Source organism: Camelus ferus, chromosome 27 (genome assembly GCF_009834535.1).
Source record: "Camelus ferus isolate YT-003-E chromosome 27, BCGSAC_Cfer_1.0, whole genome shotgun sequence".
Classification (NCBI taxonomy): domain Eukaryota; kingdom Metazoa; phylum Chordata; class Mammalia; order Artiodactyla; family Camelidae; genus Camelus; species Camelus ferus.
The window spans coordinates 5,342,630-5,781,576 of record NC_045722.1 but is presented as its reverse complement, the minus strand read 5'-3'; the positions used below and the strand labels follow the sequence as shown (position 1 = coordinate 5,781,576).

Below are 438,947 nucleotides of genomic sequence, written 5' to 3'. Positions count from 1 at the left end.
AATGGCCATCATTAAAAAGTCTACAAAAGATAAATGCTCCCTTCTACACTGTTGATCGGAATGTAAATTGGTGCAGCCACTATGGAAGACAGTATGGAGTTTCCTTAAAAAGCCTAAAAACAGAGTTACCATATGTTCCAGCAATCCCATTCCTGGGCATAGACCTGGAGAAGAATATAATTCAAAAAGACACATGCACCCCAAGGTTCACAGCAGCACTATTTACAATAGCCAAGACATGGAAACAACCCAAATGTCCATCAACAGATGACTGGATAAAGAAGATGTGGTCTGTCTGTCTGTCTATCTATCTACCTACCTATCTATCTATCCATCCACATACACACCCTGTGGAATATTACTCAGGCATAAAAAGGAATAAAATAACACCATTTGCAGCAACATAGATGGACCTGGAGATCATCATTCTAAGTGAAGTAAGCCAGAAAGAGAAAGAAAAATGCCATATGATACTGCTTATGTGTGGAATCTAAAAAAAGGGACACAAACCACTTATTATTTATAACTTAGATGATTGATTTCTTGAATATGTGTAAGCACATTTGACTGTCCTTTACGATTGGATTACCTCATTCTTTTGATTCTTATTTTGTGGCTGGCTTTATTCCTTTGATAACTATGTAAGTTTAAGAAGCTAAAACTCTAAACTGTTCTTAGAAACAATGAACAGTACATATATGCAAATGTTAAAATGGTTTTATCTCTCAATGAGTTGCTCTACCTAGGATAAACTTTGTTTACCCAAAAATAAATAAATAAACAAAAAATTCTAATAAACTTAATTATCTCCCCCCTTAAAAATAAAAGGGAGCTTCTTATTTTTCCCTTTCTTCAGTCAATGCAAAGTGGCAGAGCAGGCAATTTATGAATGAACCAGGGTGTGTGCGTGTGCATGTGTGTGACTATCCGTTTAGCCTGAGCCCAAATGAGGGGATGGGGTAGGAGGAGAAGCCGCGGAGGTGGACAGCCAGCCCCATGGAAGGTCCTTGCTGTGCACAGGAGTGACACTGCTGTGTGGTGGGGCTGACAGATGCTCCACAGGAGATTAGGAAATAAGTCTGCATCTCCCTTGGGCCCCGATACCATCAGCAGTTAAGAGGCCTGTCTGATTTCATTACAAATCTTCCATTCCCGGGGCTTAGAGCTCAGCCTCCAGACTCACAGGTGTGGGAGGACAGCAGGCCACAGCAAGGGCATTTTGCTTTTAATTGTGGCCATTAATCTGGCACCAACAGCCGGTCTGTCCTGTAGGAGGAGGGTGCTGTCAGGAAACCCATCAGTTGGGAACCAGTTGACTCTGCTGCTCTGCTCGCGAGGAAGTGGGGAGAGAGAAGGAAAAGCTCCCTAATCGTGCTTTCAGGGCCCCCTTTCCTGGCCTCACTGGGAAGGATCTAAATTTGCTTTCTCTCTGGATTTTGGGCGAGTCCCCTGGAGCCTGTAGACGGCCAGCTCCCAAGCCATGTTCCTCTGTCTTCCCAGGGACAGGGCCACGGTGGTGTGTAGAGTCAGGGTATGTCCCAGCGAAAAGCGTGGGTAAGCATCCAGCACGGCCCAGGAAGGAGCAGGGTGGAGTGAGGACACGGTCTGGAGCCAGGTGGGCAGAGCCAGGGAGAAGGCTGGCGGGGCCACAGAATGGGAAGGTGAGCCAGTGAGCACGTGTGTGTGCACGTGTGACGGGGAGGGCCGAGAGGAGAATTCTCCCCGGCACATTCTATCCTGCCTCCACCCACCCACACCCCCGAGCTGGTGCTCCCATGGGATCGGCTCCGGCAGGCCCCTGGGGTGGTTCAGAGGGTGGGCCTGCCCTGGGAGCTCGCCAGCATCAGACAAGTGCCCGGTGGCAGAGGGGGCAGCGGGGACAGGGGGAAGCGGGGGCAGGGGGCAGGAGGGGACTGGCCCCAGTGGGTTGGGGAGGAGGTAGGAAGAAAAAGGCCTTGAAGGGTGAATGAAATCCTGACAGGCAGAGAGAGGCGGGCGTGAGTGGGGAAGGGGTGTGCTGCTGGAGCTCCCGGCAAAGAAACTACCCAAGGCTTTGCTGAGGGGTGGGGACCTACTAAAGAGGGAGGGTCCACTAGCAGCGAGCCTGATTCCTGGGTGGACGGCCTGGGGTCCAATTTCTCGGGTTAGTGGCTGCCCCCAGGAGGACACATTTCTGAAGGTGGCTCTGTGTTCTCAGACCCCCTCCACCTGCAGAGAGCCAACAGCAAGGCTGGGGCACCCGTAATCACAGCAGGCGTCAGCTACTGTGTGCCGTGCCCCTCGGGGTGGGGGCTGACGCACACAGGGTTAGTGGCTGAGGCTTGGAGAGGAGAGGGACCTTTCCAGGGCCACAGAGGGAGAAGCGTGTTTGAAGTCAGGCCTTTCTTGCTATACTGTTGGGCCTTCAAGAGGGAAGCCCAGCCTGGCTCACCTCCTCCCACCAGACAGGAGAGGCCTGGGCACAGATCGGGGAGGGAAAAAATGCCCAGGTCAGCCCTGGAGTTCCTGGGGAGCGTGCCACTGGGATGGTCTTTTGATTCCTCAAAGGAAAACTTAGACTCTTGGCACCTATTACGATGGATAGTTTGGGGTAAAGAGTCAAAAACGCCCCGTTTGGATGTGGGGCCCACCTATGCGGGGTGGGTCAGAGGGGCCCTGGCTCAGCCTGGCAGCTGCCGCTCGAGCTCCCACTTCTGAAGCTTAGTGACCTTGGAGCGGTCACTGACCCTCTCCACGCCCAGGCTTTCTCACTGGCGAAGTGGGGCGAGAACAGGATCCACCTCGCAGGGTTACACTGAAGATGAAATGTGTTCTGTGGGCAAAGCGCAGGTAATGGTGTCTGGCTGAAGAAAGCTGCTGGATGCGAGCTACTGCAAGTCTTATCACCTCACAGAACCATTCAGAGGAAGAACAAGCCAGCCAGTTGCCACGGAGCTGGTCCAAAAGGGAGGGCGTCACCCCTCCTTTCTTCCTCACTGGCTCCGTCCTGGGGTTTCCTCAGGACACCTGATCTCCTGGGCAGCTGCCCAAGCCAGGAAACATTGACTCTCCTTCCTAAATATTTCTAGGATCTGGCCCTGCTCTTCCATCTCTATGGCAAGGAGCTGAGCCGAGGGGCTCCCTGCCCTTGTCACCTGGCTCTCTCTGCCCCAGTACCCCCCCACCCTCCCCCATTACAGCGGCCAAAGGGATTTTCCCACAGTGCAGATCTGAGCCTCTGAGAGCCTCCTGTGGCTCTCACGTGTTTGCCAGAACATGCCAGAATGCCCTTGGCTTTGCACACGCTGTTGCCTCTGTCTGGAATGCTGTACTCCACGCTTTAGTCCACCTGGTGAACTCCTATTTATCCTTCAAACCCTAGTGCAGATACACCTCCTCCTGACGGCTTCCAGACTGCTCTTCCTTCCTACAAGGCTGAGGCAACATGCCTGGTCTTTCACACTGCCTTCTATGTCGTGCGGACCCCTCTGTTGCCACCCAGGTTACACCATTGCTACTATTGTGCAAACTCCTTTGGACCTATCTCCACCTCGCCCCTAACCCGGGGTCTGGCTTGTGTCAGTTTTAGTTGACTCAGATTGAATTCGTCATTAGTGAAAGACTGCCCAGGCTGCAGACGTTCCTGCCCCCAGGCCTGTGGCCTTGGGTTCCCCTCCCCTCTGTAGGCTGGAAACTTAGCATCTCTGTGATGAGGAAGCGGCCAGGGTCTCTTGTTGTTCTGAGTTCCTGGAACTGTCCAGGCCTACCTGCCGACTCCAGAGCCGGATAAAAAGCTTGTGGGGGTCTCGGTTGCCTCGCAGACCGCTTGCCAGTCTGATTGGCCGTGCCTACGGGAACCAGCAACTTCATCACCCTGGAATCAGATGACTAATGTTCTTGGGAAACAAAGGGGCCTTTGCAGAACTTAACATTTCTTTCTTTTCCCCAAAGAAATGGAGAAACCTCATTAAGCCAAAACGAGAGAACTGGGTCATGCCCCGGTGATGCCACGCAGGGGCTGCCACTTGGCTCTGTGAGTGAAGCAGGCTATTAAATTTCAGATATAAGAAATAATCTTCTCCCTGCACTGCCTGATCACTTTATTAGAACAAAAGATAAATTTAAACCACAGACTTACGCAAAAAGAAGTAAGTCCACACTCTGCTCCTAATTAAACCAAGAGAAGCCAGCTAGATCCAAGGACACCCGGCCCACTCAACTAATTAACATTTATTAGAATCAGAAAACAATCTAATTCAATTAAAATGTTTCCACAAAAGTAGTTTAATGACTGTCCCAAAAATAAAGTACATTCAACTGGAGAATTTATTATGCCAAGGCAGTGCTGTGAGGGGGCTGAACGGATAACCCTAAGGTGGCTCTGCGGAAAGGCAGGGGAGGGTCTGGGCGGGACCCCTTGTCAAGGGAGGGGGATGCTTCTGGACAGTTACTCTCCAATAAGCCAGCAGGCCCAGAGCCAGAGGGGCCGCCCACAGCCGCCTTCATCCCTACCCCCACTTCCTGCTTCAACCTCTTTCCCTCCCATCAGCTCATCTCTGTGCCTGGTATCCCCATCCCCTTAGAGGATCAAGCTTGGGGAGGGAACTAAGGGGTAGGCTTGGACTCAGGGGCCTGGGTCCCTTTCTGCCTCTGATGTGCTGTGTCACCTTGGGCAGGTAGGAAGTGTTCAGAGAAAGGACTGTGAGCAGGGCACTCTGAAATTTAGCCAGCACACCTTGGGAAAGCTGGAGAAACTCCATTTGAAAGCTGCAAGCAGTTTTGGCTCTCCTGAGGCAGAGCTTTGAATTCATGGTGACTTTGTTCAGCAAAAGTCCCTTGATGGGGCCTTCGTTATAAAAACAGAAAGCAAATACTCACTCGGAGTTTGTCCTTTTGAACTAATGATACTTGAGTACACACGATTGCCAGGCAGTGGGCTAAACACGTTGGTTGGACCGTGTCCTTTAACCCTCACAATGACCCTGTGAAGTGGGACTCTCCATTGAAAGCAAGGCTCCGAGTGTGCCGGAGACACCTGGTTGGCCAGAGGTGAACCCTGGATCCAAACCCAGGCAGCCAGACTCAGGCAGCGGGGCCCCTGCCAAACTCAGAGTAAGTGTGGGGCCTTGGGGAGAGGGCGGCTTCTGTCACTGGACTTGGTGGGGCCCCAGAATCTGTCCTTTTGAAAAGGAGACCCTGGTGCTCTGACCTTGGAGATCTGAAATCCCTGCATCCACCCTGTGTACTGAAGTCACACCTGCCCAACACCCCGGCTCAGCTTTGGCCTCAGAAAAAGGACAGGACGAATTAAGCCTCCTTCCATCCCAGTCAACTGCACCTACATTGTCTGAACCTCAGACACTGTCACCAGCATTGAGTATAAGCTTTAAAAAGAGCTTTGTTAATTTGGTGGGCAGGAAATGGGAGGCCAACAACATGATCCTAACGAAAAAGGAAAGAGGCAGAGGAAACACTTGCAGGGTATACAGCAAACGTCAGTGATGGTCACTTCTGGATGGTGACCTAGTGGGTCAATTTAATTTTCCAGATTTTCTACTGTAAACGCACATCACTTTCATAAGCAGAAAAAGCTATTAAGATGGTTTGTAGGTATGTCTGCTCAGTTTTTCATTTCTCATATTTATAGAAAGGTTAAACATTTGGGTTTTTCTACGACTTGCCTGCTCTCATCTCTCTACTGGCATTTTATGATTTTAATGATTTAGTTAAGCTCTTTATAACTAAGGATTTTAACCCCCTGTCTGTTATATTTGTTGAAATGGTTTTCCCGGCTGGTTATTTACTTTCCAACTTTGTTTCTACTGTTTTTAGTGGACGCAGGTTTATCGCCTTTATGTAGTCAAACCTACTGGCCCTTCCCTTTCAGACGGCTTCTACTGCTCTTTAACTTAGAAAGTCCTTTATCAACAAGAGATGAAACAGGTATTGACTTAGCTCCCTTTCGAGTTCTTCGGATTTCTTTTCTTTTTTCTTTCCTTTGTGGCATGTAGTTCTTTGTCTGACCTGTTTGGATTTATTTTGGTTTACAGTGTGTAGATTAATTATTTTCTAAACAGTTAACTGATCGTTCCAGCACACCTTATTGGGTGAGACTTTCTTTCCCTCCCTTGTAGTAATGTCTTACTTCTCCCACATTACGTGTTTATAGATAACACGTTTTGTTTTTAGGTTTTTACCTATTCTGTTACTCTGACCTGTTTTTCTCTTGTATCTGTGTCACATTGTTTTATTGATCGTAGCTTTTTCATATGCTTAAATAGCCTAACAATTTCAACAACATCTGTGTTTCTTTCACGTATATATTCTTCCAAGTAGCTCTGAGAACCATTCTGTAAAGGCCAAAACCACCACCACCACCCACTGAGATTTAAAGTTCAAATTTCACTGAAATATTTGAGAAGATAACATGGTCTTTCTACCCAGCCTGAGGGCTCATCTCTCTGTCTATGCATTTCTTCCTATAGTTTTTGGGAGAGCTTCGTAATTTCTCATATTTCATTGTTTAGCCATCCCTACAGGTATATGACTGGATGCCCAGAGGAGTAGAAATAAGAAGAACAATACATTTACACATATAGATGTTATATAACACTATGACTCTTAGTGAGAGCCGCTGCCTTTTGAGAAGCACTGTGCCCATGGTGTCTATCGGGTTGGCCCTTGAGTGAGTTAAGTGAGCAAAGCAATTTGCAGAGTGCTGTGCACATTGTACAGGCGCATGTGCGTGTCTTGTGTATATTTACACGAAGATGGGGCAAGACTGAGCACTTTACAGTCTAGATTACCATGACAGTGTAGGAAGGGAGAGGGTGGGTGAATGGAAGAGAGATTATTAACCACCCCCAACCCCCTGCCAACAAAAAGAAAAAAAGAAAGAGAAAGTTGCCAAAGTTGCCAGTTACCTCTGTGGTGGCTGGTGGTCACTCAGTTACCTTTTCAGGTCCAGAAGCAGTTCTAGCAGGCCCCCATGGGCGGCCTGCTAGGTGCATGGAGCTGGGGTTCACTAGTTTGGCAACCTTTGCCTCTCTCTACCTGTGGGGGTTTGGGGGAGGCAAGTTGCTCTGGGGCCTCTTGAGCAGGAAACTCCCAAAGGTGGCCAGTTCCTCCCTCTCCTCAGCCGACACCCTGTTCCTGGCCAGCCCCTTACAGAAGGAGCCAGGGTCTGACTGCTCAGCCTGGCAGGGCCCTCTGGATTCGCCCCCTTCCCCATCCCCACTCTGCTTGTTTCAGGAAGCCTTTCTTGGCTGCTGCGCCTGTCGCGGTTGGAGTGAATATTCCTGCAGGACCCAGGCCGATCCAATGGCACAGAAGCAGCGAGCAGATCTGTGACGGGGTGACGAAGAGAACTGGCTTCTGAGTGGGCCAGGCTAGGCTCAGACCTCAGCCCTACTACTTACTGGCCGTGCAGCCTTGGGCAAATTTCTTACCTACCCCGAGTTTCCATTTCCTCTGGTGTAGAAGGGGGTCGGAGGGCTGGAGTGAGGACGAGATGTGGGGAGGCCCGGCCCAGGGCCCGCGCTCGGGAGCGGCTCTGCCCATGCCCCTCCTGCTGGTCTGGGTGAGGCTCGGAGGGGAGCGGCGGCCCAGGCCCCCCAGGCGCCCACGGGAAGGGCGGAGGCAGGGCCCGCACCAGGGCAAGAGCCCAGGCTCAGAAGCAGGCTGCCGCTTTCAGATGGATGACGGAACACTTCCACTCAGTGTCACCCCAAAAGCTTCTTGGCTGAATGGGGCCCTGAAGAACAGGGAGAGAAGGGGCAGGAACAACGTGGGCGGGGAAATCTTGAAGTGTGACGGGCAGCAGGGGGCCAGCCTGGCAGGGTGGAGGCTGGTCAGGTGGCGGGGCTTGGGCTCTGCAACGGAGTCGTCTTCTCCGGGCACCAGGAAGCCCCTGATGATTCTGGGGTGACAGCAGGCGGTGAGGCAGGAAGGCCATGAGCCCCAGGAAGCTGGGAAAAGGGGCCTGACTGAGCACAAATCCTAGTTCTCTCACTAGAGGGAAGCTTTCTGGCATGCCTTCTCTTGGGTAAAATGGGGATAATTCTAGAACCTGCCTCAAAGGGTTGTGGTGAAGATAAAATTATGCTGCTTCACAAGAAGCACTGTCGGCCATCTTCAAGGAGAAGGCAGATTCCTTGCGCTGGAAGGCATCATGTCAGTTCTCCAATGTGCCCCACACTGCCTTCCCCTGGGGGCCGGTGACCTTGCCCTCCAGTGGGCAGTTCCTCGATGTCTCATTCAGACAGACCCCGGGTGAGGCTGCCCCACTGGGCACACAGGCATTCTGAGGAGGGGACCCCCTTCCAGGCGCTCAGGCAGGGCCCCTGGACCACTCTGCAAGGCAGGATGCCCTGGACTGAAGTTGGTCGGAGGTCCAGAGAGGGGGCAAAATCACGGGTGCAGACGCTAGAGGTGGGGCCGGCAGGCCCCCAAACCTCAACACCATCCCTTCAAGGCAGCAGCCTTTCCTAGACAGGCTACTCCTCTCAGGCTGGGACCAGTTTTGTCTTTTCTTCCTTCCTCTGCTTCTGTCTGAACACAGGTGTGCGCTAGCTTTGTAGTAACTCAGGTTGAAGCACTTGCACAAATGTTACCTAATCGACCCATCCTCCCCTCTGCCTCTGCAGGAGGGGATGGCAGGTGAGGCCCCATGCTACACGAGGTGAGTGGAGTTCACAGAGATTAAGAAATTTACTCAAGATTCCTTCAAACCTGGTTTCTGGCTTCCGGGAGGCAAGGAGTGGTGGTGGCCAAACCAGGGTGGTGCTGAACGAGACACTGGTGGCTCATTCTCCCTGGAGCCTGCCAGGCCCTGCCCTGTGTTGGGGCTCCATGGCATCCTGGGGGCCCAGAGCAGCCTTCCAGGGGTCCAGGCCTTTGTCTGTAGGATAAACGTTTGGCCCAGCAGATGGGCCTCTGATTTGTAGGGAAGACTGATTCATTCCAGACCCTGGCCTCATTCCTCCATCCTGCTCCCCCAGACACACAGCCGTGGGCAGATGCTCCCCTCTCCCCTTCCAGCTGGCACCCACTCTGTCCTTGCTGCCTATCGGAGTTGGGGCAGGGCTCCTGCTGGCTTTGCCCACCCCTGGGTCCCCAGCACATGGTACTTAATGAAAGAAAGAACACATACAGAAAAGACCTCCCTTCTTCAAGGCTCTACAATCACCCGCAAGAAGCTCTCCCCCACTCACCTCTGAGCTCCTACAATCCTCCCGGTGTCCTGGCTGTGCCCAGGTGGCAAGAACGGGGTGCAGGAAAGAACACTGACAAGAAGGCATACAGATTTGGGTTCAAATCCTGACCATCCAGGCCTGTATCTCTTCAGGGGGCCCCGGCTCACCACACATTCCAGCAGAACATTAGACAGTGACCCAAGCCTGGTGCACTCCATCTCTGTGACGTTGTGACTTCCCAGTCTTCTGCTTCTGTCTTTCGTTCTCTTCCTCCAGAAGCCAGTGTGCTGTGCTCCGAACTAGGGAGCATAGCTCCCCGGGCAGAGCCTGTGTCCAGGGAGGGGGGGGGGCTCTCGGCTTTGCGCTGACCCTTCCTCCCGGGCCCAGGCAACAGAGTACTCTGAGGTCCACAACAGTATGGCTTTTGCCTCCTCAGCAACATAAAACTTGAACCCAGCAATCACTTTTCTGAAATATGCCTTCAATACCCTGCCTGCAAATTCCAGAGTGCTTGTCAGCAGGGAAGCTGAAGCCCTGGGCTGGAGGCCGTGTCCACTGTAAGGGGTTTACAGCTCGACAACCCGACCTCATTTAGAATCTACATGTTTGCACTTTCATCCACTTCACTCCAATAGCTGTCACTGCCACTGCCCACTGCTGACGCGTCCTGCCTGAGCCGGGTGGCCTCCTCTCTGCTACTGAAGTGTCTGCCTTTCTGAGGACACTGTGTGTGACTACATACTTTGAGGAACAGACAAAAGATATGAATTCTGTAGCAGAGGATGCTGTCCAAGGCCCTGCCCAGCTCATACTGTCTGCAGAGCTCTGAGATCGCCACTCAGAGGCTCAGGCACCGCCAGCTAATCAGACCTCTCCAACGTGTAGCAGAAACGCAGGGAGTCTTTGTGGTGACCGATCACCAGGGGGCGATCTCACATAGCAAACGCCCAGCCTCCTGAGCTCTGCGGGGAAGCGGAAGCCCTTCACTCTCTCTTGCGTGCCTAGTTTTCTCAGCCTGGGGAGGGAATGAAGAGAAAATACAGCCCAGGTCAGCAGGGAGGAGCATTCAAGAGGGCACACACCATGGGGTTAAGATGTACCCATGTCTGCAACCAACCACCCCTTCCCCGGAGCACGTCAACGTGGGAGAGTTGCTGTAAGGACAAGCGCTTGTCTGGTTTTTAGTGTATATGAAAATGAATTTATTTACATAGTAACATGATGCCACAGAGAACACAGCAAAGTACCACAGCAAACCAAAGGGCGGCGCCACCTGGTGACAGAGGGGACCTTTCATTGGTAGATTTATACAGCTCTGTAATATATAAGTAGAGAGGTGAAGCTCCAGGAAAGAGCAAAAGAAACAAGATTTTCAGAGAGAGCACGTGCAGAGCCATGGGGAATGAAAGAGTGGAATGAAGACCACCGTGATTCAAATCACCAAGAAGGACAACATCCTGTTCTGCTCCCATCTCACGCCAAAATGCCCGGCATATCACCAACAGAAAATCCCATCCCAGTGTGTTCAGACAAGCACCCCTTAAAACTGGTAAGGGAAGGGATAGCCAAGTCGTATTTGGTGCAAGTTTCCTGAAGCAGTGTGGTTTATCTTTCAGAAATGCTACCCTGAAGCCACAGGGCCGGTTCAACATTCAAGTTATCACGAGGGCGGACACACACATACTTTCCACACACTATTTGGGGCAAAGTGGGTTTTCCATAATATAATCTTTGTAGCAAAATATATGACTCTGTACTTCTGCTAGGTTAAAAAATGTCCAACCTCTTATGATTCCCTGAAACATTCTTGATTTAAAAAAAAAAAACCACGGAGGCGCGTGGATGGGTACAGGTGAGTGGGAAAACATGTGATGGGATGTCCGGGAGGCGGGCGCCTGCAGCCCACTGAGGTGGGGGAAGCTTCTAGCAGTGGCTGATGCAAAAACCTACTCTAATTTCAAACAGCTGCAGAGAGGGGGTGTTTAACAGCTGTATAGCACCTTGTACATTCTGGGCACTTACAAATATTAAATGATGGTGATGATGAGTGGTAAACACCTTGGTAGGAAGGTTTATAAAAATGATTACAATTTGTTAAGAAATTTCCCAAGAATTCTTTCAACAAATCTATTGAAACTACTACATCTCTTGAAAAAAAAAAAAAAAACCACCCTCAGCTCTCAGTATTATGTGCATATGGCGTTCCCACGCTGTGGTTCCGGCAACAGTCACAGTCTTGTCAAGGGGAGAGGAAATATTTCCTTCTCCGTAAATACTGGGGAACTTTATAACCAAGGTTTCCACCATCATCTTTTTCTTTTCCCTTAATACACAAAATGGACTTTTTTTTTTTTTTTAAATAGGTGCTTTTTGAGAGTGGATTATTTCATCAGCTGAAAATTTGGATGTGGAATGTATGTGAATTCTCCTCCCATGGCATCTGTCATAGCTCAACCTCATCACCTTAGAAACATCAGGACAAAGAGACCTGATTTCTTTGGTATAATCTCTATCTCGGATCTTGCACTGTACCTCTTGTGCCTCCCCTTATGGCATCATTTTTGGTCCACGGGATCCCCACTCCAGGCGCTGCCGTCAGCACGGACAGCTGGGCCGCAGTGCACACTTCAAGAGTGGCACTTGGATTTGTCTCGGCACAGCACTTTGGGCCTTTGAGAATATGAGCTTCAATGAGGTAAAACTAACAACCCAGTTTCGTGGGCAGCCGTCCTGTTCACTCATTAGGCTGAACCAGAATTTTTAATCCTTATCAACTAGTGAGGGGAATAAAAAAAACATGTCAGAGTTGGCCCAGGGAGTCAAGTTCCTTTCCCTCCCTCTCCAAGTATGTTCATACTTTATGTATACACCTAGAATCATTTGGAATATAGTGCAGTATCTTAAGCTCATCCCAATTTCTGGGACTAGCCTGTATTTTTTTCAGATCACTGCTGGTAGCATCTAGGGAGAAGTCCATCTAGTTGCAGGTTATCAGCAAAACCAAGTCGGGTCACTTCCCAGCACCAAAGTATTCTTTGCCCAAATTTGGGGAGCTGAATGCAACCCTCCCACGTCCTACTACTTAGGCCCCGGGAGATCTTCCACGGAAATGTTACAATGCTAGAAGCTTTGAAATACAATTTTTAGGTAGTTTAACTCCCAGGAATAGCGTTGATAATTCTAGAGGTTCAGACCTTTTGGCTTAGAGTTTTCCATGTTCACAAACTTATTCTGAGTTTGTAAGTAAAATGGGCCCCCACTGACAACGAAAGGCTCCTCAGTCTTAAAATCCTAATACACAGGTTTTACTTTGAGCCCCTCAACATCAGCAGGTCAGGGAGTGCGGGTGCCTGTGCCCGCTGCATACCTCACCCAGTTTACCTTCTGAGGACAAAACCTGAAACCCGCTGCCGGAGGCCTGGCTTCCGGTTCTAACAGCCCGGGGGCTGGAGGACCTCATTCACGATTCTCCTGTCATTGATTCCACAGGTTGCAATTGCTTTTTCCCATCCCTCTGTTACTCTCAATGAATTAGCCTCTGGGCACCACATCAGTGTACTTTACCAAAGGGGCCTCCTCACTAGCAAGGGAAGCCTCTCATAGCCCTGGTCCTCCCCGTGGAACACCAAATTCTCTTCCTTCCAGGACGAGGTCACCATGCTAACAAGGCACTCTGCTATACATTCAGTCTTGGTCTTGGCTACTCCGGCCAATGTCCTGTTTCTCTAGTACCCAAATGTGTACGAGAGATTATTCTTGCTCATGTGGCTTAAGGAAAGGTTCCGATAGCGGCTTAATTGTTCAAATTCTCGATATAAATGGAAGAATCTAGAATATAGACTTCAATAGAAGAGAAAAAATTCAATCAGTACTGAAGACAATAACTTGACATTACTTGAGAAAACTTAAAGTGCTACACTAGTCACAATCCAAAACTCATATATATATAAATATGTCTGTCTGTCTGTCTGTCAGGGTCTGAAGGTAGGATTCCTTTCCAACTGATGAATGAATTCAAAGTTCCTACTATAATTAAAATGGAAACGTAAAATGTTTGTGATAATACTAGACTGACTGAAATTCATTATTCTGGAAACTATTCTGAGGACCATCTGATGTACTACTTCTTGCCTAGAAACACAGTTATTTTGCCGATTCTGCTCCAACCTGTAACACCTTCTTCCCTCCCACCTTACGTTCCTCGGCCCTCACTCAGGCAACGATGAATCCAGCCACCCATCTCTGGGACGTGTGAGTCCCTTCTCTGACTAGCTGGCGTTCATCTTTTGCCCTTAACCAATCTAAATATGAAAACAGTACTAACTACATCTGATGTGAAGAGGTGCTCGGTTTACCAGTGCTGAAGATGATGGTAGTGGAAGGTGTCCATGCTTATAATACTATAGAGTTAAAATGAGAACTGGATCCAAGTCAAAACCAAAAAAGAGAAAGAAAAACAAAAAAAGGAAAACAGGGGTACCTAGAGAACAAACAGAGGGGCCAGGAGACATTCTTCATTAAATATGAAACCTCATTAAATAGTCAACATTCAAATTGACATGGCAAGGCACCACGAGAGTGACACTGAGAAAGTGTCTCAATACGCAAACCAGGGGAGGGAGGGGCGGGGGGGAGGGGCTGCAGAGGGAACGTGCTGGCTGCCACTTCAGTGTATCACCAGGCAGGAGGCTATGTGCACACGGGCTACGCTAAGGTGGACCAGGCACTGGCCGGCTAGGCCGGGTGCAGCCAGGTCACAGGGCGCTGACAGAGAGGGGACTGCTGGCCCGCAGCGGCACGCCTGCTCTGTGGCCATTCCTAGGGGCAGAGAGAGCCCGCACTCTGGTTAGAGGAGCCAAGACTCTCTGTGGGCCAGCCAGCTCTCTTCCCTGGGAATCCTGTACTGCTGGCTGGGAGGACAGGGACATCCTCCATCTGGAGCCTCACATGTTCCATTATCTTAAAAAAAAAAAAAAAGCACAATAAAATACATTCTTCTCCTTTCTTGATCCTCTTTGATATCGGTGAATCACATGAAAGGCTGTTAATAGCGTTAAAAGTTTAGAAATTTCCAAAAGGCCACTACTGTGCTACCTAAGTAATACTGCACAATCAGTCTTGGCTTTAATAAACTCTGCCCGGCTGTCTCACCGACTAGGTGCAGAGAGCACGTCTCTCAACCCTGCCACAGGTTGTTCCCCCGGAGGCCCGGCCTCTACTTCCAGCATGCGTGTGCATGCACACGGGCACACACGTGCACACACACTCACACTGTCTGAGTGTCTCTTGGGATCTCAAGGTTGAAGTAAACAGAGACTCACAGTTTTGAATAAAACACACGCGCGTGCACTCACACACACATACCCTGGTGGAAGGAACACTCATCTCTCAGCGCGAATATGTGCCAAGGGAAGAGGGGGAGGGTTTCTGTAGATATTGCTTCAGGTGGAGTTACAACATAAACACTGTATATATAGCTAAAAAAAAATACAAAAATTGCACATACATCCATAGGAGCGGAGCACAGACCCCACGTGTGGTGGACAGCCACCCACCTCAGCAATCCCCTGTGAGCTGTCCCCCTGAGCCACTGCGGAGAGTCATAAGGAGCAATGTGCCCGTGCAACTGAGAGGCAGCCTCTCTTGGAAAGGTCAGAATTCTGAGGAGGAGGTCAGCAGCCTCATCAGGGGCCTTCTCTCTGCCCCTGCCTCCCAGCCGTGCCATATCCTCCAAGGAGACACTAGAGCTCAGCTGACGGCCACTCATTCAGGGGTGTTGTCTACAGCACTTGGGAGGCTAGTTGACACTGGCTACCAATAGAAGGAAGCTGGCCAATTACTGCTCAGGGGGAAACCGTGACCCGGGCACCGCCAGCCTTGGCTGCCGACGGGGACAGCTCTGACAGTGATCTAAGAATGGTACTTGAAATTCTGCTCCCCTATGGCCCCTAGAGAACTGCACACACAAGAAAATCACCTCCTTCTGTCCTGCCAGCTATTTATAAAGTCTGAACTGCACCCCACCCTGCTGACGCATTGGTGACACCACCCTGGGTCAGCTCTGTAATGGGCCATAGTGGCTGATAAACCCAAACTTCATTGGCAAGAAGGGACCGAGCAGAGGTGAAGGAGAGTCAGGCAGTGGAGGCAGAGGGGGACTGTCAGGGTCGTCCTCCATGCAGTGCACACACTTATCAACAACAGAAATGAAAATGGGCTCGTGACCCAAGGGACGGGGTCTCTCCTTGTCCTTCTACTGACTGCTGGGACAAAGGATACAGTCCCGGAGCCAAAATCGGGCTGATGCTAAGGATGGCAGTTTTCTCTGGTAAGATAGCCAGTTATGGATCCTTTCAAGGAAGAAAGTCTATTGGGAGAGCTTAGAGGATGGTAAGGACTGGTTAAATCTGCCTATTGCTAGTGAGAACAAATACGTGGTGTCAAAAAGACAGGTGATATTCAGAATTATGCAGGAATGGACCCAGCTCACTGAGTTCATCCCAAAGGAGCTGTCCCTTTAAGGACGCGTCTTCATTTCCCTGCATCTGTGGGACAGTCAGGGCGGAAGGTGCTCCAGTGGAAGGCAGCTGCATGTTTGTGCCGTTGACTTTCTGTAACGTTAAGACGGACTCAGCGTCTCACTGATTTGGAGCTGAGGATAATCTTTCTGAGTGGACTCATTTGTTCACGGATGGGGATGGAAAGCTTATCTTTCTTCTTTCCTTGAATTCTGTGTGAGTCCCAGGAAGGGGAAGTGTGTGGACGACTTGAAGAAGGTGACAATGAAGTAAAACCAGCAACCAGGATACGCTAACGGGGCTGCAGGATTTTCACAATACAGCTGAGGGAGTCTGGAGTAGCAAAAGCCAAATACTGAGCACAAAGCCAGTCCTCAAGGCTGACGCCCCCGTCCCTGTCCAGGGACTTCTCAGCAAACTTGATCATCAGCAGTGTTCGCTTGATGTCTAGCCAGTTCTGGAGCAGGGCGTTCCTCTGCATGGGGTTGGGGGAGGTGGTGAAAGTCTGGAAGAGATCTTCCCGCGGGCCCCAGAGCAGACACTGGAGGATGCCTTTGGCGTCGGAGATGAGGATCCGCTCAGAAGGGTTGGGATTCAGTAGGCAGCTGGCCAGCTGCTGCAGGCCCCGGGAATAGGGAGAGCGGAGCGGGATGCGGGGCAGGTCTGCTCGAGTGTATTCCTTCTCCTTCAGCTCTGGGTTCTCATCGAAGGGGTTGGGCAGGTGTAGCATCTCGTAGATGAGGATGCCTGTCTGGAACTCGTCGCACTTTTTATACTGGGTGGCGGTGATGATCTCTGGGGCTAGGCGGGACTGGTCCCGGAGGATCTCAGGGTCCACCAGATGGCTCTTCTGCTTGGCTTGAGAGAAGTTGCTGACTATGAGCCTTGTGGGACAAGATGAGGTGGGGCCAGGCTCTGCAGGCCCAAGGCCCTGGGTGGTTCCCCGGGGCCGGTGGTGGACAAGCAGCAGGTTCTCCAGGCGTAGGTCACAGTGAGTGACGTGGTAGGGTTTGAGGTGCTCCAGGCCGGAGCACAGCTGGAGCAGCAGCAGACACACTTGCCTCTCGTACGCATCAGGGTTCTTCCCATGCTGTGCCAGGGAGTCTCGCACAAAATCGGCCACGGTGAGACAGGGAACCTCTCTGGTGATGACCACCACGTGGCTTCTCTGCTTCCTGCTAACAACTGCCTGGCTTTCTCCGTGGGATGACTCCGCTTCGGAGCCGGGCTCTGGGCTTTTCCCATCAGTTTCCCCTTTCACCTCTTCCGTCGCTTCCATTTCATCCTCCTCCTCTTCGGGGGCATCAGGATCCTCCCAGGGAAGCAGACGGTTAGGAACTTCAGCAAGGAAGTGACCACAGTCTTGCTGGATGTTAAAGTGGACCGCCAGGCTCTGCCGCACGGCCAGGCTGTGATAATACTGCCGCGACTCTTTCGCTTTGCTCTTACAGATCTGAAAGAAGAAAGCAAAGAACACAATTTAAAGTGCACACTTTCATAACCAGCCTTATGGTCTGTAAAGAAGGGTCAACTGGAAGGTGACTGGTAGGAGTCTGGAGTGGCAAAAGCAACAGAGTTACGGGGAAGACACAGTGTTAGAGTCTAGTCTTCAGAAAGGGCTGGCCGTCCTGTGCTGAGGGACAGTAACAGTGGCAGTAACCACTTCTGTCTAAATGCTAGCACTTCATGTGTATTATCTCTAGTCCTTCCATTAATGCTTCAAAGCAGACTGAAGATCTAAGAGCTTAAAACAAACAAACAAAAAGGCCCGGGGCTACCAGTTTGCAGATCTAAGTCTGTCTAACACCAAAGTTCCCTCTTTTCACCACGCCTTGCCTCTCATCTAGAAAACTGAACAATGACAAAAAAATGACTTTCCACCTGCTTTCTGCAGAGGTTTACAGCCCAGACTTACACAGCAGCTCAATGAATGGCTCATAAAATAGGCCAGAATACCTTATTCTATCACTGGCCACGAGAGTGACATACAGTTGGCCTGGGTATTCCTAACTTCAGTGAATGTCGTTGTGATGGTCACAACTCAGGCACTCATGGCTCACTGGCAGGGTAGAGATAAAAGCTTGAGAGAATCATTGGTCTGATCTAGTCAGACCAAAGCCAACATTTCAATGAGGGGAGTCTGAGTTTTATGTCTCAACAGGCCTCAGGCCCAATATTCAGGCCTTTCAAAAAGAACTTTATTAAGTGGTTATGCATCAAGGAAGGGTTTTTTGATCAAAAACATTAGCTAAGAGTTCTACATACTAAAACAACGATTGTATTTAAAGGGTCTTAAAGGGTTAGAAAAGCAAAAGGTAAATAAAATCACCCCTAAAATGATTACCCTCATGATACGATATGGAGAAGCTGACAACGGAACCCTCAGGGGCCAACACTCATTCACAGGTCACAACAGCCTGGTCAGGACAGCTCCTCCAACCCTGGAACTGGGCACACATGGGCCACGCTTCCTCCCCAGCAGGAGCCTGACACCACATCTCAGAGACACCAAAGCCTCCCAGCAACAGGCCCTCTGTAGTGTTTGCGTTGCCCGTTTATTGCAGTGACGTAGAAAAGCAAATTTTAGAAAGCTTTTCTAGCCATTTCTGTTTAAATAGAAAAACGTACATTTTCTTAGGACGATGCTGATGGGTCCTCAGTTTGGAGAAACAGCATATTCTGATTTCCATTCAAATAGATACTTAAAAAAAAAAAAAGGATTAAAGGCAAAGGAGCCTAAGGGGAGGGGAGCACCCCTCTGGCATTTACTGTGTTGATACCTATTTATCAGTTAGAGACTCGACATGAGTGATCACTGCCACACACACAGTTGGGGGGAGAGAGAGACCTAAGAACAAGTTTCTTCAAGTCTTCTACCACCTACCAAATCAGTGTTGGGCCACACTAAGCATTTCTTCTTTAAGCAAACTTCTAGTCTTGAAACAGAGACATCCCTAGGCTGAGTTCAAGTTCAAACATGTATCTCTCAGTAAGTATTACCTTTGGAAAGCTCTCAAAGTCTCAGCACATGCAGTATAATATATAATCCTACATGCTCGTCAATCACAACATGAACTCTTTCTATACTGTACTGTTGGCAATATTTCATATTTATGTGTCACCGGGTATTTAAAAATCCCATACTAGTCATCACTTGGTTGTACAGGAGGTGGATCCAGGACATGGCACCATTAACCTCTTTTCCAGTTATAATAATTTGCTCACTGTCACACTGCCTGCTGGAATGGAAGTTCAAAGATCCCAACTCTTCAGTCTTTGAAAAGTCAATCAAGTACCACTGAGTTTGGCTGAATGAGACTGTGTAGTTAAACTCTAGCTGTCACACTGTAGAAAGGACACTCACCAAGGACTTGAGAGGCCTGGCATTTAGTCCTGCTACTAGGTGTGTAACCTTGGGCTTTTCTCTGGGTCCCAGTCTCCGTAATAAAGGAGACAATATAAAAAACACTGAAACCTACTTCACAAGGCAGTTGTGAGGATCAAATGAGCTCAAGTACATAGGGCATACCTGTAAAGTACAAAGCTGTACAAATAAAACACTGATAATGATGAAAACAATCAGCAACTTGTAAATGTTAAAAGTGACACATTAAAGAATCCTCATATTTTTTTTCAAACAAAGAGAGCAAGACAGAAAAATGCATCTTTCTTTTGAGTCTGAGAGCCACTTGCCCCAGCAGTGAGGCTCTCTGACCGTGGGTTTCCAGAGGCAGCTAAAGAGGGACCGTTAAAGTTCCACACCTCCAAGCCAGGTCGGCCCTGCCACACAAGTCAAGGTCAGCAGCATGTTCTGATCCAAGACAGGCCAACTCAAGGCTAAGAGAGAGAGGACTGTTTTGTCAAGACTGCAGTTTTCACTATGCCAAGTTGCACTGAAAAAAAATTGTCACCTTGCGGTTTGGCAGGAGAAACGGAGAAGATATTCTAATAGTGGTTACTATTCTAATCGTATCTACACACGCGTGCACACACACATTTTTATAAGATATTCTAGAGCTCTGTGAGTAGATAAGAACATGGATACTACAACAAGAATTTATGTTTAGCTTCACAGATTAACTTGAGATAAAGGTTCAAAGTGATTTATGAAGAAGGCATGATAAATTGGTCATTTTGGATGCTCAGAAGGAAAATGGTCTGCCTAGATAGCCAAGCTGAGCGGACAACACTTCCTTATCTCTTCATCTTACAATATGTAGACAGGCTGAAGAATGATGGGTCACTCTAGATGTAAAGGCAAAGGAAAAAGGGAGAAGATGGGAGTGCGAAAGAAGAAAACAAAATACTAGGGCTTTTAATTGACTCATAACCATGAAAACAGTTCCATCCAAAACACAGACCTATGGAGATTTCCATAATAGGATTTCTCACATGATGAGTATCTCATAAATCTTTATTATGAAGTCTGGGATGATGTTAATTTAGGTAGGAGTATTACATTATTCTATGCACCACATAGTAGCCATTTTTCAAATATTAATAACTTGACTCCTTTAGTTTTTAAAAAAACTCAAAATGATCTGACTTCGGATGATAAATTTCTAGTCCAAAAGTCATTTCAGAAAACAAGCCACTCTTTCCAGAACAAACGGACAGGGCTCTTCCTGCTGGCGGATGTTTTCCCTTCTCTCCTTACTCAGTATTTTCTCCACCAGAGATCAAAGAACCTACTTCCTGGCCTCCCATTTTTCATTTATCTTTCTTGAAAGGAATCCGCATTCCTTCCCTACTGGAGGAACCTCAAGACAGATTCCATTCTCCAAGAAGAATGATTTCCACAGGACCCCTAGGCACAGCAGAATTCTGAAACAGGAACAAAACTGGAGCTGGAACGGTCCCATATCTTCATGTAAGATCCCCCTTTTTCACTGGGCGAAAAATCATCTCGTATTTGTTTTGACTACACATGGGAAAGCCTATTTAAAATGCTGCCAGTGTAGGCCGACTCTGTTCTGTCTACGTTTTCTGGATGGGAAGAAAAGCCCCAGGAGAGCCTGGACCACAGTGACACTAGAGGGGGCTGCAACACTAGCATCCAGGAGTTGTGTATATGGAAACCGCAGCAAGAGAACACAACCGGGCTGCTGAAGGGTGAATCCCGTAAAACACGCCACTGCTTCTCTTTATGGACAGGGTCTTGCTTCTGTGAAGGTGGCAATGCCAAATTCATGCCCAGGGAACGCTTCACGTGAAGAGCACAGGCAGGAAGGAAGGCCCCTCTCGGGCACGGTGACCCTGCCTGCCAGCCCACGCCCACTCACAAGGCAGGCCTTCCTTCCCCACAGGAAGCCGGAGGAGCATCAGAAGGGACGGCAGCCGGCTGGTGGCCCCACACCCACAGATGCGGAGAACACACGGTCACAAAAACAGGCCTGAGGGAAACTGAGTGCTTGTCTACGTTAATAAAGATGAGCGAGGACAGAGCAGGGGAAGAAGAAATATTGATTCCCACCAACTGAGCAGTCAGACAAGTATCTGATGGCCCCTCAGCACGTCCTGTCTGAAGGGCACGACAACCTGAAGCAATCCGGCCAGAGCCCCCAGGTGCAGTGGGGTGTGGGCTCCTGAACCGCTGATAAATCGTCTGTTGGAAAATGGGGGGGAAATGCTTCCAGAATCAGAAACACATTACTCTCTCCTGAGACCTCCTTAGACCCAGGTCAAAGCACAGAACACTTAACACAAGTCCGATCCCAGTGGGGAAACAGAGCTGACAATGGTTCCTCATATGCAAACTGACAAGTTTAATTCCAAACATTCATTTCAATGCAGGGGCTCATTTTCCGTGTTGCTCATGGCAACTACTCTGCATACCTTTGAGGTAAATTTGCCATTATAAAGCACTTAAATGTTTGTTATAATAATCTCAACCTAGATAGCTAACTTTCAAATTAAAAGTAGACTGTGGGGTGCTTTGACTGTGAAGCCTCATTAAAAGCAGCCAGGAAGACGAAGACCGCGTTATGTGTCTGATATTCCCGACCCTTTCAGAATGCCCCCACTGCCTGGGACCTGCAAAGAGAGGGGACACCTTGCTGCCCGCAGTACTGGGGAGCGGAACAGATACCCAGTTTAAGGGAACAGAGGGGGAAAGGTGGACATCTGGTAAAACAGGATGGCATGGCTATGGAATAAATCACTTGTTGAATGCAGGGTGGTGTTACCCATTCTTTCTTGACTCTCCCTCCCAAAGGCTCCTTGAAATGCCAGTGCTGGGAGTGGGGTCAGCCGGGGGTGGAGCTTGCTCTCTCTTTTCTCACTGACACACTCCTCTCACCAAGCTCATGGTTGCAACCATTAAGCTAGACTGCTTACTATACACCTGCAACCCAAACCTGCCTCTGAGCTGCCGGCTTACCTACACAATGGCCTAGTTGATGTCTCTCCACAAACGCCCCGTCCTACAGATAAACACCTTAAACTCAACATAACCAAACCTGAACTTTTCCCCACCAGATTCCTTGTTCTTCTAGCACTCCCTTCCTTGGTAAATGGCTCTGTTATCTGTCCCAACATCGGGATGAGACACCAGGCTCACTCTGGCTTTCTCCTCCATCTTCATTCCCTACATCTAGTTACTTACCAGCTTCTATTGACTTTGTTCCCAAATAACTTACAAATTATCCTCTTATCTCCAGCTCTGTGGCTACCATTAGGACTTGCTCGTCAAGTACAAAAGATTGCCAACTGGTCTCCCTGCCTCTCACATGATTCCCCTCAAATACACCTTCCACATGGCCACCAGAGCCACCTCTCAGAAAGAAAAACGGAGTAAACTTCTCAGCGGTTCCCCATGATCTTCACAGGATCAAATCCTGGCCTGGCCTCCCTTTTCAGACTTATTTTTCACCTCTCTTCTCCTTTTGCCACATTGATCTACCTGCAGCCAGAGCCCTACTCCTCCCCTCCGGGCGTTCTCTCCGATTACAGCTTCTCTTCACCTCTCATCCGCCTGAGGGATTCCCACTTATTTTTTTCAATGCTCTCTCATGTGTCACTCCTAGCAAAGGGGAAAAGTTCTAAATGCCTTAAACAACCTTTCTGTGTTGCATCTACATCTCATATACACATCTCTGTGACTACAGGCATCACATTTTGTCTGTCTTAACAGTAGATATTTGTATCTTCAGGGCCCAGCACAGAGCAAGGCTCCTAGCGCCTGCTCAGTATGTCTGTACAAATATGGAGAAAGGTGATATCTGACCTGGTGTGGCTACAGGGCTTATTGGCTCAGAGCAGTTAGAATATATGAACAGCTTTTATGAAACAGACGGAAGTTGGCAAGGTGATGGGGAAGGGGCAACGGCAGACAAATCTGAGTAATAAACACGCATAACCTGACTGTGCGAATGAGTGAAACTGGGATGAAGGCTAGCTGCGGGGCCCAGACTGCCCTGGAGGCTCAGGGGTTTTGTACTGCACAAAACTACATAAAACGACATTGCTCTTCATCATTCCATTCAATTTTCTCTTTTCCCCAAAGAAAGTAATAATTGCACAAGAAAAGACTCTTCAAAAATATCCCGCACTAGCTTTTAGTTTCCCATGATAGGCCCAGGTGGCCTAGGATGCCTTCAGCCTACTTCCACTTTCTCAGAGGGGTTCTCACTTCTGGCTCCCACTCAGCACTTTACAGCACCTCAGTGAGCCTCCAGCGAGGTGGATGTTTAGGGAATGACCTGTAGGGGGCAGAAGTGAGAAACACTGCAGATCACACAGGACACCAGCTGTGCTACTTTGCCACACTGCCCAAAAGCACAACTGTATGTGGGAAAGAGGATAGGATGAAAACCGGCAAATCCTAAATTGATATCCACTCTTCGGGACAGCCTCACTCTAAGAATACAGGCTGATCACCGACTGACCTCAATTCCTCGATCGGCCTTGGAGGAGTATTGCTTTACTCGCCGCTGCAGAGCTAAGGCCCACACACACCCAGTGCTGTTACAGATACATTCCAAATGGATTAAGTATTTGATATATAAATGCCGTCTGTGCCCCAAGGACTCAGAACTCCATGCTGCAGGAATCTGCCATGAGACCAGTCAGCTAGGCCAGGCAATTTACAGCTTGAATTGCTGCAAAAATATTCACATGCCCAAAAAACATTTGGAATCCAGAAGAGAAATTCAAGAAGTCAACTGCAGATTTCCCTATTTTACTTGTGATTTGTACACATCAAAATCTTTTTATGCTTTCAGTCAGCATGTGGGTCAAAAGAAAGTCACTTGTGTTCCTGAGCCAGTAATTTAGGCTGGCAGAATGACACTACACTACACTACACAACACACTAAAGAAACTGAGGTACAGAGCAGTTCAATAACCAGCTGAGGGCCCAGAGTAGGAATTTGATTAATTTGAACCCCAACTTATAATTCCCTCCTATGTCCTCTCACCTCATTAATTAAAGTCATGGCTGTCCTTTCCCACTAGGCAATTTATTTTGATTCTAGGTTTACATGAGTACCCCACCCTCTCCTTCTACACCAATTCCCAAGTGAGACTTTAAGGCACTTTTTCATGCATTCAGCTCTGGAATGAGGTGGACACTGACCTAGGATGGCTATGAGTAAGCACAGCTGGCTGCTGATTGGTCACTTTCCGTGAAGTTTCAACGTTGTGTGGATTTGTGTTGAACTATGAAAGTGAAAGTGGTTCCCCCTCCATAGTTTCTCCCGTGTCACCAAGCCAGTAATTAACTGCCTGAGTCTACAGTCTGAGCTACTTGTAAATTCCTACCAATCACAGCTATTCCTATTAATGCTTTTTCATTTAGTGTCTTGCTTCCTCAGCATCCACCCAAATGAGATCAATGGAGACTCTGGAGTCAAAATGCAGTAAAAGATGCTGGTCTCCACAGTTCACCTCTACTTTATTACAAGCTTTTAACAAGATTCTTGGCACAGCTGGAAGAAAAGAAGCCGCCCCACTGCAGTAAGAGGGAGTGTACATCCTCACTGAGCTCTGTGTGCTCTATCCCTGAGAACGGAGACCAGGGCTGCTTTAAACAGACAAGACACCTACTACCACCAAGTTGGAACTGTTGGAAAAATAAGTCAGAAATGTATAATTTTTTCTTATTTTCACCATCTTCTTCAAAGTAATTTCATCAAATTTCTTATGTAGTCTCACACAACAGCATTTGTTATAAAACGATCTCATGACAACAGTGAAAAAAAGAATGTCCCACTGAGACTGGGTCATAATTTCTACCAACTGTCTATCCTGCTTCTGGGCAAAAGGCTGCCATTTGTCCATCCAGGGATAACACTGAGGCACAGCAGGGCAAATCGACGGACTCGGGTATGATAAAGTTCCACATAGGAATCGGGAAGTGGCCTGCCATGAAGCTGGCGACACTGTGCAAACAGAATTGTTCCTCTTGGTTCTGTTTCTTCCTGTATAGAATGATGAAGGCCTGCCCTTCTAAAGTTGACTAGAGTCTACTTTGAAGATTATGCGTTTGGTCCGTGGCTACCCAGATTCCTTGAAGGGGGAGAAAGCAAGGTGGATTTTATTTAGAGCAGGGAAGTTAAAGGCTGGAGGCCAGCCAACATGCAGCCACAGAGACAAACGGTCCCATTTACTGGGAGGTGGCGCACAAAATGGTGATGGGGGGATAAAAGGAGACATGAATGAGGCAGAAACAGGGGTTGAAGGTTAAATACAGCTAGGAATCAGTTTGGCCTTTCACCAAACACTTAAATACAGGCTGTGCTCACGGGCCCTGCAGCTTCCTCATTCCACACTCCCACTAACTCACTGCATCTGACAGCCCCTCGCACTATTACCAAGGTGGTTTTTTTTTTTTTTTTTTTTTTGAGGTTCACCAGGGAATGAACTCCTGGACCCTGACTCTGTCTTGTCCTTTGCTACATCTTTTCCAGATTCTCCTGCCTTGGGTCACTTAGATATGGGAGCTTTCCCCCAATTTGCAGATTCTGCTACTATAGTATCATATATTTCCACAGTTTGAACTAAATCAAGTTTATCAGAGGACTTGGTAAACTTGACCTCTCTTCTGAGTACCAAACCCACATTTTTAATCCGACTAGGTTTTCTCTTGACTTGGCTGTCCCATAGGCATGCACCACAGAGAGCTCATCTTTCTGGCTTTTTGGATTCATACTTCAGTTAATGACATCACCATCCTCCTGGGGTTGCTCCTTCTGGAAGTTTCAGCATCACTGCCCTCGTCCTACATGCAGCCACTCACCAGACACGGTCTCCTGACTCCGTGCACTGCACTCACCACCAAGAATGGCGTGAAGTGGACACCAGAGGCCCTTTTCTATCAGCCCTGAGACCAGTGTGAACAATGACTTCTTTCATTTATTAATCTTTATTCCTCTTTCCATTCCACAGACAGCTCTGGGCTTTCATTATAACCTGTCCCGTTTAAGAGCGGATTATACTTTGTCTTCCCCACTGGAATACATGCTCCTTGAGGGAAGGCTTCTGTCTTATTCACATGAACTTCAGTAAACTCACAGATATCACAGTGTTTTATACAGTAAATGTTTACTAAAAGGTCAAGAAATATTTATTGAATGCCTACTGTGTACACAAAATTATATTAGACAGTGTATAATGCTAACTAATGCTAAGAATATTAGATTAATACTACAGAAAGGTTATAAGGATTAGTAAGCCATGGTGCCTGCCATGGGGAAGCCTGAGTGTAATAGTGGGGGGGGGGGTATGTCAGTTTAATTGTATGATGGTAGTGTCATACGAGGGTATAACTGTACCATGACAGAGAAAGCTGTGATAGAAAAATGCACCAGGTACAGAGCAGGTACACGAGAGGAACTGTCAACACGTTCTCAGAAAATCAGAGAAGAAAACTCACAGAGCTGGATTCTTTAGGAAAACACAGGAACCTTCTAGGCACCTGAGAAGGGAGAGTGGAGGAATGAACAGCTACCACTGACTGAGTGCTCACTTTGCACCAAATGACGCTCTGAGCACTGTACACATCTCTACATGCACACTGACTCTTGTGATCTTTCACAATGGCTTTAAGAAGAATGAAGCATTTTCTCCATTTTACAGATAAAGACACTGTAAGGCTTGGAAAAGGCAAGTAACTGGGCCAAGGTAACAAAGCTAAGGAGCTGCTACGGCACAAATTTAAACCCAGGTCTGTCTGACTTAGTCCAAATTCTTAACCACTATGTCAACAGTCTACAAACACTGTGTGTAAGGAACCACCTGGGGGTGCTTCCTAATAATGCAGTCACCCAGGCCCCCCTTCTAGAGATGCGGATTTTGTAGGCATGGGACGGGATCGAGGGAACTACATTTTTCACGAGGACCCCTGAAGGTGATTCTGAAATAGGTCACTTGCAGACAACAGTGCTCTTCCCAGAAGAGCAGTCCAGAGGGAGGAGCTAGTGTGAAACAGGAGCTGTTTATAATTGTATTTAGAGGGTGAGACTACAGAGATGAATAACTAAGCATACTTGCCTTCAAAAAGCGCAGTGTCAAATGACCCAAGATCTCCAATTCCTTAGTTTTTTCATTTAAACGACATTATGACAACTTTTTATAAACAAAATAAAAATCGCCTCTAACCATCAGCTCTAACATAGAAATTATGTGCTTGTCACCAATTCATAGGTCAAGCTACGATCATAGTGTTTAGCATTCTGCTATTTTCATGTGACATTTTACGAAAAATGTTTTCCATGATTTTACATAGTCTGCATAATGACCATTTTTAATGGCTGCCAACAGTCCATTGGGTTGATGTACCATAATTTATTAAATTGTTTCCTTAATATCAGGTACTTAATTTGTTTCCAATTTTTGGCAGTGCTAAAATTTTGGTGGATTGTAACATATAGTAGCTTTCTCTCATAATATTAAGGAAAGATGTTTATGTCTTTGAAGTAATGAGAAAGAAAATATCTAAGTGCAGAACCTACCAAAATACGCTCCGGCTAGTGCCTAATATTAACGAAGAATAATAGTGAGTGACTGAAAGAATGCTGAGAAGTAATTTTCCATTATTGTTAAGAACAATAATGCATTATTTTACTGCCTTTTATATGCACTTTATAGTTTATAAAGGCAATTTCACTACATAAACACATGTATATAACAGCCTTACGAGGTAGTTAGGGTCGTGAGTATCCATTCATGTGAAAATCAAGAGAGGTGACATGACTTGCTTGGGAATACACAACCTTAGACTCAGAATTTGGACCCATGTCAGCTGACTCCAAATCTACTTTTCTGTATTCTGTGTTGTGATCTTCTTTTAAGACCAATAAAAAATAATGAAGCTATTCACACTGAATGAAAAACAGAATAAAGCTATGGACTGAACTGTGTCTTCCCAAGATTCATATGTCAAAGCCCCAACCCGCAATGTGACATACTCTCCACACCCCCCACCCCCAAGCCCTTACATGAGGAGAGAAGGTGGCTGTCTACAAGCCAGGAAAAGAATCCTCCTTTGCAGTCTCTGGAACTGGGGGAAAATTTAAGCCATTCGTTCTCTAGTATTTTGTTGAGGCAGCCCAAGCTGAGTAAGACTAAGAGTAAGATTCTGTTACTGAGAAGTGGGTAATAAACACCCCAAAATGTAGGGCTTTGGAATTGGGTGGAAGCTGGAAGAGTATTAAGATGTATGACAGAAAAAGTCCAGACACTCATGAACAGACTGTTGCTAGAAAGAAGGATATTAAGGGTGATTCTAGTGATGTCTCAGACAGAAATGAGGAACATTAATTTAGAAATTAGAAAATGGGGAGCTTTCTTATAAAATGGCAAAAAAAAAAAAAAAACAACTTGACTAAACTATGTTTTAGTATTTGTGGAAGGAAGAAGTTGTAAGCAATGAAACTGGATACTTAGCTGAGAGATTTCTAAACAAAGTGTTAAAGGAATGAATGGTTTGTTTCTGCCCAATTGCTTGTAGGAAAGTGCAAAGGGACAGAGAAGCAATTGTTAAGCAGAAAGGAACCAGAGCTTGAAGATTTGGAAAACTCTCAGCCTAGCCACATTGCAAGAGATGAAAAAGTTTGTTCTAAAGAGGATACTGAGGGTGTAACAGAACAAGTTTGATAAAGAGGCTGCAGTGTGACTCATGGACTTAATCTGCCATCTCAGCAGAAGCTAGAAATAGAGATGAGATTATACCAGCAAAGGCACTGTCAGTCTGAACTACAGAGACAGAGAAAGCTGGGTGGAATGAAGGAAGGCTGTTGGACTTCTTGGATTCTACAGGACTGGACCACAGAGCTATTCAGCTGTGAAAGTGCACTATTCTTCAAGGAAAGGGAAGAATGACGCTGAGGGTGTTTCAGAGATCATCACAGGGCTGCTACTCCCACGACAGCCCAGAGGCAAGGCTGTTTCCTTCTGGGTTTCAAAGGGCAGGACTGTCTTTCCAAACTGGGAAGGCAGGAGGACCCTGCCCAGTGAGTGTCTCAAGGGTAGGCTGCCCTGACAGAGAGTCATGTGGGTGGGCCCCTACAAAGAGCCAAAGGATCAGGGAGCCCAGCTGAGCCATGGGGGTGATGCTGCCACCTCACTGGGCCTGGAGGGCAGAGTACTGAATCAAAGAGGATTATTCTTGAGCCTTAATATCTAATGGAATTTGCTTTGCAAGGATTTGGACTTGCTCAGGACCCATCATCCCTCCCTTCTTTCTGGTTTCTCCCTTTTAGAATGGGATTATCTACCCTATGCTTGTCCCATTGTATTTTGGAAGTGACTAGTTTCACAGGTTCACATCTGAGAGGAAATCTGCCTCAGGATTAATCAGATCTTGAGTTTCACCCATCTGATTTAGATGATATTTGGATGAGGCTTTGGATTTCAGACTTTAGGGTTGATGCTGGAATGAGTTAAGACCTTTGGGGCTGTTGGGATGGACTGAATACATTTTGTATGATAATGGCATGAATTTCTGGGGGCGGGGCAGGGGCAGAATGCTATGAACTGAATTGTGAACCCCCAAAATTCATATGTTGAAGTGCTAACCGCTACTGTGATTATATTTGGAGACAGGGCCTACAAAGAGGTAATTAAGGTTAAATGAGGTCACAAGGGTGGGGGCCTGATATGGATTAGTGTCCTAAGAAGAGAAACTGGAAAGCCCCCACTCCCCTTAGCCATGTGAGGACCTATATAGGGAAAAGGCAGCCATCTACAAGCCAGAAAGAGAGCCCTTGCCAGAAGCTAAATCAGCTGGAACCTTGATCTTGGACTTTCCAGCGTCCAGAACGGTGAGAAAATAAATTTATGTTGTTTAAGCCAACTAGTCTATAGTATGCTGTTATGGCAGCCCGAGCCAACTGAGACGACACCCAAAGTAAAGATCTTAGCACTCTATTACTGCAGTGCATTTAGTATTTAAGGGGTAGTATCCTTTGGCTTTCAAATTATTAAACTCTAGCACTGACTTCCTTTTACAACATTTTAAAAGACCTCTTAGTCTCTTCAAGAGACAGTCACATCTGTTAGCCTACTCTAAATTCCATTAGTAGGGAAAGGGATATTTTAAGAAGACAAACAGTAAAAAGCAGTTTGTGTGAGCCAACTGCTGGTCTTTTTTCCTCATCTCTGCAAAGGTAAGGTTCACAGTGTCCTAGTAGTTTATTCCTTTAAGGTTGTACTATCAATTAGGTACTTCTAGAAACACCCAGAGGGCCTTCAAAGAGACATTTATATTCGCCATTTAGTGTAAAACATCCTTTCCCAAACCTGCCAACAGCTCCCAGTATGTAACCACTTGCCACCTGTTCTTTGGAGATTGCTTTTGCATCATTACAAGCAAAGAAATCGATACCAGACCATTGATTTGGGAAAGAGACAAGATTGCACAGCAATAATACATAAAGTTAGCCAAGCCCTACTTCTCAGATGTTTTGAAAGAACAGATAGTTCAATGTTTCTTTCTGAAACAGGTACTCATTCTGCATTGGCGATCTTGTAGCAATAAATAAAGGCCCAAGATAGATGAGGTCCCATAACCCCAACTGGTATAACAGCTCTTGAATACTACACAGAATTTCAAAATGCCTTTCTAGACTCAACAGCAATGTATTAACTCGAATCTAGATCCTCTCTCTGCAGTTTACCGCTCAGTTTAATTTAAGAAGTGTGCGCTGGGGCACAGGGTCACTCTGTGAGTGCTGCCAGACCGTGAGGTGACACAGGCGCTGCCACTGCAGACAGCGGCCAGCTGAAGGTCTGGTCCAAATACATACACTGCGTCTTGATAGACAGGTAAGGCCAATTGCTTACTTTATCTGTTAATTTACCAAGACACCACCTGGTCTTTCTAAGCCGAATTAACATGTACAAGTCATCTGGATATGTTAGTTGGTTTTGAACCAGGACTAGAATCAGTAAAAAAGGACTATGGGAACAGGGAACATCACCTTAAGTTTACAAAGAGCTTTATGTTTTTAGACTCTTTCACATGCATTATCTCACTTGATCCTGACCTCAAACCCACAAAGTAGATGGATCATCATTGTAAACATCTGAAAGAGGAGGAAATTGAGGCTCAAAGATTGTTACTGTCTTCAAGTAATCCAGGGAAGGAGCTAAGGGATAGTGAAAGAAGTGAGTACTTATCAGAGACGTTCTGTTCACTTTTAGTCAAACAGCCCCATGAGATAGGTTCCGTTCTTATCCCTTTTTAAAGCTGAGGAAATTGAGACTCAGAGTGGCAACTTGCAATAGAACTACTAAGTGGCTTTGAACCCAGATCTTTTGGACATCAAAGCCCATGCTTTATTTATTATACTGGATTGGGCCTATGGCTTGCTGCTACAGTGAATGTAACTGCACAAGAATTCTTGATGCTAACAGTTTTAGCCCTCTTAAAGAAGTGGGCTCTCTGGAATGGGTGACAGACATTTAAGAAATCAACCTGTGACATACGGGACAGAGTGGAGTCAGAGAGATCTGTGGTGAAATCCTGGCTCTACTTACTGCTAGCTGTGTGACCCTAAGCTTTATTTTCTTATCTGTCAAATGGATAAGACATGAAGTCTTTGTGACGATTACAATATACAACACTTAAAAAGTTCCCAATAAAAATATTGGTTACCTTCCAAGCAGAGGAGTTAGAAAACAAGGTGACAAGGGTCTCTTATTTGCCAGAGAATAGAGACAGAAACAGAGTGGAAGGAACATAACAGATCTCATTTGTACAGGGAACCGTTGCAAACGACCACAGCTCAAGGGCTACCTACTTTAAGAAGAATTATTTGGCATCTAGAGTCTGGGTTAAGGCTCTTCTAAGCTGCCTCAGAATTCTGTTTACCTCTGTCTTCGCACTCAGTATACTGTGTAATAGGTCTGTCTCTTTGCATCTGTTAGCTCCCCTAGGTAATGAGTTCATCTCCTTTTTACAATATCTGGTGTAAGGTGGATACTCAGTGAGGTTTTGCTGAATGGAGGAATGAAGAGAACAAAAAGAAAAAAGAGCCATCTCAGTGACAGTGTGTTGGAGAAGCTTAAAATCAGACTGATAATACTTTCTCACCTTGACTGCGTAGTTATTAAGGGGATCTTTTGCATACGAAGCTGTGTAGTAAACGGCATCGCCTGCCTCACAACACGGCTTGTCACTGGTTAGCCTGAAGTCTGACCAGCTGTCCACCCCAAAACGGAGCTGGTCTTTCTGCCCAGCCATGAAGAGGTCTTCACATTTGACAGCCAGTTTCTTCAAAGCATCTGTATGAAGGCTTCGGATTTTACACACTACTTCTTCACGATTCTCAAGTCCTCGATAAAGTGCTTGTCTTTGTGGCTTCTGGATGCCTCGGCCCTGTCTGCAAGAGGGACCACGCCGGCTGGACAGGGACTCTGTGCTATTGGAAAATCTATCTTTAATACTGAGAGTGGTTAAGCTGGAGATGCTGTTTGCTGCTGAGGGCACAGGTCGCTCCTTGTGCAAAGGTCTCTCCAAGGAGTCATAAGACTCAACGTCCAGCCCCTTGAGTTCAGAACTGATTGAAGAGCCAGCACTGCTGGCATCCCAGTTGGGGTCGATATCGTAGGTGGGATTAGCCATGACGCAAAGAGTAGTTTCCAGGCATTTTTGGAGGTCTCTGGAGACTGGCTCTGTATTGGCTCTTATGATCATTTTCTTTGGCAGTGGGGGTGGTGTAAGTTGAGGAGCATTAGGTGTTTCTTGGTCTGTTTTCCCACCAAAGGCAATGGCATCATCCAAAGCTCCCTTAGGCTGCCGTGGATGCTTGGGAGGTATCATGGCTGCTCTAGATTGCCCTGTATTGTTTTAAAAGAAAGAAAGAAAGAAAGAGTAAAGAATAAGTAAGTTTTCATTCTTGTTACATAACTGAAACTTAAGCAGAAATAAGAGAGGTAGCCACGAGAATATAAGGAGTCAATACCTTGATTCAAAATGCAAAAGAAAACAACCAAAGAACAAATAGCTAAATTTAAAGGTAAGAGTCCAAGCCTTGATGGCAGCAACAAATGTGAACAATGTCGCAGTATTTCTTTGCTATAGAAACAGGGTGATGGGCTTTCTTTTCAAGAAGGAATTCAGATTCTCCACTCTTGGCCCCAAGAGTGCTGTATTTACCACACTAGAATATTAAGGAATGACAGACACTCAAATAATTGCATTGTGACAGAGTAGAGATGATAGCATTTGTGGATTAAAAAAATACTTGGGAGCATTATTAAAAACAATTGGAACCAGCAAATGAGACTGCTAGACTGTTGCTCAGAATATTCTATTCTATTCTTTTAACTTTGTTCCAAAGTTATATTGTACTGTACACAGCACTTGTCAGTTTCAATCCAGCACATATGAATACAATTTCATAAACTACGTTATTTTATTTCACTACAGAGGTGGATTCTGGCACTGCTTAAACTTGCTTATGTATAAGATCCCCGTGATTTTGGTAAGGGAAACCATGTATATGAGCAGTCAACTGCTGTTTCAAACATCATCCACAAACTGTTATGTGATTCTGTTTTATTTGGGGGGAGGCATATAAACTGTGATTTGAGAGATGCTACTTTTGAATCTCTCTTATAAGCCCTAGTTACAGAGCCAATCATCTTTGCTTCCTTTCCAGCATTTATGCTTTGAAGAAGATAAAACATACATGTAAGTGATCAGTGACACCTCCAGGACTTACTTTATAATGAGGAAGGAGGCATTATTTTTTTAAAGACAGAAACAGACCATGAAATTTTAATAAAATTATAAAAATTAGTAATGTTATTCAAATGAGATCTTCACTCACTGTCTCAGAGTTAGGGCATAATACTCTGTTATGAGTTGAATTATGTCCTCTCTCCCAAAATATACTGAAGTCCTAACCTCTGATACCTATGAATGTGACCTTATTTGGAAATAGTCTCTGTAAAGGTAATCAAGTTAAGGTCAGGTCATTAGGGTGGGCCTCAATCCAATTATCACTTGTGAACTTGTAAGGGGAAAATGTCCTATGAAGTCAGACACACAAGGAGAACCCCATGTGATGACAGAGGCAGAGACTGGAGTAATGCAGCTGCAAGCCAGGGACACTAAGGATTGATGGCCACGACCTGATGCTAGGAAGAAATAAGGAAGGATTCTACCCAGGGTCTCAGAGGGAACATAGCCTTGCTAACACCTTGATTTCAGACTCTTAGCTTCCAGCACTGTGGGTAAATAAATTTCTCCTGTTTTAAGCCACGCAGTTTGTGGTACTTTGTTACAGCAGCCCTAGGAAACTAATAGATGTTCCTACTGAGGATCAGACAGAATAGAAGGCACTGGATGGTCTTGAGGGTGATAACGAATAAAGTCGGTGGTTTGTTTTATTAAAATCATGTCCTTGCAGCAATGCCAAGGGTAAGCACCAATATAAACTGTGATTGCAATAACAATATATTCCATTTCCCATGCATGTAACTCTAAGAATACCGAAGCATTTATACAAACTGTGACAATATATAAGCAAACCTAAGGACCCCCTTTCTCCACTAATAGCATGTAGTAAAATTCTCTTACAAGAAACAGAGCTGTATTACATACAAATATGAACAAAAGTATGTATATATAGACAGCATGAGAATGAGGGAGAGAAAGAATATGAGCATGTTAAGCTCTAAGAGGGCCAGGACTTTTGTTTTACTCACTGTTGTGTTCTTGACGTCAATAATTGGGCCTGTGTATAACAGATGCTCAATAAATACCTCCTGATAAACACAGGAATAAATATTTAGGGCTACAAGAGAAAAAAGAGACAAAACTGACCTCTTCTTCCTTGGGACCTCAGCTATATCCTGTGAACAATTCTCTCTAAAAACTCAAAACACCTGACTTGTGTCCCTATCTGAATTCCCTATGGGTTTGCTCATTGAGGGCAGAGATTTGTCTCATTTGTATACACAGGACAAAGCAAAGGAATGGAAGGAAGGAGGGAAGAAATGAATTAATGAACAAAAAACCTAGAAACATGAACCTATTCTCACTCCTTCCAGCGTGGACCTCAGGATAGGCTTTATATGGGGCACCATTTCCTACCCATTTTTCTAAATTAGAACAAACAAAAACAATCCCGGGCACAGAAGGAATGGAGAATTCCAAAAGCACCTTTTTTTTCCTTTCAAATTAGCTCAGATCTGACTGACGAGTGAGACAAGCTTTGTCTCCACCAGCACCTCTTTAATGCTGACCAGAGGCGGCGGCAGAGGGCCGATCACGCCACCTTCACCACCGACAGAATAAAGTCCAAACTCCTCAGGGAGTCGGGCAAGGCTCTCAGTCTTATCTACCACTGTTTTTCATCAACCCTCCCACAAGAATCACTCAACTCCCGTTCTTTGAATATGCTCCATGCTTTTATTTTTACATCTCTGCCTTAGTAAAGGTGTTCCATCCTAAGCCCAGCTTGGATGGCTCTTTCTCCACTGAAGTCCTCCCTCTTCTCCAGTCCCTCTCTCCAAACTGGGAGCCATCACTTCTCCCTCTGTGTTCTCTTAGCGCTTTTTGTCTTTTTTAACGTGTGTATGTATTTTTTTTACATTCCCTCAGAACCTCGGGTGGTACGAGACAGGCAGCAGGTGTGCAGTCAACAGCTGCCAGACTGAAGGACAGAGTCAGCAGAGATGGTCATCATTCCAAAATGAAAATGGACAGCCAAGACAGCAAGGACACAGAGATAATGAACAGTGGTTTCTCTCCCCAGACAATGGGATACGATCTCCTGGGAGCAAAGATTTCCACACGGGAATCAAACGTTTGCGTTTCAAATGAAACAGCGAGCATTCTACAGCTCATGCGACTAGATCAAGCCGTTCTCCCACGTCTAGAAGTGTTCTGTGTTTTCTTTTCTTTTCTTTTTTTTCCTCCAAGAAGGACAAGTTCTCCTAACTGAATTCCAATCATCTGGGTCAATGTTTTAAAAGCTTCGTATCTTAGCTGTTTTTATTTTAAACTTTTAATCCTGTACATTCTTCTCAAGCCTCTGGGACCGGATCTAAGCTCAGCTTTCAGCAGGCCTGATATAACATCACATACTCTACATTTTTGTGGCATACCAGCTCTCTACACAGAAAAAAAAAATAGATTGTGTTCTAAATCTTGCCTTGCTATATACTAAGTAAGTTCTTTTGGACAAATATGTTTGACTAAACCACACTCATACTTCCTTTTCCTTTCCTTTTGTGCTTCAAACTCTATCTTTATACTTTCTCCCCACTTAAAAATGTCTTCAGACTGACAAATATGGCTTTATATCACGTTCCAAAAATCAAATGATGAAAGACGGATTAAAAGGGAATAATTTAATGACACTAACTTCAAAGAAGCAAAAAGGGTATTTGAGACTCCTCAGAAGGAAAATGATTGTTACGGGCTCTTAAAACCTACATGATTGATATAATAAATAGAAAGGAAATAAGAAAAATATTATCTCTAAAGATCAACATTTTAAAGATGATTACACAGCGAAAAAACTCAAAATAATAATTATATCACTACTTAGATCTACTGGAAGGCACTCTCATTGAAGACACAATATCACAAAAAAATCACAGCAAGTGTTTCCTTAAGACCCGACAATCATTACAATTTTAGGGTGCTGGGGATTAAAGGCACTTGATGATGCCCCATTTGGATAGGAGCAGTATGCTAATGAGCACAATTAGCTCTTTATTCCAGTAAGACTGGAATGTCACCGTTTCCTAGTCAGTGTCCCTGCCTCCAGTCATCCCTGTAGGTAGCTTCCAGACTGATCTTTTAAAAATCCTGATCATGTCCCTCTATTCAAAATTCTTCAATGGCTCTCCATTTCCTACAGGTAAAAGATACTCACTGTGATACGTGCATACCATTTATGATCTAGCCGGCTTTTCCACTCTGCCTCATCTTGCCAACTCTGCTCCTTTCACTCTGCACTGGAACTGTCTTTAATTAATTACTTGTAGTTAACTGAACATTCATTTTTCTATCAAGCTTCAGGCCTTTTATATACTCTTTTCTCTACTGGGACTGTTATCCCTTGCTTGTCAATCTGTCAAACAACTACTCTTCTTTTAAGCTTAAAACCTTGGTGACCCTCTCCTAGAGTCCTCCGGGCAGCGGCTTTCATTAAACTTTTAAATATCTGCATCACAGCAACTACACATGAGCTCCTAAGAGTCCAGCTGCCACGCCTGTCTTTCCCAAAGACCAGGAGTCCTTAAAGACAGCACTAGTACTCCCAGTGCCGAGCCTGGTTCCCGGGAGATAGCTGGTGTTCAGCAAATGAAAGTGTTAAAGCCAAAATAAATGGAATATATTTTTCTATTTAAACTGTAATTTCAATCTTCATCCCTAATCTTTTCCCAGGGCTCATGACAAGTAATATAGATGAGAACAGAGAGGGAGAGGACAGCAGAAGAGATGACCATTACCAAACTGGGAAAGAAGCACTGGAGTTTATAAATATAGATGCCACACACTACACTGGGCACCAGCCTTGTCAAATGAGTGGGCCTCCGGCTGGCTGAGCCCAGCACTCACTGTACCGTTCCCCCGGCAGCAGGCATCATCAGCTCGGGAGGAAGAGTCCTAACCCACCTGGGCATTATTACTGGCACATGGTCCCACCACAGTTAAATGTAAGGACCAACTGGCAAACCACGGGGGGACATCAACTTCATGCCAAATGATAAAACAAAGCTGACCTTCAAGACCACTTCGGGCTCAGGCTTAGCCTCAAATAAAGAGACACACGGGCCACTTTAAAGAATGTCAGTGTTGTGGCAGCTGACAGACAACTTTTTTAAGATCTCATTAATGAGAACCTTTCCAAGAACAGAGATTATTTGTGGCTAAGTTATCTATGTAATTTGAATATTGCACTCTGACAACTAATTCCAGGATATGGGAAACTATTTTTAAATGTGAATGCAGCTAACTTAAAAGATAGGAACACAGCCCACGGTTTCTTTTTAAATAGAGATAATTGCAATTGTAGGAAGTACAACAAATGCATAAACAAATGTTCAAAGCTGTCAATCTCACTTTTTAAAAAAACATCCAGATAATTTTAAAATGTGCAATTGTTTAATCTTTGGTTCAAATAATTAACTTTGCATTGTGTGACTTAATGTCTGGCCCATAGAATTATTTGTTATTCCTCAAAAATTATTTGTTGAGTAAATAAATGAATGGTAATATGTCCTTTAGAATTTTTTTTTAAGCTGCTGTTTACGATGACATTACTCCATAATTACAAAATCAAGGCTGGCAATGTAATGACATTCCTTTAAATATATCTATTCTTTAAAGTTTAACAGACGGTCAATACATTGCCAAAGGAAGTTTTAGAGACAGAAGACTTTCAGGTGTTTTCTTTCAGTGTTTAAAGGCTGCAACCTTAAGGAGATGCTCAGGTAAGTAAGATAAGAAACGTGGACAGTTTCTCATGGGGACATGTAGAAAGCAAGCTGAGGTATGGCTTACATAATTCTTTATTTAGGAAACCCCTGATTTAAGTCCCATGTTAGGGGCAAAAAGCCAGCTGATTAATGGAACACATGAACCAGGGCTTGAAATTTTCTTATTTGAACTTTCCTCAGGAGAGCATGATTTCCCTAACCTGAATCTTACAAAGTCAATTGTTAAAGTCATTTTCAGCACATTCATTCAAACGTGTTCTTAGCACCTTCTGTGTGTTTCAGATAATGCACCAGGTTATAGGCACAAAGAAAGAGGAACGAGCCGAACTGTCCAGTGAAGGGAGGCGTGATAGATTTCTCTAAAAAGGAATGTCTAGAGTACTCAGTTACAAAGTGAGTGAAGGAGAGCTAAAGTCACCAACTAATTTCCAACAGAGTAGAAGTCATTACAAGCTCCTGATTTTAGCAGGCTGATAAAGCAGTCAGGTGTGCCACATAAAAAAATCTAGTGATATTTCTCCTAGACATTTTGAGATAGACGTAAGAAACATGGGGAAAATGTTGAAGGTCTGATTAAAAAAACCTTCTATCACTTCTTCGGGAAATCATTTTGGGTGGCAGATACTCTGCTAGACTCAGTTTGAGGTCAATTAAGGTGTTATAGATCAGAGTTTGTTCAGTGATCTCATATCACCATCACCCAGAGGAAAACCATCACTCTGTAAGGGGCAACCTTCTTAAGGAGTTGTCAAGTTGCATAAAAACCACTGATTTTTGTGCTCACAGATTCAATACAAATCCCCCAAATAACTGATCTTTTAAAGTAGTGCTGTTCAATAGAACTTTCTGTGACAACAGAAATGTTCTGCATCTGCATGCTGACTACAGTAGCTACTAGCCACATGTGGCTACTGGGCACTTGAAATATTGCAAGTGAGACTGAGGAACTGAATTTTTATTGATATTTTAATGAATTTAAATTTAAATAGCCACATGTGGCTACTGGCTACCATACTGCATAGTGTAGCTCTAAAATCTAATAATTCAATTATACAAAAAATAAAGTTTGCTTTATTTATGTTAAGGAAAAGGGGGAAAAATGCTGAACCTGAGGGGTTACTTGTTGCATTAGGAAAAAATAACAACAAAAAACCAAAAAATTAAAACAAAAAAAACCCTATCAGTTTGTAGAACTGATGGAGTCAGCCCTATCTATTACTCAGTTATTACTTTCCTCACATAGTAAAACCTTTCCAAAGAAGCAACTGACCATGTAGCAAACCCTATGGAGTCAAGTACAGCCACTTAAGCACTTAAGAATAGCTAGGCAACATTTTACGAGCATCACGTATTTTTAAAAGTAAAGCAATAGGGAAACAGAAGGAAATATTTCTAGGGGAATAGAAGGAAAGATATTTTTCTGATGGAGCATTATGACTTCGTATTTTTGTACTCTAATCATAATCTTTTTAAAAATAGTCTTAAATTTTGTGTCTCAAAGTAGATGACTTAAAAAAAAAAAAAAAGAGAGGGAGCCATAGTCCAGTATTTTAGAAGAATTTAGTGGTTACAATCACTGTAGTCCAGTAATATAGACCAACTGGGTTCCCCAATCTTGGTTTAGTCCTTACTGGTTCTGTGACTTTGGCCAAGGCACTCTGACTTACTTTCCTCATCTGAAAAATGGGGATAATAATTCCTAAGGTTGTTGTAAAGATTAAATGAGTTAATATATGTAAAGCAGTTGGCATATTCATGAAAGTAATGCTCTATTTTTTCTAACGATCTATATAACTGAAAAGACGATAAGAAAAAATAGTTAACTTTAACTGTTAGCTAATGGATATTTCTAAAGAAAAGATGCCATAAGATAACACATGATCAGTAACCATTAGTATATATGTTACTGAGGACGTTATGAAAAATTTTGGTGCAGTGAAAATGTCTGAAATATAATTCTTGATATATTATGCTGTCTGAGGACATACAGTAAATAAAAAATAAAATTGTCATCTTATACCTCATAAAATGTAAAAGAATGGGAAAAGTTCAATAAGCTGCTTGACTATAAAATCTATCCCAAGTGGAAAATGGTACCCAAGGTGGTTGCTTGGTTACGCTGCAAAAGTAGACTCTCCTCCACTCATACATCATTAAAAGCCTTCTAGAACTCAGAATGGAAGTTTTTTTCCTTATGAATGCATTTTCACCTGCATGTGGGTTGTTATAATTGAGTTTCCCTAAAATGGCATCTTAAAGTATTTCTCCTATCGTTTTACCTAATCTTTTGGTCTTCTTAAGGACACCTTTATTTCCAAGTACACTAGCTGATCTTAGAATGATTTTTCCTTACAATAACCTGATGGACAAAAAAAAAAAAAAATACAAAAAAAGGGGCTGAGAAACTAGGCAGAAGAATGCTTTAATAGTACATGCCACTGGCTGCCAGACAGGTGTGAGTTGGCCAGTGGTCCATAAGCATCTTACTAGTGCTGTGCATGTAGCAGTCCAGCGCATGCTACTCATCTCTCTCCTGACTTCATGGGAGAACAGCACCAAGAAATGGTCCAGCCCAAAGCTTTGTTTTTCAGAAGGGAGGAAACACTCAAGGGAGAGAGACAGATCAGAGTCATTGGGCACTCAAGGAAGAAGAGTAAAGATGGTTACAAAATTGAAGAATCTTTGCACTGACAGGTACATTAGAGATGATTTAGTTCAACCCTCTATGTGGTGCAGGATTCTCCTTCACAGCATCTCTGAGAGATGGTCCCTCAGGCTTTGCCTAAACACCAACAATAATTGGGACCTTATCTCCTCGAGCCCATGAGCTCCAAGCCAGAAACCTGGGATATATTATGGATTCTTTACATTATTCGCATTCAATGAATCACTGAGGTATTTTACCTCTCAAATATCTCTTAAATCTGTCCACTGTTCCTCTTCCCATTATCTTAGTTGAGGCCTTTCTTTCTTGTCCTTTTACGTGGTCCTGGAATAGTATTCAAACACCAGATTTCCTGCTACCAGATAATTTCCGCTAATCCATGCTCACATGCGGCCTTGCAGTGGACATTCTAAAATACAAATCTAATCATGTCATTCCTTTGATGGTTCACTATCACAAACAGCAAAAAAAAATCTAAGGTTTAACCTGAAATGCACGATCCTGTCTAACTCTCCAGTGCACACTTCAGCAAGACTAAACGGTTGTGAATCCACGTTTTGTATCTCCACGCTTTTTGCTCATGTCATTGCCTCTGGTTAAAATACTCTTCTTTTCCTCCATCAACCAGGTAAATCAATTCAGGAATTATCTCCAGGGAGGCATCTTTTGATACCCTCCCCTACATAATATAAAAAATATTCCACGTGTATTCTCCACCACTGCACTTATCATATTATACTGAAGTCATTAACAAGCTCATCTCTTTCCCTCCAGGAGAGTCCCTCAAGGCAGGGACCATGTCAGACTCTCAGCACATGGCACAGGACTCATGGTAACAGTTGTTTTAACACATGCCTCGTATGTATTAAACACAAGACTTTTCTGAATGTGAGTTATAATCTATAACTCCAGTAGTCCAACTTTTGCACAGCAGAGCAATAAAAACCATCTCTCCAGGGAAATACAGCATTCGGCAAAGTTTAAATACTACTTATATGACACTTGCACTTACCTAAGTTGCTGTATGTAGCACTACAGGGATTCAGGTCCAGAGGATCTGAAATGTCTTCTTTTTCCTCTGCCCTTTCCAGTTCAGGTAGAGGCAATGCTGGTGTGACTGACGTGCAGGCCCCGCCATCCTGCTTCACAACAACAGTTTTTGGATCCCGAGGAGAAAAATCCTCTGTCACTTCATGGGTCACATGACTGCAACAGATCAGACCACTGTCACACTGGCGTTCGAAGGTCTTTGCTAAAATGTAGATTTATGAAGGTGTGTAATTGCCATAAACGTAAGAAAGTGGCCCTACAGTCACAGCAGTGGGTCACAAGCCCCAGCATCCGTGCCTGAATACAAGGCGGTCCTTCCCGCAGGCAGATGCTTCTATCGACCTTGATTCATACACACTGAGAATCCAGTCTGGTAGAAGGGATATAATGGGCTCAAGGGGAAATTAGAGAATAATACAAAAGGAGGTGGTGAGAGTGGTGGTAGAGGGGGCTGAATGCTGAACTAGGTAAAGACAAATATGCTCAAGTGTTTGAGAAAGCCATTAGCACATCTACTATATTTACCATATAATAGTACAGTCATCCCTTGGTACGCTCAGGGGACTGGTTCCAAGACCGCCCCCCAGACACTAAAATCCACAGATGCTCAAGTCCCTTATATAAACTGGCCATAGTATTTGCATAGAACCTACACACATCCTCCCATATACTTAAATCATCTCTAGATTACTTATAATACCCAATACAATGTAAATGCTATGTAAGTAGTTGTAAATATAATGTGAATGTTATATAAACAGTTGACTGGGCAAAGCAAATTCAATTTTTGCTTTTTGGAACTTTCTGGAATTTTTTCCCCTAATATTTTCAATCTGTGGTTGGTTGAAACCACGGATGTGGAACTTGTGACTAAGAAGGGCAGACTGTACTATAGAACTATAGTAAATATGAAATACTTTATAGTATTTATTTAGTACATAGTATTTACTACACACTAAAGTATTTATGAAAGTATTTAGTAAAGAATTGGGAATAAAGTTGAGATTTAAATGAGGAAGTCAAGCAATTATTTTGAGGCCAGGAGGCTTGTTGCCACATTGAAGCATTAACCTTTGCCTGTATGCATGCAGCAGGCAAAGCAAATGGAAGAGAAAGTTCCGTACCCTAGTTAATCTTATCTATTAAAGAGAATCTGAAGCATCCCATAGGCCGCACACCAGAGAATGGTCACCCATCATGCTTTGTGTTTCCTAATCCTATTTTGCTGCTACTCCCTCATTTGCTTCTAGCTGTCTCTCCCAATCTTCCCCATACCCCACCCTGCCTGAACTGTCAATTCTGTTGCTATAAAGTACAAGGAGATGGAACAGTTATTAAATGTTGGTGGAGAATATTGGCCTAGTTAGAAAATCTCATTGGGCTGGTCAATGAAATAAATTCAAAATCAGGCACCTTTAATGGTTTCTGGGTCTACTAAAAGTATTCCTAGACTGTTACACACTCACTAGCTTTTCTTCTTGCATTTTTTGGGTTTTTTTTTTTTTAATGGACAAAAGAAAGAAGGAAAGGAAGCATCTTATATACTGTTATATGTTATTTCTGGATTTTCAAATGGCAGTGAGTCATTTACAAGTTTCTTTAAAAGAAGTGCTTTGTTTGATCATGTGTCATCAGAACATATATCACCTGTGGATTTGAGGGAGTAGATCTGAAGGAGGAGTACTTTCTTATCAATCTTTCATTATGGAAATTATGCTTGTGCCTGAACAGAAAAATAAGCCTTGAAGTCTGCTGGATACACAACTTCAAAAATACTTTCAATGGTGGCAGAGCCAGAGGTCTCTCTATTGGGAGACGGCAATGAGCTGGAGGTACCACTCTGGGCTTTGGCTCTTGCAGATAGGGGAAGGTGAAAAAGAATCACTCCATTAGCAGTCAACAGGGTGGTTTATGTAAAAGGAAGCTGTCACACAGTTAAGCATGCTGCCTCTTCTTAATGGACTGCTAAGGTTATTAACCCAAAACAGTGCTAGTTTATCCTACCATGGAGCATCATAAAATCAAGGTAACAAGGGGGCTCTACTTCCATGCATTAGCGAAAGACAAGCAAAGTGACACTGCTGAGACAATCTCAGATACCACTGAGTGTCAAGACTATAGGTCACTGAGTAGTTATCAACATGCTTCAGAAGAGGGAAAATGATCTTTGCTGGGCAAAAGTTAATATGAGCCATTTTTATTTCAAAGCAATAAATATAAAGTGATTAAACAATATCAGCCCCCTTTGAGAGGGAAAATATTAAACCTCCAGACACTCTCTTCTTATCCTAGAGTCAACTTGAGAGGTTTCTAAGAAGGTGTTTTTAGGCTCCTAATCTCTGCAGCCTTGCTCTTGCCTTTCCGCTTTCCTCCCCCAATCACATCGTTATTAATAAAAGGAAGCTCTCTTTTCCATTTGTCACAAAGGACTGGTGAAGGCTGGTTCAGAAACCATGACTTTGCCCTTGCGTGTCTCATTTCCTCCCGGGGAATGGGCTGTTTACATTGAGCCCTACTGTGAAAACTATAAGGAACAGCTGCTGCTCTTAACCCATGAGGAATTCCCTGGGCCTGTTCCCACATATGTGTAACATAGCTCTGTACTCTTAAGGGGTTCTCAAAATAAAATATGGATGCTAAAAAGCAAGAAGTATCAAAGACTCACCCACTGTACTCACTCACACAATTCCCCATTAAAGGAAATTCTACAGGGCCTTCTTCAGTCTGTTAATCATGTTCTGAAGCTCTGATGAACCATAGCTCCCACTGAGTTTCTGGAGGACTACAAGTTGGGCAAGATATAAGAGGCTCAAATTCTGCACCTTAATATAACCCACTGCACCTTGACCTTTACCTTAGGGGTTTGGTCTGGGAAATGTGCCAAATAACCTTTGGGGAACTAAGCAAAGTGAAACCTAGTTTTATTAACTCTTTGAAGACCAAGGCAGCACAACCTGTATTCTATATAAAGGTCAGTTTTCATAAGCACATTTTAAATGAGTGCACTGGTATATTAAATCACTAATTAAAACAACTGTCAACTGTAAAGAACTATGCGAAGAGAACTGATGAAAGTAAAATCACACGAATTCACAAATGAATGCTGAGACGTTTAATCTGCATTTACAGTGACAGCAGTGTCTAAAAGTTAGAATTTTTAAAAATGCATCAATGATATGTCATCACTTGCTGCTTGAGGGAAGAATAACTCTTTGTATGATTAAAATGGTAAGAGAGAGAGAAGGGGAAAGGGAGAGGTTCTGAGAGTTCAAGCCTAGATATGGTAACATGCTGTGACTAAAAAATGAAAAAGACCAGAGAACTGCATCAGAGAAGGTGACTCCGTCACTAAGTACAAACTGTCCAGCAGGAAAGGAGGTAAAATCTTACAAATAACTTATTTTAGGCATATTAATTTCTTAAGGGAATATAATTTTTGACCACTGATTTTTGTGTGTGTTTCATATTCAGATATAAAATCAGAAAACCCTCCCAAATAGTAAAATGACACTTTTCAAATACAGGTTTTATCTCCTAACAAAGTGGTTCACCACCAACATTTCACTGGGAAATGTTTAATCTAATGGAGAAAACACCAAAATGGGAATCAGAGAATCTGGATTCCATTTCCCTATTTTCTCTCATGTACAAACTAGATGACAACATTAGGAGGGAGACAGCGGAGAAAGTGAAAATTTCCCCCATGTCATCCATGAGACGGATGGCAAAAAAATTCTTTAAAGTGAAATTAAAAGAAACCTACTAGAATTTCTACTACATTGTATCTTAGTATATGCCTTGAAGTAGCAGCAAGTAATGATGAGGGTCACTAGATTTTCTTCAGGGGAAGTACAGTTGGTATTTATTACTATAAAACAGAACTGTTAACTGATTAATGGCCCACAAAGAGGCTTTCCTATTTTTGCTGTTTAAATTCATGCTGGAACAGTCCCTAGCGTCTGCAATTACTATGGCATTGACATCCAGGTCCCTGATCGTCAGGCTAGGTCGGACCCTGACTTTGCCTGCTCTTTTCCTGGACCCTCAGCACTCGTTCTGCTTTCATAATGGAAGATAACACACGTTTGCCTGAATCTCAAACTCTTCGACCAACTTTTCATTAATGATCAGTTTTTAATTGAGATTTGATCATGTCTGACCTGCCACTTAAAAAAATCATGTCACCACCTCCAGGACAAAGACACATCTCACTTTCTGAACATGGGAATGAACTTAAGGTATTCAGAGGGAACAGTAACACTGTTACAGATTTGTCTGTTATACAGATGAATCCCTCCGTGAGGTTATGTCTCATCAGTCTGCAATACTCATACATAATTCAAAGATGCAGAAGCAATCTCCAGCGGGAAGCTCACTTGGCTTATCCAGGTGGTAGGATTAATCATCACACCATCAAATGAAATAATCCTCCTTTTTTTCCTGGCAAATTCATTCAGGACAGATTTTTGCAGAAATTCTGTTAATATCTGAATATACTTTTAAAAAAGGCAAATCAAATGCTACATTAGAACAGATTAAAGGACTTTATGTATCTAAGTATTTCCACAATTTCAGTTTAACTTTATCTTCAAATTCAACCACTTTCATTCAGCTTCAGAAGGAACAGTAAATGAAATCAGGCTTCTATAGAGACCATCTGCCTCTTGGGGCAAATGGTACCCTACATTCCCATTTGCCAGTTCTCTTCATCCTAAACTCCCATTTGCCAGCTCTCTTTAGCAGCTGCATTTGTCTTTAGTTGCCCAAGACAGCCAAGAAGCAAACATGTGATTTTTTAAAACTTCCTTTTACCCCTAAAAATCTAATCAAAGCACATCAGAAACACATTTCATGGATTTATTACTGGTTTCCAAAGCTGCTTATTTCTGGAGTTGCTGGGGAGGATGAACCTTCGCAGAAATGGGATGTGAATCAACACATGAGGAGGAAAGTTCAAAGTTATCAAATTCCACACCGTTTATCTACTGAAAGGGGGAAAAACTCCATTTCTCTCTGCCTCTCTACCTGTACGACCCCCCTACTAATATGACATTTCTTAATCCTATCTTAGTTTCCAGGTCATCAACATGATTTTGCTACATTTTCCAATCACTGGCATTCTCAGGTAGAAAAGTGTTGTGTCCACAGATCACTATCTTAGTGTCTCCAATTTTCCACTAAGCCTTCAGTAGTCTTTCACTGAAAACTTCAAACTTCTTATCCTGAACTGAGATTAACCTTTAACTGAGATCTGATGAGTTCTTGCTAATATGTCTAACATAGACTGGTCAAACAAAGGCAGTTCTTCCTGGTGTGAGAGTGGCGAGGATTGAGGATGGGGAAGACTATCAGCCATGTGCAAGGTCTTGACTAGACTCTAATTTCCAGACACTGCACAGTTTCACCCTTTTTTTCTTTTAAACAAATGTGAATAGCAAATTTAAAATGTCTTCCAGGTACCAGACCGCAAGACAGTAAAGTAGATAAAAACACAGGCCACTGTAAATCACTGTCACCTTCATAATACTAAGAAAAATTACAGTTTTAACATCCTATGAAATACAAAGTCAGAATGGCACCTGTAGGGGAAAGGCTATAGCTCAAGTGGTAGAGCACATGCTTAGCATAAACAAGGTCCTGGGTTCAATCCCCAGTACCTCCTCTAGAAATAAAAAAATAAGTAAATGTAATTATCGACCCCCCAAAAAGAATGTCATTTGTGCAAATGAACAGAAAAGATAAATTAATTTTGGAAAAGAGCAATAAAATAAGGCTGCCCTTCTTAATAACAGAGGGGTGGAGAGAGATTCTCAGCATCATCATTTCGCCTCTGCTCCCTTCTAAAGAATGGGTCAGATGTTGATGTTTCTTTCCTGGAAAGAGCAAGTATTAAAGAAAGTAAGCACAGGCCTCTCCAACAGAACCGTGGCAGGGAAGATATGGAACAGTCGTTTTTCGGGTCCTGGACTATTTCCACTTGCCCAGAAGCATTGGAAAAGCAAGTCATTGCATCTTTTCCCATTTCCTCTATCTGCCTCAGCTGCTCGGCTGCCCTCTGAGTCAGCGGAGCGAGGTGACTACGTACACTACACTCTCCAAAAGCACAGTGTGCCACCGAGGGAACAGGAACTAACACGACCCAGAACCTACTCCTGCTCCCCGCTGCCCAGGCTGCTGCACTTTTCCTTTTAATTCACAAAAACACCTCAAGAGGTGGAGGCAATTACTGAAAGTGAAATGAACTGCCCAAGGTCATATGTGTACTTAGGTGACAGAGTCAGGATCTGAACTCAGCACCCCGCTACCCAACCTCTGTGTTCTTTCTGCCCCGCTGGTGCTGTCAGGCAAGCTTGGCGTCTTGTAAAAGATTCAACAATAAATGCTGACTATGAAGCCAAACTAAAAGTGCTTTGAAAAAGTTATTATTGAAATGTGCGGTATTAATGATTACAGATGTGTTCTACTTTTGAAAAACTCTAAACAAAGTCATTATTTATACTGGAAAAGGATTTCTTTAAATGGGAACTGCTCTTGTATAGAAAGACTGTATTTGTAGGTATCTGGCTTCCTAATAATAATCGCCACCAGCACTACCTCCACACCTGCTGAAAGCTAGTCACTGAGCTTAAATAATACTCCGAGTAAAGGTTGTTATTCCCATAACAGCAAATAATAATAGCAGCCAAAACTTACATAGAGCTTATTATGTGCCTGTTCTAAGCTGTGTTTCTCAAAAGTGGCACCATTGGCATTTTGTACCAGGTAATTCTGTGTCGGGGAGGGCTGTCCTGTGCATTGTAGGATCGCACTAACCTCTCTTACCTCTGTCCACTAGGTGTGGGAACCACTCTCTGCTTTCCCAGTTGTGATAACCAAATAGTCTCCTGTCAAACACACCCTTTGGGCAAAATTCCTTCCTTTGCCCCCTACCCCCACTCTAATACTTAACATGAATTCTTTTAAGTCTTACAAGGTTATTATCTCTGTTATAGAAATGAGGAAATATTAGAGGCCAGAGTGGCTAAGTTATTTGCCTCAGGTAACACAGCTAGTAACTGGTAGAACCGAGATTCAAACCCAGAAGTTCAGCTCTGGGATCTGTGCTCTAAACAGATACATTATTTAGCCTCTCAGTTTGTAGATGAGGAAACTAAGAAGAAGAACGCAAGTAACGTGTCCGGATGACAGAGCTGATAACGTGCTGAGCACTGGATTCAAATCCAGGCCTGAGTGACTGCAAAGCCTACTGTTCTAACACATGGTGCCAAATGTTATTAGACTTTAAGACGCCTGAGAATTACCTTGTTAGAGATGCAAGATTTGCGGCTCCCACCCCCAGGGACTGAGTTTACAGCTCTGGGGTATCACCCAGGAACCCGCATTTACACAAACACCCCAGTGTAATGATTCTGATGCAGTTAGTCCTAGGCCCACATTCTGAGAGATTAATTTTTACTGCCTCCATCCTCACAGGGAGAACAGGGAAATTAAGCACGAAAGGAGTAAAGCAGAAGAAATGAGTAGGAAATTTTTAAGTAAAGGAGCATCACTGCTCAGAAGTGACAGAGCTGAAGAGGTGAGATAAAGCAACGTAAGTGGCCACAGATGAGAGATTCGTAACAAGTTATTAAAAAAGGGAGGGAGTGCTTTGGGGCCAATCCTTACCTTCCGAGCTTTATTCTTAGAATACAATTATACAACTTGTGAAACGTTAGAAAAAGAGGATTTGGCCTAGTATGACATTTATGATTTTTATTAGAAGGCCTGGCTGGGCGAAGACTGCTCTGAAAATAGGAGATGGCACCAGTGACACCAGCAATGAGTCACGCCTGCCAACGTGCAGCACTGTCTCAGTTCTCTGTTATCAACAGAGGACAGGGGTGACACAAAAGGCGGGCCCCTATGACTGGAAGAGCTGCTCCGAGATGGACCACGGCACCTGCGCCGTCTACCCGCCCCGCCAGGGGACTCTTCTTAAAACCCTGTGTTCTGCTGCTCCTCCACAGACACCATCCGTAGATCCCCGTGATCTGTCGAGGTCAGGTCCAGACTGCCTGCAGGACTTCAGGGCCCTTTCCCATGAGGCTGCAGCATGTGTTTTCATCTTTACTCCAAACTTTCTGAGACAACAACCTTCAGTTCCCGGCAATGTATGTACATCATAACTCCCTGTCCCTTGGACACACCACGTTCCACAGCTCTACTGAACGTACTTCCCTTTCCTATAGTTGCCTCCCTGCTTTCCATCTATTTCAAACTCAGCCAGTCATTAAAGACTATTCAGGGGTGGAGGGTACAGCTCAAGTGATAATAGCACATGCTTAGCATGCACGAGGTCCTGGGTTCAACCCTCAGTACCTCCTCTAAAAATAAATAAATAAACCTAATTACCTCCCCCCTCAACAACAACAAAAAATAAAATTAAAAAAAATTTTTAAATGAGCAAAAAATTAAAAAATAGACTATTCAAGTCTCACATTAGCCATGATGTCTCACTGTCCACAGGGACCCTTCCTTCTCTGCATATCCAAGGCAGACGTTATGGACTGAATGTTCGTGTCTCCCAAAATTCACATGTGGAAAGCCTAGCTCCCAGGGTGGTTGCAGCTGGAGATGGGGCCTCTAAGGAAGTAATATTTAGTGAGGTCATAAGGCTGGGGCCCTGTCAGACAGGATTTTTGTCCTTCTGAGGGAAGGCACCAGAGACCTCTCTCTGCACACATTACAGAGGAGGTGAGGACATAATGAGAAGGTGGCTATCAAGTCAGGAAGAGTCCACACCAGAAAACAAACAGCTGGTACCTTGATCTTGGACTTCCGGCCCCCAGCACTGTGAGAAAATACATTTCTGTCCTTTAAGCCACCCAGTCTGTGGCATTTTGCTGTGGCAGCCCAAGCTAAGATAGCAGGGGCTGAGGGTCAGAGAAAGCACGCAGTGAACAGGTACTGAATAAATCAGATCAGGTGGGATCTGGGCAGCGAGGCACTGGGGAACATCACCAGGATCTATATCCACGTTCCTCCCAGCAAAATTTCTGCCTGTATCACAATGGAGAATGGGATTGTGACAGGTTCCAATGTGGAGCCTCCAAAGGGGTGTGTGTGGGGAACTCCCTCCCCACTAGGAAGTCAGAGGAACAGGACATCTTCCCTGATGCAGAGCGGAGCTTCATCCACGTGCCCGCCGCACAGAAAGGCCAATAGCTGACTCTCGAGGCTGCTTCATTCCCTGATAACCAGGAGCTGGTGCGGGCACTTGATCGGTATGCACTGCTGTCATCACTCTGCTCTTTTCAGGCAAGCCTTTCTCCCTACTACTAACAAATCACCATTACAGGGGCACCATGAGGATAAACTACTCGTCTTGGAATTAAACCTTTAAATATCACCTGATGACTCTAATTAACACTCTGCGGCAGTTATGTTAAATACTCACTGACTGCGGCCTAGGGGTCTGAATAAAGGCCTGGACGTTAGAAGCTCAAATTTAATTTCAGCTCTGCCACCAATGCTACTTTCTCCATGTCTCTCATTATTCATCTATAAAATGGGTGTAGTGACATATACAGGAGTGTGTATTAACTAGGAAATTCACATAAAGTGCTTTGAGGAGAGTGAACGATTATGCCAGTGTTGAGTTACTTTAAGACTGCTTGACAGGTCAGTGAATCAGCACACTTCCCTCTGGCCTGCAGTGGTCACAGACATGCCTCCTTGCACTTAGGCTGCCTTTATGGTAGATGCCAACAGACTGAATAACTGCCACCAAGAGTGCAACAGAAGTTATTTGGAAGCTGAACGTCTCTAAAGTCAGAGTCTGGGTCTGCGGTCTACTTGCAGAATGGCCCTGGGATTGTCAATGAACCTCTCTGTTTCTCAATTGCCTATAAAATGGGAAGGATGCACAGTCAGAGATGTTGGGACAAGTGTGACAACGTGAGTGAAAATGTAGGAATTATATAACAAGACACTGGCATTTAACTTCAGATTCATTACATGAACAAGGAAACAAAACTGACCCAGTAAGTAGGGGAATTCTCAGTTTGATTCCTCATTTTGGAGTACATTCATTATGAGACTCTAAGCAAGTCAGTTTACTTCTCTGGATTTTTAATCACTTCCCCAAAAGGAAAAGAACATAAAGCTGTCCGAAGAACACACTGTAACCATTCTGCATCATTCTGTGACAACGATAAAGTGCGATATTTATCAGTTTTCTCTAAAACAAGATTATTTAAAAATTCAACAGTAAGGACTTTATGAACTCATCTATATTAAGGAACAATATTTCAGGAAACATAGATGTGACTTTATAAATGCTGACAGACCAGAAGTTTCTTTAGAGCAAAGAACATGTGATCAGGAGAGCGAGCAGTTACTTCCAGTTCTATTTCCAATTTTTTTTTCTTTATGAGAAATAAGAATTTGATCTTCAAGGCTAGTTTGTTCCTAAGCTTGAAAAGGACTTTGACAGGTTCTCTTAGCAAAGAGTAGAGATAATGCAAATTAAGATAAAACTGGAGTACACCTAACATAACATTGTAATTCAACTATACTTCAATTAAAAAAAGAAAAGCGCTCTTAAAAAATAAGATTGTATATACAAAAAAGAAAGATATAACTGGAGCATAAGCATTAAGAAATTCAAGCTTCTAGCTGAATTTTCCTGAGAAGGACATCACCTTTCACCGCAATCTACGAGGTGCTTGGACTTTTTCCCGTACTACCTGTGCGCGCACACATGTACATAAAGAGACTCAGACTCCGGTTACCTTAGTGAGTAGCAAACCTGTCTAGTGACCAGAATGTCTACAGATCACAGACAAATCAGATATAATAGCTCAGTCCAGGGGTCAGCAAACTTTTCTGTGAAGGGTCAGATAGTAAATATTTTAGCCTTCACAGGCCATATGGTGTCTGCTGCAACCACTCAGAACCCTGTTGTTCTAACGCAAAAGCAGCTGTAGGCAACCTGTGAAAAAAATGAGTGACTGTTTTCCAATAAAACTTCATTGACAGATGTAGGTGAAAGGTCACATTTGGCCCACAGGTCACAGTTTGCGAATTCCTGGTCTGTACCGTGAATCTTAAGAGTGGATTGGAGGGGCTCCCAGGATTGACTCCTGGATTATTGAGAATATAGCTGAGTTCTGAGGACTCTAAGAAAATCAAACAGGCCTTGGAAGGGTGTAAGAAGGCTTATACAGATGACTAGCGTTCCTAAGGGGGTAAAGGTGTGCCGAACCTAATCTCCCCGTCCAAGACAGAAGTTGGCTGAGGTTTGGACAGAATCCCAGGAGTGTGAGGCACAGCTAGATTCCTGAAATGGTCCTGGGAGTCCTGGAGAAACTGGACGTGCGTGGTATCCAGGGGTACATGCTAGCGGTCTCTGCTCACTAGGAACGGGACGTTCAGGGCTGGTGGAGCTAGGAAGGTCAGCCTAAGGTCAAGAGGCCTGTCAGCTGCAGGAAGCTGAAGAGGGATTCGAGGAGGCGAGCTGCCTAACTGGAAGAAGGCGCGGGGCACCGACGCGGAGCAAACCAGCACTTTATTGCAGTACAAGCGGCGGGGGGGGGGGGGAGGGCACCCTCAGGTGTATGCACTTGTCCTTTTATTATGCCCGCGCATGTGTGTTGTTCATAATGCTTACTCATGCTACTAGCGCATGCGTACATTTACTTCTTACTTCACACACACTGCAAGTTATTGTGAACTTTGACCTGGGTCCCACGACCTACTCAAGACAACCAACAAGGCCATTCAGGGAGCAAACAAAATCCTTAACTTTGGCTGAGAGTGTTACAGTTACTTTGGGGCGAGTTACAGTTATTTTCTCCATCATTAATTAATTTTCATCACTGATTAGAAAAAACAATTTAAAACTAAATTTTTAAGGACATGTATGTGATTGGCAATAGATACTGCCTACCAACTATGAAATCAATACAATTTTAGCCAAGAGTTCACCACCACAGTTTACTGAAAAGACTACTAAATGGGTATACTTTGGGTAGAAGGAAATTGAATCCAGAAGGGAGGAATGAAATGATGGAATAGTATATATTAAAAAAAGTGATAAATGTGAATAAATCTAAATAAATAAAAAAAAAAAGGATGATGTGATGGAGAGTGACTGAGGGTGGGGGGAGTTTCTTAAGATTTGGTGGTCAGCGAAGACTTTTCCAAGGGAGTAACATTTAAGTTGAGAGCTGAATGACAAGGAGCCAGCATGCAAAGATCTGAAGGAAGCAGACCAAACCAAGGGAGTAGCTGGTAAAGAGGGATCACGCTTGGCATGTTTGAAGAACAGAAAGAAACTGTTATGTTATATTATTCTACATTATTTGTAATGTGAGAAATTCATGAGCAAGGGGGTGAGCATGAGACAGGTTAAACAGGCTGCGAGAAGTCATATTCCACAGGGATTTTCTTCACCGAGTTGAAACAATGGGATCTGCGTTTTAAAAAGAGTACTTGTCTGTTCCAGAGACTCTAGGTTAAAAGGGGCAAGAGATGAGGAAGGGAGATGAATTAGGAAAATACAAGAGGTGAGAGAGGATGGTGGCTTGGACCAGGGTGGTAAAGCAGAGATGGAGAGAAGTAAATAGATTTGGGATATGCTCAGGAGGTTGAGTCGACAAGACTTGATGGTATTTTGGATGTAGGGAGTGAGGGAAAGAGAAAAACAAAGATGACTCCTAGTTTTCTAGTCTGATCACCAAGATAGATTATTGGACCATTTATCAAGGGAAGACATGGGATGGAACAGATTTGTAGGGAAAAATCAAGAGTTGTGTTTTGGACCTGTTTTACTTGAGATGTCCATTTGACATTTAAAGTGGAGATATCAAGGGGGGTGAGTATAGCTCAGTGGTAGAGCACATGCTTAGCATGCACGAGGTCCTGGGTTCAATCCCCAGCACCTCCATTAAAACAAATAAATTAAAAAAAAATGTAATTGCACCCCCCACAAAAAGCTTGAAAAAAAAAGAATTAAAAAAAAAAGAGAATAACATATAAAAAAATAAAGTGGAGATATCAAGTGTATAGTTGTATGTGAATCATGGAGGGGAGAGGTCAGGAATGGAGACATTTGGGAGTCATCAGAATACATACAGTATTTAATATCTTGATATTGGGTGATGCTTAGCTAGGGGTTAGCCATTCAAGTTTAAAGAGCCCTTTCTGGTATACGGTTATGATGAAAAAATAAAAAAACCTTATCTCTTAGAGATTCATACTGAAATATTTACAAATGAAATAATGCCTGGCATTTACTTCAAAATAATGGGGTGCGGGATACAGATTAAACAAGATTGGCCATAAATCGATAATTGTTAAAGTGTGGTTTTGAGGTAAATGGTGGTTCAACTTACGAATCTATCTGCTTTTGTATATATTTAAAATTTTCTATCATAAAAAGTTTAAAATAAAATGCAAATAAATAAAATGACCTATTTTAAGATAGTCTCCATTAAAAGGTGGTCCTGCAGTAACGATTTCATGGTCAACATTATAAACAAGGCACTCGGGAAGAAAGCAAGTCAGAATAACTGGAGTTACATGAGCAAGAGAGTAAGAAAGATTAAACAGGCAGACAGAGGCCATATACACACGTGGGGATGTGACTGGATTTACATTTAAGAAACAGTACTTGGCTGTTCTAAGAACAGAAAGCAGGGGGAAAATATTGAGCAAGGATTAGCTTAAATTCTGATGCCCTAAGCATAATTTGTAAAGAGGTCAGTTCCTATTGCTAGACGCTCTATAAATATCTGTTTAGTCCTCATAATATCTCTAAATAAAGTAGGTATTACCATCCCTATTGTACAGGTCAAGAGACTTCAGCTCAGAGAGGTTAAGCCATGTCACACAACCACCAGCGATACAATTGGAATTCAAATCGTAGTCCATCTGACTCCAGTGCTTGCATTTACCTCACTACACAATATTATTCCCCACGCTCTGGACACCAAAGAGTTGCAGAGATGGTAGGTAAACTAGTCTGATCCAGATACATAGGTGGGAAAGAGAGCATCAACAGTCTCTTAGACGACCGTGGATATCCTTTTTTGGGACCATACCAGAACTTGGTAAGTGGCAGTTTCTTAAGAGCGACTTGCAGTATGGAATCTGAAACCAAATCAATGAACTTTTTGTACTCAGTTATATTAAAATCCACTGGTCTAACTTGCAGTTTCAATGGATCTTTTACTCATGCATAATTTTGTAACATCCTGCATTGGGTCATTTGGAAGTTACTGGTTCACTGAGTTCACTGAGTTATCTTCTGAATGTTGACACATTTCACTATATAATTTAAAAAAAACCTTTCTGCTAATGCCACCACCGATTGCATCAGAAAAAATGTAAGTATTAGGAAGCTGTCAAGGTCATGGTAACAGATACAAGTTTTCAAAAATTCTTATTTTTGCTTGAAAGCTTGAATTTTATCACTGACAACAAATACTGTCAGTTGTCTTCCTTAAAGTAATAGGCTCACTAGGTCCATTCTTGGGAAACTATCTGTCGAACACCCAAGTCTGAGTAACCACGGCTGGTCTGTCACTTGTTCTTTCAAGGTGGTCCAAGAAAAAAGGGGTGGTTCAGCTTTGTAATTCAAATTTTGAAACAACTATTTCACGAGTGTTTTTCCCTGAGATGACCATACTTCGGTATGCAGCATAAGGACCCAAGTGTCCTTTTCATTTTATCACACAGAATTTTAAAATAGAAATATACTCAAGGGTTGAGATTTAATAAAATTTACTACTTTATCAAGGGCATTCTTAAGTGAAACAGATGTTCGTTTTTCTAAAACTAGGCATGATTTTGATTTGTGCGAAGGTGTAGTTTTACCCGCTCTTGTTTTCTCATCATCAGTGCAAATGTCAACACAGTGAAAAAAACAAATCATGTCTTAGTGTTATTATGAAAATGGCGCCTTTTGCATGGTTACGACTTGAACTTGCATGGACCAAATTTAAGAACCACTGGTCTAGTCATTACCCTTTTCCAGTCACCTGTCCTGCTTCTGTTTCCATCATCTTCTCTGAGACTCTGCATATGTAGTTCCTACTGCCTACAATGTCCTCCCCAGCCAGCTGGCAAAAATCCTATTTGTCTTTTAAGCTCTGGTTTGTTTTTCATTTCTGAGAAGCTGACTTCATTTCTTTTAAGCTGATTCAATCACCTGCCTTTTTGTGCTTCTATGCTACTCCGAACATACTGTACGTTAGCATTTGTCACACTGAGGGCAGAGGGGCTACCAACATTTTACAGCACCCAACATGTGCCAAGTCTTCCGCATGTTCTCCCATTACATCCTTAGGTCAGCTCTATGTGCTAGGTGTCACTGGAGCCACTGCACACTGAAGGACCAGAGAGCGAGCTAACGCTGAAGTCAAACCCAAGGCCATTATTTCAGCAGCGTGATCATCCTTCTCCCTTTGTATTCCTGTGGCACATATATGACACAACTCATTCATTCAGTTTATGTCACCTGACGTCAAATAAATGAACTCAGCGACAATCTAATCCCATAATGAAAGGCTCTATACACAGTCCCTCATCTTTCAGAGTCTAGGGTCTGGCCTTCAGCAGAGTAGTTTTCATTCCTCATACACCATTTAGGTTTGGAATCTTCATTTACTTATAGAAAAGCTCATATTTTCATTTCTTCCAGCAATGTGTTTCCCCAGTCGTCAGATGGTAATTTAGTGATTACGCTGCCATCAAGCCGGAAACACAAACCTTGACATTTGACAGTGATGTTTTTCCTCTCAAAGTTGCTTCAAGTAAATACTAATGGTGTAGCCAAGTAAATGAAGTAATTATTGAAAAACCAAATGGTGTATATTTTTCAATATGAGTTTTCACGTTTTAAACTTTCAAAAATTAAAAAAAAACCTAGTTAATACCTCTTTTCCTACTTAGTCTGGAACATTATGAAATTTGAAAATTCCAATGTGTCTCTAAGAGAAGCTTAATACCTCAAAGCTGCTTTGCTTACACTTCAGTATATAGCTTCAGAATGGTGGGAAGAGCAGTGGTTCTCAGACTGTGGCCCCAGACTGGCACCATCATCATCATCACCTGGGAACTTGTCAGAAGGACTCAGCTCAGACCTACGAAGTCAAAGTCTCTGGGAACACAGCCCAGCAATCTGTGTTTTAATAGCTCTCCAGTTTTTGTGAGGCATGGTTATATCCGACAACCAGCAGGGCAAATGTACTGCATTATCTGGATAAATGCATGATACCTACAAAGAACTGATCAATTCTGGAAGATATGACCGGCCCACATACAAATTTTTGAAAATATAAGCTGTATAGTAATGAGTCTGCTGTGCCAAGGGCCCAGGCTACCCTCAAGGCCACGTACAGTGAGTGGCATGTATACAAAGGAGAGAGACTCGTTCCACAGAAGAGAAGCCAAATCATTCTTGACTCTGTTTTCCAGGATGTGGGTAAATACACCACCACCCAACTTAGTGAGGAGCAAAGCCATTCGTTGACCTGCAAGAATTATCTGCCATTAGGTTAACTCCAACCACATGCCGTTTAAATTGCATCTTTCCAAAAAAAAAAAAAAAAAAAACCAATAAACTGCAAAGACATATTTTATTACTACTGGAGTGCAATATTCTATCATCCACTTTCAACTACCAATGATAAGACTATTCTTCCCAGGAACATATTACCACTATTCTATCTGCTTTCTTACTACATGGATTTAAGAAAAATAGGAAGTTGCTAGCATTTTGACAACTATTTGGGGGTATGTAAAAAGTTTATGTTAGTAAAGAATATATATAAAACTTCCCAGCACTTTGCTAGTAAAAGTGAAGGTATTAAGAGTTCATTTTTATTTACATTTCTCTAAAGAAAAGCTGGTGAGAGAATCTATCCTACCATCAGCCTCTGCTGGGAGGAGGCCAGGCCTGGCAGAGAACGATTACTGTAAAGCAAGAGGGAGGAAGACTCAGAATGAGACGCGTGGAACACTCAGGGCATACCTCTGCTTAAGAATAAAAAGCACAGGGGCTATAAGGAACTCACCCGATTTGTTACAAACTTGGGATTAACAGTGTCTTGCTTGTATTGGCAGTTCATTAATTTTGCTTACAATACAAATGAGAAAGAAAAAAACTTATGCTTCCTAAACATAAACGTTTATGTGAATGATTATAAGTGAAAACAGAAAAATTTTGCTTGATCTTACGTTCATTAAGAATGCAACAGAACAGGAAGAATACAGGTTTTAGAGTGAGACAGGTCAGGGTTTGAATTCTGGCTCTGACAGTTACTAGCTGTATGAATCTGGTCTCCTCTTAACTTCTCTGGTTTTCAGTTTCTTCATCTGAAGAGTATAACCAGATTGGAGGCCTGTTACAAGGATCTGAGATAAATATTTGGGATGTGTCTTATGCAGGGTAGGCAATGAATAAACAGTTATTCAAGTATTAAAGAAAATTACTGCTTAGAGAACTGATGTGGGTATACAATTTGCCTAGTTGGATTAAGTTAATACTACTGGTTCTCAATCTCAGTAATCAACTTCTCTTATTTCACTTACATGTTAAATAACTATAAACTGCTTCCCCCACCCCACCTTTCCACAACATCAAAGGACAGAAAGAGACAGCAATAAAAAACCAAATATTCCCTTAAAAAATAATGCATATAGAGATAACACCTCAGTGAAAGCCAAACAGAACTGTTTAAAGAGTTTGATTTCATTTCCAGTGAAGAAAAAACCAGCACCACCATTTATTCATGTGATCCTGTTTCTTCCACCCACTACCGTAGCATTTCAAAGCAACATATTATTTATTGCTCTTAAAGTGTTATGGATTTGCTTTTCTATGTCAGAGCCCTTCCGCATTTACCAGAATGCAGCAGGCTACTGTAGTTAAAGATCCAGGGCCGTAAACCTTGCTCAGCGCAATAAGATCATGTTAATAATATTCTAATCTAGGAATGCAGTTATAAAGATAGATGATAGCTGCTGAGCACTACTTACAAACAAAAATGGCTCTTACACAATCTTAAAGAAGGCAAAAACTTAGCAACTGAAAATGTGCTGGAAAAACTCCCACATTCTGCCAGTCTATTTTACATACCTGAGAATTTTCTTAGGAATCTGTGATGGAGAAGAGTGACGACTCTTCTTCTTCTCTGGGTCCTGCAGTGACCCCTCCTCCGTTGCACCCCTCCCTGCAACTGCTGACTGGTCTGCCCTGGCCTTGCCCTGGTCCACACTGGGCGGGCCTTGGGCAGGGTCACACCTATACATGAAGACGATGGCTGGCTTCTCACTGGACTCTCCTTTTGACTCTGTGAACCAGTGATGGCGCTGAACTGGAGGAGGGGGCAGCATGTGGATGACTGTGCCATCCAGGCCCACCAGTTTCCCTTTCTCTCGGTCTTTCTCTTTGTCGTCCTCCTCATCTGTTTTCCGACGGCGGAAGAAACTTTTAAACGATATCCAGCGTTTCGGTTTGGCATCCGCTGCCCGCCTGCTGCCTTCGGAATGCAAAACTGATTCTGCTTCCGTTGACCTGGTAGGGCTGGTGGGCTTGGTCCAGTTGGTGAAATGCCTCTGCAGTAAGGTTACTTGCGTGGTAAGGGGAGGAAGTGGAGCGTGGCGGGGGAAAGGGAGGGGGTGGCTCGCTCTGGGGGTTAGTCACCGGTTTGGAGGGAGGCGTGGTGACCGGCTTCGTGAGTGGATCTTTCTGCACTTTGGTAAGACCTTCCGCAGTCTGAGGTGCTTCGGCCTCGCCACTGGGCTGGGACGTAAAGAGAGACTTGGGCCGGACTGGCGTGCTCTTAGGCGTACTCTTGGCAGCACCGGCGTCGGGAGGAACTGCATAAAGCTCTTCCACACTGCACGCTTTAGGACCAGACTGGGGCGTTTCTGGCGGAGACTGCGGGGGCTGGATGGAAGCCACAATCTGCGAAAGCACCGTGCTGGCCTTCTCCCTGGTGCCGCCACCGCCCACCGGCTCAGACTCAGGAGTGCTTTCTGTTCTGGCCACAGGTTCCTGCGTGGTCCTCTGGAGCTTGGCTGGGGAGCTGCGGCTGGAACTGCAGCTTCTCTGCGGTGAAGGCTGACCTCTGCTAAGGCAGCTGCTAAACTCCTGAACCTTCTGGGCCACCGAGCCCCTTTTACGCTCCGTGCTATTTGAAAACCCTTTAGCTTGGGGACATTCGGTGGGTTTGCTAGTGGTGTTCTCTGACACTTTGCTTTCAGTTTCTATTTCTTCATAAGTATGGCTTATTACACTTGTGGTTTTTTCCTTCACTGAAAGTTCTCCACTTGTTCCGAGAAAACTTTTGTAGATGGCTAGATTGTCATATGCATTTGGATTGATTACAATGGGAACTTTGATAGCATTTTTGGAACTCCGAGCATAAGTTGGTTCATCATGAATGATAATTGGAAAAGGTGGCATACCAGCATTGTTATAACTGTTAAATTTTATTTCCGACAAATTAGGTGACTTAACAGGGATGGTTTTGGAGGAAACGTTTGTGGCTGTGGGTGAAGTAGGTGCTGATTTGTGACAGTTCTTCCTTGGAGGGACATTTGGTCCAGTTCCACCACTGATCAGTTCCACCTTGGGCATCTTTTGTCGTGGACTGGTACTGGAAGTCCATACTTCCTGGTATCGGATTGCACTGGATTTTTGGAAATGGGCACTTATTTGTCCTGATGTCAGTGCGGGGGATGTCACCGGAGAGTTCGGAGTAGAAGATGAGCTTTTCGTCTCGGGACTGTTACCAGGGCCCTCGAGGCGCTCACTGGCCATGGCTGCCGACACATCCACGACAGTGTACGGCTTGCACAAGGGCTGCTCCAGGTTCACGACGCGGTAGGGCTTTGCTTGCTCTTCTACAGGAACGAGGTTTATGGTTACTGCTTGCCCGGCAATATCCGTAGAGGCTTTACTTTCTTGCTTCTCAGTCTGTACGGCAATCTTGCCATCCTTCTCTTCTAATCGGAGAGCAAGGACTGCTTTGTGTGTCTCTGGAACTTTTATTAAGCTTTTGGATGCTTGTGATGAGTCCTTCTCCTGATTATTACCAGAAAGGCTCTCATGATTGGGCTCATTCTCCTTCACGTCCTTTGACTCTCCTGGGTTATCAGGAGACACTCCCCCATTACAAATCTTCTGGGATAAACTGCTGGCTGTCTCAGAACGTGATTCTTCTGTTAAAGAAGAATCCGGTGATGTGCAGTCAGATGACACCATGCTCTGAACGCTTCCTGGTCCGTAGGAGACCACGGAATTCTCCTCATAACCATTCAGGATTTCATCATAACTGTCATCATAGTCTACAGCACAGATTCTCTGCAGAGATTTATTTCGCAGCGGGACAGTATTCCATTTTTTGTCCACAAAGAATCGGACAGGAGACAAAGTGTTCGCCCTAAAGTTGGCAAAGCGAGGTTGCCCTCTCATGCGAATCTCCATGGCCAGCAGTTCCTCGTCACTCTCATCCCAGCTCTCGTGCTCCGCCTCCATGTTACTGAAAAGCACATCTTCCTCACTCTCTTCACCACTAGAAAACTCTGGGTAACAGAATCGGCCCCCTTCATTACTGATCACCTCTGTGCTCCCGCTCAGAATAACGTGCTTGCCCTGAGTATCCTTCATCCCGCCCATCATGCAACTTGGTGGAAGCTTTCTTTCCAGTGATCGTTTGTAGCAATCATTTATTCTTCCTAAGAAGGTTTCTCTGGAGTTTGCTTCGTTTCCTTTCACCTGAGGGCTGGTATCCAAGCCTGCGATCTCCTTCAACACTTCAGTTAGTCCGTTATTGTTATTTGATACCTTCTTTGCACTATCGTTATTCCCATAAGGCTTAGGAATGGGGCTAAATCCTTCAATATCACCTTCATTATTATTATTATTAAGTGGTTTCTGATTCAAGGCTGTCCGGTTTCGATTCCATCCTACGATGACAGGTTTGTTCTCACAGTGTTCTTGGATACTAAGCTCACCACACACACTCTGCCCATCTGCCACCATCATAGTGGGCTTCACAGCTATAGTGGGTTTTTTAGCCACAGGTGGCCGGAAATTTCCGGTGTTCCTGATGCGGTGGTTGTTACTGTGATTGGCATTAGTTTTATTGCCATGGGTGATGGGTGTCTTCTCAGGGTCTGGGGGGAGTTGGTGTAAGCTTTTAGGTTTAAAGCAGTTCTTGCATTCACCAGGTTTCCACACGTGTTCAGTAAAGGTGTTACAAGCAGACATTTTTAAAAATAGAACTTCACAGACAATGCTTTCCTTTCAGTGCATGGCAAAACTTCCATCTGTTAGTTTTCACCTCCCCTGTGTTTCATAGCAGCTCTTTAAGTGTGATCAATCTGTTGGGGGGAGGGAGAGGAGAGAAGAAGAAAATATGAATAGAAAAGACACAATGAGGTTTATCATGATGAACGATTTGAAAAAATTGGCTCCATTCCCAAACTTTTCATTAGATTAACAGATTGAGAGATAAACTAATTTGAGCAATTTATGACCTCTCTTTGGCCAATCAGCAATTTGAAATGTTAGTTTTTAACCATAATTTTATGCAGTCTCATTGAACCATGTACAACACTTCACTTGATTTCTCTGTGACAATGATATTGTGAGCATCCCCTCCTGAAAATGTCTTTGAAACCACTCCTTCATTATCCTCCAACCTGTCTGACACTTCCTACTCCACTGTGGGTTCCTCTGCCTTTACTCACCCATTAATTCTGGGTATCTAACAGACTCCTCAAACACAGTGCATGCAGGATGAATCCTCTAGCTACCCCTTTTCCCAACTCTAAGGAAATTTTCTACCCTAATCAGCCCTCCTCCCCGCTCCAGGCCACCTTTTCCCTCTGTCTTTATTACTGTTCAGTTACTGCCACTATCATCCACCCAGACAGCTAAGCTCCAACCTTCAGACCACTCTTGACACTCTTCCCCTCACTTTCCAACTCCACATCTTAACTCCCTTCCTAAATGAGTCTTGCCGATTTTATCTATTACATGCCACTGGAACTCTTTCTTGCCATCACCAGACACTGCTAGCAGTTCAGATACTCACCCTCTTTTGCCCAGATTCCTACAATAGGCTGTTAACTGAACTCCATACCTATGGTCTCACCCTATTCCAACCTAACCGCTCCACCCTTGTTCCTCCAGGTGCAGTCCTCAGACAAGCAGCATCAGCCTCATCTGGAAGTTTGTTTAAAATGCAGTATCTTAGGTCCAATCCCAGACCTCCTGGATCAGAATTTGCATTTTAATGAATTCTCAGGTGATTCCACTGTTCTCCACGACTATCAGATTTAGCTTTCTAAAATGCTAAAATCATCATCTTACTACCTAGTTTTACTATTCTGTGGTTCAATCTTTTCTAATGCATTGGCTGACAAATGTCAGTGTGCAGACAGGGGCTGCTAGCTAAATAAGAATGGCCTGGGGACCCACCCTGGCCCTGCCAAGTCAGTGTCTGAGGGACGAGTCCAGGAACCTGATTCTTACTTAACAAGTTCCCAGCTCATTCTATGCACATTGAGGTCCTGGAACCCCTGAGTTGAGGATGTAATAAAAGCTCCTTAGGTTTTCAACATATAGTCTTTGCCTCCCTTTTAGCCTTGTGTCTTGAAAATCAACTAGCCTTCATACTCTAAATCTCACTGGGCTGCTCATTTCTCCTTGGTTCTATCAAAGCCACTTAGACATACCTCTATGAACAAGCACTTTCATTTTTACTTGTCTGTTTTCTCACTAGATTTTGAGCTTCTTTAAGCCTGGCCTATATCTTATTCATCGCTGTATGTCTGGCAGCTGAATAAACACTGGTTGATGAAATGTGCTGGTTGTAAGGCTTATCTTTAAAAAATGAATCCGTGGCTCTCTTTCTCTCGTCTTAGTCACACAGCTGCAGACCTTCCCAAACAACACCACTACAGCCCTACAGTTCTACTCTGGATATTGCAATAAAGCTGGCAGAAGCCATGTACATGTAAGAACTATTTTAATAGCTGGAAAGTTTAACTTCATTCTTGTACAATGACGGTGACAGGATCCTTAGTTTTGTCAGAAACCCAGTCTTTTTGCCAAGTTTCAGCATGTTTATAAGGAAGGGAAGAATATCTTCTTTAGCTAATACGTGTAAAGCTAGGTCCCTTGTAAACAACACGTATAAAGAAAGCACTTGGCCTCAGTGGAAGAAGTACAGACTTAAAGATCAAAGAATTCCACACAGAAAGCCCACGGACATGGCCAAAATCTAAGTTCATTCTTTGCTGGAGATCATTGAATGGCTTTTTTCAATAAAGTTAAAATTTACTTTTCAAGTGTTTGTTTGAAAACATTTATTTATTCTTTCAGATACTCTAAAAGCTATATCACTTAGCTGATAAAACCATTTCCTGCTAGCCTGAGACTGAAACATTTTAAGCAAAAGGAAGGATGGCAAAAAATGAGGCTGCAAAGGAGAGCAGGGGCCAGATCTCATAGGGCCTTTTATAGGCTTTTAAAGATTGTAGAGTTTATCCAAAGAGCACTGGGAACTCACCAAAGGGTTTTAAACAGGGAAAACAACATGATCCAATCTGCATTCAAAAGAGACGGCTCTGACCAAAAATCATGAAACAGTGATAAATAAGTCTAATGAAATATGTGCAAAATCTAGAATCTATATGCAGAAAACTATAAAATACTGATTAAAGATATCAAAGACGTAAACAAATAGAGAAATACATTATAACATGTCAATTTCCCCCACATTGCTCTGTAGATTCAACGTAATTCCAACCAAAATCCACCAGCACTTTTTGTAGAAATCAGAAACTGATTCTAAAATGTACATGGAACAGAAAAGGAACTAAAATAGCCAGAAGCAATTCTGAAAAAGGACAAAGTTGGAGGACTCATCTCACCTGATTTTAAGACTCAATAAAAAGCTACAGTAACCTGACAAAGTGGTATTGGCAAAAGGATGGAAACACAGGTGGGGGAAATGGGGTAAGCAAATCACAACCCATGGTCAAATGGAGCCTGTTGCCTGTTTTCATATGTCCCTAAAGCTACAGATGCTTCTTAAATTTTTAAATGGTTGAAAAAAATTTGTAAATGGTTGAAAAAGAGTATTTTGTGACAAGTGAAAATTATATGAAATTCAAATTTCAGCACCCATAAATAAAGCTCTGTTGGAACCTAGCCAGGCTCACTTGTTTGCACATTGTCTGTGGTGGCTTTTGCGCTACAGTGGACAGCTGAGCAGTTAGGACAGACTGTGTGGCACTCCATCACCATGGGTGCTCTCCAGCACTCCACACATTGCAGTGCTTCCACTGCTACCTGAATAATTGTTGTGAAAAGACATTTTCAAAGATAAAAATAAGTGAAATTTCATTACAGATATGCATTAATAATAAACATTTGTAATCAATTTTGATGAGAGGAAACACTAACTTTGAATCCTAAACTAAGCAAAATTAATGAAATCATTGGTGATCTTAGCACAAACTGTTTCTCCCTCTCCCCCAAAAAAATTCCATTCTTATTAGTAGAGCTGTGTTATAAAAAATTTTACTCAATTTTTACATTTTGAATTCTGTCAAAAAATTCATGGACATTTGTTTTCTTTCTTGTTACACAAGTACTTACATAATATCTTGGTTTGCCACTTTGCCTAAAATATTTATTATTTGCTTCTTTATAGAAAAAGGTCACAGACCCTGATATAGATCAGAATAGACACAGAACAGCACAGAGACCGGAAATAGGCCCACACAAATATAGTCAACTGATTTTTGACAAAGATGAAAAGGAGATCCCTTTCAACAAATGTGCTAGAAAAACTGGATACCCACAGGCAAAAAAGATGAAGCTCAATCTATACATTACACTCCATACACAAAATTAACTCAAAATGAATCACAGATATAAGTATAAAATGTAAAAGCTATAAAACTTTTGGAAGAAAACATCAGAGAAAAGCTTTGCAAACTTGGGTTAGGGAGAACTCTTAGATACAACACCAAAAGTATGACCCATAAAAGAAAAAACAGATAATTTGGACTTCATCAAAATTAAAAACCTTTGTTCTGACAAAGATAATGATAAGTGAATGAAAAAGGGAAGCCAGAAATGAGAAGTTTCTTTCAATGTACTTATCTGACAAAGGACTTCGTATCAGAATATATAAAGAACTTTCAAAATTCAACAAAAAGAAAACAAATCTGATTTAAAAAGAAAAACATAGGCAAAAGATTTGAGCACTCTACCAAAGGTACATGGACTGCATACAAACATGTGAAAGATGCCAAGTATCATTAGACATATGGAAATACAAATTAAAACTACAATGAGTACCACCATACAGCTATTAGAATGGTTGCGATAAATGAAAACAAAACCAAAAACTGGTGCTAAGGAGGACAAGGAGCAACTGAGTCTCTCACAGCGCTGGTGGGAATGCTAATGGCTCAGCCCCTTCAGAAAACAGTTGGGCAGTTTCTTATAAAGTTAAACATAAATTTTATATAGAAGCCAGCAATCCCACTCTTAGGCATGAAATGTTATATTTACAAAGACTGTATGCAAAGGTGATAGGCAAAAGCTGGAAACAATCCAGATGTTGTGTGGTGGTGGTTATATGCCTGCACGCTTTTGTCAAAATTCATAGAATTGTATGCTAAAAAAAGGTGTTTTACTGGGTATAAATCAAACCTCAATAAATCTGACTTAAAAAAAAAAAAAAAAAAAAGACAGTCTGGCTGATGGGGAAAAACAGCACAGGAGGCCAGGGCTATTTGCAGGGTGGCTGTGGGCAAAATGAGGTATGACAAGGCTCCAGGTTAGGACCTGGCATCAGGGAGGGCAGATGAAGGTATATGTATGAATGACGGACTAGATTTTGGATGTTGAGGTTTTGAGTTTATGTATTAAAATGATTTGTGGGGCCATTTATGGAGACAATGTCGGAGGAGGTACAACTTAAGTGGGGGAAGATTTTGAGTCCATATTTTGTTAGCTTGCACACAACAGAGCAAGCAACTGAATTTAGAAGTCTGGACACAGAAAGGAATTCTGCTGTTCTTTTCTGTTTTGGAATTACTAGCACAGGAAAAGCTAGGCCAAAAAGAAAATAAGAGAGTAACCCAGGGAGGTGGTCTTGGTGGGTGAACCAGGGACAAGAGGGGAAAAAAAATTATAGCCCTAAGTGTGATGATATAGAAGCCAGGTGAGATTTCATTAGTCGGAAAGAAGACAACTATTTCAAGTGCTGCTGAGAAGTGACAGAGAATGGGGACTTAAATGTGCCCACAGGACTTGGCAACTTAGCATCGTGAGCTCAGTGGTAATCTTGGCACGTATTTTGGTGCAGTGGTGGGGATGGAAAGCAGACTGCGGTGAGTTGAAGAGTGAAGAGATTGAGCAATTTTAGATAACTTTTTGGAAAAGTTTAGGTGGGAGGTGGACGAAAGAAAGAGCTGGGAGTATGGGGGAGAGGGTCCAGAAAGGATTTCCTTATTTTAAGATGGCAGAAACTGGGTTACATTGACTACATATTGGAAAAAGATAGAGGGAAGTGGGAGAGGCTGAAAGAACAGGAAAAAAGAGGTAGATAACCACAAACCTTAGATTGTTAACAGTGAGCAGGTGGCTAGTTTAATTCTTTTTTTATGGACAAGGGAAACTGAAGCCCAGAGAGGCCACATAAATGAATGAGAAAGACTCAAGAATAGCAACTCTAGGCTACATCTACCTACAATATGCTTTGTTTTAAGATAATTTTTTCTTTTGTTATATAAGATATTTCACCTTCTGTTAAACACACTCACTGTGAAAAATCAGAAAAGTACAAAGAAAATGAAATCATGCCTAATCCTATTTAGAAGTAACATCTATGAACAGTTTGGGGCATTTCCTGTCAGTCATCAAGAATCTTTTTTAAAAAATTCCCTGTCTCCTTAGCCTTTGTGGCACTAAAGACAAGAGAATAAGGCATCCTGACCTCACCTCTTGTTCACCATGTTAAACTCACCAATGATAAGAGAGGATTAAATTTTCTCTTTGTAAGAGGTACAGTGTGTTTTCTTTTTCCAAGACTGGTAGATAAATAGTAAAAATAATTCCCTGCTTTGAGAGCAAGTAAATTAATTCAGTCAAGAGAGGCTGTTGAGTTGATTAGCAGCTATCACATTATCAATAAGACAGACGAATGAGATTCACCAGGAACACAATTAGCTTATGGCAGAGCTGTGTGCAGTAGAAACCCATCAATAAAACTGAGACCTTGGATTTGACATTCTTTCACAAGTTCTGTGTACATCTGTATCCATATTGTTATAAAACCAAGAGATGAACCAAGCCAACACCTTTAGCAAGCACCAGATGGAGCTGCTGTCCAAGCTACAGAGCCTTATAACCAGGAGGGCTTCCTTTTTCAACACTAATTATGTTTGGAGACAGAGATGTGCACTTAAAGACATTGTCAAAACTATTTTATAACAGGCTCTTAGAAAGAGAAGCTGTACAGTTGTAGCTCTGTCCAAAGAGCAATCCTTGGGCTTTACTGCCTTTGTGAAATGGCGATCGATAACCAGGAGTTCTGTCTGCTCCACACGGACATCTCTAAGATGGGAAACTCTAGTCACCCACCAGTTATGCTTCAGAAAAAAAAAAAAAATGTGTCTCCTAAGGCACTTAAACAAGGATGTATGACAGCCTAGCCTGGTGTCTTCTATTTAGGTGCCAAAACAGGTCTGCTATGGAGCACCAAAATGGAACGTTTTTTAAGAAAAACTCATTTGCCTCCATATTCCTTATAATCTCAAAGTGAAATCTTACAGATGAAATGGTCAATGGGAGAGCTGAGTGGCTGAAGCTGCCCCTAGGAGCTAGCCGGCATTCCATGATCTAAAATCATATTCTGTATTTGACAGTTTTCAAGGCCAAAGCCCTTTGGGCTACAGAGGAAGCTGTTCACAAGGAGCCTAGTTCACTTCAAGTCATGACAGCTTTTTAAGAATCTATGACTTTTTGCTCTCTCTCCTGCTGTATAGACCATGACAACAATTAGTTTGCTGCTAGTCCTATAGTTTCAGGCAGATTTAATACAGAACAACCAAATCCACACAGGGTTTCAGCTCTGGGGTAAACAGACCCACAGACAGAGCCAGAGCTCCTCGAGCTCGATGCGGTTTCCAAGTCTGTGAAGAAGGTGAGAGTGGGTAAGTGGTGTGTTAACAGTGCATACGGCGCATTCCCGAAAGGCGCCCAGGGCGGACCTGCTAACAGAAGGATGGGGAATGAACTGCTAAGCCTCTTCCCCAATCCCGTGACTCCCAGAGGCTCTTCATAATATGTGTCGCCACAGAGGCAGAATCAAGACGCCTCACTGCTGTACGTGGGCTTCTAAGGACACTATCACCTATATGCCACCTCCAGGCCACGGAAGTAAAATTTACACGCTGAGGCTCTCCTTAGGCTTTTGTAATGGAACATGTAGGTCATTTAAATAAAAAAGGAAAGGAAAATGTGACAAGTACCCTCACGTCACTGTTCCCAACCTTTCCTTCTTCCATAGTGAAAAATGCTGACCCGATACCTCAACCAGCTGCCAAGCCCTTCAGTAGATGACTAAAAGGGTGGGGAGAGGAAGTGAGAGCAGAGCTGCAGGAAAAGGTTTTGTAGGAGATAAAACTCAGCTTTAATCTGGTACACAAATGGAAATTTCATGAGTAAGAGGAACCTTCTTAATTTGAGATCTGACCAAAAAAAAAAAACCAAAAACAAAAAACCCCCACAGTTCTTTGCTATGGCAAGAACAGGCAACTTCAGAAATAAGGTTCTTCCATCTAAAGAAGAGACCAAGGTCAAATCTGCTTAATTTTGAAAACTCAACTAGAGGTCTGTTGAAAGAAGGAAGCCCATCCACTCCCACTTGTTGTAACCACAAGTTTTTTCCTAACGATTTACTGCTCTGTCACATGGCAGTCCTCGTCACACGGCGGAATTGTGCAACAGCAGATACACCACTGCAAAGAGGCACTGCTTACTTAGGTCCCAGCGCATTTTTTTTTAAGTTTAAACTCTTTGATGAACCAGTTAAATAATAATAATTATTATTAATATCATAAACCTGGTAATAACTATTTATATGATTGTAAGTTCCAAAATGTTCACTGAACCCATCTCAGACCACTCCTCAACAAGGTATGTATCAGAGAAGAGGTTAAAATGTCATCGAATAACAGCCAAGGACTCCAAAGTCTTTTACAGTTTTATTCTATTCATAAACTATTCCCTCTGCTTGGAATGTATTTTCTCTAAAGCTGTTCTACTTGGAAAAACTCTGTTTATTCTTCGAGACCCAGTTCAAATTCTACCTGTGATGGAGCTTTACCTAACTCCCCAAATACCTTTATTATAAAACCACGTTGTATTGTAATTGTTTGAGTCCTAGGATGCAGGGCTGTATCTTTTTCATCTCTGTATCTCTTGGATTGCTAAGAATATACCAGATACCAAATAACTGCTTCCTGAATAATAATAATTTTAGCCAGCATTTTCTACTAAATGCCAGGCACCATTTAAAGCTCTTTGCCCATGAAAACTTGTAATTCTCACAGAACTCTATGATGTACATACTATTATAAGCCCCACTTTACTGATGAAGAAACCGAGACTTGTCACAGGTCAGAGCTAGCACGTGGGAGAGCCAGGGTGGATGAATGTATGCATGAATCAGTGATAGAGCTCGGCTCTCCATGGCGTCTGGAGGCTGCTTTAGACATAAGCATGGTGGTACCTGAAAAGCAGGCAGGCCATTCAGCAGCAGCAGCACTGCCTACCACAGCGGAATTCCATCTTGAACAAAGAAGTGTTAGAAGTAGGCACACCCACACTTCCCAGCTCACCTCTGAGGGGGAAGGGTCCTGTGCTTACTGCAGAGCAAGTAGGAGGGAACTAACAGGCATACAATTAAGCTGGCTGGGCTGCCCCAGAGCTGTGGTTTTTGCGCTGCAGAGTTGAAGCAATGAATATTCCGAGGCAAATTAGGTACGATCTTTCATCCAGCCCAGCGTGAGTCGGGAGCCCCCCTTACTTGGAGGGTGTGTAAGTGGCTGGTTGACAGTGGATGGTGAGATGCTGCTAGAGGCTGCCTGCTGTGTGTTCTTCCCCACTGCCCTCAACTGTCAAGTGAAGAAAACCTGACTGTAGGCTACCTGAGACGGGAAAAGACGGATGACCTCTGGTTTGAAAGAAGGGAATAAGGAAGAATGGAAAAAAGAAGTTGGGAAGGAAAAAGAAGTCAGAAACAGATGATTATTCCCAAAGAAAGCCCACTTGAATGTTTACAGCAACAAAATCAGAGGAAGCAATAAGGTCCTCGGTTATCAGTCTTCACCATTCTAGGAGGCTTTATTGTCTTGCATGACTTGCACATTTGGTAGGAGGCATTATTTTTCCATTCAAACTAAAATCTACCTTCCCCAGCTACAGAAAAGAGTGAACAATACATTCTGTAAGACATTTATAACTTAGACTTTTAAAGGAAGAAATACTTCCAAATTAATGAAAGTCTGAATTACATAAGACTTTAAAATATAGATTTACTGCTTTCAAAGAGATACCATAATAAATTAGCATAACTGTCTTTCCTGGTAGAGGTATTTGGAGGACGGTTCAAATAAATAAATAAGAATTATTTTCATAATGGTTGTAAATAAATAATGGCCTAAAAATACATTAAAAGAATATCTTTCAATCTGGGATCCAGGATGTATTTTCAAGGATCTATGAGTTCTCCAAAACAGCTCTCCTACTGAACTGAAAGCAAGGTTTACAATCCAAAATAAATTAATACAAACATATGCAGAGCAAAGCAATTGTAAGGAACCAGAAAAGGAGGCTCACTTAATATGTGAATGATACAGTCCCACCAAGTAGAGGCCAAAGCACATCATGGTGCAGTGACTGTACATTGTACCAGTCATGGATGTTCAACATCATGGAAAGAAATAGGTCAGAAGAAAAGCGCCAATGGTAATGAAAGCTGCCAAGAAACCTGTGGGGTTGCAGGCAGCTCCATATTCATACTCTGAGCAGCAAGTCAGTCTCAGCAAAACACCAGCTATTGTACAAAAATAACGTTAATTTGCATTTCATTAATTTTATGGGCTTTTTTTTGTACTTAACTTTTAAATTTGTTTCAGTTAATAGCTAAATGAGAAATACGAACATAAAGAATTTATATCTAATTTTATGTTTATTTATATTTAAGCAAAATTATAATAATTATGTATGTCAATATTGAAAGACTGCAATTTTAAAGTCAATTAAAAGGAGTCTATAAATTACTAAGGTTTAAAAAGCAGTGTATAAAAACAATACTCTCTTATGTCAGGTGAGCATTCCTCTCGTAATCCTATTTACATTACTAATTTGCTAAGCACCTGTTAAAGGGGCAGAGCAATCTACCCCACACAGCCACTGTTAAAATGAATTAAGATAAAATATACAGGGATTGTATTGAATCTATAGATGGCTTTGGGTAGTACGGACATTTTAACAATATTAATTTTTCTAATCCATGAAGGCAGGGTATCTTCCCACTTGTGTCTGCTTCAATTTCTTTCATAAAAATCTTGCTTCCCTTGTAAAGATCTTTCATTTCCTTGGTTAAATTTATTCCTAAGTATTTTATTGTCTTTGTAAATGGGATTGTTTTATTTCTTTTTCAGGTATTTTATTGTTAGTGTATAGAAACACAATTGATTCCTATATATTGATTTTGTATCCTGCAACTTTACTGAATTCATTGATCAGTTTCAAGTTGTTTTGCTTGTGTCTTTAGGATTTTCTTTTTTGGAGGTGGGTAGGGAGGTCATTAGGTTGGTTTGTTGATTTATTTATAGAGGACGTACTGGGGACTGAACCCAGGACCTTGTGCATGCTCAGTGTGTGCTCTACCACTTGAGCTATACCCTCCCCTCCAGGATTTTCTATATGTAAGATTGTATTATTTGCAAATAACAACAGAACAATTTTAGCTCTTCCTTTCAGAGTCAATGTAATCCCTATTAAAATTCCAATGGCATTCTTCACAGAAAGAGAAAAAAAAATCCTAATATTTGTATGGAACCACAAAAGACCCTGAATAGCCAAAGCAATCCTGGGAAAGAAAAAGGAGGCGGCATCACACTTTCTGATCTCAAATTACACTACAAAGTTATAGTAATTAAAACAGTATGGTACTGGCATAAAAATTGACATTCAGACCAATGGAATAGAATACAGAGACCAGAAATAAACCCATGCATATATGGCCAATTAGTTTCTGGCAAAGGAGCCAAGAATAATAAAATGGAGAAAGAACAGTCTCTCAAAAATGGTGTTGGGAAAACTGGAGAGCTACGTGCAAAAGAATGAAACTGCATTCCTATCTTAGACCATACACAAAAATCAATTCAAAATGAATTGAAGATTTAAACATAAGCCCTGAAACTGTTAAACCCCTAGAAGAAAACACAGGGAAAAAGCTCCTTGATATTGGTCTTGGCAAACAATTTTTTTTTGGATATGACACCAAAAGACAAGCAACAAAAGCAAAAATGGACACGTGGAACTAATTTAAAAAGCTTCTGCACAGCAAAAGAAACAATCAACAAAATGAAAAAGGAACCTATGGAATGGGAGAAAATATCTGCAAACCATATACTGGATAAGGGGTTAATATCCACAGTATATAAAGAACTCATATAATTCAACAGAAAAAATCTGATTTAAAAATGGGCTGAAGAAATGAATAGAGATTTTCCAAAAGAAGACATTCAAATGGTACATGAAAAGATGCTCAACATCACTAGGCATCAGGAAATGCAAATCAAAACCAATGCGGTATCACCTCACACTTGTGAGGATGGCTATCAACAAGATAAGGTAACAAGTATTGGTGAGGATGTGGAGAAAAGGGAATCCTTGTGCACTGTTGGTGGGAGTGTAAACTGGGTAGGCCACTATGGAAAACAGTATGGAGGTTCCTCAAAAAATTAAATATAGAACTATCATATGATCCAGCAATCCACTTCTGGATATATATTCAACAGAAATGAAAATAGGTTATCAAAAAGATATCTGCACCTTCACATTTACTGCAGCATTATTTACAGAAGCCAAGAAATGGAAACAACTTAAGTGTACATCAGTGGAGGAATGGATAAAGAAGATGTGGGATATATATATATATACATACACAATGGAGTATTATTCAGTCATGAGAAGGAAGGAATCCTGACATTTGTGACAATATGGATGGACCTTGAGGGTATTATACTAAGTGAGATAAGTCAGAGAAAGACAAATACTATATATATATCACTTATATGTAGACTCTTAAAAAAAAAAAAAAAGCCAATCTCATTGAAACAGGGAGTAGAATGGTGGTTACCAGCAACTGAGAAGTGGGAGAATTAGGGAGATTTGGTCAAAGGATACAAACTTGCAGTTAGAAGGTGAGCAAGTTTTGGGATCTAACGCAAGCATGGTGATTACAGTCAACAATACTGTATTACATTCTCTAAAGTTGCTAAGAGACTAAACCTTAAATGTTCTATCACAAAATAGAAATGATAATTATATGATGTGATAGAGGTATTAGCTAATGCTATGGTAGTAATATTGCAATATATAAATGTATCAAATCAACACAATGTATACCTTGAGCTTACATAATGTTAAATGTCAATCATATCTCAAAAAAGATAAAAATATAAAGTGCTTAATAGATGCTGACGAATAGTAAGAACTTAATTAATATTAGTTCTTTCCTCCTTCATTAAATCTCTATATCCAATGGAGGACAGGAAGGGAAGTCATCTCTTCCAATATCCTCTACACATACCAACCCCACCTTGACATTCCAATTGGGCAGATGGAAAGCTATCTCTATGGGAACACTGGTAGGTAGCCTACTATGCTGGTAGGATTCAACTAAAATGGACAGTTTAACTGAAAGTTTCGGCTACCCTGTAAACCTATCTACCATTTATTGTTTCTACAAGGAAAACGTACTCCAAGTTGTGAACTGACTTGCAAAGAAACCTTAGCATCCCATTTTGGACTTGTGTTTTGCATTATTTTCAAGAGATGCTGTCAGACTGTATCAGAAACGAGTTACTGAGCAACAGGGTAACGTGACACTACAGGTGCTTTACAAATTTAGGCGGATATGGAAAGGATACATTAAGGCTGGAGGAGATGTGGCTGGTTCAACCTTTATAATATCAGACCAGATAAAGCCTCAAACTAATGCAGTGGCTGGAGGAGTTAACGGGCAGGGGCTAATTTGAGAGGCTGAACAGACAACACATATCAACCAGTGGGAGGGAGAGGGACAGTGACTGAAGATGACCCTGGGGTCTCTCTAGATGAAGGCCCAGATGATTCTTCCCAGAGGTACACTGAGTAGTGTGGACAATTAAGTTGGCGACAACTGTGCTACTTCAACTGCCAAAAATGAGAAAACTGGTGATTGAATGAAAACATCAAACATAGTGTAAAACCAAGTAGTAAGTGATTAAAATTTCCTCCCATTAAAAATACTTTCATTGCTATTTTCTTATATAAACTTGACTCTAAATCTTGAGTTCAAATGGTTTGGTGAGGGTAATATAAAAGATTCAGGATGCTGACATGGATGCAGGAAGGAAAGAAAAACGTAAAGTGACAATTTCTTAGTTGCCTTTATTTTACTATAAATAAAGGCAAAAAATAAAACTTAGGCTTAGTGGCTGAAGTGATGGGGCCAGTGACGGAGCATGAAGGATGGGAACTGTGGCCAGAGGATTCACACAGTCCAGATGGGCATGAGCATATGCCAACAGGTTTCCTCAAGAAAACTGGACTCTAGAGAGTTAGTGGGTATTACCATATAAGAAGATCACATTCTGATTGAAGAAAAAGCTCAATTACCATCAAAAGAATGCTGGGTCTTCGTTTTCCTTATTCGTGCACATCCATGCCTGTGGTCTGTAACACTGGACCACTGCAGAGAGCCAATGCTTCTCTGAATGGAGAATGACAGGTAGAATGCCAGCCATGCCTCATTTTGGGCCCCTGGTCCTTGTGGTTGCCAGAGAACTGGATGCATTCCCATTCCTATCATAACAACCCACCAGTCAATAGAACCCTCAGAGGCACAAAATAACAAGGTTCAAGGCCATTACTAATTAGTTGTAAGTTTATGCAAGTTATCAAACTCTCTAGGCCTTGGGTTCCTTATCTTTTTTAGAAATAAAAAATAGCTTAATTCTTTATATTATGAAAGCAATTAGAAAATAAAGACATGAAAACCAATAAAACCTCAAGCCAAAAATCCTACTATATACCATTCCACATCTTTTTCCTGTCCACAGATCAGTTGTGCACACACTGATACACAGATTGTATTTAACACAATGAACATGCTGTTTGACAAGATGAATATCTTTAAAGTCTTCTCCAGAATTTACTGTCAATTCAAAAGATTGTGTAAATGCAAATTTGGGCTAAAATGCCAATCTGAATCATTGAAACAAATTTAACAATGGAAGAAATGAAGTTGTTGTCAGAGTCCTTTAATAACCTCAAACAGTTAAAAAATATTTCTCATATATAATAAGAAACAATTCTTCTCTGATGAAATAGCTAACCTGGCAAGATAATCTATTCAGGCACAGCTGAAAACTAGACAAAGGAGGAAAGAGCCATAGGGTCTCACTTATAGACTCTTTGCTCTTGTTTTACACCCAAAATTAACTTGATCAAATCAAATCAGTGTTTCTGTACAGAAATTGTACAGAAATAACAATGACTCTCTAACCATCTCTTCTGTGATCTTGCCTATTCCCAAACATAAAAGGGTGAAATAACTTCCCAGAACCTGTATTTCTTACTCCTGTCCTCTGAAGCTCCAGACTTCAGCTTTCAACTGTCTCTAGACCACTCCAAACAAAACTAATAATGTTTCCTCCAAAATATGCCCCACCTTCTTCTGGGCACTATTACAATTAATGGTATCACAACATTGGCAGGTATTCAGGCTGGGTCAACTTGACCCCTCCTGGTCCTTCTCACGCTGTATGTAATCAATGCCAGGTTCTGTCTCTCAGATCTGTCCTCTCTTGCACATACTGGGTCCTGGATTTCATCACTCTTTGTCTGAAGTACTGGGATAGTACCTTGTTGTCTCCTAATTTCGCTAAAATATAAATCTTTACCACTTTACTTACTTCATAAAATCATTAGTGGTTCTCAGTTGCCCATGAAATACATTTGAACTCTTTAGAATAAAGTATACTGCTCTTCTGTGATCAGATACTGTCTTACCATTTAAAAAAACTGGGGGGAGGGTATAGCTCAGCAGTAGAGCGCATGCTTAGCATGCATGAGGTTCTGGGTTCAATTCCCAGTTCTCCTGTTAAAAAAATAAATTAAAAAAAAATCATCTTCTACATGTTGACTTGTATTAACAATTGTTCAAAATTCTACAAAGCTTTTGATGCTTCAGTCAAATGCCAACTCCCCTGTGAAGTTGTAGATCATCCTTTTAGAATTAACAGTTTCCTCCTGAAATTTCCCATCGTGTGGTATTTATGACCATTTGTATACAACTCTCTCTTTCTCACTAACTAGTCTTAGCTCCTTGAAGACAGGAGACTTTTTTTTACATAGTTTCAGCACCTTATAGTTCTTGAATAGATGATTAAATGATGCTTTATTAACTGGTTTGAAAGATCAAAATAATTTAGAAAGGGACAGAAGCATTCAGACAGAAGTGGCAGCTGACAAGAGACTACCTGAGAGCAAAGAGGGAAGCAAGAAAAAAACAAAAACCAAACTCAAGAACTCAAAAAACTTTTTAGAGTGGGGCAAACAGCCCTAGGATCACTGTATTTTTCAGAATAGCACCATGATTGACATTGACACTAATTATAACAGGATATCAAAATAATGTTGAATTATGTTTGGTATCCTGTATTGAAGACGGGAAGAAAACAAAAGTCTGAAATATATTTTGGGAAGATTTTTACACAAATGGTTTTATTATTTAAAAGTTTATTTATTCAGTTAGAAAATGCCCATTATAAGTAAACCTGCAAAAATAAACAAAGACAGACAGAAGGAGGAAAAAGCAGCCCAAATCTTAGTCTGTATTTTTAAAAAAAAACATAGGTCACATAAGTACCAAACGATTATTATAACTAAAACCATTTTAATGTTTAAAGAACTCAAACTCACAGTTACCCAGAAAAATGTGGTCAACTAGAACTCATTCTAGTTCCAGCACATAGAGAGCTAAAGTGTTTCTGTTACTGCATATTCTAACTCACTCTCCTGTTTTAATGTGTCACTGAAGAATGGTGGGGTGGGGGAGAGGTGAGGAAATGGGGAACAACAACATCAAAAAAGAAGACAAAAATGGAGGCTGAGAGAGAAAGGGAATCCAAAACAAAGACAAGGTAGGAGGACAATCAAGAAAAGTTTGAGTACGAACAGAAAAACAAGAGAGAGAGCCCAATGCGTGAGCAGACACATTCAGAAAAAGGACAGACAGCTCTTTAATTTCCCCTCTCTTGACTTCTGACTTCCTTTGTTCTAATTGACTTCAGGCTGGTGTGTGTACCCTTAGATGCACGCTGAATTCCAATGAAGTCCTCCTACACATACACTTTGTAACAACACAATCCAGTTAAAAGGATTTTAATTGGTGTGCACCATTCCTTGCAATTTCAACATTTTAAAAATGAATAGTTTCACTAAGTACCAGATGGTGACATGTACTAATTCATCAGGCCTATTCAATGAATGAGCGTATTAAAATAAATGCACCTATTAGACATGTGTTGCTGACGCTCCATCCTGAGGAAGCCTCCCCTTAAATGAGTGCCCACGGAAGGTGCAGATTTACTGTGCAATACTCACAAGTGTCTCCTGCAGTTATTTGCAGCAGCCATACCATCACTCTTGCATTTCCCTCTAGATCACTCGATATTTCATGCTAAGCAGTCTGTGAGCCCTGTATTCCCCTACAAATTGTTTGACCTTTTAAGCAAGAGTCAGCTAAATACTGGGTCTACCATTTTTCTACTAAAGAGAAGATTTTTACAAATTCATCAAGGTCCTTTGTTAAATAAAACAAACAGGTGAAGGATAGATCAAATGAAGCTCTTGATCCAACTCCTCTTTCCCCCAATTTGTCTGTGTGGCAGTGAAAGCATTAGCATTGCTAGGCTGGGGAATAAAACAGGGGAGATGGACATCCTGCATGACAGGTTACCATGCTCTGATTTTCTTTAAATTTTGTTAGCATTGGAGAGAAAGGTATAATCTAATAGTAGGTCTCAAAATATACTAGTACAATTTTTGTTAGAGAAACAACTCCTAGAAGCCATTTATTTCCTTAGTTCCTCTTACTCATTACTCTTCCATTTTATATTATCTTGGATCACCACGATTCTACATATATTCTAATGGCAGTGAGTTTCCCAAATCTTTCCAGATGTACGGAGAGAGTCTGGTTTCTGATCTGTTGATGGCATTGAAAACTGAGTGGCTGATCGGATAAGGAAGTAGCAAGGCACAGACAAAACCTAGACTTTGGAGAAGAACAGAGACTCATATGTCGTCTGGTGCACAGCAGGAACTGATAAATGTTAGTTCCCTCTCCAAAATAATAGCAAATTAGTGGGGAAAATTTTTGTTTGTTCGTTATAAAAAATCAACCCGAAGGGAAGTCTAACTGAAGAGAAGTCTAAATATGAGTATCTTTGGAGAATTTAGAGATTATGACAGAAAATGTGATTTGGGGGTATACCTTTAAAATTAAAGACAATATGCTTCACCTTATAAAATAAACCTAGAAAACAGAATTTGAGAAATCTGTGCTTATTTATGATGTAGGGTAATGGTTATTGCTTAAAATTAGAATATCCAAAAGAATGCTTAGGGGAGGGTAAACCAGTAATATTAAATATGTACTTACAGACTAGAAAAAAAGCCTCCCTAATGGCAAACGCCATTTAAATTTTATTACTTTCTCTGGGTTCTTGCCGAAAAAAGATGAGGTAGAATTAATTAATTATTCAAGCAGAATTTAATTAATTTAGACATAATTAAAAAACCAAAATAACGTGAGCATTTTCATCAAGAGACTTCTGTGCAATAATTCAAATTTTCCCTATTATTTTAATTAATAATTTTTGGCAGATTTCTATTATCTTTCACATGTTGGTTCTGCTTTTTTTCCCCTGTAAATAAGAGAATATTTTGATGGCGTGTTCAGCAGACAAACAAGTTCTTCTTAAGAGTCCTGTGTTCTGAGACAAGACAAAACTCAAGAAGACACAGTATCAAAACCAATCACAATTCCCAGTCTAAACGGTGAAAAGGAAACATGCTAGAAAAATTGGAACTCTGCCCAATTGGAGAGGAAGCAATGATTTATGGCAACCTAAGCAGACTAAGACAACTTTTGGACGACTCTGAAAAATAACCTATTGTTAAATTATGAAGAACACAATTACCCTACAAATCCAGGCAAAAAGACAGAAAACACAATGCTCCTTGAACACAGAGGGTATGATTAGCTTAACGTGAAGCTACACGGTAAAGTGCATAGCACCCACTTTCATTTTACAGGTAGCTCTCACTAGCATTTTACAGGTAGCTCTCACTGCATTAATAGTAAAGCTTAGCTTAATGTGGAACAATATCAGAGTCTAAAATAAATACCAAATTTGACAAAAAGCAGATGAGTCAGATACACGAAGGGAGCTGGTGTGGTCTAAGGATGACAGCTAACGCAGGGTTAGGGATTCTACTTCTCTTGTCTTTAAGAAACGATCTGAATTAGTCATTTATGCCTCTGGCTACATGGCAAGCCACCTCCAAGGTGCCTGGAATTCCTTGGAAAGGTGCCATGAATATAGTAATGTAAAAATAGACTCTGAATTAGCTTTTCCCAAAAGAAAACAATGAAAAGACAATATTTTGAATATGCTAGACTTCATGCAATATTTTCAACACTAAAAAGAGCCTTGCTTGACGAAAGGGAGGCAGAACTGATCATTTCTTCATGAAAAAAAGATGATGTCTGGAAATGGGGAAACCTGGTATTCAAACACAAAAGCATATCAACTTATGCCATAAAACCTGAAGTTAATATATAGGTCTTAATGTTGAAAAGACTATAGTGAAACCTCTTTCTAAGAATCTGTTCCCTGAAACCATTAACAGTAATCTTGAATTGCTTAACTGAACTTGATACATCTAGCTCAGGACATGTAACCCTGAGAAGAAATGCTAAACATTTGTTAACGTCTACACAGCTGGTTACAAGAAATCATATCACAGTATAAGTGTGTGAAAGGATTTCATTCTACTTTCAGGGGTAGAGGAAAAGAAAGAAACAAGTATTTGTTGATGTACTACAGCCACTGTGTTGGAAATTTTATATAATATCACCTCATCTAATCCTCATAACAACTCTATGAGATAGGACTCATCTTCTCCAACTACAATGAAGAAACTGAAGCTCAGGGGTATAAAATTAGGAAGTGGTGGAGTTAATATTAGAACTCAGACAATCTGACTCCAAGCCCTATGCTTCTTACAATTAATGGCATTTGTAACGGCAAAGATAATATACTTTACCCCAGAGATGAGGTGCTGTAAAATATAATTCTACATAGTCATAACTCTCTAAAGTTGGTTAGCAGGAAAAATATAAAAAGAAACAAGAAATTCAACCATTTCAATAACAAGAAGAATGAGCTGAAACACATCTGATCCTCCTGGAACATCTTTCAAGCATAAAGAATCACCTCTTAATATTCAAGTTTATATTGAGTATTACGGTGTTTTTTTTTTTTTTTTCAGTTTCTCTCTTGTCCTTCACTTGCATGATCAGTAGGTTGAAAATGAGCAGATCCTCAAAATAAATGAAGAAACAAAAACCTTTCAGATCCTGAATGTGGTTTTCAAATTGTGAGGGGACTTTCAAATTGTAAAACGTGAAGCCACTATGCCATATTCACAGTCAGATAAAACTTGTTTTTTATAGTAGGGCTTCTTAAACTTTAATGTGCTTATAAAGTCCCTGGATGTCTTGTAAAATTCAGATTCTGATTTAGTAGGTCTGGAGCCACAGACCACTCTTTGAGTAGCAGGTTTTACAGTATATACAAAATATGGGCATGATGAAAATCTGGGGAAAATAGTATATGAAGAAATAATTTATACTGTTTCTTGGAGATGTAGCTAAAGTAGAATACAATGATGAAGTTTTATTCTTGAACTACATAGCATAGTCTATGGAATTAAAATCAGCTGCACAACTCAGAAGAGCCAACGTGATTCTGAAGAAGGATAAAGTCAGAGGACTGACAGAGGACCCATCTTTAACAATAGCCATAAAGCTACAACAATCAAGACAGTGAAATGGCGAAATTGATGAACTGGTGAAAGAACAGACAAATAGACCTGGAACATAATAGCCCAGAAACAGACCCATATAAATATAGTAAACTGACCTTTGACAAAGGAGCAAAGGCATTTCAATGGAGAAAATGATAGTCATTTCCACAAATGATACTAGAACAACTAGAAATCTATATAAATCTATATTAAAAAAAGAAAGAGAGATGAATCTAGACAAAGACTTTCTACCCTTCACAAAAATGGACTATAAGCTTAAATGTAAAACACATCACTACAAAATTCCCATAACATAGGAAAAATCTAAATGACCTTGGATTTAGCGATGACTTTTTAGATATTATACCAAAGGCACGGTCCATGAAAGAAAGAATTGATAACTTGAATTTCATTAAAATTAAAAACTTCTGTCCAGTGAAAGACAGTGTCAAGAGAGTAAGAAGACAAGCCACATAATGGAAGAAAATATTTGCAAAAGGAAGACAAGCCACATAATGGAAGAAAATATTTGCAAAAGATAGATCTGAAAAAGAACTCCTATCCAAAATATAAAGAACTCTTAAAACACAACAAGAAGAAAACAAACAACTAAAAAATGGGCAAAAGATCTGAAAAAATACATAATTCATCAAAGAAGATATGCAGTTAACAAATAATTATATGAAAAGATGCTCAACGTCTGTTGAGCAATCGTCCTCTTTGGTATTTACCAAAAAGATTTGAAAATTTTGTCCACACATGCACACAAATGTTTATGGTGGTTTTATTCATAATTGTTAAAACTTGGAAGCAACGAGTCCTTCAATAGATGAATGGATAAGCTGTGTTACACATCCTAAAATGGAATATTATTCAGTGATAAAAATAAATGAGCTGTTAAGCCACACCGATATGTAATAACCTGAACTGCACATCACTAAGTGAAAAAAGTCAGTCAGAAAACACTTCATACTAGCATACGAAGTACCAGCTGGTATATGATATTCTGGAAAAGGCAAAACTATGAAGAGAAGACAGTAAAAAGATTACTATTGTCAGGGGTTTGGGGGAAGGGAAATATGAAAAGGTGGAGCACAGAGGAGTTCTGTACAATGATATAATGGTGGACACATGTCATTATGCATTGTCAAAATACAGAGAATGTACAACACAAATAATGAGCCCTAGTGTAAACACTGGACATCAATTGATAATGATATGTCAATGTTGGTTCATTGATTACAATGCATATACCATATTTGTGTGGGATCTTGATGGTAGGGGAGAGTGTGTATGTGTGAGGAGAGCAGGTATATGGGAACTCTCTATACTTTCTGCTCAATTTTGCTATAAACCTAAAACTGCTCTAAAAAAGGTCTATTGATTAAAAAAAATCAAGAGCACGCATGTCTCTAATGCTTAAAAAAAAAATGGTTAACTATAACCATGAAATTTTTCCAAAGATAAATCAGTATAGCATTATTGAGTTTATATAAGGCACATAATAATTCTTTTCTTAATTTAAAAATTTTAAATGAGATTTTGTTTCCCAAAACGTACTGTTTGATTGATTGACTAGACAGAAGGGAGTCCTTCCTTCAACAACAGGGATCCATAAGAAAGCCCTAGGTGGTGCCACGGGTGCAAGAGGAAAACATGCAGGGATGATGGTGGGTCTCGAACCAGGAGCACCATGTTTCCCATTTTCCTTTCAGGACTCTCACAGCGCTCCTCCTCAGCTCCAGGCTCAGAGAACTGCACAGGACCAGGTTGGGCTGAAAATGGATCTGTGCTATTCTAACTAAGGGGCATGGCTCTGGATGCAGCTCTTTTCCCTGAGACTTTAAACAGAGTTGATAAGAAAAATGCAATGTTTAGGAAATTCTGCTATGCCTTACCCCACCAACTGTAAGTACTGTTTTTATCTTTTAGTTCCTATTTACTGGGCTACTACTAATACTATGTATGTAACATCCTTAATCATATAATAACCTTGAGAGGCAGCAACTAACATTTTAATAAATGAAGTGAGGGACTGAAGAGATTAAGTTCCTTGCCCAGTACTACACAGCTTTTTATTAGTAAGCCAAAATACAAACCCAGTCCTGGCTCACTTCAAAGTCCCACACAGTTCTATTAAATCCTGCTGATTCCATACTCCTTGATAACCACCACACCTTCTTTGCTGCGTTGAAATACTTCCCTAGTTTCTGATCTTAGCATACCCCATTCCACTTGGGACTTGGCCTCTCTCTCAGTTAGAGCCACTAGTAGCTCTGGGAAAAATGATATCCCCATTCTCAGTATTGTTTCCATGGACTTACATTGGCCAGGTCAACAGCTTCTTCTCAAGGTGAAGATTATTAATTATTGTGAACATTGTGTTCATCCTTCCTTCCAGTCTTCTTAGTTTGATTGCTTACATTAACTAGAAGATCTATGAATTCTAGGCAATAGAATGGAAGAAAAATATTGTCTATCATGCCCAAGGGAAAAAGGTAGGAAAATGACCCCCAAAAATCAAACTGCTCTTTAGAGTAACAGAAACTAAATAAAACAATACAAAATGATGGATTATGGAACAGTTAAAGTCTAATGTGTGAAATATGTGAAAATACCTGGTTTTGTTAAAACAGAAATATCTAACTATGAGAACTCATCTACTGATTAAAAACTGAATTAATGGCATTAAAAAAACAAGTCATGAGCAATTACCAAATAACACACACCCTTTACTCCATCCATTACCACTATGTATAGCAGCTATAAAACATAGGTTCAGTAAAGGGTTCCTTTTGAGACAGGAAGGAAGGGGCAGGGCACAGCCATTTAAGGAATGACACAGAAATTAACACCAAGATGGTGGAAGATTCAACTCCCAGTAGGTCTTGAGACCCAAGATGGCAGGAGGTTTGACTTCCAGTAGACCTTGAGTTTCATTATATGCTCATTGTAATACATTAGCATGGTAAATGACACTTCCACAGGTGCCATGACAGTTCTGAGGCTAACTATAAAAGGTCAAAAAGTAGGTCGTGGCCCAATTTTTGGGAATCCCAGTCCCTTCCCCAAAGTAGTTGGAATAATCCTTCCACTTTGTTAGCATATGAAGATACTGAGCCAATAAAAACTAACAACCTCCACTCCTCGTGGCCACTCTCCTTTCTGAGTGACACAGCCCGCACTCTGTCTATGGAGTGTATAACTACTTTTACTTTAAACTAAGTATTCACCCCCACACCTCACAGCCTTCCTCTTGTCTTTTGAGATAGTCTGCACTCTGCCTATGGAGTATGTCTCTCTCTGAATAAATCTACTTTTATTCAACTGTGGCTTGCTCTTGCATTATTTCCTGTGCAAAGCCAAGGACTCACACTTGGTAGGGTGTGTCCCAGGGACTCAACTGAGACCTGGGACACAGCCATCCTCTTGCCCTACATTTTTCCTGTATCACTTTTATTATCTATTTTTAAAAAAAACTATCTCTTCTCTGTTGCTACTACTTTTGATAATAAGAATGAAATAGAGTCAGCAATAAAAAACCTCCCTCCAAACAAAAGTCCAGGACCAGATGGTTTCACTGGTGAATTCTGCCAAACACACAAAGAAAAACTCATACTAGTTCTTCTCAAACTCTTCTAAAAGATTGTAAAGGAAGGAATACTCCCCAACTCATTCTATGAAGCCACCATCACCTTGATACCAAGACCAGACAAAGACACTACCAAAAAAGAAAATTACAGGCCCAGTATCACTGATGAACATAGATGCAAAAATCCTCAACAACATATTAGCAAACAAAATCCAAAAAACACACACACACAAAATACACCATGATCAAGCTGGATTCATCTCAGGAACACAAGGATGGTTCAACATATGCAAATCAAGTCAATGTAATACACCACATCAACAAAAAATCACATGATCATCTCAATAGATTCAGAAAAAGCATTTGATAAAATTCAACATTCATTTATGACAAAATAACTTCTTACCAAAGTGGGTATAGAGAGAACATATCTCAACATAATAAAAGCTATTTATGACAAACCAACAGCTACTGTAATACTCAATGGTGAAAAACAGAAGGTCTTCCTACTAAAATCTGGAAAAAGACAAGGATGCCCACTCTCATCACTTCTATTCAACATAGCCTTGGAAGTCCTAGCCATAGTAATCAGGCAACAAAAATAAATAAAAGGGATCCAAATCGGAAGAGGAGGTAAAATTGTCACTATATGTGGATGACATGATAGTATATATAGAAAACTCCAAAAATTCAGCACAAAAACTACTAGAGCTGATAAAAGAATTCAGCAAGGTAGCAGGATACAAGATTAACATACAAAAATCAGTTGCATTTCTTTACAGTAACAATGAATTAGCAGGAAAAGAGGGTAAAGAAACAATCCTTTTTAAAATCACATCCAAAACAATAAAATACTTAGGAATAAATCTGACCAAGGAGGCGAAAGACTTCTACTTTGAGAACTACAAACTATAACCTTTAATGAAAAAGAATATGAGAATGAATATATGTATGTATATGCATGACTGAGATACTGTGCTGTATACCAGAAATTGATACATTGTAACTGACTATACTTCAATTAAAGAAAAAAAAAAAAAAAAAGAAAAGAAGTAAAGAGTTAAGTATCTACCGACTAGAATGTAAATTTACAGTACAGATTCAACTACTTACTTGCTGGCATAATGGAAAGACAGGATATACATGTTGAATAAAGTTCTATAAAAAGAAAACAAATTGAAACCATATTAAAATAGTTTATTCTAAGAACTTCCATTTCTCTCTTTTTAATATAAGATTCAATAATTTGTTTGTGACACATAAGAGGTGATATAGAAAGTTCAAGATTTCCATATACCCTCAACCATTGAGTCTAAACACCATCAAAGAGAGATTTTCAAAGTATGTGATTAAAGTCAAACCTTTGCATTCATTTTTATCCTTAAGGAAAATTTCCCCCTCCACCTTTTTTTCTTTTTTCTTTTTTTTAACCAGAAAATATCAAATAAGCTAACAGATGGCAAGGGCACTGAATCAAGTCTAATTTGGGTTGAATTCAAGTTTGATTATCTAGAGACATGAAAGCAATTTACCTATATTAGCATCAAATGGCTAATACTGATAAAAATGTTATGGAAATATGATCCAGTAGAAAGCTTTCTGTATTGGGACTCAAAAGACACCCCCCGCCCCAGGCTAACTAGTTATAAAACTCCGGCAAAGTCACACATTACTTCTGCTGCAGGATCCTTTATCTGCCCAATGGGATGACAAGAACTAATCCCCCTTTCTATGAGATACTGAGAGAATAAGTAGAATCTTTAAAAATTTTTTTTCTTCACTGGGTGTGGTAGGCAGAATAATGACCCTGCAAAGACGTACACATTTTAATCCGTAGAACCTGCGAAAATGTTACCTCATATAGCAAAAGGGACCTTGCAGATGTGATTATGTTAGAATCCTGAGAAGAGATTATCCAGGATTATATCTGGGTGAGACCAAAGTAATGACAAATATCCTTAAAAGTGAAGGAGGAGGTAAAATGGTTAGAGTCTGAGTGATGTGGTAAGACCAAAACTTGAGCAGCCATTGTTGGCTCTGAGGATGGAAATGGGCTGTAAGACAAAGAACGCAGGCAAGCCTCTAGAGGGTGGAAAAGGCAAGCAAAAGAACTCTCCCGTAGAAGGAATGCAACCTTGCCAAAAACTGGATTCTAACCCATTGAGCCTAATTTCAGATTTCTGATCTCCAGAACTTTAAGATTAATAAATTTATGTTGTTTTAAACCACTGAGTCCATTGTGATTTCTTAGAGCCGTAATAGGAAACTAAGGCATTGGGTTCAATGTCAGCTCTGACACTTGTCCTAGCTATGTGTTCTTGGGCCAGTTTTCTATGTCTCTGAACTTTAGTTTCCTTATCTGTAAAATGGGGGTTAAAATTGGCAACTACTGATTGTTATAGGTATCAAATAGGACAAGTGCTAAGTGCTATTCAGTGGTTTAAAAAAGTTAGCTGTTTGTTTATTACTCTTTATGCTACACTAAAGCAATGTAATACAATTATTTTTATAAAATCTACATGCAACTCATAGTTTCCACATACATAAGAAATGAACATTAAAGTTTCGATCACTCAAGTTATTGGAAATACATCGATGGAGAAGTCATTGGTTTGTTCTCATAGACTGTAAGGTTGAAATTCTTTTAGATCTCAAAGTTTTCAAAGGGAAGAAGCAGTATGTGTATAATTTGTTTTAAATACAGATTATACATCCAGTATAAAGTCAGACTCAGCATTGATTTTATCCTTAGGTTATTTCTTTATCCTTCAGGAAAAGGTGACTTACATACCAGGAAACTTTTGATGACCTAAGATAAAATTTAAGATAAGACAGATCACGATAGTCCCACCTTTTAATTTTACTAATAAATAAAGAGAAATTCACAAGGAAGTTAAATGATTCGGTTTGTTACCAATGCTCAGTCAGTTCATGTCAGAGATGGATTACGTCCTGGGTTTTCTACATCCAGATCTGTGCTATTTTGTAACAGTAGGGATCACCAAACTACGGCCCACAGGTCAAATCTGGTCTGCCACCTGTTTTTTGTAAATAAAATTTTACTGGAACACAGGCATACCCATCATTTACATATTGTTTACAGCTGTTTTCCTGATACAAAGGCAGAGCTGAGCAGTTGGAACAGAGACTGGGCAGTAAAGCTTAATTTATTTATGACCTGGCCCTGATACAAGAAGTCGGCTGACCCCTGTGCTACAGTGTATTGCTTCTCAAGGCATGGAAGCTAATTTATTTTTTAAATGTTTCAAATCAATAGATTTTTTTAAAATGACCTTGCAGCAAAGTTTTAAGAATGTCACACAAATAAAGGAATATTATGGCTTAATGTACCGTATAACATTAAATATGGATGAAATTCTGTGCAGTGCAGATTCCATGGCTCCACTAAGACACCATGGGGTTGAGTTCAATTTTGGCTAAATGATGTTGATTTAATAACAGCAAAACTACTCGTCTCAGCGTACAAATGTCAAGCAAAATAATATAATAACTTATTGCTGTAATCATTATTCAGTAAGAACTACTGTAAACATATTCAATCACAATTTATATTAAAATTGGTAATTATTAAAAATAATGTAAAACATGATGTTTCCTTCATAAAGCATTTATTCATTAATATTTATTGAGTACCTCATCCTAGTGGGATTATATACCTTTTATAAGACTCATATCCCTGTTTTCTTACAATTGAGTAAGGGGAAAGGAACTAATAATTAATGGATGTGCAGAAGCACCACATCTAAAACATATAACCACTGAATTTTCAAAATAAGCATACAGAGAAAGAACTCGCATTTTCATTTTTATAGCTGAAGAAACAGATTTAGGGAAAGTGAGCGTCCCTCCAAGGTTCCACCATTAGAGCTACCGAGTGGTTGAGCTGGACTTGCCCAGGCTTTTCAGTCTCTTAAGATTCCCTTTTCCTTACTTCTCCTGCTTTTCATAACACCTTCAGATTCAACATTCTTTCTTGTATTTGTGGTATGGAACTGTATATGTGGATAGAACAGATGATTATTTGTTCAAGTACTTTGGATTCAAAGCTCCTTTTGAGAAAATTAAAAACTGGTCTTGTCTTCAGATACTTTCCATGGGGAAGTGAAATAGCCCTAAGTTTGGGCAAAAAGATAAATTAGGCTCCTAAACATTAAAAAAATATCAATTTTGCCATTTATACAATTCCATCACCTAAAGTATATCTATCTCCCTTGGATCCAATAATACAGGATACAGGCATATCTGAGACTCATGAGAGAATCTCATAAAATTGATGAAATCCAGTTTATTCTAAAAGTCTCCTGGCTACTCTTCAGCAGAGCCCAAACAAAGAATACTTTAGTTATCTGGTCCCTTCGCTAAACTCTACACTCGTGTGTAGATCATCCATAAGCAACAAAATAGGACAGTGTTATCCCCAAAGTCCTGTGAAAAGGTCATCAATGAATTTAGACTTAACATCTGACTTTTTATAAAAAGCAGTAAGAGAAACATCTAATCCAAGAATATTCCTAGCTTTTTTGCAAAACCCCAAGGATTTATTTGAGTTGTTTATTATGCCCAACTTCTCATGCATAGGATTCATGTAATATCTCCTAAAGTTTAGTGTAAGAAAAAATAATTTTTTTCATTTATCAAATGAGAAACTTTTTAAAGTAACACATAGGTTAGGAATATGAAAAAAAAGGAAATTATTTTGTTGGATAAAGTAAATTTTGAGAGATCACAATTTCCTATGTTGAATGTATTTCCAAAGCAATACGTTTACAGTCAGAAAAGACTGAAATCCAATTAACTGGGACACCTCAAATGCAATGTTGTTCTAACCACTGCTTTAGAGAAAAGAAAATAAACAATGAGATATGCAAAAGTCAGACTTTGGGGAATCCAAGAGATCCCTGCCCTCTCCCCCTCCAAATTAGCCTAGTTGGGGAGTTGAAATATACAAATAAAATGTAAAACACAGAAACACAGAAAATGAGAAGTAGCATCCCAAGATTTACAGATAAAGAATTCCAGGATTTTAAAGAAATCAAACATTTCCCAGATACTTAGAATGTCTGATGTTTTTACTCTTTACTGAATATTCAAGTTTCCATCTAGAATTATCTCCAACCTAAAGAACTTCTTCATCATTTATTTTGTTGCAGGTCTCTTGGGAGCAAATTATCCCTGTTTTCTTTTATCTGAAAATGTTGTCTGTCTTCGTTCTTTTTTTTTAACTGATACATAATTGATATCAGTTTTAGGTATACTATGTAATTTGATATTTGAATATTGTATATATTGCAAAATGATCATCATGATAAATCCAGCCTTCATTCTGGAATAATATTTTTACTGGGTATAGAAATTCTAGATTGACAGTTCATTTTTCTCCAGCACTTTCAAGATGCTATCCTTCTCTTTTCTGTCTTCGATGGTTTCTAATGAGAAGCCAACTATTAAACACCATCTAACAGACCTTTGAGGCTTTGTTCATTTTCCTCCAATATTTCTTTTTTTCTCTTGGATAAATAATATTGATCTATTTGAAATCACTTACTCTTTCCTCTGTCATGTCCACTCAGCTGTTAAGTCCATCCAGTGAGTTTTTCATTTCAGAAATAGTATTTTCCAGTTGGTCTTTTTTCATTTCTATTTCACTGCCAAGACACTGCATTTCTCTGATGAGATTTTCATGCATTGAAAGCATGCTTTGCTTTACTTCATTGATAATAGTTATAATAGCTGTTTTGAAACTCCTGTAGGTTAATTCCAACACCTGATTCATCTTGAGGTTGGAAACAAAAGATTATCTTTTCTTTCTTTTTTAAAAAAATTATTTTATGTTATTTTGTTTTGGGGGGTTAAGTTTAGGTTTACTTACTTGTTTAGTTTTAGAGGAGGTACTGGGGATTGAACTCAGGACCTTGTGTATATTAAGCATGTGCTCTACCAACTGAGCTATACTCTCCCCCCAAAAGATTATCTTTTCAGTTGAGAATGTGTTTCATTTTCTTGGTTCTTTGTATACCAATAATTTTGGATTATATCTTGAGTTGTGGAGACTCTGGATTCTGTTATTTTTCTCTAGTGAACAGTGTCTCCTTTGTTTTAGCAGATCTTTCTTTTCTTTTCTTCTTCTTTTTTTTTTTGGCTAGTCTCTAACTATAAATTTTGATTCTTGTGCAAGAGAGCTTCTGTTTTCAGTTGGGCTGGTCTGAGTCTATTCTAGGCATGTATGGTTCAAAGGTCAGTCATAGATGTAGGCTGACAAATTCTGGAGATCTCCTGCCTAGTTCTTTCCCTTGCAAGCCACACTCTCATCAGCATTCCCAGTTTCTCTTTTCTGGTACACCAGACTAGAAACGTTACAGGTTTTTCTGTGTCTGCACCACTGACATCCATTTCATACTGAACAGAATGCATTTAGTCCTGGCTGAAAGGGACTTAACTCCTTGTCTCCCTCTCCCAAGTGAATATGGGTTATTTCTGAGAGTGGTATGGAGAAAGAATTGTAAGACATTCTAAGCTATTTAAGCAAAGGTATATAGTAAGAAAACATATGAATAGTGAGATGCACTAAGGTGGGAAATAATGCTGAAATGTTAAGCATTATTTTAATAATTAAATCATGTAAATTGCTGAATGCCAGCTATGTCTAGGACTATGGCCAAAAAAATATACATTTTAGGCAGATGCATGATATACTCTGATCTCTATTTTGGCTTAAGACTAATATATCTGTACTGTTTAAAACTGCAATATGGAGTATGACTGGAGCTGGAGACAGCAATAAGGTGGCAGTTCCAGTGGTGCAGGTGGGAAGTAATGAGGTCTTAACTAGGCTGCTGGCAGAGGGAATAGAAAGGAAGGAATGGAAATGAGATGATGTAGCATATGACCGACTGATGACCCTGAAATTCATCAATAACCTGAATTGTCACAAAACATAAAATTCTCCTGTTAATAGGCAGGGAGTGTCCCTTTCATTATTTATTTAATAGAGAGGACTATTATAAAAGCAAATCAATAAAATTATTCTTTAGATATACAAGCCTGGTTCATCTGGCGAGCGACAGATAATGACAGATTGTAGTTACATGCGGTCTGGAATCAGACACCACATTGTAGCTGTCCTTCTACCAGGATATACCTATAACGGCGGGAAGTGAAAACCAACCTGTTTTTCCAAACCTACTTACGGGTAGGGTGTAAAGCTGCCACCGATGCAAGCCCAGATACAGGACTATCCACGCTACAGTCTCATCAATACCTGTATAACCAAAGACTCAGAACTGGAAACTGGAAAAGGACTAAAACCTCTTTTTGATTGAGATACTGTAAAAATTAAAGTGACTTTCAAGTCATCACTAACGTAAAGAATACAACTCCAACTAGAACAATACATAGCACTTAGAAAGTACTCTTCATCTTCAAAGAACTTTACCCTCATTTACTAATTAAGAGTCTGAATTCAGTGGGTCTACTATAATTTTATACTATAACAAACTAAAGTTCATTTATTAATAAGTAATACTTTAATGCTCTTATAATTGTCACAATTTTGACTTACATGCAAATTTTTTCTTACATATTGAGTATAGAGTATAGACATCAACACTCCCCCTCTCTTCTACAAAACAATAAACATATCACAGATGCTAGCAATTTAAGTTGACAAAAGCAAAATATATTTGGGCTTTTTTAAAACAAAAGGTGGGAGGGAGAGAAAGAAAAGATGGCCATGATTAGTAGGAAAAAGGGTAAAAGTAGTGCTTTTTAGTGAAAAGAAATTTCTTCATGAGAAATTTGGTAAAAGATGACAAAGATCTTAGTAAAATTTGTTTAGTTTTAAAGAGTTGATTAACAAAAATACACTATGCATTGAGATTTGTTTGATTTAAAAATTATAACTTTTGCTCAGAAGCTTCAACATAGCAGAACAAAAGTAATACCTTTTAATACTTGTAATCTTGTTGCCTATTACCACCTAGAATGTGTTCCTTGAATAGAGAACACTTCCCTTTTATTTACGTATGACTAGAGAAATTTATCTGAGACATTTCAGCAAAAATAATTATGGTGTTGTCAACAGGCTACCCTCACTAAAATTCATAGAAATCCAAATTAAAACAACACTAAGGAACCAGGGTACTAAGAAATCATCTATCAAATTACCCTAAAATGTGTAAAAGAAAAAAACCATATTGGTTAGGCTGTGGGATATTCTATACACTACTAAGGAGAGTACAAAAAAATGTATAAGTTTTTTCAAGGGTGAAAAGGCATATAAAACATCACCAAACATACAAAGAAACAAAGATAAAAACAAAAAAAAGCACATTAAATACTTACATGCATTTTGATCTTACAATTAATTTCTAAGAATTCATCTAAAGGAATGCTATGCTCACTGATTAATCTATATGCACAAATAATCTTCTACAGGATGTTCAGTACAGTGTTCTTTGTGACAGGGAAATGAGAGACAACGTAAATGTTCCATAACAGGGGATTGGTAACTTAAAGACAGTACGGCAATATGACAGGACACTATACAGTTAATGAAACAGAGATGGTTACTTAATGACACTGAAAAATGTTCATAAAACATAACTAGGTTTAAAAAGAAGAATAAAATACTACATATACAAGAATCTCAGTTTTGCTAAAAACAATGCATATAAACCTAATTAAAAAGATTAAAAGACTACTAAGTAACAAAGTGTTAAATGAAATGTATATATTCCAAATTTTCTATCAGCATATTTCACTAAACATTTATCACTTTCATAATCAGAAAAAATTAAGTTGAGTTACTAAAAGAAAAAGTCACATATGCCCTTTACCCAAATTCAATGTACTCTAGATATTCTTGCTCCAACGGTTACACATAAACCTTCTGCTCTGTCACTGCAGTTTTGAATGAGTCCAGCAAAGATCATTCTGAATGTCTATGACATGGTCAGTCACCTGGGAGGGATTACATCAAATTGTTATGAGTTCAGGGACCCAAATGACCGCCCTCTACTGCAGACCAATACTAAAGTAAGACTACGTGTGTCCTAGGCAAGATTTGTTCTTTAGAGGTGAAAGTCTAGTGCATTAACCAGGTTTTATATTAAATGTCTTCATCATTTGTGAGCAGCCAGATGGTTGGTAATATGTGTAGATATTCTGAAACATAGGCTGGCTGATTTCAATTAGCTCTGAAGTGAGACAAATGATAGTGCAGATCTATATTGCTAAGCTCAGGGGTACTGAGAGAATATTTTCTTTCACATGAATACCCCAACCTAGAGTTCCAATTATATAACATAGCTAATGGGTTATCCTGGAACACATGTGCTGTTGGAAAGAATCTCTGTTATGAAGCACCTAACTGGGCAAACATTTCATGCCCAAGATAAGGAAACCTGCTAATGTGAGTGAGGAAAGGGAATTAAAACAACAACAACAACAACAAACCAACAATATAGCCTAAATGCTTGTGTTCAAAATGCACTAAGTTTTGTGAGCGATTTTGGCAGCAAATAAAAATACTTCTATGGTAAGCTGCAGTAGCTGTGGGCCAAATCGAAGACTCCGCCTGAAAAGATTAGTAACTAAATAAGTGTTGGCTTTTCCAGGCTTAGCATGCAATGCCAATTTTATGTCACTTTCCTCAAGGTGCCAGCTGTGTTGTTCCTGACGATTCTCCTCTACACTATACTAAGAAAAAGGACACAAAAGAGTCCTTGAGAATGCCACTATGTGGATATATCTTGACTTTAGAAATTCAGGCAAGTCAGGATAGAATGGAATTAATTCTCTTTTGTAAAAATAAAATAAGTTGAGAATTTAAAATTTAATTCCTTTTCTGAGTCACAGGGATCTGATGGTCAGAAAAGTGATTTGACTCCAAGTCTCCCAAATAAGTCAAATGAGTTTGTTTTTTAAACATGAAGTAAAACAGAAACATAAAAATTTTAAACATAATTTTAATCTTTTTCTTTCACAGAAACAATCGACATTTTTCTCCTCCTTGTTTGCTATATTGCTAATCAAATGCTTGATGTTAAGAAAATTAAGTGGTTTTTAATGCTTCATCCCATTCAGTGACTGAGATGCTTACCATTAACTGCTAAATACCGACCATACGACAGGTAACTACCAGGTGCTTCAGGCACGTTATTGCTCATCACTAACCATCCCAATGACTTTATGCAGGTAAGTATTTTCACTCTGCAGACTAATGAACTGAGAGTCAGACATTAAGTAACTTAATCACGGTCACACAGTCCAGGTCCAAAACCCATGCTCCCTCTCTAACCATAATTAAATGGAAAGATCTGTTAGTCAACTGCTCTCAGCGATTCATTTCTTTTTTTTTTTTTTTACAAGCAGAAACAATAAAACAAACAAACAAACAAACAAACAAACAAACAAACAAAACCTCTGGGGCACACCATTATTGCCTGAGACAAAGCATGGAGTTTCCACTAACACAGAGGTGTGTCTTCCAGATGCAACTTTCTTTGTCATAGGATAAATAAGCATTCTAAACAAGTTTGAAGTGGCAAAATGAAGGGCAAACAGCTAATCTTACAGGCAAAGAGACAAACACAGTAAGGAGACAGGAGCTACAGGTAATAAAAACAATTATTTGGACACCTTCTTCTCAAAATGTGGACCACTAACCAGCAGCATGGGTATCACCTGTGGGCTTGTTAGAACTATGGCAGCCCAGGCCCCACCCTAGACCTACTCAATGTTAGAATGTTTTTTAACATGAAAGCTTGAAAAGCAATGATTTTAATTATAATTAAGCCAGTTATGACTAAACGATGCTCAAAACTAATCTGAAGAGGTAGAAATTAGCCTATGGCCAACAACACCTCCAGGAAAAACACGTATTTTTCATGAATTTCCATTACTTGATTAATTCTGTAAATTGTGAATAGTAGCTTTTGCTTCACTTGCTAAGAGCATTTTTGCAGCAAATTTTGAAGTCATTATTACATTCTTTGATTCCTACCTACTAAGAACTGGTTTCATGTCTCACTTTTCATCCAAGTCAAAACAGAAAAGCAACAGCAGACACATAGAGTTTCACCTTAGAGTGATCAGGGCCAAAGGGTCATGATATGACCTGCAGGAATGAAATGCATTTATATGTAAGAGCTGTCCTTACCCAAATTCAAGGTTTTCCTTATGATTTAACTATAGTAGCAAGCAACCTGGATATTACCCTACAAAATGCAATTTTCTGTATCAACAGTGGTCTTTAGTATCATGGCTAAAGGAAAACATTTATGAATTCATTTGTCAAGCAAAAGATCTTGTAAAAATATCTTACTTCTTTTACACAGCTAGCCCTATTCAAGCCATTAAGACTACAGGGACGAAAGCAATGCATCTGATTATAGACAGAACACAATTAAATCTATTAAGTAATTGAATGATAATAAAATAAAATGACCACTGTCCTATTACATGAACTAAAACATAAAATTACTGATGGATCCCTCTTCTCATTGAAAACAGGATATTTGCCAGATAATTAAAAACAACCTGCTTGAAGTAACTGACCAAGTGACAATGCATTGATTTTAAAGGGAAAACAATAACCTCATTTGAGAGATTAAAAAATTTTTTTTTAAATTTTTTATTTATTATTTACAACTATTGGGTTTATAAAGCACTCATGTGGAATGAATAAAGACTGCTTCTGAGTCAAAATCTATCCCTTTGAATATAAGGGAATTCTCTCTTAAAGCAATTTTACTTTTGTCAGGGTTATTCTTTATCATGCATAAAAATAAAAAATCTGAGTCAAAAACCCCCACAAAACTTAAAAAATAGGTAGAATATTGTTTTTCCTACTTTAACTTCAAAAAATCTCTCAGACCAAAGAAAAACTCAGACTGAGATACTGAGATACCACGTGGTTTCTAATTCAAGACTCTTCTACTTTATAATCTTGTAACACTAACATTCTTATATCCTACAACAAAAGGGACCAAAAAAAAAATTAGTGTCACCCAAATAATACCATCAAAGCAGAAAAAGATTAGTAATACAATTCAATGTTCAAATTATAGTAAACTTTTCTTAATTGTCTAGTTTTTCCTATTACAGCGTTCTTTTGTCTGATGGTGCCGTCCATCTTTGCTTCTCTTCTCCTTCATCAAGATTGTTGACCTTGCTTAAAAGACAAATGATTTGTCTCTGACTTTTCAGATGGTTAAAGTCTGCCTAATTTGAGTAAGCTCTAAAAAAAAAAATGCTGTTTTAGAAAGGTCAATTAGTCCTAAACAAAGGCGTTCAGTTCAGTAAGCATCTCCCATAGACATACGTCCTCCCAGGCTAAGCCAATATTTCCTGTTGTGCTCTAGCGTATAAAGGGGCAAAGGAAGCTGTAAGTGAATGAACACATTACCAGCTGGAGTCCCCAGTTTATAATTTCTGACAGCACTTACAGGAGATTTTCACTGGGCTGCTACACCAGCCTTTTTGAAGATTTTGCTGAATTATGCCATTTGTAGGGAGCGGGGTGTTTAAAAACATATCCAAGCCATCAAGAAACCTGAATGTTTTTTCCTCCACAGTGATTTCTGGTCTTGCCCATCTATTTCCACTTCCACAGTTGCATCCTTCACATTTACATTGTTCTGGCATTCTCCCAGCTGGTGTCTCTGCCTCTAGGCCCTCTCGCTCCATCCATAAACACTCATTAAAATACTGTTCCTCAATTAATTTCATCATGTAACTTGCCTGTTCAAAAATTACCATGACTTCCTGTTTCTTAGCGTATCAAACCTACATTTCTTAACTTGGGTTTCAAAACCCTCCACACTTCAAATCAATTACTGTCTCCACTTTACAGATGAAAAATGTGAAACACTTTGAGATAACTTGACCAGGGTCACACAGTTAGTAGAGGAGTTGGGATTTCAGCCCAGGCAATCTGGTTCCAAATTTTACGCTCTCAAGCATTACACTGCATTGCTTCAGTTAAAAGCTTGGTGTATAATGTTACCTTGCAGTTGTATTTATTGGCTTCTGGATATTTTCCCAATTACATTGTTCTCTGAGACATCCCACTTCTTTTGTATGTTCACACAGAGCCTGTATGTAGAAGACAACTGAATGTTTCATTGACTGGTGTTAACTAGTGTAGTTGTTTAGGTCTCTGAATGCATAAGGTAGTTAAAATGGTTTTCGTCTATTAACATCCTCATCTGCTGTAGTTTCTGCATTTCCTTGCCTAAAAATAGTTGTGGCATTAAATTTTCCTATACTGGTGTTCTGGTCCAGAAATATACAGCGGTACAGTCCGAGCAGAGGCTTACAAAAAAAAAATCACTCCTGCAGTGTTAAAGGAAATCCTAGAAATAAAAGAAGCAGGAAGGCTACATCAAGCATGACGTTACGCAATCTCCAGTACTTGCAATGCTTAAATTCGAAACAACACTGAATACACTCACTGTTTTCTGTATATGATCAAACCAACAAAGTAAATAAAGGGGGAGCCCTTTGCGAGAAGGCACTGAGAATGTACATTCCATGAGTGAAAGCAGCTAACCAAAGCCTTGTTAAATGCTAGGCAAAGTTTGTGTAAATTAAATATTCATGCTTAGCATTGTGCCCTGAGTATTTGATCAATCCTTAACTAAGAGACAAAAAGGGAAATCAATACTTTCCTTGTAATTCTGTCAAGTTTGCAGCAACTGAAAATAAAAGGATATATGGATGATACTATACAAACAGAAAGACTATAACCAGGAAAAGAACATCTCTCTTCTCTTTTTTTCTTGTGGTTTTTTCACCATGACATTATCAGTCAAATTGACCTGAGATGTTTCAAAAAGAAATCTGAAACACTATCATTTACAAAAATCTACAGAGATATGGTTAATCTCTGTAGATACATATGGTTAATCTCTGTAGTTACATATGGTTAATCATATGTATCATCACAAACAAATGATGACAGAGTTGCCAGTACAAAGAATTAGGCAATCTACATGTTCTTTCACTGACAAAAGCCCATTGTTCTATGGTTTTGAAATTAACAAGTTTATGTCCCAAGTTCATGATATATCAATAGGTCTGTTTTTAAAATAAGACAATGTATAACTTTGAAACTGGATCCCAAAATAATTAGCTACTCTAGAGGATTCTAGAGAGCCCAGATGCCACCTATCTTCTCTATTATTTTCTGAGTAGTCCAAATGCAAACTTAGAGGGAAGTTCAAAGCCCAAAGTAAATCTGTCTAATTGAAAGAGAGTTGGAGGAAGTTCTGCATAAATTTTTTTTTGGATGCAGAAAAGAACCATTGTGAGAAAAACCTCACTCTCCATAAGTCAAGATGAAAACTGAGGATAACACCACACAACTAGGATAGCAAAACTAGCTATGACTTACTGCCAAGCACTTGTCATCTATTATCTCCCTTAGTGCCCCCAACTAAAGTATTATGATTCCTATTTTGTAGACAAAGAAATGGAAGTTCAGAGAGATTAAGTAACTTGGTCATAGACCTAGGTCTTGGTTCATACACCTAGATTGTGGCAGATCTGGACTCTGGACTCAGATCCATCTAAGTCTAAAGTTTACACTTCTTTCTATTTTACTGTACTTCAGTAGTTCTCAACCTGTAGTGCCTGTCACAATCACTTGGGATCTTTTTCAAAGTATAGATGCATAGGTTACATACATCCCCAAAGATCCTAAACTAGCAGGTCTGAGATAGCATGCTTTTAAAAGGTAGTTTAGGTGACTGTGATGTACATCAAAAGACTAGACTAGAAAAAAAAAAAAGGCAATCCAGAAGAAATGTGTTTGTAATTTTGTAATACTTGTTTTTCAGCAAATTTACCTTTCTAATTACACATTTTGTAGGCATTGATTAAATCACCTTGTTTTCTATCAGTGTGCCGTCCCTAAGCAAGTAAGAAGGTTGGAGTAGGATGAGTGATACAGAGGCCCACTTACTGTAGAAGGAACATTAAGTTGGGATTGCCCGTTTTCCACCAACCTAAAAAGTGGACAGCATACAGACAACAGAGGCAGAAGCTAGAAAGATACTATTCTAATAGCTTAATATACCACACATTTTGGATTAGACAGAGAAGGATAAACCATATAAACAAACAGAGAATAACAATTTAAAAGGGCTCTGGGCTTAATCTTCAGAATCTTACAATGTGTAGAAATGAGATTTAAATACTTTAGATAAAATCATCTCCAAAATATTTTATTTTTCTATAAAGAATAAGCAAGGAAAAAAAAATCCCACAGGTGAATGCTTTTACTAGTAAATACAGATTTCTCTGGGTTAAGAAAATAAGCTAATATTTTATATACATTAATATTTTATCCTTTCATTTTTACTGAGTACTTACAACATACAAGGCACTTTATTACTTCTAGTTTTTTACCAGTTGCATTCTAATACCATATACTTCATGCTCTTATCATTTCTGAACATGTACTTCCAACTGGACTCAAAAAGTACAGAGTGGTTACCAGGCCTGTTCTGTGTCTACAGGGGTTCTCACAGGATCTGAGTTCACAATAAGGTTCTGTTAGATAATCTGCTTTGGCCTGGAACTTTTCCAGAGCTTTTTGATGCAGAACTTTATGGAAGAAAGTGTTACCTGCAATGGCCCTCACAGGTTGCTTGGTCCCTAACTCCTCATTAGACAGATGAAGACGCTAAGATGCAGAGAGTGAGGAGAACTGGATTAACATATCACACGTCTGCCCCAACTGGCCGCCCTTTCACAGTCTAGCACCAACCTCGAGAGGATGGGTTGGTCTCAGGCAGGGCTGCATTACAACTTTCATGGGCCCTGGGCACTTCGTGGCCCTTCCTCCATAAAAAAGTGAAAAATTACATTTTATGGCTTTTTTGGTATGAAGACAAATATATTAATGTCATTTGTTAAAACATTTTGTTCATTTTTTTCCTTCTGATATTCAAAGACATTAAAACATTTTCATGGGCCCCTAGAAGTACTGAGGGCTCTGGGCACTGGTGGATAAGATGGCCCTGTTTTAGATGACTCATGTGACAGTTGAAATCAGCTTTACTCTCCTCCAGGAGACCTGGTTCGGCCACAAGGGACTATACATGTGGTTCCTCTATCACTCAGGATGCACTGGCCATAGAAAGCTCAGCCTTTCATCAGACTATTTCAGCAATTCTCATTCCAGCAGCTCTTCAGAACCTACTTCCTCATTCTAAACCAGGCAATCCTGTAGAAAACCCCATCCTGAGAGAGTCTGGAGTACTCCACAAAGATCAGCTGCCAAGCCTCTGGGAATGAAGACAATCTCCAGACTCCCAAATGCATTTAAAAGGAGTATTGGGCAAATCACTTTACTGGGAATTACTGTCTTTTGTAATATGGCTAGTTATCACCTACACCCTGTCATTCTTACTCTAAGAACAAGCACGAGAATTTTCTGGACAAGAAATGATTTTGTTTCCAGTATAGTCACTATGTGAAAAGGCTATCATTCATAAAATGAAGAAAGTTGTAACTCTTGTTACCAGGGAAAAATCAAAGACTATCAAATCTCCTGATATTTATCCAATTTAAGAAAACTGCCATTTAAAAACGGAATTTATCATTCTCATAGCACTCACTCTGGTTTTATTTTAGGGTCCTCAGGTATGAAGCTCAGCTCAAGCCCTACGCTCTCCAGTAACTCAGCATGAATCACTTCTCTCGTGATTAGAGGTATGTGACTCCTGATGGCTTTTGTCATGTTCTTTTTCTTTTTTCACTTTAAAAAAAATTGAAGTATAGTCAGTTTACAATATTGTATCAATTTCTGGTGTACAGCACAATGCTTCAGTCATACATGAATATACATATATTTGTTTTCATATTCTTTTTCACCATAAGCTGCTATAAGACATTGAATATAGTTCCCTGTGCTATACAGCATAAGCCTGTTTATCTATTTTACATATACCAGTCAGTATCTGCAAATCTCAAACTCCCAATTTATCCTTTCTCACCCCCTTTCCCTTTGGTAACCACAGTTTGTTTTCTGTGTGAGCCTTAGTTTCATCTATAAATTGGGTTTATAAGACTGTGGTAAGGATTAGAGATAATGTAAGAGAGACTAGCACCATGAAAGACAATTAGCAGATAGTTAATAAATATTAGCTATTCTAAATCCATTTATAAGTAAGCAGATAGAAAACCATGGCATTAGGAAAGAGATCAAGTAAAACAGGACATCCCTTTATGTGCTAACATCTTATGACAAATTATATTCCAAACATCACAAAACTGTTCATAGGAGTTGACTATCATTCCCAGATATTCCAAACTGAGAGAGACTGTGGGATTTACAGTGTTCCTATCACATTTTATTGTACCTCGTGGGCTCTTTTAACATTCTTATTTCAATGCATTTCTTTTCAAAGGATACCTCTCCAGGCTATTAGAAGGTTTCTGAGTCATTCTTCATTCCTACATTTCAATACCTGAGAGAAAAAATAGCAGCTAATAATAGTGGCAACCTGGTTATATGTTTCTGTCTGAACCCATTCAAATATTTTGTGAGAAATAGATGAGCACTTGGAAGTTGCAGGAAATGAGGAAAATAACGAGAAAGCTGTGGGACTCACGAATTAAACCAACTTTAGTGTCTCTGATGCATGAAACAATCCAACCCTAATTACAGCCAGCTGGAGACAACTCCATTTGCAGAGATACTTAGATCATTAGCCAAATACAATGATGCCCATTTGCTGACAAGTAAATGTGCATACCTTTATCATTTGTTTCATTCAGAAACACAAGTACGCCACTTGGCATATCATAACTTCTTGATAAGTTACATCAACTGAATTCTTTAAAAAGTTTTAATCCATGCCCAAATACAGCTATAATTATTCACCTATCAACAACAAAGAAAAATGATTTTCTCCTTGTCTTTAGAATGTTTAAATGTTCATAAGTTATTAGTGTTCATATACATTACATAATAGGACTTAATTTTTCAAATCTTTACTATAAAAGTAGATCCACAGCAACACTAACAGTCAATTTGACAATAACACCTTAATTTAGAGGTCCAAAATAAACATTAAGAGGGCCCGAACTGTACTGTAGTCAATATACATTTACATGGTAAATTATCTGACATTGACTTTCAATGTAAAGACCCTCTCAAAAACAAATTCTACAGCCAAGAAGCACCTGGAGAAGTGTTCAATGTCTTTAGTCACCAGTGAAAAGCAAATTAAAATTCCAATAAAATATCACTACAAACTGACTAGAATGGCTAAAATTATACAGTGTAATAATACGAAATGCTGGAAAGGATGTGGAATAACTGGAACTCTACTATCTTAAAGGTGGGAATGAAAAACACAATAAAGGACATTTACGTAAAACCCATAGCCAACATTATAATCAATGATGAAAGACTGAAAGATTTCCCCTTAAAATCAAGAAGAAGACAAGGATTTCCACTTTCACCACTTCTATTCAACATTCTCCTAGAAGTTCTAGCTAGACTAATATTAGGCAAGAAAAAAATAAAGCATCCAAACTGAAAATGTAGAAGTAAAATTATCTTTACTCACAGGTAACAAAATCTTTTAGATAGAAAATCCTAAAGAACACACAGACACACACACACACACACACACACGCACGCACACAGAGCTATTAAAACTAATAAAAGAACTGGGCAGAGTTTTAGGATACAAGATAAACACAAAAAAATGAGCTGTATTTCTATATACTAAAAATGAACATGAAAATAAAATTAAGAAAACAATTCCATTTACAATAGCATCAAAAAGAGTAAAATACTTAGAAATAAATCTAACCAAAGAGGTGCAAGACTATACAGTAAAAACTAAAAAACATTAATGAAAGAAATTAAAAGAAACCTAAATAAATGAAAAAACACCTCCCGTTCATGAATTGGAAGACTTAGTATTGTTAAGATGACGGTATTTCCCAAGTTGATCTGGTGATTCACTGTAATCCCTATCAAAATCTCAGTTTCCTTTATGTAGAAATTGACAAGCTGATTATAAAGTTCATATAGAATCTCAAGGGACCATGAATAACCAAGATAATCTGAGGAAAAACAATTTGGAAGACTAACACTTCCCTAATTCAAAACTTATTACAATACTACAGTAATTAAAACAGTGTGGTAGTGGCATAAGGACAAATCGAACAGAACTGGGAGTTCAGAAATAAATGTGTACATCTATGATCAATTGAGTTTTGACAAGGGTGCCAAGACCATCCAATGGGGGAAGGGAACAGCTTCTTAAATAACTAGTGCTGGTACAACTAGTCCCAACATGCAAAAAAATGAAGCTGGACCCCTAATTCACATCATATACAAAAAATAATTCAAAATGGATCAACAATCTAAATGTAAGCACTGAAACTATAAGACCTTTAGAGTAAAACACAGGGGAAAGTTTCATTATTTTGGCTTTAAAAATGGATGGTTAGGTAAGACACTGAAAGCACAAGAACAAAAGAAAAAATACATACACTGGTTCCATCAAAATTTAAAAGTTTTGTGCATCAAAAGACACTGTCAAGAAAATGAGAAAACCTAAGGAATGAGAAAAATATTCACAAATCATGTATCTAATACAAGATTTGTATCCAGGATATATAAAGAACTCTCACAACTCAAAAGCAAAAAAACAAGCAACCCAATTTAAAAAATGAGCAAAGGACTTAAATACACTTCTCCAAAAAAGATATAAAAATGGCCAACAAGCAAACAAAAAGGTGCTGAGTATTACTAGTCATAAGTAAAATGCAAATGAAAACCATGACATACCACTTCAATCTTCTAGGATGGCCATATCATAAAAACAAAACCAAAAAACAAGGATTGGTGAGGATGTGGATCTCATGAATTGCTGGTGGGATTATAAAATGGTGCACACTGTGGAAAACAATGTAGCAAATTCCTCAAAATGTTAAACACAGAATTACCATACAACCCAAAGAAGTGAAAAGAGGGACTCACACAGATACTTGTATGTGAATGTTCGTAATAGTATTGTTCTCAACAGCCAAAAGGTGGAAGCAACCCAAATGGCCACTGACAGATGAATGGATAAACAAAGTGGAGTATATATTATTCAGTCATTAAAATGAATGAAGTACTGATACATGCTACAAAGACAGATGAAACTCAAAAACATTAAGTAAAGGAATCCAGGGACAAAATGTCACATATACTATTCCATTTATATGAAAATACATATATATAAAATACACTAGAAGAAATAATGTCTGAAAACTTCCTAAGTCTGACAAAAGACATAAACCTACAGATTAAAAAAGCCCAGAGAAGTCAACAAAAAATAAGCCCAAAGAAATCCACACCAGGATGTCATAATCAAACTGATGAAAACTGAAACATAAATAAATGTTGAAACCAGCCAAAAAAAAAAACAAAAAACAACCCCCCCCCCAAAAAAACCCAACATCTTTAGGGAACTGACTTGAATGACTATAGATTTCTTATCCAAAACAGGGGAGGCCAGGAGGCAGTGACAAGATATTTTTAAAGTGCTGAAAGAAAAGAACTGTCAACCAAGAATTCTATTTTCAACAAAAATGTCCTTCAGGTGTAAAGGTCAAATAAAGACACTTTAAATAAAGGAATAAAAGAAAAAGTTGCCAGCAGATATGCTATAAAAGAATTGCTTTTTCTGTTGTTTAGAGAGAAGCTACCAGAAGGAAATTTGGAGGAGAAAGAGAAATGGTAACTATCTAGATAAATGTAACAGACTATTCTCCTCTTGAATTCTTTAAAATATGTTTGACAGCTGAAAGCAAAAAATTATAATATTGTCTGGTAGAGTTTTCAATGCATGTAGTGTAATACATAACTAACTATAACTCAAAGAGGGCAAAGATAAAGCCATTTATATGGTAATATGATTTCTACATTTTACTTGAAGTGGTAAAATATTGAGTCTAACTGAATTGTACACAGTTTAGTATGTACATTGTAATCCCTAGAATATCTATAAGACATATAGTAAAAGACACAATAGGTAAATTAAATGGAACACCAAAAGATGTTCAAATACAGCAGGAAAGAGAAAACAGGATGAAAAATGGAATAAACAGAAAATAAATGGTAGACCTAAATTCAAATATGCCAATTTTATAAAATGCAAATAGTATAAGCATTAAAGAGATTATCAGTATAGATGTAGGAAATCATGACCCAATTATTTGGTACCTACGAGAAACACACTTCAAATATAATTAAGGGTAGGTTAAAAATTAAAAAACAAAATAAAACAAAATTAAAAAAAAACAACCTTGATATAACATGAAACCACTAATCAAAATACATCTAGAGTGGTTATATTATCAAAGTAGACTTCAGAGTAAAAAAAATCAACAGGAATAATGAGCAACCTTACATACTGACAAAAATGTCAATTCACCAAGAAGGCATAACAATTCTAAATGTGTATGCACCTAACGAGAGATTCAAAGTACATGAAGCAAAAACTGATAGGTCTGAAAGGAGAAACAGACAAACTCAAAATTACATTTGGAAATTTCAGCACTCCTCTCTCAGTAAACAATAATGGACAAACAATCAGCAAGGACACAGAAGAGCTAAACACCACCATCAACCAGCTGAGTCTAATCGACATTTATAGACATCTACCCAACAGCAGCAGAATATACATTATTCTCAACTGTATATGAAACATTCACTAATATACACCATATCTTAGGTCATGAAAGAAATCTTAAGGAATTTAAAAGAATAGAAATCATCAAGAATGTTCTTTGCCCTTAAAAAACAGAAATTAATAACAGAAAGCCAACAAGAAAATCTCCAAACACTTGGAAGTTATCTAAACAAATAATCTATTATTTAAAGAGGAAAATTCAAGGGAAATTAGAAAATACATTAGACTGAAAAATAAACTGCAAAATTTCAAAAATTTGTAGGTTGCAGTTAAAGCAGTATTCTCTTATGAGTACATGTTTGTACTACAAAAGGAAAATCTCAAACCAATACTCTAACACCCTCCAAATTTAATCTTTGCAAACATCTTTTCTCCTTAAATTTTACAGGTATAAATATATATTTAAAATTTTTTGACATTTATTGTTAATGTGCTCTCAGAAAGTCTTTAAATTTTGACACAAACCTTACTTCCTCTGAAAAACCTCCTCTTGATTAGCCCTTTCCCACTGTTCCTTTTGTGTAACTATTTGGTCTCATTAAATTACTGTTATATTTATTGGACCATATAAGCAGTTATTGCTTTAATAAGACAGTAAGCCTCTAGGCTATCTGCTTCCAAAGCACATGATATGTCTTAGAGAGAATCTACATAAGGGGATGATAAACTTATGGACTATGAAATTGGTAGCAAAATGGGCATTAAAAGATGAGGTATTAGAATTAAGCGGGTAACACCTTATTTTCCATGAATGAAGCATATTCTAATCATTTTTAGATTTTCCTATTGTTTTGGTTTGTGTGCCCCATAAAAGGCAGTAGCTGCAGGCAGGGTTTGCATTGTCTGTATTATCTTTGGAATTAGTGAAAAAAGTTCAAGCTCTGAAAAATTTTGTCAGATTCTCCACACCATCAAAATTCATATATGCCGTCTCTAAACTTCTATCATACCTCCCTTATAAAGCATAATATTGAAGGCTAAGAGATGTCTTGCAACAGAAAAGTATAATAGTAATTCAGAAACACTGCCTGTTGTGTTTTATTCAACTTATGAAATGAAATCACATACATTAAAATAAGAATAAAGTCTCAAACTATGCATTTTCAGCATGTGACATCACTCACAATTAGCTAGTACTAATTAGGTCCAATATTGTGAATGTTTCATTAAGAAAAAATTAATTAGCACTGTTAATTATGAATGTCATAGGAAACCCAGCCTTGGGCACTCATTGTGCTGCTATTTGTTTTTAGGAATCATTTGCTGAGAATTGCTTCCCCTCGTTTAATTTCTGTGCCTCCATTATACGATCTTAAATCATGGCAGCCTCTTGTTCGTTTCCTGCAAATATTAAGCAAATATGCTAAGGTAGGAGCATATTTTACATAACCACACATCAGACTAAAGTTGAGCCAAGAGAGGGAATGAATGCAACTCATATCTGATTTATATTTGGCAAATACAGAGATATCATAAGCTCCTTGTCTAAATGCCTACATGCTATTTCTATGGCAACACATAAACATTTACCTCATAACACACAGCTATCTTCATTCTTTACATCCCGTTATTTATTTTTTCCACTCTCATGGGAAAGCCTAATTTATTCCCTAGGAAAAGTCAATCAACGATTTTCTTAATCAGTGGCATTTGAAGAGTAGGTGGCACAGTTCTTTTTATGGAAAAGCAATTTCCACCAACGCTCTTGCCATTTGACAGAGACTGGAAGAGAATAAAAGAGCTTGCTTTAAGGAAAGTGTGAGTACAAGTCGCAATGAATAATCCTTCAAAGAGTGATGAGAATGTACATCAGAAACCCACAAAAGGTTGGCTGAAGTGATCATATGCAAATCCAGCTTCTCCTTTCTATGTATGTGGAGTATCACGGAGACTCCTTTATAGGGAAAAAAAAAGTGATTTTTCATTCCTACAGTTTTGCCAGTCTTTGAAAAAATTCCTTTGCTGCTTTCCTTATGTGACAGAGATTTTATAGAACGGCCAGTGATAGAGGAAAGAGAAAGACTACTGACTTAAAAGCAGATCAAATGACAGTTAAAAGGAAGGATACAGGGAAACCACATCAGGTTCCTTCACTTTGTCTATTCTTTGAGCCTAAGGTAATTATCAGAGATTGAAATGGCACCAGATGTAAGAGATCCCATATTGGATTTCAGCTGAGTATCAAATCAATAATTTCTCAAAGTCCTAAAAGGGACAATGGATCAATTAACATTCTTCTGCGTACTCAGAGCTCAGTGGGCTAGCAAGGTAAGTCCGTTCAGGATGAGTGTAGATATTAGCCAGTCCCCTCCTCTGGGCTTCCTTGGCACAACTATGATAGCAGTTATCACTGTTTTGTTATTGTTTATATGTGATTCTCTTAAGGGACCTTTAATGATACCCCTCCAATCTAACCCAGTGTTCTGTGAATAGTAGGGTGTTTAATAAGCTGGTGGATTACATGAATCTTAATTTATCTATAATGTATACACATTTGCCACAATACAAAATGCTCCTCATTCAAGATTAAATTCTCTTCCAATAATTCCCTCTACCATTTTGATGTCGCAGGTCTCACGGCAGTTTTATTACTTCCTGTACAAGGTGAATCTCTCACCACCTCCTCTCATTCATTTATCTCCAAGGACTACGTCAAGTTATGAGCGAAGGACTCTTTGTTTCCTTTTGGCTTTGTTTCCAATATTCTAGTACCATTTGTTGAACAGACTAATCTTTCTTCATTGGATTACTTCTGCACCTTTGTCAAAAATCAATTGATCATATACATATGTATTTCTTGACTATTTTTTCCATCTGTATATTCTTTTAACAGTAATATATTTCAATTTTTGTTTGAATCCTGTAGTTTCATACTAAGTCTTGGTATCATGTACTCTGAGTACTCCAACTTTGTTCCTATTCAGAATTGTTTTGACTTTTCTAGTTCTTTTGGCTTACCTGAAAAATTTTAGAATCAGCTTGTTGACTGCTACAAAATGCTTCTTGCTAGGATTTTGATTGGGACTTCATTTAATCTATAGAACAATTTGGGAGAATTGATGTCTTAACAATTTTGACTCTTCCAATAGTTGAGTAGAGTATGTCTCTCCATTTAATGGGATCTTCTCTGATTTCTTTCATCAGTGCTTTGTAGGTTTTCAGCACTCAGATGCTGTGCATATTTCATTTAATTTATACCTAAGGATTCCATGTTTTTATAGTGCTATTGTAAATGGTTGTTTCCTCAGTTTTCAGTTTCCAATTGTTAATTATTTGTATACAGAAATATGATTTTTTATGACTTTCCTAAATTTACTGTAGTAGTACTCACAGATTTTTTGGTAGAGTCTTTGGGATTTTATACACAGAAAATTATTTCATTTGCAGATAAGGAGAGCTTTATTTCTTCCTGTTTAATTGCATTCCATTTATTTTTTTCTTCCTTTTCAGAACTGGCTATGACCTCTAGTACAATGCTGATATCCTCGCCTTGTTCTCACATTAGAAAAAAAAGCATTCAGGTTTTCATCATTAAATATGGTATTTGTTGTAGGGTATTTATACTTGCCCTTTGCCAGGTTGAGGAAATTCTTCTGTTCCTACTTTGTTGGGAGTTCTTTATCATGAATTGACACAGTATCTAACTATTAAGATAATTGTGTTTCTTTTTTCCTTTTTGTTTGACATGTGAATTGTAGTGATTCATTTTTGAAGATTAAAACAACCTTCTCTCCCCAGGATAAAGCATCCTTAGTCATAATGTATTGTCACTTCTACATATCGCTGGATTTGATTTGCTGCTATTTTGTTTAGGATTTTTGCATCTGTAATGGTGGGATCTTTCTCTGGTGCTGTCTTCAGCTTGTTTTGGTATCATGATAATACTGACTTTATAAATTGGGAGTATTCTTTCTTCTTTTATTTTATGGCTGAGCTTGTGGAGAATTGATATTATTTCTTCCTTAAATGCTTGGTAAGATTTGCCAGTAAAGGCATCTGGCCTGGAGTTATCCATAGTGGAAAGTTAATTTCCTTAATACATTTAGGACTATTCAGGTTATCTGTCTTTTCTTGAGGGCTTTGGTAGTTTGGGTCTTTTAAGATGGGCAATGGGGTGGAGAAGAAATATTAGTTAATCTATCTGGAAATAAAGATACTGACTATGCATTTCCCCATTTTGCATTAAACAAAGCATCTGCATCTTGTTTCCTTTTAAATATTCCACATATGAAACTTACCTGTGTTTTAGCACCAGTTATACAATGGTCCATTATCTATCATCAAAGAGTTCTAAAGAACCAGAATATTTCAAGTTTTTCTTCCAATATAGGATGTCAAACTAAGGAAAGGAAACAAAAGTTGGGCCTGACTCCAAGAATGAGTTTCTTAGGGATCAAGTGTTTCCTTTCATTTTTATAATTTGGTATTTTTAGATAAGCTTTCCTATGACCATGTGCCAGAATTGTTAATCTTCAAAATGAATAAGCCAGAATGGTGATACTAACGTTTTTTCTCCATTATTCCATTGCTACTGCATGGGGACAATTACTTCAGAATTAAAGGACCAGTGGGGTTAGATATAACTGACTTGTCTATTACAAGCATTTGTGCAGATTTCCAGTTTTTCACTGTTATAAGAGTGTGGTGGGTGAATTTCCCTTCTAGTGACAGAACTCTTTGCATTTATTATGCTCTTTAATTGCTACATATGTTTAGTGGTATTCTAGCTGATTGTCATTAACTTAAAACATTCACTGCTAATTACAGTTGGCACTGTAATCAAAGGGTAAAAATGTGTCCTCAACACCTACAGTAATCCTCACTTTCACAACAAGATTTCTATTTCTTTCTCCACCATCTCTCACACCAGGGCAGGCCCTTAGTGAAGGGATTTCTAAGCTCTACTCAAAGTCCAGATACACGTCCTCTTCCTGGGTCATCTCTCCATAGTGTTTTCAGAGGCTAATTCTTCCCACACGTCACAAATGACTTCTTACTACGTAGCACTGTTGTCTTGCCAGCAATACATGTGTAAAGGGAGCGTTTCTACCACATGGTATAGTCGTTTCTTGGTTGTGTGACTCTATTAAGAGACATTTCTGCTATAATGATCACAGTAGTAAAGAATTAAAAGAGCTAACATGAGAGGTGTAAGTCCACAGAAATAACTGTTTTCCCAACAAAAGTCTTAGAAAAATATATTTGAAAACCTACAGAATGATGGAATTACATTCTTCCAAAACACAATACAGAATTAACAAGATGACAGTGGCACTTTAGCTACCAAGAAGAAAACACAAGAGAGCAAAGCCACAACACAACAGTAAATCTCCACTACTGACCAGAGCATACCGCATACTCTTCAATGCTCTATTTTAAGCTCATATGAAAAAATACATCTAAGTGAATATCACACATCAATGAAAGATGCAAAATGCACATATAGTATATCACCATGTTGTTTATGAGTAGCTACGTAAGAATATATATCCATCAACCTCATAGAGCATTTTCTATGGAGAAGGAAGGATATGAATGAGATTCAAGAGACGTACAAAGAGGATTTCATTTGTTCCTAAATGGTTTTATTTCTTTTAATAGAAATGAAAATGTTAATTTTCAATTAATTCTTGGTAGTGAGATAATAGATGTTTGTTATATTATTCTGACCATTTTATGAATTCTTGGAATTTTTCATAATAAAAAAATTTAAGAGAAACAGAAATAACACCTAGCTACATTTCAGCTTAGAAGTAAAGCAGATTCATAAAAAAAGAAAACATGAGGAAGAACCTTCTTTCTTGGAGTAGAGTAACTGCTGACCAAAATACATTTTGAGCTATAAAGTTTGAAAAATACTTAAAGTGAGACTATCATTTCTGAGTAATACTGTCTGAGTAGATTTGCCTCCAAGAGCTTCCATTTCTTTATATGTAAAGCAAGGATGCTGAAATAAAATATCTTGCACAACCTCTTCAACTTTAAAAGTCTATGACTATTTTTCCCCTAGAGGAGATGGGTATATTTCTGTGTGTTATTTCTTTTGCCTAGAATTCTTTTCCTCTAGACTATTCCCTGGCAGTAAAATCCTATTTATCCAGTAACACTGCTTCCCTCATGCTTCCCAAGCAGGGAAGAGCACTGTCACAACTCTGTCCTCCTACCTCCATTAGCATTCGATACACGGCTAGATCTGTCTCTTCATGTGTTTGCCTGCCCTGTCAGACAGCGAGCCACTGATAACAGGACCTACACCGCTCCCTTCTTTGTATCCCCAGTACCTTCCACAGTGACATGTTTACAACCAAGAAAACGAGAATATACATAGCTTACGTAAACCTATGTTAGCACAAAGTAAGTTAATTTTTACTTTTTGCAAGTATTTCCCCCAAGTAAATGTGTGCTGAATGAATGAATGAGTTAGTATGTAAAATGGCATAAAGTTCACTCCATCAGTCAGGTAGGTTGATCATCCCACTAGAAGGTACAGGTATAACCCAGATCTCTCAATAGTCTCTCCAAAAAGATCCATCGGATCATTTCGAATTTTATGCCTGTAGTTTAGAAAGTAAGGATGACATAACTTTTCCTATTCTCTTTTTGCTTTTCATCACATTACACAGTGTTTTGCTTTGTTTTGTTTTGTTTTTTATAGAGGACATGAAACACTCTTCTTACTTATGCAAAATCTCAGAAACTTAACATACACTAAATCTTGGACTGAAAAACCATTACAAAGAAGTAACAAATTTGATCATATATATGTAGATAATGGGCAATTGGCCACAAGAGCTTTTTCAACTCCTGTTCTCAAAAGGGGGCTCAGCTGTATTTCCTATAGTGGAGGGGGAATAGCGTCATAACATGGAGGGGAGAGAGAACTTGGTGGAAAGCAGCCAGCAATCTGTCCCAAAAACCCAAGGAAAGCAGGAGGGTGGATCTCAGCACCCCTAGTACTTTCTTGGCCCAGTCTCCCCAAATCTGGCTCATGAAACAGTTTGTTAATAGGGAGATTTTGGGAATCAATGACATTGCCCTGGAAATCTGCCAGCCAGCCACAAGAACTAGAAATGCCCTTGACAAGATTTAAGCCAAAGCAGACAATTGCCATCAGATGGGATTTGGGGGTTGGGGGCAATGGAACTCAAAACTGCACCCTGAAAACTCCTAACCAGGTACCTGTGTAGCTCACCCTAGTAATTTCATTAAAGGTTACAGAAGTAACACGACCTTGCATTTTACAGGACTGAATTTTTTGGCCCACACTAATTATGATAGGTTTTTTAAAAAACTTTTTTTTTGAAATGGAGATTAACAAGCAGTTGCAAAGATAGTAGAGAAAAGCCCCATGTACCCTTTAACAAGTTTGCCCCAACAGCCACATCTTGCAAATGTAATATTATATTATACCCAAGAAACTGACTTGGGTATAATGTGTGTATATTCAATGTCCTTTTATGATATGTATAGATGACTGTAGCCATCACCACAATCAAGATACACACTATTCCTTCACTGCAAAGGTATCCCTTGTACTATCTCTTTATAATCACACTGACCCATCTGCCCCTCAATCTCCCCAAATCCCTGCAACAACTAATCTGTTCTTCATCACCATAATTTTGTCATTTTGAGAATGTTACATAAATGGAATCATACAGTATGTGACTCTTTGAGACTGGCTTTTTTTCACTCAGCCTAATGTCCCTGAGATCCATTCAAGCTGTGATGTGTATCAATAGCTCATTCCTTTTTTATTGCTGGTATCATATTCCACAGTGTGGATGTAGGGCAGTTCCTTTAACCATTTACCTATTGTAGGACATTTTGGCTGGTCCAATTTGTGGTTACTACAAATAAAGCTGGCATGAATAATCATGTACATGTTTTTATGTGGACGTAAGTTTCCATTTTACTGGGATAAATGGCCAAAAGTGGGATTGCTGGGTTATATGGTAAGTGTATGTTTAGTTTATAAAGAAACTATCAAATCATTTCCCAGAGTGTCTGTACCACTTTATATTCCTACCAGCAATGGATGAAAGATCTAATTTCTCTACATCCTCACTGGCATACTATTTTTCATTTTAGTTGTTCTAACGAGTGAATAGTGTTAACTCATCATGGCATTAATTTGCATTTCCCTAATAGCAAGTGATGTTGAACATCTTTTCATGTACTTATCTGCTAATGATATTAAAAGAGTATATCCTCTTTGGTGAAATATTTCTTCATATCTTTTGCCCATTTATGAATTGACTTGTTTTCTCAACTGTTAAGTTTTGAGAGTTCTCTAAGTATTCTACATCTGACTCTTTTGTCTTCTCATTCTTTTAACTGGGTCTTCTGCATAAAAAAGTTTTTAATTTTGATGAAGTCCAACTTACCCATTTTTGTTTCTTTTATGCGTTGTGTTTTGTTGTCATTATCTAATTACTCTTCACTAACCCCCAGATATTAAAGATTTTGTCCTATGGTTCTTCCTAAAAAGTTTTATAATAAGGTTTTACTCTTTACATTTAAATCTATGATCCATTCTGAGTTAATTTTTATATATGGTGTGTGAGACTTAGGCTGAGGGTTTCTGTGGGTTTTTTTAGCCTATGACTATCTGCATTATTTGATGAAGACGATCCATTCTCCACTGAATTGCCCTTTACACTTTTGCCTAAAGAAATCAGCAGGCTCTACTTGTGTGGGGCTGCTTCTGGGTTCTCTCTTCTGAACTGTTGATTTATATGTTGATAAAAATTTCTGCTAGGAGTTTATGAATTGAGTTAAGCCTATATATCAATTTAGGGAGAATTGGTATCTTTAATATGTTGAGTTTTGAGTATAAGTTTAATCATCTTAAACCTTGATAAGAACTTAATGTACTTAGTTTTCTATGATTAGGATGAGCAGTACCTATTTGAAAAGGACTATATATAAATTTTTAACAGAAAATTTATGCCATTAACATAAACTGGTCTATAGATTGACTACTATTTTAGTATCAGTTTCTGAGACTGAAAAACAATGAACAATTTTCTTGGGATAAAGAGAAAGGGAAATAAGACTTTAAGGGAGGAAAGTGGAGTAAAGAGATCAGTTTTGCATATTTTATCTTCCCCTGACCTCTAAGTCTTTATCTCAAATAAAATGTGGGTCGACTGATATCATCTTCAAGTAACTTAACCTTTACTTAGTAGTAGATTAAGTTATCTTTTCAATTTAATAAATAACACTTTAAGAATATAATCAAAACAATGATAAATTATTGACAAAATAAAACTGATGCTGCCAAAGACAAATGCTGTGTATCTTAAGGGAGCATAACTTTACAAGCTTAAATAAGAGTGGTGCTAATATTAAGACCTATCCTTTACCAGCCACTAGGTAAAGAAAAACTTCAACAAGTTGTATCGAACATTTGTAAACTAGAATAAACTCCTGGTGAAGAGTTCAGGTTAGGGAGTCAGACAGACCTGGCTGGCTCTACCTCTAGCTAGCAACTTGTAGGGCAATTTACTTAACTTCTTTGAGAGTGTGTTTTCTCATATGCAAAATGGAGATATTTAATAATAAGACCTATGCCAAATAGAGTCGTGAAGCTTAATTAAGATAATGCAGATTAAACACTAATCCCGATGCTTGGCATATGGTAATCACTCAATATACATTAATTACTATTACTTTTAATTCCTTTTTGTCTGGGCAAATTACACATAGGCGTTCCCTCCATAAGGATAGTTTTCCTAAATGAAAGTGTTGTAGAGGATGCTCTAAGTGCCTATTAAGCTTAATGAGTTTAAGATGCTTGATGGATATACTGCTTACAGTGGTCTTGCTGTTTACAAGAATTCTCCTACTCCCAAGAACCATAATTTTAAGCTAATGAAATGAACTTAGATAAAACTGGGTATTTGACTCAATGTTAACATAACTAGAATACCATTCTTAAAATTTTAGCCTTTTCAAAGCGGCCATGATAGTTTGCCCAATTGTACAAATTAGAAATCATCAGTTGCACAATCAGAATTCTGATTCCATTCCCTCTTCAAAAGTCAAAGTAGATGTAGGATTCTGGAGGCACTCATGATAGATGGGGCTAAGAAAGTTAAATATGTAAATGCAGGTGATCTTTTTAAATTCTATATATTTCATGCATGTGAATTTCATGACTTCTGAACTAAACAAGATGGGAGAACCAAGGCAGTTCTTTTCTTTCGTAGAGCTCAAGTTTTAATTTGATCTGTTCCTTGTCAATATTATAACTAAAAGCAACTTTGGTAGTGAAAAAAGTGGAAATTAATGATTAGAAAAATGCACTGCCCATGGATTTCAATGATCCTATCCATGGTTACCAAAAATCACTGACATGAATTTAAATGGAGTTAAGAGTTTGATAAAAAATGGTAAAAGTATCACAATAGAATTTTTGATGATGTTATTTGGTTTTGTTTCATTAATGAAACTGTGCTTATAAGAGATTATAGCATAAGATATAGTTAAATGTATAAAGAAAACAGATCATAAATAGAGAAGACAGGGAAGTTTGGTGACTTTCTACATATTATCTTAACTATGTAAGTGAACATTCAGCACTTTAATTTCTGCTGTGCTTCAAAAGTTACTTTTTTCAACTTTAATTTTTTAATGGTTGAGGACTAGAAAGAATTTACTAGACATTTTTAAAAGGCTAAATGCTGCTACTTGGCTAGTAGTGACAAGAGCACAGGAAGTTCTAATTATGCCATAAGTAGAGGTTTAATCAATAATTGAGAATTTTTAAAAAAATGTTGAGGTATTTTCTATCCAGGTTAATGTTAGCACAGGAAAGAGTGATTCAAATATTCATTTTTTACATACTATTTATCCTGGATGACACCTGTCAATTTGAATCATTTCCTTAAAGTAAAAGGCCCTGCATGTTTTAGAATCATTAGGACTAGTAATTAATACTGTATTTGATTTTTCATATGTCCTGATTCATAGTAAGGACCTAGTTTTAGTCAATTGCACTCACTCACCAAGACACAGTGACTCAAGCAAATGATTATTCCTCAAAATCAGAGTAACAGACTTCCAATGAATAAAAGTTCTAATTGCACACTATAATGCCATAAAAAAAAAAAAACTGCAACCATCTGAGTCTTTACAAAACATGCACTGAAACAATTTTGGCCTAAGATCAAGGAAATTTAAGAAGACTGACAAAGAATCTTAAGTCATTCCATAATTGGTTTCCACTCTACTTGAAATGTAACAGTCACTGCAATTTCACAAGAAGAAATAATTTTATAATCCTTTCAGATTAAATGAAGATGTCAGATGTAAAAGGAAAAAGATCAAGGGACCAGATGTCACATAAAGAAACTAAAAAACAATGTGAAATAAAGTTCAGAAAACAAGACTGAAAAGCTCTGCATATGTGATGGGCTACAACTACTTAGGTCACCTGGGTTATTCCTATGAAAGGAAAAAATATTTCATAAAAGTTGGACCTATAAGTGTAATATTACTATGCCATATTTTTACTCAAATAAATCTATCTGTTTCTAAGTTAAGAAGTTCATAACCTGGGAAAAAAGCAACAATTCTTTTGGCTAATATTAGGGTCACATATGAAAATCCAAAAACCAGACTATGCTAAATAAGTTATAAAATTACCAGCTTTTTCTATTGTTTGGTATTTGTAAGGTAAATGTTTAAACTTAAAAAGAAGTCCTTTCAAGTCATTTAAAGTTCTTGATAGAAATGTAACATAATATGAGAATTCTGGTTACCATTTAAATCTGAAGTACTTCATCCATTTCGGTAACAAAGGTGATTTTAGCAGCTATCAGTACATTCCTTTAAACTTTCAAAGTGCTTTGGGTCCTTCCAGGATGAAAGTCCTCTCTTCCTCGCCTCTCATTCCTTAACTTATTCTGAAGATAGCAATGTTTACTGCAAGAGAACAACAACAAAAAATAGAGCTAAACTGGAGAGTTAAACTAGTTTTAATATATTGGACATTATTCTTTCCTTTAGGATAGTCTTAATTTCACCCTTTCACTCAGTATTTATAATTAAAATTATTCTTTTAAGAAGTAACTTCTTCACTTAGGAGGAGACATGAATAGAATCTCACACACTGAAGAGCTATCCATGTCATACCTAAGAACCAACTAATGTACAAGAGTCAAACTAGCACTGATGCACTTGAGGCTTTCTAAGACTTCATTTGATTGTCTTCATATATTTCTTTTTTTTTACTAGAAATATAAAAATGAGAAATATTAAACTCTATTTCACCCTCATAAAAATCCAATTCTAAAAGTCACATTGTCCAACCTTGATATAGCCTCTGTAAAATATGACAGTAGACATCTCTGATTGCAAAAATTTCTCAAACAACTTTGCAGTTTTACTTTAGGCTTAAGTGTGAAATATATTTCTAATTCAGTATGCAAAGTATCACAAAAAATTAAATTAATAAATTCCTATCTATTTCTGACTCTTAAGCATCAACTATGTGCATGTTTAAACTATGTGTGTTTAAATCCCTAATTTGTTTTTTCTATAACACAAAATACAAGAAAATAAGTGGAAGAATAAAAAAGAAAATGAAAGATAATGAGACCACTTTTAAATGATTCTTGGTTGCGCTTACATATTGTAGAACTGACTCTTTCAATAAATTTTAAGACAACAGGAAAGCATTTTTAAAAGTAGATTTTTCCAAAAACGGACTTAGGAACATAGAAAACAAACTATGGTTACCGAAGGGGAAAGGGCACAGAAGGATAAATTAGAGGCTGGGGATTAACAGATACACACTACTGTATATGAAATAAACAGCAAGGACCTACTGTATAACACAGGGAACTATATTCAATTTCTACAGTAATGTGTATATGTTAATCCCAAACTCCTAATTTACCTCTCCCCCTGACCCCTTCCCCTTTGGTAATAAGTTTCAAGATTTTTAAATAGTTGGAAAAAAAGATCAAAAGAAAAAGAATATTTTTAGGCATAAAAATTATATGAAATTCAAATTTCATTTTTGATAAATAAAATCTTACCAGAACATACCAGTCCATTTTAAAATATATCATTATGGCTGCTTTTGTACTATAACGCCTGAGTTGAGCTGTTGCAACAAGGACCGTGCAGCCCACAAAGTCTAAAATATACAATATCTGGCCCTCTCCAGATAACAATACCATTTCCTGACATAAAGTACATATACTCAACAGTTATGCTCTAAAATGATAGGAATTATATTTTAAAACACTAGATCAAATGGTATATTAACCTTTTTAGGTTAAAAAAAAAACAATTGCTTGAGAGCTTCAGAATTTTCTAAAGGTGTTAGCATTAAACCTCATTCTAGAATGATTCACTTTCTGCTTTTGAGGCCATGATGAAATAAACAGGTCCAGAATAATCCTTCCACTGCAAACTAGAATACAGTATAAAACATAGGAGAGGACTATTTTCAGACACAGGCAGTGAAGGACTGTGATCCCTGAAAAAAGGGACACAAACAAGGCGAGCCCTACCATCACCCAAGGCTCTCAGCCAGGAAGCAATTTACCACTCCACTACGGGAGGAAGAACCCAAATAGAGCCTAGCAATCTTGTTGACCTGAGGAGATGGAGAAAAAAGCGCAAAGAGGCCAAGGTAGCTAGAATTTATGAGGCAGAGTTCCAGAGAGCAGGAAAAGAGTTCCAGTAATTTAACTGAGGGTTCCCTTGAGAATTTAGCTAAATAAAAACCTGTACATGAGAAGGGTAAAATTTCTTGAGACAAGCCAAGAAGAACTTCTAAAGAAAAAAAGTTACCAGGGACTTCTAAGATGAAGTATTCTCAGAGCTGACATGAGGCCAAGATTTCAACAAGTTCCCTCTAGCAAGAAGGGAAAAAGCTCACTGAATGATACAAGGCTACCAGCAGTGACCAAGAAGGGCCACACCACAGAATTAGGGGGAAAGAAGCCCTAGAATAAAGGTACTCTAGACCCCCCCCCCCGAAAGGAACGTGGAAGCCTAGAAAACCTAGAAAGGATCAAATTAATATGCAATTTTAAATGCCTATTACAAAAAAAAATCCAATACTCTTTGAAGGAATGCCACAAAATCAAGAAGTCAACATGTAAAATTCACAAATATCTGACATTTAATTAAAAATTACTGGACATATACCCTCTCTTTCTCAGCACTACCTACGGAGGTGGCAGCCATCTCCTAGTCGGCATCATGGACGCCCCCAGACCCCTTGTGAAGCCCAAGATCATCAAAAAGAGGACCAAGAAGTTCATCTGGCACCAGTCAGACCGATACATCAAAATTTAGCGGAACTGGCGGAAACCCAGAGGCATTGACATCAGGATGTGCAGGAGGTTCAAGGGCCAGACCCTGATGCCTGGCATCAGCTATGGGAGCAACAAGAAAACAAAGCACATTCTGCCCAGCGGCTTCCACAAGTTCCTGATCCACAATGTCAAGGAGCTCAAAGTGCTGCTGATGTGCAACAAACTTTACTGTGCTGAGATTGCTCACAACGTGTCCTCCAAGAACCGCAAAGCCACTGTGGAAACGGCAGCCCAGGTGGCCATCAGAGCCACCAACTCCAACGCCAGGCTGCGCAGCGAAGAAAACGAATAGACAGCCCATGCACGTTGTATTTGTGTTAATAAAACCACGAAACTCAAAACAAAAAATTACTGGACATATAAAGAAGAAAATGTGGTCTATAATCAGAACAATATCTGTCAACACAGAGAGAGACCTGGAAATAACAGATACAATAGAATTAATAGGCAATGACATTGAAAGGATATTGTAAGTACACTCCATATTCAAGGATATAAATGAAAACAGGGACACAGTGAAGACAGAAATCGGGGTTTTTCAAAAAAAAAAAAAAAAACCCAAAGAGAACTTCTGGGGATAAAATATACATACAATATCTGAAATGAAAATTTCACCAGATGAGATAAGCACTTCAGAAAAAAGAGATGAGTGAACTTGAAGACATAGTCAATTACACTTACTCCTAAACCAGGAATAAATAAAAACAACAATTAAATCAACTAGACCTGGTTTTTGCCATCTCCTTCCCGCTTTGTTTCTGCTATTTGTACGCTGTAGTCATTACTACTTTTGTACTTGGAAATGTTTGTTTTTCCTGCTTGGGTTTGTTTCATAAATCACTGAATTCTCACTTTTGCCCACAACAGGACTTCATTACAGGATGTAATTAATTCCACCAAACCAAGACAACATGGGGAACTTTAGGCTGAGAGTCAGTCACTTAGTCTAAGCTCAGCTGTGTGACCCTAGACCAATTCAGTTGCTCATCTGTACCATGATGATGATAATATTTAATCCACAAGATTGAGGTGAAGCTTATATGAGGTTAATATACATGAAAGAGCTTTGGATGTTGAAAGCGTCATACAAATGTAAGGTAAGTTTCTTCATCTACCATATTGGAGGATTCAGTTAGATGATCTCTAAAGACTTCCCACCTCTAAAAATTCTTTAATATTTACATATGAAGCACATAAAAAAATCTACTTACTGTTGGGATAATTTCATAGTTGTAAGAGACTTAGGGAATAATTAACTCAACCTTCTCATGTCACAAAATGAGTCCAAAAACAGGCTAAGAGACACATAAGTCAATAGGAAAGTTGGGAGTAGGAAAGACTCAGACCTGACTCCCACTGTACTGCTCCTTCGATCACGTGATAGAGGCTGCTCACTATCTTGTGACTTTAAACTCTTACTCTCTCTTCACCACAGCTTAAACAATTATCTTTCAAACTGAATACAATGGAAAGCTTATTAAGAAAATGTAAATATTATTTTGGTAAAGATGATTTAACTGTTAAACCATTCTGTTAAGAATGTTTACAAATGACACTAACAGCAGAAGGAGCTTAGGTCAAACCGTCCAGCTCTTCATCTGGTTTGTGTGATACTCAGTTTTAAGTCAATAGGTTATGATGTAAAACCCATGTAACCTTTCCCAATAAAGGGTTTTAATTCTGCTTTTGTTACTTACTAGCTATGTGATTTGGGGCAATTTATTTCTCTGATCTTCAGTCTCTTCAACTTTCTTTAAAACAAGGATAATACCAAGTATGCCACTTGGTTATTGTGAATTAAATGAGCTAGCTCGTGTTAAGACCCTATAACAGTGTCTGCCACATAGTGAAGTGCTCTGTAAATATTAGTTTCCTTCTCTAATCCCCTGAACTTTAGGAAAATAGAAAATGTTTCCTCTCCTTTTACTTCATCAGAAAGATTCCTTAAATTAAATACACGGGGTCCTGGTCCTCAACTTCTGTTATCAGTAGTTGTACAACTAAATCTAAATAAAATGAGGGGCAATGTGACATAATGGAAAAGGGGGTTTGAAGTCAACAAATCTGTGTCTGAATCCCAGTTTGACTAAGAGCTTTGACCCTGAGCAATTTATCAAACCTCTCAAGCTTCTTATCTGAAAATGAGACTGTTAATCTAGCTTTTTATCATTCTGTCATTCACATTCCCAGACATCGCAAATACTTAGAAAGGAACATGTCTTACTCATCTTTGTCTCTTCCATACTAAGGCAAGGCTCAAAATTATAAGGTCTGCTGCTAGAAAAAGGCAGGAGATTTGAAATCAAGGGATTCAAGACTAGAATAAACAATTTACATTAAGAAAAGTAAAGTACAGGGGGGAGGGTGTGGCTCAAGTGGTAAAGCGCATGCTTAGCATGCACAAGGTCCTGGGTTCAATCCCCTGTACCTCCTCTAAAAATAAACAAACCTAATTACCTCCCCTTCACCACCACAATAAAATAATTAAATAACATAATAATAAATTAAGAAACAAAATTACAAACCCAGTTTAGTTGGCTCCAGCTCTAGGTACTATGTCATTGCTTCCTTTTTTTCCCTTAGAAATGGACTTCAAATATTCTTTTCCTACAGGGAGATGCAAAGTGGGGAATACATATTAGTGAAGGTCATTTGAATCACACTTTAAAACTAAGAATTCTTTAATTTACCATAAGGCAGTACTTACCATAAGTCAATACTCATTCTATGTAATGGACTTGTTTTAAGTGATAAAATAACCAAGAGGTGTTTTAGTTTAGTTTTAGTTTCAGTTTAGAAAATATTACAGGTTTAAAAAGCCAAATAGTAATCTTACCTCAAAAAATTAGTTTCAATGAGTAACAATACTTTGTTGAAGATGATTTAACTACTCAGAATAGGATTGCACGAAGCACTGTAGTTCATTTCATTATGCAAAAACACCTCCAGAGCTATAGCTCTTAACTTTTGAGTGAAGGGTGAGTGGTAAGGTATATGAAACTGAGAATCAGATGAAAGCTAGGAATTGCATGCCCAGAAAAATGCACATACATGCATCATGTTTTGCATATAATTTTAGCTGAGTCAAGTATCCTGTGGATCACTAAAACCTGTTAGTAGACTCGAAGCAACTGGTTTTTGAGTTTTTCAAAATGTAGACTTACAGGATTTTAGAATTTTTTTAAATTGAAGCACAGTCAGTTACAATGTGTCAGTCTCTGGTGTACAGCACAATGTCCCAGTCATGCATAGACATACATACATTTGTTTTCATATTTTTTCCATTAAAGGTTATTATAAGATATTGAACATAGGTCCCTGTGCTATACAAATTTTTTAAAATCTATTTTTATAAATAGTGGCTAACATTTGTAAATCGCAAACTTCTAAATTTATAAGCAATTTGGTAATCATCTAATACAAACTGCTAAGAGAAAAATGAAGAAACAGTGGTCCAGAAAGATAAAAAGAATTAATAAAAGAAAAAAAAAGCCTTACTGCACTCAGGAAACAAGAGGTGTCCAACTACCATGCTAATCCATATTAAGACTGACAATGCAGAATTTCTATAAATGTATGCCTTTGGGTCAGAGTAATTATCACAATGGAACCAGGACAGGAGACTTTCAAATGTCTTTTGGTCTAAACACATGATAGATCATCATTTGTGGTTAAGAAAATGAAACGTGGAATTATATAGACGTGAAAAAGTTGATCAAGTCATTTAACCTTTCTTAGCCTCAGGTTCTTCATAACCAAATGTCAATGATAAAACCTACCTTCACAGGATTATTTTAAGGATAAAATCAGGTAACACATATAAAGTATTTAACACAGTGCCTAGTACATAGTAGGTGCTCATGAAATGACATGAATTTTTAAATATTTTTGGTAAGAAAAATACCATATGATATCACTTGAATGTGAAATCTTAAAAAAAAAAAAAAGAAGAAGACACAAATGAACTTATCTACAAAACAGAAACAGAATCACTGACATAGTAAACAAACTTATGGCTACTGGGGGGTAAAGGGGGTGACAGGGATAAATTGGGAGTTCAAGATTCACTAATACTAACTACTATATATAAAATAGATAAACAACAAGTTCATACTGAATAGCACAGGGAACTATATTCAATATCTTGTAGTAACCTGTAATGAAAAAGAATATGAAAACAAATATACGTATGTTCATGTATGACTGAAACATTATGCTGTACACCAGAAACTGACACAATGTAAACTGACTATATTTCAGTTTTTAAAAATCCTAAGAATATTTCTTGTCAAGTCATGGAATTGAGTAAAATATGAAATAAAACCTCAAAGTAAATGAGATGCTTTCCAGCTGAATAAAATAAGTAGCAAACATTTGCTGAGTATCTGCTATACAGTATACTATTCAAGGTGTTACTGAGGATACAAAAAGGATAAAGTTGTCCTCCTTTCAAGGGGAATTAGGCAAAGACACAGAGCTTTTTCCTTCTCAGTTTCCATCTTGGGTTCCTCTTTTTCCTTTCCCCTAGGGCTCAGCTTTTTGCTCACTTCATACTCTACCACAGGACTGAAGGACCCTCACATGAATACCTCTAATCCTGACCTTTCACCTGAGCATCAGATTCCAATTTCCCCACCTGAAAGTACCAGAGGCATAATATGTTAAAAGCTTTCCTTAAAATCTGTTCCTTCTTTAAATTCCCTGTTATACCATAGCCACCTAGAAACCAAAAGTCTGACAGTAATCTCACATTTACCAATCATTTAAAATGTTTGTTTGATTTCTACTCTAAATACTTTCCAAGTATACTTCTTTAACTTTATCCTATTAAGAGTATTCAAATCCAGGTCATTATCTCTCAATATGACTAAATCAGTAATCTAACTGGTCTACCCACCTCTACGCTCATCCTACATCAAAATCATTTACCATTCTGCCATCAAAACGACCACTCTAAAATGAAAATCTTGCCACACCATGTATATGTCAAACCCTTCAATGTCTATTATCCACAGAATAAAGCCTAAGTTCACTCACAAAACAAATGCCCAAGCATGACCTATAAAATCCTCAAATGACTTGGTTCATGCATATCTCTTCAGTCTAATTTCTTATCTCCCACTTTATCACACCACAGCCATACTGAACTATTTGTCAAGCCTCATGCCCTTCTCTTTGCCAATATAACCTTATACCCCTTCCATGAATAGAAAACTCCTACTTGTTCTTCAAGATTCAGGTCCAGGATCACCTCCTCTGGGAAGCCTCCAGAGTATACTTTCCTACCCCACCAAGCTCACACATTTTCCAGCAAGCACTCAGGAAATATTTGTTAAACTAAACTGAAACTAAGCAAACTAATGACAAAGCAGCAAATAATTTATACATATAAAGCCAGTGAGAAGGGAAAACTAGATGGATTTCAGTGTTTCTTTGGAGAAAAAGTCTTGATCTGGGATATGAGGAGTAATCGGTCACAGATTGTTGAAGAAAGGAAAATATTTGAGTGAGTAAAACAGACATGACACACGTAGACAAGAAGTGGATAAGGCAAGACTTGAGGGACAGTAAACAGCAAATATAAACTCACAGATGCAGCCGTCCTGTACAAAGATGTTTAGAGACCACAACCAAGAAATCATCAAAGATTTTAAAATAGTTTTCTCTGAAATTGTATGACATACTTATCATTGACAGACATTAACCTGCACTTTCATTAGAGATACTAGTTTAGAAAGATATTTTCATCTTTTAGTTAATCCCTCACATTTTTATAAATTTGAGAAGGTACTCCCACTTAATTAGTATGTACTGAAGAACTTACATAAAATCCTGAAATTATAACATATCCCTATATGGCATAATAGCTTACTGAAATTGGAATAAGGTAACACAGACTCCCTCAGTTAGGTCAAGGGCTAGTCGATCTCATTAAATAATCTTTAATATTAGAGCATTAGGCTGCTCCAAATCAGCAGGTGAAAATGAAAATATAGTAAGCTTAATGTCAATTCACAGGAATTGAATTGTAGGTATTTTGCTTTCTGAATGCAGAACTAAAGAATATCAATCCTGCAACTTAAATAAATACACTAGTCATAGTATGGAATGGACCTATGAAGTACTCCCATATAAAGAGTGAAGATTAAGGTTATCTACCAAGAGTAAGAAGAGGGGGAAAATACTGTCATCCCTGAACTATACTTCATGACACAAAATCTACTGCTTGCAGTAAAGCCAGAGAAGACTCACCCTAACACATTAACTAGAAAATCACACATTAGTCAGAAGAGGATCAAATTATAAGAATAAATAGAATAAACCAGCTATCCCAATAGGAGCATCTCTTCATGAATGTCTGTATCGTTTTTATTTTATATACTTAATATATCTGTATAAGATAGTAACAACCCAAGGCACATCTTCTATATCAAGAGGAGAGGTGATTAGAAAAGAGATTTATATTAGCAAGCACAGAAGCACTTTGGAGCTTAAAAATCACTTGCATGGATTTGTATGTCTTCTTGCCCTTGTCTCTGTAAACACCAATTCCCTGCTTTCAGATTTGCAGACAGGAAAAAGCAAGATACAAAGCTCAACGTTAATTTTCAACATAACACTGATGTTATGTCAGAAGATATGGGTGATTCTCACTCTCACATAATACCTGTCATTTTAAAACACCCCTACTGATACGAACTAACATTAGTGAATGAAAGGTTAAAAAATCCTTTTAGGCTGCTGTCTTTGAGCAAATTGACAGATATGAATGCACAAACGCTAGTCTTGGATTATGAAATCCCCTCACACATGAACACCACTGTAAAATAAATTTCTCAAAGAGAAGATGGAATGAAAATGTTGCAAGCTTGCTAAAGAGAATAACATCAAGCTATAAAAGAAACTGGCAGCCTACCAACATGATGTTGACAAACACGTTATGCTCAGGTGCACTGTAGATGATCATTTAGATGCTGTCAGGCAATGCCACCTATATTTCTTCAATATTCCATTTTTATTTAAAAAAAAAAACCCACTGGCTTAGGGAATATGGAATCATCCATCTGTAACAGCACACTATTTTTTGTCTGATATGGATTTATTTTTTCAAAAAGAAAAGAGAGCTATATATCCTGGGATAACAATCGCCACCATAAATTGGGACTAATGTCTGCATTGTACATGGTAAGGATCATTCATTAAAGAGTAGCAGCTTTTACACACAGTCAATCCTTGCTATTTGCGGTAGTTATGTTCTATGAAGTTTCCACAAACACCGAATTACTGAATCATGTGCTTCCACTGCTTCCAAGAAATGGGAAATACGGGGCCTCTGCTTACATTTTATCAACCTATCAATATGTATAAGTTTTTAAATGTGTACTTCGGTTTAAAGATACCTTAATTAATATACACTGTTGATTCATTAAAACTGAACCTGCAGCCAACAGGGTAACTCATAACTGAACAAAAACTTATCTAACAAGCGTATTTCCTCTATTAGGCACATCACAACCTTCATGTGCTTGGGAACATTACACAGTACTTCAGCACAACAGCTGGGGGGCATGTCTAACAGTGAAATCACCCCCCAAAAAGCACAAAATGTGAAAAACATGGAACTAAGGCGACTGCAAAAAAGGATGCTTCATTACAGTATGAGTGTTAAAACAAGAAGGCAAGGTGTCACCTCGTCTGACCTCAGCTGAGAAAGTGCACATCAAGCAACTCAGTTTTGGGGCTGTTGTTCTGGGTTTTTTTTAACCACTCAGTTTATGTCTGCAAATGATCGTGAAAATACCATAGTTATTGATCTGGGAGTTACAAATACATTTTAGAAAGTAGGTATATCTGCAATTATGGAATCCACGAATGAGGATCAAATGTGTATATGTGCGTATATATGTGTATGTGTACCTGTGTGGACATACACATACGTATATATGCACACATATATGTGTGTGTATATATATATATATATGAATGACATGTGACATATGACACATCTGATAGGAAAGATAAGTTATGAGACTCTCTAGTCTGAGACTTTCCTAAGTCTGTATTTCCTTTTTGTCTCCTAGACGCTTCCACCTGAATGTCCTATCAGCACTTCAAACTTAAAAGACTAAGGTGACCTTCTGCACTTACCATAAACCTGTCTTCTGCTATATTATGTCTCCAATATTAGCACCATCATCACACCTACTCAAGTCATTGTGACTCTGATTCCCTTCTCCACATTGTACCCAGGAAGCATCATGTTGATTCTTCCTCTGAAATATCTCTTAAGGTTATCTCCCCCTGCCCAAGCCCACTACAGTTATCACTAAATGCCTTCCTATTATTTTGGACCATCCTTACAGCTTACTGTCTTCCCTCTCCACCCTCTACTCCAGAATCACAGGTGATTTACTGTCAGTATTATTTTTCCAAGACTTAATTACACTCTTCACTTCCTGGTACCTGTAAGATGAGCTTGAGATTCCCTGGTACGGTATACATGTTCTTTAACAACATGGCACCAAATCATCTTCTTAGACTCATCTACTGACACTTGTCTCTGATAAGCTCTATATTCTAGCCATAGTGATCTATTTCCCATTCTCTGAATATCTCATACTTTTTAAAGGCCCTTTATACATGTTGGAAGTTTCACTAGTAATCTTCTCTCTTTCGTTTTCTACTTGCCCTTAAAGCCTCTGCTGATGTCACCTCCTCTGTGAAGTCTTTCCTGATGAGCCTCTGACTCCACCTCAGGCCAAGTTAGTCACTGTCTTCCCTGTGCTTCCACAGTATTTTTGTAATATTTCTATTATCTAATTCCTTAACTTAAGTTCTAATTACTAAGGCGGAAAGTGTGAGAATTTACCAAGTTGGCCAAATATTGATTGACTATTGCAGTTGGGTGATGGGGATTCATGATACAACTGTGTACTTCAGTGTGTATGCTAAATGTTCATTAAAAGAAAGGTAAAAACTTGAGAGGGAGAGGAGAGAGGAGGGGAGGGAAGGAGAGAAAGAATCTGTCTACAAGTAATTGAAAATCTGACTTAAACAAACAGGGCATTAATCCCACCCCACCCTACCCCGTAAGACGTCTCCAGAGACAGGCAGACAGACTAGCTTTGGTACAGGGGCTCGAGAAGGTCATCAAAGACCAAGGCTCTTTCTATTTTTTTGCTCCACTAAGTGTGTTGATTTTTTGCTTTAAAGCTGTCTGCTACAGATGCAGGCATTACCTCCACATTCAAGGCAGGAAAAAGGACATTGCCAGTCACACCATTATCTCTTTAATATGAAAAACAAAGGCTTTTGTCAGTGCCCTCAGCAAACGTAGTTTCTATCACATCATCTGTGGCTGCTGGGTCATCGACAGTGTCTCGATGGCCTCATCTCCTTGAGAGCAGAGACTATTTTTGTACGTTAGCAACCAATCCAGTGTCTAGCACATAGAGGTTCTTTGTATCTAATGAATGTATGAGTCTAATAAAGGAAACAGTAGCAAGTATCATAACAGAAGAACTCTGCTTTCCTAATTTTCTTTTCTTGTTATACAATATAATAGAAGTGCTTAAAAAGTGCCAGTGCTGCACAAATAAGGAATTATTAGTCTTACAGTGGTTTGACATCTGTAATCATGAAATATTTTCCAATGATTGCTCCCTTTGTAGAGTAACAGAGGACTAACAAAGAATAGAAACCTGAATTTTTGTCCAAGCAAAAACAATCTTGACGAACCTCAGTTTACTTAAAAGATAATGTTTGTTTCCCAGGGTTGTTCTGAAGATAAAGTAAACATAAATAATACGAATGCATTCTTAAATATATAAAACACTATAAACCCTTGCATTTTAAAACTAATGGATGTGTTAAATCTTAAGAGGAAACTTATAGTTCTTATGTAGTTTACGTTACTGTTAGATACCATCTGTCACACAAACAATATGTATGAATCAAAAATTAAACACTATCAGTATCTCGTATGGATGCCAGACATTCCACAGTTAGATGAGATTCTGGACTTGGCCCTGGTTCTTTCGTGACTATAGGAAGTAACCTAACTGTACCTTACATTTATACCTCATTAAGGAAAGAATGCTTTATATAATAAAACTGGTGTCTCGATGCAAATATATAATGCACACAATTTGTAAAGCAGGATATGAAAAACAAAATAAATTGGTTAACACAGAACAGATGACATCAAATCCCAATTCATCAATTAATAATCACTACCAATAAATGAACACTACTAAAATAGGTCAAGGTCCTAAAGCACTTTTAAGTTAAATCAAGTGAGAAATAAAACAGCAGAGCATTGAATACTAATTTTCCCCTGGCTTTAATAACTCTGACTGAGCTTATAAAGAGTACCCCTCAGGGTGACCTCACAGCTCATATGCATAGGCAACACTGGTGATCAGAACTATTTCTGATAAATGATAACCTCAATGGCCTGTTTTCCAAGTTTTTACTAAGCTGTATATTTCCTCATATATAAGAATGTTTTATTAAAATAAGCATCGTGTATATACAACCAAAAAACAGTAGCCAATGTTAAAGAAGAGAAAAATGACAGCTCTAAATCAATAAAAATCTCCACAGAATATTGTAGTAAAAACTGATGCCTCTTCACTTTTATTGGATCTGGAGACAATAGCTGCTTTGAAGAAAAACATGGTCTTCTGTCAAGTCTACTTAATTAACTCTCACTTCTCAAACATTCAAATGCCTTAACCTTATTATTAAAGGCTTACCATTTCCTGATTCATTTAAGCAGAAACTATTCTCTGTGTAGGTTACCATGGAATTATTTAATACTGAAAACTGACTCATCTTAACACAAAAAAACTGCATCAAGACTGTAAGCTAGTAAATTCCAGCAGAGCACTGCATAAAGCATCATTAGGTCATAAACAGAACTGAAAAATTCCAACCATGGATCAAACTTCTTATCATACAGTTATGCCTACAGGAGGAACATCTATTTTGATAAGAAACCAAAATGTTAGAATGGTAAGAATGAGCTTATGTTTTATAGCTGTATCTACCCAGTTTCAACTACATCAATTCTTGTTTTTAAACAGGGAGAAATAGATTATTTCTCTTCTTGTTTTATCTGTATACATAGCTTTATTAGCTGAAACTTCTGCAATATTTCTCCAATAAGAATTGGAAGTACCTGATATAAGCAATAAATTCTTTGTCAATGTTTGTAAAAATATAACTTGTATGTTATATGTTTATGATGATTAGCTATTTAAAATATTTAACTTTGCAGATGGATGAGGAAGTATATTAAAGATTAATTGTTCTTTAAAACATCATTTTCTCTCATTAAAAAAAAGATACTATATTAATAAAAGGTTTAACACTAGCAAAAAGATATAACACTTATAAATGTTTATGTACATATTAATCGCCCATCAAAATATATGAAACAAAAATTGACAAAATTGAAGGAATAAATAGATAATAATTGCTGGAGTTACTCCAACTATTAATACTCCACTTACAATAATGGACAGAACAACCAGAAAATAAGGAAATAGAAGATTTAACACAATATACCAACTACATCTAACAGACAAAATACAGGACGCTCTACCCAACAACAGAATACACATTCTTCTCAAGTGCGTATTGGATATTTTCCAGGACAGACAGTATTTTAGGACACAAATTAAGTCTCAAGAGACTTAGGAAGATAAATATCATACAAAATACCTTTTCCGACCACAGCAGGATGAAGTTAGAAATCAACAATACAAGTAAAACTGGAAAATTCACACATCTGTAGAAATTAAACAACATACTCTTCAATAACCAATGGATCAAAGAAGAACCCACAAGGGGAATTAGAAAATCCTTAGAAATGAATGAAAATGAAAACACAGCATACCCAAACTAACAGAATGCAGGGAAAGAAGTGTTAAAGGGAAATTACAGATCTAAATGCTTACATTTAAAAAAGCAGAAAAGATCTCAAAATAACAACTTAACTTTACAACATAAGGAACCAGATAAAGAAGAAAAAACTAAACCCCAAGCTAGCAGAAGAAAGGAAATTATAAAGATTAGAGTGGCGATAAATGAAATAGAGGGAAACAACAGAGAAAAATCATTGAAACCCAAAAGTTGGTTCTTTAAAAAGATCAACAAAACTAACTAACATTTAGCTATATGGACAAATTAAAAAAGAGAGAAGACTCAAATTACTAAAATCAGAAACTGAAGTGGGGATATTACTACCAATATTACAGAAGTAAAAAGGATTTTAAAAGAGTGCTACAAACAGTTGCACACTAAAAAATTGGATAACCTACCTGAAATGGACAAATTCCTAGAACCCCAAAACTCACCAAGAATAAATCATAAAGAAATAGAAAATATGAATAGACCTGTAACTAGTAAGGAGATTTAATCAATAATTTAAAATCCACCCCAAAAGAAAAGCCCTGGGCCTGAGAGATTAACTAGTGAAATCTACCAAACACTTAAAGAAGAATTAATACTAGTCCTTCTCAAATTTTCCCTAAAAACTGAAGAAGAGGGAACACTTTGTAACTCATTCTATGAGGCTAGCATTACCCTGATACCAAAGCCAAAGACACAACAAAAAAGAAAACTACAGACCAATAACATCTCTTATGAACACTGAAGCAAAAATCCTCAACAAAATAGCAAACCAGATTCATACTAACAGGATGATACATCAAGACCAAGGAGGATTTATTTCTGGATGCAAGGATGGTTCACTATACAAAAATTGATCAGTGTAATACATCAGATTAATGGAATGAAGGGAAAAAACCACGCTATCAATCTCCATTGATGCTAAAAAAGCATTTGACAAAATTCAATACTCTTTCATAAAAAACTTAACAGAAATAGAAGGAAGTTACCTCAACATAACAAAAGTTGTATATTAAAAAAACCCACAGGGAATGTCATGCTCAATGGTTAAAGACAAAGTTTTTTCCTCTAAGATCAGGAACAAGCAAAAGATGACAACTTTTGCCACTTTCATTCAAGTTCTAGCTAGAGCAGTTTAGGTAAGAAAAAATAAATAAAAGGTAGCACACAAAAGTCAGTTGCATTTCTATACATTAACAATGAAAAATCTGAAAAGAAAATTATAAAAACAATTTCATTTATGATAGCATCAAAAGAAATAAAATATTCAGGAATTACCAAAGAGATGAAACACTTGTACAATGAAAACAACAAAACATTACTGAACAAAATCAAAGAATATCTAAATAACTGGAAACACATTCCATCTTAATGGATTAAAACTTAGCATTGGTAAGATAGCCATTCTGCCCAAAGGGATCTACAAATTTAATGAAGTCCCTATTGATATCTCAATGCTATTCTTTACAGAAAGAGAACTGCATCCTAAAACTCCTATGAGATACAAGGGACCCTGAATAGCTAAAGGAATCTTGAAAAAGAAGAGCAAAACTAGAGGACTTTTATTTCCTGATTTCAATATTACATATAAACAAAACAAAAAGACAACCTATGAAATGGGAGAAAATATTTGCAAATGATGTGACTGACAAGGGCCTAATCTCCAGAATATGCAAATGGGTTATTACAACTCAATAACAAAAAAACAAACAATCCGATCCAAAAATGGGTAGAAGGCCTAAACAAGCAATTCTCCAACGAAGAAATACAAATGGCCAAAGGCACATGAAAAAATGCTCAATATTGCTAATTATTAGAGAAATGCAAATCAAAACTGCAGTAAGGTATCATATCACACTAGTCAGAATGGCCATCATCTAAAAGTCCATAAACAATAAATGCTGGAGAGGGTGTGGAGAAAAGGCAACCCTCCTACACTGTTGGTGGGAATGCAGTTTGGTGCAGACATTGTGGAAAACAGTATGGAGATTCCTCAAAAGACTAAAAATAGACTTCCCACATGATCCAGCAATCCCACTCCTGGGCATATATCCAGAGGGAACTTTAATTCAAAAAGATACCTGCACCCCAATGTTCATAGCAGCACTATTCATAATAGCCAAGACTTGTAAACAACCTAAATGTCCATTGACGGATGACTGAATAGAGAAATTGTGGTACATTTATACAATAGAATACTACTCAGCCATAAAAAATGATAAAATAATGCTATTTGCAGCAACATGGATGGCCTTGGAGAATGTCATTCTAAGTGAGGTAAGCCAAAAAGAAAAAGAAAAATACCATATGATATCACTCATATGTGGAACCTAAAAAAAAAAAAAAAAAGATAAATGAACTTACTTAAAAAACAGAAATAGACTCACAGACATAAAAAAACAAACTTATGGTTACCAGGGGGAAGTGGATGGGAAGGGATAAATCAGGAGTTTGAGATTTGCAGATACTGACTGGTATTTATAAAATAGACAAGTTTATACTGTATAGCACAGGGAACTATATTCGATATCTTGTAGTAGCTTACGGAGAAAAAGAATATGAAAATGAATATATGTATATTCATGTTTGACTGAAGTATTGTGCTATACACCAGAAATTGACACAACATTGTAAACTGACTATACTGCAATAAAAAAAAAGAAAAAAAAAAGAAAGCAATCTAAGTGTCCATTGATAGATGAATGCATAAACAAAATAAGGTGTATACATACAATGCAATATGTTCAGTCTTAAAAAGGAAGGAAAAAAAAAAGGAAGGAAATCCTGCAACAGGCTACAACATGGACAAACCTTGAAGACATTATGACGAATGAAATAAGCCAGTCACAAAAAGATATATACTGTATGATTCCAGTATATATATATAAGGTACTCAAAGTAGTTGGAATTATAGAGTTGGAAAGCCAAATGATGGCTGCCAGGAACTGGGTGAGGGAAGGTGAATAGGGAGTTATTCTTTGCTGGGTACAGAGTTTCAGTTTTGCAAGATGAAGAGTTACAGAGATGGGTGGTGGTGATGGTTCAACATCACTTTGAATGTATTTAATACTAACTGTGGTTAAGATGATAAATTCTATGCCAAATATACTTCAGCACAATAAAAAACAGAAAAAAAATTAAAAGAGGGGTAAAGATGGTGGAGAAAGAGGAATAAATGAGCCATTGGGGAATAAGAGGAAAATCTAAATGTCATCAGGAAGGGGCAATAATATAAAGAAAGAAGGAAGGAACGCAGGGAAGGCAAGATAGAGGAAGAGAAGGAGGGACAGACATGGACACATATACACACACTTTGATCTTTGGCCCAAAGTACCAGGTACTACAGCACAGAAAATGCCCCAGGAGATCAATCACTGTCATATTCTGACATCGAAGATCAAAATTCCAGCCTAGTCTAAAATGGCCAAAATTGGACTTAATCAGCTGTAAAAACACAGATCTGAAAGGTCCAGGCTATGTTCCACTGTCATTCCCTGTTAGGGTATCAAACTGAATTTGAAAGAGTTTAGTGTGACCTGTATCTGCTAAAATTAAGTCTGAGGATACACACAGACTGTGAATGCTCCTTGGAGCAGTCGACCTGATGGATGTCACTGGATGGAAGTACCACTGCCATTCACAGGGAAAAGCATCTATTTCACAGAAGCTAGTTAAAATCAACATTTTCACTGCTTCAAATGGTAAGAGAAGTAAAAATTCTAATTTCAAAGTCACTCTGAGATGTAAATAAAAAATGTTATGTTCTTATAAACGTCTGTTAGCCACACAGTGAAGTAACGTGGTACTAACACCTGTGACTGCTGTGACCCTAAAGCATATGTCACTTCAGCTGACACAACAGCTCATCCTCCTTGGAGGAATTCAATCACTCTGTCAGCAGTCCTAGCCAGGCAGGTGAAAATATTTCTCATGAGGGATTCTTTTAGTGCAGTAAGATGGATGTCTTGACAATGCTTTAAACTCTGTAGGCACATGAAATCTGAAGATAGAATGAAAAAAAGAAGAAATGTACTAGGTTTTTACTCCAAAAGTCCCAGTGATACTGCTTTACAAACTACAAAATTCACTGGGTTCTAAGAATATGTGCTTTGTACATTGTAATGGATAAACAAATATTAGTGGATATCATTATAACAAATAGCATTACTGTATATTAGAATTTTCAGTTACTCCTGGCCGTAGTTTTCTGTATGGACTAAATTTCAGATAATTAATATTTATAAGGAAAACAAATAAATTGAATTTAGATTATTAAAGGAAAAAATAGCCCTTTAGTTCAGATATTTTCTAAAAAACTCTAGTTGCTGATTTATTAAGAAATATTAATGGTTAAAAGTTACCTTCTCTTTTTCATCTATGCCTTTAAATAAAAACAAAATTTATGACAGATTATAGACTTCCTCTGGAGTTTTACACAAAAATTTTGCAAACCAGGACAACTGCAGAATATTTAAAGCAGGTAATCAACTGAAAATCACAGAGAGTCCTAGAAGAAAATTTAGCAGAAGAGTACTTGCTGCCCCCCTCCTTGGGTACTTCAATGACTGTCTTAAGATAAAGGAGTCTTTCCCTTGGAAAACAGAAAAACTTCTCTACCATATTCTTCTTCACATTTCATAATGTCCTATTTTGCTATATTTCAGCTCATAGGACATTATTACATGACATGACTGTCATTTTCTATAACCAAGATATCTGTGCACCTGGATGGGCCAACTACAGAGAGATTTCAGAGTTTACAAGCTCAGATGTACCAATCTTTTCATAATACTGGCTTTGGGTAGGGTTTGGGAAGATAGCCTGAGGAAAAAGATAATTAGTTGCAAAGGAGGAATTCTGCCTATATGTAGGTAGAATTTTTTATTTTTCTGGCAGCCACAGGGATATAACAATATAAAAAAATCTATGAGCTGGAAAGGATTTCTCCTGTGAACTAAGAAAACCAGGCAATATACTATATCAATCACTCTTTAGTTTGCCACCAGCCACTGGCAGCATGGTAGATTTAGTAACAGAGGTTCCCAAATGGTAATAGATTTTAAAAGTCCCTTTTAAAATGGGCAGTCACCACTGCAGCTATGCTGTGTGCTACATTTTAAAAGTTGCGGCAAAGAAAATGAAATTGATCTTGCTGTTTAATGATTAGGTTTCCTTCCCTCTACGTGATTTCAGCTGAAGATTAACATGAGTACCTTCCATTTACATTACATTCCAGAGAGAGAACAAGAACTAAATAATATGAGTAATACATGTACTTTTTTCTCAGTGAGAAATTTATGGCAATCTTTGCCAGTCTTTTAAAATTATTCCATATTCATTTCATGGCAAATATTTATTGAACCTACTATATTGCAGGTACTTCAATCATCCAGAGAACATAAGCACTATAGTTTTAAATTTTTAAGGTAGTGTTAATCACATGGTTCCCAAAGAGGTAGTTATTTTTACTATGCTTTAGGTTTTCCACTTAAAGTTTTTAGGAAAACTCAGCCATTTTAAGTAGTTTAATAACCAAACTGTTTTCAGACTTTCTAGCTATCTTTAATTTTAAACTAGACAAATATGGAGCAAAGATGTATTGTTGGTTAACTAGTGATTACATATTGAACTAGAAAAATAAGAGAGAACAGACATTTTCAGCAATTTTTTTTGGAATAAAAATCATAGTATTTCAGGTCAAGTCACAAAAGCTTGCCCTCTGACCATCTTTATTGTTAATGAAAAAAGTCCTACAGCTTCTTTTGTATCTTTAACTCCAACCCTGAGGAGATCCAGTAAGTGTCCCTTATCGTATTTCTTACCCAGACGCTGACTGCTGGGTGGAATATAATGGATTAAGTGGTCTTTTTAAAATTATCCTTTCTAAAACTCTTAATTTAATCTGCACAAGGACACCACAAGTCTTAAGATGTCAAGGATCAAGTTTAGGACAGCAGAATGGTGGTATAAAGTTATTCTATAAATTCTACCTCAAAATTTCACTCTTTTCCTCACCACTGGTAGCTTCTTCTCAGTCAATGTTCTTTCCGTACTCCAAAAAACTGTCCCTCCTCTGTATTTCTCTGGTATGAGAAGGGCCCACCAAAAGCTAAACTTACACCCTTCTGGGCAGCACCAAGGTAGAACAAGACAGCACAAAGTGGTGCTAGTTGGCACCTCAATTCCCTTCCCTCCCTAACCCCTGTGCCAGCAGGACCCAGGAGGAAGCTAAACTTACACTCCCACCCTTGGTAACGAGGCAGGCCAAAGAAAAGCATTAAATCCATTATCCTGAAAAGGCTGAAGAAACTAAAGTCCAGAGAAATTAAGTCACTTGACAAAATTTTTTTAGGAGACATGAACAATTTAGAGTGCACATAGCAAAGCTGAAGGATATTAAATCAACAAAAATGCTCAGAGGGGAAGATTCTTAAAGAAGGGTAGTAAGGCAGTTAGAACCAGAATTCAGACTCAATTATATATATATGATAAGGGCCCCCTAAAAGACAAAGAAATTGACAATTAATGTACACTTTTCTGGAAATTAATATGACTGATAGGGTAGAATAAAATGAAAAATGGAAGGACTCAGATCAGTGTAATAGGCGAGGGTGTTGGTAAGAGTTTTAGAACCTGGAAGGGACTCAGAAATCTTATATACACTGTAGGTTATTCTCACTAGGAAGATACACACTAGTACAAAAGATGAGCAAAGACACAGGACATCGCCTGTCCTGCTCTAATTGTAACTGTAGTGAACATGTGCATTTCGCTCAGCCATTTTCTCTTTCTGGTCCTAGATTTCTTTTGAGCATTTTTAAGAAAAGTGAAGGAGAAGGAATAACTGGTCAGGAAGAGTTTAAAGGAACAAGTAATGGAACCAGTAAGAACTCTTAAATACTTCAAGTCTAAACCCTCCCTTGGACTTAACTATGGAAATTCTGAGGGCACTTTTTACTTTTCCTCTTACATCATTCACATTGTTTTTCAAAAATTATTAGGCTCTGTCTGAACACACTCTGTCTCCTGGGTAAGGCAACCAGAAGGAAGCTGACAGTGGACACCCAATACTTCCTTATGCCCTTCAGAACTGAAGTGCATTTCCAGATCAACAAAAAGAACTGTTATGACCATTTAAAATTCCAGGAAATGGCTGTGTGACAGCATTTGGCATTTACATTTTGAACTGCTTAATCATTCTTTTATAGACTAGCTGAAGATTATTTCGTCTCTCTGGCATTTTCTTATGTCTCAGCTGCCTTCCTCTGTCACCCAGGACTCAAGTTTGAAGGCTGAAATACATTATAATTATCACAGTCAAACAAAGGCATCCCAGTTCCAAACTATGTAACTTCATGCTTTTCCCATCAATTTCACTTTGGTTAAAGGGCCAGTTAAAGGAAAAATATATGAATAAATCTAAGCTTACAAGTTCTACTGCCACTATTACTTCACACGATAAGGCTTCTTATTCAACTCACTGTCTTCACACTATATTGCACATTATAAAGACGGCATGTACATAAACATCTTCAGAAATTAAGCGGCTCCACTTCAGAAAGCTGAACTTTCTGAAGTAAAGGTCCCACAGTGCTGTACCTAAACTATTATCCAGATGCCATCATGAATATTTCCATTACTTGATATTTCTCCAACAACTTCTCTCCCAAAATCAATGAAGAAAAACAATAAAAAGAAATACAGATTATTTTTAAGTATCAAACTACTACTAACCTTCATGCATTTTTCAACTAGAGCTTCAGGATGGAAAACAGACTATATATGCCAAGCCAAGTCCCAGGTCTGATGCTTACAGTATCTGACATTAAGCACATCACAGCTTATGTGGGCCGTGGCGTCTTTGTGTGCAAAACGAGGGAACCGAACATGATGATTGGCAATTTTTCTTAAACATACATCAACAATCCAAACTTTTTAACTTCTATTGCTGACATTTTCACAAAGAACATAGGGTCCTTTTGAAAACATTACTGGAATAAAAGATCTACAGAACCACAGTAGACAGAAAGGAAGAACAGTATAAGCAACTGATAGATATAAACATTTGAGTTAATAAAATGTCCGAATCCTAACAAACGCCTCCCCTTAGATTCTGTACTAACCAGGTTTTCTTTGTCTTGGCTCAGATGACAATCTTTCTGTAAAATGTCTCCTGCTTCAGGAGGTCTCATGCTAACTACTTCCCTAGGTTCTCACTGCACACGATTTCCCCTCTATCTAAGCATTTTAACCAGACTATGAACTCCTTCCTCACTCATCCTTGTAAGCTGATCACACAGGTGTCCGCTGGACTGCGTAGTTTAGCTTTTGCGTGCACTTTCCCATCTCAACAGAACGGGGACAATTTGGAGGGGTCTAGCAAACAGTCACAAAATACTGAAAACAAGAACTTTGTTCTCCTTGATTCCACTTTAAAATTTTCTGCGTATAAGGCTAAAAGATTTAGCAGTTTCTAAACTCTGAGGGGAAAACACTGAGTCTTCTTACTTGGTCATAGCCCTCACAATTCTTACTTAGCAAGTATTAGGAATACACTAGCTGCTTAAGATATGTTGAATATGGAATAAATAAAAGGCTAAAAATTTCAGAATTAACACAGTACAACTTAACTTTTCAGGTATACTATTGGCTATACAGCAGAATTAATATGAAAACATAACTATTTTAACACAGCTTTCATCTCAAAAACAGTTTGAAGTAATGGAGAAAGTCCAGGTATAATCAGACAGAAACATGCTGAGCCTCTGTTTCCTCAACCTAAAATCAGAACCAATTCAGTTTACAGTATGAATATTAAAGATAACATATGGAAACCATCTATTAGCCCATGCCCCACAGTAGGCGCTCAATAAATGCATGGCAATATTATGTGACTTACTTCTCAGTATAATGTCAGACTTAATAGAGAGAAAACCTTTTACATCTTGCTTCATTTTCAACATACCCCTCATTTGTATCTAAGTCCCTTCTTGAAAACTTCAAGTATGTATGCTTTTCTCAAATATTAGCTTCATCACAAAGTTCTATTAAGAGGAAAACCTTCCATACTTTAAGAGTAGAGAAAAACCAGTTTTGATATTTCATTGCTTTTCTGAAGTCCTAGAACAATAACAATATTTATGACATTGGGCACTGAGGTTTATGAAGCAGTAAATAGCTTTTGTGGCCGATTAAGCATCTCTGTTTGACTTCACATCCCCTGGTACCATAGCCATTACCCCTTAATTAAATGCTTGTTTATGTTACACAAGGACCTTTTCTGGTCCTATACCTTTCGACAAATGTAAAATGAGGAAGAAAGAAAAAACTGCTAGATTACTAAAGGAGATAGTATTAATACTGAAACTTTTGCTCAAAGCTGGGTCAACAAGATGATATCATGCAAAAAAAGTTTTACTGTCTAAAAACCAAAATCAAAACCAAAAAACCAATCAGAAAAAGCTGCACCTCAGATGTCAATTCAATTTGAAATGTTTCAGTTCAGGGGTACAAATAAAACCACAAACATCAGGTAAAAGGAGGAGAATGTTCCTTTTCCATTTTTTGCTGGAAATAAAATAAAGTCATTATATAATTTTCACTTGCAATTAATATTTTAGATTTTAGCACCTGAGTGGCAAAAGATCAGAAAGGCACAAGCATGTGTCATTACTAAAGATGAATATGTCCCCTCTCATTTGTGGGGGTGTTATCCCAGAGTAAGATAAAGAGAAACTTTAGAAATCCCTGACAAACAATCCTCAAGGCTGTGTAGTTTCACAGGAAGTTCAGCTGCCACCACTACTTTTTACTCTCCTAATTCAGGCAGCAACTGGTAAATTTGTATTTTTGCACAGAAAGGAAGAATGATATGTTAAGGATGTCACAAAAGTTATAATTCATGGTAGAAAGTGAGTTTTCCAGCAAGGAAAAACAAACAAACAAACAAATAAACCCCACCTTTACCACTCCAGAAAAATAAGTCTGTACATCCTGAGTGGCAAAATGTTGGATACACTGTATTTATGAAATGGAGCAACTGATCACAGATTGAAAATGACAGATATGCGAATACAATGGTGTAATAAAGGGAAAGAAGTGATCACACATCAGGTAAATCATCACTGGTACCAGTTTCTATCACCCAAATGTCCCCTGTCTCCACCCAAAAAAGTCTGGATAAATAGCTTTTGCTGATCTGTAAGCTAAACACCCAATTGTATTTCACAGGTTCTCTCAACTAATTTGCTTTTGTATATTTTGCATTTGCCATAAATACCTATAAACTTGTTTTATTTGCAATCACCATTATTATTTACACTAATGGAAACGGGATAGAGTAGTAAATAATTTAAAACATTCAAAAATAAAAATTTCTTAAGTTCAAATAAGATGACAAAAGAACTTTAAACTAAGATATATGAGGAACTGGGGCTGTTCTTCCTGGAGGAAAACTACTCAGGGATGACAAGATGGCTGTCCTCAAATACACGAGCTGTCATACCACAAACAGTGCTAAGAATTAAAGCTGGTAGATGAAAACTGTAAGGAGGCAGATTTTGGTTCCTTGTATAAAAGTCAATCTGTTAATACATGGGTGATAGAGAATACTCAGAAACCAAATTACATTGAATAGAGAGATGGTTGGACTAAAACTAAATGACCTCTAAAGCCTCTTTCAACTCCTGAGTCTATGATTTTGCAATATATGTTTAAATTATGATCAAATCTGAATGTCAGCAGTTCATGAAATCACACAAAGCACTAACTGAAAGGTTTGGGCCTGGGGGTCAGAGCAGTGAGAAATAGAATGCTGACCCTAAATCACTCCTTTCAAGATCTTTTATGCTCCTAGCTTGGTCATAGTACCCAATTAAGCAGAGTTTTTGTTACTCAGAACTTTTCTGAACAAAGCAAGCAATTGCTAACTTTCTCTATGAGTTTCTTATCAAAACATGAAAAACAAAGCAAACCAAAACTTTAAAATTGGAGGGGAAAATGGTGTGGGCTGTAAAAAAAGGTTTTAAGCAAAAGAATCTAGAGTGCTGACAGGAGCCACACTTAATGAATTGATCATAAAGTCCAGGCAGGACATGAATCTAATGGGAAGAGTGAAATGAGTAGTTTGTATACAAGGAATGAAGGTTTCTAGAATGGTGGATGCAGAACAGCTACTTTTAAAGAAAGGAGCTATAATCACTGTTGAAAATTAAATGCAACTATATGCTCTCCGCCTTGCTCAATTCTACAAGTTTATGCAATAGGCAGGGTAAGTGAAACATGTAACAAAGGACTCTGACCTAGGTTTGGGTGGAGAGATCCTAAGGAAGTGTTAAGATGTAAAGGATGAGATCTAAGCGATAAAAGTTTCAAATAAAAGAATAATATGTGCAAAGGCCCTGAGATGAGAGGGAACAGAATATGTTTAAAGAACAAAAAGAAAACAAGTGAGGCTAGAGAAGTAGGTTTGCAGGAACTAACTATGTGGTACATTACAGGCCATGTCAGCCTGTTTGCATTCAGTTTGCAGCCAAAGATCATTAGGAAATCAGGGAAGGATTTTTAAACAGAAGGCCATAATGATCAGATCTGGAGTTGAAAAGATCACTAGACACTGCATAAATAATTTATTTCACAAGTTACCAAAGTAGAGCAGAGAGATCATTAAATAGGTAATGAAGATGGTCTAGAACAAATTAAGTGGTAGTCGTGGAAATGGAAAGATGAATTAAAGCTACTTCAAACGTAGCAGCTAGTTACGTGATAACAGAGGTTGAGTACAGGGGATCTTTGAGAAGGATACAGGGAGAATTGGAGAAGGTCTTCTGAAACATCAGCTGTAAGTCTTAAAGTACTAAAAGGCATTGGGAGTAATAATAATTTTTGGCTAAAGGATTACTCCAAGATAAATAAGGACACAGAAAACGAAAGACAGAGTTAGCTGGCTGTTTGGGATGAAGCCGGGGCTGGGAGGTCATGTGTCCCAAGGAGTGTTTTGGATGTGGGGACACTCCGTAAGATGAAGCTGGACGGCCAGGCAGGGTTAGATTCCAAAGGGGTTTCAAGAGAAAAAATTTGAACTTTGCACTAGTGACTATGCAAAGTTAATACATGATTTTATTCAAGAGAGGAACAAGATTTTAGCTTGCCTTTTGGAAAGACTGCTTTGCCAGTGGTATGAAGAGAAATGAACTGGGGGCCAAGGGACCAGTATGGAGGGTCATAGTATGAGAGAAATGTATGTGTCACAATTAATAGAGGAGCAAAGGAATTTTAAAAGATGGGACAAAAATATTTAAAAGCTAAGAAAACAGGCTATGATAGCCAAATGGATGTGGAGAGTTAGAGAAAAGGAAAGAACTAGGACTAATCTCATGTTTCTGCCCTGGAACTAGGTAAACTATGAAACCGTTCACAGATACAGAGAACAGAGTTAGATAAATTCAAGTGGCAGATGATGGGTAACTGTGACCAAGGAAATAAATATTACCATATTCTGTTTTTAATCACAGTTACTCATACAACTAGATTATCCTATTCTACGTACCATTGTTAAACTTGGGTTCAATGGGAACAGAGATAATATCAGCAGGATTTCTCTCTTTTTGTCCTGTATTATGGAGCCTTACACATGGTAGGTTCTCAACAAATATGTCTTAAATAAATAATAATGTTGTCAACTACCCAGATATATGAATTGGCTAAGATTGTGTGCTCAGCTGCAGCAATTACAAGAACACCAGTAAAAATAGTAAACACACAGGAATTCTTTTTTATTTCAGGCAATAAAAAGTCTGGAGCTGTTCAGACCAGGGATGGTTCAACTCTAAGTCAGCAATGCTATCACAGAACAAGTTTCCTTCTACCGCCCTACTGTGCATTCCCTAGCATTTGCTTTCAAATTCATGCTGAACACCCAGGTATCAATTCTATTTTCCTGATAGGAAGAAGGCTGAAGAGCCCAAAGATACCCCTCTCTCCGGGTTTTGACTTTTGATTTTGCAAAGAAAGCCCTTACCAGGATATTTGTACTTCTACCTCCCTACCCAGCACTGTGTCACACGGCCAACCCTGGCTGAAAGAGGTCTAGAGGAGAAGAAGGGAGGGGGAAGGTAGTTGGAAATAGATTTAATGACTCAACTTATATTTGCCATGGCAGAATTCATATTTGGTTTATCAGAGGTCTTAAGGGAAAAAAGAGAGAAATCCAGAACCAGGAAAAATAATAGTAAGAAAAAAATACACTGCAGTATGGTCATGAGAAAAACATCAGATAAATCCCCACAGAGGAATATTCTACAAAAATACCAGTACTCCTCAAAACTGTCTAAAGAACATCCAAAGTAAAGAAGGCCTAAGAAACTGTCAATGCCCAAAGGAGTCTAAACAGACATGAAAACTAAGTGTAAGGTGGTACCCTGGATGGGATCCTGGGACAGATAAGGTATATTAGGGTTACAACTAAGAAAATTTGGATAAATAATGGGTAGTTAATAATGTATCAATACTGGCTTATTAAATACGCACCACAAACGTACCACACTCCCATAAGATGCTGTTGACACAGTAAAGTGTGTGCGCACGCATGTGCTTTGTGGGGAAGGGTCTATGGGAACTCTCTATGTCATCTTCTCCACTTTCCAATAAAGTTAATGCTGCTCTTAAAAATAGTCTGTTAAAAAAAAAAAAAAGCCACCTGTAATACCACCACAGTACTAACACTCTGAGATATATTTTACCAATTCTGTTGGTAAGCCATCCTTAGATTTTAGCTCAAAATCTTTTGCTGAGAGATCCTCCCTGGAACCCAGACCTGGCTGAGTCCCTCTGACAGGCACTTGCATACCTCTCTATACTGCTTTTTCCTAATGCATATCACATTTGTAATCAAAGAATCAATTGAGAAATTAATCATTATTAACGTCAGTCTTCCCTCTAAAACGTAAGCTTCATGTATTATTCATCACAGTTTCACCAGCATGGTGCCTTGAGCTCAAAAGGCACTCAATGAAGAGTAACTGAATAAATGAAAGAACATATACACATTAAGGAAACTATATAGCTGTTAAATTCATGTGTACAGATACAGAAAAATGTTCAATATGCCTTAGTGAAAAAGAAAGATGTAAAACAATGTGCACAAGAAATTCTTATTTTTGTTTCAATAATGATAAGTAAAGCTTACTCTATGCATACAAAACCAAAAATGACACGCAGTTCACAGCAGTTAACTTTGAGAGGTTTCGGTAGGCTTTCACTTTCTGGTGTATATATTCCTGTCATGTTTCAATTTTTAATAAATATGTATTATTTTTATCAACAGAAAAACAAAGGTAAAGTATGCATTCATTATGGGAAAGTTGGAAAATAAAGACAAGTTTTTAAAAAATGAACACCTCTTATCTTCAGTCTCATTATACCAAACACAACCACAGTTAACACTTGCACCTTACATATTTACTTTTGTTTGCCATAGTATAGAAAAATTCATATTTTGAGTTTTATGTCTCATTTCATCCACATAATCACCCACTCAGGCAGTCAGCCATTGGCCACAAAAGAAGTGGCACAAAGGGACTGAATGATGAGCATGTGGTCCCAGGGCTGGTTAGAAACAGATGATCAGTGTTTCCTGACAATCAGTCTTGCACTTCTTATTAGCCCTAACAGGCAGCCAACAAATGGTGAAAATTGAAATGTTACGTGTACCGTGTGACAACTGAATTTGAATTTAACAGCCCTACAAGCTTAAATTAATCACTTTTATAATATTTTAAATGTCATTCATATAGCTAGATAAATAATTATTGTGGCCTTAAGAAGATATCAATAATGATTTTTAAAATTAGGGTAACTACTAATACATGTGACAACTGGCTGTACCTCAAGAGAATTATGTTGGGTGAAAAAAAAAGCCAACCTCAAAGGCTACATGTGCTATATGATTCCATTTATATAAAACTTTCAAAATGACAAAATTTCAGAGATGGAGAGTAGATTAGTGGTTGCCAGGGATCAGGAATGGGAGAGAGGACTGGGTGTGACTATAAAGGGGGAGTATGAGGGAGCGCTTTGTGGGCATTAGCAGTTCTGTGTCTTGACTGAGACAAATCTACACGTGAGAAAACTGCACACAACTACACACGATCACACACACAGAAATGCACGTAGAACTGGTGAAATATAAATAAGATCTGTGGATTGTACCAATATCAATTTTCTGGTTTTTCTATTGTACTACAGTTTTTTAAGAAGTCATCACTAGGAAAACTAGGTGAAGAATACACAAGAACTCTCTGTACTGTGTTTTGAATACTAACCAATTTGAAATGAAAAGTTTTTCAAATGGGCAAAAGAGACAGTTGATAAATGACACCAAAAAAAAAAAAATCTCATAATTTACCCTTGGCAGAAACCCCTTATCTTAGGTTTTTGTGAACATTCAATATACAGAGTAATAACTTGATTGGAAAAAATGTGACACTACAGAGCTGTCCAACAACAGGATGGGATCTCAGGCAGGCAGTGAGCTCTTCGCTGGCAGTGTGTGAATAAAGAGAGGATGATTTTCTGACAAGAGATATGGTGAGAGTGACTCCTATTTGTTTACAAGCAGGACTAAATACCTACTCAAAGGTGCTTTTATGGGTTTGGCTAACATGGCACACGTAACACAAATTCCACTCTCTCTTTCCCAATTTGTGGTCATATCCAATGTTCATAGATTACACCAATCCTTTCTAAATGCCCCCCACAAGGCTCCTAATTGTTAACAGATACTCTAGGCAGTTACTACCAATCAGTCATAGTTGGTACCTCCTAACAATGTGGTCAATATTCTATAAATTTGCCAATGATGACAAAACTATAAGCATTAATTCAGAAGTAAAGCTTTGCCAAACTTTGCACCAGAACCAAGAAGACTAATAACCTGAAAGGTTCAGAGAAGTCTATCTCCAGCTGCAACAGTAATCACAATCACTCTAATGTTCTGAAATTTAATAGCTACTTTATTCTAATGAACTACTAGTACTTTATCACTCAAGATAAATTAGACTTACCTTTTAAACTATTCTTACAGAAAAGATGAGAAATTATTCTTTGTCTTTAGCAGGTGAAATTCTAGCACATGGAAAGTGAGCAATAATTTGTCCCAAATACAGATACAAATAAACAAACAAACAAGCATACCCAAGTACTACCTATAAAACTCACGACTTTTAATCTTTTGAGTGGTCTAAAACATCTTAATTTCAAGAAAAGTATATCAGAGAAAATCACAAATAGGAAAAATAAGCGTATACTTAGTAACTGAAACTATTATCTCTGAAGTAAACAAAGTGTTAGTAACTAATTTTGAAAGTTCCTAAGTAAAATAAAGGGAACCGAAACAGGTCCAGATAGGAAACCTTTGTTGGGTGCATAGGATTCCAGAAGTAGGTCATGATACTAATGAAAAGTACCCCTCAGCTAATAAGCAGACCTAAAGCAGAGAGATAAAAGGCTCTTTGAAGTGTTTTGTTGTTTTCTTAAAATGTTTTAAGGAATAAGAAAGGATAATACCAACTACTTCAGCTAGCCAAGAAATGAAATCAAAATATCAGAGGTATATCTCCTGCAGACCTCTGTTCTTTAATTTTGTACAACATCAAGCCCTCTCAAATAGCAGTTCTGCTGCACAAGGTGACTTCTCCTAATGTTATGGGCCATCCAGCACCGAATTTACAGGTGCACCCAATTAGAGCAGAGCACACTGACTGCCATTTTTTGCAGTATCACTATAGATAGTCCTTTATTCTTTCTTTGTTAACTTCTCTTTATTTGCAAAATGGAAAGTTGATCCCAATAAGAAATATATTTAAAGGGTCAACTACAAAGCAGGGCCAATATAGGAGGTTTTATTATGATAACCAAAATGCCTCTCTGTCACAAAAATATTCTCATGTTTTATGTTATAAGTTTTCTTTTTCCCTTGGTAATCACTGAAATTACTGATACAAGGTGTAACAAGTAAAGAAAAACTTGAAAGATTCTCCTAGGCAAGAATGGCTGCCTCCCTCAGTTAGCAGAGACTTTTGACCTCCTGACCCTAATCTCTTCTACTCTCTACTGTCACTGCAACCGAGAGAAATCACTTGGTACAAAATTTGGTAATAAAATGTCCATATAGTAATTTTATATGTGTGTGTGTATATATATATACACACACACACATATATATCTCCATCCCACTGTCCTCCTTAAGAATAAAACACTTTATCACATACATTTTATATCCCTACTGTTGAGCACGATGCTTGCACTTAGTAGGCCTTTGGGGAAATATTTATTAAAACATTTAACAACCACCACAAACCCTCTAGAGAACAATTTCACTGTTTACTAAAATTTTACTTTCCAAGTTTTTCTAGACAGAATAAAACAGAACAGCAACACCCAACAATTCGCTCCTTGACTCTACAGTTCATTATTTTTCACATCCAGGAGTCAAATGACTTTATTGTGACCTGACTTTATTGTGACTAGCAAGTTGAGCTCTTATTTCTTCATGCCAAAGTTTAAGACTTTAGAGGCCAACAATGAGCTCCTCGAGAGAAGAAATCACATCTTATTTATCTCTGTACTCCTAGTACCTGGTTATGGAATATGAGCTAAATAAATGTTTGCTGAGTAAATGCATTATTAAATTGATCCATGGTGTATTTTCCACAATGGCTAAAAATAATTTTTTTACTACTGTACCCATAATCCATGCAGAAAAAGCCTGACATACTTGTCCCACTAGTGTTTATAAGGCAATATGGTGCAGAGCAGTGATGTATCGAATTCAGTTCCTAAGTCCCATGTAGACTGAAATCTGAAGATAATATGAAAAAAAAAAAAAAAGGAAAAAAACAAACAGCTAAAATACATTCTGAAAACCCTTGAATTAGTGTGACTGTGGCGAATAGGTGGAGCTGAGCTGCTAAGCATTTTTACATAGAAGAGATAAATGAGCAGTGAAAGGGCCACAGAGGAGCCAGAAGCAGTTAACCTTCTGGTAAAGTCTACATTTTCTACACAAATTAAAGTTCCTAAGAGGAAGTGGTAACTTTCTATTTTGGAAGTGATTTGTAAAACATGTTTGTGAGGTCTTTGGTCTGAAGCCAGTCAGTTAAATAAAGAAACAATCCAATGAAACGTAAATTCTGATGCCAATAAGATAAAAACTCAAACTTGTCTCTAATGTAGTCTAAACAACTGTCTGCATTTCTTTAACATTCATATTACTTGTAAGTAAGAGGCAATAAATATGAAACAAATTGCCTTTTATAACCTATACATAAATATATGTAACAATTGACCAATTTTAAACATTAGTAGAAAATCACGTCAACAACAAGGTGCGCTAAGACCATAATTAAATATTCCTATTTAAAAGGAAAAAAGTTAAGTAAAAATTGTTACTGGATTCTTTTATGTGAATCCTGAAGAACTAAAATACTATACTAACCCAAAAAAATAAACTCTGTTTTCCTTCTGATATAATCAGAATCATTAAAAAGATTCCGTTTTAAGGGGAAAAAACACAATGTTATTACAAAGCCAAAGAGAAAATGATTAAAATCATGGAAGAATGGAAGATACACTTTGACGATTAAAGAATTACCTGATAAACATATTATGGGAAAAGGTGGGGAGCCCTCAGACAGTAACAGTTCACAGTGACTTCAAGGATGCTTTAATACCACAACTAACAGCAAAGGCTCAACTCCCTCACAGCTTCCTGACGACCGCTACTCTGCAGTCCCGCAGAGATGACTCTGGTCACATAACAAAGTCTTCGCACTCCAACAGCACGGCAGATGATCCGTGTACAATATGCCATATGGGTTTTAACACATAATTATTGGCCCATTATGACATACACATTTTTAAAAGCTTTCCAGATATGATTCTCAGTTTCCTCTTCAATGAAAGAGAATGTATCTACCTTACACAGTTGTGGGGATCAGAGACAATGTTTACAAGCTTCTAGGGCAGAGAACTTGCAAGGTATCTGGCACAATTATATGTTTTGAATATACTATGAAACTGCACATAAAACATCTTTGAAAAGAATTTGAAAAGCAAGACCTGAGTTAAAGATCTAACAACATATAGACCAAACTTAGTGACCGACATTCTTTTTATACTGGTATCAAAAGCATTCTACACAAAAATTATCTTACATTGTAACAAAATCACCAAAGGTTCTATCTGACACACTAGCCAAATTTAAAACACATATAAAGAAAAGAACAAGTATAATTTACTGGCTGTCTACCACCACACACTAGGCATAATGCTAGACGCATATCATGATAAATCCGTAATATAGTTTTACCGATGAGGAAACTGAGGCTTTGACAGCTATCCATGCAGCTAGTCAGTGGCAGAGCAGGGATTCAACTGCATCTGAGTGATGGCTGTTTATTTTCTTTCCACAATATCACACAAAATCCATAGAAAAGTAATTTTAAAATTCAAAAAGCATAAACATAATAGGCAAGATAGTTGTTTTTGAAACAAATAAATTATTTTCACTTAAACATTCAGGAAACAACAAAAACACCAGTTTTAGGTCACTGGAAAACAACTGACAAATCTACATGCCAATTAGGCAAACAAAGAAAAATAAGTCAGATGTACCAAAACATTTATTTACCACACAAGTTGCTTGACAGGTATAGAAAGATATAGACTACAGAAACAGCAGTTCATGTATGAAATTTCTCCATAATCTAAAATGAAAGTTATTTCTCTTTTTCTATAAAAAATGAAAAAAACTTCAAAAATTTTCTCCTAGAAGAAATAAAAGCAAGAATAAACAAATGGGACTTAACGAAACTTAGAAGCTTCTGCACAGCAAAGGAAACCAGAAGTAAAACAAGAAGAAAACCTACAGAATGGGAGAAAATTTTTGCAAGTGAAACCGACAAAGGCTTGATCTCCAGAATATATAAGCAGCTCATACGACTCAATAAGAAAAAAATAAACAACCCAATCCAAAAATGGGCAAAAGACCTAAACAAGCAATTCTCCAAGGAAGACATACAAATGATCAAAAAGCACATGAAAAAATGCTCAATATCACTAATTATCAGAGAAATGCAAATCAAAACTACAATGAGGTATCACCTCACACCAGTCAAAATGGCCGTCATTCAAAAATCCACAAATGACAAATGCTGGAGAGGCTGTGGGGAAAGGGGAACCCTCCTACACTGCTGGTGGGAATGCAGTTTGGTGCAGCCACTATGGAAAACAGTGTGGAAATTCCTCAAAAGACTAGGAATAGACTTACCGTATGACCCAGGAATCCCACTCCTGGGCTTGTATCCAGAAGGAAATCTACTTCAGGATGACACCTGCACCCCAATGTTCATAGCAGCACTACTTACAATAGCCAAAACATGGAAACAGCCTAAATGTCCATCAACAGGTGACTGGATAAAGAAGATGTGGTATATTTATACAATGGAATACTACTCAGCCATAAAAACCAACAACATAATGCCATTTGCAGCAACATGGATGTTCCTGAAGAATGTCATTCTAAGTGAAGTAAGCCAGAAAGAGAAAGAAAAATACCATATGAGATCACTCACATGTGGAATCTAAAAAACAAAAACAAAAACAAACAAACAAACAAACAAAAACAAAGCATAAATACAGGACAGAAATAGACTCACAGACAGAGAATACAGACTTGTGGTTGCCAGGGGGGTGGAGGGTGGGAAGGGATAGACTGGGATTTCAAAATTGTAGAATAGATAAACAAGATTACACTGTATAGCACAGGGAAATATACACAAAATGTTACGATAACTCACAGAGAAAAAAATGTGACAATGAGTGTGTATCTGTCCATGAATGACTGAAAAATTGTGCTGAACACTGGAATTTGACACAACATTGTAAAATGATTATAAATCAATAAAAAATGTTAAAAAAAATGAAAAAAATTGCATTCATTTTTATTAATGTATAGCCAACAAGCCATGAAGTAATAATTTAGCTGTTTATAAAACAAGTGCCACTACATATTTCTAATTTAGTAGTAAAGCATAATTTCAAATCAAAACACAAAGTAAAACAAAATTTTACATTGGCCATCGTGCTCCTTGCATCACCTGGAGAGGTGCTCCTTGGGGCAAAAAGTCATAATCCCTAGTTTGCAGGTATGTTAGAGGACTAAACAAGGCCAATGAAAGCAAGCACTACTCTCCTCCAATAATACAAAACTCAAGTTATGTTTCTAGATAATAAGAGTTTTGTTGATGTATTACTTAAGAACTCAATCATCCAGATTATCTACAGCCAAATCTGAATTCCAGTCTTTCCCCCACCTCTCTGCCAATCAGCACACTCTGGATCAGTACAACTCTCACCTACATTCGAGAGTGTTGGTTTCTAAGTGTTCTAATATTTGGTATAATCAAGTAAGTCAGAGGAGAAAATTCATGGTACATTCTAATGATCTGTATAAATGATTTTCAGGAAATCAGCAACACAGCTCACATTTATTAGCAAGAATGACCTAGACATGACCATTCTGTTGATCTATATTGTGGTTTTTGTCACTGAGTTATTCTGCATTAGTGGTGAGTAGAACACATAAATAAAAATGTGTCCTTACAGCACTAAATTTATAAAAAGTATAATAAATCAGGTTTCTAAAAGTTTACTTCACAAAGGAAAACAAGGATGATAGGGAAAATGCTGACTACAGTCCTCTCTGGCTGGAAAAAAAGGTGTAATTTCCTTCCTCAATCCATTTCACTAGTCAGCTAAAACTAGCATCTTGGTTCTAATTTAAGGGTTGGGCCTACTCACTGTCTCTATCGCCAGACAGAAGGGAATGCCTAACACTAAAGGAAAGAAATATAACTTTTAGATTTTTAAATGTTTATAATACTCTGAAATCAAGGGAGAAAACACCACAAAAGCAAAAGTTGCTTATTTTTTTTCTGATTTTTAAATATAATAGTTACATAAAATTTGTAAAACACAGATCTGTATAAAGAAAAAAACCAAATCATAAGCAATCCCACCAAACAGAGATAATTAAATATGTACATCAACATGTAAACAGCTATTTCTTCAAAAAAGGGTTTGTGGGGATTAAACTTAAAAGCTTCACACAGCTAAGGATAACATAAAATGAAAAGACAACCTACAGAAGGAGAGAAAATATTTGCAAATGATGTGACTGACAAGGGACTAATTTTCAAAATTTATGAACAGCTCATATAGCTAATATAAAAAAAACAAGCAACCCAATCAAAAAATGGGCAGAAGACCTAAATAGACATTTCTCCAAAGAAGACATCCCGATGGCCAACAGGCACATGAAGACGTGCTCAATATCACTAATTATTAGAGAAATGCAAACGAAAACTACAATGAGGTATCACCTCACACCAGTCAGAATGGCCATCATTAAAAAGTCTACAAATAATAAATGTAAGAGGGTGTAGAGAAAAGGGAACTCTTCTACACGATTGGTGCGAATGTAAATTGGTGCAGCCACTATGGAGGACAGTATAGGAGGTTCCTTAAAAAACAAAAATTAGACTTACTCTATGATCCAGCAATCCCATTACTAGGCATATAGCTGGAGGAAACTCTAATTCAAAAACATACATGCACCCCAATGTCCACAGCAGCACTATTTACAACAGCCAAGACATGAAAACAACCTAAATGTCCATCCACAGATGACTGGATAAAGAAGATGTGGTATATATACACAATGGAATAGTACTCGGCCATAAAAAAAGACTGTAATAATGCCATTTGCAGCAACATGGATGGACCTAGAGATTATCATACTAAGTGAAGTATGTCAGACAGAGAAAGACAAATATCATATGCTATCACTTATATGCGGAATCTAAAAAAAAAAAATAATTATACAAATTTTATTTATTTACAAACCAGAAACAGACTTACAGACAGAGAAAACAAACTGTGGTTACCAGGGGGAAAGGGTCGGGGGAACGATAGATGAGGAGCTTGGGATTAACAGATACACATTACTATATATAAAATAGATAAACAAGGATCTACTATATAGCCCAGGGAACTATATTCAATTTCTTGTAATGAGCTGTAATGTAAAGAATCTGGGAAAAAAAAATTTATATGCATGTGTATGTATAATTGAATCACTTTGCTGTACACCTGAAACTAACATTGTAAACTGACTACACTCAATAAAAAATAAGAATTAAAATAAATTTTTTAAAGCTTTGGCAATCTGATAGATTTTAAAAGCTATCTCAATTTTTAAAAAAGATACCTTGTTTTCTCTTCAAAATTTTTGTTTGCTAATGAGAACAACAATTTCCCACGCTTATTGGTTGTTTCTATGTTTTCTTTGACAAATTGCCTATTCATGGCTGCCTGTTTTTCTATTCAGGTATTCATTTTCTTATTGACTGATGAGAGCTCTTCTTGCATTATAGGTGTTAAATTTTTATCATGTGGCATATGTATTTGATCACTGTTAATATCTGCCTTTTGATTTTTTCAGGAGTATTTGACACATTAATTTTTTTATACATGGTTTCTTCATTTCATTTTACATTTGAAAGAACCCTCCTGTATACAGACAACATGCTATCAACGGTGGTCTCTGATTGAATAGAGTTCGGGGTAATTGTTCTTTTTGCTTATATAATTATTCCCTTTTATATATATTTAGTAACACATATATATAAAGAAATATTTCTTAAATGTTAAAAATTGAAAGGCTTTCTCCACTACTTGATCATATATTTACATACATAATTCCTCAAATAATTCTATGACATTATAAGAATATTTCACTATCTCATCCCCCAAAGTCTTAGTTTATGATGTGAAGTATCACTATAACTTTTTGTCTTCCAATTTCTAAACCAATTTTCCAAGCACCAATTCATTATTTCTCCCAATGAATTGAAATGGTATCATTATCATATACTGATATATCTTTCTTCAGAACTGTAGCTTGTTCTGTTATTAGTCATTATCATATGATTTTAATTATTGCAAGGTAATAAAAATCTTCTAATACATGATAGTGCAATTCCAGCTTCATAGCGCTATCCCTTCAAAAATTATCTCTTAAATTTACTCTTTTGGGTCAACTTCAGAAAAAATCTGTTAAATTCCCCTACCCACTCCAACCCTGAATCAAAAAAATTGGTTAGGATTTTTACTAGAATTGCATTAAATTTATGGATTTGGAAATAATCCCTATAATACTGAGTCTTCCTACCCAGAAACATGTTTCCTCGCTCTACTTACTCAAGTCTCTTTATGTTCTGGTATAAAATTAAGTTTTCTTAAAATAATTTCTGTACTTTTTAGTTTTTTCTCTCTAAATACTTATGGGACTTTTTTTTCCATTACAGTTTCTAACTAGGCATTACTAGAATATTGAAAAATCACTGATTTTGGTATGCTTTGTTGGTAAGCAACCATGTAACTTAGTATTAATTCAGATGGGTTTTAAGGCGATTTTTTTTAGATTTTTAGGTAGACCATTGTGTCACCTGTGAATAATGATAATTTTCTTCTCTTTTCTAATGATCATATCCCAACCTGCAGTCTTTTTGGTCCTGACTACCCTTTACTCCAAGAAGAAGGCCTCCCACGTTGTCAACTCCCTACCTGTTGCTCTTCTTTGCTCTTGTTCCTCAGAAGTGGAGCATATTTAGTGGGATATACTCCAAACAGGGAGTAACACTATAGTCTGGCACAGAGAATCTATACTAACTCAATTTTTAATTTACATCCTTGCCTTAGAAATCATGTTACAAAATGTTTACCATGGACCAATTCCTGTGAATGAAATAACATCTAAAACCATGGCATCATGTAGAAAATGAACTCTAGAAAATTTAGTAGGAAAAAGCCATTTATCAGTATCCCTTTATTAGTATAGCACCAATATGAACACACTCTTAAACAGAAGAAGGGGTGGGGAGAAAAAACCTGGAACACATTTCATCTCGAAATGGACAAAGAGGGAGAAACTTTTAGGGTTTCATGCAATAGAGGTGAGCAGGGAGAGCAGGAACTTAAACATCACTTCCCTTGGTCTATTGGTCTGTTCTCATTAAATTGCAACTGAATCTGCCAGTGATGCTCTTACTATAATAGATTCTTCAGGATATCAATAGGAAAATAATCCGGATTGGAAGTGCCATTATACAGCTTTCTGGAACCTATAATAAATGATCCTGGGAGAAGAGGGAGGTCATTATTTTTCAAATGTACAAAACAGTAGAAATACAAGTTTTTTTTGTTTTTGTTTTTGTTTTTGCTACTGAACTCAAACTGAACACCAAAGGATATAAAATGAGCAACAATAATCAAATCAACAGTGACAGGTTGGCATGCACAATCAACACAGCAGACAAAGGGAGTAGCCTTCTCTAAAAACTGCATTCCTGTGTGAAGCAGATTTAATTTAGGCCACAGAAAATTCTACGAAGATCTGACAGCTTCTGCTCTGACTGGATGAAACTTGCTGCATACATCAGCATAAATAATTTGGTTCAACCCAACCCATACCAAGCAAAATCAAGTAACTTTCCTAAAGCTGGGGGAGGAAGCTACAGCTTTACCTCTACTTTGAATTGTAGAGATCTTCTGATTTATTCTAGAAAGGGTGCTTTCTTTCAGAAATTGATGATTATAGTAAAGAAAATCCACAACTTAAACTGAGCCCCCAGAAAGAAATCCATAAAAGGTAAGCTCTCCAACTAGCTGCACATTTTAAATAATTTTAAGTCTTTCTGGCTTCTGTTAAGTATCCTTAATAGGGTAAGCTGCAGAACACCGTATCAATAATCTAATGACCCTTGTGTGTGTATTCTAAAAACCTCCCCCACATACACCAGAAGAAAATTACTAGAACAAAAAATAGCTTTCTAGAATCAATTCAGTAAACTTTTTAAAAAACACATCCCATGATAAAGTTTAAAGATACAGGGTGTGAGGGTTGAAAAATTAAACCTGCAGGTCAGAACTAAGTCTGTCTATACTAATATAGGAAACCAAGATAAAATTATAACTTAATAAATTAATTCTTTAACACTCAATTGCTCTCAATTAAAAGAAATATTCTTTCCTATGGTAAAAAAAAATCTTCTAAATCACAGAAATGACGCTGAGTTCTGAAATAAGTTGCTGAAATACATGTAATGTACATAACGTTGTTAATGTGAAATTTTAAAACATGTAAAAATACCATATAATACACAAATATTTAGTGTAAAAACATGCATATAAGTTAAAAATACCAAATTTACAAAACTACTTCTGAGACAGTGAGAGAGATGAGTGGGAAGAATTCATAGAGGTCTCAACTACATTGATTTTATAATCTGCATACTTATAAAGTAAAATGTTAATATTTTACCAAGGCATCTGGTAGGCACTTTATATACTGGCCATTATATTAGTCTTCATAGCTATCCGTATGTTTCAAATACTTTATAATTTTTTAAAAAACAAAAACAAAATTTACACAAAATTAACTCAAAATAGATCACAGACCTAAATGTAAGACACAAAACTATAAAAATTCTGGAAAATAACCTAAGAAAAAAACTAGGTGACCTTGGGTTTGATGATAACTTTTTATATAAACACCAAAAGCATCATCCAAGTAATACAGAAACTAAATTGGACTTCAATAAAATTAAAAAGTTTTGTTCTGTGAAAAGACACTGCTGAAGACCAGCCACATACTGAGAGAGAATATTAGCAAAAGCAAACCTGATAAGACAGTGTTATCTAAAATATGTAAAGATCTCAAGTTCAAAAATAAGAATACAAAAAACATGATTAAAAAGCAGACAAAAGACCTAAAGACACCTAACCAAAAAAAGATATACACACAGAAAGTAAGCATATGAAAAGATGCTCGACATCATATACTATTAGGGAGCTGCAAATGAAAACAAGGAGATACCACACCACACACTTGTCAGAATGACTAAAATTCAAAACACTAACACCACCAAATGCTGGCAAGGATGTGGAGAAACAGGAACTCTCATTCATTGCTGGTGGGAGTGCAAAACGGTACAATCTCTTTGGAAAACAGTTTGGCAATTTCTTACAAAGCTAAACTTAGTCTTACTATATGATCTAGCAAATGCAGTCTGATTTGAGAACTAACGTTCACAAAAAAATTTGTACATGAATGTTTATAGCAGTTTAATTCGTAATTGTAAAAACCTGGACGCAATCAAGATATACATCCTTCAACAGGTAAATATAGATAAACTGTGGTAAATTCACACAATGATATATTATTCAGCAATAAAAATAAATGGGTTATCAAGTTACAAAAAGACGTGGAGGAACCTTAAAGGTATATTGCTAAGTGAAAGAAGTCAGTCTGAAAAGACTACAAAATATATGATAACAACTATATGACAGTCTGAAAAAGGCAAAACCACAAAGACAGTAAAAAGATGAGTGGTGGTATCAGGAGTTTGGGAGCGAGAGAGGCTGGGATGAATAGGCAGAGCACAGGGGACGTAATGGGCAGTGAGACCATTCTGTATGACACTATGATGGTACACCCATGACATCATGAATTGTCAAAGCCCATGAAGGCATACAGTATAAAGAGTGAAACTTAATGCAAACTTTGGACTTTCATTCATAATAACATATCAATATTGGCTCATTAATTATAACAAGTGTACCACTATTCTGTTTCGATTCTAAATGAGTGTACTGCAACTCACTTTTAGCACTAACCACTCAGAATTAGTGTAGAACCTACAAACCAAAAGGAGATTATCCCAAATAAGACTGCACTTACTTTAGATGCCAGCCACACATCAGGGGTCTTCAGGACACCTGCAATTCACAAATTCAGGGATTCCTATGATCCTCTAAATTTGATAATCTGCTAGGGCAACTCATATCACTCAGGAAAGCACTATATTCACGAATATAATTTTATTATAAAGGATACACACAGGGCAAGGTCTAAGATGATCCCCAGTGAAGGGCTCCCATGCCCCTCGCCATGAGTCAGGGTGCATCATCCTCCTAGCACACCGCTGTGCGTGCCAATCAAGACGCTCCACTGAGTTTCGGTGTCCAGGGCTCTTATTAGGGTTTCATTACATAGGCAGAATTGATTAAATCACCAGCCACATAATTGAACTAAAGCTCCAAACCTCCCCCACCTCCCCAGAAGTCAGACAGGCCAGAAGTCCCAACCTTCTAATCATGTGGTTGGTGTTTCTGGTGGCCAGGCCCCATCCTAAGTTGTCTAGAGGTAGAACATGAATTACCACATCAGCACAGCAAAAGTACACCTCATTCATTCAAAAATTAATACCCTCACTGTGCAAGATGCTTCTCTTAATTTTTTAACAAAATACTAAAGTAGAATTTAATAACACAAACGCTTTTAGCTTTATGAGAGGCCTTGGTTCAAAACGGATGAAAGGAAGAAAGTAATGATTATAAGGTGATTTTCAAGGGGAGCACATTTCACAACTAGCTCAGATTAGGAATCACATCAAATAAAACTTATCAAAAAGAAGCAAGACCAACCAAAGCCACGTTCGCTAACATTTGTGGCAAGTCAATATAAAACCCAGAACTAGCATACTGTTAGTATAAAACCCATTTAAATCAAATTTTTAAATGGATACATTGGTTACAGCACATAACAATGGTTAAGGTCTATCATGGTCAAATGGTATCCATACTGAATGAATAATAGTAGGGGAATGAAATGGAAAGGAAATTAAGTTGCACTCTTTCCAAAACTTGCCCCTTTCCATAGAGTTAAATGAAGGAGCAAGGACTCAAAAACTATGCCACAAACCAAGCGCTGAGGGTCAAAAATTATATTTTATAGAATTGTCACTTTCCTCACCAACACTAATAAATAAGTTATTAAATCTACCCTTTTGGCATAATAAAGTCATTTCAATAGAACTAAAAGTGCTACAGTTTCAATGCCAACTCTTCTGAAAATAATTGTTGCTGCCGTGCCTCTGAAATCAAATTGCAGCAGCAGGTCATTATTCTGTTCTATTCTGTTGACACATTTTAACTCATTTTATAAACCTAGTATTTGTTTCTGTTCTGTAATCCCAGAAAAAATGTTTATGGGAAGGCAATTTCATTTTGCTAGGTTGACAGTGACAGTCCCTTGGGGGAGAGGCCAACTCAAGCAGGACTGAGCAGCTGTTAGGAGCCAATTTTCCTACCTGTTAATTGCTTTTCTGACTAGGCTGCAACAGCTCAGACACCCACCTGGCAAGCAGCAGATAAATCGAAACAGTCATATCTTAAGAGTTTAAAAATTAGAAGGCTTTCCTCCTTCCTCCTTAACTAGGGAACAGAGCAGCAAAGGAAGAGGAAAATGTCAAAAGTACGTAAACATTAATGGCAAAAATGCTAATTGTACCTTCCTGATTACCAAAAAAAAAAAAAGTTAAGAAAATAATTTTATAAATAGGCAATAGAAAAAGCATTCATTTGATCATTCAACAAATATTTACTGGAATGTCTACTATGGCAGACATTGTTCTGGGCGCTGAGGATACAGCACTAAACAAAACAGAATGCCCATGTCCCCATCAGAGGAGATAAGTGAGAAGTAAATTTCAGTCATTACATGCTAAGAAGAAAAATATGGCCCTGTAACACTGTTGGAGAAGTGCTAGTTTACAGGGAGTTGTCAAGGAAAACCTCTTTGAAGAAGGAACATTTAAGCCAAGACTTAAATGACAAGAAGGATATAGCCAAGCAACCATTCCCCAGGGAGGGACAAGTGGTAGAAGGCCCTAAAGCTAGAATGAACTTCCCAGAACAGAAAAGCAGACCTGTGTGGCTGAAGCTTCGTGAACAGAGTTAAGAATGGCAGCAGATAAGGTCTCTTCAAAACGCCACAGCCATTTCAAAGCCATCAGCTGGGAAGACAAAAATAAAACTGTGACCAATGAGCTATTCATGGGAATTCATTTTTGGACTAGTAATGACCACCAGGAAACTTCAACAGAAAAAAGAGAAACATGAGTTAAGGGATGTCTCAAGGGCAGAGGTTTCTGAATCAAAGGCTCGGCACCGGAGTCCTAGCTGAACCAGGCTTTCAGTCACCCTAACAGCAGTAATGTTGCAAGTCAGATCAATATCTAGGGTTGGCAGGCCTGGACAAGGGGCTAGCTGAGGATTAGAAAGGAAAGGTTAAAACAAAGCACTCATAAATGAACTCTAGACAGGAACGAAAGTTTCTGGATATGCTTGTCCTAATTCCTGCCTGACCTACTTATTTCAGAGAGCACAGAGATCTCTTTTTAAAATTTAAACATAAACAATGGACACCATAAAACAATACCCTCCTAGAATAGAAATTTTTAGAAATTTTAGAAAAGTTTGCCATGTGTAATGCTTCTCCTAGAATCACAAAATAAATTAGGATTTTAAAAATGGAAAAACTTTCATAAGTATTTAGATCATCTGTTTTCTTCCAGAGTAAGCACAAAATAAGCCTTTAAAAACATCTATAACATTAAATGGGCCTATATTTTAAAAAAAATAAAATATATCTATTAAAATAGAACTCATCTTATTTGAAGGACAAAATATTTTCCAGCACTGAATGATTCCCAGATATATAGCACCTGCTGCATAACTCCAACAGGACTTTCTGTAGTGGTGCTGTAATGTCAAAATCCTTAATCTATGTTTACTGTTATTGAGTAGATGCATTTTCCTACAAAAGCATTTTGGAAAGATTCTATTCATTTTGAGAAAAAAGAACGGAAAAATAATGGAGATCAAAAGCTTGCTGTAGATGAGATCTGTGGCAATGTTTCACTTATGCCACTTGCTATTTAAAAAAAGAACACTGGCATCAGAGACTGATATCTCACCTCTAACACAAAGCTGAACCTCAGTTTTCCTCATCAGTAAAATGAGGATAATGCCACCTACTTTCACAAGATTGACAAGAAGATTAAATGAAATGCAGTAGGTGAAGACTAATGGAATCCAGTCTTATGCAGTAATCACAATGTACATTAGAGGAGTAGAGGCAAGTACACGTTTAAAAAAGAGAGGGAAAGAGAAATAATCATAAATTATAGGTTTTAAACATAGAAAACAATCTTAAGGTTACCAAAGGGGAAAGGAGGGGAAAGGGATAAATTAGAAGTTTGGAATTAACAGATACACACTACTACATATAAAATAGATATTGAAACAATAAGGACCTACTGTATAGCACAATATTCAATATTCTGTAATAATCTGTAATGGAAAAGAATCTGAAAAAGAATATATATAGAGAGAGAATTGAATCACTTTGCTATAAACCTGAAACACAACATTGTAAATCAATTACACTTCAATAAAAAATAAAATAAAATAAAATTATAGGTTGTAAGAGATGTATATACAATGTAAACAGTACTCCTCCAGTTAAATATACAGGTCAAATTCGCTGTTTTACCTATAAAGAAACAAAAGCTCTGAGAGTGTAACTGACCAGCCCAAAGTTAAACAGCAGGCAGAAAAGGGGCTAAAATCTGGCTTAACTCCTAAACGTAGCACACATTTTATAGAGCACGTTCACACACAAGATCCAATTGATCTTCACTATAAGGTAGTTAATCTGCCTTATAAGAAAACCCAAGGCACCAAAGTCAGCCAGCTAGTTAGGGATGGAGCCATGAGTGAAACCTGGGACACTGAATACTGCTTCTCTTAAAACAGGTTGAAAGCCTTCATTACTCACAGCTTGACTAACACAAAAAGACTATGTCTTAGCAAGCAATTACATTCTTGTAGTCAGTTAATAATTATTTTTAAAGTCATACTACAAAGACATAAGTGTTTCCATTCTGTATTTAATAGAATCAATCAGCTTCTTAACATAAAAATGCTCAAATCAAAGACAAGTTTTTGACATATTTCCCAAACTAAAACCTCAGTAGATACTGGTTAAGTACAAGGTAGCAAAATTATTTCTATTCTGTTTGTTCACGGATGATTTAAACAGGACAGCTGGGTTACTGAGTTGCTGAATGTTTTATCACAGTCAAGTAGTATGTTGTCTTTATCATTAATGACCCGAATATTCATATTCTTAAAAATTTACTTAATCAGTCCTTTAAATTGTCCTTTCTTTCACGGAGTATTTTCGAGTTAACCCTTAGGTCAATCAGTTCTTGTATTTAAGACAAGGTGACTCACTTTTGTAAAATAATTATGCTACAAATATTGCACTATCATGAAGCTGAAGGGACAGGGAGGCTGGGAAACTAATGAAAAGAAAAAGATTCACGGAGATGAGACAATTGAACAATATAGCATCTAAATAAGTCACATTTAGAGTACTTGTTTCTGAATGTCATTAAGAAAATATACATCTGCTTGATATTCCAAATTCTTGCTTAAAAAGGATCAAGCTTTGAAGAAAGATTTCTAGATTTAACAAGAGGACACGGCACAGCACTGTAGAAGGTCAGAGCTCAGCTACCAGGATGGTCTTCAGGTCATTTGTGCAAATACGGTAACAGCATGTTTCCTGGGTTCCAAACAGGTCTCTGCTCAAAGCCACTTTCAAAAATGTAAAAGTGCAGGGCCATATGCAGAAAAGTAATTTCTGAGTTTTGCAACTAATAATTGGCAATACTGTTTTTGGGTGGGTGAGAGCAGAAGAGAACTATTAAATTAATATACAAAAGAGCAGCAACCACTTACACTACCTTCCTGTGAATGAGAATAATGTGGGTGGGGATCAAGCCATCAAAACAGTCACGGCCAGAGCTTACCATCAAATTAACCACTTAGCTCAGCTCATAAGACTTCACTTGGGCTCATCAAGGATTGTTATCAAAAAGGCAGAGGCTGAATGCAGCAAGCTTTCTGACGAATTCAGGTAGTACATACACCTTAAGGTATATTGCTTGTTTCTCTTCTGAGCATTTTTAAAAACCATACTTGACAATAGTGCATTTATGAATCTCTTTTACCTAGTGTTAATTTTACAGTATGCTCTTTTGTTAGACAAAATAGTAAGTAAATAAGTGTGCTGGACATTCAATTGAAAAAACAAGGCCCAGACTGTGAAAAAGCAACGCTACAGATAACACTTGATCCCCACAGCTTCCTCAGCTGTGGTTCTAAAAGAGCCACACAATTGAGAATGATCACGCTGAAGCACCTTACGGGTTAACACAGATAAATTCTGTACAGCCTGTATTGTTCTGTATTAAAATTATCTAAAACTGGTAATTTCTAATTATCTATTGTGTAGCATAATCAATTACTGAAATATTCCATCTCTCAATCACCTTGGTTACTTAGTGCAAACATACTCCTCTAAAGCAATTCACATTTAAAGTGTTCCACTTCATTCAATACACATTCATTAAGCACTTACTGTGCACCAGGCACTGTTAGTGCAGGAAATACACTGAATCAGCCCCTACCTTTGGAGGGAGAGGGTATGGCTTACAGATTGGCACATACTACACAATGAAACAAGTGCTATAAAAGAAATGTGTACAAATCACAATGGACATATAGAAGGGGAAGAACTTCATTCATTCTGGGGAAGTGAAGAAAGGCTTGTCAGACTTTCTAACATTTTAACTGAGTGTTAAAGGATTAGCAGGAGCTTGATAGATATACCAGAGTTTGTTCATGAGGAGAGAGGAGAGAAGGACAGACCCACAGCCTATGCAAAGTTGTGTGGTAGAAAAGAGTACTTGTTTGGCAAGGCAACAACAGAGCTCAGAAACAGTAAGGATGCAAAAGCAAGCAGGTAATGACCAGAACAGGGCACAAAGTATCTTGAACAAGCCATGTTAGGAAGTTTGGCATTTATTTCAGTGAAAATGTGAAGCACTAAAAGGTTCCATGCAGGGATGTGATAATGATTTTGGTTTTAGAGAAATCCTTCTGGCCACACAACAAAAAGAAGGAATAAAGCTGGAGGCAATCAAGTTGAGCAGATTTATTAAAAGACTACTAAAATCACTACTACTTCTAGATGGAGTCAACAGGATTTGGTCCTTCTCCAGCAAAGGGCCACGAGGAAGTGCTGCCTTACTAGGTCTCAGCCCAGAGACCACTTTCCACTGTCCTGAAATCCAGAACTCCCAGCTCAAATGGCTGAGCCCATTTCCAGGACAGGTCCTCATGCAGGTATGTGCCACTCTAAGCCTGAAAGGCAGCTAGGGGACAGCTGTAGATGGAAGACAGGGCTGCGGAGAAAGCTTAGACATTTATCACAATTTTTTAAAATGTATATATACACATTATACTTGCAACATTATATATATTATATATTATACATAAACATTTTTACAATATTTTATTATGGTAAAATATATATAATAGTATATACGTATATATACTATGTAAATATATATAATATATACTATATATGTAAGTATATATAATGTATACAATACTTGAAATATTGTAAATATTATATATTATATTGCAAATTAGCAATTTCATACCATACTCATATATAAATGAATACTTGTGCCTAGAAACCTAAGCTTTTATGATACATAGTAATGACTTAATTTTAATATTTTTAATTTTTCAAGAAGATCTAAGACAGACAAAAAATATTTCCCCTGAAAGGCAGATATACTAAAGTCAGGATCAATTTACTAGAAAGTCAATGCAATCTGAAGATAGATAAGCCAAACCAGGTGTTGGTAACAGGTTGGTTAAAAAAAAAAATTGGGGAAGAGGGTATCGCTCAAGTAGTAGAGCACATGCTTAGCATGCACAAGGTCCTGGGTTCAATCCCCAGTACCTCCTCCAAATATAAATAAAGAAACCCAATTACCTCTCCCTCATTAAAATAAAAAAAAAAAAGGAGAAAAAAACAAACAAAAATCATTTAGTGAAGGATCAACGTGTGGCTAAAGGCAGATATTTGATATACACAAATGAGCTACTGCATTGCACAGTTCTTCCCATTAGTGTACAGAGATGCATTACCCTCACAGTAAACAAAGAGTCAGTGAGCAAAACACTGTAGCAAGCATCTGTTGGCTAATGACAAAGAAAACCATGGACCCTTTGAGGCCAATTTCCTATCAGCTGTAAGCATGGAAGCAGTGAACACATGCACTGCTTTTCAATATCAACCCCAAATAATCATGAAAAAGAAGCTCCTCAGCTTTTGTGCTATTTTGTGGCAAAGGCCTCCCAAGTATTAATTACATATACGCTGAACAAGATAAACAAGACACTTAGAAAGTTAACTCCAAATAAGCAGATGTCAAAACATATAACTGCATTTTACTCTCATTCCACTTTTCTTTGTATCTATATCCATGGGAAGGAGAATTGGCCGACAGAAGGCACTAAACAAAAGTGTAAACTAGGCAAAGTCTGTCTTCTGCATCCAATCACTTTCATTATTGGTTACTTTTTTCTGTCCCCATTTCACTACCTCTTCTTCCTCTCCACCCTATCCCCGACTTTCTTATATCTTCCTGGACCTCTGCTGTAGTGCTCTCTGAGGCCTGCCTTGGCTTCCCTTGCTCCTGCGTTGAACATATTTAATCTGTATTTTCCTCAGAATGTCATGTGACCTGAGAAAAGACCAGCACCCACAGACATCCATAACTCCTTTCCTTCTGCCTCTCCTCCTGTCCTAGACTAATATTTTCACCCAACCTCAAGACTGCACCCTCTCTTGCCTTCTCAGAAACCTTTTAAATGTCCTTTATCTTTCCTATGTATTCAACTTTCTCTCTTCAATAGCATCTCTCCCTCATTGGATAAACACTTCTAAGCCTCTCCCTAAAAAACAACAAAAACTTTTGCTTAAAAGGTGAATAAATGCCAGCATATGGAACTTACCCTATGGTGTGCTCCCTTTAGTCTCTGCTTTCTCACTCTCCTTGCCCCCATGCAAACTCAGTCCCCAGCCCACAGCAATGTGACTTCTGCGAACACCGTCATATTAAGCCAAGAGTTCTTAACCTAGGGCAGTAGGGTCTGGGAGTAGAATTCAGAAGATCCAGAAACTTGGATGGCAAAATTATTTCTTTCTTTATTTTCTCCAGCCTCTAAAATTACTAACATATACTGTATTTATTAATTTACTAAATTACTACAGGCCTGTCACTATACCTTGTTGGGTACCGTGTTCAATAAGCACATACTATTTTATCACAATTTGTTTGGTAGCAGCATTTTAGTATAACAGGGTTCCTTCGCAATCCTACATATATTATTTCATCCATCTGTAGCAAACTGTATTTTCCAAATATGCTGCAAAAATACTTCCCATTGCAACATGCTCTTCTGTGATATAAAGATGTAGAATCTAAATTCCTCCTCCTTAAACTTGTAACCAGGAGAGTGTGGCAGAAGTGATACTGAGCGATGTCCAAGGCCAGGTGAGGAAAAGTAACGCAGGTTCCAAGATTAGGTTTGGGGTGGTCCATTAAACAGTGATAGTTACCAGAACAGTTTGGTACCTGGAACTGGAGTGCCGATGTAACAAAACACAAAACATGTGACACTAACTTTGGGATTGGGTGGCAGACACAAGCTAGAAGGGACCTAAGACTCTCACTAGCAAAGCTTGATGAGCCTTGAGGAGGTTACTGGAGTGGCCTTAAAGGAGAGTGAGTAAAACACTCTTGGAAGCTGGAGGAAAGAAGAACCTTATTATAAAGTGGCAGAAATTTTAACAAAACTGTTGCCCGTGCTAAGTCAAAACACAGAAAAGGATGGTAATGAGCTGTTACTTCTAGCTAAGGTAATTTCCAAAGTGTCGACTGGTTTCTTTCACATGTATAGTAGAAGGTGCAGATACAGAGATGAGCTAAATCTGTTTTCAAGCAGAATTACAGGAAATATAAAGGAACCAGCAATTGCTGGGTTCAAAAATAAAACTATTTTCATCTACAACCTCTCCCGGCTAAGCATGTTCAAAGTAAGTAAAGGTCTGAAGACAAAGATTAAATACGGGGTGCTGAAAGGAAAATCTGGCCTCCAGGTAGAGAGGAAGCTAAGGGTGCTACTGAAAAATCCTTTAACACTTGGCTTCTCCTTCTTGATCTCCTTCCCAGTGCCTTTTTCTGTAGGTGTCCACTAAAACTAGATGTGAATGTGCTCAAGAGTTTTGTCCTCTATCCTGAGCAATTTCTCCCTCAACCACTCCTGACAATCTATTGACCTCAAAATCTCTTTCTCTCAAGCCCCTGTCTCCAAAAACTACAGACAGATCTGCACACTTTCACCTGAATATCTCAGAGAAACCTCAAGCTAAATGTTTCAAAATCCTACCCATTTCTACCCCACAGCTTCTTTTTATACCTGAACATGCACTGGGAATAAAGAGCACTGCTATCTATTTAATTGCCTAACGTAGGTGTCATCCCTGATTTCTTCCTCCCCTGCCCCCAACCTCCCCCAATCAGTAGCTAATAATGTCAGGCATCAAGTTCTACAGATTCTACCTGCTAAACCTCTCTGGAGTCCACCCCCTTCAAGTTACAACCTGTCTGGACTACATAGACTTCCAAGTAATCTCCTCATTCCAAATATCTTTCATACTATGTTCAAAATTATCTTCTTAAAACATTATCCATGGTCTTCATTTCCATAATATACAAACAGTTCATACAACTCAATAACAACAAACAGACAACCCAATCAAAAAGTGGGCAAAAGATCTAAAAAGACATTTCCCTAGTGAAGACATACAGATGGCCAAAAGGCACATGCAAAAACTGCTCAGTATTGCTAATTATCAGAGAAATGCAAATCAAAACTACAATGAGGTATCACCTCACACACACCTCAGAATGACCATCATTTAAAAAGTTCAAAAATGATAAATGTTGAAGAGGGTGTGGAGAAAAGGGACCCTCCTCGACTGTTGGCGGACATGTAATTTGGTGCAGCCACTATGGAAAACAGTGTGGAGAGTCCTTAAAAAACTAAAAATTGACTTACCCTTTGATCCAGCAATCCCACTCCTGGGCATGTAACAAGAGGAAATTCTAATTCAAAAAGACACATGCATCCCAATGTTCATAGTAGCACTATTTATAATAGCCGAGACTTGGAAGCAACCTAAATGTCCATCAACAGATTACTGGATAAAGAAGTTGTGGTGCATACACACACATACAGACACACAGACACACACACAGACACACACACAGACACACACACACACACACACACACACACACACACACACACACACACACACACACACACAATGGAATACTACTCAGTCATAAAAAAGAACGAAATAATGTCATTTGTAGCAACATGGATGGACTTAGAGATTATCATACTAAGTGAAAAAAGCCAGAAAGAGAAAGACAAACACCCTATGATATCACTTATATGTGGAATCTAAAAAAATGACACAAACTTATTTACAAAACAGAAACAGACTCACAAAAACAGTAAACAAACTTATGATTACCAAGAGGGAAAGGAGGAGGTACAGGGATAAAATGGAAGCTCAAGATTTGCAGATAGTAACTACTATATATAAAATAGATAAACAAAGTTCTATTGTCTAGCACAGGGAACTGTACTCAGTATCTTGTAATAGCCCATAATGAAAAAGAATGTGAAAAGGAATATGAATCACTTTGCTGTACACCAAAAATTAACACAACATTATAAATCAACTATACTTCAAAAAAAAAGTCATATTATAATGCCAATATCTTTCGCAAATGTTTGTCAGAGAACAGCAGTGTGAACTCCATCTTTGAGTACCAAAAACAATGGAAAAATCCACTTAAAACTGTTTTAATCACTAGAACCAGCTTCACTTATTTCAAATGTCCTACAAACTAAATGTAAGCAAGCTGTATACATAGCTTTATAATAAATAATATTTGCCTATTAAAACTCTCAGAGGAAAAGACATTAAATTTCTAATGCCTTAAAATTTTCAGAAACAATTATTTCTCATTATAAAATATATTTTAAGAAGCAAAGCAATTTTATGAATAAAATATCTCACCTTGGTTTTCAGACAAATCCACAAAAAATATCTACAGCGTAAGTTCCAGCTTAGGCAGACACCTGAATTGGGGGAAAAAAGGGAAAAGACATGGTCAATATCACTAAATCTCAGTAGGAAAGTTATCTTTTCAAGAGGAGAACCGTAACAAGATCATTTACACACTAAACTTTTGTGTTCACGTTGTCGTTTAGAAACCCGTAAAATGTCAAGCATCTTAATTCTGCTAGACTTTCTATTATCTATAATTATTTAAGGATTATTGACAATCCTTGAAATAAAAAAAACTTATCAAAACATATACTATTAATAGGGGAAGGAGGGGATCAATTCAAGAAAAATACTTTCACCTGCACAAATCCTCAAAAGAAAAGGCCTTTTCTAAAGGTCTGTACTCCTAAATCACCGTCATGATCTCCCATCCTCACAAAAACTACAGAATTCAAAAATCTGGAAATGTAAAAGTAAGCCAACAGCAAATGTTTATAAAACTTAGGTAAAAGGGAAGGTTAAATAAAACAAATGGCTAATAAATTATAAGAATTTCATCTACATTGGCAAAGAAAATGAAATTTCTGTCACCAATAAAATTAGAGTTATTTTTAAAATAATAGTCACTAGTGCTGTTTCAGATCTCCTCCTTCCTAGACTCACAGTAGGATTGCACTTCACTGCCCTGTTGCAGCTTAGTTGTGGCTGTGCGACTTGTTTTAGCCACTAAAATGTACACAGACATGACACGAGATATTACCAGGCATAAGCTTCAGGAACCAGCACACAACTGGAAAACCAACCCAGTGTATAGCGACTACGGAAGCAAGTAACCAGATGGAGCTCTGATCCGTGGTTCACTAAATGACTCCAGAAAGAGAAAGCGAGAAGACCTCCTGCTGATGTGTGCTAGACGTGCAGCAGGAGCAAAAAATAAATTTGTTGTACTAAAGAACTGGAAACAAACTAAATGTCCAAATAATTAGTTAATAAGTTAGAATAAGCAATCATTAAAATTATGTATCAAAAATGCTTAATGACGAATAGAGAACCTGTGTGAAGTGCATATATGGGAACTTTACGTACTATCTGAGATTTGGGGATTGTTACTATAGCTGTACTACCTGCTCGATTTTTCTGTATACGCAGTTCTAGAACAGGCAAAACTGATCTACAGTGACAGAAAGCAGACAGGTTGTTGCAGGAGCCAAAGGTTGTGTGAAAGAAATGACTGCAAAGGAATTATAAGAGAAACTTTTAGGTGTGATGGAAATATTCTGTATCTTGACTGTGGTGGTGGTTATAGGGATATACATTACTCAAAACTCATTAAACCATACTGCACACAAATATTTTACTAAAGTTGATTTTAAAAATAAAATTAAAAAATGCTTAATGACAGGAAAATGCTCATCTACTGAGTGATCTGAACTACGTATAATACATACATTTGCACAGAAAAAGAAACAAAAAATGCAGTGTTAATAGTACTTTACTTTGCATAAAGATTACAGGTAATTTAAATTTTTTCATGTTTTGTATTTTCAAACTGCTCCAAGTAAGTGTGTATTTTTGTTTATGTTAATACAGTATTTTATTAAGAACTAGATCCTGAAGTCTAGAATCAGTTTGAGGTTTTATTAATTTATTCATTCAGTATTTATTGCATGCCTTCATGTACAAACAGCATTCTTAAGTGGTTGGCAATATGCTCCCACACTTGGGTGTGTCTCCCCAAGGCTCAGCTAGACGCGCCTTCCAAGTGATCACTGCAGCCAGTGAAAGTGTAAGCACCAACAATCTGCAAGCCACATCTGTTTAGCACCTTTACACTCACAAACGTACAGGTAGGTCATGACTATTTTTAAGAACTGTACACATTAACTAACCTTTCTGAAAAAAAAGCTTAAAATGTCTATAATGTTTAATACTGTACAAGTATCATGTTTTGAATTTATGTATTTTGAATTAGTGGGAATATATTTATAAGGATTATATGCATTGGTAACTTCATTAAACATTTTTATGATTTGAGCATTTATTTACTTAAAAGATTAAAAGTTTTTACAACTCTAAAAATGGCTAAAGTGTTAAATACTATAAAAATAGTAGAAAATACAAATGAAACACAAACAGATAAATGTGGCAATGGAGACAGCACTAAACACAAAGAAGAACAAAGAGTATTAGGTGAATCAAGGAGAAACAGCCAATATATATAACTAATAAGTTATAACCAACAAAGAAGGATACAATAGGAAGTATTTGTCTCAGCAGTGAGCATTGCAATTCAAGATGGGGCACAGGAGTTAAACATGAAAAAGTGCACTAATTCCCCAAGACAAAAAGATCTGACGTAACCACTCTACTGCAGGGAATACATAGGATGCAAAAAACTGGAGAGAACATATAGGAGAGTCTAATCCAGAAATGATTTTAAACCAATGGGCACAGAGATTAATGACTGTTTAGTCACAACTGTATATGTTGCTTCCTCAAGTTTGATGATTAGACTTACTATGTGTTGTATCCAAAAAATATTAAACTGTTCACAGTTTAAAATAAAGCACAAATTATATTATTTATGCTAATAACCATTAAGAATTACTAGAACAATGTGTGCTTATCAGCTATTAAATGTGAATAAAATAGACGTCAAGGATATAACACAGGAGATATGTGTGTGTTAATCAGATATATGTGTGCTACAGATAGTAAAGATGAGTAAAATATCTCAGACATCAGGGGGTTTTCAAGGCACTTAGAAATGAAGGACATAATCTGAAACACAAAATTATCAAGATGCAAGAAAATGAATGGAGAATTCTCAATATGTATTAGCTCCCTGACCCTTAGAAAATATAAATTATAAATGGTCAATAAAAATACAGGCAAATGAAAAAAACTAGTAGACCAAACCAAGCTGGTCTTGGTTTCTAGAATCCTTAAGTAATAAGCACCCCAATCAACAAAATCAGAGTCAAACTACAGCCTGAAAGCCAAATCCAGCCCATTCATATTTTTTGTCTGGCCCTTGAGCTAAGAATAGTTTTCACATTTTTTAAAAAAGGAATTTTTTTTTAATAAGGAATATGCAATAGACAGTATGTAGCCACAAAATTTAAAATATTTACTGTCTCACCCTTTACAGAAAAAGCTTGCTGACCTCTGAACTAAACAGTTCATAAGTGGGTGAAACAGGTCTTAGTGGTGGCTCTGACCCAGAGACTGAAAGTGTGCCATGGTGTCATACTACATCAGAACTGGAAGGAAGCTTTAAAATCATCCTTCTTCCCCATCAAGTTACAAAGTGGGTGTCTAAGGTCCAGAAGCTTCAGTCTTCCTGGTCCACTATCTTCTAAACCCAAGGCACTTTACATCATTACAACATTGGCCCCCTTTTCTTCTGTGGGATAATTTGAAAATAAGAGAGATGTACAGTAGAGTAAATACATTCTCCTCCAACTCTCACTGAGCCCTCCTTATAGATAAACTGACCAAAGTGAGCTACTGATAATCCAATTTGACTGGCTCAGCATAAACGGTTGTTTCTGTTTTCTCAGCTTCACCCCCTTCTACTCTGTTCATATATCCTCCATACCAAGCAAATGAATCTACTTACCATTCCTGAAAAAGCACCCTGTTCTTTTTGTCCTGAGGACCGTGGTTTATGCTGTTTCTCTCCTATGGACAAATCCTCCCTTCTCCACCTATCCAAATTCCTACCATCCTTCATGGTCCAAGTTGACAACCACGACACCTTCAAGAAGCTTATAATCCAATAAAAAACATAGTTCATGTACACATAAAAAAGTAAAAAATAAGTATCCCAATAGTTGTGACAAAGAAAATGTAAAATTCTAAAGAGTAAATGTCATAGGAAATGTTTAGGTAAGGCTTTGGAAAAGCCTTTCAATAAGATGTTAAAGGACAGAGAGAGGAAAAGTGGGCATTCCAGGAAGTGGAAATTGAATGAACAGAGGTACAATGGGGCAATTTGCTATGGCAAGGATTCCCACCATCTTTTTGTTTCCCCAGATTTGGCTTTAGCCAAGTGATGGCCTACAAAATGTTAATTTCTAAGGTAACTGGGCCACCCATGATACGGAATAAGTTACCAAAAAAAGATGTAATACGCTGGCTAAGGTAATCAGTATTCAGAGTGTAGTCTATTCCTGCTTAAGTTTTCAGACAGTCTTTGTGAACAACAAAAATACAACATATCCTACAAAACCAAATATAAATTTTGTGCATTTAAGGCTGAATTTGTTATTTTCATAACATTAAGCGTACCAAAAGAGCTGAAAATCTTCACTTTATTTTTTTTTTTTTTTGGCTTCCTTTTCACTGAGTAATTTTATTCTACTGGATGGCAAACTTCACTATTTTGTTCATTTCCTACCTAGGGCCTAGTAGGTGCTACCTAAATACTTGTTGAAAATACTGAAAATACTCCTCGTTTCTAACTATTCAGAGTAATAAGAAGCAGAGGGAAAATAATGTTAATTGAAAATGTTGTAAAAATGAAGTCATAAAAAAACTTAAACATTCTTTCAAACCATCCTTGAAGCAAATAATCTGTTCACAAGTGACTCAAACTTTAATTGTAAGCCTTTGTTGGAACACTACACACACACACACACACACACACACACACACACACATACCATCAAGATGGTCATTTTTACTAAATTTAGCTTGAGGGAGAAAATCATATAATTTGATACCCAGAAAAATGCCAGCATGTCACCTTTATATTCCACACAATTCCTTGAACATAGTGGATGCTTTCAAATCATTCACTGAATTGAACAGTCATAGGGAAATTTTTTTTTGCTGTCCACATGAGTCCATTATATTTCAAAGGCATGAATCATCAACTCTGGAAATAAAAGCAGCACTTGCACCACTACACCACTACACATGCCCGACATATTTCAAGAGCTCTCAGAAATAAGAAGAGATATCCATAGATATGTTTCCTAAATTACACAAGTATAAGAAGATACGTCCTTTCACTGCTGTAGATTTGCTATATTTAGATGGCTCTGAATTGAATTATTCAAGCATATACAAATACAACTTTGAAGGGGTCCACATATTTGCTCCTGACGGTCTGGAAACAAAAGCTGCTATTGAGATAAAAGATGATAGGCAACAGGAATCTGACAGGCTAGTAATTTACTTCATTTTCTGCACATTTGAATTTGTAGGCCTCCACAGTCATTAAGCAAAACTAGTTTCACGATGTCAGTCAAAAAGCCTCATGGGCAACAGTTTTATGTCATTAAAAAAAAACTACCATCCTCAATCTGTTTGAATTTGTGTCTGCTCATTAGAAGTGAATCAGGAAAGAAGTTTTTTAAATTGTACACTTGCCCTATCAATGTTTAGTATAGCCCTAAACTATGACAAAGTCCTATTCTACCTTCTTACCTTGTGCCTGAAATAATTTAGATATAGTTGAAGAAACCAAATATCAAACAGTATAGTAGTTTTCTACCAAAAAAATGGAGCAATTTCAAAGATACAAATGTGCTCTTAATATATATTTATTCAGCTTAAAAATCCAGGGTAAGAGAAACACATCTTTGTCTTCCGTCTCTCCTACTTGTTGATCTCTAAATCCACTATTCTTTCTCACACTCCTCTGCCTTTGCAAATGCCATTTTCCCCTCAGCTTGGTTCGAATCGTCTTCTCAAATCTGAGTATGGCAAATTTCTAGTCCCTATGGAAGTCTTAACTGGTTTTCCCCCAAAAAAAGGCTCATGTAATCTTTCCACTATGTACGGTCTACATACTTCCATTAGGTACTTCTCAAACTGGGTAATAACTCTTGACTCTTATAGTTAGAGAACTGAACATTCTTGGCAAAGGTAATATTCAAATGGTACACACCAGTACAGCCCTAAGGGATGTAGTAAAGAACTTCTGTAATAGTCTGGCAAACAGTCACTGCTCCAAATTCCATCAGCCCTAAGGTGATGGGCTTATGGTGGGCTGATGGCCCAGTCTCACAACCATCATCAGCACCACAACTTAGCAACAAAAGCAGCAAAACTTGATACAGTACAAAGGATGGAGGGGTCCTTCAAGACCCTGAATCCAGCGCTATGGCCATCTTGATTGGCTGATGCCTATGCTGTAGTGACTGGTAAATACTCTGAATATCACCTCTTTGTACCCAAAGCCTAGGACACAGCCTAGCATATGGTAGGACCTTTACTGAACCATTAATCCTGTATCAAAATAATGAATGAATTAATACAAACCCTACTCAATGACCCAAAGCCAATGCGTATGCTGTCAAAACTATGTAGACAATGATCAGATTGGCAAGAAAAATCTAGGTTGTTAAGTCCAATGCAGGAAAAGTGATCAAGTCTGCCTACTTTCCATTCAGAGGCTTGCATTCAGCCTCTGATAAAATAAATGTTTAATTTAATAATGTAGGCAAAAATCTTCAATGTGATACTCTACAGAGTATATGACAATTTTTTTAACATTATTAAACAAAGTTCCTATAAAACCATATTCTCTATAAAAAATACCACAGTGATCACGGAACTTTAATCAGGGTCTCGGATAGGAAGACAGATTATCACTAAGGAAGAACACAAGTTATTAATTCAAATGGAGACAAAAGGCAAGAATGAGAAGAGTCAGTTCATTATGAATCACATGTCTAATTACAGATGTTTGCTCGGGGCTTCAGATGCTTCCAATTAGTTTTACTTGGTATATTAATTATAAGTAGAATACCATGAGAGAGTTTTCTAATCACAAGAGTTAGTATACTAAGTATGCAAGATCAGATTTTAAGTTATCACCTTTATAATAATTAAATTTTCAGTAATACATGATAATTATTTTGAAAGTCATCAATAAAATATGTATCACATTAAGATCAAGTTACTCAAAACACTACTCAGGTAGTGATGGAATCTTAAAAAAATCCATAAGGGAGAATGTGCATAGCTGACAGCAGGATGAATATGTAGCTTTAATAAGAATTCTGAACTTATAAATAGTGATATACCAATTATTTTAGGCCACTTACTTTATGGTAGAAAAATTGTCTTTCAGTCATGCTATACGGAGTTTCAGAGAGCTATAAGTTTAAAATATTAAAAATAACAATGGAAAGAATAATAGCAACATTTTTAAAAAAGAGAAGCCTTATTATCTAATTTCTACACTGTCCCATTAATCTAACATCAATAATTGGTAAAACAATGCTATGCTGCTAATGAAAAATTCTCAAAGGTGACAAAATCTCAAACAAGAAGCACCATGTATATATTTAGAAGAAATCAAAGAAAACCAATCTGACTTCGTTGTGGTTATTAACTTAGAAACAAGAGAAGAGAAAATAAAGACTATAATATATTTTAATTCTAATAAAAGCTTTTAAAGCCTCACTAACCCTAATTCAAAACAACCATGTAAATTAGCTTGGCTATTAGAGCTACCATATTAGCACTACCATAATTACAAATTAGCATTGGTAATTAGCACTACCATTAGCAATACCATATTCATATTAGCACATACCATATGACTTTAGACAGAGAATGTATACAAAGGATAGTTTAGTAATAGTAACAGTAGTGACCATGTATTCACTATAGCAGACAGAAAGCAAGGTGATTTACATAGATCGTTACTTTTCACAACCATCTTGCAAGGCAGATAATCATCCCTACCTTGTTGATGATGAATCTAGAAATTATCTTGCCAAGGGCAGCTAGTAAGCAGCAGAGGAAAGATTCAAACCACTGCTCCACTGGCCCTGTGCTGGCTGTTATACTCACTGCCTGGCCAGACAGACTCAATGGAATTAAAGTAAGCCAACTTAGCACTGAAATTCCATAGTGTATTAGCTGTCCTAAAGGGATGAAGTTAAGACTATGATCCACTATCCCAACAGCTGTGACCATCTGAATATCTAAGGAAAAGAATAAAACTTAGTAATTACATCCGTGACCCTGATTTGGGAAATCAAAGATGTTGCCAGTCAGCTTAAAAGTTGTCACAAAATTCTATTTTCATTAAGCTCACTTTGATCTAAATAAAATAAAATAATTAAAAATAAGTTTTAAAAAATTACTAAACACTTAAATGTACAAGTAGCAGAATGCTGAGGAAGGGGAAATATGAAATAAGAGAATGTAAATTTTATACTGTTAGAATCTTCTATGAAGAAGTTCTAAATGGGATATAGGCATTCATGACAGAGAATCAAAGAGCTAAGATCCACTGTCATTATAAAACAAAACATGAATTTCGATAAGGACAGATATAAGTTAAAATAGATGGGATGATGAGAAATAAATTGAGTCTGACTGAAAGACAAGTACTGAAAATAACCTTTTTCCAGTTTTGTGAACACATAACAAATTGAGAAGAAAATTTACTGTTAGGTTTTAAAAGGCAGTTATCTTGAATCTCTCTCTTCTCCAAAAAAATGACCCTAAATAAATCAATATGTAAAAAGTCCCTACATACCTAACAAAAGTGCACCACAAATGTCTGATGAACAGTAAATGGTTTGCCTAAATGAAGATGAAAAGTGAAAATGGAGACAAAAAGGAAAACTAAGGGAGAAGAACTGACCTTTCTCCAAATTCCTTCTCACATAAGTAGTACATGCTCTTAAGGCTCTTTACTAAGAACAAACTACTTCAGAATACAACTTCCCTGGGAGAAATCTCCTTATACTGTGCCCTAAGAAACATCACCTCTCTCCTGAGAGACCTTACATCCAAATGATATCTTCCCTTCTTATCCGGAATAGTCCCTTTCTGGATTTATTTTCAATCCCTGTACATCCCAGAGCATACTCTTGAGGACCAACCTTTCTGTTTCTACTGGTTTTCTGAATCAAGTATTAACCTTTAATCAGCATAAATGAAAATTTTTAAGTTTTTTTTTTTGACACAGAGGAACCCTGGTGCAACAAGGATACCTTATATAATGCAAATACAATCTGAATTTTGAAAAGCACAGGCATCCTTCAGAGATGAAGCCATCTGAAAAGAAGTGTTTTCAAAAGACTTTGATACATGAGTTATTTTCTACCTTTATTTTAAAGAAACCCCACCTTTAACAAAAACTGTTATTATTTACTAATCTTTCACCTTGTTTGTGAATGCCTGGAATAAACTCCCACATCTTACTTATCACCTGCTGATTCAAAAATCACCTTAGAACCCAACTCCTTGGTTGACCTAATAAAACTTGCTGAGCTTGCACACATAAAGACTGTACGTGGCATATTTTTCCTAGCACACCAATACCTATGGTTGGACAAGCTGAGACCAAGGGTGACTGCCCTCTCCCCATTATACCAAATAACTAGCCTATAATTTGAATATGCTATTATTTTACATATGAGTTTAAAAAGAAAAACTTGCCTGCCTGTCATATTTTCTGAAACTATGAACTTCTAAGGACTGCACTGATTCTGTATAACAACACCACACACATATTGCAAAATTTTGTAGATCTTATTATACTTTTGAAAAGGTCAGCTACCTAACAGTTTTAGGAAGCATCTCATTTCTTCTTTTTTTTTTTTAACATTTTTTATTGATTTATAATCATTTTACAATGCTGTGTCAAATTCCAGTGTAGAGCACAATTTTTCAGTTATACATGAACATACATACATTCATTGTCACATTCCTTTCTCTGTGAGCTACCATAAGATCTTGTGTATATTTCCCTATGCTATACAGTATAATCTTGTTTATCTTTTCTACAATTTTGAAATCCGGTCTATCCCTTCCCACCCTCTGCCCCCTTGGCAACCACAAGTTTGTAGTCTATGTCTATGAGTCTATTTCTGTTTTGTATTTATGCTTTGTTATTTTGTTTTGGTTTTTGTTTTTGTTTTTTAGATTCCACATATGAATGATCTCATTTGGTATTTTTCTTTCTCTTTCTGGCTTACTTCACTTAGAATGACATTCTCCAGGAGCATCCATGTTGCTGCAAATGGCATTATGTTGTCGGTTTTTATGGCTGAATAGTATTCCATTGTATAAATATACCACAGGAAGCATCTCATCTCTTTAGCAAACTAATAAAAGATGATCTCTCTGTCTTTGACATATATGGACAGTGTAAGTTATTAAGCAAAGGCTAAATGAAATGATGTAAAGAAATTCTTGCTTCTTGTAGAGTATGAAATTCAGTAGTCCAACCAACAGGAATCTTGCTATTTCAAGCTATTACTTACCTTACAAATCGTATTTAATTAAGGTTACAGTATATAGGGTTTAATTATAGTTTGCTATTTACTGTATTTTAAAGTTATTGGAAAATAATAAAATCTTACCCTTTGCTGATACTCTAAACACATTTTTAACTGCACTGTGTGGTATAAATTTATAACAGTAACATTTTATGTTTTAGTGGCTTTTGGGATGCCAATATCATTGCATACTTATTTGTTAAAATAAATGAATCCTTTAAAAAATCACACTGCCAGTTCTCCTTGGCCCCAGAAAATAGACATGTCAGAAACTTGACTGGAAAGCAAATAAATCAAGATACATTTGATATGTTATTAAATGATCCTGAAGACCAAATCTGGGTCAAACTACAAAAGGACTCTCAATCTCTGCTACCAAGGAGAATTCTGTTAATTCATTCGCATACCATTCATAGAAAAGAGGTCATCAACATGTCCTTAGACAAGCAAAATATATCTGCTGAGATGGACTGTGTGTAAGTGTAAGGATTTTGCTTTTCTTCACCTCATCTTTCCTTGATCTGCAAGAAACTATAGCCCAGCAGAGGCTGTCTTTAATTGATTTGTCTCTAAAGAGATAACTGTTTAAACAGCCTGATCAAAAAGCATTGCAGCCCTCTCCATTGGGTTACAAGTTATACTGGCAATGAATTAACTGTGTTCAGTTAGATAACAGCAAAGAAGAAGAAGGCAACCTGCAATAGTGCTGAGAATACAAGGTAATGCGAACATTTTCCCCAAAGAAATAAAAGTATTTCAAATGTAAACTCAAAGATCAGTGAGGCCCTTTGAAAGAGGGTCTAGAGGCTTTTATGAAGGGAAAGTTTTCCATTTACAGCAGTACTTGCCCAGGAGACATCAAAACAAAATGCTGGTCACTACTACAACGGGGCCTGTTTTAACGAATCACGTACAGATCTACAAACTCATTCCATCCTATGCAAAAAGCTAGTTTTCAATCCTCAGTTAGAACAACTACCATTCCTGTTCTTTCTAGTACTAAAAAAAACCCAGACTTATCTTCCTTGACAATTACTAAATGAATGTATTATATTTCCTTGCCTGGCAGTTGAATAAACTCAGCTTTGTTTTATTTTGTTTGGTTTTGTTTTTTAGCCCCAGTGGCCTTTGTTTTATTTTTTGACACACTGACTGTTTAAGGATACTCTGTGCCTTTCCTCCACCAAAAGCAGATCAGAACTGGCTGAGGAGTTGGTGCTGGTCAACAGCACGGTCTGCCCTCTCAATCAGTAATACAGGCTGGTGCGCCTGAAAAGCTGCCCGACAATGAGAGTCACCACTTCACCAAAACAGCAATGCTGTGAATAATAACTGAAAGTGCTAGTAAGCAAGGTGTTGGAAGGTAGGACATAACTGACTTTTAAAGACAAACTTCCTTTTTATCCTCTTTCTGTTTATCGTGTACATAGTCCAACTGTCCAAGAGAGAAGAGAAAATCAATTATTAACAGTTGATTGTCCCTCAAAAACAGGCATCCCTCTACTACTACAAATAGCAGATAGATAGGTATGTTGCTGGAAACCCTGGAACCCCACATTCACTAGCCCAAGACTACCTACCTTTAATCACACAGCCTTCTATGAGGGACTTATGCCTTAGGTAATTTCAGAGTGAAGGATATTTGCTAATTAAAAAAAAAGTTTTATTTAGATAATACAAACTAATAATATGATTTGTTTTATTGAGTCAGACTCAATTTCCCAGCACATCCCAAGGTTTTCTCTCCCCATTCACAGAGAATATTACAGAGATTCTATGGAACTCAGAAAAAAAAAATGGTACTGTGGATTTTTAAGTTAAGGGAATAACACAATTAAAATCGTGTTTTAAGAAGATTAATAACATAACAAGCTAATATGGAACTGCAGCTGGGAGATAATGGAAGCAAACAAACCAACTCAACATGAGATAACTGGTCCATACAGAATAAGACAATGGCTGTTGGAACAATAAAGGAGAACTGAACCTGACGTAATCAACAAACCTCGCTTTCTATTACAAGTTCAGTTCATCCTGGGAATAAGGTAGATGCAAGTTATTATTTTCTTAATTTGTAAGAAGAAAGGGAATCTTAAGAGTTCACTTGTGAGATCCTAAGGTCTTCATTTTCCACCCAAGTTACAGAGTGCCTAAAATCCAACCACCAGGAAATCATTCTTTTCAATTACAACATGCTATTGTCCTGACATTTTCTGCCAAAATACCCTAGAAGGAATAATCTCATAAGTACTCATTTAGCCATTATTGATGCTTTCATGGCAATTAGCTTGCCTGCCTGCTTTCTCCACATGCACCCACCTCCATCCCCTACTCCCTTCTTCATAAAAAGGACCAGAGCAAAAGCAAGGGTCCAAGAACCTAATTTTATCTGACCTGGATGTGAGACTAAAAGAGATTAGATGTTTTGCCAAAATTAGTAATGAAATCAGAATCAGAGCTAGTTTTAAACTCCTAACCTCAGAGCTTCAAGATAACCTCCATATTTTCTCTGCCCTTGGTTATTAAAAAAAAAAAACTTCCTAATGTAATAATAACAAAAAAAAAATCAGAGTTTTCAATCTACAGTCTACCCTCCTCTTTGTTGTTGTTGTTGTTTTAACACATCAGTGGGGCAAGAGTGGTAATACACATAGCTAATAAATCAAGGAGGATATGAATTTAAGCTTCCTTCAGGGACTCCCTGCCACAGTCAAGGCAAAGTTATTGCCTAGTAAATAAAGTCCTTAATATTTGAAACCCAACAATCCTTTTCAACCTCATCCTTCACCACACCACTTTCCACTTCCTCATTTACCACCATACATACTGAATGAATACAGATCCCCAGTGTTTAACGTCTTCCCACACCTCCATGCCTTAGCTCATTCCACTTTTCTTCATAGAACACTTTTTCCTTGCCTGCGTGACTATGTTAAGTTCATGCTCTTCTCTTAGAAATAACTTCCTAACATCCCTCCTCTTGGACCCTGAAACACATTCTTCCCTAACCCACATCAAGTCTGAATTAGGCTCCCTCCTTTATGCACATCTCTGTCAGACTTCTCAGAGGGCATTTCAATTCCCAAACTATTGAATGTCTGCCACATTATAGTTACTAAAATAATCATTAGTTTCCAGTTCTGTGTTCATTCTACAGGTCCGTATTCAATCTACTTCCCATCATCATGTACAACTGAGGTTTTTTCAACCCTTCTTGTATTTTGATTTTTTGTCTAAGAAACCTCAGTATTCTTCCTACTAATCTGACAGTTTCAAGCACATTTAGAATGTGGCTACTAGCTTCTTAAAAGGGAATACAACTGAGATTAAATACACATGTAAGTTTTTCTATATAGGGCTTGATGGATTAATCTGACCAAAAAGTGAACTCTTAAGAATATTCACGTTACTTTAAAAAAAGAAATTCACTAAAAATGTTCTCTGTATCAATTTGGAAAATGTATTCATACAACAGCCTTGGAATGATCAGAAAGTTGAAATATGAAGTTACTTTCTATCATTATTTTGAATAGAGAATGACATCCACACCACAATGGAAAATATCTGCCTTGAGAATAAACATCAGAGTTAAAACTTGCAACACCTGATTCCATGTTCCCTTGATCTTTTTAGGTAGGATAACTGTTAAAGGATAGATCAAAATCTGATAGCCACACTCTTCAGAACCCTGTTCAAAACTTTCCTACTAGGGATTCAGATGGGGGGCTGCATGACATCCTGATGCCATTAGTGTAAAACAAACAAACAGAAGCTTCAAGCAAAACACTGTCCAAAATGACACCCAGCTACAGCCTGAAACGTGATAAACTACAAATCTGTGGCAACCCCATAAACAACACAGCTTTTATACTAACACTATGGTGAGGGCTTTACCAAACCAATAGTTCTAATAAAAACACAAAATGTGATCTAAGATAAAATACTCCCACGGGTGTCGCTTTGTTGTTCAGTATGACTTTGGTCAATCTATTTTTAACTATTCTGTGTACTTACTAAGGTCTAAAACATCGTAGTTGTAAAGTTGCTATTTTTAAATGTTTTCTAAGACATTTGGTATACCGTAAGTCCATTACTTCCTGCTCTAAAACAGAATTACTACTCACTCAAGGGAACATACTTAGAATTAAACACTGTAAAATATAGATCACAAAAATATTAGTCAGCTTGAATCAGAAGGTTAAATTCATAAATAAAATAATTTCTCATACTAATTGTAATACAATGGGAATTCCTTTGTTTACTTGAAGGGGGGTATGGAATGTAGAAAATAATTAGGTATTCTAACAATCAAAGTGAAAGAAAATATACCCTAACTATATTTGAAATTTAGTACAAAAAAAAAAAACAAAAAACCCAAGCTCACAAAGTAGTAGACGTCTGCCCTTCACCTTCCCTCGTCCCTGCCGCCAGCTGCCTGTGTTAGATGTTCTCGTGCAGAGGAAATAGCAACAATGCCACTTTCCTTCCAAATGCAATCAGGCTCTGGCAAACTTAAATCAGTATATCAGTTAAAAATAGAAACTTGACCCAAAATGTGTTTGGCAAATAACTAAAGTAGTGAGTATTTCTCCTCTATAGAATGGTATTGAATTTTCCATTTATCATTTTTAAATATACAAAGGAAACTAAAAATCTGCATGTGTAGATGAACAGGTAATAGCTTCCAAATTAATAATACATTATGCAGGACTTTTGTAAGTATTCACTGAGAGCAAAATTACATCATTTTGGAAAGAGAACTCCTATGAGATCAGTCCTTTGTAGCTATAATATTTCAAAACACTGTTTTTAATTTTTATATGAACACTATTGTGATTCCTTTATAAGTTAGCAGCCAACTTTGCCAGAAGCTTAAACTGTTTTCATCAAACAAGTCATCTTCACTGGACCCTCCACCAGATCCATTTAAGAGCCTTAAACTAGGCCTACTTAAAGTTTTACTAAAACATAGTCATGCCCATATGGTTATGTATTGCCATAGCTACTCGTGCTCTACAAAGGCAGAGTTGAGTAGGGACAACATGAACTATGACAGAGGTCACATGGCCTGCAAAACCTACAACATCTACTGTCTGGCCCTTCACAGAAAAAAACTACTTATGCCAGAACTTTTTCAAAATAAACTGGATAAAATTACCTCACCATTATCGCCACTGTTCACCAATCTATGAAATGAAGGTGACAAGAGTGCTTACAGAACTTCCTAGAGCTTCTTAAATGCAACTAACTTCTTAATATTTATACCACTTGGAACCCAGTTATAAGATACTATTCTGAAATACTGAATAAAGCAGAAATGACTCTTAACTCAGATGAAGCTAAAATCTTCTCAGACTCAAAATGCAAACTGTCTACACCCAGCACCACCCTAATTACTATTACTCAGCATTAAGTATGGTATTGTCACAGGAGGCTGAGTAATGACAGAAGTCTGTTTGTGTGCCATTATTTCTGTTAAAGAGTTTTCAAGGGAAAAAGAAAAAACAAAAGTGGCTACAGGTGGTTAAAACAAGTGCACTTTAAAGTTTTGTTAATAGAAAATAATCAGTGTTAAATTTTCAACGATGCTATTTCACTGTGAAGCCATTTTTAAGTTATCAAGTGAAAAATCCAACAGCTAAACCCCAGGTTGAAGTGTCAGATACTTAGATGTTCAATAAATAGCTGCTGAATATAGGAAGAGTTATGTGGATGCTCAGATTATTACCTTCATTCACTGCAATTATTTTTGTGCGTTACAGTTAAGGATGTAGACCTAGCAAAGGACTCTCCCAAACCAGTCCAAGTACTCCCCAAGACCTCTGTCATAGGAACGTTATCTGGGACTGGGTGCTGATACGGCCTCAGTCTGCAGAGGGGATAATCAGTCAATCAATCAATAAAATCACACTGTAAGAAAATAATTCACAGAAAACCCAGAGGTCTGAAAGGCACATTTACAAAAAGAGAGGGAGAGGCAGTCACATCACCTTATTCTGGTGATAGGAGAGGCATTCAGGTGCTACCTGAGCCTCTGGTCTCACCAACTGCCTTCTGAAGTCAAAGCCCAGCAAGTAATTAACAGCATTTAGAATTTCTAAAAGACTGGGCTTAGAGCAGTATATATAAATAAAGAAGGAGTCTGGGTTTTGGAATGAGTCAGAAAGAAAGTTTGAATCAGAACTCCAGCACCTATTTCCTCACCTATTTCCTATGTGATGCAAGTTATTTAACCTCTCTGAGACTCAGTGTCTCATGAGGATAATGATGGTACTACTTTCATAGGATTATTACGATGATTAAAGGAGATGTAGGAGGGCCTGAGCCCTGGAATGTAAAAGCAATTAATACATAATAGCAGCTAAACATATATAGAAACATAGGCCAGGCATATATTCATCAGCAAACCTATAAGGCAGGTGCTATTATTAAAACTTGCTCAAGGTCACAAGATGAGCAAAAGGCAGAATCAGATATGGATCCAGGAAGTATGGATCTCAATGACCTCATTACCCTGCACTTACTATTAGAATGAGCATCCCAGATAGTCCATTAGAATGGCTTTATGTAAAACAAGGTATTTGAAGTCCTTCTACATCAACATTTGAATTATAACAGGTTTCTAGTTTGGGAACAATCCTGCTCTGTTGCTAAAATGTTGTTGATAGCACAAAGCTAACACTATGGTCAAAATTCAGTATCTGTGTAGGTCAGAAAAAAGAAAATTGCCAAAACTCCAGAACATTTAGGCTGGCTTTGAGAGAACAGAAAAGCCTACAGGACAAATACCTCCTCTCCAAGAAAACAGCTCAAAAGGGATTTGAGTGGCACCACAAAATCAGAGACTCAGAGCTGGCAGGTCTTCAGTTAAACTCTTATTCTACAGAGTGGAAACCAAAGACAAGAGAGAAGTGTGGTTTTCCTCATGTCCCACAGCTAGTCATCCGACATGTCCGATCATTTGCAGGAAGACTTTTGCACTACACCACGTGGTCTAGATTCCTACTGCAAACTCAGTGCCTCGTTAATGTAATACCTCAACTGAAAACTAATGTGTAGGTTGTCACACAATATAAATATACAGGAAGTCAGCAGATGGAGAGGGAATCTTTTACTAACAATCTTTAAAGAGTCTATCTGAACAAGAGATTCTCAACTTGACCCTGAACAAACTACAGACATAGAAATTAGTAAACATTCCTAATGCTCTTCTGAACCGCTGCAGTGTTCTCAACATAGATCGTCTCCAAAATTTATCTCCCCCCTTTTAGTACTATTCCCCGTAAGAAAACTGCCATTAAGGCCTGATTATATTCCTGATAATCTTTCCTACAAAAACAACGCCCCCTTAAATTAGTAAATTATAAAATTCATTTTTCTTGAAAACAAAAATACATTAACACACTTTAAAAATGATCATATACTCACTCAGATGATTGGACGTTCACTGCCCAGGTGTAAATATAATTAGCTTACCTGAAAAAATAATTTTGTAAAGTAGAAATTCCTTCATAGTAGGCTGTACAATTTGTCTTCAAACATATCTTACCTTTGGTTTAAGACAAAACATGAATTTGCTGTTCAAATTCAAAACAATCACATAAGGAAAGTGATTTTATCACTATTAACAGGTAATGCTTTCAGTCCCTCTATGCCAGTCCTGACTCATGCCAATGCCTATGGTACCCTCCTTTAGCAGAACTGAAACTTAAGGCTCCAATAGGGAGCTAACTCTCCAGTGACATATTCTAGCAGCAAAACTAAGGTTAAATAACTAAAATTAGGAAAAAAAGAAAGGCACTACCCAGGAAGATGTCTTTCCAAAATTACTTAGAAAACCTTATGGGAACTCTCAAAAAACAAGAAATAATTATCTTTTCCTCTATAGCGAAAAAAGGTAAAAAAATTCAACTAGTGATGATTAAGAGAAAGGGATAAACTATACATTCCAAAAGGAGAACTACCAGACTTGGCAAGATACAAAGATAAGGAGTCGATGAATCAAAAGTGAGCTCAGTATTTTGGTGCCTGGGCAGCTATGCCGATGAGGACCTCCCTGACAAACCCAGAAGCCAGGAAAGAGCTTGATGATGGGGAAGAGAGGTAAGACCAGTTTATCCTGTGGAAATGAATGCTAGCAAGTAGGTATATATTTAGTACATCTTAAGTATATGCAGCTGGATATATGTAAATTGAAGATGCATAATTTGAGCCTCTCGTAGGTAGGGGTTTAAACACATGAAAATGTTAAATAACTAACATGGGTCTCTTGAGTAAAAGCTAAAACCTCAGAGTTACAGAGCTGACAAGCTAACATACAGCTAATGAAATTCACTTCTGAACCCTTAGTGTATTACAAACACCTCCTCAGAGTTGCAGTGGTTATTCAGTTCACCTCCTTGCTTCCTGCTTAAACAAATTTCAAATAAAAGAAGCTTCACTCTGGGATCTCATTTCTAGAAAGATATAATTTAATACTATGGCAACAAACTCCAGAATGCTTATCTGGATCTTCTCTCCCTGAATCAAAGATTATTTGCAATTATATTTCTCTGAACCCTATCTACATTAAACCCCCACTTAGCCCATATCTTTAACACTTTATCTTGATCATTTTTCTATTAAGTATACATAACATTTCTATTTCTATATTTTCCTCTCCACTGATACTATTTTCACCCTCTCTTCTAGATATATTTTAAGTTTTAATTCTGAATCTTGAAGTTAAAATACAACACTAGCAAAAATAAATCCTCCATCAGACAGGACAACTGCCTTCTAAGAATTACTTCAATACCGGACGTGCTTGAATGATATTTTCTGCTTCCCACCCCATCTTTTACAGTTGGTCCACATTTATCAGTTTAACCTTCTCTACACCTTCTTTCTACCTATTTACTTTCTTTTGCCTGTTCTATTTATTTAGCCGTATCATTTATAAGTTTCTCTCTGGATGCTAGAATTCAACTTTCTAATTTTGAAGGGAAAAAATCTGTGGAGTGAATCAACTGTCACTAAACAGCTGTGCAATCTCAGGTAAACTGTTAAATCTTTCTGAGCCTCCCTTTTCTTATCTGTAAATGGGAGATGATACCCTGTATCATGCAGGTTTTTTCCAAATTAAAGGAAAAGAAATGTAACAAATCTAGGATAAGTGGTAAACGGTATTTAATAAACTGGTAGTTATACACAAAAATTTGTATGTTATAATCACAGTAATTATCTCATAGGCCATTTTAGAACTTTGCTACCAAAAGCACTGAAGGTACTTCCTAATTCTGGCCTCAATTCAAATTCTATTCAGTAATTATATTACTGCAATTATAATGGAGAAGTAATCAAAAGGAGTATATAATGGAAATCTGGGCTACAACATCTGGGCAGAAAGAAGCTGGAACACAGGACAAGGAAAGCCAGCTCTCCAGGGTTCCTGTGTTCCAGCATCCCTGCACAGCCTTGAAGGCAGGAAAATCTTGAATGCAAAGAAAGGTTACAGTACATGTCAAGCAGAGGGCCACTACATTTCATTTAGCCTCCCGGTTCCAAGCTTGGCAGAGCTGGGAATCAAAATCATGTAATTGTGAAAATGTTAAACATCCAATAACACAAGTTATGTGTTGACAGTAAGAGACCTAATATTTCAGCAGTCAGAGCTATTTGGGTATCTGTGTGGGAAGTGGAGCATCATATTCACTCAACTGTATAAGCTAAAGCAGGAGGGAGATAGAAGAATGGGTTACATCCCGTTGTAGCAATTCTAAAACTTTCAAATATTAAAAATCATGACACTGTCAAATTGAGCATGGACAGCTTTGGGGATAATCAGAGCTCTCCAGATCAAAGGTTCTCTACCTGTTTCCCACCTTACACGTGATGATGAATGAGGGCATTAGAAGCTGATGTTGTGTGCCATCATACGCACAAAACAGCTCCATGGGCCTCCACACACTACACATCTACATGAGATTCTCAGAACATCAGCTGTACCTCTGTGCCTTCTCACCCTTCTCAAGAAGGCACATTCGAATGAAAACTGAGTAAAAGAGGTATGAATTCACTTTGCATCAAATTAGTAAATGCTAATATTTATTAAACAGTGGTACTATATACCAGGCATGTTCTAAGCCCTTTGCCTATATTAATCCTCAAATGGCATTATAAATTAGGTACTCTTTCATTCCGATTCTATGGATGAAGTAACTGAGATACAAAACAAGTAATTTACTGAAGATCACACATAAGAGAAATGACAGTGTCAAGATTCCAACAAGGAGGTCTGCTTGCAGATCCTCAGCTCTTAAACACAAAAATAAACTCCGTCACGGCTGTGCTGGGAAATCACCTATTCAACAGGTGCCCTGGGGAATTCCAGAAACTCTTTGCATGACGCCACAGCCAAGATATAAGAACTTCTGTCTCTGCAGGATATATCTAAAAGGCTGGTTCCCTAAAATCCTCCACCAGAATTTAGTTTCATGTCACAGGGACCTTGGATCCCAACCCCAAGGGCCCAGAAGACTTCACTTAGAGCCTCTCTCCTTATTCCTGGGTAAGCCAAGCAGCAGGAATCTTCTCAGTAGTCCAGCAAACAACACTCGCCGAGAGGCAGCCCAGCCCCATTGTGCTACTGCTGGGCTACGTGGAATCAACAAAGGTTCACATAAAGAACAGGAACACAACCCCTTGCTCTGAAACAAGATATGCGCATCAAAGATTCACTCAGTCTTCTGGGTAGGGCTGTTCACATATCTTTCATTCAATAATACTGCAAGTCTGCCATATGCCAGGCACTATTCTAAGTGCTGAAATACACCTGTGAGCAAGAGGTCCTACACTGTATTTCCCACTATATTTTAGTAGGAAAGGAATATGGGTCAATATGGACTTATCAAGGTCAACAACAAACACAAGAGGAACGGGGACGGGCATCACCCTAAATTCAGGATGGAAAAAAGATATGAGGAAAAGGGGCACTGCTTACTCAGAGTGGCATAACGCTGGGATCTTTTCAACGACAACATGAGAACACCAGGCCAAACTATTGTACTGCTGCCAAAGCTACTGCCAAATTAAAATGAAAAGCTCCATAGTTGGATGGCACTATTTCTGCCTCAGGCTAAGATAACAGTGGCTGCCTGCAAGTACTTCAAGGGAGAAAGGGAAAGGACAAAGGTACAGAAGTTTAGATCATTTATATCTTTTTAGAAACCCCTCCCAAAACAGGGAAATCACTAACGGAGGATCCTAAATCCTGCCACATCTTAACAACATTAGTATCAGTAGGAAGAAAAGGATAACAACAACAAAAGAACTGATCCTGGGCTGGACGTGGTTCACAGTCCCTCGCTCTGACAAAGCAGTTCATACCCAAGAAATCGAAAGAGAGAAGAAAGAACACCACACACATACTAAAAACTGGTTAATCACCTGTAATGTTCTCCAAAAATAACAATGCCAGAATGTGAAGCATGATGAAATTTTAGAGATACTTTAAACTCTAGGCTTACAGACTGTCTCAATCTCAGAACAGCCAAACTGACACCAAATCACAAAATTACGATCCAGCATACACCCCTATAATTGCACCTGCCATGTAACACTGACGTTCTCTTATTCTTGTACTCCCCTCTGGGCACTGAGAAGCAGGAAGGCCAAGACAGTACTTCATTCATTTCTGTACCTCCAGCATCTAGCATTAGGCCTGTCACAAAGCAGACACTCGAAAAATGCTTCTTCCTAAGCTGAACTAAAAGCAGCAATCATCCTCAATATGGAAATACTTTAAATAGAAACCACTGGTGGGAGACACACCAAAAACTACTCATCACGATTGTTCATTCTGAATGGCTTAGCCAAAGTTTACCTAAGTAAAAGGAACTTAGATCATTCTAATTCACCTGAGAAAACAGAAACACTACTTATAAAAGGAAGTGAAGCATAGCAAGAGAGCAAAATAACTCAAATTCCTGATAATTTATCAAAGAGCTTAAGTGCTCAGCATGACAGATGCATCAATACCAATGCAATTCAAGGTCAATCTCTGTAGCCTTAACTGCTGAATTATTTTCAACTCATAGACCAAAGACTGACAAGCTTCATATACACGACATTCATTCATTCACTCATCCCCAGGTCTTTGTCACACCAGACACAATGGGAGGTGCAGGGGATCTAACATCAACAGGAAAATAAAGGGCTCCTACCTTCATGAATGTCCTTTCTTTCTGGTCACATTCATCAAAGATTTGTATCAATTAAACATAGCTGCTTTTATCCATCCTGTCTTGCTGCAGAAAAACTGTAATCATTTTTGTTTTCCCCAACTCCAAGTGCAAACTCAGTGATGCAACCATAACTTGGTTCCAATTGCATTAAATCATACACCTAGAAGAGTACAACACCATCTAGGCATTTTTTTAAGTTGAAATAATCCAACTACAGATTTCTGCTTCCTCCCACAGTTCTGATAAAGAGCTTAATGTGTCCTGCCTACTGACAAAACAAAATTGAAGAAACCACATGGTCTTAACCATTTCCAGATTAAAGGTGGCAAGTCTGTGCACAATGGGGTCTATTGCAAGAGCAATGTTCTCAATTTTTTAAAAAATGGAATAAACTTCAACTATGATAGCTCTATGCTAAGGAGTACTATGCAGCAGTTAAAGAAAGACACAGAACTATATTCACTGACATGAAAAGATATTCCACACTGGCAAAGAGGATAGAGTGCAGAACAAAGTATGCAATATATTAAAAACATAGAGACAAAATAAAACTATAGACACACACAGAATAAAAGATCTGGAAAGATATCAAGCTGACTGCAGTGATTACCTCCGGAGGTAAATAAACAGAGAGCTATGCAGGAGGAATTTGGCTCCTTTTTCTATATATTGCTTATACTGTTTGATTTCTTCTGAGATATTATTCATCTATTACTTGTTTAATTAAAAACGTTGTTAAAGAAACTGTCTCTAAAACCAGGTAAATATCCAATAGTAGGCATTTGGTCCTTAACATTCCTACAGAAAAAAATCTTGTCTGAATAATCAGAATAACTGACACAGCATTTAGACCCAACAGACACATTATACAATAAATTGCAGGATCTTGGAAAATTTAAATCCTATAAAGAGTAAGTGAGAAGACAGAAATCTTATACTACTTTCAAAATGCATATTCTAAGCTACTGGAACTAGGCTAGATGCTATAAAAACCACTTTCATATGTACTTTGTAACTCATTTATTATAAATGTGTTAACGGTTCACAAACTGCAAGCTACTATCTCCAAAATAATCACCTTATAAATATGAGCAATTCTTTTTTTCTTTCCCAGAGAAAAGTTCTGTTATATGTACATACCATTTCCCTTCTTCTGAACAATTCAATTTGCTGACAACTCAAACAGTGGTTCAACTGTAGCACTAAACCTTAAGAACATACAGCCCTCTTGCTCTCTCAGTATTTTCCCAGAAATGATACCTAAGGATCAAAAATTGAAATATCACCATGACAGTCAATTTGCTCTATTCACAATATAGTTGTTAAGGGTATGAAAAGTATTTCTGTAGCTAAAATCATTTTCTTTTTCTTCTGCTTCCTAAAAAACTCAACACAAAAGTTATAGCTCATGGCTCAACTACATTCCCAAATCAGCTAAGCACATATTTTTTTTATTTTCCTCAGATTATTATTCATTTCAACTTCATCAGTCAGACACGGACATCAAAGAACCAAAACTTAATGCAGAGCATATTGACAAATGCGTGAGCTACAGTTTGGTGGATATTAAATGTGCCAGTTTACTGTTCTAAGGAGCTTTTGATGATTTGGATTGGAATTTTTAAGGGCCTAATAAAAAAAATATTCAGAACTAGATCACAAGTAGTCACGAAATGAACTTCTTGCTTTAACCAGTATTATTAGTACTTTTTAAGCTAAGAATGAGCATATGCAAGATACATTAAGCAGAAGAATTAAAGAAAAAGGGTTAGATTTTGATCCTATTTCCCTTAGGCCTGAGCACAACACCAAACAGTAAAATTCAGAATGAAACAAACAAACAAAAAAAAGCAGAGGACTTTTGGTAATAGAACAGTTTTAAAATGCGTATCTAGCCATCAGGGAGAAAGGATGAACAAGGGAAGAGGAAAGCAAGTTCCCTCTTCCCTGCCTTTAATTGAAGCCGATCATTTCATTTAGTCAGCAGGTCACTCATTTCTCATTTGGCCAAGTCTACGCTGTCGCTGCATGTATCTTTTAGTAAATGTGTACCGTATTTCTTCACACCAAAAATTTTAGTATTTACTGTCATATGGAGAAAAAGATAAAAAAAATCAAGTGTGATTTGGTTCTCTCTCTGTTACCAAATATCCAAACATACTTAAAGTTTTGGAGTGAAAGTAGAAGTGAGGGAATATAATGAAAACAGAAAACTGTGCCAACTACTCCCAGAGAGTATCATTTAGTTAACAGTGTCCCAGTTCACTGCCAACATGCAGCTGCTTCCTAAAGTTCCTCACTTCCCCCCAGGAAACAGTAAGGCATATGTCACACTGCACACGCTCTCTCATGCAGCTCGCTTACTTCATTCATGACAGATAAAAAGAAGCCACTTTATCAAAAAAAAGTACCCTAAAAATTGGAAATACCCAAATTCTCAATTGCTGCAGATGACTCACTAAGTGTGCAGTTACCGAAACTCATAACTGATGCTAAAAAAAAAAAGCTAATGTTTTTGTGAAGATCACTTTGAAATGCTGTTCTGGGTGAACATTATCTGCTCTTGCATTATGATTTTGTTTTACTTCCTCACTAATCACTGATGAAGTGCTGCAACCCTTGTAGAGGAAAAAGATGGGGCTTCTCCCATCAGTACAGAAGTAAGACAGCCATTCCTACTGGGCCTTTTTCTAGTTATTAGACCATATTCCAGTAATTTAAATATTGCTACTTTGCCTCCATAATTTTGGCGTCCAATGAGCTTGCATTTGTGTCTCAAGTAAGCTGATTTTTAAGCTGATAAAGACTGGGAACAGTAAAAATAGTCATGTCCATCTCACAATAAACAAAATTTTCAACTATTTACTCTTAACAGATGTAAAGATTTTAAGTGCTAGATATCTTTTAAAACAAGATAATTATAACCTATTTCAGAGATATACATAATTACAGACACAATCTGATAAATAAAATATTAATAGTAAGGGAAAAAAACCACAAGAGCCAATCCTATTCATTGACTATATGGGCAAATATTAATTATTATAGTTCTCATATTTCTGTAAAGAACTTAAATAAGAAAAAGCAGTACAAACCAAGTCCAGTAAACATAATAGCTCCCACGTGTAGTACTCTCAGTTTAGAAAGTTCCTTTACATATATATTCAGCCTTTGAAGTCAGTATTTACTGGGTGTCAGCGTGTCAGACCCTACATTAAATACTGGAGACATAAAGATGAGTAAGATATGTCCCTTTAGTCTCCATTCATCCCTTTGATAATCAAAATCATATTAAGAAAAAAGAGCAGGATTATCTCCATCTTACACAACAAAATAAAGCTTAGAGATGTGAAGAAATTTTTTTCACATGATCACAAACTAAATTAAAAGCAAAGCTTGTTTAATATTCTTCTATTTTATACTATACATTTAGTTTATATCACTAACCCTAGGGATGTTCCTGATCATGCCACACCTTTTTTTTATCATGCTACAAATTCATTTTAAAAAGAAGATAATTATTTTAACTGATATTGGTTCTTAAGAGTAATTATAAAGATTGACAAATGTATGTGCATGTGTGTATATATACATATACAGACATATAATTTATATATGGATATGTGTATATGTGTTTGTTACTCATTTCATAAAGGTATTCTCTACAGATAAATTTATTTCTCCTCAGGTCTTGAACTCTTACAAACTCTTCATTATCCAAAATCCTTGAAATATGGAATTGATCTTATTGACTATCTGAGAATTACTACAAGTAATATACCCAGTAAACCTTTAGACAACTACAAATTTAATATTATTGTGTAACATGAAGATCCATAAATATGTGAATATGTAATTTCATTGAAGTATTAAAATATTTCATAAGACACCAAAATGAGGGCTCAACATCCATGGTGCAACTTAGCTTTGCTATTTTCTTCTCTTTATGCCTGCCTCCAGAGTACCTGCAAAGTCCTATTTTACTGCATCTTACAGGGAAATTATATGCTCCAGGACTGTGCTCAGATTAGCCACATGTGGCTATGGAGCACCTGAAATATGGCTAGTCTGAACTGAGATGTGCTATACGTGGAAAATATACACTAGATTTTGAAGACTTAGTAAGAAAAGAAAAAGACTATAAAACAGCTCAGTAATTTTGTATATTGAGTATATGTCACAATGCTAATATTTCAGTTATACTGGATTAAATGAAATGTACCATTAAAATTAATTTCACCTATTTTCTTTGTACTTTTAAAAATGTGGCTACTATAAAATTTGGAATGACATATGTAGCATGTATCATTTCTGTTGGACAGCACTGCTTTAAGAAATGCCCACGAGATCTGAGGTATATTCTTTTAGACTATCAAGGGCCTATTCAGCTAGTATATCCTGTATTATTGCCAGTTCTCAGTCTATCAGAAAGTAAACATGGAGTGGGGAAGAAGGATTTTTCTGATACAGGACAATGTCCACAGTATATTATCAGAAAAAAAGCAGGATATGAGTTTATTAAAAAGTGGAGCTGCTTCAAATATGCATTTAAGTTATTCAAACTTAGTTTAGCAATATGAAAAAGAGAAACATACAAATTCCTCTAAACGAAAAGCACCTCCTGGTTAGCATGCAATAGCCATGCCCACCAACACCCTGCAGCAGCTGCTGCCAGGCCACATGGCAGGTCCAAGAGCCAGGCATGCTCACCAGTACCTGTCAGCACCAACAGGAGGGTGCATGCAGCCCACACAGGGGACAACCCTGAGAACCTAGCTCTGACGGCCAGGTGGCTTTTCTTCTAAGTTCAGGAACAGCACAAGGATGCCTACTCTTGACACTTTTATTCAACACAGTATTAGAAGTCCTAGCTACAGCAATTAGGCAAGAAAAAGAAATAAAAGTGATCCAAAGTGGAAAGGAAGAAGTAAAACTGTCACTATTTACAGATGACATGATACTATATACAAAAAAACCCCTAACAACTCCACTAAAAAACCATCAGAACTAACAAATGAATTAAATAAAGCCACAGAATACAAAATCAACATGCAAAATTCTGTGGCATTTCTATACACTAATAACGAACTATCATATATATAACAATGAACTATCAGAAGGAGAAATTAAGGAAACAATACCATTTGCAAGTGCATCAAAAAGAATAAAATACTTAGACGTAAATTTAACCAAGGAGGTGAAGGAACTATACACAGAAAATAGTAAGACACAATGAAAGAAACTGAAGAAGATACAAATAAAGTGGAAAGATATTCTGCATTCATGGATTGGAACAATTAATATTGTTAAAATGTCCATACTACCCAAAGGAATCTACAGATTCAATACAATCCTTATCAAAATTCCAATAGCATATTTCACTAACCTGGAACAAATAATCCTAAAATCTTATGGAACCACAAAAGATCCCAAAAAGCATAAACAATATTGAGAAAGAACAAAGCTGAAGGCATCATGCTCCTTGATTTCAAACTATATTACAATGCTTTAGCAATCAAAACAGTATGGTACTGGCACAAAAACAGATACACAGATCAATGGAACAGAACTGAGAGCCCAAAAATAAACCCACACATATATGGAAATTGATTTATGACAAGGGAGCACATACAATGGAGGAAGGATAGTCTCTTCAACAAACAGTACTGGGAAAACTGAATAGCCAAATGTGAAAGAATGAAACTAGACCACTTATCTTACACCATACACAAAAATTAACTCAAAATGGATTAAAGACTTGAATGTAAGAACTGACACCATAAAATTCCTGGAAGAAAACTCAGGCAGTAAGTAACTTCACTGATAATCAGTCTTAGTGTTTGCGTGTTCAGACTCCAAAGACAGAAGAAACAAAAGCAAAAATAAACAAATGGGATATCAAACTAAAAAAGCTTCTGCTTTTAGGAAACCATCAAAACGAAAAGGCAACCTACTCAATGAGAGAAGATATTTGCAAATCACATATCTGAAAAGAAATTAATATCGAAAATATATAAAGAATTCATACAACTCAACAACAACAAAACCTGATTTAAAAATGGGCAGACATACAGTTGGCCAACAGGCACATGAAAAGATGTTCAATATCACTAATTATAAGGCAAATGCACGCAATCCACAATAAAGATGTTATTTCACACTTGTTAGAATGACTATTATTGAAAAGACAAGAATTAACAAATGTTAGAGAGGATGTGGAGAAAAAGTAACCTTTGTACAATGCTGGTAGGACTCTAAACTGGGGCAGCCACTATGGAAAACAGTATGGAGATTTCTCAAAAAAATAAGAATAGAACTACCATATGACCCAGCTATTCCACTTCTGGGTATTTATCTGATGAACACAAAAACATTAACTGAAAAGATATATATACCCTATGCTCACTGCAGTATTACTTACAATAGCCAAGATATGGAACCTAAGTGTCCAATGATGGATGAATAAATAAAGAAGATACAGTATATATGTGTGTGTGTGTGTGTGTGTGTGTGTATACATATACACACAGTGGACTATTAACTCACCGAGTCAAAAAAATGAATGAAATCCCACCATTTGCAACAACATAGATGGACCATAAAGGTATTATGCCAAGTGAAGTAAGTCAAGTGGAGAAAGAAAAATACTATATGATTTCACTCATATGTGGATTCTAAAAAGATAAAACACACAAATAAATAAAACACAACAGAAACAAACTCACAGATACAGAGAATAGATTAGTGGTTACCAGAGGGGAAGGGGGTTGGGGGTGTGGTAAAGGAGTGAAGGGAGTCTACTGTATGATCACAGATGACAACCAGACTTGTGGTTGTGATCACTTTATGGTGTAAACAGATGTCAAATGATAATGCTGTACATCTGAAACTTGTATTATTTTTTAAAAAGCTAAACTTTTCTATCATAAAATGTATTAATTTTATAAAGACGTGCAGTGTAAAAGGTAATATCAAACTCCACTTCAGGTCTGCAACCAAAAAAGACAGAGAGAATTAGAGGGAAGTTATTCTGTGCAGCAGTAGGACTTGGTTTCCTAGTCAGACAGCTAGTCCATGAAAACCCAGACCACGCAATCCCACAGGAGATAAGACAAGGTCAGCATTATGCAGCTACAAAGCTCTATAGTTGCCTTTTACAGAAGAACACAAAACATATCCTTTTCTAGATGACAGTATCTTTTAATAGACCTTTGGAATGCAAATCTGACAACAGAACTATAAGCTGCATTTACAATAGGATTCAAATTTTATTGTTATCTGTTTAATTAAAAAAATACATGTGAAATACAATCTAAGTCAATAATTAAAAGTTCAATTTTCTAAATTAGGAACTACTATATTTATAAATCATTTCTATGCTGCTGATGGTACAACTGACAGATTCACTGATGCTATTATTCCACAAGCTGCGTTTGTACAGAAAAGAATATACAAGAAACAGTGTAAATTTGCTCTTACACTATGGAAGAAAAAGATTATCAAACTACAGGATTCTCTTCTCTCCTCTTCACTCTTACCTTACATTAACTTTCTCAATGAATATGGAAACCAACAATCTCTGTTAACTTCAGGACCATAGCTGAATGAGAACTTGCAGTCTACCTGAAATATTTAGCTGTGAGGTTTAACACTGAATGCAGCTAATCCCCAAAGGCAAATGCTCAAAAACAGTTTAGGGATATTGCTGCAAAAATAATTTTTCAAGTCAAGGAGAGAAATGACATTAGGAAAATACTTTTTATTGCTTCTCCAATGCCTTAAATCTTCTTTCACACAAACTCCCACAATTACTCCTACTTTTTACCCAAATAAAATCTATAAAAACTGTTTCACACCTGGGAAGAAAGCAGTTTCTCAGCATTTGAAACAGTCAACTCATTATTTCAAAATATTTAAGAGGTGCACCATGGCATCTTCCCTTTAATAACAAAAGTAACTCAATCTATTTTGAAAGTAATGGGAGTAGGGGTGAACTCCTAACTTTTAACAGTGAAAAGTGCTCCTGTATAAAGGATTTATGAGGAAACACAGTATTCCTACTCCTCCACCATCAAGAGAACCACAGATGCCCGGGGAGGTAGAGATAGGGGAATAAGAGGAAATTCTTTCTCTAAAAAATAAGAAATAATCTACCTACTATGGATAAACCTATAAATATACTAGAAAAATAAAATTTCATTAATTTTTAAATGTAACATTTCTGCCATTCTCTATTTATTCTATTCAATAAACACATGATACTTACTATGCCCCAGGTATTATTTTAAGCATTTTTCAATGCTTATTAGCTCATTAAAAACTCTCTGGGTTGCAGGGAGGGTATGGCTCAGTGGCAGAGTGCCTGCTTAGCATGCATGAGGTCTCGGGTTCAATCCCCGGTACCTCCATTAAAAAATACATAAATAAAATTTTTTTAAAAACTCTCTGAGGTAGGTACTATCGGTATTCCAGTATCTAAATATACTAAAGTTTCTCACAATAAATACAACACACTGTACATACAAATGGATAACAGCTTTGTCAACCATTCAGTGACAGAACTGGGAATGGAATCGTGTGATTCTCTGCCCCCTATTCCTACAAAGTAGACAAATCCCTTATTTTTCTTACAGTTCCTATAGAGTAACTGGCAATTACTAAACAGGTACTATTTGCCTGTCTCATGCTATACCACCTTTTCTCAGGTGGCAATCACAGCCTATCCATTTTTAGTGCAAAGGAGTTAAATATTTTACTAAAACTGGCTTGCTAGGTTACACATTTAAATTACTCTTAAAGTTCCATAATTGCATTGGGGTATGATTTTAGTAATCAAATGACAAATGTGAATGTCTAAGATCATCCATGAAAGCAGCAGTCAAAAATTAAGCATGTTCACAGAAGATGAACGCCACTTCTGCTTGATTTTACCTTGCAACATTTTATTTTAAGCAGTCTTAAGTAGAATCCCACTTACAATGGCAGGGGACCAAGAGCAGAAGCAACTTAAGAAAACAAGGTCACACACATTACTGTGTATGGAATGGCTGGACAATGAGGACCTATTGAATAGCACAAGGAATTGTATTCAATATCTTGTAATAACATATAATGGAAAAGAATCTGAAAAGAAAATACATGTATAACTGAATCACTTTGATGTATACCTGAATCTAACATTGTAAATCAACTACACTTCAATAAAAAATTTTAAAAAATAAATAAATAAATAAAATGTCTCCTTTTATCTCTGGTTTAAAAAAAGGTGAACATAAGAGAAGCTTCTCCTTTTTGGTAATCAGTGGTATGTACACGAAAGCTTAACAAGTTACATGACTGGCGCATTTACATCAGTGTTTATATGTAGCTGGCACATGTTTGAGTTCATTGTTTCTTACGTCTATGCCCTCTAAAAAGCTTCCCTAGTATGTTATATTTGAACCATTGTCTGGTATTTGCCTTCCACTGCTACTTTCTCTTCAGCCTGTAATTTGTCTCATCCTAGATTGTAAATTTATGGAGGAAGGGAGCAATGTTAACTCCTGAAACAGCTTGGTGCCTTGCAAATAATAAGTACTGAATTAGTGTTTATTAATAATGGATATGAAGACTCACAGACAGAGAATACAGACTTGTGGTTACCAGGGGGGTGGAGGGTGGGAAGGGATAGACTGGGATTTCAAAATTGTAGAATAGACTACACTGTATAGCACAGGGAAATATACACAAAATGTTATGATAACTCACAGAGAAAAAAATGTGACAATGAGTGTGTATATGTCCATGAATAACTGAAAAATTGTGCTGAACACTGGAATTTGACACAACATTGTAAAATGATTATAAATCAATAAAAAATGTTAAAAAAAAAAAAAAACAAGGATATACTGCACAGCACAGAGAAATATATCCAGTACTTTGTATTAAGTTTAAGTGGAGTATAATCTATAAAAATGTTGAATAACAAAAAAAAAAATAATGGATATGAAACCCACCCCACAGCCACACCCCAATCCTTATCATTTTGCAGAACTGCTCCTCCTCACCCCTCTGACTGGAATGCCCCAGTGGTCCATCCTTGACCCTCTTCTCTAGCTACGTTTACCCTTCAGGTGCTCTCACCTATACTGACAACTTCTAAATGTATTCCACCCGGACCATTCTCCTCTGAACTCCAGATTCATTTGCTCGACTGCTGACTTGACATCTCGATTAGCAGGTCTATTAGACATCTCAAAAAACATAGCTAGTCTGGAAATCTGCTCTGCTCACAGTCTGCCCAGGTCTGGAAATGATAACTCCATCCTTCCAGTTGCTTAAGCCAAAAATCTTGGAATCATCCTTGACTTCTCTCTTTTCACATTCCATATCCAATTTATCAGCAAACCTTGTTGGATCAAAACATACCCAGTTAGAGTCAGAGATATTGGTATGAATACATGACTATTTTATATACAGAAATAAACATAGATATGTGCAGACATGTAGATTAGTATGCATACATATAGTTCCTAGCTCTGTCTACTGAGAGCACCTAGCAACAGTGATACCCCAGTAGCAACAAGCACACCTAGCATCCAGATCTTGACCTCAAAATATCATTCTCCAATAAAAGGAATCAGAGTTTCTTGAAGGAATGAGTCTAGAGCCAAGACAGGAAAAATACAACATGAGCCTGAAACATCAGGTAGTGCCAGAGAATAAAGAAGTGTAACATGTACACACACAAGGGACAGCAGCATATCAAAAGGGCACAAAAGTCAATCTAAAAGAGTTCCCGATGGGCAAAGCTGGAATAATTTGGGCAGCAGAATAAATAACACCAACTGAATTATAACCCTAAGAATAAAATAAGGGGAGGGTATAGCTCAGTGGTAGAGTGCACTGTTTAGCATGCATGAGGTCCCAGGTTCAACTCCCAGTACGTCCACTGAAAATAAATAAAATTAAAAAAATTTTTAAGAATAAAATAAGTATCCATGAATTAGAACTGATATAAATGACTATAGATAGATATCTATGTAATAGACAGATTCTTATTTACAAAAGAATTCCAATTAATAAACACAGTAAGAATGAGGCAAATTTAAAAGTACATTTAGAACACCACAGCAATAATTACTGCAGGCAAGATATGCTGGTAAATGCTAAAACTAGTGAGCTCAGACAGGATACTGGCAAAGGTTCAAAGTTTCTCCCCCAAAATATTTACCAATTACTGTGGTGTTTTTAACATATGTCCACAAATTCTTTGATACTCTTCCCCCCAGGAAGTAGAGTTTAATTCTTCTCCTCTTGAGTGTGGGCTGAACTTAATGACTGGCTCCTAATGATCAGAGTGTGGAAAGGAAAAAATAATGACTTTCCATTGGAGAAACCTGGTAGAAACCACCTTAAAGTGACTACCCAGTGATGTCACGTTGATATCACGATTCTTATACAGCATGGTAAGAAGGGCGCTTCACTTCTGTGGTATTCTTTCCCGGAACTCCATCAATGCAGTCTAATCATGAGAAGACACGAGACAAACCCAAATTGAGGAACATCCTACAGAATACTTGACCATTACTCTTTAAAAGTATCAAGGAAGGGCCAAGAAACTGTCACACATTAAAAGAGATAAAGGAAACTTGACAACTAAAAGTGATGTGGTATCTTGGTTTGGAAAATGGAATTGAAGAAGGATATTAGTGGGAAAACTGGTGAAATACAAATAGTCTGGAGTTTGGCTGAAGCACTATACCAATGTTAATTTCTTAACTTGATAAATGTACCATGGTTACGTAAGATGTTAACAATAGGGGAGACCGCATGAAGGGTGTATCACAGCAATTCTTAATAGGAGCAGTTTTGCCCCACAAGGGGCATCTGGCAATGGCTGGAGACATTTTTCATTGTTACAACAGGAGGGTGGTACTGGCATTTAGTGGAGAGAGGCCAGGGGTGCTGCTTAACATCCTATAGCACAGGGCAACCCCCAAAGCAAAGGATTATCCAGGCCAAAATATCAAAAATGCTGAAGCTGAGAAACACTGGCATAAGGGAACTCTATGCATTATCTGTGCAACTCCTCTGTAAATCTAAAATTATTTCAAAATAACTTGTTAAAAATACATCCAAATTCAATCATTTCTCATCAATTCCCTAGTCTAAGACACCACTAACTCTCAACTAGATTTTGTAAGAGAGCCTCCTAACTGATCTTCCTGCTTTTACTCTACATCTTTCGATTACTTTCAATACAGTAGCCAGAGTGAAGTTTTTCAACCATAAATCTCATCACATCACTTTGCTCAAAAACCTGTAATGGTGTCCATCTCAAAATGTAAACACCCAAGTCCTTAAAATGTTCTACAGGCTTTATGTGAACTGGACACAGTTATCTCTCTGACTTTACCATCTTCTACTGTCTGTTCACTCCAGTCCAGGCACACAGGCCTCCTAGGGTTCTGGGAACAAACCACGCACACCTCAGAGCCAATGAAAAACATTTGCTCCACGGAGTGTGCTCCTTTACATCCTTCAAGTCTTCGCTCACTCCCTACCAAGTCCTTCCCAGACATCCTTTTTAAAAGCACACACCTCCCCCGTCTTGGCATTCCTATCCCATTTGCCTACTTTATTTTTCTCCACAGCACTTTTCTATCACCTTTTAATACTGTATTAACAATAACTTACTTATTGTGTTTAATGTCTGTCAGAAAGTAAGATCCATGAGGGCAGGGATTTCTGCCTGTCTGGTTCACTACTGTAACCTCTGCACCTAGAACGATGCCTGGCACACACACAATACTCAACAAACATTATTAAATGAATGATACACCTCTGAAGTTCTAAATGTAACGTTCCAGTGTTACTCTACCACTTTTATCATTACTGTGTTTTCTCTCTTATCTCCTTACTTGAGAAGACTACCGTCTGGAGAAGAAAGAATGGGCTTTCGATCTTGGTTCTATCCTTGAGAGTGTGTATCTCTGGACATGTAATTTAACCTTCCTAATCCTGTTTCTTCATCTGAAGGAAGATAAGAAAGGGATGAATATAAGGTTAATAATATTCATGCTAGGATTAGAAATAAGGTATTAGAGTGTCCAGCACACAGTAGGTACTCCATAAATAAAAGCTAATGTTACTGCTCCCTCCTCACTGGCTCTTTAGCTTCACACTGACCCCTAGCTTTCACGCCCTTCATTTCCTCCCGATTGAATCAGCCCACCTAGGATTCCTGCTCAAGATCCAGCCTGGACTCCACAGTTTGTTTCAGTCACAGTCCTTGACATCACTAATTCCCTTAGACAATTGTCCTTTGGGCATCTCCACCAAGCAGGCATCTGCAAAGCCTGGACTCTGGAATTGAACCACCAGGGTTTAAACCCTAGCTGTTCATCTTACAGTCAAGGAAAATGCTACCTTATTAGTTCTTCTGAGTATTAAATGGTTTCTTCAGCTATATCCAGAATGATCACTGCTGGGAAAAAAAAAAAATCAAACCATGCAATCGGTACCCCTACAAATCCAAATGTGTCCTCAAATGCTGCCTAACCATCCCTTATTCATTTTCCTAGTCATGTGTCTGTGTGTCTCTTCTCCCATCCCTACAATCCCTTAGAAGCTGTAATAAACTCAAACGCTCTTAAGAACCCCTATTCCACCATGTTCCCCATTATGCTAAGCAGGTATTCAAAAACAACAGAACACACATACAACTCATTCTTCTTCCTGCCCCTATCAGTTACAAAGTTATTTACACTGCCTCCAACTCTACCTCCTTCCTTTCAGCTCACTAGAAAAGGAAAAACATTTCCTACCCAAGGCCACTTTGTCTACCTATGCCTCAGATCCCATCCCTCCTACTGTCTCCAAATCCTTGGCTCCATCAGTCACCTCTGTTCCCCTTCTCCCTCTCCCTCTCTCTCTGCTTCAATTTCTCCCCGTCACTGGTTCTTTCCAATCCCACATAAATATGTCCAAGACCCTCATAATTTAAAAAAGGGGGAGGAGCAAACTTCTCTAAATCCCCTGCATCTCCCTCCACCTGTACTATTTCGTTCAGTCCTTTGTTGAAAACACTGTATTCCTCTCAATTAGCGACACTTCTGTCACTGACTCTTACCCCCATTGAGGGAATGCATTACAATGTAGCTACCAGCTCTAGCTGAAGTTACAGATGACTTCATCACCAAGTCTCATGGACTTTTTCCAGTCCTTATTTTACTTGACCTTTTCATGGCAGGATACAGTATTGTTCACTCCTAGTCCTTGAAATATTCTTCTCCCTCAGCTTCTGTGACAAATCTCTCATAGTTGTCTTTTTCACCTTTGGTCTGTCTGGCAAAGACGGTTGGTTTCCCTTAGTTGCTTACCCCCTTCAGTAGCTCACAACAGAAATGTGGGAATCATCCTAAACCTTCAATCTTGCTCAGCTCTATAATCTGATTATGAACCCTGCCCCCTTGGTGCTACTTCCTAAATCTCTCATACATCCACCCCTTCTTCTACAGCCTCATCATTTTTCACCAGGAATGGCTTCCTAACTGGTCTTGCTCTCAGTTTTGCCCTTCTCTAATTCAGCATTCACCTCACTGCCTAAAATACAAATATGACTCTGTCACAGTTTAATTCCACCCCCACCTCCACTAAATCCTCAGGGTAAAGTTAAAGCTCCTTAGCTTAGTTCATAAGGAATTCAATGATTTGGCTTCTTACCACTTCACCAGCCCCTGTTCTAAAACTCGGCTGTCTACTTGTGGCTGGCTATTGAGTACTTGAATATGGCTAGTCCCAACTGAGATGTGGTGTATGTGCAAAATACAAACCAGATTCTGAAAATTAGTATGAAAAAGAGAATGTCAAATATCTCAATACTTTTTTATATTGATTACATGTTGAAATGATAATATCATAGATACACCAGGTTAAATAAAATATATCACTAAAATTAATTTCACCTTTTACTTTTCAACATGATTAATAGAAAATTTTAAAATACACATGTGACTTATATTTGTGATTCGTATTACTTTATTTTTATAGAGCAGCACTGGTCTAGAATGCCCTTCACCTCTCTCTAAACCTAGTCAACTCCTATCTATTTTTGAAGATTAGCTCACATAATCACTAAGATGCATTTCAGGACATTCCCTCCCCAATACCCCAAGTCTTTGTCAACTGCCCCTCCTCCTCTGTGCTTCCATCCATAGGAATCTCCTTACACCTGTCATGTATCACTTCACACTGTAATTATTGGTTATCAGCTATCTTCTCCTCCTGAACTATACACTCCTTACAACAAGGCATCTCATTCCACATTTACTCAGAGTTTACCACCATGCCTACCACTTAAAAGGCACTCAAAATATTTGATGAGCAAATGTGAACTATATATTCCTGGCCTGAAAGTTATTATAGTTTCTCCAAGGAAAACAAACCAGCAATGAAGCAGCCGAGACTTTCTCAAGAGCTCCAGTAATGAAAGGATCAGGGTGGTGGTGGAGAGCAGAAATTACAGCAAAGAGAACAGCAATAAGAAAATAAAGCTCATCACACACCATTACCTCTTACAGCGAAAACAGGGATTCACAGCAGTAATATGGAGCCTTGAACTCAACTTGGCAAGCCAGGGGCCACAGTTTGGTTCCTAAATTACTCAAATAACCCATCCAACAAAAGAGTATGATTTGGCAGGTTTCAACACAAACAGCTAGAGCCCAGCACCTGTTCCTCTTAAACAGAGCATCATTACAGTTAAAAACAACAACAAATCTCTCTCGTGGAAGCAAATGCTAATCTCATGATGCTTTACCATGGAGCAATTTAGAAGAGTTATTGTATGAAATGTGCCAAAGCATGAATTTATGGCTGATGCTTATTTGGCAAATATGGTTGGCACTGCTAGATGTTGAAAAACATGTATGCAAATAAGCAAATAAAAGTTTTTAAGCTCTCAGACTTAAATATTTACATTACCATAAATGTACAAAGATAAATGTTTATATGTGAACACATTTAACACATTCCATGAACATTTGTTTCAATATGATTGTCCGGAACAGTAATGAAGTATTTCTTTATGGGCCTCAGGGTGGACTCTTAAAAATGAATTCTGATAGAATGTTAATGGGATACAAAAATTATGGAGGAAGTTTCTCTGTACCACCACTGGGTAAATGAATAGTCACAGGATAATAGTTCAAAGCAATCTTATCTTTTTCTTTCACCAAAATACTTTTCTTCCCATCCTGGAAGCCAGCCAAACATGTCAAACCCTAAATGGAGGGTAAGGGGTGGAGAAAAGAACCACACATCAAAAAGGCTTAAAGAAAATAATTTGACATTTTTTTCCCCACATAATACAGTCATGCTAGAGTCTCCAAAAATAAAGACATGATAAAATACTTCCCCCTCTTCCCCTCTGACAGTTATGGAAAGATGTTTGTTTTTTCACATAGTTTGTGAGTTGGTCATAGCCAAAACTCACTAGCAATGGTATGAATTCTGCTTCCATTGTTAACTGCTAATCTCTGGGCCGAGGCTATAACTACCATCTTTGAAGCCAAGAAAATGTACCATATTTGCCATTATAGTTTACTAAACGAGTCACCAAAGAGAAGTGCAAGGCACTTCAGAAAGTAATTAAGGTAGTCAGTGAATTGAGCTATCTAGAAATGCTGAGATTACAGGAAAAGCCATCATGAAGCAAGTAGTCAAGATTGCTCATGGAAAGTTTTACCCTTGTGGATAATCCACGTTTTTCACTTCTACACTGCAGAGAGCAATATGGGTTCTCCCGCTATACCCATTACTACATCATTTCATTTATCAGGGGGAAAAAAGAAGACGCTGTCGCTAAGCAGAAAATCAGGAGGTAGACCCCAAAACAGAATCCTCAAGGCAGCTCCAATTCAGGTGAAAAGCTGTTGGCATACATCATCCAATGACCTAAAAATAGCCTTTTATGTAAGTCTTCAAATATTTAATTCAACGTATAATCTTACCACATTTAACAGAAGCAGAAGAAAAACGTATTAGGTTCTCTATAACAAGGCCAATAAAGATGAAATCATAGTTTTCCTTTAACTGGTCACTATCCCTCAACGCCAGCCTTCTAATAACTCCATTCCACAGCTCTCAAATTCCTAAAGAGGGATCTTAAAAAACACAATGGATTGCAATTAAGTAACATACAAAGGTGGGAGGGCTTCTCTTTCCTGTTGCTCTCAGCCGTCTTTAATTTAGTCAAAGGACGAAAAACGAAATCAGAAGGATGATGGTGCAGGCGACGGGGAGGGGGTAGGGAAGGGGACTCGGACGGCAAGTCCTAAACGCGGGAGGTAAGAAAAGTTGCAAGAACGGATGAATCAAAGGGCAAAGGAGAAACAAACTGACCCACTGAACCATTCAAAATCCCCACATAACCAAGCAAACCCGCACGTTAGGGGGCTCACAAACCGCAAAGCGAAGGGAGCAGGCAAAGAGCCACTGGGTTTCGTCCTGGCGCTGCTGGCCAGACTGCGCCAGATCCTCCCGGGTTTGGAGGTGGATGTCCGTGCAGACTTAGCACGAGCAAGAGGAGGGAGTCCTTCCTGCCCCAGCCTCACCGCGTCCAGCTCCTCTGGCTTCACTTTCCCCAGCAGTCTTCCAGCCGCGCCCGGGGGCGTCCCTCGTCGCCAGGTCCCAACTTTCCCTCCTCTGGGGGGCGCCGAGCCACCGGGGCCGCCGCCGCCGCCGAGGGAGGGGGCGGGAGCGGGGGCGGCAGGGGGCGCGAGGGGGCGCGCGGCGCCGGAGGGCCCGGGGGGGACGGGGCGCAGGGGTGGCCGTGGCCCGAGAGCCCGCGCCAGGCCGGACGCACTGGCCGCCAGTGACCCCGCGGCGGCGCCACCCAGACCCCGAGCCGCCCCGCCCGGATTCCCCCAGGTCATCGCCCTCACCCCACAACGACCCCGGTCCCACAAGCCGGCGCGAGAGAAGAAGGGAACGGAGAGGACTAGAGCAACCCTGCCCCCGTTACCTCAAGGGCGCACACGCCGCCGCGGTGACCACCATCACCAGCCGTCCCGTCCCCTTCCTGGTGACTGCGGCCGCCGCCGCCGAGCAACTGACACTGACTAACAACAACTAACTAACTACTCGCCGCCGCCGCCGCCGAGTCCACCGCGCGCTCCCGGCCGCCCGCCGTCCGCCCGGCCCACCAGCCCGCCCGCCTCCTCCTAGCCCCGCGCGCCGCCCCTCCGCGCGCGCACTCGCAGCCGCGCTCCTTGAGCGAGCACGCGCGCGCGCACCGGCCTACAGCCTTCTCCCGGTCACGCCTCAGCCCCGCGGGAGGAGTCACCGTGAGGCCCCACCTCTCACGTTCCTACCTCCCGAGGAAGGGACCTCGAGAGCGTCTGATTGGCTGAGGAGGGCGTGGCCAAAAGAAGGGGCGGGGCGACCAAGACCTTGGGCAGGCGTGAAGGGAAATTTCAGGTTAGTTACGTCCAGAGGAAAAAGGGGACGGGACTGTTAGCCCATTTCGTGCTGGAGCACCGTAGGTCTGCCTGCCGTCGAATACAGAATGTGTCTTCAAAGACTCAGCACATAGTAATTACCAATTTAAGCCCCAATACTTCCTGCGGACCTTAGCAATTTAAGAAACTACATTTCCCAGAAACCTCAGCGAAAACGAGCCTCACCTTGCGTAACTACGTAGTCCTTCGCCGCCTTCCAACAAAATAATCCCTTCATTTTTCTGAAGGTATGGGGAATAATATTTCATTTTTCTCCTCACCGGAACACTCTTAAATGCTGCGATAAGAGAAGTTACCTCTGAGAAGGTGGTTAAGCGATTAGGTAAAGGGAAAGAAAAGACATCAAAATAAAGTACTGCGGAGGAATTTTTGTCAAGCTGTGAGACGGCGGAGCGAGAAGAGTGAAGGCGATTGAGAGGGGCTCAGGGAATTGTCCTCTGTGCCAGGGACTTTCTTTAGGCCCCAGGCCCCTGCCTGCCCCTATCGTCAGCAGGTCAGTAAGCAAGGCGAGCTTGGGGGTGGCCACAGTGGAGGTGCCTTTCACTCCTTGAAGATCATCCCTCTTTTGCTGTTGTTACTGGTTTGTCTGGGTTTGAGGCCGACTGAATGGGGGTGCCTCACTTCCGGTTGGGGGAGGGGAGGAAGGCCATCCTGGTGGAGGGGGAAACATAACTCACTTCCTGGTGGGGGTAGGGTGATGGTTGGGGTGTCCAACCCACTTCCTGTGCCGGCGAGGGCTTGGAAAGGTGATGCTTGGTGCCATATGCATAGAGGGTATCTTAAAGCTTTGGGATTGTGTCTTACGAGGAAAATTAGGTTATTCAACGAAGTTGTGCTAATCTCCAATCAAAATTTATGTGAGTTTTGGTTCCACATATAAGATGGAAAATTTTCTCCTCAACAGAGTTTTTTTTTTTTTTTTTTAATGCATTCTTCAAATAATTCGAAACCCCTTGTTAAAATTCTCTACTCAGCTCTACAGGACGACATACTTTTTGGTGTGACTCATGAATTGCCCGCCCCTGTCCCACTACTCAAGTCCAACCTTGACTGAGATATAGCGGTGTTCTCTGCCTTGACATGCCACAGAACTCTGTAGCTACTCTTAGGGAGGTGGTTTATTACAGGACTCAGTATTTTACATAAAGTATGAAGCATTTTCACCTTACCAGAGTGAAAATATCATACTGAAGTACTCAACTGCTTGATGTTGCCTTAACTGATAGGATTGGTATGTTAAATTCTTACACCTGTTGATTTTAGGCTACAGGTGCCCTATGCCTGAAAACCACTTTTCAGCCTTAAAAATTCTTACGTGTAACTTACATGTAGCATATGTGAAAGTTGCACTGTAGTACATTTTCCCCCTTTTGTAATTTAGTTAAATTAAGCACCGATTAAAAAATAGGGTTTACACTTTGTGGTTTTCAGACATGGTGCAAGGATCATGAAATTCCGCTCAGATTTTAAGTAGGGGAGAAATTTGTCTCACAAAACAAAAGATGAGTGCCAGAACTTTCTATTTTTCCTATATTCTCAATGTTTTATAAGAAACTATACATAAAGTGGTAATAATCACTCAACAGTTTGATTCCTTGGCTTTTCTTTTCGAGTACCAAAATATTTGGAGGGTAAGGAGGGTACTGAAGGAATCAATGTATTTGGAGCTTATGAAATCTCAACAACTTTAGTAATTTTAGAACAGCAAGTGAATTGTAATGTCTTTCAAGACTTTTTAAAAGAATAAGGCTTGTGAATTTTTTCCTTTGAGGTTGTCACGTAATCTGCCCTCAGAATTTGAGATTGTTTTAATTCTAGTTCTTTTTAAAAGCTAGTTCCTTTAGAGTTTATTAGAAACTGTGTTTTAAACTAAAATGTTAATTAAACCTCTGTAACTTAAATGTTACAGTAAAAAAAAAAAAAAGCATGATTTAACCTTCTATAGACATTAAAACAAAAACAAACTAAGAACCTAAAATCAGTGAGTTATCTTTTGAAGGACTACAGAATTTCTGAAGAATTTGGAAAGACAAGACACAATTATGTCTGTGTCATTATTAATAGAAGGTTAGGGACATGTAGACTGCCTCAAGCAAGCATTAATGGATTAGAAAGAAAGTGTTCATTATCTTCTTCCTTAATGTAATATAGAAGAAAACATGATCACCCTGACAAATTAAACTATTAAGCTACAGTATTAAGAATTATTTAAGTAAGTAAAGATTGTGGAACTAAATAAAATAGATAGAGAAAAGATAGTAAAAATGTTGATTGAGATACAGTAGTATTGCCTTTAGGAAATTATCTTTGGAAAGCAAAGGAGTTTTTTTTTTTAATTGGTCTTTATTCTATGACCTGGAAGAAATGCACTATAGTAAAAATAAGAAACACTGTTGCAGCAGAGAGACCTGAGCAGCTTGAAGAACTGTCTGTTTGTAAGAGAGCAATTTATAAAGCATGTATCTGAAAGATGTTTTGTGATAAGTGGCAGTTATTCATTGGTTCCATCAAAGAAGAAATATTGGAAAAGCTTGTGGAAAATAGAGGGAAGTGCATGGAACCTGCTTTTATTCTCTTTAAAAGTATTTCTGGTAGAGAGGCTTGCAGTCTTCCAAAGGCATTTTTTTTTTTCTCTTAATGCTCCTTGTTGCAGTTTTCTTTGCATGTTCTAACAGAAACATACTATCAAAATTAGAAAAATACTTTTGTAAGTGTACTCTGTTACTTCTTTAAATTAAGGAATTTGAGATTTTTCATTCCATTATTTGTCATCAATAATAAATTGTCCTTTTTTTTTTTTAGAGTGTTCAGATTAGATAACCATTTTCTCTTCCAAGAGCAGTTACTGAATACACTGCTCACAGCAGTCTGAAATATTAAAACAGAAGGTCAAAATTCTGGATTCCATCTCACTGAAATTTGATTATCCAGAGTGTTAGATGCTATATAAAATGCAGGAGTGTCTTTTCATTCTTTTATCTGCCTTTCTTTGTAAAATCATGCTATTGTTTTACAACTACTGCCTTTTTTGTATGTTTGTTTTGGTAGTTCCTTGTTTTTGCCATGGGATTGAGTATTAAAGAGGATATGCCAACAATATGAATGGTTTTTAAACTTACTGTTCTGCTGTCTTTATCTCTATTTCAGGGCCTTCAAGAGTATTCAAATGAGAATACTCCTTTCATGACTTGCCATTATTTAAACAAAAGTTTATTGAGTGCTTACTGTATATTAGTCTGTTTTAGAGACTTGGAATACATCAGTGTACAGACAAATATCCATATTCTCTTGGAGTTTACTCTCTAGTTTCCAAATCAAAACTGGGATGTTGTTCCCTTGATATTACCAAATGAGATCTACAGCGTGATCATTGTTCAAACTGGATCTACAAGCAGCCCTAAACTTGATCTCTGTTGGTCTTCATCTCTAAGCCATTCAAACGTTTTGAGTAGTTTAGTCTAATGTTTCTCCAAACCATTAAAGGGTGTTAAATGGTCAACTCTTTTCATTGATGCATGCATGCATCATTCTAACCCCCTTTGTGAACAGTGAACAGTGGGGAAAATATGGGATCAGACAGGCATGTGTTCAAAAGTGGTATCTACATTTTACTAGCTAAGCTTACTAGCTTGGTAACCTCAAACAATTTACCTGATTGAGTCTCTGAGCCTCACTTGCCATAAAGCTAAATGTTGTTTGGTGAATCAAGTATATTATATGTAAATCATCCGGTACAGTGCCTGGCGTTAGGAGCTTAATGAATGCTATTGTTTTTACCCTAGTTTTGCTTCTGTTATTTTAGCTGTTGGGATTTGCCTGCATGTCTGTTTTAAGCCTTATGTACTCCCAAAAGTATGGGATTGCTGTGCTAGGATTATTGAAATTCTGCCTTCCCTGATCTAAGTGAGCTAACCATGCTCACTTAGCTGTCAAGATTTTATTTTTTGTTCCTTGCGGAAGGAGAAATCACTGATTTCCATGATCACTTTAGATAATAAGCATAATAGAAGAGTTTCAAGAAAAAGTTAAGGAATCATGAAAATAATTTGAATTGTTAAACAAGGACTTTGGAATCATTCTTCTAAACCTATTTAAATACTAAGCCTAACATTCAAGAGCATTCTCTCAGCCATCTACACGTTCCAAACTAGACTATTCTCTGAAAAATTCTGTACTGTACCCAGCCTTTTCTGTCTTTGTTCACACTATCCTCTGCGTGAAACACTTTCTCTTTTCCTAGGAATCCTTACCTGTCAGAATGCCACCTTCTTTGTGGCCCTTTCTCAAGTACCATCTTCAGCTTTAAGAAGTATTTTGTTGTCTGTCCTCTTCTCTCTCCATTTTCCCAACCATATATGCTCTGTTGACCCTCCAGAGGGTTTTGTTCTTTTCTTATGGCATTTAATTTCTAGTGCTACTGCTGCCGTTGTATGTTTCTGTTGTTGTTACTGTCATAAGTAGAGTTTATGGAGTGTCATACAGTCTGCAGACTGTAACATATTCCTATGTCTGCTGTCATCCCTAGCACAATGCCATTCACATCATAAGTATTAAGTAAATACTTGTGGAGTTGAATTGGGAATTGAAGTAGATGAAACTGATCAATAGCTTTTGTTCACTGTTTATACCCAACATTAAACACAGTGACCAGCGTACAGCAAACACTTAAAGATCTGCGGAATGAAGGAGTGAATAGTCATCATTCTCATTTGTGAGCATCTTAGGGTGTCAATATGTTGAGCATATATTAAACGCCTACTGTATAATTAGACCTGTGAGGATTGATTCCTGCCCTCAGTTTAATTGGAAAGAACTAAGTTGTAATTAATATGTAAAGATTCTGAAGATTGAAGGTGTTTGAGTGAAGGTAGAGTGGGGAGGTCAGTATAGAGTTGTTTGCATTGAGAGATATCCTAGGTTATCTGAACTCAGCAAAAGAGTAAATTTAGATATCAAGAGATACTTAACTTGCAATTCCACTCCTAGTTATATACCCAAGAGAACTGGAAATACGTTCACACAAAACCTTTTCCCCAAACGTTCGTAGCAGCATTAGTCATAAGAGCCAAAAAAATAGAAACAAACCCAAATGTTTGTTAATTAATAATGAATAAACAAAATATATTATAGCCATACAATGGAATATGGTTCATCAATTAAAAGGAATGGAGTAGTGACACATGCTATAAAATGGATGAACCTTGAAAATATTACACTAAAGTGAACAAAGCCAGACACAAAAGGCCATATACTATATGATTCCATTTATATACGGTGTCTAGAATAGGCAAATCCATAGAGACAAAGTATATTAGCGTGCCAGGAGCTGGGGGCTGGGAATAGGGAGCGACTGCTAATGTGTATGGAGTTTCTTGGGGGGTTGGGGGCAGCCAGGTGATGAAAACGTCCTGGAATTAGATAGATAGTGGTGATGGTTGCACAACCTTGATACTAAAATACCTTGTATTCCAATATACTAAAAACCACTGAATCGTACGTTAAAGAGGTGAATTTTATGGTATGTGAATTATACCTTTAAAAAAGAGAGACATTTGGAAGAATTTGGATTTTGGATGGGGCTAGAAGAAGGAAAGCAAAGAGGTGATAATTCTTCCTCAGATTCTGGAGGGAAATATAAGTGGCTGGGTACAGGACTAGAGGTATGTTGAGGATCAGGTAAGGATGGATGTAAAGGTTTCTGGCTATCTTTTGTCTTAATAAAGCAGGCAGTGAGGTGAATGTTTAGACTAGAAGGGTGTTGACAAAGGAGAATGACATCTTAGGAACTTGAAGGAAGCATCAGATTTCTTCTTGATTGGGTCCAAGATGTGTTATGTTGTCAACTTTCTGTGTGCAGGTCAACTAAGTTCAGAGGGTGAAAGTATTATAAGGGAGTCTGATCAACAGTGAAGTTACTGGAGAAGATGGGAGAATGGAGACTAGACCAAGATAATAGCATTTGATTCTAAAACTATCCCTAGATGATGAAAATAGTTAAATCATAATGGGCAAGTGATTTGAAGAACCAAGGGCAGTGATTTGGAGAAGCTCCTAAATTCCTCTCTCCAGCCCAGACTTCTGAGCTCTAGACTCCAGTAGCCAGCTTCCAAGTTGACATATACCTCAAAGGCACCTTACAATGAACATATTCAATCTTAAACTCTTGATCTTTTTGATATATCCAGTCTTCCTTATCACTATATATCTTATCTCCATAAATATCTACTAATATCTCAATTAGAAATCTGAGGATCATTCTTGAGATCTCACTACCAGACACACACCCACACGCCCCATCCAGACCACTACAAAATTCTATTGATTCTGCTTCCTAAATATATCTTGAATCCACCCTCCATGCTACATGTTCACTACCACACCCTATTCTAAGCCACCATCATGCTGTGGTAGACTGTTGCAGTGGCTTCCCAACAGTACCTTCCTGGATTCATTCTTACTGTCAATCCATTCTTTACACAGAACTTAAGAACGATCCTTTAGAAAGCATAAATATATCATGCCACTCTTTAAAATTCTTCAAAAGTTTGCTCTTACACTTTGGTGAAAGCCCAAATGTCTCACATAACCCCACATCTCTGCAGGACATAGTCCCTGCTTACCTCTCCTTGCTACTCTCCTCTCCTGATCATTTTTCTCCAGCCCACTCTAGCCTTCTTTCACTTCCTCCAAAGCACCAAGTTCTTTCTCACCTCAAGTCCTGATAAGCTAGCTCCTTGGCATGGAATGTACCAACTTAATATTCAGCTCTCACTTTACTTCTTCACAGAGGCCACCTGTCTAAGTGACATCTCCCACTGTTATTCTATAGTATTCTGTTCTTTTCCTTCATAGCAGTTTTCACAATTTAAAATTGGGTTTATTGGTATTTGCTTAATGTCTTTCACCTCAAACTATAATTTTCCTGAAAGCAGAGGCTCTTTGTTCACTGTTGTTAAGACACTTGTCCTGGTATCTTAAACTAAGCGCCTGGTACATACTATGTGTTTTGGTAAATATATGATGAATGAGAAAAGACAGCATGCCATCTTAGGTAAACTATATAGGTCAGGAACCATTTCATACGCGTGCCCTGTCCCCTGGGAGTGTGGAGTGGTTATTTGTTTCCTCTGATTGAATCCTTTATTTCTTCAGAATTACTCTCAGAGAAAGGCAGCATGTAACCATTGTAATGCCTAGAGACAGTTTTTGGTGATTAGCCTGTCTTCTCAGTGATGTATATTTTATGTGCTAAGCTAAACTGGCAGTTGTGGGCAGATTTTATTTAAGCCCCACAGAGGAATACACCTGCCCACGTTTCTTAGATTGGAGCTATTGAAAACTCCAGGCAGAGTGTTCTCAGTGGCAGTCTTGGCTAAGCAACTTGTCTTCTTTTCCAGAACATTTTTTTAATTTAAACATTAGAGCCCTACAAAGGAGAGGTAGTCTAATTGCACTTGCTTACTACTGAGACTGACAATTGTTTGTGTAAAGATTATTAGCTATTTTAGTCACATAAATATGCCATAATGCTACCAAAGTAAATATATGACAGCCCTTTTAATCACAGGGCAAAAATGATCACATTTCACAATACTAATGTCTTCATGTATATTTTATAAGATATATAGAGCTATTATGATTTGATATTACAACATATTCTGCATTTTCTTAGAGAGTTTGAGTTTTCATCTTAGATCTAATTTTTAATTAAATTTTTTATTGTTTTTAAGCTAATTTCAGTAAAATGAGATGCTTACTTGTATGTTTGGTATGAAAGTATAAGTCCAACATTTTGAAACAGCTTTCAGGCCACTAGAATTTCTCAAAACCCATGACAAAAATGTTTACTAGGTAGTACTGTGTACTAATTTACTACTAGGTAAATTTCATTTCAAAAGAAAATATTTTATACATCTGAAACTAACACAGTATTGTAAATTAATTTTGCTTCAATTTTTTTAAAAAAGGATATGTTTTAGGGATTTATATTTCTTAATATATAGTAAATGAGGTATTCTTATTTGTTTCTAAAGCCTGGGAATTAGAATTCTGCCATAAACTGAAAAAACATGCTGAATGTTTCTTATGCATATTAGTAGGTCCAGGGCCATGGTGGGGAAGGGGAGTGACACAAAAAGAATGAGAATTCTGAATGCTTAGAAAAGGCAAGTTTCTGACATCATCACGGTCATTATTAGTTCTGCCTTTGCAAAACTGTTAATTCTTAGTGAAATAATTTTTAAAACTTCACTTGTTTATTGGTATTTGCAGATTTATCAGACATTCATAGCTATGCTCAGGTCAGTGAAATTGGGAAGTTTATAAATCATAAGAATTTATAAATGTCTGCTGCCAGGTATGACTAAGTAAGTGTCTGAATTTCATAATCCTCTAGTTGCTACCATGGGTTCTTGGGTTTTTGGAGTGTAAACCGCTGACTCTAGAGCTAGTGAAAGAATGTGAGGAATTCTGAAATTCTTCCTATAGTACTACAGCAATACAGAAATATGGTGCATGACGGTTACAGAGGGAGCGGGCAGACGTAAGTACAGGGAACTCTGCCATGTGTGAAAACAGTCTTCTCAAGCTAATTGCCAATTTAGAGGCTATCTTAAATAAATGTAATGGGGTGGTTTTTGTTTATTTCTAGAAAGGGGAAAGAGCAGCTTTATTTTGCCTGAAAGACAATGTCAGCTCTAGCCATTGATTTGCTAGTAAAACATACCACTTGCAAAATTCCATTTGGCTGATTTCTTCTCCCTGGAGTTTAATCAAAATCTTTCTCCAGCAATACATGATAGTGAGGATAACGTATAGATTCATTTATTGTCAGCTGTATCTTTCTAGCTGTCAGCCTTTACTAAGTATGTATCTTTTCCTATTTAGCAGTTTTGTCTAACAGCACTATCATTGGTAAAGAACAGAGTAGACACAGTGGTACCGTCTTTCCCTTCTATGCCTTTGTGACCCATCCACAGAGTTGTATTCCTTTCTGTGAAGAGTTTAATGTTTACTTAGGTAAGTAAAACCTTATCACACTAGAAATTACAGCTCAATTTTTGTCTGTAGCTTAATGTCCATCATGTAATAAAATAATCCGGGTGCATGGGATTAGCCTTGATCTCCAGCTGCCTCCTACCTTAGGGTGCTGCCCTGTGGATGAATATTGCTGCTCCAGGGGGCCAGGTAGAAGACTAAGGATGAATTGGTATAATTGCATCCTACTTATTAAAAATAGAAAGGGCCTACCAGTGGTGAAACACCAATCATTTTTATATATCAAGGACACTATCCTGGTAGCTAACAATTGATCATCATCCAATAGGAAGCTTGAGTTCAAAGATGTGAAGTTCAGAACACTATTTTTCAAATAGAATAAGTGGATTTAAGTTCAGTAGTGCACCATTTTATGAACTGTTTTAGAAAGTAGTGAATATAGTAAAATGATTGTGAGAGCTTCTGCCCTCCTAGGTATTAAGTTGTTCTTTTTTTCAAACTATGCCCTCTTAGAGGGTAGGGAACACATGTGTTTAACCTGGTGTGTTCAGCCCTTATCTGGACTTCATGTTTATTATTTCAGTACTTAATAAATATGCATAATAAAAAACAAATTGTAGCTGCAGCTCTGAACTTACTTTACTGTGGCCTATGATAGTCTCTTCTGCACTCTGCTTTCTTTGTCTCTCAAGCAAATCACATCAGCCAAAACTTATAACCTACTTTACTACAATAGTGCTGACATGTTTTGGGAGCCTAGAACAAAGATTGAAATTTAACTGGCATCATGGGATCTCAGTTGGTTTAACAGCTTCTCCTACCTTACTTGGTAATTCACATACAATAATACTGAATAACATTTGCTCTCAAGAGGTTTGGAGTTGATTGCAACAGATATTGCAGGAGAGAACATAGATACTGTAATTAAAAGGGTTATGGGAGAGACTAGAAATTACTCTATCTGATAACCTATTAATTTTAAGACCTAAAGCATGTCTTTAAATATGATACTGTGGAAAATAATCTTCCTAGTTTAAAAAATAATAGTAAGTTCCAGCATAAGTAGTTATGTATATTGAGCATTAAATCTTATGATACTCATTTATTTCATCTGTCTTCTTAATAATTATGCTTATTTCCTGGACATAAGCTATTTGATATACAGGCATACCTCAGAGATAGTGCAGGTTCAGTTCCAGACCACTGCAATAAAGTGATTATGGCAACAAAGCAAGTCAAATGAATTTTTTGGTTTCCCAGTGCATTTAAAAGTTATTTTTACACTATACAGTGGTCTATTAAGTGTGCAATACCATTATGTCTAAAAAATATACACACATCTTAATTTAAAAATACTTCATTGCTAAACAATGCCAACCATCACCTGAACCTTCAGCAGGTTATAATCTTTTTGCAGTAATAACATCAAAGATCACTGATCACAGATCACCATAACGAATATAATAATAATGAAAAAGTTTGAAATATTGCAAGAATTACCAAACCGTGACATGGAGATGCAACGGGAGCAAATGCTGTTGGAAAAATGGTGCTAGTAGACTTGCTTGACAAAGAGTTGCTGCAAACTATCAATTTGTAAAAAGAAAAACACAGTATCTGTGAATCACAATAAAACAAGGTATAACTATGGTTTATTGTTCTTTTATTTACTTAAAAAGAAGAGGAGGTCAGGATTGCTTTTTTTCACTCAGCATTTGTCATCTCTGTAAGGGTTTTATTAGCAAGTCAGCTGAATCTTAATTCCCTAAAGGGGTAAATTTTTAAGATGTTTCATGTGAGAACAAATAGAGGGTCCCAAAGATGTGCATTCAATCTAGAGAAGATTTAGTTCTTTTTAGTATATTATTTTCAATTAAACTTTTTGTGTTCCAGTTCATTTAAACATGTCAAGATTCCTTTTCTTGACCCCACAACTGGTTTAAAGTTGGTCACTATTATGGGGCAAAGTTTTATTGTTTATTCTAATGATCAAATAATGTATCTTTATTGTAAGACATTCAAAAATGAGCATAACTTTTATGTTTTCAAACAGAATTTTAAGAAGAAGAAAGTATAAATCACCTGAAGACAGTAGGTAGCCTCTTGAATGATTTTAAATGAGGAATAATATGCATAATTAGATTTGTATTTTAGAATGATCACTGGCAGCTGTGTGGAAACAGATTGGAGGCAGGAAGGACCGGCAGGAGGCTGTTAGAATCCTCAGGCCAAGAAAAATAAAGGCTTTAACTGAGACAGTAACATCAGGAACATAGAAGAGGAGACAGAATCAACAGGATTTGGTGAGGGACTGAATGTGATGAGAAGGGCCGGGGAAATGCTGAAAAGGACTCCCAGGTCTTTAGCCTGAGTGACAGAGTAGAGAACCCTCAACTGACATAGAGAACATGGGAGATGGAACAGATTTTGAGGAAAAGATTACAGATTCAGCTTTATATGTGTAAAGTGAGAGTAGCCTGTGGCACACCAAAGGAAGCTATCTTCCTTGCCATATGAGATACAGACCAGGAATTTAAAAGAGTTGGTTTTAGATGTCATACGTGGTTGTTGAAACATTGAAACTGAGATCACTAGGAAAACATGTAGAGAGAGAGAAAAAGGCCAAAGTGTAAAGAAATGGCTAAGGAAATGAGAGAGAAAAACAAAAGAGGGTAGCATATAGGAAGAAGTGGAATTTGTAGAGGAAGACTCATTTACAACATCCAATGCCAGTTAACAACCAAATAGGTTGAAGATTAAAAGGTGTTCATTGAAATTAGCGATTTAGAGATTACTGGTATCTGAGAATAGTAGAGTGAGTTAGGGGTAGAAACCAGATTACCATGTGTTTCAGATTGAGTGAGTAGCAGCAGTGACTGGAATAATCTTTCAGGTAGTTTGGTTATAAAGAAAAGGTAAATGAAGGGGCAGTTGCTTATAAGGAAAGATAGAAATTAATGGAAGGTATTATTATGAGTTTTGTTTGTTTTCTTTCTTTTTTAGGAACAGAGTATATTTATATCTGAAGGAAAAAAGAATAGTCATTGTTGCAACAGAGGTTAAAATGATGGCAAGAGAACCAGAACACCTGAAGAAGCTAGAAAGATATCCAGAGCATGGTGTCTTCCATGGAGGAGACAGACACTTAACATTAAAAAATTACAGCACCAATGCCAAGAATTAGACGAATAAAAAGAGAGAGCCAGTAGCTCCAGAAGGGTTGAGAAAAGCATAGCAGTGTGCAGCAGTGTGCATTGTTGCTGATGAGAATCTTTAGTCTATAAGATTTCCCTGGTTCAGTCTGATAGATGACCTTCACTGTCCTCAAGCGTTTAATCCATCCGTGTTTCTACACCAGCTCCATAAAACCATCAATTTCATGGCACCTTTTCTCTTGAAGAGCATAGCCATGCAAGCATTTCTGTCTCAGATTACAATAAAGCATTATTATTAGTAGGTTTTCCTTCTCATTATTACTTTATATTCTGCCTCAAAACTTCCCCAGAGTCATGAAATGAAAGTATTTTATTTTGCATATTCATGTTGCAAATAATCTATCTGTAGATAATCTTGGGTCTGTCTTGATTATTCTGTTCTGTGCAATCAAGGACAAAACAGTGAGAAGATGACCTTGTAGCAGTAAAAGGGCAATCAGAGCTATGAAAGGATTGTACAGGCAAACTGTTAGTGATGAAGAAACTTGACCAGAATGGTTTAGTGATCCCAGAAGACACAGCTGGTTGGTGGCACAGCCTGAACTCAGAATCAGACTTCCTGACTTCAGTTCAGAGCTCTTCCTACTGCCTCAGTTTGCCTCCCTGCAGATTATATAGCGCATAATCCTTTATCAGAAATTTGAGATGCTTTGGTTCTCCCTCTCCCAAAATTTGAGTGAATTTGTTGTGGAAAACTGTAATTATACTTCTTTCCTCATAGCTTTCATTGACATCTCTTGATTTTAAGTTACCAGTTTTGTCTCTTAAATATTTTAATATTGCTAAACACCAAGAGTCAGATTAGATATTTGAAGAGACTTTGTAATAATAATAAATACCTCCAGAGAAAATGCTTCCATGAAAAACATGTTGTAATGATTAAATTTTTCATGTAAGCCAGATTTGGAGTCAAATACTTGAAGGGAAAGAGATGACAGTGGAATGAGAGATGGATCGATATATTATATTTGAGGTCTATCTCAAGATAATATCAACAAGAAGTAAAATGACATTGTTTATGTTTATTCATAAACAGCTTGTTACTTTTCCTACCAGTGACATAAGAATGTACATTTATCAAAACCTCAGATGTATGATAATTTTCAGAATTAAACCTTTCAAGGAAATGCCTAGCCTTATTAAGTTCAGATTGTGGTCTGTTTTCTCATAATTAAATGGGACTTTTGTATGATAATTGCAATGTATTGTCATGTAGTTTTATCTAGAAGGTTAACAGGACATAAATTGAGTTAACCATATACTTCTAGCCAATAATAGGAATTACTCATTCTGTGCTGTATTGTAGAGGAGGAGGAGGAAGTCACAGCCCTTCTTTTTCTCTCAGTATTGAAGTGTGTCAGTTATCTGTCAGGAGGATGAACCTAACCTATGCTATGTGATCATGCACTCACAGGGAAATACATCATTGCCTTGGGAGTACATGATACTTTCTTCTGGTTTCTTAATAGTTTCCAACACTTATTTTTGTGTTAAAAATTCTTTTATAAACTTGAATGCAGAATTTAAATCAATTTCTTAATTCATTTTTAATTCAAAAGCAAAATTTATAAACTGTGTTCTCATACTCTTCCTGTTAGACATGTTTACTCTTCTCTGCCTTGTAGGGCTGATTCTGATTTGACAGAGAGAGACAATGAGCTAGCGAGCAAGCGAGCGAGGAAGAGAATGAGTATAGTACTAGAAATTATCTCTAAGGCTCATTTCAGCAATAAGCTAGAAGTTCCTCTAACAGTATATTTTCTGGAGAGGAGAGGGGAGAGTCTGGTCAAAGGGAATTCAGCTCTATGTGTAGTCAAAAATTTTAAAAAGAAGGCGTATTCATGTATTGTGTGTGAAATTAAATTTTAAGTTTAAAGTCTGTGATTTTCGATGGTACTTTACTCTTTCCTTAAAGTAACAACGTATTACTGAATGTTGGGAAGTGAAAACAAATACTGGAAAGTAATTACTTGTAATTTCACCATCCTAACATTACTTTGAGCATCTTGATGTGTTTCCTTCCAGTCTTTTTTCTTATGTATCTGTTCTTTTGATAAAACTATAATCTGTATATTTTCTCATAAGTATTTCATTGCAAACTTTGTAACATAATAAGTAAAAATAGCTTTCACGTTCTTTTATTGTTTGCAGAGCGCATAAAGAAAAATTTGATCCTCACAGTATCTTTTTGCATTAAACAGAGAAGGTATTATTAGCACCATTTGACATATGAGGGTACTGAAAGCAGAAATCACACAATGCCTCTACTTTGCACTGTAGTAGATTTCTGTTCGCAGAAATACTGGCTCATGCAGGCAAGTGAATGCATTTAATGCAGAGAGAAGAGCGAAACAAATCGTTCTGCACGTTCTTATTTCCTGGGACACAGTCCTGCTTTACTGGACTAAGTGAGCCTTTGAACAGCACTAAGCCACTCTGGAAATAGAAGTTTTGTCAGATTTTAGTAAATACACTAAACACCAAGAATCTTAAAATGAGTTAGTCTAGTTACCCCTCAGTTAGGCTTACTGCTAACATGGTTTTAAACTTGTTTTGGTTTCGCCTGGAAACAAAGGAAATAAAATCAGTAGCTTGTAAACCAGGAAGATAACATCTAGGCACCTGAGCAGAACTGCCTTGGGAGGGTAGGAGCCTTATCGTAATGGGGAGTTAAAGGAAAACTGCCTGGGAAACTAGTCTTCTAAAGCTTTAAATGTGTCAGGTTTGAATTCCGTGGCTATTTGATTTATTTTCTGACGTCCTGAGCACTGTCAGCTGTGGGATTCAAAAGCAAAATATAGCAAACTAATTGTGAGTTTTAAGTTTTCTCTGTTTTGTTTAAATTGTTCTGTTAAACTGAAATTTTGCCTACTTGTTTTGTGAGGAAAACTGAGAATTCCATTTTATTGTTCAAAGTAGTGAAGACTAGTAACTGCTTGGCCTTCCCGCAACGTAAAATTTTGTTGTTTTTGTCTTCACCTTTTGTCTGGAGATAGACTTCCCTACTACCCAAAGTTCTCTGTTTTCTTCTTTTAGGAATTCTTCCTAGGAAGAGAATTTAATTTGTATTAAATTAAGTTGATTAAAATGAAGAACACTTTGATGGGCTCTATTTCCTTTTATTACACTAGATTTTATAAGTGATCTCTGACTTTCTTCCCAACATATCATCTCTTACTTTTAGTATTCCTCAGCTTTGAAAGAGTAAACAATTTGGGAGTTATTGACTGTAACAAAAAGGAACATTCTTTTCATCTCTTCTCTGCAGTGTCGTTTCACAGCTGCAAGTTTGAACTGAAGAAAGCAGAGTAAAATGTAAGAAAACAGAGGAGCAATGTTCCTTGAACCAGTAAGGACCCTTGCCCTAGAGCTATTAACTAGTAAGTTTTTGTTTAGGTCAAGATACTAAGGACCTTTGTTGCTTCTGCTTCCTCATGTATTGCTTTCCTCAGACCCCAGGCTTGAATCATTTTATTTTAAAAAGAATCCTATCTACCTCCTTGATTCGAGTCTGGATTCCAAACATGCAAGTGCCCTGAGCTAAGTGTTCCCTCTCAGGTTTTGCTCAGTGAATTTATTACAATAAGTTGTGATTATCTTAGCTGGTCACCCTAACTTTTCAATTCATCTGTATTTCTTCCCTGTTTTGCTCATCTTAATAAACAAACAAACAAACTTTACATGAATCAACTGCTACAACCTTCCCATTTTTCTTTTGCTGTTTGCCAATCTGTCCCCCAATAGATTATAAACTGCAAAAGGACAAGATTCTTGTCACTCTTATTTACTCTGTCTCTGATGCCTAACACAGTGACACATAATGAACTAGTGAAAATCATTGTTTTTTCAGCTATTTTAAAACTCCTTTGCCTCTTGGTAAACATGAAATTCCTCTATTCTGATATGCCCTCCATGAGAATCACCAAGAAGTGAGTGAAAAAATACACATATGTATCTTCACCAAACGAGAACATTGACTTTCTGTACTTGTATAATTAATTGCTTCTGTTTTCCAGATATAAAATTAAATTATAAAATTGACTATCATTGAAAATACCTTTTTATATATCATATGGCTTCCAAAATGAAGTACACCTGTCCTGGCACTCCCCCAACTCCTGCCTACCCCCTCTCGCACTCCTCCACCCCTGCCTCCTACACACCTACCTTTTTGCTGTTTCATAGTAACCCAGTGTCCCAGGAAATTGGGAAAGTTCTCTACGCTAAAGGGAGTAATGCTAAGTTTTATTGGATTACTTTAACTCTTAGATCCGGCACTGGTCCAGAAATTTCTTACTTGGGCAGTTATCTCTTTGTTTACTAATAATAAAAGCAGTGCTTGAACAGGCTGTGTAGGAAGGGCAACTTGGGACCAACAGGCACCATGAAAAAGCCAAATATGAGGACTATGACCTCAAAAGGCAACACCCTGCTTGTAAAATGACAAATTTTGCTTTGGCAGAGGAAAATGTTTTTTATTTTCTGTGTTATCACTGTGCTTCAACACAATACAAAATATTATTTCTAGATGTTTAGTGGGGTTTTTGTGTGTTTTTTTTTTTAAGCACAACATATTTTGTGTCCTGATGGTAACAGTTCTCCATCAAGCTTCCACTGAGGGGGGAAAAATGCACGAACAGTGATCAAACTATCTAGAAAGAAATCTAAACTGTGTCCAGTTTCTTTTGATGATCTAGTACTTCCATATTCTTTAGAAAATATCTAACTCAAAAGTTTATAAAACTCTTACTTCAAAAACTCATAAACAATGGTGGAAGGTTTATGTTTGTTTCTAACCATGGCCTCTTCTTCCCACTTCTCATTGTTGCCTGAGAACAGTGTCTCTAGACCAAGGAGAGTAACAGACCACAAAATTCCGTAAAACACAGCTACAATTGACACCAAGAACAATCTCAGTCACACACTAAAGGTGCTCAACAAATGTTTGCTGTTGAAATATAAACTCTACAAGTGTTGCCTTAAATGGAAGCTGGATTATTTCCTGTATGACCCAAAAAACCCACTATATTTAACTTCAAAAAAATTGCAAGTAATATATTGCCAGCATAGCCCACCCTTTATCACTAGACAGGTAATAAGACTACAGTTAAAATATATGCAAACCACGATACAGTCTATTCTTAATTCTTTTCAGTTACTTTGAACTTAGAAATTAGCTATACCTTCAAAATATACCAAAAATCTGACCACTGCTCACCACCCACACTACTACAACTGTGATCCAATCCATCATCTTTCAGTTGGATTATTAGACTCCTAATAATCTCCTTACTTCCACCCTTGACCCTCTCCACCCTTCCTTGTGTTCTCAAAACTGCAATCAGAGTGATCCTAAAAAAATGGTTGATCCCTACCTTTTCTACTCAAAACTTTCTAGTGGTTTCTCATCTAAGAGTAAAAGCCACTCTTTACTATGACTTACAAAGCCTTATATTGTCTGGTTCCCTGTAGCAGTCAGGTTCATCCACTATTTTTGCCCCTGGTTCAGTCCAGTCACATTTGCTGCCTCCTTCGGTCATACAGGGGTACTCCTTCACATGAGTCGTCCCCCCAGCCTGGGCCAATCTGTCCTTGCACGTGCTTAACTCTCTCCTTCACCTCCTTAGGTCTTTCCCCAAGGGTTACCTCAGTGAAGCCTTTCCTGGCTTCTCTTTGAAATTCCAGACACCCTCTTCCCTTGAACTCTTCCTGGCCTCTTTCCTTGCTCTCTTTTTTCCTTTGTACTTGTCACTGTGTAACATTATTCATTTTACTTATTTTATCTTGTTTTTTGTCTGTGTCTCATTATACTCAGCTGCATGAGGGTGGGAATTTTTGCCTGTTTTGATTACTGCTGTATCCCCAGTACATATAAAGTGCCTAGAATGTTAGATACTCAATAGATAATTGTTGAATGAATGAATGAGTCTCCTTATTATTTAGTTCCTAGACTAGCCTACTACATTTTTTAAAAATCAACAATAGTCATAGGAGCCTGGGCTCTAGATTCTGGGAATAGAGAGCCACATTTTCTGCCCACTCCATCCAGCACCCAGCCAAACACACACTTCCTCGTGTCCTTCTTAGGCACTGAAACAACCCTAAGCCTTAAACTCATTATCTCCCCCATCCCACCCACTCCCACAAAAAGTAAGTACTTAATTACTCCCAAATTATCTAGCCTTATCTTTTGCCCCCTCATCTCCCACATCAAAACCTACAGTGAGAGAGTTCTTAACTGAATTTCACTTAGCTGAAACCCAGTTAACTGCCTGGTAGGATTAGCCAGTGTTATTATTACCTCTGTAAAATATATTGATTAATGCCCACAGCCTACTGAATGCTCTTAGCTAAATGCTCACAGCAGTAGACCGCTCCCTAGTAAGCCTTTGTACTTTCACCTGCTCCTGTTAAATTGTATGCATATCAAAATCAGTTGTATTTATTCCTAAACCTCAGGTCTATCTTACAATAAATTGTATAATTACATTAATTTTTAAATTAATAAACATGTTTTAGAACAGTTTTAGATTCACATCAAAATTAAGCAGACAGTACAAGAGTTCCCATATACTCCATGCCCCATATGTGCAACCTGCCCCACTGTCACCTTCCCCTACCAGAGTGGTACGTTTGTTAACAGTCAATGAGCCTACACTGACACGTAATCATCACCCAAATCCATAGCTTACGTTAGGGTTCACTCTTGGTGGTGTACTTTCTATCGGATTTGACAAATGTATGACAGATATCTACCATTCCAGTATCATGCAGAATAGTTTCACAGCCCTAAAAATCTTCTGTGTTCTGCATGTTCACTCGTGCCTCTTCCCGACCCCTGGCATCCACTCATCTTTTTACTATAGTTTTACCTTATCCAGAACGCCATGTGGTTGGTATCATATACTATGTAGCTTTTACAGACTGGGTCCTTTAACTCATGCATTTAAGTTTCCTGCATGTCTTTTCATGGCTCGATAACTTATTACTTTTTCTTTTTTAGCTCTGAATAACATTCCATTATCTGCATGTACCACAGTTTGATTATCCACTCATCTACTCATCTTGTTTGTGTCCAAATTTTGACATTTTGAATAAAGCTGCTATAAACATCGATGTGCAGGCTTTTCAATGGACATAAGTATTTAACTCCTTACAGTAAATACCAAGGAACACAATTATTGGTAAGAGTATGAATAGTTTTATAAGAAACTACCAAACAGTCTTCCATAGTGGCTGTACCATTTTCATTTATTTCTACCAGCAATAAATGGGAGTTCCTGTTGCTTTACATCCTCACCAGTATTTGGTGTTGACAGTGCTTTGGATTTTAACTATTCTGATAGATGTCTAATGGTATCTCATTGTTTTAATTTTCAGTTCCCAAATGACATATTAAACATGTTTTCATATGCTTACTTGCCATCTGTGTATATGCATTGGTGAGGAGTCTGTTCAGATCTTATGAGCATTTTTTAATCAAGGTGTTCATTTTCTTATTGTTAAGTTTTAAGAGTTCTCTGTATGTTTTGGATAGACTTCTTTTTAGTTGTTCCAGCACCATTTGTTGAAAAACTATCTTTATTTCATCGTTTTGCCTTTTCTCCTTTGTCAAAGATCAATTGACTATATTTATATGGGTTTATTTCTAGCTAGGCTCTCTATTCTGTTTCAATAATTTATTTGTCTTTTCTTTCCCCAAAACTCACTATCTTGATTATCGTAGCTTAAAAGGAGGTCTTGAAGTTGAGGTAGTATCAGTCCTCCAACTTTGTTCTTCTCCTTCAATATTGATTTGGCTATTAAATCTTTTGCCTCTACATATAACTTTAGAATCAGTTTATTGGTATCCATGGAATAACTTACTGGGATTGAGCTGAATCTATAGCTCAAGCTGGGAAGAACTGACATCTTGACAATATTGAGTCTTCCTATCCATGAGCATGGGATACCATACATCATGCATACATGCCTTTAGTGATATAGTGGTAAGGTACAGGGGCAAAAGAAGCATTCTGTAATACCATGATTAGGTCTCAGTCTTTTGGTGAGCATATGCTCCTGGACTGTGAACTTCACCAATGCTTCTCAGGTTTTGTTCCCCCTTTAGGTGGGACAGGATGGATGAACAGGACTGGAATTGTATCTTTCCCTTAGCCCATGTGGAAAGCTAGAAGAGACTGGAGTTGATATTTCTTTAGCACTCCAGAAGAGTGTGGTAAGGATATAGAGAATTTGAAGCTCTCATACATTGCTAGTGGGAATGTGAAATGGTACATGTACTTTGGAAAACAGTTTGGCAGTTCCTTCAAATGTTAAACATGGAATTACCATATGACCCAGCAATTTCATTCCTAGGTATATGCCCAAGAGAACTGAAAACATGTCCACATAAAAACTTGTACACACATGTTCATAAGCAGCATTATTCACTATAAACAAAAAGTACAAACAACCCAAGCCTATCAGCTGATGAATGGATAAACAAAATGTGGTATAGCCATATAATGGAATATTATTCACCCCTAAAAAGAAATGAAACTCTGGTACATGCTAAAATGTGATGAACCTTGAAAACTTTATACTAAGTGAATGTAGTCAGACACAAAAGGTCACAGAGTGTATGATTACGTTTACGTGAAATGTCCAGAATAGGTATATCCATAAAGACAGCAGATTAGTGGTTATCTGGTCCTAGGGGGAGGGGAGAATGGGGAGTGACTGTTAATGGGTAGTGAGTTTCTTTTAGGGATGATGAAAATGTTCTAAAATTAATTATGGTGTTGGTTATAGTATATGAAAATCACCTTGTAAATATTTGAAAGCCACCAAATTGCACAACTTAAAGGGGTGACTTTTATGGTATGTGAATTACATGCTTCTAAAATAAAACAATTTAGGATGGTTTTTGGTGTGAGTCAGGGATGGGAAGTTTGAAGAGATGAGGCTAAGTGGGAGGGTTTGAGTGAGTTAGGTTTAAATTGATTGGCAAATTTTGATGGAGCTGATGTGGCAGTTGGGAAATCCCCTAAGAACATGCAGAATGACTGCTGAGAGCATTAAGGGCCCACTTGTGGTTGGACACCATAAATTTATAGTAGCACTCTTTATTTTGTGATTTTTCTCAAACACTATCTTGAGCTAAAACTCAGAGTTGATCTACATGTAGGTTATAGAATAACACGGCAAAGGAATTGAGAGTGTTGGCAAAAGAGTATTTGAAGTGTAGCCATGGAATATAAGCCAGACATAGAAGGGAAAGCCAGGGGTCAGCAAAGAGGTTTGTGTGGTTAACGGTCAGTTGTGGGACTGAAATGACAGCAGATGATGATCAGAGATTGGTATAGATTCCACAAGAGGACTGAAGGAAGGGGGACTTATGTAAAGTAGGGAAAGGGCTCTTGAAAAGAGCCCACCCCAAAAAAGCAGAAGTACAAATGATGCTTCCAGCACTGTCCCACACACTTGGAATAACATGGTCTCATTGTTGAGATCATCCCTTTTGTCAGGAAAGGCTACTAGAACGATCTTACTTGAGGAACAATTCTTAGGCTCCACCTAAGTTCCTTTATTCTGGCCCTATATTGAGCAAAGCAGTGTTCTGATTATGATTAGTGGCTTAATACAATTCTCATTACAATTTGTATAATTGTCATTAAAATACTTAACTTGGCACTGTTTTACACATCAGTTTGTTCAGTGAGCGGTTAGTGTTAGAGGGAGTTTTTGAGTTTCCAAGCTACAGTCTGGACCCTGGTTCAAAGTGTAAACCCCAAGGTAATACCATTTTTTGAGGCCTCGAGGTAGAAGCCTTCACTGGGTGAATCTCTTCTGCAAGGAAACATCTGTGTGATAAACCTGCTTCTGTAAACTGCAGCGGAAAACCAAACTTGTGTATCGCTTTGCCTTTGTATATATTTCCCTTCTTTCCCCTTCCAGAGCAGCATTCATTACATTTCTTGAGTGCCTTACATAGAATTTCTAAGTTCAGGGTGACCTCTGTACTGGGACATTATCAGGCACAGATGCTACACTGAAGGGCTTTTGGCAATCAGTGGCTTGGTAGCTGTGATTCAATTTGAATCACCCCCTCATGGACCATATGAAAGCAGATTCTTGCAGGATCCCAGCCAATTCTTAGGAATCATTTTATTTTCCAACTTACTGGACTAGTTTAGAGGCCTTTGAGTTTCACTAGACTTTTTCCTCATTTCCTTCTTTTGTTGATCTTGGCCCCTTAACCTTCCACCCACTTTATTACTCATTTCTTAGGGACCTAACTACTCGGTAACACTAGAGAAAATATATCTGAAGCCATATGGGTTGAGTAAAACAAACAAAAGAGGGGGAAAAAAAGGCAAAAAAATGTGTGTTCTCTGAACTTCCTTTGTTTATATGATCTGTTTATATGTTGTTAAGGTTGTGTTGTCCAGCTGCCTCCCCGTATTTCAAAAAATAACAACAGATATCTGGGAAATACTCGAAGAGGGTCGTGATGGCATAGTGAATGAAAAGACACTTCATCTGTCCCCCACCAGATAATATATCTTCTTTTGAGGTGTAGGAGGGTTGCTAAGAGCTTCAAATGCTGAATCTTAAGGTTCTTGTAAAGTCATTTACTTCTAAGGAGACTTTTAAAAAGGAGCCAGTTAAATGAGTCCCTTTAATGTTTGTGGATATGTACCTGGATAGTTGAATGTTTGCTTGTGGTTTGTAATTAGGCTAAATGGCATCTAATTGATTAGTTTTGATTAGTTTGCTTTTGGTAAAACGAATATTGATGTGAGGTGATGTTACAGCCTGTGCATAATATGAATTAAAACGCAAGTACACTTGGGTCAAGATTATCCTAGAAAACATCCAGAATGCAACTTCGCAATATTTCTTAGAGCCACTTGTAAACTCCCTTCTCTCGAAGGAAATGAACAGGGTTTAGCAAGCATCCCTGCACGTGCAGGAGCTCCTGACTCTGGATGGGTAGGAAGTTCTTCTCTGCCTTCCACGCTCTGCGCACTGTAATGGGTAATGGATATACAGAGATTCATCTTTTCACATTAAGCTGTTTATGGACTTTGGCCTGCTAAGTAACAAATTTAGAAGTGAAAACAAGAAAGTAAGAATAAGAAGCAAATCATCCGTGTTACCATTTTGGAAGTGAATGACTATACTGAGCATGTGGAATGTGGCATCGGTGTCACATGCACTGTCTCTGTGTCCCCACCGCAGCGGGGCGGATTCTAGCTCTGCTCGGGGCTGCTGGGCTTCCCTTCTAGTTGCTGCTTCACCGGTCTCCCTAGCAGCAGCACCCGAGCTAAGTGCTGGGGAGCTCCTGAGTGAATGCTTGTAATTTGCTTCTCAGTTCTCCCAGTTGATTGAGGCACTTCTTTTCCTGGAGTGGTTTTCAGTTTCACTTAAGTGGCTGATGTGTGGGGTCACTATTGAATGCTCTGTTTGAATATCACTTTCATGATGAATGGAAGGCTTCTGCTTTTAGCTCTACGGGGTGAAGCCCTTGGTGGTAAGCCTTGGAAGGGAAAAGTCTTTCTTTGTAGTGATATGCTAAATGAAATTACTCTCTTTGTCACTTTGTCCTTTTATCCTTTCATTCTGTAACCTCAAGTCCTTGTGATTTATTTGTTTTCTTCAATTAAGCTTAGTTGTTTCCTGTACCCAGGTGCATGCTCTTTCGACTACTGGTCATCATGGTGATGTGGAGCAGGTTTCTGGCCTGGAAGTGTGGTTACTTTAATTTTGAACCACATCAGTATGCCTTCCATCCTGCACTTCCTTTGCATTATTTCCTTTTGGAGGGCTCAGTTTGTCACCATTTAATCTAAAGATGATTCATCCGGGACCAAAAACTGTAATGCTGTAATAACAGTACGTTTCTTTATATAATAATACTCAAGCACTTACCATCTTAACCTTTCTCTGTTTATGAAGCACTTACAGTTTAATCCTTCACAGTAACCCTGTAGGTTAAGTCAGCAATTTCGTCTGTGTCTAAGGTGGTGAAATTATATTTCAAAGAAGTTGAATAACTTGCTGAGGGTTGCATTGCTTCTGAGTTACTCTGCTTAACAGTTTTTACAGGAAATGAAGAATACTTTTGAAGATATTCTGAATGAACAAAAAGGAATTTTCCAACCTGTGTCCTGATAGTGAAAATCTGTTTTTAGCCTGGTCAGTTGATAAGGCCAGGGTTAAAAGTCCATTAACCATAAAGCTAAAATTGATGTGTCCAAGTCAAGAAAATATTTAGGTCAGTTTCTATTCTGTTGCTGATGTGATTAAGGAAGGCTAGCTCTTAAATTAGTGGAACTTGAGCTGGAAGTAATTAAGCCATTAATTATTTTTTTATTCTCTTTCCTTTCAGAGAGATGGAAACCTTGATGACTAGTTCCACCCTGCCTCCCCTTTTTGCAGATGAAGATGGCTCCAAGGAGAGTAATGATCTGGCTACAACTGGGTAAGCAGCTGCTTTGGGACACTGGGCCTCTTCCTAGGCTTCAAAACAGCTCTGACAACGTATGAGGTGCTAAAGAGGCAGTTTTAGATCATAAAAATAGAAGGTACGTTTGTTATGCTTTGTAAAGGGAATGAAAGCCATTGTGAGCTGCTTTGTAATCTGCATTCAGCTGTCATTTGCAGTGCTCTGGTTCCTGTGAACTGGAACAGCAACGTGGGATCTAGGAGACATCGGTGGCTCCCGGTTAAGAGAACTACATAGTCACCATTAAGGAAATACCTGCCACAGAGCTAGCTCTCAGAACGCCAAATCCATTTTCTGTCTGAATTGCAACAGATATTAAAATAATTTTCTCCCAAGCATCAGATTTTTTTTTTAAGATCAGATTTTTAGTTATGGTTCTTTATTCAAGATGCCTAGGAGCTCTAGCTGACTTCTGTCCCTCCCCACCCCCATCTCTTGTCTTTGGTATTTTTGGATGATATATAAAGGAATATAGAAAAGGGCTAATAGCAGTAGTCCCTCTTCCATTGAAAATCTCTGTTCCACTTGAATTTTTATCTTCTCTATTTAGAAGTTATTTGCTAAAGAAGAAATGTATTCACTAATAGATTGAAGTACTAGCTAATCCCTAAGATGAATTATTTTAATATTCCTTAGGGCTCTTTAAAAAAAAATTATACTTTGTAATTCTGTTTCCTTTCCTGACATTCATTTCTTAACTCATTAATACCTGCCTTCTGATTGTATTCAGATGAAACTGTTCTCTAAGACTTTTTTAAAAGCTACCTAGTTGCTGAATCCAAGGCATACAATAAAAATGTTCTGAGTGTCTGCGTGTGCCAGACACTGTTCCAGGCACTAGATATTAGCAATAGCCAAAACAGACAAAAATCTCAACCCCTACAGAGCTTAAATTCTACTAGGGAAGTCAGACAATAAACAGGATAAATAAGTAGAGTGCATACTACATTGACAAGAAAACTGGATTAAAAAATAAAGTAGGGAAGAGGGATAGGAAGGGCTTGGGGTGCCATTTTAGATCAGGTGGCCCAGAAAAGCTTTACAAATGACTGGAATAAAGACCTGAAGGAAGTAAGGTAGCTAGCCTGCAGTTATGGGGGCAGATTATTCTAGGCAGAGGGAGCGGTGAGTGCGAAAGCTTTGAGGTAGGAGTGTTTCTTCCTTTTAGAAATAACCAGGAGCCCAGTGTGGCTGGAGCAGAGTATACCAGGGGGAGGAGTAACAGGCTACATCAGTGTTTCTCAAACTTTAAAACTTAAGAACTGCCTAGAAATCTTACTAAAATGCAAATGCTGAGTCAGACAGTCTGAGGTGATGCCAGTGCTGCTGGTGGGAGGCCTGTACTTTGGGTAGCAAGGGACTAGATCTTGTAGGGTCTTACAGGTCAGAGTAAGTACTTCAGCTGTTACTCTGAGTGAGGTGGGAAGGCATGGGTGGATTTTGAGCAGAATGATATGATCTGACACTTTCTAACAGTGTCCCTGTGACTGCTATATTGAGAATAGAGAGAAGGGAGCAGGGCTGGAAGCAAGGAGGCCCGTTAGGGCTCTAAAATGATCCAGGTGAGGGATGATGACTCGAAGAACTTCACTAGTGACTTTGACAAGAGAAATTTTGGTGGAGTAGTAGGGACAGAAACCTGGAGGGGGTTTCAAAATACTAGGACTAGGAGAGGTGAGAAGTATAGAACTCTGGATATATTTTGAAGGTAAGCCAAACAAGATTTGTCCGAAAGACCAGATGAGATGTGAGAAGGGAGAAAAAGCAGTCCAAAAGACATCTCCAGAATTTTGGCTTAAACAACTGAGGGGTTGGGATCTCCTTGAAATTAGACAGGGAAGACTGAGCGAGTAGGGGAGGGAATTTTAGGAACTTGGTTTTGGAGATTTTAAAATTGAGATGCTTATTAGATATCCAAGCAGAGATGTTTATAGACAACTTGACATCTCGAAAGTTAGGAGCTGTCTAGACTAGAAAGGGGAACTTGGAAGCTAATCAACATACAGCTGATACTTAAAGCCATGAGACTGATTGAGATCCCCACAGGAAGGGGCAATGTGTGGACAGAAAAGAGAAGAGACTGACACTTGAACTCAGGGATACTCCAGCGTTTAGAAGTCAGGGAGAGGAGAAAGAGTCAGCAAACAAGACTCAAAGGGGCACCTAAAAAGGTAACAGAAAAACCGGAGGAGTACAGGGTCCTGGAAACCAGGTAATGAAAGTACTTCAAGGAAGGGGAAGAGATCAACTGTGTCAAATATTTCTGGAAGATCAGGTAAGATAAGGGCTGAGAAATGACACTGGATTTAGCATGGAGGCATCGGTGACCTTGTCAAGAGCTGTAGACACTTACCTCCTTTGGGTTGGATTTAAGACAGAATGAAAGAAGAGAAATTGAAGTCAATAAGTATAAACAGTTCTTTCCAGTAAAACAATTGAAGTCAGTGAGTACCCCCTTATCCGTGGCTTCACTTTCCAGTTTCAGTTACCCACCATGGTTAGCCCCGGTGAGAAAATATTAAATGGAAAATTTCACAAATAAACAATTCATAAGTTTTAAAATGTCCACCATTGTGAGTAGTGTGATAAAATCTCACAGTGTCCCACCCCACTGCGTCCTGCCTGGGATGTGAATCATCGCTCTGTCCAGAGTATCCCACCTGTTAGTCACTGAGTAGCTGCCTCTGTTGTCAGACGGACTGTCACAGTATCTCAGTGCTTGTGTTCAGGTAACTTATTTTACTTAATGATGGCCCCAAAGCACAAGAGTGTTAATGCTAGCATTTCAGATATGCCAAAGAGAAGCTCTAATATGCTTCCTTTAAGTGAAAAAGTGAAAATTCTTGACTTAGTAAGGAAAGAAAAAGTATGCTGAGGTTGCTAAGATCTAGGGTAAGAATGAATCTTCTATCTGTGGAATTGTGAAGAAGGAGAAGGAAATTCGTGCTAGTTTTGCTGTCTCATCTCAAACGGCAAGAGTTGCAACCCCAGTACCTGATAAGTGCTTACTTAAGATAGAAAAGGCATTAAATTTGTGGTGGAAGACATGAGCAGAAATCAGGGTTCAGTGCTATCTGCGGTCTCAGGCTTCCATTAGGAATCTTGGAATGTATCACCCTTGGATGGGGGTTGGGGGCTGCTCTGTAAACAATTCTGTAAAGGGAAGGAGGAAAATGAAGTGGAGTCAAAGTGTGTTTTGTTTTGTAGATAAGAGTAGTAACTTCACATTTAATATGTTGATTAGGCTGATCTAGTAGAGAGGAAAGAATTGGTGATGCCAAAAGAGGGCAGAATTGCTGAAAACCTATTTTTGAGTGGGCTAGAGGGTGTGGGATCCAGCGCACAAGAGGAAGGGTTGTTGACTAGCTAAGAGCATGGACAATTCATTCACAGGAACAAAAGAGCCTGTTTTTCCCCCAGTCTTCATTCAGCTTGTCATCTCTAAGGCATTTGACACTTTTAATTACTCCCTCTGATCCCTATACATTTCAGTCAAGGGACTCACGGGATTGGTACTCTTTCCCGTACCTAGTTTTCGTGTTTTACTGAAATAAGAATGTGCAAGAGTTAGTAACTTAAAAATTGATGGCACAGTTGAAATGAAGGATAACAGTGAAAGAACAAGACATCCTAAGACATCCAGAATGATTGAAATATTTAGAAAACAAAGCTGCCAAGATCAGACTGGATCTCTGATGGCACCTCTTTTCAGAGAACATGATTAGCATTGAGTTCATAACTTCTCTTACCTACTCTTTTTCAAAGGACCTCAAAAATGTAGGAACCTCCTAGTTTAAATCATCTATTTTTTCTAGAAAGGGACAGAAAAACAGAATTTCTTTCCTTTCCAGGACAGTCTGCATCTGCTTTCATCTCAGTCCACTGTAATCTGGTTTTTATTCCCATAACTCCGCTAAAACTGTACTGCCTAAGATTGAAGACCCTCAGGTCTTCAAATTTAGCAGATACTTTTTAGCCTGTCTGTGTGACATCTGCAACTTTTTGCTTGTCTAACACCCCCTTCTCTAAAGTCTTGCTGTCTTGGCCTCGATGACAGTGTTCTCCCCTGGGCTTCTTAATGCCCTCCTTGGCCTTTCCCAGCTCCTTCTAACACTTGCTGCTAAAATAGATTGTTCCATCAGACTTCTGTTCTGACTGTTCTTCTTACTGTCTTTCTGGACAATGCTGGTGCTTCCCTCTGTTGCCGTGAGCTGATGCCTCCCCAGCTGTCTCCTGCCTTTTCTTCACTTCTGTTCTCTCCGGGCGTGCTTCCAGTTGTCTGTGGGACAGCTCCACTTAATTATGCCATGAGAGTTTCAAAGTTAGCATTTTCTCTTCTGTCTTTCTTACACACAAACACATACACACACACACACACACACACACATATACCCCAGTTGTTACCTTGGCTAATAGTACATTATTACTCAATCTAGAAACCTCAGAAATAACTTTCACTCTTCTTTTTCCCTCACTATTTATATTCAGTCAGCCAATTCTCTCTTAGCTTTCTATCTCCCATTCTCCTGCCTGCCCGCCCTTGCCTCTCACTGAGTCTGCTGCAGTAGCCTCCTGAACGGCTTCCCTTTCTTCTCTTATACTCTGTTCTTTTTACCTGTGATAATGTTGTGTACCTAATGAATGCCTGTTCATCTTTTAAGACCTCCTCTAGTAAAACCTTTCTTAACATTCTCTCCATACGTATAAAATTAATCATCCCCTCTACTGTACCTTTATGGCACATTTTACAAACCTCTGTTCCAGTACTTAACGTTGCACTGTAATTATTTTCTATAACCCTATGGAGTATACATTCTTCCAAAATAATGACTGAATATTACTCTCATACATCTTCCTCCACCTTCCCCACTACCCGCCCAAAACCCCAAACTCCCTAGCACATGGTGTTACCTTTGTTTCCATGCCTTTATCCAGCTGGGGTGGGTAAATCAGGCTCAGGTCCAACCATCATCTATTCCTTCTCATGTCCACTTTTCAGAAGGATGAGATCTCGTTTGCTGACTCACCTGGAACAGAATGGTGCAAACAGAAAATATATGTCTCTGATTTATTAACAATTATAATAGGACTTGATAATACTGTTCTTAGATGATCTGGTTGTCAATAAACAGTGTAATCCAAGAAGGAGTAGCCTATGGAATATTCTCTCTTTTGTGATGAGGGCAAACTGCCTCTGCAACTCCCATTCCTGTTCTTTTCCATTAATCGTATTTTCCTTTTATTACCTTGTAGATATAGGAAAAGTGGCATGTAAAAGTCAATGACATGCTCAAAACTGAAACGTGAAGGCTGTGTTGAGGGAGAGGTACTTTGAGGGGTGGGGGACACTTCTTCATGGAACTGACCTGGTTCAAGCAAGCACTGAAACCTTTTTCAAATTCTCTGTAACTGCTATGGAGACATTGTTTACATCTACACAGATGAGGTAGAGGAATTAATTCAAGGGCTGGCACGTGATTTTGCTGGCCGTGAAATCTGTCCGGATGCTTGGTAAGTGGGAGCTTTTGGTGCTGGTGGGACTGAGCTTTGCCGCCTCTGCCCATCATTCTTCAGGTTAACCCACCCAGAGGGTCCGTACAGTGGTGGAGCCGCGTCATCCACCAACAACCCGGAATTTGTGGAGGATCTCTCCCACGGTCAGCTGCTTCACAACGAGCCTTCAAGTACAGCGGAAGGCAGTGAACAGCGGCACGAAGATGAGGTAAGCTGCAGCGCCTCCTCCTGTCACTGGGCTTAGGCTTCTGAAGGAGCAGTCAGCAAGGGAGTTGACTCAGGTGTTCGTCCTCTGGCCGTCTTACATTCTGCAGAGTTTTCTGTTTTGTATTTCTTGTTTTATGTAGAACCATATTAATGGTTTTAATGATACAGAGACAGGTAGACTCTTCTTTTTCCGCTGCTGAAAAAAATCTATACCTGCATCAGATTAGATGCTCAACAAATGCTTATGAATGAGTTGAATGATGTAATTAAATAAGTAATTAATGAGGAGTCCATATGCCCTTATTCAAGACTGCTTACTGCTCACCAAACCCAGCAGCATGGAGTCATATGTGCCCAAAGGATTCACATGACTCACCAAGCCTACCCTCCAATAGTGGGCATCTTTCTCTAATTCACCAAAGTTTCCAAAAGAGTCTGGGCCATCATGCCCTTGTTGGACTTTCAGCATTCCTCACAAGTGACTGATTACATTGTTTACTTTTAAGGCACTCTTTTTTTTTTTAACCATAAAAGAGTGCCACCATTTATTTTTGTCTTTATTCTTCTTTTGAGAGAGCTGATTCTTTTCATGTTGGTGTCCTTAAAGGTTATGATGAATGCCTAAAGCTTCTAAAACATCTTAAATCCTTAGTAGCTTTAATGTTAAGTGTTACTAGGTTTACAAAACAAAAACCGAAAAGAAAAAAAACTGATACCAAATACACCATTTGCCCAATACTGAATTATTGTACCATTTTATATATTTGGATGAGTACAGTATGATAATTAATATTTCGATACTTTTGTCCCCGTTTTGCTTACCTTTCTCTTCTCTGAAATAAGAATTCTTATATCCGTAAAACTTTAACTGGTAGGCTATGTGTATTTGTGAAATTATGAAGGAAAAGTACCTTGTGTCTTGTTTAAAAGGACAAAGAAAAAAGGCTGTGGTAAAACATCAGTGGTACCTCAGTCCCTTTTTTAAACTTTTTAAGAGGTGATTTCATCTTTAGATTTAACTAGTAATGTATAAAGATCTTTATAACATAAACATCTTAAGAAATCAATCATCAAGCCAAAGTACTCATCTTCATTTTGGATATATTAGAGTTGCTGAAATTTTTCTAAGTCTAAGGACTAATTTTAAAATCTATAATGCTATCTGCTGTGGGAAATAAACTGTCTTTGAATGGTATCAATGAGAAACACCTTCATAAATGATTTTTAATCCCTGTGCTACAGTTGGTCTCTTCTTTTGCCCAGTGCATGTGAAAACATCTTGTTCCGACGTCCTGCAGCAATGTCTGCTTCTCGGGCACAGTGCTATGTGCTGCATTTCTCGTTTAGAACACACCCCCATCAGGAGTCAGCATTTGTTAAGTGTATATACAGGCCAGAGCTTATGTGATCATGGTACCCCTTATTCTTATCTGTTAGGATTAGCACGGAAATAGCCCTCAGTGTAGCGGTTTGTACCATGATACAGACAAAGGTCTGCAGGTGAACCATCTGGAGTCCCTTCTTGAAAGTCTCATTGCAGTCATTTATACCTGTAACAGTTTCGGAGAGCTTTGACTATCCAAGGCCTTAACGGTAGGAAAATGCAATTTTTAATCCTGTTTTGTTTGTGTTTATTCTTGGGTTTTTTGGGGAAATTTTTGTTGTTGTAACTTGGTTTTTGGTTTTTTATTTTGTGTTGTTTTGTAGCAAAGAAGTAAACGAGGAGGCTGGTCCAAAGGAAGAAAGAGGAAGAAACCTCTTCGAGACAGCAATGCACCCAAGTCCCCCCTTACAGGATATGTTCGGTTCATGAACGAGCGTCGAGAACAGCTTCGAGCAAAAAGACCAGAAGTCCCGTTTCCAGAAATTACAAGGATGTTAGGCAATGAATGGAGTAAACTTCCTCCTGAGGAAAAACAGGTAATTGTTCCTATTCCTGACCCTTTGCTCGGTTTTGATTATATCTCAAAAATAACTTTTGTCAGAAAAGCAAAGAGAATGGACTTTTGATTCTTGAATTTTGTTGCGATGCCTAGGAGACCAGACTAGCAGGGTCCTTCATAGCGCTTTTCTCTAGCACAGTGCTTCTTGCACCCTTCTGGGGTCTGCTGCCAGGAGTATGAGCAGAAGGGACTCTAGGATCCCCCCTCAACCAAAGCAGCTCTACTTTTATTTGCTTTATATGCTGAGAGTTCATATAAGATTTTTGTAAAAAGTAGTTCAATATTCAGAAATCTATCAACATAATTTATTCTACCGAGTTAAATGAAATGTCATGAGTCATATGAGAAAAGATCATTTGATAAAATTCTTCCGTTCACAGAAGATTTTTGTTTAAGAAAAAGATTTTACTGCTTTAATAAATTTTTGTAACTGGAGTTCTGGCAAATTTAACCTGCTGTGGAAAATAAAGCAAGAACTATTTGAATTCCTTCTCCTCCAAGACAGAAACTAACCCTTTTGCCAAACTGAAACAAATCCATTTGTTAGAGAGAGTTGAGAGGAATTCAGGACAAGATAGCCACGAACTGGTGGAAATGCCACAAACATGGTGTGATGGTAATGACTGTGGGAGTGGTGGGGGTTAAAAGTCCCCAGCATTCTCAGCATCAGAAATACATCTATATTTCTTTTATGTCTTACACTCTTTAAAAAGGATTCCGAACAGAATAAAACCAAATTGAAAGTTACTCTTGGGAATTAACTGAATTCAAAAATTTTCATTTTTCAGTTCTGCACTGGAATTTGACACAACATTGTAAAATGACTATAACTCAATTAAAAAATGTTAAAAAAAAAACTTTTTTTTTCATTTTTCAGAGGCATTCCTCTATAGCGTTTTCCGTCTCTAGTTCAGATTCTACTCCAGGGGTCAAGTTCTTTGTTTAGTAGTCAAAATTTCTAGATTCCTTTAATCTGGGATATTTCCACAGCCTTTGTCTTTTATGACACTGATATTTTTTAAGAATACAATCTCTTCCTTTTTCTCGCCCTCCTTCATGTTTACTTTTAACAGAACATTCCTCATTCTGTAGTTGTCTGATGTCTCCTCGTGATTAGACTGAGGTTACACGGAACACTGCACAGGTGGTGTTGGTCCTTCTCAGGGTATCACATATGCAGGCACGCAATGTCCTTTTATTCCTCATTGGTAATGTTAATTTTGCTCACTCAATAAAGTTTTTTTATTATCCCTTATAATTAATAAGAAATCTCTGGAGAGACATTTCAAGAACATGCAAATAATCTGTTCCATGTCAAAATTTCCCCCTAGATTTAGCATTTATTGATGACTTTTGCTCGATCTGATCTTTACCACGATGGTTGCAAATGATGATTTTCCAACTCTAGCTCTCCCTCCACATATACCAGTTGGCCCTTGGCATTTCTAAGAATTTTTTTTTTCCCAATGGCTTATAATTTATTACTGCACTTAAGTATTTTGATACTTCAGTTGTCCCAGATTTGGCCAGTTGGGTGTTCCCGACATCTGGGACAAGGCTTTTAACATGATTCCTAACTCCAATTTGTGTTCATTTAGAAGCAGTATTTTTATATTTTTATTTCTTAAACCTAATTGATGAATGAAAAGTACAAGGCATTAAACAAAATTATCCTTGTAGATCAATGAACTTTGTTTAAATAATTAATAGCACAAAGCATGTAGATACAGGCTCTCTCACAGCAGTCCATTTTGGGTCCATAGGATGAGGTCATTCTTTTATGTTCTTTGTGTCTCCCGGCTTTAGTGCTCCACTCTCCTGGCTCTTAAAAGGCCAATTGATGTATGAGATCATCCCCCCAGAATGGTTTGAGGATAAAGAAACAAAGTAATATTCCATCCCTTCCCCTGGGAAGATTAAGTGCCTGTGTGGTGTGCAGTCTTCTTGAAGACTCTAGTTGCCATGTGTAGTTCTATCTGTAGGATTAGGGGAATAACTATAATCATCTCCTTGTGAATTTTTTATGAGAATGATCTCAATAGAACCTGTCTTCATTAACTTAGAAGGGCATGAAATAGCCTAAACAGTCAGTGTCACCTATTTCTTTTATCATTGAGAGATTATATTTCATTCTATTCACATGACTTTTTTTTTTAATTCTCCCTTAAAGCTTATTCCACATGTACTTTTCTTTCCATGTTCTAATTATCTTCTGTTTTCTTCAAAGAGTTTATTGGTATTTTACCTAAATAACACCTATTTCTTGGAAATAATTCCACATTTGTTTCCTAGCGCTACCTTGATGAAGCAGACAGAGATAAGGAGCGTTACATGAAGGAACTGGAGCAGTATCAGAAGACTGAGGCCTACAAGGTCTTCAGTAGGAAAACCCAGGACCGCCAGAAAGGCAAATCTCACAGGCAAGGTATCAGAACCAGAACCAAATGTATTTGTAGTTTGTTTTGCCTGACAGAGTGTCCCAAAGCCTCCTATTAGAGTAATAAATATAAAAGATATGTTTATATCATTTCTCCATTATGCAACATTCCCTTAAAAGCATCGTCTTGGAATTTTATTAAAATCATGTTGCTCTCCTTTAGACATTTCAGTTGGGTTTCCATATCTAATATCAACAATTTGGCTTGTGCTCCAAGACCCCTTTTAGTTGCCTGTGCTTTTTTAAAAATTAAAAATTTCTAGTTTAAGCATTTCTCTTCCTTTAAACAAATCTGTCTGCTACATAACTGCCTTGCTTTCACACCTCTAAGCCTTCATGTGATCATCTCTCCTGGCCTTCAGTGAGCATCCTTTTCATTCACTCATGAATGCATGTATATAAAAAGTACGTACTGAACACCTCCTATTACATGTCAGGATCTCACCTTGACATTAAGAATGCAAAGGTGAACACGATAAACAAGATCCCCATCTTCATGGATCTTTTGTTTTCTGTTAAAATTGTTCGTCACACTCTTACAAGCGTTGCTGAAAGTTCCTTCTTCAGGAAACACTGCCAAAGAAGCCCCACTCGTAATGGCCTGTCATTCCTTAGCTATTGCGTCTTCTCCACATTTGGGCATCTTGCCTGCTAAACTGTAACATTGTACAATCAGCCCCTGTCATGTGTTTCCTGTCCACTCTCCCACCCTATTCTCCTCAAAGGTAAGAATGCGTCTGCTGTTTCTCTGTGTCTAATTGTGTAACCTGTAAGATGGGGTTCCCTTTAACTTTTGTTGACTGACTGATTGATAAAGCCATTAGAGAAAATATGATATGTTTTGAGAACCCACATATACCCACAGTTTCTGTAGTTTGGCACAGTTATTTGTTTGGGTTTTGTTATTGTTTTGTTTTTCAACTTAATGTTCTTATTCTTTCATATTTTTAGATGCAGCTCGACAGGCTACTCATGATCATGAGGTAATTAGCTTTCTATCTATACATATATTTACATTTATAATAATGATGTTGTTTGAAATGTTATTGGACCTCTTTTTTAGTGAATGGCAGAGTGTTTCCTATCCTATAATTCAGATTGGGTGAGTTGCCTTTAGTTCAAGGATTCTTAACATATGGTAGACACTTACATCTTGAGTCTGTCCTTGAACTAAAGCCCCTAACTCCAGTCCTTTCTTGTGGTCCAAGAATTTTATTGGCTTTAAATGCTGAAGATGGCTGGAATTTGGAGTGAGGTATAGAAATGATACACTCTTTTGCATGTATTGGCTTTTTAACTAAATCAAGGAAATTATTTCTTCAAGATAATATTATTTATCTTGGAGTTGTAATTCTCATACCTAATTTGTTATTAATGACCTTCAAAACAGAGAAAACTTTTAGATTGACAAGTCAAAAATTAGATGTATTACTAGCCATGAATTATAAAATAAGAAGTATAGTAAATATTAGCATTTTATTCTTCATATAAATCCTATGTAAATGTGTGTGTGTGTATATATATATATATATATATGTGACACATATATATATGTGACATTTCTGCACTCCAATTAGGGTGAAATATTAAAATTTTTTTGCTTCAGTAGTGTTGGAAGATTTCCATATTGCCAGATACTTGTATAATTACTTATTTCTTCTTTCCTTCGTGTGCCCACCCAATACCAAGAAATTTCCATGCTTCTTTTTTTCTCTATTAAATATCCTTTATTGCTTCTCTGTCCTTAATGGTTACAAAAAAGAATTTGAACATTAATCTAAAATATTAGATCTCACATTTTCTAGTCAGTGACTGGCTCCTTTTATCTATGGATTTTGCTGGCCAAACCACATGTGGCATTTTTGTCTTTAATAGGGTTGATACTTGCAGTCAACTAAAAAAGATTTAGTAGACTTAGTCAGTCATAGAAACTAATGATTTGAGAAATGAAGCTTTTTATTAAAATATATTAATTAGTATGATATGAGTTTCTATGATTATGAAAAGGAGTAAGTCTCTATGTGATTTCCCTATTTCGGGATTAGACACATTAAACCAAACAAAGAAAAGGAGGGAGTAGGTGAAGAGCCAGCAGTAGCTTCTCAAATGAATGTAGAGTGGGCTCTATAAGTCTGTCTATCGTATGCCCACATCAGGATAAAGCTCTCTTAGTAAGGCTATTGGCCCAATTAATGTCCTTCACGTTATCAGTTCTTATTTTTCATTGAATATCTTTACTAAACTAGATAATTTCAAGACAATTTTAGTAAAAAACTGGATTGACAATTTTTAAACATAGTTACACATGACCTGGTATAAGAGTTCAGAAAAGTAAGCAAGTGCTTTGAGTTGGGGAGAGAGGGGAAGCACAGAAGCCCCCATAGAAGGGAGGAACTGAATCAGACCTTAGAGATACCCCAGGTTTCATGGGGGCACTTCAGGATGGGTAAAATGGCTTGAGCAGAGTTATGAGGAAGTTAATAAAAGAGCAAGGATCTTGCAGAATGCCTAAAACATCACAGTTTCCAAATACATGCTTATCTCCCTCTGCTTATCCTATCAGGAGGGAAGTGACACATCCAGTAGAGTAGCCTGTCTCCGAGCTCACTGCAAAAATAGCAAGACCTCAGACCTCTCAACTGACCCCCTCATTTTGCCAATGAGGGAAATGACTTGCCTAAGACAGGAAAGAACCTCCCAGAATCACATACTGAATTAGAGGCCAAATCGTGACTGAAACGCAGGCCTCTGTAGCCCAGCCTTAGCATTCTTGGCAGCATGTGCCACCCTGTATGGAATTAACTTGACAGTGTTGAAAGTTAAAATGGTTGCCTGTGATGTCAGCAAAATTTGTTGCCACTTAAGACAGAAACGATCTGATTTATGTGTATACAGTAAAGAAATCTATTGTATTCCTAAATGGAACATAGATTCCTAAAACATTGTTACCAACGCAGATACTGGAGAGCATAATAGAGCTAAAGAAATGCCGACCTGAAAGCCATTTAAGCCATTCTGCATAGCAGCGGGGCACTTCAGCCCGGTGCACAATATGAAGAGCATTCCCTAAAGCAAAGGGCACTTGAGAGAAGGAGATCACTCTGTGAAATTCTGGCCCTGAGCCTAGATCACAGCAAAATAGTTTCAGTTCAAAAGACTTCTGTTCTCTTACCCTCCACTCAATATATAGAATGAAAAACCAAAGCGAGGAGTATTTCTGCTCCTCTCAAATCAAACGCCAGCCCGCAAAGACTCAGGAGTCAGCTAGTGTTACTCTCAAGAAAGTGTCTACATCTCCTGTGAGGACTAAGATAGAAACAATAATTTTGTTTCTCCTTTAATTTATGAGAAATGACAAAATAACACTCAGCCTGAACAAATTAGACCCTTTCAATGAAGAGGTAATGAAATCCTTATGATTTTAATCCCTTGAGAAATCCTTGGAGCAGCTTAAGTATATCTGAGCCCCCAAGAGGATCCTCCCCATGCCGAGTAAAGTAGTCAGTAATGGACGAGTGCTGATGGGTTTTATTACGACTCTTCCGTTAAGTAGAATTTCCCTGTTGCCTTTCAGAGACTGAACAGTTTCATTTAATTGCTTTGGTGTTTCTAAGAAAGTGTACCAAGGGGCAGTGTGTTAATGCACCTGCATGCTGCTGTCCTCTGCCCGTACGCAGTGGGCTTGGTTTGAACTGCTCTGGCAAGGAAGAGAGCAGAATTACCTGTCTGAGGAGAATCGAGGCCTTGGGGAGGGCTCTTGGTACCATGGAAATGGGAGCCAAGCATCCCCACCCCTCTGACTGGGAGATATTTAGGCCTATGGCCAGGTTAGCTGATCTCATAAAAGCCTATGCAGTTAAATAGGGGACTGAACAAGGTAGGATGACAAAATCCTAAGACTTTATCCTAAGTCACTGTGGACTAATGCTTACAACTGTTATGCCTCATACATGTTGGAATTGTGTGTCGTAAGTTTTCTGTTTTCCTTCAGCAACCCAGTCACACCCACAAAGCATATGGTAAGCTAGGTGAGTCGAGAGAAAGCCACTGCAAAATAAGATCCCTTCTGGAACCAGTCTGTCTTGCCCACACGTTAGTTCTCTTTGAAATCGCTAAGAACTGGCTAGACGTAGAGCTTTGCGTGTTGAAGCTGGGGCTTTCAGTGATGATGACATTGTTTGTTTTCAAATTGTTCTACAAAACTTCTTTCTTTTTTTAAGAGGTAGAAGACAGGGTAAAAATTAAGTGCTCTGAAAGTTTCCTCAGGTAAATACATAGTTTTTCAGACTTCCATCTTAGAAGTCTCTCTTGATCAGCTGCCATGGGCGGGCAGTTACACAGCCTAGCCCCCTAGCAAGGCAGACATCAGTATGAAAACAGGAGCGTAGCTGTTAGGATTCTCTCATAGGCTGTTAACTCTCACAGCCTTTCTCCTGGGCACCAAGTCACTTTTGTGTTCAAAGACTAGTAGAGACTAGTAGTGCCAGAAGTAGGAAAGATACCTTCTGTCTCTGACATTAAACGTGTTTTAATGGGAACAATTTCTAGATTTTTTTAAACTGTTATAAAGGTTTTGAAATCATCAGATGTCACTAGGAATTTCTTTAGTACCCATTTCCCACTGTTCTCTTAACCATCTTATATATTAAACACTGTGTCAAGACATTTATCATTTATATTCTTAATGCTTTCAACTTCAAATTCATTGTAGAAATTGCAGCTAAAGCATTTTGAAATATTGCCTTTATTCGTAAGGATCATTGTGGGATACATTTATAGTGGTTTTGTGAGACTTTTTTTAAAAAATGGCTTATTGGTGAATTAATTTTAGGTTTTGTTATTCTTTTCTATCTCATAATCCTTGGCTTTTCATATTTTGAGCCTAGTTATTTCTGACTTCATTTTGTTTGTTTTTCCTGTGTCCAAAGAAAGTCTAAAAGATCCCCAATTATAGGCTGCCCCTTGTAAATACGTAGAAGTAAAAGTAGAAGTACCAATTGAATACCATTATTATTGCTCATGGCTGGCAGATCTCTGCTCAAAATTCTCATTGTCTACTCAGCAAATTTAGATTGCATCATGCTATCTCAGGGAGCATTCTATGTGCATAACCAAAAGAAGCAACAGAAAAAACACCGGGAAGTTCTCTTTCTCTGTTCCTACCTCAGCCACTTTCTTAACTGTATACTGTTGACTATTCAAAGCACAGAGGTAAGAAATGGGTTCCAAAATCTCCATTAGGGAAATTTCTGTAGGTTTGTTCTAAGGTTTGTCATTGCACAGCAGTTGTCACCTGAGAGATCTGAATACTTAACCTGCTTGAGCTCCGTGAAAGTCTGGTTCAGGTGAAAAGGTGAATGAATACACTTTCCTCACGGCCTCAGCTGGACTGATTCCTGCTCATATTACTGTTTCTTTAAGGAAAACCAGACCATTGTGCCTTCAGACACTACTATTTTAATTTAGCTTCTGTTTAAGAATTAACTGTTCTTTTACTCTTGATTCACAGAAAGAAGCAGAGGTAAAGGAGCGGTCTGTTTTTGACATCCCTATCTTCACGGAGGAATTCCTGAACCACAGCAAAGGTGATTACCAAAGTATCATCTTGTGTTCCTCAGGTCTGTGACAGGGGTTTCGTCGCCAGGAGGAATTCATTGCTCAAAAGCAACAGTAGTGATATTTCAGGCCCTAAGACTGGTCTGGAAGGAGAAAACTGCTTCTGTTTCACTCTCTGTTAAAGGTAGCTACTCAAAGACCAGCCAAGGAAAGGGAAGCCGGTGATGTCAAAGCTGCTTTAGTCTCTGGATCAAAGGAAATAAACATACATCACTAATTCAGTTGCTTTTAGGCTGTTATCTCAGAACCCTCTGTACAAATGAAGGCTTACATGGATATCCAAAATATAAAATAAATGAGAGCAGAGCTGACCCCAGTGCTGGAAAGATGCGGACCCACAGCTGTGCTTGTGCAGTCTCCCCCATCCCCACGAAGCCCCTCTGGCTTCTCACTGCACACTTTATAAAGCAAACAAACAAACAAAAATACTGGGAATTGCAGCTGTTCCTTGCGATCTGAAGTATAGAATATGACCAGCTTTAAGAATTAAAATAACTCTGGGGAGCCAGGTGTTTTATTGCTGAAATTGCTAACTAGAAGGCCCTCGTGAGAATAGGGAGATGAGGAGGGAGAGCTAATTAGAGACAGCTGAGCAGAACTTACTGTACGAGTCTTCGGGGCTCCTCGGAGATGTGTGGCGGTCCATGTGTCTTGTTGGGGGGGTGTCCTCAGCTCGGGAGGCGGAGCTCCGCCAGCTTCGAAAATCCAACATGGAGTTTGAGGAGAGGAACGCAGCACTGCAAAAGCACGTGGAAAGCATGCGCACAGCCGTGGAGAAGCTGGAGGTGGACGTGATCCAGGAGCGGAGCCGCAACACGGTCTTACAGCAGCACCTGGAGACCCTGCGCCAGGTGCTGACCAGCAGCTTCGCCAGCATGCCCTTGCCCGGTAATGCGTCCGCCCTGAGCGCGAGAGCGGCGGGGGCGGGAGGTGCTGTCCCGGCCGCTGCTGGCGCAGTGAGGCTGAGGTCTCCCCCTGGAGGAAAGTCAGTTAAAGCAGGGGGTTTTCCTCGGTTTTGTCTGTGTCGTGTGATAGAATCTCAGTATTGGTCAAAATCATCCAAAGTTTCAGGCTCTTTGCTCAGTTAAAATTTTCTCCAGTTATAATCTACTTTCTATTAAGCTTAATTTGATACTCAGAACAATGGAAACTGAGTAATAAATCCTGAGTGGGGCACTTTTTTTTTTAAATTTAGATATAATTGACATGTAACATTGTGTTACTTTCAAGTGTACAATGTGTAATGATTCAATATTTCTATGCACTATGAGATGATCACAAGTCTAGTTACCATGCTTCACCATATAAAGTAACAAAACATTTTCTTCTTGTGATGAGAAATTTTAAGATATACTCTCTTGGCAACTTTCAAATATGTAATACAATATTATTGACTGCAGTTACCATGCTGTACGTTACATCCCCATGACTTAATTTGTAACAGGAAGTTTTTGTTTCTTGACCCCCTCCCCCCATCCTGCCCACCCTCCCAAAGCACTTTTCTGATATATGTTTGCTTGCTTTGTAATTTTGTCTTAATGGGAAGGAAAAGGAAAACATACTAGTCATTCTTGTATAGTCTTGCATGTTAAGGAGAGTCAGCGGAGGGCTGGGAGAGTCTGTCCCCTTTGGTTGTATGCAGTCACTCATACATGCTGCACAGTGGTTATATGGCCCGTCTGTTTATTTAGAGTATGTGGGTTAATTTCATTTCTTGGAGGTCTAAAACTCTCCTCTGAAATTAAAATCTCTGTGGAGCAGACCACTTTAGAGTCGTCTCCGTTGCGGTGGAATCACTGATCTGTGTTATGGTGGTTAAACTGAATGGGGAGGATTTTCCTACTTTCTCTTCTTATCCCACTTCAGGAAGTGGAGAGACGCCTACAGTGGACACAATCGACTCGTATATGAACAGACTGCACAGTATTATTTTAGCGAATCCCCAAGACAATGAAAACTTCATAGCGACAGTTCGAGAAGTTGTGAGCAGGCTTGATCGTTAGGGGATGGTGAGTGCTCACTGACGTGTGTAGTATGTACATATTACATGCCAGTACATCATCAGAAGTCAGATGGCATTAGACTTCGTCTGTGCTGCTGAAACCGTGGGATTACACTGAATATGTGAGCTGGAGACTTGATTAAGATTCCTGTTGCAATGGTTGCTAAATATAGAGAATAATGTTGGGAAACTGAATCAAGACAATTTCCCTCCTGCAAGCCTCCTCGGCGTGGCTTGATGGGAAGAGCATGATGTTTGTGGCTGGACCTCAGTTCTCGCTTTGTCACTTGTTAGCTGTTTCCTCAGGTGTTCGTTTCCCAAAGATTTTGAAGAGTAAGTGAGAAACTTAGTCGAAATAACCCCCCAAACAACACACAGAACAAAATAAGTATCACTTAATTGTTAAGCTTCCTCTTACCTGGAAAATATTAATGATGATTCAGGGCAGTGGTCAGTGAGACACGGTATGTGTACAAGCCTACACAGTAAGAAGCTTTTCACTCACCCTCAGTGTCGGAGTAGCTGTTGTATGTCAGACGTTAATGTGGGCTAACCTTAGAGTGAAACTGTTAATACCTTTCAATACGTGAAAAAGAAAGGAAAGAGGAAATAAGCTTTTAAAAAATATGTTCAACAAATGACTAGTAGTATGTGTTGCATCCTTTTAGAAGAGAAAAAAGTACATTTCCAAAAGGGATCTGCCCATATAAACTTTTTTGGTACTAATGGTCAGTCATCAGGTATCATTTCTTAAATGGGCTGGTATTTGGTCACTCATATTCCTAGAGATGGGGTGCCCTTGAGTATACCATTCCACAAAAGTGACCGCCCGTTGGCCTGTTGATTAAATTATTCCACACCTGCCGACATATGACCTGTGGAGACCTTCATGCTGCACCACACAGTAGGTGGCCGTATGTGGACACTAAAGAGTGGGCAGCGGGAAGTGCTCCTGAGACTGGCTGCTCATGGGTTTGAATCTTTACTTACTTGTCCTGCTGATACACGAGCACACTCATGTACGTATTCACATTCTAGCATGCTTTGGGCCTTGAGCGGCATGTACAAGAATAAATAAAACCCATGATTCTTTATCTAATGAGGCAACATCTGCTGGCAGAGACAAAAGCAGTAGTCTTTATCCTTCTTGGCCATGCCCTGGAATAGTACCGTACAAGGCAATTCATTATCCCTTAGCCTCAGCCGTGCTCTGATGGGGAAAGGATTACCGTCCTTCTAGCGAGTAGCCAGGTGGAACGGACTGTGCTTCTAAGAGATGGCTGGACTCCCTGCAGAATAAAGAAGTGGCACTACTGCTGCTGTTGACGAAGGGAACAGCTTGTGAATCTAGGCCTGGGATTTTCAGGAGCTCATCGTCCTTCTCATTTTCGCACAGTGTTTTCAATTAGCACTCTTGTAGGCTTAAAAAGAGAGAGCTGGGAGAAGCAGCGTGGAGGCCTGTGAAGGAACACAGTAATTGATAACGTGGCATCTCCTCACGTATGTATAAGGCCATTATTGCAAGTTTTGAGCCAAAAATGATTTTCCATTTTGAGCATTTTGCCAGTAAGACTCTCCTAAAGCTTTACCCATCTTAAGAATATAAACTGTAGTATCTGCTTCCTGATGTGTCTTTGAAAACCTAGAATGTTTTCATTATACTTGATTTTAACCCACAAATATTTTGCCTTTGAGAAAAGCAATACCTGAAAATGTGAACCATTTTATTACTACAGATTCTTACAGTCTAGCCATGCAAACATAACTAGGAGTGGGTGGTTCTCCACACCCTCCAAAACTGTCAAGTGAAACGACTATGAAGACTCTGATTAATTCTAGCTTGGCCTCATTATACAAATATGTACAGACAGCTAGGGCTGATGTCCCCAGCATTCGCGGTGCAATTAATTACTCTGACGTGAGCTTGGCAAAGGTTTCATCCATTGTCAGGAGCCAGTGAGTGAAGGGAAGGTAATGGTCTGCTGTTTCAGAGGAGCAGGTTAGAGCTGGAGGGGCCTTTGGAAATCCCATCATTTTACATAGGAAGAAACTAAGTCCCAAAGAGGCTAAATGTCTTACCTGAAAGTACCTAAGTAGGTGAGTGCAGGATCCAGAACCAGAACACATGTATCCAAATGCAGCCAGGTTTCTAAAACCTTGATGTAAGGACGCAGAGATAGGTGTAAGGGGAAAGCACTAAAATATCTTAGAATGAGAGCATTAAGATAAATAGCAGGTGAATAGGAAAAAATTACAATCCTGCAATTACGTTATAAAATTTTGGTCAGCCCATTTTATAGTTATTTTTACAGATATTCAGTGGAATTTCCCCAGCTGTCATCTTTCTTTGTGGCTTACTAGTACCTAGAACAGAGTGGAGCTGGGAGGAAGCAGTGCAGGTAATTTCATACCGAGAGGTGGATGAACTATCAGAAGCCGCATGTTGCTTGATTTCAGTTGAACCAAATGATAAATATTTGCCTGTTTGAGAATTGAAAAAAAAAAAATCTTTATGTGATTGAATTTTTATCAGTATAAGAGAATGTATTGATCCTGTGCAGACATCCCTACACATGCAGAGATCCTTAGATTTATACTTGAAGAAAATTGGTTTTGATTGACCAAATCAAATTTGGACTAAAGTATAAAGTACTAATTTTTCATCATCAGATTTGTCCCAGATGGTTGCTTTTCTGTGTGCAGCTGACGACTCTCCGGCCTCCCCATTGTGGCTGAACTGGAGCAGGGCCACGTTTCTCACTGGAATGTCTGAGACACCTCAGTGAGGTTGGCGGCTTGTGGCTTTACGAGCACTTTGGCTTACACACACCCTGCTACTCACCTTAACCTTCTGAAAATAGAGCAGAGCACTTCTTTAACTCACAGCCCTAACCCTTTCTAATCAGTGCTCACCTTTTTGATTTTTTTTTTCCCCCTCCCAATTCTACAGGGCTTAGAGCTCCAAGATGTTCTGTAAGTGGTTTTACTTGTTTGGAATGAGAAGCCATCCATGGAAATTTGAATTGAGTGGAGGCCGAGAGGGAGTACAGATTACTCAGCTTGTGGAAGAACTGTCAGCTTTGAGTTAAATGCCTTCACCCCAGGAAGCCATATGAGGGACCAGCAGAAGGAACATGTACGTGAAACTTCCTATGGAATCGTCCTTGTGAGGCTTTGAAACTGTCCAGCCGCTCCCCCGAGTCTCCAGTTTCCTTTCGTCTCCATTTCTGCTCAAGTGGGTCCGCGCATGGTCTGCTGACCAGCCGCCCCCGGGACTGATATCTTTGCAGGAGAAAGGAAGCCTTCTCATTGTTCGGCTTCAGATCGGACTCTTTTATCAGTGGCTCAGTGGCTTTGTCAGTGGTTTTCCTACCTAGCTGTCACTTTTTCTTATGCCTTTGGGGGTTATTTTTTTTATTGCCTTCACCCCCACCAAGTCAGACATCTCCATTTTCTGACCTCTGGGCTTTGTTGCCCAGCAGGGTTCTGAAGGAGAGTTTCTCTCATTGGACAGGCCCAATCTTCTCCCATCATTGTCCTGCTGTGACTCCAAAGAAAGGAGCTTCTTGTTGGCAGTGTCCTGTGGAGCGAGACTGTGTTTCCTGCCCCGCACAGCGCTCAGTGGGGGAGGCTTTGTGATGGCTGCCCTGAAGGAAGAGGCTCTTTCCTTCCTCCTCGCCACTGCCTGCTGTTTCGGAAGCATCGCTCCTGCCCGCACCCTGCGTCCCAGCCCCAGCAAGGCTCTTCTGTTCCCATCTGTTGGCAATGACTTGTGGAGCATTTTGCCCAGAAGGTCATTGGCAAACAGGAGAGAACGAGAAAAGTCGTTTCTCATTTGGTATTGGAAAAAAACCCGAAGTCTGTCGTAAGTGAAAACAGAGGGAATCCCTGTCTGCTTGAGGTGTGCGGGTTCGTGGGCGTGGGTGGCAGACATGTCGTTCAGAATAGTCGCCAGCGGACAGAACAGGGCAGGAAGAATTCTTGTGTCCGTTGTCTTCCTCCTGTGATCATAGCTGCAGAATCTGTGTCTAAGGGACAGGCTTCCTTTCCTTCTTCCCCCTTAGTAAGTGTTTTGTTCGTTTGTTTGTTTAACACCAAAGGGGAAGAGCGGTTTCTGATTCTCACCTCAGGGTTTGGTTGTGTGGTGTTGTGTTTTGATTCTCTAGAGCACAAGGTTGACGGTTGCAGCTGAGATCTTTGGAACCAAAGCAGGGCGTGCTGAGCCCATTGTCTCGGCACCACTCCACCGAGGGCGGGTGGCAGTGTGGCCCCCTCGCAATATGCTCACAGGCCAGGGTGCAAGCCGGAAACCCCCTCGTGTTGCTGCACCATCCTGTCTTCCCAGCATCTCATTCCCCAGTTTCTTTCTTAGCCCAAAGGAAATAAAACAACAACAACTACAAAAAAAAAAAAAACAACCATTTTAAAATGTCTCACATGAGCACACTTCAAATTTCCATGTACTGAAACCCACGTACCACCGCTTGGCAATCTTTTGGAATAAGAGCCCCTCATTTTCTGTTGTGGTAAATCTGGCCGCCTCACCTGCTTCTCTGTATTTTCCTGTTTTCCTGTTCTCACCTGCTGTTCTGCCACTTCTCTCCCAGTCCCGCCTGCTAAGTCCCGAGCTGGCACACACTGTCTATGGCAGAAGGACATCCGAGCCTGCTCTGGAAGTTTGTGTCTGCCTTCTGCCAAATACTTTCTCTCCTTTCTTTCTTCCTCCTAGTGTTTCTCTCTGTTTCTCATTTGTGTTAGTGTTGTGCAGCCCTGTTAGCATTATGGAGACCAGGAAAGGCTATAACTTGGTCCAAAGATCATCACCCTCCTGACTCTAGATAGGATATCTGACAATGACTTGAAACACCTGCGTGTTCAGGAATGCACAAGATCTTGAAAGAGCTTACAGTCTGGTTATCATTTTCACAGAATAACAGGCTGCTTTTGACATGCCAGCTCTCCCAGTAGCTACACACCTGACTCACTGGTGGCTGGGATTCAACTGCCACAAAACTGTCAGGCTCTGAGAAGCAGGTCTGCGTCACCTCCCCTCTCCTCTGTGCCCAGCCAAGAGGTAGCTAATGAGGTCACAGGCTAACACGATACACTTCCCAGTAAACTTGTAGATATTGAACTCACATGTTCTTCTCAAGAAATACGTTGTTGCCTATTCAGTGTTACAGATTTCTTTCTTCTTATTAAAACACAAGGAGCAGCTGAGGAAAATGAGACAAAATGTTTTATTTCTGACAAAATAAAATTTTAGGGAAAAAATTGTGCACATGTGTTTGGAACTGTTGAAATGCCAAGTTTTCTGTACAAGTGTTTTTGTAATTAAACTTCTAGATTTTCTTTGTTTTTTAAGAAGTTGATATGCTTGCTTGACATTTGCCTCATTAAAACTTTTCTATGTTGAATCCACCCGATTCAATTTTACCTGAACTGAATGAAAAAAAGTCCTACCTCTGCCTTTTCATCTTAAGGACTTTCTCAACCCCACATTAATCACCAAATCCGTTATGCTTTTAAAACAGTAACACATTCATTTTACTAATTGCTTATTCAAAATGTGTCTTAGCCTGTTTGAGAATTCAGCTCATTTAATGTATGTTATAACAATACAGTGAGTTATTCATCTTAATGTAGCAGTAGTATTCTGGAGGCAACTTGAAAGAAATCTGATGTTTTTAAAGTCAGTGACTTCAGTCCCCTTGGTAGGAGGACTGAAGACAGTCTTTAGTCTTCCTTTTGACTGCAGAGATAAATTGTCCTTTAATGTTTGCTTTTAAAAAGAACCACCACTTTAAAAATCAGAATCATTTTTAAAGAAAATTTGTCAGCTACTTCCACCATGCTTTTAAAATCCTAAGGGTAATAAGCTCACCTGGCTTCCAAAGCCCGCTGCTCTCCAAGTAGCTAGTTGTGTAGCATTAGGAAAGACTTGCTATGCTGTGTTCAGCTCCCCTTGCCTTGTCTGACATCACACACACCTCAGCTCTCTCACACTTCTTAGAAAGATAGAATAAGGTAACAGAACTGACCATGGCTTGGAGGATGTAAAGACTGTTACACGAATGCCAAGAATTATTGCGATAACTCAGGATCAGACTTGACTACATTTAAAGGACACTCAAATCAGCAAAAGCTCAAACAAGAATTGTATCTCTTTGAAAAGTATTCCAAAGGAAGGCAGTCCAAGACCAGCCTAGAGGCTCCTATCTGCACCACAGTATGGTTCCTTTCTCAAGATTACCCCATGGTCCCGAGTAGCCACTTGAGCATCAGACATCATTTGAAATTCCAGGCAGCATAAAGAAAAAGAGAGGGCAAGGACAAAATGGACAAACCCAGCTGAGTCAGCACCCTTCAAAGGGTCTTCCTGGAAGTCATACTCAACGCTTGAACTCAGTCACATGACAGCGGTTAGCTATTCGGGAGGCCAAGAAATGTCATCTTCCCTTGGGCGTTACTGCCTCTACTAATACAGGTTTTAGGCAGTAAGGAAGGAGAAAATAAATACAGAGTAGGCAACTAAGTGAATTTCGTGACTCATACGTGTGCCTCCGTGCAGACGCTAAGGCCAACCCTGCTATATTAGTGAGCAGGAGGCATTATCTATGCCTTTGCCTCTTGGCCATCTGAGAATGACCATGTACTTCCCAGGGACTTTTCTCCCCCTTAGCCAGAAAGCTGACAACCAGCCTCAGTCTGAGCATTTCCTGTTTCCACCTTAGCTCCTACCCTTCCCCCAACAGCTGGCAGCCAGTCTTGTTTGGTAAAAATCAACATAAACAGGTGGCAGTATTTCCCCCCCGTTGTTTGTCGCCATTCTCTAACTGCTCAGCATCGGCTGGATTCCAACAACACCAGGACGATCTCTCCCTTAGGGTGGGGAAATTGAAGTACTGCTTGGCGGAAAAGCTCACAGCTACTTCCTGCCCTCTAAATTTCCTGCCTTGTAACTAAGGGTTCCAAGTCAAGGACTTTTTCTTTGTTTTATTTATTCTCCTTTTGACACGGCCTGTGCTCAGAAATACATTTTACAATATCGATAGAAAGAAACACTAGTTCATATGCCAGCTCATACAAAAAATGAGGATTGAGAGAAAGATCAAGTGAAAATGTTAATGTACGTCCTCTCACCCAGAAACCATTTCAGTTTAGTTTTCATGGGAACGTGGCCTCCAGGAAGAAACCTCTGCCAGAAATGTAAGTGTAAGTTCCCTTAGCCGAGAGAAATGCAGACAGCAGAAAGAGCCAAGCTAGGGGTGGTGTTGGGAAGTTAAGACAAGGTCGTCCAGGTAGAAGGATTTCTGTAAGCCACCTGCAACGCTGGGTTGATGAGAAGATGCCTTAGATGTTTAGATAAGAATATATAAGACAGCAGGTATGGTAGTCTCTTGTCTGAGTCTCAAACACCACCTGACACTTGGGTCAGATCTTTCTAATCAGCTCCTGTGTTCTCCATTTCACTTCAGTTCACTGTTTGGGATGAGCGTAGAGGAAAAGACTCTGAAAAAGTAACATTGGGAAAGACCAGACTGATGTTGAAGGAGCCAGCCCTGTGAGGACCAGAAATAGAAAAGCCAAAGCCCTCAGGCAGGAATGAGCTCTTGGGGTTCAAGGAATAGAAAAAAAAAAAAAAGTGGTGGGGCTGGAGCAGAGTAAATGAGAGGCGGAGTGGCTTTGAAGTTGCAAGGCAGACAATGATGAGATCGTATAACACCCCTTGTAAACGTGGTGAGGGGTTTACATCGTATTGCAAGTGTAGTGCGCAGAGAGTTCCATGAAAGTAAATGACAAGATCTGATTTATATTTTTAAAGGATCACCCTGGCTGCTGTGTAGGGAATCGTGGGGAGGAAAGAAAGAAACCAGAAAGGCCAATTAGAAGGTTGGCACAGGGATCCAAGTGACAGTGGCTTGACCTAGAGTGGCGGTAGTGGGAGCAAAAAAGAGAAGATGAATTCAGAATGTATTTTGAAAGTATAATGGACAGAAGTTGCTGAGGGACTGGATGGAGAATGAAGCAAAAATGACTTCTAGATTTTTGCTTGAGCAACTGAGTTCTGGACGGAGGTGTCATTGCCTGAGACAGCATGGACTTAAGGATTCTGAAACATGGTAGAGCAAGAATTCTGTTTCGGACTTGCTAAATTTGAGATGCAACCAGCAGATCAACCCCTGGGCAAGACACTTACATCTCTCTGCTATCTTTTAAAAGGTTCCTTTCAGCTCTTAAAAGTCTGTGGTTCCGTGAGATTCCAGCTTCAGGTCAGGGCTGCTAACATTCCTTCTGTCCTCAGCGCCTGTGCACACACGCATAGATCCGGTTACTCAAGCTGTTCGCTGAACTATGAAATTAAAGAATGGTCTCCTTTTTAATTTTTCAAGCTCCTTAGGAAAGGAAATTTTTAAACCTTCCATCTGCATTTGTTTAAGATTGGCATAAAGCAGCTGAATGTTCTAGGATATAAAAATCATTCCATAACCTGATGGTTAGGAAAATCCTGGGCAAGTAATAGAAAGCGTCTGCTTAAAGGAGACTGGCCGAAAATATATTTGGCATCATTCAAAGAAGGGTAATGTGAGAAGACATCAGTGATACAGCCAAAAGGTTTATGGAATCAGCAAATGGGTTCCCGCTAGGGGTGCTTCTGCTGTCTTCAAGGGTAGAAATTAACTAAAGGCAGCTGGGTCCAAGCAGCCGATGTAAGATGATAAACTATTTTCCTTCGGACTGGTGGAGTTTTTAAGTGGACTTACACGTCTCAAAGGCAGTTCTTGTTTTTAAGGACAAACAAATGTGGTCATTATGGATTTTACTCATCCCTCGGAAGAATGAATATTTTATACATATTTATTCATTCATTTTCCAAGTATTTGCTCTGTGTTCTGCGTGTAAAGCTGAGGATGTCCCTCTCCTCAAGAAGTTCACAGTATAACAAAGAAGAAACATAGGATCTGATAAATTATCAAACAGCTCCAAGTAAAGTGTTCTGGAAAATACAAAGGAAAGATTCCACGATTGTACTTGGGGAAGGTCAAAAGGCTTTACCAGGGTAACATTTTGAGGTAAGCCTTAACAAAACAAAACAAAACAAAACAAAAAAAGAGTAGTTCTTTAAGAGAAACTAAAAATAGACCTGGAGACATGAGTGCATTTTTGGTGTACTCAAGTAATTTAGTGTGATTGGAACACAGGTTGTATCCAGTGTATTGATAAAAAATGAAGATAATAAGGTTTTTTTTTGAAAATGGATTAAAAATGGGCCTTGAATGCCATGCAAAGGGATTTAGCTTTTATCCTGCAGCCAAGGGAAGGCATCAGGCTGGTTTTGCAAGGCAGTGATGAGAGATGAAGAAAAACTAGACCAGAGGTCCTTCACCTTTTCTTTGCCATGAACCCTTTTGGCAATCTGATGAAGCCTGTGAACCCTTCTCAGAATGTTTTGAAGTGCAGAAAATAAAATGCATAGCATTACCAAGGCAACTATATTGAAAAACAGCTATCAAAATATTAATATTAAAATGAGTTTTATGGGAACTTACTAAAGGATCAAATTACATAATCTAGCAGCAGCTCTAATAAGAACCATAATTTTAAAGTAGCAGTGATCATAAAAGATATTTCAACATCTGCAACAGCAGTAATGTGTTGTAAAAACATCTGTGATTCTCTTGCTGCCAAAGTCACAGGTCCTGCCAATGCTGTGGGGCTTGTTGCCAACATTTATAATCAAAGGAAGTGCAAATTTTCAGTTAGAGGTTTATGAAAATCAAGATGTAATTTCTTCCCCATCCATGTTTGCAGCTCTTGGTCCTTGCCAGATTCCTGAAGTCAAGGCAGTGTGGAGATAGACTGGCTAGGAGACTGTCAAAATACTCAGGTCGAGAGGTCAGAAGAGCCTGTAGTGTGGGCGGTAAAGGAGCAGATTAGAGAAACATTTGGGAATTTGGCGTGGTTTCCCCCAATGCTCCATGAGAAACCCTTCTCAAGGAGGACTGTTGGGGTACCATGTGGTCCGACCAGGCAGGTAGGTTCACCAAGAAGGCAGCGTAAACCCTTTAAGCAGCTGTCCACATTGCAGTATAGTTTCATTCATTTGCTCAACTGAGATTTATTCCCCTCTGGGGTAGACTCGAGGAACCCAGCAAAGCGGGCCTGGTCCTTGCTGTCCTGGGTCTTACTGTCCAGTGGAAGCCACATGATGAAACAGGGCAAAACCGAGAGACTATTACCATTTGCGTTCAAATGCAGGAACAGGGGAGGGAGGCGAGACCATTTTAGATCGTGGGGTCACGGAAGGCCTCCTCTCCAAGGAAGTGACATTTGAGACTTAAAAAGTGGTAGGACTTAGGTAAAGAGTCAGGAAAAGAACACAAAGGGCAGCTTTCAGGGACGCTTTAAAGGAACCGAATGGAAATGCAGGGAATGGGGCAGAGACTGCAAGGGGAGGAGCGGCAAGAGGCAGAGAGGAGCCAGACCATATGAGGTCTCATCAACCATCCAGAGGATTCTGGATATGAAGTGCAGGAGGAAAGCATTGAAGGTTTCAGAGAGGGGGTGATATACTCCAATTTGTGGTTTTCAGAAATTCTCCTGGCCGCTCTGTGCAGAGTAGGTTGTGGGGAGCCAGCATTGAAGTAGGCAGGTCAGGTGTGGCAGTGGCTGTGGTCCCCGTGAGAGGTGCTGGGAGCTCGGACTGAGGCTGCTGCAGACAAGATGAAGGGAAGAAGGGGACGGAATAAAGCTCTTTGAACAGGATGAGTGATGCGCTAGAGGTGGGAAAGAGGGAGGGAGAGAAAGCAGATGCAACTGAATCTCAGACTTCAAACAGATCCATGGGGCACTGTTTCCTGAGATCGGTGGGCTGGAGCAGGAGCAGACTGGGGCAGGCAGGATTGGCTGGAAGTCAGAGATCCTTGTGGGCATGTTCATCTGAGATGTAGGAGGGTGGGTGTAAGTAAGCATCTATGTTGACAATTCTAAAGCTCAAAAGAGAAGTCTGGACTTGGGGTGACATTTACTAAAGACCCCCAAGAAGGCTTTTTGTTTTAACCCTTTTGTCTCAGACCCTAACCATGCTCTGCAGGCAAAAAGTTAGACCCCGGCCAATCTCTACCACCCTGACTAAAGATTTCACTGCTGGATCCTTGGCCCTACCACCAACTTGGACTATTCTTTTCTCCTGCCCTTGGCACCAGAAACAGCATCTGGACGCAGGTGAAACTTTTCTGTTGACTTAAATCGGATGGTTCAGAGCATTTAACTTACATAGGTTTCTTGCATGGAATTTCTGCAGAAGGAGCTTTGCATCTATAAAGAAGATTCTAAACATGCTAGTGCCTTACCGTGAAGTAATATCTATTTACCGTGGCTGATTTTACAGCAAATACGATTGGGATATTTACTCGTTTCTTAGAACTGGATGAAAATAACAGGGATTGCAACAAGTGAACATGCTAACAACACAGGGAAAAGGGCTATGGATAACAGAAAATTATAAACTGTGATCATGCAAAGAAGGGGTTTTGCTATATCCTGAAAACTTGACCCTCAGCTAAATGGGGCCAAGCTTAATCGCATCTCGATCTTAGACATAAGCCAAAGGATCTTTTCTAAAGATCATGCCTATTAAAGCAGTAAAGACTTTTCTGCAGGTTACACCATAATGAGCTGCAGGCATTTAATGAGAGAGACAAGTGCTATTGTTGAAAGTGGTAACCTTCAGTGTCTAATCTGAGAACGAAATAGGCCTGCTTGCTCTGCAAACCGAGAGACCAATTCAGTCCACAAGAAGAGGACTCTCGCATTTTTAGATGCTCTGGTGCAAGCAAACTTAAATCTTCTGGGAAAGGGAGAAAGGTTTTTGTGTGATTGGTGGTTTATTTTTTATTATTAGGTAAGGAATTTACATGCAAGGAGCAAGTCACTGATTCCAGGCTGCAGGCCCAGAAGCTTCTAAAGGCGGTAAAATAAAAACAGCATTAAGGAACGAACCAGTCTAAGGAGGCTGATGGAGTTTCCCAAAAGCCTCTAGAGGGATAGACAGCATTCTGAGGAGAGGAGACTGACTTCCATGTCACAATGGCTGTCTCAGATGAGGGTAAGTGCCCGGCCAAAAAATATTACCAGCATGAAAGAAACAGTGTCATCGTACTCTGTTCCTTGTTTTCCAGCCCCCAGAAGCCTCTCACCTGAGGATTTATGTAAAGCTGTATCAGCTCCTACTTTGATGTGCAGTAGGAAGTGCCAGGATGCAAGTCTGCCCCTCACCCGCCAGCATGGTCCTCACTGACTGTCCCGCAGGCAGGATGCTGCCTCATGCTCTGGACCTCACGGAGCATTCCTGCCCCACTTGCTGCTTTCTGGCTTCCTCTTGCAGTCCCAAGAGACAGAGGGCGGCAGGGGCAGGAAGGGAATGAGCAGAGCAGAGTCTCTGAGGCTGAAAACCTTTAGATGCCTAAGCCCCATCTGGTCTGTCTTGGTGGGTCTGTCTTTTGGGCAGGAGGAGGGGGACCTCCCAGCTCCTTCCAAATGTCCCTTCCCTTGCTTAAACCTATGGCAGCACAAAACAAGCCAAGTCATTGTGTTCTTGGATATAAATATTGATTCTAGGTGGTGTTAACATTCTGTTCATAGAAGAATGTAACATATTTCTCCCACACCATATTAGACTGCTGTGTTGTTTGGCCAACAGAAGTACAGATTGCTGGCTTCTGCAGGAAAATGTGGACATTTAAATGCATGCAGCTTTCAGAAGTCTAGGGAGCAGGCCTCTTCCCTGGCTCCAGCTCTGCCCTCCTCCACCCAGTTTCTCCGTTCCCAGTTCCATGCTGCATATCGCATTGGAATGTCTAATTGCTTGTAATTTAGGAAGATGCTTTCTTAGAATTAGATCTTGTTTCTCAAGGGCCTGGAAATGTGGGCATTTGCTCTCTTCAGAAGGCATGAAAGGGCAAGGCCAAACCTTTTTAGCTGTCTTCCCCTGGTGGGAGGACCTGGGAGGTCCCACTCTTGTGTTTTCTTTTTCACCCTCCACGTGGGAGGGAAGGGCAAAGGGTGTAGACCAGAGGTGGTCCCTCCAAACATTCCACCCAGGCTAGACCGAGCCCAAGACTCAGATGTGCTGGCTGCCTTGGCAAGACAAATTCCCCACATTCCACAAGGGCTCTTGGAGGGGGAAGTCGTACTAATGAGAAAGTGGAATTCTTGATGTGTATGCGTGGTCTCTCGGGTGCCAGCAAATCTCACACAGACAGATCCTCGTCCAGTATTTCGTAAGAGAGTGGTAGAGCCCGTTTCCAGATGTGTGGGAGAGCTGCAGTGACAGAAGGGCTGTCAGGGCAGCCAGTGCCCTCTGCTGTCCCGGCCAGGAAGCACCGCCACACGGGGAAGGACCCGGGGCTTCAGAATCCACAGCTGACCCGCTGTGTGGAGGGGTCTGCAGCTCCTCGCTATTCAAACGTTGAGTCTGCGAGGGGCCGAACTCCCTCCATCTAGCTGGCTCTCTTTATGTTTTTGTGGTTGAGAACGAGCCAGAAATGAAGAGGATTTATAATAAAAGCCCAGCCTCCAGCAGCATCTTCTGGTCCCGTTCCGAGAAGGTGAGGAACCGTCGGCTGGCTCCAGCCAGGGAATCTGGCCAGCAGGCCCAGGCGAGACAAAGAGGGCGGCCTGCCCGGAGGAGACAGCCCGCCGAACAGCAGCCCCTGTGGCCACTCCCTCGCCTGGGAATGCGGCTTCTAGAGGGCTTGCTGGCTCAGGGCTTCCAGCCAGGGGGAAGCTGTAACTGCTCCCACTCAGGCAGGCTGGCATCTCCAAGGGGCCTCCAGAGCCGGCATCTCGGAGAGACTGGCTCAGCTTACAAGCTGAGACCAAGCTGCCGCCCCCTCTGCCCCACCGCCTGCCAAGACAGCCGCTCAGCAGCGGTCCCAGGGGCCCGGGGTCGGGCCTGCTGCCACAGGGGAGAGAGAGAGAGAGAGAGAGAGTGTGTGTGTGTGTGTGTGTGTGTGTGTGTGTGTGAGATGGTGAAAGATAGGGTGGAGATATTCAGGTGGGGGTCAGAGGGTGGTTGGTGAACCAAACTGTTTGGACAACCTTGCAGTTTTACTAAAAGGCACAAAACAATCAGTTTTTGTTTTCTGGAAGGTTTTTAGAAAAAAAATTTTTTTTTTGTAAACGGATCTCCTCCCTGCTGGGAAAAGAAAAACCCAACCCGCCAAACAAACCCCCAACAACAATGCCCTTCTCTCTCTGGGACCAATTTCCAGCCTGCACAGCAGTCCTGACAAGGTCAACAAGCTGGAGCTGTAAGCGGAAGATCTTTATCTATGTGGGAAATAGGAAAATCATTTGACTGATAAAAGGAAATACAATAAACAGCATCTAAATTCCTGGCTGCATCCCCCGGGCCCCTCCTCTGCTGGAGAAAGTGCGCGGGGTAGGAATACATGTGCTGCTCCAGCGTGTTTAAAAATAGCACACAGCACACAGCCCTTCCTTACCTTCCAGAAAGACTTCATTACCGGATCCTCAGCCCCGAGCCTGCAGAGCTGCTGCTGGCGCTTTCTTCTTCCCGCAGTGGATTTTTCTTTTTTGGAAACGTTAAGGCAGCGCGTGTGATACATTTTACTCACGGGCCAGCTCCTGCTCAGCTAGTTTCAATCTGGGCACGTCTCAAGCTCACGTTGAAAGTCCATTGTATTTAATGGAGTGTTAACTCTGTTTATTCTCTGGGACTTGGGCAGTAATTTTACACTCTGCAAAACTAGCATCTTGAACTTGAAGTGGTGTGCCTCTCTCCTCCATCCCCCCGCAACCGTGGGCCCCAGTCCCCAGGCACCTCTGGCCCTGACTGCCAGCCCTCCTTCAGCCCAGGTGGCCAAACAAGGCTTGGACGGAGCCGGGAAACCTGGGTTCACACCCATGGAGGCCACTTGCTGGAGTTGGTCTCTTCAGCTCCTGGAGACTCAGTTTTCTCACTGTAACACGGGGATTTTAGCCCCACATAACTTGAAAGGCTGTTGACATACAACGTCATGTGGAAAAACATTCGACTGGGTTCTACAAAGACCCCCATTTATTATTCCCAACCAGACCACTTCTGTATCACCTTGCAACGTCTCCAGACCATCTCTCCACTGAAACCTGGGGGACTTGGGTTGACTGTGAAGCCCACCGATAAGACTGTGTCTCTGCTGTGATTTTCTAACTTCATTGTTCCTTCCACGTCTGCTCTTGGAAAGCAGCTTTCTCTTCTCTCCATTTATTTATTCAGGCATTTTAGTGCCTGGCCCTGAAAGGTGCTGCATAAAGAAAAGACTCGATGATCCTTCTGGCTCTGAATCTCGGGGTCTAGATCAAAATACCTGAAGAACCTGAGGTTTCTAATAAAACATAAAGTTCTGTGTGCGCTGTGGCTTGGATTATTCCCAACTGATTTAAAACTGGGTTCTCAGGGACCTTCTGGAAGCCCCGCTGCTCAGACACCGTCTGGACCTTGGCCCGCTCTCTCCAGGAGCTAGGCTTTGCCTCCTACATGTTGACAGCTCAGATCTGAGTCTCCAGGCCCCTCCTCGCCGGAGTTCCTGATCTCTATTTCTGGGTCCCTCAGGCCCTCTCCATCTGGCATTCTGCAGAATCTTCAAACTCAATTTGGCCAAAATTAAATAGTCTCCCCAAACCCACATTTTCTCCTGCATCTGCCAGCTCAGTTAAGAGCCCCAATGCCCACTCAAGCCAGAGAACCTGTCATTCTCCAAAGCTCTCCCTCACCCTCTGCCCTACTCCCACCACAGTCCCCTGATTCACCGAAACCCCCCTCATTCAGCCATGGCACCCCCTATGTAGTGGCCCTCCTCACCATCCCCAGGCCAGGCCTCAGCACTTGGCTCTCTTCTGGGCTCTCACAATAGTTCATTGTTTTGTTTGTCATCTTTACTAACTAGATCCACAGTAGCTCTTCACTGGCCTCCCATTTGTCCCCTCCCCAGTGCCCCTGCCTTCTGTCTGCACTCCCCAACAAAAGCAAGCCTTCTAAAATGCAAGCATAATCTTGCAAATATCACTCTATTGTGAATTATCATTCTGGTGGTGGCTTTTATTTGTATCGTCTCATTTAAGCCTTGTGATAATTCTGTATGATAAGCATTATCCTCTCCCCATTACAGGTGAAACAGACTTGCTGGGTTAAAGGACCCAAAGCCGCATAGCTGTCACACCTTGCAAACCAGGATCTGAACTCGGGTGTCTTATACTGCAAAACCCATGTTCAAGAGCATAGAAGGTAGCAGGTCAGTGCCTGGCACATAGCAGGTGTTTTTCCTCCCCTTCTCCCTTTTTACAAACTTCAGTCTCTTGGAAAGGTGCAGAGGCCTGTTCCATCATGGCCAGCTTATGTCTCTAAAGGTGTTTCCTGTCACTCCCTGTGTCCCATCAACACCAGTGACCCATCAACTCCTGTGTCCCATCAACACCACCACTTGTCAGGCCGCATCAGATCACTTGCTGGTCCCCAAGGTCCCCAGACTCCCTGTTCTTCCTTAACTCTGTCTTTTTGAAATCCTCTTTCCCACTGCTTGTCAAGCCTTTTCTCTGTGTGTGTGTGTGTGTGTGTGTGTGTGTGTGTTTGGGTGGGGGAGGGTTGGGCGGGTAATTAGGTTTATTTATTTATCTGTTTAATCGAGGTACTGGGGATTGAATCCAGGACCTATATGCATGCTAAGCATGTGCTCTACCACTGAGCTATACCCTCCCCTCTGCAAGCTTTTTCTTTCTCTATCTTTCTCACCTGCAAGCATCAGGCCAAATAGCACCTACTCTGGGATGCTTTCTCTGACCCCCAGACACAGAATCTGTGGCTCCAGCATCCCTTTGGCTATCTCCACTTATCGTGTACACCTTGTTCGGATGTGGATGAGTGCTTATTTGGGCCTGTCTCTTCCCATCTTTGTATCCTTGGTGCCAGGCCCTGTTCCTGAGATAGTGTGGGCACTCATAGGAGGGTGTGGAATTTAGTTCAATCCCTCATCCTTTCCTATGACTAATGCTTAATTTCATCCGTTTTGCAAGGTGAAAACGTTCCCCCAAAGAATTGTTTGCGTCACCTCCGTTCTCTCCGACTCCCACGCCCACCTCCTCACTCATCTGCTTTTGTAAGGTCACCAGGGACCTCCACAAACACTTTCTTGTCCTCATTCTCCCAAGCTCTCAGCAGTGCTGGGCGGAGATGTCACTCCCTTCTTAAGTCACTCTTTCCTCTTGGCTTCTGGGCATCACAGTCTGCTGGTTTCCTCTTGCCTCTCCAGGCTCTCCTGGTCCTCAGCTGACCCCTAGATCAGTGCCTCAGAGCTCTGTCCTAGACTTCATTCTCTTCTCTCCCTACGTTCATTTCCTGAATGGGCTTGTCTCTTCCTGGAGTTTAAAATACTACCTCCATCTTCAGCTCTCAGCTCCAGAGTCAAATATCCAATAACCTCAGTGATTTAATTCAACCACTTAGATGATCCATAGGTATCTCAGGCTGTCAGTTTTGTCCCCCAGATCCTTCCACCCTCGGTCTTCACCCTTGTAGTGAAAGACACAATCCTGGATCCCCTTTCCGGGATCTTGAGAGCCACTCATCTAGGAAGAAAGCGTCTTAGAAGAGGACTCTGATCTAGAAATGTCTGAATATCACAGCCTCCCACTATCTGACGCAGGTTTGGAGGAAGACCAGATTATCTCACCTGGTGTGCAATGCCCTGCCTGTTGCAAGCCCAGCCTACCTTTCCAGCCCATCCTTTATCCCGCCCCTAAATCAGAAACGACCTGCAGAAAAAGCTTCCTGACCTCTTGCTATGGTCTGAATGCATGTGTGTGTTGCCCCAACACCACATTCATGTGATGGTATTTGAAGGTGGGGCCTTTGGGAGGTGATTAGGCATGAGGAGGAACCCTCAAGGATGGGATTCGTGCCTTTATAAGAGGGACCCCAGGGAGCAGAGATCTCCCTCGCCCCTTCCACCGTGGGAAGACACAGCAAGGAGACGTCGTCTATAAACAGGAAGTGGGCCCTCATCCGACTCCAAATCTGCCTTTGCCTTGACCGTGGACTTCCCAGCCTCCAGAACTCTGAGAAATCAACTTCTTGTTTGTAAGCCACCCAGTCTCTGGTGTTTTGTTGTAGCAGCCTGAAGGGACCAAGACACTTCAGCTCCAGATGCATCAAGCCAGCCCCTGTCCCTTAAACGCACCTGCAAAGGTCCACTCTTGGACTCATTGCTTTCGGTTCCTCTCCATCTACCTCCACCTGCCTTCAGGCCTTTCCAGTCCAGTGTCTTCTAGAATCTTCCATGTCTGCTCCACCCAACAATTTCTCAAACTCTTAAAACCCCCTAGTAACACATCAAGTTGGTAGACTTACCACCAGGGCCTTGTACTGACTGTTAGCTTTCCTGGCGCTTATGTGGTGCGTCCTTCCTGGATGGGGAGCAAGGACTGAACGGTGTCTGCTTCATCTTGTTTCCCACGCCCAGCACAACACCTGGCTACACTCCAAGTGCTAAGGAAGTAGCCAGTGGTCTCATCGATGCTGGCGTCCCCCTACTTGAGGGCTGTCCTTTTATTTGCTTAGATTTTCTGTTGTAAGGAAGATGCAGGTTTGACCCAGTTCCCTCGAGTTTATCTCTGTGAGGCGCTGAAGGCAGGCGGAGATGGATAAGTTGCAAGAACAGCTTTAGGAGACTGCCTGGGCTTCTGGGGCAGCAGGTGAAAAAGGCCCCGGGCTCCAGCCCCAGCTCAGCCCCTGACCATGAGTTTGCTATTTCACCTCTCTTTCCTCGGTTTAATCATCTGTAAAATTGGTAAGTGGAAATTGGGTATCTGCTTGAGCAGAGGATTCCCTAAGATCCTTTCTAGCTCCTCAACCTCAGGATCCTGTTTTTCCTAAAAGCCCTCAGTGTGGTAAGAATTCCCAAGCTCCCCTCCCAGGAGAGGCAGGGGCACTCGCCTGAGCCCCCGCCTTGGGCACTAGTCCTCGCCGTCTCCTTCCTCGTCCCAGCAGCACCACACTTCTGGGGGAGAGGCGTACTTATCTCCATTTGGCTGGCCAGGAAATGAGACCCAAAGAGGATTTGCCCGAGCTTGGCCGGCCTGTCATGCGACTCCAGGGATGTCCCTTACACCACAGCCTGTGTGAGCGATGCTCCCCGGGACCATTGCACGTCAGTGATTCTCAAGCTTTAGTGTTTGAATCACCCGGGGATCTCGTTAAAATAGATTTTGATTCAGTCACTCTGAGGTACAGCCCAAGATTCTGTATTTCTAACAAGCTCCCAGGCGATGTGGCTGTTGCCTGGTCTCTGGACCCCACTTTGAACAGCCAGGTCATATGCAACCTGTGTGGCTGTACACGGCAGCCCTCAAAAGCAGATGTGGGAGTTCAGCTTAGGTCTTTTCACTCAAAGTCCTGTGTACTCAGTGCTGAGCCAGGACTTTGCAAAAAGCACCTCCACTCTGGGCACATGGGTCCCTGGAGAACTAGAGAAAGCTTGATAAGGAAAGACTTACTAAAGAGAAACTGAGTCCTGCCCTGCTGGTCAGGAATCCTCGGCCAGGGCCCTTCTGGAGCAGGCACAGGTCTGCAGGGGCCGGGAGCCCTGTGGGAACAAAGAGGGGCCAAGGGACCGCATGCCTGGCCTCACGGTGATCTGGGGCAGGAGGAATGAGGAATGACAGCCTGACGGCCGAGCTCACGTCTGCAGCTCCCAGGGCGGCTAATGAGCAAGGCGTTCTTCCGTTCTTCCGTTCTCCGTGCAGGGGCTGAGAAGTGGGATGATGCTTGCAAGGGGAGAGAGGTGCTGAGTTGCAGCCTGGGAGGCCTTAATTTCTGGGATCCTCCCCGCCACAGCTGAGCTGGATCTGGGCCTGTTGCTGTTTGCTGGGAACAGCCTGACATTTTACAAGGAACCCTTTGCACATGGATGCTCCTTCTGGCCTCTCACGAATAATTGCCCGAGAGGCACAGGTGCTCCCCGCTGGGGCTGGACTCTCAGCTGGGGAAGCCAACATGACATAATATACTGGGACAGGCTTTGTAAACTACAGAGAGCTGTGCAAATGCCAGGAGCCCTGGGGTGAAAGGTGGGCCTGCAGTGAGGCACAGCGCTGGAGGGGAGTTAGAGAGGCAGCGGTGAAAGAAGGGCTCCTGAGGGGCAAGGCTGGGAGGCCTTGGGGAAACCCAGCAGCAGAGAGCTGGGTGTCCAGACAAACAGAGGAGAGGACAGAGGGAGCAGCCAATCTGCAGGTGGGGACCTGGGGTTAAACATTAGCCCTGCCACTCACCAGCTTCAGGCAAGTACCTGCAGTTCTGTGAGCCCCTTCCACCTCCTGTGTGCCTAGGGACAAAAAAACAGCAGGGGCTGGGACATATCTGCCGGATTACCAGTGGTTTATGTGTTCCTGGGGGTGCCTAGCACAGTAAATGTAAGTTGACTCTGAGGCTCAGGGTCATGTGTGGCAGGCCGCTGAGCACTGAGCAGGGACTGGGAGACCTGCTTGGCCATGGGGTCCTGGACTGGCCTTGGACAAATGTCTTCCTCTTGCAGGGCCTTGGTTTCCCCTTGTGCATATTGGGGAGGGGTTGGTGTGAATGGCCCACAAGTGCCCTTCTAGCCCTGGGCCTGGGCTCCAGATGGCTGCAGGTTCTGGCCAGCAAGGCCTGAATTGGGAAATCTACTCTGAGGCTTCAACAGTGCTAAGCTGGCAGAGCCTTCCAGGGCCAGAGGGATGGGCCTCAGCCTCCACTGGGGTTGGATTCTGAAGCCAAATGGCCACTCAGCAGCATCTCCCCTCAGGCAGGGGCCCAGGGCTGCCCAGTCGCCAGATGCTGGGCTAAATGGAGCTTTAGCCTTGCAAGGCTATGTCTGAGCAGCAGGGCGAGCCCCTTGGGCATGGTCTTAGAGCTCTGCTTCACCCTCTCTGCTCCCATGTCCACAGGCAGGAGAACCAGGGAGACACACTGGTTTCTGCATCCTCAGCAGGCCGTGTTCCAGAAACTCAGCAGAGAAATGTGACGGGAATAAGGATACAAACTGGGCTGGTGCGGATGCAGGGCCTGTGGGGTCAGAGGGCATGTCCATGGAGAACACAGATGGGGAAGGCTGAGACCCAGAGGCAGAACCTTCTCGGGGTTGCATGGAAGCAGGAGGCAGAGCCAGGCCTGCGACCTGCACTGTATCTTCTTTCTGCCACTTACTGTCTTCTGGCACAGACCATATAACTGCTATTTCAAAATGCAATTGTTTCTGTCTTCTGATTCTAACTCTCTCCCCGGACAGCCCTTCTGAAATGGGAAGCCGATGCACCTGTCCCCCCGGAGTCTGCTGGCTGCTCGGATAAACATCCTGTTTCTTCAACCATTTTGCTCCCCATTAGGGTTGCTAGATTTAGAAAAAATTTATTAAGACAGGATACCCAGGAAATTTAAATTTCAGGTAATGAATAATTTTTTAGTGTTAAGTACAATCTTTGCAGTATTGGGGACAATCTTATACTAAAAACTATGTGTTGTTTCTCTGAGATTCAAATTTAACTGAAAGTCCTCTATTTTATCTGATAACCCCACCTACCCCCCACCCCACCCCCACCACATCCTGGCTAACCTCTCTGGGGAGTGCTGGCAAAGTTTTAAGATCATGGAGGGTCTCCTTTCGGTGCATGGTGGCTTTAATGGGCAGCCCCTAACCACCTCCCCGCCTGCCTCACCCTGGCAGCCCGCAGGCTCCCCGCCCTCAGGCCTGTGGCCAGTTTATGCTGGAGGAGGGGCGGCTCATTCTCAGCAGGGACCGTGTTCACTGTCTCTGGTTCCCATTCCAGCCTCAGGCAGGTTGCTGATCTCTCCACTCCTTGGTCACGCTGTTCATTACCACCATTCAGCCACTTGGCCTTTGTTGCTGGGCATGTAGAACACAATTTATTCTTCTCTTCCACCCTAAAATGGGGGCTCTGGGAAAGGAGCCAAGGATTTGTGAAGGGTCCCTGAAAGCTCCACCTGCCCCGCCTGCCTCCTGCGGCCGGCCTGACACCTGTAGGGTGGATGTGACCTGCTCCACGCCACAGGCAGTGGCTCCTGGACTCTCCCCAAGAAGTCCTCTGCTGAAGAAGGAAGCCATCTGAAAATCCCAGCCGTGGCCCCCATGGGCCTGTGTTCACAGCCCACTCTGCACCAGCAGAAAGCTCAGTCAGCACCTCTGTCCACTCCGGGGCTGCAGAGGAGACAAGTGAGTGAGCCCCTTCCTCCTCCTCCCGCCCCCTGCCCCTCCCCAAGGACAGAGGCCAGCCGGGCACACACATGCACACACAGCTCCCAGAAGCCAGTCAGGTGACAGACCTCTCCCGGTCTCCTCCCTCTGCTGCGCTTAGCCTGGTGTTCCCCTGAGGCCGACTGAGTGAGCTGTGTGAAAGGGGTTTTACCAGGAAGCTCTCAAGGAGAAAGCCCTGCAGAGGAACAGGGAAGTGAGGCAGGGAAGCAAAGAGAAGATGCCAAGTAAGAGCGCGGATTCGAGGGAAGCTGCTCAGAGGGTGACTTTGGCCCAGTCCCATGGGGAGCTTCTGGGGACACCACGGCATTGTCCCCATCAGTGGTAAGAGGGTGAGGTGTCCACAGGTCTGCACTGCCAGTCCTTGTGGGACGCAAATTTCCAGGCACTTCCTGGTCCGGGTGGGTGCAGGCAGAGTGGTTCTGGCAGCCTGGGGCTATCCTCCCGGAGGGAGGGTGTGAAGGCCGGGGGTGGGCCAAGGCGGGGAAATGCGAGGGAAGGTGGGGGCAGGAGCGCGGGGGAGGGGCACCTCGGAGTTTGTTTCCCTCAGAAAAAGCTCCCTAGCACAGCACTCCCGCCCCACCCCTGCGGTCTCCAGTTCCAAAGCCATTACTCTGAGAACAATAAGCCCATTGTCCACACTTCCTGACCAATCCCCTCAGTGTGGCCGGGAGGAGAGAGGGGCAGGTCCAAGGGCTGAAGGCCCATCTTAGGCCGAGAATCAAGGCTGAGCCGCCCGGCTGGGTCACGTGTGGGGAAGACCTGGCTCCCAGGCCTGGTCACTGCCGCTTGACCCCCCATAACTAACTCAGTTGGCTTCCAGGTTCTACTACATTGAGGCCAAGCCTGCTTCTGGCTGGAGCTGCAGAAAGCTAAGGGCCCGCCCCAGACTCCCTGAGCACCCACTGTGCGCAGGGCCCTGTGCTAGGCTAGAGCTTTCTTTATTTCATTTCCCCTCATGCCCAGCCCCACTATGTAACTACTATGAGTCCATTTATTGAGATAAGAAAGCTGAGGCTCGGAGAGACTCAGTGGCTAACCTGACTGTACATGGCAGCTAAGTGGTGATGTCATGTTCAAATTCAGGCCTGCTGGGCCTCTCAGCTGAGCAGCTCTCTGCATTTCCAAGGTCCTGTCTCCAGGAGTCCACACTGGAGTCAGTAAGAGGTGGAGTCACCAACCTAGGGCTGGACGGGCCAGGTCTCCTAAGTGCCTTGGCACCAGCAAAGCAGGGCAAGCCCCAAATGAGAAGTTTTGGAGAAATGACCCATTTTAAAAAATCACTGTAGAGTCATAATGGAAAAACTCAGACCATTGTAGAATTTCCTTATCCTTGTTTTGTGATTTAGAACTAGCTTTATTTTAATTTGTACGTGGTAAGTGGGGTGCACCTTCTGTCTGCCAGGTCCTGTGCCCTGTATTCCCATGCAGGGAATACAGCTGTTTCTGCTTTCCTACCTGCGCTTAGGGACAGCTACACATACTGACATGCTTCGTCAACTGTAAAGTACTGTACACTCACTTCCAAGTGCCATAGGCCCCCTTCCTCTAAACCTCCTCCCACATGAAGCCACTTTGTGACCAGATGGGATCACGCCTCCTCTGAACACTCCTGGCACCCTGGCTGGGCCTCCTGATGCCCTCTGCTGAGTGTGACAGCAGTTACTTCAAGCCCCAGCCCTCCAGACCCCGCCACCTTGGGGTAGGAATCAGTCTGATTCCCCAGCACCCAGCCCAGGCCCACATGCACGGGAGCCACTCAGGAGATGTTGGTTCAAATTTTCTGAATTAAATTGACCTCAGAGCCACAGCAGGTCACAATTTTCTAAGAGAGGGGAGGGGGTGTCCCCCAGCTGGATTCCAGTTGGCTCCTTACCATCTTGCTTCTTTCTTGACTGTGTGTCCCATACCTGCTCCCATCCCCCACCTTCCCACCTGGTTCCCACACTCCCCTTTCCGGCCTCCACCAGACTCCTTTCTGGTAGGACACGGTTCCTCCAGCCTCCCCTTCCTGCCTGAAATCCCACCCCTCGGTATGACCCACGAGGGGAAAAGGACAAGGACTGTGGCAGACCAGGACCAAATGTAGGCCCCTGCTCTTACTACTCTTTGGGCAAGTAGTTCCCCTCCCTAAGCCTCAGTTTCCCTATCTGTAAAATGGAGGATGGGTAGTTGAGATTCACAATTAAATTCTAAGATACCTTTCCACTAAGCGAAATCTTGTTACTTCTTTCCTTTTTTAAGTTTGTTCTATTAATGCTTATTAAGCACTTTCTACTAGAGACAGTGTAAGGAAGACACAGTACCTGCCCTTAGGAACTCTAGAAGGGGAGACAGAAAAATGAACAGAAGTACCTGCTCTGGAACATAGAGGAGGCTCCTTAGCTAGTCCTGAAGCCCCTCCTGAGGGGCTGAGGCCTGGGGAGGCATAAACAGCCCGGAGTCTCCAGGTGCGGACTGGCTGGGAGGTTTCCAGGAGGTTTCCAGGTTAACTAGTGAAGCTTAAGTTTCAGGACATCTTCCAAGATCCTGTATCAATTTTTATTCATAATTTTGTATTATTTTTCTTACAGAGCCCTCCAAATTGTATAAGGTTCAGGGTCACCTAAATGTACCCCAGCAGCCTGTCGGAAAGCCTGGCCTGCCTTCCTGGGGATTCTCTGCCAAGTTTTCCATCATCCTCACCTTCTCTGCTTCAGCACCTGCAGTTGCCTGCTCCTTCAGCCTATTCGCCAGCAGGGCATCTCTGGGGGTACAGGGCAGGGCTTCTACTCCCCACCTAGGTGGGGCTCTGAGCTCCCTAAGGGTGGAGGTTCTTTCCACTGCCCCCTGAAGGTGCATGGCAGGTCTCAGTGTGTTCTCCTGCCTGCGGCCTCCCTGGAGTGGGAGGCAGGCTGGGCATGGGTTGGCCTGGCTGCCAAGGGTGGATAAAACCTGGTGGTGGGCCTGAGCCAGGGCTTCTTTTGGACAGAGAGAATGCCACCACCCTACCCCACCAGACACACACACAACGTGTCCCTGTGTTGGTGGAAAGGCTGGGACACAACTGCAGGCAAAACCTTTCATATTCCAGTGGCTGGGATGAAAGGGAAACCTTTAAACAATTTGGACCTATAAAGTGTAGCTTAAATGCATCGGGGGTGGTGAGGAGTTTATACTCTGCTAAGAGCTTCTGCGTCAATTATAAATTCTTCCAATTTCCAGCCTGACCTCCTGGGATCGGCCTGCCTAGGTTCCCCTGGCTGGCTGGGGGAGGTCCAAGGCCCCAGCAACATGCCTGACCCTGCCAGGTCCAGGGTTTCTGGGTAGGGTTCAAGTCCTGGGCAGTTCCAAGGCAGCATCACTGCCTCCAGTAGCTGCCAGCCATCATCCAGCCTTACAAGTGTGGAGCTGGAGCAGACTGGCTCAGTATGGTCTGGTGGGCCTCCCTGCACCAGGGGCTGGCCAAGGAGCCTCCCCGGAACACTGAAGCAGAGGCAAAGTCACAGCCCTGGGGGCCATGAAAGGCAAGTCCCTGTGCTTTCAGCTAATTACATAGGGCAGAAATGCACAGAAACTGTCCACCCACTCTTCAAAACCCAGCATGGTCCTTGCTTCCTTGCTTCCTTCCTTCCTAAATAATTGAATAATTCACTCCAGAAGGCATTAGGACCCCCTACCCCTTCCCCAGTACTTGTTGAAGGCAGCAGGGAGTTTGGGGTGGAGCAAGGAGATGGCCAAGCAAAGAGGCGGCCGTTGGGGTCAGGAGACTGGCTACGTTTAGAGGGATTGAACAATAAGTAAATATATTGAGGATGGTGGGAGCCAGATTTCTTGCTGTTGGGGAAGGACACTGCAAATATGAAAAGGGGAGAAGCTAGACTGAATCCTGTGTTGGTGGATTGGAAATAGAGTTATCGATGTGACTTAATGGTTTTCTATGCTACGACATAGATGAAACTTGAGGGCATTATTCTAAATGAAATAAGGCTGTCACAAAAGGACAAATACTTTATGATTCCAGTTTGTGAGGTACCTAGAGTAGTCGAATTCATAGAGATGGCAAGTAGATGGTGGTTGCTGAGGGCTGGGAAGACCCAGGAGTGGGGAATTATTGTTTAATGGGTACAGGGTTTTAGTTACACATGATGACAGAGTTACGGAGATGGATGGTGGAGATGGTTACACAGCATTATGGTTGCATTTAATACCACTGAACTGTATGCTTAAAAATGATTAATATAGTAAATTTTATGTAAAATATTTTACCACGATAAAAAAAATTGGAGAAAAAATCAATCAAGTTGTAACAGAAGAGGTGTACAGCTTACTGTATAAAAATTGTACCTCTTACTTTTAAAAAATGAAGAAATGTGAGGGTAATGAGCTGAAACATGGTGAGAATGTATGGTATGGAGGGAAAATAGGGGAGGGCGTGGGAAGAGGCTGGGAGAGGGGCAGGCTGATTTGAGGCCCTTGTAGAGAGTATGGATTTTTTTCCTTGTAAGGACTTTGGAGTTTTTCCCCAAGAGAAAGAGAAGCCATCAAAAGTTCTAATAAGGAAGTGACATGATTACATTGCATTTTAAAGATCTTTCTGGCTGCAGAGGGTTCAGCAGATTTGAGGGACAAGAGTGGAGGCAGGAAGACCAATCATGAGGTGGGGGATGTCAGCGGCTTGGCCCAGGCAGAGGGCAGGTTCGCAGAATCATTGGTGTTGGTGGTGACTTGTAAGTAGAGCAAGGGAGAGACAGGAGTCCCAGAGATGCCCAGGCCTTTGCCTTAGGTGACTGTGTAGGTTGCAATTCATCTTTTAGGACTGGGGATAGTGGAGGCAGGGAGGTTTAAGGCGCAAAGAAGGAGGATGTGAGTTCAGTCATGATGTGCTAAGTTGGAGGCACTCATGGAACATCCAGGAAGCAGTGGGAAATAAAAGTTTGGAGAACACAAAGGAATGGGCTTGAATGCCTATACTAGGGGCAGGCACACAAATAAGGAAAGTGGTCGTGGGTAGAGAGTGGCAGAGACCATGGCAAAATAGGGAGTCTGTGTCTTTTGTGAAGGAGGCAGCTGCTAACCAAAGCTCATTTAGAATAAAGATCCAGCAGTGCAGGCCTTCCAGGTGTTCAAGAAAAAGTGAAAATCTGGATTTTGAATATGAAATTTGCAGATTAAAAGATTTTTTCTAATTGAAGAATACATACAGAAAAGTGCATGCAATCTAAGTGTACAGCTTGAAAAATTATCACAAAGTGAACTCACTCATAGAAATCTGCTGGTTTTCAAATGTTAAGCAACTAATTAAAGCTCTTTAAAAACACTGCAGGTCAAACAGGAACATGTCTGCATGAAGCTGGGGCCACCATTTTGGAAAATGAGAGGGAGGTCTGCAAAGGAACTTGTAGCTGGTCTGTGGGGCAGGGTTGTGGAAGAGACTGAGAAAGAGAAAGTGGACAGTGAGAGGTGAGAGAGCTGGTGGGGTTCTGGGAAACACCAGACCCCCATTTAAAGGAGCAGGGAGGAGAGGAATGTCCAGGGGTCTTGGGTTCCAGTGAAGTGACCAGTTGTAGCTTGAAGATCTCTGACTGGGCCATCCAGGGAGGCTTCAGAGAGGAGGTGGCCTCACATGTAGAGAGAGAAGGTCTAATGGGTCATGGTCACTTAGGACCCTCTAGGCCCTGGGGCAGAGTATGAATGCTGCTTGAGGGCAACAGGTTAGAGAAATTAATGGCGCTCTGATTTCATTTTCTCTCTTGATGAAAAACAGGTGACTTTTACTCCGTTGCAGAGCAAGCAGAAGCTCGGTACGGACCCAGTTGCACAGGCGATGCCGTGAAGTTTTCCCAGCTCTTTCAGGTACCATCCCTCCATTCGCAGCTCACGGCGGGTTCGACACCCAGCTCCTTCCCCAGAGTCACTCGCCATCTTGAAGACAGACAAGAAAACAACATTGTGACCAGGAAGGAGTGGGGCAGGGTGGTGCTGCTGAAGCCACAAGGAGAGCGCTGATCTCAGGCTGAGGCTTTATGAGGAGTTGAGGGCCAGGTGTCTGCAGGGGAAGAAGGGGTAAGGGTTGGGGCATCCCAGGAAGAGGGGACAGCATGAGCAAAGGCCGAGCAGTGAGAAACAGCGTGGTTGTGTGGGAAACCCCAAGAGTATAGCAAAGGTTGCATGTGAGGCTCGGAGTAAAGGAAACTAAGGCGGGGGCACTGCTGTGGGATTGCAGGGCGGAGACTATCTCCCCACTCCCTCTTCTATAAGGACCACCTAACTTTCCCGGCATCTTAGTCCTTTTCCTTTCCTTTGTTCAAGTCAGTCTTTGCACCTGGAATCCCCTTCCCCACCATCATCATCTCCCATGGTTCTAGAAATCATCATGCTCCTTGAGGGCATGGCCCAGGCCACTTGCCTGCCTGACTCTGTCCCACGGGTGGGGGGCCTGTATCCTTCCGAGCACCTTGCCCACCCCCTCACTGCAGGGCTCATCGCCGCTCACCCCAAGCCTCGGCTGCTAAGGTAGAGTGTCCATCTTTCTCTGGAGCCATAGCACATCCAGACCGAGTTTCACATACCCCAGTGTTCCCAGCACAGTGCTAGGCTCAGACAGACACTTAGTCAGTGCTCATTAAATAAACTGCTAGTGAATCCAACACTTTGTGTGACATGACATCCAGTGTCTGTGACTTGGAGATAGTGTTGAAACTATTGTTTCACAAACTTGGCAGCTGGAGGAATTATTTGGCAGTGTTTTTTAAAAGCACAAAACACTACAGTATGTCCTCCCTTAAGGGGAGGACTCCAGAGGCATCAAGAAAATTGTGTCTCATTTGAACACGATTTCCCTTTTCCTGTTGACATCTTCCGTTGTACTTCGAGAAGACTGCAACCCTGTACCTTCGGGCAGGAACACCCAGTTGGGGAGGTCGCCGGGGCAGCTCCGTGGGGAAGGACACTTGGAGGTAGCTCAAGGACCAAGTGGGCACTGGGCCCAAGCAACCCTTCCCGTCTCACCAGACGCCTGCAGCTGCCTCACACACACCAACCTGGAGCTTCATAACAGGCTCAGGCTTTGTGATCAGACTCATTATGCAGAAAATTTCGCCTGCCGGAGCCTCGGGTTCTTCATCTGTGAGATGGGGCTGGTCCCATAGGATTGTTACAAACAGTAAGTGAGAGGTTGCATGTAGAGCACGTCACGTACCGCCTGGCACCGTAGACGGTTAACAAATGTTCCCTCTCAGCCCCACCCCTACACCCACCCTCACAGACACACAAACCCGGTCTGGCGCCGGCCCCTGGAGTCAGAGCCTGCTCAGGATCTTGGGCTGAGCCGCTGATCCCATCAGAGTTTGAACTGGTATCCGGAATTTTTATTTTAACAGGGCCTCTGGGAGCTGGAAAGTCTTTGGGTCCCTAAGGAAGGGAGTTCAATGGCGGAAGGTAGCTGGGGAGACTGTGGGCCAGGGATCGTCCACAGGTGAGCATCCGTGTCATCTCTGATTATATCGCCCCGTCCCAGCCCCTCTCAGAACACCAGGGGCCCCCCAGCCATTACCCGTGGGGTCAAATCCCACCTCATCAGCCAGGCTCCCAAGGCCCTTGGTGATCTATCCTGTCTGCCTTCTTCGTTCATCCCATGAACTTGCCCAGGTCCCCAGCTCCGTGTCCGCGTCAGGCTGTGACTGGTCCTGGAACACCTGCCCTCACACTCAGCTCATTCCTATTACCCATAAACCTCCTAGTTAGGGACCACCTGCGCCTCTCCTGGAACACACCTTATTGTTGTCTGTGTCTGTGTTTCAGCTTCTCCACAGGCCCTGGGCATCTGGAGCCCTCAAGAGGACACTCACGGCGGAGCCCTGCTCAGGGCCTGCACGGCTCCACGGCTCAGCGCCTCCTCAGAATGAGGTGCTGGGCTTGTACTTGCTCAGATCAGAACAGCACAGCTGTGCTGGGGGATGGGAAGACAGGACTGCGCTCCTCCTGTGGGTTCTGAGGGGATTCAGGAGTCCCACCTGGGGACGCTGTGCCTTTTTCATTGGCACACAGGCACGTGGCAGGTGTTTGCATGTCCCTTTGGCCATTCTAAGCACACAAAGATAGTCTGACTATCTCTCATCTGCTCAAACACTCAGATGACCTCCTCCAGCACTGCACGAAAGAGCACTGGAACAGCAGCTTACAAAGTGCCCCAGAGACGCTGCAGGCAGGGCCACACCCACCTCCCTCTAGGAACCAGCCTCATATCACAGGATCACAGGCAATGGAGCATGCCAAGTGCAAGTGGGTGCTTCTCCTGGGTCCATGCATTGCTCCTTCTGGTCCAGGCCCTGCCTCAGCGATAGAGAAGAGAGATGGAGGTGATCAGGGAAACCTTCTGGTGGGGGAGTCCGTAAGATGCTGTTGAAGGAAGAAAAAGATGCAGGACAGAAACAGGGATAAGACGGGTATGTGGGTGAGTGTGTCCCTGTCTGATGCCCATGGAGTAGGAGCCAGACTCCACCACTCCTGGTGCCAGTATGTGTCTGCTGCAAAGGCAGGACAATGGCCACTATGCCTATTGTACAGATGAGAAAACTGAGGCTTAGATGGGTCAAGATCACACAACTCAGCCACTTAGGGTTGGCAGAGCCAGGTCTTCTGATTCCAAGGCCAGAGACCTTGCATTATACCAGGTTGCTTCTTCCAGGGGTTTGGTGGTGCAGTTTGGTGGTGATACTGGGGAAAAAAGTGCTATTGGTCTGGCATTGATGAGTGTGTTATTGTGTTTTGTAATAAGAAATATGTATTTGGTGTTTGTCCTGGTCCTGGCACAGAGTTCTCCAACCCTTGGAATTTCCTAAGTGAGGAGAGTAATAAAGGTGTCTTTTGTTCTGTTATTGAAGTGACTTTTGGAAAGCCTCTAGGTTGGGGCTGGTCACCAGAGGAATTAACCATGTGTAATTGAAGGGTTGGAACTTTCGGTTCCACCCCCCACCCCCATCAACCCTTCCCAACTCCCCCCTCCCACCTCCAGGGAAGGGAGGGAAGCTACAGATTGAGTTCAATCACCGATGACTAAGGATTTAATCAGTTGTGCCTTTGTCATGAAATCTCCCTAAAAACCCAAAAGGGCTGGGTTTGGAGAGCTTCTGCGTTGGGGAACATGTGGAGATGTGGGGAGAGCGGAGCTCAGAAAACAAGGAAGATCTGTGCCCTTCCCCCATACCTTACCCTACCCATCTCTTCCATCTGGCTGTTTCTGAGTTATGTCTTTTTATAATAAACCAGTAATCTAGTAAGTAAATGTTTTTTGAGTTCTGTGAACCACTCTAGCAAATTAATTGAACCCAAGGAGAGGGTTTTGGAACCTCCTCGAGTAGAGAGCTGGTAGGTCAGAAGCACTGAACTTGTGATAGGTGCCTGCAGTGGGTGGCGGCGAGCAATGTTGTAGGACTGAGCCCTTACCTAACCTGTGGGGATCTGATGCTATCTCCAGATCGACAGAGTCAAAACTGAATTGTGGGACACCCAGCTGATGTCACAGAATTGCTTGATGTGGGGAAAAAAAACCCCATATGTTAGAACTGGGAGAAGAATTGAAATGAGCAACTGGAACTCCTATACGTGGCTGGTAGGAATGTAAATGGGCACAGTAACACTTTGCAAAAGTGTTTAACAGCATTTGCTGAAGCTGAACATATGCGTACCTGATAACCCAGCAGCTCCCCACTGCGTACCAGACACAGTCTAGGTCCTAGAACGTGCACAGTGGCACTAGCCAGAAAGCAACAAAGCTGGAAATTCCCAAATGCCCATCAGCAGCATAATGGGTAAAACTATTGCCATATATTTATACAATGGAATTCTAAATAGCAATATGCATGAACAAACTACTACACACACCCAGGTGGATACATGTCACAAACATAAAGAACTCACTTATGCAGCATTCAAACCAAGCAAAACGAATCAAGTGGATCCCCCTGAAACCAGCCCTCCAGAAGTCCCTAACTTCTAACCCCATTTTCTGTGTGTCTTATTCTTCAGCAAACATGCAGACTTTAAAAAAATGAAGACAATCTCCATAAACTGATATAGAGTGATCCAGGATTTGTTGGTAAGTGAAAAAAATCAAAGTACAAAAATGTACCTATAGCATGTAACTTTTTGTGGAAGAAAGAAAAGGAAATAAGAAAACTTATGTGATTGATTTTGCAAAAAGAAACACAGAAGGCTACGCTAATGAGATCAGTCACCCCCAGAGGCTGGGTGGGAAGGGGGTGGCAGGGGCGGGAGGATTGCTCTCAGTGTACATTTTTTGAATAGAATTGACTTTTGGAACCATGTTAAAGCTTTACATATTCATATAATAATAATAACAATAATACTAAAAGATGGGGAAAATCCCTAAAATGGAATACACGCAGAAACAAGCAAACCTAACTGTATTTCAGGTGAGTAACACAACCACACTGAGAGTGAAAGCGTGCTCTAAGGAAGTTTTGAACACAGTATTTTGATTATATACACCCAGATGAAGGATGAAAAGGGGCTGCAAAAACATCAAATTTTGAGTTAGCAGGTTTGCTTTTCTCCGTGGTATGAGTTAGCAATTCTGATACGCTTTTCTTTGTGTTCTAGGCTTAAGCAAATGAGTAAATATAATGAAAGTCATGGATCCAGGTTTCTCCCTGTTGGAGAAGTGAGTTACAAATGTGTTAACAGGGAGGACCAGAATGTACCTCTAGGTATTGGACAGGAATTGGAGGGAACAGTATGAGCATATGAACTTATAAATAGATGTCAGTATAGATCTGGTTATGTATATTCTGCCTCCCAGAACTTTTTCTGCTAAAATAAAAAAGGGTTCCTACGCAAATGGCTGATTCCAAGCCAAGGACATGATGAGTCTGAAAGGAGAAACTGCTAAAAAGAACAATGGGGAAATGTCAAAAAGACACACAGGTCAGCTCAAAGGAACTCCCACCAGCCAAATCTGGGACAATTTACATATCAAATAATGATAGGAATTATGAGCCACTAAATAAAATAAGAATCCATGAGTTCATAAAAATACAATATAATAAATATAAATAAATACATGGGGGAAAGAAAAAGCTTTTCCTTATGATAGAATTTGAACTAATAAATAAAGAGGAAATTATGGGCTTAGAAAATCACACTTGGCCACCATCAAAGTAATAACTGATTCAGGCAAGAATCCATCAATGGGTCCTAAAATTAGTGGGTAAAAAGCTTAATAAAAAGGATATTTATATAGTTTTCGGATGACTCCCCTGAATACTTTTTAAATAGAAGTGGAAATGCAGTAACTTTACAGCAGTAGATCCTACCTTAAGCAGTAACCCAAGTTAATTTCACTAGAAGTAGAACAGACAGACATCAAATACCTCCTGGGATGTAAGAACACAATGTCACTGCTGTGATAATCCTGCCAAAAACCAGCAACCTGAATCTCATCATGAGGAAACACCAGACAAACATAAACTGAAGAATACTCACTAAAATAACCAGCCTGTACTCTTCAAAAATGTCAAGCTCATGAAAGACAAAGAAAGGCTGAGAAATTATTCCAAATTAAATGAGACGAAAAAGATATGACAACTAAATGCCAGGACCAAATCCTGAACCAGAAAAAAAAGTTTGATAAAGGATATTATTGGGACAATTCGGAAAATTTGAATAAGACAGTCTATGGATTAGATAATATTTTATCAATGTTAATATTCCAATTTTGATAACAGAGGTGAGAAAATATCCTTGTTCTTGGGAAGCATACACTGAAATATTTGGGGATAATATTCATAGCAGGCTTATTCATAATAACCAAAGACTAGGAATAACCCCAATGTCCATCAACAATGGGTAAACTGTGGTCCATCAATACAATGAAATACTATTCAGTTATAAAAAGGAATGAGCTGTTGACACGTGCAACTACGTGGATGAATCTCAAAATAATTAAGCAGGCTACTCCCAAATGGCTCAAGAAAAACTCACACGTGTATATAATTATACATATATATATATATATATACAGAGAGAGAGAGAATGGTAAGGAAAATATAGCAAAATGTTCATTGTTGGTGAATTTGGGTGAAGGAGAAATGGGAGTTCTTTGGGCTGGTCTTACAACTTTTCTGCAAGTTTACAGTTACTTCAAAATAAAGATTTAACTAACTGCCTAATAAATGCTATTTGCCATGCTTATATTATTATTTACATGTTTGTTTGCTGAGGTAAAATTTACATACAGCCTTAAGTGTACAATTCTATAGCTTGTGACAGCTGTCCATGTCCACATGCCACAAGCCAAATCGAGGTGCAGAGCACCTCTCATGCCTCCTTCCGATCGTCCCCTGCTTCTGCCCTGAGAAAACCACTCTTCTGGTTTCTGTCGTCAAGGTTAGTTTCACCTTCTGGATTTCACATAGAATCACGTGGTATGTCCTCATTTGTGCCTGGCTGCTCTCACTCAACATACTGATTTTGAGATTCATCCACATGGTTACATGCATCAGCAGCTCATTCCTTTTCACGGCTGAGTAGCAGTTCATTGTATGGACATACTGCAGGTTGCCGATGGTGGATGGACACTGGGGCTGTTTCTCCGGGTTGTTATGAGTAAGCCTGCTATGGATGTTCTTGCACAGGTTGTTGTGTAGACCCATGTCTTCATGGCACCACCCAGCTCCCTCTGGCAATTCCAACTCTGCCCTTGACCTCACTCACATACATGAGTAGAAACATAACCTTGGTTTTTTCAGAATACCAGAAAAGATTCCTGATCCAAATTATCTCTTCTGAGAACGCCTAAAGTTCCACCTTTAGCTGTTTCTTCTTTTGAAGCTACCCTAGCTCTGGCTGGTCTGAAATTTTGTTGGAAGAGAGTTCACCAAATACTTTTCTTCTGGCTGGGAGGGCCTTTGGATAGGGCTAAGGAATGGGGGTGAAGGGGAGACAGAGAAATGTCTGCACGTCACCATTTTCTGAGCAGTGTACACTTTCAGGCTATTCTTTACTCGGGCTGTGTCCTCCTTAGCTATTCCTATCAGACACCCCATCCCTAGGCTAAACCATCAGGTCAATTGAGGAACTTGGCTTCCCAGACCTGTCCATCCCCAGACAGTCAGCAGCTCTTCTGGAAAGAGGGAGGGAGGCCCATGAGGAGTCTCCGTGTTCCTGAACCCGCAAGGGTCCCTGAGACCTGGGTGTTGGGGGCGGGGGTGGGCGGAGCGGGGAGCGAGGGGCTTGTGTGCTGGCAAACGAGCCTGCAGCCGCGAGCAGGGATGGATCTGCTGGTCCTCGCGGGAGCAAGCCTCTCTCTAGATCAGTGGAATAAGCCAATTTGTGCCCCCACCACCTTCCTCCCAGGAAGGATTCAGAAGGCTTTGTGTAAGGGGATTAAGGCTTTAGCCTGCTCAGCAGGGGAAAGGGCTCTCGGCTCCAAGTTCTGTGGCTGTGTGGCCATGCTTTGCATGTGCCCACGTGGCCATGGGGGCCACTGCAGGCCCTGACTCAAGGGCAGCAGGGGCTGCAGCTGGAAACAGGAGCTGCTGCTGACAGCCTCCCCAGGGAGGGGGCTCCGCGCCGCGTGCCTGTGTCCTCTGAAGGTCCCAAGAGCAGCCTTTCAGGAATGTGGTGGGGGGTGGCGGAGGTGGGCAGGAAGAGACGCCCCGGAAAGATCTGAGCCCAGGAAGGAGTGCCAGCGGGGTCCAGCAGAGTTCCTGCTCCGTGTCTGCTGGGCCTGGGCTGGGTGCTGACACAGACGCCTTTTGTACAGCTTTAGACCCAAACTTGGAATTGGAAAGCCAGAGTCTGCACCTCAGTCTTCACTCACAAGCTCTGTGAAATGGGGAGTCTGGCTTTCCTGTGGCCACATGGGAATGAGTGTCCTCCAAGACAGGATGGCCCAGGAGGGAGGGTGCTGTCCACCTGAGGGACCCTTGCTGGGACTGTGCCACTCTGAAGACTGCGGTATGTCCCGTGGAGGCCCGGGGACAACCAGGGCAGCTCAGATGGCATGGGGATATTGGAGGTGGGGACAGGACTGAGGGCTCTGCTTCTGCTTAGGAGGAGAGCTGCCTCTGCATCCTCTGCTCACCCCACAAATCCTGAAGGCTCCCTGCCCCCCTTTACTTCCTCTAGCCAGGGGGCTGGCCAGGCCCTGGGAGAAAAGCTGGGGGGAGTGGGCAGAGAGGGTGAGGACAGACCAGCCTGCAGTGTTCTCCCCACCCGCCAGCCTGGCCTGCACTTCCCAGGACCTGCCTGAGTCTCTCAAGGCCTTGGCCTTGGAACCTTGGTGCCCGACTCCGTCTGTGGGACTGGCCTGGGAAAGCCTCAGTCTCCTCGTCTATGGAACAGCATGTGGAGAGGGAGGCCCAGACTAGGTGCCCACACAGGGCCCTCCTGATAGAGTCCTTCAGGCAGCTGACCACCCTGGCCATGTTCTAGGATCAAACTCTAAGCAGGTGGGAGGGACTTAAGAAAGCAGCTGATGTGCTGTGCCCATTGCTCAGAAGGGGACAGTGAAGCCCAAGGGGGATGGGGCTTACCCTATCTCCTGATGCTCAGCCTGCTCTCCCTGTCCCCTGGCACTTAGCAGGAAGCAGAGCATTTTCCTGGTCCAAGCAGGGAGGTAGGGAGGCAGCTGGCTCCTCCCTTGGGGCCCCAGGCCAACCCAGAGGAGCTCAGCAGGAATCTTCTCTGGTCATAGCTGCCTTCCACCAGACTGCCTTAGGCTGGGCCCAGGGCCTCGAGGTCCTGGGGACATTGCTTTCTGTTTATTTTCTGCCTGGCTTCTGCACGCATTGTGGTTTCCACTTGGAAGGCCTGCACTGGGAACTGTGGGGCCTGCTCTGGGGGCTGAGCTGTATCTGTGGGAAAGTTTGGGTTCTGCTGATGGTTCACAGACTTGGCCAAGACCCTAATCCCTAAATTCCCATGCCGTGGGCCGTGGGCTCAGCTCCTCCAGCCAGTGCCTCTAGCTGCGCTGGTTTACAGTTAGTGGCAGGCCAGAGGGATCTTCTAGTCCAGACTCCTCACCTCCTATTTCACAGATGGGGAAACTGAGGGCAGAGAGGGCAGGAACTTGTCCAAGTCCCTCCTAGCCCATGGCAGAACTGGGACTGGAACAGGGCTGCCTGGTTCCCAGCTCAGGGAGCTGTCCGTGGGGCCTGAAATCCCCTCGTGCCTCTGGGCTTTGCTGGAGTAGGGTGGACACCCAGGGATGCCTGAAGCCCTGACTTTCCCATGACTTCTCTCTGGAAGGGGCCAGCCCTCCTTCCCCACTGTGCCCTGGCCACAGCCCAGGCTCTGGGCAGAAGGGAAGTTGGGAGGGGGCCGCCCCTGCTCTTGTCTCTGGAGTCCCTGAGAACCTGACCCACTGCTGAAAGGGCTGTGCTCAGGCCTGGGAACCAGCCCTTGGATTTGAATTCTACTCCCCTCTCCCCTGCCCACTGGCTGAGCAACTCTAGGCAAATCGTCCCAGCAGCCTGTGCCTCAGTTTCCTTACGTGTAAAGGGGACTTGTAACAATCTCCCCTTACAGAGGCTAACGGGAGTAGAGGTACTGCGTGAGCTGTAAAGGGCTTGGAGCGCATTGGGGAACGGAGGCCATCGGCCACGGACCTGCTCAAAGCAGCAGCTGGGAAGAGCCCAAGGCCCCGTCTTGCCTAGGCAGGCCAGCTGTGGGGCCCGAGGGAGGCGGTGAAGGTGCTAAGCCATCTCTAGAGAATACCTGCCCTCTCTAGGGAGTGCCGAGGCCGCGGGTAGGGAGCAGGCTAGCCTGGTGGGTGGCCCCACTTTGCAAGGGCCGCAGGATTCCCGCCACCGGGCTAGCCGGGTGCTCTCTGTTGGGGGAGCTGATAATTGAGCCGTCTCTCAGGGAGCCGACCCTGATTTTTATTCATCTGCAGGACAAAGGAAGCAGAGCTGTCCTGCTGAGGAGACTGTGAGAAGGAGATGAGACGAAGGGGGAAGTCGTTTATCTTCCCAGCCTCTCCTGCTTGGGGGATTTTTCTGGCGTGTGATGGAGGAAGAGGAAGCCAACACCAGAGCCTTGGAGGAGGAGGGCTCTGTAGCTCCTGTCCCTAGTACATCTCTGCCCCTGTCCCCCAGCCACCTGCCTCTAATCTATTTAACGCCTCTTCGTTGCTGTTTTTGTGGGTTTTTTTAATAACTTTTCTCAGCTCAGGTCCCCGGGGCCTTCTTGGTGAATGAAAAGCTCCCAGGGTCTCAGTCGCAGCAGCCCCTGGTGCTGGCTGGGCTGTTCCCCTGAAGGGGACACGGCTTCAAGGTCAGGCTGACGCCAGCTGACCTTGAAAGCTTCCCGTGCCTCCCCTGACGTGCCTCCACGCTCCAAGCTCAGTGAGCTCCATCACATTAAAAAGCTGTTAAAAGCATCCATCTGGTTCACTGCCTCTGAGACTCTTCGATCGATGGCCGGGAGGGCAGCCTCAGTTCCAGGATGAGCCTCTGCAAGGGTCTGCCCTGGGGACCCCAGCCTGCCGGGCCGCCTGGCAACTTCCCATCCATCCACTCTCACTCAAGGGAGGGCAGTGGGAGGAAGACAAAATAGTCAGGATGGGGAGGATGTACACTGTACATTACGTGTGTGTGAAAGGCGCCCCCTGGAGTTGTGCAGTGATCAGGGTTAATGGTTACCCTTTGCCAGACATTAGCCTAAGTGCTTTAACCAGATGAATTCACTTACACTTCACAACAACCAGTGAAGTAGAGCTGTTATTAACCCCATTTTGCAGCTGAAAAAATGAGGCACAGGGAGGTCAAGTAACTTACTCAAGGCCACACAGCTGCTTAGTGTGTGCAATGAGGACGTAGGAATTCTGGCTCCAGAGCTCGCTGTAGCATCTGGTGCTGGCTGGGCTGCCCCCAGGAAGGGGACAGGCTATACTTTCCCGTACGTCCTCACAGCAATCCTGAGAAAGACGTGTAATCATGCTTGTATTACAAATAAAAGAACTGGGGCTTAGGAACATTAAGGCACTTCTCCAGGGGCACACAGCTAGTAAGCAGTTGAAGAGGCACTCAACCCCAGAACTCACTGGCTTCAAACTTGCCTGCAGGGGGTTTTGGTGTCCCCCTTCCCACTCTGCACATGGTGTATCGCCTGGGCTGCTGGTAGCAGCCTCCTCTGGGCTGTGGCTGTCCCCACTCATGGCACAGAAAGCTTCTCCTGTCTGGATTACTAAGGAAGCCTGAGCTGGGCCTCAGAACTCTGGGGCTTTGGTCCTGAGTTGCCGTGTGGCCACAGACAAGCCCTGTCCCTCGCTGGGCCTGCCTGTCCTCAGGCGAGAGGTCTGGAGCTGCCGTTAGACAGGTCAGATAACCAGGCCTGGGAGGGTGTAAGAAGTGCACACAGGGGTGTGTGCTGGGCTTTGGGCCCCTCATTAAATTCCAGACAAACCTAGCTGCAGGCTTCCGTGCTGGGCTTCACTGGCCTCCAGAGCCTCTTGTCTGCCTGCTAATGGGTTTTAGTGCTCCTGCAGGGCCTGGCAGCAGCAAAGCCCTCAGAGCCTCGCAGCCAGCCCCTCCTGGGCTGGGGAGGGCTCCATGGGAGCCACTGCCCTCACTCCGCCACCTAGCTGGCCTGGCCTCTCTGCAGACATGTCATAAGCAGAGCTAGGGGGAAGGGAAGGGATGGGAGGAGTCCCCCGTGGAGATGACAGGTCGTGCCCGCACTCCATTTTGCTGCTGCCACATGTGGCTCTGATGAGCCCACAGCTCTATCATTTGTGAGATCTTCAGATTAATCCGTGAAGGCCCACCTTCCAACGACAATTTTAATGCCAAGGCCCGCATAACCTGTCCCTGTCTCTCCATCACCTTTCCCACCTCATCACCTCCCACTCTTCCCTCCCCTCACTCTGCTCCAGCCACACTGGCCTCTCTGCTGTCCTCAAGAACACCAGACCCACTGCCACCTCAGGGCCTTTGCACTGATGACCACTCCACTGCCCCGCCCCTCCCCTCGGTCCTCGTGGTTGGCTCACTTCTTCAGCCACTTCAAGTCTGCTCTTGCTTTTCACCTTCTCACCAAGGCCTGCCCTGACCGCTTGACTTCACACTGCCTCCTCCTGGCTGGCCCCACCCCCCGAGGCTGTGCTGTCGCATTGCACACATTCATCGCTTTCTGGGACTTTGTCATTGACTCATTTATATTGTTTTCCTCCTTCTCCTTTATTAGAATATAAGCTCTAGGAAGGCAGGGAATTTTGTTTGCTTTCTTCAACATCGAATCCCTCCCCAGCACCTAGAACAGGGCCTAAACACAGTGTAGGTACTCAATAAACACCTGTGGAATGAATGAGTGGGGGAATGGCTGGATTTCAGAACATCTCAAAGCAGAGTAACCATAATGTTTGTTTAGGGACCAGGGAGTAAAGTCTTGGAACATCCAGATTGGAGCCTCACCTCTGCCCTATCTGCCGTGTGACCTTCAGCAGGTGCCTTAACTCAGGGAGCCCTGGTCCCCCACAGAGATGGCTTCTAGGATGGACTTGGCAACTGGCACACCCACAGGACAGCCCTGCTGCTCTCTGCCCCATGAGGTACCCCCACATCCAGGAGGTGTGACCTCGAGGCTTGACAGATCACCTGACCTCTCTGAGGCCCACTTTCTCCACCTCTAAAATGGAGAGTGATGAGGACAGCCCCGTGAGCAGGCGGCACTGAGCCTAGGACTTCGTGAGCGCTCTGCAAAGTTTCGCTCTATTTGGGTGTTGCTGGATCATTGGGACAGAAGGTCCTTCACCACTCAGAGTCAAGCCATCAGGCTGCCCTTGGCCCTCCCCAGAGAAGCAGACAGGGGCCACCAGAGCAGAGCACGGCGGAGCTGGAAGGGGGCTTGGAGGTCAGCGGGGTGGCCGCTGACCCCAGAGAGGGACGGAAGCTTGTCTAAGGTTATGCACACCCACACTCGGCCCTTTGCTGAGCACCTGCTGTAGGTTCCATCTCCCGGTTCTCTGGGTGCCCCTGGGGGAGGCCTGCCAGGCAGCCCTCACAGTCCTGTCCAAGGCCTGCCAAGGGTCGGGACACACGAGCTTTCAGGTGTGGTGCACCCTCTTCCCGCAGCTTCTTCCCATCAGGTGAGGGTGGGTGTGTGGGCAGGCGGCAGGCCCTTGGTAGAGAACTAAGCTCCTGGTTCTGAACAGTCTTAGGATCTGGAAGCCCTCTGATGAAAGCTATGACCTTTTCCTCAAAAAGAAGCACATATCCACATTCAGAGGCTGAAGCCTCTGATCTCTAGGATCCAGTAAATGAGTTAGTCGTCATCCGGTGGTGCTGCCCCTGGGGCTGGGGCTGGGGCTGGTCTTGATTCCTGTGACTTGATTCCAAATGTCCCTGCTGTCCAGCTGCATTATCAGATTTTTAGCACCAGCATCCATGGTGGTCACTGCCACGATATTGGCTACAGGTCCATTTTCAGCAGCCAGGCCCTGGAGGGCAGCACACAGCATCCTGGACATGCACCGTCAGGATCGGATGGGGGAGATGGTGAGAGCCGTCCCCAGCCCTCTCTCAGGACCGTCCTGGGGCTCAGGCACATGGGGCCACTGAGAAAGACCCAGGGTGGCCTGGTTGAGGTGACAAGACAGGTAGGGGGAAGCAGAAAGAGTGCAGTTTAAGAGTGCATTCTCTAGCTCTAGTCCTTACAGCAGCCCTGAAAGGAAGTCAGGGAAAGGATTATTCACCCATTTCACAGATGAAGAAATTGAGGCTCAGAGCAGCCACAGAGCACACAGATCAAGGAAGTGAAAACCAGGATTTGAATCTGCTCAGACTGCCTCCAGAGGCCATGTCTTATCCCGGTGGATAGAATATTCTCATCTATTTAACTCGACATTGAGCAGCTACTACCTACAGAATCCTGTGTCAGACAACTTGGGAGGACACAGATCCATGGCGAGCATAGAGCCCACTGGACACATCCAGGGCAATAATAATAATTACACACACCACGGAATGATAAGAGCTAACATTTTGGGAGCACTTACCTGGGACCAGCATTATGCTAAATGATTTTCATGGATTATCTCAGTTATGCTCTCAAATACCTTGAGGTAAGAGTAGCAGTATGCCCAGTATTCTTGTTTGCTTTTGGGATCCAGAAGTATGTGCCCATTTTGACAACAGAGGCTAAGCAAGGTTAGGTGGCTTGCCATCAACTAAGGTGATACCTTGCCGAGGCTCTGTCCCTCACTACCTGGGCATTTTCTGGGCCTCTGTCAACCTGGGCAGGTGTCACCTACCTAGCCCTGGCTCCAACTGGCTGAGGCAGAGTGAGTAGATAGGTTGTGGGTAGGTTTCACTTCTGGATTGTTCTAGAGGAATTGTATTCCCTCTCTGAGCCTCATTTCCCCTATGGATCCTCTGACCTCTAATGTCCTTGAGTCTGTGATCTGAGCCATTCTCTCATTCCAGATGCTTGAGGCTGAGCGAAAAGTTAGGGTCTCTGTGAGAGCAAAGAGTGACTGGATAGAGGAAAGAAGGGCTGCCAGGGTTGAGGGGGACTGGAACGAGGGAAATATGCAGGCAGGAGCAGCCTTCCAAAGGTGAGGAGGCCCTGTGCCCGCAGGGTCTTGGGGGAGAAGGGTCAGACTTCTGCCCAGCCCACCCTCAACAAGCCCCAGGCAGCCTTATCTCCCTCCCTACACAGATCGACCTAAGCAGCAAGGAAAACAATGGTCGGAGAGGAGGAGCCAGTGTTCAGTCACACCACCCACTTCCCAGGCCTCAGTTTCCCCTTTGTGAGGAGCGGGAGTTGGCCCTTCAGTCCCTTGGGGGATATTCATCCCAGGCAGGCTCTGAGTCAGGAGAGGTGAGGGTGGTCCCTCCCTTCCCCCGCAGCCCACCCACTCCCACTTTTGCACAGCCCTCAGCGTGCTGTGCAGTTATTAGTTTAGGTTCATTTAGAATCAGCTTAGCAACCCCACACCCTTGGAACCTGGAAGCTTAAAGCGCAAGATGTCTGGCAAATGGAAACTCAATTGCTTTAATATAGAGACTATTTTGCTGCAGTGGAACTGGAGCCTCTTATTAAGAATCTGATGGAATTTCTAAACAGGGAGAGAGGCCCCAAGGAGGGGCATCGCCCATCACACACCAACATTGCTCTTGACATATTTATGGCTCCAATAAAATCTCCCATCTGGTATATTTTAAAATAAAATTGAAAATTTATCACTTTCCCTGAGTCGGTTTGTCGTTCTCCCCAGGAGGAGATAGCCAGCCTGAGATTACAGGCCTCGGCAGCAGGGTGGCGGGGCGGGCGGGCAGAGAGGTGACCGGGCTCTGATTTAAATTTCAATACCTTCCCCATTACAGCTCTCTGGGCTGGGAAAATTACTAGCGGGAGGCAGGCTGCGTGCTTCTCCTGTTTCTCTGGACCCCGGCTCGTCTCTCCCCACGTGAGCTCACAGGCTTGGTTTGTTCCATCCCCTGGTTTGCAAGGTCTGGATGAACCATGGTACCAGAGACATGGGAAAGCGCAGTCCTCTGGGATGCTGGTTCTCTAGGCCTGGGAATCAGCATTATCCTTATCCCTCTGGAGCTGTCAGATGGTTCAAGAGGGCCCCTCTGTTTATGAGGGTTTAGAGGTTAAGATCAGGGCTTCGACTCAGGTGGGGATCAAGGTTCGGTCTGTAAGTAGCATCAGGATTCATTCTAAAACTAAGATCAGAAATTAAACTCATGCCAGGATCAAAGCTTAGTCGATGAGCAAGTTCAGGGCTCAGGCTGGGATCAAGGTTCAGTCCATTAACAAATTCAGGGGGTCAGACTGCATTTTTATAGAAGTCAGTTCAAATCTCTGAGCTTTAATTTCTTCTTTGGTCAAATGCAGGCTAACCCTGCCTGCTTCCCACGGCTATTTAGAGGAACAAATGAAATATGAATATCTTTCACTTTTATAGCATTTTGTAGTTTATAAAATGCCAGCCCTTTTGGTCCTCATAATAACCCCTATTTTAAAGACAAGAATACAGGCTGAGAGTGGTTAAGAAGCTTATCCAGTCACACAGCCAGTAAATATAGGCAGGAAGTAGGGATTGGGCCCAGCTCTTCTTGACTCCAACTGGTTCCTAGAATACAGAAACACAAAGAGGCAGTGACAAGACTGCACGTGTTTACCCAGTACTCATTCCCTTTTTCTTTGGTAACAGAATGCTTGTTATATTCTGGGGGAGCAATGCAACCACCTAAAAGACTACATGTCCCATCTTCCCTTGCAGCCAGAAGTGGCCAATAAGATATGAGGAATGAGAATTGTGGGGTGGGACTCCTGGGAAAGTTTGGTAATGGGGAGGCAAAGTGTGCACGTTCCCCTCTTCCCTCCTCTTTGCTCCCTGCTTGGAATTCAGACACGGTGGAGCCCAGCAGCCATCTTGTACCACGAGGTGACACTAAAGATTGACAGCACTGCTGAGGAAGCTGAAAAAGAGGAGCCTGGGACACGGATGACATGGTGGAGCCACCACACCAACCCTGGGCTGCCATCCTCCCAATGCAGAAGAGTAAAAGACACAACTAGTTTGTTTAGGCCATTATGTGTGGGTCTCTGTTACTGGCAGGCAAATGTAATTTCTAACTGACTCAAAGGTATTACCCTGAGAAAGAGTATCATCAAATAAGCTTGAGAAATACCAAGTTCAACAGAATCTTTCTTGTAGGACTTCCCAGAGGCTTTAAATGCTAACCATTGCTCTGTTTCCCAAGCTTGCTTTGCATGGAACCCTTCTGTCATGGTATACTGTGTGTGTGTGTGTGTGTGTGTGTGTGTGTGTGTGTTTGCGTGGGTGTGTGAGGGGGGTGTGTGTGACTATGTGTCTGGTGCTGAGAGGCCATTCCTGATGTCGGACAGGGACTGGAAAGTGCTTTGCCTAATGTTCTAGTTTTTAAAACAAATTAAGACAGTGGCCCCTTCTGAGATTTTCTTGAACTTCAGCTAACATTCTGATTTTGGCTCCTCAGTGTTTAAGGTCAAGCAGGGAAGGGCTAATTTGGGGACAAAGCTAGAAGAGCTGTCTGGGGCAAGAGGGTTTCCTTGTGACAACTGGAGCCTTCATGGACTGAGGCTTGCCTCGCAGGTGTGGGGGCTGCTACGGGCAGAAGAGGACCCTGGGCTCCCTTCGCATCTTATGTCGGGACTAGCAGCCTGTCCCTCTACCCACCCCAAGGCAAAGAGGGACACAGAGACACGGAGAGTGGGAGGGACTCAGCCTGGCCATAGGAAGAGTGCCTGGCAGTCTGGGATCCAGAGCCAGCTGTCCTGCCCAGCCTGCCCCCTCCCCTTCAGTTTTCCAGAAGGCTCTGGCGGAGTCATGGACTGTGCTGCAGTGGCTGCCTGTCACTCCTCTGTGGGGGTCCCATTGCAGGCTGCAAGGTCTTGACACGCCCTTCCAATGCCATTTTAAGAGACTCGTAACACAATAACGGTAACAGAGGCACCCGCTGCCTGGCTTGGTAATTACTGTGCTCCTGGTTGGAGAACTGTTTACTGCTTTGCGAAGGGTGAAGTCTCCCACTACTTTTAAAATAAGTGTCCTCCTTGGACAGCACAGCCATGGCTGGGGCAGTTAGTCATCAACGGTTCGTGCCAAGGAAAGAGAGGCAGGGGGCCCCAGGATGGCAGCCCAAGAAGAGGAAGGCGGGGGATGTGGTGCCCAGAATCCCAGGCTGAACATGCCCAGGGACTCGAGGTTCCCCTTCCTCCGTCCTGCTGTGGCCGAGTTCAGTCCGCCCTCCAGACCTCAGTCTCTCTATCTGTGCCATGGGGCATTGGATCAGGCCTTTGAAAACTTGTCCAGGGCCAGAATTCTAAAGTTTTGCTTTTCAAGGAGATTATAGGGAACTGAGGGCAGAAGAGAGAGACAGCTAGCTCCCTCTCTTGCCAAAAAACTCCTGGAGACAGGAACATGCCTGCTTCCTCTCTTTAGCCCAGAACCTGGCTGACAAGGTGGGGTCAGGTGAAAGAACCCATTCCAGCCAGAGTGGGAGGCACGGCCCATTCTAGAGGAGGGCGGAAAGGACAAGAGAGGAATGGAGTGAGGAGAGAGACAGAAGCCTGAGGCTCCAGCAGAAGAAAACCCAATATCCAAACTTTAACAAGAGCCCCATAAACCAAAAAGTGAATCTTGGACTCAGGAGGTGAAGGATCATTTAAATGGCAAACTCTCCTTGTGCCTGTAAGGGCTTGTTCATAGGCTATGAGCTGAGAGTGCAGGTGGTCCTGCACAGAAAACTGGAAGCTTTTCTTTTTAAACTCCCTAAAGATTCATCTGCAATGCAGATGAAGCATCTTAGAAACAAGAATGAAAACAGGGTTTGATTTTCACAAAGGCCAATTCAGAGGCACACTTCCTGTCCTGCCCAGGGCACTGGCATCTGTGTGTGAGATAACCGTCCCCAGCAGGGTGGGAGCCTGCCCAGGTCCTGCCAAGGTCAGGTGGGTCTGCACGCACGCCTGCATGTGAACTCACACTGCACACACTTGTACACACACACCCACACACACACACTCTCTCTCTCATTTACTCAGATCCACAGCAGAGTCATTTCAGATTTGGTCTTTCTGTAAGGTCTAGTCTGTGCCCAGATCTGGATCTAAAAAATTCATTTACTCTGCAGTTCTTGAGTACACAGTAAGAGCCAGGAGTTGGGGATACCGTGATGAATAAGATGCAATCCCTCAAGGAATTCACAGGCCAGGCGGGGAGAGAGATAAAGAGATAAACACCTTAGACAACAAGCATTATGGGAGCATAACAGATGGGCTTCTAGTACAGGCTTGGGAGATCAGGGAGGGCTTCCTGGAAGGGATGGCATGTTTAAGCTGTACTATCCTATATTGTAGTCACTAGCCACATGTGGTTATTTATATTTAATGAATTATGTTTAATTAATTTAAAGTAAATACAATTTTTAAATGATTCCTCAGTAGCACTGGCCACAGTTCAAGTGGCTACCATATTGAACACTGCAGAGACAAGACATTTTCATCATCACAGAAAATTCTACTGGACAACACTGTGAGGATGAACCTTCCCCAGGCTGGGGCCACGGAGAGGTATTCCAGTTCCAGGGAGCAGCTTGTGCAAAGGCCTGGAAGCAAAACGCAGCGTGTCCAGGGGACGGAGCACAGGTGTGAGGAGGGGGAATGGTGACAGCTGAAACTAGAGCGGAGGGAAGAACTCAAATGGCGGCTGAAGCCTGTTGGCAAGGAGCTGGGGATTTTGTCCCGAATGTTTGGGAAGCCTTGGAAGTGCTTTCACTGGGGAGTAGCAAGGCCAGCTTTTCCTGTTGGAAGAGCTTGCCTGGGGAACAGACTGGACTGGAGGGGAGCAAGCCTGGAAGCCAGAAACTTGAGGGGAGGGAGCAGGTGCCAGCATCCAGGTGAGAGCCCTGCCGGAGCAGAGGGGCTGGCCTGGGAGTTAAGCTGAGAGGACCTGGAGTTGGATTGGCTGTGGGCCCCAGGAAGAGGGGCTTCTGGCGTGAGTGACAGGGTGGCTGCGGCTGCCCTTTGTGGAAAGGAGAGGGAACCTGGGGAGGTGATCAGTTTCCACTGTGCTGAGTGTAAGGAGAGGTGGAGACCCCGCACTTGGCAGGTAGATGAGGGTGCCAGGTGCTCTGGGGAAAGTTGGAGCTGGAAATACTGTGCAGATGGTCCTCAGCGATAGATGCGGGTGGAGGTCCTGCAAGGGGCTGAGGAGAGCTCTTGGAGGCAACGTTAGAGCCCTGGGAAACATGGGCGAGTAAGTGGCCAAGGGAGGAGAAGGAGCTGGAGCGCCATGGAAGAGCGAGGGAGACCAGGTGTCCCTTTAGAGACGCACGTATGGCTGTGGCTCCATCCTCCAGGGTGTGGGAGCTGAAGCTGTCTGTCCAGGCAGGGATCCTGGAGGAGACAGGGCAGTATCTGGGCACCAAGGAGACCAGGCTTAGAGAGGAAGGAAAGTCATGACAGCAAGGACAAGAGGCAGTGGGGCAGCTTGTATTTTCTGAAGATGGCCACATCAATCTCCCTGCCCCACAGGCTCCTCTACGGTGAGACATTGCCACCTGTTCCTGGAGTCATGGGTCCTAAACCTGGGCAGGCATGTGACTGCTTTGACCAACAGGGGACAGCAGAAGGGACACTCTGGCACTTCTGAGGCTGGGTTATGAAATGCGATAGAGCTTCCACTGTGTCTGCTGGGACACTCACTCTTGGAGCTCTGAGCCATCGTGTCAGAGTCTTTCTAGGACTGGGGCCACCATGCTATGAGGAAGCCCACGTGAATGGGCCCCATGGAGGTGTTCCGGTCAACAGCACCAGCCTAGCTCCCAGCCCCGTCAGCATCGATTGCCAGACGTGTGAATGAACGAGCCCGTGGATAACTCCAGACCCAGATGTCATCATCCCCAGCCATTGAGGCCCCAGACATCATGGAGCAGATACCAGCTGTCCCTTGCGCACTCTGTCTGAATGCCTGGTCTACAGAATCAATGAGCATAATAAAATGGTCATTGTTTTGCACCACTACGTCTTGGGGTGGTTTGTTATGCAATAATAGTAGTAATGGGAACAGGCAGGAAGCAAACCGGCCAGGCTGAGGAGATGACTGGACTGGATGGTGGGCTCGGGCCTCAAATGCTGGGGGACGGGTGAGCGTTACCCTGCAGGCAGGTTAGAAGGAAGGCTGGGTAGGCTGAGCAGGGGCTGCGGCTCTGAAAGTGGGCATCTGGAGACCAGATGTGAACATCAGAGGTAGCTCTAGCCTGGGAGGTTGTCACAAGGGCTGTATCAGAGAGGTCCTGGTAAGAGCAACAGCAAGAGGTGGGGAGGGGTTTGGAGTCTTACACTTTTGTTTAGCTCCCAGTACTTTCACTAACCAACTCTCTGAGTCTCAGTTTGCTGATCTGGAAAATGGGAGTACAAATTCCTCCCTGGCACAGAGTAAATACAGCAGAAACGTGATGTGACTTCCTTTCCTTTTATCAGTTTTTTCCCCTCTTTTATTTCTTCTTATTTTAACAAGAGATGCTCACATGTGTATAAACTCAACTGTTGATAAACACATTCAAGGGCACAGCTACTTGCCCTATTTTATAAACACAGAAAATGAAGCCCAGAGGGGCTGGGATACGTATCCCAAAGCCTCAGAGGTCTGGAACCTTCAGCTTGTAATTTTTCTGCAACTCTTCCTCCCCTGGATAGAGGCAGGGAGGAAGGGAGGGCAGGCTGGTGCCCCAGCAGGTCCCAGGGGAACAGGCAAGGCTGCCGGCACTGGATTAAGCATTCCTCCCCAGCCCTGCTCCAGCCCTGGCCTCGGCAACTGCTTGAACTCCAAAGTCCCAGACAAATTGTTGCCCTGAGAGTGAAAGCAACTGTGGGGAGCTTACAAATGTGGCAGGCCTAGCCCTCCCCACCCACCTCTACTCCAAATGCCTGCCTCTGGGAGGGCCAGGGTCAGAGCAGCCAGTGAGGAACTCCTACCAAGACCTCCACACACACCCAGGCCTGATAGGGTCCCTGATGCCTGGGCAACTCTTACCCCCAAGCCCTGAGAGCCCTGGATGTACCACCTGGACCCCAGCTCCCCTCCTCCTGCCGCCCTCCTCAGCATCTTGTTCCTTTTCAGAATTTCTTACTGTTGCCCCTGGCAACTGAGCTCTCAGCCCCATCCTGGTCCTCTTTCCCCTTCCCTCCCCTCTTTTCCTCCCCTTCCTGCTTCCTCATCTCCATCCTTCCTACCTCCCCTACCTGTGGAGACCGTGCCAAGGGCTGGAAGGCTCCTCTTAAGCCCCGTGCCAGCTGGGCGACCCAGCCGAACCTCTGGGCCTTTCTAGGTTGCTAATTGGCTGATGATCACAGTCAGTACTCTCTGCCTGCCTGAGAACTGGGTACTGCAGGCTCCGGGACCTAGGGGATGTCCTGGGGAGACTCTCAGGCAGGGTTCTCAGGGCACCCCATGCACAGAGCTAACAACTACCGAGAAGAGCTATTTGAGGTGGTGAGCTTCCCAGAGCTGGAGGCATGCAAGGAGAGACCTTTCCCATCTCCCATAGTGACAGTGCTGGTGCTGATGCTAGGATGGTGCAGGGCAGTGAGGGTCCTGCAGCCCTGACCCAGGGAGGCTTGAAAAGGAAGTCAGTGAGGGCTGGGTCCTTGTCTCCCCTCACTATCCTTTTTATCCTCATCTCATTTCCTCCCATCCCTGAATTCCCAGAACGCTTTAGCCACACACCCACTCCCCAAATGCTGCCCTCCCAGAGGCTTCACCTTTCTCAGTGGGCCCTACAGAGGGAGGCAGTACTAAGGTGGGGTTCTCGGGTACGTCGTCCACCCACAGGGCAAGCCTGGTGCTCAGCACAGCTGTTTCACAGTGGACACACCAGGGGCCCGGTGGGGCAGGGCAGTGTGCACCCAACCCCTGGCCTCCCTCCCAGACTCCTCAGCTCACACCCTTGGCTGACCCCAGGCCCGGCCCCTCATCACCTCCCCAGCGTCCCGCTGCGGCCAGTCATGCCAGACTCGCCGCCTCCTGACCTGGTCTCACTCTTCTCTCCCTGCCTGGAGATGTTCTTCTCTGCCCTTTCACTCCGATTCTGCCCAGTGGTCACCTCCTTCTGGAAGCCCGTCCTGACAACCCAGGCAGTACCTTGTGCTCGCCTGTCTTACAGCTCTTCACCCCACTGAGCGCTCACCATCTGTTCACACGGCTTTCTCCTAAGTAACCCCCGTCTCTCTCTGGGCCTCAGTTTCCCTCATCTGTAACATGAGGGCAACAGGTCCATGGTCTTTGAGGACCCCTTTGGCTGGTGAGGGTGACTAAATCTGGGCTGTTGGAACAAGAAAGAGGATAGTCTGGGACATCTTTGTCCTCCTTGCCCTCCACGGCATCCCCTCTGAGTTTCAGGACCTGGGTATGAGGGCCAAGCCCTTGCTGTCTGGCCCTGGGTCAGTCCTGACCTTCTCTGAGGCCTCAGTTTCTCATCTGCTAAATGGGGAGAACAACCCCTGAGACCTGCCTTTTCAGGCTGCCAGGCCAGACTTCTCTGTCCGCGACAGCCAGAACCCAGGCTGCCGAAGGGAGCCGCTCTGGCTCCGCCGCCGCCCACTTCTGGACAGCCCAGCCCTCGGGCTCAAGCGTCCCTAGGGCTCTGCTGCCCTCCAGTGGCCGGAGGCCCCTGGGCACTTAGAACCAGGGAGTTTCTGGCTAATTCAACTGGCATCCACCCCAAACTAGGACAGAGGATAAGGCCCAGAAAGTGGAAGGGACTTGTTGTGCTCACACAGCACGTCGGGGCGGTGTCTGGACCAGAACCTGGGCCTCCTGGCTCCTAGCACATCTAAGCCTAGGGTGGGGCTTGCCCTCTTACATCAGACTGACAGGAGGGGGAGCTATGCCCTCACCTGTCCAACCGGCCTCACCTGGGGACCCCCATGTGCTGCGTCCCTGCCCTGCCAGCCCCTCTGAGAAGGGTTGCCAGCATCTGCCCAGGGGTCATCCCTTGGAGGTAGGTAGAGGACACCCTATAACGGGCTGAGAGGGGCCTTAACTCCCCCCTCTTGATTAATCAAATACTTAAAATAATGGCCTCAGTCATGATTGATGGACAGAGCATAGCTAATTACCCTGGAGATTAAAATGACTGTTTCTGTTTAAAAAGGCTGCAAATGAGTTAATTATTTCCTTTGCTCACCTCTCTAACCTCGTTACACTTCTAAATGAATAGCAATATTGATCTTGGAACTGATTTTGGTGTTACACCACCCGAGCGGGTTTAATTAGGGTTTGAAAACGCTGCAGTGCCTCCTCTTTCTGACCGAGGAAATTAGCCTTGGGTTTTACTTACATTTCACAGCCGTGTCCTCACAGACAGAAGGGCTAGAATATGGCACAGTGATGCCTGGTGCCCGCCAACTCCGGCCCTGCTCCGCCTCCTCTCCCTCCCCACCCAGAGCAGTGCTAACCATCCCTTGCCTCTCACCTCTCAGGAAGATGTGGCAGGGAGACCGTAGGGGTCAGCTAGTTTAGCTTCTTCTGGTCACAGCTGGGGGTTTGGGGGCTCAGATATGACAGAGAAGAGCCTAGCATTGCTTGGTGAGGTGGGGGCAGGTCTGGGACCAGAAACTGTCACAGATTCCCAGCTCTAGACCTTGATGGCTGCCTGGCTAAATAAATATTTCTTCTCCAGATCCCTACGGAGCCACCTAGTCCTTCACCCCCACTTCCAGCTCCCGCCTGCCTTTCCTCTCCTAGGGCCACGTGGAACAAAGGCTGCCAGCCTGAACGCAGGTGGCAGACAATAAGGAGGAGCAGGGGCAGGAGACCAGGAGCCCTACCCTGGATCTGTTGCTGGCATACGGGGACCTTGGGCTGGTCCTGCCTCTCTCTGGGCCTGGGCCTCTCTCCTCTAAGCTTGACGAGCTGTTTTATGTCACTCCCTCCCACCTGCCCCAGCATGAATCTCCAAGGACAAGTGGCTGTGAGCCAGTCAAGAGAGGGAGAGCGGGGAGACCAGGTGTGGTCCGTGGAGCCAGGACTGAGGGCAGATCTTCTCCCTCTTATTTAAAACAAAACCTTCCCTTGACCTTGGCTCCCTTCCCTGGCCAGGCCTGCCCCCAGGCCAGCTTCTTTGAACACTTGTTTCCGCTCACTCTCCATTCCCTCACTTCCTACCCACTCCTCTGCCCTCTGTATTTGATTTCTTCCCAGTAGAGTGATTCTCGCTGAGCCACCAGGAACCTCTGAATTGCCAAACCCAGCACTGTTCTGATGGTCTTCTGTGGCTCTGGACCTGCCTCAGTGCCTCCTCTCTGCCTGTGGCCTCCACGATGCCTTGGCTCCTGGTTTTCCTCCTCCCTCTCTGGCTGCGCCTCCTCACTCTCCTTTACAGGTGACTCCCATCCTGTCCATTAAGCATCTCAAGGCTGGGCCTTAAGCCTCCTTCTCTCTTTTCTTCTCACTTTCCTTCTCCTCCCCCGGTGAGCCCACCTTTCTTATGGTTTTGAAGTGGATGTCTCCCAAATCACTCTTAGCTCAGTCCTCTCTTCCGAGTTCCGTGTAGATCTAGCCAGGGACTGACATGGTCAGGTTTCCATTTTAGAAAGGCTATAGTTTGGAGAATAGCTGGAGAAGGCAAGGATGGAGACAGGGGAAACTGTGATGCGGCTGTTTAAGCCTGAGTGAGAAAATATTCAGGCTTGTGGCCGAGGGGATTGGAGGAAGGGTTGATCCAAATGGGGTGGCTTTGGGGGTTGATTTCCTGAGGGTGTTCTGGGATAATGCCCCATTTTCAAGCTGGGCCGCTGAAGCTCCTGTGGCTGATACTGATGATACCGGGGAGGAACAGGCTTGCAGAGAAGGTCAGTTTGCAGTGCTGGGTTTGGGGTGTCTACAGGGATCCCCAGAAGAGAAAGGAAGACTCATGGAAGGTAGATGATATACCCAAATTCCTACAACCAGCTAGTGGTCCTGCCATGGGCACAGGTCCCCGGGGCTGTGAGGAGTGTGGCTGCACCCCCAGGAGCAGAGCTTTCTTTTGGTTATGATGTGTTACTACGGGAAAGACCATCAGGGGCTGTGGGATAATGGTAGGCATCGCATCCAAGCCGTGGACATTAGGAGCGCAGCGTTCATGCCTGGCCTGCCCCGAGAAACCTGGGAGCCAGGCCGCGTGCCCTGCCTCATTAAACAAGGGAAATGCTGTGGTGTTAAGGGTGAGAGAATCCGACTGAACCCGACCCACGTCAGAGACTGAGTCCTAACCTTGCTCACACACTGAGCCCCAGTTCTCCTCACACAGGGAGCCCCGACCTCCTTCACACACGAAGCCCTGACCCGCTTCACACACAAAGCCCAACCCTCCTCACACACTGAGCACCAACCCTTTTCACACACGGACACCCTACCCTGGTCACACACTGAACCCCCACCCCCTTCACACATGAAGCCCAACCCTGGCCACACTCAGAGCCCTGACCCTGGTTGCACACTGAGCCCAAACCCCATTCACACACAAAGCCCGACCCTCCTCACACACTGAACCCCCAACCCCTTCACACATGAAACCCAACTCGCCTCACACAGGAAACGCCGACTCCGGTCACACTCAGAGCCTCGACCCTGGTTACACACTGATCCCTGACCCTCTTCACACATGGACCCCCCCACCTCATTCACACACAAAGCATAACCCTCCTCACATGCAGAGCTCTGACCCTGGGCACACGCTGAGCCCTGACCCTCTTTGCACAGGAGTCCCAGCGTTCCTCCCACAGGGAGCCCTGACCCTCCTCACATGCAGAGCTCTGGCCCAGGGCGCACACTGAGCCCGGACCCTGCTCAGTCTGCGGAAGCAGATTTTACTGTCCTCTTCTTGTTCTCTTTCCCCTTTCTGTCCCCCAGGGTGGGGGGTGGGGAAGGAGACGGAAATTAGTACATCAGAAAAGGCAGGCCTGCAGCAAGAAGCCAATATAAACCATGGCCGCTGTGCAGGCCCAGGAAATGTCGGCTTTTTGTGGAGTTCATGCCACGTGTGTGAACACTGGAAGTGTGGGCGCGGCACAGCTGAAGGGGCTGAAAGACACAAAGTCGTCTTTGAGGAGCAAGTGCCAGCGTCCTTGCAGTAACCGCTGTGTTATCAGGGGCCTCAGATGCCTGTGAAACTCTCCAGCTGCCACAGGGCCCTCTGGGTCCTCAGGACAGCGACCTTTGAATGGAGCTATTTATTGTCCCATCTAGTCTGCCAATCCCTGTTCTCACTGTGTCATGTGACCCGCTCAGCTCAACTTGGTCCTCGTGTAGAGACGGAACAGTATGCTCCTTTGGTGAATCCAGTGTGGTGGATGAGGGTTCTAGACTCTAGAGCCTGCCTGCCTGGAGTTCAAATCCAGGGGCTGCTCATCCCAGCTGTGCGGTTCCGGGCAAGTTCAGCTTTCTGGGCCTGGTCTCCTCATCTATAAAATGGAGTGGTAATAACACTTACCCCCTGGGGTTGTTCTAAGGATTAACATGAATTGATTTCTGTGAAGTGCTTGGTGCCTGGCACACGGTGAGTGCTGTATTCAGTTGGGTGTTCTGCCCTTTTTGCCTGTTGAGGCACACTTAGCTGACACTGTGAGAAGCTCACAATACTCCAGGGAGGCCTGTAGTCAGGCCCTGAGGGACCAGCACAGTTCAATGACAGTTAACTGATGTTCCCTCTGTGCCGGGCACTGGTGACACAGGGAGTAGACCACCGCAGGCCTGCTCTCAGAGGGCTCACTATCTGTGGAGACCATCCTAACGCGTGCGTGTGGGCTGTGTTGGGGGAAAGTGGGCCAGGTGAACTTACAAGGGGGTTGGTGGATGTTTGTAACAAATACCATTTATTGAGCACCTACTGTATACCAGGACCTGCTCTGGAACTTTATGGACACTGTGTCATTTCAGCCTCCCAAGAGGATAACATGTAACAGTGTAACAATGACCATCCCCATCCTACAGGTAACTCTGAGGCTCTGAAGGGGTGGGGCTGGAGAAGACAGGCTTTTCCGTGCTAGGAGTGGTGTGAGCAGGTGTGTGGCAGCCGCACAGGCTCAGGGACCAAGGGTGCTGCCTGGCTGAGAGGCCTGAGCGAGGACCTTGAACACTCTGCATCTGAACCGAGCTGAGCTCCAGTGTCGGAGAGCCGGGGGAAGACCACCCCCAAACCCCGACGCCCAGCTCTGAACACTGTAGTTCCCAGAGAGCTCTGCGGTGGGTGCAGGCCCAGGTGTGCACACGCACTGCTGTGCTAGTCTGGGGAGAGGTCTGCTTGTCTCCTCAGGGGCCCCATAGCCAGATTTCAACCCCATAGAACCCGACAGGCCCAGACAGGGCAGGGCTCAGGACAGAGTGCACCGCTGGCTGAGGGCACAGCCCAGGTCCATCGAGGTGAGCAGGGCCAGCAGAAGGGGGTGGGAGGGATGTGCTGCTGCCATCATGGTGACAGCTTCCTAGGCACGGACACCTGCTGGCTGGGCTGCGGGGGGGCCTACAGGCCCAGGAGGGCAGCAGCCTGTGGGGTTGGGGAGCCTCCCACTCAGCTCTCTACCCTGGCCCCCAGGAGCCTCCTCCCACTCTGCGGCCCCTGACAAAGTCCACCTCAGACTGGGAGGAGAGGCTGGAGGCTTCCAGGCAGACACGGGGGGCATGGGGGTGCCTGTACCTCCCAGTGCCTCCTACCCTGGACTCGCTGCCCCCGCACAATTAGCTGCTCTTGTCTCTAATTGATTCCTCTGGTACTCACAGGACAATTAGAATTTAAATTGCCTTTTACAAAGGTCACAAAAACAGGATCAAAGAGGAATCTATTAGAGGGGCTGGGGGTGCCACTCCCTCCCAGTCTCCAAGAGCTGCAGGGGCGGAGGCCAAGCACACGCACGGGGGGCCCTATTGTCACCCCAACACCTTTCCCAAGACTTGCAGGCCCCTCCTCTGTGAAGAGGCGGAGGGCAAGTTTAACCCCCCTGCCTCATTTCTGCCCCCTCCCACAGCCCTGTTCCGAGCCTGCCACTGGCCCAGCTGTGCTTCAGATGGCCTAATCTGTCCCTCACGGGCCATGTGACCTTAAGTAACCTCAGTGGCTTCATCCATGAAATGGAGCCAGTACCTTTTGCATCCCGAAGGCAGGAGGCTCCAGGGAGGAACACCTGGCCTCCCTCCAGCCGTGGGCTTTGCTTCTCTGACCCCATTTTTCTCCCTGCCTCTTCCAGGAAGCCGTCTCTGGGTGCTCGTCCCCCCGCTCCTCCAGCCCGACTGCAGCCCGTGCCTGGCTGCTCTCCTCAGGCTGCCCAGGGCTGAGGCAGCTTGTCCTCCTGGGGGTCACCCAGGACAGGGACTCTGCTCACTCTTTCCTCTGGCTCCCTCAGCAGCCCACACAGGGCTGGGCCCCTGGGGAAAAGGCTCTAACCGACAGATGAGGAGTTGGCTGTTAGAGCCGAGGTCCCTGCCTACAGGAGGCTCACCCCCTGGCGGGGCAGACCAGAGGCCTGTGTAGCAGGTGTGACCAGCATGCTTGGGTGTCAGGCCTGAAGGACTTCTGAGGACCTCAACTTTCCCATCTATGCAATGGCTGGAAAGTCTCCGACGGCCCTGCTAACTCAAGTTCTTGGTCCTGGATCAACTTGGGGTTTTTAGGACTGGGGCGCAGGGCTGGAGCAGACTGGACAGAAGAGCTTTGCAAGTGTCAGGGAACCTCTTTGGGTCAGCCTGGGTCCTATCGTCTACGCCAGCCTGGCCTGGCCTGGCCCAGCTACTGGGCTTAGTGGGAAGCTGGACAACAAGAGGCCAGGAGGGGCTCGGCTTCCTGGAGGCCTTAAGGCCATGACCCCACCCCATCCAGTCTGAGAGGGGAACCTGGTAGCAGCCACAGCCCCAGCCCCACCCTATTCGTTCCATCCAAGCTGGGAAAACTGCCCCTGGAAAGCAAGCGGCAGAAGCCCATCCTGCCGGGCTGGCTCCAGGAGGAAAGTGAGGATGAGGCAAACTGCTTCCCCTGCCCTGGGTCTCCCTCCATGGAGAGGCAGCCCACCTGGCAGCTCCACCAGACTTCAGAAAGGGACTGATGCTCACTGAGCACCTACAATAAGCCAGCCCCAGGCTGGAGACTTTAAATTGTCTTAGCTCACAGAATCCTCCCAGCAGTCCTGCGTGTCACCATTTCCCAAATGAGAAAACAGGCTCAGACCTTGCCCGAGGTCACACAGCTGCGAACTGAGAGAGCTGGGATTTACTCACACTCAGGCTTGCCTGGTTCCGAGGCAGAAGGTCTGCCTGGTCCAGCCCCGTGGCTGGTACTGGTTGTAAGGGATTCCATTAAGGGACTCGAACCAGAGTTGGAGACACCACAGGATGCCGCATGGCTCCACGGGGCGGGCAGGGACCCACAGGGAGTCTTCGTAGACTCTTGGGGAGACGGGCAACCTTGTTCAGTGTTCCTGTTTTCTCCATCACGGCCCCAAGGTCAGGAGACATCACCATCCCTCATTTAGAAGCAGGCACAGAGCCGCGGAGCACAGAGATTACCCAGGTAATCCAGCCTGATTACTAGACCCAGCGGAACTTCATTTGGATGCTAAAGGAGGCAGCTCTGGGAGCAGGCCTGCAGCATAGTTAATGAACGCCCTGCCCCCTGACCTGCAGAGAGCCTGAGCCAGAGCTGCCTGCCTCTGAGTCGGTCCCCATTAAAGTGGAGAGGGTGGGGCAGTGGAGGGACAACAAATGAGTCCACTCGGGATCCTCAGAGCAGGTGAGAGAGAACTCCCCTGTATTCAGGGATGGGAACCTGGCAGAGCAATCTGTCTGTGCCCCTATCTTGGAGACCCTCAGTCTTGCCCTGCCAGCAAGGGGCGCTTCTAAAAGTGGAGTGGGAGGCGGGAGGTGCCCAGGGAGTGGACAGAGTCTCGCCTGGAGCACCCTAGCTGGAAGTTCTAGCTGTGACCCTGGGTCTGGCCAGAGCTGGGTGGGGCTGGGCACTCAGCCAGTGCCTGAAGCAGGAGAGGGTCTCTCTGGGGCCATAAATCCCACGGGCCCAGGTGAGCAGGCCCACAAAACTGTTGTGACAGCAGTAGTTAAATTAAGTGGCTGTCATAGAGCCGGGCGGGGCAGGTTTCTTGAAAGCGGATTTATGGTCTCCCTGCCTCATTTACTGCCCAGTCAGCCTGGCCCTCCCCACTGCCTGCCCATTCTCGAAGCCCAGGAGCTCCTGCCACACGGGGGAGCCCGCTGGCACTGCCATGCCTGGGCCACCAGCAACTGGGGGCCGCTAGGGCTGGGGTTCTGGGGCCACACCACTGCCTGCCTTGGTCCTCAGAAGAGGGGCTCAAAGCCCTGAGAGGGCATGAGGGCATGGGAGGCCGGGTTCAGTCTCGGACACCCACACTCCCTCCCTCAGGAGTCTACACACTCCCTCCCTCTGAGGCCCTGCTGGCCGGGGCCCCTTGCCTTGCCTTGCTCCTGCTCCTGCTGTCTGCGGTGTTCCCTGACATTCTCCCATCCACTGAGGTCCGCAGGCCTAGAGAAGAGGAGTCAGCATGGGAGGAGGGGGCAGCCTGGAGCAGAAGATGGAATTAGGAGAGGAGGGGCTGCTGAGTCAGGACCAACTCAGGAGCAAACTGGAGGATCTAGAGTGAAGGCGGGGGCTCCTCTGCTTTGGGACTTGTGAATGGGGAAGGGCTTGTAGGCAAAGGCAAGGAGATGTGAGCTCTGCAGCCTGTGCCTGGGGGCAGACGGGCTGTGCATGCATGTGGTGTGTCTGTGTGCAGAGTGTATGCCGCTGTTAAATGTGTGGCATGCCAATACGAGCATGTGTGTGTGCCCGAGGCTATTTCTGTGTATCTGTGTAAGTTGTATGTGTGTCTGTCTACATCTACGTATGTGGCATGTCCGTGTGTCCTTGGGCCTGGACTGAGAAGCAGGGTGACTGTGGCCCTCTTGTTATTGTGCCCCATTCCTGGGGTCCCATCCTGAGCTTCCAGGGGTTCCCTCCCCTCTCCTCTACCTACTACTCCAGGTTCTAAGACTTTGTAAGGTTTGTCTCCTGTTAGTCATTCACTGGCACCTGGGCCTTTTTGCCTGGGGCACAGCAAGAAATGAGGCCTTGCACTGTGGGTACCTGGCTGAGGGGTAGGAGGACCCAGGCCCTAACCTTGGGGTTCTCCCTGTGCTAGGGGTGAGACGCCAGCAGATACTACAAACACACGTACATACATGCATGAGCCCAAAGCAACGAGATGATGGGGAAATGAGCCCAGTGGGGGTCTTGGGTGGGGGCAGATTCCATCCTTAGGGAGTGGGAAAGCAAGGCCTGAGGATGCTGGGAACCCCCATTCAGATCAAGGGGTTGGACAGATGCAGAGAGAAGGGAGATGGAGAAGACTCTGAGGAGAGAGCCAGATGAACCATGTGTGAGGGAGAGATGCTGGAAAGATGCCCTGGGGCAGTGGAAGTGGGGAGCAGGGGGTTACTGCTGGCCTGGCCAAGTCAGCTGAGCTAGACATCAAAGCCCAGAGTATGTTCTGAGGATGCTGGTCTCTCCCTCCCACCGAGAGACAGATGTCCCTTTGATGGTGAGAAGAAAGGATGTTGCACAGAGAGGGTGGGGGAGGGGGGCAGGGGGAGATGGAGTCTCCTTCCTTTGGCTACATCTCCTCCCTGTGGCCACCCAGGGAATGGGAGAGACCATCACAAGCATCACATCCTCCATCTCCAGTGCACTGTAAAACCAGAACCATCACTGGGGTCTTCATCTGCCAAGGGAATGGGCAGTTGCCCTGGGGTCAGGGTCTGATCAGGGGTTGACCACTAGCTACCTCCTGGCACCTGAAGCCTAGGGGCTAGCTCAGGGAGGGTGGGCCAGTCCTGCAATTATGGGATAGCTGTGTCCTGTGGGAGCTGGGGCAGAGCAGGCTCAATGCCCGCTGGCCACAACACACCTCCCTATAGCCACCTTGGTTAGGCCTGTCACCTGTGCCAATATATGTGTGCACACATTTGTCAGCCATGAGAGGTGCTGTGTGCAGGGCCTGCCCCTCCAGCCCCAGCTGGCCTCTCACTCCAGCAAGAGCTAGACACGCTCCCTTTATGGTCCCTGGGACTTCTCTGAGTCCCACCTCTGCTCTTGGCTCATAGTTTCCCAGCCTGGCATGCTTTCTGCAGCACCACTAGGCCATAGGATGCCTTTGTAAGAGCTAGCAGAAGGCGGCCCTTCCTCCAGCTGCTTTCCTGCCGTCTGTCGGAATATTGTCATACTAAATAAACACACCTACGATGAACTGGGGCCGTGAGGTGAGGACCTTGAACACTCTCCCTGCCTTCCTCTTGGTGGCCCCAATCCTCCATGTTCCTCCATGAAGCCCTCTCTGATCACTCCAGCCCTGGGGCCTCCAAAGCTCCTGGTGAAGCAGCTCTTGGGGAGAGCAATAGTGGCCTTGAGAATCCCCTGTGAGAAGCAGGTTTGGAGAGCGCATCTTAGGAGAGGGCCAGCCTCCTCCACTCCACTGTCACACCCCAGAGAGGGCACACTTTGGGGGACCCAGTCCCATCTTCATCAGTGCCTGAGGGGCCCTGTGTTGCAGGCAGCAGCTGAGTCACGGCTGGGTCCACACCCTTCTGCTCATACCCTCTGTGGGAGCCCATCCTATGCCCAGGGCCTGGTCTCCCCTTGCCCCCAAAGCTGTCCTTACTCCCCTCTTCCGGGTGCCAAGGTGCTGCTAGGTAGGTCTGTGGGTGCCCACAGACCCCTCACCTCAGCTCTGCTCCTGCTTTGGCACCTGCTCGTGGGACTCCAGCCTTTGTGCCATCAGCCCCCACGCTCATCCCTGGCTCTGCCCAGAACCTTTCCTCTCCATGAGGCCAGGCTATTCCAAAGACCCCTGGCTGCCTTCCCACTTCCTCCTAGAAACAGATGCTTGCAGACTGCAGCATCTACACCTGCTTACCAGACATTCCTGGACCCCCTGAGGCAGAAACTCAGCAAAGCTCCTGCTTCATGTCTGGAGTAATTCGCACCACCTACCACTCGGGCCCAGGCTCCATCAGCAACTTGGTGGGAAAACCCAGCCAGCCCCAGTGGACTTGGCTCTGACCCCTTGGGAAGAAGAAGTGGGAGAGGCGGTGGGGAGATATGGAAAATAAATTTCCAGTCCTTGTATGTGATGGTGACATCCCGACAGCCGCTGCTGACGTGGGAAAATAAAAGTTGCCAGCTTGTTTTTTCGCCCTCTCTTTCTAAATGATTTGACGTTTTATTCCCCCCCATCAAACTCTCTATTCTCTGCTAATGGCAGAATAATAAAAAATCATCCCTCACAGTGTGTGAGTGAGAGGCCAAGATGGGAGCCCAGGAGAGGGTGGAAGGAGAGGAAGGAAAAGGTTATTATAAATGTGTCAGCCTTGTTTATGGCCCTTTATCAGCAAGGGAGAGACAGGGAGGGAGAGACACCGTCAGCGCACACTTTAAAGCGGCCTGCCAGCTTGGTTGGGGAGTGTAAATAATTTTTATTTTCAGCTGCATTTAGATATTTTAAAATATACACCCACCAGCCAGCCATTCGGGGCAGCCAGCCGTGCCACTGGGGAGAAGCGGGTGGGGGAGGCTTGCCTTTCAGCCCTTTTGATGGGCCCCTTGCTTGACAATTAAGGCTTTCAGAACCCATGTTTGCTGATAAAGGCTCTCTTTCCAAGGAGCCAGAAGAGATAGTGAGGCCACTCCGGCGGCTGCCAAACTCCCCAGCTGGCTGGCTGGGCCCGATCTAATGGAGCAGGACTTGGGAAGGCCGCTCAGGCACACGGCGTCCTTCCCGACAAGGCCAGCAAGGAAACAGGCTGCCCCGGGACAGCGCCCCACCCTCCCTGCGCCCCTAGACACTGCATCTGCGTCCCAGGCTTGCAACCATGTAGCCTCAACCCCTCGGGTTTCATTCATGCTGTCATTCAGTTCTCGACACTATTGAGCGCCCACTGAGTGCCAGGGTCATAAGGGTTCAAGGGCAGGGGAACTTAAAGACCGTCTCACCTAACTGGTCCTCTGCTCCCTCCTCCTTGAGTGCTGCCCGAGAGCAGTCCTTCATGACCTCTAGTGCTAGCCCACTGCACTCTGGGCTTGAAAAGGTGTCCCAGGCTGTGTTGTTCAGTGGTTAGGAACACAAACTCCACAACTGAGTCATGGCTGAGACTGTGGGCAAATGACTCCCAAGGGCTGAGCCTCTATTTCTCCTTCTATAAAATGGGGATAGTAATGGTACTCACCTCATATGGTTGAGGAGATGATGAGCATGAAGACTTTGCTGTCTGACACACAGGGAGCCCACACTAAACAAAGTCTCCCCTCATTGGCTGAGAGAAGGGCGTATTAAATCCCACCGTAACCAGCCCCTAAGTGGCCAGTGTGCCAGGACAAGGAGAGGCTGCAAGGAGCTGAGCTCTGTCTTCTGGGAGCTCATGGGCCAGGCTGGACAGAGGGCCTGTGCGGGGGACAGGAGCATCAGGACAAGCTCTGGAAGAAGGGTCCCTGAAGGAGGAGTAGGATGGGGGTATAGGGAGGATCCTGGCCTGGCTGGAGAAGCAGGGGCAGTCAACGCCCCGATGGCCTGATGCACTTCCCCAGGCTGATTCCCAAACCAGCTCAGAGAGGGGATTTGGTATGAATACCCCATGAGAGTTGCACCCCAGGTATGTGGCCAGCACATTATTTTCCCTGTGTCTTGGGGCTTTTAATTCTGGTGCCCACTGAATTCCACTTCTGTCTGATGGTTGTGGAAGATGACTTCCATGCCCTGTGCCCCTCTAGACTCTTGGGGTTAGGCAGGCGCACAGAAGCAAAGGATAACAGAACCAAATCCCCAGGTCTGTGATGGCTAGCTATGGGAGCGCAAGCCTCTTGAGCCCTCCCAGTTAAGTTCCTTATTCTGGCTGTAGGGACAGGTGACATCAGGTCAAAGGGCAACTGGATGGTTAGTTAGCCTGAGTATGGATTTAAGTAAGAGCACTAAACTGGCAGGCCAAGGCCCAGGATTGTACTAGGCCCAGCGTGGGGTCTGTGGGCTGAGAGCAATCCAAGAAGCAAGAGAGAGAGGGAGAGGCAAAGGGACAGGAGGGAGAGGGAGCAGACAGGGGCTCTGCACCACCTCCCACCTCTTGTGGTCCTTTCAGTCAGTCAGTCATGCCATAAACGCACTGCCACCAGCCCTGAGCCTGGGCTTCAAAACACTCACAGCCCAAGAGGGAAGCAGATGTGTAAACAGACAAGAACAAGCCAGCATATGAAGTGGTGGTCTATGGTGGTCCAAAGGTTGGAATCGGAGGTGGGCATCTGGGAAGGAGGCACAGAGCAAGAGAGACTTGTGTGGGCTTCAAAAATAGACACAGGGGTTTTCCCAGCAGACTAGGTAGGGAGGACACGGCTTTCAGAGAGCAGAGAATGAAGCATGAGCAAAGGCCTGAAAGCACATAGCCTCAGGGGTCACAGGGAAAAGTATGAGGTAATTATGTAGGGCTGGGTTTGTGTTTCCCAACAGTGTCCTGAGGAACATTAGTCCTGGGGGATGTTGATCAGTGCTACTTAAAATAAAGAGTTCCCCTGGTCAGATATATTTGGGGAACGTTAGACTAAACAATGACAAGCACAGGGTACAAGATCAATATACAAAAAGCAATTGTATTTCTATACGTAGCAATGAAAAATGAAATTAAGAAAGCAATTCCATTTACAATAGTGTTAAAAAGAATAATATACTTAGGAATAAATTTAACCAAGCAAGTGCAAGGCTGGTACACTGGAAACTAATTTCTGAAAGAAATTAAAGAAGGACTGAAATAAGTAAAGACATCCCATGTTCATGGATTGGAAGACTTAATATTATTAAGGTTGCAATACTCCTTAAATTGATGTACAGATTCAATGAAATCCCCATCAGAATCTCAGATGGCTTTTTTGCGGAAATTGACAAATTGTTCCTAAAATTTATTCAAAAAATGCAAGGGACCACTGGTGGGAATACAAAATGGTACAGCTACTTCAAAAGACAATTTGGCAGTTTCTTATAAAACTAAACATACTCATACCATATGATCCAGCAGTTATGCTCTTTGATATTTACTCAAGGGAGTTGAAAAATTCTGTCCACACAAAAGCTTGCACACTAATGTTTATAGATGCTTTATTCATAATTGTCAAAAGTTGGAATCAACCAAGATGTACTTCAGTAGGTAAATGGATAAACAAACTGTGGTACATCCAGATAACAGGATATTATCCAGTACTAAAAAGAAATTAACTATCAATCTATGAAAAGACATGGGGGAATCTTAAATGCATATTACTAAGTGAAAGAAGTCAATCTGAAAAGGCTACATACTATATAATTCCAACTATATGACTGTTTGGGAAGGCAAAACTACAGAGACAATAAAAAGATCAGGACAGATCAGGGGATTCTAGGAGTTGGAGGGAGTGAGGGCTGAGCAGGTGAAGCACAGAGGGTTCTAGAGTAGTGAACTGTGTATGACACTTTAATGGTGGATACATGTCATTATACATTTGTCTAAACCTATAGAATGTAAACACCAAGAGTGAACCCTAATGTGAACTATGGACCCTGGTTGATAATGATGTGTCACTGTAGTTTCCTCACTTGTAACAGATGCACCACTCTGATGTGAGAGGCTGATTATGGGTGAGGCTGTGCATAAGTGAGGGCAGGGGTCACATGGGAAATCTCTGTACATTATGCTCAGCTTTGCTGTAAACCTAAAACTGCTCTAAAAAATTGTCTGTCAAAAAAAAAATCTATTTAAAAAATGCAAGGGACCCAGGCAAGGATTCCAAAATAATTTTGAAAAAGAACAGATTTGGCTAACTCGTAGTTCCCAATATCAAGATTTACTACAAAGCTACAGTAATCAATATAATGTGGTACTGGCATAAGAACAGGCAGATGAACAGATCGACGGAATAGAAATGAGAGCTCAGAAACAAACTCTCACATTTATGGTCAACAGATTTTCAACAAGGGAGCCAAGACAATTCAGTAGGGGAAATAATAGTCTTTTCAACAAATGTGCCAGGACAACTGAATATCCAAATGCAAAAGAATGAAGCTGGACTCCTTCCTCACACCATACATAAAAATAATTCAACATGGATTAAATACGTAAATATAAGTCCTGAGACTGGGAAGGCCAGGCTGTTGAAGCAGGAGAGTTGGATTACCACCTAGTCAGGCCCTCTAATAATTAATCATTATTATTAATTTTGCCCTAGAATTCAGAGGTTGACAAGTGTCAGTAACAAACCTTAGGGTGGATCAGTAGAGACAGGAAGGGTCTACAAAGGTTTTCCATCTCTCCTCCAATCTGTCTGCTTTGAAAGTTGTTGGGAGTAGACATTGGTACACCCTTTTAGAGGACAACTTTGTAGTTTATAACTCCCTCCCCCAAGAATGTGAGAGCCCTACCACTCTATGGCATCTGCAGGAAATACCAGCCTGATGGAGAAGAGAGAAGGAGGTACAAAGGTGTTCATCACAGAATTGTTTGTAACAGCCTCTCTGGTAGATCAATTACAAAACTAGTCCCAATTCCCCATACTTTCCTGTATCCCATTCTAATGTCATTCTGCAGCGCTTTCCAGCAAGAAAGAGTTGATTTCTCTATCCCTCGAATCTGGACTGGCCTCTGACCAGCTTTGGTCAATGGAATATGGTGGAAGTAATCATGTGCCAGTTCCAAGGGTTGGCCTCAAGAGCCCTTGTATGTTCCCCCTTGCTCTCTTGGACACCTGCTACCAATGTGAGGACAAGCCTGGGCTAGTTTGCTGCAGGATGAGAGACCAGATGGAAGAGAAGAGAATCGTCTCATGGCGAGGCCATCCCAGACCAGCCAGCCCCTAGCTGATTCTCCAGCTGACTGCAGATGCCTGAGTGGACACCTAAGGAATCAGCCTAGCCTGGCCCAGACCAGGACTGCCCAGCTGACTTCCAGACTCTTGAGCATAATAAATGCTTGTTTTAAATGACTAAGCTCTGGGGTTGTCAGGTAGCCATTATTTATACTACTGAAAAACAGACACGGCCCCAAACTGGAGGCAGCCCAGATGTCCGTCGATGATGCTGGCAGTATAAACAGTGGTACAGCCGTACAATGGAACACCCTGCGGCCATTAAGAATTGAGGTCGATCCATACGTACTGACCTGGAAGATGTCCATGATATTTTGAGGAGGGAAAAAAGCAATTGACTGATCAATATGTATGCCATGACCCCATTTTTGTTTTTTAAAAAAGCCTGTGAATAGAAACATATAGAATAGATACAACTAGGAAAAAGTCAGCAATGATACACAGCAAACCATTCGTAAGAGTTGCCTCTCGGGGAGACAGGGGAGAGTTTTCTATTTTTTGCTTTCTTTCTTGTGGTTTTTTTAAAAAGTGAAGATTATTTGAAAGAAAAACAAAGTTGGTGTTTTCAATGACTGGGTTGGTTGACACTGAGGCCCAGCTGTCCTCATGTGGATCCTCCAGCTTTTCCTCTCCTGCCCCGGCCCAAGCCCACCCCCTCCTCCAGGCAAACCCACAGCCTCAGCTCCCTCCACCCGCCAACACACCCACACATCCCTCACCCCTTAATGAATGTACCTTCGAATATGAGAGCAGGAAGATCCTTGGGGACCAGGCCCCACCTTTGTGGTACAGATATAGGGAAATTGAGGCACAGAGGTGGCAGAGACATATTGGAGGCCTCTTTGAGAGGCTGCAGCTGAGCAGAGGCAAGACACAGGTGTCCTGAGGGCCCATCCACTTCAAGGAGCCCAGAACAAGCCCCAGCCCTGCCTGGACCTCTGCTGAGTCTCACTTCCCTTGGAGGGAGATTGGAGGATTATGGACAAGCTTTGTCCTTCTTGGAGGAGGGGCCAGAAAGGAGAGGAAAAGGGACTGAGCTAAAGAGGAGGAGGGATGGTGGGGTGGGCATCAGTGCCAGCCTCAGCCTAGAGCCTCCGGCAGCAGCCAGATAATAAGCAAGAATAATAGAGGAAAGAGAGCGAAATGTCACACACTGCTCTGGTGCCATTAGCCACCAGAGAAGGGAAATATCACATAATTAGGCCAGGCCTTTGTTTGCCTTTGTTTGCCTTTGTGGAGGGGAGTGTGAGGGGGGCCTGGTTATGGGGTGGGGGGACTGTGTGCCTCTGGGGATGGGCCTGTTTACCTGAGGCAGGAGGAGGGGGCAATGGGATGAGGATTCAGGGCTGGTGCTCCAGGGCCTCCCACTCCCCAGTCCCCAGGCCTGATGTGCCTCTGAGGGGGTGTTGGGAAGGAGGCCAGGGAAGGCATGGGACTTGTTCCGAAACGTGGAGCTCAGAGGCCTCCTTGCTAAACTGCTTTTGCTGCTGTTTGTTTATATTTCCTTCGTTATTACCCAAGTCACAGAAACACCCGGGTAATAGCTGTAAAATTACACACTCGCAGCTAATTCGGGTACGACTCTTGGCATAGCAGCCGCGTTTTAAGGAGAAATAAACAAGGCCTGAAATAAAAGTCGGCAGGAATACAAATCTGCAGCAACAAGGCCCACTCCCTGCTTCCCCGTGCAACAACCAGCATGCACATCACTCTCCCCTCACGTGCGCACACTTCCACCCAGGCGCATGAACCCACAGCCCAGCCTCCCCCATTGACGGGGCTCTTATCACTGCTCCCCAGACTCTACTCCGGGCCGGGCCAGGTCCTTGTTTTTGCATGCCCAGTCTCCTCCTCTGTCTGATCTGACTCCTTTCCTCTGGAGGTACTCACCTTCTTCTTCCCTAGCTAAAGAGGTTCACCATTCATTCGTTCATTCATTGATTCATTCATTCACTATGTGTTTCTGGAGAACATACTTTGTGCCAAGTACTATGCTCTAATGGTGAGAAAATACAGACATGGATTCTTTCTTGTCTGGTGCAAGAGACAGATATTAGACAACTAAACGCATGAATAAACATATAATAACACTCTCAGGTAAGTGCTCTAAAGGAAAAGGACAGTGCTGAATGGGAGCTGGGAAGGGAGGACCTGCTTCAGGTTGGGGGTTCAGGAAAGCCTTCTTTTAGGGGAAAGGAAAGGCCTCTTTGTGTTGAGGCCTGGAAGTGGGAGTTTTCTGAGTGCTGCATGGGGAGTAGAGTGTTCCAGGTGGAGGGATCAGCATGGGCTAAGGCCCTGAGGCAGGAAGGCCAGCACGGCTGGTGAGCAGGCAGCTGGAGACAGTGTAACGTGACCCAGCCTGGAAAGACCACGTCGGTGCTGCAGGCCACCTTAGGGAGCTGGGAAGAGTTACAGGATTCTCAGGAAAAAGGGAATGAAGTTTGATTTACGGTTTTGGAAGATCTCCCTGCTTGGCTGGGAGAGGCTTGCAGAGGAGTGAGAAGGGGTTCGAGCAGCCAGGGGTGGATGGTGGGGGCGTTGCAGGCATCCTGGTGAGAGGTGACGGTGGCGTGGGAAGGGACTGTGGTGATGAGGACAGGGAGAGAGGGAAGGGTGAAGGGGATCCCAGAGACAGACAGAACTTGGATTTCCAGGGTGAGGGAGAAGAAGGAGTCCATGGGGGCTGGTGGATGGAGGCTCATTTCCTGAGATGGAGAGTCTGCAGGAAGGACAGCTTTGGGACACGTGTCTGAGGTGCACAGAGATGACACTCGAGGCCACAGGGACCTGCAAGTTTGCCAATGGAGAGAGAGCAGTGAGAGAAGACATTTGCACACGTGTGACTCTCAGCTCAGATTCTTCGTGACCAAACACCCCTCCCCCATCACTAATAACTTAAGGATATAAGTTCCCACCACAATTTGTGGAGAGGATTAAATGAGAAGGAGTGGCAGCCCAGTTTTGGCACAGGCAGCCCCACCCACCCCATATCATCCTTGGGATCTGCTCCAACCGAGAGTCTGCGGCCTGAGAGGTTTGTAGGGGGAGGGGTGTGAGAGCCCCGGGGAACCCATGGATCTTGCCCCAGAGATGGGAGAGGTGAGGGATGACAGGTGAGGCAGGAGGAAGGCAGAGGGAGATGCCGGGGGCTGGGCTGGGCAGGGAGGACGGAAGAGACAGAAGGCAGGCAGAGAGCTAGGGCCAGGGCAGCAAGGGGTCTCTGTCTCCACCAGGCAGGCCCGGGCTGCAGGAACTAATTAGCACAGAACAATGTTTTAACGAGGCCCTCTGACTCGGGCTCCTGCCCACACGGTGCAGTGTAAGGGAGTGTGAGTTCATGAGCCGTGTTGGAGGCAAGGGTGCCAGGCCCCTTCCTTCTCCTCGCTGCCCTCTCCTCTTGAGCACCTGGTGGCGGGGTGTGGGAACCCGAGCAGGGAGGCAGAAGGCCCTGGTTTGCCAGTGTCCCCAACTTTGTCTGGTCCCCAGGTTCCCTGTGAGGGGCTGATGGAACTCCTGCCTGGCCATTTAAGCCACAGACCACCCTTGGCTCAACCCCAGTCCCTTTGACTCCAAGTTCCACTGTTGCCCGCTGCTTGTTCATCTGTGTGCAGGAGAGACAGGCATGCTTGGGTGCACAGATTTTCCATGTTCCCATGTGCACTTGAGTACTTATATGCACAAACAGGCTTGCACATGTGTGTGCACATGCATGTGTATGTACAGGTGCATGAATGTGAGGAGAGGGGTGGGACCCAGGCTGAGGTGGGGGGTAGCAGCATCCTGAGGCCCAGCTTAGCCTCCGTCCCCAGGGAATTCCCAGCCAACCCCCCGTCCCCGCCCCATTGCAGAGCACCTCTGTCCTTGTGTTCCACTTTGTGCCCACTGTCCTGGGGTTGGGCCACAGGCCTTCTCTGGGGGCCTCAGACTGTCTGACAGCTGCCCTGGAAGAGGTGGGGACTCTCCTTGTCTTTGGTGGGCTCTACTGGGGCAGAGCCCTGAGGGTCTCAGGACTTGCTAGGGGAGGCTGCTGGCCTGAGGCCGTGAGGGAGCTGTGTGCTTTAGCAACAGCTAGCGGGACTCAAGGGACACTGGACAAGTTCTGCCTCCAGCCTCCTTGCCTCTTGACGGAGCTCTGGGAAGGAGAGGCTGCAGCCAAGTGACCTCCTCATAGCCAAGGACACTTGGATAAAGGAGGTCTTGCCATATTTTGTCGAAGGAAGTTTGGCTTATATACCATAAATTGTCTGAGTTCAAGGTCCAGCCCTGCCACTGACATGCCCTGTGATGCTGGACAACTCCCTCTTCTCAGGCCTCAGTTTGTGCATCCATAATATCGGGTGTGGGAGGTAGTGGACTGGTGGACCCCGGAGGGCCTGTCCAGCTCTAGTGCTTTATCGCATAATTGAGGCTGAGACAAGCAACCCTTGGTCACTGAAGACCAGCCCAGCTGGCATGGGTGGGAGGCATGGGCAGGACATGAGAGAGTACAGTGGTGGGAAGCAGACTCTTCTGGCCACAAAAGCACTTGTACCACCCTGCACTGCGCATACCTGCAGGATGGGGGGCCCCTCCCTAAATCATTCAGTCTTACTTCACCACTACATACTCATCTGAGCTCTGTGCCTTCTGGAGCTCGCAGGCCCGCAGGGAGACACATGCTGTACCATCACAAGCCCAGAGCTGTTGGAGAAGCTGGTGTGGACAACTGGTTCTCCCCCACCCCAGCCTGTTGCCCCCCAGGGAGGTCGACGTTTATACCTCCCGTCTTCTTTACTGCATCTTAACAGAACTAACAAGATAGTGAGTGGCCCCACGAGCAGCTTAACATTTTTGTTTATTATTTTGAATAGGGAACGCATTCACATGTTTCAAAAATCAAAAAATTATAACACTGTATAGGGGAAAATACTTCCCTCCCACTCCCTCCTCTGTAAGCCTTGCTTTTAGTTTCCTGTGTGTCCTATCAGGGTTTCATTTGCTTTCAGAAGCAAATACAAATATGAACAGCTTCTGAATGGATGACTAAGTGATCTAGGGGCTTTTGTGGTGTGGTGAGGGCCGGGCCTCCTGTCCCTGTCCACCCTCAAACCCAGGGCTGCAACCATCCCAGGATGATAATCAATCGGACACTTTCAAATATTTATGAAACACTGATGGATTTTCTCAGTCTGGAGTTGTAGCTTTCATGGAATTTGGCTTTATGCGCTAGAAAGTCAATATTTTCCCTGGGCCACCGCCGAGATGCATGCACTGCTGTCATGCCCCTGGTCCTGGGGGCCTGGCTGCTTCTGCCGTGTCAGCGCCTTGCCGGCAGCTTTCGGCTTCTCTGCCTTTGGGAGCCGGTAGGGAAGGACACACAAAGGCCAAACCTCAGAGCTGAGCAGCTCTGACGAGACTCACGCTGGGCCGTGGGCAGGTCAGTTTCCCTCCCTGAGCTGAGCTGAGAAGTGAGAGTTTGGTCAGTCGTTGAGCTCCACTGCTGCTTGCTGCTCAAGGAGCCCTGCAAGGCTTCCCAGACGGGGGTCCCCTAGGTGCAGGGCTAGGTCTTCTCTTCCTCCTTGGTCTCCCCCCAACACCCCCAGACACAGGGCAAAGCTCGGGCGTGGGCTCTTTCCTCCTCATAGTATGACAGACTCAAGGCTCCATTATTCTGAGGAGAGGGTGTTTCCATGGGCTCTAAGGGGACCAGGACTCCTGGGCCTCACCCCACTTCATGGCTTCTTCACTCTGGGGCCAAAGGAAGCAGCTGTTACAAAGCTGATGGGATCCAAATCTGATCGAGGAGAGGGGATGGCCACAGAGCGGGGCTGATGGGAAGTTGTGAAAACAGAGCCGATGTTTCTGCAGCACTGAGGTCAGAACCATTGGCAGAAGAGAGAGCTAATGAACTTGGCTGTGATGGGGTGGGTGGGGGGAACCAGGAATGCTGGGGGGCTGGTGCAGCCAGAGCAGAGCCAGGCAGGGGCCCACCTGGTACCAGGGGATCTGAGACAGGGCCTCCTCACCCTGTCCAGCCTTTTGAAATACATTTGTGCATGTGTATTTAATTTTATGGTCTTATGATTTTAAAAATATTTAAACATATATTCAAGACATATGAATACACGAATACATTTTTCACCATAAAAACTCAAACATTATACAAGTGAATCACATGGGAGGTTTCCCTTCTCTACAGAGCATCCTCCACTGTTTACCATCGTTAACACTTTGATATGTAGCTTGCAGACCTTCCCCCACATATGATATTTATATATAAAATACCTACATGTGCACAGGTAAGATGATGTTTAACAACATAAATAGGATGCTACTTAGATAGATCTTGTCCTGGAATTTACTTTTCTCCCCAGAAGCTTGGGAGCTTGGGAGCTAACTGCCTCTATGTATTTCTTACAAAGGACAAGCCTCAGATCTCTTAACAATCCCCAATCGATGGGCATTCAGGTTGTTTCTGGTTTTTTGTGATTACAAACAGGGATGCTGGGAATATCCTTGATGATCCAGCTTTCTTGGCCCAGTTCAGAGCTCCTCTGAATCCCCAAGTGCACTGGGGCCCAGCTGGCCAAAGGAAGGTGTCTGATCCACAATGGCCCCTGAGTAAGAAGACATGCTCCCTCTGGTGGGAGAAGCCAGATGCTGAGCCAAGAGCACTTGCTCATAGGGTAGCATTTCAGGCAGTGAGATGGAGGGTGGGGGATAGCCACGCTGTCCGTTATATTATGCCATGTCGCTTACTACCCACTCTCTCTGGTTCTTGCTTCAAGGCACCCCAGAGGGGGAAACAGGAAGGCTCTGTGGGAGGAGGCTGGGAGTAGAGATGTCACTGGTGGCTGCAAACCTAAATGGTCAGAAGGGAGCTTGGGCTTAACTAGAACTTGATGAAAACAACATTCAAGGTCATGAGCCAGAGGATGGAGTTGGGAGTTCACTTCCTCTGAGGGTTTACTGTGTGTCAGGTGCTGTGCTAGGGGATTTGGATACTATTTTACTTCGATCCTGTGCGGTGGCAATATTCCATTTACAGACACTGACATGCAGCCCAGGTGAGGTGGCTTGCCCCAGGCCACACAGCTGCCCTGCCTGACTGCACAGCCCAAGTCCATCCATCTTCCCTTTGGCCTTTTGGTCCTTCTCTGGGTGATGCTGGGTCTGGAGCCCCACAGGTCTCCTGCCACCCTGGGGCTTTCAGGTAAGTGGTCGGTGGTAAAGGATGGCTTAGGGGCCTCTCCTGGGAGGGGCAGGGTCACTACGGAGCTGACATAGGCTGCCCAAACTCATCCCATCATGCTGTCACTTGGCTCAGGGAGAAGCAGGCCCTGGGTTCTGGACGGGCATTGGGAGAGTCAGGCAAGGCTCAGATATGCTTGGGCTGTGGGTCTGAGGGTAGGTTTGGGGTCAAAGGGCAAGCAGAATGGCCAGGGTCCTGCTGATTGAGTGTGAAAAGCCAAGGCCTTTCTTGTCCCTGCATCCCTCTGTGTTGGTTAGCTTTTTCTTCAGATTCTCAAAAGCATCTGTGGTCCCTAAAGAGATTCCAACATTATGGACTAAAGCATAGCCTCCAGAGGGCTCCTAGTGAAGAGGAAGAAGGGTGGGAACCCTAGCTAGAACCCCACCTCTACCCTGACTCCGGGTCCCCATCTGTGCTATCAGGGGCTGGAGCAGAGCATCCCTAAGAGCCTTCCCGGCACCTCCAGCTGGGCTCCCCTTCCTGTCCCAGGGGAGAGCAAAGCATTCTGAGAGGCCCAAATAGGAGTGCTCTTTGAGGGTCCCTGGGCTCCAGAGGACAAGGGATGGGAGAGCTAGCTCCTGCCTTGGGGAACAAGAGGTGCAGAGATAAGCAGAGGGTGGTACAAGGCTAAGACTTTTTCGTCCAGTGGAACTTGGCAAGGAGGGAGGACCCAACATGAAGAATGAGGGCTCCATGTATCAGGTATTGGAAAAACTCTCCGGGCTGTGGGGCCCAGATTCCACTGCTGTCTGGGTGACACAAGTGCCCAGCTCTGTTCTGGTCCACAGCGGGCAAGTGTTTCTGCAGGGACAGAAGAGGGGACCCCTCCCCTCCCCTCAGAGAGCTCTTGCCAGGCCTGGTAGACAAATTCCAGGCAGGGCCACAGAGTTTGGACTCTGGGGCTGCAGGAGTTCAGGAAAGGAAGCAGTCTGAGGCCTGGATCCATCAATGAATGAGGCCCTGACATTGGCAGATGGCTTTAGCATCACACAAGCAGGGCAGGCTTCCTGGAGGAGGAGGGGGAACACTGTTCTGAGTTGGTCTCCTAAGCATGTGCTCTGGTGCTAGACATACCTGGGTAACCCTCTCACCTCTTATTGGATGTGCTGACTTTGCCTCTCTGTGACGTAGTCTCCTTGTCTCTAAAATGGGAATAATAGATTCTCTCCCTGTTGTGAGGATCCCATTTGTTTATAACGGTGCCTGGAACAGCGCACCTGCTCAACAAAGATGAGTCATTTTTAGGATTATTTTAATCAGTGAGATTAGAAGATGGGAAGAGTATGAAGAGATGAAGGGGTGGACAGTCCAGGTAGCTGCCAGGGTAAAGCTAAGAGCCTCAAGAATAATCTTCAAGGAGGCTCCACCTCTCCAGGAACAAGGATGCCCAGCACAGATTTACAAGCAGCTGGATCAGCTGGTGTCTGAGCTCCAGCATCCCCACCTGGGGACCAAACTTGGCCAGCTTTTAGCCCCAGGCCCTATGATGACTGACACCACCCCAAAGACCCAGAGCACAAAGAGTGGAATCTAGGTACAGTCATGGTTAGGAAAAATATTTGAAACCTGAGTGGAAGGAAGCAAGTGGATGGCTGCCTACTTTGACCACGCATTAGTGGGTGGGTGGGTCAGACCGAGTCAATCAACAGCTTCTCAAGGGACAAAGCAAGTCCCTTTTCTGGTCTGGGCCTCTATTTCCTCATCTGTACAATGGAAAGGGAGTGGCTGGACCAGGTGATCAGAAAGGCCCAGCTGTTGGTGGCTGTCTCTGAGCTAGCAGTCCAGGGCGGGAGCCAGAAGTGGAGGGTGCGGTGAAATTTCCGACTTTGGGGAGCCGCCCCAGAGGGAAGGGTGGCAGGAAGCTGGGACAGGGCAGACCCCATCCCTCTCTTCTTGCTGCCTGGCAAGTGACAGCTCCTCCACTCTCTGAATGAGGCTGAGGCTGACTGACTGAGAAGGCTCCAGAGCCAGGCTGTCAGCAAGTGCCCCTGCCACCTTTGTGTGGCTAATTTGCATAAAATTTGCACAAATCTGCATAATTTAGGAAGCAGCCGGTGCTCATCTCAGGCAGTCCAATTCACTGTGATTTTATGAGCTTTGAAGTAGCCCTTTTTCTCCTGCCTGCTCCCCCTCCTGCTTCCCTTTTCTTTGAGTCTGGCCTGTCAGATCCTGTTGCCTCTGCCCACCTTTCCAGGGCTGGAGGATGGGCCTCCCAGGCTTGCTTCGTTCCCCAGAGAGAGCCCCTCGGCAGATGCTGAGTGTAGCTGCCTGTGAGCTTGACATTGATCCCAGCCCCATCCTCCAAGAGGCCTTCACAAAGGAGGTTTGGGGACCTTGAGAAAGCGTTGGGTAGTTCACCAGGAATAAGTCTCACCGAAGTGATCAAATCCCTTTTCCTGACAGGGCACTAGGGCTCAGGGTGTGTCTGGGTGCCTGCAGAGCAGCTTTGCACCTGATGTTGGTCAGGCCAAGATGGTGTCCCCATGGCTGGAATACAGGACATGGGCTACGATTGACTGATCAAACAACTACCCCAAGGGAACTGACTCATGGATTACTGTCAGCCCAGATGGATGTCCCTACAGCTCTGCCACAGAGCTCTGTCCTGGCCCTTTCAACATTTTTATTCTTGAATTAGTCAAGATTCTTTTGGATACACGTGACGCTAACTCAACTCCAACCGTCTTTAAAGCTAGAGAGGCTGGGGAGAAGGGAGTAATTACAGACACGGGAAGCCTCCATTTTGGTACAACCCTTCATTGGTAGGACCTCCATCCCATCCTGAGGCCAGAACTGCTGAGTCTGCCCTCCCACCTCAGACAAACCCAGCACTTTCTGCTCACTGGGGTCCCTGGGCTGCTCGGTCCAGGGTGGAGGCTGGAGCTTAGGCCTGGATCTCCCAGCCCTGCCTACATGTTGTACCACTCAGGCCATTGCAGTAGAGTAGATCTGCCAGCTCTGCCTAGGGTCTGGCAGAGCTCAAGCTCCTCCTCATGGGGACTCTGCCCCAGGGAAGGGCCAACAAATGCCAAGCACTCAGGATGAGCCAGGCACTGAGCTAAGTGCTTTTACTCATTTAATCCTCAACAACCCATGAGAAGGATATGATTATCACCATCTGCTTCCTCCCTATTTCATGAACGAGAAGCCTGAGACTCAGAGAGATTAAGCAACTTGCTCAAGGTGGCACATCCAGCAAACAGCAGTGGGACGTGAACCTCGAAGACCTGGGCTCTTTATGTTGTACCCTGTCCTTTCCTCTTTCTGTACCTCAGTCCTACCATCTGTACGATGGGCAGAAAATCACCTATGGCCCATGCTGCCAGAAGTATAGGGAAGAACAAATAAGATTTTAGAAGACAGGGCTTGAGAAAGTGTCTTCTAAGACAGAGCCCTACCAGAGAGGAAAAGGGGTAGCCAGGGGCCTGCAGCCCCAGAGGACCTAGGAGGATGGAATGTGTGGAGGAAGATGGTCAGCTGTGTCTCCCACTGTAAAGAGGAAGAGGAGGAGGAGGAGAATGAGGATGAGCCTTTAGGCGTGGAGACTGGGACCTTAGCTGGACAGTGAAGGTGGGCGGAGGGGGGCTGCCCAGGCCTGAGGGAGCTGGCTCACAACAACCACTTGTGGAGGATTTTAGCTGGAAGTGGAGGAAGGAAGAAGGGAGGGTGGGAACAGAGCTAGGAGAGGGCTTCTGATGCAGAGGAAACAAGGCATGCTTGGGTCAGAGCAGGGGCCTCTGGAGGCAGGAAGGGGACAACTACCTCATCTCCCAGTTCCAGAGTCCCTGCCTGGGGCTCTGTGGCCATTAACCACCGCCTCCCCACCATGGTCCCCTGCAGCACTGGTGTCATGCCCATTTTACAGAGAAGGAAACAGAGGCTCAGAGAAGCAAAATCACTGATGGGTCTCCCAGCTGGGGGCGCTGGGGCTGGAGTTCACACAGGACAGAGCTGGATTCTGCTCCCTGCCTGCCCACTTGCTCTCTGTGGCTTGGGGTGCATAGATGGCTGCCCTGTTTTTGCACATTGTCATACTGTTTTCCCAGAGCTTGAGCATTGATCCCGCCTTTGGAAGTCTCAGGGGATCCCAGGGCCGGAAGGAAGCCCACCTGGAATCATCGCAGCCTCACTGTGACTTGCGTTCTCTCCCATAGCCCCTGCCTTCCCCCAGAGGAAGAGCCAGGCTCAGGGTCAGAAAATTCCTATCAGTCACTGCTGTCTCCAGGATCACAAACTGCTTCTTGACGTGGTGAGCTCCCTACTCCTCAGGGTGTGCAAGCAGGGGCGGGATGCTGTCTGGGCCTGGGCTGTCGCACTTGGCACTGTTGTCCTGCATGTAGGGTATCCTGGCCCACCTCCAATGGCCTTCCCGACTCTTAGGGAAGTCCCATACTTGATGGTGGAATTTCTGGCAGGCCAGATGACGGAAGTTCATGTGTGTGTCCGTGGCGGTGGGGGTGGGTAGGGATGTGTCCTCCCAGAGCCCCTCCAATATAGGGGGCTGCCTCCTCTGTTTCTGCGTCTGCCTGTCCCTGGCTCAGGTTTCCCTGGACATGGGGTGGGCAGATCCCCATAGAAACAACCAATACACCGAGAGCAAGAGAAGGAGAGGCCAGTGCCTGCGGGCCAGCCGGCCGGAGCAGTGAGCCAGCCTCCTCCAGCTATGCCGCACAGCCGGAGCCATGGGGGCTCATTGTGAGCTGCCTCATGCTTAACGGGTCTCCCTGGGAAGCCACTAATCCCATCTCACGCCTCCTGTCTCCTGGGGGGCAGCTTCCAGAGGATCAGCACGCCCCACGCAGGAGACATTTGGGGCACTTCCTGACTTCACTGACAGTTTCTGATTCCAGGCCCTGAGCGGCTGTGTGACTTTCCTTCCAAATCCTTGGTTCCACAGATGCCAGCTTGCAGGGCCAACTGGTGGTTACCCAGCAACGTGGCAAATATTTGGGCCAGCCAGGCTGGTCTGTGCCCCTCATCCTGGGTTTAGTGAGACCTTAGAAGGCAGGCAACCCCATGGGATTTGCCTATTTTTTAAAATTTCTGGGCACTAAGTGAAAATAACTCCATTGGCAAAAACCTTTCTGCTGACCCTTTCTCCAGGGCTTCCCATCTGGGGACCTGGGCAGGTAAGCAAGGGGACTGGCAGAGACAAGGAAGGGATGGGATGAGAAGGCAGAGTGCAGCAGTGGAAAGAGGAAGCAAGGGCTTTGGGGGTGAGAAGGCCCAGGTTTAAACCTGGCCCCGAACCTCTAGCAGGTAGGAGAGAATGGACCCCTCTGTCTCAGATCTGTCCCCAAGAGTTCCCATCTCAGTCCCCGGCCTGCAGCATGCCTGCCTGATCTGCACCAGCTAAATCCGGCTCCTCCCAGTGGGTCTCATACTGTGCCTTCCTCAGCCACCCTATCTCTCTCCTAGAATTTGGTCTTCTTGGCCCCTTCAATTCAATCCCCCCACCCCCAGGAGCCAGAGATTTGCACTAAAATGATAATCTGATCCCTTCATAAAGCCTTGCTTAGAAGCTCTCCTGCAAGCCCCTCAGCCCTGCCTGGCTCCCCTGCCTCCTCTCCCCTCCCCTGCAAACCTTCAGTTCTGGCTATGACTGGGGCTGGTCCCAAGACACCACGCCACCCACTCCTCCCCACCCTTGCAGTGTCCACTTGGCTACTCTAGTGCCTTCTTGAGGATGTAAAGATTGGGTTAGCTCCTCTGGTATTTCCGGCCTGATGCCTGTCAGTAATTTTGAGCAGTAATTTTTTCTGTACTGACCTGTCCCACATCATCCCTGTGTCCCTCCCGCCCTGCCCTGGTCCTATCCACACTTCACTGGGAGAACCTTGGAGCAGGGACCTTGGATAGGGCCACTGTTAGCCAATAAGTCATCTTTGTGTGAATGAGAAAGAAATGTCCTTCCTTGGGTGGACACAGCCCCCATGCAAGGCTGCTGGGCTTGACAAGTGGAACATGGGTTGGACTTCAGTTCCTCTTCCTTCCCCAGCTGGGAACTGTGACCCTGGGCTTGGCTTTTCTTGGCCGCATCCCCCAGGGCTGGAACTTGCCTAGCACGAGTTAAGCTGAAATGGGCCATGTCCGCCATGGGGGCCCCGTGTCTCCAGCCTTCTGCTCTGAGCTGGTCATGGCTCCCACAGAGGGTTTATGTTTTCTTCTTGGTTCTGGGCACTTTCTGCTGCAGTGAGGATCTCCCCTGGGTGGGGCTCCCAACCCAGCATCTGGCCAAGGTCTGCTTGGCACTCTGTCCACTTTTGTAGATGCTCCTTCTCAGAGATTGAATCGATCATTCCTGTTCTTGTTGAGATTGTACAAACAAAAACCATGGCTGTAATTGATGAGCTGGGTGTCCAGGACATGGAAGATACTGGGAATCCTCACAGGGCAGGAAGAGGCAGACCCTGGGCCCTGCCACTGTGGCCAGGGTCCTGCCCTGAGCCAGAGGGGCCTGCAGGGGGCTGGTGCCTGGGGCCTTCTCAGCCTCCCCTCACCCCAACCTCCCTGTCACAGGCTGCAGCTCCTTCAGTGGCATTTTTCTGAGCAGAGTCAATGACTCTGGCTTATCTGTCCTATCTTCTGTGGGAATCAAGGGCAGGAAGAGGGATGAGAAGCCTCCTCCTGGCTCCTTGAGCATCTGACGGGGAATGGGCTAACCCTGAAACGATTCCTGTTGCACTAAGAGAAAAAGCCAAAGCCCCAACTGTGGCCTACATAGTCTTACTGATTTGGCCCCATCCCTTCTCTGACCGCGTGTTTTGCACTCTCCCACTCAATTTCCCCTCCCCCATTCACTCTGCCTCCACCATGCTGGCCCCTTTGATGTCCTTCCTACATGTCAGACACACTCCCACCTCAGGACACTTGCACTTGCCGTTCCCTCAATCTCATATTCTCTATCTCTGGGCCCACACACAGGACTCACTCCCCCATCCCTTTTGCATCTATATTCAAGGACTACCTTCTCAGTGAGGCCTTCCCCGACCACTTTAAACTGCAACCCCTCCCCAGAATCCCCTAAATTCCTGCTTATTTCTTTCCATAGCACCTGTCATCATCTAAAACACAATTAATTTTCCTTCCTTATTTTCTTTGGTGTCCATCTCCCCTCTAGAATGTAAGCCCCACGAGGTCAGGCACTTTTCACTCCTCAATCCCTAGTACCTGTCAGAGGGTAGTTAAAATGAATGAGAGTTTGTAGGATGAACAAAAGAGTGAACAAATTACAATAGTGATAAAGAAGAGCAGCTGCCTTGTGAGGGCACCCACCCAGTTGTGTGAGCCCTCGGCATCCATTATCCCCTTGAATCATTCCAGCACCCCCTCTGTCTCATAGAGCAAGAAAACTGAGGCTTATGACATTAAATGACTTCCCCAAGGTCACTCAGCCAGTGGGTGACAGAGCAAAGCTAGTTGGACCCCACAGGCCAGCGTGTACTCATAGTGCGGCCAGTGCAGCAGGTAGGGGGCTGCCCCAGCCTGCCCTCAGCTATCACCATCTGGAGGCTCACTTGGCTTTGGCCTTGGGATCCCAATGTACCCGCAGACCCTGACCCGTGGGCCAGAGCCTTGGGCTTGGGAGGGAGGGAGGAGGGGATATATGAGCATCCATCCTCTGTTCCTGCAGCCTGTGGACCCCTCGACTCTGTCTCCTGCAAGGTTCCTTCATGGTCCCAGGCCGTCTGACATCCTCCCACGGCTAGCCCACATCAATGTTTCCACTTACAGCTGCCCAAGAGCACGACTGAAAAGGCACAGCTTTTAATCTTCCTTCTGCCCGGCCTGCCCCCCGCCGGTCATTTCAGTGGCACATGAAATATTTTCTGACTCAACCTTTTTCTAAATCTACTTGTCGCTCTCTCTTCTCATATTAGCACCCCTACCTCCAGCCGCTGATTCCCCGCCATCCTCTGCCATCGCCTCCTCCAGCAGGGCCTCTAGGGAATGTTGTATATGAAATTATTTTGTGAAATCCAATAAAAATTTTAATCAGGTCAACATCATCACAGGAAAAGGAAATGATGGATCTTCCCTGGTGCAGAAAAAACGAGGAGAAGGAAAAAAATCCACCAACCCACCCATCCACCAGTGCATGCCCTTGGGTACACTCACACCCACGTGTGTGTGCACCCCCACTGATACATGAGGCACCTGCACTTGCACACATGCCTGCATTCTTACAGGGTTTGTGCACTTCATTGGCAAGTCCCTGGCACCCTCTTGCCCTCAGTTTTGCCATCTGTACAATGGGGCCTTGATTACTGACCTCAAATCCCTACCAGCTGGGAAACTCCGCAATCTGGTGACTGCTCACAGCTGTGGCCATGGTCACATCATCTGGTGGAGGTGCTGCCTTGCCTCACACTGCTGACAGATGCCAGCTCAGGGCACAGAGAATTAGTCTAACACCCCAGGCCTCCAGCTCCAGGCCCAGTCCTAACACTTGTGGGGGCTGGGGCAAGAGTACAAATGGAAGCCCATATACTGTATGTCTAGGTATTCAAATTATAAACCAAGATAACAAATTGTTAAATAAAACACGTTTTAGGCTCCTACTTTGACAAATATGCCTTCATGGCAGCCTGAAAGTCCAGGTTCAAATATAGAATTCTTGGGAAGAGCTGGACCCTAGACTCCAGCCCTCCCAAATATGCATCTGCCCTGCCCCTGTAGTTCAGAGAGCCCGACCTCTTCCCAGGGTGAGTTCCCCATCTGGGTGTCCCTCTCCATCTGTGTCCCAGCCCTGTCCCACTCTGAGAAGGGCCTTGTTCACATACACAGGGACAGACACCCCAGCTTGCAAGGCCAAGCTCTGTCTGCACCCCACCCCCTGCACCCAGCTCCCTGGACTCCCCCCAGGCCTCAAGTGTCGACATCAGTGGCATGGTGCCCTCTTAGAAGTGGGGCCAAGGAAGAGCCCCTCATGGTGGAGAGTCCCAGGGCCTCTAAAGTACAGGGCTCAGGGCAGGAGCGCCTCTTATCTGGGTTTAGTATGGTGCTGACTACTTTCTCTGCCATGGGGAAGAGTAGAAAGAGAATCCGGCATCACTGCCTAGGCCCTGACAAGTCCAGCAGTCTTCCCTCAGGCGCCCCTTTCCCCACACTTTCCTCTGGAGTCTCCCTACAGCATTTAAGGGGTACATGCCAGGGAGGCCCTTGGCACACAGACATGCCCCAAGTGGGTAGGAAGGTTCTCTGCACCTGCCCCGTGTGTGTGGTAAGCTTCCTTACTCAGGGATGTAGAAGCTGGCCAAAGGGACAAAGATGGAGAGGGACACCCAGCTGGGCACTCACCCTGGGGAGAGGTCGGGCTTTCTGAGCTGCAGGGTCAGGGCAGATGCACATGTGGGAGGAGCTGTCACCGCCCTGGTGGGAGTTTTATGGGTACTTTCAGAGGCCTGCTCCAAGAATGCCACAAGCTGCCAGAAACCCTCAGTGTCTCTGATTCTGGCAGACAGATCCATTAACCCACTGGTGCCCACTGCCCCACTGCAAGGAGGAGAGACTCGAATGCAACCAAGGGAAGACCTAGCCTTGCTCAGATTCATTTCCCCATTCATAAAGTGGGGCAGTGACACTGGCCAATCTGGGGTTCCTGGGACAGGTACAGGGGGCTGTGTCTCTGATGTGAATAGGGTGGGGACAGAGGAGGTCCCCCCCACCATTCCCTCCCTTCTCCAGCCCTGCCTCCACTTCTCCTAGATGGAATCTGGAAAGCCGCTTCACCCTCCTGACAGTTCCAGAAGCCTGAGCCTCCTCTCCTTCCTGATGACGTCTGAGCCTCCATCTGGGCCAGCAGGGCAGTCTTGAAGGCTGGGCTGGGAAGCTGCGTGGCCTGACCCTCTCCTCAGAGGCCCCCAGAGGCAGGAGTCTAGAGCCCCAGCCCTCCTGCAGGTTGATGGGGACGGGGAGGAAGGAAGGGGAAGTAAATGAGAGCCAGGAGGACTGAGGGAGGCTCCCACTCCATGGAAACTCTCTTCTCACCTGGGCCTTCCTTCTGAACCCAGAACTCTTCCTCGGCGTCCCAGGGTCCCAGGACAAGGAGGCACTGACCCCATGCAGATTCTCCACATCCCTTTAACTTTTTGCCAGATGTTCATTCTGTAATCAGGGGCCTAGAATTGCTCAATATCCTGCACAAGCCATCTCCACTCTCCCTTGGCCTTCCTGGGCCCGGCCCTGTGGGGGGTGGGGGCGGGACGTGGAAAAATACTCCACCTCCTCACCCCGCAATAGGACATCTTTGAGGGGTGCTCTATGAGACCCCTCTGAGATCCCCAGGTCCCCAGGCAGACTAGGCCCCGGCTGCCCACAGCAGACCCCTGTACTGACTTCCTTCTCTGCTCCATCCCACTTGCCCTCTCTCCTCCCTTCCTGGGGTCGCTGTTCACTCAAATGCTTGTCTCCGTGTCTGCTCCTAGGGAACCCAGCCCAAGACAGTCGTGTGTGCAGTGGGTGCCAGCCGGGACTGGATCCGGGTGGAGAGAGGACACTTTCAGTCCCACGAAAGCAAAGCTTCTGTTCTGATTTCACCTCTTCCCACAGGGCCCCCCATTTCCCTCAGGACACAGTCTGCACTCCTGGGTGGAGGCTCCTCTGGCTCTCGTATCCTCCTCAGCCACGTCAGTGCGCGCTCCAGGCTGCCGGTTCCCTCCTCTGTCCCCTGCTGGGCTGGGAGTCCTGGGAGGGCAGGGCCTGGGACCTGGCACCAGTGTGATACCAAGAAGATGCTCAGGACTGGCTCTTCAGTGAACGAGGATGCTGGCTGTGCTCTGGGAGCTCAGGACAAGGGCTTAGTCCCTTTGCTGAGGACCTGGCTAGGGAGGGCCGAGGGGGAAGGCCTTCCCCATTACCAGCCCAAGGAGGCTGCTTCCTGCAGGCTGCAATGGGAAGATGTGAATCATGGAAACAATGATTTCTTGCTTACTGTGATTACTGGAGCACTGGTGCCATTGTCCTCTGCAATTTCAAGGAAGAGGTCTTTCTGCAAGAAGGAAGCCTCCTAGCTCTGTGACAAGGTGGTCCTGGGGTCCATCAGGCTGTCCCTGTCCTAGTGGCAGGAGGCTTGGGGAGGTGGACTCAGGTGTGTAGGGTGGGAAGGAAAGTGGGGCCTGCCTGAAGGAGCTGCTGGGGAGCTGGGAGAGCAGGAAGAGGCCAGGGAGCAAGGAGACACACAGCCTGTCACCACCGCCTCCATTCAGACTCTGTGATTTCTTTCCAGTGTAGGACTGGAGGTGCACGTCCTCCTGCCGGGCCTGTCCTAGCACTAAGTCTGATGTGACTCTGGACAGAAGTCTTGCTCACTTGTGTAAGTTTGAAGTGTGGCTTCAAATCCTGACTCTGCTACTTACTGGCTTGTGACCTTGGCCTTAGTTTTCTCATCTGTAAAATGGGGTCAGTGACAGCAACCTCTGCTTTCTACGGATGGTGAGGGGATTAAGATGCCTTGTTTCATTAGACAGAAATCTCCTGAGCCCTTTCAAGGAACTGAGGATACAACAGTGAACAAATCAGACAAAAACTCTTGCCCTCGTGAAGTTTGTGCTCTAGAGGGGACAAAGTCGATAAATCAGATGAGTAAGTAAAATAGATAGACTGTCAGATAGTGATGCTAAGAAGAAAAGTCAGGGAAGGAGAATAGAAAGTGTCGTTGGGGGAGGAGGGGCTGCAATTTTCAGGTGACCAGGGAAGGCCGCTAAGAAAATGCCATCAGAGGCAGATGTGAAGGCGGTGAGGGAGGAGGTCAGGTAAGTCCCGGGAAAAGCGCATCAGGCACTGGGAGCAGCTAGAGCCCAGGCCCTCGGGCGGGTCATGCAGCCTAGCAGGCGGGAGGCTGGGGTGCAGGGAGGCGGGAGACGTTAAGGGAAGGGGGTTGGAGGAGTAACGGGGGACCACACGGTCAGGCAAGCCTCCGGGGAGAGGAGTGACAGGACCCACCAAGTCACCCTGGCCGCTGAGGAGAAACGAGGCCAGGGAAGAAGCAGGGCCTCCATTCGGAGGCTGGTGAAACAGTCCTGGCGGGGGATGATAGGAGCTAGGACCTGATGGGCTATTGCGGAGGGACCTGGTGACGAACTGTTTGGTAGGGAGATGATTCTAGGTCACACATGGACATGTCATCATGTCATCAAGTTGTCACTTGATAAGAATGTTATTCTACTTTGAATTAGTTTCAAAAACCTTCCAGAAACATTGAGAAAATCTCCGGTTGGTGCCGGTATGCCTTCAGCACCTCTAACTCTTCTGAATCTCCTCCCTTTAAATCCTTGAGTCCTCAGACTCGAGGACTCCTGGTTGGTATGTCTAGTTAATCTTTCAGAATGGGGTTTGTTTATTTACTTATTTATTTATTTATTTATCATTTTCATGGCATTTGGTTTTCCACTTAGCTACAATTTATGAAAATTGAGACTGGATTTTCTCTTAAGTTAGTAATAGAAAGGTTTCTTTTAAAACAAATTTATCTAAGTAAGATGTAAGTTGGCTTAAAGAATATTAGGACGATAGTACAGATAGAATGGAGGTTTGGCAAAAGTTGTGAGGTGAGCCTGAATGGCTGCAGCTGGGGAATCTCAGAGCTAAAGCAGAGAGCTGGTTTTCAGCTGTGCACTGATGTGCTAAGGCCCTGGGGCTCTGAGCAATGTTTTGTACTTCCTGGTGTCTCCCAGACCTCCACTGATCCCTGAATCCCAATAGTGCCTCTACTGACCAGCCCTGCTCTCCAGATCCTCCTCCCGTCCCACTCTGATAAGGGAAGGTGGGCTGAAGTCATGGGCATTAAGAGCTCGGTGATGAGGTGCCACACAGGCAGGACTGGGTCAGGAACGGACTGAATCCTCCTACTGGCCCTTTGCAACCCTCTCCCAGGGAGGGTCCTGAGAGTGGGAAGAGAAGGCTTCGGTGTAAGGCTCACTGGATCTGGGGGAGGAGGCTGGGAGGACTTTAATCACCATGCCTGTCACGCCCCCAAGCCAGCCTCCAGCTCTCGCTTGTCCCTGGGGAGCTGACCATCGTCACATTTTCTTAGCCTTCTCTTCAATCTCAACTTGCCCTTTTTCCACATGCGGCCTGTAGATCATCCTTAAAGGTTGGCAAGACCTAGAAGGGAGGGAGGAAGGAGGGGAACAGCCTTTGGGGACGTCCCCAGAAAGGAGGTTTGTTTTGGCCCCAGTGCAGCTGTCTTGTGGCTCCAATCAAGAAGGATGGGTCTGGACTGCCACCTGCCCAGCCTCAGGGCTGGCTGGAGCCCCCTCACCCTGCCCAGAACAAGTGTGGTCCAGGGCAGGCCAGCTTAGCCTGGGGCTGGTCATTTTAAGCAGGGTCATTGTCACAGCTTCTGACCCCACTGCCCCACTCGTCCATTCTGTACACGGTGCTCACTGGGCTCCTGTCTGGCCACTCTCCTGCTCATGCACTTGTACTGGCTCCCTATGGCTTACAGATTTGGATTCAGAATGAGTGTACTGAGCACCTCTTGTGCTCGGAGCAAGATTCTGGGTACTTCCACAGGTATTACCCTTTTCAAAAGACTCTGCCAGGGGGATAGGTATAGCTCACTGGTAGAGCACATGTTTGGCATGCACGAGGTCCTGGGTTCAATCCCCAGTACTTCCATTAAAAAAAAAAAGACTATTCCAGTTTCCCAAGACTGTTTCAGTGTCTCCACCAGGGTTCTGGCTAAAGAAGATCAAAGTGGCCTGGCCAGACCTCTGACCTGCCTACCCTTGCTGTCCCACCCCCTGTCTCTGGGCCCAGCTCCCAGCCTCCTTCATGGGCAAGGCCTCTGTGAGTTCAGGCTCTGGCACTGGATTTCTTGACCAAGTCCACCTAGGATGTCCACATCCAAGGAGGACTGGGAGGACAGAGGACATCCAGCCTGTCCATCCACCTTGCATGCAGGCCTCCCAGTGACCAGCTCAGGTCCATTCCCTTGGCTCTTTCCCAGCTCTGTGATCTCCCCCGACACCTTTTCTTTCAGCTAGGACCCATTCTGGTGCTGGCTCTGCCATTGACATACCGCACTCATCGGGGGTACGGGGAGTGGAGATGGATGCAGGACAGACGTGCTGGCTCAGAAACCCTGGGGTTGGCTGGCCTGGCCTGGCCTCACCCATCTTTTTCCTTCATCTGGACTCTCCTCTGGCCCCAGAAGCCCTAGCCTCTCTAAACCCTCCTCTCATCTGTTAGTAACCCCACCTGTTACTCAGGGCCTGGGACCATCTCAGCGGGTTATTGAAGCCCCAGATGGCTCCATGGAGGGCTTCTTTTGCAGGTTTTGTCAGCTAGGTTGGGAGGAGGAAACTCTGCCTTCATGGACCCAGAACTTGATCCAGCAGCCTGGGTTGGTGGGGAGCAGAGGGTCAGAGAGGCTGTCCTACCACTAGGCCCTCTTCTCTCTTGGGGAGCTGGGCGCCTGGTTGGCCAGTCCTTTCTGGGAACCAGGGTGGTGACAGGGCTCAGTGAGCATGCACTTTCCTCCTGATGCTCTTGCCTTTCAGATGTCCCGCCATCTCCCCTGGAAAGCACATGTTGAAGACTGGAGTCCCACTCTGGCCTGGCCAGCTGGGAAAGGTGACCTTGAGGCCTGGCCGGGTGGGAGCAGGCCAGGCTGGTAGGGGGCTAATAGGTGGAGGACCCAGGAGCCTTGACTCTGCCAGCCCCTCAGAAAGTCCGGTCTTAACACTGCTGGAAATTCTTAAGCTGGGATTTCAGTTTAATTACATATTGATTAAATGGAACAAAGGCACAGAGGCTCCGGGGAGCAGGCTCAGTGAGTGCCTGATGGAATTTCACTCCTGCTTTTTCCTGCCTCCCACTCTCTTAGAGGCTCACAGCTCTCTCTGCTGAGAAGGCCTGGCTGTACATGAGCTATGCGGGCATCAAAGACTGTCTTGAACAGAGGGGCGGTAGGTGGCCTTGGCTCCACAGTGCCTGGCTTACCTCCCTGTCCAGCTCCCAGCACTCCTATCTACCAACCCCTCCTCCCCCTGAAACCCAGTCAGGTCCAGAGAAGTCCTGCCCAAGGTCACACGCAAGGCAGAGGCAGATCTGGCATTTGAACCTGGGCCTTTCCCTGTGCAGGGCACCACTCTCGGGAAGGCCCTGGGTGGCACGGGGACCAGCTCTATGTGCCAGGGTCACCACAGCTCCACATTGAGAAGTGCCCAAAGATAGTTCTATTCAGCTAGTGTTTACTGAGTACCCACTCGGTACAGTTCAGTGCTAGGCACTGGGAAGTGAGTCTGCTATGATTCTGTCCTTCTTCGTGGAGCTCTTGGCCTGATCTTGGGAGACAGGCATGGTCTTCCTATAGAGATGGCATCTAACTTGGGGCTTAGAGGACAAAGGGAAGTAGCCAGTCAAAGGTTTGGATGGACCCAGAGAACGGGAAAAGCATTCTAAGCAGAAGGAACAGCATGTGTGAAGACTAAGAGGCAAAGCGGACACTTTGGTGGGCCTGAGCAGGCTAGATCGTGGCATGTGAGGCAGGGAGTGGTAGGGGCTACTGGAGGCATGAGCTGGACCCATGACAAGACACCTGAGGTGGATAATGGGGCATTACAACATCCTCCCCACCCTTCCCCCAGCAATGCAGTTTGGAGGATTGACCTCAGCTCAAGGGAATGGAGTTGCCATCCTATTTCATTACCAGTGAGTGACTGGCTCAGGGAGGGGCATGTGAACCAGCTCTGGCCAACGGACAAGAGGTGAGAGGAAGCCTGCCTACTTCTAGACTTCATGTTATGTGAGCCAGTACATTTCTTTATGGCTTAAGCCAGCACTAGTTTTATATTTTGTTACTCACAGCAGAAAGCACATATCGGTATAGACCACCATAGGACTTCAGACTTCATCCCAAGAGTAATGGGGAGCCACTGAAGAATTTTAACAGGAAACTATTTTCTTCTTAAAAATACCACTCAGGTTGCAAAGTCAAGAAGGAGGGAGGAGTGAAATCAGAGACCCCAGCTGGGAGAGGCAGGCTGCTTGGGGAGACAACAAGCTTCCCATCCGGGCAGTGAGTGAGCAGGCGCTGGACTGCCATCTGTCAAGGTCAAGAGCTGGGCATGATGATACCTCTTAGTTCTTGTCTGTTGATAAGATTCCATAGGGCTGCAGATGGCCTCCCTCCTTCCTGCTTCCCTGGGAATTACAAGATCCTTTTCCTGAGTGAAATTCTCAGAATTAGGAGCAGCCGAGAAGCCCGAGGGACTCCTAACCAGCACCCCCGTCCCCCTCCTCTGCTTTATTTCCCTCCATGGCACTCATCACCTTCGCATATTAGGCATACTTCACTTATTTACCTTTATCGTCTGTTTCTCCCTCAGACCTGTGCAGCCCAGTCTGGTGGCCACTGGCCACATGTGGCTGTTTGATCACTGAGGTGCAGAGAGTGTGAACTGAGATTTGCTGTCAGTATAAAATACACACCAGATGTTGAAGACTTGTATGAAAAAAAGAATTTAACATATCTCATTCATTTAAAAATATTGATTACATGTTCAAATGATACTATTAAGGATACATTTGCTTAAATAAATGGTATTGTTGAAATTAATTTCACCTGTTTAATTTTACTTTTCTTAAATGCAGCTACTAAAAATTTTACCTTGCTCCTGTGACTCACATTATTTTTCTACTAGACAGTGTTGCACTGTACCAAGGATTGGCAAACTATGGCCCGTGGGCCAAATTCAGCCAGCAGCCTGCTTTTGTGCAGCCCATGAACCAAGAATGTTACATTCTTAAAGGACTGTCAGAAAGCAAAGACAAATAAGCAACAGAGGTTGTATGTGGCCCACAAAGCATAAAATATTTATTTCTAACTGTTTACAGAAAATGTTTACACTAGACTATAGGATTGACAAAGGCAGAAACTTTTGTCTGCTTTGTTCTTCCCTGTGTCCCCAAAGCCTACCACCATAGGAGCACTGCCTGGCATACAGCTGGTGTTCAATATGCATTCGATGACTGAATGAATGACTGAATGAATGAGTATGTTGGCAAAACTTACATAGCTGTCTTTTGTTCCTACTCTGGATGCTGCCCCTCAGCTGGCCTGGCTGCCCTTGAGAGCAGAGATGTGCTTTTTCCCACATATCCCACTACTCAGCTAAACAGGGGGCCCCTGGGTTGGGGGTGGGGGCAGGAACAACGCATGTGGAGCAGTGTGCTGCTTCCTCCCACCCTTGTAGAGGTCAAAGCTACCACTGTCCATTCCTGCTGCCAAGAGCCTTGAGGGTGGAAGAGGTGGATGGAATTCACCCACCTCTTAAATCAAAGAAATTCCGATTCCTCTATGAAACAGGTTCTTGACAGAGAGATGGAATCAGCCTTGGCCTGGGGAGGCTGGGGTTTAGATTATTTATTCTTCAGGATCCAGTTCTTCTCCAAGGAGTCTGTCAGTGGAAGGCAAGGTGACCCAGAGCCCACAGAGCCAGGCCAAGGATGCACGAGGTTCTACTTGCCTCGTGCAGGATGCTGTGGCTTCGACAGATTAAAACCGGGATTTGGCCATCATGTTTCCATGCTTTTTTTAAAAAAATGGGTTTGGGGGGTTTGTTTTTGGCTCCTTTGTACTTAGCTTTTACATCCCTTGCAATGAAATTGCTCCTGACCATCTCGGCCCACCAAGCATGCGCAGTAAGAAAGGGGAAAGGATGTTGGTAGCTCTCCTTGTCCACAAACAACCCAGAGAGAAAAAAGAAAGAGTTGTGCAGCCCTTGCTGGGGCAGCAGGGATAATGATGTGACAGCCCAAAGAGATGCTCAAACCGTCCCTCAGGGAGGGTGGGCTTGCTCACGTGAGAGGCAGCACAGTTTCATGGAAAGTACAGGCTTTGAAATCAGACCCACTTCCTAGTGGGGATCACTTCATCTTCCTGAACCTCCGTTTCCCACTCTGTAGAATGACTGATGGTAAAGGTCGCTGTGAGGAGCAGAGCAGTGGTTGAGCAGAGTGCCTGGCACACAGAAGGCCCTCAATAAGCAGCAGTTGTAACTGATCATCTTCATTTAGGAGACAATTCCCTCACCAGGAGCCAGAGAAGGGGGAAGCCTAGACAGCTCCTACCTGTGTGGTGTGGCCGAGAAGTCCCCGGCCTGGAGAGGCCCCAGGGCAGCCCATCTTGGAGCCAGAGGGAGATGAGGAGGTCACTAAGTACCACTGTGAGAGCCACTCTCCAGTCTGAGAGCCTCCCCCCTCCTTCCCTCTCTCCCACCCACAGCCTTTGTCCAGGCCCAGAGCTCCTGCCATGTGGCAGCTAGAGATTGGCAGCTTCCTGATTTCCGTCCCTCTCTCCTTCCTTCATTTGTTATTTGTTACACGGACTGTAATTAAGAAGGAAAAATCTGTAAAATTTTAAGTGATTCTGAAGGCACCCAGCAGGGACTGGGGAGGGGGTGGGGAAGGCATTGGAGGGAGGCTGAGCCCTTCCTGCTTCTCGAAGGCTCTTTGGAGAAAGGGTGTCAGAGGATGCAGCTGGAGCCACCCTCTCATTGCCTCTTCTGGAAACCCAACTGAGGGAAGCACCTACTGTGTGCCAGGCCCTGTGTGAGACAGACCTGGACTAGGCCTCACACAAGAGGATGATAGCCTGGTGGAGGAACAGACACCTAAATAGGCAACTACACTGCAGATGATGGCAGGGAGCTGGGCCCCGGTCCGGACCTCGGCTCTCTTCTTGACTTGCTAAGGAAGAGGCCCTCCAGGGCAATTTCTCATGGGGAAAGTTGGGCTTCTTTTAAATTTGTCCAAAATGTAATTTCCTTTATGGGTGATTCCTTTAGGTGGCCCCAAAGAGGAGACCACCCAACCCAGCCGGGGAAGGGGGGGGGATGGTCAGGGAAGCCTTCCTGGCAGAGGTAACATTGACACCGGACTTTGAAGGCTGATCAGGAGTTTAGCAGTCTGGCACAGGGCTAGGGAGAGAGCACAGTGGAATTTTTACTTATAGGGAATAGCATGCGTGAAGGCTGGAGATAGATTGGTGCCCAGTGTGGAATGCTGGCTTCCTATGGGAATCTTGGCCTATCGGTGATGGAGGCCATCTGAGGGGGCATTCATGCCCCAATTCACAAGTGAGGGCCCTGAAGCTCCACGATGTGAAGACCTTGCCCAAGTTCCCCAGACTGCAGGCTGAGTCTGGAGGGCAGGCACCGACCTCTGCTTGCCTCTGATATCAGTGTTAATGACTCTAATTCACTTTAGTCCATTAACGAGTCTTTATTGAGCAGAAGCAGGCGCCAGGAGTGCATGCGTGTGAGCTGCTGTGTGAGCCCTTCAGGGCCCTGCCCCCAGAGAAGGCGGCCATCTGAGCCTCCCTGGACAGACATCTGGGCTGCCAGGATATCTCCTCCTGCTCCTATCACCATCCCTGGGCTGCAGTGCGCCCAGACGTCCCTCCAGGCTGGTGAAGCCTTCATTCAGGGAGTAGATGGCAGACAAAGAGGTAGGCTGTCACCGTAGTCGTTTGTGACCTAGCCTCAGCCTGGTCCCTCTTGGAGTCCAACCTAGGCCTAGAGGATATGGTGGGGGGATGTGTGGCAGGACTGGCCCAGCTGATGTAAATGTTTCTTCCCACCTGGCAGAAGGATGCAGAAGCAGCCACAGCAGCAGCCAGAGGAAGAAGGGAGTCATCCTGGCACCCAGAAGGAGCTCCCTGGCCAGCTGCCCCGCTTCAGCTCCCAGTATGGGCTGGCATAAGGTGGGGCTGTTGGTGGGCTCCCTGAAAGAGGCCTAGGAACGTGGGCTGACAGGGAGGGTCCTAGAGCAAAGGAGGACCCTAGCCAGAATGTACTATCTCAGCTCAGCCTGTAATAGGAATGGATCATGCATATGCATGAGACCTCATGACTATGCATGTTAGGAGGAAGTCTAAATTCTCCAAGGGGCTGGCTCAGCTAGGGTTGGGACAAGGCAGGGGTCTTTGGACCCACCATCCCCATGGCCCTAGGACCCTGGCTTATATGGCTGACAGCTGTTGGAGCAGCTGGAGCAGGAACCCCAGTTCCTGTCTTGGTTCTACTCCTGTCTCTCCCTGTGACGTGGAGCAAATCACTGCCCTGCCTTAAGTCTCAGCTATCCCATCTGCACAGTGGGGATAAGTCTCAGTTAAAATGCCTCCAGGGATTGCGCTGAAGGTCACGTCCTGGCAATCACCATCATCTGGATTGGATTCCCCTGGAAATTTAAGAAGGATCTTTAAGAGTCAGAGATTGCCCAAGACTCTCAGTCAAGGTTCCAGAGAAGCAGTGCTGCATATTAACTCTTTTCACAGACTCGAAAACTGTGGCCCAGAAAGGTAGAGAGACTTGACCAAGGTTACACTAGTGAACTCTAAGCCCTGTGGCCTGGTCCGTGCCCTGGTGAACTTTAGGACCCTGCGCATGGCTGCTCCCCGCCACCTAGGCACCTATGCTGGTTCCTGTTACCTCCCCAGGGCTTTCTGAGCCACTTGTTTTTATGTCTGTATGTTGGGTGGCCTGTGAGCAGGGCTGGTGTCCGTCTGTGAGTATAAAACTGACAAGAGGCTCTGGCGGAGTGTGGAAACTGTCAGTAGAGCAGCCGCCTGTGAAATTAACATGATATCGAAAGCGTCAATGTTTATTTACTGGAAATATCTGGACAGGATGCAAAGCAGCCCCGCAGCTGCTGCCTCGAGGGTAAGGATGAGGGTCACCTCTGCCTGGCCCTCCTTGCCAGCTACTAGGCCCTGCTAGCAGAATCGGCTGACCCCCTGATTGAGACTCCCACTCTCTTTTTGACTTGCTGAGGAACAAGCTCTCATGGAGAAAGTGAGGCTTCATTTGAGTTTATCCGAAAGTAATCTCCCTCCTGTCCCAGAGTTCCAGTGATGGTGTGTCCTGGATCTGGTGAATGAGGGTGGGTCCTTGTTTTCCACAGCAGTCCTCCCCCAGCCCCAGCTGACTGGGCCAGGTTGAGGTCACCTGACTAAAACATGGCCAATCACAGTGTGTCTTATGGGAATTTGAAGTCAGGGCACAGAGATTAGGTTAGCTGCAGGGAACTGAGATTGGAGGTTGTGCTGGCTCCTGGCAGGGGCTACCATCTTGGGGTGGTCAAGCTCAGCTAAGTGCACATTGATGAGGGAGGGAAAAGCTTGTTTGGCAGAGATGAGGAGGAGAATGTAGCAGACATGTACAGGGGAGCAGAGATGAGAGACCTCCTGGCTCCTGGTAGAGACAGACACAGATAGGTGTGGGATAGGGAAGCCTAGCGGTTCATTGTGCAACTGTGTTTCTTCAAATTTCTCTGTAACCTTATATTCAAAGGGCACTTTTGGAAGAAAGGGCAGAAATCCATTGAAACTGGCCCTAAGAGATGGATCCTAGGACTAAGTGACAAGAAACAGACCCTCAGATAGTGTGGAATTACCGGGGAAGGAGTGAAGGGGGTGTCAGCGGCCCATGACATGTGGTAGCAAAGCTAATTGTGCTGTGCCTTTAGTTGTTGGGACCCACTGACCTAGGGCCCACTAAGAGCCAGGCTCAGGGGATCACAGAGGAGAGTAGAATCAGGGACATTCCCTATCGCTTGCCTCTGCCTCTTTCTGCATCCTCTGTGAATCGGAGACGTGGCTCTTGGGAGCTCCCAGGCTCACCTTTCCCAGCCTCAACTCCATAGGAAAACCAATATTGACTGGTATTCTCTGGTTCCAAGCTCAAACATTCCTAGGGAAGGATTGTGATTAGCTGCACTTGGGACAGGTACCAATTTCTTGTCCACTCACATCAGTGAGGAGATGTGGGTTGGGTATAGATTGGCCCAGCTTGGGTTGAGTGCCCTCCCCTGGACTGGGCCATGTCCATGTGGTGGGTTCCATAAGAAGACAGCAGTTCCTAGCCACACCACGTGGCTGGGGCCCTGGGCACCTCACACAAAGCAGACAGAGCAATTGACATGCAGTCTGTTCTTTGAGCACAGAGATCTGGGGGCATCAGGTCTGCTGCCATCTACTACTTCTCTCCAGAGGGGATAGGTCGGCATCTACTGATGACAATTGTGTGATGCTGGGCTGAAAACTTTCTTCTCCTTCCCCCTTTGCTACATGCAAGTTTTCATTGCACTTGAGCTGATCCCCCCTCCACCCCATGATTGCATGTCAGGTGCATGGACAGCAGATAGCATCATTTAGCCCGGTGTCCCTAACTTGACTGATGACAAGAATCAGCAGAGCACCTCCCCAGGCATTTGGATTCAGTGGGGCTGGACCAGGCCTGGGGATCAAGATTCTGACATTTTCTTATCTGGGGGGTGACCTGGGAATCACTGATTTAAGCCACAGAAGGTGAACCTCTCATCTGTAAAATGAGACCTCTAAAATGAGACCAAACTAGAGGCATGAATGACACCTGCAGTGTGGACTCAGCCCCAGGCAGTCTTTCAAGTGGTGGTCTGCACCTTGGCTGCGCATTAGAATTGCCTGGGAAACTCTTGAGAATCTTAGTACCCAGGTAGCTCCCCAGATCAATGAAATCAAGATCTCTAGGAATGAGAGTTAAATAGCAGTTTTCTTTAAACGTCCCCTGGTGATTTCAATGTGTAGCCAGAGTTAACAACCACTGGTTGAGGGAAAGCCAGCATTTCACTCCACTCACACTCCTACTTACAGACCCCACCCTGCCCATAGCCTAGAATAGGTGACCTCCCCTATCTTCTGGCCCTGCCTCAGCTGACTGGACCAGGGGTGGACGCCTCACATAATCCCGGCCCATCATAATTTCTCTTAGGAACTTAGAATTGAACAGGGAGGCTGAGTGAGGTGCAGTGGAGAGCTGCGCTCAGTCAGACACCCCCCTCCCCCCGCCCCGAATGGGCAGCAGAAGAAGCCTCTCCCTCTGCAGAGAGGGACAGGTGACCTGAGCCACTGTGCAGCCAGAAGCTGAGCCAAGAGGAGACAGAGGAAGCTTTCTAACCACCTCCTCACAGAAACCCCCTTGTTAGAGAACATCTTTAAATGGGTTCGTTGCAGTCAAATAGTTTTGGATACAGACAGCACTGAAAGCTAAAACTTACCCCAGCCCAAGAGCCCCACCCCCTGCAGCCTCCACTGATCTGCCCTGCAGGGCCCAGGGAAGGGAAGCAGCTGGTACTTATTGGGCACATCCCACAAGCCAGGTACTTTCCACAGGCATTGTCTTCAAACTTCCCAACAACTCTGCAAGGTGGAAATGATTATCACCATTTCAAGGAGAAGTGCAGGATTGTGCCCCAGGCTGCCTGGCTGATCAGTGTTGAGCAGAGACAGAAACCCGGGTGTGCCAAATCACTTCCAATGCATCTCACCAGAAGCCAATTACGCAAAGCAGGGCAGAGTGGAGGTCCTGCTGCGATCAGGGGTTGGGGGGGCTGCTTCTAGTCCTTCCCCCAGAGTGGGCACAGAGCATGAGAGGAGAGGGGCTGACCATTTGAAAACAACCCCACTGGGGCCTAGGCCCTGAGAGAGATGCTGCGGGAGAGCCAAGGCCCAGGGAGGTACATGGGACATGCTGGGAAGCTGGGAGCTATGATTACTCTCATCGTCATTGTCACTGTTGTCACACAGGCTACAGAGTGCCTTGTGAACCACAGATCCCGCTCCTACCCCATCCTGTGTGATTCCTCGTAACAACAGGTGCTTGTGGCTCTGACCACAAGTTTTACATGTGTGTTATTTGAGTGATTGGCTGGTTGGAGTCTGTCTCCCCCACCAGTCTCTAAGCTTCCGGAGGGCGGGGAATTTCCTATTCTTGTTTCTCATACCATCCCTGGTGACTTAGCCTGGTGCCTGGTGAGAGGAGGTGCTCAGTGAATATGTGGGAATGAGAAAGGGAGGGAGTACTCAAGAGCAAGAATTATGGCTCCATTTTATAGATGGGGAAAGTAAAACCCAGGGAGGGAAAACAAGTGGCCAGGGTCAGACAGGGAGCAATGGCTAAGCTGGGCGAGGACCTGACCTGGAGCAGGGAGGGAGGCCCAAGAAGGCAAAGCAGAAGTGAGATTTCAGGATGACTGTAGGTGTAAGTAGTCCTGGACAAATGTGTAACTATAGCTTGAGTGTGGGATGAAAAAGCAGCGAGAAGACCCTGAGTGAAGGCTCTTCCTGAGACTGAAAACTCTCTCTCTGGTGGGGAAACACCACCCCTTCTGGTTGGAGCAGGGGGAATGAACAGCAGCAGCTCTCTCCAAGGCTGAGAACCACAGGTCTGACCCAGAGTGAGCAGTGAGTGGGCCACGAGCTGGAGAAAGTGAAAAGCCTCCAGAACCTCACTACAGGACCGGTTAGAAACCATGCTTGCTTGCTTTAAATGTTCCTAAACAGAGAGGGAGAGAGAGACAGAGAGAGAGAGAGACAGAGGAAGGGAGAGAGATGGGCTTGTCCACCCAATAGGGTAAAAAACAATTATGATCGGTTGTCACCATGGGCTCTTAATTTCTACCCTGATGGGACAAGCCTCCTTCTTGGACAGGGCACCTCGTATTGGAATGGGTCTGGCTGTGTGTCAGGGACAAACCCTCCATTGCTCACCACCTGTGAGTCTCCTGATCCAGGGCCCCATGCTTGTTCTGCACGTTCTGAATGAAGGCTGGGGCTGGAAGCTGTGTGGAGAAGGCAGCATTATATATAATTGAGAGTCCTGTAAGAATAATAATAGTGGAAGCAAACATTGATTGGTCACTTGCTCCTTGCCAGACACTATTCGAAGTGCTTTGCAGGCATGATCTAATTGAATCCTCACAAGTTACATGGGCAACCTGCCCAAAGGCACACAGCTGGTTTGTGGCAGAGCCAAGATTTAGACCCAGGTCGTCTGGCTCCAGATCCCATGCTTTTAACTTCCTACACTTGGCCCCTTTGACCAGCCTTCCCCTCTTGGTATGCTTTGTGTTTCAATATGATTCAAATATTCAAGGTATGGTTTTGCCTAGTCCCAGTGTTGGCAGGCCCTAGACCAGGGGATTGATTCAGAATGAGGGGTGGCGGTTAGGAAAGGACTATTTGGGGAAGTGACCTATACCATGGGTTGCAGGTTGCCAAAAAAAGCAGTGAGCATGTGTGTGTGAGTGTGTATTGTGGGTGAGGGGTAGGGGGCATCCCAAGCAGAAGGAAGAATATTTGGGGAGGTCTGGAGAGGGAGGAACTTGGTTTCAGGGAAAGGAGGCCAATGCAAGCTCTTCAGAATCCTCTAGAGAGAGGAGACCAGACTGGGCCATAAAGGCTCCCCAGGGGTCTTTGAGCCAGGTCCCTTCACAAACCTCTTGGGGGTGGGCCCCACAAGGCACTTCTGGCCTGGATGCTCACCTGCCACGCCTACCCAGGGGGAGCAGCCTCTCTGGGATTGCTTTCAGGCTCAATATCTGGGTGCTTTGGGGGAACACTTACCATTCCTGCTCTCAGCCTAGCCCTGCCTTCTAACCCTGCCTGTAAGGACGAGGGCCAGGTCACAAGGGTCCAGAATCGGGGAGAGAGTGAAAAGGAGGTTCCCGTGGCCACGCCCCTCCCGGCCCCTCCCAGCCCTTAGCAGGGTAGCTCCGCTGGTCGCCTAGGAGACAGCGCCTGGCGCGCTCTCATTGGCCGGCCTTGGCTCCGGGCTGCTGTCCACACGTGCGTGCGCGGGCTCACGTGGGTGTGCAGGGTGCTGGAGCTCTGAGCACCGGGCTGGTCTGGGCGAGCTGTGATCACAGGAAGGAGGGAAGCCACGGGATGGGAGGTGGGGCGTGGACCCTTGGGAGGAACCAGATGTTTGGAGCTTGGTTGGGGGTTGCTCAGCCAGGGTGCACCTTGAAGCATGCATATCCGTAACTCTGTGAGCTGCAGGAGGGGGCGTTCTGTGGATCTGTGCTTTAGTGTGAATGCACAGGTGAGAGGATCCAGAGTGGCATACCAGTGTGAACAGCTATTATCCGTACCAAAGTGTACACTGAGGGTGTCTGCTTGCATAGGTGAAAAGGTTTGTGTGTGGGCACATAAATTGCTGCCTGTCTCTGTGGGAGAATGGGTGAGGCTGTATAAATGTGAGCTCTTCCATGCGCACATGTGTGCCCACTGAAGTGTGTAGGTGCACTTGCATGTGTGTGTAGCAGAGGTGTGCATGCTCATGCGTGCATGCTCTGCCTCTGCTCCCACACTTCTTTCCTCCACAGACTCTGAGATGCGTCACTCATGCTCAAGTGTCCACCATAGCTCCTCATTGCCTGATGGTTCCCTACAGATCACCTGCCTCCACTTCCCCAGCTCCTCATACTCCAGTCCACCCTCCCTCCCACAGGAGCACGGAGAGCCAACAGGAGGGAGGATTCTGTCCCTGGTGCAGGGGAGGCTTCAAGGGCAGGCATGAAGCATTCAAAGCAGATTTTCCTCAACCTGAGCCAGGGGGGTTGGAGCTGAGGGCTTGAGAACTCTTTGAAAGCTGGTACCTGTCTTTGCTCTCCCCTGTCTGCTCCCTCTAGGAATGGTAAGCTTCCCTGAGCCCCCACTGCCAGTGGGACACTGAACACAGCTATGAGGTGCTTGCCAGGTGTTATTCCCTCATCTACCTCCCCCACCCCATCCTCCCCTTCCTACAAGTGTGTTTGGGAAACTTTCTTTCGTGAGGGAGGGCTGGGGGCCGGCTGGAGGGCCCAGCTGGGACCTGGGAACCCATCACGAGTGGCCCTGGCCTCTCAAGCTCTTTGCCTCCCTGCAGAACAATCTTCCCACTAGCCCACACCTTCATCAGTCCCTTCTGCCTCTGGGCAACTGCAGGGGCCCATCAACCTTGCGATGTCCCTGTCCCTTCCAGCTGCCCTGTAGGACAAAGGAAACAGCTGTTCTCCTGGCTCTTGGCCAGCCAGGGGCCAGCCAGGGGGCAGGCAGTCCTGCTTGGCACATCTGGCTGCAGGATCTTCCACCAGTCCTACTTCCGTGCTGGTGGCTCTGCCTGGACTCAGCGTGGGGCAGAGGATATTGTCCTATTTCTCATGGGCCATCCTGCCTAGCCGAACTCTGGGGCCCGTTCAATCCAACCCTACCTGTGCAGAGAGGAGAAGTGGGGCAGAGGGGCAGGGACTCACCCCAAGTGGCAGAAGATTGACAGACTACCTGAGGTGGACACAGGAAGCCTCCAGGAAGGTGACCTCCAGGGTGTGTGTGGAGGGAGGGGGATGCTCTGATGGCTGGGCCTCAGGGGGCTTTGGCTGTCTTGGCTCCAGACCAAGAGGCTCCTGAGAACGCTTGGAGGGAATGGGTAAGAGGTGATCTGAGGTGGCCAGGGCTGGGGCAGGCCAGTGGGCCCCTCGGGCCTCCGTTCCAGGTGACTGCATGGTCGGTGGTGAGCATGGCGAGGGGGATTTATGGGCCCAGGCGCATGGCTGGGCAGTAAATGTCGTTGTGCTAGAGAGGCTGTAACTCTGCTTCAGTTTAATAACGGTGTGGGGGCAGGGAAGTGAGGCAGGGGACACCGCTGAGTTCTGGGGTGAACCCTGAAGCTGGGCGGGAATGAGGAGACCCAGTTGGCATAGCCCACCATCAGACCCTTGGGAGGGTGGGCCCAGAAGTGCAAGGTCGCAAAACAGAGTGTCTCCCACTCCCAGTACTGGGCACTGGACAGAGCCCCGGAGATAGACGATTGAAAAGCCTCACTCCGACCTCGCTCTGGTGCTGCCAAGGGGCAGCCACACACGCCTTCCCACCCAGGCCTGCTCCCTGTGCCCTTGGCGTGTCCTCAAAGAGGCTCTGGGGCTGACAGGCAACAGAGGGGACCAGGGTTTACTGTGCCTGTGTTTCTCTTTATGATGCCATATTTTTTAACGAGCTATGTAAATGTCTGCTAGCAGGAGAGCAAAGTCAGGGCCTCCAGCTCCCCCTGCCCTCTGGGGCTGGGTGCTCCCTGGGGCCAGCCTGACCGTGTGTTTCCCATGGAAAGGCTTCCTGGATGCCACGGCAGTTGCCTCACTGTCGCCACCCCTCAGTTCAGCTGAATCAGAGCTGGTGCTACTACTGACTCACTCATTTTGTGACCTTGGACCTGTCACTTCTGCTCTCTGAATCTCAGTTTTCTCATCTGCACAATGGGAGCACACACTGGGTATTGTGTGCTTTCTGAGGTGCCATGCCTCACCTGTGCAGTTTTGCACAATGGCTCAGCCTCTCTGTTTCTCATCACCAAAACAGGAAGACAGTTATGCTAATCACTGCTTTGGAGCTCAGCTCTGGATACTGGCAACTGGGAGGGGTGGATCATGGGGAGAGCCCATATAGTCCTCTTGCCTGCCAGGCTTTCCTGTTCCTTCGCCTCCAGCTTCCCCCTCAGCTTCCTCCTCCTCTGTTCCTCTAGAACATCCTGCTGCTCTGTCCCCAGGATTGGCTGTCTCCATGGTAGTGCGTCTCAGCCCAGACCAGGAGTGAGGGGGTGCGGGACAGGGTAGAGCTGGTGGGGAGTACAGGAAGAGCCAGGCCCTGTTCCCTGCTGAGGTCACATCCAGGGCATGGGTTGGCATGGCAGCTGGGCTATGAAGGAACTGAGAGAGGAGGGGAGCTGGGGCTGAGACAGTGGGGCCTCCCTCAGTCTCCATGGCCCCCAAAGTCCCCCGCCTAGCCTTCCCAGATACCAGAAAACGCCTGGCATGATGACAGTGCCTGGGCTGGGGGTGCAGGATGAGCTATCATAGGTTTACGGGGAGGCTGTAAATCCCTTTACAGGCTAAGCAATCAGCTCCCGCAGGCAATTAGGACCAGGGTTGCACTGCATGGCCACTGTTCTCAGAGCCCTGATCGGTAGGCCCCAGGACCAGATTGCCAGGTCCTCAGAACAGGCTGCTGGGCCTTGTGTATCATGCTCTGATCTCAAGGCCCCACAGAGATGCCGGGTGGACTGGGAGCCAAGAGGGGAGAATTGACTAGTAGAAGCTTTGATTGTGACCCCGACCTGTGCACTCTCACATCTATGCCAACTCTACCACCAGCTCATCCCATCCCACAAAGGAAGAAGGCCACGGGAGGTGATGGGACTGTGCCTACTTCACAGATGAGAAGGCTGTGGTGGTTCAGTGTAGAGACCAGTCTGGTGCTTCTTCTGCTGTGAAGCGCTGGTGCCTTGAATATGAATCCTGGCCATGCAGTGGTAAGCCCTAGGCAGCCAGTTCTCCCTGAGCCTCAGTGTTCTCATCCAAAAGGAAGCACATTAGAACATCCTTGCGACAGGGTTAAATAAGAGAACAAGGGTAGAGTGTCTGGCCTGGTGCTTGGCACAGCCCTTGATAAACAATAGCTATTATTATTATTGATATATTATCCCTGGCGTCCCCAGCCTCCTGCCTCTGCTTTAAATGTCACTGCACCAGGGGCAGAAAACTTGGGCTCAAGTCCTGGCTCTTTACCAGCTGTGGATCCATCTGTAGGCCTGTCACCATCACTCTCTCAGCTCCCTACTCCTGGGTAAACTGTAGAGGCATATGCACCAGTGAGTGGTTCCTAAAAGTAAAAAGGCACTGTGGAGGTACCTGTGGAGGGTGACTTCCAACAGTGGCTGCATTGACCCTTGCATCCTGCCTGCCCTTTCACCACGTGACTTTGTACTCCTCCCACCCAGAGCTGGGCCTGTCCTCCCTCCCCTGAATCCAGATGGGCCTGTGACTTGCCTTGACCAATAGAATGCAGAGAATATGAAGCCGTGGGACTTCCTGGCCTCAGCCTCAAGAGACCTGGAAGCCCCTGCCTCACCCTCTTGGAGCACCGAGCCGCTATAAAGGAGTCCAGCTAGCCTGCTGGAGAGACCGTATGGAAAGAGAGAAACCAGCTGGCCTCCAGCCCTTCCAGCCTCCCCAGTTGAAGCGACAGACATGGCCAGAAGCCACCCTGGATTTTTCAGCCCCAGTCAGGCCTCCTAGCTTATAGCAGGCAGAACTTTACCAAGCCGGCCCAGGTTGCAAAACTGAGAACAAATAAATGCTTGCTGTTTTTCTACACCACTAAGTTTTGGGATGACTGTCCTGCAGTGGTAGAGAACTGATGCTGCCCTTGAGCCCCTTCTGTATCATCTTCACCCAGAGTTGGCCTGGATAATGTGGTGCTCCTTGGCCTCAGCTGATTGGACAGGGGATGAGCACCTGACTTAGATGCAGCCAATCCATTGGCTGGAAGGTGTCCAATCAGATTTTTCTCTCTGAAGAATATGAATGAAAAGATCAGAGATCCTAGCAAGCCAAATTGTGCAGGAGGCTGAAGCTGGGGTTGCAGATTGGGAGCTGAGAATGACTCTCAGCCCTGTGCAGGCTGTCATGTCATCAGCGGACACCAAACTGGGGAGGAAAGCAGGAAAGCTGATAGACCATAGAACCAGGTTCTGTGAGGACCCCAGTAAACCACTCAACTCCAGCTGGTCCACACTGACCTTGCTCCTTGTACCTCATGAACCCTGACTTCAGACCCTGAAAGGCTTGAGGTCCTTCAGGGACTCCTAATACCAGCCAGGGGTCTACACTGCTCCCCTGACTCCTTCTCCCTTGTTCCCTTTGACCTCCATCCCCACAAACATCCACAGGTTGTGGTCTTGTCCTCCAGGGCTCCAGGCATGGCCACTCTCTCCATCCTGGGCAGACATGCGTGAAGACCCGGAATCTGCTCCCATCCTCCTCACACAGCCCCAAGCTCTTCAGTGGCAAATCAGAGGGTATGACTGGGTTTGGTTTCTACCCCCAACCCTATTGGAGTTCCAGCTCTTTGGGAGCTCCATTGTGTTCCCCACACAGTTCCTGAGTTCAACCACCACTTCTCTGCCTGTCCATGATGATAACATGCTAATAACAATAGTCACTGTTGTACACCAAACAGGTGCCACACCTGAGATGGTGTTTGAATCAAAGTCTGCCTGACTCCAAAGTCCATGCCCCATCTACCACTCTGTACTCTTCTATGTGACTCTAGGCAGGTTACTTCCCCTCTCTGAGCCTCAGAGTCACACTTGTGAGGGATAAACCTGGGGGGGTGGGGGGTCATGTTGCTTGCTGCTCCCTCTAATACTCACCCTGCTGGATGCTATCTTTGGCCAAGTCCACTTGCTTGCCCAGGGTAGGCTCCCAGTCTTGTCACCCTTTCTATTTAAGGTATGCTGACCTCTGGAGGAACAGGCCTGGAGGCTGCCGCTGATCTTGGTCTCCTGGAAAGCAGGCTAAACTCTCAGAATTCAGAATCTTACTTTTCCCCGGTAGCTTGGGTCCCCAGGACCCAGGCAGAAAGGGGACCAGAGCAGCCAGCTCCCTATAGGGCTTGACATGGCAGGACATCTTGACTCCACAACCCCACTGGGTGTGAGGCCGACTGGGCTATGTGGAATGTGGGCAGACCAGGAAGGAAAGAAGGCTTTGGCCTTCAGACCACCTCTGAGTTCAGGTTCCTGGCTGGTATGTGCCAGGGAGAGTGCTGCGGTTGGGGGAGTGGTATCTGTTCCTTCTCTTTCTCTGTCAGAGGCTGTCAGACCTTGGAGAAAGTAACCTCTCCAGCCTGCCTTTTCAGGCTCTTCCCCCTTAAATCGGCCAGGATTCTTAGCAGGTGAGTTCATTACTCTCCTACACATGAAGGTCCCACAGTTAGGAAGGGGCAGCATTAAAACCTCGGCTACTTAGCTCACAGCCTGAGTTCTTCCCAGTGCCCAGGCTCCTTTCCTTGGGCAACCCAGCCCCCTGACCCGGGGTACTCACACCCATGTGAACTGACTTTCTCCCCCATTTGAACACAACTTCACAATTTTCTTGTGTCCTGAGTTTCCCAGGGGTCCAGTTCCCTCCCAGTAGCCAGGAAGATATTGGCCCTCTGAGCCCCCTGCTCTTACCAGAACTTCATTAAGCCCCAGGGACCCTAGCATCCCGGAGGAGTTAAGTAACAATCCCATGGGCTGCCTTCTGCATGAGGACAGTACCCATCAAAGCATCCAGGAGATGAACAGGCTAATTGGGTTCTTAAAGCCTCAAGTGATACCACTGGCCTCTTGTTGCATACAGGCTGCCCCCATGTCCAAGGATTCCTCTTCCTGCCCCTGAGCTCCCCAAAGCTGTCTCCTGCCAGATGCAGGGGGTGGGTCCCCAGGCCTGGCCCTGAGAAACCCTGAGCAAGGCTTAGAAGTCTGTGGCTCTAGGAGTCTGGAAACTCCAGGCCCTGGTCCTATCACTTAGAAACTACGTGACTTTGGCTAAGCTACAACCCTCTCTGGTCCTGGCTCTGCACCAGAGTTGGACCTGACAGTAATTATCACCACCACTGGTAGAGGATTTACAGAGTGCCAGGCACTACACCAGCACTACTACTCTCCCTCATTTAACCTCCTAACGACCAAATGTCATAAGATTATCATGTTACAGATGAGAAGACCACGGTTCAGCGGGCTTAACAACCCCAAACAGCTAGTAAGTGCTAGAACAGGACCTCACACTCAGACCCCACCTCCAACGTCAGCTCCTTATCATCACCATTCTAGGCTGTCCCCCAGGTACTGACAACTGTTTCCATGCCAATATTCTAGGATCCTACAGGGAAAGGATCCTGTTTCTTCCCAGCGATAAAATCACAGTCCAGAGGGCTTGAGGCTTCCCCAGAACCAGGTACAGTCTGGGCTGGTGGTTGGAAGATGTGGGCAAGTGTACACAGACTGCATCAGCCGGGAGCCGGGGGCAGAGTAGGCTCTCGGGTACATCTGTAAATTGAATGAATGAATGAATGAGTGAGTGAGTGAGTGCCAACTCCATGTCAGGTTATGCTCACTCTGCTGTCCCACCAGAGGCTTGGTTTAGAAGGTGCAGCTACCTAGTTCATGCCAGTTTGGGTGGGAGGTGTGAGCCCCAGGAGGAGCCCTGGCTGGAGGAGCTGCGTTCTGGAAGTTTTTGTTGCTGAGGGATACTGCTCCCGGCTCTCCAAGTTCAACTAAGCCTGTGCCCTTGGGCTCCCGCATTGCTGGGTTCTCCCCTGGCCTGAGGGTTAATGGGCAGCAGGCTTGCCCTGGGCCCACCGTGGGGCTGAATCTAAGTAGTCCTTGAGGAGAAAGAGGACGCTTGGAAGGATGAAGCTGGGTGCCCTGCCCCATCCGACAGAGGTGGGGCTATGAGCTCATGGTCTGCTGGCTGAGCTACTGCCCAGCTTCTTGAGTCTAAGGATTCAGGAAAGTTACAAGGTGACCTGTCTGGCTCTTTAAACTTCTGTCACTCAGAGCATCTCTTTTCAGGGTTGAGTTTGGAGCGTCTAGGTTTGATATGAATGAGCAGGGCCACTTCTGAATCTCCTGATCAGTTCATATGCAGGTGGATCCCAGTCCCAAACCCAGAACCCTTCAGAGCCCAGGGTAGGCTCAGAGGAAGGCGTGGTGGGAGATGGGGCAAGGCTGGGGTCGGTGACCTGGGGCTAGGCAGTCCTAAGAGCAGCCCCAGAACTGCCTCCCCCAGCCTCAGAGACTGCAAAGACTGGGGGACTCTACATGGGAAGTGGTATACAGTAGGCACTTGATAAGTACTTGTGGAGAGAAGGCTTGGAGAGAGCTGGTGTTCTCAATCCCTACATAGGTCCAGGTCAAAGCTGCAAGGGGCTTCTGCCTGGGGGGACCCCACACCAGAGGCAGTAGAAGTGATGCTGTCATGGGACTCAGGATTCCCCTGTGGGTCAAGAGCCCTGTCCATTCAGTCAACGCCTGTGGTCACCATTGGGCAGCTGTCCTGGGGGAAGCCTCTGGAAGGCTCTGGAGGCAGCCCTCCCCTGGCATGCCCCCAAACCTGACCCCATGGAAATCCCTTCAGAAGCCCTGCCCCACACAGTGAGATAATAATGACCATAATGAGAACAGTCACCCACACGTGTGCACAGCGCTTTACAGGTTACAAAGTGTTTCACATACATCATCTCATCAATTCCTCACAACAGCCCTGTGAGGTAGGCAGGGCGGGGAGTAACGTTTCCACTTATACAGATACAGAGACTGAGGCCCAGAGAGGGCCAATGACCTATTCGAGGCCACATAGCAAGTCAGCAGCAGAGCTGGATCTGGAGTTAGGCCTCGGTCCCTGGCTCTCTCCACTGACTGTGCTGTCCTCCAGGAGGACCCCAGCCTCTGTCCAGAGTCTCAGCCACACTCGAGCCAGGCCCCACCCCCGGGCAGTAGTGCTGCCTGGCAGCTCGGCAGAGAGGCCCTCACCCACACTGGGCAGCCCAGTCCCCTCCACCCGCTCCCTGCAGACGGCCAGCCCAGAGCTGGGCCTAGACCCACCACCCAGCCTGCTCTGGCGCCTGCCCTGGCTGGGTGGGCAGGCGAGTGGGGCTGGAACCTCCTTCCCTGATTTCCTGAGTGATCCCTCCCCACAGGGGAAGAGAAGAGAAAGGAGGAAGAGGAAGAGGAGGAGGAGGAAGAGAAAAACAAGAAATTGAGTTGGAAGAGGGCCCTGGAGCAATCAGGACGTCAAAAGTTTGCATTCCAACTAGCTATAGGAAATAGTTTTTTTTCTCTTTTTATTATTTCAAGTTTTCATAAAAATCCATAATTATTGAAACCCAAGTTACAGAGGAAGTTTGTAACTTTTTTTTAAATTGAATTATTGACTGTGCTGCATGTTGGTTCATCAGCTTCCAACTCCAGTCTGTCAGTGTGTGCCCCTGTGCAGGTGGGGTCCCCAAGCCTGGACTTCTGAGGTCCTGGTAGAAAGAGGGCAGGCGGTGAGGGCTGGCGCGGGCAGCAGGAGACAGGGTACGAGGGAGAAAAAGAGTGTGTGTAGAGGGGCAGAGAGGAGGTGGGAAGGACTGGGGAGCCAGTGGACGGTGGCCAGACCCCTTCCCCTGCCTGGCACGCCCGGGGGTCCCTGCCCCCCGCCCCGGCCTCATATCATCTTCATGTTGAACTTGCGGGGTGCGTCCGCAGAGCTGATGCCTGCGTCCGACTTGCGGGGCACATACTCAATCTCAATGTTGTGCTTCGTGTTGCCCTTGCCCCGGCTCCAGAGAAACAGCAGCACCAGACAGAAGAGGACGACGCCCAGGAAGGAGATGAAGCCCATGGTGGTGGCAATGATGAGGGTCTTGATGTCAAAGGGGAAAGGCACGGTGGCGCGAGTGCTGTTGGCCTCTCCCTCGCCCGGCTGGTTGGAGATGAAGGCGAAGGTCTTGTTGGGTTGATGGGGCCAGTCGGGCGAGTAGCTGCGCACATGCAGGTGGGCGGGCATGGAGTCGTTGCCGCCCGCGTTGGCCGCAATGCACAGGTACGTGCCGTTGTCCTGTACCTGGGCGTAGCGCACCTCCAGCGTGCCATCGGGGAAGACCGTGAGCCGCCCATTGCTCTTGGCTGAGACCAGGTGCTTGCGCGGCGAGAGCCAGAGGATGGCTGGCGGCGGGTCGCCATCCGCGCGGCACACGAACTGCACCGTGTGGCCCTCGTCCACAAACACCTGTTGGGCCTTGCGGTCCCGGATGCGAGCGCGGCGGCAGGTGAAGTAGTTGGGCAGGAGCACGTCGGGGAAGTCCTTGAACTCCTTGCCCTGGACGAACTCGGGCGTGGCGCACGTGGGCTGCTGCCGGTTGAAGTTGAGCCGCCAGCGGCGCCGGAACACCCACAGGAGCCGGCAGTCACAGGCTAGCGGGTTGGAGTCCAGGATGAGTGTCTCCAGGTTGCCCACCGAGTGGAAGGCAGACTCCTCCAGTGTGGTCAGCTGGTTGCCAGAGACATTGAGCACGCGCAGGTAGTTGAGGCCGCGGAAGGCATAGGGCTCCACCACGGCCAGCTGCCCACCCACCAGCTGGATCTCCTGCAGCCTTAGCAGCTCATGCAACATGGAGCCCTCAATGGTGCTGATGGGGTTGTAGGAGAGGTTGAGGAAGCGGAGATAGACCAGGTGGCGCACGGCCAGGTAGGGCACGGCGGTCAGGTTGCAGTGCGTGATGGACAGGGACGTCAGGTTGAGTCCGTAGAGACAGTTGGGAGTCATGGTGTCCAAGTAGGGCCAGTGGGAGATCTCCAAGACCTTGAGCCGGTACAGCCTCTTGAAGGAATAGTCCCGGATGGCGTTGATGTTGAGGTGCCGGAGCCGCAGGACAATGAGGCCGTGCAGGTGGGACAGCGCCTCAGGTGGGGATGGAGGTCAAGTTGCATTTCTCCAGCGTCAGCTGCTCCAGGCTGTTGAGGCCGCTGAAGGCTCGGTGGGAGATGTAGACGAGGTCGTTGTCGCCGACCTCCAGCGACTTGAGGTTGTACAGGTCCTGGAACATGTAGTCCAGCAGGATGACGATCTTGTTCTCGCTGATGTCCAGCTTGGTCAGGTTACTGAGGCCAGTGAAGACGCCCAGGGGGATGAGCTTCAGGCGGTTGCTGCGGAGCCCCAGCGTCCGGAGGTTGAAGAGGTTGTTGAAGGCGCCAGGCTCCACGGCGCTCACGATGTTCTCGTTGAGCTCCAGCTCCTCCAGGTGTGGGAAGCTGGCAAACTCGTCCTGGTTGAGCGTCTTGATGCGGTTCTTGCCCAGGTCCAGCAGGCGGGTCTCGGTGGGGATGCCCTCCGGCACCGCCACGAAGCGCTTGCGGTGGCAGAGGACGGCGCGGTCCTGGGCGGAGCACTCGCAGCGGGGCGGGCAGCCCGTGGCCGAGCCTGACAGCACCGAGCCCAGCACCAGCAGGAGGATGGGCTGCCAGCAGGCCAGGAGGGGGCTGGGCATGCTCCTCGCGCCCCCCGCCAGCATCCTCTCGCTCACCTGCAGCTGGGTCAAGCACAGGACAGAGGGGGCCATTAGAGGATATGTTTGCTGGACCCCACCCGAGCCCTCTGTGCCCTTGTGTCCTCCTGCCCCGTCAGGATGTCCCTGACAGAGAGAGGGAGGCAGGGGCCCAGAGTGTCACAGAGCACCTGCCTGGGACCCCACAGTAAGATCCAGATGCCCAAGCCAGAGAGCCTCCTGCTACCCTATGCTGCCTCATCCTTGCCCCAGCGCTGCCCAGAGTCCTCAGCAATCCATGGGATTCAGGGGGCTCCTGGAAGGGGTGGGATCACTTCAGATGAGCCTGGTACTGACACCCCAGGCTGCATCCATCTCCTCTCTATTTCATATTTTACAGTGTGACTCCAGGCATGCACCCCGCACCCCACCTGGCACCCTGAACCTCAGCTTCCCCTGGTGCTCATCAGAGATAAAGCCAGACCTGCTGAGCTGCCCTCAGGGCTCACAGAGGGGATCAAAGGGGCTCAAAGCCTGAGGCTTCTAGGAACAGCCAGCAGACGAGCACATCTGGGACCCAGCTTGCCAGGCAAGGGCTTTTGAGGCTGCTGGGGCCCACCTTCTCAGCCTTCAGCCTGAGCATCCCCTGGCGCAGACACAGTGGCCCCCTCCCTATCAACACTGCACTGTACTCTAAGGCCAAGAATCCTGGGCAATCAGCACACCCAATGGTTCCTGCAGTGTCCACAAATATGCTCCCCAGTGGGGTTTCTGGATCAGTAGGGGTTACCCCCCACCCAGAAAGCCAGTACCCAGCCCTGATGCCTCCCTGTGGAATCTCTCCAACTCTGCCCTTCCTCTGGGTCCCCACGGTGACCCACCCAGGCTCCTGAGCTCAGGGTCCTGCTGTTTTTCCTCCTAGAATGTCCCTGTCCCTGCCTGTTGAAACCCCATCTTCAAGGCCTAATTTAGTATGCCCTGCTTTGAGAAGTTTTTCTCGTCCCCAGTAGGAATTGTGCTCCGCTCCAAAGACCCTGCAGGCTTCATCAATCTGTCTCTCTGGATTCCAATCACCCTCCTCCTGGCTGCTGATCTGATGGGAGCAGTCAGACTCCCACAGCCCAGGGAGGCACAGGCAGCCCTGGACGTGCCAGTCCACGTCGTGGCACGCAGGAAATGAGGCTTGGTGAAGCTGGGCCCTGAGGAACATGCAGGCCTCGGGTGGCGATGACTAGGGAGATGGTGACCGGAGAGGGGCCCAGCTTGGTTACAGGCTGCAGGTGGTGTGACCAAGGGGTGTGCAGGAGCTAGCCCTGCCATTACCCTCTACTACCTGCTCCCACTTGTGCCCAGACTGCCCTTCTCTCCCCTAGCACTGTTCTGCCCCATGGGAAACTAGCCCAGCAGGGTTGGTGGGGGCTGGGAGGACTAGTCTGGACTCCTCCAAACTCCAGAGGCTGGATCAGATGGTCTCTGGGGGCCAAGATGCAGCCTTTCTACTGCCAGGTTGGGTGAAGATGCATCCCACACAGCATGGCACCCTTGGGACTCTGCTGCTGTCCACATACCCCACACTCATGGCCCCGACGGGAGGCTCACTGCAGAAAAGGGATGCCCAGGCTGGGAGGGTCCCACCTCTCTGCTCCAGCTCAGGCCCTTCTCCCACTCCTCCCAGCTCCTCCCCACAGCTGCACATAGCCTCCACTTTCAAGGCTACAGACCTTATCATCCACATGTCAATCCTTAAGGCAACTGGGGCTTGGAGAGCTTGTGGCTGCCAAAGGACACCCAGCCAGTAGAGAGGGTGGATTTGAGACCAGGGCTCTGGGCTGTCAGACTTCAATGACACCACATAATTTCCAATGCTCCAGCGGTCTCCCAGGACTTACAGGTGCTCGCAGGTTGTTGATTGACTAAGTGACTGATTAACCAGAGAGGGCTTCTGGTGTCACTGACATGTTATGGAATCTGCAAGGCTTTGTTATTCCCAATGGCTTTATCCACCCCCCTCCCCTCAGGCCCTCTCATCCTCTCTCCAGACTCTTCTGTGGTGTGGCTTCCCCCACCCCATCCCTAACAGGCCATTTTCTACAGTTGCACACGCTCCAGTGACCCACCAGAAAAGCAAACATCCTGACAGGAGATCAATAAGTAATTGGGCCGGCAGCTGGGGCTGGTGTGGGTGTGAGCCTGGGGACCTGAAAGGTAAATAGGACTTTTAGCACCCAGCTCAAGGCTGGGCTGGCAGGTGGGGTGGGGGCTGCTGAGAGGGTGCTAAGGAATGAGAAAGGGGATAGCGAGGGCACAGGCTACCTTGAGATGTTGGTAAGCCCCACATACAGACAAGAATCTGGCATTCAAAGACTCCACCTTCTTGTCTCAACCTACCCGTCTCCCTCCTCCCCCCCAATTCCCCACAGTGAAGCCACCCAGGGATTCCCACCTCATTCCTGCCTCTAAGCCATCTCCTTTTGGAGATCTCTCATAGCTTTAGTGCTCCAGCAGCCTTTGTGGATATCTACTCCCAAAGGCCACCTCCTCCATGAAGCCATCCTTGATCTACTCAGTCAGAAATAATCTCTTGACAACTCTGAATTACCTTGCATTTATTAGTAGTGACATTATGTACCTGATGTATAGCACCTCATTCTAAAAGTGATTTGAGCCAATGGACAGAAAAATTCTGTTCCAAGATGATAAGAAGATAAAGCTAAAGAAGGCAAGCCAGTCAAGAAAGAATGCCACAGAACCCTGTATAATGATTAAAGGTGTGAGCTTCCTAGTGACCTGAGCAAAGAGGGAAATATACTCCAAAGCCTCAGCACTTGGCTCCTCTCCTGTGTCGTATGTTTAATCTTGGGTCAAACCCTCATGGGTGCATTTGTCTCACCTGCTGGAGAGTGAGGTGCCTGAGGGCAAATGGTGTGTCTGCAGCCTCAGATCAAGAAAAGACTCCATCGGGTGTTCTTTGAAAGGAAGTGTATGTGCATGAGAGTTTTTGCAGGAATTAAAGCCACTCTGATGGAGCAGGCCCACTGAGCAAAGAGAGACCTGGAAAATTCAAATACATTGATGGAAAAGCTGGTCGGCATTGCCCTATGTGGCAGGCCTAGCAGTTAGACCCGCAGAGCAATGGGCCATATTACATGGGACCAGGAAAGCTCCAGAAGGGCACATCCTCCAAACTGCCTCATCCTTCACCTTTTACATGTGACTGTCCTGAAAGGTGAGGAAATTGAGACCTAGAGGGGCTAAGATGACTCCCCAAGCTGGCACAGCATGCTGGGCCTAGTCTCCTGGTCTAACACCCCTGTGGGGTCCCTGTGATCTAGGGATGCTGGCAGGGCCATGTCATGAGGTGTGGTCACCAAAACTGCTGACTGAGCAACGTGTTACTCTCACCATCCTGGCATTGTTATTCCTGCTGGTTACTCCGCAATGGCTAAGAAGTGTTTTATGCATTTTAATCAGTGTTTTTATTTTGGATCCTTGCCCCCTGAAGGGCTTCCCACAAGGGCAAGAGTTTAAAAACTGGACCAATAAATACAAAGGAAATAAACATTGAAGGCCAGCAGGTGGGCAGGCAGAGGAGAGCTGTGCCCGGGCCACAAGGCACGGAGCCAACAGTAGCCTGAGTCTTCCCAACCCAGAGCAGTAGGGGCAGCCGAGTCATCAGACTTGCACTGCAGAGAGCTATCTACCACCATCACACCCTCACTCGCAGCCGGGGACAAATATGGCCTGGCTCACTCGATCCCCACACCAGCCACTCCACTGTGTGACCCCGAGGATGCCTGCCCTCTCTGCCCTTCCTCCCACTGTGCAGTGCAGGGCTGGTTCTAGGAGAAACTGGATTCTCTCCAGCTGGAATGTCAACATGCTTCAAACTGGCTTAGAGGATGAAGAGGAGTAGGGGCTCAGACCCCAAATTGCAATTTTACAGGGACTAGAAGGATCTTTTTGAGGTTGATAACTGCAGTTGGGGGCCTCACATTAGGGCTGTTTCCCCTGAGGTTCAGGGTTGGAGAGGGCAACTGGTGGAGACAGAAGAGGCATGGATCACCCATGGGTGGATTTGGAGAACCCCCGAGGGAAGTCAGGAGTCCATCTATCTCCTAAGGCAGCATCTGGAGGTCCCTGAGAGCAGGAGAGTGCCTCTCCCATGCACCCAGCCTGGCCCCTACAAGCTGGTCAGACACCTGCACCTAGAGAAGGGGTGGGACCAGCATCCACAGACCACCTGGTACAGGCCAGGCTCTAGGCTTTATTCACTGTCTTAGAAACTCTCATCCAGCATTCAAAAAGATGTATTTCTTACCCATTTTACAGATGAGAAAAATGAAGGCCTCCAAAAGGGAATTTATTTGCCTTTAGGCCTGGGCTACAAAGCTAGGAGGCAGCAGAGCTCTGTTCCTCCTGGTCAGGCTGCCTGCCTCAAGAGCCACCCGGGTGAAGCAGGACTTCTTTCAGACACACAGGCCAGTTCAGAGCCAGAGGAGGGGTGGGTGTGTCAGGGCATTGCTAGGGTAAGGCCCCCAGGGCTGAGGGAAGGCACCAGTCCTTAGGTAGCTAAATGTAGTTACCCTTCCCCTCCAAATCTGACAAACTGTCAGAAAACAGTATGTTGAACACACTGAATTTTTTCAGTGTTTTTCCACCATACCATTCTCTTGTGCCTGCTGCCACTGTCTATGCTAAAATCTTTCCTAATTTGGGGTCAGCTGCAATGCAGGATGGAAGTTTTAGTTATTTTAGGTTTACAGTATCAATATTTCATGGTGTTCCCACTCAGTGTTCCTCAGGGACTGCAGGGATCCCCAGCACACACAGGCATGAGATCCCTGGCACAGAGGAGCCCGCTGCCATCGCCGGGGCCCAGGGCCCTCTGGGTTAACAGCCTGGCTGTGTGACTGGGGCAACGGTGCCGTGCCGGGCTGCTTCCTCACTGAGAAATGAGGCAGGTATGCACGGTCTCCTCTTGTCCTGACACCCTACATTCCTAAGGCTGGGTCTGCAGCAGGAGGGAGGGAGGAGGGATGGCAGAGCTGGGAAGGGGGCGGAGAGCTTCAGAGAGTCTGCCTCGGGCCCTGCTCAGCTCCATGGCCCTGTCCTACTGCTTGTCTGGAGTCCTGGGCCTGTTAGCGCATCCTCTCCCCACCACCACACCTTCAGGTGGACTGATTACTCAGAAAGGTGAACGGACTTGTGCTGGGTCATTAAAGATTGGAGGCAAGGGAAGGTCTAGATTCCTTGTGACTTGCCCTGTCCCCAGGTCCCTGCCTGTCTGAAGTCTCTTCTTTGCCTTCAGCTCCAGGGCACAGAGCAAATGGATCTATTTCATGAATGATAAAGTGCGTTTGTGGTAAGTGCACCTGGCCACGTGGCTGGAAGAAGGGGGAAGTAGGGGGGAAGTGAGGCCTGTCTAGAAAGCCCCCCATGGTCACTCCAGCCCAGGCCCTTTCTCCCACAGTGAGAGTCAACCATCTGTCATGCCTGGAGATCTCCCACCCTGCCTGAAGAATCTAGCTCAAGGGTCTCTTATCAAGCAGCTCTTTGTAAGCTCCCAGGAAGAAGGGCCCACCTCCTGTCGATCCCCCTGGATCTCTGGCAGCCCGCTGCCAAGCACTGCTGCTGTGTTGACCTCTCTCCCTACGTCCCTCTGTTGGAGCTTCTCCTGCCTCGCCGTCTGTGTCCCCCATATCAAGAGCCCCCAGTGCAGGGCTGGGGCTGACATAGCTCAGCACCGCCAGGCCCAGCTTCAAAGAGCAGAATCCCTACAAACAGCTGCTGGGACAGCTCCCAAGAACAGCCCTTGAAGCCTAGTCTAGGCTCTTTATAGAGGCTTCAGGAAGGAGGAGGAGGAGGCGTCATGTGGGCTCAGGCTGAGCTGCAGATACATTTCCACTGGCCAAGTCAGGGGAGGGAGGGGCAGCACTTTCAGCCAAGAGAATGGTGCCGGCAGAGGTGTGCAGGGTGGAGCTGACTGGTGGCCTGGAACATTTGAGAGCATCCAGGGCCTCCTAATTGCTTCTCTCCTACCCCAAATCCCGACCCGGGTCCCTGGACTCCTTTTAAAGACACACCATTCTGGCTTTCCAGGCTAATCCCTGCTGAGGTGTGAATGGCTGATAATGGCTTAAGGTGTGAGCTGCTAATGGGGGAAACTTGGTCTTCCCTGGCCAGGCTAATCCGGCAGGGCTGTGCTGAGAGCCCAGGGGGAGGGCAGGGGCTGCCTCCTGGCACACGGGGAGGGGGTGTGGGGGCAAAGGGAACCCTGAGAGGAGGGGTTAGCATCCAGGCTGAGCTCTGGCAGGAGAAATCCAGACTGACAGTGTGGCCTGTGGGCAGGCAGCCGGGCAGTGTCCGTCTGTCTCCTGGGCTGGGCTGCCTGCCCTCTCCCCTCCCCTTCCCCTTCTTCAGCAACGCCCTCCCAACAGGGAGAGAAAAATCAGCCTGAAAGAAAATTGAGGTCATGTCCTTTGTTGTGTATAATTCTTTATTTTCCTCTTGCTCTTGGTCTGGCAAAGGGCTGCTGGGCCCCCAGGGTGTGTGTGTGTGTGTGTGTGTGTGTGTGTGTGTGTGTGTGTGTGTGTGTGTGTGTGTGTGTGTGTGTGTGTGTGTGTGTGTGTGTGTGTGTGTGTGTGTGTGTGTGTGTGTGTGTGTGTGTGTGTGTGTGTGTGTGTGTGTGTGTGTGTGTGTGCGCGCGCGCGCGCCCGCCTGCTATCCCTCCCCCTGCCACAGCCACTCCCTGCCTTCCCTGGCCCAGTGCCGTCAGCCCCATCTCTTAGGTGCACTTGGAAACTCAATCCTCTCCCAAAGGTGCTCACCTGGCCTCTCAGCCATGACCAGGCTGGAGGGTGCTGCCTGGGCACGAAGTGGCGAGGGCAGCTGCCTCTGTGTGGCCCTGGGCAAGCAGCCGGTCCCCTGCACCTGAGGGAGGAATGCCCCTGCCCACCCCACGGCCCTGCCCATGGAGCATAGCAGATCTCAGGAGCTGCCAGCCTTCCGGCCAGCCCGCAGCCCCAGGCCATTTGCGGGATAAATTATGAATTTTAATTGTCAAAGCGTCTTAGTGTTTAAAGGCTTCTATATATAGGCTCTGCCTCCAACAGCAGCCTGCTCAGTGGGGAGGGGCAGGGCTGGGGCAGGGCCTGGAGGGGGCGGCTTCTGGCTGGGTAAAGGGCACTGGGCTCACAGGTCCCAAGCCTGGGCTCCAGCCAGGGCACCTGGCCCTGCTGTGTGACCCCAGGTGAGTCCTGGACCACCCTGGACCCCATCCGCTCCTCCATAGGATTGTTCTGAGGTAAGAGACCAGTTGGGAAGCTAGGATCCAGCCTGAGGGGGGCAGAAGGGAGCCACTGATTCTGGGAAGCCTCCTGTTGTCTGTGCTGGTCCTGCCCGAGTGAATAGAGCCCGGACCTGGAGTGGAGCTGTCCCAGAACTGAGGAAGGGCAGGCAAACACCCATGCAGCCACCTGACAGGGCTGAAGGAAAATGCAGCTCCTACAACCCAGTACCTCTCTTCCCATTTCTCTCTGGGTCTGAGACGCCAACCCAGGCCCTCAGGGGCAGGAAAGTATCCCCACAGGCCTCTGGCCCCACCCACCACCCAGGCCAGGGCCCCTTGGGAGTGGCCCTGCCTCATCTCCCACCAGCCCTACGCATCTTCCTGGAGCACCTGGGGTCCTTTCCCAGTGCTCCAGTCCTCAGGCTCCTCTACCTTGGGAACAGCTCAGACTGGCCCATCTCAGGCTTTGGAGGCCTGGAAACCAGCCAGTCCCCACTTGGGAAGGTCACAAGCCTTGAGCTTGGGAAAGGGGGGAGGTCCCAGCCTCAGAAACCCAGGGTGTGGAGAGGAGAGCTGAAGGGAGTGGTGGAAGTAGTATGGGATTTGAAGGCCAGAGGCCTAATAAATAGAATGATGATGATGATGATTGGAAAAACCCTTACAGAGGGCCTTTGGTGTGCCAGGCATTACTCTAAGCACTTTACCTATAAAAATTAGTTTAATTTCACCACAACCTGTTGAGGTAGGTCCTGTTCCTATCCCCATTTGCAGATGGAAAAGACAGAAGAATAAAAAGGTTCTGCAGCTTGCCCAAGGTCACACAGCTAGTATGATATGAACTCAAACAGGATCCTGTTTAATCTTCACAACAATCCTATTAGGTTGGTACTGTTATCCCCATTTTACAGGTTAGAGAATTGGGGCACAGAGAGGTAATGCAGCTTGCCCTGAATCACACAGCGGTAAGTGGCAGAGCTGGGATTAGGTCTGAGGCAGTTAGACCACAGGTTGTCCTGACTACTCCCATATACTGCCTCTCTCTGATTCAGGTTCAAGGGCTGCTTGCTGAGCAGATGATCTTGAGCAAGTGGCTTTATATCTCTGGACCCTGAACTCCTCATTTAGAAAACAGAAAGGCAGGCTTTATACCACCCTCACTGGGCTGGGGGGCAGAGAATTCAAGGAGAGGGAAGGGAAGAGACATTTATATGGAACACATATATTAAATGCTTTGCAAAATGACCACATTCTGCAACCCTCCCCCAATACCCTGTGAGGGAAGTACCATTAGCCCCACTTTACTGATGAGGAAACTGAGGCTCCAAGCCATTAATTCACCTGCCAAAGGTCACTGAGTTTGTCTAGCTCCAGAGGCACAATAATTGAGACCATCAAGCGGATGAGGAAACTGAGGCCAAGAGCATCAGGGACTTGTCCGAGGCCACACACCATCTCAGGGTTAGGGCCTGGGAAGAACCCTGGCCTCCTTACTGCAGCCACCTTCTCTCTCCAACATCATGCGAGGGTAATATAGCCTTTTGATTCATGGTGTGGCCAGAGTAGGGACGGGTAAAGGTTTAGGTTATTTCTGCCTCAAAAAGGGGAAAAGACTTAAAAACAATCCCCAATATATCACAAACCAAGGTCCAGTAGTGAGTTATTTATAACATGGACAGGCAAACTATAAATAAAAACACTTGCCCTTCTCCTGGCACCGACCGTTCAAAGCCCTCTCTGCTCAATTGAATCTTGGCCAGCCTCTTGCCAAAACCCATTTTCCCAAACTGGTATATGTCCTAAGCTCAGTATCAAGAGGTGATGAGCCCCTCTGGTCAGACACATATAAGGGGTGTGTTATGCTCAGGCACAACTCATGCCATCACCTGGCTGCCTATTCGTTAAAGCCCAGACTTGGGAGGGTGGTGGCATCTCTGCAAATCTCTAAGGGGCGTCCCAAGGCAGAAGGTGCAAAAGGTCCTGGGCAAGCAGCCGGTCCCCTTGGAGGAGCACCACAGGGCGGAGCCAAGACCATGGGCAGAGTCATAGGGGAGGCCCATTGAACTCAGTGTGAGGAATCAAACAAAAGATCAGAAGGCTCAGGATGGAAGACGTGCCTTGGCAGATAGTGAGTGAGCAGGCTGTCATGAGAGGTATGTAAGCAGAGACCATGAATCAGGGACATTGGAGGAGGACTCCTCTGCTGGAGTCCACACCTCAGCAGCCCCTCTCAGCTCTAAGATACCCACATCGTGCACCCAAGAGAAGGGGCCTGACAGGCCAGACCCCAACTGCATCTGCAGCCCTGCGCTGGGCCAGGCAGAGGAAGCATGCTGGCCGGGCCCCCAGCCCCTCCCAGAGCCACGAGGAGGTTCTCTGCAGAGGGAAGCAGAGGAGGTCGCAGAGAGAGATTAATTCCCCAAAATGGGAAAAAATAGAAAAACACACACACCACACACCCTAATAACATGTAATAAGAGATTGGAGACGAGGAACAATGCCCTGGTAATGTCACCCTGGTGGCAATCAATTTGGGTGTCACATGAAATAGGCATAATTATTCCACCAGCCCCATCGCTCGTCTCTACCCAGCTCCAGGGGCCCAGCTCCAGGGGCCCAGGCCCAGGCAGGGAAAGTGCTGTGGAATCAACTGTTGGTGCACCAGGCTGGCAGAGGGAACTGCTCCAAATTAGCTTGCCAGCACTGGGTTTCTCAGCCCCTGAGAGGAGGCAGGGGCTTGAGGGCCTCACCTGTGAATGCCCAGGAGCCACCTTGTTCAGCCATCCCTCACTCACTGTGTGCAAAGGCAGTCAGGGAGGATGAGGTGAGAATGAAGGAGGAACAAACATACATTTGCTCATCAGTATTCATTCCCCGGGTCACCAGGCTCTCACCAAGCACTCACCAAGGCCCAGCTCCAGGCCAGGTGCCAGGGTATAGAGACGGGGCTTATCAGGGGGCTATGCATTATTAAAATAATGAAACACAGGCTCCCTCCGCCTCCCATGCTAGGACCACCTGCTGCCCATCCTGCAGGTGAACACAGAACCACTAGGGATCCTTTGGCTCTAAATGTGCAGGGACCTAAGCTCTCCGTGATCTTTCTTTATTCCCACTTTCCCAGGGAGTCCTTCCTCCCTGACTGCTATTGCCCACCCCTGAGCTCAGGGGTTTGTACTGACAGCATCCCAACGCCTGAGGCATAAAGAGGATGACTGCTTAGTGAGCATCCCTTACACATGGGCTGCTGCCTATCTCAACCCCCATTTCAAACGCCAGAAACCTTGAATTCCAGGAATGCAAATCAAGACCATTTTACACTCATTCAGTCAGTAAAAACCAAGATGTCTGCACATACTGAGTGTTGGTAGGGGTTGGGAGTAATGGGGATACTTCAATAGGAAAGCACAAATGGTCCCATTTGGAAAACACCATGGCACATTTTCTAGTAAAGCTGAACATGAGCATGACCTACAGTCCAGCAATTCTGCTCTTAGCTGTGTGCCCCCAGAGATGCTCTGCATGTCATCTCAGGGGAGGGGACAAGAAGGTTTACTGCAGCAGTGTTTTTAAGAGCAAAAAGGGAAACAACCCAAATGTCCCCTCAATAGAAGAATAAATACACCATGTTATGTTCAAACAACAGAACATCACGCATCAGTGAAAATGAATGAACTACATCTACCATTATTTGCAACAATACAGATGAAACTTAGGAATATCATGCTGAAGAAAAAAGACAAATTCCAGAGGACTCTATACAGTTTCATGTTCCTTTTTAACAAAGTTCAAAAATAACTAAAACAGAACAATTCTCTATATTAAAATTCAAGATTTTAAAAAGGCAATGAAATGCTAAATAGATAATTTAGAGGAGTTATTAAGGTTATCAAGGGATGGGTGAAAAGAAACACATGGGAAGATGTATATTGTTATTAAAGTGCTAGTGTTCAGGCCAGGGAGTAGGGTCAGGGTGTTCATTATATTAGTCTAGTAGTAGTAATAATACTAAATATATTGATTGATTAATTAATTAACAAGCCATGCCTGGATCAGTGAGTAAGAGCCCTGGACCAGAAGTCAGGAAGAAGGCTTGTAAGCTGGGGACTTTGGGCAAGTCATTCCATCTCTCTTTCAGTTTTCTCAGCTTATAAAAGCAAACCTCTGTACCATCAATAAAGCTGAGACTGAGAGCATATCACTGATACCAATATGAGTAGCTAGCAGTTCTTAAGAGCTTACTATGTGCCAGGCACTGTTCTAATCGCTTTGCATATATTAATACACAGTCTTCGTAACAGCTGTTTATCATCCTCACTTTATGGATAAGGAGATAGAGGCCCAAGAGATTAAGTAACTTGCCCAAAGTCAGAAGAGCTGAGATTTGAGCCCAGGCATCTGGCTCCAAGGACCATACTCAACAACTTCACTATAAAATGACACTGAAGGAACTGAACACACATGAGGAAGAGACTGTTGTCAGCACAGCTCTACTGGTCCAAGGATATTAATTCATTCATTCAACATATAAACAAAGGTCAGCATGTCTTAAATGCATTTGGAAGTGAACTTGCCTTTCCACACTCTTTCTACAAAGAACAGTCCCTGATTCTGGAATCTTGCTTTCTGTGTCTCTGCCAAGTCTTCTACTCCTTCAAGAGATACCCAGTCTCTCTCCTTCCCTGGAGGACCCCTGACTGCCTCAGCCCCCAGGAACAAATCTCATCCTTCTCTGAGTGCCTGAGTGTGCTACTGAATACCCTGGCTTGGCTCTCCCTAACCCCTGCCTGGGGCATCCTTGACGCCTTATAGGCTGAAGACACTATGTCTCCCCCAGGTAGTTCTTGCCACTGCTCCCTGGTGCCTCCCAGTGTCTTCCCTATCCCAGGGGCCAGGCAGGAGAGCACAGGGGATGGGTACGGATTGCCCTGAATGTTCAAGGTAATCCATGGGAGCCATGGAAAGGCCTAGCCCAGAGCAGAGCAAGCAGCTCAGCCAGGATGTGTAGAACAAATGCATGAATGAATTGGCTGGTACAATATTAGATGCAAACCTGTGTGATTCTATGCTGTGGGTGCCTGGAGGGTCAGTGATGTGGAGGAGTCAGGGAGGCTTCCTACAGGAGGGGCCAGGAGAAGAGGAGGAGACCATCTGGGTAGGAACGCTGAACCAAGCCAGGTGATGGGGGGACATGTAGAGGGATTGCTGGGAACAGAACAGGCAGCCATCAGTGGATGACCATCAGGAGGGGGAACCCTGAGGCTGGACGGCCCCCATCCTTCCACAGAGCACTACACACAGGACAGCCAGACCAAGAGACCCCGGCCAGCAAAACAAAGGCTGTCTCTGAGACAACTACCACCTGCAGCCTCCCCTTGCTGGCGCTTCCCTAGCCGCACAGGACCCACCTCCTCAACCCTCCACCTGACACTGTCTCATTTCTCAACAGGAACGCATTCCCCCGTCCCCCAGACCCAATCACGATCCTCTCCCCATTTGTTCTGGTGGCACTCGGAGAGTAGCCCCAGATGAGCCGTCACTGGTACCAGGGATCCTGTCTAGCTTTACGCTGAACAAGGACCCACCCTCACAAGACTTTTTTTCCCTTCTTTTCAGTGTCTCCTTGGAATTCTGGATTTTAGAAAACAGTATCTAGCATAGGACAAATGGATGCTCAGGGCATGGAGGAGCTGACCCTAGGACCAAAGAGGACTACTGCAAGGCATAGAGTGGTCTCTCCATTGTCCTCAGCACCTACCCATCCCCCCAAACCTGGCCCCTTGGATTCAGGACCCACTCTAACTCCAGGCACCAGGGAGCACTACAGCCTTGACCAAGCCCTAGCCAAGGCCACCTCACTCTTAAATTGGTAGGGGTGGAGGGGGCGGAGCCAACAATAATACCAGAGGGGGCCCACCCTCACCTTTGCTAAGCTGTCTTCCAGGAGGGGCAGCTGGGTGTTGCCGGGAGCCCCCATCTGGGTTCTGAAGAGTTCCTGGCCTCTCCCCTCTGCCACCTCAGCCCCTCCCTCCTGCCTCAGGCCATGGGGAGAAAGCAGGAAGGGCAGACAAGCTGTCCCAGCAGACCAGGTGCTGGCTTCTTCCCGGAGGTGTGAGGACTCTGAGCCCCTCCCTGCCCACACAAGGACAAAGGGTCTGGGAGCAGCTAACCCTCTCTTCCCTCACAGCATTCCTTGCAGGACGTGGGGAAGCCCCAGGCTCTCTGCTGCCTGGATGCCCCGGCTCATTGCTCCCTGGGCATAGGAGGCACCAGTGCTGGAGCCACTGGCATAATGATCAGCAGGGCTGAGCTGGAGTCATGGACCAGGCTGGGCTGCGCACCCTCCGTCTGCCCAAGCCAAGCAGGGGAGGACTGAGCTGGCAGGGAAGGGGCTTGCCCAGATGGTACTGCCCCCACCTTAGGGCTTCCTGCACTGCCATTCTCCCAGATGCCCCTTCTCCCCAACCCCAACCCCAGGACCTCTGAGAACAAAGAGGAGATGCTGATGCCGGCACAACCAGGGCTGGACAGAGCTGGGCTGGGACCCTGCGCAAGACACAGGAAGGGACAGCCCACTGGGACTGGCCCCACCTCTCCTCAAAGTGGGATCCACCTGGAGGTGCCTGGGGGAGCAGGATGCCCATAGCCCACATTGCAGAGGTAGGGGGCCAAGAAGAAGGCCCCTTGTTCTCAGCTGGTTCCCACCTCCCACCAGCTCTGCTTCAGAATGAAAAGTGGGGCAGGAGGAAGTGAGAAGCCAGGGCTGAAGACAAAGGGGAGGCCCCCAAAGGGTTCCGGGGTCCTCCTCAACCCTAACTCCCTCTCCTCCATTCTCCTAGGCCCCCCAGTTCCCCTCGCCTTCTCCTCACTGGGCAGGAGCTGGAAAGGGGTTGCTCCTTGTTAGGGGAGCAAGGTGGCGCCCAGCCTGGTGCCTGTGGATAAACCTGGTCCCCGATCTGCGTCCACCCGCTTGGGAGTGCCTGGTGCTGCTAGGGCTGCCTCAGAATGGGAGGAGGTACGGAGGACCAGCAGGACTGGGACCCCTCCACAGCTGCGGGGTCTCAGCTAGCCTACCTGGTATTTGTAGGGGTGGGAGGAACGGGAAAGGAGGAGTCCTCAGTTCTGAGGTTTGAGGGGAGTCAGATCTGTGACCCAAAAGCGGATCTGGGTGGCGCTGGGGTGCCCCGCTGCCCCAGGAGGGCGCAGCCCGGGCCGACGGCGGCCCCCAGGGGCGCTAGCCGTGGGGCTGCCCACTCGGGGCTGGGCCGCGGCCGCCGGGCTCACCTGCATCTCGGGCGCGCCGTCCGTCCGCTCCGCTCGGTCACCAATCGCATGTCTCCCCCGCCGGGCCCCAGCCCCTGCCCAGCCCCCTCCTCCGTCTCCTCCTTCTCCTCCTTCTCGTCCAACACCTCCGCCCGGCAGTCCGCGCGCCCTCGCGGGGCTAGCTGTCCGTCTGTCTGCCCCACGAAGGCGGGAGCCAAGCCGGAGCCGGGGCCGGGGCAAGGGCCAGGGAGTAGGGAGGCTGGAGGCCGCGGCTCCGGCGGGCGGAGGGGCGGGCGCGCTCAGGACGCGCGACGCGGGCACCACAAGCCTGGTTCTGCGCCCCGGGCCGGCCTGGAGCCGCCGCCGCCGCCGCCGCCGCCGCCGCCGCCACCACCTCTGCCGCTGGGGCCGGGGTCGAGGCCGGGCGCGCTCCGCAGCGGGGTCGGGGCCAGGGCTGAGGCCGGCGGGCAGCGGCTGCGCATGCTGCTCGGAGCCCCGCGTCGGGAGAGGGGCCGGAGCGGCGCGGGTGGGGACTCCGCGCGCTCCGAGGCCGGGACCGGGACCCGCCGCCTCCTGCGCTGTCGCCGGCCGCCCGCTCCGGCTCCCGCGCCGGCTCCCGCCCGGGCTCCGCGCTCTGCCGCGGCGCAGGGAGGGAGCGCGAGGAGCGAGGAGCGAGCCAGGGAGGGAGGAGGGACCGAGGGAGGGAGGGAGGGAGCGAGCGAGCGAGAGAGCGGCGGGAGCCGGGAGGGGGAGGAGAAGGCGCGGCCGCAAAACCGAGGGAGGGGGGAAGTGAGGTGGGGGACTCGGCTTCTTTCAGCGAAGGGGGCGGAGAGCGAGGAGCGCCCCAACCACCACCCTGCGCGGATGGGGCAGCGAAACTGGCAAGGCGGCGCGGGCTAGGGCTGCACCAACCTTGCGCGGGAGCCGGCGCCCCAGTGCTCCAGCCCAGCACACAGCCGCGCCCCTCCGAGTCCCGGGCCAGCCCGGCCCCGCAGAGTCCGGCCTGCGGTACTCTCGGAGATGTGCGCACCCTCGCGTGTGGCCTCATGTGTGTGCATGTGAGCGCGTGAATGTGTTCACACGTGTTAACTGGGGTCATTGTACGCTGCCATGTGGACCGGCACACGCATGTGAACGGGCAAGGCTCCCCACCGGCAAGGGTTGTTTGGAGGACGGCGTGGGAAGGGTCAGGCCGAGAGCCTCGGTTCTACGCCTTGTCCCTCTTCTCAGAATTGTGTGCGAATCCCTGAAGGGCCCACATCCTGGCGGCCTTGGAGCAAGGCAGGTAGAGAGGGAGGCTCCAGGGGATGGCGAGTAAGGTGCGCCCCGCGGGTCTACCCGGAGCGGGGTCTTGCGCCCTCTTTTGCAGCCTGGGTCCCCGCCCAGTCTGACTTCCTGTCCTGCAGAGGGCAGCAGGCCTCTCTGGCCGCGAGCACTGCACCCAGTGACCAGCAGAGGGCAACGCAGAGCCTCAGTCTGGATTTGGCAGTCCCTCACCCTGCTCCCCACCAGCAGTCCAGGAGAGTTGAGGCCACATACTCAGATAGGCCCAAGGAATGGACCCTCTCCTCAGATCCAGATCCTCCTTAACTGACAGATACAGAGGATCAGCTGGCAGCAGTGTCCTCACAAAGACTGAAGAGGGCTACCACCCTTGGGACCTCACCTCTTCCACTGTACACCCCCTTCCATCACCTTGAAGCTGGATGCCCTTTAACCCAAGCTACTTTGATGAGAATAATCATCAGTGCTGAAACTAGCAGGCATGCTCACCCCTCCTCCACTGTTGGGTGTGCATCACATGAGCACAATCAGTGCTCCTGACACCTTGAGCACACAGGTGCTTGGGGGCCACAGGAACTAGGGAGAAGACTGGTCCAAGGCCTCTCAGTCTATGGGGCAGACACGGGGATCCTGCTCCCAGTGCCCATTCCCCAAGGAGCCTGTCTGACACTCACTGCAGATACCTAGCTGGCATGATGGGGCCCCCAGTGTCCCTCCACCCACAACACCATCTTGCTTCTCCATTGTTTGGGCTCACACATAGCCCAAAGACTTGCACAGACTTTCTGTTCTAACTAAACAGAGTTTAGTACTTCTCAGTCTCACTGCTGCACCATGGCGCTGGACAGTCAGCCTGGAGAACTATCTCCTGTTTTCTACATCTGTTGTCATCCTCGGCTTAGCTGGAGCCCCATCCTAGCAAGTGGGGATGCTGTGCTGTGCTCTGCTCTCTACATTCAGCCTCCAACAACCCTGGGAGGAGGCGCTGTTGTTCCCTCTGTGACAGAGAGAAGGAACCCCAGGCTCAGAGAGGTTATGTGATTTCCCTGTGGTCCAACAGCTAGTAAAGCCTGGAAAGGGAATTTGAATCCCCTTCCAGGGTCCAGTAAACCAGCAGGGGGCAGGCTTGGCAGAGGGACTTATAGGTGGGCAGGGAGGAGGGGAAGCCGCAAAGGAGTCCCCCTCCCTTCCAGAGCCCAGCGCAGGCGGCTCCCTGGCCCCTCAACTCTGTGCCGCCTGGACCCCCTTCCCAGGCTCCCCAGCTCCCCCACCCCGGCTGTTTGTGAGTTATCCGTGAGCTCCCGCCCTCCCGCGCCGCCTCCTCCCACCAGCCCGACAGGAATAGTCGCTCTCTCGCTCCTGCGTAAAGGCTCGCCAGGCACCCGGCAGGCGCGCAGACCCGCTGCGGGGCGGGGGCGGGGGCGGGGGCGGGGGCTATTCCTGGTGCGGCGACTGACGCAGGCACTGCACGGCCACGGCGTATCTCCGCCCCCGACTCACCTGCTCGCTGCCTCAGTGATCCCCTCGGATCAGGAGATCCCATCCCCAACCCCTAGATGCTGGCCGAGGAAGTTGGCGTCCTGGGGTGAGGTCTCCTGGGGCCCACAGTTGTCCCTTTGCACCTTTGAGGCTGCAGAGATGACCAAAGAGCTGTGTGTCTGGGAGGAACTGCCCTAGAGTCTTAGTTCTCCATTGTAAACAGTAGGCAAGCCATTTCTCCGTTCCTGTTTCTCTCAAAGAAATGACCCCTCCAAGCACTCCTTGTCCTGGTTCACCAAAGACGATATGGGGAGAAGAAGCTTTGAGGGAAGAACGTGGAGAAAACGCCTTTTTGAGGGTTCAGCCTCAGCCTGGTGAGCGTACAGGCCCCTGGGCTTGTCACCAGAGACCCCATAAAAGTGGGGGGGCTGTGACTGGGAATGCGAATCTTTCCATTCCTGCCCAGTGTAATGGTCCCCAACAGAGCACTCTCAGGGATCCCCAGGCCATGAAGAATGTAAAGCATCAGAGTGGCCCAGCCCAAGATGTCACTGGCACAACCCAGAGATTGTACCCTGGTGCTACAGCTGAAGAATGCTCACCCACACCTCCAAGCTTTTGTCCTTATTGGTCCGCCGACTTGGCATGCCCTCTCCCTGGTTTCCACCTGTGCTTCAAGACCAAACTAAGACCATTTTCTTCTATTCTTGTCTCTCCTCCTCAGGCTGAAATGCCCTTGGAGGCAAGGGCCCAGTCTCCTCCCTCTCTGTCCTCAGACTAGGAGCTCCAAAGAGCAGCCTTGAGACAGCATGTCTCATGGGTAGGCACTCAGCAGATCCTGGCTTTGGGGTGAAAACTCAGCAAGTCTCAATAAAGCAGGAGTTGATGGCTGGAAGGAAAAGGAGGCAGCCTGAGTGCTCAGAGCAAAGCAGAGAAGCTGGAAGGGGTTTGCTAGGGGACTCTGGAAGAGGGGAAGGACCGTCTAACCTTTATTCAGCTCCTACTGTAAGCCAGGATCTGAGCTATACTTTGCATACTTCATCTCACTTCAAGATTGGGATAGTGATCCCCATTGTACAGATGAAAATACTGAGGCTCTGGCAGGGCTGGTGACTTGCCCAGGTTTACTCTGTGTAAGAGGTAGAGCTGGGCTTTGAAGCTCTGTGTGTCTGGTGTCAGAGCACAAGCCCTGTTCTCCCCCACTCTGGGAGGCTGAGGAGGCAGGAGGCAGGAGGCAGGACCCAGTCCCCTGGGGCACAGGAAGGCACACATAAGCCTGCCTGCATGCCTGCTTTGTGCTGGTCCTGCTTGCTTGCATCCCAGCAGCTCTTGGGGTTTTACGATGATGATTATTTCTGAAGGCACTTGAAATTAATGACAGCTCTAAAATGGCTGGGACAGTGGAGTCATTGCTGAGACCTCTAATTAGCAAGAAAAACGGAGACCAGGAGCCGGGGAGGCAGGTGGGGGCTGGGCAAGTGGCACTAGGCCTGGAGCAGGGTTGGGGGTGTGGGTTTTATGCCACATGTTTGATTCTGAGTGTTCTTATTAATTTGCTGTGTGACCTTGAGGGGAGTCACTGTCCCTCCCTGGGTGAACGCTTCCCTAGCTATGCAATAAGGAGTTGGCCTGGGGGTGTCTCTTAAGTTCAGGATTATGTGGCCCTGCCTTAATGGGGAGAGTGGGATGATGCCACAAGAAGGGGCTCCTTGAAGGACCTTGAGTTCCAAGAAGGCTGAGGCCCAGAAGCTGGAGGGCCTATAGCCTCCGGAAGCCACTGAAGAAGCCCTGCACTCATCCATGGCTCTCGCAGCCCTCCATGCTGGGGGTGCTGAGGCTGTTGGTATAATGAAGTCCTGAAGACTCAGGCTGGAGTGAAGTGGATCAGGAAGTGACAGAAAATCCATAGGTCAAAGCCCCGTGCTGGTGCAGCCATGGAGTGGGCGAGGGATGGGGGCACTTGAGGGGGCTGAGAGGAAAGTTCCCTCTAGGAGGTGGGCCTGGAGCTGTGGCCAGGGTTAGGGCCTTCCTTCCCCCTCTTAAGCCCTTCCCTAAGAGCCATCAGGGGCTCAGACACACCATGGTTCCACCTAGGCATGTTACAGAGGGTCTGGCTGAGGTACCTAAAAGGGAAAGGACTTACTCAAGGTCACTCATCCAGATGCACCCACCCCTTGGTCCTCCACGTCTTGCGAGGGGCAGTCAGCACAGGGAGGGGCGCTGGGGCTCAGCTGAAAGGGACTTATTTGCACAGTGGCTGGCCCAGCTGGATGTGGAGACATGCTAGTTGACATGGAGGGACACTACTGTGGATACAGGCTGAGGCCAGCACTCTAAGGGCAGGGGTGTGGAAAGCCCACCCTCACTTCCCTGGGGGCATCCTCTTCCTTGGCAGCCCCCACTACATGCATGTCTTATTTATCACTGACCACTTTCTCAGACCCTAGACCCACCTCTTTGAATCCTTTCTCCCACTCCCCTTCCAGTGCAGGGCACCGTGTGGCCCCCTCCTTCCATAAGCCTGCTCTAAGCACGTCAGTCTCCTGCTCTGAGATGGTCTTCGTACCCTTGGGCACCTCTCTAAGCCGCGGTTTCCTCCTCTGTAAGGTGAGACTATCAGTAGAAGTCACTTCACAGGGTTGGTGCCAGGATCTCATGACTTAATGTGCAGTCATCCCTCCAGGACCCCAACAGACACCAGAATTCACAACTGCTCAAGTCCCTTGCAGTCAGCCCTCCGTATCTGTGGATGTGGAAACTACGGGTAAGGAGGATGGAATTATAACCAGTACTTGATGCGGGACCTGGCACACAGTAGGTGCTTTATAAATATAGGTATTTTAATGGTTATTATACTTACTGTTACGGTTTCTCTCTGCCCCCTGACCCCTGACCCTGCAGCTCCTTCTCTGTTAAGACAAGGGTCTACCCTAAGGTGCCTTTCAGCATTCCCATTAGGAGAAGTCTGGACCAAGATCTTCATTTTCTGAGAACAGGAACACACTAAAGGCAGGGATTGATCTTGTGTCTCCTCCAGTTTCCACAGAGAACCCAGAGCCCAGATTCCAGAGGGTCTGATGTGTGCAAATCAAACTGAAATCCATTAATCAGGAAGAACCAATTGGTTCCCCTGGAGAAGGGGGCCAGGGCATGGGGGTCAGGGATTCTCACCTCCCCTCATCTTGGGGCCTTGATCACCCACACCTCCACTGGAAATGTTCCAGCATCAGTGACATTCACTTATTTATAAGCAATGTAGGCAGCAACCTCCACTACCTGGAATTGCACTGAGAACTGGGGGAGGCCAAAGGTTCCTGGAGGACTGAGGCAGAGCCGGCAGAGAGATGAGGCCCTGGGGCCGGCCCCTACTCAGCCTGCTGGGCTTGGCGCCTGGTGCTGCATAATACCTAAGAAGCAAGAAATTTGTCTGGGGCCTGTCAGTGGAGGGGCTTGTCAGCCTTGCCCACCCTGAAGTCCCTCCAAGGGAATATCTGATGTGCCTGAGCTTGCAGTTAGCTCTCCCTAAGAACACAGGGAAGTGTATACTCTGTTAAACGCATGCACACACACACACAACGTCCAAATGATTAAAATGAGAGCAAAACAAAACAAAAAAAAAGCAAATATAGAAAGTAGTTTGTATAAAGGGACCACACCCTGGCTCCTTGGGAATCTGGGCTCCAGGCTTGGCAGAGCAACTTCTTCCAAGAGCCTGGCCTCAGCTGTCCCCATGGATCATGTCAGGGGGAGCTTGAGCTAATATGTGTAAACAGACAGCACTATTAGCAAATGCATTTATTAAGCACTTGTCTTGAGTTCTGTTGTGCAGGAAACTTGTTTATTAACTTAAGGCGGAACCCGTTATTAACTTAAGTCAAAGGCAGCATGGCAACTAGAAAGATGTCCAGCCCCAGAGCCAAGCAGTCTTGAGTTCCAGTCCTGGCTTTGTCTCTAACCGCTGTGGGGCCCTGGGCAAGTCACTCTACCTCGCTGGTCCTCAGCTACTCTGTGGTAGGCAGCCCCTCAGGTGGCCCCCCATGGTCTTCTGGAATATCCTCCCCAAAGCCATTTGTGCAATTTTCTCCCCTTGATTGTGGGCTGGACTAACTGACCCACTTCTAGCGAACAGAATATGACAGAAGTAATGGAATATCACTTCTGAAATTAGGTTATCAAAAGACTGTGGCTTCCATCTTTGGTACCCCCTACCCATCACTTGCTTATTCGCTATGACAGAGGCCAGCTTCCCTTGGGGGAAGACATATTACCTCCCTGGGCTCGCGGTCTGTTCTTCTGTGGTGTGGGAGAGACTCACCCTCCTTCCCCCTTCCTAGGTGTGGACTGAGATGCTGGGAGAGTCTTGATTGATCAATCTGGAATATTTGCAGAGGCCCCCAGGAGCCAAGCCTAGGGCCAGCTACATAGTAACAGAGACTAAAAAGGAAGTGTGGACAAGAGAAGGCATGAATAAGGTGGTTCAATTCAACACAATTCAGTTCACTTCAATTTTGCATCAACTCAGTTCACAGACAGACAGTGGTTGAGGTTAAGGAATATTGCGCGAGTGCCTATAACATGCTGGGCCCTGTATTAGGTGATTTTCTAAATTATCCCATGTAAGCCTCAACCACAACCCAGTAAAGTAGGAACTGTTCTTATCCCCCATATAACCAATGAGGAAACAAACTCAGGAAGGTGAATAACTTCCCCAGGTCACACAGCAGAGCTGAGATTGTCAGGATCTGCCCTCACTCCACCTTGACCCTCCCTCTGTGCTGGGGGCACAGAGGGAGGGTCCAGGTCTTGCTGCCCTCTGGGGATCCCAGTCCAGACCAGGAAGGTCTAGAGGAGTTGGAAGACGAGGGAGATGTGTGTGAATGGAGCAGTCAGGACAGGCTTTCATGAGGAAGGGAGGGGGCAGGAGCATCAGTGGGCTCATTAATGGTGAGGCAGGTGGAGGCGTTCATCCATCCATTCTCCCACTCATTCCCTTAACAAACATTCACTACAGCTTTCTCTGAGTCCCAAAAAGCCCAAGATCTCATGCACAAGACTCAGCAGAGCATGATCTAGGCTGAGGTGAGGGAAGCATGGGGGGTCACGCACACACAGAGCAGGCACTGAGGAGTCAGGATAGATAACCAGGAGGTGGTGACGGCTGAGCTGAAATCCAAAGGGTGAGAAGGAGTCAACCAGCTGACGAAAGGTGGGGGGATGGTGTTCCAAGCAGAGAGAACAGCAGGTGCAAAGGCCCAACCCTAGGACGGTGGAGAGAGACAGCTGACCCAAGGAAGGCTGGCAATGGCCAAGGTGGTTCCAGCTCAGCTGAGAAGGAGGTTTGGGGCTGAGGCTGCCACCATTTGTCTCCCAGGTAGGATGTCTGCCTGCTGGGTTCTCTAGCCAGCTGGGTCCCTACAGCTCAGCCCAGTTGTGCAGACAGGGCCCCTCTCTAGAGGGATTAAGAGCAGGGGAGTTTGAACCATAACGGCGCATGTAATTATGTGCAAAAACGAAGGAGAGCTCTTTAATAATTGATGGTGGGAGAGAGTAAATATCGGCAGAGGCACCCGGCTGCATCGCCCCGTCCCGTCTGGCTGGGACCCAGGGCAGCCGCCTGGCCGCTAATATGCCCATAAATTATTGAAGTTATAAAGAAGAAAGCAGGTGTCATGTCGCACCCATAAACAGCTTGTTAGCTAAGACTAACGAAGGGGCAGCCTGCCGCTTGGCATTGCGTGGGCTCCCCCCACACCCTCCCTGATTGCAGAGGGAGATGGATGAGGGTGGGTGTGGAGAAAAGCGGAGAGACTGGCTGCCACCCTCCCTCCACCCCGCCACCATCCTGACCCACTGTGAAATCAGGTAGTGCTGGGAGAGAGAGGAGGTCCACAGACATGAAGAGCCAAAAACGGGCCGTGAGCTCCCCATCACTGCATGTGCAAGTAGAGGCTGGTCAACCCTGCCCCAGAGGACAGCAGAGGAGCCAGAAGAACTCTGAGGTCCTGCCCTGATTGATGTGCTGAGACTGGCTGAGGCACTGGGAAGAACTGGATGCTGGGGCCAGACACACAGGATGCACATCGCAGGGAAGCCACCTGCTGGCTGTGTGACCTTGGGCAAGTCACCTACCCTCTCTCAGTTGCTTTCCAGTCACTCTACCTGGGGATAGTTATGCCTATCTTGGAGGATTGTGGGGAGGGTCCTAGGAGCATATATACATAATACTCCTGGGGCACATGGCTGTTGTGCATAGGACACTCCCTCTGCCTCCCTCGTCCAACCCCAGTCTCACAGGGGCTCCTAATTAGATCAGGCCTAATGAGGCTTCCCTCTGCCAGACTCTGTCTATGCTTCATTTAAGGCCTGAGTCCAGGACATTAGGAGGAAAGGGGAGACAGATGAGGAGGAGTAAGCTGCCCAGCTGCCAGGGCTTGGTCCACCCCAGGCGCCACCACACACAGGGCACCCCCACCCCAGGGAACAAAGGAAGAAGATGGAGGGGGGCTCCAGAGCCAGAGCTGCCAACAGGGAGAGGCCTCAGGGGCAGTGGGGAGAGGTAGGAGGGATGGTTGAGAATGCTAGCATTTTGGCTTCTCAGTGATGAAGAACTTGAGCCTCACTGTCTCTAGGGCTGGCATCTGTAGCCTCTAAGATGCTCTCTTCCAGAAGGTGGAGCCAGGCAGCCTGGTTTGGGCATTTGGGTGCCCATGGTGTGCTCAGCTCTGCCAAGGGCCACACAAGGCAAGAGAAGGCCGTCCAGGCCTAGAGAAGGTGCCCCGGAGAGGCAGCCAGACCACCTTCCATAACCTGCCTGAGGCCACACAAGGAGCAGGGCTGGGCCCACCATGTGGGCTTGGCTTCGGGCAGCAGACAGGCTCCTGTCCCTAGTCCTGGAACACCCTGAGGAGAGCATTCATTCTGACTGTGGTTTTCTTCTTTCGACGAAAGAAGTTTTTATCAGTTATGCTTTGAGCTGGGCCTTTCCTCCAGGGTCTCTCTGCATCCCTTATCTGGTGCAGCCTTGGTCTGTCCCACTGCAGCCTGATTTGCAGATGCACAGAGAGGCATCATCGCTGCCCAAGGTCACACAGCAAATCAGTGCTGAAGCCTGGAGCCAGGGCCTCCTGCCTCTCCCCACACCTGCTGGACTCCGCCCTGGGAGAGGTGGGAGATTTGCACACTCAAGCTCAGTGCTGGGCACTGTTGTGACTGTTGGGATGAGTGCACTCTGACAGCCACTGTGGCATGGTGTTCTTGGGAGCTCTCTTCCTGCCTGAGAACTCCCAGCCCTCAGCACCTGCCTCTCCATCACCTGCCCAGTGGGGCGAAGGCAGCTGAGGCAGGTGCCTGAAGTGCCAGCCAGGTGGTCTGGTCAGAGAGGGATGGAGGCATCTTGGAGGGCTGGGTGCTCACTCGGGACCAAAGGACACCTCCCCCCACCCCACCCCGACAGGGGACATCTTTGCCCAGGATCACATAGGTCACATATGGGGAGGCTAGAACATGTCTGTCTGCTTTCAAAGTCTCCACCAAACTTAACAGGGGGAGCGCACAGAAGGTGCAGCGGTGTGACCATTGGCTGCTACAAAGAACTGGGTGGCGTGTGCCCTTTTGGAGCTGGGCTGATCAGGTCAGGCCACGGCCACTTGTGGCCCCCAGAGATCAGCATCAGCCCCTACCTGACCCTTGAGGGGCTCTCCCTCTATCTCTGCCTCTCTCTCCATCTCTCTGGCTTATTCTCCTTCTCTCAGAGGGTCGGGGAGAGAAAGGCAGACCAGACTCCTGGGCTGGTGACAGGTGGACCCGACCAGTCCCCCTGGATAGTGCTAGAAGCTAAGAAGGAGTGGGGAGCAGGAAGGCTGCCTGGGCTGGACCAGGTGGGAGAGCAGGGTTGTCCAGGGGGTCAGGGGAGATGCAGGTCCCTGTGCGTAGGACTAGGGGGTTGAGGCAAACCTCGAAGGCAAGGACTCTCTCCCTTCCCTTAGCTAGGCCAGACCTTGATAAGGACTGCCGGACCATCGGTAGTAGTCAGGCCACACAGATGGGGAAGAGAGGCTCGTGTGGGAATGTGAAGGATGGACACACAGAGAGGAAAGCCCAAGAGCACTCCCACAGGGCCTCTTCTGACTACATGGGTCTGCACCCCTTTTCCTGCCATTCTGGGGTGTGCTGTCCCACCAGTCATATCACGGGGGGTTCCATGGTTTAGGGTTTCCACTCAGAGAGGAGCCTCAACACTGGCCCAGAGGCAGCAAGCCAGAGGAGACTCCTCGGCAGGGATGCGGGGAACTGGGGCATCCTTCCTGAGAGCATAGCGCCACCCCTAGGAGGACGCCTGGGCTTTTCGCCCTCCTATCTCATCTCCCTTTCGTACAGGACTGAGCAGGAGGAGGATGTATCTACAAACAGGGCAATGGGTGGGTGTGATGAGTGGGAGAACCTACTGGAACATGCACCCTCTGGGAAGAGCACTTAGGCAAGTCCCTTCACTTGCTCCAAAGAGTTGTGAGGATTAAATGACATGATCCATCCAGGCCTTGCAAACAGGGCCCAATACATAGTCAGCCCTCAAGAGGGTGCACCATTGTGATCGTAAGTCTAGTTGGTGCAGCAGTGTCTGCTTTGTGTGTGTATACAGTTTTTTGTGTCATGGTTTCTTAATGTTGATGTTGTATTGCAGATCTATGCTGTGTGTATCACTGTTAAATGTGATGTGTCATCTCTGTTGTGTGTATCAGGGTTAGGGGTCCTGAGCAGGACTTTTCTGCCTCTCCCTCATTCTCCAAGCCCCATCAATCCACAGACAGAAAACCCAAGCCCCCGTTCAGGGCTTCCCAATTGTGGTCTGTACCTGGACTGGGCCCTCCCTCTCTATCCCTTCTCTGCCCACGTTGTCCTGGGAGCCCATTCACTACAACTGGCTGACCAGAGCCTGGAGGGCAGGTGGGTGAGAGGAATACCCTGGTTCTAGGGGTCCCAAGGGCAGACCTGAGTATCTACCTGCTCCTTCTGGGCCCGCCACCTGCTTATGCCATTTCTGTAACCTGGGAAATGAGGTTGGCACTGGTAGAAGAATGAGTGACACCAGGAGGGCAAGAGAGAATCTATCACGTGTGTCCTTGAGATGACAGGAAATAGGCCTCAAAGCAGGGCTGAGCCAGGCGCAGGCTGAGCTCTGGCTGACTTCTCACTGGCCACACCTGAAGCTGATGGCCACAGTGCTGGACCGGTTCCCTCAACCCCTTCAGCAACATGTGCAGAAAGGGCTACTGTGCCTATCTCACAGATGAGAAAACTAAGGCTCAGAAAAGTGAAGTGACTTGCCCTGGTAGAGCCAGGACTAGTAGCCAGATCTAGCCCTAGTGAGTGACAGTCACAGAGGTTTGGGGTTGGACAGAGGACCCCCAGGTGGAATCCTCTTCATGGGGTAAATGACATGACTCAGGCTGCCAGCTTGAGGTGGAGAGATGTGGAAGGCCCCAGACAACGGGGGCCCCCACACTGAACCAAAACATGGGCTCACAGACTCAGATGCAGTGTGTTCACACCACCTGCCAGGGTGTGAAAACCAGCCATAAATACCTGCATTGTCACGGTGGCTCATCAGGCAAGTGGGAAGGCAGGCCTGGTGTGCCCTCAGGAAATTTCTCAGTGACTCACAGACTTGTGGAGCCCCCTCTGCACACCCAGACACTCCTCCTCCCATATACACACCTCCAGAACTGGCTTGTCTGGGAGCCTCCTTCCTCCTCCAAAGAGAGCAAGCACCAAATCAGGGGGCTGAGGGTCTGGGAGGAGGCAGCCCTGACCAGCCAGTTTGCAAAGACTCCATACATCACAGCTCAGGAAGCAGGGTCCAGGGAGGATCCCAGGACATACAGTGAGTGGGTAGAATGGGGCGGAACAGAGGGCTGACCCCGAGGCCCACTCCTTCTCGCTGTCTCTCTCCCTAGAGGCAGCCCAAGCAGCAGGTGGACAGGTGGACTGCATCACCACTCATCCTACCAGGGCCCAGCTCTCTCTCTACTCTTGAACTTGGCAGGGACATTTTCACATTTAGTTAACATGCTGGAGGTGGGGGAGGGGGCGTGTACCTGCACATCTCATGGCCAGAGATAAATGCTAGCTAACATCTGAAGTGTGGGAAGTGTCATGAGCCTACTGTGTGTGCCCTCCCCTCTGCAGACAGGTTGGTTCCTAACACATGCAGGGCTGCTGCCTCAGACCCTCGCCTGCTTTGCTGCTCGCCTGCACTCACTTTCTGCTCATGCACAGCTTACTGGTCCCCCTAGAGAGCTGGCACCAGACCCACTTTAGAAAGGCTGGCGGCCCTTCCTTAAGCCCTGGGAAGTGAAAAATGAAAAGAAGCAAAGTTAAACATCTTGCTGATAATTCTCCCCTTATGGTGGACATTAGCCAGCCTTCTTCAGGTGTAGAAGAGGAGATAGCCCAGGGGCATAAGATCCTAAACACCCCTCAGGCACCTCCACTGCCTAGGGGAGCCAGGAGGCCCCGGTAGAGCCTCAGCTTGCCTGGTAGTCCAGAGTGAGTCCAGCGAATGAGCGAGTGCATGAGCAGACCTCAGTTTCCCCATCTGCCTGCACTGCCTGCTTCAGGCAGGGGCCAGCGACTTGAGAAGGGCCTCCTGCAGGAGCCAGGTGGGGCTGTGACGGGGGCAGACACATCTATGGCCCCCATTGTCAGTAAAGGCATGGGGACTGTTCCTGCCTGTGCTCTAGCTACATGTCAGGGAAGTGTGTGTGAACCAGGCCTATCGCCCTGAAGGGACCCCACCCAAACACACAGCCCCCACCCCCACCCCACCACACACCAGTGTGCAGGAGGACCTGAGCGTGTACACGAAGGCACCACCCACCCTGGGCACACATGCTGGCATACTCTGGTTCTGCCCCTATAAGGAGTCCTGCTTCCGGGCACCCTGCTGTCATGACAACCAAGAGAGCTGAGTCGGGGGTTGGGATGGGGAAAGAGGAGAGGGGTGAGGGGACTGGGATGTGGCTCACAATTCGTGGAGAGGACCAAGCTCTCCTTCCTTCCTCTTTGTGTCCCAAATGTAGGTCACAAATCTATGATCAAGTGGAACTCGGACAGGAACCTGGAGTTTCCTCCACCCCAAGGAGGCCAGAGCAGAGGCTGGCCAGCCCTCACTCCTGGAGTAGATGTAGTAGAGCATAAACCCACACTCAGGGCAAGGCTGGGGGGCCAGCCCCTGGCCTAGACATCTCCCCACGCTGAGTCTGCCATGACTATTCTCCCATCTCCATCCCCACAGCCTGAAGTTCCAGCCTGAGTGACTTCCTCCAGGGGCCTCTGAGGTCTCTCCGTTCTCAGGAACACCCCAGGAAGGGCGGGGACTTTGACAGTCACAAGTGACTGGGCTAGGATTGCTGACAGCCAAGGAGGGTGTGCTCCTCTAAATTAGGCCCAGAAGAGAGGCAGGACTCGCAACAGATGCTGGGGAAAAACAAAAATGCCTAACACTTCCTGAGCATTTGCTCTGTGCCAGGTACCAGGGCCCTCCTATAATCTAGGCATCAACTTGCTTCATACTCTCAACAGCTCTCTGAGAAAGGTGCTATGAGTGTCCCCATTTTACAGGTGAGGAAATAGAGGCACAGAGAAGCACAGTAACTCACCCAAGGTCACAGAGAACTAGATGGCCCCCTGGGTACATTCTAGCTGAAGAGTGTGGAGGTCGGGGAAGGCTCTGGGCTGGCTGTGAGTGTGGTAGGGAAACTAGAACTCATTTAACCAGCTATCTAAGTGCCTATTTTACAGGTACTAATGCTAAAACCAGGAGGACAGTTTCCCTAGTAGCCTCCCTGGTGGGAATCTAGGGATGGACAGGTGGCCTGCTCCAGAGACCCTCAGAGCAGGCCGTCTTGAGGCCCCTGTGCCGTCCTGCCCAGGTCAGAAGGCACTAGGAAGCCGGAGCTGAAAGCATCCCAGGCTGTCTGTCAGATCGCAGGCCAGGTGAGAGGTAGCTCAGCTCCCGAGAGGGTCTGACACAAGATGGGTAGTAGTCAGGGCAGGAAGGGAGGAGACGGGAAGCCCAGGGAAGGGAGGGACTCCCAGGCATCTGCCTAGAGGAGGCAGATGCTCAGGAGTGGCAGGAGCCTGATCTTCACAAAGGGGGACAGACATTCTAGGAAGAAGGAACAGCAAGTGCAAAGGTGCGGAGGCTGGACAGAGCGAGGTCTGTACAAGGCCCATGGAGTGGCCACAACTGCCCAGCATGGGGTCGGAGTCAGAATTTGGTTAGAGGCCAAGCGGGAATCTGGAAATTCCTCTCCAAGGTCTCCCTCCCCAGCACTGAGGGCAGTGTTTAACTCATTGTTGAGATGCCACCTTCTCTTAAAGGCAAGGGGCCTGCGGGCCTCCCTGAGGTTGAGCAGGAAGACTCGCAGAAAACAATCCCAATGTTAAAGACCATAGACAGCTTCTTTCGCTAGAGCTGCCTTTGACCCTGGGTTCAGGTGAGCATGCAGTGGAGGGTGACTCAGAGCACATGCTGGCTCAACGGCAGCCTTGCTGAATGCTGTTCCAGGCAGCCTGAGAAAGGCCCTGGCAAAACCTCTCTCCCCTCATGCTGCTGCACCCCATGCCCTCTCTGCCCTGTCCGCTTTGCCCTCTCCTCCTTTCCCTCCCCACCTCACTCCCTTCTTTCCTGTGTCTTTCTATCATTGTTCCTTTATTTTATTTTCAGCCCTCAGCACTTTTCCTGAAAGAGAACAGCTGGGCTGCTATAGTCACAGAGGAAATATTTTTTTCACTACTTTGCAGATTCCACTTCTCTATGAAAACTGATGCCACCATTGCTAACTGATGGATGGATGGCGATCTATTTGATTCCCTTGACTCCTTCTTTTCTCCACCTCTCTGGGCTCAGTTCTGAAGTATTAGGGAAGACAGGGCAGTCAGATGGAAGAAAGGTGGTAAGTAGAGAGAACTTTGGCATCAGGTGGGCAGCTGGGACCTTCAGTAGCATCATTAAGCCCATTTTACAGATGAGGAGACTGAGCCCCAATATCCCGGATACAACAATAACTATAATACTAACACTAGCCATAGAGCTAGCATTTAAGGAGCACTTACTGCATGCCAGGCACTGTGCTAGGCACTTCACATGCAGGAAACTATGAGGCAGACACATTATCCACCCTGTTTTACAGAGGGGAAAACTGAGGCTCAAAGAACGGAAATCACTAGCCCAAAGCCACACAGCTTGACCAGCGGAGCTGGAATGTCCCCTCATACAACTATGCACATGGCCACTCTGCCAGCTGGACCTCTCCCCCGCCCTCCAGCTGGCTGGTAAGTGAGAGAACCAAGATTTGAACCTACATTTGTCTACATTCGCATCCCATAGCTGGGCTCTACTCCATGTTGATTGCTGTTGCCAAGAGAACATCAAACAGCAGTTCTAATCACAGGATGCCCTGGCGTGATCCTGACCCCAACCTGATTCCTGAGGCCAAGAAACACAGAGCTTCAAGCCAAGCCTGGCTCAGTCTCTGACCTGCCCTCTCTGGGCCTCAGAAACCCTGCTAAGAAAGGGGAAGACTGAACAGGCTGAGTCCTGATAGCAACAAATGAATTGTGGCCAAGGCCCCCTCAGGGCCACACTGAGCAACCATGCCCTCTTCCCAAGGGTCAACTTTTGCTGACCCCGTTCTCCAAGGTTGAGAACACAGGCAGGCCCCTGCCCCTCTGGGGTCCCAGTCTGCTCTCTGTGGCCAGAAGACACAAAGAGGGGACAACAGGAACCACGACCTGGGCCTCAAACTTGCTGTTATACATCCCAGTGGCCCCTGGGAATCTTACACACACACCCTGGAGCACCCCCTGCAAGGACAGGAGGCCCTCAGCTATGCATGTGTTATTGTGGTTCTTGATCTGTGTACCCTCAAGTCCAAACTTAGGGGAAGTGCCTTTAAGACACATCCAAGGAGTGATTGTCAGTCCTGCAAATTAAGAGGTTATTTGGATCAGACATGGGAGTGATGTAAGATAGCAGTCTGTATTATCTGCAAACCCAGAACCCTCCTTGGCTGTCCAATGTAAATATGTTTTAATAACAACACACATATTCATGCCATTGGGAATGTTCTAGCCTAATGTGTGGCTGGTATAAATGTTCATGAATTCAAAGTAAACATCATAGGTGGTGATGCTGTGTTCAAAGTACATAGCTTGTCTGTGGTAAGACAGAGGACTTCATGAAAAATATGTCTGGTTGATGGAAATGCACGTGTGGGATCAACAGTCATGCATGTGTTCACTACAAATGTAAGGTTGAGGCAAATACCCACGTGAGGCTGACTATCAGAGATGGCAGTCACGACGAGAAAGGGTGGCACAGGGAGAGCGAAGACCCAGGGGCATAATGTGGAAAGAAAAGAAGGGTTCTGCGTGGGGAGAAGAGTGCAGAAAGAAGCTGGGGGCAGCAGACTGTGGCTGCTGGGTCAGGGTGGAGAACCTGGCCTCCTAGGGTCCAGCCTTGGCTGGGGAAGGTCTCAAGCTGGGAAATAGAAACCAAGGGAACCCAGAGGGCAATTAGGAGACCTTGGAATCCAGTGTGGCCAGCTGGACCCTGCACCCAGGCTGGGCTCCCACAGGCTGCCCCTTCAAGAACAGCAGTTCCCAACACTGCTCATAACTGGGCAAGTGAGGCCCTACTAAGGGAAGAATGGGGAGGATGAAAGGTTGGGGGTCCTCCCCCCCCAATTCTACATCCCTGGGAGTCAACAGAAAAATAAAACTATGATGTCAAGAAGCCTTAGTTCTGGCCCCAGTCAGCCACCAGGTGACACTGGTCAATGCACCTAAATCCCAAGCATCAATTTTCTTACATGAAAAATGAAGGGTGTGATAACACCACCTGTATGGTTCTCACATGAGACAGGATGTGAAAGGGCTTTGCAAACTGTAAAGTGACGTACAATGTGAGGTGGAGGAGTCCTGGACCCTAGGGTTTTGCTGCTGATTGACAAGCACCAGGGAGGCCAATTTGATGTCTACGTGATATGTAAGCACGTGCACAACATGTACATGCATGTATGTGTGTATGATTTTAAGACCCGAGGCTCTTGGAGACTCCACCACGAAGGTATGAAGTAAAGGGGAAGAGAAGGAAGTGAGATTTCAGGATAATCTTAAAAGCGAAAAAAAAAATTATTACGTGTCAAAAGAAGTAGGGAGGCTTAAATGACTCCCAGGTGGGACACAGAATGAAACAGTCTCTGCCGTTATTTTTCAACTGTCTCCACACAAGGACAGGCAAAGGGTCGCCATGGTAACCCTGGGCATCCGGCAGGGGGCGGCCTGGACTCTGCAGGTTTGTCTGGGCTGAGCAAGGTGAGTCAGCCCAGCAGCCCCAGAAGATGGGACTGGGCCCAGGTCTGTTCCCTTGTCCTGGAGGCCATTTTCTCTGAAGAGGACAGACGGGAGTTGCCTAGTAGCGGGGCCAGGCCAGGTTAAGACTGGGAGCTGAGTCTGAAGATGGAGAAGTCTCAGGATGGGGATGTGATAAGATGGTGGCTGAAGGGTTGCCAGAGGGAGCAAGGGAGTCCCTCATGATGGTCACAGAGGAGAAAGGCCATGCCTGGCTGACACAGATGATGGAATAGGGATCAGGAGATGCAGTAAGTGTTGGTGGGTCCGGGTGCTGGAGGGGTCAGGGCATGGTGTGGAAGCTGGTGGCTCTCCCAAACCACCTCTGAGCCTGTGCTAATGGAGGGCTAATGGAAGGCAAGCAGATATTTTACAGACTAGGTCTAGAGTGAATTTGGCCTCAGTGGTGGGCTTCAAAGGCAAGGGTTAGGCTGGAGAGGAATGTGAGAAGAAAAATCCTGATTGGAGAAAAAAGTAGCTATGGAAGAGTCATACACCTGGGTACATACAGAGGCCACTTTTGATGAAAAATTGAAGTGGGGAAAGAGAGAGTCTTACGTTTGTGGAAAGTAGCTAGTTCACTGCCTTTTTTTTCTTTTTTCTTTTTTTTCTTTTTTATTTTTTTTTACTGTGTATCCCTAGTGCCTGACATTTAAGAAATTTTTTTTTGAATAAATGAATGAATGACAGAGGACTGAATGAATGGTGTTCAGAAAGCTACACAGAAGCTCTAAGGAGGCAGTTGACACCTTCTTTCTGATAATGTGCAGACTGGTATTAAAAGCTAAGCAGCCAAAGAAACCAAGCCGATCTAAAAACACAAATGAGAAGGTTTGCTAGCCCAGGAAAACCAAAGGAATCTGAACATCACGTGGTCCAGGGCATACTCAGAGCATCTAGCAACCCAAATCTGGAAAAAGTGGTAACAGTTCCTTCTTAAGGTCAAATGATAAAACCCTGAATTTGTATCAAGTAGTGACTGATAACAGTCCATTTCTCCCGGGAAAGCACCATGCTGTACCTAAATGTTTACATTCCTTAGGTCATGCTCTGACTTAATAAGCCATGAATCTGAAGCATGTGCTAGCCTCACAACTTGACATTCTGGAAATCACACTTTCCAAACAGCTTCAAATGAAGAATAAACACATATAAACTCAAAGACCTTGATGGACGAGGAACTCAAGCAAGTGGAAATAAAGATTCTGGGGCAGGGCCATGGCAGGACCCTTTCGCTCAAGGAACCGGCTGCTTTTGCCACACTCTTGTTGCCAGGGGAAGAGGCTTTGCACTAATTCGGGGCTTGGAGACTCTGGATCTCTGGGTTTGGCCAAACTGTTGGGGACTCTGGGCTGAAGGTTGAGCAAGGGTTACCTTGGGAGACCTCTCAAGCTCGAGGAGTCAAGGAAAGCCACAGAACAGGAAATCTAGAATCCATTTCCCATTCACGCCAGAACCCTGCTCCCTCTACTCACCAAGAAGCTGTCTTCCTGGTGAAGGCCCACGTGGCTTCTGAAAAGCAGGCAAAATACACCATGGAGTCAAAAGGCATGAGCGCACCTCATGGACCCACGCACTTTGGGCAAAACTTTTTCCTTCTCTGTGAAGCAGGGAATCAATGGAGCAGAGCATCCCCACAGGGTCATTGTGAGGACTGAATGAGACGACGAATACTAAAGTGCTTCATTAACAGGTAAAGCGCCAAAAAGAGTTACTACTATTCTTGTTGCTGTTATTGATTCACTGGGTAGAAAGGGGCCCCTTCCCACAGTCCCGGGGGGCCCAGAAGCTTCTCTGGGCTTTCCAGCAGCATCCTTGCTCTGTATCATGAAATCTTGGCTGACAGCTCTTCTGTCTTCCTGAATAATCCCAGCAGCTCTTGGCTGTGGCTGCAGCTGGAGAAAGTGTGTGCGTGTGTGTGTTGCTAGAACATGGGAATTACATTTTCCCATATCAATATATCCTCCAGGTGACATCTATCACTCACACCCACTCCGGACGCATCCCACCTCCAAGCCATTGCTCCTGCTGTTCACCTGGAACTTGCTCCCCGTCTTTGTCCAGCTAAGTGGTTCTGGGTCCAGCTCCAATTCCTCCTTCACCAGGGAGTCCCCCTGGATTTCTCCAGACCAGTGGTGGTCAATGGAAAGATCATAGAGGAGAGGGCAGGAAATTGGGCTCAACCTATAGCTTGTCTGGTTTGTGTCATGGCTGGTAACCAATGAGCCTCCCTAGAGGGAGTGTGCCTCTGTCACACCACCTGGTCTCTGCCTGCTTACCTGTCTGTCTCCTCTTCTGACTGTGAGCCACTGCAGGGGAGGGCAGGGTCTGACTGGCCCAGGGAGCATAGGGCACAGGATAGGGAAAGAAGTTTGCCTCACTTTGAGGGGGAAATGCCGGCTGGCGAAGAAGTTCTCAGAGACCTGACGTAAGAGGTGGGGATGGGGACCTAGGTTGATCCCTCCACTGGGGGAGCCTGAGGCAAAAGAGGGAAAAGGACTTGCCCAAGGCCACAAGCCTTGTGTGGCTGTGGACACAGTGGCCCCAGTCTTTAGTCACTATCCCTTGCTGCTGTCCCCTCCCTGCCCCAGGCCTTGGCTACTCATCTTGGACTGCAGGGCAGATACGTGGCCTCCAGCCAGGGAGAATGGCGCCTTCCTGAGTGATGAGGGCAGATGCTGAGTGAGAGGAGAGATTCTCAGCCTGGTGGGCCCCCTAGACCACTCTGGGCCCTCTCAGTGTCAAACGCAACATTTGTTGAACAGAATTGAATTTACTGTTCGATTGTAGGAGATGTAATTTGATCTGGGTCTTACGAAGCCCTTAATAAAGTCAAGGTATTACTGGTATCTCCTGCTTTTTTTCACTTGTTAAAAGAGGCACTGGGGTAGGGGGTGTTCAGCGGGGAGTGAGGATGTCTTTCTGCTTGGCCTGGCTCTGCTGCCACCATACCATGTGCCCCAGGGGAAGACACCACTCTTCCTGGCACAGAAGCAAAGGTCTTTACCCTCAAGGTGGAGACTGTCTGTCAGCTCTGATGACATCGGAGGAGATGGCCAGGAAAGGAAAGGGGGTTGGATTCCCTAGGAGCTGGAAGTGAGGGGAAGGGAGCTAACATTTATTAGGCACATTCTGTGTACCAGCATCCCCATCCCCTTTAGCACATTGTGTGTTCAGTGGCACCCCCGTGGGGCAGTGCCTCCCCTGTGGGGCAGTGCCTGTGGTCATTAGTAAGGAATGTTTGCTAAGATCCCAGTTTCCTTCTTTCAGGCATGTGGTAAGGAACTGTACTTCCCTGTGGCCTTAGAAGTTTCAGCCTGGCTGTGTGACTTGCTTTGGCCAATGAACTGCTAGTGAAAATTACCTCTGTTGCTTACAAGAGGGAGCTTTAGAGCCAGTGCAGGCTTGGCCATGCCTCTTCCTGTTGCTATAGTATTGTGGGCACACGTGTTGAAATGGGGGCAGCTCCTTGAGCCTGAGGTCCTGAGTGACAATTAGGAACAGATCCTCCCTTCCCCTGTTGCAACTGGGCAAGAAATGCACCTAAGCTATTTTAAATCTCTGAGATTTTTAAGGTTGGCTGTTATTGCAACAAAACCTACCTAGTCTGATTGATGCAGTGCCGCCCTGTTTCTGTTTTCTAGATGAGGAAACAGAGGCTCAGAGAGGTTCAGTAACTTGCTGGAGAACCAGAGTAAGTGAGTAGCAAAGCTCAGAGTCAGTCTCAATATACCCGATGCCAATACCATGCTCTTCCTCAGCTGGGGCTCTATGTCTGCCTCAGGCTGGGTAGGCGTGTCCAGACTCCAGCCGGTGGGGGTTGGGGCCTGGTTCTCAGGATCCATTTCTCCTCATTTTCCACTTTTTGCTGAGCATAGGATCCCTGCAAGCCCTCACAGTGGCCCACTGGAGAGGCCAGACTCGGCCCTTTCAACCTGTGAGGGCTGGTGGAGGTCAGAGGAGAGACGCTTGGAGAGGCCATGGGTAGGTTCAGAGTTAGTCAGACCTGGGTTCTAATCCTGGCTCTGCTACCTTAGGTGGGTGATCTTGGGCAAGTTACTCTCCTTCTCTGAGCCTCAGTCTCCTCAGGTGTCAAATGGGAATAATGCTACTTCCCTAGTTATCGTAAGAATGAAATGAGATGCAAAATCTTGACACATAGTAGGACCTGATACTTGGGCTCTGTTATCACTGGAGGCAACACCCAGAGCTGAGGCCACCCCACTCTCTACCCCTGCCCTCCCCACCTTCTCAACCAGAATAAAGCCAGACCTCCCTGCCTTATTTTCTCTAGACACATCCTAAAGGAAGCTTGCCCCATTGTCTCACAGGGCCCGACTCAGCCCCTAGAGGGAAGGATAGCTCTCTGTAACCCCGTTTATAGTCAGAGAGGAGGGGCTTTCCAGCATCACACATCAGGAAGTTCTGGTGGAGCTGGTGTCATGGTGATGGCCTCCTTGCTCAGTAGCCCCATTTTCCAAGGGTCTGGAGGGGACTTCCCAAGAAGGAAGGCTGGGTGCCCCAGACATACCAGGCAAGGCTTCCAGGAAGAGGAGCTGGCAGAGAACCAGAGATTCAGTGGAGGTGGCAGTTCTGCTTTAGAGCTGCCCACGTGACCTGGTTCTGCCGCCAGACCCCAAGCTCCCTCATTGCCACCCCAGCCTTCTTCCTGCTAGCCCATTCTTCTTCTCAGTCTGGATAGCCCTTCCCAACTGTGCTGCCTACCCAGAACATGGCCACGCTGGGTCCCACCACCACACGTCTGCTCAGGATAGGCCCTCCTCTAGGCTCAGGACCACATTAACTCATCCCTACGTCCCCAGCAAACACCAGGGACCATGTCCTGAATGACTACATCAGTGGCAGCTGCCATTTAATTAGATCTACTCCAGCCCCCGCACTGTGTGCACACCACAGGACCCTTGTATGTGTTTACAGGTTGTATTACAGACGACGAAACTGAGGCTCCAGAAGGCTCACAGGTACCGCTCCAGAAGGTCCAGAGGTGCTGCAGGTACGAAGAGATGGAGCTGGAGTCACAGCCAGATCCCCAGACCCCGGGTTCTCATACTCACCCCCCAGTCCCTGACCAGATGGATAGGTGCAGACAGCCCTCTCCTTTCAGTTTTCCACATCCTCCAAGCCTCACCTCCCACCTCTCACCCCGGCATGTCTCCCTGTCCTCCAGGCATGCCCTGGCCATGTGGAATTCCACTAACGCCCAAAATCAGAGTGGACACCTGCCCTGATCAAGGTCCCTGGAAGCAGGGCCCAAGTCTTCTGCCCTCCTCTGCCCCAGTGTCACTGTCCACAGGGTGAACCCTCATGGGAGAGGGATGAGGATAAGGAAGCTAGAAAATGCCACAGAGTTGACTTGAAACCTCAGGCAGGGCACAGGGTTGCATATTTTAAGGCAAAGGTTTACCCAAGGCTTGGACAAGGGGTCAGAGGGAACACCAGGCCTATGTTGGTCCGGGGCTGAGCTCTGGGGGACACAGGCATCCGATCAACCCTCAATGGACCCACCGCCATCCTGCTGCTCCCTCTGTCTCCCTCCTTGCCTTTCCCACCCCCTTCCCCTGCCCTTTTTCCCTTCCTAAAAAACACAGAGAAATGGGATTCAGAAGCCTACACAGCCTGCGAAGTATGGTTCAGCTTCCCCAAAAGAGGAAATGCCAGCGTGCGGGTTCTCATGGCAACCCCAGCTCCGCCCCCCGCAGCCGCCCGTGCCCATATGGTGAGATTCGAATGGCACTGACTCAGCTGGGCCCCGGGGTCAGGGACCCAGGCCTCAGTGGGGGTTAGTGTTGGTTTATTCAGCTGCCCTGGACAGAACCTGCCCTACTGAGCAAATGAGACCACCAACTGGAGGGACTCTTTGGGGGATGCTCAGCAGTCCTAAGCCTTAACCAGGGTGCAAGGAAGTGGGGTTGATATTCAGGAGCTGCCTCAGCCCTGAGTAGGGGTTTTCTGTGGTCAGCAGTGATCTGATGCAGCCTTTGAACTCTGTTTCTCACCCCTAAGGGCAGAACAGAGTGGGCTGGCCAAACAGGGTTGTGGGGAGCTCCCTCTGCCTCGCCCTTCCCTCTGCCTTTGCTTGCTGATATGTGCCCTGGACGTCAGGATTTCCACGTTAGGTGTGGAGGGATGCAAGGAACAGGATGCAACTGAGGCTTGTCTCTTTGCCTCTGGCAGGAGCGCACCGGCTACTTGCCCCCCCCGCCTCCACCGTCCCAAACCATTGCACAGGTGCCCAGCAGCCCTGGTCTCTGAGCTGTGGAATGAGGAAGCAAGGCTTGGGCCCTTGCCATGGCTGAGCTGCCCTGGGGCACGCGCCATTCATGTCTCTAACTGCTCCCCATGCCCAGGGTGGCTCCGACCAGCCTGCTGTGTGGACTCCCGGTTTTCCAGGCCAGTTGGCATTTCCATGACTAATGAAATGGAAGCTAGTGCCAGGCGGGCTTAGGGACAGCAGGGCTGGCGGCTGAGAAGCAAATCTTCCAGGGCCCGGCACCCACCCTGCTTCCTCTCCCAGGGCCCTGCAGGACAGACAAGCACAGCGGGGCAGTGGGGGGATGTCTAGGTCCCCAGTACTGCTTGGATCCTCTTCTCTCTACCTGACCCAGGAGCAGCTGCCCAGACCTCAGCCAGCCCTGGATCACCTGCAAAGAACCACCGTGGGTGGGCTAGGTGGAGTGGGGGCTAAGGGGCAGGGAGGGGGGACCCAAGCCCCAAACCTGAGGGAAATAAAAGTTGGAACCTGCTTAGTCTGGCTTCATGAATGTGGCTCCCTCTATTACCTTGGAGCCATTTTCCCTGGGTGCTCTAAACCCAAAATTTCCCTTGCTCTCTCCTGTATTCTCCCATTTCTAATCCCTCTCCCCAGACATTTCTATGAGTGCCAAAATCAGGGAACCTCAAAGGGGATGGGCCTGAGCCCTTAGGAGCACATAGGTGGGGCCTAGAGAAGGTCAGAAACTGCACAAGTCCATTCAGCAAGTCTAGGGTCAAGCTGAGCTCCTGCCTCTCTGCCCTGGGTCCTCCTGGAGTACCAAGCTGCTCCCTCTGATTCCCTCTCCCTCTCAGCTGATGGGAAGGAAGGATGGATGGATGGGTGGATAGATGGATGGGATGGATATGGGGGGAGAGCAGGGATTCAGGAACAGATGGGCTTTGAGGCTCCTCCGCAGGGGCTTGCGGGAGAGGGAGGAGGCCTGGAGAAACTGGAACTGTTACAAAGTTGCGAGTTAAAACATTCTTCACACTCCCGCCTCCTTTACTGTTCTGATGCACCAAGACGTGACAAAAATGTGTCAGATTTTTAAAAAACCACACACATACACAAATGCCAGTCCCCATCTATGCCGCTCCCCCAAGCTTGGGCCATCTGTTCCCCGGGGGTGGGAGGGGAGTGGGGCTTGGCAATCAGTGTCATCACTCTGACACCCCCAACCCTGGGTCTGGACCAACGGCCTGGCCCAGAAATGGCCCTCAAGTAATGGTGGGACATCTAGGAAACTGAAGGCTGTGACACAGCTCCCTCCCACCTGCACCAGCCCACTCTGCTGTCAGTCCACTGCCAGCGGTGTCCACCCTGGAGTCCAGCACACTTTCAGCCACTCGCTGAGCTGGGGACACTGCCCTTCCTCTCCAACTTGCTGCATTTGGGTGCACTGGGGCTGGGAGAGTCCTCCCTGAGACACCCAGAGCCCACCCTGCCTCCCTGCCCATGGTATAGACGAGAAACTGAGGCCAGAGAGGAGGAGAGGCTTGCCCAGGTCCAAGTCCATGCCCCTCATTCATTCATTCAATGAATGAATGTCTTCCAACAGAAGGGTGGTGAGGACAAGAAAACACGTGGGCCTGGCAGTGGGGCTGGAGGGGAATTAAGGTAACCAGTCATCCCGATATGTCTGAGACTGTCTTGGCTTTAGCACTAAAATCGTCGTACCCTGGAAATACATGGGTCCCCGGTGATCTAGGATGACCGGTCACCTGGTGGCTACTTTAAGCTGGGCATACATGAGCTGAACCCCAAACATGGGGACTTAATGTGAGGAGTTGGGGCCCTGAGGGAGAGGGGGAAGGCAGATACACAGGGCCTATGGGCCCTGGAAGGGAGCAGAGATTTCATTTGGTCAGTCAAATTTTACTGTGGTCATCGAGCCAAATCAGGGAGCAGCTGGTGCAAAGGTTATAGCCTGTAGAGAATTTTTAAAAACATTCATCAAAGCTGGAGGCAGTGGCTCGGGTACGTGAAGCTGGCAGGGACTGGATCTTGCCAGGTCTCTGAAGCTTCCCAAGGGAGTGGGAACTTTAGCCCAAGGGCATAGGGAGCCACTGAAGGGTATAAGCAGGGGCTTGATGTGGTCAGATCTGCAAGTAAGAACCCTAAGGCTCCAAGCTGGTCATGTTTCCATGTAGGGCTTCAGAACACCATCCATCACTGTCCCCACCTCCAAGTGCTGGGGAGTCTGGTCATCCTTCAGGGCCCAGCCCAAATGCCACTTCCTCTGAGAAGTATTTCCCAACTTACTGAGAGAGGCAGGTACAATCATGCACTACTCTGGGCTCCTCTACCCTGAGGACCCCAGGGAGCTCTCATCACAGTAGCTACCCTGCCAGCTTCTGTACTTTTTCACACTAGTTCCTCAAAGCCACCCGACCAGATCTATGTCCCAGGTGTGGACACAGAGGCTTAGAGAGGGGAGGTGGTTTGCTTGAGACCTCACAGCAGTTGGCGGTTGAGGTTAGCACAGAACCATGTCACTTCTGTCTGAGTTCAGGGTCCCTGGGGCCCTGCCCGCAGGGCTGTGGGGGTGGGGTGAAGCAGGAAATGGCCAGCTACCCTCCCATGGAGGAAAAGATGAGTGGTCACTACCAGGGTAAGCTGGATGGAATGGGCTGTAAGGTGTGGCGGCTGGCTGTATGGGGAAAGCTGGCCACGGCTGGGAGATTTATAATGGAAGTCTCCCATATCAATTACTGAATTACCAGGCAGCCTGATCTTGAAAGCTGGCAGGCAGGAGAGGCTGGGGTGGGGTGGGGGGGGTAGCCTAGGAGCAAGTGCTCAGCCTCCTCCAACAGTGAGACCACCTAGTGGAGACGGAAAAGGGTGGGACCCGACCTGTGACCATTACTGGTTTAAAGTGGCAAAGTCCCCGTTAGAAGGCAAAAAGCCTTTCCTCGCCCCTCACTTCAGGAGTTCATTAGGCCACCCTTCTGAATAGGAGGATTCAGCACAGTTATTTCTCGTCTCCAAGCCTCAGTCTCCCCACCTGCAGAATGGGCATCCTCATCCCAGCTCCACTCACCCTATAGGGTTCATTTGAAGCTCATATTAATTTGAGCTTATTGACGGGCTCTGGAACGTATCCAGCCTAGAGCAGTGTCAAGAGTGTGACCAGAGGACCAGGCAGAGGCTCAGCCACAGAAAACTTGGGATTTGGAGGAAGTTGCCTTTGACTTCTCAGGGAGGCCAATGTGATGACCCTCAGCACCAAGGGACTTTCTAAGGGGTGCTCTGAGATCCTGAGGGAAGGCTGCCAAGCCTGGAGCATCAGCCTAGGCATCTCCTAGGAGAACTGTGAGCCCCTGGGGAGAAGCAGAGACTCTCCTGCCCTTGCAAGGTTACCTCAAGTGAATGCCTGGTATAGTTTACAGTGCAAACAGCTGGACTCTCTTCTCTGTACCAAGTGGGAAGTACTCCCTGTACAAAGGGGATGTACTGGTACTTCTCTGGGATGGAGGTTTGGAGGAGGGGGAGGTTTGGAGGAGGGAGAGGTTTGACTCCTCCCACATTCTCCTCCTGCCCCTCAACATTCTTGCCTTATCTTTCTACCAACTAGAAATTCACGTGGGTTAGTAGATTAATTAAATGGCTTAATACAGCTTTTTAATACTTGTACATTGTTAACAACAGTGCTTGACCCACAGTAAAAACTGAGTGTTAGTGATTATTATTAATACTGTTACTATAATAATCTTCTGTTCTAATCCAAATACCATGGGCAGGATAAAGTGCTACCAATCACTCACACCTTAGTATGAATTAGTTAAAAAATCACCTTGCTTTCCTGCTTACCCATCTAAGGTCAGCTTCTCTTGGGATTAGGGTAGATTTGGAGCTTGTTGTGTGTGGGGCCCAATAAGAAAGACCTGGGCTTCTGACCTTCGATTTCAGGGTGATGACGCCCAAGTCTTCCTAGCTTGGGTGGAGAAGGTAGAGAGTGAGGGGTGAAAAGCCTTCAAGGACTTGGAAGTCTGCCCCTGGTTTTCAGTCAAAGCAGTTGTCTGGTCTGGGAGCAGGGAAATCCACAGAGGCAGGGGTGAGATGCCTGCCTGGAGCACAGGCTGCTTCCTAAGACAGCCAGGAGGGAGGGAATGAGGGAGGGAGAGCATTGGGCTGTACCCAAGCCTGGCTGCCTGCTCATCACTGCGCTGGGCACTGCAGGGGGAGATCGGGGAGATGGGGACAGGTTGGGGGTGATTATGGGCAAACAGAGTGGAAAATGAAGCCCTTCAGATGGTAAATGAGTTTAATAGAAATGAGATGGGCAGAGGCTGTGATGAGAATGGCAATGCTGGGCAAAGGTGAGCTGATTCTCAAACAGGCCTGGCTGGGAAGACTGGGGAGGGTCAGCTTCAGTCCTTGTCCTCAGGGGCTGGCCAGGCTGTGGGGGCCAGTGCCTATGCCCACAGACCCACCCAGAACTGAGAAGGCAAAGGAACAGAGGAGAGGTAGTGGGGCCTTTGGATTGACAAGATCCCACAGGAGTGGCTGGTGAAGTTAAAGCATGAGGGACTGTGGTCAGACCTGCAGAAAAATTTCTTGGCCAGCACAAAGAACAAATTGGGAATTTATCTAGAGTCCTAGAGACAAGCATTGCATCTCTCAGAGAAGCTGGTCCCAGCTCTGCCTCAAGGCAGTGAGCAAAGCCTCCTTTGAGAGTGTTCAAAGGAGGGAGGGCCCTGACCAGGAGCAGCACTGTGTCCCCTGTGGGCAGGTACTGTCCCTCCCTTGGGAAAGCCTCCCTTTGGGCCTCAGTTTGTGCATCTATGAAATGGGGATAATGGTGACTACCCTGCCAGGGTATGTCAGGCACCAAATGAGACATAGTGCAGGTCACTGTCCATTCCCCAGCTGGGCCACCATCCCTGAGGGCAGGGAAGAGACAAGCCCTTCTCTGGCCCAGGGGCTTAGAAATCATTTACTGGATGAACAGTTGGTCACATCCTCACACCACTCTAGCTCCTGCACCCCTTTCCCTGCTGACTTCCCCACCTTCTGCTCCCTTTTTCCTCCTGCCCTTCCCATAGGGGGCTAGGACAGGGAAGTCCTCACCACACACAGGCACAGGCCAGGACTCTACCTTTGCTGGGCTTCAGTTTCCCTGTCTGCACAATGGCTATGCTGACCCAAAGGTTTCTTGTAGACCCTCCAAGGCCAATGGCTCTGGGCAAGGAGAGGTATTCTCAGATTCAGCTTTGGTCTTCTTGGGCCGTTCCTATCCCAGACACTGCCACACCGCACACTGCCCAGCTCTCCCTCCAGCTGGGATCCTGCTTGGCCCTCTAAATGGAGGTGAAAGGAGAAGGTGAAGGAGGAGCAGGAGCTGCCCCCAGCACGATAACTAATAACCGGACTGACAAATTGAATTACACCTTTTCCAGTTCCTTACCCTATTGATCAGGGAGGACGCATATGTGAGTGTGCTTGTGCCCCCAGCCCACTGGGGTCCCAGGGGCTCCAATGCGTGTGCTGATTCAGTCAGCTTAGCAGAGGGATGACATGCTGGCAGCTCAGGTCCTCCCCGAGGGAGCTGGGCTTGCTCCGGCTGCCACAGCTGCCCAGCACCTGCCCGAGGGGCCTCGAGCTCATAGCTTGGCCTGGCCAGGGCCACAGGGAGCAGGAGCGAGGGAAGGACGGGCCCAAGCATGGTGAGAAGGGAGGAGGCGCGGGGCTGGCTGGGGTCCTTGGGAATGAGAGGGCAGGAAACTCCTTTCCACAGGTCCTCAAGAAGGGGGCTGGCTGTCCTCAAGCCTAGATAATGTCACAGGGACCCCAGTCTGAGAGGGGAAGCCAGTCCCACTCTGGGGCCCCATCTGAAGAGAACTTGCAGGACCTTGCCCTCACCTCTACCTCTCAAACCCTAACACGCTCCATTCTCTTCAAGGCCTTCCCTGACCCTCCTTAACTCCTCTTACAGCCAGGCCTCAAGGTCAAGGACCAGCTCCTCTGGCCAGTGTTTCCCTGAATGCCCCAGCCTGCGAGTCTTCACTCCATAAGTAGCTAGTGAGTAAAGGGAGGCCAGCCACCCTCTCCATGGCCTAAAAAGCAATCCCTAAATTTAGCCCCTTCTAAAGCTTGATGGTCTCTGGTTCCATATTTCAAAAGATTTTCTAAGTCCATGAAGTGACTCCTGAGCCATCCTGTGCACTTACACACACAGCACAGGTGTGTGCCGACACATACACACAAGTCACCCCAGCACTTCAACAGCCAGCCCCCTCACGGGACACACACACCTGATGCTTGGGAAAAGACGAGCATCCCACTGGGCTCCAGGCCTGGAGGTTCTGGGACAAGCTGATGTCCCAGCAAGCAGGCAGCCACTGCCTCCTCACACCTGGCAGGCAGGAACTGACCTCGGGGGGGAAGATGAGGATGGCTGGGGTCACCCCCTCTACTGACACCCTTTTGAAGATCTGCCCTCTGAAGATCTTGATGCTCCAAAAGCATCAAGTCTTGAGGCTAAGCCTGCCCTAGTGGCGTCAGGAAGTCCTTCCTGATGTCTAGCTTAGGTCAATTCTCTGTCTTTTCACTCAACAGACATTCTTGGGCAGGCACTGAGGATCCTGTGGCCATGCCCTGGTAGAGGAAGGAGAGATATGCTGGGTCACCTGGTAATTGTATACCAGGGGCAGTAAGAAGGAAGTGACCTTGGTGTCTCTCGGGGATGGAGGTAGGGGAAGGCTTTTGTGTCGCTGGGTGACTTAAACCATGGCAACTCCCCATGATCCAGTTTTCCCAGCTAAACAGGAAATCCCACCACCCTGCTCTGCCCCTAGTCCAGTGAATGTCTCCCTGAGCTCACTGGGTGTGGCAAGGCTCCCACCCTGGACTTTGTCCTGTCTCAGGCACCTACTTAACTTAGCTGAGTCCCTACTCCAGGCTCCAATCTGAAATGGCAGTAGTATCTTCAGCCGTTTCTCTGTCTGCCTTCTCTCAGAAACCTCTTCCTACGCCTGAGGCATCCTACCCAGACCCCGGCCCCTGCCATACTGCCTGAACCTCCACCACTGGAAGTCCCTCATCTGTACCAGGCATTCTCTGCCTGGGGTTGCTATTACTTGGCCCCCAACTCCAAACAGGCCTCCCCAAATCCCTCCTCCCCACCACCCCTAGACCCCAGGGGCTGATACAGGGTCCAGTGGGGGATGGGAGAGCTTCTGTCACTCTCCATGCAATCAGCAGACTGTGGCAAAAATGACTTGTGAGTCCCAGGGCCTGACTCGGACTGAGGCCAGAACATGAGGTCACCTGGACAGGGAGCCCAGGAAGGCCCAGGGAGGGACCAGGACGGGTATCTAGGGCAGGACTGAGGCAGGCCTCGGCCTTCAGACCACAGCCTGAGTTTGCAACACTGAGCATCTGCTGGGGAAGGTGGGGAGATGCCACGGAGCTTTCCCTGGGAGACTGACCCAGATTTCTCTCCCTCTCTCTCAGCCACACAGGAACACCGGGTATGAGAGATTGCGAGAGAGAGAGAGGTGTGTGTGTGTGTGTGTGTGTGTGTGTGTGTGTGTGTGTGTGTGTGTTATTCTCAGCCCTGGCAGGCGGAGGGGTGGGAAGGGAGGAAGCTTGCTGAAAGCTCTGAGAAATGAGAGAGAAATCCTCCCTAAATCCTTGCTCTGTCACTAATAGCTAAAATATGCTCTTGACAACAAGGTGAAAGGCCCTGAATATTCAGGCCTGACCTTGCTTCCAGGAGCTGAAGTCCCAGGTCTGGCTGTTGGAGAAGAGCCCCAGGCCACCCTCTGGCCTTCCTGACCTCTCCTTTCTGGGCAGTGTCCCACAGGTCCCCCTGATGCTGCCCTGGGAGGCATGAGAGTTCCCCATCATGAGGGCTGGCAGGGTGGTGGGTACCCATCTGTCAGGATCCCATGGCAGGCACTTAGGGATGGGTGGGGAGAGGGGCAAACACAAAAAAGAGCTGGATAGTCCCTCCCAGCCTCAGCTGTACCTTTAATGCCCACGATGCCTGTCCCGAGGGGGCTGAACCCCAGCACTCAGGGGAGGGCCTTGTGAGGGGCCGGACAGAGCTGGGCCCAGGCCTGGAAGTGGGAGTTTTGGTAGCTTTCTGGCTTGGATAGGAGGAAACGGGTGTGTGCTGTGGGGCTGCTGGCCATGGCGCACACACACAGATGCAGAATTGTCCCATCCCAGGGTCACAATCCTTCAGATATGTGGACACACAAGGACACACACATGACATACACAGAGACCTGTATGTACAAATAAGCAGGGCTGCACACTCGAGTGTGAGTTGGTACACAGGTGGACACACAGTAGGCAGTGCCTGATTCCTTTGTGGGCTACTCTGGGCTCCATGAGGCATGTGAGAGAAATTTCTCCCAGAGACTGGCCACTAGGAGCTCAAGTTAAGTCCTTGAAAAAATTCCCATCATAAGACTCCAGAGGAGGCCTCCTCTCCTGCCACATTCTAGGCTCCGTGCCTGACCTCTGCCCTTGGTGGGCCCTGCACCACCTCCTCTCCAGCCAGGCCTTCTCTGCGCCCTGCATGGTAGCCACCCTGCCTCCACCCTGGACCCTGAGAGCTGGAGGTCTTGTCCTTTTCAAGGAATCCAATATCCCACTGACAGGCAACAGGAACACTGCTTGTGTGTGACCCTGGGCATGGCCCTGCCACCACTGGGACTCAGTCTCCCTTCTGCCCAATAGGGCTGATTCCGTTGGAGGGGTTGCTGTGAGGGCTGGAGGTGTGGCACAGGCAGATGCAGCCATGGTCATGGGTGCCCTCCAGACCAGCTGCAGCCCAGAGCATCTGGTTCCTGAGCCCAAGGCAATCTCCTAGCACAGTCAGGGTATCATGTCCTCACATACCCCCTCCACAGCTGGCTCAGTCACCATGTGGGGAACACCACCCACTCATGGACACTGACCTGCCCACACCTCACCCTACACCAGGCAGGAAAGGAGAATCGCTAAGCTTCACTGACACGTGTGCTGGGCCTACAACCATCTGCAGGAAGCCCTGGCCTCTGTCCTCACATGCCTTGCAGTGCATCTCCCAGCACCTGCAGGGGAGACGGGGTGCACCTGTCCTTCAACAGCGCCCTCAGCTCCGCCTCCCCTGTCTCCACAATCAGGCCCACCTGGATATTTTGTAATTGAACTCCTTGCCTTTTCCTGAGTCTGACCTGCTCTCTCAGACTTGGAGCCTTTGCACATGCTGTTCCTTTGCCTGTGATGCCCTTCCCTCTCCGTCAGCCTGAAAACGCTTCCCTCTCCTTAATGATTCTGTTCAAGTGTTTTCTCTGTGCAGCCTTCCTCCCCCATCCTGCTCATACCTACATGATACTCTGGTACTGCCTCTAAGGGGCAAGTTTTATCCCACACTGGTCAGGTCTGGCTATGCTTTTGTCCCGACTGGGCTGTGGGCTCCCCCAGGGCACGGCCAGGACCTGATCATCTCAGCATGCTTAAGGCCTTCCTTAGGGCCCAGCACCGAGTACCCAGCACCCAGCAAGTGTTTGCTGAATGAATGAATGAATGAATGAATGAATGAATGAATGAATGAAATGAATGTGTGGATATCCTTACCAAGTCCCACCATTAGCTGAGACACAGCTCTGAAGGTCTCTTTTGAGGAGGCAGATGTGCTTCAGGGAGTCTTGCCATCAGATGCTGGCTCCTTCATTCAGCAGACACCACCAGCAGGGGATATGATGCGTGAGGCCCCTGTCCTCAGAGTGCGCAGTGCTTCTAGGGGGCAGTAGGCACACACTGGAGAACCATGGGAGGGGAACCATTTGAGTGATGCAGGGCTCAGGAAGTTCATGGAGAAGAGATGCAGGTGGAAGAAATGACTTAATGGGCTAAAGCCAGAAGCAGAGGAGGGTGGCTTGGGAGCCCACATCCTGGTTCACGCTGCCAACCCCTTAGCAGCCCTATGATCTTGGGCAGCCACTTTAATTTCCCTGCATCTCAGTTTTCCTCATCTGTAAAATGGGAATGACATGTGTATTTACCCTATAGGGTTGTTATGAGGATCAAATGCTTATAAGATGCTTTTAACAGTGCCTGGCACAGAAAAAGCACCCAAGAAACAAGAATAGCCATTATTATTGTTTTATCAATAGTGTGAAGCATCCCTAGACTAGGCAGATAGCAAACAGGCAGACCGGCAGCGAAGGAGGTGGGGAGATGTCCAGGGCTGAGTAAATCAACTTCTTCAGAAGATGGTTGGCGTTGGCTTTCTCTACTCAAGGAACTAAAGGATCTAAAGAGATCTGGGCGGAGGGACCCTGAGGGGAGGGGAGAGAGGAAGTCTGCAGTGGATGGACAAGGAAGTTCCCAGGGGTCTGGAAGTGCTAATCTTAGCCCTTCTGCTCAGAACGTACATGGATTAGAGGAAGTGTGCCAGGACGAGCAGGAAGGGGCTGCACTTGCCTTGCTGTGCCTGCCACGGAGGCCAGCACCAGCAGGGGATGCAGATCTAAACGTGGCAGGGCTGGGAGTGAGGGCTGGGGTGGGGGGCATTCTCCAACTTGGGCAGAAGGGCAGAGGGCTGAGGAGCTGCTCTCCCACCTCTGGCTACCTGGGAAGTCTTCCCTGGAGCCTTTCTGGGATGTAGGGGACCTCAGGCTGATGCCCGTACCTTCCAAGGGGTATGGAGGCCACTCTTTAATCCAAGCCATCCTGGCAGAACAGGGAGGGGTGAGAGGCCATGGGGTGAAGGAGGCAACCTGGGAAGTGAACTCCCTTGGAATATATGGGATGAGAGGTGCTCTATCGGGCTGTGCTCAAGGACAGCAAGTGCCTGGGGAGGAGGGAAGAGCTGTCGACTTTCCTCTCAGCCTCCTGCTTCTCCTTCTCCCTACCTAAGGCAACCCCCCTCATCAGCCATGTCAGCGTGACATTAACAGGCTGACATTAATAAGCTGGAGCTCCTCCACTTGTCTGCCAGATCAAGCCTCAGCTGCGGAAGAATTGCTAATTACAACCACAATAAAGAAATATCAATGGTGGACGTCAATATTATTGCCTCCTGTGTCCCTGCCTGTTGATTTGGAGATGAAAAGAGCTCTCAGGTTGTCTCTCCAGGACAATGCTGAATGATGACAGAGGAAAAGAGAGCTCCATGTGGAGAAGGGAGCACCCTCTAGCTGGATTCATTCATTAAACTGTTTCCTCTGGGCAGGGTCCCCTCCACCAAGGGCCCAGGGCTGGGGCTGGAGGCAAAGGGTCCATGTGCAGTGAGGAGGAGCTAGTGATCTTGCCTGAAGCCCTGGTTCACAGAACGACCTCAGGCATGTCTTTTTGCCTCTTTGGACCTCAGTTTCCTCACCTGCCAAATGGGTACAATAATTCCAGTCCTGCCTATCTTGTGCAATGTGGAGGATTAAATAAAGGGCAAAAAGCAGGGCTTTTGAAGCATGACCTTGAGTGCAAACACAGGGGTTTTGTGGGCCCAAGGATGGGCTGAGGGGCTCTGCACAGGTAGGATAGCTGAGGGGCTCATGGGAACAAACAAAGGGACAGACATCTCCCAGCTCAATGAACTCTCAGAAGCAAATATGTTCCCCAGCCCTGCATCAAGCACTCAAAACTTGGTGGAAACCAAAAACTAAAGCCAGAGAGGAGAGGCACAGCTTGACTCAAATGTGCAGCAGACCAGCTGCCATCTCTGAGCCTCTGAGCCTAAGAGGACGTCAAGGCTTTCCCTGCAAACCCACAACCCTGAGCACCATGCTAGTTACAGACAGAAGTCACACACAGGGCAGCCTTTCACCCATTGAGAGGGTCCCATGGACGGCTCGCCCAGAAGCAGAGAACAAGGCACAGTGCAGAAGCACCTTCAGAGACAAACCAGAGGCCCACGTGAAACACACCGTCCATGTCAGGGTGCGTCACAGACACAGGCATGTGTAAGCACGCACACACAGACACACATACAGGGCCAAGTTCATAAATGAACGTGCAGAGGCTATAAACAGGCAAACACACTCACATACATACGCATGCATGTAGTGTCTTAGGCCCAAAGCCGTTTCTTTCTAGCCCATGGAAACCTCTCCCTGTTGAGAAGGAAATAAAAAGCCCCATGCAGCCTTCCAGGCACATGTGGCCTCTCAAGCTGTGGCCAAGCCAAGCAGCAGAGATTAGGTGGCAGGGAAGCGAAGCCCAGCATGGCCTGAATATTTCACGGGAGATTTTGCTTCACAGAAAATCCCTTCTTTGCCTCCATGCATGTCAGAGTATAATTACCCATTAGGTAGTGAAGCAGAAACCTGGGAAGATGTGCGTGCAGCTCTGAGTCTGGGACCCTCGCTCTGCCTCTGCCCACAGGCCTGGCCCAGCCTGACAGGGCCCATCCTACCCCTCACCTGCCCCTGAGGAAGGGAAAATTAGATGCCATTTGGGACATGGAATGTCCTGGCTTAGGGTCACCTCTGCCCTAGGTTCTCAGACTCTGCACCTAGCTAAGGAAGGACCAAACTCCCACATCCTTTTGCCCTCCCACCCTCACCCCACTCTCTCTGCAACTGGCTTATCTCACTTCTTCATCTTCCCCCTTCTTTCCAGCCCATCAAACTATTTGCAGCTCCTTGAACAAATGACAGAAAAGACTGAGACAGAGCGAAGACAGAAGGTAAGCACTAGAGGAAAGGAGAGAGGGCATCTCACTTGGCCCCTGGAGAACCCCCCTCATCCCTCGGCCAGACTCACCCACCAGGGTGGAAAAAGGGGAGGGGGGTTCATACGTCCCTGGCTTTCCTTCCCACTGGGAGCACTCTCTTATTCCTTTTGCCCTAGAAAATGTCCATTCAGCGTAAGTTAAGCTAAGGAGGTATCTCCTCCAGGAAGCCCTCCAGTATCCCTCCCCAGGTCAGGAGCTGTCTCTGACTCCTACAGCCCCATGTGTTTCCCTCCATCACTGTTCTGTAATCAAAGACTGAAAACTTAGATGCCTACAGAGGTCAGAGAGGAAATGAGAGTGAGTGACAGTGTGCAGGTAATACAGTTAGGAGGGGGCAGGACTTGAGAAGTGGAGAGCACATGCCCTGCCTAAGGCATCAACACCAAGTCACTTTATGGCCCAGTGAGTCCAATCCGGGAATAAACCCAAGAGAATGGAAAACGTGTTCCCACAAAGACTATTCACAAATGTTCATAGTGGCATTATTCATAATTGCCAAAAAGTGGAAACAACCTAAATGTCCATGAACGAATGGATAAACAAAATACGGAATGTCCATGGAAAGGAATATTATTGGGCCATAAAAAGGAATGAAATACTGACATGCTACAACATAGATGAAACTTGAAAACCTAATGCTATTTGAAAGAAGCTAGTCACAAAAAGCCATCTCTTCCATGGTTCCATTTATATGAAATGTCCAGAATAGGCAAATCCATAGAGACAGAAAGCAGATTAGTGATTGCCAGGGCCTGGAGTATGGGAAGAGGGAGAGTGACTGCTAATGGGTACAAGTATTTCCTTTTGGGGTGAGGAATATGCTCTGGAATTAGACAGTGATGATTGTTGTATAATCTTGAGAATATACAAAAAAAAAGACTGAATTGTACACTTTTAAATGGCAAGTTTTATGGTATGTGAATTATATGTCAATTAAAAAAAAGTTTAAAATGGAACAAAATACATCCACAAGCCACATCCCTGGCTACAGTTTCCAGTTTTCAACCTCTAGTTTCTACATCTGTCTCCCTGATAAGAATGGAGAGTAGGCCCTACATGAGGCCCTTTGGTGGTCTCCAGAGCTGGCACCCCAAGGGCACGCACTTGAGCCACAACAGTGACCACAGCAGCACATTGACCCAGGCCACATTTCATCCTTTGCAAAACCTCCCTCAGACAGTGCTGGCCCAGTCACAGCTGTGCCTCACACCACTGAGGTCCAGGTTCAGGGTAGACTGAACTAAGGTCACAGGGCAAGCTAGAGGCAGAACTGAGAAGCCAGGCCTCCCAGCTCAGCGCAGGAAGACCCCAGACAGCTGGCGGCCAGCCTCTGGTGGGCAGAGGAAGGTGGACACAAAAGCATAGCCAGTCCTGTCACTGCTTCCTGCCTCAAAGCCCCCCAAGCCCCCCAGACCTTTTAATCAAGTCCACCTGCTGGATCTGGCCTCAATCTTCTGGGACCCTAAAGGCATCTCAGCCACTGCAGTGAGACCCCTGTCCCTCACTCCTTCCTCAGCACACCCTCAGGGAGCCCACGGTTGCTTCCCACAATCCCTAGGCTCGGCCAGCACTATGACCTAGACATCCAGTTCCTCAGAGGCCCAGCATGGCTTGCCTCAACATTTTGGGTTGGCCAGGGGCAGAGGCTGGGCCTCCAGTGCAGAACAGCTTCCAAATAGGGTGACCAACTATCCCAGGACTGAGCAGCATTAAAACTGGGACAGTCCTGGGCAAAATGGGACAGTTGACCACTATACCTGGGAGGGCCCATCCCCTTTCTCTGCTCTGGTGGAAGCCACAGGAGGGAGCTTTTTTCCTGAGAGGCCCTTCTCCTCTTCCTCTCATGCTCACCTTCTCCTTGTCTTGGCCATCCCCCCTCCTAGAACTTTCCATAAGCAGAAAGAAATCCTTTCATCTCCCCCTTCAGGACCCTCAAGGACAGCAGGTTTCTAGCACCAGCTCTGTGAGCCCTTGTGTTTGTGGAGATTTTCTGGGGGCCAACAGGTGGAGGGGTGCAGGGTATAAGGCCCTTTATTCCTCCTTCAGCCACAGTCTCCCTGTAGACTGTCAGCTCCTGTAGGGCTGGGAACTACTTTCTGTTTGGTTCACAGATGTGCCTCTAGGTCTAGAAGACTAGGTGCCCAGTAAATATTTGCTGAATGAATGACTGACTCTAGGTATCCCTACAGTAAGCCTGAACTGCCAGAGGTCTTCAGGCAGCCATGGAGGCCTCCCCTATCTGAGCCCTCACACCCCCCAGCCACCCGCCAACTCACTAACAGGGCCCCCAACACCACTAGAGACCCACAGCCTTTGCTCACATAGGTCCCCTTCTTGGAGCCACTCAGGCCTGTTCCTAGGCACCAAGCTTAGTTCCTCCTTCCTGGAAGTCTCACTTCATCACTACCTGCCTCCTCTCATGGGGCTCCCTCCCCAGCCGAGCCCTTGAGCACCTTAGGGAGGGTGCTCAGGGGAGAATGAGGGAAGAGCTGGAGGTATGCCCGACTGCAGGTTACTCAGGATCTGGGCCAGCCTTGAGCTGGAAGGGTGTCTGGGTGTCTCAGGATCTGACTGCCAGCAACTGGATGCAAGGCCAGGAACAGCTGGCAGAGGAGGGGAAGGGAGGTGAAGGGAGAAGAGGGGAGAGGAAGGACAAGACAGGGAAGAATAGGGGAGCTGAGGGAGAGCTGTTCTTAGCCCCAAGGTCCCAAGAAGGTTAAGTCAGAGTTTGATATAGTGAGGAAGCAGCTGGGCAGCGGATTACATTTAGACACATGATATCCCCCAGAGACACACATGTTCCCCCTGTACAGAGTGAAGTAGAGGGGCAAGGGGCCCCTTCCTGATCTCATTCATACACTGAATTTTTTAATATATTTTTATTGAAGTATAGTCAGTTTACAATGTTGTGTCAATTTCTGGTGTATAGCACAATGCTTCAGTCATATAGGAACATACATATATTCGTTTTCATATTCTCTTTCACCATAAGTTATTACAAGATATTGAATATAGTTTCCTGTGCTATACAGTATAAACTTGTTGTTTACTTATTTTCTATATATTAGTATCTGCAAATCTCAAACTCCCAATTTATCTCTTCCTGTGATGTCTGTGAGCCTGTTTCTGTTTTGTAAATAAGTTTGTTTGTTTCTCTCTCTGGTTTTGTTTTTGTTTTTAGATTCCACATGTAAGTGATCTCATATGGCATTTTTCTTCCTCTTTCTGGATTACTTCACTTAGAATGACATTCTCTAGATATACGGAATCTTACAGCCTGATCACACAGAGCCTTGACCCTCCTCACATACCAAGCCCTCAAGCCGCTTTAAACACAAAGTCCCGACCCTCTTAACACAGGAAGTTCTGACCCTCCTCACAGAGTCCCTACCCTCTTCACACAAGGAGCCCTGACCCTTCTCACATGGAATCTGACCCTCTTCACACAGCAGGGAGCTCTGACCCTAGTCTCACACTGAGTCCCCACCCTCCCCAGAGTCCCAACCCTCCTCACACAGGAAGTCATGACCCTGATCACACAGTGCCCCAAGTGTTTTCACACAGACTCCAACCCTCTTCACACCTTTTAGCTCTGACCCTATCACATATGGAACCCCAATCTTCCTCACATACGGAGCAGTGAACTTCTTCACACATGGAGCTCCCAAACCTCCTCATAGGAGCCCAGACCCTCTTCACACACGGAGCCGCCACCCTCCTCACACACGGAGCCCCGACCTTCCTCACACACGGAGCTCCGACCCTCCTCACACAGGAGTGCTGACCATGGTCACACACTAAGCCCTGACACTCCTCACACACTGAGTCCCAACCCTAGAAGTGTACACTGGCCCTCAAAGATGGAGAGAAACTTTCAGAGGCATTAGCCTCTTTTCCTGCTACTCCTTCGGCCTGGGTGACAGATCTAGTATTTGAGTATCTGAGACAGATCCCCACTTTGACTGCTGGCAGCTGGTGCCCAAGCTGACTCATGGTAGCTGATTTCCTGGCCTTCTCAAAACCAAGTCTGAGCAGATGACAAGCTCCTCTGTGTCTAGGACACAGCAGGTGCCTAGTAGAGGCCAGGTCCTCTAGGAGCCCCAGGCCCCAGGCTTCAATGGAGAAGCTTCCATGTCCCTCCCTTCCCCTCCCCCCAGCTCTGTAGCGCTTGCTCCCTCGCTCCTCTCCCCCTTCCTCTCCCATGGGGATCCAGGTCCACCTCCCTCTTTTCCAGAAAAAAAGCTGTGTATTGCTAGGTACCTCTCCCATCTGCTTTCACCTGTCCCCTCTCCTGGCCTTTCCTAACTCAGGTATACTTGCAACTGGCCCCCATTCAGTGTCCTCAGCTGGCTGTCAGCTAATCCCTGCAGAAGTGTTAACTGATAATTAAGATGTTAGCTGTAAACTTAACGTGTGATTCCCTGCGAGGAGTATTTTGGTTTTAACAGGTTGCTCTTGAAAATGGGAAAACCTTCAAGACCCAGCCAAGTGGCAGAAGGGGATGCTGAGTGGGGTGTGTGGGGTATTTTGTGCCTGGAACCCTTCCAGCCTTCCCTGAACCCCAATCCCCCTCACCTCCCCTGTCACTGGGGTAGACAGAGCACAGGCATGGGAACCGAGAGGGCTGCCTCCCAGTCTCACTCCACCTCCTAAGAATTGATGCCATTGGATGGGTGGCAAAACCTCTCTGAACCTCGGTTTCCTCATCTGTAGATGAGTATATAGAATACAAGCCTTGCAGAACTGTGAAGGCACATAGGGGGCCCCAAACACTTGAGGGCTCCCATCAGCCCTAACTTTCCTTTGCTTCTTCCTTCATTGAAGGTAACTGTGTCTGCTTCCACTTCTCCTGCCTCCTCACACTCTATCCCTAATCAATCACCACGTCTGTCTATTCTCTGGACTTCCTAAATCTCTCCCCAGGCAAAGATCAATGGATCAAACAGCAAGGCCTGGACAGACATGAGATTATGGGGACATTTGGCAGATGATAGGAATGGAGCTTCAGAGCAGGGAGAAAGGACTCAATAAACACTGTCCAAACAACTGGCTAGTAATTTAGGAAAAAAGCACTTACATCCCTATCTTCAAACCACACACATAAAAAATAAACTAGAGATTTAAACATTTTAAAATTTCATAAAGAACTAGAAAACAATATAAGACAACACTTTCAAAACTTTTTAGTGGGTAAAGCCAGAAACTCTAAAGGAAAAGAGTGACAGACTTGACCATAGGACAATTTAAAACTTTTAAGGGATTAAAAACAAAACAAAGCAAAACACAACTCCATAAACTTACATGACAAAAAACCCCTCAAAACTGTGAAAAATTTTTTTTTGCAATATATGACAGGTAAAGGGTTAAATCCCTTATCCTCTTATAAATCAATCCGCTCTGTAAGTCAATAAGATGCATTTCACACACCCTCCCACCATCACTGAAACCAAGGTTGCCTGTGACCTCCCCACAGCTAATGCATGATCAATGCTCCGTCTGCATCTTACTTGACCTCATGCTTGAAACATGTCTTGCCCTTGGCTTCTAGGATAGCATACCTGGCTCTCCTCCATCTCACCCGTTGCACCTTCTCAGTCACCTTTTCAGTTCCTCCTCAGCTCCCTAAATTCTAACCAAGACACCCCAGGACTGGGTCTTTGGTTCTTTTCTCTTCTGTCTGTACTCACCCCCTTGGTGCTCTCATCCAATGTCACAGCTTTGAATACTATCTTTGTGCTGATGACCCTACATTTGTATCTCCAGCTCAGATCTAGCCCATGAACTCCAACCTGGTATATCCAACTGTCAACTCCTCATTTCTACTTGGATGTCTACTAGTCACATTTCACATGTCCACAGCAAGAGCCTGCTCACAGGGGTGCCACCTGGGCAGTCGCACCAGGCCCCACACTCAGAAGGGTGTTGCACCAGGCTTTGTTTAATGCTCTACTGTCACCACTTTGAAATTCTTAATATTTCTTTCAAACAAAGGGCCACTCATTTGCATATAGCTCTGGGCCCTATACATTATGTAGCCAGTCCTGTCCACAGCCTCGTTTCTCTCCTCCCCTACAACAAAACCACTCCTTCCGATTCTCTGCCCTATCTCTATTGATGGGAGCCTCAACCTTTTACCTACTTTAGCCAAGATCTTTGGATTCATTGTTATGGACTGAATGTTTGTGTCTCCCAAAATTCATACGTTGAAGCCCCAACTCCCAATGTGATGATATTTGGAGGTAGGAAACTTTGGGAGGTAATTAGAGTTAGATGAGGTCATGAGAGTGGGACTTTCATGATGGGATTAGTGACCTTATAAGAAGAGGAAAGGACACCAGAGCTTGGTCTCTCCCTGTGCAAACAAAGAAGAGGTCACGTGAGCACACAGCGAGATAGTCATCTGCAAGCCAAGCAGAAGGTCCTCGCCAAGAATGAGTCTGATCTTAGACTTTCAAGTCTCAAGAAGTGTGAGAAATAAATGTGTGTTGTTTAAGCCACCCAGCCTGTCATACTTGGTTATGGCAGACCAAAATGACTAAGAAGTAATCCTTGGCTCCCTCTCTCTCACACACACACACACCGCCTCATCCAATCTGCCAGTAAATCCTACTGACTCTACCATTAACGTGTACCCAGAATCTGTCCAATTCTCCCCACTGCCTTCCAGACCCCCTGGTCCAAGCCCCCACCATCTCTTCCCTGGTTCATTGCAATAGCCTACTGAGTGATTTCACTGTTTTTGTTTTGGCCCCCTTCACAGTAGCTAGAGTGAGCTGATTAAAATGAAAATCAGATCACATCATATCACTAATTCAGGACCTTCCATGGCTCCCTGCTTTCCCTGCTTCACTCTAAGTAAAAGCCAAGGCCTTAGGGTGGCCCACAAGGCCCTGCATGATCTGGCTCAATCCCTCTCTGGCCACACCGCTCACCCTCTCCCTCCTTCACCCTGTTCCAGCCACACAGGCCTTCTCACTGAGCCCTGAACAGGCCAAGCCTGCTCCTGACTCAGGGTCCCAGACAACTGTGTGACTCATTCTCTCACTTCCTACAGGTCTTGTCTTCACTGCCACCTCCCAGTGAGGCCTTCCTGACTACCATATCCAAGTCACCCAACACTTCCCATCCCTCCCCTGCTTTATTTTTTCTCCTTAGCACTTAAGACTTATACACACACTGTATTTCACTTATTCATCTGTTTTTCCTTGGCTCTCTCTCGTTTACTAGAGAGTAAGTTTTATGGAGCAGGTATTTTTGTCAGTTTTGTTCACTGTTAGGTCCTTAACCAAAAAAAGTACCCAGCATGTAGTAGGTGTTCAATCAATGCTTACTAAATAAACAGACAGATGAATAGAAAAATGAGGATGTGACATAAACAGGCAATTCATAAATAAATTGAAATAGCCAACAAACATACACAAATATGATCAACCTCATTAGTGATCAAAGAAATGTAAAATAAATCAGTTTTACCTATCAGATTGGCAGGGATCTAAGTAATTGATAATGCCCATGGTTGGCAAGGGTGAGGGGATGGGGACTTTTTTATATGGTAAGTCGGCACAAGCTTCTCGAGTTTGATCTGGACTATGGATCAAACCTTGAAAGGTACATACCCTCTGACCCAGGCAGTCCACTTCCAGAAACATCCCCAAAGGATCCATAACACAAGTGCACACAGATATATGAACTGGGAGGTTCCCTGAGTGAGGTTTATAAATCCTGTTGGCCACCAACAGGATTAATAATTGATAACAATTTAAAGACCATCCATAAAATGGGCGTAAAAGGACAGGGAAGAATTCTGGAATGGTCTGCACAATATATTAAATGAAAAATCAAGTGACAGAGCAGTATAACTAGTATGATCCCATGTTTTTCTTTTAAGATATGTTTACAAGTGCATAGAAAATAGTCTGGAAGGATATGATATATGGAATTAGTTAGCAGTGGTCAGTCCTGGCGAGGAAGAGATTACGGGAAGGGCTTGAACTGCATGCTTTAAATACTTCTAGATTGTAGATAGATAGCTAGATAGCTAAATAGCTAGATAGACAGACAGACAGACAGACAGATGGATAACATAGAAAAAATATTACATCAGTAGTCAGAAAAATGACTTTGCGTAAAGAGAATCACTTCCTTTGTCTCCCTAATGTTGAAAGATGCAGAAATGGGACATTCTAAGCCCTCCATTATCTGGCCCTGCCTCATCCATGTTACCCCTCAACCTCCACCCCCACACCCCGAGCACTCTGGGTTCCAAGCTCACAAAACAATTTCCTATTCCTGCCTCCTCTCACAGCTCCACATCTGTCTCACAGCTCTGTTCACAGGCACAAAGGCCCAGCTGACCCCGCCCAGTGACCTCCTCAGCCTGAATTCTGCTGTCAGACAGCCAAAGGGGAAGACAGAGACCCCAAGAGCACTCTTAACAGCCAGGACTGCTGCCCCAGCTTCCAGCAGGAACCCGGGGATTCTGACCCAAGGATGGCCTGCGGGACCTGGGGAATTAGGGAATGTCCATTGATTATGGCCTGAGCAGGCTTGGTGGCCCCTGGCTCCAGGGCATCTGCCACAGGCACTGGACTGATCCGAGAGAACCAATTTGGGTGTAGCAGGGAGGACTGAACAGAGGAAGAGGGAGGTTAGGGTTTTAGCTCCCAATTGGGTTGCCAGATTTAATAAATAAAATTGTATGTCCCATGCAATATTTGGGACATATTGATGCTAAAAAAATGATTTGTTGTGTATCTGAAGTTCAAGTTTAACTAGACTTCTTGTATTTATTCTGGCAAGCCTAGCTCCCACTTAATCCCAGCCCTTGGGGAATTTGGCCCCAAGGAGAAAGCCTCCACTTGGGGTGCCCAGGAGCAGCAGGGAAATGGCCCCTCTCAGGCCCAACACTTGAGGGTATTAAAAGGGAGCTGGGCTGCTTCTGGTGCTGGAAGGGGCACCTCTGCCCTGAGGGTGTCCCACAGAGAGCAGTGACCTTCCGGAGTAAGAGCCACCACTCACGGAAGCACACACACCAGGCAAGTGAGTACCGCGACTCCAGCAGGGAAAAGCCAGTGACATCAAGGGAAACCTCAGATGCGAAACCTCCCACCGCCAAAGGACTTGACAAGCGTGTACCAGGAAGGATCCCAAACAAACCGCCAACAGCGAACATATGAGAGCCACACAGGGGCTGGAGGAATTATGTGTCCCAGGGCTCTCAGCACCCCAGGGACAGAGCCTGGTGAGGATGGACTGCCGCCAGGCTGGCCTGCCTCTTGGAGGTCTGGGAACTCCTCCCCAGGAGGCCCTGCTGTGGCTGGGGCCTTCAAACCCTGTGCTGTGGCCCCACAATTGCCGTTGACAGGGGCTCATTCACCCAGGGCCGGCCTGGTCCTCGCACCTAGAGCCCTCCCACCCATGCAGAGGCATGAGGCAGGGCGAGCGCACCTCACTCTCCCCTACCTGGGTCAGACGGCGCCGGGAGGCAAACACACGGGCCTCTGGGGGCCCGGGGAGCAGCGGGGGGAGCGGCAGCCTGTCCGTCGCAGTCTCAGCATGCACTGTGGGGCAAGAGTAGGAAGGTTAGTGCAGGTAAAGATGGGGCTTCTGCTAGCGGGGGTGGGCCCATATTAGTATGGGCTCCCCAAAATAGATCCCAACCCCCTAGCCTGCCAGCTCAGTGCTGCCTCCCACCTTAGTGTTTGGCCCTGTGGCACCAGCCTCCCTACTGTCCCCTAGCCCCCTCAAGTGGCCTCCCGGGCCTGGCATCAAGCCCCTGTCCAACCCCCCCCCTTCTTACCGTCTCATACAGTCTTCCATAGGTCAGACCCACCTCAGCAAGTTTTGCACACACACACAAAGGCAGCTCTATCCCATTCTCTCTGAGGTTCCCTTCCTACCCACCAAGTCTGTCCCTTGCCTCATGGAAGATTCACTTGTAACGGCCTCACTCCCAGCACTTTCAACCCAGGATGTCTGGCTTCTGCCCCACCAAGGACCCTCAGCCAGGACCCCTCCTGTCCATGTCAGTCCTCCAGCCCCAGCCTGCCGGCTCCCTGGCTGGCTGACCACTTGCTCCTGTAAGAGGTCCTGACCCATCCTCTCCTCGTTTTCATCACACTCCTCCATTACTCCTCCTGCACACGGTCATAGGCCGCTATTCCCTGTCCTCCCCTCCTTTCTCTTTGGGCCATCTCACCCACACCAGTGTTTCAATCACCCTCTATCTATGCCCCTAGTGACCCCCCATCATGCCCACAGAAGGGTTGAGGCCCCTGACCTATCTCCCACCCTTTTCTCCCTCACTCAGCTCCAGGCACATGGGCCGCCCTGCTGCTCTCCCTGCCTGGAACAACCCCTCCAGATCCACACAGGCATGGCTCCTCCTCATCCAGATTCAGTGCAAGGCATCTCCTCAGAAAGCCTTCCCTGAGCACTGTGTGCAGGAGCCTCTCCTTATCCGTGTCACTCCACCCTGATTGACTGATCTGTCATTTGGTTTTCCCTGTCTCAGCAATCCTGCAGTGAACTTTATTTTCAGTCAGGTTAATTGAGGTGTAATTTACCTGCAGTAAAATTTATCCTTTTTTTTAGATAACAAATGCTGGTGAGGATGTAGAGAAAAGGAATTCTTGTGGACTGTTGGTGGGAATGTAAATTGCTACACTATGGAAAACAGTATTGAGGGTCCTCAAAAAATTAAAAATAAAGCTAGCATATGATTCAACAATTCCACTTCTGGGTATATATCCAAAGGAAACAAAAACACTAACTCAAAAAGATACATGCATCCCTATGTTCACTGCAGCAGTATTTACAACAGCCAAGACATGGAAGCAATCTAAGCATCCACTGATGAATGAATGGATGAAGAAGAGGCGGTATACGTATATATCCAATAAAATACTATTCAGCCATAAAAATAAGAACATCCTACCATTTGCGACAACATGGATAGAACTTGAAGAACTTATGCCAAGTTAAATAAGTCAGACAAAGACAAATACTGTATGTGGAATCTAAAAAATAAAAACAAAAAGCCAAACTCATAAAAAAATGGATCAGACTTGCAGTTACCAGAGGCAGAGGGTTGGGGGAGAGGTATTGGAGGAAAGTGGTCAAAAGGTACAAACTTCCAGTTATAAAATAAGTATTAGGGACGCAGTGTACAACATGATGACTATAGTTAACACTGCTGTCTGTTACACAGGAAGGTTACTAAGAGAGTAAATCCTAAGAGTTATTATTACAAGCAGAAATTTTTTTTCTTTTTTCTTCTTTTTTTTCATATCTATATGAGATAATGGATGTTAGGTGGTAATCATTTCACAATATAAATCAAACCATCATGCTGAATATCTTAAATGTATACAACGATGTATGTCAATTATTTCTCAATAAAATTGGAAAAAAATTTACACTTTCAGTACACAATTCTATGAGTTTTGAGAGCTGCATACAGCATGTAACCCCCATAAAACCCCTTGTACAAAGAACTTTACAGGTCACTGGACGTTTGGGCACTTTTCTCCCATGCCCTTCCCCCACAAAATGTCCCCACATTTCCTCAGCTCCTTTGCAGGTAGTTGAGGCCACACAAGAAGTTCTGGTCAGTGCGTTGTAAACAAAAGTGATGTGTGTCACTGCAGGGTCAGTGCATTAAGGAGCCAGTGTGTGAATCTACCACATTCTCTTCCTTGCCACAGTCCCTGAAGGAGGCCACTACTTCCAGATGGGGCAGCTATCAGATGGCGGAGCTTCTGTCAGCCTGGGTCCCTGTGTGACTATATGGAGCAGAGTTCACCACCTTCCCCACAGTGGACATGTAATGTGAATTCATAGGGTAAAAGAAGAAAGAAGAAGGGATCCTTGTCACGTTAAATCACTGAGAGTTCAGAGAGAGCTTGCTGGTGCAGCACAGTGCTACCCTACCTACACCCCCACCGGCCACGTGGGGGCATCTGGTTTGAGAACATGTTTGGATGATTTTTCTGAGTGACAGAACTAAGCTCCATTTGGAAGCCCCTAAATAACTAGCATTTCAGTGGGGGAGGGAAAGATCTGAATCCCCAAGTTGAAGGGTTCTCTATTCGCAAGAGAAAGGGGGCAGTTCCAGGATCCACCTGGAGACGACCTCTACCTGGAGAAGGGACTGTGAGCCGAGGCAATTGGCAGCAACTCCGTGACAGCTGGGGCCTTGGCCTACACTCAAGGACTTGAACTTGACTTGAGAACAAAGGCTGGTATGTCTTTAGAGCTTTATCCCTGACTCAGGTCTGGGACCAGCTCTCAGAAAGGCCCTAGGACCCGCAACTCGTCTGCCCTGGAGGGACAATTTGGGGGGAGGAGGAAGGAAAACTCCAACAGGGCCTTGGAGCTGCAAATGACAATGAGCTGCAAGCTTAACTGTAGGTTTATATTTTGAACTTATTGGCACTTTACTTTGAAAATTATCACCTTCCTTGTTGTGTGCTCCTGTGGGACAATACAGGGAATAGGGAGAAGAGGCAGCCCCTCAAGATAAGACCAGGGCACTGGTAGGCAACTTGAGAGGAAAGCCCTTAGTCTATATAAAGTCCCCTGTGACTTCTTGCCTTTTCCAAGAAGTAAAATTTGGCTGTAGTAAAATTCACTGCCTCCCTGCCACCAACCTTCTGCCCCCAAATGGGTACAATACAGCTTCTTCAAGGCCATTAAAAAGACTCTTCTTGTGAATGAGCACTGGATGTGGTGTCAATACTAGTCTATGTGCATCCAAAGGCTCCTGTGATCTTGAACTTGGGCTAGAGTGGAGAGTTGGCTGGGCTGGGGTCAGCTCAGACCCCTGGCTCGAAAGCACACTTGAGCAGCCCCACTCAGGGAGGAAGGAGTTTTAGATTTGGATGTTATAGTCTGGTACCCAGAGGCCTGGGCAATGTTGGGAAGAACACACTGACTCGTGGAAAATGCCTATCTAGAACTGCTTAGGGGGGATTCCCTAAGCACAATATGAATCGTTTTCCCCTGAATGGTTTTTGCTGACTGACTGGGCTTTAATTCACTGTCTGCCAAGGGTTGGGGAGCTGAAAACAGGACAAAGGTTCAAAGGCAAATATTGAAAGAAGTTCCTCTGGGGAATTGAGGAAGAGCTGCCATAGGAGTGAAGTGACAGGTGGAGGGAGGATGGAAGGGGATCAGAGAGGGTAAAGGGGCACAGACATCGCCATCTCGTCACAGTCACCATACACAGTGTCCCTGAGAGCTCAGTCATCACTGGGCTGAGCCCCTTCCCATGTGCTAACACATTTAATTCCCACCAGCACCCTAGGAGGTGGGTACTGTCACTGACTGCTTTTTCAGGATAGGGAAACTGAGGCACAGAGAGAAGTAATTTGTAAGGAATAGGGCTGCATTTCAAACCCAGGCAGTCAGGCTCCAACACTCATCCTAAGAGTCTCGGATGAAACTGGGTTGGTCGGGTTAGAAATGAATGAAAGGCTCCTCAATGCCATTGGCAGGAATTCTGTCTGTGGGTGGTCAGATCTAAGTTGTCCCAAAAATCCCTTCTGTCACTCACTAGCTCTCTGACCTTAAGCAAGTTACTTACACTAAGTCTGGTCCTTATCTGTAAAACGTACTTCATAGTAGAGATTACAGAGTAATATGGTAGTTGAGATTACAGAGCATGTGTGAGTGAGTGTGTGTGTGTGTGTGAGGGTGTGTGGTACCTAGAGAACAGAAACTCCACAAAAAGCAGATATCCCCAACCCCCATCACGGAGCCACAGCACAGATGTGCCAGTCTCCAGAACTTCCAAGCATGTGCATGGATATATGTGTACACGTATGTGCTCAAATGTACACGTGTCCCTGCCAAGGTGAGCACTCATGTGTACGTGCATGCATTTCCCCCCCTCGTCCCATCCCCACCTCGGACTGGTGGTGGCATTAGCCACACAGTCCTCAGTCAAACACCCAGACATCACTCCAGAGTCCTTTCTCTTTCCCTCTCTCACCCTCATATCCTCTCACCATGGCCAGCCAATTCCTGAGTATTTCTCAAACTCATCTTCTCCCCAGTTCTCCCCCATCCCCACCCAGGTTGGCTTGCAGTCCTCTCTCCACCCACCCTTCACATAGTGGCAACAGGAATGACCTTTCCCAGTCACAAATCCGACTTCACCCTGGCTCTGCTTAAAACCCTTCCAGGAAGCCTCGCCAAGCAAGTTGTGAAACTCAGAAGCCCTAAGGAGAAGTCTGACAGATTTGACTGAATAAAGATCTAAAGCTTCTATATGGCTAAAGATACCATAAACAAAGTTAAAAAGACAAAGGACAGACTAGGGAAAATATTTCCAGTACACATAATAGAAAAAAGTTTTAAAATTCCTAAAACACTAAAAGCTCCTTTTTACCAATAAGCAAAAAGCAAAAAGAAAAGAAAAATGGGCAAAGGATATGAACAGTCAATTCACAGAGGAGGAAATACAAATGGCCAATAACCACATGAAAAGATGTTCAGCCTTGCTGGGGAGAAGGAAAGTTGAGTGTTGAAACCACAGGGAGGCGTTTTCTTGGATTGGTAAAAGTTAAAAGGCTTGATAATGTTCGGTGTGGAGGATGGCTGGGGAAATGGCCACCCGCAGATGCCAAGGCTAGGAGCATAAACTGGCCCAAACTTTTGGAAGAACAATGTGACAGTATCTATCAAAATTTAATAAGCATACCCTTCGCCCTGGCAATTTCACATCTAGAAATCTATCCTACAGAAAGGCTTACACGTGTCAGCCAAGATATATATACAAGGATGTTCACTGAAGCATTATTTGCAAGAGTGAAAAACTGAAGCCAACCTAAATATCCATCAACCCAGGACTAGTTACATAAACTATGCTACATACAAACAATGGAATATTAGGCAGTGATTTAAAAGAACACAGTAGCTCTGCACACAGTGACACTGACAGATGCCCACAGCACGCTGGTAAATGAAAAATGGAAGTTGTAGAATAATGTGCGTAATATGATTCCATTTCTTTTTTTATATAATATACAATAAATATGTTTATAAATGTGCAGAAAAAGACCAACAATAGTGAGACCTTGGCAGAATGAGATCTAAGGGCAAAGAGGGAATTTCCTAGTGAAAATGACACATTTCTGAATTGTTTCAATTTTTTTTGCATAAACAAATGTTGCTTTTGTGGTATTAAAAAAATACCTCATCCATGGCCCCTCACAGGCTGTAGGACAAAGTCCAAACTCAGTGTGGCACCGAGGGTCCCTCAGGACACAGCTCATGTGTGCCACCAGGCTGGGGTCTCTCCTTGTCTCATTCTTTCCTTAAGTCTAGATAGACACACCCAGCTCCCTGGCATGTTCCCCAAACTGCCTCTGGGCCTTTGTCCATGCAGTTTCCTCTTCCTGGAATGTCATTTCCTGCCTTCTGTGCTTCATCTTTCAAGTTGTTGCTCAGGTGTCTCCACCTTCTGGAAACTCTTCCTGAACACTCCCCCACACTCCGCCTTCATGCTCCCTCCCAGCAATGGTGACAGCCAACATCCAGGGAGCATTCATGTGTCTGTGTCGAGGCTATGCTATGTGTTTTATGTTGTATTGGTTTCTTCAATCCTCATAGCAACCCTAGGAAGGTTTGTCATCACCTCATTTAATAGATGAGGAAACTGAGGCACTTGATTTGCTTAAAGTCACACAGTCAACAATCAGCAGAGCCAATGAGTGGTGCCAGGCAGAGCAGCCGTGCAGCCCTCCACCAGCGCTCAGCACTCAGGGCTGGAATCCCTTGGTACGTGTACCTGCCAGGATCCAAGAATTGCCTGTGAGTCCCAAGGGTGGGGTTTGCTTGTTCCTGCTTCCAGAAGCTGGGCAGTTCAAGCATACACAGGGAGCTCTGCTGGGGCCAGAGGCCAGCCCCCACGCCCACCCAGTCATGGCTACAGTAAGCAGCCCCCTCAGGGCTGGAGGGGTGTGAGGGTGGGGGCTGGGACCAGCACAGGGAGGGGCCAGCTGACTCAGGACTGCTGAGGAAATGGATGGTTTGTGGAGGTGCAGCCCCTCCCAAAGCAAGGACCCAAGCTACTTCCTGCACACCTACAGTGTGCCAGGCCCTGAGGGTAACGGCCAGGGAAGCTAGGGGCAGGAAACTACCCTGCCCTCCATACACCGCAAAGTCAGGCACAGAGAGGTCAGAAGCCTAAGAGGGGGACAAGCAAAGAGCTGCAGGATGCTGCTCAGAGGAAGGGGGCCTGGCTTCTGATCCGGGTGAAATAGACAGGAGGGTCTCCATGAAGGATGTGGCATCTGGGCCCAGCCTAAAAAAGATGAAGGGAATCTGGGCAGGTGGAGTTGGGGAAGGGAACTCCAGGGGGCTGGAACAGCTTGAGCAAGGGTCTGGAGGTGGGCAAGTGTGGGGAGCACTGGAGAAGAGTCACTGGTTTTGTAAGTAGGGAAGCAGCAGTGGATGTGAGGGTGGGGGAGGCTGGGGGCCCTCGGAGGGGGCAGCTGCCTGCAGGCAAGGAGGGGGCAACCTGGAGAGGGTGGTCTGCCTAGGATTGGACCTTGTTAGGCAACTACCCCTCTGCAGTTAGCCAGCTGACTGTGGCCTAGTCCCCCACCTCGGTTCCCTCAGCTGTAGAAAATCATGAAACTTCTGAGACAAGAGAATTAAAGGAGACAGTGGTTTGCAGCACCTGGCACCCAGGAAGGCAGGCGATGGACACATCTGGGAGGCACAGTACCCCAGGAGACAGGTGTGGCTCCCTGGGGGCAGCTGCCTTTGTGATGTGAACGTGTGTGTGCACGTGCCTCAGAACGCCTCCCAGCCCAAGGAAAATATTCAAATACTATCGTGTGTTCAAAAGCGTAAACTCCAGGTATGTGATTTCAGATTTTCCACCTTAAAGAGACATGAGAGGCAGAGCCCCATGATCTTGAGCAGGTCCCTGCCCCTCTCAGGGCCTCAGTTTCCCCATGTGGGTGGTAGGTGGTTGACTGGGTGGTTTCTCTAGGCCTGAAGAAATTCAGAAAGGGCTGAGCCTTAGAAAGAGGGAAATGGGGTTGGGTGGGGGAGAGGTGGGGTGTGTGGAAGTTCAGAGGGGTGGGATTAAGAGGGGAGGAATGGAGATGAAGGAAGACCCTACCTCCTAAGGCAAGTTCCCTACCCAGCCAGGGCCCTCCTCACACACTCTTCTCACCTTACCAGTGCCCAGGTGGTGTTCTCCACTCAGTTGGGGGTGGCGAAATGGAAGGAGAGGAGCCTCTGCCTCCCACAGCAAGTTCACTCCCAGGACCAGTGGGAACAGTGGTGTGCAGGCCTGGAGGCAGGCAAGACCTGGGATCATGTCCCACCAGGCTACTTCAGGCTAGTGCCATTACACAAGTCCCTGTGCATCTCCATTTCCTCTTCCATGAAATGGATAAAAACGCTTTCCTTGTAAGGTAACATCATCAGCCCAGTGCCCAGCACACCATCAGCCTTCCCCATAGGTGAGTCCTTTGGTTCACCAGGAGCTGTGGGTGGCCTCGGGGATTCACAGCCAGCTCTGGGGAGGGGGAGAATCTCTCACTCTAGGCACCCTCAAGACCCTCCTGGGTGCTATCTTCCAAGACCCTGTCTTAGCCTCCCCACTGGCCCATCTCCAGCACCTCCCCCATCCCACCTGCTGCCAGAGGAACACTCTAAGTGAGGCCCACCTCAACTCTGATCACTGGCTGTCATTGCCTGTTTGCTTGTCACCTCCTCCACCAGCCCTGTGGGCAGAATTACATCTGATTCATCCTGGCCATTGCAGAGTGTGGGGCCTGGCACAGGAGTCCTGCCCACAGGCAGCAGAGCTGGCAGTGGGGATGGACGGGCAGAACCATTCACCCCTCCTACCCCAACACCTGTTTCTCTATTGATGTATCCATGACAATTCAAGGCTCAGCGTGAGGATTGGTAAGGGCTCAGTGTGTTCAATCTGTTCAAGGTCACAGCTCAGTGTGGGGATGGGATCAAAGTTCAGTCTGTCCAGGATCAGGCTCAGCATGGAACTGGGGTCAGTATTTTCTGTCTCCTACCATGAAGGAAGTTTTCTATTCCCTACCATGAAGGGCTCAGGACTCCTCCCAGCCTTACTCATTGCTTTGAAAACAACATATCCTGCCCCTGGGGTGCCAGGGCCTGTCTTCTGAGTCCCCACCATGCCCACCCCCTGCCCAGGCAAGGCCTGTTCTATGCTCCATTCCAGGCAGCTATGCTGGGATTCCCACTCTCACTGTGTCCCAGCCACCACCTGACCCCAGCAGGAGTGGCTCAAGGCAGGAAGAGCTTCCTCGCATCCCTAACTGGCCTTCAGAAACACAGCAAGGACAGTCAGCCTTCTGGCATGGATGCATTCCCAAGCCAAGGAGTGCTTTGTGAGTTAGCTCAGATTTTTTGATTATCCACCTCACTGTCCCCACTCCATAAGCCCTAATGACCCAGTGCCACCATAGTTAAAACCAGGTCTGGCTGAACATGCAGACAAAGGTGTCAGTTGACACAAGGCAATGAGACAAGCCAACCAAACACCCCCTCCTGTCACAATGCCTGAAATCCCTCCTTTGTGCTCCTTGCTTTAATCCACCCTTGCTGACCCTCCTCTGAAACCTCCATCCTAGGTTAGTTTTCAGCTAAGTGTGGGGACTATTGGGTCCCTCGGCCCTCAGTGACTCCAGTCTAGCCCAGGTCTGGCACTCACGGGGCTCAGAAATGGGAGCTGAATCAGAGATCGGCCTGAGTGGGCATCAGAGCTGGGCAGGAGGCTGCCCCCGCCCCTCAGCACCCCCACCCAGCCAGCCAAAACCCTACTATCTCTGCTTGCTACAGGTCAAGTTGGTTTGCTGGAAAGACACAT

General features: G+C 44.2%; 3 protein-coding genes, 1 long non-coding RNA gene and 1 pseudogene across 6 annotated transcripts; 3 read left to right on the top strand and 2 right to left on the bottom strand.

Moving 5' to 3' along the window:
• Positions 1–10,351: 10,351 nt before the first annotated feature.
• PEAK1 (pseudopodium enriched atypical kinase 1) lies at positions 10,352–215,077 on the bottom strand. The gene is given in 10 exon segments (XM_032468993.1): positions 10,352–17,144; positions 32,226–32,971; positions 42,274–42,467; positions 60,436–60,923; positions 60,925–63,689; positions 88,484–88,528; positions 120,870–121,032; positions 125,969–126,050; positions 174,409–174,470; positions 214,890–215,077. Coding segments are annotated over 5 exon segments (5,241 nt in total). The 5' UTR covers positions 63,577–63,689; positions 88,484–88,528; positions 120,870–121,032; positions 125,969–126,050; positions 174,409–174,470; positions 214,890–215,077; the 3' UTR covers positions 10,352–15,983.
• On the top strand, positions 28,887–38,329 carry LOC116660212. 2 transcript variants are annotated; one of them, XR_004315618.1, is made up of 3 exons: positions 28,887–29,952; positions 30,803–30,955; positions 35,745–38,329. It is a non-coding gene; the product is annotated as an uncharacterized LOC116660212 (long non-coding RNA). The 2 variants fall into 2 exon arrangements; XR_004315617.1 differs by having other exon boundaries at positions 30,788–30,955.
• Positions 123,282–123,796, top strand: LOC106729450 (annotated as a pseudogene).
• A 299-nt stretch (positions 215,078–215,376) lies between the features above and the next one.
• HMG20A (high mobility group 20A) lies at positions 215,377–263,230 on the top strand. 2 transcript variants are annotated; one of them, XM_032468994.1, is made up of 11 exons: positions 215,377–215,878; positions 230,866–230,977; positions 239,974–240,066; positions 245,665–245,812; positions 247,519–247,731; positions 250,047–250,179; positions 251,143–251,174; positions 255,701–255,776; positions 256,480–256,695; positions 257,674–257,816; positions 260,760–263,230. In XM_032468994.1, the coding sequence occupies exons 3-10, from the start codon at positions 239,978–239,980 to the stop codon at positions 257,808–257,810; spliced, it is 1,044 nt and encodes a 347-aa protein (XP_032324885.1). In that variant the 5' UTR covers positions 215,377–215,878; positions 230,866–230,977; positions 239,974–239,977; the 3' UTR covers positions 257,811–257,816; positions 260,760–263,230. The 2 variants fall into 2 exon arrangements, with proteins under 2 accessions (XP_032324885.1, XP_006177945.2); XM_006177883.3 differs by lacking the exon at positions 230,866–230,977.
• A 102,328-nt stretch (positions 263,231–365,558) lies between these two features.
• LINGO1 (leucine rich repeat and Ig domain containing 1) lies at positions 365,559–383,612 on the bottom strand. The gene is given in 3 exon segments (XM_032468887.1): positions 365,559–367,821; positions 367,823–368,446; positions 382,971–383,612. Coding segments are annotated over 3 exon segments (1,869 nt in total). The 5' UTR covers positions 382,977–383,612; the 3' UTR covers positions 365,559–366,582.
• Between the last annotated feature and the right edge of the window lie 55,335 nt (positions 383,613–438,947).

Coding starts and splice junctions, on each gene's coding strand:
- HMG20A (XM_006177883.3), top strand. CDS start 239,978: ATGGAAACCTTGATGACTAGTTCCACCCTGCCTCCCCTTTTTGCAGAT. Junction 245,813..247,518: donor AACAGCGGCACGAAGATGAG/GTAAGCTGCAGC, acceptor GTTGTTTTGTAG/CAAAGAAGTAAACGAGGAGG. Junction 256,696..257,673: donor CGCCAGCATGCCCTTGCCCG/GTAATGCGTCCG, acceptor ATCCCACTTCAG/GAAGTGGAGAGACGCCTACA.